This window comes from Sus scrofa, chromosome 2 (genome assembly GCF_054392235.1).
Source record: "Sus scrofa isolate SSC_HxYL_T2T_F1_AM1 chromosome 2, Sscrofa_HxYL_maternal_Yorkshire_Landrace_v2.0, whole genome shotgun sequence".
Lineage (NCBI taxonomy): Eukaryota > Metazoa > Chordata > Mammalia > Artiodactyla > Suidae > Sus > Sus scrofa.
Window position 1 is genome coordinate 153,292,706 of NC_139384.1, and position 503,578 is coordinate 153,796,283.

Consider the following 503,578-nt stretch of genomic DNA (forward strand, 5'->3'; position numbering starts at 1 on the left):
CTACAATTCGAAAAGATATATGCACCCATATGTTCATAGCAGCACTATTCACAATAGCCAAGACATGGAAACAACCTAAATGTCCAACGACAGACGAATGGATTAAGAAGATGTGCATACCCACAATGGACTACTCCTCAGCCATAAAAAAGAATGAAACAATACCATTTGCAGCAAATGGATACAACTAAAGATTCTTATACTAAGTGAAGTCAGAAGGAGACAGATACCATATGCTATCACTTATATGTGAATCTAAAATATGGCACAAATGAACCCATCTACAAAACAGAAGCAGATTCATAGACATAGGAACAGCCTTGTGGTTGCCAAGGGGGAGGGGGAAGGGAGTGGTATGGACTGGGAGTTTGGGGTTAATAGATGCAAACTATTACATTGAGAATGGATAAGCAATGAGATCTTACTGTTTAGCACAGGGAACTCTGTTCCTATCTCTTGGGATAGAACATGATGGAAGGTGAAATAAGAAAAAGAATTAAATATATGTATGACTAGGTCACTGCTGTACAGCAGAAATTCACAAAACATTGTAAATCAACTATACTTTAATTTTAAAAATCTATAAAAAATAAAATTCGGCATTCCCATCTGGCTCAGTGGAAATGAATCTGACTAGTATCCGTGAGGATGCAGGTTCAATCCCTGGCCTTGCTCAGTGGGTTAAGGATCCAGTGCTGCGGGGAGCTGTGGTGTAAGTCGCAGACGCAGCTCAGATTCCATGTTGCTGTGGCTGGTGGCGTAAGCTAGCAGCTACAGCTGCAATTTGACCCCTAGCCTGAGAACCTCCATATGCCTCTGGTGTGGCCCTAAAAAAAAAGACAAAAAATAAAAAACTTTTTTAAATAAAAAAATAAATTCACTTGGAAATGCAAGGGACCTATAATAGCCAAACAGTCTTGAAAAAGAACAATTAAGTATTTATCTTATTTCCAAATATTTGAATATTTTGATACATTAAACATACAAATATTAGTTCTTAATTCAATATGTAATACGATGAGTTATTATAAATTATATTGGATTCATCACAAATTTCCCAAGACCAAATATTCTAATTAGTAAAATATCTCCTAAGTTTGCTTTTCAATTACTGTGATTTTCTTTTGAAAACATTTGGAAGGTTGGTGGACATTAAACTTTAGTTTGCTTTCACCAGTGAGCAGCATCGTTTGTTTTATAGTTATATCATTTGAATGACCCGCTGATTTACATAATTTATCTATCTATTTAGTAGAAAATTCCAAAAGCGAATTCCTTTTATAAGAATTTCCAAAAAATCCACAAAACACTTATAACTAATTATCAATGCTAGTTAAAAATTTTGAAAAAAAAACTATTTGATTTTTAATTTCTGCTGTCATATTGTTTTTATTAGAGTTGACTTAAAATGTTTTGCCAATTTCTTCTGTACAGTAAAGTGACCCAGTCATACATATACACACGCCATTCTTCTCACATAATCTTCCATCATGCTCTATCCCAAGAGACTGGACATAGTTCCCCACGTTAAGATATCATTGGTTAGCCATTCTAAATGTAATAGTTTGCACCTACTAACCCCAAACTCTATTTGATATATGATTTAAGTAGCTAAAATACTAGTTAAAATCTACTACCTATTTCACCTATTTATCTCTCCTTTTCTCAACAATTAATGTTAAATGTCCGTATACTTTCCCCTTCAAACTGAAGAACAAAATAGCCTTCAAGTCACAATTATTCCATTTATGCAATGTAATAGAATAATCTTATGCATTAAGCCATTTCAAGGAATAACAAAACTTGTAAAATTTCTATCCACTTTATAAAATGGCTTATTCAGACACTTCCAAAATAGGCTGACTTGAGAATATTAGTTTCTCAATCAAGACGCAGGGTGGCGCTGCAGGCTAAGATTGTGGCGAAAGAGCTCTTTAAAAGCTCGCGTATTCCTTTGTTGCAAGACCGAATCAAAAACACCCGGAAGCAGATCGGCCAGCCAAACTGCGTTCCCGACGAGTTTAGGCAGCGACATATAAACGAATTCAAGATCAAAAGCAACGCTGCGAGGATTCCTCCAAGCGAGAAATCAGAAGAGAGTATCTCAGGTCCTTCTGCGGTCGCTGAAGGGATTGGATGTCAGCATCCGGACCCACCATGGAGACTCGAGAGGGAATTCAGCCGAACAGGCAAGTAGTCTTTATCGTGATGGCATTCCTGTCTCAGGCTCACCCCGCGCCTATTCGTTATTCTGTGCTGGAAGAATCAGAGAGCGGCTCCTTTATAGCTCATCTGACTAAGGACCTGGGCTTGGGAATCGGGGAACTGGCGGACCGCTCCGCCAGGATAGTGTCTGACGATGACAAGCAGCGCTTGCAGCTGGATCCTCAGACCGGAGACTTGCTTTGGAGGGAGAAACCAGATCGGGAAGAGCTGTGTGGCCCCACTGAACCCTGTATACTGCCTTTCCAAGTATTCCTAGAAGCTCCGGTGCAGTTTGTTGAAGGGGAATTACTAATTCAGGACATCAACGACCACTCCCCAGTATTCCCGGACAGGGAAATGCTCTTGAAAATACCAGAAAACAGCCAGCCAGGGGCTGTATTTCCCCTGCAATTCGCTCAGGATTTGGATGTGGGCAGCAATGGAATTCAAAATTACACCATCAGCCCCAATTCTCATTTTCACGTTGTCACTCGAACTCGTAGTGAGGGCAAGAAATACCCAGATTTGGTGCAGGACAAAGCACTGGATCGAGAGGAGCAGCCTGAGCTCAGCTTAACCCTCACGGCTCTGGATGGTGGGTCTCCACCTCGGTCTGGCACCAGCATGGTGCGAATCCTGGTCATGGACGTCAATGACAATGCGCCTGAGTTTGTGACCTCTCCATATGAGGTGCAGGTTCTGGAAAACAGCCCCCTTGACTCCCCCATACTTACTGTTTTAGCTAGGGATAGAGATGCTGGAAACTTCGGGAAGGTCTCCTATGGCTTCTTCCAAGCATCAGATGAAATTAAGCAAACTTTCTCAATAAACGAAGTCACAGGAGAAATCCGGCTGACAAAGAAACTGGATTTTGAACAAACGAAATCGTATCACCTGGAAATTGAGGCTACGGATGGAGGAGGCCTTTCTGGAAAAGGCGCTGTGGTCATAGAGGTGGTAGATGTGAACGACAACGCCCCCGAACTGACCATATCTTCGCTCACCAGCTCCGTCCCAGAAAACAGTCCTGAGACTGTGGTCGCTGTCTTCCGAATCAGAGACAGAGATTCTGGAGACAACGGAAAGATGATCTGCTCTATTCCGGATAATCTGCCCTTCGTTCTAAAACCGACTTTCAAGAACTACTACACCCTGGTAACGGAGAGCCCGCTGGACCGAGAGGAAAGAGCCGAGTACAACATCACCATCAGCGTCAGCGACCTGGGGACCCCCCGGCGGCACACCCAGCACAACCTGACCGTGCGCGTGGCCGACGTCAACGACAACGCGCCCGCCTTCAGCCAGCCCGCCTACACCCTGCGGGTCCGCGAGAACAACAGCCCCGCCCTGCACATCGGCACCGTCCGCGCCACCGACGCCGACGCGGGCGCCAACGCCCAGCTCACCTACTCGCTGCTGCCGCCCTCCGACCCGCACCTGCCCCTCGCCTCGCTCGTGGCCATCAACCCCGACACCGGCCAGCTCTTCGCCCTGCGCGCCCTCGACTACGAGGCCCTGCGCGCCTTCGACTTCCAGGTGCGCGCCGCCGACCGCGGCGCGCCCGCGCTCAGCAGCCAGGCGCGGGTGCGCGTGCTCGTGGCCGACGCCAACGACCACGCGCCCGTCGTGCTCTACCCGCCGCCCAACGCCTCGGCGCCCTGCACCGAGCTGCTGCCCCGGGCGGCCGAGCCGGGCTACCTGCTCGCCAAGGTGGTGGCGGTGGACGGCGACGCGGGCCAGAACGCCTGGCTGTCCTACCGGCTGCTGCAGGCCACCGAGCCCGGGCTCTTCGGCGTGGGCGCGCACAGCGGCGAGGTGCGCACGGCCCGGCCGCTGAGCGAGCGCGACGCGCCCCGGCAGCGGCTGCTGCTGCTGGTGCGGGACCACGGCGAGCCGCCGCTCTCGGCCAGCGTCCCGCTGCACGTGCTGCTGGTGGACGGCTTCTCGCAGCCCTACCTGCCGCCGCCCGAGGCCCCCGGCCGGGCGCCGGGCGCCGGCGCCGGCGCGGACGAGCCGCTCACCGTCGCCCTGGTGGGGGCGCTGGCGTGCGTGTCGGCGCTGCTGGTGGGGGCGCTGCTGGCCTTGGCGGCGGGGCGGCTGTGCCGGCGGGGCGGGGCGGCCTCGGCGGGGGGCTGCGCGGGGCCCGCGGAGGGCGGCGTCCCGGGCCAGCTGCTGGACGTGGGCGGCACGGGCACCCTGGCCCACGGCTACCGCTACGAGGTGTGTCTGGCGGGAGACCGCAGAACTGGTGAGTTCCAATTCCTGAAACCGGTTTTCCCGAACCTCTTGCTTCAGGACCCTGAGGGAGAAATTAAGAACAGCCCCAACTTCAGGAATAGCTTAGTACTCAATTAATTAAGTGTTGTGTTTGGTGGAGTGAGCCTCTCCTTAACTGCAGCAAACCTAACTCCAATTGCAATACCTTTGTCCGAAGAAATTGTGTTGTAGAAATGTGTATATCTCTATTCCAAACCTATGCATGTCTCTGCTAATATTTCCTTTTTAACATTCATTAGATTTGGCATTTTTAGTTACACTGGACATGGAGGGCTTTCTTCATATTTGACCTCTTTTGGCGACTAATCTCTCCACAACTATAAAATACTCAAGTAGTGTAAGAAGAGGTGTTAGTTAATAAACTTCTTAGCATCTTTTTAATGAAACGTTTTAAAGCTTTTGTGTAATCTTGCATTTCTATGTATTTTTGGTTTTTGTCTTTACCATATAGCTTACATTTACAAGCCGGCAGAGTGTTTGAAATTCTTTGCTACCTAGACCTTTCTTGTTGACTATTCTACAAGACTATGTGAATTTAACTTAGCATACTTAGTTCTCCCAAATCGTACATAAACACGTGCAATACTTATGTACAACATAACATTGTATATACAATGTATCTTATCCCATTTTGAGCAATTTCTTACTTGATAGCTATTTACCTAGCGCACTGTAATTGCTCCATAAATACGAATATTCAAAAAAAGTATTCCCATTTATACATAAGAGAAAATCTTATAAAATTTGGCATCACTTCACTACATTAAACTGTCACAGTTTGACAAAGTACTTTTAAAAATATCAGAAACTTAACTACACTCAAATCCTTTCAAAGGATTCCATGTCCTTCCTTTTATCCTATAAATAGAAATTCAAATGTAGTTTAATGGCTGCTTTTTTCCTGGTTTCCCTCCAGCTTCTCCACACCTTTCAAAAGAGTCACAATTTCTTCTGAATTTTGGTTATTCTGTTCTAGTCTGATTATTGGGGGTTACTAGATTTTCACTTTAAGTTACTTCGCAGACATGGCCAGCCTTTATCAACAAAATTTTTTTGATGTCCAAGTTATTTTGTTTTTTAATTCAGTGTACCTTTCAGGTATTTTGCAGAAATTTACCTTCTCAATTATGCCATACTTTTATTAGTATTAAATAAGCATTATTTTTTCTTTAAGACAGTAGAAATAGAAATTAAGAAATAAACTTATTGAATTATAATTGTTTTATGTTGTGTTCATTAAGCCAAGCAAGCTGATTTTGTGGTTTCCAAGTAAATTTATGTGGATATAAGTATAAGGCCACGTTTTTTTTCTTTTGTCTTTTGGCCTTATGTAAGGCTGCACCCGTTCCCAGGCTAGGGGTCTAATTGGAGCTGTTGCTGCTGGCCTATGCCAGAGCCACAGCAACTTGGGATCCAAGCCTCATCTGCGACCTACAGCCCACAGCAATGCCAGACCCTTAACCCACTGAGGAAGGCCAGGGATCGAACCCACAGCCTCATGGTTCCTAGTCGGATTCGTTTGTGCTGCACCACGATGGGAACTCCTATAAGGCCACTTATTGAACTTTTCTCACAATGTGAGCAATTAATGAGCTTGCTTTATAATCTAAGTATTTTTAAATCTCAAGCATCAATGTACTGGAATTTACGTACTTGCATCTTTCTTTCAATTACATTTTTTACTAAGGATATAATGAAATTAAAAAAGAAAAATTACTGTTAAAGTTACTATGGAAACATGGCTTTTAGCCTTCATTCACTCTAATATTTGAAATTAGTGATAAAATGAGAATGAAATTAAATACAAATACATTAGACAAATGTGGTAGTACGTTTTAATGACTTCTCCTTTTAGTGTTGGTCAAATGAAATATTTTTGATGTATGATGACAAGAGATCCAATTGGAGTTTTTACCAATATATTTCAACATTATGAAAATCTGAGTTTATAGTTTTGTTGATGCCAGGAAGGTCTAATTTGTATAATCACCCAAATGAGACTGGCCAAATAAACCCTCAGAACCCACCTTTATGAATTTATGGGTAAATTTATGAATTGCCTTGGGTATTACTTTATAAATTACTCTGTGTATTCATAAAGCATGGATCCTTCCTTACCAGCTGGGATCACCACCAGACTTTGATGGAGAATATATCAACATTTTATTATTCAGTGATTAGGAGTTCCCATCGTGGCTTAGCAATTAATGAACCTAGCTAGTATCTGCAAGGACACAGGTTTGATCCCTGACCTCGCTCACTGGGTTAAGGATCTGGCATTGCCCTGAAGTGTAGGTCTCAGATGTGGTTTGGATCCCATGTTGCTGTGGCTGTGGTGTAGGCCGGCAGCTACGGCAGCTCTGATTCAACCCCTAGCCTGGTAACTTCCATATGCCATGGGTGCAGCCCTAAAAAGACTAAAAATTAAAATTAAAAAAAAAATCAGTGATTAGAATTTAGTAGTAAATATAATCCAAATAACTTCCACAAAATGAACACCTTATGAAAAATTGGTCACTTCTATTTTAAAAAGAAAAATAGAGAATGGAGGCTAATTTTATGAATAATAATACCTATTTCATCATAGTTTCTCAAGTGCATTATATATGTGCATTTTTTCAATTCCTTTGTCTTTTTTTTTAGGCACAGTGAGTTTTCAATTCCTTTGTCTCTTTTTTTAGGCATAGTGAGTTTAACACATGCTGTTTTAGGGGCATAAATTGTATCGAAGGCAACATAGCCCACATCATTTTAAGATTCTTCCTCACGGCCCAAAGTTACAAAATATGGATTTAAAACAGTCTTAAAGTTATAGTATGGACATATATGGTGGAATTCTGTTTCCAAATTGGATTATCTAACAGTAAAAAAAACAAACTATAAAACCTGGTTAAAATTCAGAAATGAGCTATGTGAAGCTAGAAATAGCAGATGATATAAAAAACAACCGAAGGGGCTAAGATTGGAAAAGGAAAGTCCTTGGAGCTGTGAACTACAGTCAATGTGCCCTGAGGAAATTTACAAAGTCTAAGAACAGACAAGTCTCCTGCCAGAGATGAGGTACTTCAGCAGCCTTTGGCAAACTGGAAGGTTTGAGCTCCCAGCTATTTTTCTCGCTCAGAATACTTGTCACATTCAGGGACATTCCAGGGAAGATTAAAAACTCAAGTGGAAAATTTCTGAAAAGGAGAATGAAGTTTTAAGAGTCTTGCTGCATGGAGATTAGAGTTTGGACCTGCCATGGGAAGGGACTGTGCAGAAACTTGAGTTCTGAACTGAAAATTCTAGAAGGCCTGGTGCTTACCAGGACTGCAAAGATCCTTGGACAAGCACAGTGCCTGATCAAGGCAACTTGATTATACATGACTCTATCAAGCTAACCGAGGAAAAGGTGAACTCTCTCTAAAAGAAGATAATATCATGTGGCTCCTGGACAGCTTTTTATGTTAATATCCAGCATTTAATAAAAAATTACTAGGCATGCACATCCAAAAAAAAGAAAAAAACTGGTTGGGGAGTTCCCATTGTAGCTCCCAATTAGTATCCATGAGGATTCAGGTTCAATCCCTGGCCTTGCTCAGTGTGTTAAGGATCTGACGTTGCAGTGAACTCTGGTGTAGGTCACCGATGCTGCTCGGATCCCAGGTTGCTGTGGCATAGGCTGGCAGCTGAAGCTCCAATGAGACCCCTGACCCCTAGTCTGGGAACTCCCACAGGCTGAGGGTGCAGCCCTAAAAAGATATACACACACCAAAACAACAACAACAAAAAAAATGGTTGACATGAATAAAATCTAGAGAAAAAACAAATAATACAAATGACCTACAGATAAACAGATACTAGAATTTACTGACAATAATGTTAAAATAAGTATGACAATAATTTTAAAATAAGAAATAAAGAGGGAGTTCCCACTGTGGTGTAGTGGGTTAAGAATCCAACTGCAGCAGCTTGGGTTGCTACCAGGTGCCTTTAACCCCAGCAATGGCACAGTGCGTTAAAGAATCCAGTGATACCAATACCGCAGCTGCTCTGATTCAGTCCCTGGCCCGAGAACTTCCATATGCAGCGAGTGTGGCCATTAAAAAAAAAAAAAAAAAAAGACAAAAGAAAGAAGGAAAATAGGTAGGAGAAAATTTCACCAGAGAATTGAAATGAAAATTAACTTTGGAAATGAAAAATAGAGTATTTGAAAATAGAAGCTATTAGATGGTGTAATGGCATAGCAGTCATAAAGGATTGCAGGATTAGTGAATGCAAAACAGGCCAATATTAAATCTCCAAATAGAAGCACAGAGGAATAAAAGAATTAAAAATACAGGAAGAGAACCTTTAGTGACATGCGGAACGTAATGAAAAATTCTAACATACATATGAAGGACTAGGAATGGGGAATAACTAGTATTTAAAGAAGCAATGACCAGGAATTTTCCAAAAATGCTGAAAAATTTTCACCCCTCAAGATGCTTAGGGAAACCCAATTAGAATAAAAAAACAAAGCACACCTAGGAATATCACAGGACGACTGCTAAAGACCAAAGTCAAAGAAAAATCTTAAAAGCAACCACATGAAAATGACATATTCCTTTTAAAGGAGCAACAATAAAGCAGAGAGCTGACTTCAACATATATCAAGAAATCAAGAGAGAGAAATGATGCCTTTAGAGTCCTGAAAACAAAACAAAACAAAACAAAAAAACCTACCAGACTAGAATTCTATTACCAGAAAAATCTATCCTTCGAAAATGAAGTTTTCCAGAAAACAAAAACTGTGAGAATTCATCAGTCCCACCTGCATTAAAAAAACACTTTTAGTGAAATTCTTTGGGCAGAAGGCAGTCCTGGAAGAAATCAAATTTGCAGGAAGAAATGAAGAGCAAGAATAAAGGTAAATATAAACTGATATTGATTGAATATTGATTGTTAAAGGCAAAATAGTAGTTTTGTTTCTTTCTTTTTTTTTTTTTTTTGGTCTTTTTTAGGGCCACACCTGTGGCATATGGGGGTTCCTACGCCACAGCCACAGCAATGACAGATCTGAGCTGCATCTGTGACCTACACTTACAGGTCACAGCAACGCCACCGGATCCTTAACCCACTGAGTGAGGCCGGGGATCTTACCTGCGTCCTCATGGATACTAGTCAGATTCATTTCCACTGAGCCATGGTGGGAACTCCAAAACAGTAGTTTCTTAAAGGATTTAAAACATGCATAAAATTTTAATTCATGAAAATAATCATGTAAAAGGCAGGTAGTGTAAATAGATTAGGGAATTCTAAGATTTTAAGCATTATCACAGAAGTAGTGAAATTAATTTATATTGGACTTGTAGATCAAAGATGCAATCTCTGGGATAATCAGAACAAGGATAAATAAAAACCTAATTAAAGGAAAAATGAAAAATAAGAAATATCTAAATAATCCAAAAGAAGAAATAAACTTTAGAGACAAACGGAAAAATGTAGATATTAAGTGGAAAGATATAAAATATTACATTAATTGCAATTGGGTTAAAGAATCCAGTTAAATCTGTCAGACTAGATTTAAGAAAAATTCAGCTGTATGTAAATATGTGTGTGTTACTTATCACAGAGGGGTTGAAAATTTAAAAACAGAAAAAGATATATAATCCCAACACCAAAATAAACATAAAATAAACATAAAAGAGACTTTAAGATGCATTACTAGAAGTGAAGAGAGATATTTCATAAAGATAAAGAAGTAATCTAGGGAGTCCTCTGATGGCCTAGCAGGTTGAGGTTGAGGCTTCTGTGTTCTCACCGCTGTGGCTCTGGTTGCTGCTGTGAGATGCAGGTTCAATCCCTGGCCTAAGCACTTCCACATACTGCCTGTGTAGCAAAAAAGAAACCCCCCCCACTCCCCCCCCAAAAAACAAGAGAAAACCTGGAGTTCCCGTCGAGGCTCAACAGAAACAAATCTGACTAGCATCCATGAGGCCCCAGGTTCAATCCATGGCCTTGATCAGTTGTTTGAGGATCTGACATTGTCCTGAGCTGTGGTGTAGGTCCCAGTCAGACATGGCTCAGATCTGGCGTGGCTGTGGCTATGGCATAGGCCATCAGCTGTAGCTCCAATTCGACCCCCTAGCCTGGGAACCTCCATATGCCTCAGGTGAGGCCTTAAAAGAGAGAGAGAGAGAGAGAAAGAGAATCTGAAATAAACATTGCACGTCTCATTTTTAAAAAAGGTAATCTACCAGAAATGTCAGTTCTAACACTAAATATATCCCCATGAGAAAATTATGAAATATATAAAGTTAAATTGAGAGAACATAAATGAGAAATAGACAAATCCACAGTCATAGGAGATATAATACAACTCTCTCGATTGCAGACAGAATTAGAAGACACACACAGAGAATGTTAAAAATCTAAACAACACAATAATTATATTTTAATAAATTGACATACATAGCACACTGGAGAATATACTGAAGAAAGCCTCAAAATTTTGTTAAATTAAAATGATTCAGTGAAATTAAAACAGAATTAAAATTTTAACAAGAAATCTCCAAATGCTTCAAAATTAAATAACATGATCCATGAGCCAAAGAAGAAATCACAGCAAAAATTTCCATATATTTTGAACTGGGAAAGAAAAGAAGAGACCAGTTTCCTTTAAAATAGAAAAACTCTAAACAAAATATCAGTAAATAAAATTCAGAAATATATAAAAGGGAAATAATAAACTTTGAGAAAAGTGTGTTGTTTTAGGAATGCAAGGGAATATAATATTTGAAAATTGATCAATATACTCCATGTTAATGGATAAAAGGAAAATTATATGATTATCTCAAAAAAAAATCACTTGATAAAATCCAGCACACAGCAGTTCCCATTGTGGCGCAGCAGTAATGAACTTGCCTAGTACCCATGAGGACGAGGGTTTGATCCCTGGCCTCGATCAGTGGGTTAAGGATCTGGCGTTGCCATGGGCTGTGGTGTAGGTCGCAAACGCAGCTCTGTGGCTCTGGTGTAGACCGGCAGCTGTAGCTCCAGTTCACCCTGTAGCCTGGGAACCTCCGTATGCCACAGGTGGGGCCCTAAAACGTGAAAAACCAAAATAAATAAAATTAAAGAAAATAAAATCTTAGAGTAAATAAATGGCAAATGATTGAAAACTCCCTCAGTGATAAAGAGTGAGATAAGAATGTCTGCCTTTACTATTTTACTACAATGTCTTACTGTTGGTTCTAACCAGTGGGATAAGGTAAAGAAAAAATAACAATGGGAAGGGAAGAAATGAGAATGTCTTTTTAAAAAACTGACGTGTTTTAAAAAAATGATTCTTAATGACTGTAAACATTAAAAGCCATAAAGAATCTGCAGACTATCAGGATTAATAAATGAAGGTAACAGTGTCACTGGATATAAGATCAGCATGTAAATAATAACTGTTTCTATATAGCAACAAAACCCAGAAAAGTAAATATTTCATATATGAATTATAATAGTTTCAAAATATCAGATATCTAGAAACAAATCTAACAATATGTATAAAGCTTCTGCAGTGAAAAATATAAAATATTAGTATAATGTTAAAATAGTTGGAAGTTTCATTATTGGGACCATGCCAATTATTCCCAACCAATCTATAAATACAATAAAGTCCTAAAGAAAATTTTAGCAAATTTCTTTGCGTAAGTTGAAAAGCTGAATCTAAAGTTTATATGGAAATACAAAGGGACAATAATTACCAAAGCAAGTTTTTTTGGCTGTGCTTGTGGCATGTGGTAGTTCCCAGGCCAGGGATTGAATCTGTGCCTCGGCAGCCACTTGAGTCGCTGCAGTGACAATGCTGGATCCTTAACTCACTGCACCACCAGAGGACTCCAACCAAAGCAATCTTGAAGAAAAAGAACAAAACTTGAGGACTTAACCCATCAGATAATGAAACCTATTATGGAGCACAGTAATTAAGATCATATGGTACTGCAGAATAAACAAAGAGAAGAATGGGGAAAAGTCTTGAATACACCTACAGTCATCTGATTTATGAAAAAAGATGACACTTCAGAAACATAGGGAGTGGAACTTCTTTTCAGTAATGGTGCAAAGTCATTCGGATATTTATGTGAAAAAAATAACTTGACCCTAACCTCATTCATATGAAGAAATTAATTTCAGGAGGATTATAGCTTTAACTGTGAAAAGTAAAGTAAGTGATTTTTAAAAAACATTATACAACAATATATTCAGGACTTTGGTGTATGCAAGGATTTGAAGAGAACACAAAAAAATTCTAACAATAAGTGAAAAATATTGAAAAATTACACTAAATTAAAGATAAAGAGTTTTATTCTTCAAAGATATCATGGGAAAGTTAAAATGCAGGCCATGGAAAGGGAAAAGATGTTTGGAAGGCATACTTCTGAAGAAGTGCTTATACCCAGAATATATAAAGAGCTTGTAAAGATCAATAAGAAAAAAAGGCAACTGACATAACAGGAAAAATAGTCATAAAAGACTTATGCACCTTTATGCATAAGGATCCTAAAAAATGTGAAAAATGTGCTCAATTTAATTAATCATCAGGGAAATTCTAATTAAAGTTACAACATGATATCACCACACACTCACCAGAGTGTTTAAAATTAAAAGACAGTATCAAATGTTGACAAGGATATGGAGCAACTGGAACTCTCACTCTTTGCTGGTTTCAGTAAAACCACCTTTGAAACCTTTTGCAATATCTTTTAAAGCTATATAAATGTACACATCTTGACATGCAGCATTCTAACTCCTAGGAATATACTAAGCATAAATGCACACATAGACAGGAAAAGACAAACAAAAATGTCCACAGCAGCACTACTCAAAATATTCCCCAAAATTCCAGTGTCCGTCAACTGGAGAATAGAAAAACAAATGGTGGTGTCCTCATACAATAGAATAATGCAAAGCAATGAGAATAAAATAAATCAGAACAGTATGTAACAGATTTTACAAAGGTATTAATGTTAAGTCAAAGAAGCCAAACAGGAGCCATACTCTATATAACTCCATTTGTATCAAAGTTAAAAAAAAAAAAAAACACCTAGGATAACAGAAGTCAGGACAGTGCTTACCTTTTGGGTGGTGGGTAGACCAGAAAATGACAATAGGGGGCTTCTAGGGTTTGGGTAAAATTTCAGTGTTAACTTAGGTTCTTCTTATAAGTGTGTTCACTTCCTGAAAACTTATTGAGTTGTACACTTATGACTTGTTCCATTTTCTAATGTAGGTTATATTTAAAGTAAAAATAATTTTGTAAAATTTAAAATTTTTGTATGCATTATTACTTATTTCTTTTATGTAATTAAATAAGAATCCCACAAGAGAAAGTATCTCTGTGTAACCAAAAGGTATTTTATGAGGAATACTAATATATCATTTCACTGTGTTCCTAAAAGTATTCTTTCACTGGAAGGTAACTTAGCAGATTCTTTATTTAGAACTTCCAGTAACTAAGAACTGGAGATACAATCGGCAGTAATTCTGTGACTTAAAAAGATAAATGATACACAGCAGTTGTAGCTTGGAATGAAATGGCAAATAAAATAGTGTGCGATTGTAAATAAGGACGCCTGGTGGCGCTGCAGGCCAGGAGTATGAAGGAAAGGCTCCGTGAATGCCCAGGACGCCATTAAGCTGGGAATCAGAACTCTGAATGCTTCCTAAAAGAAGGAAGCATTTTAGGGAAGACCTAGGAGCAGAGATCTTAAGAGAGGGCATCCTTCGTGTGCAAGTCGGTGAGAAAGATTTAATTGGAGTTAATTTTACGAAATCATCTGCCAAGTTGAAGAACTGCATCTTCTTGAACCCGATCTGAACAATGGAGACTGTGCTGGCACAGACGCTACAGAAAAGGCAAGTAGTCTTTCTTGTTATATTGTTGCTTTTGTGGGAGGCTGGCTCTGAAGCAATCAGGTATTCTATGCCAGAAGAAAGAGAAAGTGGTTCCTTTGTGGCCAACCTGGCAAAAGACCTGGGGCTCGGGGTGGGGCAACTAGCCACGCGGGGTGCGCGAATCCATTACAAAGGAAACAAACAGCTCCTGCAGCTCGATGTAAAGACCGGGGATTTGCTTCTATCTGAAAAATTAGACCGAGAGGGGCTGTGTGGGGCGACAGATCCCTGTATACTGCATTTCCAGCTGTTACTGGAAAACCCGGTGCAGTTTTTTCAGGCTGAGCTGGAGCTCACAGATATAAATGACCATTCCCCAGAATTCCCAGACAGGGAAATGCTCCTAAAAATCCCAGAGAGCGTCCAGCCAGGGGCTGTGTTCCCTCTGAAAACAGCTCAGGACCTTGACATAGGGAACAACACCGTTCAGCGCTACGCAATCAGCCCCAACTCCCACTTCCATGTCGTCACTCATAATCGCGGAGATGGCAGAAAGTTCCCAGAGCTGGTGCTGGACAAAGCAGTTGATCGGGAGGAGCAGCCCGAGCTCAGCTTAATACTCACGGCGCTGGACGGCGGGGCTCCGCCCAGGTCCGGGACCACTGCAGTCCGCATTGAAGTCGTGGACATCAATGACAACGCCCCTGAGTTTCTACAGTCGCTCTACGAGGTGCAGATCCCAGAGAACAGCCCCCTAAACACCTTAGTTGCTGCGGTCTCTGCCCGAGATTTAGATGCAGGAACATATGGGAATGTAGCCTACGCTCTCTTCCAAGGGGATGAAGTGACTCAACCATTTGTAATTGACGAACTAACTGGAGAGATTCGTCTGCAGAGAGCACTGGATTTTGAGGAAACTCAAAGGTTAACCGTAGAGATTACAGCCACAGACGGCGGGGGCCTTTCAGGAAAATGCACTGTAGCTATAGAGGTGGAGGATGTGAACGACAACGCCCCCGAACTGACCATGTCCACGCTGGCCAGCTCTACCCCCGAAAACTCCCCAGAGACTGTGGTGGCCGTTTTCAGTGTTTCTGACCCAGACTCCGGAGACAACGGTAGAATGGTTTGCTCCATCCAGGATGATCTCCCCTTTCTCCTGAAACCCACGTTCAAAAACTTCTACACCCTAGTAACAGAGAGGCCGCTGGACCGAGAGGAAAGAGCCGAGTACAACATCACCATCAGCGTCAGCGACCTGGGGACCCCCCGGCGGCACACCCAGCACAACCTGACCGTGCGCGTGGCCGACGTCAACGACAACGCGCCCGCCTTCAGCCAGCCCGCCTACACCCTGCGGGTCCGCGAGAACAACAGCCCCGCCCTGCACATCGGCACCGTCCGCGCCACCGACGCCGACGCGGGCGCCAACGCCCAGCTCACCTACTCGCTGCTGCCGCCCTCCGACCCGCACCTGCCCCTCGCCTCGCTCGTGGCCATCAACCCCGACACCGGCCAGCTCTTCGCCCTGCGCGCCCTCGACTACGAGGCCCTGCGCGCCTTCGACTTCCAGGTGCGCGCCGCCGACCGCGGCGCGCCCGCGCTCAGCAGCCAGGCGCGGGTGCGCGTGCTCGTGGCCGACGCCAACGACCACGCGCCCGTCGTGCTCTACCCGCCGCCCAACGCCTCGGCGCCCTGCACCGAGCTGCTGCCGCGGGCGGCCGAGCCGGGCTACCTGCTCGCCAAGGTGGTGGCGGTGGACGGCGACGCGGGCCAGAACGCCTGGCTGTCCTACCGGCTGCTGCAGGCCACCGAGCCCGGGCTCTTCGGCGTGGGCGCGCACAGCGGCGAGGTGCGCACGGCCCGGCCGCTGAGCGAGCGCGACGCGCCCCGGCAGCGGCTGCTGCTGCTGGTGCGGGACCACGGCGAGCCGCCGCTCTCGGCCAGCGTCCCGCTGCACGTGCTGCTGGTGGACGGCTTCTCGCAGCCCTACCTGCCGCCGCCCGAGGCCCCCGGCCGGGCGCCGGGCGCCGGCGCCGGCGCGGACGAGCCGCTCACCGTCGCCCTGGTGGGGGCGCTGGCGTGCGTGTCGGCGCTGCTGGTGGGGGCGCTGCTGGCCTTGGCGGCGGGGCGGCTGTGCCGGCGGGGCGGGGCGGCCTCGGCGGGGGGCTGCGCGGGGCCCGCGGAGGGCGGCGTCCCGGGCCAGCTGCTGGACGTGGGCGGCACGGGCACCCTGGCCCACGGCTACCGCTACGAGGTGTGTCTAACAGAAGGGTCTGGATTAAAAGAGTTTAAATTTCTTAAACCGATTCTCCCCAACCTTCCGCCCCAAAGCGCATTTGAAGATATGGAGGGAAATGCCACCTTCCGGAATAGCTTTGGATTTAATTAGGGGTCTGATCACAATGCAATCTCTTTTGTCATTTATCCCTAATTTCCCCCCCGATACAGCATTTGAGATCGTCATGGAGAAAAATCCCACCTTCAGGTATGACCTTGATTTCCCGTTTGTAATGAATTTGTCCATTGAACTTTTACCTCGTTTAGTTTTGGAAAACTTAATTCTACTGCCATTGCATTTACTTACAGACTGCCATTCAAAACTCTCGCTTGCTTTGATTTTCCGGAAATTTTTGCTCCTCCTGTTGGTATTGTTTCATTGAACTCTCTTAATAAATTAAAACAGTAATTTGAGTTCCTGCTGCGGGTCAGTGAGTTGAAAGAATCGACTGCAGTGGCTTCTGTCACAGGGGAAGTGCGGGTTCAACTGCTGGCCAGGCACAGTGGGTTAAAGGATCCTGCATTGCTGCAGCTGCAGTCTCCAGTGGCATCCGAGGCTGGGATTCAATCCCTGGCCATGGAACTTCATATGCTACTGGTGCAGCCATAAAAATAAAAATAAACTATAGTAGTAATTGTTTTTTCTATATTCTATCCATTCTGTTTCATCACACGCTGTTTATTTGATCCTAAATAGCAAAAATTAAAAATGTTTACTTAACATTAGTTTGTTTTCAAAGGAATACATGCATATGACAACAAACAGACATGAGAAAGCGTGATGAAAACCAACCACCTTGTGTTTACATTTCTTTCCTAGCTCCCTACTGGCAAATACTTTTTTTTTTTTTTCCCTTAGGGCCACACGCATGGCATATGGATGTTCCCAGGCTTGGTGTTGAATCAGAGCTGCAGCTGCTGGCCTATGCCACAGCCACAGCAACTTGAGATCCAAGCTACGCCTACATGGCAGGTTACAGCAACACTGGATCCTTAACCCACTGAGCAGGGCCATGGATCAAACTTGAATCTTCATGGATACCAGTCAGGTTTGTTACCACTGAGCTGCAATGGGAACTCCATAATTTTTTAAACAAACGTTTTCATTGAATTAGGACATAGATACAGAACAGTGGATGAATTCTTAATGCTCAACTCAATGTATTTTCAGAAAGTGAACATACTTGGTGTCAGCATCTTGAAGAAATTAAACATTATTTGCATCTCAGGTGCCACAATTATTAAAATCACTACCACCTCAAGTATAACAAATATCCTACCTTCCAATACTATAGTTTAGTTTTCCCTATTTTGAATTCACATAAATGGAATAGTAGAGTATGAACTGTTTTGCATTTGGCATCTTTAATATCTTTGCGACATGTATCCATGATACTGCTTTTTAGGTCTTCATTCTCGTTGCTGTACAGTATTCCACTGTGTGAATATTTTGCCATTTATTACCCATCCTACTATACAGGGATATTTGGGTTGGTGCAACTTTTGGCTGTTTGCTGCCATAAACATTCTCCTGCATATCTTTCAACAAACATGTATATGCATTTCTACTGGGTATATACCTAGGTGTGGAATTTCTGCTCTTTTAGTAAATGCATGCCTACTTTTAGTAGATATTCCTAAGTAGTTTTCCAAAGCAGTTGTACCAGTTTATACTGATAGCAGCACTGTCTGGAGGGACCCCTACCTCCATATTCTTGCCAATACATGCTATTATCTGTTTTTCACTTTAATTCTTTGGAAAGCACTTGTAAACCTTTATTTTCTGGCTTTTTAAATATTTATTTCCTTATCACTAAAGAATATGCTTGTAACTTTTTCATAAATTTTAAACAGTTAATTTCATGCTATTGTTTAGTATCCACTATACTTAAAATTTCTCTCGTCCATCCTTTGCATGTTAACTGTCTCACTATTTTCTGGCACTTCGCTGCTCGAACGTAAACTTCCGGCTGTTGTTCCACTCACAATAGTTTCTTTTGATTTTCTTGTATGAAAGAAACCAACAGAATTCTTATTTTTGTGTTGCTTGTTTCTCCCTTACACTTTCAAACCTCTCAAAAATGAGCTTGTGTGTGGTCAGTGTTAGTGACACTTTGTACTCTGCAACTATAGCTAAGAGTTCCTTGTTTTGTCTATAGATGTTTTAGAACTTGAAAAGCAATTATTAAAAATTTACTTTGAAGGACCATATAAACTGTGAATGTCCTGCAGCTAAAGATCACCAGGAACACATTTTATATCAGAGCAAATCTGAGGCTACCAACTTGTAATGACAGAGATTGCACATCATGGGAAACATGGATCAACTCAGTAACGGCCCATAACAAAGAGTTAGAGGATTTTGTCTCATGTTAGGTGATTTGGGATAGAGTTCAATAAAGTCTTTTCTTTTTTCTTTCTTTTTTTTTTTTTTTTTTTGTCTTTTTAGGGCCACACACGCAGCATATGGAGGTTCCCAGGCTAGGGGTTGAATCTGAGCTGTAGCTGCCAGCCTACACCACAGCCACAGCAACGCCAGATCCGAGCTGCGTCTGCAACCTACACCACAGCTCATGACGACACTGGATCCTTAACCCACTGAGCAAGGCCAGGGATCGAACTCGCAACCTCATGGTTCCTAGTCGGATTCATTAGCCACTGAGCCACAACGGGAACTCCCTTACATTTTAAATTTAATGGCATATTTTAATTCCTAAGAATTTTCTTAATATTTGATTGTGTCTTTTCCATAGTAGCACTTGGAATTCGCAAGGTTCACTTATTTCCTGAATAATCTGTTTCCTACAAGTTCCATTGCCTCTTTTTGTGTTTGTCATTTGTGGTTTTCACATGTCTTGTGAGAAACTGTCTCTTCATATGTAAGAAAGAGAAACAGAGTGTGTGGCATGTAGCTGTTACTCTTTGGCAAGTTTTCTCTGCTTTTGTATGATAAGGTGATCTGCATGTGAGTTCCTGTCCTGAGTGGAAATTCTGAGAGGGTGCTCCAGGTGAGGCAGTGCAGAACCAGCTTTATAAAATATCAGACTTGATGAATGTGATGAATGAGCAAAGAACTCTTTTCAGGATGTGTACCTGCAAGTGTCAGGAGACACAGGTTTTAGGCTGGGATTCCAAAATCGCCGCTAAATATCCTAGTGTTCTCCAAAAAAAAAAAAAGATCCTTTTACTTCTTTAGAAAGGGATTCATGTTTTTGAAGGAAAGTCTAGAGAGGAAGTAATAATTATTAAACTTATATGTTACATATAATGTATTATCACTGCACACTTTCTATGCACGTTACTGTTTTCTAAATTTTTTACACATACCTCATTTAATCCTCAAAATAGTGGCCCAACTGGTGTGCCAGTTTTATTTTATTCTATTTTTTGTTTTTGTTCTTTGTTTTAGATTTCGTTTTGGTTTGCTGGTTCTAGAGATGAATAAGCTAGGAGTTCTCTAGTGGCTCAGCAGGTTAAGGATCCTGTGTCGTTGTCCCTGTGGCGTGGGTTGCTGCTGTGGAAAGGGTCTGATCCCTGGAGCGGGAATTTCTGCATGCTGTGGGCACAGCCAAAAAAAACAGAGATGAACAAATTGGACGTACGGAGTTAAAGTAACTTGCCCAAGGCCACCTAGCTAGAAAGGGGTGAAATCAGAATTTGAGTCCAGGCAGCCTGACCCCAAAGAGAGCTTTTTTGTTTTCACTTTTTTCTATTTTGAAATCTATTAAACATTCCAAAAAGTGTATACAATGTATATGTGCAATTTAATATACAAATAATAAAATGTGTGTCACCAGCTTAAGAACGAGGACAACGCCAAGACCTTGGAAGTCCCTGTGCGCCTACACCGCTAACATCTTCCATCGTCATTAAAATCAACCACTACCCTGAATTTGTTCTTATTTGTTATTCTTTGCAGTTCTATCAGATGTGCACATATGCCTAAATAACATATTGTTTGATTTTGTCTGTCTTTGAAATTTATATAAACATCTTCATGTGATCACTGTGGACTTGCTTTTTGCAGTCATTATGGTATTGAAGTCATCTGTGTCAATGCAGTCCATTTATTTACACCACTCTGCGGTATTCTATCACATAAGACATCTTTGCCTTTAAATTATTATTATTGTTATTGTTATTTTGCTTTTTGAGGCTGCACCCGCAGCATGTGGAGGTTCTCAGGCTCTGGGTCAAATCAGAGCTGCATCTTCGACCTACACCACAGCTCACAGCAACGCCGGATCCTTAACCTACTGATTGAGGCCAAGGATCAAACATCCATCCTCACGAACACTAGTCAGGTTCATCAACCACTGAGCCATGAAGGGAACTCTTGCCTTTAAATTAACTTTGCTGCTGATTTATTTTTGGGTTGCTCCAAGAGTTTTGTTACCACAACAATACTGCCACAAGCATGCTTGAATATATCTTCTCATGCACTTGGGCAAGAGATCCTTTTGGGAACTGGCACATCTAGGATGGCATTACCTGGGTCATACCAAGAAGTTGAAAGGTCGCAGAGTGAATAAAACAGACAATGAAAAGATGCTAACACTAAGATGAAAGCAATGTTGGAAATATCTGACAAAGATTTTTAAGTGGACTTCAAAAAATGCTTCAATGAGAAATTATAAACATGCTTGAAGCAAAAGAAGAAATATTCTCAGAATATATATATATATAAAGTTGAAGCGAAGAAATAACAGATACAAAGAAAGAGCAATGGAAATTTTAGAAATTGAAAATACAGTTACTGAAATGAAAAACTCAGTGAATGAGCTTAACAACAAGAAGACCAGAGAGTCAATGAACTAGAAGATAGAACAACAGCAATCACCTAATCTCAACAAAGGAGAGGAAACACTGTAAAAAGTTACCAGAGCTTCAGGGATGTGTCTGACAATAACCACAGATCTGACATTTGTGTCAGTGGAATCCCAGAAGGAAAGAAGACTTTCCAAATTTGGCAAAAGATGCAGACTCAGAGACTCAAGAAGCCAAACAAATTCAAAAAAAGATAAATGAAAAAAAAATTCACACCAAAAGACATAGTCAAATTTCTGAAAACTGAAGAGAAGGAAAAAATTTTAAAAGCAGTGAGACAGAAATGACACATTACCTATAGGACAATAACAATCTGGGGGGGTTTGCGCTTTTTTTTGTTTTTGTTTTTGCATTTTAGGGCTGCACCCGCAGCATATGGAAGTTCCCAGGCTAGGGGTCCAATCAGAGCTATAGGGGCTGGCCTTCACCACAGCCACAGCAATGCTAGACCTGAGCCGTGTCTGTGACCTACACCACAGCTCACCAAAACACCGGATTCTCAACCCAGTGACTGAGGCCAGGGATCAAACATGCGTCCTCATGGATACTAGTCAGGTTCATTAACTGCTGAACCACGACCGGAATTCCCAATGACAATCTGAATAAGAGTAGATTTCTTGTCAGAAACCATGGAAGTCAGGAGAAAATGGCACAATATTTTTCAAGGGGTGAAAGAAAGAAACCATTAACCCAGAATTCTATATCCAGTGAAAATATCCTTCTGGAATTGATATGTTGAGACTTAAGTCTGCCGTTAGGCCTACCATTTAAAAAAAGAGAGAGAGAGAAAGAAAGAAAAATGGCTAAAAGGAATTCTCAGAACAGAAAGGAATCAAGTAAAAAAAGAGAGAGGAGTTCCTATCATGGCTCAGTGGTTAACGAACCCGACTAGTATCCATGAGGACTCGGGTTCAATCCCTGGCCTCACTTAGTGGGTGAAGGATCTGGTGTTGCTGTGATGAGCTGTGGTGTAGATCGCAGACACAACTCAGATCCAGCATTGCTGTGGCTGTGGTGTAGGCTGGGAGCTGTAACTCCGATTCGACCCCTAGCCTGGGGACCTCCACATGCCGTGTGTGTGGCTCTAAAAAGAAAAAAAAATTTAAAAAAGAGAGAAATCTTAGAATATTAGAAGAAAGAACATAGTAAACAAAAATATGGGTAAACACAATAGACTTCCCTTTTCCTCTTCAGAATTTAGTTTTCTAAATGATGTTTGACGGTTGATACAGTTTGAAATGATGCAGAGGAAATACTGGAGATAATTGTAAATGGGGGAGAGTAAAGGTCCGTGAAGGGAGGTTCAGTTTACCACCCTCTCTTGAGCTGGTAAAATGACAACGAGTAAACCAGGATAAGTGTGAACCAATGCCACTAAAAAAGCTATGCAAAGTGACACACTAAAGACCACTATAGATAAAGTATACTTCTAAGACATGTTCTAATGAGCTGCAAGAAGGCAGGAAAAAAAAAAAAAACAGAGAAAGAAAAGAGAGAACAAAGAGAAAAATAAAACGGCAGACTTAAGTTTCAACATATCACAATTACATTAAATGTAAATGGTCTGAACACACCAATTAAAACGGATGGGCAGAACGTTTTGTTTTTTTTTTTAAATGACTCACCATATGCCATCTATAGGATATTTTACTTCAAATATGATGATATAGTCAGATTGAAAGTAAAAAGATAAAATTGGCACAACATTGTAGATCAACTATCATTTTAAAAGTTTTTTAAAAGAAGTACAAAAAAAGGAAAAAAAATATAGAAGAATATATTAGGCCAAGTAAATGACCAGAGGACATTATATAATATATATAACAGGACATTATATACTGATAAAAGAAAACACAGCAACTCTAAATATTTACACACCAAACAATGGAGTTGAAAAATATCTTAAGCAAAAACTGACAGAAGCGAAAGGAGAAACAGATCCACAATTAAAGTTGGATACTTCCAACACCCTCTGTCAACCCTACCTCAACTGATAGAACAACTAGACAAAATCAGCAAGAATACAGAAGAACTCAACACCATTAACCAACAGGATCCAAGCCAAATTTAGAGAACACCCACCCAACAACTCCAAAATACACATCATTTTAAAATGCTCAGGGAACTTACATACGCAAGATAGACCAAATAAACAAAGCCATAATACAAACTTCAACCAATTTTTAAAAATTGAAACCATACAGCATGGGTCCTCCAACCAAAATGGAATCGAACTAAAAATCAGTAACAGAAAAATAACAGGAAGATGTTCAAGTACTTGGAAACTAAACAACACACTTCTAACCAATCCATGAGCCAAAGACAGTCTCAAAGGAAATTTTAAAAATACGTTGGAGTGAATTGGAAACATCAGGACAACATATCAAAATTTATCAGTCACAGCTCAAGTGGTGCAGAGAGGAAGATGTATAGCACTAAACACACTCAAAAAGAAGAAAAGCCTCAAATCAATCTTGAGCTCCCAACTCAAGAATTCAGGAATAGAAGGGGGAAATAAACCCACAGCCAGCAGAAACAGGAAGAAGGAAAAACTGTACGATAGAAGTCAAAGAAATTCAAAACAAAAATAATAAGAGAAAAATCAGTGAAATAAAGAGCCAGGTTTTTTTTTGAAGAAAATCAATATATGTGGCAAATAGAGTATAGCACTGCTGACCAAAAAACCTTCCCCAACCACTTGAGAGTTCAGGTGTGTTTAGCATCGACTTGTTTATATTTCTTCTTACTTTCTTCTGGGTTTGTTTTTTGTTTGTTTGTTTGTTTGTTTTTTTGGTTTTTTTTGGCCATGCCCTCGGCATTCATAAGTTCCTAGGCAAAGGATCAAACCAGCACCGCATCAGTGACAATGCCAGATCTTAACCCCTAGGCCACTGGGAACTCCAATAATTGTTTATTTTCAAACTTATCTGTAGAAGTTTAAGTTATTGGCTTATATATCATCTCCATCTTTTCCCTGAATTACTGTGTTTTTCCTGGCATATAACTAAATTCCGAAAGGTTTCTAAGAGGTTCCATTCATCCTTGAGGTTTAGCCTTTATCTTTCATTTTTAATAAACTTGAAGATCTTATAAGTGTCATAATGGAATGAAAGGAAAACAAACCTGTGAGGCATATAACTGGAAATCAGCTTGATCAGCTGTGCAGCAACTCTAAGCCCGCTAAGTAAAATTAAGTTTAACATACTTTACCGTATTTGCTGAAGTATTATTTCAACTCACTGGTAATAATCCAGCTAAATTAACCTCATGCTAATAACATAAATAACATGGGACATGGTGGCTTTTTACGTTGTTTGCCTTTCCACGTTGTGTTCAGAGGAGACCAAAGTTTTGCCACCTAGTTGTCAAAATTCACCTGGAAAATATGATAAAGACAATTCCCAATGAATCATTGAAATGTTTTTTATCTTGAGAGAGATGTGGGTTATATGGATGGATCCACTGGTTAGCAAATGGTACCGTTAAGACTGGTGCATTTCAATTCGTGTAAACATTACCTTAAGAAAAGAATTACACAAAAATAGGAGGTCCCGTCGTGGCGCAGTGGTTAACGAATCCGAATAGGAACCAGGAGGTTGCGGGTTCGATCCCTGCCCTTGCTCGGTTCAGTCCCGGTTAACGATCCAGTGTTGCCCTGAGCTGTGGTGTAGGTTGCAGACGCGGCTTGGATCCAGCGTTGCTGTGGCTCTGGCGTAGGCCGGTGGCTACAGCTCCGATTCGACCCCTAGCCTGGGAACCTCCATATGCCCCGGAGCAGCCCAAGAAATAGCAAAAATAATAATAATAATAATAATAATTACACAAAAATAAACATTGAGAGGGAGGCAGAGAGTAAAGGAAAAGCATAGATGGAACAAGACAATGCTGTGAGGCTGGGTGGGGCGTACGTGGACATTTATGCTGTTTGCTCTGTATATGTTGAACTTTTTCCATAATAAAAAACTTCTAATGAATTATTCCCTGTGCGACATGTTTATAAAAGCAAAGTCAATTTAACTCTACTTTGGCAAATCGAATCAGAGCAACTGAGGAGCATTTTCCTAAAGGAGACTAAAGGAATTCACTTTCCAAAAAGGCAGTTTTGTCACTGACACACCCAACAGATATCTTTTGGGGTTGCATTAAGATATTACCTTCTTTCTACCCTGGAGTTCCCGTTGTGGCACATTGGGTTAAGAACCTGACTAGTATCCATGAGGATGTGGGTTCCATCCCTGGCCTCACTCAGTGGGTTAAAGGATCTGGCGATGCCGTGAACTGTGATGTAGGGCATAGACACGGATCTGGAGTTGCTGTGGCTGTGGAGCAGGCCAACAGCTGCAGCTCCACGTTGATCCCTAGCCTGGGAACTTGCATTTGCCACAAAGGCAGCTCTGAAAAAAAAAATAGAAACAAAAAAAGATACTACCTTATTTCTATCCTAACAACGAATGTTCTCACAGACGCTTCAGTGATCTAATTGGAGTGTTACACGTGCTATACTGCTAATAAGATTTGCTTTCAAATGAAAAAGGAATAAATAAGCTGTATTTGAGAATGTCTGAAGGCAAACAGAGTGAATAAAGGACTCTGTGGATGCCGAGGATGCCATTAAGTTGGAATTGACTCAATGCCCACTGAAAGGAGGAAACATTTAGGACTGAGCTCAAATGATTTTGTTTCAGGAGTTCCCACTGTGGCACAGCGGAAACGAATCTGACTAGTATCCATGAGGATGTGGGTTCGATCCTTGGCCTCACTCAGTGGGTTGGGGATCTGGTGTTGCCATGAGCTGTGGTGTAGGTCACAGCTGCAGCTCGGATCCCGCATTGCTGTGGCTGTGGGGTAGGCTGGTGGCTACAGTTCCGCTTCGACCCCTAGCCTGGGAACTTCCATGTGCCTTGGGTGCGGCCCTAAAAACAAAAAAAATGATGATAATAATTTTGTTTCAGGGAAGAAACTAAGCCCATCCAAGATGTTTATGACTGTTGATTTTACTTCATCAATCTGTTATTCTTATCCTCAAGGAAGTCTATTCTCAGTAACGCCTATCAAGTCAATCATGGAGACTGGCCATAATGACCTTATTTTTTTATAATGACCTTATTTTTATCCTCCTGGATAGATTGAGGTGCTTTTCAACTGCAAAATGATTTCATCTGTCCAGAGTTAGATTTTATTTAGCTTTATTTTAGCAGAGGTTGAAGTATTGTGAAAAAATCCTCATTTTTAATCCTCCATCATTGTAGCCCTTACTTGAAGTGAATTTTGCTCAAATTTAATTGATTTCACTCTCAATAAATATATGAAATCATTCTGAAGTGAATTTATGTTTGGTGTATTTTGAATACGTACATGTGCACTGACCCATTTAATGTATTCTCAGGAAATTTAGAAATATGTTTTCCCATTTGTCTGAAATTGATGAGACAGGAATGAGTACAGCCATGATGAATCATCACTGAATCCCATGGTACCCATGCAAATATAATTTCATCTTTCACACTACCTTATTTGGTCTATATTTATAGAACCTAGTGTCATCCTTGTTGTTCAAGAACGGTAGAGGTGATTCTTGAACATTCCTGAGCACTGCATTATACTCTTAGAATGGGAAATATACTTGGACCTTGATTAATTAATTAATGTAGCAGGGAAATTTGACCAAAAAGTTACAATAAAATGAACAAGCCTAATAAAAACGTGATCAATTTATCCATACAAAAATGAAGTGAAGGAATTCCTTTTTTGCTCAGCAGGTTAAGTATTGGGTATTGTCACTGCTGTGGCTCTGGTTACAGCTGTGGCATGGATTTTGATCCCTGGCCCAGGAACTTCCCCATGCCACATGCACCATCAAAAAAAGAAGTGGAATCATGAAATGCTTACTTATGACCGATACCTGATTGCTCCCAGTCTCTCTTTTAAAGAATTAATTTCATTAGATATTTCTATCATGCTTGGCTTCAAGTTTCCTAATAGCCTAATGGTTCCCTTTACTGTGCGGGTGTGATTATAAAACAAAGGAAGTGTGTTCTTCATACAATTTTATTCATCACATAATTTAGAGAAACGATTGTTTACCATTGGTCTTCTAACCAACCTTTACATTTTCTATGGTTTGTTGATTGGACAATTAAAGTGTATTTCTTGGATTCAGAAATGACACTGCTCCTCAGTGACAAGCTGCTCTGCCAGTGAATCAAAGTCGATTATAGGAAGTTTATATTACCTGAAGGAATGATTCTTAAAGGTGTCAGTATGCATCAGAATCGCTTCAGGAGAAAGACTGCAGTGTGGGTTTCTGTGAGCCCTGCCAGAGAATGTGATTCAAGATCTAGGGCCCAGGAATTGACTTTGAATTTTAAAAAACCCAAGACTCCCAGGCAAGTCTTTATGCATGGGGTTCACAACACTGCAATTTGAGAAATGCTGGCTTATTCTCAAAAATCTTTATAATGCTCAGATTTGGGGATATGGCTTTCACCGGCAACGCCTCATGAAGTTACTAACTTGAACGCATGGTGGCAGTGCAGGCTAAGAGTGAACACACGCTCTCGGCGGACTCCATTGCACCGAGAAACCCAAGGGAAAAATACAGAACACATTTACAGCTAAAGCCAAGACAGACGTGTTCAGGAAGGCAGTCACTGCCAGACAAGTTATGAGAACGAATCTGAAATTCTATAGCTGACATTTTGGACGGTCAACGGTGGACGTGGTGATTGGGACTGGAAAAGGATTTTCCCTCTGGAACCAGGCATAGCAATGGAAATGACACAAACAAAAGCACATCGTAAAAGGCAAGTGGTGATCTTCATTATATTGATGCTTTGGTGGGCGGCAGGTTCGGAACTGTTTCAGTATTCTGTGTTGGAGGAGACAGAAAGTGGCACATTCGTGGCCAACCTGACAAAGGACTTGGGACTCCGGATGGGAGAGCTGGCCGCCCGGAGCGCCCGAGTTGTTTTTAAAGGGAATCGGCAGCCTTTGCAGTTTGACTCACAGACCTATGATTTGCTGCTAAGTGATAAACTGGACCGGGAGGAGTTGTGTGGTTCCACTGAGCCCTGTGTGCTACCTTTCCAAGTGCTGCTGGAAAATCCCTTGCAGTTTTTCCAGGCTGCCTTGCTAATTGGAGATATAAATGACCACGCCCCAGAGTTCCCCGCTGGAGAAATGCTACTAAAAATATCAGAAATTACTACGCCAGGAAAGACATTTCCTTTGAAAATGGCACAGGATTTAGACGCTGGGAGCAACAGCCTTCAGAGCTACATAATCAGCTCCAATCCCCACTTCCACGTTCTTACTCGCAACCGCAAGGATGGCAGAAAATCCCCGGAGCTGGTGCTGGACAAAGCGTTGGACCGCGAGGAGCAGCCCGAGCTCAGACTAACCCTCACAGCGCTGGATGGAGGGTCTCCGCCCCGGTCTGGGACCGCAGAGATTCAGATCCTGGTCCTGGACATCAATGACAACGCCCCTGAGTTTGCTCAGGAGTTCTACGAGGCTCAAGTCCCTGAAAATAGCTCCCTCGGCTCTCTGGTTATCACTGTCTCAGCAAGAGATTTAGACGCAGGATCCTTTGGGGAGGTTTCTTATGCCCTATTTCAAGTCGATGACGTTAACCAACCTTTTGAAATAAATGCAAATACAGGAGAAATTCGACTGAGAAAGACTCTGGATTTTGAGAAATTTCAGTCATATCAGGTGGATATTGAGGCCACAGATGGTGGGGGACTATCAGGAAAATGCTCTCTACTCATCAAGGTCCTGGACGTGAATGACAACGATCCCGAACTGACCATAACCTCACTTACCAGGCCCATCCCTGAAAACCTGCCAGAGATCATAGTGGCAGTTTTCAGTGTATCAGATGCAGATTCTGGACATAACCAACAGGTTATTGTTTCTATAGATGAGAGTCTTCCCTTTCTTCTAAGACCATCCCTGGAGAATTTCTACACCTTGGTAACACAAGGAGCGCTGGACCGAGAGGAAAGAGCCGAGTACAACATCACGATCAGCGTCAGCGACCTGGGGACCCCCCGGCGGCACACCCAGCACAACCTGACGGTGCGCGTGGCCGACGTCAACGACAACGCGCCCGCCTTCAGCCAGCCCGCCTACACCCTGCGGGTCCGCGAGAACAACAGCCCCGCCCTGCACATCGGCACCGTCCGCGCCACCGACGCCGACGCGGGCGCCAACGCCCAGCTCACCTACTCGCTGCTGCCGCCCTCCGACCCGCACCTGCCCCTCGCCTCGCTCGTGGCCATCAACCCCGACACCGGCCAGCTCTTCGCCCTGCGCGCCCTCGACTACGAGGCCCTGCGCGCCTTCGACTTCCAGGTGCGCGCCGCCGACCGCGGCGCGCCCGCGCTCAGCAGCCAGGCGCGGGTGCGCGTGCTCGTGGCCGACGCCAACGACCACGCGCCCGTCGTGCTCTACCCGCCGCCCAACGCCTCGGCGCCCTGCACCGAGCTGCTGCCCCGGGCGGCCGAGCCGGGCTACCTGCTCGCCAAGGTGGTGGCGGTGGACGGCGACGCGGGCCAGAACGCCTGGCTGTCCTACCGGCTGCTGCAGGCCACCGAGCCCGGGCTCTTCGGCGTGGGCGCGCACAGCGGCGAGGTGCGCACGGCCCGGCCGCTGAGCGAGCGCGACGCGCCCCGGCAGCGGCTGCTGCTGCTGGTGCGGGACCACGGCGAGCCGCCGCTCTCGGCCAGCGTCCCGCTGCACGTGCTGCTGGTGGACGGCTTCTCGCAGCCCTACCTGCCGCCGCCCGAGGCCCCCGGCCGGGCGCCGGGCGCCGGCGCCGGCGCGGACGAGCCGCTCACCGTCGCCCTGGTGGGGGCGCTGGCGTGCGTGTCGGCGCTGCTGGTGGGGGCGCTGCTGGCCTTGGCGGCGGGGCGGCTGTGCCGGCGGGGCGGGGCGGCCTCGGCGGGGGGCTGCGCGGGGCCCGCGGAGGGCGGCGTCCCGGGCCAGCTGCTGGACGTGGGCGGCACGGGCACCCTGGCCCACGGCTACCGCTACGAGGTGTGTCTGGCGGGGGGCACTGGGACCAGCGAGTTCAAGTTTCTGAAGCCGATCCTCCCCAGCTTTCCTTCCCAGGGTCCAGGGAGGGAAATGGAGGAAAACCCCACCGTTCGCAATAGTTTCCTATTCAGTTAAGTACCAAATTATTCTATTACGCCCTACTTAATAAGTTTGGAAACGTCTTTTACGTTTCAACTATATAACATTAATGCATGTTATTGACAGTCCATTTCTTGATTATTACTGCTCCTTAGTGTGAAAATTTAAAAAAATCAGATGCTAGGTATGCACAGTATTTTCCCTATATTACCTTTAGTGGTTTTTTAATGTTACTCCTACTCAAGTATATTTGAAAATCTGAATAAGAAAATTTTATTTGCATATTTTAAAAATTTGAAATTTAATCATCTATCCTTTTTACAAAAAATTTATATTCCAGAATCCTCAAGTAAGATTGTATTTCTAAGTAGTGGCGACAACTGCCATCAATATTGCCATAGAGAGAAATAATTAAATGTATTTGATAATTTGCCAATATATGTTTCCTTTTCGGGTAACTCAACAGTGAAAAACTGAAGATAGACACTAAAGATGAGGAAGTGCTAAAATGGCCATTCAGGAGTTCCCGTCGTGGCGCAGTGGTTAACGAATCCGACTAGGAACCATGAGGTTGCGGGTTCGGTCCCTGCCCCTGCTCAGTGGGTTGACGATCCGGCGTTGCCGTGAGCTGTTGGTGTAGGTTGCAGACGCGGCTCGGATCCCGCGTTGCTGTGGCTCTGGCGTAGGCCAGTGGCTACAGCTCCGATTTGACCCCTAGCCTGGGAACCTCCATATGCTGCAGGAGCGGCCCAAAGAAATAGCAAAAAGACAAAAAATAAAAAAATAAAATGGCCATTCATATTTGTGTGCACTTCAGTATACCCCAACAGTGACTACATATTTCCTATGAATACTGACTTTAGGAAAGTGTCATCACAGTGAAACAGTTTGTGAGCTTCATGTACAAATATGATGGCTTTTAAAAATAACAGCAAGCCAATTATATATGCTTAATAAATATTTGCTACATGTTCACATTCCAGTAGTGAATTTTAAAACAGCTTTCAATGAGTCATTAATGCTAACCTTCTCTCGCCAATATAGTATCCTTGCCAATAAGTGAAACTATTAAATATCACTCCACTTTTCTTCTAAACGGAAAACATGCATGTTCACCCTTAACTCTGTTACAGAATATAAACTGCTTGAGAGTACGTGTTTTCTCCTTGTCTTTGTCTAATAATTTAAAAGTTCAAAGGTAAAATCCAAATTATAGTCTTCAAATTCCTCCTCCTTCTATACGTGTGATACCTGCCAAGAGCTAAGTTATTAGTAGCAGGTACTAGGTAATGTAAGATTTTCCCTTCCAGTGCTGTGTGTGCACCTTTTAACTTTATTAATCATTTACTGTCACAATTTAACACACATTTTGGCTTTTTGTTGGTTATATTTATAGCATTTTATGACAAAAATCCCTCTTTTCAAGTTCCTATCAAAGTCAGACAAATACTGGAGTGAAAACTGAAATGGAACTGGACTGAACTAAATTATACTTTGCTGTGTTTTTAATCCAAATAACTGAACTATCATGGTTCTTTTGGATGACTACAATCAGGGCAGGAAGTGCAGGGTCCACTAACTGTTTTGCATTCCCAGGTATTTACCCTCTCTTCCTCCATTCTTTGTCGGGAGAACTGCTCCTTCTGCCATTCTCATGCCCGCCACATAGTTTTAGTTGGTGCAGTGGATTTTTTCAATAATCCCATCTGCACAGTCCCAGAGACGGTACACTGGGATGGGCCCTGTCCATGCTGACAAGTCATAACTTTTCCCTGGAAAGTATATATTTGACTCCTTTGGCTTTATTGCCTCCTTCGTTCATGTCTGCAGAAAGACACCGCCTGATTTCAGAGCCTACATTGCTTTCTAATAAAACAAATGGCCATTTCCTCTCAATTTTACTGGGCTATCCACATGAATTTATGAAGGGAAAAAAATTCCCGACGGTTATGTATCCAGAGACTGAGAATAAATCACGTTTTCCTGGAAGTTACAGGCACTTGGCAATTTGTTTGGGAGTAGAAACTGGATTTAAAAATTTATAACTTATGATAGAACAAATTGGCATTTTTGTAATAGAATGTAAGCTCCCCGGAGCAAGGATTTTTGTGTTTAATTCATCATTTTACTCTGAGAAGCTAGAAAAATTCCTGCACAGAGAAATACTTACTAAAATGAATAAGTGAATTTGTCTTGAGCCCAGTTTTGTCTACTGAACTCGTACCTTTATAGGGAAGATGAATATAAATAAATAGGTATTACTTTGCTCTCACGACAATTGTTACCCAACTGAACAAGACTGTATCATATGTGAGGGGGAAAGGAGTTTATAATACTCTATGATCCAAAAGGTGTTCGGTGCAGTTTAGCTATTACTTCATTCTTTGAAATGAACACTACCTGAAGTTGTAAAGCAGAACGCTTGGTGGCGCTGCAGGCTAAGAGAGTGAAAAACTGTCTCTGCAGATTTCTAGGCTCCGCAAAAGCGGATCCGTTTCTGGCAGCTCACAAAGGAAACGTTTGCATTGCTGGGTATGGAAGGTTTCGGAGAGGTAGCTCTCTCCCTATTAGTCACTGTTAAGAAGAGCTAACTCAAGACTGCTGAACTAAGACAGCAGAGTTGGCTGCAGCGCAATTATTTTGTGATTAAGTACTGCATCTTTGGGACCCAGAGGAACGATGGAGACGCTGCTACCCAAAGCGACGCAGAAAAGGCAAGTGACCGCCATTCTTCTTCTATTTCTGTTGTGGGAGGCGGGCGGTGCGACCATTAAGTATTCCGTTCTAGAAGAAAGGGACAGCGGCTCAGTTGTGGCCAACCTAGCAGAAGATCTGGGGTTGGGCTTAGAGGAGCTGGCCGCGCGGGGCGCCCGGATTCTTTCCAAAGGGAATAAACAGCATTTGCAGCTCGAGCAGAAGAGCGGGAATTTGCTCCTAAAAGAAAAACTGGACCGGGAAGAGCTGTGCGGTGACACAGACCCATGTATACTGCCTTTCCAGCTGTTACTGAAAAACCCGGTGCAGTTTATTCAGGGCGAATTACAGCTCCAAGACGTAAATGATCACGCCCCAGACTTTTTGGAAAACGAAATCCTCCTGAAAATCTCGGAAAGCAGCCAACCAGGGACAGCATTTCCTTTGAAAATAGCTCAAGATTTAGATGTGGGCAGTAACACAGTTCAGAACTACACAATTAGCACCAACTTCCATTTTCACCTTTTCACTCGAAATCACAGCAATGGCAGGAAATACCCAGAGCTGGTGCTGGACAAAGAGCTGGACCATGAGGAGCAGCCAGAGCTCAGGTTAACTCTCACGGCGCTGGATGGTGGATCGCCACCCAAGTCTGGGACGTCCCAGGTTCTCATCATGGTCCTGGACATAAATGACAACACCCCTGAATTTGTTCAGCAGTTTTACAAGGTACAGGTCCCAGAGAACAGACCCATAGGCTCCCTTGTCATCACAGTCTCTGCTAGGGATTTGGATGCTGGGACTTACGGAGAGCTCTCCTACTCATTTTTCCAATCCTCAAATCAGGTCATTCAGGCCTTCGAAGTCAACACAGTCACAGGGGATATTCGATTAAAAAAAATGTTGGATTTTGAGGAAATTCAATCTTACGATATGGAAATTGAGGCCTCAGATGGCGGGGGTCTTACAGGAAAATGCACCGTAGTCATAGAAGTGACGGATGTAAATGACAATGCTCCTGAATTGACTATGTCGTTACTCATCAATGATATCCCAGAAAACACCCCCGACACTGTCGTCGCTGTATTCGGAATTTCAGACCCAGACGCTGGAGACAATGGCAAAATGCTGTGCTCCATTCAAGATCATGTTCCCTTCCTTCTGAAACGTACTGTAGAAAACTTCTACACCCTGGTAACACAAGGAGCGCTGGACCGAGAGGAAAGAGCCGAGTACAACATCACCATCAGCGTCAGCGACCTGGGGACCCCCCGGCGGCACACCCAGCACAACCTGACCGTGCGCGTGGCCGACGTCAACGACAACGCGCCCGCCTTCAGCCAGCCCGCCTACACCCTGCGGGTCCGCGAGAACAACAGCCCCGCCCTGCACATCGGCACCGTCCGCGCCACCGACGCCGACGCGGGCGCCAACGCCCAGCTCACCTACTCGCTGCTGCCGCCCTCCGACCCGCACCTGCCCCTCGCCTCGCTCGTGGCCATCAACCCCGACACCGGCCAGCTCTTCGCCCTGCGCGCCCTCGACTACGAGGCCCTGCGCGCCTTCGACTTCCAGGTGCGCGCCGCCGACCGCGGCGCGCCCGCGCTCAGCAGCCAGGCGCGGGTGCGCGTGCTCGTGGCCGACGCCAACGACCACGCGCCCGTCGTGCTCTACCCGCCGCCCAACGCCTCGGCGCCCTGCACCGAGCTGCTGCCCCGGGCGGCCGAGCCGGGCTACCTGCTCGCCAAGGTGGTGGCGGTGGACGGCGACGCGGGCCAGAACGCCTGGCTGTCCTACCGGCTGCTGCAGGCCACCGAGCCCGGGCTCTTCGGCGTGGGCGCGCACAGCGGCGAGGTGCGCACGGCCCGGCCGCTGAGCGAGCGCGACGCGCCCCGGCAGCGGCTGCTGCTGCTGGTGCGGGACCACGGCGAGCCGCCGCTCTCGGCCAGCGTCCCGCTGCACGTGCTGCTGGTGGACGGCTTCTCGCAGCCCTACCTGCCGCCGCCCGAGGCCCCCGGCCGGGCGCCGGGCGCCGGCGCCGGCGCGGACGAGCCGCTCACCGTCGCCCTGGTGGGGGCGCTGGCGTGCGTGTCGGCGCTGCTGGTGGGGGCGCTGCTGGCCTTGGCGGCGGGGCGGCTGTGCCGGCGGGGCGGGGCGGCCTCGGCGGGGGGCTGCGCGGGGCCCGCGGAGGGCGGCGTCCCGGGCCAGCTGCTGGACGTGGGCGGCACGGGCACCCTGGCCCACGGCTACCGCTACGAGGTGTGTCTGGCGGGGGGCACTGGGACCAGCGAGTTCAAGTTTCTCAAACCTGTTGTTCCCAATTTCATGAGTGAAGGGCCTGGTAGGGACATCGAGGAAAACTCTGACTTAAATCATTTTGGATTCAGTTAGGAATCTCATTTGACAAGACATGATTAATGATCATATTCACTAAGGTATTAATTTCCAACCCTTACATTCCCATATAGAGCTTATATATTCACACACTCGTAAGTATTGTCATAATAATAGTTTGAAATATTTTACATTCCAAAACTCTAGGTGTTTTGTATTGTTGCTGTTTTGTCATCTTTTAAAAGCCCTTCACATGTTGCATGTGAGCTGAAACATTCAGCAAAGAAAGGGTGTTTCTCAGGAGTTTGGCGGGTCCGGTTTTGGAAGTCACAAATGTTTTCGGGTTCCTGATATTTGGCCTTGTTCACTGACATCTTATGATTATGCTTTATGATTATCATAGCATGTTTAACTATTGTAAATGATGGTTCTTTGTTTTAAAAAATTTTCACTTATGGATAAAATTTTTGACCTCATAAATTGTTGGATTTCCATAGTGCTGTTTCAAATAGACTATTGTCTTTCCTTAAATGAACTAAGATTTTATCTGGGTGTTTCCTGAGTATTTTCTTTCAAAACTGGTATCATTTTTTGGACCATCTGCTATAATTTTAAAGGATTTAATCCTAGTTAAATAGAAATAATGTTGGTACAATTATTTCTTTTTCATAATAAATGGCTCTTGGTATGCAAATAATGATACTCACTTTAAAAATACTATGTAGTCACATGATTGAAACATTCAGTAAAAACAAAGAAGAAAGCAAATTAACATCATGATTTTCCTACTCAGAAATAATTGTCAATAAATCAGCATCAGGACTTCACATGGTGGCTCAGTGGAAACCAACCCAGCTAGTATCCATGAGGATGCTGGTTCAACCCTGGCCTCACTCTGTGGGTGAAGGATGTGATGTTGCCGTGAGCTGTAGTCTAAGTCACATATGAGGCTTGGATCTGGTGTTGCTGTGGCTGTGGTGCAGGCTGGCAGCTGCAGCTCTGATTTGACCCCTTGCCTGAGAATTTCCATAAACCTCAGGTTCGGCCCTAAAAAGAAAAAAGAAAAAGTCAACATCATTCTAAAATATTTCTGTGATGCTATAAGTTAATAATAAGATGGAAATAACTTTATAACATTTATCTGTAACAAATTGCTATCTTTAAAACTATCAGATTTTACTTGAATATAATAAAAACAAAATAATTTGCAACTATAGAGCTTGCTTAAGCTTGATAATAATACCTATAAGGTTACCAAAGAAGAATATGATGCATGTTAAGATATTGGCATCAGGAATTCTCTGGTGGTCCAGTTGTTAGGACTGCACTTTCACTTCTTGAGATTCCATATCAAGCCACTTTATACCCTTGGCAAAAAAAAGAAAAAAAGAAATTGACATCACTTAACTGCCTGCTTAAAAATGAGCTAATTGGAATTCCCTCGTGGTGCATCAGGTTAGGGATCTTGCATTGTCACTGCTGTGGTGCCAGTTCAATCCCTGGCCCAGGAACTTCCACATGCTGTAGGCGTGTGCAAAAAATAATTAAAAAATAGGATTTGGGTCATTTTATTGCTGAGTTGCGTCAGTTCTTTATTTGTGAAGGATACTAGACCCTTATCAGACATAGGATTCACAAATATTTTCTCCCATTCTGTGGTTTGTTCTTAAATTTATTGATAGTGTTCTTTGAAGCACAAAATCTTCAAAATTTTTCAGTAATTTTTTGCTTATGCTTTTGGTGTCATATCTAAGAAATCGCTGCCTAATCCAAGGTCATGATGATTTACACCTATTTTTTCTTCTAAGAGTTGTACAGTTTTAGCCCCTACATTCAGGTCTTTATCCGTTGATGGCAGCCATTTATTGTATCAGACACCGGGTCTTTTCTTAGAATGCTGAAGATACTCATTTTCCTTTTTAAAAATTTTCTTCTGATCTCAGCTTTCCATTTTTCTTTGGAATCACTTTTATCCTCTTTGTCTTTGGTCTCCTCCCTCATGTTAGAGTCCTTCCTTTATATGTACTATGCTGCTTGGGTGTTGGGGTTTTGGGGGGTTTTTTGGTTGTTTTCATGAGGCTATGAAAAGCTGGTTAGGCATTGCACGTTTGGATGGGACTAGATGAGTGCTGGGTCTCACCTGAAGATAATGAAACAGAAAATATTTTTCTTGGGGACTAAAACTCAGTCTGTAAGTCTCTTCTCTTGGGCTATGGGAGAAGAATTCAGTAGGAGTGGGGGTAGTGGTGGAAGGTGTTATAAAGACGGCACCCAGCACTCTTGAGAGCTCCTTGGTGGGAAAGAGAGTCCTCATCGGAGTGTAGAATTCCTTTAATCCTCTTGCTCAAGGTCTCAGCCCTGCTCTCCGTTGTGCTAGTGCCCCTCCGGCCAGAGCAGTCTATATGACACCGACAAAGAGTGGACCTCCCCCTTTCTGCCACTAAGAGAAAAGGGAAGGCATCTTGCTGCACTGGCTGGGCAAGGAATTCTCAGATACAAGTAGCCCTCATACAGATTTTCAGGAGTTCCTTTCAGTGGCTCAGCGGGTTTAAGACCTGGCAGTTGTCACTGCTGTGGCTGGGGCTCGATCCCTGGCCTGGGAACTTCTGCATGCTGCCAGTGCAGCAGAAACAAAGAAAGAAAAACCCAGATCTTCAGCCACTGCTTTTTTTCAGCCTCTCCTTGGACCCAAATGAGATTCTTAATTGACCCCCAAAATAATATGAATTATTACTTTGGCTAGATTTGATTTTCTTCTTATTAACTCTTCTCACCCCCTCCACAATTCTCACGTGACAACAGAAAAAAAAGCAAAATCTGTCCATAACCCATTATCTATATATTTCATATCTTCCAAAAATTTTAGTGACTTTTCTCTCCTGCTGTTTACTCTTCTATTCTTTTTGTCTTCATAGGTCCATTTACCAGCTTTTGCTCTCTATTGTTTAAATGAAATTTCAGGAGGGAATTGAGATAAACCGCTATGCTCAATTAGAATGAAATGCAATCCTTACTGTTACTTATTTTATCTCGGCTTCCCCATACCTGCATTATTTATAAAGTATAACCTCTTGGTCTGCTGGATTTCATCAGGTGTAATTCTTTAAAACAAGTTTATAGGACTTCCCACTGTGGTGCGGCAGAAACAAATCCGACTAGGAATCATGAGATTGCGGGTTCGATCCCTGGCCTTGCTCAGTGGGTTAAGAATCTGGCGTTGCCGTGAGCTGTGGTGTAGGTTGCAGATGTGACTCAGATCTGGCATTGCTGTGGCTGTGGTGGAGGCTGGCAGCTGTAGCTCTGATTTGACCCCAAGCCTGGGAACCTCCATATGCCATGGGTACAGCCCTAAAAAGCAAAAAAAAAAAAAAAGTTTATAGGTGCTGTATTTCTTGAATTACTGCATGCTTGAGAAGTATTATTCAGGTGGGTATAAAATTCTTCAGTCAACTTTATTCTCTTCAGAGACTTGTTGATACCAAATATTACGTTAACTCCATCATAATTCTCAGATCACCTTTTAAGTTGACTGAATTTCATCCTTAAGTAGTTTTTCTCAATAAGCACTCATGAATACTAATTCATTGTTTTATCAGTTCTTATCTTTGTACTTGAACAACAACTTGGCTTAGTATAAAATTATTGAGCCATAATTTCTATCCCTCAAACCCTAAAGACATTTCCATTGTGTTCTGGTATTTTAAATTTTCTTTCCAACCCATTAAAAGGCAAGCTGTGGGAGTTCCCATTGCGGCTCAGTGGGTTCGAAACTGACTAGTATCCATAAGGATATGGGTTCAATCCCTGGCCTCACCCAGTGGGTTAAGGTTCAGGCATTGCTGGGAGCCATGGTGTAGGTCACAGACAAAGCTTGGAGCGCTGCTATCTATGGCTGCGACGAAGGCCAGCAGCCGCAGCTCCAATTAGACCCCTATCCTGGGAACTTCCATATGCTGCAGGTGCAGCTCTTCAGAAAAAAAAAAAAAAAGGCAAGTTGTAATAAAGCATGTAGGAACAGATGACAGTATAATTATAAAAATTATTCTGTTGCATAAAAATAGATGGGAAGCTTCCAAATCCACACTATGAAACCAGGATAGTTCAATACAAAACCACAGAAGTTAAACACATACATGCATGCATACACGCAAGGCCCAGAAAAGTCCTAAAACTATCTTGGCTCATCAGATCCATCTGTGCATTGAAATAATAATATGTGATGGTTAAATGTCATTCATATCAAGAACTCAAGAATTAAAAATCTAAATAATAAATGTAAAATTTCAACAGATATCAAAAATTACTTTAAAAATATGAAAGAATAAAGAAAAATAAAACTTTTTTGATTCAAGAAAGGCACATTTACCCCAAACTGAGATCAACCATCACAGTTAACGATGAAATACTAGGAGCCCCTCCACAAAGGCAAGGATAACAGCTGCTTGCTACTACTAATTTTAAGAGTATTCGTTGCATACTCTTGGAAATGCCAGTCACTGAAATTAAATGCAAACACTAATTTATACGTAATACCTTAATCAGGTGAAGGGAGGAGCATGGGGGGAGAAAGTGTTTCCAAAAATATTAAGGGTGAAACCTTGAACCTGGGAACGAGTAAACTCCCAACAAACTGACAAAAGGCCATTTACTTTGCAGTGTGGAAAGGAGTTTACAAATAAAAGGCCCTCAGCCAATATTTGTTGATTTTTTTGATGGAAACTTCATTTTCCTATATATTCTTTACTACCAACCTTAGAAACAGGAGAAGGTTTTCTTAGGATTTACTCCTGGAGACCCAGAGTTTAATTTTGTGCATCGAAATTAAGGAACACGACTTATTTTTCTACAAATTCGGACTAACAGCCAGGAAAATGATGTAACCACTTAGGAGGATTACTGTGGCCATTTAAGGGAAAAGAAGAACGAGCAAAGAAACGAAAAAAATCACTTCTCCTGCAATTACTTCAATCTGCCATCTTTTCTGCTCTATTCTTGAAAACGGGAATAGCATCCACAAAACGCAAGGTGGCGCTGCGGGCTAAAAAGAGAAAAAAGCTATTCGCCTAAAGGAAGTTGCAGATTCCAGCAATACGAGGAAAGCTGGCCAGACGGGGAAAACGGAGGAAAGAAAACCGTGGTAACAGGAGTTGCGGGAAAGTGGGAGTCTCTCCCCACAATCATTGCTATTATCCAGGTCCTTTCTAAGGACTTGGCTGCTGCCATTTCTGAGAGTTGCTTAAGGCCAAGAGAGTGTTGTTGAAAGAGTGGTTAAAGGAAGAATGGAGGCCAGGGCGCGGCGTGCTGTGCAGAAAAGGCAAGTCCTCTTTCTTTGTGTATTTCTGGGAGTGTCTTGGGCTGGCGCGGAACCGCTTCGGTATTTTGTGGAGGAGGAAACCGAGAGAGGCACCTTTCTGGCCAACCTAGCGAATGACCTGGGGTTGGGGGTGGGGGAACTGTCAGCCCGGGCACCCAGAATCGGTTCGGATCAGAACATACGATTTTTACTACTCAATCCGCTTACTGGGGATTTACTTCTAAATGAGAAATTAGACCGAGAGGAACTGTGCGGCCCCGCAGAGCCTTGTGTGCTGCCTTTCCAGTTGTTGCTGGAAGAGCCTCTTGAGATTTTCCGTGCTGAGTTATGGGTTAGAGACATCAATGATAATTCTCCAGTATTTCTCCATAGAGAGATTCTCTTGAAAATATTAGAAAGTACCACTGCAGGGGCGGCATTTCTCCTAGAAAGTGCACAGGATTCGGATGCTGGAACCAACAGCCTGAGAAACTACACCATCGGCCCCAATGACTACTTCCATATTACTGTGCATGACGGTGAGGAGGGAATTCTCTATCCTGAATTGGTAATGGATAGAGCGCTGGATCGAGAACAGGTGCCTGAGCTTAGTTTAACCCTCACAGCTTTAGATGGTGGCTCTCCTCCCAGATCTGGGACTGCCCTGGTACACATCCAGGTTTTGGACGTAAATGACAATGCCCCTGAATTTGTACAGTCTCTCTACAAGGTGCAGGTGCCGGAGAATAGCCCTGTTGGCTCCGTGGTTGTCACCGTGTCGGCCAGAGATTTAGATGCTGGAAGTAATGGGGAAATAGTTTATGCATTTCTTTATGCTACTGAAAGAATTCTCGAAACGTTTCAAATCAACCCAGCATCTGGCAGTCTTTATCTTAAAGCTGAACTGAACTATGAGGCAGTGCAAACTTACACGTTAATTATTCAGGCCAAAGACGGTGGAGGGCTTTCTGGAAAATGTACTGTGGTGGTGGAGGTAACAGACATAAATGATAACCCACCAGAACTGGTCATGTCATCACTTACTAGCTCAATTAAAGAAAATTCACCAGAGACAGTCGTGGCTGTGTTTAGAATTCGAGACAGAGATTCAGGGAACAATGCAAAGATGGTGTGCTCCATCCAAGCCCATCTCCCCTTCGTCCTGAAACCATCGGTAGAGAATTACTACACCCTAGTGACAGAGAGGCCGCTGGACCGAGAAAGCCAAGCCGAGTACAACATCACCATCAGCGTCAGCGACCTGGGGACCCCCCGGCGGCACACCCAGCACAACCTGACCGTGCGCGTGGCCGACGTCAACGACAACGCGCCCGCCTTCAGCCAGCCCGCCTACACCCTGCGGGTCCGCGAGAACAACAGCCCCGCCCTGCACATCGGCACCGTCCGCGCCACCGACGCCGACGCGGGCGCCAACGCCCAGCTCACCTACTCGCTGCTGCCGCCCTCCGACCCGCACCTGCCCCTCGCCTCGCTCGTGGCCATCAACCCCGACACCGGCCAGCTCTTCGCCCTGCGCGCCCTCGACTACGAGGCCCTGCGCGCCTTCGACTTCCAGGTGCGCGCCGCCGACCGCGGCGCGCCCGCGCTCAGCAGCCAGGCGCGGGTGCGCGTGCTCGTGGCCGACGCCAACGACCACGCGCCCGTCGTGCTCTACCCGCCGCCCAACGCCTCGGCGCCCTGCACCGAGCTGCTGCCCCGGGCGGCCGAGCCGGGCTACCTGCTCGCCAAGGTGGTGGCGGTGGACGGCGACGCGGGCCAGAACGCCTGGCTGTCCTACCGGCTGCTGCAGGCCACCGAGCCCGGGCTCTTCGGCGTGGGCGCGCACAGCGGCGAGGTGCGCACGGCCCGGCCGCTGAGCGAGCGCGACGCGCCCCGGCAGCGGCTGCTGCTGCTGGTGCGGGACCACGGCGAGCCGCCGCTCTCGGCCAGCGTCCCGCTGCACGTGCTGCTGGTGGACGGCTTCTCGCAGCCCTACCTGCCGCCGCCCGAGGCCCCCGGCCGGGCGCCGGGCGCCGGCGCCGGCGCGGACGAGCCGCTCACCGTCGCCCTGGTGGGGGCGCTGGCGTGCGTGTCGGCGCTGCTGGTGGGGGCGCTGCTGGCCTTGGCGGCGGGGCGGCTGTGCCGGCGGGGCGGGGCGGCCTCGGCGGGGGGCTGCGCGGGGCCCGCGGAGGGCGGCGTCCCGGGCCAGCTGCTGGACGTGGGCGGCACCGGCACCCTGGCCCACGGCTACCGCTACGAGGTGTGTCTGGTGGGGGGCACTGGGACCAGCGAGTTCAAGTTTCTGAAGCCAGTTGTGCCCAGTTTTCAGAGCCATTCTTCCGGGCCAGAAATAGAAGAAACCCCCAACGTTAGGAAAGACTTTGGTTTCAGTATTCAGTGACAATAATTGTTTTTCTTATCCCAAATATTTTAAATTGATGGCAGCTCAAAGGGATGGCTTTTCTGGCATACTATCATGAATCTTTCCGTTACACTCAACTTGCTTGCAAGATTTGTTTAAAGAATGGTATCTTACCTACTTTTTATTACTATAACAAGATTAATGATCCTAAGTCTTGCCTCCCAAAACAGTGATGAAGTCAGTAGCTGTACAAGCCCTTCTTCTGTCATAGCTTAGAAATGTATTTGGGGGGAAAAGTGGGAAATTAATTCTCTACCATCACTTGTCTTTCCTTGAAATTTTCTAATTCGTTTTTAAAACATTAACTGTATAATAGTACTGCACTACCACAATGAGGCATGCCTAATTACAAAGGAGAGAGAACCTTACAGTGAGAATCTGGCTCTGGCTTTATTCTGCTCTCATAGCACTTTGATCCTGTTTTCTGTTAAAGTGTTGTACTAATGTTGCTTTCATTAATATATCAGTGTTGGTTTTAATATAATTATTTTTATTCTTTCCATTTAGTCTCATTGGTGTTAACAGAAGGACAAAATAGCTACACTGAGTTTATCCAGTGAGATGAAAGTGCAGGGCGGGAAACTGGCTTTCCCACTTGAGAAATATTGGTCAGCTGTGACAGGAAATGGCAGCAGCCACCCAATTTCCATTCATTTTTTTCTTCTTTAGTAACAGCCGCTAAATCATTTAGAGCATTAGCGTGCCGGTCAGAAGAATGTATTTTCCCAGCCTCTCCGCACTTGGAATGGGCATTGGAGTCCATCATTGTCAGTGAGATGTATATGCAAATGTTGTGAGAGATTTCCAAGGAAACCCTTAAAAGCCGGATGACTCACTCAGGAGGGAGTCCCTTTTTTCGTTCTCTAACTGTCCTTAGCTGCTTGGAATGTGTGAGTCTCTCAGTAGGAACACAGTCATATTCAGCCATAAAGCAAAGCTGGAGTTCCCGCTGTGGCTCAGTGGTTAAGGAATCTGACTAGGAACCATGAGGTTGTGGGTTCCATCCCTGGCATTGCTCAGCGGGTTAAGGATCCGGCGTTGCCTTGAGCTGTGGTGTAGGTCGCAGAGGAAGCTTGGATCCCACGTTGCTGTGGCTCTGGCATAGGCTGGTGGCTACAGTTCGGATTAGACCTCTAGGGTGTAAACCTCCATATGCCATTGGTACGGCCCTGAAAAGACAAAAAGACCAAAAAAAAAAAAAAAAAACCCAAAAAACAAAAACACTAACGATGGAAACGATGGGCCAAGACAGTCACTAAAGAATAAATTTTAAAGAGATGAGGATCCCAGAAATTCACGGACTCATCATGTCATCCCTGGATTGCTTACTTCTGAGCTTTTCTAACATGAGAAATAAAGGAACTTCTATCTCATTCAAGCCATCATTATTCTAGTTTTGTGCTCCCTCCAGTGGAATCCAATCCTAATGCTCTCGCAGCAAGAGTTTTGTTGTTGTTGTTGTTCAAATGTTTTAGAATACAGTCAAACACCCAGATCAACATGTATGGTTTCATCAAACGGACCTCTGTCAAGTTCACCTTGGTCTCTAATTTAGTTAAAAGTGCAGAGTGCTTTACATTCATTATCTTTTAAATCCTCTGCCAAACCCTAAGGAAGCTGGTATATTATCTCCTCGCTTGCTCACAATTCTGAACTAATTAAAGGAAAAAATTGAAATATATTCTAAGTCTACCTGAATTGAATGTCTCAGGGTTTTTTTGTTTTGCTTTTTGTTTTGTGTTTGTGTGTGTGGTTTTTTTTTTTTTTTTTTTAAGAACACATCCATGGCATACGGAAGTTCCTGGGCCAGGGCTCAAATCAGAGCTGCATTTAAGACCCACATCGCAGCTTGTGGCAATGCCAGATACTTGATCCACTGAGTGGGGCCAGAGATCAAACCTACATCCTCATGGATAATAGGTCAGGTTCTTGACCCGCTGAGCCGCAACAGAAACTCTGAATGTCCCAGTTCTTAAGGTGTGTGCGATGGCGGGCATTAATTGGTAGCATTGTCTTCCTTGCTAAGGAGGTGAAATCCTTCTATCTCATGAATTGAACTCCTATGTAGAAGTGTAACTTTTAGCCTATAGCTTGTATTTGTTTCTATGCTAAAGATCACACTGCTCTGAACCAATAAAACCACCGTTCTTGTTTAAAATCATGCTGAAAAAATTTAGAGGGTCATAAATCACTTTATTCTGAAGGGATGAGAGGTGAATCAGACATTCTTCAGCATTTGGTGTGCTAACGCTATTCTTGCAGTGTGATGAATTTTTGTTGACTCTGATGCTGGGTGCATGAAAATTCATGCTTATGTATGTCTCTTGCTGCTATTAAAAATTACCACAAACAGGAGTTCCTGTTGTTATGCAGCAGAAATGAATCCAACTAGTATCTATGAGGATGCAGGTTCCATCCCTGGCCTCGCTCAGTGGGTCAGGCATCTGGCGTTGCCGTGAGCTGTGGTGTAGGTCCCAGACCTGGCTCAGAATCCGAGTTGCTGTGGCTGTGGCATAGGCTGGCAGGTGTAGCTCTGATGTGCCCCCTACCCTGGGAATTTCTGTGTACTGAGGGTGTGGCCCTAAAAAGCAAAACAAACAAACAAACAAACAAAAAACTGCAAACAGTATTTCTTCCCACTGTGGCGCAATGGGATGCGCAGTGTCTCTGGAGCACTGGGTGCAGGTTTGATCCCGGCAAGGCACAGTTGGTTAAGATGCTCACCTTGCCACAGCTTCAGCACAGGTTGCAACTGTGGCACAGATCTGATCCTTGGCCTGGGACCTCCATATGCCATGGGATGGCCAAAAGAGAAAAAAAAAAGTGAAAAAGTATTTCCACAGACTATTACCACAACGTTGCTTAAAACAATAAAATGTACTGCTATACAGTCCTGTAGGTCTGATGTCTGACATGTCTGACATGGGTCTGATGGGCTAAATTCGAGGTGTCAGCAGGGTTGCATTCTCTTCTGATGGCTCTAGAGGAGAACCCACTTCTTTGTCTTTCCCAGCTTCCAGATGCTGCCTATATTTCTTGACTCATGGCCCCTCTCACCCATTGTCAAAGCCGGCAACACTGTGCCGCTTAGTCCAATTCTTCCATAATCACATCTCCCATCTTCCTGGCCAAAGCCAGGAACGGTTCTCTCCCTCCCAAATAACCCAGGAGAAGCTACCCTCCACAAGCGCCTCAGTTTAATTACATCTATGAATTCTCTTCTGCCATGTGAGATAGCATATTTACAGATCGGGGGACTGGGGCATGGACATCTTTCCGTGGGTCGCCACTATCCTGCCTACCACACGGTGGCTGCGTGGAAGAAAATTGTCCAGCTTAGCGGTGCCACTGGTGCCAAAGGAAGGCAGGTAGACCTCACTGATGAGATGCTTTAACCCCAGGCAAGATAGGTAACACGCTTCTCAAGATCATTAACTAAAACACGGAATTTACAAAGATATTTTGAATCTTTACTGCAACTCAACTTACATATAACAAATGGAAAATCTGGACTAAGGGGTATTATGGGCTTTTTGAGATAATGAAAATGTTCTAGAATTGACTGCATTACTCACTGAATATACGAAAAACCATTGACTTGTACATTTTATTTTTATTTTTTTCCACCACACCTGAGGCATTTGGAAGTTTCCAGCTGGGGATTAAATCCACGCCACCTCAGAGGCAACTAACCCACCGTGCCACATCGGGAACTCTGACTCGTACATTTAAAATGAGTGAATGGTATGGCATGTGAACTACATCTCATTAAAGCTGTTTTTAAAAAGGAATAAAACAAATTATTCTCATCATGATAAAAAAAAAAATCCAAGAGCATGGCAGGCCTAACCTTTAGACTGCTTTTTTTTTGTTTCTATTTTTGATTTTTGGCTTTTTAGGGCTGCATCCACAGCATATGGAGGTTCCCAGGCTAGGGGTCAAATTGGATCTGTAGCCACTGGCCTACACCACAGCCACAGCAATGAGGGATCTGAGCTATGTCTGTGATCTACACCACAGCTCACCGCAATGCCAGATCATTAACCCACTGAGCGAGGCCAGGGATGGAACCTACATCCTCATGGATACTAGTCAGATTGTTCCCACTGAGCCATGACAGGAACTCCCCTAGACTGCCTTTTTGATAATAACTTTACAATAATTTGCAAGTTTTGAAAACTCACAGTCCTCAGGCTTAGGAGGTAATCCACACATTAATAAGATATTGATAAAATACTCTTTGGAAGCATCACTGATGCAATTTTGCAGTGTCCACTCATTCGTCATTCTATAACATGTACCATGAAAATGATGTGCTTGCGAATCTGTTCCCATATTACTTTGGAAGTATTTTGCTCTTAAATGTATCTTCTTCTCAGCTTACATGTTAGTTAATTATTGTATTTAATCATTAAACCTGAACAGCTTTAGTCAACAGAAATGAAAATTTGCTCCTAGTACTCCAACTGTGCGACAATGCAGCTTTCCCTGGACTCATAAAAACCACACGAAAATAGAACTTAGTGTTTTATACTAGAGAACACAGCTTAGACAACTCATCTGGAACATATAGGAGAATTTTGCATCCAATGTTAAACCAGAAAAGATAAGATGCAGTGAGAACGCACGGTGGCGCTGCAGGTTAAGGTGATGAAAACCAGAACTGCCTACGTAGCTCCAGCATCCAGCCAGTTTCACACTGCTTGGAAGCTGAAGACTAGCTTTCTCAGTCAGAGCAAAAGTGAGTGTGAAACCTCTTTAAAACAATATTTAGAGACATAGTTCTGACCTTCTAGACTGCAGGACCGGACTACCAGGATCTTGGGCATATATGAGCTCCTATGAACTCAGTTTTCAGGAGAGCGCAATGGAGATTGGATGCATGTGCAATCGGAGACAAAGGCAAGTCCTAGTTTTCTTTGTTTTGCTGGGCATGTCTGGGGTGATCGCTGAGCTGGGGCCCTATTTGGTAGTGGAAGAAACAGAGAGAGGCTCCTTTGTGGCAAATTTAGGAGAAGATTTGGGGTTGGGGTTGACAGAGATATCCACCCGCGCAGCCAGGATCATTTTCCAGGGGAACAAAGAGCATCTGCAGCTCAAGGTTCAGACTGGAGATTTGCTCATAAATGACAGACTAGATCGAGAGGAGCTATGCGGTCCAACTGAACCTTGCATATTGCATTTTCAAGTGTTAATGGAAAAACCCTTAGAGATATTTCAGGCAGAACTGAGGGTGCAAGACATAAACGACAATTCCCCCACGTTCGCTGAAAGAGAAATGATTCTAAAAATACCGGAAAACAGTCCTTTAGGAATTGCATTCCCTCTGAGTAATGCTTTGGACTTGGATGTAGGCAGCAACAATGTTCAGAACTATAACATCAGCACCAACTCCCATTTCCGGGTTCTAACCCGCAATCGCAGCGATGGGAGAAAATACCCTGAGCTTGTGTTGGACAAAGAGCTGGATCGGGAGGAGGAGCCTGAAATCTCTTTAATCCTGACGGCGCTAGACGGCGGCTCTCCGCCTCGGTATGGGACCGCCCAGTTGCGCATTGAAGTGGTGGACAGCAACGATAACGCGCCTGAGTTTGAACAGTCGCTCTACAAGGTGCATGTTCCTGAAAACAGCCCCGTAGGCTCCCTGGTTGTCACTGTCTCTGCCACTGATGCAGACAGCGGAGTCTATGGGAAAATATCATACACATTCTTTCAGCCTTCAGAAGATATTAGTAAAACTTTGGAGGTAAATCCTATGACAGGCGAAATTCGACTGAGAAAACAATTAGATTTTGAAACGGAACTGTCTTACGAAGTGGACCTCAAGGCCACTGATGGGGGAGGTCTTTCAGGAAAATGCACTCTTCTCCTGCAGGTAATGGATGTGAATGACAATCCCCCAAAAGTGACAGTGACTGCACTCAACAGTCCCATCCCAGAGAACTCCCCTGAGAGTGTAGTTGCTGTTTTCAGTGTTTCAGATCTTGATTCAGGGGACAATGGGAAAACAATTTCCTCCATCCAGGATGACCTTCCTTTTACTCTAAAGCCTTCAGTCAAGAACTTTTACACCTTAGTAACAGAGAGGCCGCTGGACCGAGAGGAAAGAGCCGAGTACAACATCACCATCAGCGTCAGCGACCTGGGGACCCCCCGGCGGCACACCCAGCACAACCTGACGGTGCGCGTGGCCGACGTCAACGACAACGCGCCCGCCTTCAGCCAGCCCGCCTACACCCTGCGGGTCCGCGAGAACAACAGCCCCGCCCTGCACGTCGGCACCGTCCGCGCCACCGACGCCGACGCGGGCGCCAACGCCCAGCTCACCTACTCGCTGCTGCCGCCCTCCGACCCGCACCTGCCCCTCGCCTCGCTCGTGGCCATCAACCCCGACACCGGCCAGCTCTTCGCCCTGCGCGCCCTCGACTACGAGGCCCTGCGCGCCTTCGACTTCCAGGTGCGCGCCGCCGACCGCGGCGCGCCCGCGCTCAGCAGCCAGGCGCGGGTGCGCGTGCTCGTGGCCGACGCCAACGACCACGCGCCCGTCGTGCTCTACCCGCCGCCCAACGCCTCGGCGCCCTGCACCGAGCTGCTGCCCCGGGCGGCCGAGCCGGGCTACCTGCTCGCCAAGGTGGTGGCGGTGGACGGCGACGCGGGCCAGAACGCCTGGCTGTCCTACCGGCTGCTGCAGGCCACCGAGCCCGGGCTCTTCGGCGTGGGCGCGCACAGCGGCGAGGTGCGCACGGCCCGGCCGCTGAGCGAGCGCGACGCGCCCCGGCAGCGGCTGCTGCTGCTGGTGCGGGACCACGGCGAGCCGCCGCTCTCGGCCAGCGTCCCGCTGCACGTGCTGCTGGTGGACGGCTTCTCGCAGCCCTACCTGCCGCCGCCCGAGGCCCCCGGCCGGGCGCCGGGCGCCGGCGCGGACGAGCCGCTCACCGTCGCCCTGGTGGGGGCGCTGGCGTGCGTGTCGGCGCTGCTGGTGGGGGCGCTGCTGGCCTTGGCGGCGGGGCGGCTGTGCCGGCGGGGCGGGGCGGCCTCGGCGGGGGGCTGCGCGGGGCCCGCGGAGGGCGGCGTCCCGGGCCAGCTGCTGGACGTGGGCGGCACGGGCACCCTGGCCCACAGCTACCGCTACGAGGTGTGTCTGGCGGGGGGCACTGGGACTAGCGAGTTCAAGTTTCTGAAGTCTCTTGCCTCCAATCACCAGGATGTGAATGATGTAGAGGAAAATTCAAACTTTGTTAATGGTTTTGGATTCAATTAGGAATTTTGCTTTATAGCATTCGGGATGAAAGTTTTCTTTAAATATACTATGTGTCCATTAGCTTTTCCGTCCATATTCAATTTCTTGGATTTTTTTTTTTCTGAGTTCGTCTTCCTAGTTAAGGAGATTACATTTTTTCTTTGAGCATATACTCATATTTACTCTTTATTATTTCTATTTTGAGGGAGACAACTTCCTATTTCATTACCGAAATTTTTTCAACTTTTCATCATCAAACAGTATTAATTTGAAGATGACTCCAGACCCGTTCTCTATTGTCCAGAAATTTTTTCTAACTTTGTCATTAATTGGGAGACGAGTATGTAACAAATATAATGGATTATTAGTATACCTTCTGTTTAATCTGATATTATGCCTGCCTTTCCTAAACTTTTCAATGGAGAAATGTCTGCAAAAATTGCATGTTTTTGTTTCACAGTAGTATTAAATGGAAAACACTACCATTTATTCTATACTTAAAGGCATTTCCTCTCTTTATACCATCCTTCGGTATAATACATATGGATATTATTGAAAAATTACTAATTATTTCAAGATATTTAAGTAGTAGATCCCTTTTTTGGCATCAGTCTAATCTGCCACGACTTTTTTGGAAACTTCTCTCGTCAGTAAAAATGTACTCCGCAGCCATGTTTGTTTGTTTGTTTTTTAAGGGCTGCACCCGTGGCATATGAAAGTTCCCAGACTAGGGGTCAAATCAGAGCTGCAGCGGCTGGCCTACGCCACAGCCACAGCAAGGCCATATCTGAGCTGTATCTTCAAACTACACCATAGCTCAGGGCAATGCCAGATCCTTAAACCACTGAGCAAGGCCAGGGATCAAACAGCGTCCTCACAGATACTAGTCGGGTTCATGACCGCTGAGCCATAATGGGCACTCCCAGCCATGTTTATTTCATATGACCTATCTCCCTCTGTGATTTCAGACCATCAGATGAAGTGGTAGACATCGCTGACCCAAACTGGCCAATCTCATTCTCTCTGCTTGAAAAATGCCTTTAGAAACTAGTTATAGTCTCTCTTTTAGGAGCATAACAAGAAAGTGGTATCATACTGACTAAATATGTCAAAGAGGCACAGAAAGTCAATCTACTTAGAGACGAGAAGGAAGGGGATGCCTCATTGTGCATTTTCCAGTCCCTCTCGTGTCTTCTTTTTCTCAAAAAAAATTTTTGGGGGGAGGGAATGTGAAAATTTTAAAATAAATTTCCCTCTAAATAAGATAACTAAGTGGACTTGTTCTCTTGTCAAAAGCACTTTTTTTTTTTTTTTGCCATTTCTTTGGGCCGCTCCCACGGCATATGGAGGTTCCCAGGCTAGGGGTCCAATCGGAGCTGTAGCCACCGGCCTACGCCAGAGCCACAGCAACGCGGGATCCGAGCCGCGTGTGCAACCTACACCACAGCTCACGGCAACGCCGGATCGTTAACCCACTGAGCAAGGGCAGGGACCGAACCCACAACCTCATGGTTCCTAGTCGGATTCGTTAACCACTGCGCCACAACGGGAACTCCCAAAAGCACTTTTTGATACTCTCGTATGGATACTCTCGTACCTTACTATTAATTTGAGAGCTTAATAATTGTGGTTTTCATATTAATGTAATGTTTAGGATCAAAAGATTGTGGAATATTAATAGTCTATAAGGGACACATATAAGCTTTTGTTAGGATATATAATGTTGAGAAGAATTGATATTTCCAAGTTATACAGTCTTTGGAGTGTTTAATAGAAATTAGAAATTCTTACAAAATTCTACTATGTAAGAAAGAGCTTTTCAATATCCTTAGTGTCATAACAGCTTTACTGTAAAATAACAATGATAATGCAACATGTGTTCTAAAGAGATGAATACCTTATTTGTAGGATCATTATAGCCTTGTTACCATGTTCTTCCTTTTTTAGAACGTACTGCTTTGTTTTGAGTAGCCAGGGTATTTTGCCATTTAGCGAAAAAACAGTTTAAGTCATTCTGAATTATTTCAAATTACTATTCAAAAGAGCAGAGAGAAAAAGGCACTTGAGAACATGCCGTCTTGCTTATTCTGCTCAAATAATGAACTAGGATGTCAGCAAAACAGGGGGCTTCTATGTTAGGAGAATAATCTAAGTATCAGAGTTTTGTAATTAATTGTGATTTATTCATTGATCTATTCAACAAATACTGTTGTGCACTTACTATGTGCCAGGAACTATTTAGAGGTTGATGGATGTAGAAATACAACAAAGTTCTCAAACTCAAGGGTGACACAGAAAGGAAACATCTAAATATGTACATATGTGCTATATGAGATGATGCTCTGGGAAAAAAGCAGGGTAAGAGATATAGGAAGTGCCCTTATATTTTCCCATATTTTGAAAGTTTCATAAAATCCTAACTCTGTGATCTTATGTAATAAGAAAGGGTATAATAAACTGGAGTGAACTGGTAGCTTTTTCCTTGATGTGACTCAACCAATAGAAACCATAATTCTGGCACACAGGGTGCCTAGAATTTGAATGGAAATCTAGAGGAACTCATCCTTTTTTGCTGGGAGAATTTTAAGAAATCACATAGGTATATATTGTTATTTTTACAAGAGGAATGATCACCATTAATTCTTTCATTTCTTAGTTCCCCTCAGAACATCTCACCCAGACTACAGGTTATAGAAGGTAGGGACAATGGATTGTTCACTAATGTATTTGAGAACCTAGTACACAGATATTATTCATGCTTCTTTGGGTGAATGAATGAATAATTATAATTGTATGTTTTTCTGATGACATCTTCTTCCCCAAACCATTTCCAAACTCCTAATAGCCATCTAGATTATTTACAGAGAGAGAACACAATTGCAGCAATTCGTTTCGAAGAAAACGCATGGTGGCGCTGCAGGCTAAGGCGTTAAAAAAAAAAAAAAAAAAAAATCAAGAAATGCTGAGATCTCCAGCGGAAGACGAAAGCCAGGAAGGAAAAGCGCAGGACCAGTAAGTCTCCAGAGAATGCTACTCACGGGCCTTTTCGGACAAGTAGGCGATCCATCACTGTCTCAGTCCCATCGCTCCCTACCGTAGGACTGGGGCCCCGTTCCTGGAAAGGCGTTTGGGAGTAAAGATGGAAGTCGGAGGCGAACGCTGTGCTAAACAAAGGCAAGTCCTGATTCTCTTTCTCTTGCTGGGAGTGGCGCTGGCAGGCTGGGAATCCCGTCGCTATTCCGTGATGGAGGAAGCTGAGAGCGGCTCGTTTGTGGCTAATCTGGCCAAGGACCTGGGGCTGGGAGTTGGGGAGCTAGCTGCGCGGGAAGCCCAGGTGGTCTCTGAGGACAACGAACCCCGGTTGCAGCTGGATCTGCAGACCGGGGAGTTGATATTAAATGAGAAACTGGACCGGGAGGAGATGTGCGGTTCCACAGAGACATGTGTGATGCATTTTCAAGTGTTACTGAAAAAACCAATGGGAGTATTTCGAGCTGAGCTATTGGTGAGAGACATAAACGACCATTCTCCTGAATTTCCTGAAAGAGAGATGACACTGAAAATCCTAGAGACTAGCCCTCCTGGGACGGTGTTTCCTCTGAAAAAAGCCCAGGACTTGGACGTGGGCAACAACAACATCCAAAACTACTCTATCAGTCCCAACTCTTATTTCCATGTCTCCACCCGAAACCGAGGTGACGGCAGGAAATACCCAGAGCTGGTGCTGGACAAAGAGCTGGATCGAGAGGAGCAAGCTGAGCTCAGATTAACCGTCACAGCACTGGATGGTGGCTCTCCACCCCGGTCTGGCACTGCCCAGGTCCGCATCTCGATCTTGGACGTCAATGACAATGCTCCTGAGTTTGCACAGACCCACTACCAAGTGCAGGTCCCAGAGGACAGTCCTGTTGGCACTCTAGTTGTCAAGGTCTCTGCCAGAGATTTAGACGCTGGGACAAATGGAGAGATATCATACTCACTTTTTTATAGTTCTCAAGAGATAAGCTCAACTTTTGAGCTAAACAGCATTTCAGGAGAAGTTAGACTAATTAAAAAACTAGACTTTGAGACAGTATCCTCATATGAGTTGGATATAGATGCATCTGATGGCGGAGGACTTTCTGGAAAATGCTCTGTCTCCATTGAAGTGGTGGATGTTAACGACAACTCCCCAGAACTAACGATTTCATCACTTACCAGCCCCATTCCTGAAAATGCCCCTGAGACAGAAGTGGCCCTGTTTAGGATTCGTGACCGAGACTCGGGGGACAATGGAAGGATGGTTTGCTCCATCCAGGATGATCTCCCCTTCCTCCTGAAACCATCTGAAGAGAATTTCTACACCTTGGTAACAGACGGACCGCTGGACAGAGAAAGCCAAGCCGAGTACAACATCACCATCACCGTCGGCGACCTGGGGACCCCCCGGCGGCACACCCAGCACAACCTGACGGTGCGCGTGGCCGACGTCAACGACAACGCGCCCGCCTTCAGCCAGCCCGCCTACACCCTGCGGGTCCGCGAGAACAACAGCCCCGCCCTGCACATCGGCACCGTCCGCGCCACCGACGCCGACGCGGGCGCCAACGCCCAGCTCACCTACTCGCTGCTGCCGCCCTCCGACCCGCACCTGCCCCTCGCCTCGCTCGTGGCCATCAACCCCGACACCGGCCAGCTCTTCGCCCTGCGCGCCCTCGACTACGAGGCCCTGCGCGCCTTCGACTTCCAGGTGCGCGCCGCCGACCGCGGCGCGCCCGCGCTCAGCAGCCAGGCGCGGGTGCGCGTGCTCGTGGCCGACGCCAACGACCACGCGCCCGTCGTGCTCTACCCGCCGCCCAACGCCTCGGCGCCCTGCACCGAGCTGCTGCCCCGGGCGGCCGAGCCGGGCTACCTGCTCGCCAAGGTGGTGGCGGTGGACGGCGACGCGGGCCAGAACGCCTGGCTGTCCTACCGGCTGCTGCAGGCCACCGAGCCCGGGCTCTTCGGCGTGGGCGCGCACAGCGGCGAGGTGCGCACGGCCCGGCCGCTGAGCGAGCGCGACGCGCCCCGGCAGCGGCTGCTGCTGCTGGTGCGGGACCACGGCGAGCCGCCGCTCTCGGCCAGCGTCCCGCTGCACGTGCTGCTGGTGGACGGCTTCTCGCAGCCCTACCTGCCGCCGCCCGAGGCCCCCGGCCGGGCGCCGGGCGCCGGCGCCGGCGCGGACGAGCCGCTCACCGTCGCCCTGGTGGGGGCGCTGGCGTGCGTGTCGGCGCTGCTGGTGGGGGCGCTGCTGGCCTTGGCGGCGGGGCGGCTGTGCCGGCGGGGCGGGGCGGCCTCGGCGGGGGGCTGCGCGGGGCCCGCGGAGGGCGGCGTCCCGGGCCAGCTGCTGGACGTGGGCGGCACGGGCACCCTGGCCCACGGCTACCGCTACGAGGTGTGTCTGGCGGGGGGAAGTGGGAGTGATGAGTTCAAATTCTTGAAGCCTGTCTTCCCCAACATTCTAGGACAGCACGTTGAGAGGAAGTCAGAAGGAAGTCCAACCTTTGAGAATAGTTTAGGTATCTGAAACTTCCTCACTGCATACGTGAGTTTTGCCTCCTTCACCTTTCCCTTTCTTTTTTAATCCTGTAGCAATTTTAATTCTACTAGTCTTTTTTCTTTTCTAATACTTTTCTTAGTAATGCTCCTCTTTGTGTTGGTGGCCTGTTTGTCCTATAATTATTTTTTCCAATTATTGTATTGTTAGTAAAAAAAAAAATTGTATGTCAGGAAATTTCACATTTCTGACTAAATTTTAGTATGTATTTCTACATAATATTAAAGTTAACCTCTCAGAATAAAAGTAATTCTAATTTTAAAAGTGCTTTTCTCACTATAGGACACTACATAAGAATGTCTGGGAATTCCACTGTGGTACAGCAGGTTAAGGATCCAGCCTTGTCACTCCAGGGACTCCTGTTCCATTCTTGGCCCTGTAACTTCCACATGCCATGGGTGCAGCCAAAAGAAAAAAAAAAAAAAAAGGTCTGATTTCTTTTTATCATATTTCATTTTTATCATACTGGAAGTCTTTTAAGATTTTATTATTTATTTACAGTTATGACTTTTCTATAACCCTTCTTCTGTTTGAGGTGGAATCAATTTATATTTACTTATGTCCAGTTTCTTCCAAGCTCTGTTTTGGTTTTTGTCTTACCTATAGGTAGCAACATGTATAATTTTATACTATTTATTTCAGAATCACATTTGTAATCATTACATTTTTGCTCTACTGCTCCTATTAATATTTATAGGAAGATCTACTGATACCCAGATGGACTATGTTTAAGGAGTTCTTATATACTCTGAATGTCAGTAGACATGTCTATGCATGGCCTGTAATTGTCCCTTGCTATTGCAGACAAATTCTCAGGTGAGCTCCAAATTCTGGGCCTAGAGGAGTTATTGATGGCACAACATTCCAAAATCTGCTTGCCTTTGGATGATGACATTGTTTTGGTTAATAGGGAATTTGAAAGAAAATACCCTGTAGAATTAATATTAGTTAACCAAAGAAAACTTAGTTAAGGACGTGTTGGTGAGGGGTTGAATGATTTGAAGAAACAGTCCGCCCTGTTTCAAGACTCCTGTCTCCAGGAGCCTCATAACTTTGTGGATAGTTGTTCTGTGGTCTGCAGAGTAATGCGCCCTAAAGGCATCCACATCCTAATGCCTGGAGATTTAACTTGCTGTGTTATATTGCAAAAGGGAATTAAGGGTCAGAGCGATTAAGATTGCTAATAGGTTAGTCTTAAAATAGGGAGAATTGGAGTTCCTGCTGTAGCACAGTTGATTAAGAATCCAACTGCCCAGGCTCCAGTCAAAGCAGAGGGGGTGTGTTCAATCCCTGGCCGGGGGAACTTCCATATGCTGAAGGTATGGCCACTAAAGAAATAGGGAGAGTATCCTAGATTACCTGGATGGGCCTGATTCAGCCAGTTGAAAGGCCTTGAAAGCAGAGCTGAGTCTTCCCTAAGAAGAAATTCTTACTGTGGGCAGCAGCTTCAGCTCATGCCCCAGATTTCCAGCCTGCCCTTTCTCATTGCCTGCTCTACAGATTTTGGACTTGCCTAGCCAGCTCCCATCACCAAATAAATCACTTCCTTGCAATAAATCGCTCAATATTATATATATATATCTCCTTCTGGTTCTGTTTCTCTTGTTGAACCCTGACTGATACAGATTTTGGTATGTAGCAGTGGAGTGTTTCTGTAACAACTGAAAATATGGAAACTGCTTTGGAATTGGGTAGTAGGCATTGGCTGGAGGAATTTTGGAAAGCATGATGGGAAAAGCCTAGATTGCTTTGGATAGACTGTTAATTGAAATACGGCTGCTAGCAAAGACTCAGAAGGAAGTAAGGAGTATGGTGGAGAAAACATATTGCCTAATAATCGAAACTTTAGGAGATTTGATAGTAATATCGATGTTACTGTCACTGCTGACGAGGGCTCAGAAAGAAAGGAGGAAGATGTTATTAGAAACTGCAGGAAAGCGACTCCCTGCTACATAGTGACAGAAAACAGAGCTGAATTGTGTCCTGCAGTAGAAATGGGGGGGGGGGGGTTGTAAGCAATGAACTTGGATATTTAGCTGAGAAGATTTCCAGGCACGGGTTGAAAGCATAGCCTCATTTCTTCTTGCTACGTATAGTAAAATGTTGAGAAGAATGAAATAGAGGGAGGGACTGTTAAACAAAAAGGAACCAGAGTTTGATGATTGGAGAAATTCTCAGCCCATTCAGATTGTAAAAGACGCTCAGATTAGGAGGTTCCCTATTAGGAAAGGATGCTCTGGAGAGAAAGCCAAGTGTGTCACAGGTGTACACTATTTGTATTATGTGAACACACTGAGATGATATTATAATGAGATGAGATCTGGGAGGACCTGGAATATATTTCTTATGTGGCATAGGTGTGTATCTTGGGGGACCAGAGGGTAGACTCTGGTAGAGAGGATAACAGCCCCGCAAAGTATCTATCTCCTGATCCCTAGAACCTGTGAGTATTTTATGTTGTGTGGCAAAGGGGAATTAAAGTTGCAGATGGAATTAAGGTTGATAATCAGTTGACCTTAAAATAAAGAGATTACTCTAGATTATCCAGGTGGGTCCAGTGTTATCCAAGAGTCTTTAATAACAAGTGGAAGTAGGAAGCAGAAGAGTCAGGGCCAGAGTGATGTTATGTGGGAGACTGAACCAGGCAGCACTGTTTGAAGATGAAGGGGAGCCACAAGTGAGGGAATGCACAGCCCATAGAAGCTAGAGAAGCTAAAATGTATTTTCCCTTAAAGCCCCCGGGAAAGGAGTGTAGTTCTACCTTAACTTTAGCCCAATTTAACTTTTGAACTCCTGAACAGTAAGACAATAAATTTGCGTTTGTGTTTTTAAGCCACTGAGTTTGTGGTAATTTGTTACAGCAGCAACAGGACGTAAATACAAATGGCTATCAACACAGCCATGTCCCAGCCCATTTTTCCTTGCCTTCCCTACTCTGGGCCACATATTCATTTTCCCTTCATCTCTTGCAGGGAGGAGTGGCATATGAATCCATTATGGCTAATGATGTAGAAGTGCACTTGGGAATTGGGCTTAAAGGAAATATTTTTGAAAGGGCTAATCTGAGATGGCATGTTCCCCTTTAGGACTTTTGCCCATTTTCCTTTTTCTTAACTGGCATGGGTCCTGGGGAGTAAGCCTTGAGTGGAAGCAGCCAACTGGCAACCACAAGATGCATACCATAAAACAAAGGTCTGTATGCTAAGTATGAAAATGTGGAAAGAATTTCTTATAGCATTGTTAAGCTGCCGCAACCCTCTACGCTCCCTTCTCCCAGGCTTTGCGTTGCACTTTATAAATAAACCCCTATGTGATAAAACAACTGAAGTCAGGTTTTCTGTTGACTAGAGACAAGTGCATTCCAAACTGACACATCTCCTCCTCATGAGTAAGGCTGATGTACACAACTATCTGATGAGGTCCTAGACTGTCTATTTAAGGTGCACAACCCGCTTGATAGAAAATCAAGGGACAGTATTCAGAGTTACTGAAGCTGACTTCCTGTCTTCGTTCGGTTCTCTCTCAATTTGACTGATACAAACATACACAGTTGAACTTTCTAAGGAAACTTACTGGCCAATAGCAACCCAAAAAGTTGAGTTAGGGAGAAAAGAATGAGACAGTGAGCTGATAAATGCCAGCTATACTTTTATACCTGCTTTAGCAGTGTCCTGACAAGACGACTAGAAGGTTTATGTAGCAATCCAGAACACAGGGCTGGTTTCCCTCTCGAGCACGGAAGTAGCAGGTCCAACAAGTTTACTTAGTAAAATTAATTGACTACATATGAGTCCTAAAAATCTTTGAAAGCAGATCTTTTCAGCGTATAGAGATGTGTGTTTTGAGACCTCACTGTGTCAGGAACTATTACTTCTTTCCAATCTTACTTTACAAATAGGTCAAGTGTAGAACTGAAAGGTATCTCCAAAGGCTTTTTGTTTCTATCTTTTCTTAGATTCATCTGGAATACCTTGAAAAGAGCATTACTTCCGGTTTAGTAGCACAGCCACAAAAACGCAGTAAAAGTCACATGATATATGAATGGTAATGTCTAAAGAAAGTTTAGAACTTCTCAGCTGTACTCAGAGTGGTTGTGTGTTTGCGTATGTTTATGTGTGTGTGCATTTGGGCGTGGGGGGCGGGAGGGCAGGCGGAATAGCTTTAGTGGGTGGTGGAGAAGCACACGTGCAGATACCTCGCAGAAGGTATCTTTTCCACACTGTAAAGATACTGCTCCCTTACTGCATAAATATAGGTAATAAAATTGCCAGTAGGAACATATTCTAAAATAGATGACATCTGCAAAATAAAAGACATTCCTCTCTGTAAATTTAATACTAGCATTATTGAATCTAGAAGTTTGGTAGCCCTCTTGGCCTTGAAGGAAAAGCCCAGGAGAAGAAACAGTAAAGCAGATACCATCATTTTTTTTCCCTAGTGAACCCAGGAAACAACAGTTAGGATGTGGCAGGGCTGGAATAGGGTGAGACCACGTTGTACACGCGTAGAGTTGGATCCTGTCTTCATCTAAAATGTTGATATTTTGTTCATCATAGATCATATCATTGTTTGACTTTTTAGAATAGTGCATAAAATAGTATCGGTCTTGACTACTAAGTTTTTGGGTAACCCATCAATTTTGCCTCTAAGACACTTGACTTACCCGAGTCCTGGTCCTATTGGTGTCCAAGTGGACATGACAGCGGTGGGGAGGGTGGGCACCGCTGAGATATTGAGTGTTGCGATCGGAATCAAGTCCCTCTCCATTCTGAACATGAGGTAGTGACAGCGACCGAAGAATACAAAGATCCAAGCAGCTCCAACAAACTGAAGTCCTGCAAACTGGGAATGGAAGGGCACCTATAAGCTGTGGTTCATCAGGCAAACTGTACATGTTTTTATTCCTTGTGGCAGGCAGCAGTGTGACAAAAAAAGTCCTCTGTCATGGAGAGTCAATATGTTAGTACATTGTTGAGAATTTTTACATCTATATGCATGAGGGATATTGGTCTCTGTATTTTTACACAGTATGTCCTTGTCAAGTTTGGTTTCAGGGTTATACTAGTCTCATAAAATGACTGACACAATTATTTAGTCCACCTCTCTTTTATGCAAGTGGTTGTGTAAGATATTTATTATTTCTTCTTTATGTATTTGATAGAATTTACCACAGAAGCCACTGGTGACTAACATTTTCTTTGGGGAGAAATTTTGAATTGCAAATTAAATTTCTCAAGTGGATATGCTGTAATTCCAGTTTTCTTTTTTCTTGTGTGTCAGTTGATAACTTGTGTTTTTTAAACAATTTGTCCATTTAATCTAAGATGTTAGTACACTGACATGAAGTTACTGCTATCCCTTTATTATATTTTCAATATATCTAGGATCTGTCGTGGTGCCCCTCTTTCCTTCTAGATATTTGCGAATATGTTTACTCTCCTTTTGTCTTTATCAGTATCACTATATCAATTTTATTAAATTTTTAAACAACCCTTGTCTTTTTTTCCTATTTCTCTTTTCTATTTCATTGATTTCCATTCATATGTTTTTATTTCTTTTTTTAAATACCTACTTTGGGTTTAGTTTTCTATTCTTCTTGTTTTTCTCAAGTTAAGTCATTGATTCTATCCTTTCTTTTTTTTTTTTTTTTTTTTTTTTTGTCTTTTTGCTATTTCTTTGGGCCGCACCTGCGGCATATGGAGGTTTCCAGGCTAGGGGTCCAGTCGGAGCTGTAGCCACTGGCCTACGCCAGAGCCACAGCAACTCGGGATCCAAGCCGCGTCTGCAACCTACACCACAGCTCACGGCAACGCCGGATCCTTAACCCACTGAGCAAGGGCAGGGATCGAACCCGCAACCTCATGGTTCCTAGTCGGATTCGTTAACCACTGCGCCATGACGGGAACTCCTATCCTTTCTTTTCTAATACAAATTAAATATATAAAGTATAAGTTAAAGCTATAAATTTCTTTCTAAATATTACTTAAGCTGCACTTCATTTTTGTACATTGTGATTTCATTACCATTAAGTTTGAATTTATTTATACCGTCCCTGTTGATTTCTTCTTTGATCCATTCCTTAACTGGAAGTATTACTTAATTTCCAAATATCCAGGGATATCATTTTTGATATCCAAAATAATTCTGTTTTGGTCTGAGAATGTACTCTATACAACTTCAGTCCTTTGAAATTCATTGAATTTTGTTGTTTTGTTGTTATCCAACATACAGGTTATCTTGATGAGCTTCTCGTGTGTACTTTGAATGAATGCATTCTACAGTTGTCATATGTAGTGTTCTATAAATAGCAATTAAACCAAATTGTTTTGATAATTTTGTTAAAATATTCTGTATTCTTGCTACATTTTTCTACATGTTTTATCAATTACTGAGAGAAAAGGGTTAAATTCTTCAACTATGATTGTGAACTTGTCTATTTCTCCATTCAATTCTAGCATTTTTTTAAACCTCATGTATTTTGAAGCTCCATTATTAGATGATAGGATTATTTTATCTTCTCCATGAATTGAGGAGAATCATATGAAACAGCCCTTTCAGTTTCTAATAATACTTTAAATCTGCTATTAATAGAGTTACCCTATATTCTTATGCTTAGGGTTTGTATATCTTTTTTCATAATTTTGTTAAGTGTGTCTTTGGTAAACTACGTAGAGTTGGATCTTGCTTTTTTACCCAGTCTTATAATTTCTGATTTTAATGGAGTGCATTCTATTTATATTTAATGTAATTACATAATTGTATCTATTGCATTTTTTATTCATACTCTTGTTTTCATTCATTTGTTTCCCATTTTCTATTTTCTTTGGCTTAATTCTGTATTTTTTGATATTTCATTTTATGTCCTAAATTGACTTTTTACCTATAACATTTTTGGGTATTTCCACTAAGGATAAGAATACACAGCCATTACTTACCACAGTCTACCTTAAATTAGTATTATATTACTTCATCTATAATGTGGAAAACTTCCTATTATGTAATCATCATCCTTTTTGCCATGGCATGGATCAGTACAAGACACTGATAAGATAGTTAAGAATTCATATGATGGAGAACCTTCACGAATATAATCACTTGATCTTAGTCAAAACGCTAAGAAGCAAGCTATGAATATAATCAAATTGGAAAATATGTCAAAAAGATGTTAATATCTACTGTGTAGATGCTGTTTCATACTGGAGAGAAACATAATGAAGGTAATCAATATGGAAAAAGCCTTCATCCTGATTCCAAATTTAAATGTGCACAAGAGAACTCATACTGAAGAGAAGTCTTATGAATTCAGTGGATGTTAGAAAGCCTTCACTGATCACTCACTTACTAAGACTCACATGGGATCGAAACTGACAGTACCAACAGCCTGAACCAAGCCAGAACACAGATTGGGACTTGAACCCGTGGTTTCAAATTAGAATCACTCACCCAGGACTCACTGAGGTTTAGGTTCTCCATACCTCTGTGCAGCAGGAAGTCAGTGAGAGACAAAGTGATAGGCAAAAAATAAATTTATTTGGATAGGACGCTTGTGAAAGATGCAAGCAGGCAGGCATGTAAACTCTGCCCTGAGGATCTGATGGGCTATAGTTTTATCATCCAAGGGGAGTGGGGGTCGGAAAAGACCACCTCTTCCTTTCTGGGAGTAGTAACTCCTCCTTGGTTTCCAGTAAGGTGTGTATTCAGGCCTGCAGAAGGGTGGTCCTCAAACTCTTGCCCTTAGTCTGAACCTGAATGCAGGCCTAATCCCATCCCCCACCCAATGACCTGAGGCAATTCTCCCCTCCACTAGTCGAGCAAGCCTGCCTTGTGCTGATGGCTTTCTTGAGCAATTGAAAAACTTACAGTGACCTCCCAGTGTCCCCTAAGTTTCCCTCTTTAACTCTGGTCCTTTATTGGGACTTCTACAACTACCTGTGCCTACTCCATCCCTATCAGGATCACACACTGGACACAAACACTATCAATGTAAGGAACATAAGGAATTCTTCAGCTATCCTTTGTATCTTAATATGTGAACATTCACAGTGGAGAATACTATGAATATACAAAATGTCAGAAAGCTTATTCATTCTTCATGGACCACTGTTCATGGAAGAACTCACAGTGGAGCTAAGCCTTATATTCATATCATGTGAAAAATGTTACAAAGCCTTCTATTTTCTTTCATCTCTTAGGAAATGTGAGAACTCTCACTGGAGAAAAACTCCATGAGTATGAAAAGTGTGGAAAAATCATCAATTGTCCCTCATCCTTTAGGGCATATATGAGAACTCATATTGAAAATATATCCAGTGAATGTAGAAGAATGTGAGAAAGTCCCTCTCTCTGTCCCTTCCCCCACCCCTTGCCGTAGCATGCAGCTGCAGACCAGGGATTGAACACAGGTTGCAGCAATGAAAGCACTGAGTCTTAACCTCTAGACCATCAGGGGACACCTAAGAAAATCTTCATTTCTTTTATATCCCTTACAGTACATTGGAGAGAAGCATTATGAGTATAAGAACTATGGGAAAACCTTCACTTACTCTTCTAAGTTTCCAAGTGAGAAAACATACCAGAAAGGATCTGTATACATGAAGGAATATATAGTTTCCCATCCTCTTTTAATAACCACGAGTACAAACACAGAGAAAGGCCCTATATTTGTAAACAATGTGACAAGTCCTTCTTTTATCCTTTTCATTTTATAGTACATATGATAATGGACACTGGAGAAAAACACTGTGAATATATGAAATGCAGGAATGCCTTCAGCTGTTGTTCATCACTTAGGAAACATAAAGAGAACTCACACTGAAGAGAAATCCTGTTAATCAGAGTGTGGGGAAGTCTTGATTTGTATCTAATTCTTTCAAAGCCAAGTGAAAATTCACATTATAGAGAAACCATGTTAGTGTAATAAATGTGAGAAAGTATGGAGTTCCCATCGTGGCTCAGCGGTTAATGGTTAATGAACGAGGCTAGCATCCATGAGGAGGCAGGTTTGATCCCTGGCCTCACTCAGTGGGTTAAGGATCTGGTGTTTCCATGAGCTGTGGTGTAGGTCGAAGCCACTGCTCAGATCCCATGTTGCTATGGCTGTGGCATAGGCCAGTGGCTACAGCTCCGGTTCAACCTCTAGCCTAGGAACCTCCATAAGCTTCGGGTGAGGCTCTAAAAAGAAAAAAAAGAAAGAAAAGAAAAGAAATGTGAGAAATTATGATTCCTAGCACTTTAGTGCATATATGAGAAAACACTGAAGAGAAACCACTCCTATGTAAAGAATGTGGGAAAACCTTCAGGTCTTTTTCATACTTTAGTCAGCAAGTGAGAACTCATACTGGGAGATAGGATGTGATTGAAGCAGAAAAATTTTAATTTTTATTTTTATTTTTATTTTTATTTTTTTAATTTAATTTTATTAATTTTATTTATTTATTTATTTTTATTTAATTTTATTTAATTATTTAATTTTAATTTTTCCTGACTTTCAAAAGCATATAAAAACTTATATTAGAGAATAACCCAATTAATGTAACCAATGTGGGAAAACCTTCATGTACATCTATTCTTTTATTATGTACTAGGAAATTCATACCAGAGGACAAATCTTTAAAATACTGTAAATATGGAATTGCTTTATCAATGCCTCATCTTTGAAGTGATCCTTAGCTAAGAATTTATAGTTTCCATGTTTTAATAATCTCTATAGTAATAACTATTGCTCTCAGTATCCTTTCATCTTTCATTTGACTTTCAATATGTATTATTGTCATTGCTGTTCCCTTATATATGTTGTCTCATTTCCATTGTGAAATCTCTTTAGACCGAAGTAAAGTGTATTTTAATATGCAAATAAGTGTATCTGAAATTAGCTTATTTATAATTTCCACTATATGCAATGTTTGAGGTCATTGTGATTTTGACTTTGGTACTTGTTGGGATTTTCTTTCCAGTCTACTGAGGCAGACCCTGGGGTTTGCCCACCTGATACCTATTCCACCCTCCTCTTTACTATGAGAATGTAGAAATTTTTAGGTTTTTGACCTTTACTTTTGAGAGATGTACCTTTAGCATTTTTGTGGCTAATGGAGTATATAACAAATGTCTTGGTCAATAAGTAGTTGAAATAAGTAAAAAATATTCAAAGTTATCAAAAAAGGATGGTTTCATCTGAATTCTTAATTTCACCTTTTGCACTTTGCTTTTTGTTTAAGTTGGACACAACATGTCAAGTGGAAAAGAGAACTTACGACCACAAGGAGGAACGCTAAGGGTAATGATGGTTGTATTGGCCTGTGGATTGTGTTATATGAAGCACAGAACTCCATTTTCTAGAATTCTCTTTGCTGTATGGTTAGAATTGTACAAAAGGGGGAACCTACATGAGACCTAAAATGCAAAAATGAAGAAGCCATTAATCTCAAAATGATGCAGAAGTGTCAGATTGACACAAAAATAAAGAACTGTTCACAAGTTCCATACTTTGTGTTTCTGACAGCTGTGTTTGTTGAACAACATCAACCCTGAGCCAAACACTAAGAATTTCAGTTCCACCAGAGGTAGCAGCTTCTACAAACATCTCCATGGCTCACCTTTCAAGGTCCTACTTTGGTGGACAGACATGCACAACTGTTTAAATTTCCTTGCAAAGACAAACCTGCCCATTCATACTACTGTTTCAGGATACTGTGTTTAGAGATTTTCTCCAATGCTCTGTCTAGTCTCCACATTTGTTAAAGGTATAATTTCTTTCTTTCTTTTTTTTTCTTTTTCTAGGGCCGCTCTCTCAGCATATGGAGGTTCCCAGGCTAAGGGTCTAGTCAGAGCTGTAGCCACCGGCCTACGCCAGAGCCACAGCAATGCGGGATCCAAGCCACGTCTGTGACCTACACCACAGCTCACGGCAACGCTGGGTCCATAATCCACTGAGCAAGGCCAGGGATTGAACCCACAATCTCATGGTTCGTAGTCAGATTTGCCAACCACTGAGCCACGACAGGAACTCCTAAAGGTATAATTTCTATATTGAGCACATAGTTCTCCTAAAACTTCCAGTGGCTCTTTTCCTGAGTCATAAAATGGTGCCGCAAAAGCAAACAAATAAACAAACAAGTAACTTTATTCCCCAATCACAATGTTAAGTGGCTACACTATCCTTGTACTGCCTATTTCTGGACTCTCCCAGGAGAGAAGTAAGCACCTTGCTGCTTTGTGGAGAATGTTGTGGGAATTTTGTGGTAGTCAAAACTGAATGAAATCCCCAAATGATAAACAGAATTATTAATGGAAAACTATCAATGAAATTCACCATATTAACAAAATAAAGAACATTTATGTTATCTCAATAAATGCATAGAAAGGCTTTGAAAAATTCAAAATACATTTTGTGAAACCTTTCAACACACTAGAGGAAGGGAATATCCTCACTGTGGTAAAAAAAAAGTTACCAAAACCCCATAACATCATACTTACTGGTAAAATATTGAATGCTTCCCCATATTAGAGACAAGACCAGAAAGTTCTTGGTCCTTCTGTTCAACATTGTAGTGGAAAATCTCATCAATGTAAAAAGCTAGGAATACTGGAGTTCCCATTGTGGCTTAATAGGTTAAGAATCTGACTAGTATCCATGAGGATGCAGGTTTGATCCCTGGCCTCCCTCAGTGGGTTAAAGGATCCAAAATTGCCATGAGTGTGGTATAGGTCACAGATGCAGCTTGAATCTGGCGTTGCTGTGGCTGTGGCAGCTGCAGCTCCGATTGGACCTGTAGCCTGGGGAATTTACATATGTGGAAGGCGCAGCCAAACAACAACAACAACAAAAACAAATAAAACCTAGGAAAAACAAATAAAAGGTACAGATGTTTTTCTTTATTTACAGATGACATGATTTTTTTTTCTTTTTAGGGCCACACCCATGGCACATGGAGGTTCCCAGGTTAGGGGTCCAATTGGAGCTGTAGCCACCACCCTACCCCACAACATGGGATCCAAGCTGCATCTGCAACCCACACCACAGCTCAGGGCAATGCCAGATTCTCGACCCACTGAACAAGGCCAGGGATCGAACCCACGTCCCCATGGATACTAGTCAGGTTTGTTAGCTGCTGAGCCACAACGGGAACTCCAGATGACATAATTGTGTATGTTGAAAATCCTAAAGAATCTCAACGAAAACTACTGGTGCTAATGAGTACATTTAGCAATATTACACAGCATAAGATTAATATATGAAAACCAATTATGTTTCTATATAATTGCAAGTAACAAATGGAAAATAAAAGTTTGAAATTATTATTTAAATAGCGTAAAAATAATTAGGCATAGATTTAACTAAAGATGTGCAATAAGAGTTCCCTGGTGGCACAGAGTGTTAAGGATAGGGCAATTGTCACTGCTGTGGCTCAGGTTGCTACTGTGGCTTAGGTTTAATCCCCCTGGGAACTAGTGCATGCTGTGAGCAGAGCCAAAACAAACAAACAAACAAACAAAGATGTGTAGGACTTGGGAGGTTCCTGGTGTTCTAATGGTTGGGACTTGGTGCTTTCACTGCTGTGGCCTGGGTTCAATCCCTGGCCTGGGAACTAAGATCCCACATCAAGCTGCTGCATGCCATGACCAAAAAAAGAAAAAGAAAAAAAAAATGCAAGACTTTTGCACTAAAAATTATAAAATGCTGTAAAGAGATACTGAGAAGATTTAAGTAAATGGAGAAATAGACCCTGTCCATGGATTGAAGACTGAAAACTGCTAAGATGCTCATTATTAGCAAAATGATCTCTGGAGAGATGGAACTCAAAAACCTAAGTAGGCTGTTTTGTAGAAACTGGCAAGTAACAAGCAAATACATATATTTTCAAGAAATCTTGTAAAATTGCAATAATCAAGACAATGAAGTATTGGCCAATAAGTAAACTAAACTAAATAAGTTATAAAGAGAAATAATCATCTTTTTTTAATATCATTATATACTCATGGCATTTATGGACTTGTTTCACTTTTTTTTTTTTTCTTTTTTTAGGGCTTCACCCGGGGCACATGAAAGTTCCCTCGCTAGGGGTCGAATCGGAGCTGCAGCCGCCAGCCTACACCACAGCCACAGCAACATGGGATCTGAGCTGCATCTATGACCTACACCACAGCTCACTGCAACATGGGATCCTTAATTCACTGAGCAAGGCCAGGGACTGAACCCACATCCTCATGGACACTATAGTCAGGTTAGTAACCTGCTAAGCCACAATGGGAACTCCTAGATAGAACAGCTTTTACTGGCATTTTGTGCCTCAGATGATGGAAGAAGAATATATGCAGCTCATGTCTGCATTACTGCAGACCCGCAACCACACAGACCCAATGGCCACCTCCAGCTGGCCCACAAAGACATCTGCTTGTTGATTCCAATCACCTTCCCAACTTGGAAGTTCTTCTTATGGGCCTTGACGTGTCCTACTTTAATGCACCCCTCAAACTTCCATAGGGCTGCACCCCTTAGAGGCATCTGTCTAATAGGCCAGGTGTCCACTGCTCTCCTACCTGGCCATGTGGCCAGGACATTGGCCCCTGCGCATGAGTCAGTAAAAAGCCAAACACAGTGGCTTTTTCCACTGTTGAATCCTTCCATCACTGCTGGGTAAGCAGCGTGCAGTTCAGCCCTGCAAACTGATTTGTTTTCATCTCCTTCCGTCAAGAGTGACGGCTTCCAAATAGGATGCTGCCCATTCACTTTGGAACTGCCACCTAAAACCAAGCAGCTCTTTGCCGGTCAAGGACTCTTTATAGGGTACTGCCCATATGACAACTGATTCCAGCAACTGCTCATGTAATTCCAGGGTCAATCCTAGGGGAAAAGAGACTCCCTGTTTGTCACTCTCTCCTCCTTGTATCCCCCAGGCAGCATGAGCCTGCATAAACCATTCCCATTTTATTATGGAATGCTTCTGGGCACTGCTATGCCCATTAGAACATTTCTCCAGCATAACCCTAGACATCAGCTATTTCAGGTTTCAAGATCATTTTATGTCCCTCAGTCACCAGGGTAGCTTTGATTCCTATCTGGATGTTAATTGAGTAAATACTCTTCAAATGGAAATTCTCTAGTCCAAAGCCTCAGCACTCAGCACTGGGAAGCACTCACAGGCTCTCGCCATAAGCCTCAGTGTAGGCCCCACACAAGACTGTCTCATGGAGGAGTTCCCACTATGGCACGGCAAAAATGAATCCAACTAGTAACCATGAGGTTGCGGATTCAATCCCTGGCTTTGTTCATTGCGTCGGGGATCTGACATTGCCATGAGTGGTGGTAGACGTCGCAGACACGGCTCGGATCCCCAGTTGCTGTGGCAGTGGTGTAGGCCAACAGCTGTAGCTCCGATGTAACCCCTAACCTGGGAACCTCCCTGTGCCACGGGTGTAGCTGGAAAAAGCACAGGGGCAGGGGGTGGGGGGAAGACCAGCACATGGAGAATTTGTCCCCCCCCAGCACTCCAATTTCCATTCCACACTGTACGGCTCGGGCACTCTTACTGGTTCCCATTTAGTACATCCAGTCAATACGGCTTGAAGGGCTGATTTACATGCTCCCTGTTTCACCACACTAGGTAGAAGAAATGCTCCCCAATCAGAAACAGTGTCCACCCCCAAAATACAATGTGCTGAAAAAAAAAAAGACATAACCATTTCACATAAAGCCTGTTCAAATGTATCGTCCTACAAACTTGTGCTGTAATTCCATCAGCTCATAATTCCTAACTGTAGCCTCTATTGGGACTGCACAGACTTTGATTGTCAGTACTAGGTAAGAGGGGGCGTATTCCCCAGCCACATGTAATATGCATTCCCATAAAACATGCAGGTAAAGCTGACCTACCTTTTCATGTAATACATAATTCCTAACTTTCATAATCCTATCAACCATTACATTTTTAGGTACTCCTAATCTGATCGTAGCCTGAGGTGGGGCTTCACCAGTGGGCTTAGGTACTATATCCAAGCAGGGCCCTGTGGGGCTCCTGGGCACAAAAGCCTTTCTGGGTCCCCCATTTCCAGGCCTCCTTCGGCCTCCACGGCCTTCCCTGAGTTCCAAGGGTCAGGTTCAGACGCTGCTGATCAGCAAAGGGAGGGGATGCAGAGACAAGGGAGGAATAGTTAAGCAACAATAGCACAGCCTTGGGGCAGGATCCTGGTTCCTCCTCAAAGATTACACATAATAATATGGACACTTACACACCCGAGAGAAAAGTTATATTCCTTATGCTTCTTTTAGAAATGAATACTTTAAAACTGTACAGCTTAGGGAGTTCCCGTCATGGCGCAGCGGAAACGAATCCGACTAGGAACCATGAGGTGGCAGGTTTGATCCCTGGCCTCTCAACCTGGCCTCCCTCAGTGGGTTAAGGATCCGGCGTTGCCCTGAGCTGTGGTGTAGGTCGCAGACGCGGCTCGGATCTGGTGTTGCTGTGGCTGTGGCATAGGCTGGAGGCTGCAGCTGCAGCTCTGATTCGACCCCTAGCCTGGGAACCTCCCGTGTGCTGTGGGTGTGGCTCTAAAGAGACCAAAGACAACAAAAAATTTTTTTAAATTAAAAAACAAAACTGAACAGCTTGGAGCCCTTCTTTGTGCTTCTCCCTAGTTTGATTGCACCCTAAACACAATCAATCACCTGTAAGCTAAGGATTAGGCACCCTGAGCACAATTGCCTGTGGGTTAATGATTATCAGCACCTGAGGTTTTTCAGGAACTTTCCTAGTTTGTTCTAATCTCTAATCAATACGCCCTTTCGCAGGTACTCTTATTCTAGGCAATAACCCAGAAGACCACCACCAGGATCAAGCAGAGGTCTCCTGAAGTCAGCTTTGATAACTAAGATTCCCCCAAAGAAAGAAAAATGCAGGTTTGCCCCAATCCTGATTCTTGTCTGAAACCCTGTTTCTCTTCTTTTAGACCATAAATCTCCCTGCAGTTCTTTCCCAAGGGAGGGCACAGTCTTTAAGGCATTAGCCTGCTGTGGCCTCCTTTGCCTGGCAAAGCAATATGTATCTAGATACAGACATAGATTTTTTTTTTTTTACTTCACTCAAAACTATCTCTCATTTCTATTTGGCACCTGTGTACAGAGGCTGAGTTTTGGCAACAGTACCACCGGTGAATCCTGGAAACTTCTCTTCTCTGGCCCCTGGCCATTTTAACCACTCCAGCGCAAAAAGCTTTGAGCTTCCAGTGAAGGGTCGAGCCACGGGACCCTGCCCCTTTGCCTCCTTGTAAATCTGCCTGCTCACCGCCCCATGTGATTGCTGGTCAGGTTTCTCAGTGTAGTTTCTACCTTCTGACTTTTAAAATTTCTCCAAACAGGGGCAAATAGAGTGGACTTGTTTGGGACCCTTTAATGTTAAGAGACTAAATTGGAAGGGTCTCCCTTTGTCTACCCAACTGCAGGCAGTGCTGTATCAAAAATTTTGTTTTAACCCTATCAATGTCCATTTATCCCCCCCCCCTTTTTTTTTCAGCTTTTTAGAGCTGCACCCTCGGCTTATGGAAGTTCCCAGGCCAGGAGTCAAATAGGAGCTGTAGCTGCCGGCCTACACCACAGCCACAGCAATGCCAGATCCGAATGGTGCCTGCAACCCACACCACAGCTCATGGCAATGCCAGATCACTGACCCACTGAGCTAGGCCAGGGATCGAACCTGCACCCCCATGGTCACTAGTTGGATTCATTTCCACTGTGCCACAATGGGAACTCCCTATTCACTGAATTTTTAAATAACCATCTAAGGATGTCTACTCTGCTGGGTTTCCATTCTGCTATGACTTTCCTCTTTGTCTCCTCTCTGTATTCCTCCTATCAATACTCACCTCATTCATCTTATTCCTTAATAAGTCTAAACTTTTCCACCTCATGGGGAAGAGTCCTGGACACCCCACTTGACCTCACCCCCTTCTTTGGTTAATTAACTTAGTGTTTTTATTAGCATCTGTAAGACCCAGTGAGGGGAAGCTCACGCAGCAAATTGGTAAGTTTCCCAAACGGTTTTTTGATTTTGCAACAGTAGGAATAGATGGATGCCCAGGTGAAAGGGGCCCCCTTAACCACAGAATTGACCATGCTGGGTAGTGGGCATATTCAGCAGGTGAATATCCTGGTCATCACAAAGCCAGTCCCACATGGCTGGTATACGAAGCATATCAGTGGCCTCATGTGAAGTTGTCCACTTGGCATTGCCAGCTGGAGACTGGCACCTGCCATCTGCCCCTACAAGGATTAAATCCTGAGCTGCTGCAGCTGCTGACTTTAACAGCCCCTGCAAGAAGCGCGGAGTGGAGATGAGGAGTGAGGCGCTCCGTGCTCCGGGAAAAGTGGCAGAACAGGTGTTCAGAGAGCAGATGCGGTCAGATTTTATGAGTGCAATCCTTCCGACTCCTTGTAATTGGCAAAGCACTAAAATCCTTCACAGTGACGTCTGCTTCTTGTGACTCGCAGTAAGTGTCACAAGACCAGCAGCAACCTTCTGCATCGTGTGTGCTTGACGGCACGTATCCCCCTTCACCAAAATCACATGCGCCCTGACCTTCCCTCCTCCCTCTCTGGAGAGATGTCTCGGAGCCATCTGAAATGCTGCCCCCCGGGCTATAATCCTAATTCTTCCCCCAATAAAACTTAACTCACAACCCTCATGTTGTGCCCCCCCCCAGTGGACAGCATTCATAGGGGCCGACAAACAGTCCCCTTCTCAGGCTAAACAGCCCTTAGAGTGGATTTTATCTAGTCCATCAGGCTGGCTGTTCCCTGTATCTGGATCACACAGAGTTACCTGTGATTATTCCATAGTGAGCTGTGGGCCCTGGATCAACCCAAACACGCCACGCAACAGCATTCAAGACCAAAGACGCAGCTGCAGCTTCCAGCCTATGCCACAGCCACAGCCACATGGGATCTGAGCCATATCTGTGACCTACACACCACAGCTGACGGCAACTCTGGATCCTTAACTCACTGAGCGAGGCCAGGGATCGAACCCATGTCCTCATGAATACGCGTCAGGTTCGTTACCACTGAGCCACGATGGGAACTTCCACACTGACTTTTTAAATGAAGAGAACACATCTGGTACATTCATGATCTTTGTTTTCCAGAACTGTTCCTGGAAGTTTCCCTCACTTCGTGAAGGAAAATTCCCCGTGCTGCCTTTCCAAGCTGCTGTGAGCCTTGTGAATTCAAATGACTGCTAAGCCCACCATCGCACCTGACAGCGCTGCCTCTGAGGCAGCAGGGACCAGCTCCAGCTCCCACACTTCCCATGAAGAACACTTCCAGATGTTTTTCACACATGTGAGGCGGATAAACTGATCATCGCAGACAAGCAAAGCTGTTTGGAAGTGACTGCCTTGGGAAGTCCCTCTGAAACCAAAAACTGAATTATTTGGACTAAACTGAGAATCTCAAAGAAGGAGGCCCCATGACTGGAGGCCATCTTGGAGTCTTCAGTAACCAGTACTGCCTAACCAATGTAGGCCCGGCCTGTGGTACCCTACAATCATAAACTCTGTTTCCAGGGGGCACTCCATGTGCCCTCTGGGACTGTATTTCTTCCATGTGTACCCTGACAATCATGACAGTGCCTCAGCCCTACAGGGCATTTGTGTCAGCTTCAGATTACTAGCCAGGAGTTCTCGTCGTGGCGCAGTGGTTAATGAATCCGACTAGGAACCATGAGGTTGCGGGTTCGATCCCTGGCCTTGCTCAGTGGGTTAAGGATCCGGCGTTGTCGTGAGCTGTGGTATAGGTCACAGACGTGGCTCGGATCCCACGCTGCTGTGGCTCTGGCGTAGGCCGGCAGCTACAGCTCTGATTCAACCCCTATCCTGGGAAGCTCCATGTGCCAAGGGAGTGGCCCTAGAAAAGGCAAAAAGACAAAAAAAAAAAATTACTAGCCAGAGTTGTGTCCTGCCTGAGTTGATGCCTTGGGGAAAAGGTTACAACAAAAACTTAAGCAGGGGAGTTCCTACTGTGGTGCAATGGGTTACGAATCCCACTGCAGTGGCTTAGGTGGCTGTGGAGGCAAGGGTTCCATCCTCAGCCCAGCACCAGTGGGTTAAAGGCTTGGCGTTGCCACAGCTGTGGCTCAGACTCAATCCCTGGCCCAGGAATTTCCATATGCTTCGGGTGCGGGCACTAAACAAACACTTAAGCAGGAAGATACCTGGCTTTCCAAGACAGGCTTTTATGTTTAGTGGGATTTGTTTAAGTGGCCAAATCCAGGACCAATGGAAGGCATAAGTGAGACCAATACTGCATGGGGGTCTCACCCCGCTACATGGGGTCCTACTGATAATAACCTTGTTCTAAAGGGGTGGTCTGTGCGGGAAAGAGTGACCACAGCAGGCCTGAGACTGCTCTCATTACAAAGAGCTGCTTGCAAGGTTGGCCCTTTGTTGGCATCTAGGACTTGGATTCTGGGAATGTCCCCCACATTTCATAATTGATAAAGTTGGTTTACTGTGCCCAAACTGTAGAGACAAACATTGTAGGTGATACAAGGCAGGGGAGGCCCATGTGTCCAGTACCCAATAAAACCCCTGGATTTCTAGGCTCAGGTAAGCTTCGCTGGTAGTCAAAACTTCATATGTGTTGTTACAATTTGATGCTGGAAGAACTTAGCACATTCTATGTGACTCCAAGGGGAAAGGATGCTTAGAAATTTCTATCTACTTTCCTCCAGCTTTTGTCCATGCACCTCTTTCCTTTGATGATTTTTCTTCGTATCCTTTTGCGGCATCCCTTTACGTACTCATAGCCACGAGTATGCCTATGTGCTGAGTCTCATGAAGCTTTCAGATCACCAAATCTGGGGATGGTCTTAGAAACCTCCAATGCCAAACCCTTCCGTTTGTTCTTTAGTAAAGTAAGAAACATTTTAGTGGAAACCCTGAAAGTTCCCTTTCCCTAGCCAAGATAGGAAATCGTTTAAGTAACACTGCATCCTAATTTCAGAGATTATCGCTACAACCTAAAACTTAAAGAATGCAGAGGTGGTAGACTCCGTCATAACCTCACTTCATTCACCTGTTCACTCCCTGCAAAAACTGGATGGATCATAGTGAGGACAGTGGACTGCAATTCACTTCACCAATGGTCGCTCCAATTGCAGCTGCCATGCCAATGCTTTTATTTATTTCTGTATTCATTTGTGTATTTATTTATTTATCTTTTTAGGGCCACACCTGAAGCATATGGAAGTTCCCAGGCTAGAGGTCAAATGGGAGCTATAGCCGCCGGCCTACGCCACAGCAACTCAGGATCTGAACCGGGTCTGCGACCTACACCACAGCTCACGGCAATGCAGGATTCTTAACCCACTGATGGAAGCCAGGGATGGAACCCACGTCCTCTTGGATACTAGTCAGGTTTGTTACTGCTGAGCCACAACAGGAACTCCCAATGATTATCTTTCATGGAGTAAATCAATGGAAACTTTAGCACTTGGTAGGGGGCCATTTTCCCTGTGAATGCATTCATGTTAAATTCCATCGGGGAATAAAATCAAAAGCATTCATCCTCCCACAAGAGGGCAGCAGAACACACTCACTGTCTTGCCCTAGAACTACGCTAGCTCTTTCTCTTTCTTTTGTAACACACCCCACAAAGCTCTCAACATTGAACATGCTATAGAACATAAGGTTAGACTGCCATATCCATGTGCCAACACTGTGCTAACTGGGCCTAAGGATTTGTAAATGAAAAGGACTAGATGCCCAGCAGGACACATGCATGGCAAATACGACAAGATGACTGCATGAAGATTCAGGGGCCTGCCCCATCAATGATGACTCCAGGGGTCTGGGGAATGCCAGAAAAATCGCCCCTGAGGTAAAGTGTAAGTTACCTCTTGCATCTCTTGCAACTGAAAAAAAGAGGCACTGTCTTGGGGGGACCCTTTTGGATTTTAGAGGCAGCTTATACCATCTGTGGAACTCAAAAGGCTGCAAGATTTGAGCAGGGCCTGGAGCAAGAAACAGATTTGTAGCAGTTTGAGACTATAATACTAGCCAATCTAATGTGGCTAGTAATGCCCCTGGCAGATAAGGATGCTGGGTGGAGTTTCCAGCAGCCACAATAGGAGAATTATAGTGCAAATTCTTTTAGGCAGATACATGCCTTCTATAGCAGATAACGTCTCTGTGTTTATATATAGATGCTGTCATGCTCCTGAGCCTTAGTAGAAACTGAGTGCCTGTCTGTGGGACACCAATGATCATCATGGCATGACAGCTGCTCATCGTGGGCTTGGTATCATCAGAACGACTAAATCATTAGGTTAGGCAGGTATAGGAGCTAGGTAGTGGTAAATGAATTGGCTGGTTGGTTTAGCACCTGCAAGGAACACAATTATATTAGAGACAAGAAAAGTGACTTGCCAGACATGTATGAAGCATCAAGTTCAGCATGTAGAGAATGCAAATTCTCTTCATGATTTAAAAAAACTGACTATATTGTGTGTAAAAAAATTTTAACAAACAGCTAAAGATGAAAATTATATGAGCATATCATCTGATCAGAATGAAATTACTCTATAAATCAATAATACGTTAAGATGTTTAGAATACCCCATTTGTTTGGAAATTTTAAAATTTAGTTCAAAAATAATCTGTGGGTCCTTTTTTTTTTTTTTTTTTTGGCCATGCTCACAGCATGTGGAAGTTCTCAGGCCAGGGATCAGAACCTGCACCACAGTAGCAACCCAAACCACTGCAGTGACAACACTGAATCCCCAAACCACTGCACCCCAAGAGGACTTGTTTGCTTTGCTTACTCAATATTCTGTAATAACCTATATGGGAAAAGAATCTGAAAAAGAATGGCTATGTGTAAATGTCTAACTGAATCTCTTCACTATACACCTGAAACTAAGAACATCGTAAATCAACTAAACTGCATTATAAAATAAAAATTAAATTTAAAAATTTTTAAATAACCTGTTGGTTAAAGAAAGCATCACAGTGAAATTAGAAGCTATTTTGAAGTGAATTATTTTGATACATCATAAGAAAACATGTAGATTGCAACTAAGCATTTAGAGACAACACAATTGCCTTGAATAAATATATTAGGAAAAGGAAATGGCTAAAGATTAATGAGTTAACTACCCTTCTCAAGAATGAGAAAAACAAAAAACAATAAATCCAAAAGAGCACAAGAAAGAAAATAATTAATGACATAGTAAACATACATCCAAGAGAGAGACTCAAAATACCTAAAGGCTGAGTCTCTGAAACATTAATAGAATTGACAAATCTCTGGCATTATACAAAAAAACTAGAAGAAAGACAATTACCAGTACCAGGAACTGAAAGAGGAATAGCAATTCAATTTTCCTGTCTGTAGACACAGAGAGTAAAAAAAGTAATAATAAAATATTACATACAAGATTATGCCAATCAGCTAAAAAAATTAGTTGGAATAAACAAATTTTTAGAAATAATAAATTAACCAAACTGATTTAACAAGACTAGGAAAAAATAAATAAAAGTATGGTAACATTTAAGTAAGTTTAAATTCAAGACCAGCTGGTTATACCACCAACTATTCAAGGAAGAAATAACTTCCAACTTATACAAGCAGTACCACAAAATTAAAAAACAAAACAAAACACTCACCAAAAATGTTTAGCATGACCCTGATACCAAGAAAGGAAAATTAAAAGCCAATATTACTCGTTAACATAAAGTAAAAGAGAAAAAGTCACACAATAATTTTTAGAGACGCAAAAAATGGATTGGATAAAATTATGTTTATGGGGATTTCCCATTGTGGCACATCAAAGACGAATCTGACTAGTATCTATGAAGATGCAGGTTCAATCCCTGGCTTTGCTCAGTGGATTAAGGATCTGGTGTTGCCATGAGCTATGGTGTAGGTCACAGACATGGCTCAGATCTGGCATTGCTGTGGCATAGGCTGGCAGCTACAGCTCGGATTCGACCCCTAGCCTGGGAACCGCCATCTACCATGGGTGCGGCTCTAAAAAAGACAAAAAAAAATTTTTTTTAATAAAAATTTTGTTTATGATGGGGGAAAAAAACCCTCAAACTAGAAACAGAAGAAAATTTCTTTAATCTTTCAATGATATGAAGACATTTACAGCAAAACACATTAATTGTGAAATGTTTTTTTTGGGGGGGGATTGTTTGTTTGATTTGCTTTTTAGGGCTGGAGGTGCATATGGCATATAGAAGTTCCCAGACTAGGGGTCCAATCAGAGCTGAAACTGCTGGCCTGTGCCGCAGGCATAGCAATGCAGGACCCGAGCCTCGTCTGTGACCTACAGCACAGCTCATGGCAATGCTGGATCAAGATCCTTAACCCACTGAGCGAGGCCAGGGATAGAACCTGCATCCTCAGGTTCACTACCACTGAGCCACAACGGGAACTCCTAATCGTGAAAAGGTAAAAGCTTTCCTCTGAGATCAGAAGTAAGACACAAATGCCTTATTATATCTCTTTGATGTTGTACTGGAGGTTGTGGTCCACATGATAAGGCAAAGAAATACAAGGTATGTGGATTGCAAATGAAGAAACAGACTTGTTATTATTTGTAGATGGTATTAAGGAATACAAAGAAAATCCAAAAGTACCTATAGATAAAATACTGTAATTAAAAAGAGTAAGATTGTCAAAAACGAAAAATATAACATTTATTTTACAAAGCAGCAACAAACAGAAATTAATGTTTTAAATAAAGAGAGAAAAAATAGAGAATTCATAATCAAGTAGCTAGGAAAAAAGGCTAATAAAGTGTAATCAAGTAACTAGGAATAAGGCTAATAAAGTGTAAGGCCTTGGGAGTTCCCATGTGCCTCAGTGGTTAACAAACCCGACTAGTAACCATGAGGTTGAGGGTCCGATCCCTTCCCTTGCTCAGTGGGTTAAGGATCCAGCGTTGCTGTGAGCTGTGGTGTACACTGCAGACTCAGCTTGGATCCTGAGTGGTTGTGACTGTGGCGTTGGCCGACGGCTACAGCTCCAATTGGACCCCTAGCCTGGGAACCTCCATGTGCCGAGGGTGTGGCACTGAAAAGCCAAAAAAAAAAAAAAAAAAACAAAAGTAGGAATTAAAATTTTGCCTCACTAACTATTGGCCTGTTATAAAACTGCATTAATCAAGAAGCCTGCTACTGATGCAGGCAGAAAATTTGACAAATGCAATAGATTAGAGAGCTGAAAAACAGACTTACATATATATTGAACATATGAGTATGACAGAGAAGGCAATTCTTCTTAGAATGTCTTAGTCGGCTTAGGCTACTCTAAAAAAATACCATAGATTGATGACTTAAACAACAGACATTTATTTCTCGTGATTCTGGAGGCTGAGAAGTCACATGTCAAGGTGCCAGCACGTGGGTTCTTGGTGACGGCCTTCTTCCTGGCCTTCAGACTGCAGCCTTCTCACTGCAGCTCAAGTGGTGGAAAAAAGCAGCTCTGGTGTTTCTTCTTCCTACAAAGGCACTAATCCCATCACGGGCGCGCCACCCTCAAGACTTTATCTAAACTTCACTACTGGACAAAGACTAGCACCTCTTAACACCCTCACAGTAGGTGTTAGAGCTTCAGTATAGGCGTTGGGGGGCAGGGCAAACACAGTTCAACAGGGAAATGAAATGTTCAGTTTAAAAAGTTTATCCACAGAGAAAAAGATTAAAATGGGTCCTAATTTAAAAATCAACTCAGGAGTTCCCGTCGTGGCGCAGTGGTTAACGAATCCGACTAGGAACCATGAGGTTGCGGGTTCGGTCCCTGCCCTTGCTCAGTGGGTTAAGGATCCGGCGTTGCCGTGAGCTGTGCTGTAGGTTGCAGATGCGGCTCGGATCCCACGTTGCTGTGGCTCTGGCGTAGGCTGGTGGCTACAGCTCCGATTCTACCCCTAGCCTGGGAACCTCCATATGCCACAGGAGCGGCCCAAAGAAATAGCAAAAAGACAAAAAAAAAAAAAAAAAAATCAACCCAGGTGTGGCGCAATGGAAATGAATCCAACTAGGAACCATGAGGTTTCCGATTCATCCCTGGCCTGGTTCAGGGGGTTAAGGATCCAGTGCTGCCGTGAGCTGTGGTGTAGGTAACAGACATGGCTCAGATCCTATGTTGCTGTGGCTGTGGTGTAGGCCCTCAGCTGTAGCTTCCATTCAGCCCCTCACCTGGGAACCTCCATATGCCTCAAATGTGGCCCTAAAAAGGCAAAAAAAAAAAAAAAAAGCAATTCCAATTGGATCTGAGATTCAAATGTCAAAAACAAACAAACAAACAAAAAAACCCCAAACAACTTGCAAGCTCTTAGTGGAAAATACAGGTAAGTGTATTTTAGACCTTGGGGTAGAAATAACTTCTTTAAAAAGACGCTGACCACAGAATAAAAATATTAATATATTTGTAAGAAAATCAAGAACTTTCATTCATCAACAGACATCTTAAAGATGTGAAAAGGTACAAACCAGGAGAGGATACTTACCATATACACACTGACAAGGAATTAATTATAAAGAACTCCTACAAACCAACATAGAAACAAAGATAACAACAGAAAAATGGTAAAAGGCATTAACAGACATCTCATAGATGAAACATTATAACCAAGAGACAGGTGAAGAGATGTTCTCTCAGTGTAGTCAGAGAAACACAGATCAAAACAAAAAGGTAGATTTTTTTTTTTTTTTTTTTTTTGGCTGCTTTGGAATGTCCTCTTTCCCTTAAATTCCTCTCCTAGGTCCTAGGATCACCATCTTGCTGAACTTGACTGCAGGCCTAACTGGGACTTTGATCTTTCACTTAATGACCTGAGGCATAGCCGGTGCTTTTATAGTTAAGCAAGACTGCTGCATTCCAAGGTGGCTTGCTTCCTTTCCTTTTTCTTTTTTTTCTTTTTGATTTTTTTAGGGCCTCACCTGCAGCCTTTGGAAGTTCCCAGGCTAGAGACTGAATCGGAGCTGCAGCTGCTGACCACAGCCACAGCCACGCAGGACCGGAGCTGAGCCTGGGACCTACACCATAGCTCACGGCAATGCCAGATCCTCATCCCCCTGAGCAAGACCAGGGATCGAACCCGAATCCTCATGGATGCGGGGACGGTAACCCACTGAGCCAGAAGGGGAACTCCCCAAGACGGCTTTCTTGAGCAATTATTAACTTAAAGTGGTCTCCCAAAGTTCCCTGGGTTTGCCTCTCTATCTAGGGTCCCCTGACTGGGACTTCTACAAATATCTGTGTAACTCTCCTACTCCATCCCTATCAGAATCACCAGGGAAGTATTCTTGCCAAACATGTTTAACCTCAACCAAGCCTCTAGCCCATCGCTCAAGGAGTGAAAGTCCCCAAACCCAGGAGCCTTCCTAACATGTTTCTCGAAGTAGCAGAATAGAATCAGTCTGGAGGAAAAATGCTTGGATACAGAGCAAGGCTCTTATCAACGTGGATCAGCTTGGATTCCAAACGGCAAAGAAAAGTGGAGAAGCAGACATAAAAACAGAAGCAGAGAACAGAAAATTAAAGAGCAGCGTATTAATCCATTACAGCAGGCAAAATGGCACCTCGCAGCCTCCGGACTCAGAACTGAAGACTAACCCTGCTGTCCAGCAGCTCCATGACCAAATGGGCACCTGAGTCCAAGAAGATTCCCATGTCTGGTGCCAGGGAGAGATGGAGAGAGGGCTTTTTGTGGGCAACACCTCCAAGAACCTAGATCAGGAACCCAGAGGGCAGGCTGAAGAGTCTGCCACCCTCCAAAGGCAGAAAGGGGCCTTTGCTCCCAACGCACTAAAGAGCCATGTGTAAACCAATGAACTAAGAAGTTCAGCAGAAGGCTGCCCTGATAAAGGGCAGCTGAGTCCAGGCTGCCCAGGAGGACCCAGTAAAACTACTTTAGGTTGGAGTAGAAATTCGCACTGAGCAGTTACCTGGCTTTCCTGTAGCAGAAATAATACTCTTTCTGGGGACAATTTTTCCCTCCGCACAATGTGCAGGACTGTTAACAAGCATCCATTTTCACCAAAACAACTTACCCGCCTGTAAAATGTTTTGTCTCACGGTGCAGATTAACGCCGGTAATATCAACACCGTGAACCAGTTTTGAAAAAGCCCGCATATGAGCTGCCATGAATAGAGCATCAGAACAGCTGACCTGCCCCAGTCTTGAAGAGAAAAGGGCACAGGAAGATCCTCGTCCACTTTTTAAACATCATCCACGTGGAGCCTGTATTTAAGGGCTGCTCTTAGGAGGGAGCTGAAAACGCCATGGATGTGGAGCTGAGATGGCAGGTCACAGACTTGGATGATAGTTCTAACAATGAAATGATTTACTTTCTTAAAAGGCGCTCAGAGAAGATCTCTGGGCGATTCGACATGAATCTGGAGAAATCAGAGAAACCAGAGAGCCACAGAATTTGAAAACAGGGATTTCAAAGCTCAGATGGTGCTTGCTTGAGTTGAAAATGCAGGCTCTGAACAGAGGGTACTTTCTGGCTCTGAGCAAAAAATCTCCTGTGACTGTTTGCTGTACACAGCAACTTCCTGGTAATAATGAGCACACCTTTTTAGAGATCTGGGCCAGAAGAAAAAGACAGAATATTTTTCTTCCAAGTTCAACAACTCGGGGACATTTTCTTGTTTAATTCAAGAAAATGATCAGGTTTGATATTCCACTGCTAGATATGATCCCTCTGAGATAATCACATATACTAATTGCCTCAGCTTGGTATTTGGTATCTCATGAAAGCCAGAACAGAGAATGAATTTCTAGCTACGATATCACCCTAGCATTGCAAGATGCAGACCATCTGGCTCTGACAATAGACTAAAGGGTACAATAAATATCAGAAAAGATTTTGGAGTTTCTGTTGCGGCAGCTTGGGTCGCCGAGAAGGTGTGGGTTTGATCCCCAGCCCAGCACAGTGGGTTGAAAGAGTCCATCAATTCAATCCCTGGCCCAAGAACTTTTATATCCATTTGCCATGGGTGTGGCCATAAAAAAGAAAGATTTTTCAAAGTTGTGAGATATTGGAGAAAACTCTAATTCAAAAAGATACATGCACCCCAAAAAGAAAGATTTTTCAAAGTTGTGAGATATTGGAGAAAACTCTAATTCAAAAAGATACATGCACCCCAATTAGAGAAAACTCTAATTCGAAAAGATACATGCACCCCAATGTTCAGCAGCACTATTTACAATAGCCAAGACATGGAAGCAACCTCAATGTTCACTGACAGATGAATGGATAAAGAGGATGTGGTATATATACACAATGGAATATTACTCAGCCATAAAAATGGAATAATGCAATTTGCAGCAACATGGGTAAACCTAGAGATTATCATATTAAGTAAAGTCAAACAGAGAAAGACAAATATATAATATCACTTATTTGTGGAATCTAAAAATGGTACAAATGGTTACCAAGGGGGATAGCGGTGGGGGTGGAGCAGGAAAAATTAGCATTAACATATACACATTACAGTATTAAAACAGGTAAACAACAAGGACCAATTGTATAGCACAGGGGACTATACTCCAATATCTTATAATAACCTATAATGGGAAAGAATCTGAAAAAATATGTATATACATGTATAACTGAATCACTTTGCTGTACACTTGAAACTGAGAGCATTATAAATTAACTATATTCTCTTAGGTCAGGCTCCCAAGGCAACAGAAATTAAAGCAAAAATAAACCAAAAGGCCCCAATCAAACTGACAAGCTTTTGCACAGCAAAGGAACCATAAAACAGAGCAAAAAGACAACAACAGAATGGGAGAAAATAGTTTCAAACGATTCAACTGGAAAGGGCTTAATCTCTAAAATATACAAACAACTTATACAACTCAACAGCAAAAAACCAACAACCCAGTTGAAAAAGAGGCAAAAGACCTGAATAGACATTTCTCCAAAGAAGATATACAAATGGCCAACAAGCACATGAAAAAAATGCTCAGCATCACTGATTGTTAGAGAAATGCAAATCAAAACTACTATGAGATACCAACTCACACCAGTCACAATGGCCATCATTAACATGTCCACAAATAACAAATGCTGGAGGGGGTGTGGAGAAAAGGGAACCCTCCTGCACTGCTGGTGGGAATGTAAATTGGTACAACCACGATGGAGAACAGTATGGAGGTACCTTTGAAGTCTATACATAGAACTGCCATATGACCCAGCAATCCCACTCCTGGGCATATATCTGGACAAAACTTTCCTTGAAAAAGACACATACACCCATATGTTCACTGCAGCACTATTCACAATAGCCACGGCATGGAAACGACCTAAATGTTCCTTGACAGAGGAATGAATTAAGAAGATGTGGTATATAAACACAATGGAATACTAGTCAGACATAAAAAAGAACAAAATAATGCCATTTACAGCAATATGAATGGAACTAGAGACTCTAATACTAAGTGAAGTAAGTCATAAAGAGAAAGATAAATACCAATGATATCACATATCTGGAATCTAATATACACCATAAATAAACCTTTCCACATAAAAAAAAAAAAAACTCATGGATTGGAGAACAGACTTATGGTTGCCAAGGAGGGGTAGTGTGTTGGGTGTCTGGGAATCTGGGGTTAATAAATGCAAACTATTGCCTTTGGAATGTATAAGCAATGAGATCCTGCTGTAGAGCACTGGGAACTATATCTAGTCACTTGCAATGGAGCATGAGGGAGGATAATGTGAGAAAAACAATGTATGTGTGTATGTGTGACTCAGTCACTTTGCTGTACAGTAGAAAATTGACAGAACACTGTAAACCAACTATAATGGAAAAAATAAACATCATTTTAAAAATTTTTAAAAGAATAAAACAAAGTTCTAGTCTTTGAAAAAATAAACTAACTATGCTTCAATTTAAAAAAATTTTGAAATAAGTTTGAAATAAGGCTAGGCAACAGAAATAGAGTTGACCAATTTAAATCTCAGAAATAAATACCATCTCACTTCAAAAACAAATAAATAAATAGTAACCTGTGAGGTGATAGACGTTAATCGACCTTACTGTCATAATCATTTCACAATATACATGTGTATTAAATGTATATCGTCACATTGTATACCTTAAACACACACAATGTTATCTGTCAATTATATCTCAATAAATCTGGGGAGAAAAAGAAAGCCATCGTACCAATGTAAAGAACACAAAGAAACCACACTGTAAAAACAAAGCACTATTAAGGAAAAGAGTTCCTTAAATTCAGAGATCCCATCATACACACATACTCTTACTTTGAATTCAATTTTTTGTTCTAAATTTTATTCTAGAATATCACTCTTCTAACTGAAACGCCAACATGTAAACCATCAGATTCTTGAAAAGCGAAATCCCATCATTAATGTCTGAATACCTGGAGCTCAGTACGGTATAGTCTGCAAGCCCCCTGCCCAGGGTGTATTCAACAAAATATTTTTGTGAATGGGGTGGATTTTGTGAATGGGGTGGATTCAACAAAAATATTTTTACTTAGGTAAATAATTTAAAGATAGACTACTTAAATTTCTTTAAACACAAATATCAAGTTACTATATTTTTGTCTGAAATGGTACAGACTGTACCTAAATAAGGAAGCATGAATTAGGCAAAAGGAGTGGAAAAATTTCTCCTTAGGTTTCAATTTCCTATTCCCACTCTTACTTGCCTCAAATGATTTCTATTTTAGATATTTAATTAAACCTTTAATGGCGAACATGTGAAAGGGTCTGTTGCCCACAGGACAGAGACAACCTAGTGAGTCCTGGGCAGGGGGCTTGCAGACTAAAAGGTGCACTTCCTGTGGAAGTTCACTTCCTATGGAAGTTGCTGTTCTGCTTTAATCAAGGCCTGCCTGAATGAAGCCTCACTAAGTAGTTCCTGAACATTTACGTATGGAATATATAACTCAGATATATAAATAACTTAGAAATAAAGTTTTAAAGAAAAAACAAATGGAAGACCAGCCATGGCTCTGGAATACACCAGACAAGACACTGGGCACCCTTGCCACAAAGGTCTGCTGCTGCAGCTCTCATCTGCCAGCCTCTCTTTAATCTGACCCCCTTGCCTCTGGCAACATAGTTAGTTACACAAAGGCTTCACAGATTCCCAAAAGCTGATGGAAACTGGGCATTCCACACCAGATTTACCTTCCCCAGCAATCAGAGACACACATGCTACTATGGACTATTATTAATTCTGGGAGCCTGCGTGTTTTCCACTTCTCACTGGGAGAGACTCTGCCGGTCTTGGATCACCAAGGAATGATGAGGCTGACTTCACCCTCTTGCATCCAGGGCCAAAGAACAGGTGCTCATCACAAGTGTGCAGGGAGAAGATGAAGTACAGTTTTTTTGGTTTGGGTTTTTATCAGCGCCTATATACATACATATGGTATATAATTTCATAAATTTGTGTTCCTGATGTTTCATTGCTTTGTCAAGTCACAGTCTATTATATGTATATAGTCATCAATAAGATTCACTGATGGCCAGTACCAAAGTCACAAGTTTCCAACACTGTAAAAAAAATGGCAAGGAGTTACAGATCCTAAGAAAAGCTTCAGGATGGGTCTGCCTTGACACTAATTACTGCGGACTGCAAGTACTAAGTTCTGTCTAGTTCTGAGAAGAGAGGATTTCATCCACTGGTAACGTTACCTCGTTGCCATCAAGGAAAAAAAGTTTCTCATGGCTCTGGCACTTCTTTCCCTGGAAGCGTTTCTCTGGTGGAGGCAGGGAAGCCAGTGAACAACCCAAATAGGTCAACAATCCCTAAAGGGCCAACAGCACATCCTAGAATCTTACCTAGGCCAGGATCCAGAGACTAGGAGCCAAGAAGTGCTGTCAACCACATGGTCTTTATCAAAGCACAGAAGGCCATCCCTCGCCACTTCCTCCATTTACAGTAGAGCAGAGTTCTAGAAGCTCTTTGGGTGAGGAAAGAAACTTGGTACAGACAAAGGCCAGGCTATTTCCCAAAGGCCGAAGAGTGTGGAATACGACCCCACTTTAAAAATGAATAACACTATGTTGGAGTTCCCGTCGCGGCACAGAGGTTAAGGAATCCGACTAGGAACCATGAGGTTGAGGGTTCGATCCCTGGCCTTGCTCAGTGGGTTAAGGATCCGGTGTTGCCATGAGCTGTGGTGTAGGTCGCAGACGGGGCTCGGATCCCAAGTTGGCTCTGGTGTAGGCTGGTGGCTAAAGCTCCGATTGGACCCCTAGCCTGGGAACCTCCATATGCTGCAACAGCGGCCCAAGAAATGGCAAAAAGACAAAAATAAAAATAAAAATAAAAATGAATAACACTATGTTAAGAATAGAGCATCCATGTGGCTGTGGTGTAGGCTGGCAGCTGTAGCTCCTACTCAACCACTAGCCTGGGCACATCTATATGCCGCGTTTACGGCCCTAAAAAGGAAAAAAAAAAAAAAAAAAAAAGCCGACGAATAGAGCATCCATGGAGTTCCCTGGTGGCCCAGTGGTTAAAGATCCAGCATCATCACTGCTGCAGCATGGGAATATCCACATCCCAAGGGCCAGAACTCTCCCTCCAAATTAGAACATCTTTGAAAAATCCAGGATGCCTACTCTGAAACACTGACTCAGGAATGTGGAAGCCACATCCGTATGCAGCTTTAGTCTCCTGTTAAGAATCCAGATGAGGAAAAAAGATGAAATCTTGCCATTTGTGACAACACGGACCTTGAGAGTATCATGCTAAGTGAAATAAGTCTGACGGAGAAAGACAAATACCATCTGATCTCACGCATATGTGGAATACGAAAAACAAACAAAAACCAAAACTAAACAAAACATGTAATCACAGAAAACAGAGTGGTAATTATCAGAGGGGGAGGGGAAGGATGTGGATAAAGGGAATCAACTGTATGGTGAGGGATGAAACACTTTTGGTGGCAGCATGTCGCAGGGTATGCAGAAACAGAAATATAATGTTATAAATCAATGTGCTCTCAATAAAGAAATCAGGAAAACATTGTGGATGCCCAAAGACATCTAGATGGGTATTTGGGTCTTCAAGGACCACACAAAAACTTTTTAAAAACTTTAATTTGCTAGTACGGTGCACACATTAAGCAGAGTCTTAAAGAGACCCAAATCATGAATGGATTAAGCAATTATTTATAACCACCTTCAGGGAACATGGTTAATTAAGTTTTTCTGGTGACATGAAATGAAATATGGGAACCAAACTGTGCTTCACTCACAACACATAACCAACCAGACTGCACGCAGCGTGCTGATTTATGCAAAAGCCTCTTGATACAAGTATATTTAACCTCTCAGATTAGGTACCTAGGGCCACCCACTCTTCTCACCAAAACACAAGAGCAGCGACTTTTCTATTTCAATAGTTATGGGCAGAAATCATATGATATAAAAGAGATTCTCCCATAAAATTTAAGATTTAGAGTATAAGAAGGTAAGACAAAAAATTCCTATGAAGTACAAAATAATTCATTGGTCCAGTCCTCCATGAAACCCTAAATTCAATGATAGCCCTCAAAGGCCTGTACTTGGATCCAGATTCACCAAGACACTTCGATTATGCTTCAAACTGGCTCATCATCAACTTCCTGCTGTATTCATAAGCCAAAAGCAGTGACCCATTGGCAGGGAACGTTCGAATCAAAGTAGCTTTCATTCCAGAATATAAGGCTGCTATTCCTTCATTTTTCACAACACTTAAAAGAGTTCCCATAAATCCTGCCTGCTTTCCAAACATGGAAAGAACCTGAATTCTGGATTTGACACAATCCACAGGGTATATGACAAGCCAAAGGCAAATTCCAGCAATTCCACCACTTAACATCAAGGGGACAGGGCCTAGTTCATCTTTTGATCCCCCGGACGCAAAAAACGATCGGCTCAGTTCATAGCCACCGAAGAAGAAGAAATAGCCCGCACTTCTTGAAGCAGTGTGCTCCAGAGTCCGTGGGAGAAGCCCAAGGGCCCATCCTTTCGAAGGATGCTCTTCACGACGCCCCAAACCGTCTTAGGGCTTTCTGCCAGCCTCCCTGACATCTCCAGTTCGTGCATGGTCTGCAGCCGGCACTTGACAAGCTCCGTGGGGCACAGGGCCAGCGCGGCAAAGGCGGAGGCGGAGGAACCGGCGGCCGCCGTCTGCAGATCCCTCAGCTTCTCCTGCTGGTCCAGTCCAACCACTTTCCTGACGAACTGTTGGCAGAAGCCGTAGCACATAAAGAGGACCGAGTTCTCGGCGACGCAGGCCATCAGCGCGGGGCCGGTCCCTTGTAGAAGCCCCGCAGGCCCACCTGGGCGTAGGTCTTGAGGCCGCAGTCGGCGAGGCCCTTGTAGAGACCGGGGAACGTCTGCATCTTCACTTTCATCGTGTCGAAGGGCTGCCCGGTCAGGACGCACGCTGTGCCCCCGAGGGCCCCCGCGGTCAGGTCGACGGCGGCTTGGAGGGCAGGACTGCAATTCATGGTCGCCCACTCCCCTGCCGGTGCCCGGGGGACGGCGGCTCCCCGGAGCGCCCCACCGCCTCCTCCTCTCGGGTCTCTCTGCCCGGCGGCGGGAGAGGCCGCTTAACCCCAGGCTAGGCCGCGGGCCGCGCTCCCCGTGCCCTGAAATAACCCCCGGCCCGCGGCCCCCTGCGCGCCTCCCCTCGCTCCCTGCGGCCCCGCCGTCCCAGCGCCCGCGGGCCGCGGCGCCAACTCGGTGAACGCGTTTACCGAATTGCAATACAGCAGCGCAAAGCTATGCGATCAATTCTTGCGATGACGGCCGGAGACTCTTAGACGCCGCTAACCCCCGCCCCCCCCAACCGCCCCCGGCGGGGACAGAAATGCTTTCTTATTCGGCCAGAACCCCCAGCCCCAGCCCCGCACACCTGCCCACGTCCTCCGCCGCCCAGCAAACGGCGGCGGGTGCTTCCAGTTGATCCCGCTTAGAGTCAAAGGGTCAAGCTATAGAAACAGATTTAAAACAGAGAAAACAAACACACTACTTGGTGGGGGGGGGGGGGGCGGATTTACCTGATAATCGGTGGCTCTTTTGGATTGGAAAACCCTTCATTGTCCCGGGAGAGGAAGGGCGGCTCCGCAAAGGCGCCGCACGCAGCGCCCCTCTCGGTCTCGCTCTTTGCTCGCGGGGGTGGGGGTGGGGGATGGGGGGTCCTAGGGGCGGGGGATGGGGATTATGGGGTGGCCTGCGGGAGGCAAGGATCTGGGCCTGGAGGCCTGCAAGCTTGCAGGCTGGTGGGAGCAGAGTCCTCAGCACGTCTAGAGGCAGGACACGGCTCTTGCTCTAGTACCAGCGGGTTGGAAGACGTATTTTACAGCCCAGAAACTTGATGGAAAAAAGCTGTGTGCCTGCAGCGCTCTAGGCGTGCCCGTTCTTGTTGAGGGGGCCCGCAGCTTTATGCAGGAGACGATCTGGATGTAAACGACCACAGGCCTAGTAGGCCAGATGTGGTTTAGGGTGTCAGTGAGGGTACCGCTGTTAGGGCATTCTTTTTCCTCTCGGGTGCTTATAATTCCAGCGTTGGAACGAATTCTCTTACGATTTACATTCTAAGCCCTGGGCCCTATCTTCCTTTGGCGGGTGGGGGGGGGGGGGACAAAGTAGAAGGGGAGGCAAAAAGTAGGCTGAGATGATTCTTTGATTTAGGGAACTTTCCTTGTCTGATTCCTTGGCTGTCAGTTAATATCTAAGAGTGAGACACCGAAAAGCAGATGGTGCAGAGGTAGCATTTGTCAACAGGTAGACTTCAGTGTAGTAATAGAGAGCCGTGGCCTTTTCTTTGGAGAGTGCCCACATGTATTCGGATTTCTTTTCTCTAGAACCACTTAAGTTCTTCAGAGAATAATCTTCCAGTCTTGACTGTGTGTGGGTCTCTGTGTGTTTGGGGGTGGAGGTGGAGGGGTGTATGCCTTGGGTACTGATTTAATGAAACCAAGATGAGAGAAGAGGGGTGATAGCCTGCAGTAAGGAAGCCGACTTTGACACGATTCCCTTGTTGAATGCTGTGCACCCCAGCCTTCATCTATGCCTGCTTTCTCTGAGTTTGAGGCTTCTTTGGTTCAGTTTCTCCGGAAAATGAACTGTGGGATGGGGAGTGAAGAGCCGTCTGGCTTCCTTGAGTAAGGCAGGCATCCTCGGCATCAGCAGCTGTGCTCACAGACTTTAATGAATCCTGTTTCTTGCCTCATACCTTCCCTCTTCCTTGGAAACTGCCTGCAAAAAATGAGCCTCACGGTTTCTTTTTTCTTTTCCTTTTTAGGGCCATACATGCAGCATATGAAAGTTCCCGGGCTAGAGGTCTAATCAGAGCGGCAGCTGCAGGCCTACACCACAGCCACAGCACTGCAGGATCTGAGCCACGTCTGCATCCTGCATCCGCCTGGATGCCAGTCAGGTTTATCACAGCCGAGCCATGACGGGAACTCCCTCACAGTTTATCAAGTGGGTTTGTCTCTCTTTGGTATCCCCACTTGCAGACAGACATTTAGCTTGTCATTTTCCGTGATCTCTGAATTAACTCATCATTTCTCCATCTGCTTTGGTCTCCTGAAAACAGGTTTACAGTTGATCCATCCACTGCCGTCTCATCTCCTCTATTCTCCTTACCTTTGGGAGTTACTATTTTATATTAGCAGGATTTTACAGAGAGAAGATATATGTGAAAACAATGTACCATTTCAAACTAGAAAAAGAATTTTTTTAATCCTTTGTATCATGTTTCAAAAAGTGTTTTGATTTTTTAAAACTGTCAATAATCTATGGTTCCTTATTTATTTATTTACTTTTTTTTTTTTTTTTTGTCTCTTTTTCTCTTTTTAAGGCTGCATTCGCAGCACACAGAAGTTCCCAGGCTAGGCGTCTAATCGGAGCTACAGCTGCTGGCCTACGCCGCAGCTCACCGCAATGCCAGATCCTTAACCCACTGAGCATGGCCAAGAATTGAACCCCAAACCTCATGGTTCCTAGTGGGATTCCTTTCCACTTCACCATGACGGGAACTCCCCCGTTTATTTTAAAAAACATATACTGAGTTTTTACAAACACAGGAAATACTACAATAAATCATCAACTGCTTTTGCATTAAGTTCATTTATGTTTTTGGAGAAGCCAAATTAGTAATCAAGACCAGGGGTCATGAGGGCATTAATTGGGAAATTGCCTGTAACCCACTGAACTATCAGAAATAGTTGCACAAATAGGGCAGACAGAGTTCCAGTTCCATGAAGTTTCCTTAAGTAAACAGCTGGACTTGGAGAGAACATGCCCCAGCATAGAGTACAACAGGCCCAAGACAATAGGCGGTCCTGACCATCTGAAAACATTTTTTCCGGATTCCAACTAACCAAAAATGAATGATGCTTCTGTTTTAAATTTAAGCACATGGACTCCCAAGCATACATGGAAAATAATGATAAAAGGGATTTCCAAATTTTCAGGGAAGACCACGACCCTTGACAAGGCTCTAACACTCACATGTTCCCTGGCAATTAGATTGAGAGGCCAGACAGGATTACCAGAGAAAGCTCAGGCCTGAGAAACCACAGGCTAGCCATGACTGTGAATACGGCGAGATGACTGCAGGAAAAGGAACTGCAAGCGCTAAATAAAGCTCTGTAGTGAGGAGCTGGGCATTTCAAATCCAGAAAGGAGGCCAGGATAGCCGCTGTGTGCGGAGCTGTCTTCCTAGTCTGTGTTGTCCCACAGAATTCTTACTGGATAATAAAAGAGAAAAAGCAGTTTAAGACTTTGGAGACCCGAATTGTCACCAGTGGTCCACATTTTTCATCTCAGATCAACATTTGACCTCCAAGTTCAAAATGTCTGGCTTTATGACATTTAGAACCAAACGTAAAGATTCCATTTACTTCATCTACAGATAGAATGCAAAATGGAGGCCATATTGACATGCTTATTCCAGCATTCCGTGTAAGAGCAAATTTAAAAAGGAACAACCTAAGTGACCAGCAATAAGGAAGTGGGTAAAATTAAGAAAAAATGCCTATCATGAAAAAGAGCAGGTCTGTGTGTACTGATATGGAAGGATACTTTTTTTTGTTGTTGACGGCACCCACAGCGTGTGGAAGTTTCCAAGCTGCTGCAGTGATGCCAGATCCTTAACCTGCTGCACCACAAAAGAACTCCAGGATACTCATAGGTCTGATTGAATTTTAGAATAATGTCTACAATAAAATCTTTTTTTTTGTTGTTGTTTTACAAAATTACATATATGTATAGAATTAGATGTACACCAAATAAAGTCCTGGAATAATCCATACCAAAATGTTTACAACTTGCCCTGAAAAGTTTGTGCGAAGTGGTCTTTACTTTTTATTTTTTGTAAAATTTCTGCACTGCTTAAAATTTTTCTGAGTCTTTTATTTCTATATTTTAAAACACAAATTTTAAAAAGTTCTTCAACTTCTAATCATGAACTCAGAAATATTGAAAACTGTGGCTCAACTATAAATCACACCTATCAGGCAAGGGAGCTGTGAGAAAAGTGAGTCTTTTTTGGTAACTCTGGATTTGCCTGAAGGGAAATGGATCCCAATTTTAAGTTTTTCTCTTTTGAAGTTTATGTAAGAGGTTATTACTCTTCACTACGTAGGTTTTAATATTACTGCAAACCCAAGCCATAAATAAAAAAATACAGCTATAGGAGTAAACTGACTCAGTTTATGCTGCCATTTACACTTTTAGAATGATTCTTTAGTCTGAAACCAGTCAACCACACTTAAGACAACTGTTTTTTTTGTCTTTTTTTTTTTTTTTGGCTGACCTTTGGCATATGCAGTTCCCAGGCCGAGGCAAGGATCAGATCAACACCGAAGATCCTCTAAGCCCCTGTGCCACACCAGGAATCAAACCTGCATCCCAGTGCTCCCAAGACTCTGCCAATCCCGTTTGGCCACAGCGGGAACTCCAAACGAGCTGTTTCTTTCCACACTTTCTACCATTTTGGTCACTCTTTAATTCAAATAATTCTCTGATCTGTTATGTCCCAACCCCAGTAAATAGGCAATAATAATTTGCTTTTTTTCCAGGAACTGTTCTAAATCCTTTCTAAGTATCAACTCAATTGCCAACAACTCAAGGGTCCTGAGGGAGATTATCGTCTCCATTTTAGAGATGAGGAAATTGAGGCAAACAGGTTAATTTACTTGCCCAAGATCACCTAACTAGGTCACTGAACTAGGATACAAATCCAGGCACTGTATCCCTTGAACTTACTATTCTTTAGTAAGTTTACAGTGACTAACAAGGCAAGTGCCTAATCTCAGGGAATTTACAGCCTGGTGAACACAGAGCAACAGTAACTTACACTCTCCTACGAAAGATGAGTAACAGTATTTATCCCAGTAGACTATTGTAGAGGAAGAGGAGTAATTAAACTCCTTGAAAAAATGTAAACAAGCTCAGTATGGATTGAAAACACTGAGATCAGGCTGAAAAAAAATTTAGGAAGTTTCTCTATTTCCTCAAAATGGAGCAGGGGGGGTTGGAAACATACTGCATATGAATTTCCCAATTTCTTTCCCCTGCTGTGTTCCTCTTTTTCTTAAAATATAACTGTTTCTTTTCCTACAAAAAAGAATCCGATTGGTCAGTCCATTAAATCCCACTAAAATACCACCTCAGAAGAGGACCTGATACCCCCTTCCCCTAAAAAAGACACATTATGAGGTGAAAATCACTTGTTTTTATTTCTTGTGGTCAAACAACTATGAAAATGATTTGCAATGCTACATATGATTAACTGCTTTGAAGAGCAGAAAGATAGCTACAGCATGGGAAAACATATGCAAACAAGCTTCACTGCCTTTAGACTAGACTCTAATTATCTCAGATGGCATCACAGAATAGCAATGGCAACTTCTGGTAAACTGAGAAACAGTAGCAAAGTCCTGTAGTGAAGCTGTGATTAATCAGTAAGTTGAACTGTTCCCTCCACTAATCCTACAACTTCCTTACATTTCTCTGTCTATACATCCTACTTCCTACAGGACAAACACCTAAAAAAGTGGTTCTTAAAGACAAATGAGAAAGAAATTCACATTTATATCTGTCGATATGACAAATCCAATAGAAGGCAGTGAAGAAAATGGCAACTACTGCAAAGTTATATAGTACCTAGTCCAGGTGATGAAACCAAAATTTTTCTTTCAATGCCGACTACTCTGAGGAATGAAATTAAGTATCAAAGCTCTCCTCACTTCTCCAGGAGTGATTCTAGCTCCTCCTGCAAAGAGCTGAGCTGCTCCTTTTCTCGGTCTTCCTTTTGTTTCAGTTCATCCAGCACGGCCTGAAATCTGTTCTTGAGAGCCAGATTTTCCACCTTCATGATCAGATCCTCCTGTCGCTTTGCCCTGTCCTGGGTCTCTTGGAGCTTGCCTTTCATGTTATCAATCTGTTTCTGAATTCCCATCACCAGCTGATTGGTTCCCTCATTTTCTTGGTGCTGTTCATCTGATTCATTGAGCTTGTCCTGTAGCTGCCTTTCCAGATCTTCCTCGGTGTCGATGATGTTTATATCTTCTTCATCTTGATGCTGTGTCTCATCTTCATCCTCACTGCTGCTGCTGAGGTCATTGAATATCTCCCGAAGCTCATCGTGTTCCAGTGAGTCATGGCCCTGCCTGTGGCCAGACATTCCTGGGGAAGAGATATCAAGGCCTTGATTTTCTGTTTCTTTTGTTTCATCTTCAGCAATTATTTCCCAGCGGGTACTGACAGCTTCGGCATCTGTGCTCAGCAAGCGCTTCACTTCTTTTTCCACATCCGGAGACTCAATGTACTTCTTCTTTGCTGTCTTTCGGAACCTTCTCTTTCGGACATTTTTTAGAGGCAGAGTAATTCCATGGTTCCATATAAATTTCTTCTCTTTGTCCTTATCCTTTTTCTTGCTTGCTTTGGGATCAGCAGTAGCAGCTGGTTCCTCCACAGGGGGATAGAGATCACCATCAACTGTAGAGACGAGCATCTGACAGATATCAGCTGTCTTGTAAAAGGTTTTTTTATCAATGGTTTTCAAACTCTCCATAACACAGGGCAGATCTACCAATTTTGAGGCCAGTGGGACCCGGTCCACTCTGACGATTCCATGACGCCCATCGGGGTGTAACTCAATTGTCAGTCTGTCCTTCAGGTTGACATGGCCAGACTGTACTGCCCGCCTCACCGTAGAGGCATATTCCGGAGGTAGGCGTAAGATAAACTGGCTCTCCAGTTCATGAGGAGCATCGTCTTTGCTCTTACTCATCTTTATTTCTCTGTGACTCACTTTTTCTCTATCAACCACTTGTTGGACTAAAAAGTTCCGGCTATGTCAACAGAAAGACTAGTTCGTCATAAATTGAAGTCTTTAAGTACAAAAAGCTCTAAGTAGAAAAGCACCTAAGCGTCTATTGTGAATTAAGGCCCAAGTCTTTCTAAAGACGCTGTGACTGAATATCAGTGGTTACAAACACTTATTAAGTCCTTTTAAATCTATTAGCTGCAATGCCAAGTTCCAACCTCTAGATGCCGCTGCAGGCCACCGGGGAGAGCTAGCTAGCAGGAAAGCAAATGGCCGCTCCTACGGAAGGATTTTTGGCACAGAAAGGAAGGCGCAGCAGAAACTCTCAATGCACAAACTCTCCCGGAACAAAGATATTCAAGAAGCGGGGCGTAGTGAGCTCTCTTCGCCTCGGGTACTTACAATCCAGTGACGATTATAAATCCAGTCTCTCCGGACCGAAGCGAAAGGAAAAGGAAGCCACTCGCAGCAAAGTGGCCGGGGCCCAGCGTCTCCTTCCCGATTCCTTTGTTCTTCCCAGCTCTTGGCAAAGCGATCCGCTAATGATTATCAGATCAGTAAAATGGATCAGGATGGGCAACGCGAAATCTCGCCGAGATTCGCAGCTCCAAGCGCCAGATTCTGCAGCTCAGCAGCTCGGCAGCGGAGCAGTTCGGCAGCGCGGCAAAGAAGCAGCTCGGCAGCGCAGCAGCTCCCAAGCTCTGTGGAACTCCGTCTGGAGCGCAGATCTAGCGGAAAAGGATGCTACGTCATCGCTTGGGCGGGAGGCGGCTGTGAGTGACGGCAGGCTTCTGGCGGAAGTTGGGGCGGACCCCGGCGCGCGCAGGCGCAACGTGCAATTACGTTGGCCAGCGTGAACTCTCATCTCGCGAGAATTTGGCTTTACGCGATAAGAATGAGACTTTCATAAGGAGCTATCGGTTTGGAAATACTTAGAGGGTACGATCCTGACCCCGCTAAGCCAGAACTTTTACAGAATCGCCCTGCGGCTGGATAGCTCCTAGGCGTCCAGATAGTTGCCGGAGATAGGGCGTCCGTGCGGAATGCGTCTTTGTTTCTGGAAACAACTCAGGTGCTCCCTAGGCTATATCCACTCTGGAGTCGCTACAAGAATTCATAACCAAACATGCAGTGGATTTTAAATACACAAATCAGTGGAGTAAGGACTTGCCGCCCACTGCGTAATTCTAAGTATGTGTATTGACTGTGAAAAATGTCCATAAGGAGCCCATGACTCAGGGTCCGTTTCTGTTTGAAGATACCCTGAGGAAACAGGGGTGATTCCTCTTCTTAATGTTTTGGACGTCGTTATACACGTAGACAGAGAAGGTGATGTTCTTCTGGAGGCCCATATTCATTTAGGACAGTTTTCTGAAAGATGAATGGTCTGATTAAAGTAGAATAGAATTGAAGTTATTACTCCCTGCCGCACATTTGCCAGTAATTTTTAAATTAGTTTGGAATTTTTAAAATTCTGCCTCCGCTGTTTGGATAACTGTTTTCTACTTGCCTGTTCTTCAGGTGGTCAGGTATTCTTCAACATGTATTTATATACTTTGGCCTAACATGTTCTTCAGGTGGTCAGGTATTCTTCAACATGTATTTATATACTTTGTAACCGTTTACACTCAGTCCTATTCATTTCCATTTATTTTTTTAATAGGATCATTTTGGTAGAGTATCAGAGTCATTAAAATTTTAATTCCTGTCCTCTAGAATATTAACACCTAAGTTTGAGAACTCACTTAAAATGTGATTAACATTTACAAAATTCACTTTATTTCTTTATTTATTGTCTCCCTCATTCAAGATTGGAAGCTCCATGTTAATCAGGGATGTGATACCATGTACATTTGGTTCCAGTGCCGAGTATCCAAACGTGGAAGATGGAAAACATTTGCTATTTGAATGAAACAGTGGCTCCATCCAGAAAAAAACAAATATAATCTAAATCCTCTAACAATTTGAGAGAGAAAATACATTCTATATCACCTTAAAATGAGATAGAGCCATTTAATATACATTTATTCTCCAGTCAAGGATGGTGCCAATTGTTATGAGGGGAGAGGTTTGCCTCTAGCTTGTGTGAACGTATCCCCTTTGGTTGTGGTAGACTGTGATACTGTGTATCACCTGGTGGAATTTAAACGGCTTTGCCATACTTGGGTCGTGTGGAAGTTCCCTGGCCAAGACTATCCAACACATTGCAGTTGCACCTGTGCCACAGCTGGGACAATGCTCTATCCTTAATCTGCAGCACTGCAAGGGAATTTCCCAGTTTGTTTTTTTCATGTTAAGATTGAAGGAAAATGATGCTCTTCCACATAATTGTACTTTAAAATTTTTTTTGAATTATTTTTTCTTTCCTATATAGTTTATTACAGAATATTGAGTAGATTTCTGTCATGCAGATGTACTTTAGTTCTTTGTTCTGTAATGCATAGAAGAATGTTAGCTGATGTATGTATAATTTCTTGGCTGATCTGTTCCCTCTTTTTGAAGGTGAAAGTTTCCAGTGTTCTTGTCCTTGAATTATATTTAACTTATTTCATAGATATAAGTTTAACATGCTAGTCTCTGCATAATGTTTTTTAACCCTATAAAACATGAGGCCATGCTTATACATGAAAATAATCCAGATATTGCTGTCCATTTTAATTGCCTAAGTTTTATGATGCTCAGATATCTTTGTCACAGAAAATAACTTGAGGTAAATCCTCTGCAGTTCTGAGTTATGAAAAGTATGATGTATTTCAGTTAGTAAACCTTTAAAAGGAAGATTGTCAGAGATAATTAAAAGGATCAACTGAAGTTTCCCCTAAAGTATCTGCATCCTTCAGTCCTGAAACCTATTTTCTGCTTTTCAGTTCACATTTTCTGAATGCTGGTTGTTTTTGTTGTTGTTGTTGTTGTTGTTTTGTTTTTTGTCTCTTTTTTAGGGCCACACTGGAAGCACATGGAAGTTCCTAGACCAGAGGTCAAATCAGAGCTGTAGCCACTGGCTTACACCTACATCTGCCAATAGCAATGCCAAATCCAAGCCACATCTGCCACAGCTCATGGCAATGCTGGATCCTTAACCCACTGAGCAAGGCCAGGGATTGAACCTGCATCCAAATGGATACTAGTCAGATTCGTTTCTGCTGAGCCACGACAGGAACTCCTGAATGCTATTTTTTGAGGGATAATTACATTGATCCTAAAGCTAAGGGCTCTGCCCTATCACCATTACCTTAATGTCTATTGATAAATCCACTTTTGTTTTTTTTTAATCAAATCTACTTGATGTATAGAAACACTGAGTTGATGAAGGAATTACACTCCTGTATTTGTTCCATGGAATATCTGGGATACAAGTGAGCCAAAGCTTTAGGGGGAGCAGTATCTTCCCCAGTGTGTTAACAAGTCTCAAAAGGCTTCCTACCTATGGTTAAGGAGTAGACAGTCAGGCTAATGCTCTATGATTGAAAATTCCCTTTAATAATCTTTGAGGTTTCTTACACTGTGGAGGTTAAAATTGTGAGTTATGGAAGAAGTTTTGCTTATATTTTGGAGATATAAAATTATAGGAGTGAGGAAATAGCAAATACCCCCCAAAAGTACTCCTATATGCTGTTGTGCATACGCAGTAAAAGCAGGTTAACTAACATATAGCAGTGTCCTGTATCACTAGGATGCTTTCTATAGAAAAAAAGACCAACCTGATTTACCCTGGTTTAAACAATAAAAGGATGTATTGTCTCAAAAACCAGGTAGACTAAAGCAGTTTTGTCCAATAGAAATATAATGTGAGCCACAGATGAAAGCTGCATTATTAAATTATCTAGTAAGCCCCTTAAAATGGCAAAAGGAAACATGTGAAATTAATTTCAATAATTTTTTTTGTCTTTTTAAGGCTGCACCCACGACACGTGGAAGTTCCCAGGCTAGGGGTTGAATTGGAGCTATAGCTGCCAGCCTACACCACAGCCACAGCAATGCAGGATCCAGGCCTCATCTGCAACCTACACCACAGCTCATAGAAACACCGGGTCCTTAACCCACCGAGCAAGGCCAGGAATCAAACCCACACCCTCATGGATACTAGCCATGTTCTTTACTGCTGAGCCACAACAAGAACTCCTCAATAACGTTTTATTTAACTTAATTATCAAAAATTTTATTTCAACATATAATCACATAGAAATTACTAATGATATATTTTACATAGTTATTTTGTACTCAATCTCCAAATCTGGTGTATATTTTACGCTTATCGCACATCTCAGTTTGGCCTAGCCAGGTTCCAAGCCCTCAGTCACCTTGAGATGAGCCACAATTCAAGTGCGGGTGACTACTGTATCAGACAGTTCCAGAAGTATGCCTGTCTTTAAGGATGATAGAATCATGGCCTCGCCCAAATTGTGTAGCTCTTCCTAATTTTGGAGCATGTACATTTATTTATACTTTATTATTCTTTCAGCTTTGCCCTCTTCTCCTTGTACACTTCCCAAGTCTGTGGTCATAAGAAACCTGCCAGCAGTAACGGAGGACCTTCCTTTCTTGTCCATGGTAAGTTCAGAGGGTGACTCTCCCCGGCCAAAATCTGTCTTTCAATTTGATTGGACCAGCTTAGGCCATGTACCTATCTCTGGCTCCATGCTAGTCACCAGGGGAACACCCTAAGTGTGTGATTTTCAAAATGGTGGGGACAGAGGGGGCATTTGATGATGTTTTGGAGATGTGTTGATTGTTGCATCTGTGGCAGTGGGATCTACTGGTATCTAGCAGGTAGAGGCCCAGGCATGCTGGTAAATATCCTACACTGCACTCACCATCCATCCCCCCACAGCATAGTTACCTGGCTTAAAATAGTACCAGGGTTGAGAAACCTTGCCTTAAGCTTTATTTTTAAATTATCAGTTGTTGTAATTGTTTTGTTAATTGTTTAACAATTATAATTGTTTGAAATACTGACAAGAGGAATAAGCACATTTTTAGTTTTGACCTATCAAAACCTACTAGGGCTGTGAATAGGTTCAGCTTGCCCTTAGGTTCATGGAGGGTGAACCCCATGAACACGGTGTTAGGAGAGAGGAAAGGGCATGAGCAAGTGTCTTAATCTATTTGAGCTGCTGTTAGAAAATACCATAAACTGAATGGCTTATAAAGAACAGAAATTTGGATTTCCCATTGTGGCACAGCAGAAATGAATCCAACTAGTATCTGTGAGGATGCGGATTCAATCCCTGGCCTTGCTCAGTTGATCAGGGATCTGGCGTTGGAGTTGGTTGTAGATGGGTTCACATCCTGCTTGGCTGTGGCTGTGGTGCAGACTGGCCGCTGTAGCTCCGATTCAACCCCTAGCCTGGGAATCTCTGTATGCCTCAGGTGCGGCCCTAAAAAGAAAAAAGAAAAAAAAAAAAAAAAAAGAGCAGAAAGATATTTCTCCGTTCTGGAGGCTGAGAACTTCCAGATAAAGGCACTGGCAGCCTCGGTGTCTGGTGAGGGCAGGCCCCCTTGTGGACAGATAGCAGTCTTTGTTTGCTGTAACCTGACAGGGTGGAAGGGGGGAGGGCGCTCTCCACAGGCTCTTTTACAAGGGCACTGATGCCATAAGGACTCCACCCTCGTGACCTGATCACCCCAAAGCCCTGCTTCTCAATACCATCACATTGATTAGGTTTCAACATGTGAGTTTTGAGGGGACATAAATATTCAGTCCATAGAAGCAGAGCAATGGTGCCCATGAAAGAGCTGGTTACTGCGAGGATTACAGTAGTATGCACGTGATTCCAAAAAGATACAAATGATCAAGAAGCACATGAAAAGATGCTCAGCATTATTAATCGTTAGGCAAGGACGTAGAATAATGAAATTCTTGTGTACTGTTGGTGACTGTACCCCGGAAGGGTACAGCCACCATGGAAAACAGATGATAGTTCCTCAGAAAATTAAAAACAGAATTACCACATGATCCAGCAATTCCACTTCTGTGGATATACCCCAAAGAATTGGAAGCAAGGTTCAAAGACATATTTGTACACTCCTGTTCATAGCTGCCTTATTCACAATGGCTAAAATTTAGATGCACCCTAAGTGTCCATCAATCAATGAATGCTTAAGTAAAACATGGTATATGTACATATAATAGAATATTATCTAGCCTTAAAAAGAAAGGAAGTTATTTCTTTTTTATTTTTTAGGGCCACACGCGCGGCATATGGAGGTTCCCAGGCTAGGGGTCAAATTGGAGCTACAGCTGCCAGCCTACACCACAGCCACAGCAATGCCAGATCCTACACCACAGCTCACAGCAGCGCTGGACACTTAACTCACTGAGTGAGGCCAGGAATCAAACCCGCATCCTCATGGATCCTAGTCAGGTTCGTTAACCGCTGAGCTGGAATTGCTGGAATTCCAGCAATTCTTTTTTTTAGTTCAAGTATCACTGGCCGACAACACTGTGTTATTTCCAGATACACAACATAGTCATTTGATATTTCTGTACATTGTAAAATGGTTACCACAATAAGTCTGTTACCATACAAATTATTACAGTATCATTGACTGTATTTCCCATGCTGTCCATTTCATCCTTGTGACTCATCCTTGTGATTTTGTAATTGGAAATTTGTACCTTTTAATATCCTTCACGTCTTTCACTTATCTTCCCACCCCTCTCCCTTCTGGCAACCACCTGTTTGTTCTCTATATCTGTGAATCTGTTTCTCTTTTGTTATGTTTGTTCCATTTATTTTGCTTTTTAAAATTGCACATGTAAGTGAAATCATACTATATTTGTCTTTTTCTGTTTGACTTATTTCAGTTGTCATGATACCATCTAGGTCCAGCGACATTTTCACAAATGACAAGATTTCATTCTTTTTATGACTGCATATGTATACACTGCATCTTATTTATGCTTTCATTTATTGATGGACGCTTAGGTTGTTTCCATATCTTGGCTATTATAAATAATGCTGCAGTGAGCATAGCGGTGCATATGTCTTTTCAAAGTGGGGTTTTCATTTTCCTCAGAAATATACCCAGAAGTGGAATTGCTGGATCTTGTGGTAGTTCTATTTTTAATATTTAAGGAACCTCTATATCGTTTCAAACACAAAGGGAATTCTGACATGTGCTGCAACGTAGATGGACTTTGAGGATATTAGGCTGTGTAAAATAAGTCAATCACAAAAAAGACAAAGACTGTATGATTCCACTTACATGAGGCATTTAAAGTAGTTAAAATCATAGAGACAGTGAGTAGAATGGTGTGTGCCAGGGCCTGGAGAGAGGGGAGAATGAGGAGTTACTATTTAATGGGTATAGGTTTCAGTTTTACAAGATAAAGAGTTCTGATGGATGGTGGTGGTGGTTGCACAGCAGTGTGAATGTATTTAATAGCACTGAACTGTACATTTAAAAATGGTTAGGTTAGGAGTTCCCCTTGCGGTGCAGTTGGTTAATGATCCAGTTGTTTCTGTGAAGGTGCCAGTTTGACCCGTGGCCTGGTGCAGTGGGTTAAGAATCCTCTGCTGGGAGTTCCCATCCTAGCTCATCGGTAACAAACCCGACCAGTATCCATTAGGATTCAGGTTCCATCCCTGGCCTCTCTCAGTGGGTTAAGGATCCGGTGCTGCTGTGAGCTGTGGTGTAGGTATCTCCCGAGGCTCAGATCCCGAGTTCCTGTGACTATGGTGCAGTGAAGTCTGGCAGCTGCAGTTCCGATTTTTTTTTTTTTTTTGTCATTTTTCCATTTCTTGGGCCACTCCCTCGGCATATGGAGGTTCCCAGGCTAGGGGTCAAATCGGAGCTGTAGCTGCCAGCCTACGCCAGAGACACAGCAACGCAGGATCCAAGCCTCGTCTGCAACTTACACCACAGCTCACGGCAATGCTGGATCGTTAACCCACTGAGCAAGGGCAGGGATCGAACCTGCAACCTCATGGTTCCTATTCGGATTCGTTAACCACTGCGCCACGATGGGAACTTCTGCAGTTCTGATTTTACCCATAGCCTGGGAACTTCCATATTCCTTGGGTGCAGCCCTAAAAAGCAAAAACAAAGAGGAAAAAAGGAAGGAAGGAAGGAAGGGGAGAAAGAAAGAAAGGAAGAAAGAAAGAAAGAGGAGTTCCCGTCGTGGCTCAGTGGTTAACAAACCCGACTAGCATCCATGAGGACTCAGGTTTGATCCCTAGCCTCGCTCAGTGGATTAAGGATCTGGTGTTGCTGTGAGCTGTGGTGTAGGTTGCAGACGTGACTCGGATCCCATGTTGCCGTGGCTGTGGCATAGGCGGCTACAGCTCTAATTCAACCCCTAACCTGGGAGCCTCCATATGCCTCCAATGTGGCCCTAAAAACCAAAAAGACAAAAAAAGAAAAAAAAAGGGAGTTCCCGTCGTGGCGCACTGGTTAATGAATCCGACTAGGAACCATGAGGTTGCGGGTTCAGTCCCTGGCCTTGCTCAGTGGGTTAAGGATCCAGCATTGCCGTGAGCTGTGGTGTAGGTCACAGACTCGGCTCGGATCCCACGTTGCTGTGGCTCTGGTGAAGGCTGGTGGCTACAGCTCTGATTAGACCCCTAGCCTGGGAACCTCCATATGCCTTGGGAAGAAGCCCTAGAAAAGGCAAAAAAAAAAAAAAAAAAAAAAGAAAGGTAGGAAGAAAAAGGAAAAAGAATCCCGAGTTGCTGCAGTTGCATTACATCTTTGGCTGGGACTCAATCCCCGGCCCAGGAACTTCCATACACAGCCAGTGTGGCTGAAAAAGGGTGGCCAGGGGGCGGCTAAGTTGGCAAATTCTATGTGTATTTTACCACAATTAAAAACTATATTTGGGGGAGTTCCCGTCGTGGCGCAGTGGTTAACGAATCCCACTAGGAACCATGAGGTTGTGGGTTTGGTCCCTGCCCTTGCTCAGTGGGTTGAGGATCCGGCGTTGCCGTGAGCTGTGGTGTAGGTTGCAGACGTGGCTCGGATCCGGAGTTGCTGTGGCTCTGGCCTAGGCCAGAGGCTACAGCTCCGATTCGACCCCTAGCCTGGGAACCTCCATATGCCTCGGGAGCGGCCCAAGAATAGCAAAAAGACAAGACAAAACAAAAAACACTATATTTGGGAGGTCCCACTGTGGCACGACAGGATCAGTGGCATTTTGGAGGTTCTGCCGCAGGTTTGATTCCCTGGCCCAGCACAGTGGGTTAAGGATCCCATGTTGCCACAGCTGTGGCTTAAATCACAACTGCTGCTGGGATCTGAATCCTGGCCTGGAAACTCCGTATGCCAAGGGGTAGCTAAAAAAAAAAAAAAAAAAGTATATTTATTTTAAAAGTTTGCATAAGTATTCTTTACATCAGTAATTATATAGTGCAATTACATACCAATACTTTAAAATTTCTATTGTTATTTTCTACCTATTTATAGTGTAAATTTCTTTTATACAATAGCATTTACAGTGAGAATTTACTTTTTTGTTTGGTTCTTTCCTATGAAGTTCCTGGGCTAGGGGTCCCAAGGGAGCTGCAGCTGCCGGTCTATACCACAGCCACACCAGGTCCAACCTGCATCTGTGACCTACAGCATAGCTTGTGGCAACGCCAGATCCTCAACCCACTCATCAAGGTCAGAGATCAAACCTGCATCCTCACGGACACTGTGTCAGGTTCTTAACCCTCTGAGCCACAACAGGAACTCTGTGAATTTCCTTGTCTCATGTAAATTTCTTTTTACAATGGGTAATTCCTTGAGTAAAAAAAAAAAGAAAAAAGAAAAAGAAGCATCAATAGTTTTTTCAGAAGGAAGTGTCAAAAGGGAAATTCTGTAAGAATTTTTACGTCAACATGAATTTTAATAAAACATTTGATTTAAATTTGTGCAAATACCATTCTACTAATGTTTTGTCAAAGAGGAGTGACTTGTAGCCTTTGGACTAGATCACGGTATTGTAAAATAAGCCCCCAAAGAAAGCAGAGTCGCCTGTGAGGACTTTGAGAAATAAATGACCAGCGGTCGATCTCGGGCTGGACCTCTGGGTGCCGCTGTTGGCCGACCCGAGGCTGGAGCGAAACAAAGGAGTCCCTGCGGCGATTCGGCCGCAGAGATCCCTGCCGACTTTTGAAAAACACATCAGCAGCGGGCTCTGCATGCCATCTCTCCCACAGTCTGTTCCAGATATCTGGGCAGGGGGAGCCGCTGCCTCTTCTTTCCAGCGCACCTTGGTAATCCCGGGAGTGACAGCAACGAGGTGCATTCGGATCCACAAAGCAGCATCGAGAAGAGAGGAAGCCTCCTCACCCGTAGGCGGTACGGTAGGTGCCGGAGCGCAGGAAGCCTTGCTTCCCCTCCCGTTGGCTTTGCTCAGCCTAGTGAACGATTCTAGAAGAGATAGCTAAGGATTTAAAAGTGGAGAATCTCACCCGAGATGTGCATCTCGTGACCAGAACCTTGGGCGGGTGCTGAGAAGCCTCTACTGCCAGCCAAGAGAGCAGGGAGAAACAAGAGAATGACAGAGGAGATTAGCCGATAGGCCAGAGGAAGCCCCGAGGCTCCTGGAATCTGAAACCGCAGTGGAAATCCTAGAAATGCTTTTCATATAAATGTATTTATCCTGGATATAAATAACGTACGGATATTAGTGCAGCCCTTTTGTTTTGAAAATTCAGGAAGACATCTGAATAGGGGCAAAGTTTATTCCTAAACTGCAGTAGATATGGATGCTGCAAGTAATTCTCTACAGATTTATCGGTTTAGTTTCCATTAACGATCTCCCCCCACTGCCAGAAGTAAAAGAGAGCGCCAGGGCAGTAAATACTCTGGTCGTTTATTGGAGAAGTCTGACTGCTGGAGCAGCACTGCCACCGCTTAGTGGTGAGGAGGAGGCAGGGCGCTCAGGGCAAGGTGCAAGTCTTGGATGCTAATGCCAGTCCTCTGAACCTGAACCACAGAGAGTTCAGCAGAGACCGTCTGCAGGAAGACTTGCCCTCCAGCTCCTTGTCTGCATTCTTCAGCTCATCCCTGCTGATGCAGATGACACCCTTAGGGGGGAGGTCTCCATGCTTTACAGTTTCACAGGGCATTCAGAACAGATCCAGCAACAGCAGCACTGTCTCTGAGTTTGAAGAGTGACAGTTACGTCCCGGCATAGAAGAGAAGCCTGGAGAGCGTTAAGAGCCTATTTCACAATCCTGCTTGAACTGGAGGTTGAGAACTAAAATGCAGTACCTGGACTAGACTTTCATAGGGTGTCTAGTCCTGTTAAAGAGCTAAGAACTGTGGTTGCACTAATCCAAATAGCCGGACTCAGCAAGTTGCTTAAAGGGAGAGGTGAAAGATGTCGTGAAGAGTAATAAACACACAGCCAAACATCACCGCTGGCAGATGGAATTGTAAACTGGGAGCAGACGTGCACCAGCAAGGGCAGGCTGTCCTCTAGTGCCAGCATCGGCCTGCAGGTGACCCACATCCACAAAAACCCTCGAGTTTTCCAGCTGTCCTACCGCATGGTCCAGGTGACAGGGACCACTTACCCGGAGCCCCCGTTGCACACTTCAGCGCTTCTGACTCGAACTTGGAGCCTAAGCACCTCCTCTTCCTTTCTGACCGTCGACCTAGGTGGTGTTGTCTTACGTGTGGGTGAGCATAGAGCATGGAGGTGTTCACTGTCGCCTGCGTTTGTGCTGACTCTGCGGCCCATGACCAAGGTTCACCTGGGCTTGCTATCATCCTGAGCCTGCCCGTGATGGTGGACCACCGCTGCAAACACATGCAGAAGATGCGCTGTACGAGGAGCTGCAACTGGAAGTCATGTCCCTCAACGATGGGGGACCATGTAGTATGCAGCCCAACTGCCTGGTGCCCAAGGTGGACACTGACTGGGGTGCAATGCCTGACTGTTCTATCAGGTACTTCAGACCACTAATCTGACTCTTGAACCTGACGATGCACCAGAGCAAGATGTGCACTGCAGCACTGGGGTGACAGAGACACTGCTGTCTGGGGCTTGCTGGTCACCATGCTCAGTGATGGCAGTTGTCATGCTCCAGCCAGTCTTTCCCTCCCGTTTGCAGGGGTTGTGGCTGCACCTTAGAGACCACCTGGCATCTACTGCCAGAGCTATAGTTTTACCTGCTTGTGGCCTTGGCCTTGATCTTCCTGCTTTTCCTCTTAGCAGTGACTCTGGCCATTGCCCAGTGCCTGCGATGCTCCTCCAGCCCTGCTTTCAGCCTGGTCTCTGGTCCAAGCCTGAATTTAGAGTTGCTGTCACTTCAGCAAGAGAGATTTGCCCTATTTCTATAACCGATATTACATTGGATTCAAAGGTATACCTGTGAGGCTTAACACTTCTGTTTCATAAATATCAACCTGCTGTAAGCAATCCTGCTATAATTTTTTGTTGTGTTGAGGGGCATGAGGAGAGTTCTCCAAGTCTCTTTGCTAGTTTCTATGTGTATTTTGATTTGTTTCATTAGCCCAGAAAATTCCTTTGGGCAAAACTTAATGTATATTCTGAAAAGTTATGATTCCTACTAAAGAGATTTTCCTTGTAATTTTGATGGAGGTTCAGTACATCTTTAGGTTTCTATTCTTGGGCTCCATTATGCTTGTTGTCGAGGAGCTGAGAAACTATAGATTTGGTTACATAGGAACAGAGATTCTCTCCCCAAGAACTTTTCTTGTTTCCTTTCTTTCATCATTTTCCAAACATGGTGCCCATGGGTTGGCTGCCAGTATCTGGCCCAATATCTGTTCTTAAAAAATGTCAACGTCTGAAATGCAGAGATCATTCTTTCCTTACTTTTGTGTAAAGATAAATAAATCACACTAATCCCCAAGACATTTTAGTTAGTAATCGTTTACTCATTTTGCAATAAGTAAGAGAAGGAAGGAAATCTAATTTTAAAATCTTGCTGTTTTAGAAAAACAACCTCTCTTGGAGAAAATATTGTGTGGATGTAAGACAGTACATATTACCTTAATGTAGCCTCTCTAAAAATAAAGATGTGGCCTTTTTCTTTTCAGTTTTGAAAAGTAATATCACTACCTCTTGTGTCTCTTAAAGTCTAAATCAGCTATTGATAGGATATTTTTTCCAGTGAAATTCCGAGACCCTAGTGTTATTTTATTCAAAACATATTACTTTCAGGTGAGTTAAAGGTTTTTTTAAAAGCCCATATTAAAGGTCTTTTTAAAAGCACATAGTACATAGACACTTAAGTAAAAGAGGAAAAGTAAAGATGGAGTAAAACATGTCTTTCAAATTCCAAGGTCTCTGCTAAATATTCAGAGCACAATGGATAGGAAATGGGACAGTCCCAGTTTTAAAGCCTTGCTTACACTCTAAAAGTTTATTTTTCCCTTCACTTTCTTTCACTCTATAGTCAAAAGGCAGTTTTCCATATGATCTGGGAAATTATCACATGGTCAAGATATACGACAGGGGTGTTCCCATCGTGGCTTAGCAGTTAACAAACCCGACTAGAATCCATGAGTTGCAGGTTCGATCCCTGGCCTCGATGAGTGGGTTAAGGATCTGGCGTTGCCGTGAGCTGTGGTGTAGGTCGCAAATGCTGCTCGGATCCCACGTTGCTGTGGCTCTGACGTAGGCTGGCAGCTACAGCTCTGATTGGACTCCTTGCCTGGGAACCTCCATGTGCCACGGATGCAGCCCTAAAAAGGCCACACAAAAAAAAAGAAAAAGAAAAAGAAAAAAAAAAGATGTATTATAGAAGAAACGGAGGTAGGAATTTTCCTCCTTTTGTTGTATTTCCTGAATAGCAAATAGGGAAAGCAGATAGCTTGGGAAGACTGGAATTCTTCCCAAGAATTGTAATGTTGTAACGGAGCAATATGTAGATATAATTAATTAAATGAACATAGTCATTTTTCCTTTTCATAGTTATATTGTATACTTCTTAGCTATTTTCTTGAAAATAAACTAAGGAAAGATCAGGTTAACGAGAGGACAAGTTTGTGTTATCTAGGAGTGCAGTAACAGGTTAGGGCTCTGGGTGTCGCTGTTCACTAGTCTGGGAGACAGAGGCGGCGCACACGGGGAGGGGGCTTCCGAGAACCTTCATCACCGCCAGGCTGGAAACAGTCTCCCTGGGGCTGCCGAGATCCTACTTCTGGACCACTTTGTGCTGTGAATTCTCCTGAAAAGTCAGCTAATTTAGACTCAGAAAAGCAGAGAAACAATCCCCTTGGTGCCGGACTGGGAGAAAATCACAAAGCAAGAGAGCAATGGCGATTCGAGTGAAGGCGCTCGGCGGCAGCAGACTGGTCCTGCTGTTCCTTTCTCTGGGGCTCTTGTTGGCAGCCCAGGCTGGGAAGATCCTCTACTCGGTACCCGAAGAGACAGACAAAGGTTTCTTCGTGGGCAACATTGCCAAAGACCTGGGGCTACAACCTCAGGAGCTGGCCGAGCGCGGAGTCCGCATCGTCTCCAGAGGTAGGACGCAGCTCTTTGCTCTGAACGCGCGAAGCGGCAGCCTGGTCACCGCGGGCCGCATAGACCGGGAGGAGCTCTGCGCCCAGAGCGCACGGTGTTCGGTGAATTTTAATGTCTTGGTGGAGGATAAAATGAAGCTTTTCCCTGTGGAAGTGGAAATAATTGATATTAATGACAATACTCCCCAATTCCAATTAGAGGAAGTAGAATTTAAAATGAATGAAATAACCACTCCAGGTACCAGGATCCCTCTGCCTTTTGGGCAAGACCTTGATGTGGGTATAAATTCGCTCCAGAGCTACCAGCTCAGCTCCAACCCTCATTTCTCCCTGGATGTGCAACAGGGATCCGATGGGTCCCAACAGCCAGAGATGGTGCTGCAGAGTCCCCTAGATAGGGAAGAAGAAGCTGTCCACCACCTCCTCCTCAGTGCTTTTGACGGAGGCAGCCCAGTCCGTTCAGGAACCCTCCGAATTCGCGTTCAGGTGGTGGATGCAAATGACAACCCTCCAACATTTACTCAAGCACAGTATCTCACCAGTGTCCCTGAGAACCTGCCTCTGGGTACTCAGCTGCTCACGGTAAAAGCCACCGACCCAGACGAAGGAGCCAATGGCGAAGTAACATACTCATTTCACAATGTAGACCACAAAGTGGCACAAGTATTTCACTTGGATTCTTATACAGGAGAAATATCAAATAAAGAACCTCTGAATTTCGAAGAATACACAGTTTATCCAATGGAAGTTCAAGCTCAGGATGGTGCAGGCCTCATGGCCAGAGCTAAGGTGCTGGTCAAAGTTCTGGACATAAATGATAATGCCCCAGAGGTGACCATCACCTCTGTCACCACTGCAGTCCCAGAAAACTTTCCTCCTGGGGCCATAATTGCTCTTATCAGTGTGCATGACCAGGACTCCGGAGACAATGGTCACACTACATGTTCCATTCCTGGAAATCTACCCTTTAAATTAGAAAAGTTAGATGATAATTATTACCATTTGGTGACAGAAAGGACAATGGACAGAGAACTTACCTCCAGGTACAACATCACAGTAACAGCGACGGATCAGGGAACTCCAGCTCTATCTACCGAAGCACACATTTCACTGCAAGTGACAGATATCAATGACAACCCTCCTGTCTTCCCCCAAGACTCCTACTCGACCTACATTCCAGAAAATAACCCCAGAGGTGCCTCCATTTTCTCTGTGACAGCTTCCGATGCTGACAGCGATGAGAACGGGCAAATCACTTATTCCCTGGCGGAGGATACCATCCAGGGGGCGCCTCTATCCTCCTATGTCTCCATCAACTCAGACACCGGAGTCCTGTATGCACTGCGCTCCTTTGACTATGAGCAGTTCCGGGATCTTCATCTGAGAGTGATGGCTCATGACAGCGGAGACCCGCCGCTCAGCAGCAACATGTCACTGGGCATATTCGTGCTGGACCAGAATGACAACATACCTGAGATTCTGTACCCCGCCCTCCCCACCGATGGCTCCACGGGTGTAGAGCTGGCACCCCGCTCTGCAGAGCCCGGCTACCTGGTGACCAAGGTGGTGGCAGTGGACAGAGACTCGGGCCAGAACGCCTGGCTGTCCTACCGCCTGCTCAAGGCCAGCGAGCCCGGGCTCTTCGCGGTGGGGCTGCACACGGGCGAGGTGCGCACAGCGCGGGCCCTGCTGGACAGAGACGCCCTCAAGCAGAGCCTGGTGGTGGCGGTCCAGGACCACGGCCAGCCCCCCCTCTCGGCCACTGTCACACTCACTGTGGCCGTGGCGGACAGCTTCCCAGATGTGCTGGCCGACTTGGACAGCATCGAATCTTCCACTGACCGGGACAACTCCAGCCTCACGCTGTACCTGGTGGTAGCGGTGGCGGCGGTCTCCTGTGTCTTCCTGGCCTTTGTCATCGTGCTGCTGGCGCTCAGGCTGAGGCGCTGGCACCTGTCGCGTGTGCTGCAGGCGTCAGGAGGCGGACTGGGTGGCGTGCCCGCGTCCCACTTCGTGGGCGTGGACGGGGTGCGGGCTTTCCTGCAGACCTATTCGCACGAGGTGTCGCTCACCGCGGACTCGCGGGGGAGCCACGTGATCTTCCCGCAGCCCAACTATGCGGACACGCTCATCAGCCAGGAGAGCTGCGGGAAAAAGGATTTTCTCTCAGCACCTCAATCTTTACTTGAAGACAAAAAGGAAACATTTTCTCAGGTAAACTTTTCAGAGTAAATTTATCTAGAAAAAAAATAATTCCTGAGTTTACTTACTTGCTTTGACCCTGTACTACTAACACGTCTCTATTTTTCATATATCTTCATAGATTTGTCTTTACAGATCCTGGGAAATCATTATGGTTTATGTCCAAGTATATGTATAATTGTTCCTTCAAAAAGGAGATTGTAATTAATCATGAGTAGGTGGTTGGACTAAAGAGCCCTGCATCAGAAACAGAGGTTTGGTCTCTAACATTTTTTGCTTGCTTCTGGCCAAAAAAAAATGTATTTTTCTCTGCTTACTGTCCTCTTATCTGTCAAGGACTGGGTTTGACTAGGAAAGGGCCACCAGTGTGTATGTGACTCACACTGTTTTCAAATGTCCTTAAGTTATAAACATCTAATTTATCCCTAAATTTAATGCCCATGTCATCTGTCAGGGTGATGCTTTATTTGAGGGTATTTGATGAAGTAATGATTGTCTAAAGTAGTATTTTTTTTTCTTTTTAGGGCATATGTAGGTTCCCAGGCTAGGGGTCGAATCAGAGCTGTAGCCACTGGCCTTTGCCACAGCCACAGCAACCCAGGATCCGAGCCATGTCCGTGACCTACACTACAGCTCACACCAACGCCAGATCCTTAACTCACTGATCGAGGCCAGGGATAGAACCTGCGTCCTCATGGATGCTGGTCAGATTCGTTTCCACTGAGCCACCATGGGAACTCCTCTTTTTCTTTTTTTAAATGATTTTTATTTTTTCCATCGCAGTTGGTTTACAGTGTTGTGTCAATTTTTACTGTACAGCAAAGTGACCCAGTCACACACACACACACACACACACACACACACACACACACACACATACATTCTTTTTCTCACATTATCATAAAGTAGTCTTTTAAGTTGTATTTTAAAATTATATCAATAAGCGGCAACTTTAAACTATTGTTGAATATCTTAGCCCTTTGTTTAGTCATTTCTTTTGATATGTTTTATGCATGCTCAAGAGTACATCAAATGTTTAAGTAACTTATGAAATGAAGTAATAAAATGAATGACAGAAAGTTTACTCTGTAACTTGAGAAGTAGTTTGAAGCCTCCTGACTTGTATATTGTGCCTATAATGTAAACAACTAACACAGGTCAAGAATATATTCCATTTTAATACGTGTTAGCTCTTCACAAGAAATGCATCACAGAGGGATAAGTTCATGCTTTGACATGCTTACTCTCTTCCAATAAATTAAGGAGATATATGAAATATAAAAAGAAGAAAGCAGAGGCATTATAAGGCACAAATCAAAGGTGAATATACAAATGGACTGAAGATGGGACAGAACGTGGTGAGTTGGGCTAAAACTGGAGTGAGAATTCTAATCTTGGACTTAGATGAAGGCAGTGAAGTTTGAGGGATTGTTCCAGCAGCCTAATAGGGACAGAAAGACTTTGAGCTCCACAAGGAACCTGAACTAGGCTTACGCTTTGAATCTAAAATAAGCAATTAAGCCCCTCAGCTATTTACAAAGGGGGAATCACGTAAAAATGTTGCCTGCAGTTCCTATAGTCAGAATTTGTTGCAAGACGCAGACCCAGGGTATTAAGCAGACACCGATGCTGGCTTCGGAAAATGAACACTACGTCTCTCAGGCCTGAGCTGTGATACTCAGAATACCACTGTTGAATACCAATAACTTGCCATTTAAAGACCTAGTTATGGCCTGGGACCTGGTGTCTTCTGGAACTTATTGCTAATGAGAATTTTCTGTCAACAAATTGTCATTATTTTTTAGGTAATCTTTGTTTTCTCTGGTGGTTTTTAAAAAGTTTCTATCATTCTTGCTGTGCGTCTAAGTGTGGATTTTTATTTTCTGTTTGGTACCAAGAGTGTACTCTCAATAACATAAGTTGTTGTAACTGACATTTTTCTCCTCTCTTATAATTTAAAACTTTGATTCTGTGTATTTGTAAATGAGCTTTTTACCTATAAAACATTGAGATTGTCACGTTGGATGATTTTTTAAATCCACCTATTATGCTGAGAAAATAACATGCTTAAAACAAAATTATACTGAAATTCGAAAATAAAGTTATAGATAGATACACACATACACACACTCCACGAACAAGAAAGCAGTCATGTCAATAGTAATATAACACCAAAGTAGTGTTTAAGGCAACATTAGTGATGACGATTTTTTTTTTACTGACCTGATCATAATTATCAAAAGAACAACCAAAAGATATAAAAATTATGAGCTCCTATCACCAAATAATATAGCTTTGAGGATAATACCAGAATATTTCTAACATGGTTCCGTAAGAAATGATACATCCCACAAGCAGAAAACTACTGGGCACACAGAAGATTTGAGCACCAGAATCTATAGGTTTTATGACAGATCTGTGTAGAATTCTATACGCAACAAATATAGAACCGCCATTTTCATGTGAAAATATGGAGAATCTACGACAGTTTACTACATAGTCATCACAAAGAAGCAAATTTCAAAGTACCAGTAATATACATGCCTTGTAACATGTACTTAGATAACAAAATGGTTAGTGTGAAAAAGGGAAGGGTTAGTAGAGGGACAAACCTCCAGGTGTAAGAGGAATGAGGCCTTGGCACCTAATGGAGAGCGTGGAGGCGATAGTCGGATTGTATAATGGAGATTTGCTCTGAGTGGAAACTAATGCTCTCTCACCCACACAGAAAGGTGTACATGTGAGGTGATGGATGTTAACGGTGGTGGGAATTCACTCGGTAGAAGGAATCCTTTCACAATATACACACATATCAAAGCATCATGTGGCACACTTTAAACACCTTACAATCTTATTTGTCAATTATACCTCAGAAAAGCTGGAAAAATCACAAAGCAAACATTTTAAAGCAGTAAAAAAGGAAAAAAAAATTGGGCCCTTAAATCTACACGCCTAAATTACTGTTGGATATAAAAAAACACAATGGAAATAGAAACTACAAAAATTACGATATTTATTTGAAATTGTGGAATGCAGCTAGAAGAGTATGGAGAGGTAAATTTATGGATGACAATAATAATTAAAAACAAATGAATTAAAATAAGTGAATTTAGCTTGCCACTCGAGAAACAAGGCAAGAAATATGTATCAACATACATTTCAAGAAAATAATAGGGATTTTGTGGGAGCAGAGTGGTAGTAGGTGCTCTTGAATCCTCACTGTTGCAGTTTCCCTGTCCAGCTTCCTCACAGTGGCCCAGTAGCAAAACAAAAGATGTCTGAATATACTGGGGTAAGAGAAGATAAGAATGGTGAGCTCCCTGAAGTACTATCAGAAGAGGATCGACCGTGCTGTGGTCCACAGTTACAGCCCAGGTTTTCAGGGGTGTGTGGGCTGCCCTGCAGAAATCCAGTGTCTCAGTATACGAGAGGCGTCTACCTGGTCGAAGGAATTCCGCATGCCCCTCATGCTGGCTACGGGAATCTGGTGTATGTTGTCAACTATCCTAAAGACAGCAAAAGAAGAATGGATGGGACAGATCCTTCATCAGCTGTGACAGTGAAAAGAGAAGTCCAGACAACATCTGATGTAATAGTGTTGGGTCGCCCATGGAAAACAACCAAACAGGATCTAAAAGAATATTTTAGTACCTTTGGAAAGGTGCTTAGGGTTCAAGTCAAGAAAAATGTTAAAACTCATCACTCAAAGGGGTTTGGCTTTGTTCATTTTGTGGAATATGAAACCCAGGTGAAAGTCATATCACAGCGACATATGGTGGAGAGACAATGGTGTGACTGTAACCTTTGAAATTCTAAGCAAAGCCCAGATGAGCCTTTGCGAAGCAGAAGGGTGTTGGTTGGACATTGTGCAGAGGACATGACTGCTGATGCGTTACAGCAGTGGTGGCTGTCTTCATTCCAAGCCATTCAGGGCTTTTGCTTTTGTTACATTTGCAGATGATCAGGTCACCCGGTTTCTTTCAAGGTAGTAACCTGGGCAGAGAGATGACCTTGGTGCTTTTAGCGTTAATCCAGTGATGATGACTGCAGCCCCGGCAGCGCTACAGAGCAGCTGGGGTATGATGGGCATGTAGGTGGTCAGCAGAACCAGGCCCATCAGGTAAAAACCAAAGCCAAGAAAACATGCAGAGGGAGTCAAACGAGGCCTCTGGAAATAACTCTTATAGTGGTTCTAATTCAGCTGCAGCAGTTGGCTGGGGATCAGCATCAAATGCAGGGTCAGGCAGTGGTTTGTTTTATTTTGTTTTAATTTATGGCAGCTCCCATGGCATATGGAAGGTCCCCGGCCAGGGACTGAATCTGAGCCACCGCTGCCACCTACCCCACACTTGTGGCAATGCTGGATCCTTTAACCCACTGTGCTGGGCCAGGGGTCAAACCTATGCCTCCTCAGCAAACAGGGTGACTGCAGCAGTTGCATTCTTTTTTTGTTTTGTTTTGTTTTCTTGTCTTTTTGCCATTTCTTGGGCCGCTCCTGGGGCATATGGAGGTTCTCAGGCTAGGGGTCCAATTGGAGCTGTAGCCGCCGACCTATGCCAGAGCCACAGCAACACGGGATCCGAGCCACGTCTGCAACCTACACCACAGCTCACGGCAACGCCGGATCATTAACCCACTGAGCAAGGGCTGGGATCGAACCCGAAACCTCATGGTTTCTAGTCGGATTCGTTAACGACTGAGCCACAACAGGAACTCCTGCAGTTGCATTCTTAACGCGATGCACCACAGCAGGAACTCCCAGGCAGTGGTTTTCTCTTCTTTTCTTTTTCGCTTTTTGGGCCACATGTGCAACATATGGAAGTTCCTGGGCTAGGGGTCAAATTGGAGCTGCAGCTCCAGGTCTAAGCCACAGGCACAGCAACATGGGATCCGAACCACTGCGACTCACACCAGTTTGCAGCAGTGCCAAATCCTTAACCCACTGATCGAGGCCAGGGATTGAACCTGCATCCTCATGGATACAAGTCAGATTCTTAACCTGCTGAGCCACAGTGGGAACTTCAAGCAGTGGTTTAAGTGGAGGCTTTCGCTCAAGCATGGGTTCCAGATCCTTTGACTGGGGAGTGTAGGCATTGGGTTGTGGTGGTTTGGTATAGACTGATGGAAATACAGTTTTTCTAAATTCATGGTGAGTATATTGTAAAATAGATACGTACTAAGAATTTTCAAAGTTGGTTTGTTCGGTAGAGTATATTCAGCAGTATATTTAACATTTTCCTTTAGAAAAAGAGGAAGAGCTAAAGGAATTTTATGAGCTTTGTTACAGTAACACAAAAGGTTGAAATATTTGCTCAAAAGTGAGCTGCTGGAGTTCCCACTGTGGTGCAATTTGCCTGATTGGTAAACCAACACACTACAATTGATATTGAAAGGTTTCTCCCGTAATATTTTATCCTCGAACTTGTCAAGTGAATTCTTTGCATGTTCAAAATGGAGACCATTTATTAGAACTACGTTCTTTTCTCCTTGTTTTAATTTGAACCTCACAATATGGATTTTTTTCCTTAGGAAAATCTCCCTTTTGGAGATCATGGTGTCACAGTATTTGGTTCTTTTTGCTTTTTTTTTTTTTTTTTTTTTTTTTGTCTTTTTGTCTTTTGTTGTTGTTGTTGTTGCTATTTCTTGGGCCGCTCCCGCGGCATATGGAGGTTCCCAGGCCAGGGGTTGAATCGGAGCTGTAGCCACCGGCCTACGTCAGAGCCACAGCAACGCGGGATCCAGCCGCGTCTGCAACCTACACCACAGCTCACGGCAACGCCGGATCCTTAACCCACTGAGCAAGGGCAGGGACCGAACCCGCAACCTCATGGTTCCTAGCGGATTCGTTAACCACTGCGCCACGACAGGAACTCCCCTGCTTTTGTTTTTTAACACGTGTGTCTCCCTTCATATATAAAAGTACAATATGAAGCCTTCATGTAACCTCTGCAGTTCGTATCATTTCAAATGTTTATGGAAGAGACTTTGCGGAAAGTAGTGCTGTAAATATTCTGCCATGGGAATACTTCTGTCTGCATGTTTTCTCATTCGAGACCTCATCATCAGGCTACACAGGCTGCATCTTTGATGGTGGATGTCCCATTTTTATCCATTACTCTTTATTGCATGGAGTCTATCAATGCTATGAACATGAGACTGATATGGAAGCAGAAGGCTGTTTGAATTTTTGAAACCTTGTGTGGGACTGATCGTGGTACCAAGGCATGAAAGCCTAATAGAAATGATAAAAGGAGGGAGCACGTGAAGAGGCTTGGTGGTGTGTATGGATATTTTTTAACTTGGCGAGATGTGTCTCTCAATCCTGTGGCTTTGGTGAGAAAGTGTGCAGAGAGCAGTGATAGCAAATAATGCACAGATGTCTTTTGCATTCAGAGAACATTCACATCTGTTGGAAGACTTTGGGTTTTGTTCTTAAATAACCCACATTAGCTGAATGTGTTAAGTGAAATGATACCTGTAGCATTCCCCTATCCCATTGTCAATTGCTGTGCAAGCTTTATGGTGTGTTCTCTTCTGCTACTGATCTGTAGGCGTGGTAATTTGAACTGAAGTTAATGGGTTGAGAACACAGACTGAGCTTCTGGTGTACTTTGTGGGAGTACTTGGAAGCAGAGTTGACCAGTGACCTTGGGGTATGTCAAAGAAGGGTGGAAATTCTAATGTCTGTTAGATACTCATAAGAATGCTATTTGCTGCAGTTTTGTGTCCCTTGCTGGATGCTTTTTATGAGTAGTTAATGTCAGAAAGTCTTTTTTTTTTTTTTCCTTTTTAGGGCTGCACCTGTGGCATATGGAAGTTTTCAGGCTAGGGATCAAATTGGAGCTGCAGCTGCTGGACTACACCACAGCCACAGAAACACAGGATCCGAGCCACGTTTTCAACCTATACCACAATTCATGGCAATACCGGCTCTTTAAGCCACTGAGGCCAGGGGTGGAACTCACATCCTTGTGGATACTGGTCAGGTTCATAACCTGTTGAGCCACAACAGTAACTCCCATTGTGGGTTCTTAAATAAAATTGATTTCGTGGCACAGTGGTTAACGAATCTGACTAGGAACCATGAGGTTGCAGGTTCGATCCCTGGCCTCGCTCAGCGGGTTAAGGATCCAGCGTTTCTGTGAGCTCTGGTGTAGGTCGCAGACATGGCTCGGATCCCACGTTGTTGCGGCTCTGGTGTAGGCCAGCAACTACAGCTCTGATTCGACCCCTAGCCTGGGAACCTCCATATGCCATGGGGGCGGCCCTAAAAAGACAAAATAATAAAAAAAATTTTTAAATAAAATTGATTTAAATTTTAAAATAAAGAAAAAAGATAGAAAAAGTGGTCTTCCCTTGTGGCACCTTGGGTTAAGGATCCGGCCTTGTCACTGCTGTGGCTTGGGCTGCAGCTATGATATGGGTTCAGTCCCTGGCCCAGGAACTTCCCTATGCTGTGGACTTGGCCAATAAATAAATTAATTAATAATAAAGAAAATAATGGGAAAAGTAACAAAGAGTATAAATTGTTGAAATGCAAACAAGGAAGAATTCTGATGATGAAGCAATAGAAGCTGACACTAATGCAGAAAAGATAAAATTTCTGTCAAGTCCAGGGCTGGGACTAATGTCAGCTAGGCAGGTGACATGATTATAATTCATTTTAGAGTTCTTAAAAGAAAATCTAAAATTCTGATTGTAGACATAGATCTGGAAAAAGAGAAAGAAAACGAAAAGCAAGTGAGACTGGTAAAAAAAATAAAGCAATTTAATACAAAGCAAGAAGCATGAATGGGAAATAATATATAGATTAAAACCAGATGCTTTCAAAGACTAACAGAGAAATCTTTAGAGAACTGGAATAGGGGATGTTGAGCAGTTGTTTTATGAGATGTAAAAGCATCAAAACAATGTTGATGAAGCAAGTTTTAAAGAAACAAACTATAGGGTCTACTAGAAAACTTGGTGAATTTATATCAATTGTTTCCAGTAAATATTTCATTAATGTTCTCAGAGGAATGGATTAAAGATGAAAAAAGTTCAGTAGGGAAGAAGCCAAAAGGCGGAAAGACTGAAATGAGACCAGTCTCATGATGCAAATATATATATTAATATTGATTCAAAATCTGAATATATTATCAAAATCTGTCCACTACATATTTAGTGTTTATAACTTATGACCAAATGAGGTTTATTACAGGGATGCAAGGATATCTCAATATAACAAAATCTAATAATGTAAAACTTCATATTAAGAGATTAAAGATAAAAAGCCATATATTTATTTCAACAGAGCCATAATAAAGGTCTTGAGAACATTCAACACATTCAAATCTTTTGGCAAACTGAGAATTGAAGGAAACATTCTCAACCTAATAAAGATTGTCTGTGAAACACTTATAGAACTACCCAAAGCAATCTTCAGATTCAGTGCAATTCCTATTAAAATCCCAATGACTTTTTGGTATCAATTTTAAAAATCCATCCCAGAATTCACATAGAGTATCAAGGGACCTCAAATAGAACATTCTCGAAAAGGAAGAACAAAGTTTCCTTCATGTTCCATGCCGCCTCCTTGCCTCCAAGCACTTGTGCTAAGGTTCTGCAACACTACTCCCACCTCTTTCTTGATCCAGTCATACCCTTTAGGATCCAGTTTCAATCTTGTCCTGGGAAAGTCCTTCCTGACCCCAAGTCAAGACTGGACCCTCTTCCTGTGTATTCTTCCACTTCTCAGTGTTTCCGACCATCACAGCAGCCATCATACTCTGTTAAAACACTCTGTTTACTATGCCCTCTCGCATCCTGTAGGCTTCCTGAGAAGAGAGACTGTGTTCCTCTCTTAGATGAACACTCTCTAAAGTCAACATCAGGCAGGCAAAGTATCAGACACCTAATAGAAACCCAATTAAGTGTCTGATTATTCCATAATTTAAACACAGGTTTTGAAGTTCAATACTAAGCCATTAGGCACAGAAATTCAAAATACATAGCATTATAATATAATGTATGTAAAGTTTTTAGACTGATATTATTGTCTCTGAATATAAAATAAGAGGTTGAAGATGTTTGGACGAAGGGCAGAAGCTATCTTGATTAATGGCTCCAGCGTTCAACAATGCTGTACTAGCGGCTACTGGGAAGGTCACATTCATTTGCACCCTTCTCATTCATTCTGCGAAAAAGACTCCTGACTTGAAAGAACTATGTCTAAGGTATCTTAGAACTCTAAGATTCTTCAGCGTCCCTTGAAAGTCATGGAGCAACAAGCCGGAAAATAACCTGGGTTTGTCTGAGATGCAGAATTTACTTAGGTCTCTAGGCGTCGCTGTTGACCACCTAAGAAGTAAGCCCGCGAGGCGTCCAATCCAACTTCACGGCTCCCCTAACACAAAGGGCTGGGCATTTGGCCCGCAAGCTCCGGGGAGGTACAGAAATTCAGTCCAGCAGCCTGCTAGTCCTCTCCACAGTGACCTGCCTCCCGTGCGTGCTGGATACCTCAGACCCTGAGGATTACAGATTGGAACCCCGCCCTGGATGCTGCAAACTGCCCGGGAGAAGAGACTGCAGCTGAAGAAATGGCGGCTTTGCTGAAATTGCCACCCCGCAGCCTTGTCCTGCTGTGCCTTCTCGTGGCGGCCCCGTGGGAGGCTGGAGCTGGGCAGATGCGCTATTCTGTGCCAGAGGAGGTCGAAAAAGGCTCCTTCGTGGGCAACATTGCTGAGGACCTGGGGCTGGAGCCCCGCGAGCTGGCCGAGCGCGGAGTCCGCATCGTCTCCAGAGGTAGGACGCAGCTCTTTGCGCTGAACGCGCGAAGCGGCAGCCTGGTCACCGCGGGCCGCATAGACCGGGAGGAGCTCTGCGCTCAGAGCGCGCCGTGCCTGGTGAACTTTAACATCCTCCTAGAAGATAAATTGAGTATTTATTCCGTAGAGGTGGAAATAACAGATATTAACGATAATGCCCCTCGCTTTGGCGTAGAGGAGCTGGAGCTAAAAATCAGTGAAACGACTACGCCAGGCTTCCGGATCCCTCTTAAGAGCGCACACGATGCAGACGTAGGCGAGAACACCCTCCAAAAGTACGAACTGAATTCAAATGACCACTTCTCCCTGGACGTGCGAAGTGGAGTGGATGGGAACAAGTACCCAGAGCTGGTGCTGGAAGGCGCCCTGGACCGCGAGGAAGAGGCTGTTCACCACCTCGTTCTCGTGGCTTTGGACGGGGGCGATCCTGTCAAATCCGGCACCTCCCGCATCCGTGTGGTGGTCCAGGATGTAAACGACAATGCACCTGTTTTTACACAGCCCGAGTACCGTGTAAGTGTTCCAGAGAACACACCCGTAGGCACCCGGATACTCACAGTGACGGCCACTGATGCAGATGAGGGATACAACGCTCAAGTGGCCTATTTTCTAGAGAAAACTCCTGAAGAAGCCTCAGAGGTATTTGAGCTTAAGTCTTCCTCTGGAGAAATAACAATCACAAAAAGCTTGGATTATGAGGATGCAAAACTCCATGAAATTGATATTGAAGCTCAGGATGGTCCAGGCCTTCTTACCAGAACGAAAGTCATTGTCATGGTTCTGGACGTGAATGACAATGCTCCAGAATTTTACATGACATCTGCTACCAGCTCAGTTCCGGAAGACTCTCCTCCAGGAACAGTAATTGCGCTTTTCAATGTCCACGACAGAGACTCTGGGCAGAATGCATTTATCACATGCTCACTCCCAGAGAACCTTCCTTTCAAATTAGAAAAGTCAGTGGACAATTACCACCGGCTGGTTACAGCCAGAGTCCTTGACAGGGAGCAGGTTTCCTCTTACAACATCACTGTGACTGCTAAAGATGGAGGGAACCCCTCTCTGTCCACAGATGCTCACGTTTTGCTGCAGGTGGCAGACATCAATGACAACCCGCCCACCTTTCTCCATACATCCTACTCTGCCTACATTCCCGAAAACAACCCCAGAGGTGCCTCCATCTTTTCCATGACGGCCCATGACCCCGACAGCGATGACAATGCCCATGTAACGTATAACGTGGCTGAGGACACCCTTCAGGGGGCACCCCTGTCCTCCTACATCTCCATCAACTCCGACACGGGCGTCCTCTATGCGCTGCGTTCCTTTGACTACGAGCAGTTCCGTGAACTGCAGCTGTGGGTGACAGCACAGGATGGGGGGAGCCCACCCCTCAGCAGCAATGTGTCTCTGAGCATATTCGTGCTGGACCAGAATGACAACGCACCTGAGATTCTGTACCCCGCCCTCCCCACCGATGGCTCCACGGGTGTAGAGCTGGCACCCCGCTCTGCAGAGCCCGGCTACCTGGTGACCAAGGTGGTGGCGGTGGACAGAGACTCGGGCCAGAACGCCTGGCTGTCCTACCGCCTGCTCAAGGCCAGCGAGCCCGGGCTCTTCGCGGTGGGGCTGCACACGGGCGAGGTGCGCACAGCGCGGGCCCTGCTGGACAGAGACGCCCTCAAGCAGAGCCTGGTGGTGGCGGTCCAGGACCACGGCCAGCCCCCCCTCTCGGCCACCGTCACGCTCACCGTGGCTGTGGCAGACAGCATCCCCGACGTCCTGGCTGACCTGGGCAGCCTCAAGCCCTCAGCGGACCCCAACGACTCGGGCCTCACGCTGTACCTGGTGGTGGCGGTGGCGGCGGTCTCCTGTGTCTTCCTGGCCTTTGTCATCGTGCTGCTGGCGCTCAGGCTGAGGCGCTGGCACCTGTCGCGTGTGCTGCAGGCGTCAGGAGGCGGACTGGGTGGCGTGCCCGCGTCCCACTTCGTGGGCGTGGACGGGGTGCGGGCTTTCCTGCAGACCTATTCGCACGAGGTGTCGCTCACCTCGGACTCGCGGGGGAGCCACGTGATCTTCCCGCAGCCCAACTATGCGGACACGCTCATCAGCCAGGAGAGCTGCGGGAAAAAGGATTTTCTTTCAGAACCTCAATTTCTACCTGAAGATAAAGAAGAAACATTTTCTCAGGTAAACTTTCTTCGCAATGTACCTGTGAGCAATGTTGCTAAAATAAAGAAATTTACCTAATCCCTTAACTCTCCACAGTTTACCATATCTCTTCTGTTTCCCGTATTTCCTTGTGGATACATTGCATTTTTAGAAACATAGTCCCAGTGAATTATTTCTCACTATTCTAAGTGTTCGCACCATGTAACAGGGAAGAGGGGCTAGAATCATGGTGTAATGTGTATAAATCGGTATTCATAGGCGAAGATGATATTTAGATTATCACAAGAATATTGCCTTAGGAACTGGTTTATCTGGTTTCTCATACTTTCTCATCCTGAGCAAATCATCTCATCCACATGGATCAACAATTGCTTCTTAGAAATGTCAGGGTTGGTTTTTCTATGTTTGCTCAAATATTTCCCTCTAACATTTAAGGCCTTTGTATTTTATATGTGTATATTTTTGTGAATAATGAAATCCCTTAGTTGGTTATTTTCTTCTCACTCAATATTTTTCTTTCAGCTTGGCGACGAGATTATTCATCTGTCTTGACTTGCATGATTTTCCTATTAAAACATGCAAATTTAGAAATATATATGCTTTGCCATGTTTCAGGAAGGTATATCATGGAATCTCCATTTAGTTAAAAAAAAATCTCAGTAGCTTCTCAAGTGGCTGTATTCTTTTAAGAAGTGATTGAATTGTGATTTGCTCTCCAATAAATGATTAGTGTAATAGTAAAGGTGTTTCTCTTCGCTGTTTTTATTTTTCTCATATTTGGAAACTACATTGCCCTTTTACCTTTAAAAATACTATATATCCTCAAGGGATTCAGAAAACACATCAAATAATTGCACCTAAATATGCTCCTGATACATTTCTCTTGTCAATGTTTCCTGCCCACAGAAGCTGTTAAAAAGGCTTCCAGTTCCTCGTCCAGCATCACTTCCCCTCACAACCACCTTTTCCTTCCCCATCCTTCTCCCCACTTTGGCTTTTTAGTCTGTTAGTTATGTATTTAACAATAGAGAACAAATAACACACTAGCATTCTATGTAAACTGGGATCTTTTGTTGTTTTTTTATTGGGAAATATTTGTGTGCTAAGTCATGTATATAATGGTATCATCATCCTTTAAGGTGCCATAATTCTTTATTGCTTAAGAGTGTCTGAGGGAAAATTGATCTGAGATAATATATGTTATCCATATGGTATTACTATTACATAAGTTGCTTTGAGACAAAGTTGGAACTTACTGTGCCATAATACCTCAAAACATCTTTACGAGTAAGTAATCAAGTATGAACTGAAGAAAATTGAAGGCATAGTTCCTTCTATTGTGTATAGTAATTCTTCGCAAGAATAAATGCCTTATGCATAGGTAGGTAATGCATCATTATTGAAATTACAAATATATTTCTATGTTTGTGCTTGGAGAGGAAAATAAGCACAGAAAAAGGGTTTCTGGAATATAAAACAAATGTTTATCTCTACTAGTTTAAGTGTTGGCCCCTAAAAATATCTTTATACTCTAGATTTAAGCAGAGTAGACTACTTTCAGTACTGAAGTTCTGTGATTTCTCTTGCCCATCCAGGCCTTATCCCTGCTCCACTCTCCTCCTGTTTTTTTTTTTTTTTTTTTTTTAAGAAAGCCTTTGCTAACCTCCAAGGCCAAGTTAGAGGCTCTCCCATTGCCCTTGGCTTTTCCCATTATGGTAGTTATCTCAGTGCACCATAATTCTTTGCTGGCTTTTCTGTATGTGTGTGTGTGTGTGTGTCTTTTTAGGGCCGCACCCATGGCATGTGGAACTTCTCAGGCTAGGGGTCGAGTCGGAGCTGCAGCTGCCGGCCTACACCACAGCCACAGCAGCACCAGATCCAAGCCATGTCTGCGACCTGCACAACAGTTTGTGGCAATACTGGGTCCTTTAGCCCACTAAGCGAGGCCAGGGATCGAACCTGCATCTTCATGGATACTAGTCAGAGTCTTAACCTGCTGAGCCACAACAGGTACACTGGCTTTTATATTTTAACTGTGCTGGAAGTGGCTGTGTTCATGTCATTCGCTTTAAATCCCCCAGTATTATTGTTTGTTTAATGAATGGGTTAAATGGAAAATATTGAAAGTAAGATGTCAGGCTATCAAGGACAGACTTCAAGAAGTAAACCTTGTCATCATGGCTGATATATCTGTGCGGTTCTTAACTTTTTCACATTTCAAAACAATAACTTCAGCATGTTTGAAGCAATATTGGTGGCATTAAGGTTACTGCGTGGCTTCCCAATGAAGATAAGTTGAAATCACATCCTTTAACATACAGTGATTCAATTAGTCGGTTAAGTAAACACCGATCCCCGTTATATATGACAAAAAGGATTTCAGGTTCTGGGAAACTTGGAAAGTACTGAACTTGGGTTTGTCTCCGAGGGTGCAGTAAACGGTGAGGCCTCTGGGCGTCGCTGTTCACCACTCAAGGAGGAAACGGCCGCTAGTCCACGTCCTCGCTTCCAAAGAGCCAGGAACCAGCAAATCACACCCAGAAGATCGGGGGCTGTTTCCAAGCTCAGCCTCGCAGGCAGCCAGCTCCGCGACGTATAAATTAGGCCCATGAAAGGCTTAGTTCCTTGAGAAAATAAGATCGGAGTCCGTGGTGGGAAATTGGAACCCAATTCAGAGAAAAGAATTCACCAAAAAGGAAATGCCCCATTACCTGAGACTCGGAAACCGCGGGGGACTGGCTCTGCTGTGCGCGCTTCTGGGGACGCTGTGCAAGACCGGATGCGGGCAGATCCGCTACTCGGTGCCAGAGGAACTGGAGAAGGGCTCCTTCGTGGGTGACATCGCCAAGGACCTGGGGCTGGAACCTCGAGAGCTGGCCGAGCGCGGAGTCCGCATTATTTCGAGAGGTAGGACGCAGCTCTTTGCTCTGAACGCGCGAAGCGGCAGCCTGGTCACCGCGGGCCGCATAGACCGGGAGGAGCTCTGCGCCCAGAGCGCGCGGTGCCTAGTAAAATTTAACATTTTGGTTGAAGACAAATTGAAGATTTTTGAAGTAGAAATAGAAATTAGAGATGTTAATGACAATGCTCCTGATTTTCTAACAAAGGATTTGGAAATAAAAATTATTGAGCTAACGGCTCCTGGAAGTCGATTTCCACTTAAGACTGCGTTTGACCCGGATGTGGGCATGAACTCTCTGCAGAACTATCAGCTCAGCCCCAATGATTACTTCTCCCTGGCGGTGAAGAGTGTCTCTGATGGGACCAAGTACCCAGAGCTGGTGCTGGAGCGGGCCCTGGACCGTGAGGAAAAGACAGTTCACCAGCTTGTCCTCACTGCTTCTGATGGCGGTGACCCCGTCCGTTCTAGCACCTTGTGCATCCAAGTGATAGTTCTGGATGCAAATGACAATCCACCAGTATTTACTCAGCCTGAGTATCAAGTAAGCGTTCAGGAGAACTTGCCAGTCGGCACCCGGCTGCTCACAGTGAATGCCACCGACCCTGATGATGGATTCAATGCTCAAGTGTCCTATGTACTAGACAAAATGCCTGGAAAAATCGCTGAGATTTTTAATCTCGACTCAGTGACTGGAGATTTATCAATATTAAAAAGTCTAGATTATGAGGATGCTACGTTCTATGAAATTAAAATTGAAGCACAAGACGGACCGGGTCTCCTTTCCAAAGCTAAGATTCTGGTCTCAGTTCTGGATGTGAATGACAATGCCCCGGAAGTTACAATTACTTCTCTCACAGGCTCAGTCCCAGAAGAGGCTAATGGGGGAAGGGAAATTGCCCTCATCCACGTGCACGACCGAGATTCTGGGCAAAACGGACAAGTCACAGTTTTTGTCCTGGGAAATATGCCATTTAATTTAGAAAAATCAATAGGCCAATATTACCGCTTAGTGACAGCCAGATCCCTGGACCGTGAACAGGTGTCTGAATATAACGTCACTCTCAGAGCTACTGATGGGGGACGTCCTCCTCTGTCCACGGACACTCATATCACCCTGCATGTGGCCGACATCAATGACAACCCACCTGCCTTCCCTCACGCCTCCTACTCTGCCTACATTCCCGAAAACAACCCCAGGGGAGCCTCCATCTTCTCTGTGACCGCCCAGGACCCTGACAGCATTGAAAACGCCCACATCACCTATGCACTGATGGACGATACCATCCAGGGGGCGCCTCTCTCCACCTATGTCTCCATCAACTCCGATACAGGTGTATTGTATGCCCTGCGCTCCTTCGACTATGAGCAGGTTAGAGACCTGCAGCTCCTGGTGATAGCCAGTGACAGTGGGGACCCTCCACTCAGCAGCAACGTGTCCGTGAGCCTCTTCGTGCTGGACCAGAATGACAACATACCTGAGATTCTGTACCCCGCCCTCCCCATGGATGGATCTACCGGTGTAGAGCTGGCACCCCGCTCTGCAGAGCCCGGCTACCTGGTGACCAAGGTGGTGGCGGTGGACAGAGACTCAGGCCAGAACGCCTGGCTGTCCTACCGCCTGCTCAAGGCCAGCGAGCCCGGGCTCTTCGCGGTGGGGCTGCACACGGGCGAGGTGCGCACAGCGCGGGCCCTGCTGGACAGAGACGCCCTCAAGCAGAGCCTGGTGGTGGCGGTCCAGGACCACGGCCAGCCCCCCCTCTCGGCCACTGTCACGCTCACCGTGGCTGTGGCTGATAGCATCCCAGATGTGCTGGCTGACCTGGGCAGCCTCAAGCCCTCAGCGGACCCCAACGACTCGGGCCTCACGCTGTACCTGGTGGTGGCGGTGGCGGCGGTCTCCTGTGTCTTCCTGGCCTTTGTCATCGTGTTGCTGGCGCTCAGGCTGAGGCGCTGGCACCTGTCGCGTGTGCTGCAGGCGTCAGGAGGCGGACTGGGTGGCGTGCCCGCGTCCCACTTCGTGGGCGTGGACGGGGTGCGGGCTTTCCTGCAGACCTATTCGCACGAGGTGTCGCTCACCTCGGACTCTCGGGGGAGCCACGTGATCTTCCCGCAGCCCAACTATGCGGACACGCTCATCAGCCAGGAGAGCTGTGGGAAAAGCGAGCCTCTCCTGATATCTCAAGACTTACTTGAAATGAAAGGAGACTCCAAGCAACTTCAGGTGAGTTTATTTCTTTCTTTGAATATTACAAAGAACAATTACACCGGTGTGGTTATTTTCTCTCTCTCTCTATTTTCTCTTTTGAGGGCCGCACCTGCGGCATATGGAAGTTCCCAGGCTAGGGGTTGAATGGGAGCTGCAGCTGCCAGCCTATGCCACAGCCACAGCAACACCAGATCCTATTGTCATCTGTGCCCTAAGCAGAAACTTGCAGCAATGCCGGATCCTTAACCTACTGAGCGATGCCAGGGATCAAACTGGCATCCTCAGGGATGCTAATCAGATTCTTAACTGGCCGAGCTACAGTGGGAACTCCCACCAGTGTGGGTATTATAAAGCTTAACACACACTTATTTGAAAATAAAGCAATGCAGTTGCCATTCATTTTGTTTAGATATGTATTCCTCTCTTCTTGGATTCCCATGAGGTTGTACTTCCTGACCGGTAGGGCTGAGTGGGGGTCTAGTAAGTAGTTCTGGCCAATACATTGTAAACCGAAGCATGTGAATCTCTTCCCAGAGAAGGTTTTAGTTGCCATTGTGAGGCTTACCAGACCTCTAAGTCACTCTTGAAAGAGTGACTGTGTCTTCCTCGGTCCTTGAATAACTATGATGAGAGGAGAGCCCTGTGGTTGACTCAGCATTGACCTCTATGTCTCTGATATGCCGACTTGTCTCTTTGTCAGTCCCTGCGGTGATGTTTGTCATGTCAGCTACTTAGCTTATTCTGATACAAACACATATATACATATATATATAATATGGTAATATATACGGTAATAATAATATCGGTATTAGCTATTTTAGGCTCTCATAATATGACACTTAATTCCTTCCAAGCCAAAACAAACACTTTTCGTCCTGTTTACATAAAAATGGTAAGGTATGCATTCCCTGATGGCTCAACAGGTTAAGGATTCAGTGTTGTCACTGCTGTGACATGGGTTCGGTCTGAGGGAGTGGCCAAAAAAATGGTAGAGTAAAAAATGTAGAGCTTGGTCAAATTCTTTCACCTGGAATATAGCCCCTGTTTTATGTACTTAAAATGTGTATTCGTATGGGAGTTCCCGTCGTGGCTCAGTGGTTAAAGAATCCGACTAGGAACCATGAGGTTGTGGGTTCGACCCCTGGCCTTCCTCAGTGGGTTAAGGATCTGGCATTGCCACGAGCTGTGGTGTGGGTCACAGATGTGGCTTGGATTTCGCATTGCTGTGACTCTGGCGTAGGCCGGTGGCTACAGCTCTGATTGGACCCCTAGCCATGGGAGCGGCCCCAGAAGAGGCAAAAAGACAAAAAAAAAAAAAAAAAAAAAGTGTATTCGTATGGATTTCTGCCTTTTGTCTGAAGGTAGGAAGCTCAATTGCCTAACCTATTATGAGCCTTGGAATGGCATTTCTTGTCCTTTGAGAAGGATTTTAAAATGTAAGGAGACCTGTTTCCACCTCTCTGAGAGAGATTTCCAGACCATCCACTTCGATAATGGAATAGGAGTCCTTCAGCTTTCTTAGGCTAGGAATCATTGGCCCATTTTGAAATGTGTGAAATTATTTTCACCCATAAAGTCACAGCAGAGAGTCATCCAAAATTAGGCCAAGATATATTTCATCAGATTTCAAACAAAGGAACATATCTCTCCCTAAATATATTAGGAAGAGGAAAATTCAAAAGTGTGAGACAACAGGGTCTGAACAGAGAAGGGTGTATTTTCACTCAAACCTTCAAATGCGTTATAAAAAAGACACATTACCTTTGGAATATTTTTAGGGAAGTCTTTATAATATTAATGTAAGTTTCCTTGTAATGAGAAAAAATATTAAATGGCTAGGGCAAGGGACACTTTAGATGATCAAAGAGAATTTCCTAAGAATTCCAGGGAATTCCGTAGTGGCTCCTCGGTTAACGAACCCAACTAGGATCCATGAGGATGGGGTTCGATCCCTGGCCTCCCTCGGTGGCTTAAGGATCCGGCATTGCGTGAGCTGTGGTGTAGGTCACAGACGCAGCTCGGATCCTTTGTTGCTGTGGCTATGGTGTAGGCCAGCAGCCGTAGCTCGGATTTGACCCTTAGGCTGGGAACCTCCATATGCTGCGGCGGTGGGGGGGCCCTAAAAAGCAAAAACACCTAATTTACACTAGTTTAAACAACAAAAGAATATATTATCTCAAAAACCAGGTAGACTAAATCAGCTCTATCCAATAGAAAGATAACGTGAGCCACAGATGAAAGCTGTATTATTATATTATCTAGTAGCCCCACTAAAATGGCAGAAGGAAATATGTGAAATTAATTTCCATAACTTTTGTCTTGTATATTCTACATGTACATGGGGGAAATGCACAGAGTACAAAGGCATCTTCTTGTATGGATAATAAGTCTCAGACATCCTGTTTTCATTAAAAAGGAGTTTTAAAGGATAAGCAAGAATTCATTACAATAAAAAGGGAGGAGACTGCATAGTAAAAGGAGCAGAAAGTATAAAGGCCTGAGATAGAAAACAAGGCAAAGGATATCTTAGGAAGACAGATAATAAGTAATCTGTCTTGACTGGAGTGCAAGATGAGCGTGGATGAACATTGCAAAATAACGGAATAGATTGTTGAGTTGGTATCTCACGTGGTAGCGCTTTTGAAATAAAGGTGTTTGTTTTAGTTACCTAAGGCCAGTTCAAGGACTACAGGGAAGATTCAAAATGGAATGCCTAAGAACTCTCCACGTTTTACCAGTGATCAAATCAAACTCATTTCAATTGTTAATGGTATAAATTGTCTGGAGCTGAGAATTGGCATTAGGGAGTGTTGCGTATACATTCATATAGTAAAGAAGCACTCATTTCGTTAAAAAAATATATATATGGCTTATGCAAGATTCAGGGTTTTTAAATTTATTTATTTATTTTTCCGCTGTAAAGATTCAGTTTTATAAAAGCATGTGTGTCCCCAAATGTGACTGGTCTCCTTAACAAAATACCAGGCTCCTCTGTACTTAATGGGAAGACTATCTATGTTTTAAGATGATGAGCAATATGTTTTAAAAAAGAGTCTAGGGCTTTGTCTCACTCTTTTTTAAAACAAATATTAGATCTTTATATCCATGAGAAATAACCTAATTGGTTGCATCCATACTAGTCATGCCAGTGTTTATAACTACAGTGGAATCATTGACGATCCCCCCACCCCCCGCAAACAGAAAAAAAAAACTACATACCTTGCGAGAAAATCTTCAATGAGGAAAGAAAAATGTAAAATGATGGTAACACTTAAAAGATGATGGAAACCTATAAAACCTCAGGTTTAAAGGGAAAATCTGAATAGTTCTCTTCAAGAAATGAAAGACAAGATATGTAGATTCAAGAGCTTACACTGAGGAAGAAATAGTTGGGCAATGTGCAGTTTTCCCAGACGACCTCCGGGTGCCGCTGTTGACCAAAGGGAAGGGTTCTCAGTTCTGCAGGAGTGACGGGCAGTGTTTCTCTGCTTTGTCCTGCGCACATCAGAACGCAGATGCGGCTCTTGTGCACCCTCAAAACACCTAACGAACAAGTACTACCCTCACCTCTCCAAAGTCCAAGGTGCTGTCATTGATTTTTAAGCATCCCAGAGACATCTTGAAGAGCAGCTTGCCAAGAGAGTTCAAGAAATGCTAAGGAGCTCCAGAAAAGCTGAAACAATGAAAAGTCAGGTACAGTTTCTCTTCCTGCTGTCTTTGTTGTGCAGGGCAATTTCCCAGCAGATCTACTACTCGATTCCAGAGGAGCTGGCCAAGGGCTCGAGGGTGGGGAACTTGGCCAAGGATCTGAGACTCAGTGTCCAGGAGTTGCCAGCTCGAAAACTGAGAATTAGTGCAGAAGATTTTTTCAACGTGAGTGCAGAGAATGGGGATTTGCTAGTGAGTGGTAGGATAGATCGAGAGCAGATTTGCGGAAGGAAATTAGAGTGTGTGCTAGAATTTGAAATGGTTGCTGAAAACCCCATGGCTATTTTCCATGTGAGCGTTGCAATTCGAGATATTAATGACAATGCACCGCATTTCGTTGCAAAAGGCATTGACTTGGAAATCTGTGAGTCAGCTTTACCAGGGGTAAAATTCCCTCTGGAGTCTGCACTAGATGCAGATGTAGAAAGTAACTCACTGAAGACATATTCCATCAACCACAATGAGCACTTCTCTCTGTCAACAAAGGAAAGCCCTGATGGAAGTAAATACCCAGAATTACTGCTGGAAAAACCTCTGGACAGAGAACAGCAGAGCTCCCACAATTTAATCCTGACTGCCATGGATGGTGGGGACCCTCCCCTAAGCGGCACTACCCAGATCCGGATACAGGTTACCGATGCCAATGACAATGCTCCAGTGTTTAGCCAGGACACATACAGGGTTAGCCTCCAAGAGAACGTGCCCCGGGGAACCTCTGTGCTGCGAGTCCTGGCCACTGACCAGGACCAGGGTGTTAATGCAGAAATCACCTATGCCTTCCTTAATGCCCCAACAAGTACCAGGCTCCTCTTCGTTCTTGATCCAAATACTGGCGACATTACAACCAACGGTACATTGGACTTTGAAGAGGCCAGTAGGTATACGTTGGGTATAGAAGCCAAGGATGGAAGGGTACACACAGCTCACTGCAATGTTCAGGTTGAAATTGTTGATGAGAATGACAATGCCCCAGAAGTGACATTCATGTCCATCTCTAACGAGATTCCTGAGGGCTCAGATGTTGGAACCATAGTTGCCCTCATTAAAGTGAGAGACCAGGATTCTGGGCAAAATGGTCTGGTGACATGCTCTATTCAGGAAGGAGTTCCCTTCAAATTAGAATCCACCTCTAAGAATTATTACAAGCTAGTGATTGATGGTGCCCTGGACCGGGAGCAGAGGGCAGAGTACAATATTACCGTCACAGCCACCGACAAGGGCGAGCCACCCCTCTCCTCCAGCACTACCATCACCCTGCACATCGGTGATGTCAACGACAACGCTCCGGTTTTCCAGCAGGCCTCCTACGAGGTCCACGTGGCGGAGAACAACCCGCCCGGCGCCTCCATCGCGCAAGTGAGCGCTCGCGATCCCGACCTGGGGCCCAACGGCCACGTCTCCTACTCCCTCGTGGCCGGCGACCTGGAGCCGCGCGCGCTGGCGTCCTACGTGTCCGTGAGCGCGCAGAGCGGCGTGGTGTTCGCGCAGCGCGCCTTCGACCACGAGCAGCTGCGCGCCTTGGAGCTGACGCTGCAGGCCCGCGACCACGGCTCGCCCGCGCTCCGCGCCAACGTGAGCCTGCGCGTGCTGGTGGGCGACCGCAACGACAACGCGCCCAGGGTGCTGTACCCGGCGCTGGGGCCCGACGGCTCGGCGCTCTTCGACACGGTGCCGCGCGCCGCGCAGCCCGGCTACCTGGTGACCAAGGTGGTGGCGGTGGACGCGGACGCGGGGCACAACGCGTGGCTGTCGTACCACGTGCTGCAGGCCAGCGAGCCGGGCCTCTTCAGCCTGGGGCTGCGCACGGGCGAGGTGCGCACGGCGCGGGCCTTGGGCGAGCGGGACGCGGCCCGCCAGCGCCTGCTGGTCGCGGTGCGCGACGGGGGCCAGCCGCCCCTGTCGGCCACCGCCACGCTGCTCCTGGTGTTCGCGGACAGCCTGCAGGAGGCGCTGCCGGACCTGGGGGACGCTCCTGCCCCTTCGGACGCCCAGGCTGAGCTGCAGTTGTACCTGGTGGTGGCCTTGGCGCTGATCTCGGTGCTCTTCCTGGTGGCGGTGATCCTGGCGGTGGCCCTACACGTGCGACGCTCCTCCAGGCCCGCGGCCTGGGGCTGCTTTCAGCCTGGTCTTAATTCCAAGTCTGGACCAAGGATTCCCCCCAACTACAGTGAGGGGACATTGCCCTATTCCTACAATCTGTGTGTTGCCTCGCATTCAGCAAAGACCAGCTTTGATTTTCACAACATGACCACGGAAACAGCTCCTCCTCTGGATCTCCTCGGTGAAGATGCTTCTATGGATCTATGTGCTAATAATGAAGACCCTGACATCGCTCATGATTCCTCTTTTTCCTATCACGTGAGTTTCTGCACACTTACTAAATTTTATTACTTTATTTTATTCTCGGGAGTGCATCATTAGTTTGGATCCTTGTTCATTGTTCTAGTGAGGGTGGTGGGAGAGGAAATGCATTGGATGGGTGGAGATTGCTCCTAGTCTGGTCAGTTACCTAATTACTACTTCTCAATGTGTACTCTTGGCATTTCTCTATGGTCAGCAAATCATGCTAAAGACAGCCTTTTCTTGGATGTCACCAGCCTTAGTAATTGCATTGCCCTTATTTAGTTGATGTGTGATATTCTTTTTTTTCCCCCAAGTTTTCCTCTCTATAAATGTATTGACAGCTCTTCCGGACCAAGTTAAAGTTTATGTTCATCAAATACATTCTAGTTGTTTATCTTTGAGATATGTATTTCTAATATAATCTTCCAGTAATTAAGCCTCTTAGCACTTTTTTTTTTTTTTTTGCCTTATCGCATATAGCAAAGACTGCCAGGTTTTACATTTGGTTCATTAACTTTGGGTCTTTATTCCCACTTCATAATCTGTCAAGAATAATTTCCTTGACCATTCTTAAATAATTTCACACCCTTTCTACTTTGTTGCTATCATAATAAGGAATGTAATGAACGTTGTTGTATATAGATCCTTTTCTGTTTTTCTCCTTTTTAGTATAAGTTTATGAGAAGTGGGTTAAATTTTTTCAAAATATTTTCTCTTACATTCCAACCCCCAGCAACTTGTGAGTCCTTTGAGGATTGTGAAAAATGCCTTTAATCTACTCTCCAAAGTCTGGAAATGTAAAAACTCTGAATAGCTAATGGATTTTTGTGTGTTGCTAAAATTTATGAGTAATTTCTAGAAACTAATTATATGAGTAATAATCTAAAGAACTGGCTACTTGCTGCTTTATCTCAAGTTTTCTCAGATCAGTAAATTACTCTAAGTATTCATGAATAAGAAAACTACAAAGATGCAATGATACTATATATACAGTTACTAAGATATTTCCTTTTCCTGGCTATTTCTAAATCAAAACCAAACTTATAAATAGTAGTAAAACAGTACCTTCTGGATGTGTCCTAATGTGGAAAAGTCACTGAAACATTGTTTCTCTTTACAGAGCTTTAAAGTTTAACTTTTCTTTCTTCCTGCTTTATTATTTATTTTTAAGGTCAGTTATTTACCCATTGTTTTAGGCTTTGCAGCTGCATTAGTAACTTATTCATTAAACATTGAAAAGCTATTTCAGTGGATACTCTATGAAAAGAGCTGCTTTGTGCCGCACAGGGAAATGTGTGTGATTGAATGATTTTCTTGTGCAACAGAACTTGATGAAACACTGTGAATCAACTATACTTTAATAATAATAAAAATGGTGTATCTCCAAGAAAAGAAAGGTGCTATTCAAGAGTTTGAGGACTCAGTGTGAACATAATAATCAAACCATAATAACTGTAGCCTAGAATCTTCTTATATAAAATGAATGAACAAATGCCCTTCCCAAAGCTGCGATATATGCCAAGCCCGTTTGCACACTAAGACTAGCTCTTGAGCAGTAGATGTTTTCTTACAAGAGAGTTGAAAAGTTGTCCCAGATTCCAAAGTGTCAACCCATGTGAGGAAACTTCTCTCTGCTTAGGTTAGGGACTGGGGCCCAGACTCCAACTCCTGGACATCATCTTTTCATCTATTTATTCTTTTATTCTTCAAGTATAACCTTGTTCCTTGGAGGGATAACTATGTCCCTTATGCTGTACACTGTGTTGAAACTGGGGTATGAGAATTAATAAAGCAAAAACTTAAAACAAGTAGAAAAAAATTCTTAGCAAAAAAGAAAAAAAAACTTGTCTCTGAAAAAAATTATAATTGCACAGAAGGCTTGGATCATTTCTTGATTTTCATTGCAAGTTAAACATCAGGTATTTCATTTTTATTATTTGGGGGGAAAATAGAATACGGAAAAGAAACGCTGTACCTAAGTGATGACTATTTACCAAGAATAGATTGCAGTAACACGTTAGGACTCTGAGTGTCGCTGTTCACCAATCGGGGGAAAAGAGAAAAGAACCAGGAATTTAATCCGAACCACAGGGACTTCTGCATCACAAAGCACTGGCTCTGGGGCTTTAGAAAGCGTCCAGCTGGACCGGGAGCGCTCCAGCATCCAACGGTGAAAGCACATTATCTCGGACCCTGAAGATCCTGGGGCTGCTCAGGCCTCCACCAAGAGCACAGCCAAGCGCACGCTGTTCAGCCACGGGGCTGGAATGGCGGCTCCTTCTTGCTGCCCAGACTGCAGCCGGCTGATCCGAATCTGCGTTCTCCTGGGGGTCCTGTGGGAAATCCGGGCCGAACAGATCCGCTACTCGGTGCCTGAGGAGCTGGACAAAGGCTCCTTCGTGGGCAACATCGCCAAGGACCTGGGGCTGGAGCCCCGCGAGCTGGGGGAGCGCGGAGTCCGCATCGTCTCCAGAGGTAGGACGCAGCTCTTTGCTCTGAATGCGCGAAGCGGCAGCCTGGTCACCGCGGGCCGCATAGACCGGGAGGAGCTCTGCGACCGATCTCCAAAGTGTGTAGTAAACCTGGAGATTCTCCTAGAGGACAAAGTGAAGATTTTCGGAATAGAAGTGGAAATAATCGATGTTAATGATCACGCGCCCAACTTTGGGACAGAGCAAAGGGAAATAAAAGTTGCTGAAAATGAAGATCCTGGGACAAGATTTCCTCTTCCTGAAGCTTTTGATCCGGATATAGGGCTAAACTCCCTGCAGGGGTACCAGCTCAGCTCAAATGTTCACTTCTCCCTGGATGTGCAAAGCGGAGCAGATGGGACTAAGTACCCTGAGCTGGTGCTGGAGCGAGCTCTGGACCGCGAGAAAGAGGCAGTTCACCATCTGGTTCTTACTGCCTTTGATGGAGGTGACCAGATTCGCTCCGGCAGTGCCACAATTCATGTCACAGTTGCAGATATCAACGACAATGCCCCCGTGTTCACTCAGCCCGAGTACCATGTGAGTGTGCCGGAGAACATGCCTGTGGGCTCCAGGCTACTCACTGTAAAAGCCACTGATCCAGACGAAGGATCCAATGGAGAAGTCACGTATTCGTTCCGGAAAGGAAGAGATAAAATATCCCAGCTGTTCCAGTTGAATTCTCTGACTGGGGACATAACTATCTTGGGGGATTTGGATTATGAGGAGTCTGGATTCTATGATATAGATGTCGAAGCCCACGATGGGCCTGGTCTCCGAGCCAGAAGTAAGGTACTGGTGACAGTTCTGGATGTAAACGACAATGCTCCAGAAGTCACAGTTACCTCTCTCACCAGCTCTGTCCAAGAAACTTCTTCCCCAGGCACAGTCATCGCACTTTTCAACGTGCATGACAGTGATTCAGGAGAGAATGGCCTTGTCACATGTTCTATTCCAGATAATCTGCCATTCACACTTGAAAAGACCTTTGGAAATTATCACCGGTTGTTGACACACAGGACTCTGGATAGGGAAGAAGTCTCAGAATATAACATCACCATCACTGCCACCGACCACGGAACTCCACCATTGGCTACAGACACACACATCTCACTGAACGTGGCCGACATCAATGACAACCCGCCTACCTTCCCTCATGCTTCCTACTCGGCCTACCTTCCAGAGAACAACCCCAGAGGAGCCTCCATCTTCTCTGTGACCGCCCAGGACCCTGACAGTAGTGAGAACTCAAGGGTGACTTATTCTCTGGCTGAAGATACACTGCAGGGGGCGCCTCTCTCCTCCTATGTCTCCATCAACTCCGATACAGGTGTATTGTATGCCCTGCGCTCCTTCGACTATGAGCAGGTTAGAGACCTGCAGCTCCTGGTGATAGCCAGTGACAGTGGGGACCCTCCACTCAGCAGCAACGTGTCTGTGAGCCTCTTCGTGCTGGACCAGAATGACAACATACCTGAGATTCTGTACCCCGCCCTCCCCACCGATGGCTCCACGGGTGTAGAGCTGGCACCCCGCTCTGCAGAGCCCGGCTACCTGGTGACCAAGGTGGTGGCGGTGGACAGAGACTCGGGCCAGAACGCCTGGCTGTCCTACCGCCTGCTCAAGGCCAGCGAGCCCGGGCTCTTCGCGGTGGGGCTGCACACGGGCGAGGTGCGCACAGCGCGGGCCCTGCTGGACAGAGACGCCCTCAAGCAGAGCCTGGTGGTGGCGGTCCAGGACCACGGCCAGCCCCCCCTCTCGGCCACCGTCACGCTCACCGTGGCCGTGGCCGACAGCATCCCCGACGTCCTGGCTGACCTGGGAAGCCTCAAGCCCTCAGCGGACCCCAACGACTCGGGCCTGACGCTGTACCTGGTGGTGGCGGTGGCGGCGGTCTCCTGTGTCTTCCTGGCCTTTGTCATCGTGTTGCTGGCGCTCAGGCTGAGGCGCTGGCACCTGTCGCGTGTGCTGCAGGCGTCAGGAGGCGGACTGGGTGGCGTGCCCGCGTCCCACTTCGTGGGCGTGGACGGGGTGCGGGCTTTCCTGCAGACCTATTCGCACGAGGTGTCGCTCACCGCGGACTCGCGGGGGAGCCACGTGATCTTCCCGCAGCCCAACTATGCGGACACGCTCATCAGCCAGGAGAGCTGCGGGAAAAGCGAGCCTCTCCTGATATCTCAAGACTTACTTGAAACGAAAGGAGACTCTAGTCTTCATCAGGTGAGTCAAATCTTTCCACACTGAAACTAGGCAGGGAGCTGCATAAATGTCTCCAGTTACATAAGATACATAATAAGTCAAATAAAGGCGTTATTAGTATTTTGTTGTTCTCAAGTGGAAGCGCTGCTGATCCTTCAGTCATGATCAATAACAGTTACTACACCTTAAAGTTATTCATTATTTATTCTTTGTAATATTTGCTATAGTTTCAGCAGCAACTTCTTAATTTTATATTTCTAGCTATCTCACTTTAAAGCCATTTTCCTTAAGGCATTACTGAAAGAGTAGATTAGAACTGTGAAATAGGAGGCAATTGTGTAAATTCAGAGTAACTCATTCTCTCTTATGAAGTTATTGTTGCATCTGGATTATTTTTGCATTTCCTCTTTGTATATCCTAGGAACTTTGTTTTACTTTTCTTTCCTTTGTAACAAGTATTTTCCATTATGATTAAGCAATGACAATTTATAAATATTGGGGAGTATATTTAACTTTTAGATATAACTTTAAGAGGGCTAGTTTCTCAATGGATTGGTACATTTCAAATATTGTGTTTGGTTTGTGAGATGCACCAGCAGTGACTATGTGTGATTCCTTTTCTGTAATTGCCAAAAAATTGCCCATTTTATTTCACTCATTTAATAGGTTTCAGGAGTAATTTTAGTAATTTATACATTACCTATTATGGCATCACTCTGAGACCCTTTTCAATTTCTAAGGAAAACATAACTTTTAAAAATCTTTTCTTTTTCATCATGGGAGTGACTTAGATTCTGAACTGATGTGATTTATGCTCCTTAGTAAGCAGGCCTCACCCCTGTACCCCCAAACTACTCTCAGTGTCTGTCACTAGTTGACTCTGGGATGATCTGATTTGGGGGAAATATTTATGAATGTCTAAGACTACACAAATGAGTGACCTTTGGGTGCCTGGAAATTGTAGAAATAGATTATGGACTATGCCTCAATTCAACTTAAGAAGGAGAGTTTCTGAATGCTTTCTTCTTTGTAGGAAATTGTGGCGCAATATGTAGAGTCAACTAAGGATGTGGTATGATACACCTAGCTGGAAAGAGGAAATAATAAATGAATATTGTGAGACAAATCATATCTGAGGGGAGATTATTTAAAATATAATTTGGAAATATCAGTGGTCCTGAAACTGTGACGGAAATGCTTGGATGATGGCATAGGAACACATTCCAGAGTCAAATCCCTAGGAGAGCAGCAAATAATTTATAAACTAAAATCACATGGAAAATATATTTTTGTTTGAGTGGGCACTGTGTTTCTTTTAGAAAATAATATTTGCTTTAATAAACTGTCATGCAACCATATGATGATGGGCTACTACAAAGCTCGAAGAAATAAATGGGAAACCTCTTTATGTACTGATAGAAAATTATCTTCATGATATATGAGTAGGGCTTCCCTGGTGGCACAGTACGTGAAAGATCCAGCATTGTCACTCCTGTGGCTCTAGTGAGAACTTTGCTGCATGTTTGATCCCTGGCCTGGGATCTTCCACGTGGCGCTGGCACAGCCCTAGATAGATAGATAGAGAGATAGATAGGTAAGTAGTGAATATGCAAGTTGCAAAACATGGTATACCGTATACTTTAACTTGGCATTTTTTTGGGGGGGTTGTTTGGCTGTTTGGTTGTTGGTTTGGCTGTACTCATGGCCTGTAGAAGTTTCTGGGCCAGGGATCACACCTGAGACACAGTAGCCATCCGAGCCATTGTGGTAACAACATTGAATATTTAACCTGCTGCACCACAAGGGAACTGATGTATGCTTCCATTTGTGTCTAAAACCGGGAAAGAGTATTTATAACAATCTGCTAAACAACCCAAAACCTACCTATGGAATGATACAAAAAAAAGCAACACTCATTTCTCCTGAGATAAATGTGTTGAAGGAAGAGACGGACAGTCTATAAAATTTGCCACATGTATCTTCTGAATTTGGAATTTATGAATGTATACCTATTTTTAAAAATACAAAGAGAAACAAAAAATAATTCTTTGCAAAACGTTTGCAAGACATTAGTGCAGTTTCTCGGGAAAACCTCTGGGCGTCGCTGTAGGTCAAAAGAAGGGGAGAAGATACTCAAAGACGCATTTGGGAACCTCTTAGAGGGCAATTTCCTGCTGAAACAAACCACAAAGAGGAGGCCAGTACAGGTTTAGATACAGAAAACAAAAGCAGCAAGAGTGACCCTTCCCCGGATTTTGCCATCCACGGAGGGCTTATTCCTCCCCCTGGCCGAGCAGCGGAGCAGCCGTGGCGGGATGAGGCCGAGCGCAGAGACGAGCGGCGGGGCGCGGTGGCGGCAGGTATTGTTGCCCTTCCTGCTGTCTTTGTTCCGCGGGGCTCTCCCGGACCAAATTCGCTACTCAATTCCTGAGGAGCTGGCCAAGAACTCGGTGGTGGGAAACCTCGTCAAGGATCTGGGGCTCAGGGTCCTGGACTTGCCGGCGCAGAAGCTGCGGGTTAGCGCGGAGAAGGACTATTTCACTGTAAACCCCGAGAGCGGGGACTTACTTGTGGGTGACAGAATAGACCGAGAGCAGATTTGTGGAAAGCAGCTTCTGTGCATTCTGGATTTTGATATTGTCGCTGAAAACCCACTAAATATTTTCCATGTTGCAGTAACAGTACAGGATATAAATGACAACACTCCGCTATTCAAACAGAGTAAGACTGATTTAAAAATAGGAGAATCTACTAAGCCAGGTAAAACATTTCCATTAGACCCGGCCCTGGATTCGGATGCTGGTTCTAATTCACTGCAAAGATACCACCTGAATGACAATGAGCACTTCGATCTCACAGAGAAACAGACTCCAGATGGACGGAAATATCCTGAGTTGATTCTGAAACATTCTCTGGACAGAGAAGAGCAGAATTTTCATCATCTGGTCCTGACAGCTGTTGACGGTGGGGACCCACCTCGAAGTGGCACCACCCAGATCCAAATCCAGGTCACAGATGCCAATGATAATCCCCCCGTGTTCAGTCAGGACGTGTACAGGGTCAGCCTGCGAGAAGGTGTGCCTCCCGGCTTCTCAGTGCTTCGCGTGACAGCCACGGACCAGGATGAGGGCACCAACGCAGAGATCACCTACTCCTTTCATAATGTGGATGAACAAGTGGGACAATTTTTTAACTTAGATAAAAGAACAGGAGAAATCACGACAAAGGGTGGTTTTGATTTTGAAATTGCTAATAGTTACACTCTCGGTATAGAAGCGAAAGATCCTGGAGATCTAGCAGCCCATTGCAGTGTCCAAGTTGAAATTCTCGATGAGAACGATTGTGCACCAGAACTGATTGTGACTTCAGTATTCACTCCCCTACCAGAGAATTCCCCACCAGGAACAGTGGTCGCCTTGATAAAAACAAGAGATAGAGACTCTGGAGAGAATGGAGACGTATACTGTCAAATCTTGGGAAAGGCCGAATTTGTATTGAAATCTTACTCGAAGAACTATTACAAGATAGTGACGGAGAGGGCCCTGGACCGGGAGGAGATCCCAGAATACAACATCACTGTAATGGCCACTGACAGAGGCAAGCCGCCCCTCTCCACCAGCACTACCATCACTCTGCACATCGCAGACGTCAACGACAACGCTCCGGTTTTCCAGCAGGCCTCCTACGAGGTCCACGTGGCGGAGAACAACCCGCCCGGCGCCTCCATCGCGCAAGTGAGCGCTCGCGATCCCGACCTGGGGCCCAACGGCCACGTCTCCTACTCCCTCGTGGCCGGCGACCTGGAGCCGCGCGCGCTGGCGTCCTACGTGTCCGTGAGCGCGCAGAGCGGCGTGGTGTTCGCGCAGCGCGCCTTCGACCACGAGCAGCTGCGCGCCTTGGAGCTGACGCTGCAGGCCCGCGACCACGGCTCGCCCGCGCTCCGCGCCAACGTGAGCCTGCGCGTGCTGGTGGGCGACCGCAACGACAACGCGCCCAGGGTGCTGTACCCGGCGCTGGGGCCCGACGGCTCGGCGCTCTTCGACACGGTGCCGCGCGCCGCGCAGCCCGGCTACCTGGTGACCAAGGTGGTGGCGGTGGACGCGGACGCGGGGCACAACGCGTGGCTGTCGTACCACGTGCTGCAGGCCAGCGAGCCGGGCCTCTTCAGCCTGGGGCTGCGCACGGGCGAGGTGCGCACGGCGCGGGCCTTGGGCGAGCGGGACGCGGCCCGCCAGCGCCTGCTGGTCGCGGTGCGCGACGGGGGCCAGCCGCCCCTGTCGGCCACCGCCACGCTGCTCCTGGTGTTCGCGGACAGCCTGCAGGAGGCGCTGCCGGACCTGGGGGACGCTCCTGCCCCTTCGGACGCCCAGGCTGAGCTGCAGTTGTACCTGGTGGTGGCCTTGGCGCTGATCTCGGTGCTCTTCCTGGTGGCGGTGATCCTGGCGGTGGCCCTACACGTGCGACGCTCCTCCAGGCCCGCGGCCTGGGGCTGCTTTCAGCCTGGCCTCTGTGTCAAGGCGGGACCCGTGGGTCCCCCCAACTACAGTGAAGGAACATTGCCTTATTCCTACAATCTATGTGTTGCCTCACAATCAGCTAAAACAGAGTTTAATTTTCTTAACGTCACCTCAGAAGTGGGTCCCCCTGGAGAGCTCCTCTGCGAAGATGCCTCTTGGGTGCCAAGTACTAATCATGGGGACGTTGGGGTCCCATTTGCCTCGGATACTGTTTTAAAGGTGAGCTTTCATTTACTTCATTTATTTTACTTTGGCGTGTCAATGTTTCTTAACACATCACCTAATTGGCCTAAAGGTCTCCAATTCATATTTTGTTGTCCCGTGCGTAGAATTTTGGTGGTTTTCTGCCTTAAATATCTTAATCTTATTTAACCAACTCTTTGACATAGGTTTTCTGGCAGCAGATTTATTTATGCATAATTACAAGCTTTTACTACATATGATATCTCTTTTTCTTCCTCATCTTTTCCTTCCTTCCCTCTGAAAGTTTATTACTGTCGAGACCTTAAGCTATTCCTTTTTTCTTTGGAGCCTTTATATGAGTTTTGTTCATTTCAGTTGTACTTCCTTATAGAAGTGTAGCACTAGAGTAAAGACAGCTCCCCTTCTTGCTAGTTTGTGGAAACTGGGAACCAAAGAAAGAAAGAATTTCACCTACTGTCTTGGCCTGTCAACAGCGGAGTGTGGGCAGGACTGAGATGACCCTCCGCACTCTGAATGTCTTTACAAACTCAGTGTCTTAAGTGTCTTGGGAGCCCATATCTACTTTAAATAGTTATGCAAAGTTTGAGGTCTGCAGTATCTGTTCTCAAGAGCATGTTTAGGAGTTCCCGCTGTTGCATAGTGGTTAAGGATCCAGCATTGTCTCTGAGGTGGTATGGGTTCAGTTCCCCACCAGTGCAGTGGGTTAAGTATCTGGTGTTGCTGCAGCTGCGGTGTAGGTCTCAGCTCTGACTTGCATTCCATCCCCGGCCCAGAAACTTCCATGTGCATGGCTAAAACAGGAGGGGAAGTGTTTAATAAGTGGGAGAAACCTTTCTCTCTGGTGCACAGTATCAAATTGCTCCTGTGAAAAACTATATTTAGAAAACTTTTGCAAGCTATTCTCACATTGTTTACTTAAAACTTGATTTTTTGAATTTTCTAAATATAGATCTGAAAAATTTTCATTTTCTTTATATTCCTGTGGAGGTGTCATCGAGTAAAAATTGTTTCTATCACTTAATGGACTCTCTGAAATCTGTTTTTTTAAAGTCATGAGGTATTTCTTTTTTCTGCTCTTATATAAAAGTGATAACCTAAAATATCTGTCTTAGCAAAGTAAGGACACTCACTGCCTGCTTGCTGATAAATGTCAGGACCTATTTTTTTGTTTGGGTGATGAGCTAAAGCCCTTTGCGCTACTGTCATGACATTGATTTTCCTTAGATGTCTGTAACTAGAAAATATCGAACTCAAATTTAGACATGGTAATGGGAAAATATGAATAATGTATAGGTAATCCAGCTCAGACTCTCAGTCTGATATAATGTAGCTGCCGTGTTCTGAGTGGGAAAATCTTCAAACTTTCTCAAAGACCTCACAAACAACAAAAAGATAAAAAGCCTCCTTTATTTTCTCTGCATATGACAGCTAATATAGTTTCTGTAATTCAGTAGGTCTTTTTTCAAAGGCCTATTGTGAGGTAGGTTTGTTTTCTTTTTCTTCTTAGGTACAAATGGGCATGTTTTCATTAATATATCCTAATTAAAAAATGAAGTCGTAAAAACTGCAAAAGAATTCTAATGTCCTAGTTAAATGGATTCAGTATAAGTGAGAAGTAAATAAAGGACACAGGCTCAATGGCACCTTATATAAAACTTTTTTAAAGTAAGAAGAATCTAATAATTTTATTAATCTCAAAGGTTTGTGGAAGTCTTTTTAATTCAGAATAAAATCTTAATTAAATATAAACAATGGTATGTGGTAATATACTAAGGATACAGAAAATTATTCCATGTAAAATATAATGAAACATTTATGAGATGAAAACAGAATTGGTGTAGTAACCGGTTAGGACTCTGAGCGTCGCTGTTAACCAAAGTGGGAGAGACGCTGCCGCGTTGAGACCAGAGTCTCTGCTCCTTCCGCACTAAATACCCACAGACCAGACAAGCTCCGGGGAAAAGGCGCCCACCCGCTTCCTTCCCATTTCCACAAGCGATTGTGTTCCCCTTGGCTTTAGGGAAATAAGGAAACCGCAGGCAGGAACCAGGACTAAGAGGAAATTGGGCAGAGAGAGGCAATGGCGCATCCACCGAGGGGCTGGGGCTGCAGAGAGCTGTTCCTGCTCTTCAAGCTCCTGGGAACGCTGTGGGGACCCGGGGCCGGGCAGATCCGCTACTCGGTGCCAGAGGAGCTGGACAAAGGCTCCCTCGTGGGCAACATCGCCAAGGACCTGGGGCTGGAGCTTCGAGACCTGGCGGGGCGCGGAGTCCGCATCGTCTCCAGAGGTAGGACGCAGCTCTTTGCTCTGAACGCGCGAAGCGGCAGCCTGGTCACCGCGGGCCGCATAGACCGGGAGGAGCTCTGCGCCCAGAGCGCGCCGTGCCTGGTGAACTTTAACATCTTGGTGGAGAATAAAATGAAAATTTATGGCGTGGAAGTAGAAATAATCGATATTAATGATAATTTCCCGCGTTTCCGGGATGAGGAAGTAGAAGTAAAAGTTAATGAAAATGCCGCTCTGGGAACGCGGTTGGTACTGCCCTTCGCTCGAGATGCGGATGTGGGAGTGAACTCTCTGCAGAGTTACCAGCTCAGCTCCAATATGCACTTCTCTCTGGACGAGAGAAGCGGAACAGATGGACAGAAACACCCAGAGCTGGTCCTGGAACAGCCCTTGGACCGAGAGAAAGTAGCTGTGCATGACCTCCTGCTCACAGCTCTAGATGGCGGAGACCCCATGCTCTCTGGTACCACGCACATCCGCGTGCTGGTCCTCGATGCAAACGATAACGCGCCCTCATTCACTCAGTCCGAGTACAGGGCGAGTGTCCCGGAGAACATAGCTGTCGGCACCCGGCTGCTGACACTAACCGCCACGGATCCAGATGAGGGAATAAATGGGAAACTGACCTACTCCTTTCGCAATGAAGAGGACAAAATTTCACAGACTTTCCAACTTGATCCCCACCTGGGTGAAATCTCAACTGTGCAGCCACTGGATTACGAAGAGTCCAAATTTTATCTCATGGAAGTGGTAGCTCAGGATGGAGGTGCTCTTCTTGCCAGTGCTAAGGTACTGATCACAGTACAGGACGTGAATGACAATGCACCTGAGGTGACCCTCACCTCTCTGGCTAGTTCTGTTTCTGAAGACTGTCTTCCTGGAACCATCATTGCTCTGTTTAGCGTACACGATGCTGATTCTGGAGAGAATGGTGAAATTGCATGTTCCATTCCCGGGAACTTGCCTTTTAAATTGGAAAAGTCAGTTGATAATTACTATCACTTACTGACAACAAGAGCACTGGACAGAGAAGAGATCTCCGATTATAACATCACACTAACTGTCACTGACTGTGGAAACCCACCCCTGTCCACAGAAAACCACATCTCCCTGAAAGTGGCAGATATCAATGACAACCCTCCTGTGTTCTCTCACACTTCATACCACAACTACCTCCCAGAAAACAACCCCAGAGGCATCTCCATCTTCTCCGTGAGTGCCCACGATCCGGACAGTGGCAGCAATGCCCAGGTCACTTACTCCCTGGCTGATGACAAATATCAAGGAGTGCCTCTATCAACCTATGTCTCCATCAACTCTGATACTGGAGTCATGTACGCACTGTGCTCTTTCGACTATGAGCAGGTTAGAGACCTGCAGCTGTGGGTGACAGCCAGCGACAGTGGAGACCCTCCACTCAGCAGCAACGTGTCTCTGAGCCTCTTCATCCTGGACCAGAATGACAATACTCCTGAAATCCTGTACCCCGCCCTCCCCACGGATGGCTCCACGGGTGTAGAGCTGGCACCCCGCTCCGCAGAGCCAGACTACCTGGTGACCAAGGTGGTGGCGGTGGACAGAGACTCGGGCCAGAACGCCTGGCTGTCCTACCGCCTGCTCAAGGCCAGCGAGCCCGGGCTCTTCGCGGTGGGGCTGCACACGGGCGAGGTGCGCACAGCGCGGGCCCTGCTGGACAGAGACGCCCTCAAGCAGAGCCTGGTGGTGGCGGTCCAGGACCACGGCCAGCCCCCCCTCTCGGCCACCGTCACGCTCACTGTGGCAGTGGCAGACAGCATCCCCAACGTCCTGGCTGACCTGGATAGCCTCGAATCTCCTGCCAGCCCCGATGACTCAGGCCTGACACTGTACTTGGTGGTGGCGGTGGCGGCGGTCTCCTGTGTCTTCCTGGCCTTTGTCATCGTGCTGCTGGCGCTCAGGCTGAGGCGCTGGCACCTGTCGCGTGTGCTGCAGGCGTCAGGAGGCGGACTGGGTGGCGTGCCCGCGTCCCACTTCGTGGGCGTGGACGGGGTGCGGGCTTTCCTGCAGACCTATTCGCACGAGGTGTCGCTCACCGCGGACTCGCGGGGGAGCCACGTGATCTTCCCGCAGCCCAACTATGCGGACACGCTCATCAGCCAGGAGAGCTGTGGGAAAAGCGAGCCTCTTCTGATACCTGAGAAGATAAATGCAAAGGAAGAACTAGGAGTTGTTCAGGTGAGTTTTCTTTTTTCAACAAGGATACTTGGAGCTTTTCTTCATTCGTTTCCATCGTTTTTCTGCCACATTCAAAACTGGTTAATTAAGTTAAGAGTGAATCATTATTTTCTTTATTTACAGATCAACTTGTTTTAACTTGATAATTGATGCTTTCTCCATTTGCTTTCAAATTATATTTTGGTTTAATATGTTTTTGTATAATACATAGATATTTTAGAAACTCTAGCCGATATCAATAAATTTAAGTGAAACAAGTATTTTAAGAAAGTGGTTATGGGAGTTCCTGCTGAGGTGCAATGGTTTAGAATACTGCCTTGTCTCTCCGGGTTCTGCCTCCAAACTCAGGTTTGGTCTCCAGCCTGTCGCAGTGAGTTAAGGAGCCAGCATGGCCACAGCTTCAGTGTAGGTTGCAGCTGCAGCTCAGATTCTATCCCTGGCCCAGGAACTTAAACATGCCATGGGTGCAGCTGAAAAGAAAAAAAAGCTGTTGTAATCACTTTGCCAAAGGACTTTCTTACACTAGAACTGTTATGTTAACCAAAGAGCTGAATAGAAGAGTTGTTTGATTAGTCAAATTATTAGATGTAATGTTCTCTTTTGAATATTTGCCTAAACGCCAACAGCAAATATATTTTGAAAAAATAATATTGCACAGCATTGGCACTTTGGTACTTGCTGTTTTCATAAGATTACTAAATAATTTATAGGCACTTACATAAATCGTTGGAAGAATATAGATTAATATATCTGATCAATGTCAGAAAAACAGATTAAATTTATAGTGGTAATGTCTGTGGCATTCTAAAATCTGGGAAATTTGGGTTAAGCCATGGTAATTATTGGACATATGTATTTGTTGAGGGAAGAAACTAGTGAGAAGGACCCTTAGAATAAAATTTGTGATGCAGTTTAAAATCTCCAAATAATTAGAAACTGCTTCATTAATTAAATACAGATATGTCATGTACCTGGCATCTTCTGGTTACACATACCTCTTCCACTTTTCAGAATCAGTATCTATCAGAATGTTTGCAAACATTTCTGCAAGTGTAGGTACAATTCTACTTTATTACAAGAGTATAAGATTTGTATTTTGAAAATCAATTCGACTGATGAAATAAAATGTATATGTTAAGGCAGGAAAAGAAGAGTTAAAGGTAAAATCCCCTCTGTGTGTTTGTTTGGAGTGTCTTCTTTCCTAATGTGCAGTGTGTGTTGCACATTAACCAGAGCTCCTCAAAGATGGAAATGCCTGCTCGTATTTTTTTCCTTCTTTTGATGCTAGCGTATTTTCTCCTTCTTTTGATGCTAGCAGTATTTTCTCCTTCTTTTGATGCTAGCAATGTAACCTGTTAAAAGAATAACGTTCTTTCCCAGCTCTGTAGGGGGTCATGGTGACTCATTTCTTGCTTTGTACATGCTTACCTCGACTGTGTATCCTTGGTGAACTTTGTGCAAAGTATCAGTCTGTCATTTAGCTGTAGGACATATGACTCTGGAATTCCTGTCACGGCACAGCTGAAAGGAATCTGACTAGGAATTATGAGGTTGCAGGTTCAATCTCTGGTCTCGATCAGTGGGTTAAGAATCTGGCGTTGCTGTGAACTGTGGTGTAGGTTGCAGACATGGCTCGGATCTGGTGTTGCTGTGGCTGAGGCGTAGGCCAGCAGCTGTAGCTTCAATTCATTCCCTAGCCTGGGAACCTGTATATGCCACAGGTGCAGCGCTAAAAAGCAAAAAAATAAAATAAAATAAAATAAAATAAGTATATGACTCTGCCTTCAACTTCTAACAGAGCAGTTCTCAGAGTTTTCTGAGCAGCTGCTTTCCAGGTTATAATCCTCAGTTCAACTTAAGCAAAATTCCCTTTTCTTCTTCTCAACTTGATAGTTAATTGAATTTTCATTGGCAGGAAAAAATGGTTTGGAAATTAATAAAAATATATTTCTCAGGGATATGCTCGTCTTAAATTACTAGATTGTTCCTATGAATTGCTGGTCTTTTGGGTCTCAAATTTCATGGATGTGTGTTGTGTAATGGAAGAACTGTGTACTCTATTCATCCTTGCATATGATTTACTGAACTATATACTCTATTCATCCTTGCATATGATTTTCAGATCCTTCTTTTAAAAAGAAGTTTTCAGTCTTGCAAAGTTTGGGCTTTCAGCAACTTGAATATCAGCTGCAAAGTATGAATAAATGGGTAAAATGGCAATAAAATATCATTCATGGGATAGTAGGCTATATTACTCTACCACATGAAAGGGTTATTGATACATGTGGTAATCTAAGACCACTTGATTTTTATTTTTTAAACATTTATTTGAGGGGAACTAATTATATTTACATAGGGCAATTTTGACCTCAAAGTACAATGTGCAGACTCACTGAATAGTGAATTCATCCAAAGAGTCGCAAAAGAATCTCTATGGTAGATTCTGGTATCATTCACTCCTACGAGAAAACTCACTTATCCATTAAAAAAAAAAAAAAAGATTACTGTAAGAGTTCCCACTGTGGTTTAGTAGTAACAAACCTGACTAGTATCCATGAACATATGGGTTTGATCCCTGGCCCTATTCAGTGTGTTAAGAATCTGGCATTGCCATGAACTGTGGTGTAGGTTGCAGAGACGGCTTGGATCCTGCATTGCTGTAGCTGTAGCATAGGCCAGCAGGTACAGCTCTGATTTGACCCTTCACCTGGAAACTTACATATGCCACAGGTGCAGTCTGTAAAAAAAAAATAGATTACTGTGTAGATGTGAGTGTGTGTCCTGGGTTAACTTCTTCGTGCAATGGGAGAAAATGTCTTATTTACCTCTATAAACTTCAACCAGCCTTACATAATCAAATGCTTGATCTGTGCCCTGTGAATGTATATACTGCATATACTGTATACTCTTAAATAGTTGAATCTTTAGTTTCGCATGTGTTCTGAAAAGATAACTTTCCTGTACTAATTGAAATGTTCACAGTGGTTTTTAAAAAGGCACTTGTCTTTTGGCCTTGAGTCAGTGGTGATTTTTATGTTTGTATAAAGTAGAAATGCCATTGAGTATCTAGAATCCTGGATAAATGAGCTTTTCAACTCTAAGTTGAACATTGTTACACATCTTCCAAGTTTTAGAATGACACTATATTATGAAGGTTAAATGTAATTCCTCAGTGAAGATTTCTAATTTGGAAATGGAATTAAAACTCCAAGACACCTATCATGAAAATTGGCATGCTTATTGATATGGGAAGGGTGTCAATGACAAAGAGTTGAAATGATTAAATAGTACCCAGGGGACCAAGGAAAAGTAGACAACATAGATTACTCTCTTTGGAATATATCAAAATCCTAATAGCTCACCACTGCTAAACTACTTGAAAAGAAACATGACAGTTAAAGACAATGGTAATGTAGTGTGGAAAAATTGAATTAGGTGAATCATTTTTAAAACCATAGTCATTTAGGGAGTTCCCATCATGGCTCAGTGGAAACGAATCCAACTAGGAACCATGAGGTTGTGGGTTTGATCTCTGGCCTCGTTCAGTGGGTTAAGGATCCAGCGTTGCTGTGAGCTGTGGTGTAGGTCACAGATGTGGCTCAGATCTGGCACTGCTGTGGTTGTGGTGTAGGCTGGCCGCTGTAGCTCTGATTAGACCCCTAACCTTGGAACCTCCATATGTGTGGGTGCAGCCCTAAAAAGAAAAAAAGAAAAAAAAAAGAAACCCATATTCATTTAATTAAAAATAGACACTTGGAAACTAAGGAAAAGAGAGTGTGGGAGTTCCCTGGTGGCTCAGTTGATTAAGAATCCAGTGTTGTCACTACCATGGCTTGGGTTTGCTCTCTAGCCCCCGAACCTCCGCAAGCCATGGGTGAAGCCAAAAAGACCAAAAAAAGAGACAGTGTTTGCTTCTTACCATTCTTCTATTTTATAGAGACAACCAGTCTTCTTGCCATCTATCAATTATTTGGCGGAGAAGATTATAAAGATAGAATAAATTGACAGATAGGATAAAACTAAAAGCTATGAGATTTATAAGTTGGAAGAGGAAGTAGAGTGAAATAACAACAATACATATCATACTGATATTTCAAGAATTTGCCTATTACCCTTTCTGCCATCACCAGCACTATCCTTCCTTTGTATCATATTCTGTATATTATTTTACTTGGTCCTCAGTTCTACTAAGGTATATAGGGACGATATTTTGGCCACCGTATGAAAATGGAAACTAAAAGCACAGCGATGCCAATAAACATCTTCATGGAGATGCCTCTGGCTTTGACGAGTTAAAAATCACTTGATTTGGACGCATAAAGGTCAAGTGCAAAGAAATGACAGCGAGAATGAAAATATGGCAAGTATTTTTTTTAAATCCTTGTAAAATGGGAAGAATGCGTTGTCTGTATCCGGAAACTCTAGGATTGAGTCCTAGCCGGCTCTGCGTTTGGAGCTGCTTTAGGACTCACCAATGCAGTTCTGCAGCCCGGCGCGGGGTGCCGCTGTTGGCTCGTACTGAGCAAAGTTCTCAGCTCCTCCCGACGCAGAAGGATCGCCCGCGGACCGCAGAATCACAACTGTGCGCTTTCCCTGGCTTTCTGCGGCCGAAATATCCATCGGAGAATCTGCCTGCCAAGACATACCAAGGAACCACGCCTGCTCAGAAATTCTTGGGATCGTTCAGAGATCGCAGCTCTTCGGAATCAGAAAGGCAAAAGGCTCCAAGAGGGAAATGGGAAACGGCCCCGGGCTGAAGCTCCCGGCAGAGCGGAGGCCAATGTTGTTTCTCTTCCTGCTGCCTTTGTTCGGCCCCGCGCTTTCGGAGCAGATTCGCTACACTATTCCGGAGGAGCTGGCCAGGGGCGCTCTGGTGGGGAACCTTGCCAAGGATCTGGGGCTTGACGTGAGAGATGTGCCTGCTCGGAACCTGCGGGTTAGTGCAGAGAAGAAATTCTTTACAGTGAGCCCCGAGAACGGGGACTTACTTGTGAACGACCGTATAGACCGAGAGCAGATTTGTGGCCAGAAGTCGATATGCGTTCTGGAATTCGAAATGGTCGCTGAAAAGCCTTTGAACTTTTTTCATGTAACAGTAGAGATTCAGGATGTCAATGACAACTCACCGACCTTTAGCCGAAATGTCACTGAGCTGGAAATCAGTGAACTGGCCTTAACAGGAGCCACTTTTGCCCTGGAATCTGCGCAAGATTCAGATGTAGGTGTCAATTCCCTGCAGCAGTACCACCTCAGCCCTGATCCACACTTCTCCTTGATCCAGAAGGAGAACCCAGATGGCAGCAGGTATCCAGAGCTGGTAGTGAAGGCTCCCCTGGACAGGGAAGAGAAGTCCTGCCACCACCTGGTCCTCACTGCTGTGGATGGGGGTGAGCCAGCCAGAAGCTGCTCTACCCAGATCAGGGTAGTGGTGGCAGATGCAAATGATAACCCCCCAGTGTTCACCCAGGACCTGTACAGGGTCAGGGTTCAAGAGAACCTACCCCTGGGTTCCTCTCTGCTGAGAGTGATGGCCACAGACTTGGACGAGGGCATCAATGCCGAGATCACCTACACTTTTATCAACGTTGGAAAGGCAGTGAGACAGCTGTTCAAGCTGGACAGTAAAACAGGGGAACTCACCACTGGTGGAAGGCTGGACTTTGAAGAGAGAGAGAGCTACACAATTGGGGTGGAAGCAAAAGATGGTGGACATCACACTGCACATTGCAAAATACAAATAGACATTTTGGATGAAAATGACAATGCTCCTGAGATAACTCTGGATTCTGAATCCAAATATATACAAGAAGATGCTGAGCTGGGGACTGTCGTTGCCTTGATTAAAACACATGATCTAGATTCTGGATTTAATGGGGAAATCTTATGCCAACTAAAAGGAAATTTCCCATTTACAATAGTTCAAGATACAAGAAACACATACAAACTGGTGACAGATGGAGTCTTGGATCGAGAGAAAACTCCGGAATACAATGTCACCATCACAGCCACCGACAGGGGCAAGCCGCCCCTCTCCACCAGCACTACCATCACTCTGCACATCGCAGACGTCAACGACAACGCTCCGGTTTTCCAGCAGGCCTCCTACGAGGTCCACGTGGCGGAGAACAACCCGCCCGGCGCCTCCATCGCGCAAGTGAGCGCTCGCGATCCCGACCTGGGGCCCAACGGCCACGTCTCCTACTCCCTCGTGGCCGGCGACCTGGAGCCGCGCGCGCTGGCGTCCTACGTGTCCGTGAGCGCGCAGAGCGGCGTGGTGTTCGCGCAGCGCGCCTTCGACCACGAGCAGCTGCGCGCCTTGGAGCTGACGCTGCAGGCCCGCGACCACGGCTCGCCCGCGCTCCGCGCCAACGTGAGCCTGCGCGTGCTGGTGGGCGACCGCAACGACAACGCGCCCAGGGTGCTGTACCCGGCGCTGGGGCCCGACGGCTCGGCGCTCTTCGACACGGTGCCGCGCGCCGCGCAGCCCGGCTACCTGGTGACCAAGGTGGTGGCGGTGGACGCGGACGCGGGGCACAACGCGTGGCTGTCGTACCACGTGCTGCAGGCCAGCGAGCCGGGCCTCTTCAGCCTGGGGCTGCGCACGGGCGAGGTGCGCACGGCGCGGGCCTTGGGCGAGCGGGACGCGGCCCGCCAGCGCCTGCTGGTCGCGGTGCGCGACGGGGGCCAGCCGCCCCTGTCGGCCACCGCCACGCTGCTCCTGGTGTTCGCGGACAGCCTGCAGGAGGCGCTGCCGGACCTGGGGGACGCTCCTGCCCCTTCGGACGCCCAGGCTGAGCTGCAGTTGTACCTGGTGGTGGCCTTGGCGCTGATCTCGGTGCTCTTCCTGGTGGCGGTGATCCTGGCGGTCGCCCTACACGTGCGACGCTCCTCCAGCCCTGTTGTCTGGAGCTGCTTTCATACTAGTTTTTCTTCCAACACTGGACCCGGCGTTCTCCCCAACTATGGGGAAGGGACTTTACCTTATTCCTACAACCTGTGTGCTGCCACACATTCCTCAAAGACTGAGTTTAAATTTCTCAATATAAAGCCTGAAAACGCTCCACCCCAAGATCTTCTACGTAATGAAGCCTCTTGGCTTGAAAGTACCAGCAATGGCAATCCCCAAATGACTTCCAATTCAGTCGATTTGCCTCCGGTGAGTTATTTCAACACTCTTTCCTTCCATAAGTATGGTTAGGTTTCAGTTCATTATTTTGAGATTAAAAAGTACACGGGCTAACTATGCCCTGATTTTTGGTGTTTTATTTATTTTTCTGGGCATAGAGTGGGGATGGGAAGTGTTAGAAATTCTTTGTCCACTTATCTGTGTTACAGTTGTTCTTTCATAGAATGTCGCTTAGTGATGACCTTGACATTTCTGTTAATTCTAAAACAATATGCCAAGACATTTTAGTATGCTCTTATCTCACAGTATCATTCTAAGACATATTATATCTGTATAATCTGGACAATTAAGTGGTTTACGTAGTTTCAATATGGTCAACTCTAAACTATTCTATATACACATATATGTGTGTGTGTGAGTTTTCACTGTAGCCTATATGTTTTCACTTCCTTTGCATGTGCTTTAAAGTATACACAAATATTTGCTAATTGAGGCAGTTCTTCATCTATGTGTTAATAAAAATAGGTAATTACATCTAAAAATGCCAATTATCGTAAGCTAGTAGTGGATTAGTTCCAAACATGTTTGTGGTTTTTGGATCTGTTGTTGAAAATGAAACAAATATAGCGATGACAAAGGGTGGATTTCAAGATTTACAGAAAAGTGTAAAAGTATTTGTGTTCTCCCTGCCCTAAGTGATGTCATAAAAATAAGTGTTATTCCATGGAACATATAAGATTTTCAAAATACACTATTTTATTCTTCCAAATGCTTCTCATTCTTGGGGAGAGAAATTTTGAGCGTCATCTCTGCAGACTAGCAGAAATAAGATCTTAGGTGTATGATGGTTTCCACAGAAGGGTGCAGTTTTAAGTTAGGACTCTAAGCGTCGCTGTTCACCAACCCGGGTAAGGAAAGCAATGAGAACTGGCGTTATATCCTCCAACCACAAAGCAGATCTTACAAGAAAGCTCTGCAGCTGCGCGGAAGTCCTGCCCTAAAATGATCGCCGCTTGTTTATGAACCTTGACCTCCAATTCTGAGAAGCCGCAAATTGATGCAAACCAGTACCTCCTACTCATAATCCCAGGGAAGTCCAGAACGAGCCAGTAATGGCAATTCTGCAACGGCACCCGCGCCGGCACCACCGCTGGCTAGTCCTGTTTTTCATGCTCTTGGGGATGCTGTGGGGAGCCAGAGCCGGGCAGATACGTTACTCCATTTCTGAGGAGCTGGAAAAAGGCTCCTTCGTGGGCAACATCGCCAAGGACCTGGGGCTGGAGCCCCGCGAGCTGGGAGAGCGCGGAGTCCGCATCGTCTCCAGAGGTAGGACGCAGCTCTTTGCGCTGAACGCGCGAAGCGGCAGCCTGGTCACCGCGGGCCGCATAGACCGGGAGGAGCTCTGCGCTCAGAGCGCGCGGTGCCTGGTGAGTGTTAATATCCTTGTTGAGGATAAATTGAATCTTTATTCCGTAGAAGTGGAAATACTGGACATTAATGACAATGCACCCCGATTCTTGAGGGAGGAATTGGAAGTGAAAATTATCGAAAACGCAGCCCTATCCTCTCGGTTTCCACTAATGGAGGTCTATGACCCGGATGTGGGAGTGAACTCTCTGCAGGGCTTCAAGCTCAGCGAGAATAGTCACTTCTCAGTGGACATGCCAAACCAAGCTGATGGGCCCAAATACCCGGAACTGGTGCTGGAGCGGGCCCTGGATCGGGAGGGAGAGGCCATTCACCAGCTGGTCCTTACTGCCATGGATGGTGGTGACCCTGTCCGCACAGGCATGGCTCGAATTCTGGTAACTGTCCTAGATGCAAATGACAATGCTCCGGTGTTCACTCAGCCCGTGTACCGTGTGAGTGTTCCTGAAGATCTGCCAGTAGGTACCCCAGTGTTGTCGGTCAATGCCACGGACCAGGATGAAGGACTCCATTCGGAAGTCACATACACTTTCGTGAGGATAACAGACAAGATCTCAAAGACTTTCTGCTTGAATGTTTTGACCGGAGAAATAACAACTTCTGCAAATCTAGACTATGAGGACTCCAGCTTTTATGAGCTGGATGTCGAAGCCCGGGATCGGCCAGGTCTACAAGATAGAGCCAAAGTCTTCATAACTATCTTGGATGTGAATGACAATGTCCCCGAAGTGGTGGTGACATCTGGAAGCAGATCAGTTGCTGAAAGTACACCTCCAGGCACAGTGATCGCTCTTTTTCAAGTATATGATCGAGACTCTGGACCAAATGGCCTGGTAACATGTTCTATCTCAAGAAGCCTACCATTTGAACTGGAAAAATCGGTGGACAATTATTATCGATTAGTGACCAATACAGTTCTAGATCGAGAGCACGTGTCCATGTATAACATCACTGTGACAGCGACAGACGAAGGAAGGCCGCCTCTGTCTACAGAAATCCTCATCTCCCTAAACGTGGCAGACATCAATGACAACTCACCTGCCTTTCCCCACGCCTCCTACTCCGTCTACATCCCTGAGAACAACCCCAGAGGTGCCTCCATCTTTGCAGTGACTGCATACGACCCTGACAGCCGTGAGAATGCCCAGGTCACCTACTCCCTGGCTGAAGACACCATCCAGGGGGTACCTCTGTCTTCCTACATCTCCATCAACTCTGACACTGGGGTCCTGTATGCCTTGCTCTCCTTTGACTATGAACAGTTTCGTGACCTGCAGTTGAGAGTGATTGCGAGTGACAGTGGGGACCCACCCCTCAGCAGCAATGTGTCTCTGAGCATATTTGTGCTGGATCAGAATGACAACACGCCTGAAATCCTGTACCCCGCCCTCCCCACGGATGGCTCCACGGGTGTAGAGCTGGCACCCCGCTCCGCAGAGCCGGGCTACCTGGTGACCAAGGTGGTGGCGGTGGACAGAGACTCGGGCCAGAACGCCTGGCTGTCCTACCGCCTGCTCAAGGCCAGCGAGCCCGGGCTCTTCGCGGTGGGGCTGCACACGGGCGAGGTGCGCACAGCGCGGGCCCTGCTGGACAGAGACGCCCTCAAGCAGAGCCTGGTGGTGGCGGTCCAGGACCACGGCCAGCCCCCTCTCTCGGCCACCGTCACGCTCACCGTGGCAGTGGCAGACAGCATCCCAGATGTCCTGGCCGACTTGGGCAGCTTAGAGATCCCACACCACTCTGACACTTCAGGCTTGACATTGTACCTGGTGGTGGCGGTGGCTGTGGTCTCCTGTGTCTTCCTGGCCTTTGTCATCGTGTTGCTGGCGCTCAGGCTGAGGCGCTGGCACAAGTCACATATGCTCCAGGCCTCAGGAGGCGGACTGGGTGGCATGCCTGCCTCCCACTTCGTGGGCGTGGACGGGGTGCAGGCTTTCCTGCAGACCTATTCGCACGAGGTGTCGCTCACCGCGGACTCGCGGGGGAGCCACGTGATCTTCCCGCAGCCCAACTATGCGGACACGCTCATCAGCCAGGAGAGCTGTGGGAAAAGCGAGCCTCTTTTGATTCAGGAAGATATTTGCAAAGAGCAAGACTCCTTTGTTCAGGTGAGGTGATTACTTTTACTGGTTTTATTTGAAGAGGAAAAATTAAAATTGTCTTTGATCAGTGCTTAGTTTTCTTAGTCTTTGCAGTGAATCATATAGTTTTGAGATTTTTCTTTTATATCTGTAGAGCTGTATCAAATCTTAGTTTACTCGAATTTCACCCAAAAAAAACCTTATTGAAGTATAGTTGATTTACAATGTTGTGCTAGTTTCTGATGTACAGCAAAGTGACCCAGGCATGCACATATATACATTCTTTTTCTTATATTATCATTCATCAGGTTCTTTCCCAAGAGACTGGATGTAGAACCCTGTGCTAGTCAGTAAGACCTCAGGGCTTATCCATTCTGAATGCAATAGTTCGCATCTACGCACCCCAAACTCCCAGGCCATCCCTCTCCCCATCTCCCTTGGCAACCACAAGGCTGTTCTCTATGTCTGTGAATCTGTTCTGTTTTGTGGACAGGTGATTTAAGAATTTTCTTCACTTCTCTTCTCTTGGAAAACTTTTTGTGCCTTAGGTTGCATAATCTCACTTGTTAGGGTTTTTTTTTTTTCCCTATTATGTGATGTCTTTGAGATTCTTCATTTTTCTAATGTGAAAAAACTGAATTACTGCCTCTATTAAAGATCAAGATCTTGGTTTTTTCTCAATAGTAATTAATACCAAGTGTCTTCTAAAATGATGGGATATGTAAGAGGAATCAAAAATTACTTTTATGCGAGATAAGAGTAACTGATGTGTGTACCAGGAAACACCTGAGCTTTGATGTTAGAAGACCTCAGTAATACTCCTGAAACTATCTGTTATTTGAGCCAAAGTATCTATAGTCTTCAAATTAAAATTCAAGTTAAAAAGCCTTGTCTTATCCATCTCAAACTCTGGGAAAATAAAATAATTTTATTTTAAAAATTTCAAACTATAAAGCAATAGGAGCAAGTATTTGTTGACATCACCATTATTATAATTTTGGGTTCTTAACAAATATCTGTAAGCATCTGATGCTGCGTGCCTACTACAATGTTTTCTGCAATCTTTGTGTTTGATAGTATTTGAAAATGAAAATTAATTTTTAAATGTGCTAATTTGTGTCCACTTACAAGGTATAGCTCTAAAAGTAAAGGACTAGTAAATGGGAGAATGAATAATTAATAATATTCAAATAAGAATTTTAATAATTGAGAATACTTAATCCCAATAAAGTAAGGCTTGTCATGAGGAACTCCATTCAAATATTTAAGCCAATAAAGAAGTGTTGACATTTTAAAAAATGGTTAGTCTAATACATCATGGCCCAAAGGTGTAAATGAAATATGGCTTGGTTAGTAGAAAAAAGCAAAGCTTTGAGTTCTTAAAGTTGTTCTAACAGAAAATAGAATGCCTAGGAGTTAGGAGATTCTATTGTTGGGAGTTCTCAAAAGTAAGCTGATGGCCCTGGGATTAATAAAATACAATGAAGGAGATAAAATAACTTGATGGAGTTCCTGCTATGGTGCAGAAGGTTAAGAATCTGACTTCAGTTAGTCCTGTTGCTGCTGAGACTCAGGTTCAATCCCTGCCTAGTGCAGTGGGTTAAAGGATCCAGTGTTGCTGCAGGTGCACAAGTGTAGGTCACAATTGCAGCTCAAATTCAGTTCCTGGACCCAGAACTTCCATATGTCCTAGGTGTGGCCATAATAATAATAATAATAATAATAATTTGATAAGTTGTTGAACTTCATGACAGCCAAGGTATTTTCCAATCCTGAGCTTAGGATTCTACTATTTGGTAATATAATGGATTTGCCACTTGTGCATCTAAATTTGATATGCACATGCGTAGTAAACAATTGAGATGATATCTTGAAAATGAATGAGAATCTCCTTCATAACCTGAAATTGTCCGTATTTATAAAGAAAGGTAATATTGAGTTGACATCTTTAAACAAGCTGCTAAGTGGAACACACATTTTTCTAAATGAATATTGTGGTATTTACATTTCAGCAGTTCTTACAGAATTATTTATTTCAAGATTCCAAATGTGTATGACTAACCAAGAGATTCCAATCATACGTATTTCAAATCTAATTTGTTTGGACATTTCTGATATAATTCTTTGATGGTTTAATCAGAATGTAATAGTGAATAATTTTAAAGAACTTGAATCTTGGACATTGGTCATGGGAGTCAGATGGTCTCGTATAAATATTAAGGTTTCATGTACTCTGAGAGTAAATGTTTCTAGTATATCACCAATTCCAGATTGCTGCAGCAATGTTGGATCCTTAACCTGCTGTGCCACAAGGGAACTTCCAATAGAAACTTTTTTAAATCAGTAGTAGACTAGGGAGTTCCCATTGTGGCTCAGCGGTAACTAGTATCCATGAGGATTTGGGTTCATTCCCCAGCCCCACTCAGTAGGTTAAGGATCTGGCATTGCCACAAGCTGTGGTGTAGGTCGAAGATGTGTCTTGGATCTGGCATTACTGTGGCCAGACCAACAGCTGCAGCTTGGATTCACCCCTAGCCTGAGCCTGGGAACTTCCATATTCTGCTAGTGCTGCCCTTAAAAAAAAAAAAAAAAAGTAGAATAAGGAGTTCCTGCTGTGGCACAATGGGATTGGTGGCATCTCTGCATTGCCAGGATGCAGGTTCAATTCCTGAACCCAGCAGTGACTCCTGGCCTGGAAACTCCATGTGCTGCAGGGCAGCCAAAAAGAGAAAAAGAAAAAATAGAATAAGGGACAAATATGAGGTGATATTATGAATTTTGAGGTATAAGGTAGAGAAAAAAATCACAGTATTAGGAGCTATGATATCTGGATGTGAATGTTTTGTTTGAAAATATCTGGAAGTACTAGCCATCTTTAATGGCCGTATATACTTTGTCTGATCAAGAAGAAATTCAAAATTGCTACTAAACAAATAGTTTTAAATGCTTGTTTATGTAAATAATCTGAGTTCCTCATATCGGTTCCTTTGAACAACAAAAAAAAGTTATTTCATCTACTTGGTGAAAGCAAAACTAATATGAATTATTTTGGTAGCATTTCATTAAAAGTATTCCCTATATTTTGGTAATGCCATCAGAGGGCAAAAAATAGATTACTTAGGAACTTCTCACCAACCAAGCTAAGCATTTTCAGTGTTAAATCTGGTTCTTCCTGGTGCTGCTGATTACTCCTCAGGGCTTGATATCATTTACAAAGAAAGACTATTTCTTGCCAGGTCTTCATTTCAGAACAGGTTACTCTTTTCTCCAACTATGTGGAAGGAACTTTGTTTTATTTCTACCAACTGTGTATAACCTCGGATCCGTCAACAGTTGAGTTTTACTTCATTAACATCAGTGGAGCAGTGAGTACCTCTTAGGATCCTCTGAGGACACTCCTGCATGATGCTCAAAGGCTATTTAGAGACCCATCTTCCCAGTTATTCTGAAATAGGGTAGGAGGATTATTCAAATTGCATTATGAAAAGAAGCAGTGAAACTAACGCCCATTTTCTTATGAGTCCACAGCCAGTAGAATCTGCATATTTCTGTCTTATGTACAAAAAATGAGTTGCTTCTCTAGCCAATTGTTGCTACTTGGTTTTCCACCTCATCTCTAATGGCACTTTTTGATCATAAAGCATCAACCAGAGCCAGCAATTATTCCCCTTTTTCTTCTTAGAGGAGTGGGAGTGAGGATATTTGTATTCCAATGTTGGTTGTACAATTATATAGTCAAAGATAAAACAATTTCCTCTCATTATTAAAATTATTAAAATGAAGGTATTGGACTAAACCATCTCCAAGTTTCCATTTCATAAAAACTTTATTAAATTACCTCTCTGTATTTTAAAGAAAAGGTTGACTCTCTTTCTTGCATGGTGGTGTCTAGAACATAGTAAATGCTCAACATTATTTAATTAATTTAAATTTACTATATGCTGTATAAACAGTTTCTATATAACACATTTATTATGTATATATACACCTTTTAAAAATAAATCAGGAGTTCCCATCGTGGCGCAGTGGAAGCGAATCCGACTAGGAACCATGAGGTTGGGGGTTCGATCCTTGGCCTCGTTCAGTGGGTTAAGGATCTGGCATTGCCATTAGCTGTGGTGTAGGTTGCAGACACGGCTTGGATCTGGCGTTGCCGTGGCTATGGTGTAGGTTGCCAGCTGTCGCTCAGATTAGACCCCTAACCTGGGAACCTCCATACGCCGCGGGTGCAGCCCTAAAAAGACAAAAATAAATAAATAAATAAAAATAAATCACACTTTTTAACCTTCAATGACTTATTTTTATCTAGTCAAAAAAGTGTGAGGCAGTGTCCAAGAATGATTTCAAAGTTGTGACGCAGAGGAGAGACTTTAAAAAAAATTATTCTGAATTAATAAATACCCATCCATGAACATTGTTGCATTAATTCACAGTTTCTTAAAATTTATTTTTAAGTGATAATCAGATATGTATTAGTTGAAGAAATAAAAATGGGAGGACTTTGAAAGATAAAATAACTTTCTGCACAGTTACTGCGCTTCAGTGTGGTGCAGTAACTTAGTAAGGACTCTGAGCGCCGCTGTTCACCAACCAGGGGAAAATGGTTCAAAAGATCCGTCAGAACCACTGAGCTTTTACAGCACAAAGAAACGCCAGATTGAAACAAACTCTTCCAAGCTGCAATAAACTCGGGCTCTATACTCCTGGATTCTGGGCTCCTTTTCCGAATACCGAGCGCTCCACGCAGACATACTGGCGTCCAGAAGCGCGACAGGAAGCGGCCAGTGTCTAGAGACCAGCAGGACAAGAATGGCGGCTCCGCAGAGGGCTGGGGACTGCAGGGGACTCCTCCTGCTCTCCATCCTCCTGGGCGCCCAGAGCAGAGTTTGGGCAGGACGCATTCTCTACTCCGTGCCGGAGGAGACAGACCCTGGGTCTTTTGTGGGTAATGTCGCCAAGGATCTGGGGCTGGAGCCCCGCGAGCTGGGGGAGCGCGGAGTCCGCATCGTCTCCAAAGGTAGGACGCAGCTTTTTGCTCTGAATCCGCGAAGCGGCAGCCTGGTCACCGCGGGCCGCATAGACCGGGAGGAGCTCTGCGCTCAGAGCGCGCGGTGCCTGGTGAACTTTAACATCCTGATGGAAGATAAAATGAATCTTTATCCTATAGAAGTGGAAATAATGGATGTTAATGACAACGCTCCTAAATTCTTGACAGAAGAAATGGATGTGAAAATAATGGAGAATACAGCTCCTGGGGTGCGATTTCCATTAAATGAGGCTAGGGATCTAGATGTGGGCACGAACTCTCTCCAGAGCTACCGTCTCAACCCCAATCACCACTTCTCCCTGGTCGTGCAAACTGGAGACGATGGAACTAAATATCCGGAATTAGTACTGGAGCGGGCGCTGGACCGGGAGGAAGTGGCAGCTCACCACCTCCTCCTCACAGCCTCTGACGGCGGCGACCCGCCCCGATCTGGGACAGCCCGTGTCCAAGTAACAGTGGTGGACGTGAATGATCACGCACCAATCTTCTCTTCACCCCAGTACCAAGTAACTGTCCCTGAGAACGTGCCAGTGGGCACAAGACTGCTCACGGTAAACGCTGTCGACCTGGATGAGGGAGTCAATGGGGAAGTGACATATTCTTTTCGGAAAATAACTCCAAAAATTCTACAGATATTCCAGCTGAACTCCCACACTGGAGAACTGTCAACTTTAGATGGCCTAGATTATGAAGACTCTAGCTACTATGAAATGGAAGTTCAAGCTCAGGATGGTCCTGGTAGTATGACCAGGGCTAAAGTCCTGGTCACAATTTTAGATGTGAATGACCATGCCCCAGAAGTGACGCTAACATCTGTGAGCAGCTCGATTCCTGAAGACACTCCTCCCGGAACAGTGATTGCTCTTTTCTATCTTCAAGACCGAGATTCAGGGAAGAATGGCCAGGTGACCTGCACTATTTCAGAAGATCTGCCTTTTAAATTAGAAAGATCAATAGACAATTACTACAGATTGATGACAGCAAAAAACTTAGACCGGGAAAATTTCTCTGTGTATAACATCACACTGAAAGCCACAGATGGTGGAAGCCCACCTTTATCCACGGAAACTCACGTTTCCATTACTGTGGCAGACACCAACGACAACCCACCTACCTTCCTCCACTCCTCCTACTCTGTCTATGTCCCTGAGAACAACCCCAGAGGTACCTCCATATTCTCCGTGACTGCATATGACCCTGACAGCAATGAGAACGCCCGAGTCGTGTACTCCTTGTCTGAAGACACTCTCCAGGGACCGTCTGTATCCTCCTATGTCTCCATCAACTCTGACACTGGGGTCCTATATGCATTACACTCCTTCGACTATGAGCAGTTTCGTGACCTGCAGTTGAGAGTGATTGCGAGTGACAGTGGGGACCCACCCCTCAGCAGCAATGTGTCTCTGAGCATATTTGTGCTGGATCAGAATGACAACACGCCTGAAATCCTGTACCCCGCCCTCCCCACGGATGGCTCCACGGGTGTAGAGCTGGCACCCCGCTCCGCAGAGCCCGGCTACCTGGTGACCAAGGTGGTGGCGGTGGACAGAGACTCGGGCCAGAACGCCTGGCTGTCCTACCGCCTGCTCAAGGCCAGCGAGCCCGGGCTCTTCGCGGTGGGGCTGCACACGGGCGAGGTGCGCACGGCGCGGGCCCTGCTGGACAGAGACGCCCTCAAGCAGAGCCTGGTGGTGGCGGTCCAGGACCACGGCCAGCCCCCCCTCTCGGCCACCGTCACGCTCACCGTGGCCGTGGCTGATAGCATCCCAGATGTGCTGGCTGACCTGGATAGCCTCGAATCTCCTGCCAGCCCCGATGACTCAGGCCTCACGCTGTACCTGGTGGTGGCGGTGGCCTCGGTCTCCTGTGTCTTCCTGGCCTTTGTCATCGTGCTGCTGGCGCTCAGGCTGAGGCGCTGGCACCTGTCGCGTGTGCTGCAGGCGTCAGGAGGCGGACTGGGTGGCGTGCCCGCGTCCCACTTCGTGGGCGTGGACGGGGTGCGGGCTTTCCTGCAGACCTATTCGCACGAGGTGTCGCTCACCTCGGACTCGCGGGAGAGCCACGTGATCTTCCCGCAGCCCAACTATGCGGACACGCTCATCAGCCAGGAGAGCTGCGGGAAAAAGGATCCCTTGTTAACATCCATAGATTTTCATGAATGTAAGGATGAAGCCCAAAGTATTCAGGTGAGTTCAGTCATTCATTTATCTTTATATCCTCGAAGAATTATATTTTCTGTAAATTTCTTTATTGTTTTTAAAAATAAGTGATTTGAAGATGGGGTAAAAAAACTTTCAAGAGATAAAGCAAGATTAATAGTTCATTTCAGTGGTGATTCTTTAACATGGAACCCTTCTTGACATGGGTTTGATGTCATATTCATAGTGAAAGCAGCTTGACAACATTGTAAGTGGATTATCACATTTTAATACCTTCTGCCTGTGTTCCCCATGATGTTCTTAATTCATATACGTTCTAAATGAGAAGGAATCAAGTCTTTCTCATTGCACTAGGTTAGCAAGAAAGTACACCTCAGCCTTCTCAGAATTCTCTTTGGATTAGATCCATAAATTCTCAAAGATATTTTCTGTCTGAAGTTTTTTTTCTGTATCCTGCTTCTGTTTCCACGTACCTCCATTTGGTGGCCTTTAAAACCTCAGTAGCTCTTGATCCATTTAAACCATAAAAATTGGAGTTCCCGTCGTGGCGCAGTGGTTAACGAATTCGACTAGGAACCATGAGGTTGCGGGTTCGGTCCCTGCCCTTGCTCAGTGGGTTAACGTTCTGGCGTTGCCGTGTGCTGTGGTGTAGGTTGCAGATGCAGCTCGGATCCTGCGTTGCTGTGGCTCTGGTGTAGGCCTGTGGCTACAGCTCCAATTGGACCCCTAGCCTTGGAATCTCCATATGCCGCGGGAGCGGCCCAAGAAATAGCAAAAAAACAAAACAAAACAAAAAAAACACAAAAATCTATTAAAGTCTGGCCTCGGTAGACAGTTAGCTGGATTTCTAAAGAACGAAGTGCGTGCATATGTGTGTGTGTGTGTGTGTGTGTGTGTGTGTGTGTCAGGTTTTACTAAGATCTTTGTCAATGACAGACATGGAGTCTAAAACCACACTAAAGGTCATTGTTCAAAACCAGTAAAATATAACATCCAATAAAATGTCATTTCAAGTGTTATAAGTAACATTTATGAAATAGGCGTTGCGTGTTTTTGCCCCCAAATTCTAATGCGTTGTTTTAGTTGATGCAGTCATGCGAAGTGTGTATGTGGGGTCTTACAAATGGGAGATTTGGGATGCTGGCTTTTTGAAACAGCTGTCTCATACACTCAAATCCTTGACCAGTAGTGAATTTTACTTTTTGGGTCTGCTAAAAAAATTCAGCTAGAAATAATCTAATCTGGAATTAACTGCTTTTATACTTGTAACCTATCATTTCAGTGAAATTCAACACATCTGTTGATTAGTGTCAGAAGTAGTTGACTAGGTAATCTTTACTGGGACCTTTTGAGTATTAATTAAGAGCACTTTTTAGCATAATGTGTGTTAGGTGGTAGTTTCCATATAATGATCCGTGCAGTCACGTGGGAGTATATTGCATACATTCTGCAGTGTTCAGATGTACAGTCACATGGGGAGAGGACAGTATTACTGACACTCTTTAAAGCAGGTATGTGGTTATCAAGTATTTTAAAAAAGAACCCCCAGCCAAATGTTTTCCATGATTAAAAATATTTTTAAACAAAGGGGAGAAATCACTAAATTCAGTGAGCTATTGTAAATAAATGTTCTAGGGACTGTTTCCTTCAACTGAGGTCATTATGGGATATGATAAATAAAGAAGTGGAAACAAGTGCCTCAGTGCAATAGACCGTGCTCAGTGAGTTTCTGTTGCACAGCAAAATGTATGATTCCTCTGCTGGTTTTAGAGATTCATGGTGCCTTTTGTACCCAGGAAAATAATCATGCAATGGGAAGGAGAGGGATAGGCTCTTTTCTAAAAGGCCGCATCATTTCTTGAAGTGAGATATGAGAAGTGAAAATCAGTAATGTTCTATAAAGAAATCATTGAGACTGTTTTGTAGGAAGAGCGGTAAGTATAAATTGTGCCCTTTCAAGAGAATTTCAGCGTTACTGTTGCTCTCTGAAAAAAATGAAATGAATTAGAATGGTGATACGGAAAAAAAAAAGGAAAAATAAGGGGGAAATGGACAAGGAAAGCGTAAAACTTTATCCAATATATTGATAATAAGTATTCAAAATTACTGTGCTCTGAGATCGTTTAAGCCAAGTCTGTGTTATAGTTATCATTCTACACCTGGTGCGAGATTTGAAAAGTGGGAAATAATTATGTCAACATATAGATGTTTACATATTAACTCTACCTGATTTACCTAAAAACCTTACAAGGTGGGATAATGACATTCCTAATAGTACAAATTAAACGTTATTAAATATACAGACGTCTTAAAGGGTCGGTTCCGCTGGGCACTCGTTTCTAGTTATGACAGCTGGTTAAAGGGATGCAGCAGGGGCTGCAGTTTCCCAGTGCGGACTCTGGGCGCCGCTGTTGGCCAAAGTGGAGAGCGAGGCGCTGGCCACCTCCTCGCGCAGCCGCAGCGCACCCTCCCCAGCTCAGACTCGCTCGCTGGAGCCTTCCTACCGCCAACTCCTCTGGCAAAGCAGCAGCCCGGGCGGACCCGCACGCCGGAAATACAGCTCTTCCGAGGCCCGGACAGCTACCACCCAGAGACGGTGTTTGTAATCCGGCGTCTCCAAGCCGGTGAGCAAAGCCGAGGGAGCAAGAGGGATGGGGAGCGGCGCGGGGAAGCGGGGCTGGGCTCCGAGGCGGCCAGGGCTCTTTGCCTGCCTGCTGTCTTTGTTCTGCCTGGCGCTGTCTGAGCAGATCCGCTACAGGATTCCCGAGGAGATGGCCCAGGGCTCGGTGGTGGGGAACCTCGCCAAGGACCTGAGACTCAGTGTCCACGAGTTAGCGACTCGAAACCTGCGCGTCAGTTCGGAGAAGCCTTACTTCGCAGTGAGCGCAGAGAGCGGGGAGTTACTTGTGAGCAGCCGGCTGGACCGGGAGCAGATATGCGGGAAGAAGCCAGCCTGTGCTCTGGAGTTTGAGGCAGTTGCTGAAAATCCACTGAACTTTTATCACGTGAATGTGGAGATCGAGGACGTTAATGACCACACGCCAAAATTTACGCAAAGTTCCTTTGAGCTGCAAATAAGTGAGTCCACAAAACCCGGTGCTCGATTTATCTTAGGATCTGCCCATGATGCAGATATTGGTACCAACTCACTGCAGAATTACCAGCTCAGTCCTGATGATCATTTCTCACTCGTGGTTAAAGAGAAATTCGATGGCAATAAATACCCTGAGCTGGTACTGAAGACACCTTTAGACAGGGAAGAACAGACGTCCCATCACTTGACTTTGACTGCCTTGGACTTTGGGGATCCACCCTTAAGCAGTACTGCACAGATACGGGTCCAAGTGACTGATGCCAACGATAACCCTCCAGTGTTCAGCCAAGAACTATACAGGGTGGAGCTTCCAGAAAACGTGTTGCCAGGCTTTACTGTGCTCCGAGTGATGGCCACCGACCAAGATGAGGGTGTAAATGCTGAGATCACCTTCTTTTTCACTGAAGCAGACCAGATTACCCAGTTTGACCTGAATTCTAATACTGGGGAAATTACTATTCTAAATACACTAGATTATGAAGAGGTCAAAGAGTATTCCATAGTTTTGGAAGCAAGGGATGGTGGAGGAATGATTGCCCAGTGCACAGTGGAGATAGAAGTCCTAGATATAAATGACAACGTCCCAGAAGTGATATTCCAGTCTCTACCAGGTCTTATTATGGAGGACACCAAGCTGGGAACACACATTGCTTTGCTCAAAGTTCGTGACAAGGATTCTGGACACAATGGGGAAGTTATTTGTAAATTAGAAGGCCACGTTCCATTTAAAATACTCACTTCTTCAAGAAACGCATATAGATTAGTGACAGATGGAGATCTAGATCGTGAGCAGACCGCTGAGTATAACATCACCATCGCAGCCACCGACAAGGGCGAGCCGCCCCTCTCCTCCAGCTCAAGCATCACCCTGCACATCGGTGATGTCAACGACAACGCTCCGGTTTTCCAGCAGGCCTCCTACGAGGTCCACGTGGCGGAGAACAACCCGCCCGGCGCCTCCATCGCGCAAGTGAGCGCTCGCGATCCCGACCTGGGGCCCAACGGCCACGTCTCCTACTCCCTCGTGGCCGGCGACCTGGAGCCGCGCGCGCTGGCGTCCTACGTGTCCGTGAGCGCGCAGAGCGGCGTGGTGTTCGCGCAGCGCGCCTTCGACCACGAGCAGCTGCGCGCCTTGGAGCTGACGCTGCAGGCCCGCGACCACGGCTCGCCCGCGCTCCGCGCCAACGTGAGCCTGCGCGTGCTGGTGGGCGACCGCAACGACAACGCGCCCAGGGTGCTGTACCCGGCGCTGGGGCCCGACGGCTCGGCGCTCTTCGACACGGTGCCGCGCGCCGCGCAGCCCGGCTACCTGGTGACCAAGGTGGTGGCGGTGGACGCGGACGCGGGGCACAACGCGTGGCTGTCGTACCACGTGCTGCAGGCCAGCGAGCCGGGCCTCTTCAGCCTGGGGCTGCGCACGGGCGAGGTGCGCACGGCGCGGGCCTTGGGCGAGCGGGACGCGGCCCGCCAGCGCCTGCTGGTCGCGGTGCGCGACGGGGGCCAGCCGCCCCTGTCGGCCACCGCCACGCTGCTCCTGGTGTTCGCGGACAGCCTGCAGGAGGCGCTGCCGGACCTGGGGGACGCTCCTGCCCCTTCGGACGCCCAGGCTGAGCTGCAGTTGTACCTGGTGGTGGCCTTGGCGCTGATCTCGGTGCTCTTCCTGGTGGCGGTGATCCTGGCGGTGGCCCTACACGTGCGACGCTCCTCCAGGCCCGCGGCCTGGGGCTGCTTTCAGCCTGGCCTCTGTGTCAAGGCGGGACCCGTGGGTCCCCCCAACTACAGTGAAGGAACGTTGCCCTATTCCTACAACCTGTGCGTTGCCCACACTGGAAAGACAGAGTTTAATTTTCTGACATGTAGTGAGCCGTTGAGTTCAGGACAAGACATACTTTGTGCTGAGTCACCTGGGGCCTTATTTCCACTTTGTAATTCCAGTGAGTCAACCTCCAACCAGGTGAGTTTCCTGTAAGTATAATCTCTTTTATGCTCTAGACAGTCCTCCATATTCACAGGAAAATACAGGGCACATGTCTGTTTTATTTTGCCTTCCTTTATTGTGCTTCTGCTTTTTTTTTTTTTTTCCATTTGTATTGAAAAGTTGGCAAGCCTGAGTTAAGCACGTCTGTAGGCACCATTCATCCAACGGTATTTGCTTACTTCTCGTCTGTGTCACATTGTGGTAAACCCAAGACGTTTCAAACTCTCATTATATTCGTCACGGTAATCTATGATCAGTGATCTGTGATGTTACTAATGCAAAAACATGTTCAACTCACCGAAGGCTTCAAAGATGGTTAGTGGTTTTTAGCAGTAAAGTATTTTTAACCAAGGTACAAACATTTTAACAATATAATGCTATTGCACACTTAAAGCATAACTTTTATATGCACTAGGAAACAAAAAAAATTGTGTAATTTGCTTTATTTCACTATCCCCTTTATTTATTTATTTATTTGTCTTTTTGCCTTTTCTGTGGCTGCTCCTGCAGCATATGGAGGTTCCCAGGCTAGGGGTCGAATTGGAGCTATAGCCCCTGGCCTACGCCACAGCCGCAGCAACGCAGGATCCGAGCTGCATTTGCAACCTACACCACAGCTCTCGGGGCAATGCCGGATCCTTAACCCATGGAGTGAGGCCAGGGAGGATCGAACCCGCAACCTCATGGTTCCTAGTCAGATTCGTTAACCACTGCACCACGATGGGAACTCCTCCCCTTTATTATAGAGGTGTTTACACATGCTCTAGCCTGCCAAAAAGCTCTTATGCCATTCTTCCAGGGAGGCTGAAATCAGAGCAATTATGTGTGTTTTAGTAGTGTCTTACCAGGCTCAGATTTACCAAGTGTGGAAGTTGTGGTTTTATCTACAATGGAAACATTAGGCAATGTTATAGGGTCTCCCATAAAACCTAATGAGATTTTCCCCTAATTTTTCTTCCTACCACTTAATATATGATGATTTTTTCAGTTCAAACATACTGTAAATGGAGAAGTAGGCAGTCATAAACCTTTAAAGAAAAAAATTAAGGTAAAATTAGATATTTTTCTTAATTGGTTTAACTGTCACAGCTTACATACTAATGTGCTATTTTGTTCCCTATATTTACTTCTCTTTCATTTCAAAAGCTCCTAGAATTAGGCCTCTTAACCTGGATTTTTATGATCCCCTGCAATTCTATTCTTTGTACGATGTGTGTGTGTAGAAATCATTTTACTTATCAGTAGGTTCACTATGCTCATCAGAAGATAAAAGCATGTTCTCCTTACTTTCAGCATAGGTTTTCAGGATTAATCTCTGTTGATGCTCATTCTATAGGCTCCTCCATGAAAGAAAAGACAACGTTTTAGCCTCTGTTGCTCCTCTCACACACGCCTTCTTCTTTTTTTTTCTTTTTTCTTTCTTTTTTTTTTTTTTTTTTTTTTTTTTTTTTTTTTTTGGTCTTTTCTAGGGCCGCACCCATGGCATTTGGAGATTCCCAGGCTAGGGGTCTAATTGGAGCTGTAGCTGCCACCCTGCACCACAGCTCATGGCAATGCTGAATTCTTAACCCACTGAGGGAGGCCAGGGATTGAACCCGAAACCTTATGGTTCCTAGTCGGATTCGTTAACCACTAAGCCACGATGGGAACTCCTGCCTTCTTCTTATTATTCTTTTTTTTTTTTTTTGTCTTTTTGCCTCTGCCTTCTTGTATATAATTTTTGAACTGTCTTTTTTGCAGTTCTGAACTAATCTAGCTAGAGGTTTTCTTGTAATTCCACTATCTCTAGGAGAAAATGGAGTATTGAATTCTATAAATTTTAGGCAAAATTGCCAGTCTTATGTGCACACAGTAGATACACAAGATGGTAATACATTGTGTATTTATGTGCACACAAGTCAATACACAAGATGGTAACCAGGCTTTTGCTAGGTTTCCCTTAGCAACTGCTTCAATTAATGGCTACTTCACGAACTGCTGAAGAAAAGAGATATTTATTCTTGCATTAGCACTTTTTGACTCAGTGATAATTATGTGTTTCTTACTCTTGTGGTTCTTTCGATCAAAGTACTAGTTAAGGTAACATTAACTTTTGATGATATGTCTACCTTTAACAGTTAAATAAGTCTGCTTACAAATGTAATCATCTCTCATTAGTAGAACAGGATGGAAATTGATTCTTCATCGTATTCATTTGTACCTGTCAAATATTTTCTACTCAAATAGAAAATATATAAAAATTTGAATAAAATATCAAAACAATATAATCTCTGATACGACCTGAAAGTAAGAGCACTTATATTAAAGTTTCACAATATTAATTTGAAAACATTATTAATATGCGATTAATATGGCATTTTTAAAAGAAAATTAAAAGACAACAACACTATGGGAAGCTTACTGTAAAGATTAATTGGTTTAAACCAAATAAAACAACTTCTGAGTCATCTCCTAAAGTATATTTTAACCTGAAAATGAATTAATTTCCAGTGCTGACTGGGGTTCTTACTTATTTAATAATAGGTTTTGAAGATATTAACACTAAAGCTTCAAGCATAATTAGGAATAAAAATTTATGAGTAAGTATCTTCCAGAAATTTGAGTAATTTAATATGATGCTAACTCCAAAATCTGATCATTTAATAATACTTTACAAAACTTTAACCCTACTTCATTCCACACTTGTTGGTAATTACTTGTAAAATGTGAGTTCAGGGATAAATTAATCCAAACAAACTATAAAAAGCAGGTAGTAATTTTTTCCCCTAGTAACCTAGCAAACAATATTACAAATCTAAGTGAGTGCAGTAACTGCCTAGGACTCTAAGCGCCGCTGTTCACCTACTTGGTGAACCAAAAGCCATCCGGATACTTAGGGCTCCAGCCTCACGGAGACCTGAAGATATCACAAACCAACTGCAAGGCTGCAGCAAAATTCCGTCCCTAAATCTGGGACACTCCAGCTTTTCATAAGATAATCTCCATAGCTGCAGCAACAAGGTAAACAAGACACATATGCCCAGGGAAGATTCTGAGTGGATTCCTTAGCGAAAGAACAATGGCTGCTCCAAAGAATTACCTAGGAAGCGGCGAGCTGGTACTGCTGTGCGCGCTCCTGGGCGCGCTGGGGGAGATCGGGAGAGGACAGATCCACTACTCCGTGCCAGAAGAGAGCGACAAGGGATCCGTCGTGGGTAACATCTCTAAGGACCTGGGACTGGAGTCACAAGAGCTGACCAAGCACGGAGTCCGCATCGTCTCCAGAGGTAGGACGCAGCTCTTTGCGCTGAACGCGCGAAGCGGCAGCCTGGTCACCGCGGGCCGCATAGACCGGGAGGAGCTCTGCGCGCAGAGCGCGCGGTGTCTTGTAAACATTAACATCCTGGTTGAAGACAGAGTGCAACTTTACGGTGTCGAAATAGAAGTGACTGATATCAATGATAATAACCCGAAATTCCAGGTGGAAAGTCTAGAGGTAAAAATCAACGAAATCGCTGCGCCTGGAACTCGCTATCCGCTCCCAGAGGCTGTCGACCCGGATGTGGGCGCGAATGCCCTGCAGAGCTACCAGCTCAGCCCCAGTCCCCACTTCTCGCTGGACGTGCAGACCGGAGACGACGGAACTGTAAGGCCAGAGCTGGTGCTGCAGCGCGCCCTGGACCGCGAGGAGGAGGCTGCTCACCACCTGGTCCTCATGGCCTCGGACGGCGGCGACCCGCGTCGCTCCAGCACAGTGCACGTCCGAGTGACGGTGCTGGATACCAACGACAATGCCCCGGTGTTTGCTCAGCCAGTCTACCGGGTGAAAGTCCCCGAGAACGTGCCCCCAGGCACCCTGCTGCTTACTGTGAGCGCTAGCGACCCAGATGAGGGCACCAATGGAGACGTGGCCTATAGATTCTGGAAAATCAGTGAAAAACAGTCTCCATTATTCCATCTTAATGAACAGACTGGAGAAATATCAGCAGCAAAGAGTCTGGATTATGAGGAATGTGCATTTTATGACATGGAGATACAGGCTGAAGATGGTGGGGCACTGAAGGATCGGGCCAAAGTCCTCATTTCAGTGGAAGATGTCAATGACAATAGGCCTGAAGTGACTGTTACCTCTCTGTTTAGCCCAGTCTTGGAAAATACTCCTCCTTGGACGGTAATTGCCTTCTTGAATGTGCATGACCAAGACTCTGGGAAGAACGGTCAAGTTGTCTGTCAAACACGTGATGATTTACCTTTTCAATTAGAAAAATCAATAAATAATTATTATAGATTGGTGACATGGAAACATTTGGACCGAGAAGAAACCTCTTTGTACAATATCACAGTCATGGCCTCAGATCTAGGAACCCCATCTCTGTCTACTGAAATCCATATTGCCCTGCACGTGGCAGACACGAATGACAACCCACCTTCCTTCCCTCAAACCGCCTACTCAACCTACATCCCTGAGAACAACCCCAGAGGTGCCTCCATTTTCTCCGTGACTGCTCACGACCCTGACAGTGGCAACAATGCCCAGGTCACTTACTCTCTTACCCAAGACAGCATCATGGGAGCGCCTCTCTCCTCTTATGTCTCCATCAACTCTGACACTGGTGTCCTGTACGCACTGCGCTCCTTTGACTATGAGCAGATTCAAGACTTGCAGCTGCTGGTAACAGCCAGCGACAGTGGGGACCCTCCACTGAGCAGCAATGTATCACTGAGCCTGTTCATATTGGACCAGAATGACAATGCGCCAGAGATTTTGTACCCCATGCTTCCCACTGACGGTTCCACAGGCGTGGAGCTGGCACCCCGCTCCGCAGAGCCCGGCTACCTGGTGACCAAGGTGGTGGCGGTGGACAGAGACTCGGGCCAGAACGCCTGGCTGTCCTACCGCTTGCTCAAGGCCAGCGAGCCCGGGCTCTTCGCGGTGGGGCTGCACACGGGCGAGGTGCGCACAGCGCGGGCCCTGCTGGACAGAGACGCCCTCAAGCAGAGCCTGGTGGTGGCGGTCCAGGACCACGGCCAGCCCCCCCTCTCGGCCACCGTCACGCTCACCGTGGCTGTGGCTGACAGCATCCCTCATGTCCTGACTGACCTGGGTAGCATCAAGACCCCTGCCGACTCTGATGATTCAGACCTCACCCTCTACCTGGTGGTGGCAGTGGCCGTTGTTTCCTGCATCTTCCTCGCCTTCGTCATCGTTCTGCTGGCTCTCAGACTGTGGCGATGGCACAAGTCGAGTCTGCTCCAGGCTTCAGGCAGCAGGTTGGCAGGACTGCCAGCCTCAAACTTCGTAGGCATAGAGGGAGTACAGGCTTTCCTGCAGACCTATTCCCACGAGGTCTCCCTTACCTCGGACTCTCGGAAGAGTCATGTGATCTTTCCTCAGCCCAACTACGCAGACACACTCATCAGCCAGGAGAGCTGTGAGAAAAACGATTCCATATTAACATCCATAAAGGATGAAGGTGCTTCTGTTCAGGTGAGTTCGGTGCTTTGTTTACATTTATTTCTTAGAGGAATTACATTTTTCATAAATTTGTGTTTTGAAGCACGTATTGTGAGGAAAGTTTAAAATAATTTTTAAGGTGTATCACAAAGTTTTGGGGGTTTTTTTAGTGATACTATAAAATTGAGTTCATCGTTTGTTTCATCTGCTTTCCAAATTAGACAAGATTATTTAAATATGAACTCTTGGAGTTCCCGTCGTGGCACAGTGGTTAACGAATCTGACTAGGAACCATGAGGTTTCGGGTTCGATCCCTGCCCTTGCTCAGTGGGTTAACGATCTGGCATTGCCGTGAGCTGTGGTGTAGGTTGCAGACGCGGTTCGGATCCTGCGTTGCTGTGGCTCTGGCGTAGGCTGGCGGCTACAGCTCCGATTCGACCCCTAGCCTGGGAACCTCCATATGCTGAGGGAGCAGCCCAAGAAATAGCAAAAAGACAAAAAATAAAATAAATTAAAATAAAATAACAGACTGTCGTTAAAAAAAGAAGTAGCAATGAAAATAATTTAAAAATAAATAAATATGAACTCTTAACCTCTTAAAGCCTTCCATATTTTACTATATTACTTATCACTTATTCGCTTAAGAAATAGTTACCCAACCACATACACTAAGTTTGTTTTGTATGTGTAGATGTGTATATACACATATACACTACATATATATGTGTATATACACTACATATATATATGTTAGAACTTGCAAAAATGCTTGAGACTTCCAAACCCTTGTATTAGCTTACTAAAAGTAAAATACATCTCAGAATTTTGAGGATTCTTAGGAATGCACTTGAAACTAGGCTTTTGAAAATTTCTTCACTTGAAACCTCTTTTCTGAGTCCTGTGTCTGGATCAGAACCCTTCAGAGTTTTAGTACTTCTTACATTTCAAAACGTCATAAGCATATTTTAAAGGGTGGCGGTAGATGAGACAGGTCCCTACATGTTGATTGTGTGGCGGGAGTTGCCCAGACTCATACCAATGGAGACATGGAATCTAAAGCCCTAAAATGGTCATTGCTCCCCCCAGGCAAATTTGAAATAAAATTTCATTTAAAATTTTTGAAAGTGACTTTTGTAAAATATAGAACACATTTTATTACAGTTCCAATGAGCTGTTATGATTGTACAGCCATGTGAAGTGTGCTGTGTTTCTCATGGTGAGAGTTTGCGAGTGTTGGTTTCAAGAACAGAAGTTACAGGTACACAAATTCTAAACAGGCTAATCAATTCAATTAAAAATAATTCCATCTGGAGTATATGATTCCCATATCCCTTGTTATAGCATTTAATAAAACTTAACCACTGATTTGTTATCAGATGAGAGTGGAAAACACAATGAACTATTTGTTAGTAACTAAATGGACATTTCCCAGGGATTGCGCTGTGTTCCCTTCTATTTTGCATATATAATGGTTAGGAGTTACTTCCTATTTTCTGTAGTATTTGGATATACAGTCATTTGAGAAACAACTATTTTGTTGACACTTTGTAAATTTAAAAAGTATGCGGAAAGTTTCCCTAATAGAAAAGAAAACCCTTACTCTTGCTCAAAGCATTCACTAATTATTAAAAAAAAAAGAAATTAACAGATGGAGTAAGTTAATTAGAACAGATGTCACTATATTCAGTAAATTTATATAAATAAACTGACTGTGAACTTAATTAATTTCTCCAATTCCGAAGTTGTTATCCAGTATGACATATGTACGTAGGCAATTCTCTTGGAATACCCTTTGTGACTTTATACTGAAGAATAAATATTTCCCTAATACATTTTAAGAATGAATTTATGTACGGTATTGGGTATGACATAAACCAGTTAATTCTGAGTTATAAAGTAGGGGGTATAGTAAATAGTCTCCTATGGCTACGTCATTGGGACAGGTTTTTTTGAATGACTACTTCTTGAGTCGGAAGATTAAAAAGAAATTATTTTGGTAAAGTCATTGTCGATATTATCCAAAGGAGAAGATGTCTGGGGATTGGGTAAAAAATTACACAACTTTAAAAAATAATTTTCAAAAGTATCGATGTACTCTAATATATGTGATATGGAACAGCATTGATCGTGTAGAAATATTGGGGGCGAACATAGGAATCAATGAAAAAAAGTTTTAAAATTGTTTCAGATATCCTAGGTAATGAACGAAATGATTCGTGTAATTAGTAGATGACAAACTCTTTGAGAGCGAGACCTAAGTCTCATTCATTGTTATACGGCCACTAACAAGGACAGTACTTAGCACAACGCAAACGTTCAGGTATGTTTGTAGAATGGTAGAATAAATGGATCAATAAATGCAAATCTGTAAACAAGCCCAACATATTTCTTATAATTTGGAGACAACAGAAAAATACCTTAAATGAGTTTTGATAATTTAAGGTATTAATTTGTTAACATAAAAACATGGCTTGTTCAGTTAGGCTCACAGTTTCTAGTTATGATAGCTGGTTAAAGGGATGCAGCAGGGGCTGCAGTTTCCCAGTGCGGACTCTGGGCGCCGCTGTTGGCCAAAGTGGAGAGCGAGGCGCTGGCCACCTCCTCGCGCAGCCGCAGCGCACCCTCCCCAGCTCAGACTCGCTCGCTGGAGCCTTCCTACCGCCAACTCCTCTGGCAAAGCAGCAGCCCGGGCGGACCCGCACGCCGGAAATACAGCTCTTCCGAGGCCCGGACAGCTACCACCCAGAGACGGTGTTTGTAATCCGGCGTCTCCAAGCCGGTGAGCAAAGCCGAGGGAGCAAGAGGGATGGGGAGCGGCGCGGGGAAGCGGGGCTGGGCTCCGAGGCGGCCAGGGCTCTTTGCCTGCCTGCTGTCTTTGTTCTGCCTGGCGCTGTCTGAGCAGATCCGCTACAGGATTCCCGAGGAGATGGCCCAGGGCTCGGTGGTGGGGAACCTCGCCAAGGACCTGAGACTCAGTGTCCACGAGTTAGCGACTCGAAACCTGCGCGTCAGTTCGGAGAAGCCTTACTTCGCAGTGAGCGCAGAGAGCGGGGAGTTACTTGTGAGCAGCCGGCTGGACCGGGAGCAGATATGCGGGAAGAAGCCAGCCTGTGCTCTGGAGTTTGAGGCAGTTGCTGAAAATCCACTGAACTTTTATCACGTGAATGTGGAGATCGAGGACGTTAATGACCACACGCCAAAATTTACGCAAAGTTCCTTTGAGCTGCAAATAAGTGAATCTACACCGCCAGGTGCGCGCTTTATATTAGAAGTCGCGGAAGATGCAGATATTGGCTTAAACTCTTTGCAGGCTTATAAACTTTCTCTTAGCCCTAGTTTCTCATTGATAAATAAAGAGAAACAAGATGGTAGTAAATACCCGGAACTGGTGTTGGAGCAACCCTTAGACCGGGAAAAACAGAGTTATCATCGTTTAGTTCTGACTGCCTCAGACGGTGGCGATCCACCCCTAAGCGGCACAACTGAACTCCGCATCCAGGTCACTGATGCCAACGATAACCCCCCAGTATTCAGCCAGGACGTATACCGAGTCAGCCTTGGAGAAAACGTGCCCCCAGGCACCACTGTGCTGCAGGTGTCAGCCACCGACCAGGATGAGGGCGCTAATTCGGAAATCACTTATTCCTTCTACAAGACCGGGAAAGTCTTCAGTCTGAATTCAAAAAGCGGGGAAATTACAACGCTAAACACACTGGATTTCGAGGCAGTCAAGGAATATTCTATGGTGGTAGAAGGGAGGGATGGCGGAGGACTGGTTGCCCAATGTACAGTTGAAATTAGCGTTCAGGACGAAAATGACAACAGGCCAGATATTACATTCCATTCTCTAGTCAAAATGATTCTGGAAAATGCAGAGCCTGGAATGCTAATTGCTTTGATCAAAATACACGACCGAGATTCCGGAGAGAATGGGGAGGTTAATTGTCGATTAGAAGGTGAAGTCCCTTTTCAGATAATCTCTTCGTCCAAAAATTCATATAAGTTGGTAACATATGGGGCCCTAGACCGAGAGCAGACTCCGGAATACAATGTCACCATCACAGCCACCGACAGGGGCAAGCCGCCCCTCTCCACCAGCACTACCATCACTCTGCACATCGCAGACGTCAACGACAACGCTCCGGTTTTCCAGCAGGCCTCCTACGAGGTCCACGTGGCGGAGAACAACCCGCCCGGCGCCTCCATCGCGCAAGTGAGCGCTCGCGATCCCGACCTGGGGCCCAACGGCCACGTCTCCTACTCCCTCGTGGCCGGCGACCTGGAGCCGCGCGCGCTGGCGTCCTACGTGTCCGTGAGCGCGCAGAGCGGCGTGGTGTTCGCGCAGCGCGCCTTCGACCACGAGCAGCTGCGCGCCTTGGAGCTGACGCTGCAGGCCCGCGACCACGGCTCGCCCGCGCTCCGCGCCAACGTGAGCCTGCGCGTGCTGGTGGGCGACCGCAACGACAACGCGCCCAGGGTGCTGTACCCGGCGCTGGGGCCCGACGGCTCGGCGCTCTTCGACACGGTGCCGCGCGCCGCGCAGCCCGGCTACCTGGTGACCAAGGTGGTGGCGGTGGACGCGGACGCGGGGCACAACGCGTGGCTGTCGTACCACGTGCTGCAGGCCAGCGAGCCGGGCCTCTTCAGCCTGGGGCTGCGCACGGGCGAGGTGCGCACGGCGCGGGCCTTGGGCGAGCGGGACGCGGCCCGCCAGCGCCTGCTGGTCGCGGTGCGCGACGGGGGCCAGCCGCCCCTGTCGGCCACCGCCACGCTGCTCCTGGTGTTCGCGGACAGCCTGCAGGAGGCGCTGCCGGACCTGGGGGACGCTCCTGCCCCTTCGGACGCCCAGGCTGAGCTGCAGTTGTACCTGGTGGTGGCCTTGGCGCTGATCTCGGTGCTCTTCCTGGTGGCGGTGATCCTGGCGGTGGCCCTACACGTGCGACGCTCCTCCAGGCCCGCGGCCTGGGGCTGCTTTCAGCCTGGCCTCTGTGTCAAGGCGGGGCCCGTGGGTCCCCCCAACTACAGTGAAGGAACGTTGCCTTATTCCTACAACCTGTGCGTTGCCCACACTGGAAAGACAGAGTTTAATTTTCTGACATGTAGTGTGCCGTTGAGTTCAGGACAAGACATACTTTGTGCTGAGTCACCTGGGGCCTTATTTCCACTTTGTAATTCCAGTGAGTCGACGTCCCATCCAGAAACTCTAACTACGGTGAGTTACATTTAAGTGTCTACTCCTTTTCGCCATCTATGCAGTTTTCCTTATTTGTGTGAAAGTATATTACACTTTTAAGTATATGAGTTGTCTTAGGGGTATTATATCTCATCCAAGAGCTGTATTTTCAGTCTTCAGGGGGAATGGTGAATGGGAGTAGGTTGCGACATAAAATAGAGTTATCTTACCCAGCTTGCATTTACTAAGTAGTGAGAGTGTGCTCTTTGGTTAACAGCGTATTTGCCAATTTCTTACCTCTTTTTCTGAGCTAATGAAATTGATTGTTGCATCCTTTAACATCTTTGTTTATTATATAAGTAAATAATAATGCTGGGATGGAATTGGAGCTACAGCTGGCGGCCTACCCACAGCCACAGCAATGCCAGATCTTCCACTTACACCACAGCTCAGGGCAATGCCGTGATCCTTAGCCCACTGAGCAAAGCCAGGCTTTGAATCTGAAACCTCATAGTTCCTAATCAGATTCCTCTCTGCTGCGCCATGATGGGGACTTCGGTAGTTTTCCTTTCTGATGTTTATTCTTCATGTCTAGTTCCTTAAATCTACTATTCATAAGTCTTCAAAGGGTTAGGGTTAGTCTTAAAATTTTCTTAAATTTTAAGAAAAAAGACTGTGTCTGTGGGGGGGGTGTATGAGGAGCGTCTCAGTGAACCCATCAGAAAGTCCAGGTCATCATCTTAGTTCCTTCAAGTTTTCTTGAATGCACAATTCTCTTTTCGTCTTTAATCATTGTGAGAAGGTGACACCTGACAAAGGAAAAGGAAATGCTATTGCCTCCATGACTTGTCATTACTGATCTCTTTTTGTAAGAAGAAAAGGGGGAAGTCATTGGGTTTGTCTTCTTAGAGCCTTAAACATTAGCAACTAGAGGTTTTCTCATCCTCCTCCTACTTATAGGAGGGAAGGAGAATTCTGAATTTTCCATTTTTAAGGCAAAAACCTACTAGTTTCAAGCACATACAAGGATAACATTAAATATGTATCAGGCTGTTGCTTGGTTTTTCTTAGAACATTGCTTCAGTAAATAGTTTCTTTATAAACTGCGGAGAGAAATTTCTCCTTGTGGTATGTACTTTTTACTTTTTAGTAAATATATCTTGTACTTTTCCCCAAAATTATTGCATACATTTAGATGACCCATATAATGGAAGTTTAAGCTTACTTTAAAATGTCATAATTTCTTAAAGGAAGATGTGAAATGGAAAACTTTCTTTGCCCTGTATATTCATTTGAATTTTCCAAATGCCATACCTATCCATGCACTTATGCCTTCACATAGAAAACTAAACATTAAAAAGTTGAAAGAGCATAAAAGCTTAAAATCACAAATATGTAAAATTTAAAAATCCACTCACTTTAAAAGTTAGCAATATTAGGTGAGAAAATCGCTTACTATTGCCTAATTAAATTTTTGTAAACAAAATCTTAAGGAAACCATACTCCAGAAATCTTACCATGAAAGCAAATTAACCTTATAACACTAGTTTCAAAGTGAATAACTATCCATATATTCATTCAGTATAATTATGTAATACACATATGCAAGCATATATATAATTAAGAAAAATATGACTGTATTTCAAAGATAATTGCATGTTGTAATTAATTCAGAAAATAGATAATGACCTATAGAAAATATCTGAAACATTAGCAAGAGGAAATTAGAACAATTTACATACTTAGCAAATGCAACATTCTACTAAGAGTGAGAGTAAGGTTGGTAGTGGGAAAATGACGATTTCATAACACATCGAATAGAAATTTCATTACACTTGACTTCCAACTAAAATACCCACCAATGGCCATTTCTTTTGAAATAGGAATGTGTGACACAATTAGAAAAATCCAAAATCATAGTTGCAAGAGAGCAGTGTTTTCTCTGTCATCTGTAGCAAAGCATTGCTCGTCTTAGTGGGTGTAGTAACGGCTTCGGACTCTGGGCGCCGCTGTTGACCTGCTCTAAGCAAAGCGCAGGCAGCCCTCGGTCCGGATACCAGGCTCAGCAACACAAAGCCGCTCGGATCCCACAAACCCACTCCGGGGCTGCAGCGTAACTCGGCCTCCGAACTTGGAGCACTACGGGTTTCTCCTAAGGAAAAAGACCACCAGAATTTGCAGAGGAGAAAAGAGCGTATGGAGTCAGCGTTCACAGCAATTCTTCTGAATCCAATCTTTGGTGAAGCAGCAATGGCCGCTCCAGTGAATCGCCTGCCCCACCGAGGACTGGTCCTGCTGTGCCTCTTCCTGGGGAGGCTGTGGGAGAGCGGGGCTCGCCAGATCCGCTACTCGGTACCTGAAGAGACAGAAAAAGGCTATATCGTGGGGAATATCTCCAAGGATCTGGGGCTGGAGCCCCGCGAGCTGGCGGGGCGCGGAGTCCGCATCGTCTCCAGAGGTAGGACGCAGCTCTTTGCGCTGAACGCGCGAAGCGGCAGCCTGGTCACCGCGGGCCGCATAGACCGGGAGGAGCTCTGCGCCCAGAGCGCGCCGTGCCTGGTGAACTTTAAAGTCCTGGTTGAAGACAGAGTGCAGCTTTACGGAGTCGAAATAGAAGTGACTGATATCAATGATAATAACCCGAAATTCCAGGTGGAAAGTCTAGAGGTAAAAATCAACGAAATCGCTGCGCCTGGAACTCGCTATCCGCTCCCAGAGGCTGTCGACCCGGATGTGGGCGCGAACGCCCTGCAGAGCTACCAGCTCAGCCCCAGTCCCCACTTCTCGCTGGACGTGCAGACCGGAGACGACGGAACTGTAAGGCCAGAGCTGGTGCTGCAGCGCGCCCTGGACCGCGAGGAGGAGGCTGCTCACCACCTGGTCCTCATGGCCTCGGACGGCGGCGACCCGCGTCGCTCCAGCACAGTGCACGTCCGAGTGACGGTGCTGGATACCAACGACAATGCCCCGGTGTTTGCTCAGCCAGTCTACCGGGTGAAAGTCCCCGAGAACGTGCCCCCAGGCACCCTGCTGCTTACTGTGAGCGCTAGCGACCCAGATGAGGGCACCAATGGAGACGTGGCCTATAGATTCTGGAAAATCAGTGAAAAACAGTCTCCGTTATTCCATCTTAATGAACAGACTGGAGAAATATCAGCAGCAAAGAGTCTGGATTATGAGGAATGTGCATTTTATGACATGGAGATACAGGCTGAAGATGGTGGGGGATTGAAGGATCGGGCCAAAGTCCTCATTTCAGTGGAAGATGTCAATGACAATAGGCCTGAAGTGACTGTTACCTCTCTGTTTAGCCCAGTGAGGGAAGATGCTCCTCAAGGAACAGTGATTGTTCTTTTCAATGCTCATGACCAAGACTCTGGGAAGAACGGTCAAGTTGTCTGTTCCATCCAGGACGCTCTACCGTTTAGGTTAGAAAAGTCAACTGAAGATTATTATAGATTATTGACAACCGGAAATCTTGACCGGGAAAAAAACTTTGAATATAACATCACCGTGACGGCGACAGACAGAGGAACACCGCCCCTGTCCACGGAAATTCACATCACCCTAAACGTGGTCGACATCAATGACAACCCACCTTCCTTTCCTCAAACCTCTTACTCAGTCTACCTCCCTGAGAATAACCTTAGGGGCATGTCCATCTTTTCTGTGTCAGCCCACGACCCCGATAGCGATGAGAACGCCCGGGTTGTTTATTCCGTTGCTGAGGACACCATCCAAGGCGCGCCCCTCTCCTCCTATGTCTCCATCAACTCTGACACTGGGGTCCTATATGCTTTGCGCTCCTTCGACTATGAACAGTTTCGAGACCTGCATTTGAGAGTGATTGCAAGTGACAGTGGGGACCCACCCCTCAGCAGCAATGTGTCTCTGAGCCTCTTCGTGCTGGACCAGAATGACAACGCACCTGAAATCTTATACCCTGCCCTCCCCACCGACGGTTCTACCGGTGTAGAGCTGGCACCCCGCTCTGCAGAGCCCGGCTACCTGGTGACCAAGGTGGTGGCGGTGGACAGAGACTCGGGCCAGAACGCCTGGCTGTCCTACCGCCTGCTCAAGGCCAGCGAGCCCGGGCTCTTCGCGGTGGGGCTGCACACAGGCGAGGTGCGCACAGCGCGGGCCCTGCTGGACAGAGACGCCCTCAAGCAGAGCCTGGTGGTGGCGGTCCAGGACCACGGCCAGCCCCCCCTCTCGGCCACCGTCACGCTCACCGTGGCAGTGGCAGACAGCATCCCCGAAGTCCTGGCTGACCTGGATAGCCTCGAATCTCCTGCCAGCCCAGACGACTCAGGCCTCACACTGTACTTGGTGGTGGCGGTGGCGGCGGTCTCCTGTGTCTTCCTGGCCTTTGTCATCGTGCTGCTGGCGCTCAGGCTGAGGCGCTGGCACCTGTCGCGTGTGCTGCAGGCGTCAGGAGGCGGACTGGGTGGCGTGCCCGCGTCCCACTTCGTGGGCGTGGACGGGGTGCGGGCTTTCCTGCAGACCTATTCGCACGAGGTGTCGCTCACCGCGGACTCACGGGGGAGCCACGTGATTTTCCCGCAGCCCAACTATGCGGACACGCTCATCAGCCAGGAGAGCTGTGGGAAAAGCGAGCCTTTGTGCATTGCAGATGATTCGAAGTTTCCTATAGAAGATACCCCTTTGGTTCCAGTGAGTTCAATTTTTCCTTTACCTTCTATTAAAATTTGTTTCCTCTTCCTCTTTAAATGTTGGCACTTACAGTAGGATAAGTTTATATTAATATATTCTCAGCCTGCATTTACATTTTCGCTGGGCCTGATTTTTGCTCTAACATCAATAGGAAACATTTAATTGTTACATCGTTGATATAATTTTTGCTTTCTCATAATGAAGCTAGCATCAACAGAAGCCTTCCTTTTGGGAATGCTCTCATTATCTGTCGTTGTGCATGGCCCTTTGGATGAGGTGGTTTGACTGGTTATCATGGTTCTTGCTTCACCGCATTCAAGTCCCCAGGCTAGGGATTGAACCCAGCGACGGCTGTGATGTAGACCTGAGGCAATGCCAGATCCTTTAACCCACTGCTGGGGTTGGGATTGAACTGCCTCCTCAGAGCTGCTGCAGTCAGATTCTTAACCCACTGTGCCACCACAGGAACTCTTTAATGGTGAACCTTTTAAAAATCATTTTTTCTAATCTCAATGGTTTTGATTTTGTATTACAGTGATGTCATAGTGTTAGTAGTTTGAAACGCTCCTTTGCTATAGTTTATGTTTGCTGAAGAGGGGTTCTTAGACTAGACCCTGCGAGAAGACAAAACGCGGGAGATAAAAATTATTCTTCACCTGTCTGTTACTTATGCCTAGTCCTTCATCTTCCCAGGCTAGAACTAAATCTGGATCTGGGAGATGATTTAGGAAAGTATTCTCAAGAACTATGCTAGGAGGTTCTAAGAATATTCTACTGGCTTTCAGACATAGGAAAATAATAATGTATAAGGTGATTTTAAACATAATGTCATTTCAAGTAATAAATGGCATTGTAGGAGACTTTGAACATAAGCTTTGAAACTGAATCAAAATTCTATTCAAGGTGTTTTCTTGTTGCACAATGGGTTAAGGATCCAGGGTTGTCACTGCAGCAGCTCAGGTTACTGCCGTGGTGCAGGTTTCATTCCTAGCTCAGAAACTCCACCTTCCATAGGTATGGGGGGAAAAAAGAACCAAAGGAAAATCAAAAAACAGAATTCTATTCTAAACATACTGAACACAAGGGCTAACATGTCTGGAAATCCATTAGGATATACCAAGTATCATTATTTCAAATACTCTTTATTCCCAAGCTAGTAGGAAAAAAGTAAAGCCATATTTACTTTTCAGGGCCATATTTTTAACCATGCAGTAGCCAAACTGTCATTTAAAGTTTCTGTCCTGGGGAGTAGTCTTTAGTACCTAAGAGTCATAAACACAAAAATATATGTTCATTTGGGAAAATGTAATAACAGAGATATGGATGAAGGCTTCTATATCATGGTAGGTAACTACTATTCTCAGCTATGAAAACATCACTTGCCTTTAGAAACAGAATACAAGGCTTATGGGATGGATGACTGGGCAGAGTGTGGGAAATGCTGAATTCTGGTTTTCTTAAATGAGGCGGCACTTTTGCATTGGGAACAGATAAAATAGACTTAAGAATAAAATTCTTCCTCATCTTAGTGTCTTTAAAGAGAGTTCATTAAAATAGCTGGATTTTCTTCAAAATAACGACGGAATGAACATATAGTAAACAAATGTGATCTTGTGTTGATCACTGTTGCAGTTGCGTGACGGGTATATGAAGGTTCAATAATAGTGCTCCCTACTTTTGTACAAGCCTGAAATTTCCCATAACAAATTTCTTGAAAAACTAAGTACATAGACAGACATCCTCCGTATACTTGGTAAACCTAAAATTTAGGGATATTGCAGAACTGTGTATATGCACATTCTGGTGATAGAAATGGGATTCAAGGCAAAACTGTCAGGCTGCGGTTCCACACACGGCCTCTGGGCGCCGCTGTCGGCCAGTGCAGGACAAGCGCTGAAGCCCAGGATTCCTGAGCCTCTGGCTCGAGATTTCCTGCGCAGCCACCCACACAGAGAGAAGGAAGCCCGCTCACACACCCAGGCTCCTGGCCGCGCAGGCTCTGCTCAGCACAGACGCCTTCCCAGATCCGCCTGTCCTGGGCCAAATGCCCCTTCCGTGACGCCGTGGATTGCAGTTTCTTTGCCTCTCCAGAAAGACCGGGCTCCAGCGAGACCTAGACGCGCAATGGGAGGGAGCTGCACGCAGAGACGCCCGGCCAGCCGGCGCCAGGTACTGTTGCCCTTCCTGCTGCCTTTGTTATACCCCGCGCTCTGCGAGCAGATCCGCTACTCCATTCCCGAGGAGCTGGCCAAGGGCTCGGTGGTAGGGACCCTCGCCAAGGACCTAGGGCTCGGTGTTCGGGACGTGTCAGCTCGCAAGCTGCGAGTTAGTGCAGAGAAGCTGCTCTTCAGCGTAGACGCGGAGAGCGGGGACTTGCTTGTGAAGGACCGAATAGACCGTGAGCAGATATGCAAAGAGAGAAGAAGATGTGAATTGCAGCTGGAGGCCGTGGTGGAAAATCCTTTAAATATTTTTCATATCATGGTGGATGTTGAGGATATTAACGACCATGCCCCTCAGTTCGATCAAAAGGAAATACGTCTAGAAATTTTTGAATCTGTATCCACAGGTGCACGAATGTCGCTTGACCCTGCCACTGACCCCGATATAAACACGAACTCAGTTAAAGATTATCAGATAAATCCTAACCCGTATTTCTCATTAATGGTTAGAGTTAATTCCGATGGTGGCAAATACCCAGAGTTGTCTTTGGAGAAACCCCTAGATCGGGAAGAGCAGCCGTCCCATCGCTTGATATTGACTGCCTTCGACGGAGGGGACCCACCACGAAGTGCCACCACTCAAATAGAAGTCTTTGTGAAGGACACGAATGATAACCCCCCCGTGTTCAGCAAAGACGAATATAGAATCAGCGTTAGTGAAAATCTACCACCTGGGTCCTCGGTGTTGCTGGTGACAGCCACTGACCGGGACGAGGGAGTCAATGCTGAAATACAGTACTACTTCAGGAGCACTGCTCAGAGTACAAGGAACATGTTCTCACTGGATGAGAAAACAGGCCTGATTAAGAATAACCAGTCACTGGATTTTGAGGATATAGAAAGATACACCATGGAAGTGGAAGCAAAAGACGGCGGTGGCCTCTCTACCCAATGTAAAGTAATCATAGATATCCTAGATGAAAACGACAACATTCCAGAAATAATCATCACTTCTCTCTCAGATCAGATTTTGGAGGATTCCCACCCAGGAATGGTTGTTGCCCTCTTCAAAACACGCGACCAGGACTCTGGAGGAATTGGAGAAGTCACCTGTCATATAGGAAGAGATGTTCCTTTCAAGATTTATTCTTCTTCTAATAATTACTACAGGCTGGTGACAGATGGGGCCCTAGACCGAGAGCAGACTCCGGAATACAATGTCACCATCACAGCCACCGACAGGGGCAAGCCGCCCCTCTCCTCCAGCACTACCATCACTCTGCACATCGCAGACGTCAACGACAACGCTCCGGTTTTCCAGCAGGCCTCCTACGAGGTCCACGTGGCGGAGAACAACCCGCCCGGCGCCTCCATCGCGCAAGTGAGCGCTCGCGATCCCGACCTGGGGCCCAACGGCCACGTCTCCTACTCCCTCGTGGCCGGCGACCTGGAGCCGCGCGCGCTGGCGTCCTACGTGTCCGTGAGCGCGCAGAGCGGCGTGGTGTTCGCGCAGCGCGCCTTCGACCACGAGCAGCTGCGCGCCTTGGAGCTGACGCTGCAGGCCCGCGACCACGGCTCGCCCGCGCTCCGCGCCAACGTGAGCCTGCGCGTGCTGGTGGGCGACCGCAACGACAACGCGCCCAGGGTGCTGTACCCGGCGCTGGGGCCCGACGGCTCGGCGCTCTTCGACACGGTGCCGCGCGCCGCGCAGCCCGGCTACCTGGTGACCAAGGTGGTGGCGGTGGACGCGGACGCGGGGCACAACGCGTGGCTGTCGTACCACGTGCTGCAGGCCAGCGAGCCGGGCCTCTTCAGCCTGGGGCTGCGCACGGGCGAGGTGCGCACGGCGCGGGCCTTGGGCGAGCGGGACGCGGCCCGCCAGCGCCTGCTGGTCGCGGTGCGCGACGGGGGCCAGCCGCCCCTGTCGGCCACCGCCACGCTGCTCCTGGTGTTCGCGGACAGCCTGCAGGAGGCGCTGCCGGACCTGGGGGACGCTCCTGCCCCTTCGGACGCCCAGGCTGAGCTGCAGTTGTACCTGGTGGTGGCCTTGGCGCTGATCTCGGTGCTCTTCCTGGTGGCGGTGATCCTGGCGGTGGCCCTACACGTGCGACGCTCCTCCAGGCCCGAGGCCTGGGGCTGCTTTCAGCCTGGCCTCTGTGTCAAGGCCGGGCCCGTGGGTCCCCCCAACTACAGTGAAGGAACGTTGCCTTATTCCTACAACCTGTGCGTTGCCCACACTGGAAAGACAGAGTTTAATTTTCTGACATGTAGTGAGCCGTTGAGTTCAGGACAAGACATACTTTGTGCTGAGTCACCTGGGGCCTTATTTCCACTTCAGAGTGGGAATGATTTGACTTCACATCCTGAGACCCTGATACCGGTGAGTTTCGTTTTTGTGTTTTCTGTAATATTCTATTAGTGTTTCATATTTCATGCGTATTACTTGACTGTACATGCATACTCCTTGACTTTATATTTAGAAAATCCACAGCTAATCACAATCTTGTCTTCTCAGTGTCAATTTTTGCTGAATACATCTTCAAGATTACTTGGTTCATAAGTTGCTCAGATGGAATATCACTAAATTGGAGTTATCATGTCAAACTTAGGGTAACAAAATAGAGGTCATAGTCCTGGCTTCTTACCAAATAATAAATAACAACCTATTCAAATATGCTAAGACTTAGGTTGAATTTTCCATACCCTATTTGTATTTTCAGGTACTCATCAGATATGAAAGCAGGTGCTCATTTCAAAAAACATGTTTTGCAAATAATCTTGTATGTCCTTTTGGGTATCTTAGCAATTTTTAAAACAGTATGCATTTGAGAGGGGATGGGAAGCAGATCCATGAATTCCTGAAATTGCATGCAAATTTACAGATGTATGCATTTCTCTTGGGAGAGAGGTCAAAAATTTGATTCCATTGCCAAGTTTCCTATGGTCCTCAAAACTTGCTACTAACTACCCTAGAGGACTTTTTCTCTTCAATTTTTGGTCCTTCTGGTTTTCCTCTTATTTCTACTTTTCTTGGTGCTCAAAAGTGTACTCGTTCCCAATCTTTTTTCTTCTTCTCTACATCACAAGATAAGGAAGTTCCAAGACAGCAAGTGAAATGCTAGTGTATTTTATGTCCAATGTCTGTCCCCGACTGTCTGATATAAAATCTTTAAAGACTAAAGATAAAATCTTTGAAGAGGTCTATACTTGGGGATATAGTGGCATAAATATTTCTGAACAACCTGTTCTCTCTATATGAAAGAAGTGAACCTCTAAACTTCTCACCTTTGAGGGAGAAAACTACTGGTGAGTTGATGGGAATATACAACCGAAGGCGTGTGGGCCACTTTGAGCTTCCTTACGAAATGCAAAGGAGGGATCAGGTACACTGATATCACACCCTGGTGAAAACAGGATATTTGACATAAACACTTATTTGTTTAAAACCTACATCACTATTTTTACTTTGTTTAAAATTGTAGCCCTTGTATGTACTTCTCTTCCCACTGTAGTACGAACACGGTCCTTTTAGTTGGTGATTACCAGCTCCACTCATTTAAATAGATCACATTAGCTTCTAATAAAATAGGCCTATATTAAAATGTTTTTAAAAAGAGTCATTGAGACTTAGTAAAGCCATTTTAGAAAAAAATTGAAACCCTTTCACACAATCACAATGTCAAACAAGTTTAATTATTCAATAGAGCAAATGTAAAATTTTGAAGATTCTAAGTGAATTATAAAGGATATATCTCATATAGTCTCTGTATGACTGTCTACTAAACACGGATCATTTAAATCATAATTTAAAATAATATTGTAAGACTTTTCTTAATATAGCTAGAATCTCATAGGAAAGAAAAAAATAAGCTTTACTTACCTTTTAAAGCGGATATATTTCTGTTGGGAAAATGAGTATTACAAATATATATAATCAACTATGATCATATAATACCTTGTAGAACTTTCATTCCACTTTATTCCACCGAGTAAGAAACCTACAAATAGTCGTTGATTTACGGATATGAGTTGAGAAACCAAAGATGTAAAACAAAATAAAATACACAACAAAAATAGAGTAGTGTTTTCCTCTTGCATACATAGTGGATGCAGTAACGTCTAAGGACTCTGAGCGCCGCTGTTCACCTGCTAGGAGAGATCTGCAGCTAGCGCTCAATCCGGATTCTCAGGGTTCCAACTACACAAAGCTCCACAGTCCCTGCAAACCCGCTCCAGGGCTGCAGCGAAACTCACCCCGGAATTAAGGGTGCGCAGGCAGCTAGCGAAAGAAAAAGGATCGGGCCGAAACAATACAGCGCGCCCAGGAAGGATCTGGCGAGAATTCCGTCACCAGACAATGGCCGCTCAAAGGACTCGCTCCGACCGCAGCGCGCAGATCCTGCTCTGCCTTTTCCTCCTTTTTCGATGGGAGGCCGAAGCTCGGCAGATCCGCTACTCCATTCCCGAGGAGTTAGACAAAGGTTCTTTTGTGGGTAACATCTCCAAAGACCTGGGGCTGGAGCCCCGCGAGCTGGGGGAGCGCGGAGTCCGCATCGTCTCCAGAGGTAGGACGCAGCCCTTTGCGCTGAACCCGCGAAGCGGCAGCCTGGTCACCGCGGGCCGCATAGACCGGGAGGAGCTCTGCGCCCAGAGCAGGCGGTGTCTGGTGAGTTTTAATATTCTTGTGGAAGATAGGGTGAAACTCTTCGGAGTAGAAATAGAAGTAATTGATATCAACGATAATGCACCAAAATTCCAAGCAGAAAATCTAGATGTAAAAATTAATGAAAACGTCGCTCCAGGAATGCGTTTCCCTCTCCCGGAAGCTGCTGATCCGGATGTGGGCGTGAACTCCCTACAGAGCTACCAGCTCAGCTCCAATAAACACTTCTCCCTGGCAGTTCAGAGCCGTGCCAGTGGCGTTAAGTACCCGGAGCTGGTGCTGGAGCGCGCCTTGGATCGCGAGGAAGAGGCAGTGCACCATCTGGTCCTCACCGCCCTGGACGGGGGTGACCCTCTCCGATCTGGCACAGTCCTCATCAGTGTGACTGTCTTCGATGCAAACGACAATGCGCCGGTCTTCAGTTTGTCCGAATACCGGGTGAATGTTCTGGAGAACTTGCCTGTGGGTGCGCAGCTGTTGACAGTCACTGCCACTGACAGGGATGAAGGTGCCAATGGAGAAGTGACGTATTCATTCCGAAAACTACCTGACACACAATTGTTGAAATTCCAGCTAAACAAAAATACTGGGGAGATAAAACTATCAGAAAATCTGGATTATGAAGAAACAAGTTTCTATGAAATCGAAATACAAGCAGAAGATGGAGGAGCCTATCTTGCAACAGCGAAAGTGTTGATTACAGTAGAAGATGTAAATGACAACAGTCCGGAGGTGACCATCACATCTCTGTTTAGTCCCTTGGTGGAAGACTCACCTCTGGGGAGTGTTATAGCCCTTTTAAACGTGCACGATCTGGACTCCGGGCAAAATGGACAGGTCACCTGTTCCATATCAGGCGATCTACCATTTAAGTTAGAAAAATCCATCGACAGTTATTACCGATTGGTGACACACAAAGCCCTTGACAGGGAACAGGTATCTTCTTACAACATCACAGTAACAGTCACAGACGGAGGAAGTCCACCCCTATCAACAGAAACTCACTTCACCCTGCAAGTGGCCGATATCAATGACAATCCACCCACCTTCTCTCACATCTCCTACTTTACCTACATCCCAGAGAACAACCCCAGAGGCGCCTCCATCTTCTCGGTGACTGCACTGGACCCAGACAGTGAAGAAAATGCTCGGGTTATTTATTCCCTGGTTGAAGACACCATCCAGGGGGCACCTCTGTCCTCCTACATCTCCATCAACTCTGACACAGGCGTCCTGTATGCACTGCGATCTTTCGACTATGAGCAGTTTCGTGACTTGCAGTTGCAGGTGACAGCCACTGATAGTGGGAACCCACCGCTCAGCAGCAATGTGTCTCTGAGCATATTCGTGCTGGACCAGAATGACAATGCACCTGAAATCCTGTACCCCGCCCTCCCCATGGATGGTTCCACAGGCGTGGAGCTGGCACCCCGCTCCGCAGAGCCCGGCTACTTAGTCACGAAGGTGGTGGCGGTGGACAGAGACTCGGGCCAGAACGCCTGGCTGTCCTACCGCCTGCTCAAGGCCAGCGAGCCAGGGCTCTTCGCGGTGGGGCTGCACACGGGCGAGGTGCGCACAGCGCGGGCCCTGCTGGACAGAGACGCCCTCAAGCAGAGCCTGGTGGTGGCGGTCCAGGACCACGGCCAGCCCCCTCTCTCGGCCACTGTCACGCTCACCGTGGCTGTGGCAGACAGCATCCCCGACGTCCTGGCTGACCTGGATAGCCTCGAATCTCCTGCCAGCCCCGATGACTCAGGCCTGACACTGTACTTGGTGGTGGCGGTGGCGGCGGTCTCCTGTGTCTTCCTGGCCTTTGTCATCGTGCTGCTGGCGCTCAGGCTGAGGCGCTGGCACCTGTCGCGTGTGCTCCAGGCGTCAGGAGGTGGACTGGGTGGCGTGCCCGCGTCCCACTTCGTGGGCGTGGACGGGGTGCGGGCTTTCCTGCAGACCTATTCGCACGAGGTGTCGCTCACCGCGGACTCGCGGGGGAGCCACGTGATCTTCCCGCAGCCCAACTATGCGGACACGCTCATCAGCCAGGAGAGCTGCGGGAAAAAGGATCCTCTGTCTTTGTCAGATGATTCGAAGTTTCCTATAGAAGATACCCCTTTGGTGCCAGTGAGTTCTGTTTTTACTCCTTTTTGCTCCTTTAAAAATTATGATTGGTTTTACTTTTAGGTTTGCAGCATGATGGTGGAAACTTAATTTTTTCACGTTTCTCTCCATTTCAATGACATTTGCTTCTTGCTAAAACATTGAATAGTAGAACTTGATGATTATTAAGGCTGATGTGGTTTTACTTTCTGGTTAATAGTCACCTAATCCCGGTGAAGGTCTATTGTCATAGGCTGTTTTGAGTAACTCACAGAGTCTTGTATTTTGTAGTTTTGTTGAGTAGAATACTGACAATTCCTAAGAGAAGATTTCTATACAGAAGTGTCTTGTCAATTGTGTGCTCTCCTGTTGGCTACATGCTGAAATCCTAGCCCCTTAGACAACCCTGTCTCTTGCTTTGAAGACAGGTCTGGTAAAAATATGTAAATGTCAGAAACAAGTGCATTAGCCTCACTGGAAATACTATCCATTTTCGTTAATATTCTATTAGCAATTGATAACAACGTGTGCTTAAAATTTTCCAAAATCATACGTGCTAACACTACAGCACCCATTTTGCCTGTGATTCTATTTTCAGACCGTTTTGTGGAAGAGCTACCATTTTAATTTTACTTTACTTGCTCAATAGGGATTCTAGAGAGCTTGTAGAAGGTTACATTAAGCAAATTTGGGTTTCTTCTATCCCTGTACTTTTTGTTAAATTCTCCAACCTCTAAGGCTGAAAAAATGTATGCAGTTGTGAAGTGATAGACTTGTACATGTTTAAGGATATGTGTCAAAGGCATTTCAGTGACTCCTTATAGAGAGAAAAGAAGATCCACTTGAAACTCTGAAATTTAGCGTCAAAGTAAAGTTAAAGCCAAGAAAGAAATGTCATGTCTGCATGGGATCTGACTGCCCATGGAGATATACACAGAATTCTAGAGATATCAGTTGAGGTACTCGTGAACCATTTAGTTAGTGAAATGGCGATGTGTTTGGTTTGAGCTCTTTTAACTTATTACTGCTGTTCTTCTAAGCTAATATGGTAGCATAAAGTCAAACAGTGTCCTCATATATTTCAAAATATTTATAAGACCATGACTCTTTTTTCATGTCCTTCAACATTTGTTCAAGCAAACATCTATAGAAAGAGAACATAGTTATCATCTCTAGGTCATAGTTTACAACTGTCATTTTAAATATCTGCCCATGAGAGTCAAAATTATGCATCTGTTTCACGTAGTTCCATTATTTTGAAAAATATAGATTAAAAACCTCTTTTGGCATGGTAGCTATTGTAAGCAAATATTTTAAAATATAGTTATGTAAAAGTAATACAGGACACTTTGGATGATTGTAATGAATAGGACAATGGTTGTATTCTAGTTCCTAAGTATGGGGGGATGGATGAATACTTTCTCGTCAAATATAAGTCTGGGTTGAAGACCAAAAAAAGTGTTTTGCTTATCTTTAGTACTTTCCTTTGTGGATAATTACTCATAAAAGGAATAACAGTGGTTGCCTCTGGATGGCAGAGCTGGATAGTAGCAGGCGATGGAATAGGTGACCCACTTTGCCCTCTACATTCTTTTTGTCTTTTTGATTTTGAAATATTTCTACCTATTCAAAATCTATCTAAAATCTTAACATATAAAAATATGTGATAGTTTTGATCATGTGAAAAATATTCATGATGAACACGGAATCACAGAGGAATAAGTTTCAGATATTTTAGCTGCTATCACCTTGCGTTTAAAGGAAAAGGTTTCCTGACCTAGAGGAAAACCTAAGCTGTGGTTCCACACGGAGCCTCTGGGCGCCGCTGTCGGCCAGTGCAGGACAAGCGCTGAAGCCCAGGATTCCTGAGCCTCTGGCTCGAGATTTCCTGCGCAGCCACCCACACAGAGAGAAGGAAGCCCGCTCACACACCCAGGCTCCTGGCCGCGCAGGCTCTGCTCAGCACAGACGCCTTCCCAGATCCAGAACTGGCGGAGCGCTCCGCCTGTCCTTGGCGGTGAGCTCTATCGGTGCGCTAGTGTGCACTTTCTCCAACCAGAAAGACCGGGCTCCAGCGAGACCTAGACGCGCAATGGGAGGGAGCTGCACGCAGAGACGCCCGGCCAGCCGGCGCCAGGTACTGTTGCCCTTCCTGCTGCCTTTGTTATACCCCGCGCTCTGCGAGCAGATCCGCTACTCCATTCCCGAGGAGCTGGCCAAGGGCTCGGTGGTAGGGACCCTCGCCAAGGACCTAGGGCTCGGTGTTCGGGACGTGTCAGCTCGCAAGCTGCGAGTTAGTGCAGAGAAGCTGCTCTTCAGCGTAGACGCGGAGAGCGGGGACTTGCTTGTGAAGGACCGAATAGACCGTGAGCAGATATGCAAAGAGAGAAGAAGATGTGAATTGCAGCTGGAGGCCGTGGTGGAAAATCCTTTAAATATTTTTGATATCGTTGTGGTTATTGAAGATATTAACGACCATGCTCCTCAGTTCCATAAAAATGAAACACATTTAGAAATTATTGAATCTGTTAGCCCGGGAACGCGAACCATTCTTGAGTCTGCAAAAGATCCCGATATTAGTCTGAATTCACTGAGCAAATACCAACTAAGTCCTAACGAGTATTTCTCGTTAGTAGTGAAAGACAATCCTGATGGTAGCAAATATCCAGAATTGGTACTGAAGACGACCCTGGACAGAGAAACACAGAGCGCTCACCACTTGGTGCTAACAGCTGTGGACGGTGGGGATCCGCCGCGAAGCGGCACCACTCAAATCCGCATCCTGGTGGTGGATGCCAACGACAACCCGCCCGTGTTCACCCAAGATGTGTACAAGGTCCGTCTTCCGGAAGACGTGCCCCCAGGCACCTTCGTGCTGAAGGTCAGCGCTACTGACCTAGACGAAGGCGTCAACGCAGAGATAACATACTCGTTCCTTGGTGTGGGTGATACTTCCAAGTACAAGTTCTCTCTGGATTCTGCTACAGGAAACATTATAACTCATCAAGCCTTGGATTATGAAGATGTAGAAAGATATACCATAGATGTGGAAGCAAAGGACCGAGGATCCCTCTCTACACAGTGTAAAGTCATTATAGAAGTTTTAGACGAGAATGACAACAGCCCAGAAATAATCATCACTTCTCTCTCTGATCAGATTTTGGAGGATTCCCACCCAGGAATGGTTGTGGCTCTCTTCAAAACACGGGACCGGGATTCCGGAGGAAATGGAGAAGTCACTTGTAATTTAAGTGGAGATGTTCCGTTTAAGATCCATTCTTCTAAAAAATACTACAAGTTAGTAACAGATGGGACCCTGGACCGAGAGCAGACTCCGGAATACAATGTCACCATCACAGCCACCGACAGGGGCAAGCCGCCCCTCTCCACCAGCACTACCATCACTCTGCACATCGCAGACGTCAACGACAACGCTCCGGTTTTCCAGCAGGCCTCCTACGAGGTCCACGTGGCGGAGAACAACCCGCCCGGCGCCTCCATCGCGCAAGTGAGCGCTCGCGATCCCGACCTGGGGCCCAACGGCCACGTCTCCTACTCCCTCGTGGCCGGCGACCTGGAGCCGCGCGCGCTGGCGTCCTACGTGTCCGTGAGCGCGCAGAGCGGCGTGGTGTTCGCGCAGCGCGCCTTCGACCACGAGCAGCTGCGCGCCTTGGAGCTGACGCTGCAGGCCCGCGACCACGGCTCGCCCGCGCTCCGCGCCAACGTGAGCCTGCGCGTGCTGGTGGGCGACCGCAACGACAACGCGCCCAGGGTGCTGTACCCGGCGCTGGGGCCCGACGGCTCGGCGCTCTTCGACACGGTGCCGCGCGCCGCGCAGCCCGGCTACCTGGTGACCAAGGTGGTGGCGGTGGACGCGGACGCGGGGCACAACGCGTGGCTGTCGTACCACGTGCTGCAGGCCAGCGAGCCGGGCCTCTTCAGCCTGGGGCTGCGCACGGGCGAGGTGCGCACGGCGCGGGCCTTGGGCGAGCGGGACGCGGCCCGCCAGCGCCTGCTGGTCGCGGTGCGCGACGGGGGCCAGCCGCCCCTGTCGGCCACCGCCACGCTGCTCCTGGTGTTCGCGGACAGCCTGCAGGAGGCGCTGCCGGACCTGGGGGACGCTCCTGCCCCTTCGGACGCCCAGGCTGAGCTGCAGTTGTACCTGGTGGTGGCCTTGGCGCTGATCTCGGTGCTCTTCCTGGTGGCGGTGATCCTGGCGGTCGCCCTGCGCCTGAGAAGCTCTTCCAGCCCGAGTGCTGGAGGCTGCTTTGGATCTGCTCTTTGCTCTAAGTCTGGTCCTGAGATTCCTCCCATCTACACTGAGGGAACATTGCCCTATGCCTATAATTTATGTGTGCCTGGGAATCAAACTAATCCAGAATTTAATTTTTTCACATCTGCTGAACATTGTCCAGCCACACAAGATATTCTCTACAAAGACAGCTCTGCAGGGCTATTGGCGAGCATTTTAACTCCTAGTGTGGAGGCAGATAAGAACACTTTTAAACAGGTAAGTATTTAAAATAATGGTTTTTATATGCCAGTTTGCCAATAATTTATAATATAGCACTACTATTTCCAGACTGTAGATCCCATCTCTTGATAAAGTTCCTAAAATTAATTTAGTTCAAACCTATGTGTGTTAACTGTTAATACTAAAGTTTACAATGCTGCAATCCCTCTACTATTCAAGTGCATTGCAAGGTAAAATATACAGAGAATTCTCAGGTCCGTTGTTCACAAAATAGAATATCTTTTCATCAGGGATATGGAATATAGTTATATTTTTATACTGTGGTACCTTAAGTGACAACCGTAAAATAATCCCATATTTTTTCAAATGTTTTTTTCTTTATTTTACTTAAGAAATAAACATTGGCAAGAATTATAGTCATAATCCCACTGATGATTTTGTTGGAACTGTGCTAGTTCCACAGCCACAAATGCTGTGGCCTCCAGTCAGTAAAAATCAATAGGAACAAAATCTAACCTGCAGGTTTTCAGTTCCAGCAGTACTTGAAAACCTAAGAAAAAATTAGCAAGCCCGTTTAATGATTACTCTTTTAATAAGTGCTCTTGGCAAGCCTTTAATGTCACATAACATAACTCTTTATTGTCTGCAATTTTAAGCTTTACAAATACTTGTGATTCTCTAAGAGGTGAGTTTAAGAACTCGGTAACAGGCACATTAATTGAGTTTTTCTTTCGCGTTGCAATAATACGATTGGGCTCTAGGCGCCGCTGTTCACCAATTAGGGAACGGGAAGCAGAGCGCTACAGAGTCCCTCCCTCCCCTACCTCTAAAACACAAAGCACAGCGAGATGGTTACTCACAGATTCCGGTGCTGGAAACTCAAAGTACTCGCTTTCGCTCCGTAATATTTTTTGGATGCAGTCGGCCAGGGACCTCGTGGATACATAAGCTATTTCAGAACCAAAGGCTCAAGAAATCGCGGAATACAGGTTCAGCCACCGCCATGGCGAATTGGCAAGTGCGCCTTGACCGCAGCGGGCTGGTCCTACTGCTGGTCCTGGGGACGCTGCGGGAGTCTGGGGCCGGGCAGATCCGATACTCGGTGCCAGAAGAGACAGACAAAGGCTTCTTCGTGGGCAATATTTCCAAGGACCTCGGCCTGGAGCCCTGGGAGCTGGCGCAGCGTGGTGTCCGCATCGTCTCCAGAGGAAAGACGCAGCTTTTCGCTCTGAATCCGCGCAGTGGCGGCTTGATCACCGCGGGTAGGATAGACCGGGAGGAGCTCTGTGAGGCGGTTTCCTCCTCCTGTTTTTTAAACATGGACATACTTGTGGAAAATACCCTGAAGATTTATGGAGTAGAGGTGGAAATAATGGATATTAATGATAATGCCCCCAGTTTCCGGGAGGAGGAAGTGGAGATAAAAATCAGTGAGCATGCAACTCCAGGATCGCGATTTCCTCTTCCTGACGCCAGGGATCCAGATGTGGGCGAGAACTCCCTCCAGCGCTACCAGCTCAACCCTAATAGTTACTTTTCCTTGCAAGTTCGAAGCGGAACGGATGGGGCCAAGAATCCGGAGTTAGTGCTGGAGGGGAGCCTGGACCGGGAAAAAGAGGCTGCTCACCACCTCCTCCTCACAGCCTTAGATGGAGGAGATCCCATCCGCCAGGGCACTGTTCCCATTCGCGTGGTGGTCCTCGATGTAAATGATCATATCCCCAAGTTTACAAAGCCTCTGTACAGAGTGAGTGTTCCTGAGAACCTCAGCCCTGGAACTCGGGTCCTAACAGTGAATGCAACTGATCCCGATGAGGGGATGAACGGGGAGGTGGTGTATTCATTCCGGAATATGGAAAGCAAAGCTTCTGAAATATTCCAGTTGGATTCTCGATCTGGAGACGTCTTAATACAGGGTCCTCTGGATTTTGAGAAATACAGATTCTATGAGCTGGAAATTCAAGGCCAAGATGGCGGAGGTCTCTCTACCACTGCGAAGATGTTGGTCACAGTCGTGGATGTGAATGATAACGCTCCAGAAATAACGATCACATCCGCTACTAATTCAGTGCTGGAAAACTCTCCTCCAGGTACAGTGATTGCCCTTCTAAATGTGCAAGATCAAGATTCCGGAGAAAATGGTCAAGTCTCTTGCTCCATTCCTAACAATCTGCCTTTTAAATTAGAAAAGACTTATGGAAATTATTATAAGTTGATCACAAACCAAGCATTGGACAGGGAGCAGTTTCAGAGCTACAATATAACATTGACAGCCACAGATCAGGGAAGTCCGCCCTTGTCTACAGAAACTCACATTTCACTGAATGTAGCAGATGACAACGATAACCCGCCCACCTTCACTCACTCCTCTTATCACGCCTACATTCCTGAAAACAACCCCAGAGGAGCCTCCTTCTTCTCGGTGTCTGCATTAGACCGGGACAGCAAAGAGAATGCCCAGGTCACTTATTCTCTGGCAGAGGATACGCTCCAGGGGGCACCTCTATCCTCCTATGTCTCCATAAACACAGACACCGGTGTTCTGTATGCGCTGCGCTCCTTTGACTATGAACAATTCCATGAACTGCAGTTGTGGGTGACAGCGCGTGACAGTGGGAACCCACCGCTCAGCAGCAACGTGTCATTGAGCATATTCATACTGGACCAGAACGACAATGCCCCAGAGATCCTGTACCCTGCCCTACCCATGGATGGCTCCACTGGCGTGGAGCTGGCACCCCGCTCCGCAGAGCCCGGCTACTTAGTCACGAAGGTGGTGGCGGTGGACAGAGACTCGGGCCAGAACGCCTGGCTGTCCTACCGCCTGCTCAAGGCCAGCGAGCCAGGGCTCTTCGTGGTGGGGCTGCACACGGGCGAGGTGCGCACAGCGCGGGCCCTGCTGGACAGAGACGCCCTCAAGCAGAGCCTGGTGGTGGCGGTCCAGGACCACGGCCAGCCCCCCCTCTCGGCCACCGTCACGCTCACCGTGGCAGTGGCAGACAGCATCCCCGACGTCCTGGCTGACCTGGATAGCCTTGAATCTCCTGCCAGCCCCGATGACTCAGGCCTGACACTGTACTTGGTGGTGGCAGTGGCGGCGGTCTCCTGTGTCTTCCTGGCCTTTGTCATCGTGCTGCTGGCGCTCAGGCTGAGGCGCTGGCACCTGTCGCGTGTGCTGCAGGCGTCAGGAGGCGGACTGGGTGGCGTGCCCGCGTCCCACTTCGTGGGCGTGGACGGGGTGCGGGCTTTCCTGCAGACCTATTCGCACGAGGTGTCGCTCACCTCGGACTCGCGGGGGAGCCACGTGATCTTCCCGCAGCCCAACTATGCGGACACGCTCATCAGCCAGGAGAGCTGTGGGAAAAGCGAGCCTCTTCTGATAGGTGAAGATTCAGCTACCGGTTTAGGCAAATGTGATTCTACCAGTAATCAGGTGAGATTTATCTCCTGCCTCCCAATTGTTGGTGTTTCTGCACAGGTCTTTTAAGTGACTTTTTCCCTAAGCCTGTTATAAAAACTGTTGGGGGAGGCATATGTTCTTATATATTTAAAGCAAAACATGTGAGTTTCTGTACTTTATCTAACGTAGGTTTCATGAAAGAATCATTTATCAGAAATTCCCTGGCCAGGGATGGGCCCGAACCATAGCAGGGACAACTGTGAATCCTAGGCCACCAGGGAACTCTTGTTTTAATTTCGAAGCCCAGTCTAGTTATCATGGCTTGCTTTATTGTAAGTTGAATTTCAGTAATATTTTTCTATCATCAGTGTCTTTGATTGACTATCACTGTAAACTGGTAATGATTCGAATCAGTGACTCACAAACATTTTTTTATTTCATTTCAACTTCGTATCGCCTCCGCTGATTTATAATTATGTTCTCCTGTTATTTACTTCTAATGTTCATATTTAATCCTGTTGATTCAACAGTATACTTGCTCTAGCTCTTTTTCTTATCCATAATACATACATACACACACTTACACACGTGAACAGAATTCCGTTTTGATATTTGGTAGCTGGGAATATGTTTAGATCCTGTTATTTCAACTTCGTCTCATTTTTTTATCCCACCCCAACAAGACATATTGACTGCCTTTTAAGTAGGAGGCTCTCTTGGGGAGGAAATGTAGAACACATTTTTTTTTCTTAAGTTCTAGACATCTTTTCTATTTCTACAGTAAAGTCATTAGATTCTTTTGAAGAAATAGCTAAAATGGAGAACTGGTGTTACTTCCTTTTATTCTTTCACTTGTACTTTTGTGTCTCTATGTGTGTGTGCATTGTTGGTTGTTTCATGTACCAAATTCACTTGCAGAAATCACTTAATTTTGATCCAGTGCTTCCCAAAAGGTTGTTTTCAAATCTGCTAGACATGCTTGCATTCATCGGATTTATTCATTTAGAATAGTTTGTGCCTATATTTGTAATACTCGAATATATGTGAAGAGGTGGAGTGTGTATTTAGATTTTATGAGACTGATTTAGTAAGTATTCTTCTGGCTACTTTTGTTGTTTTCACTATTTTATTAAGCGTCATGGATCATTCTTTATTTCCTTTGTAAACTTATTTTTTTGTATCAAACACAAGTATATTCGATTCTTATATCCAGATGCAACTTGCTATTGAAGCCCTGATAGTTATCTAATAGTGCCAATGGTATCTGAAGCAAAGTCCAGGAAAGTCAGGGGAGAAGGAAACTTGCCTAGGGAAACTTATTTTACAGCAGGAATCGTTTCCAGGGTCAGGTCAGCTCAGCACTCTTGACACCACTTCTGGATACTCTGTCCAAAGTACTTGCATATTCATGTTCTCTTTCAAGTTTTCCGTTCTCATTTTGGAATTGACCTTATTATAATTAACTATATGTTGAGGATCTCATGTTTGGGCCAAAAGAATGTCAGCTGTAGGGAAGATCTGCAACAGATGCCTAAATCTGATGTCACGCAAAATGTTAGCGTTTTGTGCATCTAGGGATAGAATTTATGCTTGTGGGACTCCAAACTGAGAAAAAAAGATTTAATGCATTTTACTTCAACCGGAATTAGATGAATAAAAAGAATACGAGGAGTTTGCTGGAAGAGGGAGATTGATTGTTCCATATATATTTTTGACACCGTCTGAATTAGGAGTCGGCAACCGAGATCTTAGAGAATAAAAAGGAAAGTTGTTTTTGACACCTGAGGTTAAGGTTAATTTCAGTAGAGGTAGTGATAAAGCTCTGGTGAGAGTCAACATATGATCTAGTGAAATTAAAGGATGAAAATAAAACACCTTCACATTCCATGTCATTAAATTCCTATGGTAATCTGGTAGGGTATGCTTTTTTATTCCCTTCATGATAAAAGTGTAAAACACTTCACAATCATTTTCATAAACCTCTTTTATAAGTAGCAAGGAAAACTTATAGTATCGGGCATCTTTATCCTGAGTAAAACCTTATATAGCTTTGATTTCTCCTCCACTTTATTCTGATGAGAGAAGAAAATCATATGCATATTGGATGGACTAACAGGGTCATTTTATGGCTGTCAGATTTTCCCCATACCATTTTTTGGGCTATTCTTCCATGTGATCTTTGTTCTAAGTCTGGAGATAAGTCTTTGACTTGTACTTCCAATGTGTGCATTGCCTCTAATAGTTAGAAAATGACAAACTTTTCTCATTACTGAGTTAATTGCTCTTCTATGGGATTCCGTCTCTAAGGAACCTTCTTTGGTAGCAAATACTGGAAAATAGACCTATCCAAAACTCTACACTGCCGCATTCCCTATACATCAGTTCAACGCATCTGTTGGAATACCGCATCCCTTTATTTACAAGGCTTCTGACTGCAGTTCTCTGAATAGACTCCGAGTGCCGCTGTTGGCCAATGAGCTGCAAGAGCGGGCGCTCAGGATCTACCCGAGTGATTTTCTGCACAGTCACAAAAGCAAGTTGGAAAGGAGAATCACCGGCTTCAGGCTTTCTTCTCGGCAAATCTGATTCCGGAAGAAGGATTGGGATGTCCTCAACCTGGGAGTGTTGTGTTTTCTACGCGGTCGGTGTGGATAGTTTAAACGCAATTTGTAAATCATCTTAACATCGGAGGCTGCAGCAACGCAGAGAAGGATGGGAAATAGGGTGAAGCAGAGGAGCAGCGCCTGGCGGCTGCGGCAAGTACTTTTTCCTTTCTTGCTCCCTTTGTTCTGCGGGGCTCTCTCGGAACACATCCGCTATTCTATCCCAGAAGAAATGGCCAGAGGCTCCGTGGTAGGGAATCTTGCTGAGGACCTTGGGCTGCATGTACGGGATTTATTGACCCGCAACCTCAGAGTTAGTTCGGAGAAACAATACTTTACTGTAAACACGGAGAATGGGAACTTACTTGTGAATGACAGAATAGATCGGGAGTCACTCTGCTCCCCAAACCCTCTGTGTGTCGTGCCCTTGGAGGTTGTAGTAGAGAATCCTCTAAATGTATTTCACATAGACGTGACGATAGAAGATATAAATGACAATCCACCTCATTTCCCCCAAGATAGTATTGTTTTACAAATCAATGAATTGGCAATTCCAGGAACTCGGTTTGGCTTGGAATCAGCTATAGATGCAGATGTAGGGCTTAACTCTCTCCAGAGTTACCAACTCAGCTATAGTAAGCATTTCTCTTTGACGATTGAGGGTAAGACTGAAAGCAAGAATGCCCCAGAATTAGTGCTGGAGAAGCCCCTGGACCGGGAACAACAGAGCTCCCACCTTTTGGTCCTGACAGCAGTGGATGGGGGTGATCCGGTCAGAACGGGCACCGCTCAAATCAGGGTCAAGGTCACGGATGCCAATGATAACCCCCCAGTGTTCAGTCAGGATGTGTACAAAGTTAGTCTGCGTGAGAACTCGCCTCCAGGCACCCCTGTGCTAAAGGTGAAGGCCACTGACCAGGATGAAGGCATCAATGCAGAGATCACATACTCCTTCAGAACCCTACGAGATATCGGAAATGTGCTTACACTGGACCATCAAAGTGGAGAAATTAAATCCAAGGACCCGGTAGACTTTGAAATCAGTAGCAGTTATACTATAAGCCTCGAGGCCAGGGACGGCGGAGGCATGAACACCGAGTGTAAAATTATACTGGAAATTTTAGATGAGAATGACAATGCCCCGGAGGTGGTTTTCACTTCGGTGTCTAGTTCCATAACGGAGGATGCAGAACCCGGAACTGTAATTGCTCTGTTCAAAACACATGATAAAGATTCAGGAGAAAACGGGAAGGTCACGTGTCTCATAAAAGAAAAAGTTCCTTTTAGAATTGAATCTTCTGCCAATAATTACTACAAGCTTGTAACAGATGGGGCCCTAGACCGAGAGCAGACTCCGGAATACAATGTCACCATCACAGCCACCGACAGGGGCAAGCCGCCCCTCTCCACCAGCACTACCATCACCCTGCACATCGCAGACGTCAACGACAACGCTCCGGTTTTCCAGCAGGCCTCCTACGAGGTCCACGTGGCGGAGAACAACCCGCCCGGCGCCTCCATCGCGCAAGTGAGCGCTCGCGATCCCGACCTGGGGCCCAACGGCCACGTCTCCTACTCCCTCGTGGCCGGCGACCTGGAGCCGCGCGCGCTGGCGTCCTACGTGTCCGTGAGCGCGCAGAGCGGCGTGGTGTTCGCGCAGCGCGCCTTCGACCACGAGCAGCTGCGCGCCTTGGAGCTGACGCTGCAGGCCCGCGACCACGGCTCGCCCGCGCTCCGCGCCAACGTGAGCCTGCGCGTGCTGGTGGGCGACCGCAACGACAACGCGCCCAGGGTGCTGTACCCGGCGCTGGGGCCCGACGGCTCGGCGCTCTTCGACACGGTGCCGCGCGCCGCGCAGCCCGGCTACCTGGTGACCAAGGTGGTGGCGGTGGACGCGGACGCGGGGCACAACGCGTGGCTGTCGTACCACGTGCTGCAGGCCAGCGAGCCGGGCCTCTTCAGCCTGGGGCTGCGCACGGGCGAGGTGCGCACGGCGCGGGCCTTGGGCGAGCGGGACGCGGCCCGCCAGCGCCTGCTGGTCGCGGTGCGCGACGGGGGCCAGCCGCCCCTGTCGGCCACCGCCACGCTGCTCCTGGTGTTCGCGGACAGCCTGCAGGAGGCGCTGCCGGACCTGGGGGACGCTCCTGCCCCTTCGGACGCCCAGGCTGAGCTGCAGTTGTACCTGGTGGTGGCCTTGGCGCTGATCTCGGTGCTCTTCCTGGTGGCGGTGATCCTGGCGGTCGCCCTACACGTGCGACGCTCCTCCAGGCCCGCGGCCTGGGGCTGCTTTCAGCCTGGCCTCTGTGTCAAGGCCGGGCCCGTGGGTCCCCCCAACTACAGTGAAGGAACGTTGCCTTATTCCTACAATCTGTACGGTGCTGATTCCCAGCAAACAAGATTTAATTTTCTCACCATGACCCCGGAAATGGTACCCAGAGAAGATCTCTCTAATGAAGCTTCTTTGGTAGTAAGTGTCACTGAGGAGAGTAAGTTAAACTCTAACTGTTGCTGCTACTCACATGAGTTTCAGTGAATACCTTTCGTCTGCAAATAGGCTTGGTTTAATATTTAAACAAATATTTAGGAAAGAAAATCTTAAACAGATTATATGCTATCACTTCACTTTTGTTTGCCCACTCTCAATATTTTCCCTGTTCCCTTCTATGTGGGTAACTAGCTTTATTATTAGGTCTGGAGTATTTTCAATATTTGGACAATTTCACCTGAGTTATTCTTTATACTTTCTCTCTCTCCCTTACTTCAACAAGTGGGTATTATGATGATGCTGTCATTCAAATATTTTAAACAGAAGCATACTTTTTTTTTCCTTTGGGTGTTTCTCTTTTTCAGAACATCAACATCTTGGCATATAAAGCTTTTTCTTTATTAACTACAAAATGAGATGAAAATGCATGGAAAAAGGCTTTACAATTAAAGACATAGTAATAATTTGATAACATTCAGATACCTTTTTAGGGATTCTTTGAATTCCACTGAATAGGTCAGTTTTATTCCCTACCCTTTCTCAGAGCTCCCTGTAGATTTCATCTTTGTGTTAAAGATATTATTTTATAGTATGCCTGCCAAACATGCTTATCCTCAGAATCTCAATATTTACATTCACGAAAGCACAGTAACGAGAATTTCTTCCTTTATTTTGATGCCTTCTAAATGTCTTACCAGTAAATCTCAGTAACTGGAATTAAGTTTGTTACCCAGGAAAAGGTAAGTTTATAATATTCTTTGGGTTACTAGTTTTCCTAAACATTATTTTTTTTATTGGATATAATTGATTTACAATGTCGTAGTTTCTGGTATACAGCAAAGTAATATATGTCTAAATATATATTTAGTCTTTTTCATATTTATTCCCATTATGACTTAATATGGGATTTTGATCCTAAGCATTCTATGAAATATATTAGTAGTATATTACCCTTACTTCCAGCAAATGCTAGTTGGAATGCTTCTATTTTGTTCTAAAATTGTTCATGTGCCTTCTTCACTTGACTTCCTGCTGGGTGTGATTCTGATAATGTTGCAATCGAGTCTTTTATTTTTAGGTTTCCATATTATTGTGAAATTCTGACTTCTAAATGTCAAATGTCAACAGCCTGTTAAAATAGTTCTTCCATTTAGGCAAATTTAAGAATCTACCACAAGATTTTGCCCCAGATTTTAACTGTGTGAGAAATTTTAAATTATCTATAATACAGTTTCTCAAAACATGAAACCCCTAAGGAGATGCCCATAATAGGTGCATGTGTGTGATGAGGGGGAGATCAAAGTAGGTGCACTAAAATCATAAGGTTAAAATTCACTACATGTGGAAACTTTAAATTCAGAGTTCCTTGGCAGCTCAGTAGGTTAAGGATCCAGTGTTGTCACTTGGGTTGCTGCTGTCACGACGGTTGGATCCCTAGCCTAAGAACTTCTGCATGCCACGGGCATGGCCAAAAAAGGGAAAAAAAGAAACTCCAGATTCACGTAAAAGCTCACTGGAAAACTCAGAATACTCCTACAGCTACGGAAGATAATCTCATGAAAATGGCTCCCTATGAAAGATTGCGGGAAATAAAAAGAGGCTCACTGAAAGTCCAAGCGAAATGAATACTGTAGTTTTAGTTGGTTCCATCTCCATCCCCATATTGAGAACAGTAGGTGGAGCTATTTGAGGTCTGAACGCCTTCAAGATATTTGAGGTCTAAAATCCTTCAAGATTGTGCAGTAATTGGTTAGGACTCTGAGCGCCGCTGTTCGTTCACCAATCAGGGAGAGAACAGCAGAGGACGATCCTGCTGGCCGCGCACACGCCTGAAGCACAAAGCACAGATGGCAGCTAACCATCTCCCAGACTGTGAGGAAACGGATCGGAAGACCTCGGATCCGGCAGATTTTTAAGGGCCAGTAAGGTGATCCTGACTTCGGTGGTCAAGGACAGAAGTGGAAGAAAGTGACAATGTGTCCTTCGCAACTGCACCGGGACTGCAAAAAGCTGGTCCTGCTGGGAGTTCTCCTGGGGGTTCTGTGGGAAACTGGGTGCACCCAAATCCACTATTCAGTTCCCGAGGAGCTGGAGAAGGGCTCCAGGGTGGGGAACATCGCCGAAGATCTCGGGCTGGAGCCCCGGGAACTGGAGGAGCGCGGAGTCCGCATCGTCTCCAGAGGTAGGACGCAACTTTTTGCTCTGAATCCGCGAAGCGGCAGCCTCGTCACCGCCGGCAGGTTAGACCGGGAGGAGCTCTGTTTGGGGGCCATCAAGTGTCAACTAAATTTGGAGATTCTGATGGAGGATAAAGTGAAAATATACGGGGTAGCGGTAGAAGTGAGGGACATTAATGACAATGCCCCCAGTTTCCAGGAAGACGAATTAGAAATAAAAATGAGTGAAAATGCAGCCACTGGGATGCGGTTCCCCCTTCCCCATGCTTGGGATCCGGATATAGGGAAGAATTCACTCCAGAGCTACGAGCTCAGTAGTAATACTCACTTCTCCCTGGATGTGCAGAGCGGAGCGGATGGCAATAAGTACCCGGAATTGGTGTTGGAGCGCGCCCTGGACCGCGAAGAAAAGGCCATTCACCACCTGGTTCTCACGGCCTCGGACTCTGGCGACCCAGTCCGCACTGGCACCGCGCGCATCCGCGTGCTGGTTCTCGATGCGAACGACAACGCGCCGGCGTTTGCTCAGTCCGAGTACCGCGTGAGCGTTCCGGAGAATGTGGCCGTGGGCACTCAGCTGCTTCTGGTAAACGCCTCTGACCCTGACGAAGGAGCCAACGCGGAAGTGATGTATTCCTTCCGGTACGTGGACAACAAAGCGGCCCAAATTTTCAAGCTAGATGGTAATTTAGGGACGATTTCAACAATAGGGGAGTTGAACCACGAGGAATCGGGATTCTACGAGATGGAAGTGCAAGCGATGGATAACGCAGGATATTCTGCACGAGCCAAAGTGCTGATCACAGTTTTGGACGTGAATGACAACGCCCCTGAAGTAGTAATCACCTCTCTCTCCAGCTCCATTCCTGAAAACTCTCCCAGAGGGACGTTAATTGCCCTTTTAAATGTAAATGATCAAGACTCTGGGGAAAATGGACAAGTGAACTGTTTCATCCAAGGGAATCTGCCCTTTAAATTAGAAAAGTCTTACGGAAATTATTACAGTTTAGTGACAGACACAGTCCTAGATCGAGAACTGGTTTCTAGCTACAACATCACCGTGACTGCCGCTGACAGAGGAAGTCCGCCCCTGTCCACGGAAACTCACGTCACCCTGAATGTGGCAGACACTAACGACAACCCGCCCGCCTTCTCTCAAGCCTCCTACTCTGCCTATATCCTAGAGAACAACCCCAGAGGAGCTTCCATCATCTCTGTGACCGCCCAGGACCCCGACTATGGAGAAAATGCCCAGGTCACTTACTCCCTGGCAGAGGACACCGTCCAGGGAGCTCCCCTGTCCTCGTACGTATCCATCAACTCCGACACTGGTGTCGTGTATGCTCTGCGCTCCTTCGATTACGAGCAATTCCGAGACTTGGCGCTACAAGTAATAGCACATGACAGTGGGGACCCGTCACTCAGTAGCAACGCGTCGCTGAGCCTATTCGTGCTGGACCAGAACGACAATGCGCCAGAGATCCTCTTCCCCGCCCTCCCCACGGATGGCTCCACGGGTGTAGAGCTGGCACCCCGCTCCGCAGAGCCCGGCTACCTGGTGACCAAGGTGGTGGCGGTGGACAGAGACTCGGGCCAGAACGCCTGGCTGTCCTACCGCCTGCTCAAGGCCAGCGAGCCCGGGCTCTTCGCGGTGGGGCTGCACACGGGCGAGGTGCGCACAGCGCGGGCCCTGCTGGACAGAGACGCCCTCAAGCAGAGCCTGGTGGTGGCGGTCCAGGACCACGGCCAGCCCCCGCTCTCGGCCACCGTCACGCTCACCGTGGCCGTGGCGGACAGCTTCCCAGATGTGCTGGCCGACTTGGACAGCATCGAATCTTCCACTGACCGGGACAACTCCAGCCTCACGCTGTACCTGGTGGTGGCGGTGGCCTCGGTCTCCTGTGTCTTCCTGGCCTTTGTCATCGTGCTGCTGGCGCTCAGGCTGAGGCGCTGGCACCTGTCGCGTGTGCTGCAGGCGTCAGGAGGCGGACTGGGTGGCGTGCCCGCGTCCCACTTCGTGGGCGTGGACGGGGTGCGGGCTTTCCTGCAGACCTATTCGCACGAGGTGTCGCTCACCGCGGACTCGCGGGGGAGCCACGTGATCTTCCCGCAGCCCAACTATGCGGACACGCTCATCAGCCAGGAGAGCTGTGGGAAAAGCGAGCCTCTTTTGCTTTCAGGCGATTTGGTGTGTTCTAAAGATAACCATGCATCAGTTCAGGTGAGTGCATGTCAAATATTCTCCCCTGATCTTTGAGCATGATGTCTCTCATTATCGGTAATTAGTTTATATTTGGAATTTGTAAACAGACACCAATACATTTATATAAACGTGGCAAACAATGACAGCCCCGCCGCCTTCCCTCAGGCCTTTCTTTGGGCCTTCCCTCTCGTCTTACTTATAACAATTTAAAAAATATTTGTATAAGTGATATGTAAAATTTTACATCCATTTTATAAAGCACTTGTTAATACTCCATAATTTAACATACCAACTGTACAGCTCTTCCTGCTTTGATTGCTCTTTTTATTTCCCAGTGGCCATGTAAATGTTGTTGCATATCTATGCTAATTTATCTGTTAAGAACACAAATTCTTCTAGAGAGGATACATCTACTTCAGTGAAAAGTATAAATGTTATTTTAAATAGACTTTTATTAATAGAAAGACTTCCAACCACACATGAAGTTGCTAACAAATTCATAGATTGCATTCAGTTTCTTTTTCTATTTTTTTCCATCCCTGTGCTATACAGCAGGATCTCATTGCTTAGCCCCTCCAAATGCAATAGTTTGCCTCTACTAACCCCAAACTCCCAGTCCATCCGGCTCCCTTCCCCCACCCCCTTGGCAACCACAAGTCTATTCCCCAAGTCCATGTGTATCTTTTCTGCAAATAGGTTCATTTGAGCCATATATTAAATTCCAGATATAAATGATATATGATATTTGTCTTCCTCTTTCTGCTTTAACTTAACTTAGTATGAAAATCTCTAGTTCCATCCATGTTGCTGCAAATTATTTCATTCTTTTTTTCTGGTTGAGTAGTATTCCATTGTGTATATGTACCACATCTTCTTAATCCATTCATCCGTAGATGGACATTTAGGTTGTTTCCATGTGTTGGCTATTGTGAATAGTACTGCATTGAACATAGGGGTGCATGTATCTTCTTCAGTGAAAGTTTTGTCCGAATACTGGGAGTCTGAGGTTTTCAGGAATGGAGCTGGAGAGAGAGGTGATTACTACTTCAGGGGCGTTGTCATTCACGTCCAATGCTCTGCGTTATCCAGGATAATAGAGGTTAATAGATGCAAACTATTGCATTTGGAGTAGAGAAGCAATGAGATCCTGCTGTATAGCACAGGGAACTATATATAGCCACTTGTGATGGAGCATTATGGAAGATAATGTGAGGAAAAGAATATATAAATGTGTGTGTGTGTATGTGTGTGTGTGTGACTGGGTCACTTTGCTGTACAGTAGAAAATTGATGGAACACTGTAAACCAACTATAATGGAAAAGATAAAAGTCATTTTAAAAAAAGTTTTGTCTGAATATGTGCCCAGGAGTGGGATCGCTGGATCATACAGGAATTCTATGTTTAGTTTTCTGAGGAACCTCCATACTGTTTTCCATAGTGGTTGTACCAATTTACATTCCCACCAGCAGTGCAGGAGGGTTCCCTTTTCTCCACACCCTCTCCAGCATTTGTTATTTGTTGACTTGTTAATGATGGCCATTCTGACCGGTATGAGGTAGTTTTGGTTTGTATTTCTCTAATAATTAGCAATGTTGAACATTTTTTCATGTGCCTGTTGGCCATCTGTATATCTTCTTTGGAGGAATGTCTATTCAGGTCTCCTGCCCATTTTTCAATTGGATTATTGGGTTTTTTGCCATTGAGTTGTATGCACTTTGTTTCTTTTAAAGTGCAGGAATTCTTTCTGGTCACTAGGGATGCATACGTTTATACTTTCTTGGTGTTTGAAGTCATTTCACAGTTTCAAATTATTCATGAACTTCCAAATATCATGGGTTTATATCTTACGCATTTAAAACATTCTCACTGAAATATGCACAGTGTTATCATGAAGAAAAACTGAAGAGATTGTTTATTTTTTCATCCCCATTATAGATTCCAGTAATTCAGTGTCTCTCTGCCTTTCCAGGTTAAATATTCCTTTTGTCCATTTTACACTGATGATCTGGATGACTCGGTGGAATATTGAGAGTAAACAAATTGTGTTTTGGGCGCATTTTTGATTCTGTCGTAAATTTGTGGTAATTCTCCTTATGTAAAATTCCCCGTAATTCTCACATATATGGAAAATTTCCTCAAAAGTGCACAGATTCTGTTTACTGAGAGCCTTATGTTTATTGTAGAATGTTGAACAGAAATCAAATGATAAAATACATTATGCTTGGGAAAGCATTGCTGGAAACCGTGAGAAGGCTGGTTTCTTTTGGCGAATTCTATAAAGGGGGTAGGAAATCGTAACATCCTAATTATTTTTCTCCCAACTTGTTGCCTATCTATTTTTGAAGATACAGTAGCTGATTAAAACCTAGATTTACAGGAGTTCCCATCGTGGCTCAGAGGTAACAAACCCAACTAGGATCCATGAGGACTCGGGTTCGATCCCTGTCCTTGTTCAGTGGGTGAAGGATCTAGCGTTGCCCTGAGCTGTGGTGTAGGCACAGATGTGGCTCAGATCCCAAGTTGCTGTGGCTGTGGCTTAGGCTGTCAGCTGCAGCTCTGATTTGACCCCTGTCCTGGGAACTTCCATATGCTGCAGGTGTGTTCCTAAAAACAAACAAACAAACAAACAGAAAAACCCAACCAACCAACCAAACAAAAAGCAACGCCCCCCCCCCCAAACCCACCTAGATATATAAAAGAGATTGAAAACCATTTGAGGAATGAAAAATAATCAAATTGAGACAGCTACTGCTACTGAAATTCATGTGTCACTTTTTGGTTCTTGACAATGCAAAGACAAAAAAAGGGAAATATAGAGCGGGTCTGTTTGTCTTATCTTTTAAGGAAGTTTCTGAGCTACTGCTACTGAAATTCCTGTGTCACTTTTTGCTTCTTGACAATGAAGACAAAAAAAGGGAAATATAGAGCGGGTCTATAGAAGTTTCTGAGCTTATGCAAAATAGCAAACTTTGTATTGACAAGAAGTTCCAAATGCAATTTAGTAAGTAGAGCTTTCTAAATAATGCCAGGGTAAACAGAAGGCAATGTAGCTTCTCTTGCTTTGTAAAAGCGATCAAAACGTTTATCCTGTGGCCAGTTTTCATGTGGTGGTTAATTCGAAATGAAGGCCATAACACACAATAGAAATTATTTGGGAGGCTAAACTAACGTGGTTCAGTTGTGCTGATTTCTGTTCACCTAACTCAATTTAGAGATGAATCATTAAGACCTAGGGTGAGGAATAGTAATGCCCCTCAGGCTGTACCTCAGGTGTCAGTGATCTCAGTTATGCTTCCAATATGAGCTAACCAGGCTTCACTGAATGGTTGTTGAGTGACTGAACAAGTGTATGTGTTCTGGGGGTGATCGAATATCAGTATTTAAGATGAATTATGATAGCAGAACTGCAGCTTTGAAAGGAGGTAACTCCTAACTGTGTGTAACTTTTGACATTACTTAATCTCTTTCAGCTTAAGCAAAATAGGGATTATAATATGTAATTTGAAAGATTGTGGTGAAGACTGGTCATAATATATAAGCCATATGGTTCATAATATGTACTTAATTAACAGTGGCCTCTTTTTTTAACACTGTTAATAGAAAAAGGAGCCATGCTTTCAGTATCACTGTACTAGGTCGTTCCTGTTGTGGCTCAGCAGTGACGAGCCGGACTACAATCCATGAGGATGTGGGTTCAATCCTGGCCTCACTCAGTGGGTTAAGGATCTGGCGTTGCCATGAGCTGTGGTGTAGGTCGCAGATGTGGCTCGGGTCTGGCCTTGCTGTGGCTGTGGTGTAGGCCGGCAGCTGTAGCTCTGATTAGATCCCTAGCCTGGAAACTTCCATATGCCATGGGTGTAGACCTAAAAAGAAAAAAAAAAAATCACTATACTTGACATTCTGTTGGTAAAAGCAATAATGATTTGTGTGCTTCTCCAGATGATACAATGGGGTGACCTGTGGGTGGAAGTAAAAACTGTTTTAAAATTTTTATGACAGCTGCTGTAAAATTCTTAAGTGCTCAGGCACATTCTTGATTGAGAAGGCCCTGTGTGGAGTCATAAAATATTGGGGGAAAATTGTTTTTGATGAGACAGTTTTATGAGTATTAATTTCTTTTGTCTGGACCATAGTGTAACTTAAGGGTCCTGTGAAATTTCTTATTTAGGGACAAATTTACTCCAGTAGAATTGCTGGGATGATTTACATGGCAAATGGTGAAAACCTGAGAATTTTCTCATTACATGTAACAGAGCATAGCTGTGGTCATGAATTAATTAGTTCTGGTGAAAAATACGCTTTTTTCTCACGCGAGATAGAGTTCAAAAAAGTAAATGCCTTCACATTAAATATGTGCCACTCTTTTATGTATCAGTTATACCCCAATAAAGCTATTTTTAAAAGTTTTAAGCAAACACATAGTTGTGAAGGGATGCTGATCAAACCAATGACTTATACATCAGGAAAGAGGTAGTTTTACTCTCTAAGGTTACGCTTGGAGTTCGTTTTTAGGAAAACATACCTAATGCAAAGGTACCAATAGCAGAGCACTGTCCTTAGGACACATGCTTAAAACACTGATAGGAAGAGACAGCTTCTGGCTAAGATAATTGAAGAAGTCTTTGATAGAAGATAATTTATCTTATTTTAAATAGATTTTTGCATGTGATATGAGGTAGTAGTTCAGTGAGGAAGAGGCCAAGGTGTTTTTTTTCCCATATGGATGCCCAGTTCTTCCAGTATCAGGTGTCAAAAAGATTTTCCTTTTCCTATTGCTTTGGCACCCTTACTGAAAATCATCTGATCAATATACGTGGGTCTGTTTTGAGGCTCTCCATCATATATTATTGATATGTCTGTCCCTTTGCTAATATCACTCTGTCTTGATTATTGCAGCTTTATAAGTCTTAATGTCAGATAAGTAAGTCTTCCAAACGTTTTCTTCTTTTTCAACACTATTTTGACTATTCTGAGTCCCTTGCCTATCCAAATAAATTAATATTATCTTGTCACTTGCCAAAGGGGAAAAACCTGCAGGGATTTTGAATGGGATTGACTGCCTTGAATCTATAAATCTGCTGAAAGAGGGGTCATCTTAATACTGAGATTTCCAGGCTTGGAAATGGTATATATTTCCTTTTGCTTAGGTCGTCTTCAACTTCCCTCAACAGTGTTTTGTACTTTTCAGCCTAGAGGTCTTGCCTATCTTTTATTAAGTTATTCCTACCTATTCGATGGTTTTGGATATTGTAAAATGTGTTTTTAACTTCATTTTCTGACTGTTCATTGCTAGTTTATGGGAAAACTATTGACCTTTACATATTCCATGTACTTTTGGAAGGCAGCTGTGCTCACCACTATAGCACCCACACTGCTACATATTCCATATACTCTTGAGAAGCAAGAGGCACAAGGTGCTCTAGTCTCATATCGTGTGGGAATATAATGTGAGAGAATACAGAATAAGCTTAAACCACCTCTGTGGAAGTTCGGGCTTCTGTTCTCTGAAGGAATAGGTTGGAAGAGTCCACCCCAACACAGAGTAAACGTTATTGCCTGCCCCAGGTCTAGCAGTGGCTGGGTCATTCATTCATTTCTATAACAAATACTTTAAATTTTTTTTGTCTTTTTTTCTTTTTTTGCTATTTCTTGGGCCGCTCCCGCGGCATATGGAGGTTCCCAGGCTAGGGGTTGAATCGGAGCTGCAGCCACTGGCCTACGCCAGAGCCACAGCAACGCTGGATCCAAGCCACGTCTGCAACCTACACCACAGCTCACGGCAACGCCGGATCGTTAACCCACTGAGCAAGGGCAGGGACCGAACCCGCAACCTCATGGTTCCTAGTCGGATTTATTAACCACTGCGCCACGACGGGAACTCCTATAACAAATACTTTAATAATTGCCTGCTGTATGCAAGGCACTGTCCTAGGTACCAAGGATGCAGCAGTGAAACAAGACAGGTGTGATTTCTGCGTTAATGGGCTCCCATTCTAAGATACAGTCTTTTACAAGTCTAATAAGTGCCATTAAGGAGAAAAACAAGGATGCTAAAAGAGCTTGTAATAGGGAGGCCTGCTCTAGTCTGAAGGGTCAGGCAAGTCTTCTTTCAGAAAGTGATGCTCGGCATGCTGTCTGAAGGATTAACGTAAGTTAGCTAGGTAACAAGGAGATTAAAGAAGACATTGTCAGGCAGAGGGAATATAGCACGTGTAAAGGACCTAAAAAAAAGAAAAGGCGAGTAATGAGAAATGGCTGGGGAGGAGTTCCCTGGTGGCTCAGCGAGTTAAGGATCTGGCATTATCACTGCTGTGACGCTGGTTACCGCCCTCTCACAGGTTTGATACCTAGCGTGGGAAAATCCACATGCCATAGGCACAGCCTAAATAAATAAATTAATTAAAAGGGATGGGGAGGCTAGAAATGGAAAATAAGTAAATGAGGTGCCTTTTTACAAGGCAGAGCCTTGTAAACCATCTTAAAGATTTTGGATTTTCTTTTCAGTAACGTCATACTTAGGAGCTTTGTGAAAGGTTTTAAACAAGGCAATGACAAGATATGATTTTTTACAGCATCACTCTATAGCTACTGTGTGGTGAATTGCTTTGTGAGGGTTAGAAAGGAAAGCGGGGAGAACAGATGGGAGGCTACGGCCATGTTCCTGGTAAGAAATGGTGCTGGAGTAGATTCGAGGGAAGGCAGTGGATAGAGAAATAAATGGATAGATTGGCGATATAGTTAAATAGACCCGTTAACGAGACAGTTAACGAGTGAGTGGAATGAAAATTCTATGAGGGCAGGGCCTGACTTGTTTATCATTGTGTTCTTCAGATGGTTGCCTGGCAAGTGATAGGTTCTCAATAAAATATTGATTGGATAAATATAAACGATGAAAGCGGGGTGGGGGTGAGGGTGGGGTGGTGGATAAGAGCCATTTCCAAGTTTCTTAATTAAGGATCTGGATGGACAAAGGTACAATTTAGTGAGGTGTTGGAAGAAAGGTATATTTCAGAGAAATCAAGAATTGAGTTGTAAGCATGATACGTTAGTCCGAGAAACATCCAAGTGCAGATATCAAGAGGGGGTTTGGCAGGAGTTCCCGATGTAGTGCAGTAGTTTAATGATCTGGCTTGTGTCTGTGGATTGCCTGTCTGATCCCTGGCCCAGGACAGCAGGTTAAGGATCCAGCGTTGCTCCAGCTCAGATTCAGTCCCTGGCTGGGGAGCTTCCATATGCGTGGGAGCAGCCAAAGAGGGGGCTGGACATAGGGTCACTATTCTTTTACCCTGATTTCTTACAGATACTCTCTTCTATGAGTAGATCTTTACCAGCCTGAGCATGATAAACTTTCTGAAGACTCTACACTTGTATGTTCTGGGGCTCGTGGGCTCGTGGCAGAGCTACTCCCGTGTTTTGTTTTTCTTCTGGATCTTTTTTTCCCTGTCAGAAACACCCAGCACTTGGAGAACCTTCTTGTCTCTGATTATACTCATCCCACTCTTGAGACTAGTCTTGGGGCCCAGTTCTTCTCTGCCTCTGGAACTCTGTTGAATAATAACATATCAGGCTTTTCAAATTTGTTATTGGAGTTCCCTGGTGGCTCAGCAGGTTAAGGATCCAGCATTGTCACTGCTGTGGCTTTAGTTACTTCTATGGCATGGGTTTGATCCCTGGCCCGGGAACTTCCACATGCCACAGGAGTGGCCACAATTTTTCTTGTTATTGTTGTTAATTTTTTTTCACTCGATTGTATGTTTTCCATGGACATTTTCCAGCTCACTGTCTGTTTTTGGCCTATAAACAGTAAAATTTCAGATAAGGAATGTTTAGGATGAAAGATGCAGAGCAATAATAATAAAATTGTTGGATTTTAACATCATCAATATACTTAGAAGATTGTATACGCACACTTACCTTACACATCCTACAGAGTCCTCGGTAACTTTGTTAAGCAGATACTACCTTTTGTTCTACGACTTTCATCTGGTACATACTTAGTTCATCATCTATGTGTTAGCTCTCTCACCAACAAGAATATAAAGTCCTTGATGACAAGGATTGATTCATTTTTTCATGCTGGTTTTAAGACCTGCAACAGTGCTTGACATTGTTAAGCTCTAAATAAATATTCCTTCAATGAACTACCAGTGATTTGATGTTAACAGTTAAGATGTCTAACAAATCACATCTGAAGTTGAAATCAGCGGTATTAATGGTCACAGAACTTCCTTTCCCCTTGAGAGGATTGAAATTTTCCATATTTTGATAGGGCAGTAAATTATAAGGGTGAATACTTTTGCCAAACCTCATCCAACTTAAGATTCTTGCATTTCACAGTATATAAACAACACCTCAGTTTCAAGGGAGATTTAAGAAAATAAAACATCAGATTCCCCCCCCCCAACCCTCACCTTGCCTCCAGACGCACCCCTAGAGGTCACTCCTGTTAATACTTGATTATGTATATGCCCAAGAGTTTTTTATATATGTAAATGTGTGTGCTGTTTGTTTGCACAACAGGGATCATTTATAGTACATACCCTGTTCTGCAACTTGCTTTTCCCAGTTAACAATATCTCCGGGACACCTTTTGAGTCCTCATGGGCCTACTGCCTTCCTCAATCTTAGTAATTTTATTTATTTTATTTTGGGATAGGAGACACATTTACGTGGTTCAAAAATCAAAACAATATAATAGGTGTATATTGTCTCATTCTCATTCCTGTCCGACTTCTCTTCCACGTGTTTTTTCCTGCCCCCTTGCATGCTCAAGATGGCTGTTCTTGTGCTCTCTGTACATCCCCTGCTCAACCCGTCCTTGGTTCACCTCCACCCCACTCACCTGACTAGCCAGTCCTCTTAATCATGGAGCTTAATCAGTAACTACCTATGTGCTTGCCCCCGGCCCTAGCTGCTGCGTTTCCCTGGTAACTAATGAGCCCACCGGACATCAATTCCCCCTAAAGATGGTAGCTTCTTTCTCCTTCTTCTCCTATAACTGAACCTCCCAGGAACAATTTTCTCAGTGGTGATAGATTGTTAACCCAAAGGCAGCTAGTCAAACCATCCACATTCAGCTGTTGACCGCCGAAGGGCCATTGCCAACTATCGGTCAGGACAGTAGCTCACTTTTGCCCTTGCCACAAGTCCTAGCCCAAGGGGAACACATTACAACAGGGCCCTGAGACTGGTAGTTAAGTCCCCAGTGGTTGGGGTTTGTGACTCCATGGGGTTTGTGGGGAATAAAATTAGAAAGGGCCTTAGAGATTTCACCTATCTATCCAGCCCCATCTAAGACCACTAAGGTAATTAATCAGAGACCCCCGACTGGAGAAAGGCACCGTTATGTTAACCTTGAGGCCTTTTGTTACACCACTGCCGCAGTACTCAGCATCACCCTGGGGACTGAGGGTGCGCAGGTGGTGTGGTGTTGAGGGCTGGGACAAAAAAACACAGGCAGGGGCGCTGTCATCGCAGAATGTTCTTAGTGCGTGTATCAAAAGGTCTTAATCTTCCCTGTATCGTGCCTGTCAAACAGCTTAAATTTTGTGCCTAGCCTGAGCAGAGGGATTCTGCTCATGGATTGGGCAACAGCTGACCTCACTATAAAATGAGTCTGCAGGGTTTGCCGTGAGATGCCTCTATTGATGGAGAAGGGCAAAGAGAATCTCTGGCTAAACACATGGTGCCTTAAATAATGCTACACATGCAGTTACCCTCCTGGGAAGACCACCATGAGAGAAGTGGTCCTTCAAAACGGGATGCCTCTGGACATGCTAATGGCAGCATAAGGCACGACTCGTGCCCTCATTCAAAGTCAAGCTTATGTATATAACCCAATAACTCCCACAGTATTTCTTCTGCTGTGAAACCTTTAGACCAGGGCAACGCTGCCTTAGATTCCCTCTCCATCACTCTGGAGCTTGCCTCCAGAATGAGCCCCCAGCCTGGTGAATGCTTGTTTTTAGCATGGTAGGTATCTTACTCTTAAACTCTTAGCTGCTGTTGTCTGTATCACATGGGTGGTATTTGGTTGCAGGGCACTCTACATACCTGACCCCAGGGATATCGTGGAAGAGGGCAGACCAAGCTTAGAAGGGCTGTGTGGGGCTAGAGGGTATGGTCAGGCCACTCAGGATGGCTGTTCTCCTAATCTCGGTACATCCCGTGCTTGACCTGTCCCTGCATCAATTACACCCTCCTCACAGGACTATCCAATCCTCTTAATCATAGCGCTTAATCAGTAACTACCTATGTGCTTGTCCCCGACCCCAGCTGCTGGTTTCCCTGGTAACTAAGGAGCCAACCTGATGCCATTTCCCCCATAAATGGTAACTTCCTGCTCTGCGTTGTGAAGGTTGTTGCCTAGTCCTGCCCACTGCCTGCAGCTTGCGGTGGGTGATGCTCCAGGACTTTTTGCTTCTGACTTGCAAGATCCCCTATCCAACAAATCCTGGATTTCCCTGTCACGGTCTCCGGGCTCTTTCTTCAGTACTGCAGCTGGGCAAGGACAAAGCTTGCAGGCCTGTGGGGTGTAGCCTAACCCTCCTCCTAAAGGTAATCGTTTTATTACTTTCTTCGGTATCCTTTCAGCATTTCTTTATGCAAATATGGGCAAATGATGGATATATGCTTTTATTTCCCCACTTTTCTTAGCGATAACGTCCTATAGACTGTTCTATATCTTGCTTTCTTCACTCCACGGTGTATCCTTTAAAATATTTTCATATCAACAGGAAGGCTGCTTTGTTTTGCTGTTTTTATGGCCACACTGAGGCATATGGAAGCTCCCAGGCCAGGAATTGAATCTGAGCTGCAGCTGTGGACTACCAGCTGTGGCAATGCTGGATCCTTTAACCTACGCTTCTATGGTGACCTGAACTGCTGCAGTCAGATTCCTAACCCACCGCACCAAAGCAAAAACTTTAAGAAAGTTGTTTTTTTTTTTTTTAACACCTGCCTAGTATTGTATTGTGCTACTAATCAGTCTCCTGCTGAATAAATTGGTACTTGGTTTGTTCCAGTCTTTGAGTATTACAAACAACTGTGTTGAATAGTCTTGTACCTGCGTCATTTTGTGCATATGCAGTATATCCGTGAGATAAATGTTCAGAAGGAGATTACTAGGTCAAAGAAAAAAATAGGTTTGTAATTTTTAGAGATGTCTTCACAGCAAGTTTTTGTTCCAACTTTCTATTTTGAAATGATTTCAGATTTACAAAAGGGTTGCAAGAATTGTACAAAGAACTCTATATACTTTACCCACCCTTTTTGTTTTGTTTTTGTCGGACCTGAGGCATGTAGAAGTTCCCAGGCCAGGGACTGAACCTGCACCACATCTGTGATCTGTGCCAAAGCTGCGGCAACATCGGATCCTTAACCCAATGAGCCACAAAGGGACTTGGTTTACCCACCTGTTGTTAATACTTTGCCTTGATCATTTCTCTCCCTTTTCGTCTTTATCATCCATGTGCATATATTTACGTGTGTAAGTCCTTGTTAGTATTTTTATGAACCATTTGAGACGGAGTTGTCGACATCATGTCTCTTTATTCCTGAGCACTTCGTTGTATATTTTTCTAAGAACAAGGATCTTCTCTGTATAACCGAACTTCCGTAATGCATATCAAAAACTCGGCCTTCATACAATGTGATTCTCTCTAGTCTGTACTCAAACTTTTCCCATTCTTGACAGTAATTTCTTCAAGTCTAGGCTCACACATTGCATTGATTTGTCATGTTGCTTTAGTTTACTTTAATCTGAAACTTTTCCTCAGCCTTGCTTGGTCTTTCATAACACTGATACTTTAAAAAGACTATAAACCATTTATTTTTTAAAATGTCTGTAATTTTGGTTTGTTTTCTGCTTCCACATGATTGCATTTATACTGGGCCTTTGGAAGGAATATATTACCCATTGCTGTGTAACAAATTATACCAAAAGTTAGTGGCTTAAAGTGACGTTGATTATCGTAAATGTTTTGTTAAGGATGTGACATTGACTCAGCTGTGGCGTAGGTCACAGCTGTGGCTTGGCTTCAGTACTTGGGCTGGGAACGTCCCTATGGCGCGGGTGAGGCATTTCTGCCAAGGTTGTAATCAGGGTGTCAGCTTGTCTTATCTGAAAGCCTCACTGTGGCAGGAAGCATTTCTTCGCTCCCCTGGTTACCGGTGAGATTCAGTTCCTTAGGTGTGGATGGAATGAGGGCCCCATTTGGGGGCTGGCTCTTGGCTAGAGGGCTACCTCAGCTCCTTGCCATGTGGACCTCTCCACAGGGTAGCTCAAAATAGAACATCTGGCTTTGGTCCCTCAAAATACAGTGTTCAAAGTCACTTGTAGTATAATTATGTTACTCATTTGAAATAAAGTTTCTTTTTCTGTTGTATGCATTTTTAGAATTTTTTCCACACCCTTAAATTGATGAGTGTTGATTAAAACTCTTTTGAATGTACAAAACATTCGTGTAATTGAATTCAAAACTCTTCATGTGCTCTCAGAAAGTTGTCGCTCCTGCCCTTTGTCTTCAGTCTCCTTCATGCTGCTCACTGCACATGCTCAATTCCATCATTTGCTGATTATCTTTTTTTGCAAAAAACCGCATAGTTATATTTCCTTATTTTTCCTTTCTTGTACGAAAAGAAACATAGTACACAGTGATTCTTGGCTTTGTAAAATACACATAAATGTCACTCACCACAGTTGAAATAATACTGCGTTACCAGGTGCATTAACTGAGTAATGGCATTAAGTACAAACTCGGCTATTGGCCCTTCGGTTCACAAATGACTGCAAATAACGGAACTGCACCATGATCAGCGATCAATCCTGTGGCTTCTTCCCGTCTCTTAGTGACTGTTGACTGTGCATCTGCTCGGTAGTTTGTGCACAAACAGCAGAGGATGTAATTGTGATGGGTTTTTGTCTCCCAGTGATTAACCCCCATCCCATTTTACATAAAGGTATGGAAGGAAGTGACCAACAAAAATAAATGCGGCCAAAAAGCAAAAGTGATAAGGCTGCCAGTGAAATTCCAGTTGAACATAAATGAAGTTACAGGAGAAATTGCTGGCCATAGAAATGTTGACAGTGCTGCCTTCAAGAGTCTCTAGAAAGGGATCCACAAGAACTTAGTGAAGGTGAATCTAATGACAGGAGTGAGGAAAGGGGTTGTGACGAAAAGCATAAGTATGTCCCAGAAGAACACTGACACCAGCAAAACGTTCACATTACAGAAACTTTCAGAAATACTTCAGGACACTGAACGCTCAGAGGGTACATAAAGTGTTGAAAGCTGATCCAGACATAAAAAGATGTATGACAATTTGCCAAGGGATAGAAAAGATGTTTGCTCTGTATTGTAAGTTATAGGATGAGAAGAAGCCAAACTCTCCTCAAACCCTTCTTAACAAGTTTTTAAGAAATAAAAGCCTTTAATTCTCAGTGGTTTTAATGTTTTAGATGACAATGTACTAAATAAATATTAAAGAATCTCTTGTAGGGAAATAGGATAGTTAATGTTTTCAACTAAAAATGTTAAAAGTTGTGGAACAATCATAATTGTCCCCCAATGTTTATTGAGGTCACTTTACACAGTTTTAGCTTTTTGCATGGTCACTGTTATAGTCCTACACTACCACGCAAAGTGAGAACTGACTGTATATACTCTTGCACTTTGCTTTAAATTTTATTTATTTATTTATTTTTGTCTTTTTGCTATTTCTTGGGCCGCTCCCACGGCATATGGAGGTTCCCAGGCTAGGGGTCGAATCGGAGCTGTAGCCACCAGCCTACACCAGAGCCACAGCAACGCTGGATCCGAGCCGCGTCTGCAACCTACACCACAGCTCACGGCAACGCTGGATGGATCGTTAACCCACTGAGCAAGGCCAGGGACCGAACCTGCAACCTCATGGTTCCTAGTCGGATTTGTTAACCACTGCACCACAACGGGAACTCCTGCTTTAAATTAAAAAAAAAAAAAAAAAAGATTTTATTGCAGTGTAGTTTGTATGTAATAAAATGTACTTTAACAAGTTACACAGCTATTGAGCTCCTGCTGTGGTGCAACGGGATTACAGCATCTTGGGAGCGCTGGGACGCCAGTCAATCCCCAGCTCCGTCAGTGGGGTAAGGATCCAGAGTTACTGCAGCTGCACCTTAGTTCTCCACTGTGGCTCGGATCTGATCCCTGGCCCAGGAGTTCTGTAAGCCTCGGGGTGGCAAAAAAAATTTAAAAATCTGGAGTTCCCGTCGTGGCGCAGTCATTAACGAACCCGACTAGGAACCATGAGGTTGCAGGTTCGGTCCCTGCCCTTGCTCAGTGGGGTAACGAACGATCCGGCGTTGCCGTGAGCTGTGGTGTAGGTTGCAGACATGGCTCGGATCCCGAGTTGCTGTGGCTCTGGTGTAGGCTGGTGGCTACAGCTCCAATTCAACCCCTAGCCTGGGAACCTCCATATGCTGCGAGAGCAGCCCAAGAAAATGGCAAAAAGACAAAAAAAATAAAATAAAATAAAAATCATACAGCTAAATGAATTTTGACAAATATTTACACCTATGTAATCACCACTATAATAAAAATATAGAGCATTTCTATAACCTTCAGAAATTCTTTCATGCCTCTTCAAAATCAATACCTCATATCTGGCTCCAGGCAACCACTGATCTGCTCTCTGTCACTATAGATTAGTTCTGCTTCGTCACCTAAAAAGAATCCTACAACATGTACACTCTTGTATCTGCCTTCTTTTGCTGAACATATGTTTTGGAATTTGTTCACATTGTTGCACACATCAGTAGCTTGTTCCCTGTTTATTGCCCAGCAGTATTGTGTTACATAGATACATGACAATTTGTGTATCCATCTACCTGTTGATGGATATTTGTGTTGTTCCCAGTTTGGTTTTACTCTAGATTAAGTTGATGGGAACATTTATGTGCAAATTGTTTGTAGGCATATGTATGTTTTTTATTTATTGGATAAATACCTAAAAGCACAATTGATAGGTTATATAGTGCAGAAGGTCTATATTTAGCACTATATGAAACTGCAAAACTATTTTTCCAAAGTGGTGATACCACTTTACATTCACATCGGGAGTGTATGAGAGTTCCACATGCACCACATCCTCACCAATGCTTCCTAGTGCCAGACCTTTAAATTTTAGCCATTCTAGAAGGTTTGTAGTACTGTATCATTGGGACTTTGTTTTCCTGTTGACCAAAGATACTTAACATCTTTTCATGTGCTTATTGACTATTTTTATATCTTCTTGAAGTCTGTTCACATCTTTTGTTCATCTTTAACCGAGTTATTTGCTTAAAAATAGGTTTTAAGGGTTTTATAAAATATATTCTGAATGTGAGTTCTTTGTCCCATCCATGTTTTGTGGGTTTTAATGACTAATCTTAAAGACAGACTTGACTTTTCATTTTATTGGGAGTCTTGAATAATCAAAGTTGTAACTTTGAGCCCAGTTTATCAATTTCTTTTATCATTTGCATTTGTTATGTCCTGTTGCAAAGTTCTGATGATTTCTTTATATTCTAGAATTTTTATACTTTTAACACAGTTTGGTATGTAACTCATTTTTGAGTTTATTCTTGTGTTTGGTGAGGTAAAGGTAAAGATTCAAACTTTCCCAAAGGGACATCCAGGTGTCCATTAGAAAAAATCTGTAGAGGAACACTGTCTTTCCTTTTTCCATTAAGTAACCTTGGCACCTTCCTTAAAAAAAAAAATCTTTTGACCGTCTATATGTGGGTCTTTTTCTGGAATCTCGGTTCTAATACATATATATTTGTAGCAATGTAATTAAGTTTTGAAGTAGGGTAGTATTCTCCAGATTTGTTTTCCTTTTCCAAAATTGTTTTTCCTATTCTAGGTTCTTTAATTTTTATGTAAATTTTGATATCATCCTGCCACTTTATTTAAAAACAAAAAAGACTTTTGGGTTTTGATCAGAGTTTCATTGAACCCATAGCTACAATTTGGGAAAAAATAACTGTTGAATTTTTCAATCCATGAACATGGTATATCTCTTAAGTATTCCTTAATTTCTCTAAGCACTGTTTTGTGTCTTTCAGTGTGTAATCATCTTATGTTTTGATACATTCATTTCTTAGTATTTAATGTTTTCTGCTATTCTAAATGGCACTTGAAATTTTTCATTTTCTAATTGATCATTGCTATATATAGTTAGAATTAATTTTTGTATATTGACCTTCTATCCTAAGCATTTCATTGCCTAATTAGTTCTAAAAGGCTTTTTTGTAGATTGTTTAGAATTCTCTACATATACAAATGTGTTTTCTGCAAATGAAGATAGTTTTATTTCTTCCTTTCATTCTGCATGACTTTTTATTCTTTTATTGCCTTACTGCATTGATTGGAACAAAATTGGGCAAAATTCAGAGCAAAAATGAATAGAAATTGTGGGACTGGACATCCTTGCTTTGTTTCTGATCTTTTCTGAAGGAAAACCTTTAGTCTTTCACCATTAAGATTCCATAAACTTAGATTAAAGAAGTTCCCTCTATTTCTAGTTTTCTGAGAGTTCACCTTTTTGAGTGTTAAATTTTGTCAAATGTTTTGTGTTTATTAAAATAATATAAATTTTAAGTTTTACTCTGTTAATAGGGTAAATTACATACTGACTTTTTAATGTTTACTCAACATTGCATTTTTAGAATATACCCAAATTGGTCATCATATTCTACTATTTTTCTTTACTGCTGGAGTCAATATGCTAATATTACATAAAAAGTTTTCTATGGATGTTTATGAAGAATATTGATTTGTTTGCTTTTTACAGTGTTCTTATTAAAATATAATTGAGTTACAGTGTTACGCCAATTTCTGCTGTACAGCATGGTGACTCAGTTTTTTATATATATATATTCTTTTTTATATTCGTTCCCATAATGGCCTGTCCCAGGAGATTGGATATCGTTCCCTGTGCTGTACAGTAGGACCTTGTTCTTTATCCTTTCTAAATGCAATAGTTTGCATCTACTAACCCTGAACTCCCAGGACATCCCTCTCCTTCCCCACTCCCATTTGGCAACCACAAGTCTGTTTTCTATGTCTGTGAGTCTGTTTCTGTTTCATTTGTGCCATATTGTAGATTCCACATATACGTGGTATCATATGGTATTTGGTTTTCTCTCTTATTTAACGTAATATGAGAATCTCTAGTTGCATCTGTGTTGTTGCATATGGCATTGTTTCATTCTTTTTTATGGGCTGAGTAGTATTCCACTGCATACCAGATCTGTGTATATGTACCAGATCCTCTTAATCCATTCATCTGTTGATGGACATTTAGGTTGTTTCTGAGTCTTGGCTATTGTGAATAGTGCTGCAGTGAGTATAGGATGCATATTTTTATTTTTTATTGTAGTTGATTTACAATGTTCTGTCAACTTCTGCTGTACAGCAAAGTGACCCAGTTATATATACATTCTTCTTTTTCTCACATTATCTTCCGTCATGTTCCATCACAAGTGATTAGATACACTTCCCTGTGTTATACAGCAGGATCTCATTGCTTATCCACTCCAAATGCAATAATTTGCATCTACTAATCCCCAACTCCCGGTCCATCCCACTCCCTTCCCCTCCCCCTTGGCAACCATAACTTTGTTCTCCATGACCTCGAGTTTGTTTCTTTTCCATAGATAGGATAATTTATTAGATTCCAGATACAAGTGATATCATACGGTATTTGACTCTTTCTTTCTGACTTACTTCACTAAGTACAAAAATCTCTAGTTTCATGCCTGTTGCTCCAAATGGCATTATTTTGTAATTTTTTATGGCTGAGTAGTATTCCACTGTGTATATATACCACATCTTCTTAAGCTATTCATCAGTTGATGGACGTTAAGGTTGTTGCCATGTGTCTGTTATTGTGAATAGTGCTGCAGTGAACATAGGGGTGCATGTATCTTTTTCAGTGAAAGTTTTGCCTAAATGTATGCCCAGGAGTGGGATTGCTGGATCATATGGTAGTGCTATATTTAGTTTTCTGAGTTACCTCGATGCTATTTTTCCATAGTGGTTGTGCCAATTTACATTCCCACCAACAGTGTATGAGGGTTCCTTTTTCTCCACACCCTCTCTAGTATTTGTTATTTGTAGACTTATTAATGATAGCCATTCTGACCAGAGTGAAGTGGTACCTCGTGGTACTTTTGATTTGCATTTCTCTAATAATCAGTGATGTTGAGCATTTTTCATGTGCCTGTTGGTCATTAGAATGTCTTCTTTGGAGAATTGTCTGTTCAGGTCTTCTGTCCATTTTTCAATTGGGTTGTTTGTTTTTTTGCTGTTGAGTTGTATGAGTTGTTTGTATATTTTGGAGGTTAAGCCATTGTCATTTGCATCGTCTGCAACTATTTTCTCCCATTCCATAGGTTGTCTTTTTTTGTATGGTTCCTTTGCTGTGCAAAAGCTTATAAGCTTGATTAGTTCTCATTGGTTAATTTCTGTTTTTATTTCTATTGCCTTGGGAGACTAACCTAAGAAAACATTTTACAGTTGATGTCAGAGAATGTTTTGCCTATGTACTCTTCTAAGAGTTTTATGATGTCTTGTCTTATGTTTAAGTCTTTAAGCCATTTTGAGTTTATTTTTGTGCATGGTGCGAAGATGTGTTTTAGTTTCATTGATTTATACACAGCTGTCCAGTTTTCCAGAACCACTTGCTGAAGAGACTGTCTTTCCCCCATTTTATATTCTTGCCTCCTTTGTCAAAGACTAATTGACCATAGATGTCTGGGTTTATTTCTGGGTTCTCTCTTCTGTTCCATTGGTCTCTATGTTTGTTTTTGTACCAGTACCACAGTGGTTTGATTACTGTAGCTGTGTTATATTGTCTGAAGTCTGGGTGAGTCATGCCTCCTGCTCCCTGCCCCATCAGGATTGCTTTGGCAATTCTGTATCTTTTATGGTTCCATATAAATTTTTGAATTGTCTGTTCTAGTTCTGTGAAAAATGTCACAGGTAATTTGATAGGGATTGCATTGAATCTGTAGATTGCTTTGGGTAGTATGGCCATTTTTACAATATTAACTCTTCCAGTCCAGGAGCATGGAACATCTTTTGAGTCCTCTTTAATTTCCTTGATTAATGTTTTATAGTTCTCAGCATATAAATCTTGTAACTCCTTGGTCAGGTTTATTCCATATTCACTTTCATTTCGAATGATGAGTCTGTTAAATTGATCTGTTTCTTCTTGACTCAGTTTTGGTGGGCTGTATGTCTTTAGAAAGTTGTCCATTTCTTCTAGATTGTCAGATTTTTTGGCATATAACTGGACAGTTTTTTTGGTTGTGTTTTCATTATCATTTGTCTCAAGGTATTTTTTAATTTCCTTATTGATTTCCTCATTGACCCATTGTTTTTTTAGTAGTATGTTGTTTAGTCTCCATGTAGTCATTTTTTTCTCATTTCTTATCCTGTGGTTGATTTCTCATTTCGGGCCATTGTGGTCAGAGAAGGTATTTGAAATAATTTCTATACTCTTAAATTTGTTGAGGTTAGTTTTGTGCCCCAGTATGTGGTCCGTCCTTGAGAATGTTCCATGTGCACTTGAAAAGAATGTACATTCTGATTTTTTTTTGGATGTAATGTCCTGAAAATATCAATTAACTATAACTTTTCTATTGTGTCATTTAGGATCTTTGTTGCCTTACTGATTTTCTTTCTAGAGGATCTGTCCATCGATGTGCGTGGGGTGTTAAAGTCTCCTACTATTACTGTATTCTCATCAATTTCTCCTTTTAAGTCTGTTAGTATGTTAGGGCCTCACCAGTAGCATATGGAGTTTCCCCAGCTAGGGGTCTAATCAGAGCTGTAGCTGCTGGCCTATGCCAGACCACAGCAACTTGAGGTCCGAGCTGTGTCTGCAACGTACACCACATCTCACAGCAACGCCGGATCGTTAACCCACTGAGCAAGGCCAGGGATCGAACCCACAACCTCATGGTTCCTAGTCGGATTCGTTAACCACTGCGTCACGATGAGAACTCCTTCTTCCCATTTTATATTCTTGCCTCCTTTGTTGAAGATTAATTGACTGTAGTAATGTGAGTTATTTTATGGGCTCTCTATTCTGATCCATTGATCCATATATATTTTGTTGTACCAATACCACACTGTTTTGATTAAGGTAGCTTTGTAGTATTGTGTGAAGTCTGGGGAGTTATGTCTTCTGCTTTGTTTTTCTCCCTCCTCAGGATTGCTCTGGCAATTCTGTATATTTTATGGCTCCTTGTAAGTTTTTAGATTATTCATTCTAGTTTTGTGAAAAATGTCATGGGTAATTTGATAGAGATTCCATTAAATCTGTAGATTTATTTGGGTAGTATGGCCATTTTAGCAATATTAATTCTTCCAGGCCAGGAGCATACAGTATCTTCCCATTTCTTTGAATCCTTTTTAATTTCCTTTATTAATGTTTATAGTTCTCAGCATATAAGTCTCTCGCTTCCTTGGTCAGGTTTATTATTAGGGTTTTTTTTTTTTTTTTTGGATGCAATTTTAAAAGGTATTTTTAAAATACTCCTTTTTTTTTTTGCTTTTTTTTGGGGGGGCGATCCCACACCTGCAGTGCATGGAGGTTCCCAGGCCAGGGGTCAAATCGGAGCTGTAGACACCGGCCTACACCACAGCCATAGCCACGCAGGATCTGAGACGCATCTGTGACCTACACCACAGCCTATGGCAACCCTGGATCCCCAACTGAGGGCAGGGATTGAACCCACAACCTCATGGTCACTAGTCAGATTTGTTTCCATTGTGCCACAATGGGAACTCCAAAATACTACTTCTCTAATATTGCATTGTTAGTATACAGAAATGCAAGCAATTTCTGAATGTTAATCTTGTATCTCATTACTTTGCTGAATTCATTGTTCAGCTCTGGTAGTTTTTGTGGGGAGTCCTTAGGGTTTTCTATATATAGGATCATGTCATCTGCATATAGTGATAGTTTTAACCTTCCAATTGGGATACTTTTTATTTCTTATCTGATTGCTGTGGCTAGGACTTCCAATACCATGTTGAATAAAAATGCTAAGAGTGGGCCTCCTTGTCTCATACCAGATTTTAGCAGGAGACTTTGGCCTTTTCTCTGTTGAGTATTATATTGGCTGTGGGTTTGTCATAAGTGACTTTTATTATTATGTTGAGATATGCTCCCTCTCTACCCTGTTTCGTAAGAGATTGTATCATGAAAGAATGTTGAATTTTGTCAAGTGCTTTTTCTGCACCTATTGAGATGATGATCCAGTTTTTGACTTGTCTTTTGTTAATGTGGAGTATTACATTGATTTGTGTATATTGAACCATGCTTATGAACTTGGGATGACTCCTACTTGGTTGTGGTGTATGATCCTTTTTATGTGTTGTTGGATTTAGTTTCCTAAAATTTTGTTGAGAAAATTTGCATCTATATTCATCAAAGACACTGGCCTATAATTTCATTTTTTCCAGTATCTTTGGTTTTTGTATTAGGGTGATGTTGGCTTCATAGAATGTCTTTGGGAGTGTTCCCTCTGCTTCAATCTTTTGGAAGAGTTTGAGAGGGATTCTTTCTATGTTTGTAGTATTTGCCTCTAAAGACATTTGGTCCTAGACTTTTGTTTGTAGGGACTTTTTTTTTTTTTTAATTATGTACTCAACTTGAACAGACTGATCACTAGAAATGAAATTATCTATTTCTTCTTGATGCCGTTTTGGTGGGCTGTATGTTTCTATAAAGTTGTCCATTTCTTCTAGGTTGTCAAATTTGTTGGCATATAATTGTTCATAGGATTCTCATGGGTTTTTTTGTTTGTTTGTATTTCTGCACTACTGGTTGCGATTTCTCCTTTTTAGTTTCTTATTTTGTTTATTTGGGTTCTCTCTTCTCCTTGCTGAGTCTGGCCAGAGGTTTGTCAATTTTGTTTACCCTTTCAGAGAACCAGCCTTTGGTTTTATTGGGTTTTTGTTCTGTTGTTTTTTATTCTGTTTTATTTACTTCTTCTCTGAATTTCATGATTTCCTTCCTTCTGCTGACTTTAGGTTTTGTTCGTTGTTGACTTGAGATTTTTCTTGTTTTTTGAGGAAGGCCTGTATTGCTATAAATTTCCCTCTAAGAACTGCTTTTGCAGCATCCCATAGATGATTTTGTATGTTTGTGTTTTCCTTATCATTTGTCTCAATGTACTTTTTACTTTCCTTTTTTATTTCCTTCCATTGTATTTTAGTAGTATGTTTAGTCTCCTTGTAGTTGGTTTTATTCTCATTTCTTTTTCTATGGTTGCTTTCTAATTTTATACCATTGGGTCAGAGAAGATGCTTGAAATAATTTCTAAACTCTTAAATTTGTTGAGATTAGTTTTGTGCCCTGCTATGTAATCAATCTTAGGGAATGTTCTATGTGCACTTAAAAAGAATGTGTATTCTGGGTTTTTTGAATGTAATGTCCTGAAAATATCAATTACGTTTACCTGATCCATTGTATCATTTAGAATCTGTGTTGCCTTACTGCTTTTCTGTCTAGAAGCCCTTTCTATCGATGTGAATGGGGTATTAAAATCTCCTACTCTTAATGCATCCCCATCAATTTTGCCCTTTATGATTGTTAGTATTTGTTTTATGTATTTGGTTTTCCTATAATAGATGCATGTATGTCTTTATGGCCTTTGTTTTAAGTTAATTTTATCTGTTAAGAGTTTTGGAACTCTCATTTTCTTGTCATTTCTGTTTGCATGAAGTATCTTTTTCCATCCCCTCACTTTAAATTTATGTGTCCTTTACTCTAAGGTGAGTCTCTTGTATGCAGCATATTGTAGGCTCTTGGGCTTTTTGCCACTCTGTCTTGATTGGAGCATTCAGTCCATTGACCTAAGGTAATTATTGATACAGATGTATTTATTGTCATTTTAAGCCTTGCTTTCTTTTCTTTCTTTTTTTTTTTTTTTTGTCTTTTTGCCTTTTCTAGGGCCACTCCCATGGCATATGGAGGTTCCTAGGCTAGGGGTCAAATTGGAGCTGTAGCTACCGGCCTATGCCAGAGCCACAGCAATGTGGGATCCAAGCCGCATCTGTGACCTACACACAGCTCACAGCAACGCCAGATCCTTAACCCGCTGAGCAAGGCCAGGGATCAAACCTGCAACCTCATGGTTCCTAGTCGGATTCGTTAACCACTGAGCCACAATGGGAACTCCAAGCCTTGCTTTCTAGTTGATTTTATGTTTCTCCACTATTCTTTCTTTTTCTTTTTGTGGTTGAGTGATTTCCTCTTATTTTATGTTTGTGTCATCTTTTTGGTTGTTGTGAATATATTGTTTGTTTTTGATTTGTGGTTGCCTTGTATTTCAAGTATGTAAACCCCTTCCTATACTTGCTTGCTTTAGACTGATGGTTGGTCACAAAACTTCAAACACTACTTTAAAAAAGAATCCAGGAGTTCCCGTAGTGGCTCAGTGGTTAATGAACCTTACTAGTATCCATGAGGATGTAAGTTCGATCCCTGGCCTTGATCAGTGGGTTAAGGATCTGGCATTGCCATGAGCTGTGGTGTAGGTAGCAGATGTGGCTCAGATCTGGGGCTGCAGTATAGGCCAGAAGCTGCAGCTCTGATTCAATCCCTAGTCTGGGAACTTCCATATGCCTCAAGGTGAGGCCCCCCAAAAAGCAAATAATAATAATAAAAGTGATTAATTTCCATTTTGATATCTTCCATCTTAAATCTTCCTACCCTTTCCTATTATTTAGAAGAGACCTTTACTTGCTTATTTTTTTATTTTTTTTTTGTCTTTTTGAGGGCTGCACCCATGGCATATGGAGTTTCCCAGGCTAGGGGTCCAATCAGAGCTGTAGCCACCAGTCTACACCACAGCCACAGCAACCCAGGATCCCAGCTGCATCTGCGACCTACACCACAGCTTATGGCAATGCCAGATCCTTAACCCACTGAGCAAGGCCAGGGATTGAACCCAAAACTTCGTGGTTGCTAGTCAGGTTGGTTTCTGTTGGTACCATAATGGGAACTCCCCACAGAGACCTTTCAGCATTCCTTTTAGGGTAGGCTTAGTATTCTTTTAGTTTTTGGTTGTTAGAGAATTCCTTATTTCTCTTCCTATTCTAAATGATGATCTTGTTGGGTAGAGTATTCTAGGTTGCAGATTTTTTTCCTCTTTTAGAATTTTGAATATATCTTCCCACTCCCTTCTGGCCTGCAGTACCTCTGTAGAGACATCAGCTCCTTATTTTTCTCTTTATGTCCTTAGACTCCTCTCCTTATGTTTAACTTTTGCCATTTTTATTATAATTTGTCTTGGCATAGGTCTGTTTGGGTTCGTCTTGTTTGGGACCCTCTGTGCTTCCTTTATCTGGATATCTGTTTCCTTCTTGAGATTTTGGAAGTTACCAGCCATAATTTCCTCAAATACAATTTCAGTCCCCCTTTTCTTCTCCATCTGGAATCCCTATAGTGCATATACTTGCATGCTTTGTATTATCGAATAGATCACTTATATGGCTTTCATTTTCTTTTCAAATGGTTTATGTCTGCTGTCCTGATTGGGTGATGTCCATTATTCTATCGTCCATGTCACTTATTCATTGCTCTGCATTATTCATTCTGCTGTTCATTGCTTTTTAGCTCAAGTTTCATCTTGGGAATGAACTTAATAATTTTCCTTGGCCCTTCCCTATAATTTCTAGTTTGTTTTTATGGTAATCTGAATTTCTATTGATAGCCTTTCTTAATTCCCTCAATATTTTCATTACCTCCTTTTTGAACTAGGTGTCTGTGAGACTGCATAGGTGTACTTGATTGTTTGCTCAATCAAGGGGAGTCGTGTATTTTAGGGGAGTCTTGTATTATTTTAACTGGGAATGGTTCCTCTGCTTCTTCATTTTGTTTATGTTTCTCTTACTCTGTGAGTTTAGGGGAAAATTGTCTTTTGTACTCTTGAAGGGCTGTTTTATATGTAGGACATCTGAGTAGCTTGTGTGGGTTTCCAGTTTTTTTTGACATGAGGGCTGCCTTTGGTTTGGATGCTTGCTGTCTCTTTGGTCAGTCTGTGTAGGCCACTATCTCCTTGATAGGAGGTGTGCAGGTACATGCCCCATGTTCTCTGCCAGGGAGGTGGGGGTGACGGGCAGTGCCTGGTCAGGGCACTCAGCAGATGTGATGATGGTGGTCAGACATGCGCACTCTTGGGGAAGTAGAGGTGCTGGGCAGCACCCAGTCGCAGGACCCTTGGAAGTGGTAGTGACCCCCAGGGAGGTGGGGGCAGTGGGTGGCACCTGGTTGTGTGACCCTCAACAATAGTTGGGGGCGGTGGCAGTGGGCTGTGTATGTTCCCTGAGAGGTGGCAGATGGTGCCCAGTCATAGACCTCTGTAGTCTGAGATGGGTGCTGTGGCTTGTGCCCTCCCCCATAGCCCATGCAAGTGGTGCCCTGCTGCCTGAGAGCCCACCTGCACAGAAAAAGCTCTTATTGCAGTACTGCACCCCCCATAATTTCTTCATCTGATTTTTGTTAACTAGGGTAACAGCTTTGGGTTTCATTGATTTTTCTCTATATGTCCATTTCATTAACTTCCACTCTCATCTTCATTATATCCTATTTTGAGTTTAATTTCCTTTTTTTTTCTACTTGCTTAAGGTTGTAGCTATGATTATTGACTTTAAATTTTTCATTTTTCTTTCTTTATTTTTGGCCATTCCCTTAGCACACAGAAGTTATCAGGCCAGGGGTTGAACCCATGTCACAGCAGTGACCTGAACAACTGTGACAACACCAGGTCTTTAACTCACTGAAACCACTAAGGAACTCCACATTTTTCTCTTTTAAATATAAGTATTTCAATAAATTTGTTCTGGGAGTTCCCACTCTGGCCCAACAGATTGAGAACCCAACTAGTATCCATGAAGATATGGGTTTGATCCGTGGCCTCACTCAGTGGGTTAAGGTTCCAGCATTGCTGCAAGCTGCAGCATAGGTCTCAGATGCAACTTGGATCTGGTGTTGCTGTGGCTGTGCCATAGGGTGGCAGCTATGGCTTCAATTCAACCCCTAAGTCTGAGAACTTCCATATGCCATGGGTGCAGCCTTAAAAAGACAAAAATGAACAATGTGTTATCTTCTCTCACCATTAGCTGCATCCAGGTAATTTTGGATGTTGTGTTTCCATTACAACTTAATTTAAAATATTTTCTAGTACACCTTGCAATTTCTTCTTTGACCCATGGTTTATTTATGTGTGTTGTTTATTTTCCAGCTATTTGAGTTTACCCAAATAACTTTTTGTAATCAGTTTCTAATATTATTATGATCCAAGGACATACTTTTTGTGATTTCTACTCTTAAAAACAATTCTTAAAATTTATTTTATGGCACAGGCTGTAGTCTATCTTGGTTAATGTTCTTTACATGCCTGAAAAGAATGTGTATTCTACTGTAGTGATTTTTGTGTTTTAAAATTTCATCTAGGTCAGGTAGGTTGATAGTTTTGTTCTGGTCTTTGGTATCCTTACTGATTCTTTGTCTACTCATCCTATCAATCGCTGACAGAGGAAAGTTGAAATCTTTCCAAGTATGGATATTTCTTTCTTCGTTTAGGTGTATCAGTTTTCGCATCATGTATCATTTCGTATATTGACCTGTTCCATTAAATACACGTACTTTTAAAAACTTCTATTTAAAAATCATTATAGACTCACAGGAAGTTGGAAAAAGTACAGAAATGTCCCAGGTATTCATCACCCAGTTTCCTCCAATAGTACTATCTTACTTTACTGTAGTTGATCAAAACCAGGAAATTAACATTGCTATAATCTAGTGACCTTATTCAAAACTCGGCAGTTTTTACATGCACTCATGTCTATGTGTGTATGAATATGGTATGCAAATTTATTATCTGCATAGGTCTGTGTAACCACCACCACAAGCAGATACAGAAGGATTCCATCTCCACGAAGACCTCTCTCATTCTGTCCTAACTCCTGGTGACCACTAATCTGTTCACCATTCCTATAATTTTGTCACTTTGAAAAATGTTATTTAAATGTTAGCTTACAGTATGCAACATTTTGGGATTGGCTTTTTTCACTCAGCATAATGCCTTTGAGATCCATCAAAGTTAGGTGTCAGGAGTTTCTTTTCATCACTGAGTAGTGTCCCATTATATGTATATACCACAGTTAGCTTAGCCGTTCATCTCTTGGAAGACATTTGGGTTTTTTCCAGTTGGGGGCTATTACAAATAAAGCTGCTATTGTGTATAAGTTTTTGTGACATAAGTTTACCTATCTTTAGCATATATGCACAAGAGTGCAATTGCAAATTGGATGGGAAGTGTATGTTTAGCTTTATGGCAAACTACCAAACTGTTTTCCAGAGGATTGTATCATGTTGTAGTCCCAACAGCAATTTATGAGAGATCCAGTTTTCCCGTGTTTTTACCAGTGTTTGGTATTGTCACTATTTTCTATTTTAGCTGTTCCAGCAGGTGTAGTTTTAATTGGCATTTCTTTACTGGTTAATGATATTGAATCTTTCCATGTGCTTATTTGCCATCACTTCTTGAATGAGAAGGTCAATTTTTATGTTTGCCCATTTTCTAGTTGGATTTATTTTAATTACTGTTTAATTTTGAGAGTCATATATATGTTCTAAGTATGTCTTTTGTCAGATACGTGGCTTGGAAATACTGTCTTCCAATCTATAGCTTCCTTTTTCATCCTCTTGATAGGATTTTCCTTAAAGCAAAAGTTTTAAAATTTCTATGAAGCGTTATTTATTTATTTAATGGATGATGCTATTGATGTCATATCTAAGAACTGTTCATCTGCCCTAAGTCCTGAAGATTTTTTTTTTTTTTTTTTTTTTTTTTTTTTTGCTTTTTAGGGCTGCACCCGAGGCATATGGAAGTTCCCAGACCAGGGTTGAATCAAAGCCACGGCTGCCAGTCTGCACCACAGCCACAGCAATGTGGGATCCGAGCCGAGTCTGTGACCTACACCAGAGCTCATGGCAGTGCTGGATCCTTAACCCACTGAGTGAGGCCAGGAATCGAACCTGCATCCTCATCGATCCTAGTCGGATTCGTTAACCCCTGAGCCATGAAGGGAACTCCCTGAAGATTTTTTTTAGGGCCGCACCTATGGCATATGGAAATTCCAAGTCTAGAGTTTGGAGTTGGAGCTACAGCTGCTGTCTTATGCCACAGCTACAGCAGTCCCAAATCTGAGCAGTGTCTTCGACCTATGCTGCAGCTCACAGCAACGCTGGATCCTTTGATCCACTGAGCAAGGCCAAGGATTGAACACGTGTCCTCAGGGATCCTAGTTGGGTTCCTTACTCCTGAGCCACAATGGGAACTCTCGAGCTAATTTTTGTGTAAGTTTTCTGGGTTAGGTTGAGTTAATTTTTTGTCTATGGATGACCAGTGGTTGCAGTACCATTCACTGCAAAGACTAGTCTTCCTGTATTGGATCACTTTTGCACCTTTGTCAAAAATCACTTGGCCACAGTTGAAGGAAAGGGTATGCTGCGGATTTAAGAAAGATGTTTTTTATTCCTCAAGAAATGGCAATATGCCGAAGTTAGTAGCAGACAGCAAGAGGAGGCAGGCAGCCTTCGTGTTGAGCTCACCTGTGCAGAGTACCCGTGTATGTTAAACAGAGAGAAGGAAAGAAATAAGATCCTTGGTGACATATTTATGCTGTTGGATGAAACTAATCGTGACATCTAATTACCTCAGGACTAGAGTTAAGTGAGTCAGTAGATCTTTATGGCTTAAAAAAAAATCTAGTTGTCCTTGTGGTGTGGGTTTATTTCTCTGTTCTCTATTCTGTTTCCCCAAACTATGTGTGTGTGTCTGTCTTCCAATACCACACTGTCTTTATTGATAGAACTATTTTGTAAGTCTTAAAATTGGTTAGAGTAATGCCTCCCACTTTTTCTTGTTTTTCAAGGTTGTCTTAAGCTATTCTAGGGCCCCTACCTTTACATAAAAATTTTGGAATAAGCTTGCCTATGTTACAAAAAAATTTGCTCCTATTTTGATAGGCATCACATTAAATCTAGAGGTCAGAGGAGGGGGAATTCACATCTTTACACTGTTGACTCTTCCAATCCATGAATATTGGATCTCTCTCTCTCTCTCTCTCTCCATTTATTTAGATACACTTTGATTTCTTTCATCAGCATTTTAAAAGTTGTAATCTATAGGAGTTCCCTGGTGACCTGGTGGTTAAGGACTTGCCATTGTCACTGCTGTGGCTTGGTTTTTTCGGGAGGTGTGTGGGGGCACTGCATGTGTGGTGTATGTAAGTAAGTTCCTAGGGGTCTAATTGGAGCTGCAGTTGCCAGCCAGTAGGACAGCCACAGCAACGGTGGATTCTTAATCCACTGAGTGAGGCCAGGGACCGAACCCACATCCTCCTGGATATTAGTCAGGTTTGTTACCACTGAGCCACAACAGGAACTCCGCGTGGCCCGTGTTTGATCCCTGGCTGGGGAACTTCTGCATGCCACAGGTGTGGCCAAAAAAAAAAGTTTAACCTACAAGTTCTGTGCATGTTTTTTTAGTTATACCTAAGAATTTCACTTTTTGTGCAATTATAAATGGTGTTGGGTTTTTAATTTAGATTCCATGTGTTTGTTGATAGTATATAGAAATACAATTGATTTTTATATGATAATCATGTATCCTTTGACTTTACTGGTTCTAGGAGTTTACTTGTTGTTTCTAAAGTATTTTCTGTATAAACAATTGTTATCTGCAGAAAGGACAGTATTATTTGTTTCAATCTGTATGTCTTTTCTTTTTCTAGTCTATTGCACTGACTAGAACCTGTGGTGTTACATCAAAAAGGAATAGTGACATTGGACACCTTCAGTTTATTCCTAATGTTGGGGGAAGACTTTAATCTTTAAGTATAATATTTGCTCTAGGTTTGTGTGAATGCTCTTTATTAAGCTGAGAATGTCCCCTATTCCTTGTTTTCAGAGACTTTTTTTAAGTGAGTGTTAAATTTTGTCCTATGCTTTTTATGCATCAATGTGCATGATCATGTGGCTTTTCTTTTTAGCTTATTGATAGTGAATTATTTCAACTAATAACCAAATATTGAATCAGCCTTACATCCCTAGAATAAACTCAACTTGGTCATAATGTGTAATTCTTTTTGCATATTGCTGAATTCTATTTTCTAATAATTTGTTAATTATTTTTCTATCAATATTCATGAGGGGTATTGGTTTTCAGTGTTCTTTTTTGTGCATGTCCTTTGTTTGACTTTGATATCAGGGTAATGAAATGGAAAATGTTTTCTCATTTTCTCTTTTCTGGAAGAGATTATACAGAATTGGTGTTAATTCTTCTTTAAAAATTTAGTAGTGTTCTCCAGTACAACTAACTGGGCCTAGAGATTTCTTTTGGGGGAATTTTTAAACCATGAATTCAGTTTCTCCACTAGCGATAGGACTATCTAAATTATTTTACACTGAGTTGCAGTTGCTTTTATTTTTGAACAGTTGGTCCATTTCATCTAAATTGTCAAGTTTATATGCAAACAGTTGTTCATAGTATTTTAGTTGTTGCGGTCTGTAATGATAGCCCCTGTTTGACTGTGCATATTGATGTGTCACTCTTGCTAGAGTTTGTCAGTTTGTTTACCAGTTTTACTGTTTTTCAAATAACTAGCGTTTTGTGCTATTGATTTTGTCTGTTGTTTTCCTTGTTGTGGTTTTATTGATTACTATTTTTCTTTTAAAATAGTTTTATGGGGAGTTGCCACTGTGGCTCAGGGGTATCAAAATTAACTAGTTTGCATGAGGATGTGGGTTCATCCCTGGCCCTGCTCAATGGGTTAAGGATCTGGCATTGCCGTGCGCTCTGCTGTAGATCACAGATACGGCTCCGATCCCTAATTGTTGTGGTTGTGGCGTAGGCTGGCAGCTACAGCTCCAGTTTGACCCGTAGCCCCGAAACTTACATGTGCCGCAGGCACAGCCCTAAAAAAAGCAAAGTGAAAATTTTGTTGGGGCATAATTTACACATCATGAACCTCACCCATTCTGAGGGTGACAGGTCAGACCAGTGTTAGGACTTTGCGCTGCTCTGCAGCCTTCCCCACTCCCCAGTTTTACACCATTTCCTTTACCCCCCAAATTTCCTTTGCGCCTGTGAGCAGTTAACTCCCACTGCACCTGAGCCCCAAGCAACCACGGATTTTATTTCAGTCTCCATAGTTTTTCCTTTTGCAGAAATTTCATATAAAATACGGAATTTTTTTTTTTTTTTTGGCTGTGCCCATGGCATGTGGAAGTTCCTCAGCCAGGGATCAGACCTGCGCCACAGCAGCAGCCCGAGCCATAGGAGTGACAGTTCCATATCCTTAACCTTCTGAGCCACCAGAGAACTCTAAATACGTAGTTATTTTACATTGGCTTCTTTGATTTGACAAAATGTTTTTGAGGTTTATCCATCTTGAAGCATGTTTCAGCACCTGCTGCTTTGTTGTTGTTGTTGTTGTCGTTTTTACTTTTTAGGTCTGCACTTGTAGCATATGGAAGTTCCCAGGTTAGGGGTCGAATGGGAGCGCAGCTGCCGGCCCATGCCACAGCCAGCAATGCCAGATCCAAGCAGCATCTGCAACCTGTACCACAGCTCCCTGCAACACCAGATCCTTAACTCATTGAGCAAGGCCAGGGGTTGAACCCCCATCCTCACGGATACTAGTTGGGTTTGTTACCCCTGAGCCACGACGCGAACTCCAGCACTTGATTATTTCATTCTTGAGCAGTATTTCATGCTGAGGATATACCACATTTTGTTTATCCGTTCTTCCGTTGATGAACATTTGGGTTGATTACAGTTTGGGGCTATTGTGAAAAATGTTGCTATGAACATTTGCTACACGTCTTTGTATGGACAAATGTTTAAATTTATCTTGGTATGTAGCCAGGAGTTCAGTTTGATTGATTTCTGCTCTTAAATTTATTATTTCTTTGCTTCTGTTGGCCTTGTGTTTACATAGCGCTTCTTTTTCTAGTTTCTGGAGATGAGATGAAAGTTTCTTGATTTGAGAACGTTTATCTTATAGTGCTATACATTTTCCTCTCTGGAGTGCTTTATTTGCATCCCATAAATTTTGATATGTTGAATTTTTATTTTCTTTTAGTTCAGTATTTTAAATTTTCCTTTGAGACTTACTCATGGATTTTTTAGAACTGTGTTTTATTACCAAGTGTTTGGAGATTTTTCTGTTAGCTGTCTGCTTCTAAAATTTGGTTTAATACCAGGATGTTCTGTGTAATTTCCGTTCTTTTAAAATTGCTGAACTTTGGAGTTCACTGGTGGCCTAGTGATTAAGGATCTGGTGTTGTTACTGCTTTGGCATATGTTCGATCCTTGGCCTAGGAACTTCTGCATGCCACAGCTTTGTTTTCTCACCTGGATATGATCAGAATGTTCCATGGGGACGTGAGTAGAGTTTGTATTCTGCTTTGGGATGGTATGTTCTGTAAGTGTCAGACCCTGTTAAGTAATGGTGTTGTCCACTTCTTCTATATCCTAGTTTGTAATTCTATTATTGAAAAGTTTTTATCAATTGCTCATTTCTTACATATTCTTGTTAGTAGTTCTGTCAATTGCTGTCAAATTGTTGAAGTTGCCAACTATGTTTTGGTGGGTTTGTCTATTTTATCTTTCAGTTTCATGTTTTTGCTTCATGTGTTTTGAAGTTATTGTTTGGTACATAAGTATTTTAAATGGCTATATCTTGGAATTCCCCAGTGGCTCACTGGGTTAAGGATCCAGTGTTGTCACAGCTGTGGCATGGATTTGATTCCTGGCCCAGGAACTTGTGCAAGCCACAGGTACAGCCCAAAAAAAGGGAGGGGTGATAAAATGGCTGTGTCTTCCTGGTGGACTGACCTTCTTATCATTATACAATATACCTCTTTGTCCCTTTTAATTTTCTTTGGGTAAATAGATGTATCAGATTGTTAAATCTTATTGGTACTTGATACACTGACCTTTTTTGTCATTTTGAAATATCTTTATTTCTGCTAATATATCTTGTTTTAAAGCCTACTTTTTCTGATAATAGTATAGCCACTCCAGCTTTCTTACAGTGTTTGCATAGTATATATTTTTCTATTCTTTATATATATAAAGTTTTTTTTCCCTGTGGACAGGACATAGTAGCCTTTTAAAAAATCCATCTCTGATTTTTTAATTGACATGTTCAGATTATTTACATTTAGTGTAATTTTGATAGGCTTATGCCTGCCATTGTGCTCTTTGTTTTCTTCTTAGCCATCCGTTGTTTATTTCTTCTTTCATCATTTCCTGCTTTCTTCTAGATTATCATTTAGTATTCTGTTTTGTCTCTGATACTAGTTTATTAGATACCATCTTTAGTTTTTAGGCGGTGGTTGTAGGGTTTACACTATGTATCTTTAACTTATGACCATAAATATAATAGAATTCAAAAATACTACACCATTTCCCACATAATGTAAGTACCCTTTAACAGTATACTTCCACTTCCCGCCTTTTTTTGTGTGTGTGTGCCATTGTTGCAACACATTTTACTTCTGCCGTATTTTAAGCCTCACAGTATGTTGTTGCTATTTTTGCTTTAAATAATCAATTATCTTTTAAGGAAATTTAGAATGAGGAGAAAAGTCCTTAATATGCAGCCTGCATTTTTATCATTTCTGTCACTAATTTTTTATATAGACCTTAAGTTTCCATCTGGTTTTACTTTTTCTTTGAAGAGCTTTCTTTTCCTTTAATTAAAGTATAGTCGATTTACAATGTCGTGCCAATTTCTGCTGTACAGCAAAGTGACGCAGTCATATTCATATATATCTATATCTGTATGTATATATATCTTCCTTATGATATCTTCCATCATGGTCTGTCCCAAGAGATTGGCTATAATTCCCTGTGCTATGCAGTAGGACCTCCTTGCTTATCGATTCTAAATGTAATAGTTTGCATCTGTTAACCTCAAACTCCCAGTCCATCCACTCCCTCCCGCCTCTTCACTGGCAACCACAAGTCTGTTCTTTGTGATACTGTTCATTTGTGCCATACTTTAGACTCCACATATAAATAATATCATACGGTATTTGTCCTCTTTCTGACTTACAACTAGAGATCTTCACACCAAGTGAAGTATCTATGTTGCTGGGAATGGCATTATTTCATTATTTTTTATGGCTGAGTAGTATTCCATTGTATTTATGTGCCACATCTTCTTGATCCATTCATCTGTAGATGGACATTTAGGTTGTTTCCATGTCTCAGCTATTGTGAATAGTGCTGCAATGAGAATAGGGGTACATGTATCTTTTGGAGTTAAAGTTTTGTCCAGGTATATGCCCAGGCATAGGATTGCTAGATTATAGAGTATTTCTCTATTTAGTTTTCTGAGGAACTTCTATACTGTTTTCCATGGTGGTCGTACCAATTTACATTGCCACCAGTAGTGTAGGAGGGTTCCCTTTTCTCCACACCCTCTCCAGCATGTGCTTTTTGTAGACGTATTAATGATGGCCATTCTGACTGGTGTGAGGTGATACCACATTGTAGTTTTGATTTGCATTTCTCTAATAATTAGTGAAGTTAAGCATCTTTTCATGTGCCTACTGGCCATCTGTACATCTTCATGGGAGAAATAAAGGTCTTCTGCCCAGTTTTCAATTGGGTTGTTTGTTTTTTGTTGTTGTTGAGTTATATGAGTTGTTTGTGTACTTTGGAGATTAAGCCCTTGTTGGTTGAATAGTTTGCAACTTTTTTCTCCCATTCCGTAGGTTTCCTTTTTCTTTTTCTTTTTTATGGTTTCCTTTGCTGTGCAACAGCTTATTAGTTTGATTATCTCCCATTTGTTTATGTATTTTTTATTTCTATTGCCTTCAGAGACTGACCTAAGAAAACATTGGTACAATTTATGTGAGAGAATGTTTTGTGATATGGTGTCATGGCTTTTTTTTTTTTTTTTGGTGTCATGTCTTACGTTTAAGTCTTTAAGCCATTTTGGGTTTATTTTTGTGCGTGGTGTGAGGGTGTGTTCTAGTTTCATTGATTTACATGCAGCTGTGCAGTTTTCACAACACCACCTGCTGAAGAGACTGTCTTCTTACCACTTTATGTTCTTGCCTCCTTTGTTGAAGATTAATTGATCATGGGTGTCTGGGTTTATTTCTGGGCTCTCCGTTCTGTTCCATTGGTCTGTATGTTTGTTTTTATACCAGTAGCACACTGTGTTGATTCCTGTAGCTTTGTAATATTGTCTGGAGTCTGGGAGAGTTAAACCTTCTACTTTCCCCCCCTCCCCTCAGGATTGCTGTGGCAATTCTGAGTCTATGGTTCCATAAAAATTTGGGGATTATTTGTTCTAGTTCTGTTAAAAATGTCATGGGCAGTCTGATAAGCATTGCATTAAATCTCTGGATTTCTTTGGGTAGTATGGCTATTTTAGCAATATTAATTCTTCCAGTCCAGGAGCATGGGATATCTTTCCATTTCTTTGAATCCTCTTTAATTTCCTTTATAAATATTTCAGGGTTCTCAGCATATAAGTTTTTAACTTCCTTGGTCAGGTTTATTTCTAGGGTTTTGTTGGTGGAGTTTTAAAAGGTATTTTTAGAATATTTTTTCTAATATATCTTTGTTAGTATGCAGAAATGCAAGCAATTTCTGAATATTAATCATGTATGCCATTACTTGGCTAAATTTGATCAGCTCTGGTAGTTTTTATGGGGAGTCCTTAGGGTTTTCTATATATAGGATCATTTCATCTGCATATGGTGACAGTTTTAACCTTCCAATTGAAATACCTTTTATTTCTTAGCTGACTGCTGTGGCCAAGACTTCCAGTATTATGTTGAATAAAAATGCCAAGAGTGGGCCTTCTTGTCTTGTACCACATTTTAGCAGGAGACTTTGACCTTTTCTCTGTTAAGTATTATATTGGCTGTGGGTTTGTCATAAATGACTTTTATTACTATGTTGAGACATGTTCCCTCTCTACCCTGTTTGGTAACAGTTCTTGTCATGAAAAGAATGTTGAAGTTTGTCAGATGCTTTTTCTGCACCTATTGAGATGATGATGCAGTTTTTGACTTGTCTTTTATTAATGTGGAGTATTACATTGATTTGTGTATGTTGAACCATGCTTGTGAATTTGGGATGACTCCCACTTGGTCGTGGTGTATGATCCTTTTTGTGTTGTTGAATTTAGTTTCCTAAAGTTTTGTTGAGAAAATTTGCATCTATATTCATCAAAGATATTGGCTTATAATTTTCTTTTTTGCTAGTATCTTTGACTGGTTTTGATATCTAGGACTGGTATAAGTTCTTGTTTGTATGCTGGGTAGTATCTGCCTGTGAAGCCATATGGTCCTGGACTTTTGTTTGTAGGGAGTTTTTATGTTTTTTTTTTTGTTGTTGTTGTTAGTTATGTTCTTAACTTGAACAGACTGATCACTAGAAATGAAATTATCTATTTCTTCCTAGGAGTTCCCTGCATGGCTCAGCAGAAACAAACCCAACTATTACCCACGAAGATGCAGGTTCAATCCCTGACCCTGCTTAGTGGGATACTGCATGGCTATGGCTGTGGCTGTGGTGTAAGCCAGCAGCTGCAGCTCTGATTCAGTCCCTATCCTGGGAACTTCCACATGCCATGGGTGTGGCCCTAAAAAGAAAAAGACAAAAAAAAAAAGTTATCTATTTCTTCCTGACTCAGTTTTGGTGGGCTGTATGTTTCTAGACAGTTGTCCATTTCTTCTAGGTTGTCAAATTTGTTGGCATATAATTGTCCATAGGATTCTCTTATGGTTTTTTTATGTTTCTGCAGTAACAGTTGAGATTTCTACTTCATTTCTTTGTTTATTTGGGTTCTCTCTCTATCTCTCTCTCTCTATATTTTTTTTTTTTTGGTCTTTTTGCCATTTCCAGGGCCGCTCCCATGGCATATGGAGGTTCCCAGGCTAGGGGTCAAATTGGAGCTGTAGCTGCTGGCCTACGCCAGAGCCACAGCAACGCGGGATCCGAGTCTCATCTGCGACCTACACCACAGCTCACAGCAATGCCAAATCCTTAATCCACTGAGCAAGGCCAGGGATCAAACACATAACCTCATGATTCCTACTCAGATTCGTTAACCACTGAGCCATGATGGGAACTCCGGGTTCTCTCTCTTCTTGGTGAGTCTGGCTAGAGATTTGTCAATTTTGTTTACCCTTTCAAAGATCCAACTCTTGGTTTTATTGGTTTTTTCCTATTTAAAAAAATTTTTCTGTTTCTTTCCTCTCTGATCTTTGATTTCTTCCCTTCTGCTGACTTAGGTGTTGTTTGTTCTTCTTTTTCTAATTCTTTTACATGGTAGGTTAGATTGTTGATTTGAGATTTTTCTTGTTTTTTGAGGAAGGCCTGTATTGCTATAATTTCCCTCTAAGAACTGCTTTTGCAACATCTCATAGTCTATTCATGGTTGTGTTTTCATTATCATTTGTCTCAAGGTATTTTTTTACTTTCCTTTTTGACTTTCTCATTGACCCATTGGCCCATTGGGTTTTTTAAGTAGCATGTTTAGTCTCCATGTCATTTTTTCCTCATTTTTTTCCTATGTTTGATATCTAGTTTCATGCCATTGTGGTGCACTTGAAAAGAATGTATATTCTGGCTTTTTTTTTTTTTTTTTTGATGTAATGTCCTGGAAATATCAGTTGAATCCAGCTGTTCTATTGTATCATTCAGGATCTCTGTTGCTGTGCTGATTTTCTGTCTATAAGATCTCCATTGATGTGAGTGGGGTGTTACAGTCTCCTACTATTATTGCATTCCCATCAATTTCTCCCTTTATGTCTGTTGTTACGTTTTTGGGTGTCCCTATCTTGGGGGCATATATGTTGACGATTATAATATCTTCTTGAATTGATCCTTTTTTCATTAAATAGTGTCCTTCTTTATGTCCTTTGTCTTAAAGTTTATTTTGTCCTTTCCATTCACATGAAATATTTTTTCTACCCCCTCACTTTCAATTTATGTGTGTCTAAAGCTGAGTCTCTTGTAGGCAGCGTATTGTAGGCTGGTGTTTTTTTTTTTTTTTTTTTTATTCAGTCTGCCACTTTGTGTCTTTTTTTTTTTTTTTTTTTTTTTTTTTTTTTGTCTTTTTGCCATTTCTTGGGCCGCTCCCTCGGCATATGGAGGTTCCCAGGCTAGGGGTCTAATCGGAGCTGTAGCTGCCAGCCTACACCAGAGCCACAGAAACGCAGGATCCGAGCCACGTCTGTGACCTACACCACAGCTCATGGCAACGCCAGATCGTTAACCCACTGAGCAAGGGCAGGGATCGAACCCACAACCTCATGGTTCCTAGTCGGATTCGTTAACCACTGCGCCACGATGGGAACTCCCCACTTTGTGTCTTTTGATTGGAGCATTCAGCTCATTGACTTAAAGTAATTATTGATAAATATATATTGCTGTTTTAGACCTTGTCTTGTAGTTGATTCTATGTTTCTCCTTTGGTATTTTTCTTTTTGTTTTTGGATGATTTCCTTTTATGCTTGTGTCCTCTTTTTGGTCTTTATGAATCTATTGTTTTTTTTTTGTTTTTTTTTTAATTTGTTGTTGCCCTGTTTTTCAAATATGTTAACCCCTTTCTGTATCTGCTTGCTTTAGAGTGATTGTCACATAGGCTGAATCACATTCTTTTTTTTAATTTATTTTTTCCCACTGTACAGCAAGGGGATCAAGTTATCCTTATATGCATAGATTTTTTTCCTCCTGAATCACATTTTTTTTTTTTTTTTGTCTTTTTGCTATTTCTTTGGGCCGCTCTGGTGGCATATGGAGGTTCCCAGGCTAGGGGTCAAATTGGAGCCGTAGCCACCGGCCTACGCCAGAGCCACAGCAACGCAGGATCTGAGCCGCGTCTGCAACCTACACCACAGCTCACAGCAACACCGGATCCTTAACCCAATGAGCAAGGGCAGAGACCGAACCCGCAACCTCATGGTTCCCAGTCGGGTTCGTTAACCACTGCGCCACGATGGGAACTCCTGAATCACATTCTTAAAAAGAGTCTAGATTTTCTTACTCTCCTTGCCTGTATTTTATGATTTTGATGTCCCTTTTTACATCTTCATGTTTATCCATTTGCTGTTCCTTGTTTTTACCATTGCTTTCACAAAAAGGGTTTTTCTTTTTTGAATTGAACCCTTGCTTTCTAAAGTGATTACTTGCCAATTGTGATATCCTCCATCTTGTATCTTAATTCTTACGTATTCAGAGGAGACCATTTAACATTCCTTTTAGAGTAGGTTTAGTATTGTGTATTCTTTTAGTTTTTGTTTGAGAAATTCTTTATCTTATTTTAAATGATCATCTTATTGGGTAAAGTATTCTAGGTTGCAAATTTTTTCCTTTTAGAACTTTGAATATATCTTGCCACTCTCTTCTGGCATTTCTGTAGAGAAATTAGTGTAATAGCCTTATGGGGGGTTCCCTTATAACTAACTTTTTTTTCCTGCTGCCTTTAGAATCCTCTCCTTATCTTTAACTTCTGCATTTTTATTACATATTGGTGTAGGTCTCTTTGGGTTCAGCTTGTTTGGAGCCCTCTGTGCTTCTTGTATCTGTATTTCTGTTTCCTTCTTTATTTTTTGTAAGTGTATATTTCTTTAAATTTGAAAATTTTTCAGTCATAATTTCTTCAAATCCTTTTTCAATTCACTTTTTCTTCTTCTGGAGTCCTATTATACATAGATTGATACACTTTATATTATGCCATAGATCTCTTACATTGCTTTTATTTTTTTTTTTTCATTTTGCTTTCTGTCTGCTGTTCTGATTGAATGATTTCCTTTATTCTATCTTCCATGTCACTTATTCATGCCTCAGCAAAATTCATTCTGCTTTTCATTGCCTTCAGCTTATCTCATTTCTGCAATTAATTTTCTAATTTTCATTGGTTCCTCCTCATAGTTTCTTTTTTAAAGTAATTTGAGTTGCTGCTGATAGCTGTTCTTAATTCCTTCAGTATTTTCATTACCTCCTTCTGAACTCAGTGTCTATTAGACTGCAGAGGTCTGTTTGATTGTTGGTTCCTTCAAGAGAATTCTCCTGTTTTGTTTTTTTTTTTAACTGAAAAATGGTTCCTGTGCTTCTTCATTTTGCTTACTTTGTGACTTTAAGGAAATAATTATCTATTGTGGTCTTGGAGGGCTATTGATATGCAGAGTGTCCCTGGGTAACTTGAGAGTGCTTACTGTGTTTTTTGGCATGAGGGCTGCTTTTTGGTTTGCATGCTTGGTGTCTCTTCCTCAGTGTATTCAGGCCATTATCCCCTTGCCAGGGGGTGTGCAAGTGTTCAGTGCTTCCAGGGAGGTGGAGCCAATGGGTGGTGCCTGGAAGCGTCACCTGGTTTCAGAGCCCTTGGCAGTGGTAGTGAACCATGGGGAGGTGGGGGCAAAAGGCTGCTCCTGGTTGCAGGACCTTCACCATTGACCGTCACCCTGAGGGAGGTAGGGATGATACTCAGAGCCCTTGGTGGCAGCAGCGGCAGGTCATGTGCATTCCTGGGGAGGTGGGGGCAACAGGTGGTTTTTGGCTGCAGGGCCCTCTGAGACAGTGACCCCTGAGGTGAATGGGGCCACAGGAAGTGCCTGGTCACAGGACCCTGAGTGGTGGTTGTATGTGTCCACCTCTGGAGTCTGAGATGGCTGCAGCAGCTTGCAACTGCGCCTATAGCCCACACAAGAGGTGCCCTGCTGCCTGAGAGTTTACATATGCACAGAGAAAGAAGTTCCTATTGTGGTCCCATCACCAACACTGCTCCCCACCCCCCCACACGCTCCCCAACAATGATGCCTTGCTTCTCTGGAGGCCCAGGCCTCCTCCTGCACTCGCTTGGCTGTGGTACACCACTCCCTAACCCCCTCAGGCTGCTTCAACACAGCCAACCCTAGTACTCTCCCCAGAGGACCCAGTGCCCAGTCCCGGCCCAAGTGTCTCGGGCTATGCTGTGATGGGCTAGGTGGTACTGATCATCTGTGTGGTGCACTCTCTGCTTTTCCCTCCTCAGACTGGCTGCTGTGTTTTTCTCTGATGCTTTGAGGTTCTCCCTCCATCAGGGCTGGTCTCACCATCAGTTAGGTGGCCTCCCAGGGTGTGGATTCCTTTCTTCTTTCACAGCTCCCTCTCAGGAGTGCTGTTCCTGTCCTGACTGCTTTTTCCTTTTCTCCCTCTTTCTCTCTTTTCTCCCCCCCATTTGTTCTACCCAGTTAGGTGGAGGATTTCTTGCCCTTTTTGGAAGTCTGAAGTCTTCTGCCAGCATTCAGTAGGTGTTCTGTGTGAATTATTCTAGATGTAGATTTTTTTTGGATGTGTTTGTGGGAGAAGGTGAGCTTCATGTCTTATTCCTTCACCATCTTGATCCTATGCTATACTCTAACAAGTTGTCTTTAATGTTTCTTGCAATATAGATCTTCTGGCTGCAGAGCCCTCTGAGACCGTGATCCCTGAGGTGAATGGGGCCGCAGGAAGTGCCTGGTCACAGGACCCTTAGTGGTGGTGGGATGCGTTGTCTGGGGAAAAAAAATTCATTTAACCTTTGTTTTTGAAAGATTGTTTTGCTGGATATAGAATTCTAGGTTGCCATTTTTTTCTTTGCCATTAAAAATAGTGGTCTTCTCTCATCTGCCTTGCATGGTTTCTGATGAGAAGTCTGTAGTCTTTCTTATCTTTATTCTCCTGTATTTAATGTTTCTTTTCCTCTGACTACTTCTAAATTTTTCTTTATTTCCATTTTTTAAAAGTTTTACTATAGCATAGTTGATTTACAATGTTGTGATAATTTCTGCTGTACTAGAAAGTGATCCATTTATACATATAAACATATCTATTCTTTTTCAGATTATTTTCCCATATAGGTTATCACAGAATATTGAATAGAGTTCCCTATACTATACAGCAGTTTGCCATTGACCATACACAATAGTGTGCATATGCCAATCCCAAATCCCAAACCCCTAGTCCATCCCTCTCCTAACCTTTCCCCTTTGGTAACTGTAATTTTATTTTCAAAGTTTTTATTTCAAAGTTTCTATTTCATAAGTTTTGTATTACTTTTTTATCAGTGATTTTCAGAAATATGATTATGCTGGACCTTGATGTGTTTTTCTTGATTGTATATTTTCTTTTTTAAAAAAATAAATTTTAGCAGTTGCCATTATGGCCTAGCAGTAACAAATCCAACTAAAATCCATGAAGAAGCAGCTTGAATCTCTGGCCTCACTCAGTGGGTTAAGGATCCAGAGTTGCCACAAGCTGTGCTGTGGGTTGCAGATGTGGCTTGGATCTGGCATTGCTGTGGTGTAGGCCAGCAGCTGCAGCTCCAATTTGACCCCTAGCCTGGGAACTGTCATATGCCACAGGTGTGGCACTAAAAAGAAAATAAATAAATAAATTTTATTGGTGCATAGGTGATTTACAATGTTGTGGTAGTTTCAGGGGTGCAGCAAAGTGAATCAGCCATACATACACATGTGTTGTCATTCTCTTATAGATTATTTCCCCATATAGGCTATCACAGAGTACTGAGTAGATTTCCCTGAGCTATATCGTAGGTCCTTGTTACTGATCAATTTTGTATTTGGAAGTGTGTATATGCCAATCCCAACCTCCAAATCCATCCCTCCCCCCAGTGTTTTCCCTTTGGCAACCATCAGTTTGGTTTCAGAATCTTTTGAGTCTGTTTCTGGTTTGTGAATAAGTTATTTTCTATCATTTTTTATTACATTGCACATACTAGTGATCTCATATAATATTTGTCTTTCTCTGACTTCACTTAGTATGATAATCTCTAGGTTCATCCATGTTGCTGCATATGGCATTGTTTTGTTCTTTTTTATGACTAAGTAATATTCCATTGTATATACATACCACATCATCTTTATCCATTCCTCTGCTGATGGACATTTAGGTTGCATCCATGTGTTGGCTATTGTAAATCATGCTGCAGTGAACACTTGGGGTGCATGTATCCTTTAAAATTATGGTTTTTTCTGGGTATATGCCCAGGAGTAGGATTGCTGAATCATATGACAGTTCTATATTTAGGGTTTTTTTTTTTTCTATTTATGGCTGCATCTGTGGCAAATGGTGGTTTCCAGACCAGGGGTCAAATCAGAGCTGCAGCTGAGTGAGATCCTATTGTGGCTCAGCAGGTTATGAACCTAGCTAGTATCCAGGAGGATGTGGGTTTGATCCCTGACCTTACTCAGTGGATTAAGGATATCACGTTACTGTGGCTTTTGCGTAGGCCAGTAGCTACAGCTCTGATTCGACCCCTAGCCTGGGAACTTGCATATGCCACAGGCATGGACCTAAAAAGCAAAAAAAAAAAAAAGTATCCAGAGTTGCAGCTGAGGCCTACATCACAGCCATAGCAACACTGGATCTTAGTTGCATCTGCAACTTAAGGCAATTCCAGATCCTTAACCCACTGAATGAGGCCAGGGATAGAACCTGCATCCTCACAGAGACAACATCAGATCCCTAACTCACAGAGTCACAATGAGAATTTCTCTAGACTTAGCAGTTTTTACAGTCTCTCCACATTGCTCTCCTTAAAGGTTTCACCAACCTACATTCCCATTAGCAATGTAAGAGGGTTCCCATGTCTCTACACCCTCCCCAGCATTTATTTCGTGTAGACTTCTTTTTGGTGATGACCATTCTGACTGGTATAAGGTGATTTCTTGTAGTTTTGATTGGCATTTCTCTAATAGTGATGTTGAGCATCTTTTCAAGTGTTTTTTGGCCATCTGTTTGTCTTCTTTGGAAAAATGTCTATTTATTTATTTATTTATTGTCTTTTTGCCATTTCTTGGGCCGCTCCCGAGGCATATGGAGATTCCCAGGATAGGGGTCGAATTGGAGCTGTAGCTGCCAGCCTACGCCAGAGCCACAGCAATGCGGGATCCGAGCCACGACTGCAACCTACATCACAGCTCATGGCAATGCCAGATCCTTAACTCACTGAGCAAGGGCAGGGATTGAACCCGAAACCTCATGGTTCCTAGTCGGATTCGTTAACCACTGTGCCACAACGGGAACTCCTGAGAAATGTCTTTTTAGATCGTCTGACCATTTTTTGATTGGGTTGTTTGTTTATTTTGATACAAAGCTATATGAGATGTTTGTAGTCCCTTTTTAGTTGTTTCATTTGCGGAGATTTCCTCCTTATTGTATGTTTTCTTCATGGTGCATTTTCTTTGTGGTATGTTTAATCCTACATGGGGTAGGATAGTTGAGCTTCTTGATTCTGTAGATCTATAATCTTCTTGAAATTTAGGAAGTTTGGGGCTATATTTATTCAAACATTATTTATCACACACACACACAAAATTAGACAACTCCAATATCACATATGTTACAGCACTTAATATTTTCCTACAGATTCGTCATTTCAGTTCATTTTGTTCAATCTTTATTTCTTGGAAAACCACCTACAGGTAAAAAACCAGAGATGCTAGGGCTCAGCTCATTACTCCCCCTCTCTCAGTCTTGCTAAAAGCATTTTCCCACATATTTTCATCAATTTTCCAGTTTATTTTTTATCATGGTGCAGCTCATTCCGAAGTATCGGAAGAACATTTCCATTTTGCTTTTTGCACCATTAATACTCCTGGAAATCATTTTACATCATTTTACCAGATCTTTTTTTATAGATTCATAAAATTCCATGGTTATGTGTACGTATCAGTCTCTTCAACCAAGTACAGTTTTCCATTTAGTTTCCAATCTTTTTGCAGTTATAAATAATGCCGTATGTATAACCTGGTGTGTATGTGTTGTCGTAATTCTTGAGGTGTGTATTTACAGTAAATTTCTTAAAGTGTGATTGCTAAGTTATGGGGTAAATGCATATGTGGTTCTGTTAGATATAACTCTTTCCCTAAATATAGGTTGTACCATTTTCTATTACAATAGATGAGATGCTTATTTTCCTGTAGCCTCATCTATAAAGTATGTTGTCAAGCTTTTTAATTTTTGTCTGATGAGTTTTTAAAAACTCAGAATAGTTTTGATGAGAATTTCTCTAATTACCGTTGAAGTTAAATACCTTTTCATATAAATAGTCAGTTTATCTCTTTTTAAAAATTGTTCATGTTTTATATTTTTCTGTTAGATTTTTGGAAAGTTTGGTTCTAAAATTTTAAAGTTATTTATACATTTAGAGATATTAGCTGTTTGTCCAAGACATAAGTTGCAAATATTTTCTCCTAGTATGTAGTCTGCTTTCAACTTTGTTTATTGTATTTTTACATTGCAACATTTTTCCTTTTTATTTATTTTTATTTTTTTGTCAAAAAGGGCCGCACCCGTGGCGTATGGAAGTTCCCAGATAGTGGTTGGATCAGAGCTATAGCTGCTGGCCTACCCCACAGCCACAGCAACGCAGGATCTGAGCTGTGTCTGTGACCTACACCACAGCTCACGGCAACGATGGATCCATAACCCACTGAGGAAGGCCAGGGATCGAACCTGGTCCTCAAGGATGCTAGTCAGATTGCTTTCCTCTGAGCCACGATGGGAGCTCCTCCTCTTTATTTTCATGTAATCAAATGAATCAGTCTTTTCTTGCATTGGATTTAGGTTTTGAGTCATAGTTAGAAAGCCTTGCTCCACACTCATGTTATAGAAAAATCTATCAGTTTTCTCCTAGTGCTTGTATGGTGTTTTGGTTTTTACATTTACATCCCTGATCCATTCGGACTTAATTCTTGCATGTGCTGAGGTATGGAGCTAATTTTATCTTTTTTTTTTCTTCTTCTAAATTGACTATCCAGTTGTCCCAGTACCCTTTATTAAAAACTTCATCTTGGGTGGTCCTGTTGTGGCTCAGTGGTAACAAACCTGACTAGTATCCATGAGGGTACTAACTCTCACTCAGTGGGTTAAGAATCTGGCATCACCACAAGCTGCGGCATAGGTCACAGATGTGGCTTGATCTGGTGTTGCTGTGGTTGTGGTATAAGGTGGAAGCTGAAGCTCTGATTTGACCTCAGGTCTGGGAACTTCCATATGTTGCAGGTACACCCCTAAAAAGCAACCAAAATGAAACCTTCATCTTTGTCTCAGTGAATTGAGATAATAGCTTTATCAAGTACTAAACTTCTCTATTGCCAGAAGGCTTTACTTTTGTTTTTTATGGCCACAGCTATGGCAGTGCTGGATCCTCAACCAACTGCGCTGGCCTGGGGATGAAACCTGTACCTCTTCAGTGACCAGAGCTGCTGCAGTCAGATTCTTAACCCACTGCACCACAGGGGGAACTCCACCAGAAGGTTTTAAAAATCAGAAAGTCATACTTCTTTCTCACTCAAAGGAAACATTATATCTTGAAGTGGATTACTTAGTGTAGAAAAAATAACTCGGCCATACAAAGCCATTTGGAAAAAACTGATAATAATTTAGATAACATATAAGCATAGCATATTATGGAGAAATTAAACAAATTCCATCTTTCTAAGCAGATTTATTTCTTGGGATCTCTTCATGTAGACAGATTTAGCAATTTTTTGCAAGTAGTTTCCTGGCATATTTAAGCTTTGTGGTATAATAAACAATAAAGGTACTAAATGTGATCAAAACTAGAAAAGAATATCACTCAAATGTTTTGTTTTTTTTTATTTTTAGAATATCACTCAAATGGAAGGGAGCGATAAACATTTTTTTTTCTCCTTAAACCTCTAAATCACTGATTGCAGTTCCAGAATTTTAAAAGAGATAATTTCTTATTCCTCAGGTGCATGGATCATCTTTTCAGAGTATGCAAAATATTTTTTCACATAAATAAACTTTAGATGAACTTCGCAGAACTATTAAGGCTAAACCATTTGGCTACCACCAAATCTTTGAATGTGTCTCTCCTGTCTGTACTGTGATACATGTTGATCGACTGAATATCTATTTTTAGATTATTTCTCCTAAAGTGGTCCCTCAGTTTGGCCTTAGGATGGTCTTCAAATGGGCAAATTAGATTGAATTCAAAGATTACTAGATGATATTTTGATTTGGGGGAATAATACATAGATGTTTTTCCTTGGATCCATTAATTTAGTGGTATCAAGAGGAAGATTTTCTGATGTTATTGACCTTCTTGGAATAAATAACAGGTAATTACCTAATATTTGAATAAATAATATTGGGCAATCCTTAAGAAGAGCTTCTCTGTGCCAGGCAAGGTCAGTTTCATGGGCAAGTGAACTGTGCCGTCACACTGGTGTCCATCCTGAGAAGGACCCTGCATCTGGGTTAATGCTCTGCTGTCAGCATCTTAAAACCCGTCATTTTTATTTTTATTTTTTAAATTTTTTGCTTTTTAGGGCTGCCCCTGTGGCATTATGGAGGTTTCCAGGCTAGGGGTCGAATCGGAGCTGTAGCTGCCGGCCTACGCCACAGCCACAGCCATGCAGGATCAGAGCTGTGTCTGCGACCTGCACCACAGCTCATGGCAACACTGGATCCTTAACCCACTGAGCGAGGCCAGGGATCAAAACTGCACCCTCATGGTTCCTAGTCAGATTCGTTTCCACTGCACCACAATGGGAACTCCAAAAATCAGTAATTTTTAAACAAGGAGCTCTGCCTGTTTTCATTTTGCTGTGGTCCTGCAAATTATGTAGCTGGTCCTGGTACCAAGTGTTGTGTTTAGGAAGGAAAGTACATAATTTAATGTCCATCTTTGAAAGATTGTTTAGGTTTCTACCTGTGAGGTGGAGCTTAGGGAAAGCAAACGAGGAAGTAAGAAAACCAGAAAGGAAGCTGATGGTACTTAAGGTGACTTTGTCTCAGGTGGTGGCCGCGGAGGGGAGAGTAATGGATTGAGAATATACTTTGGCGGTAGTAAGCATGGACCTGAACTGCTAAGGAATTACATGTGCAGATGCAGAAAAAGTTAAGACTCAGATGACAATTTTTGACCAGGCTGGAAGTGCCTGTTATTAGGTGGGGAACGCGGGAGAGAGAACTGATTTGAGGGTGTGGTTGAGAGTTGGCTTGGACATGATACTGCGCGAAAGAAGCCAGATACAAACAGCTGTGTATTTTGTTTCCTTTTTTATGCGTTTGCTTCTAGAAAAAGCAGAACTATAGAGAAAGTAGATCAGTGGCTACCTGAAGCTGGGGGTGGGAGCAAAGATTGACTGCAGACAGGCATCAGTGAATTTTGGGGGGTGACGGGAATATTGTCAAACTGGGTTGTGTGTCGGTTGTGTACGCTCTAAAATTTCTGCAGGTCACTGACAAGGTGAACTGGACGGCAAGTACAAAGATTAAAAGAAAAGATGGTGATTACGTCAAGAAATACTAATATTAGGAGTTCCCGTCATGGCGCAGTGGTTAACGAATCCAACTAGGAACCATGAGGTTGTGGGTTCGATCCCTGCCCTTGTTCAGTGGGTTAACGATCCGGCGTTGCCGTGAGCTGTGGTGTAGGTCACAGACGCGGCTTGGATCCCTAGTTGCTGTGGCTCTGGTGTAGGCTGGTGGCTACAGCTCCGATTAGACCCCTAGCCTGGGAACTTCCATATGCCATGGGAGCGGCCCAAGAAATGGCAAAAAGACAAAAAGACAAAAAAAAAAAACAAAAAAAAGAAGAAGAAGAAAAACTATTATTATTCTCATTTTAAGAAGAAAATAAAGAGAAGTTAAAAATAAAAGCTTCAGGGTTACACAGCTGCTAAGTGTAGTATCCTGTTTTGTAATTCAAGTTTTTTGACACTAAGGCCTCACTCTTGACCATTGTAATATAGTCACTTGCTGTTCTGAAAATTACGTTCGCTGCATCTTGTTGATCAGAGGCTCTTTGGGAGCATAAGACAGAGAGGAAAGGAGATAGAGCCTGGGAAACTCTCATGACCCTGTACACTCGTACTTCTGTTTCCCCCGGATGTGGGTGACAGCAAAGTTTTGTCCGTCTGAGTTACAGCACCACAGCTCCCTTGGCTCTTGGGAAACCTGTTTTCTCTTCCAAATCATTAAGTTAAGAAGTAGTTTCATTAGGCCTACTGGTAGCTTAAAAGAGTCCCTGTATCTGTATCTTCCACAAATGCTAATTACTCCTAGAGAAAATGGATGCCCACAAATGAATATATACAGTCCTTAGTGTATTTTATGATTACTCTGCCATTAGCATAAAAGTTGCTGTATTAATAAGCATTAAGGATGGGGAGATAATTGTCAAAGGCACAAACTTAAAGTTAGGAAATGGGTAAGTTCTGGAATCTGATGTAGGTGATGTACGTGAGGTGACCGTAGTTAAAAACATTGTAGGAGTTCCCATTTGTGGCACAGTGGAAACAAGCCCAACTGGTCTCCATGAAGACACAGGTTCAATCCCTGGTCTTGCTCAGTGGGTTAAAGATCCTACATTGCTGCAAGCTGTGGTGTAGGTCACAGATGCAGCTTGGATCTGGTGTTGCTGTGGCTGTGGTGTAGGCCAGCAGCTATAGCCCCAATTCAAACCCTAGCCTGGGAACTTCCATATGCCTCACCTGCCGTAACAACAAAAAAGTATTGTAGTGTAACAACATTGTAGTGTAAATTTATTAAGAGAGTAGAAGCTACATTTTCTTAGCATATGTGTTTAAAAAATGGTAACTAGGAATTCCCTGGTGGCTCAGTGGGTAAAGGATCCAGTGTTGTCATTGCTGTGGTGTGGGTTTGATCCCTGACCCAGGAATTTCTGTGTGCCAAAAAAAAAAAAGAAAAGAAAAGAGAGAAAGAGAACTAGCTGAGATGATGAATGTGTTGGCTACAGTGTGTTAATCAACTCAGTATATGCATGTATTAAGTCACGTTATACACCTTAAATTTATGTGATTTTATTTATCAGTTATACCTCTCTAAAGCTGGGAAAAATTAAGCATTAAGTGCCAACTGTGCTATCACTGAGGATATAATAATAATCAAAACAGGCATGGTCTCTGCTTTCCTGCAGCTTTTTTTTTTTTTTTTTTTTTTTTTTTAATGAGAGAGGCAGGCATTATGCTTAAACAAAATAGAATTATAAAATTTTAAATTGTGCTAGGTTCAACAAAGGAAAATGGAAGTTTCTCTGAGGGAGCATAACAAAGGATCCTGGTTTTAACTAGTGCCTAAGAGAAGACCCCTATTAGGAAATAACACTTCAACTGAGCCTTGAAAGATTTGTAGAAATTATCAAAGCAAAGGGAAGGAAGTGAAAGAAGCTTTCCTAGGAGAGGAACAGCCTGCTGAAGAGCTTGGTTGATGACCCTGAAAGCAGTTTAATAGAGTAGAGGGGGAAGGCATGAGAACTTAGATACTATGCAAAGGATTTGGTATTTTATTTCAGGAATGGTGGGATGCTGGAGTTGCATCGTGGCTCAGCAGAAACACATCTAACTAGCATCCATGAGGATGTAGGTTCCATCCCTGTCCTCTCTCAGTGGGTTAATGATCCAGCGTTGCTATGAGCTGTGGTGTGGTTGCAGACACAGCTTGAATCTGGCACAGATGTGGCTGTGGTGTAGGCCAGTGGCTACAGCTCTGATTTGACCCCTAGCCTGGGAACCTCTATATGCAGCAGATGGGGCTCTACAAGGACAAAAAAAAAAAAACTTAAAAAAATACTGAGATGCTTCTGGGCAGTTTTGGGGCCGGACAGTCATAGGGAGAAAGATCAACTTAAAATTTTAAGAAGACCACTTTGGCTACTATGAAAAATAGCTCCAAGGAGGGTTCTGCTGGCTTAAGAAGAGATCTTAGGAAAACTAGGGGTCTTATTATTAGAGGGAAAACTACTTCAGCTTTTAAAGCTGGTTGAATGTCAATTAAGTGATGGTGAATGAGGGAAAAAATGATTAATAAATGGGTGTATCTGAAAAACCCCCTAGATCAGTGCTTCTCAAACATTAATGTACATTCAAATCACCCTGGCATTTTGTTAATGCAAGTTCTGATTCAGTAGGTCTGGAGTGGGGGCATTTCTGCAATGCCCATGCCATTGGTCCTTGGCTCTTTGAGTAGCAAGTGGTTCAGCCATATATGTTCTAAATTCTATATTCTAATCTTCTAATACCTATCAGCCTTCTTGGTGGTCTGGACAATTGTTGTATTTGAGTATTTAAAAGTGGAGGTTTTAAGAGATGAGTAGAAAGGGATGCTAGAAAGATATAAGTCAAATACGGCTTTTCATCTCTTCAATAAGTATCTTATATTTAGCTTCCTATATGTCTGTCTAACCCATCTGCCTACCTCCATACATCAGGGTTCAGTTAAACTTCAGAAAGGACTATATGCAATCGAAACGATGTCCAAGATAAGTGTACGGAAATAGTAGGGGATTCTTCTAGTATCTAATGGGGTGATATGCGCCATTATTAAAGCTTACCCTGTGCCAGGATTTTATCAGCCTTACTCATTTAAAAAGATAGGACTCCAGGAACTCTTAGAGGGTAGTTTCTTGTTGGAGGATGTACAGCTCAGTTCTACCTTTTTTCACATCTGACTCTTCCTCATTATCCTAGTCATTACTACAATCCTAAATGAGAAAACTTGAGGCTCTTTATCATGGCTTCATATTTCTGATATCTTAATCATTTCAGAAAGGTCCCAGGTAGTAAATAAAGCTGGTCTTTTTTTTTTTGGAGGGGAGGGGCTCGTTGATGAGGCGGTATTATCCTTATTAGAAATGAGATTTCTGGGAGTTTCCGTTGTGGCTCCGTGGTAATGAATCAAACTGATATCCATGAGGATACGGGTTTGATCCCTGGCCTTGCTCAGTGGGTTAAGGATCCAGGGTTGCTGTGAACTGTGATGTAGCTCAGATTCAACCCCTAGCCTGGGAACTTCCATATGCCACGGGTGCGGCCCTAAAAAATAAAGTAAAAAAAAATAAAAAGAAATGCAACTTCTCTTTGTGGCGTATGGCACAACATCTTGAGAAACAGATCAAATAAAGGGAGATGTTAGAGACTGCACTCTGATTGAAGTTAGGCTTCTTGGGGAAGACAGGACAGGAAAATCTCGCATTGCTCCCTGGTTCTTCAGAAATAAGAGCTAAGCGACAACGTCCAACTGAAAAAGAAACCTGAACTGTATTTTTAAATTTCATAGAGTTAAACCAAACAGATGGCAGTTGTTGTAGACTGTCTCTGCTGAGGAAGTGACCTGGAATTCTACAGTCTCATTTGGTAAGAGATAAAACTGCAAATATTAACACCTCCGACAGAAAGGCTGAATGCCTCCCTACACGTGCCTCCTTAAGGAGGTAAGTTGTGCTCAGTCCTCCAACAATGCAGATAGTACTGTGTTGTTTTCAGTTTGGTTTGAACCCTCTTTCATGGGATTCAGGCTAGGGGCGGAAGTGTTTAATAGGCCTGCGTTCAGCCTCAAGACTCGCACCAGGGCCAGCTTCATGACCTTGCAGTTAGCTTTCCAGCCAAGGTGGGCTTCCGATGTGCAGATGCGGCCAAGGAGCTCTGGCTGTAACGTCTGGAAGGGAGCCCAAGGCAAGAAGTTCCCGGCGCTAGCGCCTGTCCCGCTCAGGAGAGCCGGGCGCTAGCGCATTCCTCGTGCAGTTATTGGCTGGGACTCTGCGTGCCGCTGTCGGCCAATGAAGACGCCGGAGCCCTGGCCCCGGCCCGTCCCCTCTCGGCGCCGCGGGATGAGGCAGAGACTGAACAGCCGGCGAGCAAATCAGCGGCAGCGGGAGAGCCATGTCCGACTCGGAGCCCAGCGCCGGAGCGCTAACCCATTGAAAGTTTCTCGGCGGAAAAGCGGGGACGACCTGGACCCCGCTGAGAGGAACTGCCCTCGAGTGAGATGGTCCCGGAGGCCTGCAGGGGCGGACTGGTGAGCACCGGGAGAGTGGTGGGAGTTTTGCTTCTCCTTGGCGCTTTGCACAAGGCTTCCGCCGCCCTCATTCGCTATGAGATCCTGGAGGAAAGAGAGAAGGGTTTCGCGGTGGGCAACGTGGTGGCGGACCTTGGCTTGGATCTGGGCAGCCTGTCAGCCCGCAGGCTCCGGGTGGTGTCCGGAGCTAGTCGGAGATTCTTTGAGGTGAACCGGGAGACCGGACAGATGTTCGTGAACGACCGCCTGGATCGAGAGGAGCTCTGCGGGACGCTGCCTTCCTGCACCGTAACTCTGGAGTTGGTAGTGGAGAGCCCGCTAGAGCTGTTCAGCGCGGAAGTGGTGATCCAGGATATCAACGACAACAACCCCTCTTTTCCTACCCGGGAAATGAAATTGGAGATTAGCGAGGCTGTGGCGCCGGGCACGCGCTTTCCGCTCGAGAGCGCGCACGATCCGGACGTGGGAAGCAACTCTTTACAAACCTACGAGCTGAGCCGCAATGAGTACTTTGCGCTTCGCGTGCAGACGCGGGAAGACAGCACCAAGTACGCGGAGCTGGTGCTGGAGCGCGCCCTGGACCGGGAGCGAGAACCAGATGTCCAGCTGGTGCTGACAGCGTTGGACGGAGGAACTCCGGCTCGCTCCGCCAGCCTTCCTATTCGAATCATCGTGCTGGACGCGAATGACAATGCCCCCACCTTCAATCAGTCCTTGTACAGGGCGCGCGTCCCCGAGGATGCACCTCCTGGCACTCGCGTGGTGCAGGTCCGTGCCACGGATCTGGATGAAGGCCCCAACGGCGAAATCATTTACTCCTTCGGCAGCCACAACCGCGCTGGCGTGCGGGAACTATTCTCCTTAGACCTTGTAACCGGGATGCTGACAATCAAGGGTCGACTGGACTTCGAAGACGTGAAACTCCATGAGATTTACATACAGGCCAAAGACAAGGGCGCCAATCCCGAGGGAGCACACTGTAAAGTTTTGGTAGAGGTGGTGGATGTAAATGACAATGCCCCGGAGATCACAGTCACCTCTGTGTACAGCCCGGTCCCTGAGGATGCCCCTCTAGGAACTGTCATTGCTTTGCTCAGCGTGACCGATCTGGATGCTGGCGAGAACGGGCTGGTGACTTGTGAGGTTCCACCAGGTCTCCCTTTTAGCCTCACATCTTCCCTCAAGAATTACTTTACTTTGAAAACCAGCGCAGCCCTGGATCGGGAGACTGTGCCAGAATACAATCTCAGCATTACGGCTCGAGACGCGGGAGCCCCTTCCCTCTCAGCCCTCACGACCGTGCGCGTGCAAGTGTCGGACATCAACGACAACCCTCCCCAGTGCCCACAATCTTCCTATGATGTTTACGTGGAGGAGAATAACCTCCCTGGTGCTCCGATTCTGAACCTAAGCGTCTGGGACCCCGACGCCCCGCAGAATGCTCGCCTTTCCTTCTCTCTCTTGGAGCAAGGAGCTGAAAGTGGGCTAGTGGGTCGCTATTTCACGATAAATCGTGACAGTGGCGTAGTGTCATCCTTAGTGCCCCTGGACTATGAGGATCGGCGGGAGTTCGAATTAACAGCTCATATCAGCGATGGGGGCACTCCAGTCCTGGCCACCAACATCAGCGTGAACATATTTGTCACTGATCGCAACGACAACGCCCCCCAGGTCCTATACCCCCGGCCTGGCCAGAGCTCAGTGGAGATGCTGCCTCGAGGTACGGCTGCCGGTCATGTGGTCACGCGGGTGGTAGGCTGGGACCCGGATGCAGGACACAACGCCTGGCTCTCCTACAGCCTCTTGGGTGCCCCCAACCAGAGCCTTTTTGCTGTAGGACTTCACACAGGTCAAGTGAGCACCGCCCGCCCAGTCCAGGATACAGATTCGCCCAGGCAGACCCTCACAGTCTTGATCAAGGACAACGGGGAGCCATCGCTGTCCACCACCGCGACCCTGACTGTGTCGGTAACCGAGGAATCTCCCGAAGCCCGGGCTGAGTTCCCCTCCGGCTCAGCCCCCAGGGAGCAGAATAAAAATCTCACCTTTTACCTACTTGTTGCTCTAATTTTGGTCTCTGTGGGGTTCGCAGTCACCGTATTGGGAATAATCATATTCAAAGTTTACAAGTGGAAGCAGTCCAGGGACCTGTACCGAGCCCCGGTGAGCTCCCTGTACCGAACACCAGGGCCCTCTCTGCACGCGGACGCGGTGCGGGGAGGCCTGGTGCCCCCGCACCTCTACCATCAGGTGTATCTCACCACCGACTCCCGCCGCAGCGACCCGCTGCTGAAGAAACCTGGCGCCGCCAGCCCACTGGCCAGCCGCCAGAACACGCTGCGGAGCTGCGATCCGGTATTCTATAGGCAAGTGTTGGGGGCAGAGAGCTCCCCTCCTGGACAGGTAAGGGTTAGCAGGTCATCCTGGAATGATATTAATGCTTTTTGAGTCTTGCATCACTTTCAGGAAGGTGTGGGGCCGTTTTTGCATTTTCAGTGATGAAGATTTTTTTTTATGATGTATCCACATTTTCATCCCGCCCTTCCCAGATCAAGCTTCATGCCTTAGGCGGTGGGGGGAGGAGCAGTCGCCCAGCTAGGGTGTGGTTTGTGGTCTCACACAGTGTGGAGTTAATTGACTCATCTGTGGGCCCAGTTCACACCCTCAGCTCTGACTTGCCATCACAACTAACCAATCTTGCTAAAGGGCCATTAAGCTATAACTCAAGATCTCAGCACTCAGAGCTTAGCTTGGTGTCATTTGCACTGAGTACAAGCCGATGGATACTTGTAACCAGTGGCAGCTGCTAGGAATATAAAAACTACCTCATCCTGCCATCTTTCAAATGGTTGCCACACCTGCATGACAATTCATAGTTTGCCGATAATTTTCCTTTGCCTCCACAAATCCTGTACCTCATTCTCTGGTGACTTTTTATGAAAGAAATAAAATTCCAGGGTCCTTTGAATTTTACTTCAAGCCCACTACTGAAATGATGTGGACATTACTTATAAAATACATTAATGTTACAGTAGTAATGCTTTTGTACTATAGAAAGTTTGGAAAATGTGTAACAGTATAAAGAAAAAAGAAATTCTATTCCTCAAATCCAAAGGTAACCACCATTAATTATGAAAGTAGTCATTTATTTTGAAAATAAGTTCAGACAATCAGAAGAAGGTGAAGTACAAAATGGAAGCCCTTTGTACCCAAGTGTTAACTCCCTGTCCTTTCAGCGTGACTTCTTTTGGGCAGACACATAATGCAAAAGGTGGGTCAGCTCATCCTGAGAAAAAGATACTGCATCCATTTAGTCACGTGGTATGCAAGTCTTTGTCTTGGAGCAAAACTCACCTGTAAGTGTCTCACTTCTAATTGTGGGAGAACCACTTTTATTTTGTTATTAATAAACCTATTATTGCCATCAACCCTTGAATTCTGGCGTTAGACATAGGAAGCTCCACCACTTACAAACTAGGAGTCCGTGGGCAAATCGATGGCTTTTCTAAGGCTGTTTTCCATGTGCGGAAAGGGAGAAACAAGGGTCTTACGGGATTAGTGCATTATATGATGTATGCACAGGGTCTGGTGTATCATATGTGTTTAAAAATTCTTTATTATTTTTTATTAGTTCTTTCCTCACCCCAAATCTTAAACACACTTTGGAAATGAGCGTATACGAAGACAGCCAAAAATGACAAAGTAGAGGCACAGACAGATAGGCTAAGGAAGGACAGAGGCCAGAGAGAAGCAGCTGCTGCTCTTCTGGTCAAATTGGAAAACAACTGGCATTTTCCCCAGAACAATGTTCTCAAGCTTGGTTGCACGCTAGAATTACCTGGGGACCTTTTAAAAATTCTGAAGCCCAGGCCACATCCCAGACTGCTTAAAGCACGGTCTCTGGGGGTGGGACACAGGCATTAGAATTTTTTTTTTTTTTTGAAGGTCCCCAAGTGATTGCAATGGGCAGACAAATTTGAACACCATTGCTCTAGCATGTTTTCGAAGTGAAGTGTTATTCCAGTGTTCCCAGAACTAGGAGCCAGCCTTATTGGGCCAGGCTGAACTTGAAAGAAAATTCTGTGATACTACTTCCCAGCCCTAAAACGTTACCTAGAAGAGCTTGAGGGGAGCATTGTAGGCAGGACCTAAGATATTTCAGTCGTCCAGAGAGAAAGTCGTCCTCAACCACTAACACCGGAGCAACTGTTTCTTTAAAAATCCAGAGCTGGGCAGTGGGTATGGGGTTTCTTGTGGGGGGTGAAAATTTTTTTCTATAATCCTACTCTGGTGATGGTTGCCTCGTTTTAGTATTTGTGAATAAACTAAAAAGCATTGAATTGTACACTTTAAGTGAATTACATGGTGTAATGGATGAATTATAGCTCGGTAAAACTGTTGTAAAAATCTAGAGGTGGGAGAATCACTTATCTGGCATAAAAGGTCAAGTCTAGGATAGGTAGGGTTCAGGCTATTATGAAATAGTCCACCTCAAGTAATAAAGATTGTATGCCTGTTTGTTGTGTGAACTTGCAAATAAAAGGGACCTCTAAGAGGTCGAGTTCTTAGATACTTAAAGGCATCAATAAAGGGCCGGTTGACCATTACAGGGATGAGAGACGGGTAGAAAAATCATGTAAGATGCTGTAGAAAGAGGCATTATTTCTTTCCAGACTGATCAGGGGCGGACATGGGGAGATGCTAGCAGTGCACATGCTAGCTGAGCTTTACAGGGGTCTCCTAGCCTTTCTGAGCCCCATGTTCTCCTTTATACAATCCTTCAGCATGTGTGAGAATGAAAAGGAATGCACATAAAAACTCTGTACTTAATCTAAAGTACTCATATAAAGTACAAGTATTCATTAACTGTGTTGAACTAATAAATGCAAATATCCCTCATTCACCCTTTACTGGGCATCCTTATGTGCCAGGCACTTTAAAAGATGAAAAGAGACCATCCCTGCCATAATGGCACACGGAGTACGATAGGAGAAAGACATGCACACACACCAAAACCTGGTGATCGAGGTCTGTATCATACAAGGAACAGTGGGAGGAAAGACAAGGAACACCTAAGTCAGTCTGGGGAAATCAGGGAGACGCCACAGAGGTGATGATGCTGCATCTGAGGGGGGAAAGGGGAGGGGTGCAGGGAGGGACCCTTGCCGGAAATTCGATGCAGAGCGATAATGATAATTTGTGATTGCTGAATCTGAAAGTGTGTGTGTAAAACAGTCTTTGCAGGAGATAAAGTGAAGCAAGTCAGCAGGCCTTGCATCTTGACTTAACCCTTAGGCTGTGTCCAGGAGTTTTTATTTTATTCTCTATCCATGATAGTCCTTGCGGAATTTTGAGCGGACATACTTAAGAGGTCGTCAGGGTTTTCTTCTTTGTTTGGGAAAGGTTATGGTGGCAGTCATAAGGGAAATGGATTGGGGATCCTGGGTCTGCAGACAGAAGGAACAGTTAGAAGGCTGTTAAAATACCGGAGGTGAAGATTGATAAATGCTCGAACTGGCACAGTGACTATAGATGCAGGAAGGTGACTGGAGTGAAATCAGGAGGAGTCATTCATTGACTTGATGTATAGGGTGTGTGGGAGAGGAATGCGTCCAGGACGACCCTCACTGCCCCTCCGCATTGTGACTGAGGCAGCTGCGTGATAGTGAACCCTGCATAACACCTGGTAGGTCAGACTGATGTATACCTGCATCATTCCCATGAGAGAGGCTTAGGTGTTGTGGGCTAAAAAAAACACAGAAAGCAGATAGCTCCCATGGAGACCAGAATGTTGGTTGCTAGCCTCACCGTTAGAAGGATATTCTTGAGGATCAAGGGTTTGAGAAAAGAGCTGGGAAGGATAATCTCAGCTTTTGCCACTGGTTTTGACAGCCAGTGAGGATTCAGATGAATTTTTAAAAATCGCACGTTGATGTTCCCGCTATGGCCTATGGGATTGATGGCATCTCTTTAGTGCCGGGACACAGGTTCAATGCCCGGCCAGGCACGGTGGATTAAGGATCCAGGAGGCTGCAGCATAGGTTCACCAACTGCAGCTCGGATCTGATCCCTGGCCTGGGAACTCCCTATCCTGTGGGGTGTCCAAAAAAGAAAAAAAAAAAATCTCAAAAAATCTCAGGTCCGGATCAGGCTGGATTTTTTTCTTTATGCTCTGGTGTGTTGGCCACTTGAATTACACTGTACAGGTAACGACACTGCGAGTTGACCTGTGTTTCTGCATTTGTGCAAGTTGGTAGCTAGCTTCAAGGGAAGGTCTGGATCAGGGTGGGAGTGGGGTGCGATCGAGTTTCCCCTTCCAAATGGCCCCCTAGGGCTAAGTGAGAAGCTTGTTCTTTTGAAACCGTCTCTGTTGGTAATTAACATCATATCAAGCACGCTGTGGTGTCAAATAAAGGAGATTTGTGGGCACCAGGGCTCCTGGTAACTGATGTCAGTCATTCAAAGAAGCTATTACATTTTTGAACTTGAGCGGCGTGCCAGGTAATGAGATCTAGTCCTTTGCGTCTCCCAGACAAACTGATTCTTTACTGATTTGGAACATCGCCCTCTCCCCCCCTCCCCCCACTCCCGTGCTTCATCTCCTTCCATCCTGCCCTTGAAATCAATGAATGGTAATTTAGTATACCGCTAGGGAGGATCTGAATAAGAGAGGTTTGGTTTCTGCTGCACCTTCTGTTACAACACAAGTGTGTACTGCATAAATTTAATTGGCTACATGAATGTGTAAGTCTTTTCTCCAAAGAGAGGAATACGTTTCTGAATCATCTGCAGAGGGGCAGAGTTTTTAGCATATGGCAGCACTTCTAATTAGCTGTTGCTCTAATACAATCGGTGGGAGGCAGAGGCTACTCCTTTAGAATATTAGTGGGTGACAGCACTGGCTTGAACAAAGTGACCAGTCTCAAATGGCTACTCACTCTCTGGGCTGCAGGTTGCTAGGGCTCAGGCTGTCGCTGTTTTCCCCGCCGAAAAGGGGCGGGGTTGGGGGGGATTGGTGTGGTAAGGAAAAAAATAAAAGCCAAACATACATGTTGTCTGCCTCTCCATAGAGGTAATAACCCGTGGGGGGGAAATGCTGTTGAGCGGGAGGAAGGCGAAAAGATAGATGGGTTTTTGTTTTTTGGTTTTTTCCCCCCTGTCTTCCCTTCCAATGCTGCGACGCATTAACCCTGCTGCTGTTGGGATGTGCTCTGCTTAGCCTATTGGCTGAGCCCAGGAGCCGCCGTCTGCCAATCGGGTGGTGGAAGGCAGACAAATCTACCCCGCCACCAGCAAAAAAACGGCGCGTAACCCTTGCCGCGCCGGCCCAGCCGCGCCAGAGCTGGCGCGGGGAAAGGGAGATAGGTGTCTCCAGCTGCTGTGGCCGTTTGGGGCGGGTCGGCGTCTTCGGCTTCTCGGGACCAGAGAGAGAAGGAGCGGGCGGCAGCAATGCTCCGCAGGGTGAGACGCTGGGTGGCAATCGGCCGGGGGGCTCCCCTTTTGTTCCTTCTTTGCCACCTGGGTTATGTTTGTGGGCAGATCCGCTACCCGGTCCCAGAGGAGTCACAGGAAGGGACTTTTGTAGGGAATGTCGCCCAAGATTTCCTCTTGGATACAGAGAGCCTGTCAGCTCGCAGACTGCAGGTGGCTGGAGAGGTGAACCAAAGACACTTCCGTGTGGATTTGGACAGCGGTGCCCTGCTCATCAAGAATCCAATCGATCGCGAGGCACTGTGTGGGCTCAGCGCCAGCTGCATCGTGCCCCTGGAGTTTGTGACGGAAGGGCCTCTGGAAATGTACCGGGCAGAGGTAGAAATCGTGGATGTGAATGATCACGCCCCCCGGTTTCCTCGGCAGCAGCTGGACTTGGAAATTGGGGAGGCAGCTCCTCCAGGACAGCGTTTCCCTTTGGAAAAGGCTCAGGATGCCGACGTGGGGAGCAACTCCATCAGCAGCTATAGACTAAGCTCCAATGAACACTTTGCATTGGATGTCAAGAAGCGTAGCGACGGCAGCCTGGTCCCCGAGCTGCTCCTGGAGAAGCCTTTGGATCGGGAGAAGCAGTCAGACTACCGCCTGGTGCTGACCGCCGTGGATGGAGGGAACCCCCCGAGGTCTGGCACCGCGGAGCTCCGGGTGTCCGTGCTGGACGTGAACGACAACGCCCCAGCCTTCCAGCAATCCAGCTACAGGATTAGTGTGTTGGAGAGCGCGCCGGCCGGCATGCTGCTCATCCAGCTCAATGCCTCCGACCCGGACCTGGGTCCCAGCGGTAACGTCACCTTTTCTTTCAGTGGTCACACCCCGGATCGTGTGAGGAAGCTTTTTAGCCTGCACCCCACGACTGGAAAGCTTACGCTTCAGGGACCCCTAGACTTTGAGAGCGAGAATTACTACGAATTTGACGTCCGGGCTCGAGACGGGGGCTCTCCAGCCATGGAGCAACACTGCAGCCTTCGGGTGGATCTCCTGGATGTGAACGACAACGCCCCCCACATCACCGTGACCTCAGAGCTCGGGACTCTCCCCGAGAGCGCAGAGCCTGGCACCGTGGTGGCGCTCATCAGTGTGCAGGACCCCGACTCGGGGTCAAACGGAGATGTGAGCCTTCGCATTCCCGAGCACTTGCCCTTTGCCCTCAAGTCGGCCTTCAGGAACCAGTTCTCCCTGGTGACTGCTGGGCCCCTGGACCGGGAGGCCAAATCCAGCTATGACATCATGGTCACTGCCTCCGATGCTGGGAGCCCTCCTCTGAGCGCCCACAGGACTATTTTCCTCAATGTTTCGGATGTGAACGATAACCCACCCTCTTTCTTCCAGAGGTCACACGAGGTATTCGTTCCGGAGAACAATCGCCCCGGGGACCTGCTTTGCTCCCTTGCAGCCTCCGACCCAGACTCTGGCTTGAATGCGCTCATTTCCTACTCGCTCCTGGAGCCTAGAAATCGAGATGTGTCGGCCTCCTCCTTCATCTCTCTGAACCCCCAGACGGGAGCCGTCCATGCTACTCGGTCTTTCGACTATGAGCAAACACAGACGCTGCAGTTCGAGGTGCAGGCCCGGGATCGGGGCAACCCACCGCTTAGTAGCACCGTGACGGTCCGTCTGTTCGTGCTGGACCTCAATGACAATGCCCCAGCCGTGCTCCGCCCTAGGGCCCGGCCTGGTTCCTTATGTCCCCAGGCACTGCCTCCGTTGGTTGGTGCTGGCCACCTCGTCACAAAGGTGACCGCTGTGGACTTGGATTCAGGTTACAATGCTTGGGTCTCGTACCAGCTCCTGGAGGCCCCAGACCCCAGCCTGTTCGCAGTCTCCCGCTACGCAGGGGAGGTGCGCACGGCCGTGCCCATCCCGGCCGATCTCCCGCCACAGAAGCTGGTCATTGTGGTAAAAGATAGTGGTAGCCCACCCCTCTCTACCTCCGTCACCCTCCTGGTGTCCTTGGAAGAAGACACTCATCCCGTTGTCCCTGATCTTCGGGAATCTTCAGCTCCCAGGGAAGGAGAATCCCGCCTGACCCTCTACTTGGCTGTATCACTCGTGGCAATTTGCTTTGTCTCCTTTGGTTCATTCGTGGCGCTCATCTCCAAGTGCCTGCGTGGGGCTGCCTGTGGAGTGACCTGCTTTCCTGCCGGCACCTGTGCCTGTCTCACCCGATCTCGAAGGAGGGAGGGGCTTCCTCCCTCCAATGGGATCCTCCGAATCCAGCTCGGGTCGGACGATCCTATCAAGTTTGTTGATGTGGGCGGCCACTCTCATGGCTGCACACCCTTGGCTTCTGCACCCACGCGGAGCGATAGCTTCATGATGGTGAAGTCACCCAGTGCGCCTATGGCAGGGGAACCTGTTCGCCCCAGCTGCCCACCCTCTGATCTTCTCTATGGGCTAGAGGTGAGACTTTTGCAGGCTCAGCCAGCGCTGGAGGGTTATTCGCACCCAGGCCTGTGGCTGGGCCGTGTCCCAGAGGGTCTTGGTCTCTTTGTAAGAGCCCGTAGCGACGTCGGGCCTTTCGTGAGTGGTAACTGTGTGATCGGTGCCGTGCTTTGGAAGTGTTTGGTGACGAGTACTTGGGGGGGGGGGGGTTATGCCTGTACCTGAGAGTAAGAAATGAGAGTAAGTGATCCAGGACCCCAGGGTATCGTGGAAACATGCTGCCGGGATGTGGGGCGCAGAAGGCTCTCACGCACAAGGGTTGGGGACACAGCAGTCACCTAGACCCAGGTGGCCGCTTTCTCTACTCTCCGGTGGGGGGGTGGCAGGGTCGGGACTGCCTCAGGTCTAGGTGACCCTTGCCCAGTGTATTGAGGCGCACTCCTATCTTGGCCCCACAGGATTGGCTACTCCCTAACCCGCCGTGGGAGGGACCCTCTGCTTGAAACAGAGCAGAGAGCGAGAAGAGGAAGGAGCCACAGGAGCAGCGAGGCATCGAGGTGGAAGCGGGGGTCTCTTTGTCCAGGTCTTCAGGACCCGCAGTCAAGTCCACTAGGATTTGAGTTAGGTGTGCTAGGTTGAGGCAGAGGAAATTACCTCTTTAGGAGGGGGCAATAAGTGAAATCTATAATATCAAAAAACCTGTTTTATTGCCGAGGCGTTCACAGAGATAGCCACTCTGCGGACCTGTAGGTCAAGTTCTTCTGAATTGATGAAACCATCAAGCCCGAGGCCATGTCTTGCCTCCAGTCACCTTCCTTGGGTGACCTCGATCAGTGCTAGACATGTCCCCCCATCACAGCTGTGATGCCCCTTCCACAGCGCAAGTTGAGTTGCTCAGAAACGTTGAATCCTCATGGCCATCAGCTGACGTTGAGGTTCCTCAGAGCTTTGCTGGTGAGTCTGGGCAAGACCCTAAAGGATCCTAATGAATCTTTTCTCTCACCCGGGCAGCATTTGGCAGGATGGGGGAGGGAGGGAGAGACACCTGGGCTTTGCGTCTCGGAGAAGGACAAAATTTTGTGGTTCCAGCAAAGTCGTGGAAGCTTCGGAAGTCGTGGAGGAAGTTGCTGGGACAGAACGCAGAGAAGTTTTGTACCACTTTGTCTTCCCTGGTGAGCGCCATCTGAGCCGTCAAACTTGGCTGCCAAGGGGGCTGAATCAACCCGCAGCCTGAAATGAGTGGGCAGGTAGGAGGCTTCTGTGACACACACATTTGCAGCGCCTGTTCCTAAGGTTTCCAGGACTGTGGAGACTTTATAATTGGTTGAGAGCAGACAGACTTTTGGTCCAATCAGACGCCCAGCCGAGGTGGGGGATCTGCTCTTGCTGCCCGCCTCTCCTCCCCCAGCTCCCCAGCTCCACTCGGATTCGGTTCCCCTCCCCCCCCACCCACCCCCGCCATTTGGTGACTAAGAAGCACTGCTGCAGGCAGACAAACCTCGGAGCAGTTTGCAAGAGGCTGGAAGGAGCCACCAGAGATTTGCAGCTGCCACATTCCAAGCCCTGGGTCTACCTTGGAGACAGGACAGCACCGAGTCAGTGTCCGGGAAGGGACTTCCGGGTCATGGGGCCCAAGACACCCCCGCAGCGCGCTGGGAAATGGCAAGTGCTCTGCGTGTTGTCCTTGTGCTGCTGGGGCTGGGGGTCTGGGCAGCTTCGGTACTCAGTGGTGGAGGAGTCGGAGCCGGGGACGCTGGTGGGGAATGTGGCTCAGGATCTAGGCTTAAAGGTGTCAGATCTGCTGAGCCGCCGACTGCGGCTGGGCTCAGAGGAGAACGGGCGCTATTTTTCCCTGAGCTTGGTGAGCGGTGCTCTGGCAGTGAATGAGCAGATCGACCGAGAGAGCCTGTGTGGAGCCAGCACCAGCTGCCTGCTGCCAGTACAGGTGGTGACCGAACACCCCCTGGAACTAATCCGTGTCGAGGTAGAAATCCTGGATCTCAATGACAACTCTCCTAGCTTTGCCACCCCCGAGCGAGAGATCCGCATCTCAGAATCAGCTGCCCTCGGGGCACGATTCCCGCTGGACAGCGCCCAGGATCCAGACGTGGGCACCAATACCGTGAGCTTCTATACTCTGAGCCCCAATAGCCACTTCTCGCTGAATGTGAAGACGCTGAAAGATGGGAAGCTGTTTCCAGAGCTGGTGCTGGAGCAGCAGCTGGACCGCGAAGCCCAGGCGGGGCATCAGCTGGTGCTCACCGCTGTGGATGGGGGCCTCCCAGCCCGCTCCGGGACCACCCATATCTCCGTTACTGTGCTGGACGTCAATGATAACGCTCCAGCCTTCCAGTCCTCAGTTCTCCGTGTGGGACTCCCAGAGAATGCCCCTGTGGGCACACTGCTGCTCCGCCTCAATGCCACCGATCCAGACGAGGGCACCAATGGCCAACTAGACTATTCTTTCGGAGACCACACATCTGAGGCCGTGCGCCGTCTCTTTGGCCTGGACCCCAGCAGTGGAGCAATCCGTGTGTTGGGGCCCATAGACTTCGAGGAGTCCAGTTTCTATGAAATTCATGCAAGAGCCCGTGACCAGGGACAGCCGGCCATGGAAGGCCACTGTGTGGTTCAAGTGGACGTGGGGGATGCCAATGACAATGCCCCGGAGGTGCTGTTGGCCTCTTTGGTCAACCCTGTCCTGGAGAGCACACCAGTGGGCACCGTGGTGGGACTGTTTAACGTGCGGGACCGAGACTCGGGGAGAAACGGCGAAGTGAGCCTAGAGATCTCCCCGGACCTGCCGTTTCAGATCAGGCCTTCCGAGAACCACTACTCGCTGCTGACCAGCCAGCCCTTGGACCGCGAGACCGTGTCCCACTATATCATCGAGCTGCAGGCCCACGATGCGGGCTCGCCGCCTCTGCACGCACGGCTCACCATCCAGCTCAACATTTCGGATGTGAACGACAACGCGCCCTCCTTCACCCAGCGCCTCTACACGGCCTACATCGCAGAAAACCGGCCTCCAGGTGCCCTTCTCTGCACCGTGGCTGCCTCTGACCCGGACACTGGGGACAATGCCCGCCTCACCTACGCCATCATGGGGAGTCAGATTCAGGGAGCCCCGGCCGCCTCCTTTGTGCATGTCAGCCCCGAGGACGGGCGGGTCTTCGCTCAGCGCACCTTTGACTACGAGCTGCTGCAGATGTTGCAGGTCGTGGTGGGCGTTCGGGACTCTGGCTCCCCCCCATTGCATGCCAACGCCTCGCTGCACGTGTTCGTCCTGGACCAGAACGATAATGCCCCGGCCGTGCTGCACCCCCGACAGGGCCGGGCCCCCTCGGTCCCCCAGCGCCTCCCTCGCTCTGCTCCCCCTGGCTCCTTGGTCACCAAGGTGACAGCCGTAGATGCTGATGCGGGCCACAACGCATGGCTCTCCTACTCCCTGTTGCCGCAGTCCACAGCCCCGGGACTCTTCCTGGTGTCCGCCCACACCGGGGAAGTGCGGACAGCCCGGGCCTTCCTGGAGGATGACGCCGACACCCAGCAGGTGGTGGTCCTGGTGAGGGACAACGGGGACCCTGCGCTGTCCTCTACGGCCACCGTGCTGCTGGTGCTGGAGGACGGGGACCCCGAGGAGCTGCCCAGATCCAGCGACTTCCTCACACACCCTCCCGAGCGCTCAGGCCTCACCCTTCACCTCATTGTGGCTCTCGCTGCCATCAGCCTCTTCTCCTTGGTCACCTTCACCTTTCTGTCGGCCAAGTGCCTTCGGGGGCACGCGGACGGGGGTGGGGGTGGGGGCCGGTGCTGTGGGCGCCCGGACTCGCCCTCCCGGGAGTTCTATAAGCAGTCCAGCCCCAACCTGCAGGTGAGCTCAGACGGCACGCTCAAGTACATGGAGGTGACGCTGCGGCCCACGGACTCGCACGGCCACTGCTATCGGACGTGCTTTTCCCCAGCCTCCGACGGCAGTGACTTCACTTTTCTAAGGCCGCTCAGCGTCCAGCAGCCCTCAGCTCTGGCGCCGGAGCCTGACGCCTTCCGGTCCCGCTCTAGCACGCTGCTGGAGCGGAGCCAGGTGAGGGGCCCGACGCAACCCCCGGGGGCGCCGCCGGTGGAGGAGTCGCTCAGCCACATCAGGGACTTGGAACTTGCATCCACTCTGCTGGTGCGGGCTGGGCCCGAATGTCAGGACTTTGTTTGGACGGATGGCGCCGAACTAGAGGTGTGGCCCAGGCAGGGGTGGGGTTCTGAGCCTGGGGAGGGGCTGGCAGTTGTGGGTGAGGGGTGAAGGGATAAGATGGATGCCGCTCCCACACTCAGAAAAGGTGGGATCCAGGGGTCACTCTGCGGATTTCCACTGGGTCCAGGCGACTGGGCGAAGGCGGTCACAGACCCACACCTGTGGCCAGCGTCCGAGGCTCTGGGGCCGACCCGCTCCCCTGGTCTTGAGGTTTCTTGTTAGGTTTCTCCTCCTCCCTGGACCTGTCACTTGACTGTTACTCTCAACCTTCCTTTTTCCCACATCAAACCAATGCGTCTCTGGATAAGACAGAAGTGCACCTGCAGGGCCCGCCCTGGACACGCGAGCGCAGGGCTCACCACGCCTCACCTGTGCGCGCACACACCCCTTGCACTTGGCCTTCCGCGCCCACCGCCTTTTACTGCCAGCCGCCTGCTGCCAGGTGCACAGGCATTAGCTGTCCCTCCCACCTTGCTGCTTCAGAGGTACTCGCCGCCGTGACCAAGGGTGCCCTGGGCGAGATCCCAGGTCCTGGAGGTGCTGCAAGGACTTGGGAGTGTCCTCTCACCCTGCCGTTGCTTGGAGCAGTAGCCTCCCAGAGGGCCTGAGTCATCCGCCCCGTAGCCTCTCGGTGCTCTAGGCACAGGCAGGCCCATATCACCCCTGGGCCGGCTGGTCCTGCTGGTCCCGGGGCTGTGAGTGGAGGGTGGTGGCACCTCCAGCCCAGAAGCTTCAGCTCTGGCCAGCTGAGCTGCTTTGTGGTCTGAGGGATAATGGGCTCAGCTTGGGACAAGCAGATAGGTGCCTCTGTAGGACAGGCAGCCTGGGACTCAGTAGCACCACCGCCGGGTCCTCTCGTGGGAAGTGGGAGCCCAGGGCACCTGGGCTCTGGACTCAGAGAGACAGGCTTTCAGCGCTGTCGTGACCGAAGCGCCCAGTCATCTAGGATCAGGGCTTTGGCGGGCGGGTGGGGGCGGGGGGTGACCCACCAAAGAATCTGAGACTCTGGCGAGTTCTTGCTTCGCTGGCGGATGGAAAGCCCTGGCTTCTGCCTGCTGCCTGGGTGCCCTCGCATATGGGGGAAACGGTAATCATATAAAGCACAAGTTTCCACCACTCCAGGAGCTTTGTTTATTTCAAAATATATCCCTACCCCACCCCACCCTACTGAATCAGAATTATATTTTGAAACATCACCCCCGAGTGATTCTGAGAGCTGATGGGGAGAGCTTTCTGCCCACTTGCTCTGAGAACCGCGGCTTCTCCTTCACTCTTTCCCAGCGCTTTCATTGGATAGGTCCTAGCACCGCTCCCATTGCCCCTTTATAACTGAGTTTCACAGAGCTCCAGTAAGCTGCTCAAGTTCACAGAATGAGTGACAGCAAAAGGTCTAACCCAGGTCTCTCAAACGCCAGAATCTGTGCTTTCAATTGCTTGGTATTTATAAACATGGAGGGGAGTTCCCGTTTGTGGCTCAGCGGGTTAAGAACCCGATTAGTATCCATGAGGATGTGGGTTTGATCCCTAGCCTCGCTTGGTGGGTTAAGGATCTGGTGTTGCCCCATGAGCTGTAGGGTAGACCGGTAGCTCCAATTCGACCCCAGCCTGGAAACTTCCATATGCTGCTGGTGCAGCCCTTAAACAGCAACAACAACAAAAGGCTGGAGGGCCGGAGGCATGGCTAATAATCTGCTTGGATGGGGCAGAGATGGGACGTCATTCCTTTGTAGAGATTTACATGTGGAGAAAAGCTGTCTGGGGCATCTTAGCCCTGAGCAGCCCTAACTGAAGAATCGTGGACCCGCCGTCCTTATGGTTGTGAATTTGGCCCGGTTCCTCTCCAGTCTGTCATGGTTCCTGCATCTCCATGTAGATTCTGCTGCGTCTAAGAATACAGTGACTGGGAGTTCTCGTTGTGGTGCAGCGGAAACAAAACAAACAAAATAAAACTAGTATCCACGAGGATGCAGGTTCGATCCCTGCCCTCACTCAGTGGTTGGAGGATCCAGTGTTGCCATGAGCTGTGGTGTAGGTCACAGATGCAGCTCGGATCCCGGGTTGCTGTGGCTGTGGTGTAGGTTGGCAGCTGTAGCTCTGATTCGACTCCTAGCCTGGGAACTTCCATATGCCACGAGTGCAACCCTAAAAAGCAAAAAGCCGAAAAGAATCCAGTGACCAAGGGCTAGACATCCCTGTGCCCTTGCTCAGGGCAGTCGGGGATGTGCTATGATTGTCGCACGTGGGATGCTAAGCTTGTGTTCTGCTCGCATCGCTGCCACCTGTGAGCTTCAGAGTGAGTCACTTGGCAGCCCTAGGTTTTCCTTCTCCCCAGTGTAATCGGAGATGCTCTCTGCTCCCGGGAGTGAGTGTGAGAATTAGGTAGCAGTGCACCCCAGGTTGGTGAGGAGATGGTTCTGGGAGTGCTCCGTGAGAGTGTGTCACGGAGTCACACACCTTCTGGGAGGGCTGGGGGGACTTGGGAGTGACGTGGCTGGCCAGAGTCCCACACCTCCATCCAAGTGGGAGATGGCTGCAGACCCGCCCCTTGGGAGCCCTGGAGATGGGGCTGGCGTTGCTTGGAGGCTGTGGGAGCTTCATCTCTGCCGGGCTCCGGCCCAGCAGTTCTCGCGGCCCAGACAGAGCAGCCTTGTTCTTGCTTCTGTAGCCCCAGCTTATCTGGCACAGAGCTCCGGGGGTGAGAAGTGTCCCAGGCCTTGGATGCCCTGCAGAGGCCCAGTCTGGCATGGCTCCTAAATTAATATGTATTTAGCTGTAGGAAGGGATCCTTGAGAGCCAAGGGGCTCAAGGACGCGTCCCTCTGCCTGTGTCGAGGCACAGCCTGGCATGAAAAGGGTTACCGGGAGCAAGCAGCCATCTTGCCGCAAAGGATGCTTTGTTCGCAGCCCAGGAGCTGAATGAACTTCTTTTTGGTGCTGGTGGAATTTCTCAGCCAAAAGCTGCCACGGGGTGGGGGTGGGGGTGGGGGATGGGATGGGGGTGCGTCTCGGCCCCCCTCCTCCGAGTGCCAGGGTTCAGCCCTTGAATCTGGGCTCAGGAGCTCTGAGGCTGGGGTCGCGGGGGCAGAGAAAGGGTGTTTGCTCTCTGAGCCCGGGGGTCCCTCTGGTCCCTGTCCACGGGCCAGCCCCTCACCTTGGCGCCTGGGTACTCAGCCCTGTCCCTCTGTTTTCTCCACAGCAAGCCCCGCCCAACACGGACTGGCGTTTCTCTCAGGCCCAGAGACCCGGCACCAGCGGGTAGGTGACTCCCCGTCCCGCCCACCCTCTGCTCTGCGGCATTTTCCTCGGCGGCGGGGACGGTGACGCGACGGAGATGGGGGAGGGCTCCGCCTTGGCTGCACGTGGCTTCCTCCCGCAGCCCCGGTGCCAGGGAGGCGGCGGTGTCCCGGGGACCGGGACCCAAACCCCGGAAGGGAGAGGTGCCTTCCACTTGGGAAACACAATTCACACACTCATCGCCTCCCCTCTCTCCGCCACGCAAACCTTTCCGTGCATCTGGGGGCCTCTGCGGGAGCAAAGAATGGTCTTAAGCGGGTCTCCCTCCCCGTGGAGAGGAAGCTTTTTACCCCCAGCTGCTGGCTCCGGGGCCCGGCTCCGGGTTCGGCTGGCCGCCAGGCTGGCGGGTCAAACAGAGGAATCGGACTAGGGGAGGGGAGGGGAGGAGGGCCAGCGGCCAGCGCCTCTCCCAGAGCCCGAGGGGCAGAGCCCAGAGCAGAGGTGACAGCTAGAGGCGAGGCTGAGGAGGGGGAGCCGCCCTGGGGGCAGGGGGCCCGGCGGATGCCTCCCTGGCTGCCCTCTGGCCCTGGCCCTCCCTTCTCTGCCTGCAGGCCTTGTGCTTCTGAGGCTTCGTGGCCTCCGTCTGCATCTCAGCTCGCCATCTCTGCCTTGGCCTTTCTCATCTGTTGCAGTCTCTGTCTTTGTTGCTGCATCTCGGGTCCTCCCATTCGTGTCTCTGCGCCCTGGGCTGTGCCTCTGGCTGGGGCTGGGGCTCAGTGAGTAAATGTGACTCCACCTCAGCCTCCGTTTGTCCTTCTCTCTGTCGCTGCCTCCCCGTCCCTGTCCCTGTTCTCTGCTACATGCTCTCTTCTCGTGCTTTCTGAGGGCCCTGCTGTTCTTGCTTTCTTTGCTGTGCTCTGGGCCTCCTCTCTTGTCTCTGTATCTCTGAGTCTCTTGTCTGTCTCTGCCTCACTGGGTCTCTTTCTCTGCTGCCCCTTCTTTCTCTCTCTGTGTGTCTTTTATCCCGTTTTTGACTCTGTAGCCCTGTCTCTGATTTCTTTAAATGTAGGGGAAGCCAGCACACACATGCCTGCCCCCCCAGACACCCCCCCCCTGCCGCGCCCACCCCCCACCCCGCCCCAGCCGCACACAGAGCCTTTGATCTCGGCCCCACACCCTCCCATCTCCCATCTCTGGCTGTCCCAGCTGCTCGGATCAATCTGGTATGCATTCCTGCTAAGACAGGAACTCCCTGGGGGTGAAGGAGGAGGGGTCTCCCGCAAAAGACCTGCAGTTAGTCTGAGGGGAGTGGGGTGGGCTTTGGGCCAGGCCTCCCTTTTGGAAGTTGGAAGCCTGGTGGAGTCCAAGGAGCTAGGAGTTGGGGGTTGGGGGAGGTGGAGGGGGGCACAGAGATCAGGCTGCCTTCCCTACCCCCTCACTGATGGACCCTTGCTGCCCACACTTCCGCAGATGCTACGGATGCTGAGCCCACACACCGGGTAGCTTGGTGTAGCTTGGAGACTTCAGCTCCTGGGCGTGCGCAGTCCTGCCACCAGGACCCGGAGCTCAAGGCAGTGCCCGGGAGGCCCCTGGAAGACAGCAAGCCAGGTGGCTTGGGGCCGCCCTGGCCCCTCCCTTGACCCCAGCTGGTCTTGCCAGCCTCCCCACAGGCTATCCGTGAGGTCATTCACATAGCCACTCGTGTATCTATTCATGCAAGTGTTTATTGAGCACATGCACCATGAGCCAGGCCCTGTGCTAGTCACTGGCCTGTGAGATGGAACAGGCAGACCCGATCCTTGAACTCAAAGGCTTCCGTGCCAGCAGGGGAGACAGGAAACCACACTCCAAAAACTTCTAGCCCCCAATCATAGTGAGCTCTGAAAACGGGGGGGGGGGGGGGGGTGTCTCCTGTGAATGTTGCGGGAGGGGGGATGGAGGAGGCTTCCAGGAGGAGGTGGCGCTGGAGCTGAGGTGACCCGTGCAGGGCAGCCGTGCTCCTCCCTTGACCCGCCCCCACCCCAAGCCCTGTCCTGGCTCTGAAGGCGAAGTCACTGCTGATCGTGGGAGCCCCCTGGCCTGGGCGCCTTGCCCCTGCCTCAACTTCCTTTTCATCGAAGGAGAGATGTGATGGCCTGAAGTCATGTGGGACCTGAGCGCTTGGGGAGGCGGAGGGGCGGGTGAGGGAGCTCTCTCGCCCTGAGTTAACTGGAGGGGGTGGCGCGCACATTTCTGCTCCACAGTGGCCCAGATGAAGTCAGTGTTAGGGACCCAGTCCGGCCATCAAATAGTTAGTAAGCACCTCCTGTAGGACAGGGAGTGTTCTGGTAGGAGATCGAAGGTAGGTAAAATCCACGGTCCTACAAAGAGGGCGAAAGAGGTGAGCTGAAGAAAAGAGGGAAGAGCAGTGAGGCCTCCACCATCAGCAGAATGATGGGGCTTCTCTTGGCTGCTCTTCCGCTGAGTCAGTGGAGCTCAAGGATGAAGGGGGGGTCTTGCTCATTCAGAAGAACCCTGGTTCTGGTCTCCCCCACTGCTTCTCTGGCCCTTCTTGGCTGCTGGCAGGACAGGGTCAGAGCGCCGCTAGTGTTGTTTCTCACAAAACCGGGTTCAAGCTGAAGCCAGGGCTGGGTCGCGTTGCCTAGACCAAAGGAAGTCTTCTGAGGTCCCTGCCTGCCGCATGCACCTGCTCCCCGCACTGCCCAGCTCAGGCTGTCCTTGGGGCTTCTGATCCCAACAGCTGTGGTCTCGAGCCCTGAGCCCAGCAGGCCGGTTCTCCTTTCTCAGGCTCTGCCCTCTGCCCCGCCCTGCAGCTGTTCCCAGCCCCTGTGCCCAGAGCAGGGTCTCCATTTGACTTTGCCTGGTCCCCACTCTGTCCTCCCCTTCCACCCCCCTTCCTCTCTGAGATAGCGCCAGGATGGGGAGTCATTCAACAAACAAACTGCAACCTTTTTTTTTTCTGCTTTGCACATGATCCACACTCATGATAGAAACATGGGAAACAGAGAAAACAATTTCAAAGAAAAAGCACCCATAACTTTACAGCCCAGGAAACCATCCCTAATTTTTTTTAACTTTTTATTTTTTTCCTTTTTTTTTTTTTTTTTTTTTTTTGCTTTTTTAGGGCCACACTTGTGGCATATGGAGGTTCCCAGGCTAGGGGTCTGATCAGAGCTACATCTGCAAGCCCACACCACAGCCACAGCAACGTAGGATCTGAGCCGCATCTGCGACCTACACTACAGCTCACTGCAACGCTGGATCCTTAACTCACTGAGTGAGGCCAGGGATGGAACCCTCCACATCATGGTTCCTAGTCAGATTCGTCTCCACTGCACCACAACGGGAACTCCAAGAATGTATATTTTAAAATGTTGATAGATTTTTAGTACATGAAAATAATATACATTTAGATGTAGCACAGTTAAGTCTATGCTGTTTCCACAGTGACTTTCCCAAATTTCTCTCTCTCTCTCTTTTTTTTTTTTTGGTTTTTAGGGCCGCACCTGCAGTATAGGGAGGTTCCCAGGGGTCCAATCAGAGCTGCAGCTGCTGGCCTACACCACAGCCACAGCAATTCGGGATCTGAGCCATGTCTTCGACTTACACCACAGCTCACAGCAACGCTGGATCCTTAACCCACTGAGAGAGACCAGAGATCAAACCCGTGTCCTCATGGATACTAGTCAGGTTCATCACCACTGAGCCACATGGGGAACTCCCCTCCTTTGAGGGTGCTGCAGGGAGCATCTTACCACAGCCCAGGCTCTGAGACTGTCCCTCACCCACTCCCCCAGCAGCAGGATACAAACCTCTTGGGGCAGGAACCGTGTCATCTCTTAAATCCGGGGGCCTGTCACAGGGTTCTCGGGAAAGGGTCAGTCAGACGTCGTCCATCTCCTTCCTTATTGTTTGTCACTGTTCGCCCGATCCTGGACAAGTCCCCTTTCCCATGAGCTTGACGTACTGGGCTCATGGGCTTTGGGGTATGTCAAGCTCATGGGCTTTGGGGTCACAGTAGACCTGTTGCAGGTTGTTGCCAGCTGTACGATTTGGGAAAAGTGTCTCAACCTCTCTGAGCCCCAGTCTCACCTGCTGGGAAGTGGGGCTCCTGAGGCCGACACAGATAGGATTGAGTCAGCCCGGTACCTAGGGAATAGGAGGCTCTCAGTAAAGGGTTCGCCAAGAAGTCTGTCCACGCAGCTCCCGCAGCTCCAGAGCTGACGGCCCGCCCCGGCGACCGTTTCCCCAGACGCCTCCTTGCAGCCCAGCCTGTCCCCTCACCTTCTTCCCTCAACCGCCGCCCTGACCTTGGCCGCCCCGCCCCCACCTGCCCTCCCCACTTGCTCCCCATTTGCCCCTTCTCCTTGGCCGGAGCCCACCCGCCTCAGGCCTGCGTCCTCAGGTAGCTGCAGAGGGAGCTCCATCCCGATGCAGGTGGAGACTCCTGGATGTTCATGGACACGGGGGTGGCCGAGGCTCCACCACGGGGCTCCCGTCCTCGCAGATGCCCCAACCCTCGGTCTTCTCATAGGGCTGCCAGCAGTCTTTACATAATGAAATCTGATCGTGACAACCCCCTCTTTAAAGACGCTGGTGGCTTCCCCGAGCTCTAGGCTGTCTCCAGTCCCAGGCCCTGATGCCACCTCCGAGTGGCAGCCACACTGGCTTTTCTCTCAGTGCTTTGAACTCTGCAAGCTCCCTGCAGCATTGGCTGGGACTTCGCTCTGCCTCTGCTCAGGGGGCGCTCACAACACTGCCTTCCTCCCAGATAATTTGCCTCCTCAGCTTTTTGCCTTGACCTACGACGTAGCCCCCCAAAAGGGGAGTGTGATGAATACCCACGTACGCTTCTCGGTTCATCCGTCTTGAATATTTTGTACAGTTACTTTCTCTCTCTTCCAACACACACACACACACACACACACACACACACACACACACACACACACACCCTACCCAGCCCACGCCTGTGTTTTCTGGACCATTTGAGGGTGCAGACAGCGTGACTTTTTTTTTTTTTCGGTCTTTTTCTAGGGCCACACTCGTGGCATATGGAGGTTCCCAGGCTAGGAGTCTAATTGGAGCTGTAGCCACTAGCCTGTGACAGAACCGCAGCAACGCGGGATCCGAGCCGCATCTGCAACCTACACCACAGCTCACGGCAACGCTGGATCCTTAACCCACTGAGCAAGGCCAGGGATTGAACCTGCAACAACATGGTTCCTAGTTGGATTTGTTAACCACTGCGCCACGACGGGAACGCCAGCATAACTTGGGAAATCCTTGGTAATGGCCACGTTTGAAGAATTTAACATCAACGCAGTAACACATAATCCACTAGCACATTTTCAGAGATGTTCCTCAAATGTCCTTTTCACGCTTTGTTTGTGCGTTTGTTTGTCTCTAACGCCAGGATTCAGTCAGGGAGCATGAGTTGCGTTGCAGGCTGCATCACTTTCATCTCCTTCAGTCTAGCGCAGCCTCCTTAGCTTCGGGGGCTTGTTTTCTTTTGGTTTTTTAGGATGCAGACATGTTGTACAGACTCTAGGCCAGTTGTCTTTTGAAATGCCACACAGTCTGGATTTGCTGATTGTTTCCGTGGGTCAGGTCGGGTCGCGCAGTCTGGGGGGACACTGCACGGGTGACGCTGTGCACTTGCCTCTGGGAATCACTTCCTGTCCGTCTGTCCCAATGTCAGTGATGCTGTTGGCTCACTGGGTTCAAGCCGTATCCCCAGATCTCTGTGTTACCAGGATGTTTTTGACTATTGGTGTTTAATAAGTGACCTGGGGGGGGAAATTCGTGGCTGTGCAGTGACCTTCCCCTGCAGTTAGTGTTACGGAATTCCCTGGTGACCCTGGCTGGCCGGAATCTGTTTGCCCATCAGCTGTTACAAAGCGAGGGTTTCCCTCTCATTCCTCCTCCGTGTGCTTGGCTGGCATTCCCGGCCTGTCTCCTGGCTGGTCTCCTCAGATTTCAATTCCGTCTTTTCCTCGGGGGAGCCTGGACTGATGATCGGCTGCCTAAACCTGAGGGCTCGGGTCTCCCCTCCGCCCCCCGCTCTCTGCCTCCATGGTCTCATCCCACTTCCGGTTAAATGGATGTGTAATCACTTACTACCAGCCTCTCAAGGGAGACCCGGGGCACCACAGAGCTGCACCATTTCAATCAAGTTCACTGCTCCAGTCCCAGCCCCCAGCCCCGTGTCTGGCGCACAGGAATTGCTCAGTCACTATGGGTTGAATAAATGAGCTCCGAACTCCAGCTCTCCCCCCTCCCCCACCTGTAGAGGGAGAAGTGGCTTTCTTGCTTTCTCCCTCAACCCGAAGTTGGCTGTGACCCTGCAGAGGGCACCGCACAGCAGCTGGGTGCTCTGATCGGAGCCTCAGGGTGAGTCCCCCTACCTGGGGATGGGGATTCCAGATCAGAGACCACAGCAGGGACAGACGTCGGAATCACTGTAAAGCAATTCTTGACTGTGCTCAGCTATCGTGACAAAATTCTCTCTCTCTCTCTCTCTCTCTCTCTCTCACCCTCTCACCTTCAAGGCCTGCCCTGCAGCCCCTCCCCTGGTGCCAAGTCCTTCTTGGCTCCTAGTGACATAACTTTTGTGGTACGTTTTCTCCGCATTCATTTAGTAACAGACTTTCATTGAGGAGCCTCAGTGTTGCAGACAGTGCACGCGTCCCCCAATAGCCTGTGTGTGTCAGGCTGCTGCCCGCTCCCCTCAAACATGGAAATCACTTGATCCCTGAAAATCCCCCAAAGGACGTAGTCACTGCGGGAAAGGTGGCCTGGCATGGCTTCGGGTGCTTGCACGGGTGAGCATTTTTAACAAGTCAGAACCACTTCATGTGTTTCTCGATGTTCAGGGCGTCCGAAGGTCTCAGGCAGGTGCCTCAGTAGGAAGCGGACAAGGTCCTGGTCCTCACGGAGCTCGCTGCGTGGGCTTCGCCGTCTTCTCTGGCAGATGTTTTTCACGTGACCCAGGCAGCGGCAGGGATGCTAGGGCACAAGGGGCAGCTTGAGGGGTTCGGGGAAGGGCCTCGGAAAAGGTCTGAGGGTAGCGAGTTTGGGCGGGGGTGGGGGGTTGTTGTCGAATGGGAGGGGCTGGTGCGTGGGTGCCCCGAATTTATCTCGAGGCCTCGGCAAGCCACCGAGGTGGTGATCTTTGAGATTTAGGAACCTCTCTCCCTGCCCCAAGCCCTCATGGGCCCCCCGCGCCTCCTCCCAGGTTCTGCAGGGTCTCATTGCTTCCTCTAGTTCTGGCACATCTTCCCGCTTCCCACGTCCCCTGCCAGCTGTGGGTCTGCTCGCCCTCCCTGCGACCCACTGCCCTCGTGGGGGGCAAGCAGCCTTGCATCCTGCTCTCTCCCTCCAAGGGCCCTGGTGTCTGGAGCAGCAGGAAGCTGCTTTGGGGGACTGGCCAGTGGAGGGCTGGCATCTGAAGGGCTCTAGGAGCTGCCCCTACCTTGCTGACACGGAGCAGGTCTCGGGCGCGGACTGGGCCAGGGACCAGGTCTGGGGGCCCTGGGAGAGGGGGCCGGGGCGGGGGCTGCCCGGAGACCTGGCTCACCATCCCGCTCTCTCCCCAGCTCCCAGAATGGCGATGAAACCGGCACCTGGCCCAACAACCAGTTTGACACGGAGATGCTGCAAGCCATGATCTTGGCCTCTGCCAGCGGTAAGTGGTGCCCACAGGTGTGCCCTGAGAGACCTGGGCTTCTGGGGTACATCCCACAGCTCTGTGCCCCGAGACTGGCTTTCACCCTCTGCACTTCCCCTGGACCTTTGCTCGGGTCTGAGAGGGCCCATAATTGCAGGCTATAAAGCCAGGTTAGGGAGCAGTGAGGGATGGGGGGTCCCGGAGGGGCGTGAGTGAGGAAAGACCCTGCAGGAGGCCCAGAGACGCCCTCAGTCTGTGGAGTGGGTGCGGGTGCTCCAGCAGCCAGCGGGCACTTGAACGCTAGGCTCCGTGTTTCTTTTTTGATGCCCCCACTTCCCAGAGCAGGATTCTGGCTTCTCTACAAGGTGAACAAAGAACGTGAACAACAGAGACTCGGGTGGTGGGTGCCACCCCTGAAGAGTCCTGAGAGAGGGGCAGAGCAAGATCGTTAGTCCCCCAGAGCACAGGCTTTGAGGCAGAAGGGCCTGGATTCAAATTCTGGTGCCACCGCTTAGCTGTGAGTCCTCAGGCCAGGAATAAGCCCCTCTGAGCCTCAGTTTCTCTGACTATAAATGGGCACAGTAACAACAGGTCTCACTGTGGGGTCGTGAGGGCAGAAGGCAAGGCCTCGGCACAGGATCGTCAGAGAGCTGCCCCACGCGCAGTGGCTCATGCTGGTTAAAGATACTCGCACCCACGGGGGGAGAAGGGAGAACTTGAATGATGCCTCTTAATAAGGCCGAGCTCCCGGGCGTATACGGAGGCTGGCAGTGTGTGTGCAGGGCTGGCGGGCAGAGACAGTCGCTGTAGTCGTGCCCATGCGGTGCCCCTGCTCACACCAGGCCCACGTGGGGGCCTCGTGTCAGGAGGTCCGCTCAGCCCTGCGAGGCGGCTCTATTTACACTTGACAGATGAGGGACCTGAGAAGTCCCTTGCTCCCAGGCCCCACTTGGAGCCGCAGACAGGTGCGTCTAGCCTAGCCTGACTCCCAAGTTCAAGCACGTCCGCCTTTCCATCATCTTCAGTTGCCCTTTGAGCTGAGCAGGTTTAGAGGCTGCGCTTCTCTGAATGCTGCATTATTCTCCCAGCTGAGGGCTCCAGATGAGATACGGGAGGCCCAGTCCATTTAAACCGCAGATAAATACCGCATAGGATTTTAGCAAAGGTACATGGCAAACCTTAGAACTGGGGCATCCGATATTAAAAAAATGTATGTGAAATTCAGATGTAAGTGGGCCCCTTTGACTGAGATTTGTTAGATCTGGCAAGGCCTTCCCCAGATGGCCGCGAGGCTGAGCGAGGCCAGGCTGGTTGGCGAAGAGGGAGGGAGGAAGTGGCAGGGGTGGCCGGCCTTCTGGGGCAGAGCTGGCCCAAGCCTGGGGGCTATAATTCTAGAGGGGCCGGATACGGAGTATGAAAAGAGGCAGGTGGCTGGGTCTGAGGAGATGCCAAGTCGGGTTCTTGAGGAAAATAAACAGACTGGTAAATTATCTTTAGCCCTCGTGGCTTTGAGTCCTAAGGCCAGGAAGCAGGCTTTTAAGGCTAAATCCAGATTTTAAAAACAGAAGTGGAGTCAGTATTTATGGCCCCCAACGCTCCCAAAGGTCCCATGGTTCACCGCCAGGCTGGCTCCCCTGTCAGGGCTCCTCCCCGCTGGCCCACGCGGGACCCGACCCGAGCACAAGCCTGGGGCCTCAGGGATGGACCTCAGGGGTGGAGGTGGCTGGGTCAGGCCCCCGCTCTTGGTTTCACACCCGCCTCCTGGCCCTGCAGCCAGGGAGCCTCCTGGAGTCCAGCCCAGCCAGGCCTGTGGGGCTGCGGAGGGGCAGAAAGTAATCCAGCAAGGAAGTGTACTTGGGAGGCTTTTTAAATAAACATTTCCCGGAAGGTGTGCTCTGAAGGAGGCTGTGGTTTGTGGCTCCACTGGCTCTGGTGCAGCTGGACCAGGGCTCAGCCCTGGGCTGGGGTGGGGGCAGGGCAGGAGGCGGCTGGGGGGTGGGGGGAAGCTGGGCGGGGAGCCGGCTTCCCTGAGGCCCGTGGGGCACAGGAGAGGAGGCAGCCCGCGCCCTCCCAGCTCCGCCAGGCCGAGGATGCTCGCGTCTTTCCTGCTCCTCTGCAAAGTCTATTTCTCCTTGGGCTCAGGGCAGGTCCCGGTTTCCGCCCAGTGTGGGTCTCGAGGGGTAGAAGCAGGGGCCGCTGGAAACGTGATTCTACACAAGGTCGGAGCCGGCAATCCCACTGCTCCCCTCAGATTTATAGAGAAACCGAGGCGGGGCCTGGCAGGGCTTTGGCCAAGGTCACACAGCTCCTTAGTGGCAGAGCAAGTGTCACCCTCTTTCCGCTTGGCCCTGGGTTTCCCGTCCTCGTGCCTCTGGTCCAGCCCCGCCTCACCGCATCCCATAGGGCCCAGGCCAAGGTCAGGTCTGTGTTTTGGGGAAGGGGTCGCGGGGGCCGGCTTTGTCATTTTCATCCACTCCTTGTGACCTTTGTGGTCTCCAGAGTGACCCTTGGAGACACTTTGGGTGCAGGCAGGCGTGGGTGAGCCTGGCTTCCAGTCGCCCAGCCAGGCCCTCCCCGTCTCTCCGCCTCCCTTCGCCCCGCTTCTGCCCGTCTCCTCCTCTTTCTCTTTGTGCGTGTGACTCTTTCCCTCCGGCGCCTCTGACGGCCCCCCCTCCTCCAGCCCCTAAATCACTCTGGAATCCCGGCGCTGCAGGCCGATCGGGCCCCCTCCCCCCAGTACTTCCGTTCCCAGGCTGAAGGAGGGGGCGCTGGACCGGGGGGGGGGGGGCACCCCGAGGACGGGCTCCCTCCTGGCGTTAATTAGGGAAAACCCGGGAAAAGTCCGCGGCGAGAAAGGGCCGGGGCCGGGCCGGGGCGAGGGAAGGGGCGGCTCCCTCCGCTGCGCCCCCCTCCCGCCCCCGGGGGCCCCGGGATCCGGGGCTGCGGGTGGAAACCCGAGCCGTCCCGGCGCGCCCCGCCCCGCGGGGGCTGTTCTCTGGAGGCAGTCCTCTCTGTCCCAATCCCGGGGTGGCGTCCCGAGATTCCTCAACCTGCCCGCTGGGGTCACCCGCTAGCCCCACTCTCAGGGTCTGGGGCGGGGTAGACGGAGGCCGGAGGAAGGGGGAGCGCTCGTGTGGGCGGGGCGGGGCGTTCCTGGGGCTTTAACCCTCCCGCTGCTGGAGGACTCCGGAGGGAACCCAGCGCCCCGCCAGAGTCGTCCGAACTCCTGCTTTTTACTCCCCTGGGCGCAGTCAGGGAGCATGTCGGGTAGAAGCGGTGACACGCGGAATGGTGAGATGGTGGTGACGGCAGCTAGCATTTAGTGAGTCCTGACCCAGTCCCTGGGCACCGGGTGGACACTTGTCTCCTTGAGTCCTCACAGGCACCCAGGGAGGTAGGCACCTGGGGACAGATCACCTGGTGATCTCGTTAAAATGCAGATTCTGGGAGTTCCCATTGTGGCTCAGCAGAAACGAATCTGACTAGCATCCACGAGGACGCCGGTTCCATCCGTGGCTTGCTCAGTGGGTTAAGGATCTGGCGTTGCCGGGAGCGAGCAGTGGTGTAGGTCACAGATGCGGCTCGGATCTGGCGTGGCTGTGGCTCTGGCGTGGGCCAGTGGCTACAGCTCTGATTCAACCCCTAAGCCGGGGGTGCAGCCCTAAAAAGACACACACACACAAAAAAATGCAGATTCTGAGAGTCTGCGATTCTTGCGAACTCCCAGGTGACACTGAGCCAGAGGCAGAACTTGTGTTTCTCTGCACCCCAGTTTCTCCTCACACACGGCGGGAAGTTGGGCTGCGGTCTCTCTCTGATGTCGCCTTCTCTGACGCCGTACCCCAGGCGTGTGGTCACCATCTCCAGCAAAGGCTCGGGGCTGTCTCCTCTCCCCTCCTTTGCCTTCAGAGTAGCGCTGAGGCCCAGGCGTCTGGCGGTGGTGACCACACCCCACAGCATACCGGTAAGATGCACTTAGGCCTCCCTCTCCTGGCTGTGATGGCCTTGGTCTAATGTTTGTTTGTTTGTCTTTTTGCCATTTTCTGGGGCCGCTACCGTGGCATATGGAGGTTCCCAGGATAGGGGTCTAATCAGAGCAGTAGCCGCCGGCCTACACCACAGCCACAGCAACACGGGATCCAAACCGCATCTGCAACCTACACCACAGCTCATGGCAACGCTGGATCCTTAACCCACTGAGCAAGGCCAGGGATCGAACCCGCAACCTCATGGTTCCTAGTCGGATCCGTTAACCACTGCACCATGACGGGAACTCCTGTTTTTCTTTTCTTTTTTTTTTTTTTTTTTTGGTCTTTTTTGTCTTTTTAGTACTGCACCCACCACACATAGAGGTTCCCCGGCTAGGGGTAGAATCAGAGCTGTAGCCGCCGGCCTACACCACAGCCACAGCAACGCCAGTTCTGAGCTGCATCTGTGACCTGCACCACAGCTCACAGCAAGGCTGGATTCTTAACCCACTGAGCAAGGTCAGGGATTGAACCTATGTCCTCATGGATACTAGTCGGGTTCTTAACCCTCTGAGCTCCAGCAGGAGCTCCAGCCTTGGTCTGATCCCTTACCTTCTCTGAGCCTTGCTTCCCTGACCTCTAAAGTGAGGCTAATAGTACATTGGAGCTTTGCATTGCGGTTGCACGCACGTGCAACATCTAGCAGGGTGCTTGGCACAGAGCGGGCATCCATTGCTGTTTGCGAAACGAATGCCTGGAAGAGCACCCCCTCCTAACTCATAACACACCGACTCTGTGCCCACTCTTTGGGTGGAGCCGGAAGGAAGCGGGCACGGGCTGTGTCGCGGCCCTCCAGAGGGTCTAGTGTGCGGAGCAGAGAGGCTGCGGGGAGGCCTTGGCCAAGGCCTTGGGAGCAGTATCTCAGGCCTGAGACAGCTAAAGCTGGCATGTTTGAGGCCCTTACCAGGAGGTGGGCACTATTCCAGGTGCTTCACATGTGCAGTCTCAGTCAGCCTTCACCCAAACCAGAAGCGCTGGGTACTCTTCTTAGCCCCATTTTGCAGACGAGAAAACTGAGGAGACATAGGGTGGTTACGTAGACTCGACCAGGACACAGTGAGTAGACAAGAGAGCTAGCACTCAAACCGAGGCGACCGTCCCTGGGGAGCCTCTTAGCTCTGGCCCTTGTGGTCAGGGCCGATCCAGCACGCGGCGTGGTCAGTACCGGCCCGTGTGTAGGAGAGTGACCGTGGGGGACTCTCCAGATGAGCCCCTGTCCTTCTCTTGTCCCTGCAGAAGCCGCTGACGGGAGCTCCACCCTGGGAGGGGGCGCCGGCACCATGGGCTTGAGTGCCCGCTACGGGCCCCAGTTCACCCTGCAGCACGTGCCCGACTACCGCCAGAACGTCTACGTCCCGGGCAGCAACGCCACTCTGACCAACGCGGCTGCCAAGCGAGACGCCAGGGCCCCGGCGGGTGGCAACGGCAACAAGAAGAAGTCGGGCAAGAAGGAGAAGAAGTAAGGCGGAGGCCAGGCCGGAGCCACAGGGCAGCCCCCTGCCAGCCAGCCCGGCCTCTCCCCGCCTGCGCCCAGGCCTGGGATTTTCAGGGCTCACCCCCAGGATGCTGGTAGGGGCCCAGGCCATGCTCCCCTTGGGAAAGAAACAAGTGCCCAGTCAACACCCCCTTCTCTGCCCCCAGGGGATCGAATATGCAAAGGGAGTTCTGCTGAGAACCCCCAACCAGTCGATTGCTGTGCCCATGGGGGTAGCGGGCTAGTGTAGACACCATTTATCACATGCCCTGTAGTGACGGCTGAACCCCATCTTCCAAATTGAATCAGGCCCATCCATTCTCTGCCTCCCACTCCCCCTGCCCCGGCCCCACCCCACCCCCCTTCTCCACCTGCTCCATTTTCCTGAGGAAGGGGCTGGGGTACTGAGGTACCTGGCGGCCTAAAAGGCTCCTGGTTCTGAAGAGCCAGAAGGGCGTCGTGACCCCTCGGCCTCTCCACCTTCCCCCAAAGCATGGGCGATGCCACAGCCCCTTCGCCTCCTTCCAGAACCTGAAACCAAGCTCATGTTTTGGGAGACATGGTCGCCACTCCTGTGGTACTGATGCTTGCTGGATTTAGGGAGGGCCTCTGCTCCCATGCCTCTTCCCACAGCCTGGGGACCAGTTTTCGTCTTTCGCTGTTGGATGTTTCCACTGCATGCTGTGACCTCCCCTCCCCAACAAGAGACTCCATTGCATGTTCTAAGTGCGGGGTGGGAAGATAGAGGCGGCGGGGCGTGCAGCGGATGAGGGGATGGGCAAAGCCCAACCCAGCAGTTAGCAGCGTCTTGCAGGAGGCTCTGTATACCCACCCCCAGGGTACTAACCAGACCCCCCATTCCAGCCTGACGCCAGGCACCAGGCTGGACCCTCATCTGCGGTAAACCAGGCAGCCAGCTTTGGGCTGAGCCACCAGCACCCGTGGTTGAAAGTGGCATTACGGAAGGTCCAGGGAAGCTCTGAGCAGGTTTGGGACCAGGGCCCCTGGAGAGGTCAGAGGGGCCTCTGTGGGTGCTGGGTGCTCCAGAGGTGCTGCTGGTGGAAGGATCGGTGCGGTCCCAGCAGGAAGGGAGGGCCGGCGAGGCCCTTTTTGGCCCCTGGCTGGGGGAGGCAAGGAGCTAGAGCAGGGACCAGGTGGACAAAAAGCGCCCGCCGGGGGTCAGGGCTTCGCCACAGGGCCCCCCCGCGTCCGCAGCCCCAGTCCTTCCCCGCCCAGGTGCCATTTCTTCTCTGCGAAGGCCTCTGCCCAGGCCCCCAGTCCGCCCCTCGTGGCCAGAGCCCAGTTCAAGCCCCCCAGTGCCTCCTTGTGCATAGACCCTCCGCCCGCCCCCGGCCCGCCCAGTAGGTAGAGCCCCTTCCCTCGTCCGGCTGGTGTACAGTAGCCACTAGTGTAGTGCGGCGTGCTTCCCCGGGACGGCGAGCGGGCCGCGGGCGGCCGGCCCCGCGCCGCCGCCGGTCCCCGAATCTGCCCGCAGCGGCCCGTGCTGTGTTTCGTGCTGTGTCCTCGCGCTGCGGCCACCCCCTCCCGCGTACTGACTCCTATAAGCGCTTCTCTTGCATAGTCACGTAGCCCCCACTCCCTTCCCAGGTCTCACGCAAGTTTTATACTCTAATATTTATATGGCTTTTTTTTCTTTGAAAAAAAAATTAAACGGTTTCTTCTGAAAGGTTGACCGTTTCTGTGTAAGCGATGGGGCCTCGTGGCGGGTGTGGATGAAGCGAGCCGCCGAGAGGGGCACGCCGAGCAGGAGCGGGCGCGGGAGGCGGTGACGGCGGTGCTTGCTCGCATCGTGGTTTCGGCTCCCTGCGCGAGTCTGCATATGATTGCTCGGTGCCGCTGTGCACGCGAGCTGTGCACGTGTGAGAGTGTGCGATTGACGGTAGCGGTGCCAGTGGATCTGGACACCGTGTGTGATCGGCTCGCGGGTCCTGGGGGGGAGGGGGCCTGGGCGCGCGGGCGCGGCCGGCGGCGGCGGCGGCGGCTGTCTCCGGGCAGAAGAGGAGACCCGAGCGCGGGCCGTGGGCGCGGGTTGGCAAATAGAGCTGGAGAGGAGGCGGTGGACGTTTCCTGAGTTCCGCCCCTTCCCAGCTAAAATTACCACCGCGAGCGCCGGGGCTGGCGGGCGGCTGGGAGGGAGGAGGGTGGCCTCGCCTTTGCCCGCCCTTCCCCCCCGTCCCCCCTCCCCGCGAGGGTGGCGGGACCCCGCAGGCCGTTCTCTGAGGCTGAGCCTGTAGCTTGCGCCTGCTCTCCCATCTGGGAATCACATTGTAAGGCTGCCTCTTTGCAGCAAAGCCATGGAAGCCGAGGGTTCACCACTCGGTTGCGTGTGTGCGGGGAGTGGGGGAGGGTGTCAAGGGGACAGAAAGGGCACGGGAGGGAGATGGCCTGCAGACCCATTCGCCCTCCTGCTTCCTCTCCCTGTCGGACGCGCTTGCCATTAGCGCCTCACCTCGCCCACCTTCTCTCCCCTCCGCCAGCCTCCTGGAAGCACGGAGGGATTCGAGGATGCCGCCGCCAAAGCAGCTGCAGGCAACAGCGTGGAAGGGAAGGCAGGACAGAAAGAAGGACCCACTGGGGTTATCGGGAGGGTGGGTGACGGGGAGGGCGGGCCCGGCCGCAGCGGGGGGATGGGGTGGGGGGAGGCTGGCTCTGGGCGTTCTCTGTGCTGCTGAGTCTCCCAGAGCCGGTCAAGCTCAAGCGGGCTGCCAGCTCGCCACGTCTGTTGTCATGGAAACCAAGCCTTCCAACGAAGCATCTGGGGATGACTTGCTTGCGTGGGAGGAAGGGTGGTGTGCGCGGGTGCTGCGATGGAAGCAGAGCAGGGCTTTTGTCTCCGAGAGCCAGGCTGCAGAGGGCGGGGTGCCGGGCGCCTGGGTTCTATTCCAGGCATGGCAGGAGGCTGGCAGAGCGCGTGAGCAGCTGTGGTTGGTCTCCTAATTGGTATGCGTGCCTGCACAGCTCTAAGCCAGAAACGCGTGGCCTCTGCGGGGGTAGGGAGGAGGCCCGAAGCCAACCTCCACATCCCCAGCCACACTGCGGAGGTAGCTGCCGCCCAGGCTCCAGGGCTATTTAAGAGGCCTTTATGTCCAGTTCCAAGCCTGCCATGTGGGTTTGTGGTCCTCTCCAGGCCCTTCCCTGTCTCTTCTGGGCCTGCTCAGGGTTTGTAGGGTGTCTCTGTGCAGATCACAACGTGCTTAAACAAGTTTGGGCTCTGAGCAGCAGGTCATCCAGAGTGTAACCTGGGTGTAAGCTCGAGCCTGGAATGTGGTCCGCAGACACAGGCGACCCGGAAAGGGGCAGTCACAGCCTCCCTCAGCCAAAGGAGCACAGGTACCGCCAGGAACCTGCAGTGTGAAGTCTGGGGTCCTGGGGAGGTGGAGACTGGAACTGAACTCAAGAAAAGGGTTCCAGGCCGAGAGGCGGGGGACGTGGCAGGCGGGGGTTGGGGGGGGAAGGGGCTGCCCTGGGGCCCCCCGCCTCCTCCACAGGGGGCACGTGGCTGGGCATGTGCTACTAGGTATCTATAGGTCACCTCTGGCCCTTGCCCAACTGTAGCGTCTGGTGCAGCGCGTGAAGGGGCCAGTGGCAACTTGATGCTGAGGGGTCAGGTCAGTCAGGGCCGTGAGGCAGGACAAGAGTGCAGGAGTCCGGATGAGCGTAAAATGAAGAGAGTTGAGAAATTCGCCAAGGAGACTGGAAGGTAGGGTTGTTTCAATGCTTTATTAACAGTTGGAAACAAACCCAACAAATTGGAGGTGATGACATCCCAGAAGCCCAAGAGGCAAGGGAAACAGGTTTGCATTTTGTCCCTTTTTTTTTAATTAAATGCATCTTAGCAAAAGTAGATTAAAAAAAGAAAGGGTCAAAGCCCCAGATGTCAGCAGGGAGGTGCCCCTTGACACACAGGCTCTCGCCACCAGAACCCTGCTGCCCGGCCTCCAGGCCCCCCTGCGGGCGCCCTCAGGTCCCGAAGCTGCCCCTGCTCTCAAGGCTGGATGGGAGGGCCAAGCCCTCTCCTCCGGGAGCCGGAAGCTGAAAGGCGCACAGGAGGGCAAAATGTCACCTTGAGCCAGAGAATCTGAGTTTGCTGCAGCCGTGGCCGCCAAGAATTTGGCCTGCCCACTGCTGAGAAGAGGGCGGGGGTGGGGGACGCCCTGTGCCCACTCCTCCAGGGTGTCCAGTTAGCATTTGCACATTTGGCTTGATAAATATATTAAATTTATAAAAACTCTGTGGTCTCAGAGCTCCCACTACTCTTAGGCCTGGTCCAACTCAACCCGAGGAGAACTTCCTGCTGCCTCAGTCAGATGCCGGGAGAGAGTCTACACTGGCCTCAAGGGCCCACAGGCTTGAGGGCCGAGGTGGATGGTGGTCCAGGGGCTTGTTCAGGCCTGACGCTGTGAGGAGAATCCCAGGGACCCTGGAACCCGCCAACAAAGCCTCTCACATCATGGAGCGGGAAGGGAGACGGAGGAGTTATTTCTCTTAAAAAAATTCATACAAAAATAGATCCATTTGCAAAACAACTTCTCAGCCAGGAGGCTCCAACCCCGTTTCCCTGGAGACAGAGGCCAAGGTGCTGGAAGGGCCAGAGACAGCCCATCTTCCAGGTGAGCCGCACCAGAGCTCGAGGGAGGCCGGGGCCGGGCAGAGGGTCCCAGGGCACGAGGCATGGCAGTGGCCAGGGCTGGCACCGCCTGCCCGCCCTCAGTGGGGCTCTGGCCCAGGCCCCAGATCAAGTGGCCTAGGCCTTTTCTGTGGGGGACGTCTTTCCCAAAAGGTGGGGGAAGGGATCACTCCCCACTTCCGTGGAAGTAGCTCCCGATGCCAGGCCGCCAGCAATGAAGGACAGGAGCCCGGGGCGGGAGGAGCAGAGCCGGGGTGACAGCAGTGGGGGGAACCGAGCCCAAAGGCGTCTCAGCCCCGTGCTGCTCTCAGAGCACGGGCTGGCGAGACGGGCGCAGGCCGGAGCCCCCTGGAAAGCGGGCGCCGAGAAAGCAGGTGCCCCGGCGGAGAGACGGCGCGGAGACCAGGGGCGACACTGGGGCTTAAGGCGGCGGACGCGGAGCCGGCTTTGGTTGGACGAGAGCCGGGGCGCGCGCCCCGGGCCTCCCCTCGGCGCGCTCGGAGGCCGGGCGCGAGGGACAGAGGGCGGCAGGCCGCAGAGCGGTGGAGGCGGGGTGACGCGGGCGGCCGCCGCCGCGAGGAGCAGCTCCGGGACCCTCAGGCCCGCGCTGCCGGGCGGGACAGTCCGGGGCTCCGCGCAGGAGCGGCCGTGGCCCCGAGACCTGGCTTAGCTCGCACGGCCGAGCAGCTCCTTGGGCTCCTCCAGGATGGTGGGCACCTGCTCGCTCTTCCGGGATATCTTGGCAGGAACGGAGGCCAGGGCGTCGTCCTTGAGCCCCTCCAAGGTGACTGCACAGGCGACCTTCTTGTTGGCTGCAAGAGAAGACAGGAGACAGCGGGTCCTCAGCGGCCGCCGCGCCATTCCTCCCAGACACGCGGCCGGCAGCCGCGCACGGGTCCAGCTCAGAGGCCTTTGTTTTGCAGGAGGGGAGGAGAGCCAGGAACCCGGGGCAGAGTCCTGGGGGCGGGGGGGCAGGGGACAGCAGGGGAGGGCGCAGGGGCACAGCGGCCTTGCTCCTTCCTGGTGTGAAGGGGGCCCAGCCAGAACGGGGTCCGAGCATCAGCAAGTGTAAAGCACAGAGCCAGCAAGTCCTCGAGTCTGTTCTCAGCAGAGGCGTCTGGACCTAAACACACGCCAGCGTGGTCAACAGTATTTTCCTATGTTTTCTTGGCAGTTGCCAGGAAGCTCCCAGGAGCTTTCCTTCAGCCTGGGGCAGGGGGGTCCCAAGCGGAGGGCCTGTAGCGGGCGGCCAGAGAGACTCCCGCAAAGAGGAGCAGCAGCCCTGTGCTGACCTGGGAAGATGCTGCCCCGGCCGCTGCCCAGCCCGTGGGCAGCCAGGCGCTTTCCCACCTCTGCCAGGGACCAAATGCCAAGGGCCCTACAAGGTGTGCGTGAGTGTGAGGGAGGGGGAGGGAAAGGGGGACAGGCTTAGGCAGAGCCGGGGTCAAGGACGGCCCATTGGACACCTGCAGCGGACGAAGAGATTGCGAAGCTTCGGCCGCCTTTCTCACTTCCACCCACATGGGAAGCGAAAAGCCACCAACCCATGAGCTTCTGTCCCAGCTGCGGGGAGCTGTCCCCAGGACCCGCAAATACACGCGCGGAATCCAGGTTTGTGGCCCAGCATCCTCCACAAGAAGCCTGGTCGTTGGGACCTGGCCCTCTTGGGCCGCCGGCCTCTGCCTCCACCCCACAAGCAGCCTCGAGGCTGCAGGGCCCAAGGGCTGCCCGCCTGGGTGCAAGAAGCCAGACCCCGAGGCTACGGACGTCCCACTTCCAGTCGTGCGAGGTGTCTGGGATGAGCGAAGCGTGGCGACCCAGCAGGGCTGTGGGTGCCGGGGGTGGGGGAGGCCAGAATGCGGAGTGACCGCTACGGCTGCTCCTGGGTATGGGGGTTTCTTTTGGGGTGAGGGAACGTTCTGGAATCAGGGGTGGCGGCCGCAGAATCTTGTGAATATGCTAAAAACAACCGTACACTTTAAAAGGGGGAATGTTACACGCTGATTTGTGTCTCAATTTAAAGCGGGTGGGGAAGCAGGGCCCACCCAAACCTTCGAGCAGCAGAGACCCGAGACAGAGGGCCTGCCTGCCGCCTGCGCAGAACGGAGGCCCGGGGAAGGCGTGACTGTGGGTGACTGTGACTGTGACGGTGACCCAGAGCAGGGCAGGGGTTTCACACGAAGGTGGAAGACGGCCTCAGGGGCTGAAAGGCCTGGGAGGCCAAGGGGCCCCTGGGGACCAGGACGGTTTCCTACACGCAGCGAGCCCTTCCTCAGACCTGCCGAGTGTCTACTCCGGTTAGAAATCCTCCCTCCGTCTCCACCGCCCCACCTCCCAAGTCCGCAAAGGCAGGGGCTTGATGAACGCGCGGCTGCTCCTGGGATTTCAGTCACCAGCAGCAGAGAGAAGGCTCTAACTGTGTGCGTGTGAGGTAGCATCCGACTCTGACCCGGGAAGGAGCTACGGTCTCCAGGACACGGGCAGAGTCAGAGCTCGAGTGTGGACGGCCTCCGGCTGCTTCTCTCTTGGGTCTCCTCCTCGAAGAAGGCACCAGCCGAACCTAAGCAAGCCCGTCTCAACCTTCTTCTAGATCGAAAACGCTTCTGATGCATTACAGACTTCCTAAGAACGGAGAGTGGATGAGGGGAAGTTGGGAAAGACCAAAACCTCTCTTTTGTCTTTTTAGGGCCCACACTTGTGGCACATGGAGGTTCTCAGGCTAGGCGTCAAATTGGAGCTGTAGCCACCACCACAGCCACAGCCTCGCCAGATCCAAGCCGCGTCTGCGACCTACAGCACAGCTCGTGGCGATGCCGGATCCTTAACCCACTGAGTGAGGCCAGGGATCGAACCCGCATCCTCATGGACACTAGTCAGGTTCATTAACGGCTGAGCCACGAAGGGAACTCCCCAGGTTTCCTCGTTAAGCCTAGAAAGCAGGCGCACTGCGGATGGACCCGACGCGGCCTAAGGTCGGCATCGGGGAGAGAGGCTTTTGTTGGAACTGCGAACAGAACTGAACAACTGTGGCTGCCACTCTGGCTTCAGGGTCACAGTTGCCCTCAACAGCTCGACTAGCCAGAAAATGACCTCTCAGAGCTCCTTCCTCACTTGGGTACTTTCTAAGACGACTGGAAAGTAGCCACAGCAGCAGATACACCTTGGGACCGTATGGGCCCTGGGCGGGTTATTCACTCCTAGGAGGCCCGCAGCCGGTGGGGAAGAGCTTGATCCTGAGCCACTGCTCCAAGCTCTCCGAGGCCAGGTTCCTAGACGGGAGGGGTGAGGTAAGACAAAAAGCAGGCATTCACGCTAGCTGCATCAGAAAAAGGCTAAACGATTCGGGATTCGGACGAAGCTATTCATAAAACACAGGCTCGGAACTACTGCTACTAAACCGGAAGCGCTCTTGTTAATAAGCTTCCTTAGGGAAGAGGGAACTAGGGCAGACCGGGCGCCGTTACAATCCTGAAAAACTCGTGATTGCCTGCAGCTCTCCTCAGTCTAACTCCTATCCGACTTGGACAGAGGTCGAGGGGAAATGGCACTGGCCCAGGAACCCTCCTCTCCAGACCGGTGGTCACTGGGAAACTCTGTGGACCAATCTCACCGTGTCTGGGGCTCTCGTTGCCAGAAGCTATCAAAGAGTATTTTTCGGGCCTAGACCGAGGGGCCGATGTCATCTCCTGTTCCTCATGCAGGCGGAGAGGAAGTGGCCCAGGACCTGGACTCAGAAAGGTGGCTACAGTTCTGGCGGCATCGTTAGCCAGCTCTGCAGATCTGGGGCCTGAGTCCTGGTCGCTACCACAGGGTCAGCTGCTAATCACTGGAGGTCTCCAGAGCTGGACCAAACCCTAAGCTTCTCCTCGTGTCGGGGGAGCTGAGCAGGAAGCTGGGAAGTAGCAGCAGAGGCAAAGAAAGGAAGAGAGAGAAGTTTCTTTCTTTCCTTGACTTTTATCCCCGGGAGCAGATGGCCTGTATCTAAGAAGCCATGATTCAGACATGGAGATGAAATGGAGTCATTAAACCCACGGGCTGACTCGATCATCAGCCCGAAATAGCAGCTGTCAGACAATCGCAGGGCTTCTTCCCCTGGACACTCAGGGCCTTGTTCTCCCCGCCCCGCGGGCCACAGCCGTTCACACGTCACTTTTAATGAACCCGCCCTGAGAGTCACTCTGCTCTCAGCTCCTACAACGGGGCTTTGTGCCCTGGGCACTTCCTCGGGGCTCCAGGGACCAGCAGATTTGCTTTTACCGTTCCTTGCCCTCTGAGGGGAGAGGCCAGGCTCTCTGCACGTGGGGACAGGTGCCCTCGGGGACGGTTTTTTGGCTCAGAAGAGCCCGCCCGCCCGCAGCAAGTCAAGAGAACCAGGCCGAGGGTGGAGCAGCTGAGTGCGGCGGCCGCCGAAGGAAACCCACCGCCGCCAGGGACGGAGAGTCCCACAGGGAGGCCTTCTGCGGTCAGCCTCCCTCTTCGCTTCTCCTCTTGATCCTACTAACCGTGAACCCCCACCCCCAAAGCTAAAGCCGTGAAGGGCCCTGCAGGCCCTGCCAGCCCAACGCTCTCTGTCGATGTGAAGGGGCTGCCCCAGAGACCCGGGCTGGCTAGCCTGGGCAGTGCCCGTGGGGTCTGGCCTCGGGCCTTGGGCCTTCCGCCCCCCGCCAGCCCTGGGCTCTCTGCTCTCGGCCCGGACGCCCAGGGGGTCTGGGAGGCATTGCCAGGGCAACTAGAAACACCTTCCCTCGGTTTCTCCCAGATGCTGAGTGACCCCAGCGCCCAGCACGAGCAGGTACACGATGCAGGCGGCAGCTTCCTTCTCGGCTTCCCTTTGCTTCGGCAGCGCCTCGTCTAGGCTCCGGGGCTCCCTGCGCTGGGAGCCAGGACGCTGACAGGCGCGGCCTCTCGGCTGAAAGGCTGAATTCGACCCACATCCCTGCTCCCTCGGCCTGTAACTCCTGGTCTCCCCTGGGGAGCAAGAGGCGAGTGGGGCCACCCAGCAGGGAGAAGCCACAGAGGGCTGGCGGCCGGCGGCCAGGAAGCAGCTGGGATCCCGGCTCGGCTCCGCCGGAAGAAGCTGGCGGGATTCCCCACCGGAGGCCCACGCGGGGCCGCTCAGCCGCGAGGCCAGAGGACGACGGGGGCGGGGTGTGCTTTTGTTTGTCTGGAAATGCTTCCTATCAGGCCGCATGACCTTAGATGGTGCGGAGGAAACGCACACGACAGCTTCCCACTCTACGTCCCAGGTCCCGGGCCTCAATGCGCCGCCTGGGGATCTGAAGTCCCTCCTGCCCCTGTCTCTTCCTGTGCAGAGAGTCTGGATTCAAGGATGCCAGCAAATAGCCAAGAAGCCTCATCAGAGATTCTTCTGTTTAGGGAAGGTTCAGAAGTCATACAGAAGATACTTCCAGAGTTCCCTGGTGGCGCGGCAGGTTAGGGAGCTGGCGTGGCTGCCGCTGCCGTGGCTAGGGCTGGAGCTCTGGCCCAGGGAGCGTTCATGGGCTGCGGGTCCTCAGAAGGGAGCTTCCCTCGGAGGGAAGCTGGGAGCAACAGTCAGGCCGCTGTTGACTGTGGCGCTCCGAGTGCTCTTCCACCTGTGGCCCGGGACGCTGAGCGTGTGTGCTCTACACCCTGGACCTTGCGCCGAAGGTACCTTTCTAGGCCGTGACAGGTACCAGCGGCCCCACAGCTATGGCTCTGTGAACAGCTAAGCACAGGCCAAGGCTCACTGCATGACTCCCCGGTACCACAGGCTTGAAGGGAAGCTCCTATCACCCAGGGCGGTGGGGAACATGGCAGCAGGCCCAGCCCCAAAGGGCCTTCTCCAGACACAGTGCTGGGGTGGCTTCGGCCATACCTTCTCTCTTGTTTCCTTTTAGGGCTGCACCGCTGGCATATGGAGGTTCGCAGGCTAGGGGTCGAATCGGAGCTGTAGCCACCGGCCTACATCATAGCCACAGCCATGCCAGATCCAAGCTGCGTGTGTGCCCTACACCACAGCTCATAGCTACGCCAGATCCTTAACCCACTGAGCCAGGCCAGGGATTGAACCCACGTCCTCATGGATTCTAGTCGGGTTCGTTTCCACTGAGCCACAACAGGAACTCCAGCCTTGCGGCCACAGTGTACTTTGCTCAAAGGCAGCTTATCCCCTGACCCTTCCCCATAAGAAGGCCTGGATCATCTGCCCTCCTAGCCCCATCCTTCCTTGTAGAGGCTCTAGCTCAACACAATCCACTTCCATCCTCTCCGGCGCAGGAGAGTAAGCGGGGGCGAGAGCAGTAGCAGCAGAGCGCCCCGGAGCAGGCGGCTCTCAGACGTGGCCTGGTCCGCCGTGGAGCTGCTCCCCTGCCTCCTCGGCCAGGCCTTTGCTTGGCCGCTTTCTACGCTGCCGTGTTCTCTCTCCATCACTTTCGCTTGGGAAGGTGAGAGTCAGTAAGGACTCTTGACTCATTTTCTCCGCAGTTCCTACATCTCCCAAGGTACCGACTGGAATCTGCGTCAGCTTTTGCTCCTATCTGCCAGGGCCGACGCAAACCTCTGCGGCCCGCGTCACGGTTGGCTTATTAACTGTGTTTCTGTTTCTAGAATGGCAGGAAGAAGAACAAGAATAATCCAATGTACTATCTATAGTCAGTCCTCAGGCCCTAGTTCTCCCGGTCAGTACTTCCTAACCTCGCTGGAACGGGACGAGAAAATCCACTCTAGAAACAGAGACCCCTGTAGAGAAGCTTCTAGGCCCTCGGAACATCATCACCTGCTCTTCGGCCCCGACACGCAGACCGGGAGCACAGAGGCCAGGCTGGGCTCCCCGCGCTCACTCACCCTGGCGAGGTCCTCTCTTCCGCCGGAACGCCGCGCCTGACTGCAGGGCTTCCAGAAGACTGTCCATCACACCCGTCTCATCACCCTCTGTCACGAACAAGGACAGGGAGGTAAGCTCTTTGCCCAGGAGCCTTCGTGTGTTGAGCCCCCCCAAACTGCAGGGAGGCCACTGCGTGGCTCCCCCGCCCTCAGTGTCTGGGGGCTCAGGGCAGTAGAGGGCTTGACTTCAAGCCCCACAGCCCAGGTTTACTTGTGTCTGTTTGAAAATGCTTAAGACAGTTTTACCGGCTCCCAACCACTGCCAACCTTGGCTTGTCTTGCTGCAGTACCCCCGCCCCCCATCCGCATCAGGACCAGCCAGGAGAATGGCAGAACTGCCCAACTCTCAGATGGACAGCAACAGAGACCGGCTTAAGGAAACTGATAAGGAACCAGGTCAGTCTTTCTCCTGAAATGTTTCACTCTAATTTACATAAACCTCTCCTGGAAAGCCTGGTTCCAGTCTTAAGCACTGCCCCCAGCAGCTGCATTTTCCCCAAGTCAGCGCTCATCTAAGAAGAGTGTCTGGCTGGAATACAAAGAGTTAATGCTGAATCCTTATTCCAGCCTGGCTCCGTTTCCATGGCAACAGCTCAGGGTGGTGAAATCCGAAACTGTGAAATCCCCAGGAGCAGGCTAGGCTGCCAGCCTGGAGCGGGGCTCACTGCTCCCAGCGCCCCCTGCTGGCTGAACGTCACCAGTGCAGCTGACCTACATTCCAATCTCATGGGTTTGGCCTGGGGACAAGGACCAGGGCCGGGTCCCCGGTACTGCCCGCCCCGTGACTATGTGCAGGCTTTGTCCCACATGTCAGCTGGACTCCACCTTTCCCTGTTACATCTGAGACAATAACAGAACAAACCCTACAAGTCTGGAGAGACGGAGGAAAGGAAGGCTAACCGGCGGGGGCTCTTCTGGCTCATTTACAACCGGAGTAAGGGCGGGGGAACTGCTTCCCAGAAAAGGATAAAGAAAAGACAGAAAGGCAGGCTGTTGTGCTGCTCAGGTCCCTGACCACACACCACAAGCCGCCCCAGACCCTGGGGTGAGAGGGTGAGAGCCGCCCTTGCCTCTGTGCTCAGCAGAACGCTCTGCTTCCCGCCCGACCCCGCAGCCCTGAGAAGCTCTTGACTTAAGTGGGTTGTAGCCCCTCAGGCTCGAGGAGGGTGGCATCAGCTCAGGGCTGCGTGCAGTGGATGCTGGATTTCCGCTGCCCACAGGGAGCAGCCCGAGGGGGGCAGGGAGTCTGCAGCAGGAAAGAAGCAGCAACAGGAAACAGAGGGCCAGTAATTGAGGCCATATGTTTCAACAAAGACATGCCTCTGAGAGTGCAAGGGAGATTCTGCTCAAGAAAAGAGAGGGGCCAGCTTCCCTGCCCCCAAGCCAGAAGTTCAGTCGGTTTAGCATCTGACAGAGGTGTGTACAACTGTGCTGATCAGGTCCTGGAGACACAAGACTTAGTGAAATAAGCAGGAAGGGAAGGCAGGCCACTATTAAAGACAGAAGCAGGCCCAGGAAAACAGTCTGGGGACAAGGACCAAAGCTGGAATAGAAGGCATGAAAACCAGACCGGGGGACTGCTGGCCAGGCAGGAGCACAGACTACCAGTCAGAGCAATACTGGATCACTGGGGAGAGGAGACATCATGCAGGAACCAGCCCAGGAGGTGCATGTCCTGAAGCTGGGGTTCAAGTCCAGCGTCAGGACTGGGGAGGGAGAAGGCTGCCGACGATCACGTGGCAGGAGCTGAGCTCAGACATGAGCTGTCCTCTGGCCTCTCGATTCAGACAGAGAAGCCTTCCAGATGTGCCCGCCTCAAGCCAGCGGCCCTCCGCCTTCGCGTCTCACCAGCATTCATGTCTATGAGCTGCTCTCTCTTCTGCTGCTTCTCCAGCCGCTCCTTCTCCGCCTTCTCCTTGGCTAGTTTGGCTCGTCGCATCTTTTCCTCCGTCTCCCGCCGCTTCTGGTTCTCCTTGACTGCTTGCTGTGGCGAGAAAATGAACACGTGGGCACGTAGGCACTCGACTCACACGCGTGCACACCCACCCCCTCCGACCCGGGCCCAGGGCAAAGGCAGAAGCGTCCTGCTTACCACGAACATATTCTTAAAGTTGTGCAGATCCATGAAGAATTCCTCCACAGCCACCTTCTTGGGGTCAAAGAGGAAGTACTCGCCCAGCTCCTTGTAGAGGGTCTCCATGTTGGAATGCATCAGCCGCAGCTTGTTATACTGCTCCTGGGCATCCTTCACGAAGCTGTGCGGCCGAGGAGTAAAGGCCCAAGACCGGGAAGCAGACCCTTGGCCCGTGCAGACAGGCCCTGGCATATATGCACCAGGATGCCCGACACCGCGCTGTCTCTGCCAGCAAAAGCCAGCGGCCATCTCAACCGCCCTAACGGAGGGACGGTCGACTCTAAACGTGCTTTTCCTCCAGAATAGGAGGGGGCAGGTTAAAAAGAGACTGTTTTGCATATATGGCTATGGAAAAAGGGCTAAGACATAGTCTGTGCTAAAGCCATACAATGCAATTTTTATTTAAAATAAATCAATTAGGGTGAAAATCAGAGACAAGTCCACTGGCAGTGGTTCCTTTTGCGGAGGGACAGAGAAAGGAACACGTGTGTGTGGAAGGGCGGAGGGCGAGGTCTCAAGGAAGACTAAGTTATCCGCATGGTTGGCCAGGCAGACCACAGAAATGAGAACGCCCGCAAGAACCATGGTTGTCTTGCTTTTTTAGGGCCCCACCCTCGGCATTCGGAGGTTCCCAGGCTAGGGGTCGAATCAGAGCTACAGCCAGCTGCCGGCCTACATCACAGCCACGCAGGATCCGAGCCATGTCTGCGACCCACACCACAGCTCATGGCAACTCTGCATCCTTAACCCACTGAGTGAGGCCAGGGATCAAACCCACGTCCTCAGGGATGTTAGTCAGATTCGTTTCCCCTGAGCCATGCCGGGAACTCCAAGAACTATGTATTTAATGGAAAAAAAATGTTTAAAGAGGGAAAAACTGTCTATCACCTCCACCCTGATGTCCCCCTGGGAAATTCCTTCCGAGGGGCAACTCCTTTCAAGAAAGGATATGGTCATTTTCTCCACAAACTTGTCTTTCTCGTCTGTGGCAGCTGGGAAATTCTGAATGTCACGTTCCACATCGGCAATCTGTTTCTTCATCTGGTCCAGGTTCTTCTGCAAGTTTTCAGCAGAAACTAGAGGCGACAGGGAGACAGACAGGAAAAGCTCACTCCCTCCAGTTTCAGGCCCCATTCTGTCCTGCAGGGCACAGCTCCGGTCTACACAGCAGCTGGTGCTCAATTATTTTAATTCTCTCATGTACTCGCTAATTGTTCCGCACATCTTTCCAGTGAAACTATTAATTACTTGATGATTAAACCTCCAGCCTCCACAAGCTGTACAGGACTAGCTGGAGAAGAGAGCTTTCATTTAATTTAACAAGAATCGAAGAAATCGCCTGGGATCTTGGTCTCATTTATTTTAGAGAACGAGGTTTGGGAGGAAGGGGACACACGTAAAAATTTAGAGCGAGGGCAGACACCCGGTCCCGTTTCTGCTGAAGGCCGCGTTCTCGTTGCCTACTTCCAGGACCGAGAGGCCTGGCTTTGGTTCATCTAGTTGGCACCCGCTGAATAAACTGCTACCCGCTGCCTCTCTCCCAGGCGTTTGCTGGTGTGCGGGGTCCCCCTTGGAAGGGAAAGAACGCCTCTGGACCCGGGGGCCTCTCTTCCGCCTGAGCCTTAGCCCTCCCGCTCACGACTGCCTGGACTGGAGACGGTCGGAAAGCTAGCCTCTGTCTTCTTCCTCTACCTCGTGCGGAGCTTGCCGGGGCCTGGCACCCGCTTCTAGCCTCGCCCCGGCTGCCCACCTCGGCTGGCTTTCTCCACGTGGGCCAGCTCCTCCGGAAACCTGAGGACGTCGGGGTGGTCATTCTCACACAGCTCGGCCAAGAAGTGCAACAGCGTCATCTTCTGATCCGTGGACTTGGTGTCCCGGAGCTTGGGGGCAGGAGGAGAAGCGTGAGTCCCGACAGCGGGGCCACCGCCTTCCCGGGGCTGGTCGGCGCGAACCCCGGCTCACCTTGCAGAGGAAGCTGATGCTGAAGCCGAAGGCCCCGGCGTTCCTGGAGCCGGCGTTCATGTAGTTGCCCACCAGCAGGGTGAGCTCCAGGAGGCTGGCGAAGCTCTCGCTCTTGCGCGTCTCCTCGCACGCGGCCGTCACGGACACGATCTCCGGCTTGATGTTCTCCACCTGCTCACCGAACTGCAGCCTGAAGAGGATGGCGTTGAGGCGCGGCCGCAGGCGGGGCACAGCACCCATCTGGGGGGACAAGCAGCTCCGTTACTAACAGCCAAGAGAGACAGCGGGAAGGAAGAGGAGGAGGCGGGCTTCGGTCTGCTGGGCTCCAGCCGGGGGAGTCCAGGAGCCGAGTTCCAGAGCGGGGAGAGACAGACAGACAGACAGATGGGTTCAAAACAGACACGGGGCCAGGAACAGGCACCCAGGCTGCCGTCGGGGAGGGAGGAGGGGTCAGAGAAGAGCCTGGGCGACAGGCCTCACTCACCACCACGCCGAACTGCTCGGACTCGGCCAGATCGTCGTATTCATCCTTGAGTTCGGAAAGCATTTTTAACTGCTCTGGCTCTGGCATCTGCTTGATGAGGTTCTGCAGGAGAGAAGGAACTGGCTCAGCGAGAGGCGCATGAGCTGCCGACCTGAGCTCTGTGAGCCCCTCACCTGCCCAAGGACCCTGAGAGGAAAACGCGGGCTAGGGGAGGGAAGGGGGGAGGCCCCTAGGGAGAGGGCAGGACCTTTAAAAAGTAACCTGATCATCAGAGAGATGGAAGCTCACCCAAAGCGAGCCTTCTTTTTTTTAAGGCTGCAGTGCAGCCTACGGAAGTCCACAGGCTAGGGGCTGAATGGGAGCCGTGGCTGCCAGCAATGCCGGGTTCTTAACCCACAGAGAGAGGCCACGGATTGAACCCAAGTCCCCACGGGTACTAGTCAGGTTCTTAACCCGCTGAGTCACAACGGGCATTTCCAGAGCTAGCATTCCTTAAGTCAAGGATGCTTAAAGAATCCTCATGGTGTGAGCAGAGAGGAGGCGAAGGGAGTGTCCAGCGATGCCAAGAGCCGGCTCCAGGATAACCCTGCTCCGTACCTGGATCATAGACTCAGTGAGAACAGCCTCGTTCACCTCCAGGATGACGTTCTTAATCTCTTGATAAGGCATGCGGAAGGAACCCAGAAAGATTGCTGCCAGGGAAAGGAAGACAGACAGGTTCCTCGCAGCCTCCTCCCCCTTCCAGCCCCTCCTGCAAAGCCAGGCTGGCCAGTGTTCCCAGCAGTGCTCTTTCCACGGCCCGGAACCCCGACCAGCGCCTCCCTGCCTGTACAGTTAAGAGCCCAAGGTTCAGGGTTCCCACCTCCCCATCTCCCCCCTGAACCCCCACATTCATGTCAGCCATCAGCCACACGGCTGAAGCCCCCCCGAGTACAGACTCGGGGACGCCTTGCCTGTGCTCACGGGGAGGCTCGGATCTCCCGGTCTGCGCACATCAGAGACGGTCCCCGGCCCCACTCTAGTTCCTGACCCCGCCACGCCATCCTCAAAGCTGCCACGGCCGGGAAATGCGCTGATTCTCAAACTGCCCCATCCCGTTCCCTGACAGACACGTCCTATCCTTCCATCCCTCTCGTCGGTCAATCCCTAAACGGCCTCTTCAAGCTCATCAGAGCGCATGCGCGCTCGCCCTCTCACACCCATTTTCTCCGAGTGCCTGCCTCAGTTCGCCTGTCCCTTCTCTGCCCTGTAGTCTGTCATGTCACTCCTGCTCTGTTGTTACTGTGACTCCTCGTCTCCCGTTTGCCTCTCCGTCCAGTCCCTGGCAACCCAGCCACCTCCCTTCTCTCCGCTTAAACTGGAAGGATGGGCGGTGCTAGCGAAACTCGGCGGGTCAGAGTCTACGCATCTGGTGGCACCACTGATGACCAGGGCCTTGCTGCTGCCCCTGTGTCCCTGCTGCACGCTCTCCTGCTCTCCGGGCAGCTCCTTCGTACAGAATATCCCCGTTCTCCCAACTGTCCCAACACCTCCCCATTTGTGCCAAAAACATCTTCCTTCTTTTTACCGAGAAAAACTGAAGCCACTGGTCAAATTACTTGCTAAACTTTCTCTTATTCCACTTACAAACTAAGCGCTGGGGCCTCTCAGTTGGGAGCAGACTAGAAAAGCTTGACTACTGTGGGAACATTTAGAAGAACACCGGTGCCACCACTTCTGTGAGCAACTCCATCCGTGTACTCATCCCCTTCTCAGATTTCAATGGAACAGGCGGCCCTATGGACCCTTTGCTTCAGTGCATATGGTCAGCCCTCCTCACACAAAGGACTTGAGCATCCGAGGATTCTGGTACCGCAGGAGGTCCCAGAGCCAGTTCTCCACAGATACTGAGGGTCTCTGCACACAAGTCTCTCTTATCGTCAAAAATCCTCCCTGACTCACCTCCGAATTACCAACCTCCTTCCTTGCTTCACTCTGTAACATCCTGTAAGCAGTCTGTTCTCACTCCCATAATTCTCACTAATCCTCTGTCCCCACAAGTGAGTGAAAAGACGACAATCACTTGCTGAGCGTATATCCCAGGTATGACCTAGTATCTTGCACACATCTACACACACGGTCTCATTTAACCCTATTGACAGTATCTGTTTAAGTTTGTATTATTAGCTGCATTTGATAGAAAAGGAAACTCATACTTAAAGATGTTAAGCTACCCTTCCAAGGTCACACTGCTAGCAAGGGTTGCAGCCAGGATTTGCTTTTTAGGGCCGCACCTGTGGCATAGGGAGGTTTCCAGGCTAGGGGTCTAATTGGAGTTACAGCTGCCAGCCGACGTCAGATCCAAGCCTCGTCTGCAACCTGCACCACGGTCACGACAACGCCGGATCCGTAACCCACGGAGCAAGGCCAGAGATCGAACCAGCAACCTCTTGGTTTCTGGTCAGATTCATTTCTGCTGCGCCATGACGCGAACTCCTGGAGCCAGGCCTTAAATACAAATGGGTTCCAGAGCTTCTGTCTTAATCCCTATGCTATAGTGAAATTACTCTTGCCTAGGCCACTGACCTTCCTAATGCCAGATCCAAAAAAATATCTGTCCTCTCCTGCTGAGACTGCACTCCCACTTCTCAGCACCATACAGACTATTGTTCTCGCTGTTCCTTTCCAGCCTCCTTTGAGGTCTCCCCTTCTTAATCACCTGTCCCCCTGAATATTAATGGCCCCCAAAGCCAATTCATGCCTTCGACGCTGACGGACATGCTCCCATCCCCTGGATGCCTATCTCCAGCCAGGCTTCCTCCTGAGTTCTACACCCAAATGCCTAGAGCAGCCACCCTGCTGGAGGAGGCCCACAGAAACCTAAAATTCTTAAAATTAAATCAATTATTTCTACCAACCTGCCCCCTCGCTCATGTCCACCACTTCTCCCACAAAACAGAGAATCTGCTCCTGCTGGATTTTCCTATTCCAATAAACAACACCTCTCTCTACGGAGTGATGGTAACCCAAGAGACATCGCCTTCATTTCCGCTCTCGCTCGCTAAGTGCCAGTCACTCTATCGCGTCACCGCAGTTTCCATAACAGGACTCACAGACAGACACCTGCTTCGTACTATTTGCTGTGGGTGATCTAAGACCGTATAGTCCAGAATAACACGAAGACTTACTGTTCTCATTATATCACTGACTTAACCCGCGGGTATGTCTACTTATGACTTGTGTGACCCTGGCCAAGTTCACAACATCTGTTTTTATTTTTATTTTTGATCCCCTGGGCCAGGGATCAAACCTGAGCTACAGCTGCAACCTATGCCACAGCTGTGGCAACACCGGATCCTTAAACCACTGCACCGAGCTGGGGATCAAACCCACACCACAGCAAAGACTCCAGATCCTGAACCTGCTGTGGCACAGCAGGAATTCCAAGTGACCACATCTGAACTTTAGTTTTCTCCTTTGGCAAAATGGGGACAATGGCCATGCTGCTGGATAGTGAGTGGGTTTTATGGAATATCTACCCTTTCATCTCTGGAACACATACCTATATGTGCCTAATCGAGTCTGAAATCTGGCAGACCCCCAAACATTTCCTGACCAAGTATTTAAATCTTTATGATTCAGCTCAAAGTAGGGAGAGCAACAGCTGGAATAAAGAGAAAAAGGAAGCGTCATCCTGATCATTACACACTACATAGATCAACACTGCAAAGGAGTTTCTGAGCTGAGAGATGCCACCAATCCAAGTGCAGGTATGAATACAGGCAGCAAGTTCCGAACAGACTCTGTGACGTTACTGATTTGACTCTGAGAAGCACAGGATTTACATTCTTTATTCTAAACCACAAAGTTACTTTACATTTAACCCAAGTCACGCCAGCGCCTGCATTTAAAGGAAATACTGAAAAGAAAGTAAGAAAGGATAAAATGTGCAGCGGCTGGAACCCTTGTGTCAGACTTCCCATGGAGGCAAAGGAACAGTAAGGGCTCTGAAATACGAAAAGCCGCAGTTCAACTCCCAGGCCTGTCTCTTACCCACTGTATGACTAGGCAAATTCTAAAGGTCTTATTAGCCTTCATTTCCTTGCTCTAAGATTAGATAATATATTTTTTTTTTCTGCATCCATGGCATATAGAAGTGCCCAGCAGTGACAATGCCAGATGCTTAACCCACCGAGCCACCACAGAACTCCCAATGCTCACTATCTTGTGGTGCTACTGAAGTGGTCAGACAAGGTATCAGAAATTCATTTTCCTTTCTCTCTTTCTACGGCTGCACCTGCGGCATAGGAAGTTCCTGGGGTAGGGACTGAAGTGGAGCTGCAGCTGCAGCAGCAACGCTGGGTCTTTGGCCCACTAAGCAAGGCCGGGGATCAAATCTGCATTCCTTCCTCATGGACAGTATGTGGGGTTCTTAACCCAATGAGCCACAATAGGGACTCCCAGAAATTCATGATGCAATAGCTACTGGCACTCTGGCAAACAGCAAAAACCCAACAAATGAAAATTTTTTATCAAGGGACCCTGGATCCATCAGAGTTAAGCTCTTAGAAGACACCTTGGCATTTCAAATTGCTGGGATCACAGAGTTACTCACAGAGATTCTGGGCCGTCTTTGAATCCAGCACCTTTAACTCTTTCACTTTTTTCTTTTGCACAGATTTCTTTTCTTCTCCACCTTCCTGATCCTTCTTGGCTACCGAGGGAAAGATGAGAAAAGTAACATTAAGGACAAGCCACATGTGCGCCTAAATGAACTACGCCCCAGCCTAGAGAGGCCCTCTTCCTCCCTATCACTCACGGCCTCCCTGTTAAACTCCTCCAGGGCGCACCTCCTCTGTTACCCCCAACCTTCTCTTAACCACGTCCCCTTCCAGCTCTAATAATACATCGTTTTCACTTCTTCAACAGTTATCAGTAATACCGTCCCATCCACAGCCTATCTCGGGAGCAGCAAACTTTGTATAAAGGCCCACAGAGTCAGTATCTTAGGCTTTGAAGACCAGGTGTTCTGTCTCAACTGCTCACCTCTGCCACTGCAGCATGAAAGCAGTCATAGGTAATACAGAAAGGAACTGGTTATGTTCCAATAAAACTTTATTTTCAAAAGCAGGCGGCCAGCCTGAGGGCTATAGTTTGGCAGTCACTGTACTAGAGTCTTCCTCTGTGCTATCATTTTGTGCTTAACATGACTTTTCTTTCAAGCTCCATCTTTTTTGGGGGGTCCCACCCACAGCCTGTGGAAGTTCCTGGGCCAGGGATGGAACCTGAGCCACATCAGTGACAAGGCAGGATCCTTAACTGCCAGGCCACCAGGGAACTCCTCCGGCTCCATCTTGATCATGAGCTCCCTCCCAACATTTTCTCCATCTCCCCAAATGCCTACCATCTCCAAATCCCCCCTGAATTGGACACTCTGCATAGCAAGCCCTCTCACCAACTTTGTCAAAAGTATACACAGCCTCTCCTCTACGAGCTAGGGACTCGTAGAGGAGAGACTCGTAAGGCTTCCTCCATCTCACCGGTGCCCACACTGAGGCCTACCTACTCCTTTCCTTCTTCACTCATCTCGGATTCTCCAAAGCCAGTGGATTCTCCCCTCGTAACTGGAGCCACTCTCTGCTTTGACGAACTAATTTTCATGGTATTTGTTACTTAGACTTCACTCAACAACCAATAACTCCTGTTCAGGACATACATAGCATCTTGACATTTTTCAACAGCATGCGACTTTTCAAGTGTGGATGCATTCCCACCCCACTGAGATCCTGAACTTCAAGAGCAGGGGCCCAATGCCGCTTCACGTATCACTCCCTCGGCAGCTGGCCCGACAGTACCTTCATTCAGAGCTGGCTGCCACTGCCTACTGAGACGGACTGGGCAGGAGATAGAAGGGGACACGGGAACTGTGCTGGACCAACAACAGAACATATTTTGTCAACTTTTTAGAAAGCCTTCTGGGAATATCTCCATACGGAACATCAAGAAAGTGACAAAGTTGTTGCTTCTGAGGAGAGGAAAGGGGGACCCAACTATGGAAGTGAGGGGAATACCATTCCACCCAAACCTTTTTATACTGTTTGAATTGTAAACCATATTAAAAGTATATTACCTAATATAAATAAGAAAAAAAAGCAAACAAACAACGTCATACGGCAAAAGGTACAAGAATTATTTTTAAAAAAATCCGTTGGTCTGATCCAACCTGAAGAAGAAAAATGCTAAACGGATGAAGAACAGTTATTTAAATAAGAACTCACTGAGGATCTCTAGGTACCAGGCTCTGTTCTGGGCACCAGGAATAAAACGGCAAGCAAAACAGAGATGAACGCCTGCCTTCACGGAACTCATATTCTAATAAAGAGAAACAGAGCAGCACAAGGATGAGAGAGGAGTGAGATGGTGGCAAATGCAAAGAAAACCCAGGAAGGAAGAGAACGGCGCATCTGCTGAGGGGGCAGGTGGCACCTTCAGCAGGGTGGTCAGGGGAGGCGTAGAGACCCTCGGGGTGAGAAAGCAAGGTGATTCGGGCAGAGGGAACAACCCACACAAAGGCCCGAGAGAGAAGCAGGCCTGGTGTGCAAAGGAAAAGCCAAGAGCTCAGCATGGCTGGAGCGATGGGGTGAGGCGACGAGCTCAAGTCAGAGGGGCTGAGAGACCACGTTCAACAAAATGAACACATGGGTTCTCAGGCTTAAAACAGCCAGCTGGTATCACAACATCCGGAAGCCAAGAAGCAAAATGCAAGCAAATCTCTTGTTTTATACAGGCCGAGTGAAAAGATAAAAAAAAAAAAAAAAAAAAGTGCTGATGCTGAAAAACAAAAATCAGACTCAACTTTTTGTTTGGTAATAAGAAAAATAAATAAAAGGTATAGATCCAAGAAAGAAAGGGGTGGAAATGTCACTTCAGGACAACTGCTAAAAGTAAGGATGAATTCCCAATGAAGAGCTCAGGAAAGCTAACAGATAAAAACACGCAGAGGAACTTGGTCTCACCAGACGGAGCAGCCCCACGTGGAGCAAATACAATTATATTTAAAAATTGGGGAAGATAAAGGGACCTAAATGGAATAAAGTGTCTACACTTCACGCGAACTGATAAAACACTGGCGTTGTTGGACTGGAGATGGTTAAGTATAATGTAACACCCAGAGCAACACTTACACAAACTGTATAAAGTGATATACTCAGGTATCATACATGAATCGAAATGTAATAAAAAATATCCAAAAATCCCACAGGAAAGTAAAAAAAAGAGAGAGAGAAAAGGAGAAACATACAGAAAACACAATGGTAGACTTAAAGCCCTAACATATCGATAATTACTTTTAATATATATAGTCTAAATACACCAATTAACAGAGATTGGCTGTAGTGTAAATACCCGACAATTCTTTTTTATTTATTTATATATTTATTTATTTTTTTGCTTTTTAGGGCCACACCCACAGCGTATGGAAATTCCCAGGCTAGGGATCAAATCAGAGCTACAGCTGCTGGCCTACACCACAGCCACAGCCACAGCCACATGGGATCCAAGCTGCACCTGGGACCTACACTACAGCTCACAGCAATGCCCGATCCCTGACCCACTGAGAGAGGCCAGGGACGGAACCTGCAACCTCATGGCTACTAGTCGGATTCGTTTCCGCTGCGCCATAACGAGAACGCCCTTTATTTTTGAGTGTAAGTGCCCGTATTAAGCTCTTAATTGCTGAGGCATCCATTTCAAAGACATCCATCTTGAGTAAACATATTACCAGCTATGTAACTAGATAAAGAACCAGGCCACCATCCCTGAAGGTGCCCTTTCAGAAAACCCTGGGTGACCGACATGACAGCGCTTGAGTGCCCCTGTCCCCGTTTTCTTTGGTGTGCTTGGTGATTCCCGCGCTTTATGTTTTCAATTCACCAATGCAGAGTGAGCCTATGAAGCCCTAGGCACCTCATCTCAACCCCAATAAAGGCAGAAGCCCAGAGCTGATCTGCGCTCTCCCCCCCTCCCCCATCTCTCCTCCCGGGACCTCAGCGTGTGGCCTGAGGCATCATTCTGTGTCAGGACCTGTGACAATAAAGCCTCATCTCTTCAGAGTTCTCTGATGCTTGCTACTGAGGTGCATCTTGCATTCACAGTAAGAACCGTAAGGGCTGGTCCAGCCACACTGCTGGCCCATGGGAGTGCCCCCTGGCATTCCCAGGTGCCAGCATCACTAGGCTGAGATGGATGCAAAACACTGGCAGAGTAGATTAACAAAAGGCCCAACAATACACTGTCTGTAAGAAACTTTCTTCAAATACAAAGACATGGGTAGGCTGAATTTGTAAAAGGCTGAAAAAAGATACATTGTGCAAACATTACTTAAAAAAAAAAAAAAAAAAGTAAAGAAAAAAGAAAAAGGGAGCGCCAGGTAAGTAGACTTTAAAGAAAACAGCTAGAGAGCAAGAGGGTCACTACATGATGATTAAAGGACTGAACCACCGGAAACACGTAACAATTCAAAATGTGTGTGCACCAAACAACAGAGGCTTGACCATAAGAAACAAAAACTGAGAAAATCAACGTAGCCAAGCCACAGTAATACTTCCCAACCTTATCTCCGTAGCTGGTGGAATTCTATACAAAATCAGCAAGGATATAGACGAAGTGAAGAGTCAAGTAAATGAGCAGGGTCTCACTGATACATACATAGATACAGCACTTCACCCAACAACAGGAGAGTACGTCTGTTTCAAGTTCTCACTGAAAAGCCGCCAAAAAGGACCATATGTTCTGGGCCATAAAATAAACCTCAACAAATTTAAAGGATGAAAATCACAGAGCATATTCTCTGACCATAATGGAATTAAACTGTAAATCGATAACAGAAAGATATCAGGACAATACCCAAACGTGTGGAAGCTCAAGAACCATTTCCAAATAATTTGTAGGTCAAAGAAGAAGTCTGATGGAGAAATCTTAAAAAGACATAGTAATGAATAAAAACGAAAGTACAACATGTCAAAATATATGAGGCACAGCTGAAGCAATGCTGAGAGGGACATTTACAGCGCTAAGTTTACATCAGAAAAAAGAGAGTTCAATCAGTAATCTCATTTCCTACTTCAAGGGAAAAAAAAAGAATATAAACCCAAAGCAAGCAGAAGGAAGGAAATATAAATGAAGAGAAATCAATAACAATGGAAACAACAGAAAAAGTCAATGACATAAAAAGCTGGTTTAGAGGCGGATCAAGATGGCAGAGGAGGAAGATGTGGGTTCACCTTCTCCCACAAACACATCCCCAAAACCCCTCTACACGTAGAATGACTCACACAGACCATCGACCGAAGGCTGGCAGGAGGCTTTAAACCTCCAAAAGGGCAAAAAGCCCTCCCTTAACTGGGCAGAACAAAAGAAAAGAGAGAGAGAGAAAAGGAATCAGGATGGGACCAGCACTGAGAGGGAGCAGAGAAAGGTGAAAGGAGCCCACAGCCTGGGAAGCTGCCTGAGGGGAGATCAGCCAAGACCAGGGACCTCAAAGCCTCAGAGGAAAGCACAGCAGCTGGACCGAGGAGGGCAAAGCAGAGAGCGCCACACTGACCATCGGTACCACCGTGCCAGACACCACAGCCTAAGATGCTCAGGCAGGCGCTGGGTGCTGAGACGCAGGCTCCGGAGGTCAGTTCCCAGGAGAGGACCAGGGTTGGCGGTGTGGAGACAGCCTGAGGGGCTAGGGAGCCGTGTGCCAAGGGCTGGGGAGCAGAAGTGCCACAGCTGAGGGAAGCGGGGAGGAGGTCTGGGCCCCCAGGAGAAGCAAGGTGCCATTGTTGGGGACGGCAAGAGGAGGAGGAGGAGGGGACCACCAGAGGAATCTCTTGGCGCATGCCCAGACTCTTGGAGGACGGGGCTATGGGGAGCGAGGCACCCCTTGCATGGGCCACAGGTGGCAGCACCTCCTATGCGAGCTAAGCACAGAGGGCGCCTCCTGGGTGGTCTACAAGTAGCAGCGGCAAACAGCCATCTCAGGCTCCAGAGGCGGGCGTGGCCGCCACCACTAGGGGTCTGTGAACAGGCACGACCTATGGTCCCAGCCACCTCAGAGATGTGCACAGAGGAGGCAGTGCAACCAAGCGCCCGTTGTTGCTCTCACTCCCCTAGGAACGCATACACCCTGCTGCCACCACTGCCAGCACTCCAGCTACTGCCTACATCTGCCTGAGGGTCATGGCCACTTGCCAGTGCCCTGCAACTAGGAGCAGCCTGTGCCACCTTGTCACTGTCAAGGGCTCAGCAACCAGGCACTGGCTACTAGCCCTGCCCATTGCCTCCATCTCCCTGGAAGCACAATGCAGCACCCTAAAAATAAACAGTAAGCCCTGGCAAAATACACAGGGGTGCTCTTGCAAGACTGCAGGATTTGTTTTCCGTAAACTCACAGACTAAGAAAAATGAAGACGTTCAAGAACCACTCCCAGTTAAAAGAACAGGAAAATTCACCTGAAGGAGCAAATAGTGAAACAGGCCTCTGCAGACACCACGTTCAAAAGGAGACAGTGAAAATGCTGAAGGAATTACGAGCAAATACGAAGGAATTAGGAGTGGATACAAAGAGTAATGCAAGTTAATTTTAAAAGGAACTAGAAATAGAAAATATAAGGAGGAGCCAAGAAAAATTAGAAAACTCATTTGCAGAGGAACGAATTAGTGACTTGGAAGATAGAAAAATGGAAATCACCCATTCGGGACAGCAGACAGAAAACCTAATGAAAAAACATGAAAGCAATGTAAGAGACCTACGGGATAATATAAAGTGGGCCAATCTAGACATAATAGGGATTCCAAAAGGAGAAGAAAAAGAAAGGGGAACTGAAAATATATTTGAAGAAATTACAGCTGAAAACTTTCCAAATGTAAAGGAAACAGCTATCAAGATACAGGAAGCACACAGGGCCCCAAACAAGTTGAACCCAAACAGGCCCATACCAAGACATATTATAATAAAAATGGCAAAAGGAAAAGATAAGACAGGATTCTAAAGGCAGCAAGAGAAAAACAAAGAATTATAAGGGAACCTCCATAAGGCTATCAGCTGCTTTCTCCACAGAAACAGTATAGGCCAGAAGAGAGTGGCAAGATATAGTCAAAGTTCTGCAAGGGAAAAATGTGCTGCCTAGAATACTCTACCCAGCAAGAATATCATTTAAAATAGAAGGAGAAATAAATAATTTCTCGAATAAACAAGAACTAAAAGAGAACAGCAGAACTAAACCCATTCTAAAAGAAATACTGAAAGGGTTCCTCTAAATAAAAAAGAAGAAATAGGATGGAGGAAATCACAATTGGAAAGTAATCACTTCAATAAGCCAGTACCCAGATCTAAAAGGAAAAAAAAAAAACTATTGTAAAAAGCAACAAGAAACACAGAGAACAGCGAAAGGATAAAGATGAAGATGCTAAAAAAGACCATCAAAATCCTGAAGTGTTGACAAGAAAAGGAAGAAAGTCTAGGCTTTCTTAGAATGGGTTTGAGCCTATATATGACTATCAGGCTGAGGGATGCAGATATAAGAAGGGATTAACATATTTGAAAAACAGGGCAACCACAAATCCAAACAATACATTCATGAAAACTAAAAAGAAGAGGACACAAGCATAACGTAAAAGGAAATCATTCAACCAAAAAAAGAAAAGAACAAAGGAGAAACATAGAACCAACTGGAAAACAGGATTTAAAATGCCAATAAATATATATTCATCAATAATTACCTTAAATGTCAATGGACTGCACGCTCCAATAAAAAGACACAGAGTGGCAGACTGGATAAAAAAACAAGAACCTATAACACACTGCCTACAAGAGACTCACCTTAGGGCAAAGGACATATAAAAACTGAAAGTGAAGGGATGAAAAAACATATTTCATGCGAATGGAAAAGACAGGAAAGCAGGAGTTGCAATATTCATAGCAAGCCAAAAAGACTTTAAAACGAAGGCCATAAAGAAAAAGAAGGACACTATTTAATGATAAAAAGATCCATTCAAGAAGAGGATATTACAATCATCAATATATATGCCCCAATATAGAAGCACCCAAATACATTCAGCAAATACAGACTTAAAAGGAGAAACTGATGGGAATACAATCATAGTAGGAGACTTTGTAACACCCCACTCACATCAATGGACAGACTTAGAAAATCAATAAGGCAACAGAGACCCTAAATGACACAATAGAAAAGTTAAAACTTATTTGACATTTTCAGGACATTACATCTCAAAAAAATCAGAATATACATTCTTTTCAAGTGCACATGGAACATTCTCAAGGATGGACCACATCCTGGGGCACAAAACTAACCTCGCCAACTTTAAGAGTATAGAGATTATTTCTAGTATCTTCTCTGACCACAGTGGCATGAAACTAGAAATCAACCACAGGAAAAGAAATGAGAAAAAACTGACTACATGGAGACTGAACATGCTACTAAAAAAACCAATGGGTCAATGAGGAAACCAAAAGGGAAATTAAAAAGTACCTCAAGACACAGGATAATGAAAACACTACCAAAGAACTGTGCAAAAGCAGTTCTCAGTGGGAAGTTCACAGAGATACAGGCCTTCCTAAGAAGAAAAATCTCAGATCAACAACTTAATCTACCACCTAAAAAAATTAGAAAAAGAAGAACAAAGAAAACCTAAAGTCGGCACCAAGAAGGAAATCATAGGGGTCAGAGAAGGAATCAATAAAAGAGATACAAAAACAATAGAAAAAAATCACTAAAACCAAGAGCTGGTTCTTTGAAAGGCTAAACAAATTGACAAACCTCTGGCCAGACTCACAAAGCAGAAGAGAAAAAGAACTCAAACAAAGCAAATAGGAAATGAAAAAGGAGAAATCTCAATGGATACTGCAGAAATTAAAAAAAAAAAACCCTAAGAGAACACTATGAACAATAATATGCCAACAAATTTACGAATCCAAAAGACATGGACAATTTTCAAGAGTCATACAGCCCACCAAAACTGAATCAAAAAGAAACAGATCAATTGAACAGACTAATCACTACAAATGAAACTGAATATGTAATAAAAACACTCCTTACAAACAGAAGTCCAGGAGCAGATGGCTTCACAGGTGAATTCTACCAAACATACAAAGAATTTATACCCATCCTTCTTACACTTTTCCAAAAGGTTGAAGCAGGAACACTCCCAAAGACATTTTATGAACCCACCAGCACCCTAATACCCAAACCAAAGATACCACCAAAAAGAAAATTATAGGCCAACATCTTTGATGAATATAGATACACAAATCCTCAACAAAATTTTAGCCAACCAAATCCAACAACATGTAAAAAAGATGATACACCACGACCAAGTGGGATTCATCCCAGGTTCACAAGGACAGTTCAACATACGCAAATCAGTCAACATCATACACCGCATTAACAGAAGTCAAAAACCACATGATCATCTCAACAGATGCAGAACAAGCATTTGACAAAATCCAACATCAATTCATGATAAAAACTCTTACCAAAGTGGGTATAAGGAGAACATAATTTAACATAATAAAAGCCATTTATCACAAACCCACAGCCAGTGTAGTACGCAAAAGAGAAAAGCTGAAAGCTTCCCCACTAAAATCTGGAACAGGACAAGGATGCCCACTCTCATCGCTTCTATTCAACGTAGTACTGGAAGTCCTGGCCACAGCAATCAGACAAACAAAAGAAATAAAAGGCATCCAAATACGAAGAAAAGAGATAAAACTGTCACTGTATTCAAATGACGTGATACTATATATAAAAAACTCTAAGGACTCCACACAAAAACTACTTGAACTGATCAATGAATTCAGCAAAGCAGAGGATACAAGATAAACATTCAGAAATCGGCTGCATTTCTGCATACTAACAATGAAATATTAGAAAAGGAATATAAAAATACAATACCTTTAAAAATCGCACTCCCCAAAATTAAATACCTGGAATAAATCTGACCAAGGAGGTGAAAGACTTATTACGTTGAGAACTATAAAACATTAATCAAGGAAATTAGAGAGGACTCAAAGAAGTGGAAAGATATTCCATGCTCCTGGGTTGGAAAAATTTATTTCATTAAAATGGCCATACTACCCAAAGCAATCTACAGATTCATTGCAATCTTCTATCAAATTACCCATGAGTTTTCAAAGAACTAGAACAAACAATCCAAAAATTTATAGGGAATCACAAAAGCCCCAGAATTCCCAAAGCAATCCTGAGGAACAAAAACTGAGCAGGAGGCCTAACTCTCTCATCGACTTCAGGCACTATTACAAAGCCACAGTCATCAAGACAGTGTGGTACTGGTACCAAAACAGACAGAGAGATCAACAGAACAGAATAGAGAGCCCAGAAATAAACCCAAGCACCTACGGTCAATTAATCTTCGACAAAGGAGGCAAAAATATAACATGGGAAAAGACAGTCTCTTCAGCAAGTGGTGCTAGGAAAACTGGACAGCAGCACGCAAATCAATGAAACTAGAACACACCCTGACACCATGCACAAAAATAAACTCAAACGGCTTAAAGACTTGAACAAAAGACAAGACACCATCAAACTCCTGGAAGGAGAACATAGGCAAAACATTCTCTGACATCAACCTTACAAATGTTTTCATAGGTCAGTCTCCCAAAGTAATAGAAATAAAAACGATGGGACCTATTCAATCTTTGTCTTCTGTCTTTTTTGTTGTTGTTTTGTTGTTGTTGTTGCTATTTTTTGGGCCGCTCCCTCGGCATAGGAGGTTCCCAGGCTAGGGGTCGAATCGGAGCTGTAGCCACCGGCCTACGCCAGAGCCACAGCAACGCGGGATCCGAGCCGCGTCTGCAACCTACACCACAGCTCACGGCAACGCCGGATCGTTAACCCACTGAGCAAGGGCAGGGACCGAACCCGCAACCTCATGGTTCCTAGTCGGATTCGTTAACCACTGCGCCACGACGGGAACTCCGGACCTATTCAATCTTAAAAGCTTTTGCACAGCAAAGGAAACAGTAAGAAAAACGAAAAGACATCTTATGGGAGTTCCTGTTGTGGCTCGGAGGTTAACGAACCAGACTAGCATCCATGAGGATGTGGGTTCGATCCGTGGCCTTGCTCAGCAGGCTGAGGATCTGGTGTTGCCGTGGGCTGTGGTGTAGGTCGCTGATGTGGCTCAGATACTGCGTTGCTGTGGCTGTGGCATAGGCTGCAGGCTTCAGGTCCAATTCAACCCCTAGCCTGGGAACCTCCATATGCCATGGGTGCAGCCCTAAAGAAGACAACCTATGGAATGGGAGAAAGAGTTGCAACCAAGCAACTGACAAGGATTTAATTTCCAAAATACACAAACAACTCATACAACTTAACAGCAAAAAAACATACAACCCAATTGAAAAATGCGCAGAAGACCTGAACAGACAAATACATATGGATGGCCAACAGGCACATGAAAAAATGCTCAACATCACTACTTATCAGAGAAATGCAAATGAGAACTATAATGTGGCACCATCACATCAGTCAGAATGGCCATCATTAACAAGTTCACAAGTAACAAATGCTGGAGAGGGTGTGGAGAAAAGGGAACCCTCTTGCACTGCTGGTGGGAATGTAAATTGGTACAACCACTATGGAGAACAGTATGGAGGTACGTCAGAAAACTAAATGTGACCCAGAAAACTACCAGATGACCCAGCAATCCCACTCCTGGGCATATATATATATAGGCAAAACCTGCATTAAAAAAGATACATGCACCCCCATGTTCATTGCAGCACTATTCACCATAGCCCAGACATGGAAACAACTTAAAAGTCCAACAACAGACGGATGGATTAAGATTTGGTTCATATACAAAATGGAATACTACTCAGCCATAAAAAGAACAAAATAATGCCATTTGTGGCAACATGGATGGATTAGAGACTCTCATACTAAATGAAGTCAGAAGGAGAGAGATAAACACCGTATGTATCACTTATATCTGGAATCTAATACATGGCACAAAGGACCCTATCTACAGAAAAGAAATGAACTCACGGACATGGAGAACAGACCTGTGGTTGCCAAGAGGGAGGGGGAGGGAGGGGGATGAACTGGGAGTTTGGGGCTAGCAGATGCAAACTGTTGCCTTTGGTGTGGATAAGTAATGAGATCCTGCCTCATAGCACAGGAAACTGTATCTAATCACTTGTGATGGAGGATAATGTGAAAAAAATGTATATATATGTATAACTGGGTCACTTTACTGAACAGAAGAAGTTGATAGGACATTGTAAATCAATTACAATAAATTTTTTTTTTAAGTTTAAAAAAAAACTGGCTTAAAAAATAAATCAGGAGTTCTCCTTGTGGCACAGTGGGTTAAGGATATGGTGTTTTCCCAGCAGGGCTCAGGTTTCATCCCTGGTCTGGGAACTTCTACAGACTGAGAGTGTGGCCAAAAAAAAAAAAAAAAAAAAATCAATAAAACAGATGAACCTCTAGAAAGACTGACAAAAATGAAGAGAGAGAAGACATGCCTCATTAATATCAGGAATGAAACAAAATATCACATTAGGTCCCGCAGTAATTAAAAGGATAACAAGGAGATACTGCAAACAATTTAGTACTCATAAACTGAATAACATATATATACAGAGGACTAAAAAGCACCAATCCCTCAAGAACCACAAACTACCAAAACACAACCAAGATAAAATAGATAACTTGAGTAATACTGAAATCCTTTTTTTTTTGGTCTTTTGTCCTTTTTTAGGGCCGCACCTGAGGCATATGGAGGTTCCCAGGCTAGGGGTCAAATCAGAGCTGTAGCTGCTGGCCTACCCCAGAACCACAGCAACACCAGATCCGAACCTCGTCTGCGACCTACATGACAGCTCATGGAAATGCTGGATCCTGAACCCACTGAGTGAGGCCAGGGATCAAACCTGCAACCTCATGGTTCCTAGTAGCATTCATTTCCGCTGCACTCCTGAAATCATTTAAAATACTAAATTCATAATTAAAAGGCTGCTGAACAAGAAAATCTACCCAAAAGGTTTGATTAGACAATTTTACCATTTAAAGAAAAATTAATGCCAATCTCTTTTAGAAAACAGAAGAGAAGGAAACACTTCCCACTCAATTTATGAATGCCACTGAATTACCCACTTTAAATGGTTAATTTTATGTTCTATGAATTTCACCTCAATTTAAAAAATCTATAATTGTTCGAGATTTTAAAATCACTAATTAGGGAGTTCCTGTAGTGGCTCAGTGGAAACAAATCTGACTAATAGCCATGAGGTGTCCAGTTTGATCCCTGGCCTTGAGTAGTGAGTTAAGGATCTGGTGTTGCCCCGAGCTGCGGTGTGGGTCGCTTATGCAGCTCGGATCCTGCTTTGCTGTGGCTGTGGAGGAGGCTGGCAGCTCAGCTCCGATTCAACCCCTAGTCTGGGAACTTCTATATGCTGTGGGTGTGGTCCTAAAAAGCAAAGAAAAAACAAACAAAAAATCACTAATTAAATCAGTGAAAGTCTGAATATAGAGTATATATCAGATAGCAATATTGTATCAATGATGTATTTCCTAAATGTGTTAATTAATTACACTGTGGTTATGGAAAAGACTGTCCTTATGCTCGGGAGAGGCATGCTGAACAATTTAGGGGCAAAGGGTCATGATGTTGGTACTTTATCTCAAACAGTTCAGTGAAGAAAAAAAAAAGAAAGAAAGAAAATATTCAGAGCAGTATTATTCATAATAGCCAAAATGCAAAAACAGCCCAATGTCCACCAACCGACAGAATGGAAAAACAAAACGTGGTATGTCTATACAATGGAGTATTAGTCAGCCATAAACAGACACAAAGTGCCAATACATGCTACAATGTGGTAAACCTTGCAAACCTTGTGATTTGTGAAAAAGCTAGGCACAAAAGTGTACATATTGTATGATTAAGCTGATATGAAACATCCAGGACCAGCAAATCGAGAGACCAAAAGTAGATCAGTAGTTGCCAAGACAGGGGGGAAAGGCATGGAGAGTGGTGTCTAAAAATGGATTCAGGATTTCTTCTTTGCCTAACGAGAATGTTCTAAAATTAACACAGTGGTTGTACTGCTTTGTGATATACCAAAAAAAACCCAAAAAACAAAAAAAACCCACTCATGCAATTGTACACATTATAGAAGAATACAATCTTAATACAATACTTAAATAAATGCATACATTCAATGGACCACAGGTCTAAATAAAAAATCTGGGAGTTCCTGTCATGGCGCAGTGGAAATGAATCTGACTAGGAACCATGAGGTTGCAGCTGGATCCCTGTCCTTGCTCAGTGGGTTAAGGATCTGGCGTCACCATGAGCTGTGGTGTAGGTCACAGACGAGGCTTGGATCCTGAGTTGCTGTGGCTATGGCGTAGACCAGCAGCTGCAGCTTGGATTCGACCCCTAGCCTGGAAACTTCCATATGCCATGGGTGTGGCCCTAAAAAGCAAAAAAAAAAAAAAAAAAAAAAAAAGAAAGAAAGAAAATATGAAACTGTTAAGCTAAAAGAAATCAGAAAAACCTTCCTAACTTTGGAAGGGCCAAAAATCTCTCAGAAACAAAAAGTATAAACCATGTGATAAGAAGAATCCTAAAGTGGCCTCATAGGATCTCCCTGGAGTTCTAGAAACTAGGAGTCTCCCTCCCTAAAGAGCACACCCTGCATGACCCTTCTCTTGAGCAGGAATGGGCTTGCCTTCTTCTGGTAAGTCCTTTTTTTTTTTTGTCTTTTTAGGGCCACACCTATGGCATATGGAGGTTCCCAGGCTAGGGGTCTAATTGGAGCTACAGCTGCCGGCCTACACCATAGCCACAGCAATGCCAGATCCCAGCTGTGTCTGCAATCTACACCACAGCTCCCAGCAACACTGAATCCTGAACCCACTGAGCGAGGCCAGGGATCGAACCCACGTTCTCATGGATACTAGTTGGGTTCACTACAGCTGAGCCACAATGGCAACTCCTGGTAAGTCCTTTTAAACAAGGGTTTAGAGCTTAGAGAAAAGAAAAGTCAGAGGGATTTGAAACTGCAGCAGATGCTCTCTTGGGTGTTCTTGCAGACGCCAACAGCCGTGCTGTGGGGAAGGCCGTGTGGCAGGAAATGGGGGGAAGCCTCTAGGAGCTGAGACCAGGGGCTGATGACCAGCCAGAAAAGAGGAACCTATTTCCCACAATTATAAGGAACTGGATTCAACCAAACATGAGCCCGGAAGCGGACACTGTGCTCCAGCAAACAATGCAACCCAGCCTGAACCTTGATTTTGGTCTGGTGTGAACCTGAGTGGAGGATATGGCTAACCTGGATTCCAGATTCCTGGGCAAGTGTGAGATAACACATTTACGGTATTTTCAGTCACTAAGTCTGTGGCAATTCTTACATAGCAATAGAAAATAATGCAAAACATAAAAAAAAAACTTGATAAAGAACTTTATCAAAATTTAGAACATTTTTTTTGCTTTCTAGGGGCACTTGCGGCATATGGAGGTTCTCAGGCTAGAGGTCCAATCAGAGCTAAAGCTGCCAGCACACGCTACAGCTCACAGCAATGCCAGACCCTTAACCCAGTGAGTGAGGCCAGGGATTGAACCCGAAACCTCATGGTTCCTAGCTGGATTCATTTCCACTGCGCCACAACAAGAACTCCATAATTTAGAACTTTTGTTTTTTGGAAGTGACTGTTAAGAAAAAGTTATGGGAGTTTCCGCTGTGGCTCAGCAGGTTATGAACCCAACTAGTATCCATGAAGACGTGGGTTCAGTCCAGGTGGGGTAAGGATCTGGTGTTGCCTAGGTCGCAAACATGGCTCAGATCCTGTGCTGAAGTGGCTGGTGGCGTAGGCTGGCAGCTGAAGCTCCAATGCAACTCTTAGCCCAAGAACTTTCATATGCCAAGGATGCAATCCTAAAAAGCAAAAAAATAAAATAAAATAAACAAAAAAAAATAAAAAATAAAAAATAAAGATGAGTCACACACTGGGAGAAAATGCCTGTGAAACATATTTTTGATAAAAGACTTGTGTCCAGAACATACTAAAAAGTCTCACAAGTCAACCAACCATAGGAAAACAAACCCAGTTACGTCTAAAACAGGCAAAAGACATTTGGATACTTCACCAGAGAAGATACACAGATGGTAAGTAAGCAGAGAGAAGGAGGCTCAACATCATTAAATCCTGAAGAACACGCATTAAGAATTTAACTAGGAATTAAAACTATAAGGCCCAACCTGTTAGAATCACTAAAATGGAAAAACACAAGTGATGACACTAAGTGCTGGTGGGGCAGTGCACTGCACCTGCAAAGCTCCCCAGCTGATGGTGGAGACAGAAGCATGGTCCGGCTGCTTTAGAAAGAAAAGTGGACGCAGTCTGGTGGCTTCTTACACAGTTAAACACGCATATATTGTAACATATAACCAAACAATCCCGTAACTAGGCATCTGCCCAAGCAAAATGAATGTCTAGACAATATCTGGTATGTAAATATTTCTATTGGCTTTACCCTAATTGCCAAAACCTGGATTCAACCCAAATGTCCATCAACCAGTGAATGGGCACAGGGAAATACTACTCAGCAATAAATAGGAATGACTACGCATGCAGACAACACAGATAAATCTCAAACACATAATGCGAGGTGAAGGAATCCAGACTGCGATGACTACTCAATGCACGATTACATTTGCACGACCATCTGAAAGAGGTGTATCTTACTACATGCAAATTACACCTCAACAGCACAGGGAACTCTACTAAATATTCTGTACTAACCACATAGGAAAAGAATCTGAAAAAGAATGGATATATATATAACTGAATCACTTTGCTGTATACTTGCAAATAACCCAACATTGTAAATCAACTATACTCCAATATAAAATAAAAATAAAAATAAAAAAAATAAATAAGGATAGGGTTCCTAAGATTCTTCACAAAATGAATTGGCTTTGGTTTAAAAAAATTATACCTCAATAAACCTAAACACATACATTAGTATAAAGCTACGATAAGTATAAAAGTGATAACAAAAGGCCATATGAAGTTCTTAATAATAATGTTAAAAAAGAGATTCTAGAAACATAAAACACTAAGCATATACTAGAGTAAAAACTCAGATCAATTTCAAGTCTTAGTATACGCTAAAGTGAAAACTCCAATTGGCCTAATACAGGGGCTGGTAAACATTTTCTTAATGACCAGGCAGTAAATATGACACTGCTGGTATGATATTATAGAGGTCATAGGCAATAGGTAATCAAATGGGCATGGCTATGTTCCAATAAAACTTGTATTAACAAAAATGGGCTGGCCATAGTTTGCTGACTTCAGTTCTAACCAACAGTGTTGGAACAACTGACTCTCCATTTTAAAGGGAAAATAAGTTAGATCCTAACTTTATGCTCGTCACAAAAAAAAAAAAAAAAAAAAAAAAAATTCCAAACATATTAAACAGCTAAATGCTAAAAAGAGAACTACAATATAATTGTGAATAAGTGAAAACTTGCCCAAGAATAACACAAAAACAAGTGGCTATAAAGTGAAAGACTGATGTATGTAAAATTTTAGTTTTTCAATGTGGTGAAAATCATCATAAAAATATGAAAAGAGGAGTTCCCGTCGTGGCTCAGCGGAACCATGAGGTTGCTGGTTTGATTCCTGGCCTCGCTCAGTGGGTTAAGGATCCGGCATTGCCGTGAGCTGCGGTGTAGCTTGCAGACGCGGCTCGGATCCCGCATTGCTGTGGCTCTGGCGCAGGCCGGTGGCTACAGCTCCGATTAGACCCCTAACCTGGGAACCTCCATATGCCTCAGGTGCGGCTCTAAAAGGACAAAACACACAAACACACACACACACAAAATGAAAAGAAATGAAAATTTCCATTTCCAGTACTGGGGTCAAGTCTCTCTTGGAAAAATATCTATAAGTGCTGGTATAATATTTTAAAAATCACCTTGAAGCAAAGAAGAGCTGAGAAGATGTGCACTGGCACAAAAACAAACATACGGATCAAAGGAACAGAACAGAGAGCCTAGAAATAAACCCAGACACCTACGGCCAACTGATCTTCGACAAAGGAGGCAAAAATATGTGATGGGAAAAAGACAGTCTCTTCAGCAAGTGGTGCTGGGAAAGTTGGACAGCTGCACGCAAGTCACTGAAGTTAGAACACACCCTCACACCAAACACAAAAATAAACTCAATGTGGCTTAAAGACTTAAACATAAGACACGGTATCATAAAACTCCTAGATGAGAACGTAGGCGAAACATTCTCCGAACTATGTTTTCTTAGTTCAGTCTCCAGTGCAACCGTAACCACGTAGTCAGGTTAAATGCAGACTCTATGTTCCACCCATGACTAATGTTGTCAAGTTGATTAAAAAAAAAAAAAAAAAAAAAAAAAAGGTATCCACATATATGCTGTCATTTTAAGAGAAATATTTAGAATGAGCTTGGAGCATGGATGAAAAGTCACACCAAGCAAATTCTAACTAAAAGAAAGATAAGGAAGGAAGGTACTTTTTTTATTTTTTATTTTTTGGCTTTTGCCTTTTCTAGGGCCGCTTCCCGCGGCATATGGAGGTTCCCAGGCTAGGGGTCCAATCGGAGTTGTAGCTACCGGGCTACGCCAGAGCCACAGCAATGCAGGATCCGAGCCGCGTCTGTGACTTACACCACAGCTCACAGCAACGCTGGATCATTAACCCACTGAGCGAGGCCAGGAATCGAACCCGCAACCTCATGGTTCCTAGTCAGATTCGTTAACCACTGTGCCCCGACGGGAACTCTGGAAAGTACTTCAATATTAGACAAAATACTCTTCCAAACAACAAAAAGCATTACGGCAAAAACGGACACACTGTGACACTGTGACAAAAGCCTCAGTTTATCAAGAATATCTCCGAACTGTGAATTTGTAGGCACCTAATAACAATTTAATATTTTAATATATTAATATACATAAAGCACCAAAAGAGATCATCTGAGGATCCATTAGACAAATCCAAATGGAAGAACATTCTACAAACGAACGGGTCTATACGCTTTAAAAATGTCAAGGTCATTAAAGATAAAGACCAAGGAACTACAATGAGGAGTCTGACTCCATGTCTGGTTTAACGCTTGCCAGCTGTTAAGCCCCCCCTCCCCTTCGCCTGCGTGCCAGTTCCCTCAGAGGAGGTTCAAACTGTGCAAGGTCCTCGGGCAGGAACTCTCAGCCCGGCCCTGCCTTAAACCCAGTAAAAATCCAGGCCAGTCCTCCTTCCTGTCCTTTCAAGCCATTTCAAGCTCTTCCCCGAGACCTCAATCACATAAGTTAATAAATCTTTTTATATCCCCTATGGTGTGTGGGGGACATCATCATTGTCCCAAACCAAATTCTGAGGAGGGGTCCAGCTGCTTCTGCAGGTGGCCATAGCAGAAATTCATCTCAATTAAAGACGAATAAAGGAGAACTGAGGGCAACGCATGACTCAGCATTTTTTTCCTGTAAAGGATGACGTTGTGACAATTGGCAAAAATATTAAAGGTCAGATTAAATACCAGTACTACATTACTGGTAATTTCCTAATTCTGATATGATATGTGCTCATGGGCCTGCTACTAGGAAATGCATACCAAGGGATAAAGAGGCATGCTTCAGGAAACATGACAGATACACACGCACACACAGAGGATAATGTGGTAAAACATTAACACCTCAGGAACACGGTGAAGTATGTGCAGGAAACTTTTTGTACTAGTCCAGCAACATTTAAGTCTGAAATATGTTGATATAAAAAACTAAAAGAGGAGTTCCCGTCGTGGCGCAGTGGTTAACGAATCCGACTAGGAACCAGGAGGTTGCGGGTTCGGTTCCTGCCCTTTGCTCAGTGGGTTAACGATCCGGCGTTGCCGTGAGCTGTGGTGTAGGTTGCAGACGAGGCTCGGATCCCGCGTTGCTGTGGCTCTGGCGTAGGCCAGCGGCTACAGCTCCAATTGGACCCCTAGCCTGAGAACCTCCATATGCCGAGGGAGCGGCCCAAAGAAATAGCAAAAAGACAAAAAAAAAAAAAAAAAAAAAAACCTGAAAGAAAAAATATAATGCAAAAACTGACAGAATTAGAATGCCAAATCTACAAAGTGGGATGTTTCAGCCATTTCTCTCAGTCACATAGAACAAGCAAACAAAAAGTAAAGATACAGAAAATTTAAGTGACGCAATTAACAAACAGGGACCAATGGAGAGATATAGGGACACTTCATGCAACAGAAACACACATATATGTGTTTCAAGTGCACACAGAACATTTATAATATTTAACAATATTCAGAGTCATAAAGGAAGGATTTACAAATTTCTGAAGCTTCCAATCAAAAGAGCACTGACCAAAATGCAATTGGCTAGAAATTAATAAGACATTTAGAAAATCCTGAGAACTTACTGCAGTAGGTAGAAGAATGGTTCCCTCAAGACACCCACACCTAATGCCACCTTACACCCAACAAGGACACTGCGAGTGTGATCAAGTGGAAGATCCTGCGATGGCTGAGAGGGTTATTCTGGATTACCCAGTTGGTCCCACGTAATTACAAGGATTTTCATAAGAGGGAGGGAGGTAGGAGGGCACCAGAGAAGAGACGTGATGACAGAGCAGAGGAGAGAGGGACAAAGAGATAGGAAGATGCCACGTCGCCAACTGTGAAGACGGAGAAGGGTCCTACACCAAGGCATGCAGGCAGCCCTGGAAAGCTGGCAAAGGCAAGGAAATAAATTCTCCCCTAGAGCCTCCGAAGGAAACACAGCTGTCAAAACCTCCATGTTAGGACTGGGGCCTCTAATTAAATGGTACTGCTTTAAGTCACCAACTGGTGGCAATTTGTTACAGCAGCTATAGGAAGTTAATACATTCCATATATTTGGAAATAAAGCACTTTCTGAATAACCCATGAAGAGAAATCACAAGAAAAATCAAAATTTATTGGACTGAATAATAAAAGCGCTTCCTGTTATAGACTGAACTGTGTTCCGCTGAAGCCCTAACCACCCCTCCTCTCCCCCTGTGCTTCAGAATATGACCAGAGTGGGAGACAGGGTCTTTAAAGAGGTGATTAGACTAAAAGGGGGCTCTTAGGATGGGCCCTGTCCAATCTGACTGGCATCCTTATGAGAAGAAAAATCTGGACACACAAGGAGACCCCAGCAATGCCTGCATATGGAAGGAGATGCCGCGAGGACACAGCGAGAAGACGGCACAAACAACCCGAGGAAAAGCACCTCGAAGAAGCCCAACAGGCAGACCCCTGAGGCCAGGACTCCTAACCTCCACGTCCGTGAGAAATAAACCTGTGTTGTCTAAGCCACCCAGTCTGTGGTACAGTATTGGCAGGCCTAACAAGCTACTGCGCTTCACACCAAAACTGCTGCACCTAAAGCAGTAATTTAAACAGAAACTTACAAACACATATATGAAAAAAAAAGTCAGAAAACTAATGAGTTAACTACCCATTTCAACAAATGAGAATTAGAACAGTAAAAAAGAAAACTTTTTAAATAGAAAATACAGATAAAAGCAGAGATTAACAAAGCCAAGAGTTCTTTGTGTGTGTGTGTGTGTGTGTGTGTGTGTGTGTTTTCTAAGACTAGTAAATTCAAAAAAACCTCTGGTCAGGGCAACCACAAGCCAAAACCAAATATTGCATTTGCAAAAAATGAAAAAAAAAAATACACTCAAGCAGATAACAACAGGAGACCATCCAACAAAAAAAAAAAAAAAAAAAAAGGAAGACTGGAGAACCATAGAATCAACTGGAACACGAGGTTCAAATGGCAATAAATAATCATCTATCAATTATCACCTTAAATGTCAATGGACTGAATGCACCGATCAAAAGACACAGAGTGGCTGAGTGGATAAAAAGGCAAAAACCTTCAATATGCTGCCTACAAGAAACTCACCTTAGGACAAAAGATACATATAGATTGAAAGTGAAAGGGTGGGGAAAAATATTTCACACCAATAGACATGACAGAAAAGCAGGAGTCGCAACACTCATATCAGACAAAATAGACTTTAAAACAAAAGACATAAAGAAAGACAAAGAAGGACACTACTTAATGATTAAGGGATCCATCCAAGGAGAGGATGTTACTATCGTCAACATATATGCCCCAAACACAGGAGCACCCAGATACATACAACAAATATTAACAGACATAAAGGGAGATATTGATGAGAATACAATCATAGTAGGAGACCTAAATACCCCCCTCACATCAATGGACAGATCCTCTAGACAGAAAACCAATAAAGCAACAGAGATCCTAAAGGAAACAATAGAAAAGTTAGATTTAATTGATATCTTCAGGACACTACATCCAAAAAAAGCAGAATACACATTCTTCTCAAATGCTCATGGAACATTCTCAAGAATCGACCACATATTGGGACACAAAGCTAATCTCAATAAATTTAGGAGCGTAGAAATTATCTCAAGTATCTTCTCTGACCACAATGCCATGAAATTAGAAACCAACCATGGGAAAAGCAAAGAGAAAAAACCTACTCCATGGAGACTAAACAACATGCTACTAAAAAACCAATGGGTCAATGAGGAAATCAAGAAGGAAATTAAAAACTACCTTGAAACAAATGATAATGAAGACACAACCTCTCAAAATCTATGGGATGCTGCAAAAGCAGTGCTCAGAGGGAAATTTATAGCAATACAGGCCTTTCTCAAAAAAGAAGAAAGATTCAAATTGACAACTTAACCCTCCACCTAAATGAATTAGAAAAAGAAGAACAAAAAAGTCCTAAAGTCAGCAGAAGGAAGGAAATTATAAAGATCAAAGAAGAAATCAATAAAATACTCAAAAAACAATAGAGAAAATTAATAAAACCAAGAGCTGGTTCTTTGAAAAGGTAAACAAAATTGACAAACCCCTGGCCAGACTCACTAAAAAGAGGAGAGAAAGAACCCAAATAACCAAAATTATAAATGAAAAAGGAGAAATCACAACGGATACAGCAGAAATACAAAAAACCATAAAAGAATACTATGAACAACTGTATGGCAACAAGTTTGACAATCTGGAAGAAATGGACAATTTTCTAGAATCTTACAGCCTGCCAAAACTGAATCAAGTAGAAACAGACCAACTGAACAGACCGATCACTAGAAATGAAATTGAAGAGGTCATAAAATCACTCCCTACAAATAAAAGTCCAGGACCAGATGGCTTCACAGGTGAATTTTATCAAACATATAAAGAGGAATTGGTGCCCATCCTCCTTAAACTCTTTCAAAAGGTTGAAGAAGGAATACTCCCAAAGACATTCTATGATGCCAACATCACCCTCATTCCAAAACCACACAGAGATACCACCAAAAAAGAAAACTATCGGCCAATATCATTGATGAATATAGATGCAAAAATTCTCAACAAAATCTTAGCCAACCGAATCCAACAACATATCAAAAAAATTATACACCATGACCAGGTTGGGTTCATCCCAGGTTCACAAGGATGGTTCAACATACGCAAATCAATCAGCATCATACACCACATTAACAAAAAAAAGGTCAAAAATCATATGATCATCTCAATAGATGCAGAAAAAGCATTTGACAAAGTCCAACATCCATTCATGATCAAGACCCTCGCCAAAGTGGGTATAGAGGGAACATTCCTGAATATAATCAAAGCCATTTATGAGAAACCCACAGCAAATATAATCCTCAATGGGGAAAAACTGAAAGCCTTCTCACTCAAATCTGGAACAAGACAGGGATGCCCACTCTCACCACTGCTCTTCAACATAGTTTTGGAAGTCCTGGCCACAGCAATTAGACAAACAAAAGAAATAAAAGGCATCCATATAGGAAGAGAAGAGATAAAACTGTCACTGTATGCAGATGACATGATACTATACATAGAAAACCCTAAGGACTCAACCCCAAAACTCCTTGAACTGATTAATAAATTCAGCAAAGTGGCAGGATATAAGATTAACTTTCAGAAGTCAGTTGCATTTCTGTATACCAGCAATGAAATATCAGAAAAGGAATACAAAAATACGATACCTTTTAAAATTGCACCTCACAAAATTAAATACCTCGAAATACACCTGACCAAGGAGGTAAAGGACCTATATGCCGAGAACTATAATACTTTAATCAAAGAAATCAAAGAAGATGTAAAGAAATGGAAAGATATTCCATGTTCCTGGATTGGGAAAATCAATATTGTAAAAATGGTCATACTACCCAAAGCAATCTACAGATTCAATGCAATCCCTATCAAATTACCCATGACAGTTTTCACAGAACTACAACAAACAATCCAAACATTTATATGGAACAACAAAAGACCCAGAATCGCCAAAGCAATCCTGAGAAACAAAAACCAAGCAGGAGGCATAACTCTCCCAGACTTCAAGAAATACTACAAAGCCACAGTCATCAAAACAGTGTGGTATTGGTACCAAAACAGACAGAGAGACCAATGGAACAGAATAGAGAATCCGGAAATAAACCCTGACACCTATGGTCAATTAATCTTTGACAAGGGAGGCAATAACATAAAATGGGAAAAAGAAAGTCTATTCAGCAAGCATTGCTGGGAAACCTGGACAGCTGCATGCAACGCAATGAAACTAGAACACACCCTCACACCATGCACAAAAATAAACTCAAAATGGCTGAGAGACTTAAATATACGACAGGACACCATCAAACTCCTAGAAGAAAACATAGGCAAAACACTCTCTGACATCAACATCATGAATATTTTCTCAGGTCAGTCTCCCAAAGCAATAGAAATTAGAGCAAAAAGAAACCCATGGGACCTCATCAAACTGAAAAGCTTTTGCACAGCAAAGGAAACCAAAAAGAAAACAAAAAGACAACTTACAGAATGGGAGAAAACAGTTTCAAATGATGCAACTGACAAGGGCTTAATCTCTAGAATATATAAGCAACTTATACAACCCAACAGCAAAAAAACCAATCAATCAATGGAAAAATGGGCAAAAGACCTGAATAGACATTTCTCCAAAGAAGATATACAGATGGCCAACAAACACATGAAAAAATGCTCAACATCGCTGATTATAAGAGAAATGCAAATCAAAACTACCATGAGATATCACCTCACACCAGTCAGAATGGCCATCATAAATAAATCCACAAATAACAAGTGCTGGAGGGGCTGTGGAGAAAAGGGAACCCTCCTGCACTGGTGGTGGGAATGTAAAATGGTACAGCCACTATGGAGAACAGTTTGGAGGTACCTTAGAAATCTATACATAGAACTTCCATATGACCCCGCAATCCCACTCTTGGGCATCTATCCAGACAAAACTCTACTTAAAAGAGACACATGCACCCGCATGTTCATTGCAGCACTACTCACAATAGCCAGGATGTGGAAACAACCCAAATGTCCATCGACAGATGATTGGATTCGGAAGAGGTGGTATATATACACAATGGAATACTACTCAGCCATAAAAAAGGATGACATCATGCCATTTGCAGCAACATGGATGGAACTAGAGAATCTCATACTGAGTGAAATGAGCCAGAAAGACAAAGACAAATACCATATGATATCACTTATAACTGGAATCTAATATCCAGCACAAATGAACATCTCCTCAGAAAAGAAAATCATGGACATGGAGAAGAGATTTGTGGCTGCCTGATGGGAGGGGGAGGGAATGGGAGGGATCGGGAGCTTGGGCTTATCAGACACAACTTAGAATAGATTTACAAGGAGATCCTGCTGAATAGCATTGAGAACTATGTCTAGATACTCATGTCGCAACAGAAGAAAGGGTGGGGGAAAAAATGTAATTGTAATGTATACATGTAAGGATAACCTGACCCCCTTGCTGTACAGTGGGAAAATAAAAAAAAAAAAAAAAAAAAAAAACTGGTGAGACTGATCAGTATTTAAAAATGAGAGCAATTAGGCATAAGCAACCAATGCTGGGAACAAAAAAAAAAAACCAAGACTGAATTAAATATGCTTCAGGCGTCTGAATAAATCATTTCATACAAAATATATATGACAATTTAGATGAAATGGACAAATTTCTAGAAAAAAGTAACTTACCAAGACAACCTGAACAGTCCCCGTCACCATGAAAGATATTAAACTGGTACCAACATTCCCTAGGAAATCCAGATGACTTTGCCAGTCAATTATTTCAGTCAAGGGATAAATAATTCCCTTGATGTTATGTAAAAGATTTTTCAGAGTACAAAAAAGGGAACTACGCCTCAGCTCACACTATGAGGCTGGCATAATCTTTATTGCAAAATGTGAAAGAACAAAAAATCATAAGTTACTTTTACTCATAAACATGGGTACAAAATTCTTAAAATACTATCAAACTGAATTAAGCATTAAATAAAAAGGATAATAAATAATGCTCACACTGGATTTATTTTAGGAAGATTAGTGTAACAGAGGCCAATTACTACCCTCTACCACAACTATAAACTGAAACAGAAAAATTATATGGTAATCTTAACAGTATAAAACAGCATCTGATCACCAATCCAATCCCTAATCACGATGAACACTCTTAGCAAACTAGGAACACAAGAGAACTCTCTTAATACGATAAAGCATATCTACTAAAAGCTGAGGGCAAAACCATGCGTGAAGGTAAAATGTTGAAAACTTTGCCTTTGAAATTAGGAGCAAGAGAAGAGTATTTATCTTTACCACTTTATTCAACAGCGCTGGCTGTAGGTCTGAGCCTTTTCAGTAAGGCAAGAAAAAAAAAATCCTAAGGTTTTTTTCCATTTTAGGGCTGTACCTGCAACATATGGAAGTTTCCAGGCGAGGGGTCAAGTCAGAGCTGCAGCTGTAGGTCTACCCCACAGCCACAGCAACGCTGGGTCCAAGCCACATCTGTGACTTAGAGGCCACAGCTTGAGACAACATTGGATCCTTATTAACCCACTGAGTGAGGCCAGGGATCAAACCCATATCCTCGTGGAGACCAGTCGGGTTCCTAACCCGTTAAACCACAACGGGAACTCCAAAAATTCTAAGTATTAGAAATGAAGAAGTAAGGCGATCCTGTTGTGGCTCAATGGCAGCAAACCCGACCTGCATCCAGGAGGACGCAGGTCCTTGATCCTGCACTGCTGTGGCTGTGGTACAGGTCGGCAGCTGCAGCTCTGATTCGAGCCCGCCTGGGGTCTTCCACATGCCACAAGTGCAGCCCTAAAAAAAAAAAAGAAAAGAAGTAACACTTTCATTTGAAGACCATAATCATCAATATAAAAAACTCAAAAGAATCTATAGATAGGAAATTTAAAATACCATACAAAAATATAAAGTACTGGGAATAAATTTAATAAAAGTGTGTAAGAACTGTATGGAGAAACAATATAGCTTTATTGAAAAACATTAAAAATGACAAATAAGTGCATGTAGATTTAAAGATTCAGAGATTAAATACTTGATAACAAGATGCTAGTTCCTCCTAGACTGATTTATAGAGTCAATAGAACAAAAATCCCAACAGGTTTCCTAAGCTGACAAGCTGATTCTAAAATTTATATGGAGGAGGTTCCTGTCGTGGCTCAGTGGTTAACAAATCCAACTAGGAACCATGAGGTTGCGGGTTCGATCCCTGGCCTCGATCAGTGGGTTAAGGATCCAGCATTGCTGTGAGCTGTGGTGTAGCTCGCAGACATGGCTCGGATCCCGTGTTGCTGTGGATGTGGTGTAGGCTGGTGGCTACAGCTCCGATTCGACCCCTAGCCTGGGAACCTCTATATGCCATGGGAGAGGCCCTAGAAAAGACAGAAAAATACAAGAAATTAAAATAAAATTTGTATGGAAATACAAAGAAGAGCTAGAACATTCTTGGGAAAGAACAAAGGATACATTTTATAAAACTGTAATAATCAAGATTGTGTGGTACTGGCACTGGGATATACAAAATGGTCAACAAGAAGGGGAGCAGGGTCCAGAAAACAGACCAGGCATAAAAGAGAGCAGAAAACAGACCAGGCATAAAAGAGAGCAGAAAACAGACCAGGCATAAAAGAGACCAGAAAACAGACCAGGCATAAAAGAGCACTCATAATAGACTGGGCATGTCAGACTTCCGAATAAGCAGGAGCAGAACTAAGTGTCCACATGAAAAAAGAAACTGCATCCATATGCAAATAAATCAACTACAGGTCAACTAAAAACCTACTGGAGCTGGAGCCGCCGGCCTACGCCAGAGCCACAGCAGCGCCAGATCCGAGCCGTGTGTTCGACCTACACCACAGCTCACGGCAACGCCGGATCCTTAACCCACTGAGCAAGGCCAGGGATCGAACCCACGTCCTCAAGGTACTAGTCAGGCTCGTTAACCGCTGAGCCACGATGGGAACTCCCAATGAAAAACTTCCATGTCAGAGCTCCCATTCTGGCTCCGTGGGTTAAGGACCCGATGCTGTCTGTGACGATGCAGGTTAATGTGAAAGGAAAAACGCTACAATTAATTATTTTGATGACTAAAGGGTTCCTTAAACAAGATACAACATGCGCTAATCATAAAAGAGAAGACTGGGAGTTCCCAGTGTGGTGCAGGCAGGTTAAGAACACGCTTTGTCTCCGTGGTGGTGTGGATTTGATCCCTGGCCCGGTGCGGTGGGTTAAGGATCCAGAGTGACAGCAGCTGAGACAGAGCTCCTCACATGTCAGCTACGTCACCTGAACCGTAGCTACAGTTCAGATTCGATCCCTGGCCGGTCAAAAAAAAAAAAAAAAAAAAAAAAGGACTGGTCAATGTAAGCACGTTACACAGGCATGTTTGAAGATGTTTGTGACAAGGATCAGTATCTAGTATAAGGAATTTCTTTGGTTTGAATGAGCTCATTTTGCAACACTAATGAACTGACAGATCTATGCACTGAGAATCAGCAGCTGCTGACATCACAGCAGGGACAGCCACACAGCGTGTGCCTTCTGAAGAAGAACCTAGCATCTATTACGGAAGTCCTGGTGAAAGACGGACAAACGGAGCCTGGTTCTGAATAAGCATCTCGATCCAATTACCCATTTAGAGAAAATATAGGGGACAGAAAGAGAACACTACAGTATAGAAATGCAATCGCAAAACTGGTATTATTAGAGAGACTACAGGGCCAATGACATCATTTTTACAGCAAACAAATTCCAGGGAAAAAAAAGGAAGTTAAAACCAATAAATTTTAGAGACAAAAGATTTAAAAACATGGTAAAGCTAGAGAGCTTGGAATATAAACTTAGGTGATCAAGTTAGCATTAGGTTTCTTTTAGGCAGGAAGAGGCACGTGGATGTCCCAGGGGCCTCCTGGAAGATTCTACCTCCTGACATGTGGCCTTTCGAGGGCACTCATCTTACAATAAATCACAAAGCGGCACATCTGTTTTATGTAGTTTCCTATGTTTTAGATATATTTAACAGTAAAAAGTTTAAACATGAAAAGATGACCTAAAAATGAGATAATGATAATCTGGAGGAGACGGAAGGGTCAAAATTCTCATTTTCTTAGGAGGGAGACAACAGGTAACATCTTCAATTTATTCTTAAAAAGAGAGGCAATTACAAGGAGATCCTGCTGAATAGCATTGAGAACTTTGTCTAGATACTCATGTTGCAACAGAACAAAGGGTGGGGGAAAAACTGTAATTGTAATACATACATGTAAGGATAACCTGACCCCCTTGCTGTACAGTGGGAAAATAAAAAAAATTATAAAAAAAAAAATAAAACTGCCTTTGCTTGAAAAAAAAAAAAGAGAGGCAAAAGTATAGCATTTAAATATGTATTGCTATACAACAGGAGCTCCCATTGTGGTGCAGCAGAAACAAATCCCACTAGGAACCATGAGGTTGTGGGTTTGATACCTGGCCTTGATCAGTGGGTTAAATATCTAGCGTCGTCATGAGCTGTGGTGCAGGTCGCAGACAGAGCTCCGATCCCAAATTGCTGTGGCTGTGGTGCAGGCTGATGGCTACAGCTCCGATTCGACCCCTAGCTGGGAACCTCCATATGCCACGGGTGCAACCCTAAAAAGAGAAGAAAAAAAAGGCAGGCAAGCAAGCATAGCAGCCTAAGTTACAGTAGGATGGAGACAGAAATAGATGAATTTGAGAATTATCTAATAAAGACAATCAAAGAGGCTTGGTGTAAGCATACAATGAACTCTGGTTAGATGTGTGTTTCAAAGTGCTATGAGTGAGCAATTCTGAAGGCACTTAATGTGTACCCTAGGAGTGAGCAAACACGCGACAGGCTGTGACTAACAGGAACCTATGTGAGAAGGTAGGGCGGTTCCTGAGTCACGGTGGGAGCGGGAAGGGATCGCTTGTAGCTGGAAGAGAACTCCCAGGTCTTACTAGTGTTCTGTTTCTTGCGCTGGGTGTCGAGTATACGGCTGTAAATTTCATTTTTAATTTTGTGAAAAGTCACTGACCCATACACATGTGATTTGTACACTTCAACCTGAAATACAGAAGAAAGAGAGACACACGCTCTTCTAATGACAATAAAATTCTTACTTACACAGTGTGTGCAAAGACCACAAGGGAACATGGGCAAACAAAAGAGTCTGATTTCTTGATGTGATGAGACAATGTAACTGTGTAATTTTTACAACTGTCATCCACCAGCGACGGTGAGAAAGACAAGGGAGGCGTGGGTGTGCGCACCACCGCCAACGTTCTCACGTCCCGGGACCGCGGGCCCTGCCTGGTCAGCTTTGACGCTGCGGCGGGAAGGGGAGGGAGCCCACTGACAGCCAGCAGGGAAGATTAAGAGTCAAAATGCAGAACACACAGGATACTCCAGTCAGTGGCCTTCCCGGCCCTGGCATAGAAATGATCCACTAATTCGGCAACAAGTATTACAGTACTTCACATACAACCTGGGCAATGACTCCGGCCCACGTTCTGCCAAAGCAAGGATGGGAAGCCCAGAACTAAGGCTTCATGACTATCTCAAACTAAAAATGACATCAAGGGCCGAGTAATTTCAGTTTATACACATTCATAAGGGACAAAACCAGAAGTGGGTTCAGAAAGCACTTCGGCAAAGAGCAAGCGGGAGAAACTGCGTGCAAACGGCTGTGATTTCCGCTGACAACAGCAGAACAGAGACTCTTGTCACTCGGCTGACCCTGGGGAAAAAAGCATGTCAGGGCCAGAGTCTGTGTTTCTAGCTGCTGCAACCTTGACCTCTTTAGAAGATTCTAAGCACTTCGGCTAATGGGAACTACAGCTTCCCAACGAGGCACACGGCCAACCTGATCTCCAAGGACCAGGCTTTAGGAGGGCCCTGCCAGCCTCGCCAAGAAGTCAGTCCCCGCAGCCCCCCTCCTGTAACCTGCAAGGGAACAGACTGCCTGCTGTGGCTGCTGAGAGGCAGAGCCGCTGACCCATTTCCAAAAGGGGAGAGAAAGCATCAAGAGCTTTCATCGCATCGCCAGCATCTAGGTCAGGCTCTGGGGTCGTCACCAACAAGGTCACTGGGAAGAGTGGGGAGCCCATAATCCTGAGGATTTTCGCCCGTGCCCATCTCCCAACACATTCTAGGTTTTCTTTCTGTAAAAGAGTCCACGAAGTGTTACTGAAATAGAGTTTTAACTAAAGAACAACCCCCCTTGGCTAAGAAGGCAGCTGCAAGCATTTCCAGCTATGCTGGTCACTATGCCACCCTTCTTGTAATAATGTAACAACTGTGTCCCTCTGTCCAAGCCAGCAGCCCTGCTAATTGTGTACCCAGCATTGCTTATCAGCTCTGCTTCTGCAACCTTGCTCGCTCAGATTCTCAGGGAGGAACACTGTCTGCTTGGGGATGGGGGAGGCCCGGGATGCTTACTTGGGAAAATCAAGGCCTTGTAGTGCATAAAAGTTACTGAGAACAACGGCCTGGTGCTCAGACTCTGGGGGTGACGCCTCTGAGCCGCACCGCTGCTGAATAAACCTTGCTTTTCCATATCTCCGAGTGCTGTTTGTCTCCTTCCACTGCTATGGTTTTTGCGGTTTCCGCAACATTACTGATTCATGAAGAAAGGCTGTCAATGATGTAAAAAGAAAGTGATTGGGATCCTTTAGAGTTGAGGATCCAGAACCACCGAGGGATGAGGCTCTTAGGGACAGGTAAATGCGGTGTCCCAAAGCCTCGGAGCTCTCCTCGCATTCCCAGGGAAGGGTACGGTCACCACGGGCTCTGCTGACAGCAGTCTGCTCACTTCTCTAAGTCGCTGGCTAGGTCGCGGGCTCTCCCATCAGGAGAAACGAGCCTCTAAGTAGCTGAGAGCCTCCAGCCCTTCTCCCTCTGAAGGCGGCGGAGCGTTCTGCCCTTCCCTTCCGCGCCTGCCACCCCTGGGGACACCCCAGACCCGGGAGGCTCACTGTGAGAAGAAGAGAAGCCTTCAGTCCCAACCCGAGAGAGTCTCCCTCTTTCCTTAAGAAATTAAGTCCATACACAAACTGCCAGGTTAAAAACAAAACATGAGCGAGGCAAGGGAAGCCTGAGAGGGAACCTAGAGACATCAACCGGTTGTGATGCGCAGACTCTGTTGAGCACTGATTCAGATGAACAAGCTTAAGGAAAAAATACAACTTTAAGACCATTTGAGAAACTTAAACACTGACTGGATACGTGATGCTGATAAGGGAGGGTTTTTTAGACATGACAATACAACTCTCATTTTAAAAACAGTTCTTACTTTCCGATACACATTCCCAACTAATGGAGGGCAGCAAATGTCAACCACGAATGAGAATGAGCTTAAAAGTAACGGGTGACGAGGAGGAGGCTGATGCAGGCAGATGAGACAAGACCGGCAAGAGTTAAGTTTTTCAAATGGGTGATGGAGCCAGAAGGTATTCCCACTCGTCTCCTCACATATATATGTGTGTGTGGGGGTGTGTGTATTATACATGCATGCGGGAGCGTTGGATTTCCAAAAATAAAAGCTGTTTTCCTTAAGGAAGAGTCCCTTGAGTCATTCGGGCGTCGCATTCTTCCCTGGCAACTGAGTGAACAGGGTCTCTTTTCTTCTTAGCTAACTCTTTAATGGAGGCTACCACCCTAAACACTTCTGTGGTCAAAGCCACTGCAACCCAGGCTTCGATGCCCGGGGAGGCGCGGAAGCCCTGCCTGCTGCCGGGGAAGCAGGGTCCAGCCGCCCAGCAGCCCGCTGTGCTGCGCTCGGCTGGCAGGGACTTGCTCATCGATTGCTCGGGATGCAGGCGGCCTGCAGCGGAGCCGGTCCCCATGAGCAAGCGCTGCGCAAAGGCCTGCGGCCGCCCTCCCCGCCAGGCCGGCTCCGCCCCGGCTGAGTTCTCTTTTTTCCTGCGTCACCGACACAAAATGGAGCGAGCCAGCCGGAGCAGAGGCGACCCTCTAAGATGGCTGCACGCGGGAGGCGCGCCGGGCGGCGAAGCGAAGGGAAAGGGCGCCCCCTGCTGCCCACTGCAGGGACCCGGCTTGTCCGTCTGCACTACGGGGTCTGGGCCACAAGGCTCCGTCCCACAGGGTCAAGCTACTTTCCTCAACAATCTGGATACTTCTGTAAAATGCAGAGAACAGAAACCGAGGCTAAGAAGGGAAAACGATTCTCAGTTTCTAAAGACAGGAGAGTCAAGGCACGAGGTAGCAGCCTTGCCTGTCATTAGTAAGAGTCTCTAAGGGCCCCCGGAATGGAAGGGAGGTGCACCTCGGCAGAATCCCCCCACTTCAGAATGAGCTGGGCCCCGATCTCCCCCCGGGGACTCCCACAGTTACAGCAGTCACTTCCCCAGGAATTCCTGTTGCAGGCTTCTCTCAGTGAAGACCACAAACAGGAAACGGAGGAGTGGGGAGCTGCCTGACATCCTGGCAACTAAGCGCCTAAGGGTGGCAGGTGGGAGTGACTAAGTGGGAAAAAGGACTTTGGGGAAACACTGCTGAGAACAGCGTCTCTAAAGCCAGCTACACCTGAAGGGCTGAAAGAGTCACACTGATCTATAAAGCACCGTCACTAATCCTTGAGGCTCACTCACTGACTCAGGACCACACACGCCTAGCTCTGCCTGGGGCAACTGCCTCTATTCTACAGGGAACTCCCTCCAGTCTCATGCTACAGCTCCTCGAGTAAACCGAATACTTTACGACTAAAAGAGAGCACAGGAGAAAGAAAAAACAGAAATATGTTGAGAAATCTGTGGATCCAAGGCACCAGTGGTTTCCACTACTTAACTGAGGCAGCACAAGCATGTGAGTCCATCCAATGTCCACAAAGCCGAAGAAGGCAAGACAGACAACACCCACGAGCCCAGAATCATAACAGGAAATTAAAAAAACAGTGGACTCGGGTACCACCACAGTTCTCTAAAGAAGCAAGGTCTTGGAGCGCTCTTGCGGCCCAGTGGGTTAAGGAGTTAGTGGAGCCACTGCAGTGGCTTGGGCCACTGATGGGGTTCGGGTTCAGTCCTTGGCCGGGAACTTCCACATGCTGCCAGCACAGCCCCCCCACCCCGAAAAAGAAACAGGGTCTTTGTGGAAGAGTCCTAGAGCTCCTCAGCATACCTGAAAGATTAGAATACTGAGTAAGATCTCTAGGAAACAACAAACATTCTCTGAGGACGCACAGCTACAGAATGCCCAGCCCTGTGGGGCGGACAGTAAGCCATGTCTGTGAAGGCCCACATGAAGTCTGTGAGTCTGGCAAGAGGGCGCTATCCGGTACTAACGTAAGAAGCTGCCTGGAGTTCCCGTTGTGGCGCAGCAGAAATGAATCAGACTAGGAGCTGTGGGGTTGCGCGTTCGATCCCTGGCCTCACTCGGTGGGTTGAGGATCCCGTGTTGCCATGAGCTGTGGTGTAGGTCGAAGACGCGGCTCGGATCTGGTGTTGCTGTGGCTGCGGTGTAGGCCGGCAGCTGTAGCTCTGACTGGACCGCTAGCCTGGGAACCTCCGTATGCTGCGGGTGCGGCCCTAAAAATAAAGAAGAAGCTGCCGCCCACGTGGAGGATTTCTACTTTGTATTTCTCACAGCTGTAATGTTCATGGAGGAAAAATGCAGCATCTCAAAGGCATTTGGAGGTACACACCACAGCAGGTGCGTGTGTGTGTGTGCGCGCGCGCGCGGCTAGAGAAACAGCATGCCAGTTACCCAAAGGGAATCAGATCCCCATCACTGACCTTTTGGCCAAAACAAAGAGCTGTGTGCTGAACCCCACAGACGTGGGCCGGCAGGGGTGCAGCTGTAAGGAAGGACAGAGCAAACTGGCCGAAAGGGAGAAGGAAACCTGCAAGTCAGGAATCCCAAAGAACGAGGTGCTGCGAGTCCACACAAGGGGCCAAACTGGAGTGGGAAGGGTGGCAGACACGCACCCATATTCTGAATCGGGCACTTCACAGGCATCCTACCATTCAGACAATACGGCCATTGAAGCTCCGCCGGGACGCTTCCCAGCACACCCAGGAGAGTGACTCAGCAAGGGCGTGTGGACGGAGGGCTAGAAAGACGGGCTCTGCCCTGAGCGAGTCAGCAAAAGGCTGAGACAGGTTTAGGGAGCAGGAGGGTGAAAGGGGCAGAGAAAAGGCATCGAAATGAGGCGCTGAAAGCCTTTCCTCTCCTTCGAAAAATGAAGCAGGATCTAAGTAAGGGGTTGACATACTTTTAGCTTCTTTTCATCCATGTGTCCCCTTCCATCTCCTTTTATACCTCGAGATTTCTTTGTGGAAGAAATAAATCAGGACACTGGTCCTTGGCGAAAAGCAAAGGGCACTGGCCCCACGCCAGGACAGCCCCCGGCAGTGGGCCTATCGGGTTTTCCTGAACCTTCCTGCCATGACCTTCGGTAATGCTGGGCTCTGAGCTCAACAGATCTGGGGTCAGGTCTTGGCTTGGTATTTACTTGCTATGAGATCTCAACAGGCAAAGTTCAGGTTTACACTATACTTCATATTCGTCACAAGATGAAGATGGTACCTTTTAGGCATCATTTTCCTCCTTAGAAAGAACAGGTGATGAGCCTCTGTCACAGACATGAAACGGGTACTCTTGGATAAAATGGAATGAGACAACAAAATACCTTCATCTTTTTTTTAGGTGCTGGGAGCAGTTTTAATCCCTGCTCAGCCTCACCCCCGCCTGCCTACCTAAATATGGAGTAAACTGCGGATTTCCAAGCCATTCTCTGCAGCAAAGGATGCCAGAAATCCCCCCCCCCCCCGTTTCATCCTGGGTACTGGGAGGGGCGGAGCGGGGTAAGAGCACCACAAACAGCACAGACGGAACACACCCAGCCCCCCCCGCCCGCCCCCGCTCCGCGTCTGCAGATGCAGCTGCTGGTTTTCGTCACACTGCTGTTTTTTTCCCTTCTTTGTTCCCGAGGAGGAAGCCAGGAAAGGGTGGGGAAGGAGGGGGGAGAAGGGGTGGGGTGAGGGCGGGACGTCATCGCTGTTACAGCAAGTCACCTGATAGTCCGCTCCAATCCCTGGGCTCTGACCTCACAAACTGGAACCTGAGCCAAAATAGCTCAACTGCGCTCGCCCCGTGGCTGCAAAGTGAAATGCAGGCAACGGGAATGCGAGCAGAGCAGCGAAGGGGGGACATAGTTCTCGGGGGACATAGTTCTCGGAAGGATTCCAGTTGTTTTCCTTGCAAAAAGGAAATTTAAACACAGACAGAATGACAGGCAAGGGCGTGTCCTATCCTCTCATCTAACAGATCCCAAAGAAAAAGCACTGACTTTTGCAACAGAGATGGGACTGGTGCGGGATCAGGACTACCTCTGTATCGTCCTGGGGGCACAGGTTACCCAGGCCCTTTTGCTGTGTAACTGAGGTTCTCTTACCCCAGGAGCTGAGGGAAGAACAAAAGCTTTTTAAGTTGTGATCGATTTTTCAGAGGGAAGTGGCTTGGACCAATAGGGAGGGCGAGGGAAAGGATGCCGTTTCCTGCTCTGCAGAACTGGGGGTTAGCACTCTGCCTTGCGCACAAATTAATTAGGTCCGAATACTTCGAGAAAGCCCCTTTTCAAGCATCCTCGACACCAGCAAATTTCCTTCTTACCCCTTCTGTCTTTGCCATTATAAAGAGAAGATGGTCACAGCACAGAAGGGCTGAAGGAAAAGCAATCTAGCACCCTAACGAAAATCTGCTACAGTATTCCAGAATAGTCCCCTCCAGGCTTTTACGTCGGCAGTTTTTTCCGCAAAGCACAACGGCAATGAGGGTTGCATACAACCATTTCCAGCTCTCCTCCCCTAAGACTGAATCATGAGCTTTCTTCCACGTTGCTCTGAAGGTGATGGAGAGTCTTAAGACGGGACAGGGTACGAAGTTCTCCAGCAACCATCTCCAGGACACAGACTGAGTGGGAAAAGCAAGGAAAACACGGGGTGAGGGACCCCTTCCCTTTGAAGACCACAGCCTTTTATGGGTGGTGTCCCAGCGCCAGCGGCTGACATCTGCAAGGCCCCTCAGCGGCAACGGTCAGGTCTCTCCTGCCCACACCATGTGGGCTGTAAGCTCTGCGCCAAGTGCGGGACATTCGGGGTGGGTGAGCAACCAGCTGGTCAGTCACTACACGAGGGAGTCTGCAGCGCGCGCAGGGAGAGCCAGAGGCCACGCGTGCTCTAAGACGCGGTCTGATCAAAAGGCTCCCTGCAGGGGCTGTGCCCCCAAACGAAGGCTACTTCACTACCATACAGATTGCTGTTTGATCCTAGGGTTCACTGCAAAAGTGACAACTAAACATTTTAATTTGGATTTTTTTTTTTTTAATGAGAAAGACCTCCATGCACTGTAGGAAAACCCCCCAGGATGTAACAGCGAGGTAAACCACAGCACAGACAGCACGTGGCCTTTCGTGGCCTTTCGGCAAGGTGGGGGGGGGGGGGAGAATCTGCATTAGCATTGGCTAGGATAGTGTTTTCCAAAAACAGTGAGATAAATAACAATAGTGACTTCTAGAAGAGAGGGAGGGGTGGTTGGGTGGATGAATGGATGGCTGGGAATGAGACCTTGTTTTCTTATCATCTTGACTTCTAAATCACCTGTTACCTACAGAGAGAAACAGATAATAGAGACGCAGAAAGAAAAGCCCCCGAGGAAACAGCAACATTCTGTAGTGGAGACACCCCCTCTCTGCTCCCTGAAAACTAGCCCGTCTACCCCCTCGTGTTTGGAATTGGAGCTGACCCACGCCAGCAGAGAAGCAAGTTCCAACTCAGCGACTCCCAATGAGTACGAGGGTCTAAGGCCAGTGCTTTCTCCTTGAGGCCGCAGTGCTGGGCTCCAGTGTGAAGCCAAGGAGCACTGGATCATTCTTCGCAAAGCCCAGCCTTCCCTGACATTTCCCTCACACCCCAGTCCTCTTCCAACACATCTCTGAGCCCTGCGAACTCCAGGTCTCATGGGGAGAGAACAACCAGCCGGGTCTCCAGCCTGGTCAGGATCTACACGCTTCCCAGCTTCCTAACTGATGCCAGAAAACGTCTTCAGAACATCCTTCTAAGACGCCTAGTGAGACCAACCTGGCTGGGAAAATGTATGAAAAAAATTTTGCAACAACAAGGGCCCCTTAAGGAGAGCCTCCAAAATGGCAGCAGTCAATAGAGAATGTCAGGGTGCTTTCTGATGGCTGGTGCATGACCTCCACAAAAACGAGGTGTGCCACACTCACTCTGCCAGACGAGGCGAAGCAGAAGCAGCTTCCAGACTATGGCAGAGAGCGGGAAGACAGCAAGCAGAAGACGGAAAAAGAAAGAAACACTGAAGCAAGTGCATCTGTATCCAAAGCACACGAGGAGCTCGTTAAAACCATATCCACCCGTAAGCCTCGTGAGCTGGACCCTCTGGAGGTAGAGCCCAGAATTTACACCTTTAACAAACTCCGGGAGTTCCCTCGCGGCTCAGCACATTAAGGATCCGGCACTGTCACACCAGTGGCTCTGGTGATAACTGTGGCGGGGGTTTGACACCTGGACGGGGAATTTTCACGTGTTGCAGGCACAGCCAAAAAATATCCCAAAAAACCTCCAAAAAAACAAAACCGTAATCCTCATGCACACCTAAATTTGGCAATTATTACTCAAATAAATATTTAAGTACCAACTGTACCACGATGACAGAAATTTAGGCAATACTTATCCCCTACTAAATGGCCTAAGTCCTGGACAATGCCATATAAAAGGGCGTTATGTCAGAAATCAAATCTGGACTCTGTAGGTAAGGGGGACAGGACCTTGGGTTGAAAAGACAGCCTCTGTCTGTGCACGTCTAGAACAGTAACAAAGGCCCACACTAACGCCTGAATAGCTCGAAAGAGGCTCTAGAACTGGGATTATTTTAGGACAAGCAGAAGTTAAATGAGGAGTTAACTGTAAAAAACCTTTCTGCACCAGCAAATTCTACCCAAGGCGGACTGAGGGAACTCCCTGGAGGAAATCCCAGCTCCGGGGACATTATCAGTATAGAGTCGGGGGGTGGTTCTGTTATGTGCTTGAAGTAGCATTCAGTAGAAACCGAGACAGAGATGGATTTATGGGTATATAACAGGATTACAAATTACACACATACATATAAAATGAACTCCCAAGCAGATAACATTTAATGCTCTCTTTAAGCCCTCTGAATGCTTTCAGGAAGCGGAAAGACTAAAACAAAAACATTCTCCAGCCTCTGGGCCCCTAATTGAGCACTAAAATTTCTCCTCTAAAAATCCAAGCGGCAATGGAGGCATCCTTTCCTTAAAGGGCAAGCTACAGCTTCCTGTCTTCATTTTACTGATCAGTCCTCCAAGTGAATTCGCTGACAGGTAGAGGGCGGCATACCACGCAGAGTGTATTCGAAACAACAGACGTGGCCTCTCTCTAACGTGACTACGTCACTCGCAGACGTGAGAATGACACATCTAAAATGGAAGAGATCCATGTGCCATCTGGTGGCGAAAAAGGAGAAGTGCATGCTGCAGATAAAGTGTATCAAATGCCTCTAGTTCAAAAGGAATTAAAGTTTAATTATCTTTATCTGATAACATCCTCCCTTAAATCTCTACCAGTGAATCTTCTGTGGAATTTCCATCAGCAGACTTCACGCAAAAGTTTTAAGGTTTTATACCAGTTTAGCTCTTTATCCCCCAATGCTGGTTGTTTATAAGCAGGGAGCAACTCCCAGCGCCTGGCCCTGGCTCGAGTGCAGGGAGTAAGCATGAAACTCAGACCAAAATAAGCCAACTAACACAAGAACTTAGCTGTCAAAACAAGAGTTTAAGATGTAAACAGACAACACCAAAGACAGCCTATGGAAGGAAAAAAGAAAAATATACTAACAGAACCAGAAGCTTAGACCTGAGAGCTATCTTTAGCTTTATCTATCTCATTTTACAGATGATGAAAGAGTCAGGGTATGAAGGATAACCTTTGGTTCAATCACATTAGTGGTCAGATTAAAACAAGGTAACACTTTTGCCCTATTAGAAACTATGATAGTTTTGGAGTTCTCTTCGTGGCTCAGTGGTTAACAAACCTGACTAGGGTCCATGAGGTTGCAGGTTCAATCCCTGGCCTCGTTCAGTGTGTTAAGGATCCGGTGTTGCCATGAGCTGTGGTGTAGCTTGCAGATGTGGCTGGGATCCTGCATTGCTGTGGCTGTGGTGTAGGCCAGCAGCTGTAGCTCCGATTCAACCCGTAACCTGGGAACTTACATATGCGGCAGGTGAGGCCCTAAAAAGCAAAAAAAAAAAAAAAAAGAAAGAAAGAAAGAAAAAAAAGAAACTATGCTCGTTTCTTATTTTTGATGGAAGTGTAAGGTAGTAAAATCCTACATCTAGTAATCTAGGCCCAGAAATTTTAGTTTTAAGAATTTACTGGAGTTCCCATCGTGGTGCAGCAGTTAACGAATCCAACTAGGAACCATGAGGTTGCGGGTTCGATCCCTGGCCTTACTAGGTTAAGGATCCGCGTTGCTGTGGCTCTGGTGTAGGCCAGTGGCAACAGCTCCGATTTGACCCCTAGCCTGGGAACCTCCATATGCTGCGGAAGCGGCCCAAGAAAACAAAAAACAAAAAACAAAAAAAAAGAAAAGAATTTACTGTGCAGAAATAAACATAAAATGTTTCTGGCAGCACTGCTTGTAATATAAAAAGTTGGCAACAAATTCTCAGTAAGGAACCATTTATATACCTTCGTGTTATTCATGTGACAGAATTCAACTATCCCTTAGAAATAATGAGGCAATCTATAACTAATGATATCAAGAAATGCTGAACCATGTCAAGCAAAATGCAGCACAGTGCAGACCCAATGGGAGTGCACACAGGACGTTTAAAAACGTCCATCACCTCACATGTCTGTAATTTTGTCTTTTAACTCCCCTGCCCCTTAGTTTTCCAGTAAGGCTCTATTTGAAAATTTCCCACCATTTTCTCCCCTGGACGAAAGGGGGAAGGATTCTGCCTATGCCAGTACTAGGGTGGCATGTGCACATGCAAAGGACAGTGAACCGCGCCCGGTCGCTCTGAGGGGAGCGGGTTCTGTGTTTTCAGGGTACATGCTGTATGTCTGCTGACACGAGGAGGTTATGTTCGCCCGACCCTGGCTTTAGACAGGAACGCAGAGAGGAAGATTAAGACGGGGTAAGTAGTGGTGGGCGCGCCTCTCCTGACCCTTTCAATTTTCTCAGTGAGGTAGAAAGAAAACCTGCTCTAGTGAGAATGAAGATGAGGGTGGAGTTGGGCCTTTGAGGAGAGAGAGGGTGTGAGACAGTCATTTAAAAGAGCAGGAAACGGGGTGGAGAGCAATGCTGCCCATCTGCCTGGCCAGGCCCAGCAACACTGCCAAGTGAGCAGAGGGAGCGAGAGGCAGGAGCAGCCAGGGAGGCAGGAGCGACAGTAAGAGACTCTGTCCAGAAAGCCAAGGCAAGGCAGCGTATCAAGGAGAGCAAGCTGTGGGAGTTCCCTGGTGGTCTCGTGGTTAGGATTCAGCACTTGCACTGCTGTGGCCCGGGTTCCATCCCTGGTCTGGGAAGTGAGAACCCACGTCAGGCCACTGTACACTGCAGCCAAAACAAAAAGAAAAAATCCAAAAACCGAAAGGGAGAACAAGTTGCATCTCCTTCTCCAGCCTGTCCACTTGCGAGGCCGCAGACGCCGGGCCGACGGAGGGGGATTCGCCAGGACTGCGGTCTTGCCACGCGAGCAGGACGCAAGGGGAGAGGAGCGGCGGGAAAACCTAGGGAAGGATGACGATGACTGACGATCCCTCTACCTGAGCAGAGGGAGGCCATCAAAACGGGGCGAAGGACCAAGGAGAAAATGAAAGTCGTGGAGCAGAGTCGGAGCAGGGCTGGGGGCCGCGGGGTCAGGGCGCCAAAAACAGCGAGCTCCGAAGACAGAGGTGGGCAGTGGGAGACGGAGATGATGGGAGAGCCTCGATCCGGCGAGGACCCTAAGACCGGCGGCTGGGACGGGCTGGAGGGCGGACCACCAGCAACCAACAGTGCGGGGAGTGGTGAGGCCAGGCCACTGGCGGGATCACGGCCTCTGTGTGTAGAAACGGCTGAGACGGAGGACCCAGGGGCACGGGCGCACTGCGCGGAGGAATAACTTGGGGTGTCAGGAGACCACAGCACAAAGGGGGAACTGGGTGATATGACCTGAGGTCGCGAGGTGCAAAAGTAGGGGTTTTTAGGAAAGAAAAAGGCAGACGGACCTGAAAGTGGCAAAGGAAGAGCAACCTGAAGGCCCAACCCATCCGCAGGTCCGCGGGGGTGGCGGCTTTCGCAAGGAAAGGCCCCGTCGCAGGAGAGGCCAAGAGGGAAAGCGGCGGCGAGGCGGCCCGGCTTCCGTTAGAGCAACGCGGCCGACCAGCCGGCAGCTTTGTCGGAAATGGACCACGAGGTCCAGAGGCGCCACGGGTGGGTGTCAAGAGCTCAGGTGGGGCGGGGGAGGAGGCACAGCAGGAGACACACGGAGCCTCGTGGGGGTTCGAATACGGGGATGAGGATGAGCTGGGAGTCTAGGGCTTCCCGCGGCGAGTAACAGACCAAGAGAACCGGCACGGTTCCAGATCCAGCGCCATTTCTCAAGACGACTAGTGATGGCTAGGTTTGCGGTCTAGAGGGCCGTGTGAGGGGTGGTTGTGCTTCTCCCCTTACGCCCCTGCTGCGGAGCAAGCACCCCCAGAGGAGGTGTGGAACGTAGGCCACACGCAGGCCTCCTCATGCGCCCGGGTGAGACCGGCAGATTGCTGTTCTTAAGTCACAAGGGAGTCCTAGCTGGTCTTACAGAACGTCCCAGCTGCTTGGTGCTAACAGTCTGACCCCACTCAAGGTCCAAGAGAGGTCAGTGACCAACAGGCAGAGGGGCACTTGGACAGCACTTCCGGTCCTGATCCCACACACTCGAAAGGGGGGCGAACAGATGAGACACGTCTCACGGAGTAAGGCGGAGTATGCTGAGCTCTTGCACGCAAGATCTTGTTTCGAGAGGCCCAAGCTGCAGGAGCTGTAACAATTCACTAGATGTTTCCTGATGAAGATCCAACTAGGGGGGCCCACCTAGCGGGCAGAACAGCATCACAAGGAAAAGGAAAAAGACTGGAGCTCCCTTCGGGAGGGAGGGGCTTGTTTCCCCAACACAGGCTCCTGTGCACCTGAAGCCTTAAACAAGCAGGTTCTGGGAATGGCTGCTCGCGGCGCAAAGGGGTCGGCCGTGTCTCTGGAGCTCTGGGTCACAGGGTCAAGCCCCCGGCCAGTGCTGTGGCAGCGGCGGCCTTGTCGCAACTGCAGAACTCCATATGCTGCGGGGCGGCCAAAAAGGGAAGGAAAAAACCCCAAAGAACAAGCAGGTTCTGGGAGAAGAGTAGACAGATAAACCCACGCCTCGTCGCCAACAGCTGTGACTTGCAGGACAACGGCACACGCCTTGGGATCTGGGCCCGCACAGTCAAATCTTAACGAGATCACTGTCGTTGTTTATGACATTCCCAGCTTTTGCTCAAGATCTTACTTTTCAGCCAGAGTTCTTTCAAAATTAACCCCCGTCAAACCGCTCTGATGCTCACAGCTGCTGCAGCGCACCTACTACTTTAGCAGAGCGAGGAGCTAACATGCGACGTGCTGTCCACTGCACGGCTGCTAATAAGCAAGACCAGCTTGTGGATCTTAGGAGTCCAGTCATTTTTTGGAAGAAAAGAATAAACCTCAAAAGAAACACATCACTATCTAGGACATCAGTTATCACTTACCACGCTGTTTTCAGAGGTGATACTTTTCTAAAATTTTTTTTGAGCCACGCCCATGGCATTTGGAAGTTCCTGGGCCAGAGATGGAATCTGCACCACAGCAATGACCCAAGCTGCTGCAGTGACAACGCTGGATCCCTAACCCACTGTGCCGTGAGAGAACTCCTAAGGGGTGATCCTTTGAATGGGATCATGACATCATCAAAAGAGAGTAAGAGTTGGGAGGAAAGCAGAATGAAAAACCAGTTATCTTGCACGTGCCAATAACGACCTGAGGCCACCACAGTGATGAAAATACCCCCAGGAGAAGATTTAAAAAAAAAAAAAAAGAATTAACTACTAAACAGTTTCCTGACGGAACTCAAGAAACAGACTCAACTAAGAGACCGTGACAAGAAGGCTTCCTGCTGATCACCCTGAGGAATGAGAGAGAGAAAAAGGACTGAAGTTTGACAGGACAGCCCATCAAATCTGAACTCAAAACACCCTCTGACAAGGAATAACTCGGCTGAGAAGAGCCAAGGCTTCAGAAAGGAGAGAATAATCCTTACGAGAGGAAGATGTGTAAAGAGCTGGTAGTGTGAACTGGAGGACCACAGCTCCTCTCCCAGCTCTCTCCTTAGTAAAAAGCACACTGCCTCCCGAGCCCTAACGAGGCGGGAGGTGCGGGAGGGCTCTGAGTACCAGAGGCCGCTGTCCGGGTAGGGAAGACGTTTTCTTGATCGCCCACTTCTGGAGGAGCCAGTCAGCATGTGGGAGGCGTCAGGCCTCACTGAAATACAAGAGATACGGCTCCGCCTGACAAAGGGCAGAGAGCTGGGTTTGGCAAGAGAGGAAGTAACGCAATATTACGAAAACCTCGTGTCTAAATCACTTCCTCATCAAGGCTGCACTGGAATCGTCTGAGCAAGACTCTGCTACTCTACTTGACACGGACGCTGTATGTCTCCAGCTGTACTAGCTTCACTAGGGGTGATTATGCTGTAATTGGAACATGGCTCCTCCTTTTCAGCCCTAAATATCTGATACCTTACTTTCCCTAATCTAGTGCTCTTCCCGTTATGTACCCCTAAGAGTCACCGGAAACTCAAGAACGCCTGTGCCTGAATAAATGAAGTGGCTGGCAGAAGCCAGCATATTGCCTTCTTCCAGCTTTTGTCTGGCTCTAAGCGCTCAGAAGCTCTTGGGGGAAGGACACGCACTTCTGGGAAGCGGGAGGCTAGAGCAGGACACAGTCACACAGTCTGGAGCCTGAATCTCACCTCTGGCACTTACTGCAGAGCCTGGAAAAAGTTATTCAACCCACGTCTCCACTTCTTCATCTGCAAGATGCAATACTCACAGAGTGGCAACGAGTATTTATCTATCATTTAATTATACCATCAATATTGAGGTTATGAATGAGACATTCCTGTCGCAGCTCAGTATGCACGAGGACGCGGGTTCAATCCCTGGCCTTGCTCGATGGGTTAAGGATCAGCTGTGAGCTGTAGTGTAGGTCGAAGACGTGGCTTGTACCCCACATTGCTGTGGCTGTGGTGTAGGCCGGCGGCCACAGCTCCGATTCAGCCCCTAGCCTGGGAACCTCCATATGCCGTGGGTGCCACCCTAAATAGACAGCGACTACGAGAGACTTGAAGGAGAGGTTTGGTAAGTGAGAATGGCTGCCTAGCTGAGAAAGGATGAAGGATGAAGACGTTCGGCGATGCTGTACCACACGGATCAAGGCACCAGAAGCCAAGCACACCCCGCCTCTGCACCGACGAGCTCCGGCTCCTCTGGGCCCTCGCCTCTCACGTTTCTGAGCTTGAAATTCCTCGCCTGATAAAAACCTAAACTCTTAAGAAGCCTAAAGTCTTTTTTCCTAAAGTGCTTTTGGGGGGCCATGGTGAAAAAAGGGGCCACTTGGGCAGAGTGTGTATTGTTTCCCGCCAGAGCCCCAAGGGAGGGAGGCTCCAAGAGCGTCAGGACCAGCAGGGCAGCCGGTGCCCTGATCACGGTGGGGGTTGCGGCGCTGGGTCCACATGCAGCACTTCCATCTGCTACTAGATGCCCAGGTACATGACATCAAAGCAACTCTTCTGTCCCCAAGCGGCACACCTGAGAACAAGCCCCGACATTCAAATACTGCTTGCATCACCAGAGATCTATGGAGTAACTCAAAGGAAAAGAAAGCAAGAAAATGTAGAAGAAAAAAATACACCCAACAACACTGAAGTCACTAAAACATTAAAAATCCAGAGAGGAGGCATTCCCACTGGGGCGCAGTGGGTTAAGAATCTGACTGCGGCAGCTCCGGTCACTGAAGAGAATCGCTGTGGAGACGGAGGTTTGCTCACTGGCCCAGAAGCGTGATCGGGTATTGGAGTTCCCACCACGGCTCAGTGGGTTAAGAACCCAACTAGTATCCACGAGGATGAAGGTTCGATCCCTGGCCTGGGAACTTCCGTATGCCTTAGTTGTGGCCATTAAAGCAAAACAAAAAATCCGAAGAAGAAATAATGAGGGAAAATGCCTGAAAACATACAAAAGTAGCATGATAAGCAGGAAAATTTTGTTACACCTGAGAACAGCAGATAGATGTTAGAGGTGGATATACTACGGGTACTGATTTGACAAGAAAAAAATCTCTCCCAGACACTTATTTCTATTTTTTTTTCCCAGTCTTTTTCAAAGCCGCTCCTGGGGCATATGGAAGTTCCTGGGCTAGGGGTCGAATGGGAGCTATAGCCGTCAGCCTGCACCACAGCCACAGCAACTTGGGATCCGAGCTGGGTCTGTGACCTACACCACAACTCACCGCAATGCCAGATCCTTAACGCACTGAGCAAGGCCAGGGATCGAACCTGCGTCCTCGTGGATACTAATAGGTTTGTTACTGCTAAGCCACAATGGGAACGCCTCTCCCAGGAATTTCTTAAAATGATTAAGATTTAAGATGTTTGGGAAATTGCTCATGATTTAATAATTTTCAAGAACACCTTCTCTAGTTCATCCTAATAAAAAGATGGGAAGTTAAGACAGAGCATGCAAATTAACACCTGAAAGTCCTAACTGAAGATATTTCAAGACGAGCCAGACATGTCCTTGAGCAAAGGAGCAGTCAACTACCGCTGGTCGTTACTACGTGAAAATCAATTCAGACACGAAGCTAAACCAAACCGACAAATTCGGACTTACTCTCTTCAGATTAAGATGCAGAGATTTCTATGAATAATTTAAGGGGGAAAAAGAAAAAGCTGAAGCTATTAGGAAGTGAGAATTTTAATGAATAGGAAGTAGTCCAGGGCAGAGGTTGAAGGCTGAAGGCATATTAAAAAGTTTGCTTACACTGCTGGAAATAACAAAAGAGAAAGGCTTGTCTAGGTGTTTTAAAAATACTACAAACACAATATTCCAAGTAGGAATATGATGTCGAGGAAAACCACTGAACTGCAGAAAACCCCACTGTCGCCAACAGAAGTAAAAGAAGGATGGTACCGGTGACGGGGGTGGGGAAGGGACCTGTCAGTGTCCACATGCGGTGACACTCGGAGGGCAGCCACAAGAAGGAGACCTACACCCAAGGCCAACATGGGAACAGACTCCTAAAAATTGGCAAATTCGATTCCGATTTTCATCGTCACCTCGTCTTCGTTGACATTCTAGAGTAGAATCAGTGGTTGCTACCAGCGTGTTTTTAACCAGGAGGGCGGACGTCATTCCCTGGGCTGGACCTGAGTTCAGAAGGCGACCTCCTCTCGGAGGACAAGGGGACTCTGCCCTGGAAGCTGGGCCTGAGCACTGGGATCTCCCACTCCGGGGACAGGCGCGCAGGGAAGGGCTGCCAGAGACACTTAGCAAGCGGCTAGGCCTCTCACTGGGACAAAGCACAGCCTGGTGCCACCAGATCACTTAAGGAAAAAGGCGGTGACTGTTTCTAAAAGTGCCTGCTCCCTGGCGGGGGAAGGCGGAGTGCTCTGAAGTTGCACTTAACTGCCACCACTAGAGTCATGACAAACCCGTAAAGTAAAAAAAAAAAAAAAAGCTGGAAGAAGATGGAAAGACAAATTAGGCTAGAATCGTCATTAGGTATTTTCCAAATACTGTGTCCTCCGGGGAAATAACTAGACATGCCCTATCACCAGACAGCACAAAACCACAGGAACCAGGAAGTGAAGAAAGAAGGGGACAGAATAGATCAGCTCTTCTAAAATAAAGGGGAAGATATGAAGGTGAAGAAGAAAAGCAAGAATTTATATGCAAAGACAGGCCGGAAGTCAGGACCCCTGGACCTGGTCCTATCACCTTGGGCAAGATACCTAAGCGGTGCGTCTGTGTGCTACGGATACGCGTCCTGCCTATCTCATCAGGCTTCTTGCGCAGGTCTCACAGGGTGAGACACGGTAAATCACTGTGAAATCTGTGAGACACAGCACGAATATAAGGTAACAGCATCACCTACGTTGTCCTTCGCCTTCCAAAGAAAGAACAAGTACGTGGGAGCGTCACCTTCAGACAATTTTCTTCCCTGTCAGTTAACATCAAAGCCACTGGTCCTCTGGACTCTTAACAACAGCAACAAACAAAAAACAAAACGCAACAACAACCAAAAAACTAGCAGAAGAGAAATCAATCCCCAATTCCGAGTCTTAGTTTTCTAAAGAGAAATCCCTTTACGTACGTTTCAATTTTTTCTCCAATATTCAAGAGACCCAACGAAAAAGTTCTTCTGTATTCTTACCTTTTGAAGCTGCAGGAGCAAAGAGCCAGGAGGGAGGAAGCATCAGATATTGGAAAGAAATGGAAAAAAGAAATCACATACGGTTCTTTGTTGTTGTACACAGCCAGCTGCTCCGCCAGCTGACGTACTGAAGACTCTGCCCAAACCCTCATCAATTACCCACACAGGTCTGAAGATGCCACCTTAAGAGGGCATCAGCAAAACGGGCCCGGCCTGTGCTGCGGCACATGAATCTCCTATCCCCACAAGTTACAATGACATGAAATACCTACATGCAGAAAAACTGGGGTGAAAATATGCAACATTTCCCTTTGTCAGCCCCGCACCCCCAGAATATAAGAACAGCTTCTGTGCTCCTGAAGAGCACACCGCAGCCCGCTTCAACCCTCAGCCAAGGCAGGGAAAGACATGGGAAAGCTACTCGGCGGGCCTCCTAGGTCCCCGCTGGCCCTCTGCGTCAAAGAGGAAGGGACTCACTCTTGGTCTGGGCGGAGAAGGTGAGGGTAAGCTTGGCGAAGAGGTCATTGTTCTCAAAGCGGTCTTCCTTCACCTTGGTCCAGAAGCAGTCCTGGGAAAGGTCCTCGGCGACAAACTGACAGAGGAAGATGTGAAGTTACTGCCTGAGAAACTCTCTCCGGCCTAGAAAACTGACCGAGATGCAAAAGAGGCCGCCGGCTGGTTACTGCCCACGTCACACTAGAAAGACTCCCACGAGATCAGGGAACAGCCAAGCTCTTCATGGTGGGACCGGGAGCTGGAAATTGCGGTCTGTGTGTTTATCGGAGATTATTCGAGAAATGGAGTCAGCTGTGCCCCTTATCTTCCTTCGGACCCAAACCCTCTCCTTTTAGAAGCACTAGGCTTGCTTTCGCACCTTCCCTTGCCCTCCGTTACATGTCTCCATCAACTGGACTGACCAAGCCAAAGGTATTTTATGAACAAGTCCCTAAGCTCTTCCATTTTAACTTGGTTTCCAAAAGTCATAGGCTGATGCAGACTCAGAGGGCTCTCAAACACGTACCATGCCAGGCAAACATACCCCGTGTAACTTGTTTACTGGGGTGGGGGGGAGGGGGCGGCTGAATCCACAAATCCATGACCTTTGGATCAGCAAAATTATCTGCACCTTGAAGTCTGGTGAAATGACAAACTGTGTGCCACCACGGCACGTATATCCTCAGAGAAAAGGGCAGAATCATTAAAGACAAGCTGAGGTTTTATAGCAGAGTGCAGGGCTCAAAGAACTCTCCTACATGCCAGCTGGCATCCAGACTATGCCTACTATCTGCGGAATAAACGGAGCCATGAGCGGACCTTGAAGACAGGCAGACCTAAGCCAGAAGACAGGGTGGCCCGATCACGCACAAAACACAAAGCAGGAAACTGAAGCGGCTTCTTAAAACCTACTGATGAAGAGATGGACAGAAATTTACCTTGGACCAGTTTGGCCTCCGGAGCTGCACCTCTGGCTTGTAAACTTTCTTTGGGATTAATCCAAATGGCAGAACTGGGGCTGCAGGAACTCCAAATCCAACCGGTAGCGGTGGAGGGATGCCAGGGCCTCCAGGAAATGGAGGTGGGGGTGGGAGTCCACCAGGAAGAGGGGGAGGGGGAGGGAGCATCCCAGGTCCTCCAGGCAAGGGAGGAGGGGGTGGGGGGACACCAGGAGCTCCAGGCAGAGGAGGGGGTGGGGGGACGCCAGGAACCCCAGGCAGAGGAGGGGGTGGGGGGACGCCAGGAACCCCAGGCAGAGGAGGGGGTGGGGGGATGCCAGGAACCCCAGGCAGAGGAGGGGGTGGGGGGATGCCAGGAACCCCAGGCAGAGGAGGGGGTGGGGGGATGCCAGGAACCCCAGGCAGAGGAGGGGGTGGGGGGACGTCAGGAACCCCAGGCAGAGGAGGGGGTGGGGGGATGCAGGGAGCCCCAGGCAGAGGAGGGGGTGGGGGGATGCCAGGAACCCCAGGCAGAGGAGGAGGCGGTGGTGGTGGAGGAGGAATGGCCTCGCCCCCGGGAAGAGGGGGTGCAGGGACTGGGCTACCCCCTTCCAGTAAAGGGGGCGAGGTGGGAACGACAGGACCAGGACCACCGGAGGACTCGCCAGGTAAAGGAGGGGCAGGGGGGAGGGCAGCCCTGACGGGAGGGGCCGCAGCGGCCGCTGCTGCGGAGAGCGAAGCCACTTCTTTCTTGGCGTCTTCCAGTTCCTTGGACAGCTTGGCAACCTACAGAAGTAATACCAGCGAAGCACTTCTCAGTCCACTTCAGGGACCACTGAGGCTGGAAAGAACCTGAGAAACGACCTAATCCAAACTTCTCACTTTACACAGGAAGAGGGTGAAAGGAGTCAGACAAACTGAAAGGCTCCTCTTCAAATCACAGAGCTATTTAGACAGAGAAACAACTAGAATTCAGGTCTGCATGTTCTTAGGTTAGCATGCTTTGCATTAAAAAGGCAACTTCAACCTTTATTTTAAACTCTCCTTTTGATTAGAAAATGCAAAGATCTGGGAGTTCCCGTCGTGGCTCAGTAGTTAAGGAACCCAGATAAGCATCCATAAGGATGGGGGTTCAATCCCTGGCCTTGCTCAGTGGGTTAAGGATCTGGCGTTGCCGTGAGCTGTGGTGTAGGTCGCAGATGTGGCTCGGATCTGGCGTTGCTGTGCCTGTTGGTATAGGCTGGCGGCTACAGCTCCAGTTCAACCCCTAGCCTGGGAACCTCCATATCATATGTTGCAGTTGTGGCCCTAAAAAGACAAAAGACCCAAAAAAAGGAAAAGAAAATGCAAAGATCAAGTAAATCAAATATTCTGGTTACACAATTAACATTTGTGCCACACAGGTAATTATCTAACAACACAAATGATCAGTTATGACCAGGATTTAAATATTTCTAACTGCAGAGCAAGTACAGAGACAACTAAAATAAGAGAAAATGAACAAATATGAAAACAGTTTATTTAGTACTTAGTCCTAAGTTTATCAGAAGGCTAGTATCTTTATTTCTGGGTAGTACTGTGACTCATTGTATTTTGCTATGGGGTAAGCAATACATAATATAGAAAATTTGGAAAATGTAGAACAAGATAAAGAATAAAATGGGGAGTTCCCGTCATGGTGCAGTGGTTAACGAATCCGACTAGGAACCATGAGGTTGCGGGTTCAGTCCCTGGCCTTGCTCAGTGGGTTAACGATCTGGCGTTGCCGTGAGCTGTGGTGTAGGTTGCAGACGCAGCTCGGATCCCGAGTTGCCGAGGCTCTGGCGTAGGCTGGTGGCTACAGCTCCGATTCCCGACCCCTAGCCTGGGAACCTCCATATGCCGTGAGAGCGGCCCAAGAAATGGCAAAAAGACAAAAAAAAAAAAAAAAAAAAAAAGAATAAAATGAAAGTTTATGCTTTTAAAAATACTTCCCACCTACTAGATTAGCTCTGAGAGTCTGAACCCTCTGGGAGTAAGAGGACAGAGTCCTGCCCTGAGGCTGCTGATGGCAGGGACGGGGCTCTACTCTGTTCACACCTTACCTCGCTTGTGAGCTGAGACACTTCTGCTTCCAAGTCCTGTTTCTCTGTGGTGATTTGCTGCTTTTCAGAATCCAGGGTGTTCTTTTCTCCCTGAAGATCGTGGAGCTTCTGCTCAAAGTCACTTTCCATCTTTTTCATTTCCACCTGTAGCTCATGTCGGGCTGTTAACTCTGAGTCCAGCTAGAGAAGAAAGAAATCAGGCTCCCAATAAGCTCTCCATCTCAGCAAAAGCACAGGGTTAGTCCCCATAAATACCGTTCTGTGCTCATCCTTCATCTTTTGAGCTCAACTGACCCAAGAAATCCCTAGGGAAAAAAGCCACCATGATTTTGACTTTAAAGTCAAGGTGAAAGGAGAGGGAAACTAGGAATTATCTCCATAGTCTATCTATACCTAGTTATTTTAAAAAAACAACCCCCCCCCGCCACGATTTTAAAGACTTGGAACCAGGACAGCTAAGGTGCACAATCTCAGTAGTCTCAAGGATCAAAAACCTATCAACAGGAGTCCTTCACCAAAGAGAGAGAGACCTCAGACGTATTCCAGTTCCTCTTGTTCTATGGCTAAGAGACCTGAAATGCCAAGCAGACCTGAGTGCTGTCAGTATGTATGAGACTGTCATCTGTCTCTCCTCCCGCTCAGGGCCCCAAGAACTGTGCAAACTCACAACTAACTAGATCCTCAAGATCACACCCATGCCACTCTCTCCTCTATCAGAAAGGTTTCCTCGGAGTTCCCGCAGTGGCACAACAGGATTGGCATCTCTGCAGCGCCAGGATTCAGGATCGATCCCCAACCTGGCACAGTGGGTTAAAGGATCCGGCGTTGCCAAAGCTGCCACAGAGGTTGCACACCTGTGGGTTGGATCTGATCCCTGGGCCTGGGAGCTCCAAAAGCCGCAGGATGGGGGAAAAAAAAAAGGTTTCCCCTGTGAACAGCTATTGTATACTGAATGCTTTCAAAATAACACATGTAACTGCTTCACATGTCAGGAAAATCAAAATCCTGAGACAAAGAAATTGTTGTCCAATTATTTCTATCTTTCCTACATACCTTTTTCTCCAACTCTGCAGCTTTGGCTTCAGATTTCTCGACCTTTGTTTTATCAATCATTTGATCTGAAAAGAAGGAAAAGAGTCAGGAAGTAAAACTCCCAATTCCCGTCTGTCCTTCCCACTGCCTACGCCCAAGCCTGTCCACATAACCAAATGGCAGTCTTTGTCCCAGGCGTTAATTTCTCTTATACTTCTTAATGTTCTGCACTAAACAAAGAAATGGAACTTTCAGGTAAGTTCAACATATAATTTATGGGGTTATTATGCAGTAAGGCCACCACACAGGTGGCAGAGAGAATGCCTACAAGGAACACTTAGGACTCTCTGGGCGCAGCGGAAATCACAGACAGGAGCTCAAGTCCCTTCGAGAGGTGGCGTGGGAGTTCCTGCTGTGGTGCAGTGGGTTAAGAGTCTGACTGCACCAGCTCGGGGCGCTGGAGAGGCTCGGGTTCGACCCCTGGCCCGGAGGAGTGGGTTAAAGGATCTGGCTCTGGAACTCCACATGCCTCAAAGAGGACCATTAAAAACAAACAAACAAGCAAGGTGGGGTGCTGTATGAAGAGGGGTACATTTTCAGAATCACGTGCAAATAAACTAAAGGTCTGTATACTCCTAGCAGAGACGTTAGTTATCACCTAAGGGGGGCAAACACGGAAGTACCCAGGGGCTAGAAAAGTATCTTCTCTGAAACTTTCACTGAAAGAAAGATGCAGAACGAAAGGGAGAGGGCCTGTTTTAAGGACGCAGAGAGGGGAATATGCTCACCAATCAGTCCCTCGATATCGATCTGGAGGTGCCGGCACTTGAAGTCAGGATCAGCCCCGTTCTTGTGCAGAACTATCTGAGAGATGCACTCTTCAATCAGCTTATAGTACTGCGGTCTACAAAAGAAACACAACGAGGTTAGCAGAGGAAAACCGCCACATAATGCAGGATCGAGAAGAGTTACCTGCTTTGACAATCGAAGTACCTGAGGATAAATGTTCCGGAAAAGACTTTTTCATAAAATCATGCACAGTGTTGCTGCCATGCTAAGAAATCCCCCTCTTCCGCATCCGCTACCCTATCGACTCCGGATTCAAAACTTCTAGCCATCTGCCTCCTCGTCGAATCCTCTCCCACCTAAATCTGGGCTTGATCCTGCCTGCCGTGGACAGGACCGCCGGCAAGCCTCTTCTCTACTGCTTGAATCTCATGTTCCAACATGAAAGAACTTCATCTATTTTTTTATTTTTTTGCTTTTTTTAGGGCTGCACCTATGGCATATGGAGGTTCCCAGGCTAGGGGTCGAATCGGAGCTGTAGCCACTTCCTACACCACAGCCACAGCAACGCAGAATCCGAGCTGCGTCTGCGACCTACACCACGGCTCACGACAATGCCGGATCCTTTAACCTACTGAGCGAGGCCAGGGATTGAACCCGCCACCTCATGGTTCCTAGTTGGATTCATTTCCAGAGCGCCACAAAAGGAACTCCCCCACATGAAAGAACCTGAAATTGCTGCCTTCCTTGGTATCCTCTTCACGCCTGCACCCGCCTACTCAGAGAGAAGGGCCATTCACCTTAGCACTCTCATCTCCTCCACGGACTAAAGAGACAACCCTTTTGATATCTGAGCCTAAAAACAAACTCTATCCATGTCTGTGTCATTTCTTCTTCTCTGCAGATAATCTCCGAACTGAAGGATTTTGTTCTCACCACTTGGGCTCAAATTCCAAACCTCCCACAAGCATAACCGTCTTACCTGGCCTCATAGTCATTTCGGACTAAGAGCAGGTGCTGCAGGATGGACAGGAAGTGTGGCTCCGCCTTCGAATCCTTTACTGTGTTTAAGAGAATCTGGAAGACTTCACTGAAGTCAGTGGAGAAGATAAGGCTAAGGAAAGCTTTTATTTAGAAACTATGTCTGCCCAGCTCTAGGGAAAAGCAGCAAGACGCCGCTTCTTTCATAACAGCTGTTCCTCCTGTAAAACCCTGCTCCAAACTTTAAGCTCTGTTAACTTCCTCTGCCCATGGGACCAGTGAGTTGGGTGGTACTATGCATAGGAAAAAGAAAATTCCGGAGTTCCCGTCTTGGTGCAGTGGTTAACAAATCCAACTAGGAACCATGAGGTTTCGGGTTCAGTCCCTGGCCTTGCTCAGTGAGTTAACGATCTGGTGTTGCCGTGAACTGTGGTGCAGGTCGAAGACGTGGCTCAGATCCAGTGTTGCTATGGCTCTGGCGTAGGCCGGTGGCTACAGCTCCGATTAGACCCCTCGCCTGGGAACCTCCATATGCCGCGGGATTGGCCCAAGAAATGGCAAAAAGACCAAAAACCAAAAAAAAAAAAAGAAAAGAAAAGAAAAGAAAATTCCTAATACTTGGCTTGAAAATCGAGCAGTGGACAAAAACAGAGATAACTTCCTCAAGGTCACGTGTGGCAAAGTATCAACAGGTAACCACACTATTCCCTCGATTAGCCTCAGGGATACATACGAGAGGGCAAACCGAACCCCCACTCCCTGACTTGTTTATGTTCTCCAAAAACCAGCTCTACATCTTTCTTTTTTTTTTGCACCCGTGGCAAATGGAAGTCCCCAGGCTAGAGGTCAAACCAGAGTTGCAGGCAGAGCAGCGCCAGAACCAAGCTGTGTCTGCAGCCATACCGCAGCTCATGGCAACACCAAATCCTTAACCCCCTGAGCGAGGCCAGGGATTAAACCCACATCCTCATGGACACTAGTTGGATTCATTACTGCTGAGCCACAATGAGAACTCTCCAGCTCTACATTTGAATAAGCTAAAGCTATCACCTTCAAGGAGGTTTGTGTTAACTGTGATGGCTGTTTCCATGCTGAGCAGCCCTCCAATCACCTTTCCCCACGTCCCTGGTCCACGGTGAGGTAAATAAATCCAACAGCAATCAAAAGGTACATGCTTTATCTACGGAGAAGACAGGGCTAATGCCCGATCCTGAATCATCAACCCACACCATCCCGTGCGGGGACCTGCAGCTGAAGGTCTTCTCCGTCTTGGAGCCAGTCAATAAAAGGATATTCCATCTCCATTCGAATGTCGTCCAGCCGTCCCTTCAGATCATAGGAATCTTCTTCTCCTTGTTCATCAAATACATTTAACTGTACTCTCATATCGTCATTTTCAATCTCTCGAAGCTCCTGTCAATGGAAAAATCTGGGTCAGGGAACCCAGAAGTGGCCTATGCTGGCTAGAGACCCACATCTTTCAACTTGGTTTTTAAACTAAAAAGCAGTTATCCCAGGGCAGGAAGCAGCCAGCCCAGCTGCACTGACGAAGAGCTGCATCTCACCTGCAACACTTGATGCAGCCCCAAGCGCATCAGTTCGCTCCGGATATGAACTCGGAAGTCAAGTTCTTCAGCTGGCGTGATGAGAGCATTGATCAGCTGCAGACACCCCACCTGCGGTGAGAACATTCAGCAGGTCGGTCAACGTCAGCTCCTAGAGATCAGGGCGCCGATCTCCTGACACGCATTCGGAGGCCCCAAAAGAAAACCTAGAGGATGCAGTACAGAAACTACAAGAAGGACTCTCTGTTACAGAAATATAACCCGGGTGAAACACAGGTCCGGAGGGCTCAGAGGTCTAAAGGAGTCCAGGGATTTGATGGTATAATTTGTTCTAGGCCTTGATTTTCCTAGCTTGTAAATAAATACCAGGCCTTTTTTCCATCTCAGAATGAGGAAAACAGTTCTTTCTCTGCCCTCCTTGGAGAGACGAACAATCGTTTTTCCTTTCAGAAGGAACTCGAAATGTAAAATACACAGGTGGGAACCACTCCACGTGTTCTCTTAAAAGGTCAAAGGAACCTTGACTTCCACTCTTGGGCCCAGCTGCATGGGGTTTACATGCCTTGAGAGCAATCGAAGTCCCACTCTTTAATCCGTCCAGCAGTGGCTGAAAACGCTCCACCTCATCCATTTCAGCTCTTTCTGTCATGGCTTCCAAAACCCTTTCATTCCTGCACGAGAGAGAGGAACGGGAGAGAACCGTGGGGGGGTTCTGACACCGACACGCCCAACACGGAGGTTACATGGGGGCACAGATCGGTGAGGAAACAGTGTCAACGTCTGGATTTCTCACACTGTTCTTCTCACCACCTACAGTAAGTAGTGGCCAGATCTACGGAAAACTAAAGACCGTCTCTTCAGAAAAAGGCACTCCCTAAAATCCACCCCTCAGCTCCTATCCATGTTAACCAAATTGAGATTCTTTTTCTTCTTTTTTCAATGTTAAATGATTAATCTTTTAAAACCTGAAGTGTAGCTGATTTACAATGTTATGTTAGGTTCAGGTGTACAGCAAAGTGATTCAGTTTTATACACACATACACCACATACACGCACATGTGTGTGTGGTGGTGGGTGTGTCTATGGACCCCTGTTCTATGGTGTATAAATTAGTACAAATTTTGGAGGGGCATTTAACAGTATCAATTTTTTATCGCACATAACAATGGCCTACTTCCAGAAATATATCTAATATAAATGCATAAATGTAAAATAATATCTATCCAAAGAACATATGTACAAGAAGTGATCATTTTGATCATATAGTAGAAGCCCAAATATGCTAAACAAAAAAATCCTATCTAAAAATCGAGCAATGAAGGAGTCATTAAATTATGGGACACACATAGTATGAAACGCTAAAGAGCCACTGAAGATAGTAACGCAAATGAGCAAGTACTGTCGCAGAACAATGTCCAAGACCTTCCGGTGTTAAATAAAAACAAGCTGAAAAAAATGATGGAATTATTTAGCATTTCTTAAACCAATCCCCTTCACAAAAATTAAAATCTATCTGATACATGGGATGGGTTTGATAAGCAAAAGCCGTCTTTCCTTAAGTCTAAGACATCATCTTTTGGAGCAGCAGGTGTGTTAGAATCCAGGAAGTGCCAGAAACTGTGCCAGAAAATAGTCTATGAGACTATACCACGCCATTCACAGTGGCGACCTCTGCAGACCAGGATGTGCCAAAGGGATGAAGCTGTTAAATTTCACTTCACAGATTTCTATGTTGTCTGAATTTGAAAAATAATGACGTGTTACTTCTGAATTTTAAAATCAAATGTAAAAAGAAACCCGTCCTAGACAATACAGACATTAGCAGAGATCTAGGAGCCAGCCTGCTATGCCTAGATGGGCGGTGGTGCACTCAGACCAGCCTCCCTCTCTTAACCATCTTTCTTAACTATTACGATTCAGTGTCCACATAAGAAATACAGCCTTACCTACTACTTAAGACTAAGTGGACATCCAGGCAACTCAGTATTTCTCTAGACTAAGGAAGACGGCAAGAAAGAAAAATGGAAAAGAGACGCGAGTCCAGCACGTACATGTCCTCCGGCTGCGGGAGGATGCAGAGGGCAGAGAGCAGTTTGGCCGCATCGATCATCATGTTGGGCACAGCAGGATCCATGGCTCTGACCAGCAGCAGAATCCCTTCTTCGGTCTCCAGCATGGTCTTGATTCCAAACTGGAGGGACAAAAACAGTAAGGGAGGCTTGAAGGTGAGAGCATCTAACCAGGGCCAAGTTCACGGCTGGTACCTCCCCAAATCCGTGTGCTGAAGTCCTAACCCCCAGACCTGAGGTGTAACTTTATAAGGAAATAGGCTTCCTGGCAGATGAAATCAGTTAAGTTACAATGAGGTCGGACTAGAGTAAGGTGGGCCCTAACCCAGTGTAGCTGATGTCCTTTTAAAAAGGGGAAAATTTGGACACAGACATGCACACAGAGAGGACACCACGCGAACACAAAGGCAGAGGGTGGGGTGATTTGTCTACCAGCCAAGGGATGTCAAAGATTGCCAGCGAGACCCCAGAAGCCAGGAGAGAGGCCTGGACAAACTCCTTGACCTTGGACCTATAGCCTCTAGAACTGTGAGACAAATGAACTTGGCTGTTTAAGACACCCAGTTTGCAGTATTTTGTTACAGCAACCCTAGCAAGCGAATATGGGGGTAGAACACTTTCCCCAATACAGCTGAACAGAAATCAACTTAGCAAAATAATTTTCCAGGAGACACAAGAGAATGCTGTAACTTCTAAGAATAGCAATCTTTGATTCTTGATCTTTTCAACTGCGCCCTCCAATCCAAAGGAATAATTATAATAAAATTAAACAGTGAAGAAGACAGATTAGCACTCAGGAACAAATAACTGTGGGCTCCCTAGGTTTAAGTACTAAATAGACATAAAAAGATGCTACAGCAGGAGCAGACTGGGTAAAACAACCAAAAAAAAAGTGAATAAAGTAAACTTTTCAAAAATAGTACTACAGGTCCAGAAAATTCAAGAACTAGGAGTTCCCTCTTTGGCAAAACAGGATCAGTCTCTGCAGCACCAGGACACAAGTTCAAACCCCAGCTTGGTGGAGTGGGTTAGAGGAACTGGTATTGGTGTTGCTACAGCTGTAGTGCAGGTCACAGCTGCGGCTGGGATATGATCCCTGCCTGGCCTGGGAACTCCACGCGCTGTGGGTTAGCCAAAAAAAGGAAAACACGAGAGCTCCTGTTGTGCCACAGCAGAAACGAATCTGACTAGCATTCGTGAGGATGTGGGTTCAATCCCCGGCCTCACTCAGTGGGTCAGGGATCTGGCATTGCCACGAGCCGCAGTGTAGGTTGCAGACATTGCTTGGATCCCATGTTGCTGTGGCTGTGGTGGAGGCCAGCAGGCACAGGTCCGATTTGACCCCTAGCCTGGGAACTTCCATATGCCGCAGGTGGGGCCCCAAAAACCAAAAAAAGAAAAAAAACAGGAGAGAATTAGCAAAACAAAGTATAAACAGAGGAAGATCAGCGAAGCTATCCTCTGAAACTGACATGAGAACTGGGGGACGAGACCCATAAAAGCATGTGTATTTGGCAATCAAAAAGTCACAATACTAAAAAGGAAAGCTAGAGGCTTCGAACCTCATATTCGTAGGTCCTTTTTTGAGTCTGCCAGTAGGAGAGAGAGATCGGGGGCCGCGATGGGGGTCGGGTAGGAACGGGAAACTCTCACCTTGTTGTTCATAAACGCTTTCAAGCAGCGGATGATCTCATGCTTGTTACGGCTGTCGTAGCTTCTGCATGCGGAGAACACCATCAGTGAAGCCCCTTGATTCTACACCCTTTCTCGCATCTGACTTCTCAGTCCCGTCAACAAGGGTCTTAGGAATACCCTCAACTAGTAGCTGAGTAAATTTTAGCACACAGCACTTTGCCCTGAAATACTAGCAAAAAGAGAAACTGAAGCAGGAATCTTCCCATTAACCCCTTCTAGGCACCTAAGCACTAAATTCTATCAGGATTTCATCCCATCTATTACTGCTTGCCTCGCTATATCAAAGGTTCATGTCTGTACTTCCAGGAGGTACAGGCCCTGTGTTTCGTTTTGGAAAGACCCTGGGAAGAAGAGAAATCATTTTGGGTCAGGCTGGCTTCAAGGTAACCTAGCCTAAGACAATGCAAGGTATCCCCAGAGAGATTCCAACCCCGAGGACTATCATAAAGCTAGTCCCCAAGGGACCAAGAGCACTGGGAGACCACCAACGAGAGAGGACCCAGGCTGGATCCCAGGGGAACTTCGGACCCTGTTTCCAGACTGGCTAAGAGCCTGTGCGGGGAGACTCAGGCTTAAGTGGTACGTGTTCTGTGTTATTCGACGTGAAACCTCAGTTCCCCCTCCTTTTCTTGTACCTATAATCATCACTCATTCTCTGGTCACTCCAATAATGAACCCCACTCTCAGCTAGGAGCTGAGGGTCCCAGGCCATAACTTTATATGTAACTGCCATTTCCTCCTTTAGAGCAAACAGCCAAGTCCCCTCCTACCCTCTGGCTAGAAGATGCCAAGGCTTGGAAGTCCTCACCCAGCAGTCTCCTCTTTCTCATCATGAAGTCGTTTAAGGATGTCCAGTAAGGAGGCCAGGCCCTCAGCACCGAACGTTTGCACCCAACTGTAAGGAACAGACGAAGACAATGCAACATCAAACCAAACCAAGAAATACTTATTAGCAAAGGAGAGCGTATCCTAGCACCTCCTCACTCCCAAGCCAGAACATTCTCGTTCTTCCTGACCCCCCCACACCCCGAACTCTAACATGGGGCTCTCACGCCCGCTACCGCCCTGGACCCTCACCTGACAGGGTTGTTGTTGAGGGAGACACGAAGGGACTCCAGGCAGCTGAGCAGAGGCATATCCCGCAGGCCTGACCTCAGCTCCTGAATGTACATCATAGCCGACCTGGAGCTCTCCTTCTGGCTCATGCCCTAGAAAGGAGCATACATACCAAGATTAACAAACCCTGGACTCAGTCGCAAACTGGAGTGGAGTTAGTTAGTAATAATATGAGGGCAGACACCCGTGCTACATTCCACAAAACTATGTGAGACTCAGAATATATCCGTCCCATGACCCATACATACTTCATGAAGATGGAATCAGGCAAAAAGTATGTAAGAAAAGTGACCCAAATGAGAGTAATAATAAGTAGGCTTATTGGAGTTCCCACTGTGGCTCAGCGGTTAGTGAACCCGACTAGCATCCATGAGGACACGGGTTCGATCCCCGGCCTCGATCAGTGGGTTAAGGATCCAGCATTGCCGTTGAGCTGTGCTGTAGGTCGCAGACGGTGGCTTGGATCCTGCACTGCTATGGCTGTGGCACAGGCCGGCAGCTGTAGTTCCAATTGGACCCCAGGCCTGGGAACCTCCATATGTCACAGGTTCGGCCCTAAAAAAACAGAAAGATCAAAAAAAAAAAAAAAAAAAAAAAAAAAGGTAGGCTTATATAAAAGAAGGAAACAGAACTGATGTGGACAGGAATGTTCTATAAAAGCGGCAAAACAAACAGGTCCAAGATAAGGGCAGAGCCTCCCGAGTCCCGGGCGCCGGCCAGGACTCACGGCCTTGGAGGTGTGCAGGTACTGGGACACCATCTCTCTCTTGATGATGATATCCTTCTCCCTCAGAGGCTGCTGCTTCTCCTCGTTCAGGTTCATGTCCAGCTAGGAGGGGGAGAGACGAGGGGGGGGGGGAATTGCTTGAATTCCTTACCAGTTTTCCTGTTTAGTATTCAGTACACCTAGCGAAGAGATGGCTACGTTAAGTTCTTCCTGAATAAATAAATCTTCCTGATCCCTAGAGAGTTAAGCTATTACGGATGATGAGAATTCCTCGGGGATGAATGTGGTTATCAACATCTTAAACACCAACAGACATTTTTATACATACACACCTAAATTTTTTCCTAACAAAAATGGACTCTGGAGTTCCCGTCGTGGCGCAGTGGTTAACGAACCCGACTAGGAACCATGAGGTTGCGGGTTCGGTCCCTGCCCTTGCTCAGTGGGTTAACAATCCGGCGTTGCTGTGAGCTGTGGTGTAGGTTGCAGACGCAGCTCGGATCCCGTGTTGCTGTGGCTCTGGCGTAGGCCGGTGGCTACGGCTCTGATTCGACCCCTAGCCTGGGAACCTCCATATGCCGCGAGAGCGGCCCAAGAAAATGGCAAAAAGACCAAAAAAAAAAAAAAAAAAAAATGGACTCTATGTTAAGATTCATTTCCCCTGCGCTGCAAAGGGAACTCCCTAGTTCAACATTTTAAATTTGAGAAAGTTCATATAAAAATACGAATTCCTATAACCAAGTGATGTAGTAAGTCAGCAAATTTAAGATTATGGGGGAGTTCCTGTCATGGTGCAGTGGTTAACGAATTCGACTAGGAACCATGGGGTTGCGGGTTCAGTCCCTGGCCTTCCTCAGTGGGTCGAGGATCTGGCGTTGCCATGAGCTGTGGTGTAGGTTGCAGACATGGCTCGGATCCTGAGTTGCTGTGGCTCTGGTGTAGACCGGCAGCTACAGCTCCGATTCGACCCCTAGCCTGGGAACCTCCATATGCCGTGGGAGCGGCCCAAGAAAAGGCAAAAAGACAAAAAAAAAAAGATTATGGGAAACTCGGCAGGTCAGACAGTTTCTTCCACAAACTTTTTTATGGCAATAGCAAGGATAAAAGAGAGACAGGGAAACCTGCAGTTCAGATGAAACTTAGGAGAATATTGCAATGGACCTTATCTGGAATCTTTATTTCTACAAACAGACTATTTTTTAAAAAATGACCTATCTAGGGAAAGCTGAATGCTGGCTATGATATTTGATGCTACAAAACAGTTATTGGTTTTTTTTAATGTATATATTAGAGATTTCTGGATTCTTTTGAAAAACAGAAATATCTGGAGTTCCCATCATGGATCAGAAGTTAACGAAACCAACTAGCACCCATGAGGACGTGGGTTCGATCCCTGGCCTCGCTCAGTGGGTTAAGGATCCAGTGTTGCCATAAGCTGTGATACAGAACACAGACGCAGCTCGGGTCCTGTGTTGTTGTGGCTGTTATGGCTACAGCTCTGATTCAACCCCTAGCCTGGGAACCTCCATATGTTGTAGGTGTGCCCTAAAGGGACAAAAAGACACACACACAAAAAGAAATAGCTGGCACTTCTGGGCTACTACTCCCAATTGGAATGCTATGAAACTACTGGAACTGAATTGTGATTGGCCTTTCTAACAAAAATGCCGAAAAGCCTTCATTTTACCACAGCCACTTCTCCTTTGCAGCATCTGTCTGGCCTGTTTCACTCATTCCTGCCAGCCCCCCGGCCCTAGAGACATCTAAATTTGCAACCCAAGGCCAAGAGGGTGTCTTGATAGATCCTATTCTTAGACTCAACACACCTGGGTTGTCACGAGACAAACTGAAAGCTTCAGTGGAAAGCAGTAACAGCGCTACTGGTTGACTGTCGACTAAATACCAGGCCTCGTGTTAAGGGTTTTAAGGCCAGGCTTGTAATTAAGTTCGGCCTGACACTAGTCTCAATTTGAATCTGAGCTCCAAAATCCAAGTGAATATACAGCTGTTATAAAACCTTACATGCATGTGTTTAGAACTTTAAAGACTTCTCACTAGTGGACACTCACTGAGGGTCCTTCCCACTCTGTTCCTCACTGAGAACAGCAAAATCAGGCACCTCCAGGCACAGTTCATTCCTGAACTGACCTTGGTCACAATCTTTAAAGATTTTCGAGGGATGACAGCATCAGGATTCTCTTTCCAGGTTCATCACTAAACAGAAGGCCTTGGGCAAACGATGCTTTCCATGCCCCAGTTGCTTCTTTGTACAGATTTTGCTGTGAATGTCCTAAAACTTTCCCTACTCCGGCTAACCACAAGGTCGTCGCCACACAACATGAGTTGGCTCATTCGCCCGATGTCCTGGTGGCTCAAGCGGTGCTGGGCTGAAGGACACTAACAAAGCGGTCAGTGAGCAGGTATTTCCAAGCCTCATGTACAGATTCCAATCTTACGGACTGGTGCTTGGATGTTCAGTCCTTTCATTAATGGGACTGCTATTAAGTTCTCTGTTAAGCCTGGAGTTTTCTGTAATTAAGGGCTAGTTACGGGGGACTGTACACAAAAAGGGCCTACTGTGCCCATAAACGCATCATCCAGAAGCAGCCATGTTTTTGGGTAGGAAACTTACCAGCATCTGTTCAAAGAGGACTAGGACTTGCTCATCGGAAACATCCTGCAATGACTGTGCTGTGGGATCGTCCCCATATGATGCAGAAGAATTTCTATTTGCAGAATTAGGCTTTTCTTTCTCCTTCTTAATTCTCATGCTGGTAAACCTCTCCAGCTGAGAAAGAAAAAAAAGTATTAGCAGTGATCCAATTCATTTACACAACACACTACACGTCAAAGAGCCCACCCTCTAACTTCTGACAGGGGCGTGGTTCCTCTGGCTGTGGGCAGCTGAAGAGCCTTTGGACATGAGAAAAAGAAACTGGTCTTCCCTGCAGCTAAGTTACTACACTGACTTCGTACTCTCGCCTTCATCCAAAGATACGAGGACTGAAGGATTCAGATGTGGAACCTCCCTAAAAAGAGAAAACTCTGCTCTTCAGCTCCCCTGCCATTTCTAGGCCCTCCGGCAGCACCGAACTGAAAGCACCTTAGGTACGGAGTGCTCGGTAAAAGGCCCTGTGTTTCCCACTCGCTGCCCAATAACGAACGTGGCCGAGCACTCCATCTCTCCCCTCCAGAGGTGAGCGTGACCATGGATCTTAATAGCTACAAGTCCTATCAATCAACAAGGAACTGCCTTAAAACCAGGAACCGTTCCTTTGTCTTTCTCCTCCACAGCACTTGTGTGAGGTATGCAGCAAAAGTTCAACACATATTCTCCAAAACCCCTCTGCGAAGAGACATTCGACTTCAGGGGCACATGGGCCATGCCTCTGCCAACCCAATGCTTAAGAACCACTCCTGAAACCTCAAGTGCAGACATGCAGTTCAAAAAGAGCTACCAGTAAGATACAGCTGACTGGAACAACCTGTTTGAAAATAATCATCAATTTGTGCAAGCATCCTGGGACTTCACATGATGTGAGCAGCATCCAGACAGCAAGTTAGCTCAGAGTTTAAAGACACACCTCATCTTGGAAGCCAGTGAATATGCCAGGGAAAAGCATGCAATGGGCCAAACAGAGCAAAGCGTTAGGAAAAAGCTTTGGGATGGCATGAGAATAGAACCCAAATCACATTTATAATTTGTAGAAACTCAAAATTATGGTACTAGGTAGATAGAGTGTAGGAAATGAGCCATGCACATGCTGAACAAAATTTCCTTACCTCATCTGCCATGAGCCGCTTCAGAGTCTAGGAAACAGGGAAAAGGAGGGAGAAGAAAGAGAAGAGAGATCAGTGGAGTGCTAGGAAACCTCCCAAACACCAGATGGGCTGGGGAAAAAGGAAGAGGAAACAAGCGGAAAGGATCTAGCTCCTTCCCACAAGCCAGAAGATTCTGCCCGACTCCTTACTCCTTGGCACATCCCCTCAGTAAGGGCAGGAGGGGTTTTTTAGGCCACAGATACAGAATAACTCTTTGGGGAAAAAAGGTGGAGACCTGAAAAGACTGGAACTCCAATGACGGATAAACCTATGAGATGTGCTCAACTTCCTTAGTAAACAAGGAAACGCGGGCTAAAACCGCACCGAGACATCACTTCACAGTCTCAGGATGTGCACAGATTTTCGTGGGAGTCTAGTCCTAGAGCAGTGGGAGCTCTCACACGCTGTCGGCGGTAAGAAATGTAAGCTGCTAGGCCACTCTGGAAAGTGGCATGGCATCGCCTGGTAAAGTTAAACATACTACAGCTCAATATATCAACTGCTACACATCTACCCTTCAGAAACAAATATAGCAGGCTGAGTATAACAAGAATGTTCAGAGTTCCTATCGTGTTGCAGTGGAAACGAATCCAACTAGGAACTATGAGGTTGCGGGTTCGAACCCTGGCCTCGCTCAGTGTGTTAAGGATCCGGCGTTGCCATGAGCTGTGGTGTAGGTCGCAGAGGCAGCTTGGATCCGGTGTGGCTGTGGCTCTGGCATGGCTGTGGCTGTGGCTCTGGCGTAGGCCAGCAGCTGTAGCTCCGATTCAGCCCCTAGCCTGGGAACCTCCATAGGCCGTGGGTGCCGCCCTAAAAAGAAAAGAAAAACAAAAAAACAAAAAAACAAGAACGTTCATAGCTACACCATAAGATCTAAAACAGAGAACAATCCAAATAGCCATTAGGAATAGAATGGATAAGCTGATATTAACAGTACAGTGAAAAACAATTTCACAAAGAGAATAAATGAACATCCAAACATAAAGTGAATTATTATTTCATTTACACTGAGATGAAAAGGATGCAAAACTACATTATTTAGGATGTATAATTATAAAGGGAATGGTCACCTCCAACGTCAAAACAGTGGTTACCTGGGGGTGGGGGTGGGGGGCAGTGACTGCAGAAGGGAACAGGGGCCTTCGGGGGCCCTGACAATAATATCCTACTTCTTGATATAGCTGACAGCTGCATGGTTCTTCCATTTACAGGTATTCTCTATGTTTGATATTCTCTTCTGCATATGCGCTATACTTAACCAAAGGAAAAAAGTCTGAACAAGCAGGTACGGGAAAGTAGGAATTCTTCCTTCTAATACTTAGTTTTAAAGTGTATTCACTTTTGCTAACATCCTTGAAAGCGTAAATAGCAAATACCCCTTGACTAACCTTCCTCAACTAATAAAAAACTAGTTCTGACACTGCCACAAAGCTACTTTACCAATCTTTTAAGGGACAAGAAAAAGATTAGCAATGTAATTATTATTTAACGACAGTCATCTCTGTCGTTACGTTCATGTTCCCCACGTCGTCGTTGGGTTAAGTCCCGTGTGAACTGCACATCTGAACTCTGCCCTCTCTAGTCCAGAGGTCAACCTTCTGCTGTGGAAACGTACTCACTCACCCAGAACCCTGAGAACCTTGCTTAGTGTCCACGGAATCTAAAGTTACTTCACGTGTGCTGCCTACTGGGCAGCAAAGGCAGAAGGATGATGAGGCAGAGACAGCAACACCCAAGGAGATTCACAGTTCCTTCTGTCACCATCCTAAGCCACCGGGCACACAGAGGACAAACAAGCCACAAAAAGGATAAGTGTGTGCCGTTAGATGCCCAGTGCCAAGGTTAACTTGTTTACTCCTAGAGCAACTGCTTCCAGAACCTTGTCCTCCAAACTCACAATGTTCCCTCAGACCCAAGCAACAACCCACGAAACTCTGGGACAGATATAACGTAGCTAATAGAACCTGGGTCTTTTTTTTTCTTTTATATGGCTGCACTTGTAGCATATGGACGTTCCCAGGCTACAGGTCGAATCACAGCCACAGCAACCCTGGATCCCAGCCGCATCTGTGATCCACACCGCATCTTATAGCAACACTGGATCCTTAACCCTTTGAGCAAGGCCAGGGATAGAAGCAGCATCCTCATGGACACTATGTCAGGTTCCTAACCGCTGAGCAACAACAGGAACTCCCAGAACCTGGGTCCAATGAAACAGTGCCCGCTGAACTGTTCACGGCTGCAGGTTAAATTAAAGATCAGGAAACCAGCGACCTGTTCTTTCCACCTACAGATGGTTGGGTCTTTTTTTTTTTTTTTTTTGTTTTTTTTGTCTTTTTGCCTTTTCTAAGGCAGCTCCTGCGGCATATGGAGGTTCCCAGGCTAGCAGTCTAATCAGAACTGTAGCCGCCGGCCTACACCACAGCCACAGCCACGGGGGATCTGAGCCAAGTCTGCAACCTACACCACAGCTCAAGGCAACGTTGGACCCTTAACCCACTGAGTGAGGCCAGGGATCAAACCCACAACCTCATGGTTCCTAGTCGGATTCATTAACCACTGAGCCACGGCGGGAACTCCCCCACCTACAGATCTTATTTCTTCCCTCCATCCCCACTGCTGAAGTTCATGCCTCTATGATCTCCTGTTTGATTTACTTTAATAGCCTCTTGATCGCTCTGCCTTCAGTCCCATCTGCCCAAGATAAATCCAAGAGTAATCATTCTAAAATGCCAACGTGTCCATATCATTTCCCGCATGAAACCTGCAATAGTTCCCTACTGCCCTTGGGTTAAGACCCAAATCCTTGGCATGGCGTATGACCCTTGTGGCTTCTTTCCCTCCACTCATCTCTCAACAAACTGTCCACCTCAAACTCTGTCTTCTGGGCGTCCCAAACTAGCTGCAGGTCCACACCCAGATCAGGCTGTTACCATCCGAGTCCTCCTCTAGGCTGCTGCTTCCCTCAGCCCAGACTGTGCTTCCAAGGCTGGCTCCAACAGGCCCTACAGGTAACACCTCCTCAACTGGACAGGTCCTTCTTTTGTTTCCTAGTGCAGAAATAGGTGCTTGCTTGTTGCACAGCACTAGTGGGGGATTATAACTGTCTTTTTGATTGTCTGCTTCCTCCACCCATTTCCGGGGTAAGTTCCTTCAGGGCAGGGCCTAGGAGTCAGTCATTACATTGCCTATGAAAAATGCCATAATCGGGGGCTGCTCTTCTAAAATATCAATCCCTGAAGAAGCCCTCAAATCCTTTTTTTTTTTTTTTTTTTTGTCTTTTTAGGGCCGCACCCGCAGCACATGGAGGTTGCATCGGAGCTATAGCTGCTGGCCTATGCCACAGCAACACAGGATCCGAGGCACATCTGTGACCTACACCACAGCTCACAGCAACGCTGGATCCTTAACCCACTGGGCGAGGCCAGGGATAGAACCCGAGTCCTCATGCACACTAGTCGGGTTCGTTAACCATTGAGCCACGGACGGGAACTCCATAAGCCCTCACATCTGCTCCACCTCTTCACCACATCCATGAAGAAACTGAAGCCCAGACAGATGGAGTGAATCTCTGAGGTCACGTGATTAGGAGCAAGCTGGGTACGAACTCTGGTCTCCAGATTCCAAAGTCCTAAACCTTTGCATTCCCCAAATTCTTGTCGTGTTCCCATTTAATGCCCACTAACTGCTGCCTTTAGATACAAAGCAGGCATCACTTTTCTTAAAAAGGAAGAAACCATTTTTCCTTGCTTCCCTTGCATCTTTAGAAACAGATTGGTTCTTTAAAAAAATTATCCATGTTTTAGTGTTCAATTTGAGTAAGACAGCAAAATGATTCGGGCAACGTAAAAGCTGCATTTCCTCAACTACTCCAACAGAGGGCAGCATCTGCCAGCAAGGTGAATCACAATACAGGCAAAATTCTGTTTCAGAACCCAATAGAACACCTGGAAAGCAAGTTCAGTTCCATAAAACTGAAATGGAACTTGCTTCTACAGTATTATTCTACTTATTAATACTATGTGTATCTTCCTTACAGATCTTATGCATACAATTTACAAACAGGAAGCTTTGTTCAGTTTTAAGTTACTTGCATCATTGCTGTGGATTCTCTGATTTATGTAACAAGCAGTTCCTAGCTTATGAAAAATAAAAAGGACTGAAAATAGTGGAGTTCTAGAAGACAAATGCTACTCGAGCTGTACTTAAGCCTTATGCCCCAAGCTTTTTTATTTGGTCTTTAATGATCCCACCTATTTCTAAATGCTTTCACTCCTACCTTTCCTCCTCGCCTGCTATCAATTTTTTTCTGCCTCCTAACTATAAACCTTTACTAATCTGCACTAAATACTTCATCTTCCTGTCCCTCTTACTGAGTCTTCCATAAATATGGAATGAAAATTTTAAAAATATCAAAATCTGGAGTTCCTGTTGTGGCTCAGTGAGTTAAGAACTTGACTAGTATCCTAGAGGACGCAGGTTCAATCCCTGGCCTTGCTCAGTGGGTTAAGGATCCAGTGCTGCCATGCTGCGCAGACGTGGCTCGGATCCAGTGTTGCTGTGGCTGTGGTGTAGGCCAGCAGCTGCAGCTCTGGTTCCAGCCCTAGCCTCCGAACTTCCACACACCACAGGTGCAGCCCTAAAAAGAGAAGGGAATTAGCAGTACCAGGTACCTATAGAAATGGGGAGGTGGAGGGAGGGGGAAGCAAAGAAATAATAAGAATGGATGAAAGCTCTTTAAGAAGCAGTTAGATCTGTGGCTCCTCCATTATCCCCCACCCCCTGCCCCTATTCCATCAAGAAACTACCCTCCCCTACTCCAGCAGAAGAGTGGAAATATATTCCTACAAGAGGGAAAATCACAGATCTCTGGGTCGGGGGATGCCAGACATAGTTGTGGGCAGAGATCCTAGACCAAAAAGAAGAGTAAGTTAATGCAGGTATACTGTATGCTGAGACTCCTAGCACCTCCCCCAGGACCCTAGTACCCCAAAACCCTTACCCTGGAGGTGGAATGTCGGAAGAACCTTCTCTGGGGAGTTGAAAAATGACCTTAAGCTACTGACATAGTCCAAGCAGGTCACCCCAGAGCTGTGCAATCCAACATGGTAGCTCCCAGCCCACATGGAACTATCTATCAAGCACCTCTAACGGCCCTAGTGCAACTGAAAAGAGGGCTTTTTTATTTTATTTAATCTTAACAAAATTTAAATTTAAAACTAATATCTATGTTATTGTCAAACTTAAGTACGATTTTTTTTTTCCTGTAACTGCAACGTATGAAGTTCCTGGGCCCGGGATCAAAACCTGCACCACGGCAGCGACCCACTTCAGTGGCACTGCCAGATCCTTGACCTGCTGCACCACAAAGGGACTATAAGTAGGTTTTGAACATGCTGGGTATGTGAATCTACCTTTAACTTGTACATTTTATGAAGTCTAATATACACCAAGTATTTTTATGAAAATTTAGCATCCAAATTGAGACATGCTACACATGTAAAATAAAAACTGGAGTTCAGTAACTTATATAAAGAGTAGAAAGTTGAGAGTAGAGATTGGCACAATGTAAATCCATTACACTTTAAAAAAAGCAGAAGGTAAAACATTAATAAGTGTTATATTACATGTTAAAATAGTATCTGAGATATACCAAATTAAAAATACATTACTGAAATTAATTTCACTTTTCACTTTTTCTTTCTGTCTTTTTTGTGGCTACTAGAAAATCTAAAATTATATAATTGACTCATATTGTATTTCTACTGGACAGAGCTATGCTGCAATAAACTGCACAGCCAATAAACCTTACCCATGTACCCAGAGTTTCCATAATAACTTCAGACCCTTAACCCACTAGGCCAACAAGGCACTCCTCCAATGAGTTTTTTTAATTTTAATTTTAATTAATTTATTTTACTGCCATACCCACAGCATATGAAGTTCTCAGGCCAGGGACTGAATCCATGCCACTTGCAGTAACCCGAGCTGCTGCAGGCGAACTCTTAACCCACTGCACCACAGCAGGCACCCTAAGGTTTTGTTGTTATTGTGTGTAATATAGTCAAAATGATTTAAGTCAATAAATTTTTAAAGAATTTCCCATGCTGTGATTTTTTTCCATTGCCAATCTCCTTAGTTTCTCCAATGTTTGAGTCATAATCTTGAAACAGCCCTTTCAAAAAATTTTTTTGTTCAATCCCCATTTGTAATGTCAGACAGTCCACAAGTCTTCTAGTGGAACTTCTCTGATCTCCAGTGGAGCATGGACACACTTCCAAATTCCCCATCTGCAATCTTTGGGATCCAGTTTCCTCAAGCGACTGACTTGAGGACCATGTTTAGGGTCAGAGGAAATGGATCTGACTGGTTCTGAATTTTAGACAACCCCTAAATCTGCCCTGAGTTCACACCATACTCACTTCTAAGCTATCACTCCTAGAACAGGACAGACCGCTGGGACAGGCCAATACCTTTTTAAAGTCCAAACACTCCTCAACATATAAGCCTAGGAAGTTCCTGTCGTGGTGCAGTGGTTAACGAATCCGACTAGGAGCCATAAGGTTGCAGGTTCGATCCCTGGCCTCACTCAGTGGGTTAAGGATCCAGCGATGCCGTGAGCTGTGGTGTAAGTTGCACACGCAGCTTGGATCTGGCATTGCTGTGGCTCTGGCGTAGGCCGGCAGCTACAGCTCCGATTAGACCCCTAGCCTGGGAATCTCCATATGCCGCAGAAGCGGCCCTAGAAAAGGCAAAAAAAGGAGAAAAAAAATTTTTTTTAATTAAAAAAAATTAAGATATAAGCCTAAAAAAAGAAAGAAGCCATCTTTGTTTCCTGTCAACATTAGAATACTAAATCAATACAACTGATGTTTTCCCTCCTATCTTAAGCTTTTAAATAATCCCAGAAGCAATCTTTACGTTTATCAACACCCCCAATCACTTGAACCTGTTTTAAGTATTATGTTCCTTCTTATCTATATCAAAACTCATACCGTGCTCTGGGTTGCGAAAGAGGATTTATTTTTGTATCTGACTATAAGTCTTTGTCCACAAATTTAGTTCTTTATTCTTTTTTGGGGGGAGGGGGCACACCCATGGCATGCAGAATTTCCCAGGCCAGGGATCAAACCCATGCCGCAGCAGTGACAATGCCAGATCCTCAACCCACCAAGCCAACAAGGAACTCCAGTTCCTCATTCTTAAACATTAGTAGACAACCTAGAATTATCAAACACCTGAGGAAAAATACTAATTTGAAAAGAGAAAAAAAGGCAACTCATTATATAGAGACTATGCAAAAAAAAGATTTAAAAATAATAATATCCACAGAGTTCCCTTGTGGTGCAGTGGGTTAAGGATCCAGAGTTATCACTGCAGCAGCTCAGGTCACTGCAGTGGCGTGGGTTTGATCCCTGGCCCAGGAACTTCCACATGCCATGGGTGTGGCCAAAAACACACACACACAAAAATCAATATCCACAAGTTCAAACATAATGCCACTTTAAAAAGAAACATTCAGGAGTTCCCACTGTGGCACCTGCTAGGTTAGGGATCTGGCGTTGTCGTTGGAGTGGGGCAGGTTCAACCCTTGGCCCAGTGCAGTGCTCCATCTGTGGCATAGGCCACAGGTCATCCCTGGCCTGGGAACTTCCATATGCCTCAGGCACAGCCAAATGGAAAAGAAACATTCAAAGGAAAAAGAACCCTTAGAAGCTGAAAACATGAGAAGAGAAACTCAAGACAAAACTTAATGGAAGAACAGAATATAAGAATTTGAGGGAGTTCCCGTCGTGGCTCAGTGGTTAACGAATCCGACTAGGAACCATGAGGTTTGTGGGTTCAATCCCTGGTCTTGCTTAGTGGGTTAAGGATCTGGCATTGCTGTGAGCTGTGCTGTAGGTTGCCGATGTGGCTCAGATCTCGCATGGTTGTGGCTGTGGTGTAGGCTGGCAGCTATGGCTCCAATTACACCCCTAGCCTGGGAACCTACATATGCCACAGGAGCGGCCCAAGAAATAGCAAAAAAACAAAAAAACAAAAAAACAAAACAAAACAAAAAAAAAAAGTGAGGGCAAGAAGGCTCAGGGAGTTAAGGAACATTACCCAGAGGCGCGCAGCCGACACACGAGAGAGCAGCCCAAGAGATGGCAAAAAGACCAAAAAAAAAAACTGAAAAAAAATCTCCCAAAAAGTAGAGCAAAAAGACAGAGATGGAAAATAAGAGAAAAGATAAGAAAATGAGATCAGTTTAAGAGGTCCAACATACAAATAACAAGAGAATGCAGAGGAGCAAGCTATCAAGGACATAATTCAAGAATATTTCCCAGTACCAATGGGTAGATCTTCATTACAAAAAACAAAAACAGATCACCAAAGACGTATCATGGTAAAATTCCAAAGCACTGGGAAAACAAAGAAAATTCTACATTTGAAAGGAGGGAGGAAAATTGGCCACATACTAAGGAATCAGAGAAGTTTGAATTTTAAAATAATATACAGAAAGCTAAACAATGAAAAAAGCCCTTTTAAAATCCAAAGAAAAATAATTTCTAACTTAGAATTCTATATCCAACCAAATTATTAATTAGATGTGAGTTCAGAATAAACATTTTCAGACATTTGAGTCAAAAAATTTATCTTGGGAGTCCCCGTTGTGGCTCAGTGGGTTGGGAACCCAACATAGTGTCTGTGAGGATGCAGGTTCAAACCCCGGCCTTGCTCAGTGAGTTAAGGACCCGGCGTTGCCACAAGCTGCTGTGTAGGTCACAGAGGCAGCTCTGATACGACCCCTAGCCTGGGAACCTCCATATGCCACAGGTGTAGCCATAAAAGGAAAAAATAAGGAGAAAGAAAGAAAAAATGTATCTCCAGGTATCTCAGGAAGCCACTGCAGGATAGGCTCCACCAAAATTAGGGAGCAAACCGAAAAAGTCCAAGACGTGGAATACGGGAAACAGGAGATCTAACACATCCAAGAGGTAAAAGAAATCCCTGGGACAAGGACTGCAGGACGACTGCTCTGAGCCAAAAGGCACAATTGAAACGCACGGAGGAGATGGGGGCCAGACCCTTGAAGACAGCATGACCGCCATCCACCTGTGTTCTGGCTTTTTGCACTGACAGGACCTGGGGAGCCTGACCCAGCAGGTTCTCGGCTTGTCTGAACTACAGGAAGTTTCCTCCTTCCTTCCTTGCTCTACTGCCTGGACTATCAGGGATGCTCATTTTATCCTAAAGATTGTGCCTACTTTGATTTATTCAGGAGAGCTCAAGACTGGCCATAGTGAGCTCAGAAGCAGAAAGCACAGACCAGTTACTGCCTCGAGCATGTTCCTGCTGAATGTCTAGTACTTCACCGGGCCCCTGCCAGATACTCAACTGTGGGATCTCAGACAGTGCCCATGACTTGACCCACCGATACCCTCAGAAGGAACCCTAGTAACACTCAGAGAATCTAAAGTCGGACAGTCTCTTGGGAGCATCCGCCTCATAGCGGCAATACCATCATCTAAACATAGAGTCTAGATTTTTCCATGCTACTCAATTTCTATCATAATCTTTCATTTATGTGCAAACAATCATTGACAGACACATACAATATTTCTTAAAGAGGTAGAAAAACATTAATTCTATGGGAATTTTTTATTCAGTAGAATTAGATGAGTAAAGTTCTGAAAGTCATTGGCTGGTACAGGAAAAGCACTTCACAAAGCTGCATTTATTAAAATGAGATTCATTTTCTCTAAAAGATTCTCAGTATTATCAAATCTTACTTAAAAACAAATTGCTCAAAAGTGCACTGCATCAAGAGTAACAGCATCAAAAATAAATACACTTGGCCGGGCACTGTTGTGCATTACGACCATCAATCAACATGAAAATGAAAAGCTGTCCCCTCTTTCTCCTCCCAGAGAGGAATTCAGGCTCTGATTCAGTCACCACATCCTAATGTAATAAATAAGTGGTAAGATAAATCTTCTGGTTACCATCTTGAGGAAATACGAAACTTCCTAGACACGTTACAGTTTGGTTTCTCTAAGAAACCAAAAATTAAAGTCAAAAGATTCCAAGGTATGCCCTCTGAGGCCAAGGTAATTACATAAAGTGCATTTATGACCTAAGGAGTTTGAAACATACCCCAATCAATTAGTATCATAATAAAAACAAGCGAAATGTCAAACTCCTGTTCCCTAACTGGATTGGTGGCGGTGGTGGTGGTTGTACCCATCAACACTTCGGCTTTTCACAAGTGGGCCGATGGGACTGAACTTGGCAGTCTTTTGGATAGAGGTTCCCTGCTTGCCTAGTCATAGAATTGAACTCATTATAAATGTAAAGATATAAGAAAATTCATCCAAGGAACGGATTCACTTCTGCCCAATTCCCTGAATCTTTAACTTTTCCCTCTAGTGAGAAAAGGGGCACAGAATTCTTAGGCAATTAAAAGACAGTCTCTTAGAACAGGATACTCATATAGCCAAACAAAAGGTAATGAGGCGGCGTCCTCAGCAGCAGAGAGGGTAGTAGAAATCTACTAGGAGAATCTGATTAAACATTACCCTGATCGCAGAGTACATTACACAGCAAAAAGTGCTTCTAATTTTCACCCATGTGCTTCACAAGAACAGTTAATCACAGACAATTACCTCATGAACCATGTGGCTACACACGGGTAATATAAACCTTCACGAGCAAGCCTGTATTTCAGTCATTTCTAAAGATTTTGCTCAGGCTACCTTAGAGCAGACAGTTATGCCTGAGCTCTAGGGCTAAGAGAGAACACCACAGCAGACTGCCACTTGGCCCCGACTCTGTGATGATTCTAGGAGGCCCCAGATTCCTGGGAACTACAGGTTTTTTTCATAATACCTATAATCACAACGTAATTCACTAACTGCCTCAACACACTCAATTCCTACCTCTGCCTCCTCTGAAATCCATCCTTGCTCACGGGCTAATTCAGGGGGAGGGAAACACTTAGTGTGGCAGGTGGAATTCTAAGACATCCCCCGAGAGTCCCAGCCTGATTTGTACATACTCTGTATCATTACCAGGACTGTAAATATGAGAGGGTACCACTCTTGTGAGTAGGTTATGTTATTTGGCACAACTGACTTTTTTTTTTTTTTTTCTTTTTAAAGCCACACCTGCGGCATAAGAAAGTTCCCAGGGCTAGGGGTCAAGTCCGAACTGCAGCTGCTGGCCTACACCGCAGCCATGGCAACAATGGTTGCAAGCCACATCTGTGACCTATACTGCAGCTTGCTGCAAGGCCGGATCCTTAACCACTGAGCAAGGCGGGGGAATGAATCCGCATCCTCACAGACACTATGTCAGGTTCTTGAGCCACTGAGCCACAAGAGGAACTCCACGACTGACTTTGAAGAAGGAGAACTTATCTGTGTGGGCCTACTCAATCACACAAACCCTGCAGATCTAGCGTGAGAGGTCAGCATGCCGTTTCTGGCTTGAGCATAAAAGAGGCCAAATGGCAGGGATTACAGGCAGCTTCTAGGAGCTGAGAGCCAGCAAAAAAAAAAAAAAAAAAAAACGAGGGGCCTCAGTCCTACAACTGCAGGAGACCAAAGTCTAGCAACAACCTGAATTCCCCTGGAAGATTCTCCTCCAGCACCTACAGATGAGACCTTGATTTGAGCCCTCTAATACTGAGAACCCAGCCACACCACCCATGTTAGACCTCTAACAGAACTGTCAGCTAACAAGTGGGTTTTATTTTAAGCTGTTGAGTTTGTCATGTAAAAGTAGCCAACTGATACATTAAGCAAACTGACAAAATTTACCTAGAACTTTAGCTAAAGGAAAAAGATCCTGAGTCCTGATTTTTACTTCAGGTGTCTTTAACAAGCGTGATTCTGAGCAAATCACATGAACTCTTCATGCTTCGGTTCCCCTATTAAAAAACAAAATGGTTCTTGGGACCACTAAAATCATAAAAATGGAGTAGTGAGAGATTATTCTGTAAAGGCAACTGTGCTGTTTTTACTACAGAAAGACTTCTTATAGACACTTGAAGACTGCACTAGTTAACACTGCGCCCCAACGAGAGCATAAGGAAAACGTCATCCCTCATCTCCATTAGTTATATATTTAGCCACAATCATTTCACAAAAAGATCCAGAGGATTCAGCCAAGCCAGACTAAATCTTTTATATCAGATTCTTCCTCCTTTTTTTTTTTTCCCCTTTAGGGCCACACCCTTGGCATTTGGAAGTAAGTTTCTAGGCTTGGGGCTGAATCGGAGCTGTAGCTGCCGGCATACACCACAACCACAGCAACTCCAGGTCCGAGCCATGTCTGCAACCTACACAGCAGCTCATGGCAATGCTAGACCCTTAAACCAGTAAGCAAGGCCAGGGATCAAATCTCAGCCCTCATGGATACTAGCTGGATTCATTACAACTGAGCCACGACGTGAATGCCCAGATTCTTCTTAAGACAGTTTATTGCAGGGAGTTCCCTTCGTGGCTCAGTGGTTAACGAATTTGACTAGGATCCATGAGGATGCAGGTTCAATCCCTGGCCTTGCTCAGTGGGTTAAGGGTCTAGCATTGCCGTGAACTGTGGTGTAGGTCGCAGACATGGCTTGGATCTGGTGTTGCTGTGGCTGTGGTGTAGGCAGGCAGCTGCAGCTCGGATTCGACCCCTAGCCTGAGAACTTCCATATGCCGAGGGTATGGGCCTAAAAAGCAAAAAAAAAAAAAAAAAAAAAAAAAAAAAAAAGACTGTTCATTGTAGCTGTTTCTGTGGGCTAGATTATAAGTTGCTTGGGGGTCATGTCTTATTTATTTGATATGGCCAATATTTAATACATATTTTTTAAATTATCATCACTCTAGGTTTAGGAGTATCACCCTAAGCACAGTATAGTCATTCATTCATTACTTCATTCAAACTGAATAAACTAAGGAAAAGTTTCAAGTCAAGGTTTATGACAATACAGTACAGCTGTCATAGACAGCTCAGACCAAACCTTTAAGAAACAAGGTCTTTCCCTAAGAATGAGACCAGGCCACCCAGACTGGTGCTTCAGCCCACATGACATATCTGTTAGTTGTTCTTAGGAAAATATCCAATTATGGGACACATGTCACTTAGGGAGTTTTCTACCGCCTTTGAAAAGCAATAAGTCTTCAGGAGAGACACAGACTACCTGTAGATAAAATGGAAAATTAGTGTCACTGCAGCCAACAACAGAGTTCTTTCAAATCCTAATCTACGTACCCAGGAAGGAACAGGTGAGGTATCTGTCATTCAGAATCAAAGAGAACAGACAGCAGGGTCTGGCGCGGATTCAATTTTTTATTTGAGAATAGGACTAACATTCAGTTTCTTAGGACAGTGAGGCAACAAAGGGCCATAATATAGATGTGAGTTCAATTATCAATAAATCTTGGAGTTCCTGTCGTGGCTCCGGGGTTAACGAACCCAACAAGCATCCATGAGGATGCAGGTTCGATCCCTGGCCTCCCTCAGGGGGCTGAGGATCCGGTGCTGCCGTGAGCTGCGGTGTAGGCTGCAGATGTGGCCCAGATCTGGTGTGGCTGTGGCTGTGGCTAGGCTGACGGCTACAGCTCCAATTCAGCCCCTAGCCTGGGAAGCTCCCTGTGCCACGGGTTCGGCCCTAAAAGGACAAAAAATAAAAATAAAAAAATAATAAATCCTATTTCAACTTTGCCACAAAATTTGCCACATTTCCACTAAAGGACAGTAACGGCGCGGTAAGCTTTTCTGTGTATGCACCATAGTTTCAGTCTTCTTATCTTTAGGATTATCTCACAGGACTTGTATGAAGAATAAATAATAAAATAGCAAAGTGCTTTGTAAAAGGTTAAGTAATATATGATGATGGAACCAGTGATGCTCCTTTCAATTCCTATTCCTTACAGAGAAGTCAATTAGAACTAGAGAGAAGCAAATAATGCATACCTTTAAATGCAGCAAATTTTTTCCTTCCTTTTTCAAATAATGGTCCAAGGATGGCATCTAATGAGTCAATACCTCATCTGCCATTTACAGGGAAACAATCTAGATTGGTGCCAATAGCCTCAGCAGGAGTTGTGTAGAAATGGAGTATCCACTTTAAAAAACAAAATAAAATAAAGGGTCTATCAGAGGAAAAGCAGTCTAAAGGAGAAGCACAAAATGACCAGGGGTTGAAAAACATGGACTAAGTTAACAAAAAGCTCAATGTGCTTAAAGAAAACTGATGGTTATTGAGCAGTCTCCAGGAGCAGGGATGGCACACTGGCGACCTCCGTGACCGCTACGGAAAAAGCGCTAAAGGAGTAAGACTCCAGCAGCTCAGTCCCACCCTGCCTCCGCAATCTCACAACCACACTCAGCTTTCAGGTTCAAGTCGTCAAATTCATACAGGAGACAGTGAAGGAAACAGCAGATAGAGTCCAAGATCTTTTACTCTTAATTAAAAGACTTCTTTTTTACACGGTGAATCAACTATACTTAATTTAAAAATACAAAAGAAAAGAAAACTACAAAAAAATAAATAAAAGACTCCTTTCAATCTGTCCCTGCCTTTCAGAATCTGTGTATTTTTCTTGATACAACCCAGGGAGCTGAGAAAGACTCCAGGCAGTGGCCCATGGGAAGCACAAGACAGATCTGCTATATAAAAAGCACCAGGTAATTACTTCTTTTTCAATAATTTACTTACAAACTTGAAGCAATTTACTTATAAATTCAAAGCAACAATTTCCCTCACAACTGTCTAAAACTGTCAAGAGTCTGCTTTCCAGTAAACCACATTTTTGACTCGAATTAAAATGAGGGGGAAACTGTACTAAAATTAGAACTCAGTCTTCTGACGGTCAAGTCCCATATGTTCTAACAGTCCTCTAATAGCCCAAGGAGGCCAGTCTCTTGGAGCAAAGAAGAATCTAAGGTTTTGCCTCCAGCTTAGCTCATCCTGAAGCCTGGGACCGGCAGAGCCCGCATCCAAGAGAGCTGATAGCCTAGAGGACCCGAAGGCAAGGCCACTCGGGTTTCATTATTCCAGCTCAGCAGAACAGGGGGAACCCAGGCTGGCCACATGGCAGTCCTGTGTGTCCGTCCAGACAAACGGCCAGCCCCTCGCACCACGAAGCTTGTGGGCTGGGAAAACGAGCGGCCGAGAGAGAAAGTGCTCAGATTCTGCAAGTCCTCGTTTCCTGTGACCTATCACATGGTGTGGCTGACACGTCCATCTCCCCTGCTGTCAGGAAGCAGGTGCACACACGCTGTCATCTGGGGGAGGAAGAGAGTAAGTCCTCCCGTTCAAACATCCAAAGGTTCTGATAACATTTTTGAATATATACATATATAGAAAACACTATATAAGGGTGAGCTATTTTCCCAAAGTTTTGACATATTTCTCAAGCTCCAAATACTGATAGTTGTTCTTTACTTTCTTATCGGGTCTCTCTCTCGACTGCCTCGGCTTACAGAAGACTGCGATTGCTCCTTTAAAAGAGGGGTGTAGTCCATTCATTTAGAAACAGTCAGTGACTCAGGAATGCTGTTTCCCCATCTCTGTAGCAACCGTCTTCTCCCATGTTGTGATGTGAGCAGCAGGACAACTACACTTCCTCAAGGGTGAGCGTGTGAATGACACACCCAAAGGCCTGGCAGACAGGAAGTCCTGAAGCTGATACGGCTGCTACACACAGGCACCAAGCAGGAGGCCGCCTTGCTGCACACACCATTCTCAAACCTTCCATTTCTAAACGACGGTCACGCCCCTTTTCTTCTATCCTCACCTCATTACTGAAGACCCAGAAATAATCACAGCCTACAGTAAGAGCTTAACTGACCCCGAAATTACACTACTCCAAAAGCTAGACTCCATCTTAAGAAACCACCGTAAACATTTTTGTCTTTTACAAACCTAGAATAAGACTGCATTTGAGAAAATGTGGGGAGGGGGCATGTAGTGGAGATGGCATGAGGTGAAATCTCACTACTCCTCTATCACCAGAAACATGAGGAGGAGTTAAAACAAGGTCCTTCTGATGCTTCTAGCATCCACACCTGTGCGGAGCTAGGCTCCCGTGTAAACACACACAGAATTTCTCGTCAAGGTACTTGGGCTCCATAGAGACCACCATGCATCATACAGTTTTCGCTCTGGTTCTAATTATCTAAAAATAACTATAATTTCTGGAAAACAAGATAGAGGATTGTTTTACTTTTATACACACCTATATTTTCTTAGAACAATGCATATCACTTTTCTAATAAAAAATATTTCCATTTCAAATAAAAGTAGCCATTTTCAAAGATTAGAAAGCCAAAAAATGTTAATGATACATTGTTTTTATTAAAAGCAGATAACATGTAGAAACTGTAGTTGCAATGCTGTAAAAATATCCCTGCATAGAGATAACGACAAGGATATTCAAACACTAAGCAAAATAAAAATAAAAAATAGGAGGTCCCACGGTGTGGGTTCCATCCTCAGCCCAGCACAGTGGGTTAAGGATCTGGTATTGCCACGGCTGTGGCGCAGGTCACAGCTGCAGCTCAGATTTGATCCCTGGCCCAGAAACTTCCATATGCTAAGATGTGGCCCCCCAAAATCAACATAATATAATCAAATAAAATAAACTGGAGGTTCTTAGATACTGCTAGTTTTAAAACGTATGTTTATGTCTTTTGAAAAAAAGAGTCTAAAAAAGCAAAGCAACATCACCCAATTTTCATATTTGAAATGCCCACAAGCATTTACTCTCCTCCAGCAGTACTCTACTTAAGGAAACACTCTGACGGGGCACAGTTATAAAATGTAGGGATGACAGTGCAATGGGATAAAAAATAATGACCAGTCAGTGGAGTCTAAAAGCTAGCTCACCTAATTACATGGCTTGAGCAACCAACAGCCCTCGGGGGCCTTCTCGGGCTAAGCTTAGGAGGCTCTAGGTCAGAGCCTTTCTAGGGTCTCTTCAGGGACCATGAAGAGGGTAACTGTGCTTAGCTGCTGCTGCCTTCATAGGACATATCCCACAGAGTCTTCTCACCACTTCTTCTTGTGGTTTCAATGACAGGAAACAGACGTCACCCACGGGCCTAGAAGTAAGTAACGAACAAGCCCTGGCGGATGCTGAGAGCTGCCAATGAAGGCCAACTCCCATCTTTTTAAAATACCAGAATCAAGAAATCACTAGAAACCTCTATGTCAGGGGAGCATGACACACATCTTTCATAAAAACTAACGAAACTAAAAATATCTCTTTAGGCCCCATGAAAGTATGGTGAAATAATTTTAGAACAGTTCAAAACTACTTTGCTTCTACAGCCAAATGAAAGAATCGAAGGACCACCACAGCTCTGGGTAGAAATATGTGAGTTTGAGGAAAAAAAACTAAGGTGCGCCTCCCGCTGCCAGCAATTTCTGTGGCGATCTGGACATATCCTGAGGACGCCAAAGCTTCATCCTGGTCTCCTTTATTCTACATAAACCTTTTGGCAGCCATGGAAGACTATGGTACTAATAGATTCACATAACATGGGGACTTAGCAATTATTTACTTTAAATGTACGTTATCAATCCCTAGAGCACTGGGTCAAATACTGTTCTCATTTATAATGCTAAGAGTTGGCACCCCTGTACTATGTAAAATAATGCAGAGATTTGTAATCCTACAGACGTGCTCCTTCATTAAACACAAGAAAAACTGTAAGATGCTATCTCTAGAGGAAAGAGGAACTCTCAGCAGAGTTCTTCTGATTGGGTGTAGTCATATCAGTGGTTCTCTCTCTGCCTCACAGTTACCTTGGTGAGAAGACTGTTTTCTAAACTGTCAGTCTCCTACATGAGACCAGAGAGACGGAGAGCCTGGAAGGCAATCCCAAGATTCCCCAGACTAAAACCAACATGCAAGCAGGATACTGCTAACATGAACTCAACGCTGCTCTTAGGCACCTGACCATGGGAGGTAAGAACCACCCCCGGCCAAGAGGTCTCCGTATCACTCCCTCTAAATAAAATTTTTTTTTTAATTTTGCATTCATGAAAGACTAAAGACACTTCAAACTAAGCATGTAATTGAGTTCCTACTGCAGCATGACAGGACCGACAGTGTCTCTGCAGTGGCATGGATGCGGGTTCGATCCCCAGACTGGCACAGTGGGCTAAAGACGTGGCACTGCTGCAGCGGTCGGCAGCTACGGTGTAGGTCCAACTCCAGCTCGGATCTGACGCCTTGTCGGGGACCTCCATATGCTGCAGGGTTGGCAACAAAGGACGGAAAACAAAGACGAGCCTGCAACCAAAACGTACACTGCACACGAGTATGTTCAGAAGAAAACGGCAGGGCCAAAGACCTGCCTTGCCCGCCTGAGCCCGCAGTCTGGCGAGAGTGCTGAGATCCAGCTGAAGAGAGCCACGTCCTTTAAAATCGAGACTGATCACTGAGGAGTCCGAAAAGGTGGATTATTACAACTGATAAGGAATGGAAATCAAACAAACTTAACTACCTCGCGTCCAGCCAGGCAGCATGACTTGCTGGAACCTGAACTGCTTCCTCATGTTCTCAGATATTCTGATTTACTGACACCATCACACATTCTCAAGGCCAAACACAGCATCAACATGCATCATGATATGTTACTAAATGCTAATTTTCAGCCCTGCTTTCTGCAGGTTTCCAAAGGAAGACAACCCAAAAGCCCTTCCCAGGGATAAAATAATCTCTACCAGGTGGCTTTCTTAAATGAGTCACCTCCCGAGGACCCTCCTGACTGCCACGACCAGGCCACTTCTTACTACAGCCACGCGTCCAAACCTCTGAGCCTTTGTTCACACTGCTCCCCGGCCCATGAACCCCCTGCTTCCTCTTCCCTACCAATCCTGGGATTTACTTCCCGGACCTATCATACCTCCCATCTTCAAAGAAGCTAACTAGCACTGCCCACAATTATACGCAAAATCATTTGTGTAGAATTTGGGACATTAGCATAGACCTTGGCAATCCCTCATGGTAATTCTCTAACTTTACAAGCAAAGACCAAGAAAAGTAGTGACTTGCCCAGAGTTCACATGTTAACTGGCAGCAAAATCAGCCTAAGCAGCACTACATGGAAAGAATATTTCAGTGGGAGTGAGAGATGAAGGTTCTAGCCCTAGGTCTAGTTGTAAATTCGGACAGATCAATTTTCTAGGTCCACATGTCTTCATCTACAAAGTAAAGGATTTGAATTAAATAACTTTCAGCATCCTTTTCCCCTCCAGCATCCTCAGTTTCTGAAACACAGGTCTTCTGACTCTCAGTTCAGTAATCTTTCCACTTAATTCCTTAAATTCTCGGAATTTCTACAGCTTTTGAAGTCTACGCTCATTGCCTTTGAGCTTTTCCTACCCATTCTTTCGCAGACATGGCTGAGATTACAAACTCTTAAAAAGCATGGACTGAACCTGATAGGTCAACCACATGACTTGTTGATCTTTTAGTCTTTTGGATCCAGGGTAGATTCATGCAGATTCAAACAAACGAGATAAACTATTCCCTACACTTTGCCACCAACCATACAGAAAATCCTAGTTCTAGGTACCTGGATCTCTGTAGCAGTGTCTTAGTTATTAGCCACAGCCAAAACAACTAGCAGGTCTAAAGAATCAAGAACTTCAGCAGTTCTCAGACTCCGAAGAGACCCTGGCGTTATTAGCCATTTGCCTTCCTTATGGTCAGGTTTCAGAGCCAATTCTAAAATACAGAAAAGATAACTACAGAGATGGTCCAGCAACAGCTTCTTCCTCCTTATCTGTCACTCTTCACTGCTCTCAACAATTTAAACACTGAAAATTCCTAACAGGTGATGCTGTCAGAGCTGTTCTATTTACAAAGGAGATAAGGTCACATTTTTTAAAATAATAATCTAGACAACTTCTTAATAACTCACGAGCCAGGGGAAAGATAGGTTTTGCATGCACTGTAACAGCTGCTTTTACATGCCTAAGATAAGAAAGGTTTAATTAAGATTCCTGCAAAGGTTTCAAAGTCTAAATTATTAAATGCAAAAGGCAGTTAGGCACTTAGCCACTGCACTTTGTTCGTCTAGACTCAACACTTCTTTCCCACTAAGTGAACTGAAGGAGAGTCCACTATTATTTATTTTTTATTTTATTTTTTGTCTTTTTAGGGCCACACCCGTGACATACGGAGGTTCCCAGGCTAGGGGTCTAATTGGAGCCATAGCCGTCGGCCTACGCCACAGCCATGCGAGATCTGAGCCGCGCCTGCAACCTACACCACAGCTCATGCAACGCCGGATCCTTATCCCACTGAGCGAGGCCAGGGATTGAACCCCCAACCTCATGGTTCCTAGTCAGACTTGCTAACCACTGTGCCACAACGAGAACTCCGAGAGTCCAGTTTTAATAGACTGACTTAAAACGCTCTAAGGATACACCATCAAAATTTTCTATGAAATTCCTAACAGTGAATAAATACCCTTTGGTATTGCAAATGCAAAAACTGGACACTTCTGGAGTTCCCACTGAGGCACAGAGGGTTAAGGATTCAGCATCTCTGTGGCAGCGCAGGTTTGATACCTGGCTCAGCACAGGGGGTTAAGGATCCAGAGCTGCTACAGCTGCAGATAGCAGCAGCATCTCAGATTCAATCCCTGGCCCAGGAACTTTCACATGCAATGGGTGTAGCGAAAACAAAACAAAAAACAACTGGATTGGTAAACTATCAGTACAATGTGGTGAATAAGAGTATCATTTTGGTACAACCACTATGGAAAACAGTATGGAGGTTCCTTGGAAAACTAAATATAGAACTACCATATGACCCAGCGATCCCACTTCTGAACATACATCTGGACAAAACTATAATTCGAAAAGATACATGCACCCATATGTACCTAGCAGCACTACTCACAACCCCAAGACATGGAAACAACCTGTCCATCAGTAAATGAATGGATTAGGAAGCTGTGGTTCATATATACGATGGACTGCTACTCAGCCAAAAAAAGAACAAAATTATGCATCTGCAGCAACATGGATGCAGCTAGATTTTTATCATACAAAGTGAAGTAAGTCAGAAAGTCCTATCAAAATATCATATGATAACACTTTTATGTGGAATCTAAGATATGGCACAAAGGAACCTAACTACACAACAAAAACGGACTCACAGACAGAGAAGTGACTTGTGGTTTGCCAAGGGGGAGGGGGCGGGTGGGTGGGTGGGGGACGGACTGGGAGTTGGGGGTTAGTAGATGCAAACTCTTACATTTAGAATGGATAAGCAATGAGGTCCTGCTGTACAGCACAGGGAACTATATCCAATCCTGGACCATGATGGAAGATAAGAACAAAAAAAAAAACAAGTTTTTTTTTCTTAAATCAGCTAGACCTAGGTTTGAATCCCAGTTCTATGACCTAAAGCAAGTTGCTTGACCTCACTGAATTTCAGCTTAATTATCTATAAGATGGGAATAACAATAGTACCTATTTTATAAGGTTGATGCAGAGATTAATGAAATAATCAATCAAGAGCTCTTCAGTGTAGACTGCTGTGAGTACGCAACAAACAAGTGCGATTATGACTGTTACTGTTGGTGTTACTCCCTGTCCTTCCAGCCTGCGATGAATTAATCTTCCTATCTAGAAAGGGGATGAACATTCACTAACATTTATGGATCGGAAGACTGGCATTACACCACCTACAGCACCCTGCGTACAGGAAAACACAAGGTCTAATGCCACATAAGACGATGAGAATGAGAATGCTTCCAGGATAAACAGAATCTCAAAGGCATCCGAAATGTAGTCTTGCCTATAGGTGAAAATTTAGACCCAAAGAGAACATGTGGAATACAGCGCACATGTCCACAGTGATAAGAGAAGAATTTAAGAGCTAACTCTACGAAATGTTTAGAAGAAAACAGAGGAGAAAAAGCTTAGTGACTGTGACTTTGGCAAAAATTTTTGAAATATGATGTGAAAAGCAAAAACAATTAATTGGACTTCATCAAAATGAAACATTTTTGTTCTTCAAACGCACTGTTAAGAAAATAAAAAGGCAAGTCACAGGAAGAAGAAAACATTTGTAAAATATAGATCCAGCAAAGGACTTGTATTGAGACTGCAATAAAAAAATTTTAAGCAGGCAAAATTTGAACAGACACACAAGGAAGATATACAAAAACAAGCACACAGAAAGATGCTGGACACCATTAAAGAAATGCAAATTAAAACCACACCAAGATACCACTTGTCAACCGAAAAAAATGCACAATCTGAAAGGTGAATGTTGGAGTTCCTGTTGTGGCTCAATGGTTAACAAATCTGACTAGGATCCACGAAGGTGCAGGTTCGATCCCTGGCCTGGCTCAGTGGGTTAAGGATCTGGCGTTACCATGAGTTGTGGTGTAAGTCGAAGACATGGCTCTGGCATAGACCAGCGGCTACAGCTCCAATTGGGCCCCTACCCTGAGAACCTCCATATGCTGTGGGTGCGACCCTAGAAAAGACAAAAAAAAAAAAAGGTGAATGAAATGTTTTATTCAGAAGCCTTACTGAGGACTACAGCCCAGGATGGCAGCCTCTCAGTTCCAAAGACATGAGAGGAGCTAGGATACATACAAGTTTTTGTTGAGAAAATTAACAAACAAACAAAAAACACCCACATAGTCAATCATCAAAAGATTACTGCTAATCACACACACACACACACACAAATCCAGAAATCCAATTAAATTATTTTTTTTCCCTCTTTGTCTTTTTAGGGCCACACTCAAAGCATACGGGAGTGCCTGGGCAAGGGGTTTAATCGGAGCTGCAGCGCCGGCCTACAACACAGCTACAGCAAATATGAGCCCTGTCTCCGAACTAGACCACAGCTTGCTCTCAAAACCCGGATTCCCTTAACCCACTGATCAAACCTGCATCCTCATGGATACTAGTTGGGTTCTTCTTAACCTGCTGAGCCACAATGGGAACTCCCCAAATTAATGCTTTTAGTGCTTCTCTGTATTTGGGAAGACCAAAGAGTCTGGGTTTATTTAAACATTCCTTCGATATGCACCTTAACTACCTAGGGCCAGTATCCTGCTTTTTCCCACCCTGAATTCCCCTCAGGGGGCAGCAGGGGGACCACTACAGCGGCTAATCGCTTTGGGGCAGCAACATCCTTTGTTTACTGAAATGGCAGCAACATTCTGTGTCCACAGATTACACATTCGCTAGAATGGCTAAAATTTAAGACTGATCATACCAAGAGCTGACAAGGAACTGGAACTCATACATTGCCTGTGAGAATGTAAAATGTTACAACCACTTTGGAAAACAGTTTGTCAGTTTCTCTAAAAGTTAAAACACAGCCCTAGCACACGACCCAGTCCCCTCACTCCTAGGTCTTTACAGAAGAGAAATGACGGCATGTGTCCAGACAAAAACCTGCACATGAATGTCCACAACAAAACAAAACAAAAAATTGGAAACAACCCAAATGCCCATCAACAGAAAAATAAATTACAGGAAATCCATACAATACTGCTGATGTCACTCAGCAATTTTTAAAAATGAGCTTTTAGTATAGCTACCATACATTATGCTGAAAGAAGCTAAAAAAAGGGTTCACATCGTGTATAATTTCATTTATATAAACTTCTAGAAAATATAAGCTAATCTATAGTTATAGAAAGCAAATCAGTAGTCAGTCACCTGGGGGCTGGGGCACAAGGCGGGGTGGGAAGGTGTGATCTCTATTGCAATGGGGCAGGAGGAAATTTCTGAGGGTGACAGATATATTCATTATCTTGACTGTGGTAGTGGCTTCACAAACTGTGCACTAAATACATGCAGTTTACTGTGTGTTAATTATACACCAATAAAGCTGTTTTGTTTTGGGGTTTTTTTGCTTTTTAGGGCCACACCCACAGCATATGGAAATTCCCAGGCTAGGGGTCTAATCAGAGTTGTAGCTTCTGGCCTACACCACAGCCATAGCATCGCCAGATCCGAGCAGAGTCTGCAACCTACACCACAGCTCACGGCAGCGCTGGATCCCTAACCCGCTGAGCAGGGCCAGGGATCAAATCCGCAACCTCATGGTTCCTAGTCGGATTCACTTCCGATGTGCCACGACGGGAACTCCCAACAAAGCTGTTTTTTAAAAAGAAGATGGTGATGGCCAAAGGCCTCAACAAACAGGTGAAGACCCCTGAACAGAGTATGAGCCACTCTAGGAGAAAAAAAAGCAGGTGAGGGTTACCTTTTTACTTGATTCTGAAGTTCTAACATTAAAAGGAAGGGGGGCTGCAGCGTATCTGAGATCTAAGTCCTCCACCTTGGTTTGCCGTGACCTTAAGGATCAAACAGTTTACACATCAACCTCTGCCAGATCCTTAAAGTATGTCAAGTCTTGAAATCCTGTGGTTTTCAAACAATCCTATTCCTAAAACAGGAAATAAGCCCCAAAATCAGAAATCCAGAAAAATAACCCAGGACACCATAAACTCTGTACCTGCTACCTTAACAAAATGACAGAGTCGCCACTGCTTAAGGACCACTTAAAACCACAACCAAGGATGGACTTTTCCCCCTTCCATGTAACAATGCTTCCACACAGGAATGGGACACGTTTGTTTCTCTTAACTCAGTTTGTTATGCTTATTCTCCTTTGTGGCCCATTATCTGTTGCGTCCTCATGCTTGGAGGGAAGAAATTTAAGCAAATATTTGAAGGACAAAATGACACTCCCTAATTGTCACAGAGCCAAGCAACAGAGTCAGTTTCTTCAACCTTCTCCCTTTCAGTCTCACAGCTCCTAGCGTCGGGTCCTCTTATATACAATCCCCTCTGCTACTCCAGTTCCTCCAAGATCCTGAAACCTACTCAAGGACATGTAGAACCCAAAATTTATGCTTTTTCCTCCTCCAATTATTTATCCAATTTGCAACCTACAATTAAGAAGGGATCGCTGCAAGGAGTGGGTGTCTGGGCTTGACGACATTTAAAGTCCCTTCAACTCCAACATTTTAAGGCATTCACCGCAAGCTTTAATAATGAATGAATGGAAGTACGAATCTCAGAGGTGAAAGAACAGTGATTCACCCAGCGCTATCCTGGTGGTAAAATGCCTTAAGATACAGGTCTCAAGTTCTCTTTCTTTCTTATAAAGGGTTCTTTGATTAGAAAAACTGTGTTTGTTTACCAAAAAAAAAAAAAAAAAAAAAAAAAAAAAAAAAAAAGAGAGAGAGAGAGAGACAGGTAGAAAATAAGGCGAGCTATGTTCACAGTGATTAACGTATTCTCCACTGTTCAATTTCAGCTTCGAGATTTTAAGAAATTTCAGTATCAAGAGCTTTTACTGCTTCTGATTCCCCACAGGCCTGGCTGTCCATGGGACTAGAAGCAGTCCTTACAGCATTGGGGGGGGGGGAGTAGTAAAAACAAAGAGGGAGGGGACACAGACACAGGGCCAGCGGGGAGGGCTGACATTCCGTTGCCCAACTCTAATTAGGGGCAAACACCCGAAGCTGCTTTGCTGATTAGCAAGAGGGGAATGTTTCCTTACTGTTTTCAAACAAAAGTGATCAAGAATAGGAGACATGATATTAAAAAAAAAAAATCAAAAAACCAAACCAAAAAAACCACTTAAAGTCTGCTTCAGTACGGGGATGCTTTTTATAGTCATGAAAGACTTCAGCTGAGACTTAAAATCGTAGAAAATACCACCTGTAGATACAAACTCTCTGTTTATCTGTAATACCTAAACTTTCTTGTTAATGAACATGTTAAGAAACTTTTAATCTGCTCTTCTCAATCCTGTGTGGTATAACCTCATCTTCTAAGCCTCTATGATATGTCACCCTCCCAGAATAACATGGCAATCCATTTATAAAATACACTGAGCACCCAGGGAGAGCAAAAGGTGATTTGATCCTGCAGGAAACAGAATTAGTCTATTCTGACCCAAATGCCAAAAACAAAGTTTAAGCACTTCTCACTTATTACTATTTACTTAGTTTTTTAAGTAAACAACTTACAGGTCATGGAAATTTCAACTCTTTTTATAAAAATATTCCAATGGTTACCAGCTCTCTCAAGGCAGAGATTTTTAACTCCGAGGCAACTCCTCAGTCTCACCTCCTCTGAGGGAGGCTCTCCTCTCTGACAAGTTAATGTAACATTACCCAGTGGATCCTTGGGCTGACTCTTTAAAAATCAGGCAGGGAGAAGGGCTAAGTTTTAGGGCTATCACTTTGTCTTCTCAGACATCTCAGGAACATTCCTGTAGGCTGCCCTCCCTCTTTTCAAACTAAGTCATCCCTGTGTTTATCATCTTGCAAAACACAAATTCTGCCTGGCATCCTTCATCTGTGAGTGCTCTCATTTTGCATGGACCGGGGTCTACAACTAGACATTTATACTTTCACGATCACGCTGCTTTCGGAAGGGCATGAAACAGCAACATGGTAATACTTCAACATAGGCATCAAAAACTAAACAAGAATTTTTTTTTTTTTTTGACCGCACCTGCGGCTTATGGAAGTTCCAAGGCCAGGGACTGAATCTGAGCCGCACCTGCAACTGATGCCACAGCTGCGGCAACCCTTTAACCCACCGCGCCAGGCTGGGGCTCAAACCTGGAGCCGCCGCAGGGACAATGCCGGATCCTTAACCCGCTGTGCCAGAGGGGCCCCTAAACAAGAATTTAAGTTACGTTAACCGGCATTTTTAGCACCATGGATGGACCTAGAAATTATCATGCTACATGAGGTCAGCCATACAATGAGACACCAACATCAATGCTTTCACTGACATGTGGAATCTGAAAAAAGGACAGAATGAACTTCTTTGCAGAACAGATGCTGACTCACAGACAATGAAAAACTTACGGTCTCCAAAGGAGACAGTTCGGGGGGGTGGGAGGATGCGCTGGGGTTGTGGGATGGAAATCCTATAAAACTGGATTGTGATGATCACTGTACAACTATAAAGGTAATAAATTCATTGAGTAAAAAACAAAATTTTTTTTAAAGTTACGTTATCTTCTGCTGTCTCAAATGCCACACTAATATTCATGGTCTACAAAGTTACATCCCTAGTTGAATCGGGAGGCAAGAGACTTTGTGAAAATATATCAATCCTGGATTGTATGAGAAGGCATGGATGGAGTCCATAAAATGCAGGAAGACTGTGCAGCCTCCGAACTTCCTGGAAATCAGTCTGACACCCACGTTCACCACTGCTGAAAAGTCAGAAAACACTCTGTTCACTTGGAATGTTTCTGTTCCTTCGTCTTGAGGCCTCTGAAAGGAACTGGACAGGGATATGCTGGTGGCCCAGGAGGGGACAGACTCACGAAGAACCGAAGGGGGGAATGGACCACCAGGCAGCCTGGCTTCGCCACACACGTTCGCATCTTGAACAACCACTTGTTTTCAAAAGATGAACCCAATCATTTTTTAAACTCAGACGCCTTGTGTCCTTTCCACACAAGATGCCGCAGAGGTAAGAGCAGATCTCAGGTCATTTGTGAGCTCTGTGTTCTCATCAGCTCATCTGTACTTAGAATCTGCCTAAGCTTGGGAAGGTAAGTAGAAGCTAAAGGGATTAGTAGACCCTCAGATGCAAATAACCTTCAGGCACCCTAAGTCCAAAGCAGGGCAGTTTGATAAAGCACATCTTCATGGGGTTCCCGAGGACGCGCGTCCTAGAAAAGGTAGAGGAGGTGAAACAGCTCTGCGTTCACGTTCAGTTCAGCCTGGTAGTTCAAGAAAACTAAGCCAGGGGTATAACAAAAGCAAACCAGCAATCTCGCCCACTCCACCCACCCGCATGTACATACCCAGACACAAAGAGAAGTGGATTGCAGTGCTCCTCCTAGGCTCTCGTTTCCGCAGAGTTCTTACATAAAGAGCAATGAGAAAGAGCATCCTGAAGCCTTGGGGAGGAATATAAAGGGGTTAAGCAGCACCCCTCTGCCGGCAACTTTCCAAGCCCCTGGCCAGGAGTGCCGTTCTCCTCACAAGCTGTACGTGTTACTTGCTTGCTTATTTTTTAAAATTCAGCAGGTTAAGAGTTAAGATCAACACCTCAGAGAGGAAAAAAAAAAAAAAAAAAGAGAACTTGGTTCAGCTCCACCCTCTCCAAAGCAAATACCAACAACTCTGAGCCAAATCCACTCAGCATACACAAGAGTCCGTGGACATTCCAAAAAGCAGGTGAAAAGAAGCTGAGTATCTTCAGGTCTCTCACCGCTCAGCCCCCTGCACTCAGCACAATTCTCAAATTTGTGAAACAAGGTAAGGGGTAGATAAAACAAAAGCGCATATGACATTCTATTAAGAACTTGAAAAACATCTACACGTCACGGCGGTCACTATAAATCAGCAAGAATAGCTGGAATCGGGTGAGGAAGGTCACACTGTACCCATGGAAACAAAAGCAAAACAAAATGATACAGAAAGAGAAGGAATATGGGCTCTGAACCTAAGGCTTAGAAGGAAAGCTCCCTAACTAACTAAAGGGTCATTCTTGCCCTAAAGAAACCAAGGGGAATGTTGTTTTGGTCACCGTGGGGGAAAGGCTGTCCCTACTATTAAACCTGCATGTCTAGGGAGGGATCGGGGAGGATAAGGGGAGGGCATTTGCCAGATAAAAACAGGCAGTGACTGACAGCCTACAGGCCCTGGAAAGGACAGTCCAGAAGCACCTGTCTTGCTAGAAATAGGTAGGAAGAGATGAGTCACTATTTTAATTCTGTTTAATACTCCCCACATCTCAACCCTCTAGGTCCCAAAACAATATTTTTTTCCTGTTTCCATCACTTTTTATCAGTTTTTTTCCCCAAAACTTGTGGAGTTGGGTCAGAATGCTAAGGCGCGCGGGGGGGGGGGGGGAATAGGAGAAAAGAGGAAAAAGTGAGAAACCACTGGGTTAGCAGAGCTACTGGGGTGGGGGCGTAATTACTGGAGAGAGCGGACTACATAACTCCAGTTTCAACTAGCAAATGGTTATGAAGATCCCAAACTTCCCCCTCTCATGGACAGCGCCCCATAACTTTCAAAGCTTCTACAGTAAAAAGCCAACAAAACCTCCCTGGAGAGACGAGGGAAAAAGAAGCTTCAGGGTGTGCAAAGCTAATGAAACATGGCAGTGTTACCTGAATATCAACACTCTTTCAGACTGGAAGTAAGTGGCACCTAAGGAAAACTACACTCTTCTACGAGTAGGAAAAGGGACGTGAAGGGGCCTTGGGGCACAGGAGGTGGCGGAAGAGCCCAGGCGGGTTATCAGGGGTAACGCAGACTCGGCAATTCAATTAGATCCTCACAAGCTTCTCGGCCTTTTAAGTCTGACTTCCTCCCCTTGGGGGAGATGTGTCACCATCCCAAGTCAAGAAGGGCTTATTCAGAAGTTCTAACCCCCTGAAAAGTGGTCAGCAAGAGGGCAAAGGGACAGATTCTCAGGGCAGGGCGATACGGGAAGCCAACGAAGGTTATGCCCAGTGACCAGAGGAACTGGGCAGGTACCCACTCCTGCGAGCACAAGGCCGGACGTCCAGGGAGGAGGGAAGGGAGGGCCCAAGTCAGGTAACATTCCAGAGAGGAAGGATTATCAGGTGACACTGGGCTAAGGGCCCAGAGAGGGGACTGGGCGGGAGGAAAGTTAGCAGGTGAAAGAGATCAATCTTGGGGAAGGAAGTGACCTTTGGAGACGCAAATAAAGAGAATACCAAAAGGGAGGGGGGGAGGGTAATAAGAGAAAATGGACCCAGACAAGCACAGCGCATCGAGGTAGAGAAGGCGTGTTCGGGTAACAAGAGGAAGAAGAAAGGAAGTGGGCTCCGAGGGGAGAGATGGGGCCGAGGGCGGCCGGGGCCGTGGGGGCGGAGGGCAGAGCGTGCGGGCTTGGCGGGGGGTCGGGGGTGAAGGGAGCCCCGAGGTGGCCGGGACAGCAGCCGAGGGGGGGACTCCGGGGCTCCCCGACGTCCCGGCGCGGTGGGAGGTCGGGCTGCGGAGCCCAGGACCCAGCAAAACCAGGAAGGGAGACGCGGGGGCGGCTCCCTAGGGACCGGCGTGCGCCCCTGGGGCCGGCAGCGAGGGTCTCCGGGCTCCGGAGGGCGGTTACGGGGCCAGGCTGAGGGAACCAGGTGGGAGGGACACTCACAAATTTCTTGGATTTGCCGCCGTCGCCGCCTGCCGAAGGCAGCTCGTCCGGGCTGCGGCCCTTCTTCTTGTCCCGGGTCCCGCGGCCGGGCCCCAGACCCCCACCGGGCGGCTCCATGTCCAGGTTCGCGCTGGCTCCTGACCCCGCGCCTACGCCGCTCCCGCCCCGCAGCTCCAAGCCCGCCGCCGCCGCCGCCGCCGCCCAGCAGCTCCTCAGCCCGCCGCCGCGCCCCGCCTCATTAGCATGCCGGGCTGCGCGCGCCTCATGAATATACAACGGCGACGCCTCGCTCCCGCCCGCCTGCCCCACTTCCGCCCGGACCCGCAGCCCCTACCAACGGAGGAAGTGGGGGGGGAGGCCGCGGAAGCGCACTACCTGCCCGGCGGGCCTAACCATTCGGACCCACGTGGGGGGGTGGTGAGGAGGCGGTGTCGCTCTCCGTGTCGGCGCCCCCTGGCGGTTGGAGAGGCGCAGGCCTCCCTGCTCCCACACACAGTGCCCACGTGGCTGTAAAGCCTGGACCCTCTCACACACCAGACCAAAATGTGATTCTCTGAACCAAAAATCGCAAAAGAGAGACTGTTATCTCGGCAGAAAATGTATTGCCAGGCTTTCTAAGATAATCCAGTTTTAACCTGTGCAATAGCCATGGAGCACGTGAAAAAAAGCCACAGCCACCATCTACTGAAAGCTATGTCCGGGGCCAGTGCTAGACTGAACTCAGCTAGCTGTGGAGGTAGATCACCTAGTTCTAAATCTCAGGCCTGCTACTTTCTGTGTGTCTAATCTGGAGACACTGGTTATTGCCTCGTGTGCCTGAGCCTTAACAATAGCCAGCCATTTACCACGTACTTGTGCCAGGCCAGATGCTATGCAAAAACGCTGCCCTTATTTTCTTGCTGAATCCTCACTATGCCACGTGATAGATTCCACTAGGCATACCATTGTAAAGGTAGGAAATTTGGACGCTCACAGTTTAAGTGACTTGCCCTAGGACACATAATTAAGTGATTAAAAAAAAAATTAAAACCAGTTTAGTTTGACTGCCAATCTATGTCCAGCCAGGATTCCCTACGGACATAAACCAAACCTGAGGAAAAAGAACAGGTGTTCCCCAAGCTTGTTCTTTGCCCTACTAGCTTCGTTCCTCCCTCATTAATTTCATCTATTGTCCCAGCTACATCTGTCCCCTAAGTGAAAAGCAGGTGGCACCCAGTGGGCCCTCAAAGTCTGGACTGACTTATCTTGCCCACAATTGGCGAGATTTCAACTGTATGTTCCAGGAGGGCAGAGTCAGTGACTCACTCGCTAGGAAGCCCCCGGTGCTCAGTCTAGGGTCTGGCGTGTTACAGGGACGCTGTCAAGCTGGCTGGCTCCTAAATCTGACCTTCATCTCTCCTTCACTTTCTAATTGCTTGATGGAGAGTTGCATAGAGCTGTCCGGCCCACACCTTGAACTCAATTTGTCCAAAAGAGTTCAAAAGCTACTTTCTAAGCGAAAATGTTGAGAAACAGACAGAATCAAAGCATGGCCGAAGTGATCCAACTATGACTCTTCTTTCTTGTCCCCCCGTCTACACCTACCACAGCATTTATCTCACTCCCTGCTGGACTGGAAACGCCTCCAGGGAAGAGTCCGTGTTTGTGGCTACCACAGTATTTGGCATCATTTTTCACAAAGACAATGAAGATAATGAGCAACTGCTTACAGCAGGCTCAGGACCTGGCATGTTTCCTCTCAGTGCTCGTTCAGCAATCAGCATCACCATTCCCAACACCTAGCGTCCAACACCTGAATCGACTCCTCCTCAAGTGACTGCTCTGCCCAGGTTTGTCTAACTCTTGACTAGAATGCTCTGTTAACCCTCCACATACAAGGAAGATCATCCACATGGAATAATATACACATGTCCTAAGGTAACGTACGTGCAGAATGAATGTTTACCATGATTTTTATTATATACATATTAACCCATCTCCTCGCTCTTCGTGCACAGACAGCTAGCAAGAATTAAGAACATTCCCACGGAGTTCCCGTCGTGGTGCAGTGGTTTACGAATCCGACTAGGAACCATGAGGTTGCAGGTTCGATCCCTGGCCTTGCTCATTGGGTTAAGGATCTGGCGCTGCCGTGAGCTGTGGTGTAGGTTGCAGACGCGGCTCAGATCCCGCACTGCTGTGGCTCTGGCGTAGGCCGGTGGCTACAGCTCCGATTAGACCCCTAGCCTGGGAACCTCCCTATGCCTCAGGAGCGGCTCTAGAAAATGCAAAAAAGCCAAAAAATAAAAAAACATTCCCAGAAGGCAAAAGGTACAAAAAATACCAACTCGGTTTATTGGATAAAAACAGTGGTAAAATGGACATAAAGCCAAAAGTTAGAGCAGGACATTTTCATATCCTCCCCCCTTTCCAAGTCACACTTCCCATTATCTGGGTTAAAGTATTAGGGGGCCAGGGCTCCCTAAAATCCCTTACTCTTCACCTGGAAGCAAGGCTTGCAGTAGGAGAAGCCTGGGGAGGTGGACGTCAGAAGCAACCGTACTGCTGCCTATTCCTTCATCCCCAAAGTCTCTGGGTTGGAGGGAAGCAGAGAAGGAATGAGGAAGCCAGAAGGGCTGGGACTGGCCTCTAGGGCCCACGGCCCGAGAGGTCCTAGAGACGTCTATCCTTATCCCCATCCGATCCCTAACAGGTACCGTGGTCTAGCCTTGAGAGGGAGAAGAAAGGGAACAGCTGGTTCAAGAACCAGAGGTGGTCTCCAAAGCCTCCCCCGGTGTTGGTAACTGCCCTGAAAGTAACCAGACCAGGGGTAGGGGAGTCACACCTTTTCCCTCCCACCCAACTAAGAGGAAAAAAGAAATTCCTGGGGACACGGCAAGCCCAGTCAGTCTTAAATTTCCACATCGCTTTCCTTGTCATTGTCATGGTCTCCGTCATAGAACTCATTGGGCGCCTCCGGCCTACAAAGCAAGGAAAGACAGGAAGAGAGGTCAGGCTCCCACTCTCCAATTCCCATCTTCTCCCCCACAGGCACCCTCTCTGGAGCCACTTCCCAGGCCCCCTGCTGTCGGGGAACCGCGCCTCTCCTCCTGCTGGTAGCGACCAGTCAGGATTCACACGCCCATTCATGCATCCATAAACACCTGCTGAGAGAGCACTCTGTGCCAGGCACTGCCATAGCCAGAGAGCAGAGAGCAAGCCAGACAGAATGGCTGCCTAGCCTCAAAAACCCCTCCAATAAACGAGGCTGACGATAAGTAACAAAGTAAAAACATAACCACGGTCATTTCAGGTGGGGGAAAGCACGTGGCTGGGAGTGTCGGGAGGACGAGGGGAAAACCTCAGGCAGGATTGTCAGGAAAGGCTGGAGGAAGAAGGGAGGACCTTCCCCTGCGAAGGAGCCGCCCAGGAAGGGCGGTCCAACCCGTGAGGACACCAGTACAGAAGTTCGAAGGCCGACGGAGCCGGACGGGTTCCAGCAAGAGAAGGGGGTCGGGACGGTCAGACGTGTGGAGGGCGGAGGGGCCTCAGAGAGGAGACCCGGCACGTGGGAAGGGCCAGCACGCAAGTCCTTAGAAAGCCACCATCAGAAACGTGGCTTTAGGAGTTCCCGTCGTGGCTCAGCGGTTCATGAATCCGACTAGGAACCATGAGGCTGTGGGTTCGATCCCTTGCCTTGCTCAGTGGGTTAAGGACCCGGCGTTGCTGTGAGCTGTGGTGTAGGTTGCAGACGCGGCTCGGATTCTGCATTGCTGTGGCTGTGGTGTGTAGCCTGATGGCTACAGCTCCGATTCCACCCCTTAGCCTGGGAACCTCCATATGCCATGGGTGTGGCCCTAGAAAATGGCAAAAAGACCAAAAAAAAAAACAAAGGAAACTTGGCTTTTCTTCTAAGTGCAATGGAAAGAAGCGCTTTAAACAGAGGCATGGCATCCAATAAACCTCTAGAGAGCAAAGGAGCGTGAAAGCAATGCAAGGCCCAATGAGTACTCAACGCCGTTCTCGTGCGTGTGGAAAACTGCCCTCTGGGAGAACGGGAATGACTAATAATGGAATTATCTTGCCCACAGCTGGTAAGCGAGAAAGAAGGGAGAAAGGCATCAAAGAGAAGCTGGGGACCCAAGTCAGGAAAGGCCCCCTCTGCCTGGAAAGCAAAGTCTGAGGGACCTCTAAGGGCACCAGGGTTATAAGGTGAGGCTCAGAGACTCAGCTTTGCATCTCAGCCCTGATATTTACCTGACTAGCTGTGGGACCTCTGTTAAGTCAGTTATGTAACCTCCTCTTCTGGTAATTTAAGGAGGATACAACCTCTTAGGGTTGTCTGATGGCAAGAGAATGAGGACACAACGACATGTACTTTAATATAAAGCACTCACTCCTCTGCTTAGCAAACCCACAAAAAGTGGTAACTCTCAGTACGATTCCGCAAATGGAGCTCCAGGTAGCAAAGAAAAGGAGCTCAGTGGGTAATCTGACAGTGACCAGGGCTTAGGACAGGAAGAGGCTCGAGGCTTCTGCTGGCTGTTAAGAGAGGACTGTGCACAGTGCAGAGACGAGACCCAGATACCAGCCTGGAACTACAGATGAAAAAACAAACAAACAAACTCAGGGAGTTCCCATTGTGGTGCAGCAAAAATGAATCCCACTAGTATTCATGAGGACTGGGGTTCGATCCCTGGCCTCGCTCACTGGGTCGGGGATCTGGCGTTGCTGGGGCTGTGGCATAGGCAGGCAGCTACAACTCCAATTAGACCCCTAGCCTGGGAACCTCCATATGCCGTGGGTATGGCCCTAAAAAGACCAAAAATAAATAAATAAATAAGTAAATTTCCAGATGTCAAGCCCCTGAGAAGGAATGAGAGTCAAAAAGGATCCCTGAGGCCAATGCTTAGATACGTCCCCAACTGGGAGAGGAGCTGAGGGGTGCGCCTGGAGGGGAGGGCTGCAGGGCCCCGAGGGTCTAAGCAGAAAAGCCCAGGTCTAGCAGAAAGATGCTTTCTCCAGCAGAGAGCAGATTCTGGAAGGGACTGAGAAGCCCAGTAGACTGCAGCAGAGCCAGCTTAAGCCTCTAACTGGGCATGGGAGCAGGACCAGGTGGGCTTACCCCCCCAGCACGTAAGGAAATTTGTTCTCTACTCAGGGCATCTGTTTCTGCACTTCTGGTTTCTATTGGCTCTTACCATCACTTTTCAGAAATGCTCATTTGGGTGTTGTTTTAATTCTATTCTAGTCTTTTCTCCCCCCCCCCCATAATTTATTACATCTCTAAGTATTTTAGTATTTATCTCAGAAAGACAGACACTGAAAAAAATAATAATCGCAACACAATCATCACCCTTGAAAAAATTAACAGAGAGAAAAAAAATCAAAGGGCTTTTGAAGAGCTGTATACAGGCAGTAACCTGTCCAGCCTAGAACGTGGAGGAACGAGGAAAGTGCAGGCAAGAAAATAAAGGGTTAGAGACGTTTTGGAAGGCAATTTGTCAACAAATATAAAAAATTTTTAGTGCATGCAGCCTTTGACCTTGAGGCAACAATTCCAGGAATCCCTCCCACACAGACAAGTACGCAAAGATGTACACGTAAGGGGTTCACGGCCATGCTCACTGCAATAGTGAAAAAATGGGAAATAATGTAAATGCCAATCACTGGTACTTGGTTAAACTACACTACAGCCACACAAAGGAATATTAGACAGCTGATAAAACAATGAAGGAGTTCCTGTCGTGGCGCAGTGGAAACGAATCCGACTAGGAACCATGAGGTTGGGGGTTCAATCCCTGGCCTCGCTCAGTGGGTTAAGGATCCAGCGTTGCTGTGAGCTGTGGTGTAGTTTGCAGACACGGCTTGGAGCTGGTGTTGCTGTGGCTCTGGCATAGACCGGCAGCTACAGCTCCGATTAGACCCCTAGCCTGGGAGCCTTCATATGCCACAGGTGCGGCCCTAAAAAGACAAGACAGAAACAAAAACAAAAACAATGAAGTAGATTCATATATATATTGATAAAGAAAGATACCTTGTTTCATAAAAAAAAAAGTCACAAGTTGTAGAACAACATATATAGAATGATCCTACTTGTATTTTAAAAAATACACAAGTTGTATTTTAAAAAAAATACCTCATAGGGAGTTCCTGTTGTGGTGCAGCGGAAACGAATCCGACTAGCATCCGTGAGGATGTGGGTTCGATCCCTGGCCTCGCTTAGTGGGTTATGGGCTATGATGTAGTTTGCAGACGTGGCTCAGATCCCGCATTGCTGGGAACTTCCATATGCCACAGGTGAGGCCCTCGGAAAGAAAGGGAAGGAAAAGGAAAGAAAAGAAACACCGCATAACTCTAAAAACAAGTGTATATGCATGTTTGTGCTTCTATGTGCATGTTGAATAGTATAAATGTATTCTGTAGAAAAAAATCCAGGAGTTCCCATGGTGGCACAATGGTTAATGAATCCGACGAGGAACCATGAAGTTTCGGGTTCGATCCCTGGCCTTGCTCACTGGATCAAGGATCCGGCGGTGCCGTGAGCTGTGGTGAAGGTCGCAGACACGGCTCAGACCCTGCGTTGCTATGGCTGTGGCATAGGCTGCCAACTACAGCTCCGATTCAACCCCTAGCCTGGGAACCTCCTTGTGCCACAAGTGCGGCCCTAAAATGCAAAAAAAAAGAAAAAAGAGAAAAGGAATATTGTGGTGCAGTGGGTTAAGGATCCAGTGTTGTCACTGCGCAGGCCTGGGTCACTGCCATGGTGCAGGTTCGATCCCTGTCCTGGGAACTTCCACATGATGCAAATGTGGCAAAAAAAAAAAAAAAGATGCAAACTGAACTATTAACATTGGTTTCTTTGTGAAGTGAGTCTGGGATTGTGTGAAAGCAAACTGAACATGTTTTGGTGCTGTTTAAAATTTTTCCAATAAACATGTGTTACGTTGTTAAAAACAGCAAAAAAAAAAAAGTGTGGGATTGCCACACACCACAGGAGGTAATAAGCCAGGGACAATTGACCCTCTGACTGACTTTTTCCCTCTTAACCTTCCCGGAAAGCTTGCTGTCGGGTCCCTGCCCTCAGACCTGCTGTAATTCTCCTCGGGGCCCCTCTCCTCGGCGTCGGCCTCGTCAGTCCTGTCGTAGGTCAGGAGGTCTGCGGGCACATCGTGAATCTGGACGCTGGGTGCGTGGTTCAGCATCTTCAGGTTTTCAAAGATTGTCTGGCGGATCTGGTCCAGATACTGGTTGGGGATGAGGAAGAGTCAGTGAGCAGCTCCCGGGGACTCGCAGGACATCCACGCTTCTAGCTGCCTTTCGCCCGTCATGTCCAGAGTTTCAATCCCATGTCGCGTCTGAGTTCGCGTCCCCGGCTGGTAACTGCCCCTCCTCCCAACTCTGCCTTCACTTTAACCCAAGCTGCTGCCCAGCTGCTAACAGCGGAAGGATGGCCGAGAACCTTCCTCTCCGCTCTGGATTTTCTGACTTCCCACCCCCGGGATGACTCCTGGCGCCCCCCACCACCCGGGCTGCTCGGCTTCTCCAAGCTGCTGACCTGGCGTGAGTTCTGATTCTCAATGCGGGTGCTGACGTCTGGATGGAGCGTGAAGTCCGGGGCAAAGTACTCAAAGTATTCTTGGGGGGAAAGGGGATCAGGAGGAGACATTAGGGCTCAGACAGAGACAGGTTCCCGAGACTTCCCAGTCTCTTTCCTTCGTATCCAAAACCCTTACGAAATAGCTACCCGAGCTCTGCTCTGGGCTCAGGTGTTTAGTCTGCAGAGCTCTGAGAAAGTCCAATTTCCCACCTGCTTTCAGACCAGGCCATTCTGGGGTCTTGCAAGAATGGCCTTCCTGGTGCGGGGGCATCATGGGGTGTCCTTACCACTATAGGGGAGCTCCTCGCTTATGGCCTCTTCCACCAGCAGTGATGTCTCATACGTCCTGAAACACCACCAGGGCAGGGCCGGCTGAGCCAGGGGGCTGAGGGCCCCACCTGCCCATCCCTCGGGAAGCCCCCTGCTCACACCGGACAAGGGGGAGGAGGAAAATCGGGGCCGTGCTCACCAGCAGCGGGCGACGTTCCGGACCGTGTAGCCGCCGCCCCCGAGCACCAGCAGAGGGATGTTGAAGCTCTTGACGTATTCGACGCACTCGCTGTTCAAAGGAACCAGAGGGATGGGTGGGGGGAGTTCCCAAAAGCCCACGGGTTTGCTTCTAGACACTGACTGCAAAGGGCACAGGACACTAGAAACGCTGTATCCTGAGCTAGGGACTGAAAACCACGGAACTCTACCCCCGAGACATGTGCGCTTGATTATACACTTTACACAGAGGTTGTGTCTCAATACAAATGTTCAAAGAGCGCACCCTCCCACCTCTGCCTGGCTCAACACCCACCCAGGCACCCCATGTGGTAGTCGACTGTTCTCACCAACGCGCCAGCCCGTGCTGGCAGTTCCGCCACCGAAATACATCTCAAATCACCTACTTCTCTCCACTGCCACGTCCTCCAGCTCAGCCTCCTGCCTAGACCACACCGCCAGCTTCCTAAGTGGCCTTCCCACGCCCACTCCTGTGCGCCCACCCCAAACCTTTCTCCATGCAGCAGTCAGAGCAGTCGCTTTAAAACACGAGCTGACTGACCAAAAAGGTTGGAGGCGGGTTGGTTCTCTTGTTTTGAAATAATAACTAAGATTGAGTCAAATGATCTTTGACAATACTTAAAATCTGGAGGAAAAGTTCTGAAAAGTACTGAATCCTTTATGTCTTCAAATCTTGTTACAAATGTATACAGAATATATAAAAGAAGAAATCCCTATTGCAATGTTAAAAAAAATAAAAAATAATAAATAAAAAAAAGCACACGCTGGACCGTACCACTTCTCTGCTTAAAACCTTTCGACAGTTTCTCATCATGTCTGAAATATAATCCAGACCCCTCCCAGGGTCTAAACGCTCTGCACAACCCCACCGAGGCCGGCCTGTCGGACCTCAGGTCAGACCGCCTCCAGCGTGCGCGCCCTGTGCCTGCCCACTGGTCTTCCCTCACCTCCTCCGCTGCACCGGCCCTTCCCTGGCTCAGACCTCTGCGTGGGCTCGTCTCACTGCTCAGGACAGAGCCCTCTCTGCTCACCCCTTTGGGCGTCCAGGTCTCAGCTCAGATGTCCACTCCTCAGAAAACTCTTTCCAAACCGCACTATCTAAACAAAGTAGGTTCTCCACGGTTATCCCGGGTCTTCGCTTCCTTCTTCCTTCGAGACTGTATAACGATCTAGCTGTTCTGTCTGCTTGCGTGTTTGTTGCCAGCTTCCTACGCTCAACCGTGAACTCCACGGGAGTTTCCCCCCTGCATCCCCATCTCCTGGTGCAAGGCCTGGAGCGCAACAGGTACTTAAGAAAGAGCTACCGTGGCTGAATGGCCAGCGGGGGAACACTGCTCAAGGTCACCTTTCTAGTTCAAAGCACAATGTGTAGATATATTTTGAGTCCCAAGAGGCAGTGAAGCCTATGCCCCAACTACCCCCATTCCATGTGTTGAGGCCCAGAGCCATTTGAAGACCTGGGGGGAGGGGCAGGAGGGCAGGTCTCACCCGTGACCTCGAATGCTGAGGTTGAAGCAGCCCAATCGATCACAGCCCAGGGAGTCGGCTCCGCACTGCGAAAAGCAAAAGCAAACCGCAGGGGGCTGCAGTGAGATGCGGGCTCAGAATGTCACAGAGGCCCTCCGCCCATCCCCCAGCAGCCTGGGGACTCCCGCCTGCCTGCTCTCTGTCCTCAAGGCCAGGGGGCAGCACGGATAGACTCACCTGGAGCACAATGCACGTGGGTTGGTAGAAGTCCACCACCTGGTTGATGACTGGCTGGAAAAGGTGCTTGTAACCTGGGAGAGGGCCAAAGATGGGCGCCTGGCACCCCAAGGGGATGGGGAGACAGGGAACAAGAGGAAAAGGGGCTTCAGAGAGCGTGTAGCCCAGGAACCTCGGCTTCTCCACTTCTGGGAGGCTCCGATGAACTTCTGGAGCAACTGAGGGCAGCTAATGACCCTTTTCCCAGAAAAATGCACATACACACATTACGCTGCACCCAATTTCCGGGAGTTCATGGTCCCTCTGAAGGCCCCTCATCCTAAGGACACCTGGCCCAACAGCAGACAATACCAGGCAGAAGAGGTTAACTCAAGGAGAGAAAGACGGCCTAGAGGGCCGGGAGAGGACTTTCCTACGTACTCTGGTCATCGATGCCATCCCGCAGGGGCACATTGAGGCAGTAGTAGCGGCCGCTCTCGGCTCCGACTTCATACATGTCACCTGCAGGGAAGCGGGGGTCGGGGTGGCAGCGGTGCCCAGGAGGCCTGCAGGGCCAGCTGCCTCCAGCCCGACCTGCCCTCTGAGGGCCCCTCACCCCACCTAGGAACTTCCACCAGGCACTCCCTCGACTCCCTGAGCCTCCTGCAGCTGGCGTGCGTTCAACAAACACTTTGGGAGGCCCTGCTCTGAGCAAGCTGTGACCCAGGCACTGAGGATGCAGACCGAAAGAGGAGTGAGGAAGGAGGTGCCCACGGCTCGGAGGGGGGCACGATGAGGAGGGAGAGGCTCAACAAACCAAAACCTCGCGATCAACTGCCTGAGCGGAGAGCGCTCTGAAAGAAACAGGCAGAGGGACCAGCGACAGAGTAACGGGGAAGCTGACTGCTTTCACTGGGGTGAGCAGGCTGCTTCCTCCGCGGAGGGGCTGTCTGAGCGGAGACGTGGGGGCCGACGGGAAGCGGGTCCTGGCGAGAGCTGAGGAGCAGGAAGGCGCCGGGCCCTCCCGCCCCCGTACCTGTGCCGGGGAAGAAGTAGTTCCCGTATTTGTGGAAGGACACTGTCATGACCCGGTCGGTGAGGTAGAAGGCCTCCTGAACCCCGTCCCCGTGGTGGATGTCAATGTCAATGTAGAGCACGCGGGGGTGGTACCTGCGGGCAAGGCCGGTGGGAGGCAGAGGCGGAGGCAGAGGCGGACCCCAGCCCCCCCCCCCCCCCGCCCGCCCCAGCGTCTGGAATGACCAAGAGCCCGCTTGGGCCCAAGTCCCCTGGAACCTAACACCACCGTTCCCCACGGGCCACCCTGGGCTCCAGCCTGCGGGCAAGGGCGGGAGAGGGAGGTGCCCGGAAGGCTGCAAAGTGAGCAGGCCGCGGGGACACTGCAGCGGAGCCCAGAGGAGGCAGCCTGAGAAAAGCACCCAAACGGCGGGAGGGCAGGGCCAGGGTCCCCCAGGTCCCGCATGTCCTCCCAGGCCACGTACTTGAGCAGCTCCAGGATGCCAATCACAATGTCGTTGACGTAGCAGAAGCCGGAAGCCTACGGTGAGACGGTGGTCTTACAAAGAGAGGGCCGATTTCTGCAGCCAGCTGCCCCCGCTGTCCTCCTGCCCGAGGGCGGCCACCGTCCACCCCACCGCCTCCTCACTCACCTCAAACTTCTTGGCATGGTGCAGGCCACCAGCCCAGTTAATGGCAATGTCACAGATCTGCAAGACAAACGCCCAGCTCACGGTCCTTCGCCTGCCCACCCCCAAAGTGGGGAGCTCAGGGTCAGGGTGGAGGCCTCGGACTCGGGGACCCAGAGGAAGCAGGGAACAGGACTCAGGTCTACGGTCACCTTGTTGTTCAGCTGCGTTGCTCCTTGCAGAGATGCGCCTGTGTAACGGGAGCAGAACTCAAAGAGCCCCGGAAACACTGGGCTACGGGAAGAAAAGAGCGCCGGAGCCGGTCAACCCCTGTCCCCTCCGTTTCCACACCCCTCTCCGCACCCTCAGACCCTCTGAGCCCCCTCCTTCCATGACCCTCTCCCCCCGCCCCAGAAACCTGCATCATCTGCCACTTTATTCAACAAATATTTGGAGCCAAAGCATGTACCAAGCCTCGGGTGAGGCACTGGTTGGGACACAGAGAATCCCAGGGGCAATGCGCCCCTAACTGCGCCGAGGGCCCTTCAGGGCCCCAGCAGACGCCTGAGGGCCGACGCTGCCTTCCCAGACCTATAGTGAACTCAGAAAGGGCAGCGGCGAACGCAAAAAAACTGCGATACCTCCCAAGGCAGCATGTGACCGAACAACCCAGGGAGCAGCTCAGTGTGGGGAGGACAGGCCTCTGCTGCTGGTACCGTTACGGAAGGTTTGGTGGCGTGAAGCCTCCTGGTGGTGTGAAGGCCGGGAAGGCCTCGGAGAGGCTCAAAGGGGGAGCAAGGGTATTCCAGGAGGAAACCCTGCACAACAGGGGTGCGGGGACAAGGCTGAGAGGGCGCTCGGTGCCAGCCTAAGCAGCTGGCTTCTACCCTGCAGCCCAGGCTGCTTCTTTGGTAGGATTCCTCAGGGAACCGGACTGGTGTAATGGTTAAAAACCGAGGCTCTGTGGGTTCCTGCTGTGGCTCAGTGGGCGAAGAACCCAACACAGTCTCCTTGAGGATGCAGGTTTGAGCCCTGGCCTCACTCAGTGGGTTAAGGATCCAGCACTGCTGCAACCTGCCGCATATGTTGCACATGTGGCTTAGATCTGGCGTTGCTGTGGCTTAGATCGGCGGCTGCAGCTCTGATTCGACCCCTTCCTAGCCTGGCAGCTTCCATATGCCTTAGGTGCTGCCAAAAAAGGAAATAACAAAGCAAAAAAACCCTCAGGTTTGGAGTTTCCACCGTGAGGCAGCAGAAACGAATCCGACTAGTATCTGTGAGGACTCAGGTTTGATTCCTGGCCTCGCTCAGTGGGTCAGGGATCCGACATTGCCATGAACTGTGGTGTAGGTTGCAGGTGCAGCTTGGATCCCACGTGGCTGTGGCTGCGGCTGTGGCCCAGGCCGGCAGCTGTAGCTCTGAATCTACCCCTAGCCTGGGAACTTCCACATGCCTCAGGTGCAGCCCTAAAGTGCAAAAAACCCCCACAAAAACGTAAAAATAAAAATAAGAAACAAGGCTCTGAATGCACTGATCAGTTATGTGACTCAGGCCAAGTTACTTAAATGTCCTCAAGTTTCGGTTTCTGTACTTATGCCTCCCATCGGGATAAGGGCTATGACACCTAAGAGTTGGCGTGAGTATTTGGTGGAGGGGCCAGTAAGCCTCGGCGGAGCAGAGCAGGTGCTCCATCAACCGCAGCTGGTGTAGGAAACCACACGATCAACAGGCTGGTTTCTTCCAGAAATAAATTCAAAGGAGAGAAGGAAACATTACAGGTTAAAAGCCTTAAGAGACAGCAATCAAACACACATGTGGACCTTCTTTAAATCCTAATTTAAATAAATCAACTGCAAAAAAGAAAAAAAAAAGTTACCAGACAATTGGAGAGATTTAAATACTGATTGCATATATGATGATACTAAGGACTTACTGTTAACTTTTCAGGAGTGTGTGCATTTTTAAAAAGAGTATCATTTGAAAATATAGAGTTGGAGTTCCCGTTGTGGCTCAGTGGTAACAACCCGACTAGTAACCATGAGGTTGCAGGTTCGATCCCTGGCCTCGATCAGTGGGTTAAGGATCCCGTGTTGCCGTGAGCGGTGGTGTAGGTCGCAAATGCGTCTTGGATCCTGCGTTGCTGTGGTTGTGGTATAGGTCGGCAGCTGTAGCTCCGATTTGACCCCCCAGCCTGGGAACCTCCATATGCCGAGGGAGCAGCCCTCAAAACAAAAGGAAAGAAAAAGAGTGTACTTATAGATAAAAGGCTGTGACATCTGGGATCTGCTTCAAAAGAATCTAAGGTGAGAGGATACAGATGACGTAAGATTAGCACTTGGTGTGAGTGTCACGGCTGGGTGACGGGTATGTGGGGGGTCACTGTACCTTCTACTTTCAGCAATGTTTTCCCTAATAAGTTTAAAAATGGACTGAGTCAGTGGTAGCTATTGTGGTCAGTGTATTTTCGTGGATGAAGACGAGAACATAAGCAAGGAGGAAGACTTCTCTTCGTTATCCGCTCTCTTCCCACAGGGCCAACCTCTGAGTCTACTTCGTATGATCTAAGCCCAACGTAAACCATATGACAAAAGGTCCTGTCCAATCATGCTCCTGCTTCTTAAAGCACTTTGATGACCTCCCTCTACTCTAGACATAAAAACCCCAAGTCACAGTTGGGCCATTTATTTATTTATTTACTTTGGCTGCACCTGCAGCATGTGGAAGTTCCTGGGCCAGGGATCAAATCCAAGCCACAGCTGCAACCTGTGCCACTGCTGCAGCAACGCTGGATCTTTACCCCACTGGACCACAGCAGGAACTCCGAGGCCGTTTATTTGTTACAGGCCCTGCCTCTCTCTTCAGCCTCAATTCAGATCGCTCTTCGGATTCTGCGGGTGGCTTTTTTTCTGTTCCTCAAATGAGTCACACTCTGTCATACCCCAGGCCCTTCGCACATTGTCCCGACTGCCCTCGACCTTCCTCCCCTTACCCTCCATCCTCCCAGCTACCATTCGCTTAATTACCTCCTGCTTCCTTCCGATCTCAGCTCAACCTTTATGACTTTTTCTAGGAAGCCTCCAGTGAGCAGCCCACGCCCAGGCTAGATGGTTATCCTGTGTTTAAACCCTCATAGCCTGTTGGGTCGGCACAAGTGCAATATTGAAACTGTGTTGCCGTTGCTGTTTACCACTGCATCCCCAGCACTTAGCACCGGGCCTGGCCCAGGGCGAATGACCAATAAATATTTGTTGAATAAACAAATGAGTAAACGACAATTCACTGACAAGTATCCTCTCCCCTGGCGCGTTCACATCTTCCCACTGCAGCCACAAGGCCCCACTCGAGTATTCTCGCTGAAATGCCTGGCACCAAAGGTCCCAGTCCCCCCTCACCAGTCATCGCCCACGTTGAAGGCATTCAGGCTTTTGGTGAAGCCTTGCATGTTGGTGGGACTGACTCTCTGCAGGAAGTCAATGTAGTCCTCAGAGTGGAAGCGGCACATGTCATGCTGGGAGGCCTGGTACGGCTTGAAGACCTCGGGATGGAAACACAAGGAGAACCCGGGCAGGGTCAGTCCCACTGGTTGGGCTGAGACCCCCACCCCGAACCCAGCCCTGGGGACCATCCAAAACCACACACAGCAGTCCCCTCGCCCCTGAATCCTTGTTATTCTATGAGACAAAGTTCGATGAGGAAGAAAGACTGATTAGCCCGGTCGTTTATAATGATCAAGCCCCCTAAAGACCACGGGGCTCGCCTTTTTCCTCCAACCTCCAGCCCAGCCTTTCCTACCTTCTCGAACCGTAACCCCGTTCAACCTGCCCTGATCCCTGGATCTCTTACTCCTGATTCTCTTCATAGTCATCCCCCCAGAGCTCTGATTCTGTCCTCTCTCTCCTCTGAGTTCTTAATTTTGGAGTCAAATAATATGGAACACATAACAACCCTCTAACTAAAAACAGATGCCCAGGTGCTAAGCCAGAGATTTACTATCTTTTGAGGGACTCACACGCTTCTTTAGAAACCAAACAAAATGTTTTTCTCTCCCAGAAAAGGGCACAAACTGGCAAACAGTTTCAAGTGAGTCTGAGATTCACGCACCAACATCACCTCGGCCTCCTCTATGGCCAAATCACTTGTCAGTGCCTCAGCCCGGTGGGCACTCATTCACACTGTTGACTAATTCCCCTTGCAGTGGCATAAGAGCCAAGGCGACATGTTATAATCACATATCACATCTATAACTTCCAAGCTGGGGACAGAGAGCATGTGCATATCCTGGCGATGGAGGGATGGGTAGTGATTAGTAGAACTGGGGGGGGGATTCCAGGTTGAAAAGAGAATACCCAGGACATCTCCTACGGTCCCCCCCACACACATACACACTTACACACAGGCTGCAGAGTCCTCTAGCCCCTTGGAGGTGGAGAGAGGTGTGGCAGAGGAAAAGGGGTGCCAGTGGGGGTAAATCTCACATTCAGATACAGTGATCCAGCCCCTTTCCCTTTGCTGAGGCCACAAAACTGCTCTAAGATGCTGGCGAGGGAAACACTTTCTGTATTCAAACCAGCCCCACTCCACCCCAACTCTAGGCCATGACCTGTCTACTTGAGGTCAAAGGCTGGCCGACCTAAAGTGAAAAAGGAACTCCCATTAAGCTCATGGATGCACCCACCAATACTCTGCATACGGGGGTCCTCCTGGTTTCTTCTATCCCGCCCTCCCCACGCTGGAGGTGGGTCGCTCTTGGGGCGTTCAGGGCAGCCAGCCTACCTATCCCTAGGGCCGCAGCTCGCCCCCACCCTCCATCCCCAGCAGAAGCCGCGAGACTCACGATCATCTTCTTATAAAGACCGTAGTGCAGGACCAGACTATGGGTCAAGGCCAAGCGATGGGGCTTCATAGGGTGCCCAGCCCCTGGGGGGTGGGAAAAGAGAGTGGGTCAGTTCCCATCCCTGGAGCTGTAGCCCCGCCCTGGAAACCTCCGCGTTCCGAAACCCCTCGCATACAACCTTGTTCCCTCACCGTAGTGGAAGTTGCCCACGTCGGGGTCGTAGAAATAGGCCACAGTCTTGGCCATGGTGCCAGCGGGACCAGGCCCCGCGCCTCCGCCGCCAGCCTGGCCGCCAGCCCCACCCCCGGTCGTGCGTGCTGCGTAAGCACGCAGCCAGTCTCTGCGGAACCCGGAGGCCCAAGCCCGCCTCCCGTAGGCCACGCCCAGGCCACGCCCCCTGCGGAGTTCCGCCCTCTCTGCTTGGCGGTTCTAGGTTATGGGGTGTTGAGTGTCTGGACTTGGCCGGAGGACCGCGCATTGGTCCTAGGATGCGAAGGCCATTTTCTTCCGGGCGGGGGTCAAATCCTCGGGAAGCCGAACCATTCTGTCCAGCCACCTGTCCCAAACCGGGTGCAAGCCGTGTCACCTCTCTAGGAGGCTCCTGATAACCGGCCGTGCTGTCCCTCTCCCATGCAGAAAGCCAGCTTCCCGCGGCCCGCTGGGAAGATTCTTGGCTACCCAAGCCGGCCGGGGCATCCGAGGGCAGGAGCCAAGCCAGGCGTGCCCGGTTGACCAGTGGAGAGCACCCTCGCTTGACTGACTGTCCTCTTCACCCGGACCCAGACTCGGCGCCGCACACCCCCCCGGAGGAGGAGGGGGGCAGCGCAGTCACGCGCGCACCACACTTGCGCTCACAAGCGCGCAAGGCTCTCGCTCTCCGCCCCGCACACCTGTGCTCCGCCCCCTGGTCCCGGGCCGGCGACGGTCGAAGGCTTGGGAACCCAAGGCTGCTGCGGCGGCGCCCCCCATCTCATTCCCTTCCCAGCGCTGGTATAGTCCGGAGCCTGTCGCCGGTCCCGACCAGCCCGCATCCCTCTCCATCCTTCCCTCCCCCCGCCTGCCGCGGCACCGGTATCTGCAGCCGCAGCCCGGAGCCCTTGAAGCGGCGAAGGGGGGAGGGGAAGGAAGCAAGGGATGAGCGCCGGGAGGGCGTCGGGGGCCCCGAGCCGGACTAGGACGCCCCTGGAGCCGGAACCCGAGCCGGAGCCGGAGCCAGAACCAAATCACCGGTACCGGGTGGGCCAGGTGGTCAGGATGGGGAGAACCGAAAGGCGGGAGGGGGTGTGTGTGCGATAGTACAGTCAGGGGAGTGAGCTGCGGAGGCCTGGCTCAGGCCGGCGCAGAGGTGTGGACGCTGACTCAGGCAGGGATCCCTGCGCCGGCCGCCTGAGAATTCCGTCCCATCTCGCTCTGCAGTGTCCTTGGGAGGGACGGAAGCGCAGGACAAGATGGAAAGGGGAACGCTCTGGGCGTCGGGAAAGCGGGACCAGGATAGTGGAAGAGGGTTTGCGCAGCCTCCATCTGGCACCCCTCCCTGGCCTGGACCAGCACCCCTGGCCCGGACAGCTCCCTGGTTGGGCAGAGGGTGGGGCCAGACCGCAGAAGCTTGGCTGTCACGGATCCTGAAGATGGCATTCCTATCCCTCCCCCCAACCCCTAGCTGCAGCCCCCTAGCCCCAGGAGGCGCCCTGGCCCGCGCTCGCCCCCCAGGGCCTCATGTCGGAACCACAGCCTGACCTGGAGCCGCCCCAACATGGGCTGTACATGCTCTTCCTGCTTGTGCTGGTCTTCTTTCTCATGGGCCTCGTAGGCTTCATGATCTGCCACGTGCTCAAGAAGAAGGGCTACCGCTGCCGCACCTCGAGGGGCTCGGAGCCTGACGACACCCAGTTGCAGCCCCGTGAGTGAACAGCCTAGACCCTGGCTCAGTCCCTTTTCTCTCTCACCCTTCTCCCCACACCTCTTAACCCAGGCCACATCCCACCCAAACTTTCAAGAGGCCTAGTAACGTTTTCTTGAGTCCACGGCCCTAAAAGCAAGGCTAGAGAAGCAGAGCGCGGGGTGGGACCAGCCCACGATGGTAGTCTTGGACTTGCATTGATTTCTCCATCTTTTCTGCCCTGGCCCTTGAAATGCTAACCTACAGCCTGATGGCACATTGGCAAAGGGGTAGGTCTTGAGTAACAAGCCACAGAAGCCACCAGGTAATATACCCCCAAAGCTGACTCATTTGTCACTTCCCTGCCAACCTCCTTCATCCTTCAGCTGAGGACGATGACATGAATGAGGACACAGTGGAGAGGATTGTTCGCTGCATCATCCAAAATGAAGGTGGGTGTGGGCTGGCCCCGTGCCCCACCCTGACTGTCTCTTGCCCTGGCCTTTGCCTCCACTCACCCCCTCTTTTCCTTCTCCCCTCAGCCAATGCTGAGGCCTTAAAGGAGATGCTGGGGGACAGTGAAGGAGAAGGGACAGTGCAGCTGTCCAGGTGAGCTGGAAATGAGGGCCAGCACGATGTAGCTGGAGAGCACCCTCTCCGCCAGCACATTCCTCTCCCAGTCTCTTTGCATGTTTGGGGTGTGGGGGGAGCAAGGCTGGCTCACATACAGGAAGAAGGAAGTTTTGTAGAAAGGCTGAGTCCTTCAAACCACGTGGCTCTCTCTCCTGGCTCTCATCAAGCCTAACGTTCCCCCCCTTATGCCACTCCTCTGGGTCAAGCAGCGCCTGCTATTGAGCCAACGGCCCTGGGAGGCAGAACACATGGTCTCTAACATCTTCATATTGAGTTTATTAGATAAAGACAAGAAAAGAATGTTGGGGCTTGAGGGACGTTGGCCACGTGGGGGCTTAAGGAGCACCTGCTGAAAGAACAGGAGCAAATGGAACAGGAAGAAAGGTGGGAATGTCACCCCTGCTCCCTTCCTCCCTACTGTCCAGCGTGGATGCCACCTCCAGCCTGCAGGACGGAGCCCCCTCCCATCATCACACAGTGCACCTGGGCTCCTCGGCCCCCTGCATCCACTGCAGCCGCAACAAGAGACCCCCGCTTGTCCGTCAGGGACGCTCCAAGGAAGGGAAGAGTCGCCCCCGGCCTGGGGAGACCACGGTGTTCTCTGTGGGCAGGTGGGGATAGAACGCCCTCGGGAAAGGGAGGTCGAGGTGGGGACCCCATGGTCAGGCACCTGACTCCAGAGCTGGGCTCTGGCTCTTCCCGGCCTGTGAGCTACAGCAGGAGTCAGGCTATGCATGCTCCTCACAACCCGAGGAGTCTCCCTGCCCTAGGCTAGAGGGAAGGGGCATCCGGCCCACAGGGTCCCGGATCAGAAGGAGGGCCAAGCAGCCTCTGGGTGCTGGTCCTAAGCCCCAGTGTTCCCTCCCCTCCCAGGTTCCGGGTGACACACATTGAGAAGCGCTATGGGCTGCACGAGCATCGTGATGGCTCCCCCACGGACAGGAGCTGGGGCTCTAGCGGGGGGCAGGACCCAGGGGGCGGTCAGGGCCTTGGGGGAGGGCAGCCCAGGGCAGGGATGCCTGCTGTTGAGAGCCTGCCCCCGCCCCCTGAGAGGCCACAGCGCCAGGTCCTGGCCAGCCCCCCGGTGCAGAATGGAGGACTCAGGGACAGCAATCTAGTCCCTCGGGCGCTTGAGGGGAATCCTGGAGCCTCTGCAGAGCCAGTACCAGGGGCTGCAGGGAGGGGCCCAAGCCCAGGGCCAGCCAAGCAAGAGGCACATGGACGGCCAAGCAAACCGGACACCTCCAGTCACCAGGTATGAAGATGTGGCCAGGACCGTGGTGGGTTGTGGTGGGCTCAGCTCTTCTCACCCCTCTTCAGGGAGCGGGGGGGGGGGGGCGCACGGATATGACCCACCTCCTGTTCTCCTGCTGTTGACCCCTCCTCTCTCTCAGGTGTCCCCACCACGGGGAGCAGGGGGTGTGTGAGGTGAGTCTGCCTGGGCCCTATTTCAGATAATTTCATCCTGTACCTCCCACTTTAAACTGCCTAATAAGCTCATCGGCTCCCTGTACCCCCAGGGGAAACTCCAGGCTGAGCCTTTGGTACATACTCCTTGGCTTGGTGGTCGGGAGTGGGCATGGGCTCCGGGGGTAGGGAAGGCCCTGGAGCCCCTGGGGAAAAGGGGGGACCCAGCTTGAATAGGAGGCAACTCTGTTACCCCTCCTCTCCTCCAAGCCGCCTCCTTCTCTGCGCTGATGGACTGACTACCAGCTGGCAGGGCCCAGGGGAGGGGGGCCTGAAGCCCTTCATCTCCACTGGACAGCACTGCCCTCCAGCTGAGGGACCAGCCCTCCTTCCACCTGGAGTTGCACGGTCTCAGGTTGGGGGGCTTGGGAGAAGTACCCCGCCCTGGCCCTCAGTCCCCCGCCCCTTCCCCGCCTGCCAACAGGTCGCCTGACCCGCCTTCCCCACCGCCTCAGTCCATCTGCTAGAGCGTGGCGGCTGGGAGCAGGCCCCTGCCTTTGGTGGGCCCTTAAAGCAATAGCACCTTAGGTCCCCAGCTGTCTTGGCACAAGAGGCCCAGGCCTGGCTTGGGCTTCCTGCCCTTTATTCACTGTCAATAAATCCGCTCAGACTATTACAGCTGCTGTGCATACTGGCTCCAGCTCCTTGTGACAGGCCTGCCCCCATCCCAGCCCCCAACCCAGCGGCTCAGGCATCTGGAGTGGGGTGACTCCCAGAACCAGGGCGGAGACATGAATGAGCCAGAGCTACTCCAGACTTTGGGGGATGAGCTCCAGCCCCAGAGATTCCAGGGTATTTCACCCTAGGCATGGGGCGGTGGCAGAAGAGAAAGGGTAGGTCCAGCCCTAGAGATGGCAGGAAGGTGATGGGGGGAAGGAGTGGGTCCCAGCCTCAGAAACGGAGGAGGGGGACGCGTCGACCCCTGAAGGTGAGAATGGAAATTGGGAAGAGTCTGGCTTTCCACTGTGGCGCTCTGGATCATTGGTGGCGGCGGGGAGGGTGTCTCTGATGGCACGGAGATAGGGCCACCAGCGTCACTGTAGGGACAGTGATTCCCCCTGGCTTCAGGTGAGGGAACCCGGGTGGCCAGGATCCGGGGCTTTAGCTGGTGGGGGAGGCGGTGGACGCATCTGTAGGGAACCACACAGTCAGTGCTCCGGGGCCTCCCTCACCCCTCTCCATTCCCGCGCCCTGCAGATCCAGCAGGGCGAGCTGGAGGGACCCCTCTCCAAACACTCTCCTCCAAGGGGGGGCCCTTACCGGCCTGAGTCGAGGTGCCACCATGTCCTGGGGTGCAGGGCAGTCCAGGTCTTGGTCTGGAAATAAGAACAAGTCAGTCTCCTGAATTTGTTTTGTTCACTCTGTGTCTCCAGCACTTACGACAGTGGCACTCTGTACATATTTGTTGAATTAACCAAAGGTCACTAACCTGGGCTATAAAGTCCATCCATGCATCCAACCTCAATACTTATGAGGCACCTGCTGTATAATCGGCCTTGCTCAGGATACCAGAGGAGGGGAGGTGGGATCCACAGCACCCCCATACCCCTACTGGCTGTCAGGACCCAAATCAGGAAACCCCAGCAAACACAATGAATGACAGCGTGCTAAATCATTCAAAGTGAACAACGAATGCTGCAGAAGGAGATGCAGAAAATGCTCACAGGGGCTCCCAGGCTCAGGAAGGGAGGTGCCATGAAGAAAGTGAGCGTACCAGAAGGTTTTACAACAGAGGGACAAGGAAAATGATGATGCAAACCAGGCATCAGCCCGCTTTACGAGCACTCAAGGGAGTTCCTGTCGTGGCGCAGTGGTTAATGAATCCGACTAGGAACCATGAGGTTGCGGGTTCGATCCCTGGCCTTGCTCAGTGGGTTAAGGATCCGGCATTGCCGTGAGCTGTGGTGTGGGTCGCCGACGCAGCTCGGATCCCACATTGCTGTGGCTCTGGTGTAGGCTGGTGGACCCCTAGCCTGGGAACCTCCATATGCTGTGGGAGCAACCCTGGAAAAGGCAAAAAGACAAAAAAAGAAAAAAGAAAAAAAGAACGCTCAGGCAGAGGATGGGTATTTGGGAAAACACTGTGGGAGAAACTGGCCACTATCCTTTTAACCCTCACAACTCAGTGAGGGAGGGACCCTTTCTCCTCGCGCTGTAAAGGCCCAGACAGTTTAAATCACACACTAGGAAGTCACAGAACAAAGTCTCCATGGTGGGCCCAGCTCCAAAGCCAGAGCTCTCCCACCATCGTGTTGCATCCTGCTTCAGGGAGCCCGGTGGAGGAGGCCGCTCAGGGCAGGCAGAGGGGCCGGGTACGAGCTGGGGATCCCAGACGTCCTCCTTCCTGAACCTTACCCTCCAGGCACCCCCGATTCTTTCTACTCACCCCCCGGCAAGACAGGTGCAGGGGACCCATCCACGGCAGAGGTGGGTGCAGGAGGGGAGAAGCTGGGCGGGGAAGGGGACGGCGGCACCTGGGGATGAGAGGGCGCAGAGTGACTCCCGGCGTGTGGCGAGGTTTCGCCGGCCTTCCGCCCAGCCCACCTTCGGTTCCTGTCCCACCGCTCCCCAGTCCAGACAGCAGCCAGATGCTTGCATCTGGGTGCGGGTTGTAGGTGATACCAGTATGTATTGATCTTTAGTATGTCCTGGGCACTTTGCTAGTGCTCCACTTGCACGAATTCATTCATTCCTCACAGCTACCCCATGAGGTAGAGAGCTGACAACTCTGATGTCAGAGGTGAGACTCGGGTTAAGCCATTGATCCAAAAATCACAGAGCCAGTTAGTGACCGCATCCTGGCTAGAACTCCTACCTCCTATCTGGTGCTTTTCTCCTTATAAAAATGGGTAGTTCCCGTTGTGGCACAGCGGAAACAAATCCGACTAAGAACCATGAGGTTGCGGGTTCAATCCCTGGCCTCGCTCAGTGGGTTAAGGGTTTGGCATTGCTGTGAGCTGTGGCGTAGGTCACAGATGCTGCTTGGATCTGGCATTGCGGTGGCTGTGGCCGGCAGCTGTAGCTCCAATGAGACCCCTAGCATGGGAACCTCCATATGTCACAGGAGCAGCCCAAAAAGCAAAAAAAAAAAAAAAAAAAAAAATAGAAACTATGTATCAAAGCCTCTCCAGCGGGCCATTGTGCTAAGCCCTTAAGCTTCATGACCTCTGATCACGATGGAGAGTCTCCTGAAAAGAACTATTATTATCCCCTTTTTCTATGCCTGTGAAGGAACAAGCTCCGAGAGGTCTAACTGCTGCCCGGATAAAGGAACAGGCATCTGATCTCGGATCCAGCTCTAAAGCGGGACAGCCAAACTCTTAGGAAGACCGCCATGGTTTCCCATTTCTCTGTGCCTCGGAGGACAGCACGAACCACACGGGAGGGGAGGGGAGGTGTCATTCGGATGAATTCGGGGCCTCACCGGGCGGGGGGGAGGGACAAGCCCGCGGTGCCTGGGGACCCAGGGAGAAGGAAGCCTCACCTGTTCAGGGTCCGAGAGTTCGGATGGCCCTGGGGGGCCAAGCAGCTCCTCCACCAGCAGAGAGGGGAAGACCCCCACATGGCCCCCAAATTCTCCCCTCCAGAAGCCGTCATCCACTCCATCCTGGGCGCGGGGCAGCAGGCGGATGAGAGCCCCCTCGGGGAAGCCCAGCTCCTCTGCGCTCTGTCCCGTGTAGCTGTACAAGGCACGAGCCAGGAACGCTGCAGAAGCCCAGGGGAGACGGTGAGGGGCCACAACCATTCGGTAACCTTTCTCCAGACCCAGAATTGCCCTTTCTTACCTGTGGGCTCTGCCCCCAGGGGATCGTCGCTGTCGCGGCCGCTCTCAGGGAAGGAGAGGTCCGGGAAGTTGAGGTACCGCTCCGGGACAAAGCCCACCTCACCGTGCTGGTTCCGAGCCTGCTCGGCCAGCAACATGAACAGAAAGCAGGCTCGCCTCTGCAGTCCACGGGGTGGCCCTGCTGCCCTCAGGCCTCTAGCTTTGCCTGGCTGGGTCTTTCGGGGCCACAGAGAAGTCCCTCCCCCCGCCCCCTGCCCGGGTCAGAGCCCAGGGGCCCTACGCACCTTGACCCACTCGTCGGCATCTCCCTCCTCTACGACCTCCAGCCACTCGCCCTCCGTGATGGTCAGCTCATCCTCACGTCCTGCCTGGGCGCCACGAGCAAGGAGTCAGGGCTGGCTGTCCCCCCTCGCTGCCTGTCTGGGCTCCCCACCCCCTTCACACCTGATAGCCGAACACCACATGTGCAGGGCAGGGGAGGGGCCTGGTGGCCAGGGCTGGGGGGGCAGGCTCCGCGAAGAGCTCCCCAGTCTCCTCGCACTCCTCAAAGTCAGAGAGCTCCGCATCCTCTGTCTGGAGGGGTGGAGAACACACATCACCGCGAGGCCCGGACGCGAGCACCCGCGGTGTCCCCCACTCCTCCATCCCACCCTAACACTGCGGCTCCTCCTCCAAGGCAGGACCCCTCATCCGTTCACCACGGATCACAGGCAGCAGCGCCGCAGAGCGGGAAAACTCTACTAGGAATCGCAGAATTACGGTACTGAGCGCTTCCTGCCTGCCAGGCACAAAGCTACGTATCTTATGTCCAGTGTCTCGTTTAAGCTTCTGTGTAACCCCATGATGGAGTTCCCGTCGTGGCTCAGCGGTTGTCGAACCTGACAAGCATCCATGAGGACGTGGGTTTGATCCCTGGCCTCGCTCAGTGGGTTAAGGACCCGGCATTGCCATGAGCTGTGGCATAGGTCACAGATATGATTTGGATCCCACGTTGCTGTGGCTGTGGTGTAGACTGGAAGCTACAGCTCTGATTGGACCCCTAGCCTGGGAACCTCCATATGCTGCGGGTGTGGCCCTAAAAAGACCAAAAAAAAAAAAAAATTAATAACCCCGTGTTAATTTGTGTAACTGTTAACCTCATTTTACTTATGAGGAAACTGAAGCTCGGAAGGTTAAGTCACCTCTCGGATGGCACAGCTGCTAAGTGGATCAGCTGGCACTTGCGCTGCCCACAGTCTGTTGTCAGCACCTTAGTGTATAAGCACCATCCCCTACTCACAGCGACACTCATGGAGAGCGCGCTCTGTGACAAACCACGCCAAGAGTTACTCTTACTGATCTCATTGACGCCTCGCCACGACCCAGGAGTCAGGAACCACTGTGATGCCCATTCTCTAAGGTCCGCTTTCCACTGGGGGGTGACCCTCCTGGGTCATACAGAGCTCACCGTGGGAGAGAGGTCCCTCTGGGACAGCCGGGCCTCGCTGAGTCGTCGCTCCTGCTCCACCTCATCCTGGGCCCGGGTCATGGCTGGCTTCAGCCAGTGCTGCACATCCAGGCCAGCGCCCTGCAGCAGGGCCAGGCGGGCAGCGCCCTTCACCTGGCTCACCTGACCGAGGGCAGAGCATCCGTCGGGGCTCTGGCTGGGCTTGCCTTTGGGAAGGTAAATGGAACCTCCCCAGAGACGTGCAGCTCCCTCCTGCCTCTCCTCTCCCCCGAGGGTGCTACCTGGGGACGGGGGGTCTCCGTGGCCCTCACCCCCAGGCTGTGTCTCACCTGTGCCCGGCGGATGCTCTCCCGTACTTCCTGCAGCCGCTGTTCGATGCCTGGGGCCTCCCGCTCAGGAGCCTGCTGCCGCCTCTGCTCCAGCCGCTGCAGCACCTGGGTGGGGAGGCAGAGGACGGGGTGGGCGTAAGTGCTGTGGGGCACAACTTACTAAGGACCTGGTTGTTGGCGAGTTGCTTCACACGTATTATGTCATTAAATCTGTCCCCAGACGTGGGTGCTATTATTAGCCCCACTTTGATGATGAGAAAACTGAGGTCCAGAGAGCTTAAGTCACTCCCTTACTCAGGGTTACATAATTAGAAAGCTAAGCACCAGAGCACGATCTGAGCCCAGGCGGGTCTAGCTCCAAAGGCTGTGCTCTTAATTACTGTGCCACACGGTCGGCTTCAATTGCCTTTTCCTTCCCGCCTGCCTGCAGCCCCATGACACCCCCAGTGACTCCGGGATCCCCACCTCTCAGCTCTTCTTGGCCACCCGCGACACCCTCCTCACCCGACGCCCGTGGTTCTGGATCTTGTAGTCTCGGGCAGCTCGGCTGGTCCAGCGCTGAACCTCTTTCTCCAGGCCGCTCTCCCCAGCCTCGCCTCCTGCGCCCCCTTCCAGCTCCAGGACACACACCTGAACAAATGGGGGAGCCGTGAGGACCACCTGAGGCTGCTCCTACTCTACTCCCCTCCTCCCGTTCCCTCCTTTTCTTTTCAGGGCCGAAGAGGTGGGGCCACACCCTATGTCTGTGTGCTGGTGTGGACACACAGTCCCAGAAATGGGATCCAGGTGGAGGGACAGAGAGAGAAGGAAGACGGTGCAGCGAAGGGACCAGAGGGTGGCAGGAAGTCTGTTCATTTGTGTCCTGGTGGGAGGGAGGCGAGCCGCGGTTCTGAAACCCTCTGTCCCTGGTTTAATAGTCTCTGAGTTGATTCCATGGCTAGGATCGGGGCGGGGGTGGGCGGTGGGGGCCCACGCAGTCTCCTTCATGGGTGGCCTGCTTCCACCGAGCAGGGAGTCTCACCTGATCACTGCCTGCTGGCTGGAACTGCTGAGGTGGGCTGGGGGAAAATACTCCAGGCTCCTGAAGAAAGAGCTCCAGGTCCTGCTCCCAGCTCACCTGGGGATTGGAAAAAATCAAAGTCAGCCACGCACTGGCTCCTTCGCCAAGCCTTCTTGGAAGAAAGAGGACACGGTGAGAAGAAAAGGGGTGGGGGGGCGGGCTGGACTGGGAGGGAGGGCATCTCTGAGGGCTCCGGCAGGGCACAGCCCTCACCTGGGAGGTCGCCTGGCCCCCACGGCGGGCATGCTCCAGGGCCATCTCAGCAGCTTCCAGCTCAGTGCGGCTCAGGGAGGTCAGGGGGTCCCTCAAGTGTTCCAACAGCTCGCTGACCAGGGCCTGGAGAGAAGCCCAAGATGCTGACACGCCCCCCCTCGCCCAAGCAGGCTCTCCGTCCAGCTTTAGGTGCGTGATGGGCATGAGGTTTGGGAAGCAGGGAAGGAGCAGGACACATTATCATTGCTTCTAACAATAGGCGCTGACAACAGTTTAAAGGCATCTTCACATTCATTCTCTCCCTGGAGCCCCATTAGTCTGGGCATCCGGGTGAAGAGCCTGGGGTTCAGACGGGTTAAGTGTTCTGCGCAAGGCCGTGTGGCCGGTAGAAGCAGCAGACCCAGGCATGTCTCTCCCGCCCCCTCTAAGCAGCCTGATGACGGGGGGAGGCCGGGGACTCGGGGCTGAGACTGGCCTTGAGCAGGGCCGGCAGTTCCTCCTGGTAGTAGTGGTCAAGATGGGCATTGGTGGCCACCAAGTTGAGCAGGTACTCATTGCGGGCCGCTCTCAGCTGCTGGGAGTACTGGGCCGACTGGGCTGACAGCTAGGAGGGGAGCAGAGGAGTCAGCTGGGAGCCCTGGACACCCGGGCTCTTTCCAAGGCCAACCCAGATGCAGAATGGAGTCGCACACATACTGAGATGCCTGGCACTATCCTAAACATTTTTTTTTGTCTTTTGTGTTTTTAGGGCCGCACATAGAGGCATATGGAGGTTCCCAGGCTAGGGGTCTAATCGGAGCCATAGCCACGCCAGATCCGAGCTGCATCTGCGACCTACACCACAGCTCATGACAAGGCCGGATCCTCAACCCACTGAGCAAGGCCAGGGATGGAACCCGCAACCTCATGGTTCCTAGTCAGATTTGTTTCCGTTGCGCCACCACAGGAACTCCTATCCTAAAAATTTTACATACTCACAACTCCTGCTCAAAATCCTCCAGCAGCAACTGCATACATTTAGAATAAAATCCCAGCTGCTCCAACGTGAGCTGGCCCCAGCACCTCCTCTGACTCTTGCTCGTCCCTGTGCTCACAGCGCTGCAGCCACGCTGGCCTCCTCTCAGTTCCTCGAGCCTACAAAGCTACTCCCACCTCAGTGCCTTTGCACACACCACTGGCTGCCCTGAAATGCTCCTCCTCTACATTTGCGCACGGCTCGCTCCTTCTTGACACTCAGGCCACCTGTTCAGAGAGGCTGTCCCTCTAACCTGCGCACTCCTCTGTTACCTCTTAACATGGCACCTTCTTTTCTCTTCATTTCACCGGATTCTTTGTTTACCTACTATCTGTCTGTCACCCCTAACCAGGCTGTGAGGGCAGGGACTGTGTCGGTAGTGTCCCCCACTGTATCCTCAGTGTTTCAAACAAAGCCTAGTACCTAGATGTTCTCAATACATGCATACTGAAGGAATGAAAAAGAAAGGGACTATTTCCATTTTGTAGATGAAAACAATGAACCTCAGAGAGGTCAAGTTTACCAAGGTCATGCAGTAAAGAAGCAGGGAAGCTGGGATTCATCCCAGTCTCTTAGAATTACGCCCCTGGGTTCCAAACCACTAGACTAAGTGCCCACCTCCTCCCTGCCCCTACTCATGCCCACATCCTCTGAACCTTGGTGCTGAGTTTCAGGAGACTGGTCCGAGTGTGAAAGAGGCCGTGGTCACTTCGGTTCAGCCTGCGCAGGCAAGGAAGAGGGTGGAGGTCAGGCCCAGCGGTGGTTCCCCCCCCCACACACACCCCCGAGGCTTCCTAACTCCCTGTGACTCACCTGGCCTGGACATCAGCCGCCTTCTCCTGTGCCAAGGCCCACACACGTTCCCGCTGCCCGTACAGCTTCCGACTTCGGCTCAGCTCCCGCACAGACTCTAGCACCTCGGCCTGTGCCCTCTGGAGGTTCTCGGCTCCCTAGGGGCGTGGACACACGAAGTCCTGATCCAGATCACCCCCAGGCCTGACGGAACTCTTCCTTCACCCCATCCACTGAGCCATACCTTCCTAAGCACCTGCTCCTTGGCACTCCGCCCTGTGCCCCCGGCCAGGTCCCGGTATCGGTCAGACGCCTGGAGCCGGGCTTGGCCCCCAGCCATGGTGGCATCCAGCAGGCAGCGCCAGGCACCAAACACCATCCTGCCTCTCCCCAGAGAAGGTCTGTGTTGAGGAGGGGAGCACTCCAAAGCTTCACGAGACACCCCCCCCCCATCATGGGAGAGAGACTGCTTGCCCCTCCCCCTCGTCTGCGAGCCCATCAATCGATCCGCCCATTAGCTCAGCCACAGGATCCCTCCTGCCCTCCACCCCCACCTACACTGTCCTTGCTCGGTCAGCTGCTCTCCCGCTGCTGTGTCAGCTCTACCTGCAGCTTCTGTGCCCTCCCCATAGGTTCCTGGGGTTGAGCTCCTCACCCGGTCTTGGCCCCCTGGCCTCCCCGCCCACGACCACACCATGGGACCCACCTGCTGTCCATCTCCCCACTCCGGTGTCCTTCCCTCTTGAGGTATGGCCCAGCCAGTTTCTGGAGTGCCTGGTGGGCAAGTCAGGACAGACCCAGTTCCCTTTCAAAGACTCTCCCCAACAGGGAGAATACAGGATCAGAACACAATGCCACTCACTGTGCTAAGGGCTTTTCACGCATTAACTTACTCCATCCTTACAGCAACCCTGCATGAAGGTACGATTAGGATTATTCCCATTTTACAGAGAAAGAAATTGAGGCCAAGAAAGGTTAAGTCACTTGTCCAAGGTCACACAGCTGAGAAGTAGCACAATAGGAATTTGACACCCATCTTCCTGACCCTAGGCGTTAGCTTTTGACCAGAAGAGGGGTATGTGTGGAGATGCAGGTGGTGCGGGGGAGGCTAGAACCCAGGGGAGGAAGGTCCAGAGAAAGGAGTCCCATACCTGCCCATACTCCCGTTCAATGGCTGCCCTCTGCTTGCTGTAGGATCTGTGGAGATTAGCAGAGGGAGGGGGGTGGTGTTACTGTTTCAGTCCTTATCTCCCACCCTGGAGCCTCTCCTCGGCCTGGGCAGTCGGGAGAGGGGAGCCAGGCCTGGAGTGTGACCACACCAGGAGGGCCTGAGACGGAAGAGAGAAAGTCCTTGAGTTCACCTCGGGCAGCCGCAGCCAGGACAACCTCACCTCACTGCTCAGAGCCTCGCTGGATCCTCCCCACCCGCGGGGAACCATCCGTGGGCTTGGAGGTAAGGCCTGGCAGGGGCCTGGGAACAGTGTCCGCCAGCCTTCCAACAGGTCTGGAAGAGGGAGGAGGGATTCTGCCCTAAGCTTGATTTGGGGGGCTGGGAAGAGGAGTGTGGCGTCAAGGGGCTTGAGGGTGGGTCCCCCGTGCGTTTATGTGTGTTGGGGTGGACCTGGAAGGATGATTCCTATCCAGAATCTGGAGAGGCGGGCCTAGGGTGAAGGCCGTAAATGGGCAGGTTGGAGAGCTTTTCACCCCAGCCCGCCCGGATAGCTGTGGTGCGTTGAAGAGGCGGAGCTTAAGACAGATAAAGTCGGGGTGTGGAGAGGGGGTTGGGGCTACCTGATGTCCTCCAGCAGATCCGCCTCCCTCTGCTGCCGGGTCTGCAGGATGCTCAGCTGCTCCAGGAAGCGAAGCTTCACCTCCTGGGCGGGCTTCACCTGTGGGAGTAAAAAGAGGATGAAGACCCCAGGCGCGGAGACCTGAAAAACACCGCGCGCGGGGAGCGGTGAGGGGGCGGGGCCAGGGAGGAGCTGGGCTCTTTCCTCGGTTACTTCGGGACTGGCCCCTGACCCCTTCCCACGCCTCGTCCCCCACCGCGGGCCTAGTGCCCCCTTGGTCCCCACCATTCCCCCAGCCTGCCAGGAGTCCCCGTTGCCAGGCCAAGCTTACTTTTCGGGGCGGCGGCTGCATCTCCGCTCCGGCCCAGGCAGCGACTCGACTCCGGAACTCGAGGAAGCCCCGCCTACATATAAGCCCCGCCCCGGGCCCGGCGCGGCCCCGCCCTCGTCCCGCCCCCGTCTGATCCGGCTTCTCGCAGGTCTGCGAAGCGCTAGGGGGCCGCAGAGGAACTGAATCTCTGCTAGGCTGCGACTACCCCGGAAAGGGTCCGCGCTGCCGGGTGGACGCCGCGTCAGCTCGGCAGTGGGGTGAACCCCAGGTTTCTGTGTCAAGACGCCTGGGTTCTATTTCTAGTGGAGCTGTTGACTCAGCCCGTAATTATTTCTAATCACTTATTTACATATGCAGATCACCAATCCCCGGCGCGAAGGAGGAAGGATGGCGTGGAACTCAACCTGTGACCAGGGAAACTGAATCACTGGATGCCTGAGCGAAGATGCGTCCGATGTGGGAAACTGGGCTGGTCCCAGACGTTTTCCCAATTCCCACCAAACTGGAAAAGCCAGCGCGAGCAAGGGTGAGAAACATGCCTGGAACCAGAAGGAATCAGTACCAGAGGAAAAGACAGGTACATCCCAGGCCAACAGAAATGAAACAATGAGTGGGCGTGAACTCGGAGTTGAGACGGGGGACTTGCGGCCCCTAAAGCCCCTGTCACCTTTAGGGTCTGCTCTGGAGTTTCTGCACCCAGGACCTGCACACCCAGCCCTGTTTTCTGAGGATCGGTGCCCCGTTTGCTCACTCCTCACCTGTCCATGGCCTGCGCCTCCTCCCCACACCCTGGAGTTGTAAAAGGCTGCTCTCTATGGCCCCAAACTCCAGAAGCGCATTTCCAGCAGCTCGCTGACACTTCCACTTGTATATCTAAACAGGTACCTCAAACTTTTATTTATCTGTTTATTTATTTTTGGTCTTTTTGTCTTTTCTAGGGCCGCACCTGTGGCATCTGGAGGTTCTCAGGCTAGGGGTCTAATCGGAGCTGTAGCCACCCGCCTATGCCAGAGCGACAGCAATGTGGGGTCTGAGATGCGTCTACAACCCACACCACAGCTCATGGCAACGCTGGATCCTTAACCCACTGAGCAAAGCCAGGGATCGAACCTGCAACCTCATGGTTCCTAGTCGGATTCATTAACCACTGAGCCACGACGGGAACTCCCAGGTACCTCAAACTTTTAAAAATGACTCCCTCAACCCGATCCTTCCTATCACCTCCCCCCGTCACACACTAAATGACACCCACTCTCCATCCAGCTAGGAAGGTGGGAAATCCAGATTCAGGGTGCCCTTCCTCCTACCCCCACATCCCACCCATCAGCAAGCCCTATAGATTCTATTTCTAAAAAATGTCTTTTTTTTTTTTTTTTTTTGTCTTTTTGCCATTTCTTGGGCTGCTCCCAGGCTAGGGATCTAATCGGAACTGCAGCTGCCAGCCTACGCCAGAGCCACAGCAACGCAGGATCCAAGCCGCGTCTGCAACCTACACCACAGCTCACGGCAACGCCGGATTGTTAACCCACTGAGCAAGGGCAGGGACCGAACCCGTAACCTCATGGTTCCTAGTCGGATTTGTTAACCACTGCGCCACGATGGGAACTCCAAAAATGTCTGCTATTGATCAACTTCTCTCAATTTCCAGACTTACCAACCTGGTCCAGCCCCCCCATCATCAGTTTCCTGGTCTGAAATCTGGTCTTCTTGCTTCCATTCTCCCCCCTACAACTCACGGTTCAGGGAAGAGCCAGTGATCACTCTTTTTAAGAAAGGAAATAAGATGTCATCAGTCTCCTCCTTAAAACTCAATTGCTTGTAACATGGCCTCCAAGCCAGGTATCATTGGGCCCCCGAGATCGTTCCCCTTCAGCTCCCCCACCCCCGACCCTGCTCCAGCCTCTCCAGCCTCCTGCTCTTCCCCCAGTAGGCCAGGGCCCTTCCCACGCCTCCCGCCTTCCCTTCCTTCTGCCAGCACGCCACAGGCCTGTGCCTGGCTTCTCATCCTTAGGTTTCAGCTCTTCGTAGAGGCCTTACCCTCCACCCGGCCTACACGCCACCTCCACAAGCATGTCACTTTGGTTTAGTCTCTTCGCAGCCCTGACTTAATGTGTGTTCTCCGTTGACAGTGGAAGCTCCATGAAAGCAAGGACCCCAGCTCTTCCGTTCACACTGTACCCCCGATGCCTGGCACCAGTTAGGTGTCAGTATGTGCTTGTTGGATGGATGAAAGAATGAATGAATGGCAGCCTTTGGTTCCAAGGTTTATTAACAGTGACCCATCTTCTCTGGCTCCTCTTCGCCCCAGTTCTCCACCCTAGCCACCCTCCCACTCTAGGGCTTCCCTGCAGTCCTGAGTGTTGAAGCGGGGGTAGGAGAAACCTGGAGATCATTCAGATCTCTGGCTTTCAAATCTTTCTTTTTTCTTTTCATTAATGCAGTAAAACCATTCTTTTCAAACACCAAATCCCTCCTAGAACCCCGACATATCAAATATATAAAGCAGGAGTTGCTCTTCTCGAAGGGAGCCGTGTAGGCCTTACGGCTCTGAGAAATAGCCGGTCCGACACTACGGCTCCCCTTCTTTCAGTTACTGGGTACAGATATGTCAGTAGAGGCCTGGAGAGGCGCCAGCACCTGCCCCTCTCTGAGCAGGTCACAGCCTCGAAGGCCCTTGGCCCTGTGCTCCCTGCGCAGCAACTTGCTGGGTTCTAGAGTCTTCCCAGCCAGGGCAGAGGACACTCCCAGCAGCGTCTGCCACGGGGAGAGCCCGGGTCCTTGGTTACCTAACCCCTCCGACTGCTGGTCGGAGTCATGTGAGGGGCTGGCCGGGGGGTGGACTGGAAGTGCAGGGAGCTGGGGTGGAGAAGCCAGGCGTCTGTGTGGCGAGGCCACTGGGGCTCGGGGGCTGGGGGCTGGAGGGCTGGGAGGGGTTACCCAGGCCCACGGTGGCCTCTCCCTTCCTCAGGATGAGGCTGCTGAGCTCCTGGAGCAGCTGCTCCTCCAGGGACCCCTGTGCCTGGGGGCTGCTCTTTGAAGGGGGGCCTGGGGGGGGCTCAGGCCGCCTCTCCTCCCAGCCCAGGGGGCCTGCCTTGGGCAGAAAGGGTTGATCAAAGGACCGCTGGCTGGCCAGGGGGGTCTCTGGCTTGGCTGTCTGTTCCCGCCTGGTGGAGAAGGAGGCGAAGGGGTCCTCGGTCAGCTCGGGGAAGGCCCCCACTTCCTCGTACACTGGCTCCTCGTACACAGGCTCCTCCAGCTCCTCTTGCTCCTCCACAGAGCCCTGGGATGACTTCATCGGCTGGATGGGAACGGGGCCGCCGGAGGCAGGCACAGAGTTAGAGTTCCCGGGTTATCAATCGCTAACATTTATTGAGCGCTTCCTTTTGACCAGATGCTGCAAAATGCTTTGCGTGTATGGTATCAGAACAACCCTGTATGATGGTTACACTGCAGGTGAGTGAGCTCAGGTACAGAGGGGTTAAGTAATTTACCCAAGATCACACAGTAAGTTAATGGTGGAGCTGGGGCTTGAACCCAGGTCTGTGGGACTGTAAAACGCATTCACTTAACCACGTCCCCCCTGTTTCTCAGGTCCTGTGACCACTTCCCCCTTTCCTCACCGCATCCCATCATCCCTCGGTTTCCTCATTCCTTCTGGTCCCAACACATACACTCTCTTACACACACACACACACACACTCACTGATGGCCTGCCTTAGGACAAGGACAGAGAGCACATGCTCAGGCAGCACGGAGGGACACAGGGTGGCGGGCGCGCGGCTGGAGCGGGCGGCGTACTCACAAAGAACATGGACAGGGTCCTCCGGTTGTGAAGTCGCCGCTGGCACAGGTGGGGGAAGCAGGGAGGGAGAGACACGGAGACACAGTGAGGCCTGGCAGCAGCAGGGGGGGTGCAGAATGGGGCACAGAGAAGGCAGACGGGGGCACCAGGCTGGCAGACACGCCACTCCCGCTGCAGTGTGGCGAGGACATGGGCAGGGATCCGGACGGGGTTGGGGCAGGAGAGGGGCACCTCACCAGGGTCTGATTGGCAGAGAGGAGGGTGGCCCCACTGTCGTCCCCGCGGATGGGCAGCAAAGGCATGGTGCCAAACTTCTGACGGGCAAGGTCAGAGGAGGAACGGCGTCGTAAGACCACTGGCTGCTGGTCATCGTACTGGAGAGAGGGTAGGGGGTTGGCACCGGGGGGGCAGGGGAGGTACTGAGGGGTGGCGCTGGAGCCGCAGACCCAGCCCTCGGCTCTCTCCTGCCCCTCACCTGGGCTTTAAGGATGCTCGTGGTCCAGTCCCACATCTCATCCTCGTCCGTGCAGGACAGCTGGCTGAGGGTGATCAGAGGGGAGTCAGCAGGAGGGGAGGGGGTCACAACTAGAGGGACGGAGGACAGAAAAAGCGAGGAGGTGAAGGCCAGGGCACCTGGCTGGGCCACAGAAGAAGCCAGGCTGGGAGCTACTCACAGGTGCATCTTCTCCAGAATCAGCGTGAAGCCCCACCTGGGAGGCAAAGGAGACGAGCGATGGGTGCTCGGAAAGGCCAGAGGGCTGCCGGCAGGAAGGCTCTAGAAGCGAGGACTGGGGAAGAAACTCACGGGGTGGGAGGCTTGAACTTCTTTCGAATTCCCAGGTAGACCTTGGCACCTTCCAGAGGCCACTCCCGCTCTGGCTTAGAGCTCTGAGAACACGAAGGCGGTCGGCGCGGTTGGGAGGTGGGAGGAGGATCACGGGGGCTTGTGAGGTCAAAGGGTCACCGAGGGCCAAGGGCCACGAAGCCACGCGAGGGAGGAGAACACCACGGGCTGCAGAGCCGGAGCGCCGGGGCCCGCACGGCTCCACCCGCACGGCCACCCAGCACCCTGGGCGCTCCCTGGGGGGGCGGGGGGGCCGCACCTTCTTCTCCTTGAGCAGCAGCAGGCAGCGGCCTCGCAGCAGAAAGAACCTCTCCTGGAAGCGGTTTCCCAGCAAGCGGGGCGGCTCCTCTCGACACCGCAGCAGCCCCACCCGAGGGCTCTCCCGCCGGATGCCTGGGCACAGATGGGCAGGGCTAGGTGCTGGGTGCGGGGTCCCTGGGCGAGGCCTGGGCAGGGGGCTGAGGGCTGAGGAAGGGGGCTCACCTGTGAAGAGGCAGCCGGCCTGAGCCAGGGAGACTTTTCTCAGCAGCAAGGAGGCCGAGCAGGGCTCTGGGAGCTGGCACCACTGTAGGGCCTGCTCTAGGACTCTCTCCTTGGGGTGCAGGGGCCGCTCTAAGAGGCGAGGTAGCTATCAGCCAAATCATCCATCCACAGCCTGGAGCCCCCAACTTTTTAGCCCCCAGACACTCATTCATCCGTCCGTCCCACCATCCAGCCAGAGACACTGGCTGCGCACTGACTGTGTGCCAGGCATGCGTTGCCCTGGGCAGACAGTGGGGAGCTTGAAACACAGTCTGCCTCCGTGAAGTCCAGGGCCTTTCGAGGGAGCAGAGAGTCAACCGATGAGTAGGCAAAGCAATTCACTTTGAGAGGACACTAACTTTGAGGGGACAGGAAGTGGAGAGGGAGCAGCAGGGCGCCTGAGCCCGGGGACCAGGCCCGTCCCTTCCAAGGCGGCGTGTGAAAGCGAGACTCGGAGGCCGAAGGACTAGAGGAGCAAGCCCTCCTGAGACGGGAGGAAGAAGACGCCAGGCGTGATGAAAGACGTGCCCGAGGAACCAAACAGCGGGACCTCCGGGCCTGAGATGTTTTAAATCTGAGATGCTCTGAGATGTGCGAGTGGAGACGTCAAGTAAGCAGCGGGGAGTGAGAGTCCGGCACTCAGAGGAGAGGGCGGAGCCAGACAGAAACATCTGAGGAGCAGCTTATTCCCGGCACTTAGAGCCGTGGGAATGGATGCGCTCATCCAAGCAGGGGTGTAGACAGGGAAAGGAGGAGGTGAGGATCGAGCCCTGGGTCCCCCCAACCTTCGGAGCCTGGGCACAGGAGCCGCCTTCGAGGCGGAAAGGAAGCCGGGGAGAGCACAGAGCACCGCCGAGAGGGCGGGACCCACGGCCCGGCCCGTCCCTCACACGTGTCCGGGGTGACCCGGCCGTCTCGGGTGCGCGGTCACACTCACCCAGCTCCCCGTGCTCCCGAATCTCAAACGTCACCCACAAGTCTGTCCCGGCTGCCGTGCCCCGAATCTCCAGTACCTGGTTGGTCAGCTCCTCGGCGGTCAGTGTCGGGGACACCTGGGGTCGGGGCAAGAGCAGAGGCCCCAGGCCTGTCTGGCCATTGTCCTGCCCTCCATCCTCTCCCCTCCCCTCCTGTCCCCGCGGGACTGACCTTGAGGGTGACACAGTTGTCCGGGAGCTGCTGCTCTATAAACACCTCCATGATGAGGTCCCCGGCCTGGGACAGCTGAGGCCGGGGGGACAGAAACCAGGACACAGACGGTGCAAAGGGTCAAGGTCAGAGCAGCCCGCGGGCCACCTCTTGAGTGCTCCCCACAGCAGGCTCCTTCCGGGCCTCACCCTGGTCACCACCCAGGCCCTTTAAGGAGCACAAACTCCCAGCCCGGCGGGTCCGTGTGTGGTGCTTCCCTAGGCGGTGAAGGCGGTGGGCTCCGACTGGCCCAGTCCCTGCACTGCCACTCGCTTCGGTACGACCTGGAATAAGCCACCCTCCAAACCTCATTTTCCTTATTTGAAAAAACGGGACTATCTACCTGCTGGTGATGCTCGAGAGAGATAACAGGTGCGGGGACTGTAAGTCAGCTGTTTGCTACTCTATGTGTTTGTTTGTTTACTATTTATTGCTTTTTTTTAGGGCCGCACTCGTGGCACATGGACGTTCCCGGGCTAGAGGTCGAATCGGACCTGCAGCCACCAGTCTACGCCACAGCCACAGCAACGCCAGATCTGAGCTGGGTCTGCAACCTACACCACAGCTCAGGGCAATGCCAGATCCTTATCCCATGAAGCAGGGGCGGGGATCCAACTCGAACCCGCTCCCTCGTGGATACTAGTCGGGTTCATTACCGCTGATCCACAACGGGAACTCCCTGTATTTGCTATTATTCTCACTCTTTGTCTAACTCAGCTAACGCTTCCTTGGCTCTCTTACACGTGGAACTGCAGTGCTTCTGCGACCCTTTTGTAGGAAGAATTCTCATGGTGCAATAAATGGAGCAGGTCCTAAACCGAACCCCCCCCCAAAGCGCTCCCCTCCCTGCGTCTCTCATCAGAGAGCCGAGGGCCCGTGTCTAGAAGCAGAAGGTCACCTTCCCATCTTGATGTCCCCTCCTTGCCCACTCAGGAGTCTCGAGTCAGGACACGTTACCTGCACATCCTTCCACGTGGTGATGAGGCTGACCTCCAAGTCAATCTGAGCTACCTGGTCAGGGTCGATCTGCAGCAGAGCCACAAAGAGGTGTGTGTGCGTGGGGGGGGGGGTGTGCATGGGGGTGTGTGTGCGTGGGGGTGTGTGGGGGTGCGGGGGGCCGGGAAAGGAGGGAAGCAGGGAGAGAGGTGTAAGACCACAGCTTCTGTGGGCGAGGGTCAGAAGCCAGAAGAGTGAAGAACCAGGGGGGCAGGGACGTTAGAAGGGAGGTGACAGGGCTCTGGGAGGTAGGTCCTGATGCAGCACGGCTCTCAAAGGGCTAAGGCTGGGCCCCTGCTGGGGGTGAGCAGGATCCAGAGCCCACGAAGAGGGACTATAGGTCAGGGCTCAGGCACGCTTACATCAAAGACAGAGATGTAGCCGTCGATGAGTTCCTGCAGGACCCGCACCTCGTGCTCCCCCCGCCCGTCCGTCTGGAAGATGCTGGGTGCAAACAGCAGGGCCAGGTTCCGCGTGCACATCTGGTTGAGAGCCGCACACTTCTGCACCCTGCGGGGGGTGTGGGGTCATGAGGGAGGCAGCTTCGCTCACGCGTTCGTCCACCCCTCCCTCGTCCTGCAGTCCGTGGAGTCCCTGCTGTAGGCGAGGCCCTGGGTCAAGCACCCGCCACATGGCAGTGAATCCGACACCGTCCTGGCCTCGAGGAGCTCACGGTCTAGGGGAGAGACAGACCTATGCACAGGGTCAGCACATGTTTCATGGCAAATGATGGATCGTAAATATTTCAGGCGTTCAGGCCATACGCTGTCACAGCTCCGCACCCCTGCTCTTGTAGGGTGGGAGGAATCATGGGAAATACATGACATGGCTTTGCATCTGATGTATAAAACTTTATTTCCAGTAACAAAGAGTGGGCTGCGTGCGGCCTGCAGGCCACAGTTGTCCAGTCCCTGGGAAAGCGTGTAATCGGTCCCCTACAGCTGAGCTCCCTCTGGAATCCGTTAAAAATCTGTCTCCCCACGAGACTGTCCAGGGAGATTGGCCTCTTATTCTTCTGTGCATCTCTGACATCTAATCCTTGGCCTGGCATGGAACACCGAATAAAACAGTACTGATGGCTCACCGCTTCTGCAGGCTTGCTGCATACCTGCCAGGTGCTGGGGTAAGACGTTTACAAGGAAAATCTCACGGAACTCTCATAAAACCTAGGAGGTGGATGCTATTCCTTGTACCACGTTCCTTTTACAAAGGAGGCAACGGAGGTTCAGAGAGAGCAATTAACTTATCCAGAGCCACGCGCTGGGCCGGTGGAGTCAGGCAAGTCTAGGTCTGGCTGACCCCAAAGTCCGCCCTGCGAGCCTTCGAGCTGTGACACCTTCACTTAGCAGCTGTCTGTGGGGCGGCTGTGAGGACGTCGGCAGGGGCCTGGGCAGAGGTGACGGGGTCAGGGAGGGAGCCTGCGGGGGTCTGGCTATACTGACCGATAGAGGTGCCCAATGAGGGTGGCCAGTGTGCGGCGGTTGACCCGGGGCAGAGAGCCAATCACTTCTTTGTATTTCTCCAGGCGCTGATGCTTCTGGGGCAGCTCTGGAGATGGAATGGGGGAGGGGTGGAGAGGATGGGGGAAGGGAGAGTGGGGGGCTTTTTAGGGAATCAGACTCAGGATGGAGAGTCTCTGCCTCCTTCCCGCCCTGCCCTGAGCCGCGTCCCTGGTGCTCTTCCGCGGGGTGGGATGGGGGGAGTGTGGGGGAGGGGAGTCTCAGGGATCCTGGCGGGGTGGGTGGAGTTCCCCGCTGGGCCTTAGGTGCCCAGGGAGGAGTTCTTAGGGATCCCGGGAGTACCAGCAGCCTCCCTCCAGCGGGGCAACAACCGTGCGGAGGTCACAGGGTCATCGAGCTCTCGAAAGAAGCGTTTGAGCGTGTCGGTGACATCCTCCACGAAGTGCTCCCCTGGTCGGAGCTTCACGGACCGGGCATCCCGCCGGAACTCAGCCAGGAGCCGCAGGCTGCGGGCGCGGGCACCCCCTTTCCGGTATACGCCCTCCAGCCGGAGCCCTGAGAACAGTCAGCATCTCAGCTCACCCCTGCCCCAAGCCCCGCCACCCCCAGCACCCCATCTGTGACCCCCCTACATGGCATGTGGCCGTCGCGGGTAGGAGAGTTCGGGAGGCAGACCTCAGCCTCAGCTTCTCAGGCCCCTGCGCCAGCCCCCATCTTCGGAAGGCCCTTCCCGGCCAGGCGGCCACACACAGCAGCCCCCGCCCCTCCATCTCCCCGCCACCGACTTGCACCTTAATCAGCAGCCTCCGAAATCACACTGTACTCAGTCCCCGGTATTCACGGGCTGTCTTTAGGAATTCACCCACTTGCTAAAATTCACCTGCAACCCTCCAATCAAAACTTGCTGTCACGGTGAACGCGGGCAGAGTGGGGAGAACTCGCAGCTACCGAAGGACATGTTCCCGGCTAAGGCCTCACGTGGTAAACATGTCATTTTCAGGGTATACTTAGAGTCACATTTTTTGCATTTTTGTGTTTCTTTTTTTTTGGAGGGGGGTGGATCTCACTGTTTAAAATTGCCTCCATGCGCTGTCCTGTGTTCTTAAGTACAAGAGGCTGTGATGTGTCTTGTGGGGAAAAATACGTGTGTCACATTAGCTTTGCTCAGGCATGAGTCATGGTATTGCTGGCTGTGGATTCAAAGTCAACAAATCAGAGTTCCCGTAGTGGCTCAGCAGAAACGAATCTGACCAGCATCCATGAGGACGCAGGTTCAATTCCTGGCCTTGTTCAGTAGGTTAAGGAGCCGGCATTGCCATGAGCTGCGGTGTAGGATTTGGCTCAGATCCTGCATTGCTGTGGCTGTGGTGTAGGCTGGTGGCTGTAGTTCCAATTCGACCCCTAGCCTGGGAACTTCCATATGCCGCAGGTGCGGCCTAAAAAAAAAAGAAAAAAACAAAACCCAAAGTTAACGAATCAACAATATATACTAAATAATTGTCTTTAAAACAGACTCAGAGATACCAAGAACAAACTGCAGCTGCAGATACAGTGGGGAGAGGGCTGGGAGAGGGACAGGAGAGCAGCAGAATGGGGAGGAGAATAAGAGGTATAAACTCTTAGGAATAAAATAAACTGCAAGAATATTCTGTACAACCCGAGGACTACAGTAAGGGTTTTATAATCACTCTAAAGGAAGTATGCCCTTTAAAGACTGTGGAACACAGGAGTGCACACCTATAATTTATATAACGCTACACAGCAACTACACGTCAATAAAAAATCATAAAATAAAAAACTTTTAAAGAGGGAAGCTTAAAAAATAAAGGGTCTCGGGAGTTCCTACTGCAGCTCAGTGGATGAAGAACCCGACGATACCCATGAGGACGAGGGTTCGATCCCCGGCCTCACTCAGTGGGTTAAGGATCAGGTGTTACCGTGAGCTGTGGTGTAGGTCACAGATGTGGCTCGGATCTGGCATGGCTGTGGCTGTGGTGCAGGCCGGCGGCTACAGCTCTGATTCCACCCCTCGCCTGGGAACCTCCATATGCCACAGGTGTGGCCCTAAAAATAAAGCGTCATTAAACAGAAACACACTCAAAACAAGGTTATGTATTGACCAGCTGATAAAAATATGTCCAGCGTTTCCCAGGAACCTCGCCCTGTATTTCCACTGGGGCAATGGTTCAGCATTCGCGCATCCAGCGTTTTCAGGGACTTTATAGAATGTAACCACTGTGAATAACGAGAACGGCCTGCATTCATTCCCTTTATTACCCGTCTCCGCCAGCTCTGAGCTTCACAGAACCTTCCTCGTTCAGGGGAACAGCTCTGTAAACAGGTGCTGGATGCAGAGTGGCAGCGCAGGCACCGTGGCGGCGCGGGACCAACACCCACCCTTTCTCTGGGCTTTCTCCCTGAGCTCTGACTTGGCTGCTCCCATGGATGCGGGGAGAATGGGCAGGGGGCAGGGGCTGGCAGGGCACCAGGCTACTGCCAAGGCCTGGAGAAGGTCACGAGCCACAGACGATCCACTGTCCACGGGGCAAGCACAACTCCTTGCAGGTGCGTGGATGTGCCTTTTTTTCCCCTTTACCTTCCTCCCCAGTTTTCTGTGAATTTTCTTCCCCAGGATTCCAGCCTTTTAAAGAGGGTTTGTGGGAAACAAGATTCCATTTGGTCCTTACTTGGGAAAGAGGCTAAAGCAGAGGCCAAAAACTTACAAAGAATTCTGGAAACCCCTTGCAGAGCTGACCCTGTAGGCCTGGAAAAGCTCCCACCCAGAATACGGCTGCTCAGACAGACCCTCGAGGACTGTGCTGCCCAGCTTGGCCCTGGCCTGGCGCCTGCCCCCTCTGTTCTCCATGGCTCTGCATCTCCAGTCACCTGCCAGGGCCACCCTCCTGCCATGCCCACACTCCAGTAACAGCTGCCTTAGAACACCTAGTACCTGCAGGTCCCAAGCGAAACGGTTTTGTATCCTATCCCACTCTCGCAACTGTCCTGGGAAATGAGACTGTGAGGAGCCCCATTTTAAAGATGAGGAAAGTGAGGCTCAGAAAGGCAGAGCAGCTTGCCAGGGTCATAGGCCCACGCTCCCCAGCCTCCACCGGCTCGGAGTCAGCCAGTACCCACGCACCGTGCTGAGTGACAAAGCTGATGCAGGCGTCCACGATGATGGGGATGTCGCCCCGGCTCATCTGCTGCTCCTGCAGCCCCGTGCCTCCGCCACCGGCTGCCCCGCCAATGGCTGCGCTCCATGCGGAGAAGTCTAGTCGGCCCTCTGCCTGCAGATACAGGGTCCTGAGACCCGAAAGACCTGCGTCAGAGCCGCGCCAGGGGCGTCCTCCAAGAGGCCCTGAAGCGCAAGAACCACACTTCCCAGAGTCGCCAGCAGGGGGCAGCAACACCCAACCCGCACAGGGCCCCGGGGACGAGGGAAGTGACTTTGAGGAAGTGAGCAGTGGTCCAGCAGGCCAGGGTGGAGGGTGCGGGCTGTGCTCTAGATAGAGGGGCCCGGGGTCAAATGTAGGGGCAAGACTTACCTTCCAGTCTCCACCAGAACCAGATGCTCTTTCTTCTCTGGGGTGTCAGCTGCTGAGACCACACCTGGGAGGAGAATGGCGGGACGTTAATCATTATCGCCAGCAGCACAGTGACAGGTGGTTAGCAGGTGTCTAGGTGTGCAGGGTCCACGCTAGGAGCCTTGCAAACAACACTACATTAGATCCTGTGCCTTACGTACTGCTGTCTCCGTTTAAGAGGTGACACGTAAGCTCAGAGAGGTTAAGTGCCTTGCCTCAGATTGCCTACTATAAAATGGCAAAGCTGAGCCTGAAGTCAAGTTTCCCGTCACCAAAACCTTAAAACGTTATCCTACAGTGTTCCTCTTTTAGGGGGAAATGAGAGTTCCAAGGCCCCTCTCCCTGTCCCCAACCAGCAAGTGGTTCCAAATGATGATGACAATGACATTCATGACACATAATATTTATTACTTATGAGATGCCTCCTGCCAGGCTCTGTGATAAGTGTCCGACACGCACCGCCTTTTCTGAAACGCGATACAATACAATCATTGTGCCTCTTGGGAAGATGAGGCAACAAAGGCACAGAGGGGTTAAGTAATTTGTCCAAGGTCACACAGGCAGGAGGTGATGGAGGTGGGTTCTAAATCTGGGCCATGGGACTCCAGAAACTGTGCCTGAATCCCCTGTTCTTGCTGTCTTCCACAGGGAGCCTCAAGAGGAAGGTCCACGACCCCGCCATGGCCACCCTTCACCCCGTCCCCGGCCCTGCTCACTGATCTCCTGGAGCCGCCGCAGATGCACCATGTCTTCGGGGGCTGGGGGGCCGGGGCCTGGTGCTGGACACAGGAAGAGGTGGTCTCCACGCAGAAGTCCGAAGCCAGCCAGCCAGAGGCCAGGGGCCAGGGCGGTATGGGAAGGGGACCGCAGCCACAGACGGCCCAGCCGCAGCAGCCCAGGGCCCAACAGCTGGTGACAGCTCAGCGGCGAGAACCACTGCGAAGCAGGAGAGGGACGTGGGGAGAGAGGGGGGCGGGGAGAGAAGTAAGGGGGGGACCGGGAAAGGCACAGAAAGCCATGCCGAGCCAGCAGAGGGAACGGGGAGTGAAAAGGGATAGGGGGAGAGTGAAGGAAAGACCAGAGAAGGAGACGGATGGATGGAGAGAGGACAGTAAGGCCATTCGGTCACTGTGCTCCGGCCAGCAGAGCAGCGCCCGTGCGGCAGGCAGCCCAGGCCCCTAAGCGGGGTGCAGCGGTAAGACAAAACGAGCAGCCACCGGCTAGAGGCACGCTGCCCGGGAAGTCCTCCGCTCCGGGGGCGCGCAGGCTATTTGAAGGGCTTCTTAGCAAGGACCATTCGAGATGACCCTCAGAGCAGTGCTTCTCAAGCTACCTCGAGCAGGACTCGGCAGAAGGAGCAGGGAGTTGTTTTTTTCCTAGTTTCTCATCACTAATGAATACTTTCATTAAAAAACAACAGAAAACGGGAATGCCCTGGTGGCTTAGCAGTTAAGGATACAGCATTGTCACTGCTGTGGCGTGAGTTTGACCCCAGGCCTGGGAACTTCCACGTGCTGAGGGTACAGCCAAAATGACAACAACGAAAACCCCACCACAGCAAAATGAATTCCTAGGAAAATGAAACGAAAAAGGAAAGACACAAAAGAGAAGCCCCCGATTTAAAAAATTAGATGCCACACATAAAATCCCTCTGTCAAGCTGCTATGAAAGGTTCTAAATGCTGGCTCTCAGCCCGGTCTCGGGCCCTAACGGAGTCCCAGTCTGCAGCCCACACTGCCTTAAAGGGGATTTTTAGCAAGTGGATAATAAGAGGCGACCTGGACCTGGCCGGGAGGACCAGGGGACAGCCCTTACAGGACATGGGACAATGTCTTGGTGTGAAGAGTTACGGGCAAACCAGGAGAGGGGGTCAGAAGCCAGATCCATGGAGCGTTTCCTCCCAAGTGTCAGAGGCAGAGGCCACCTGGCGAGGCCAAAGGGAAGCCCTTGGACTTGAGCAAAGAGAAGTCACCAGCCACCTGCAGGGCAGCAGCTCAGAAGAGGTCAGCCGCAAGGGGTTAAGGAGGAACTGCAGGCTCCTGAGCATACAACCCTCTACGAAGCTGTCGGGAGGGCGCCAGGGTGGCGAGGTGAAGGTGGAGCAGGGCTGGCGGAAAAGCTGTTTAGGGACGGCAGACACCGTCGTCGTCGTTGTCGCCATCTGCACCACAGATGGAGGGCTCGCCGCGTGCCAGGCAGTGTGGGCCTTGCGTGTCCCTTGATCCTCAGCCTTCGGAAGTGGGGCTTTTACACCCACTCTGCTCACATGGAGGGGCTCAGAGGCTGGGAGCCGGAGGACTCAAATCCCAGGATACCTGACTCTGGCACCTCAACTTTTTTTCCTTTTGGCCTTGCATGTGGCCTGTAGAAATTCCCGGGCCAGGGACTGAACCCCAACCACAGCAGCAACCCAGGCCACTGCAGTGACAACAGCAGATCCCTACACCTCTGCACCACCAGGGAACTCTATCTAGTGCCTGAACGTTTAATGCCAGGCAGGGTGTGCACGGTGCAAGGAGACCGGCTTGTCTGGGAATGCAGAGGCTGGGGCAGGTGCAGGCGGCTTTGCCCTTGGACTTGGAGAACGAGGGGCTGAGGGAAGGGAGTCGGAGTCAGAGGCAGCCTCTCTGCGGGAGGAGGCCCAGCACAGTGAGGTTTGGCCTGTGAGCTTAGAGACAGAGGCCTGATTTTTGTCCTGGGTTCGCCTGCCTCCTAGCTCTGTGGCCTTGACCAAGTGACTTCACACCCTTTGAGACTGAGTTTCTTTTGGTGTGAAATATTAATAATTCTGACCTCTGAGGGCTGTTGTAAAAATTAAATGAGATAGCGCGTGGACAGCGTTTAACCCAGGGCCTGGCACAGAACGAGCGCTCAGTGAACCTTAGCTCTGAGTGGAGGGGGTGGCAGTGGCTGCAGGAATAGGAGGGGACAGGACGGGGCAGATGGGGACAGGGGACCGTGCTCACCTTGCCCACGGCACTGGTCCAGGCCTCCAGACTGTCGGCTCCATCGGTACCAAAATGCTGGATCCTCCCGCCCGTGAGAATGAGCTCAAAGGCAAAGGGGAACCTGGAGACACGAGGCCCGGGACGGGAGAGCAGGTGAGCATCGGGCTGGTGGCTCCGGCTCAGGAAGGGGGCTTCGGGGACCACGAGGGCCTTACCTGTCGAGGTCACCTGGGTCCGTGGGTGGAGGGCTCACACCCAGACATACGACATCCTGGGGCTGGATGAGGCTGAGGGGTTCAGGGCTGCTTTCGGAGACAAACATCTCCAGCGCTGCACCCAGCACGCACCACAGTCGGGGGGGAGCTGCGAGGGGAAGCGGCGGTCAGCAGGTGGCAGAGCTCGGGTTCCACTGTCAGAACTCCGTGTACCAGACAGTGACTCGAGGCTAAGCCCTCCGCCACCGTATGACTCACGCTCTTCAGACAGCCCTAAGAGGGGGGTTCTCTATGCGCTTCTGCTTTGCAGATGGGGAAAGTGAGGCTCAGAGGTTGAGCAGCCGGGAGAAAGCAGCAGGGCTGGGATTTGACACCCACAGTCCGACCGCAAAGCACAGCCTCTCGGCCTGTGTCCCCAGCACCCGGCCCCGCCCAGGGCAAGGCCCCCCCTTCCCCTCCAGTCCTGTCCTCCCCGTCCCTCCCACTCATCCCGCTCTCTGCCCGGCTCCTCCCACCCCTGGGCTCCCCTCTCACCGTCCCGTCCCCTGCGAGGGGGTGGGGGGCCAGCTTTATTGCTGATGGGACTGCAGTACAGGAAGCTGCTGTAGGTGGCAGGCACGACCACCTCATTGTACACACCAGGGGAGGGGTCTGCAAAGGACAGAAGCGGTCAGGCCAGGGCAGTGGGGTGGCCTGACCCCCTCCGGGAAGGGTTGACTCAGAGAAGACAGTGGAACCCAACTCCAAAGGCAGCAAGGCCATGCAGAGCCCAGGGTGGCTGGACACCTTGCTGCCCCGATTAGAAAAGAGGCACCAGGAAGTGATGAGGCTTCTAGGCCAACCAGTCAGCTCTGGGTGGAGGCTCAGAACACCGGTCATCCTCTAAGTGTCTCGGGCCCTTCTTTGGCTTGACCAGTGGAGACCAGCCTCTTTTTTTTTTTTTTTTTTTTTTTTTTTTCTTTTTATGGTCCCACATTCAGCATATAGCAGTTTCCAGGCTAAGGGTTGAATCCGAGCTGGAGCTGCTGGCCTACACCACAGTCACAGCAATGCGGGATCTGAGCCACATCTGCGATCTACTCCGCAGCTCATGGCAATACCAGATCTTTAACCTGCTGAGCGAGGCCAAGGATCGAACCCACATCCTCATGGACACTGTGTCAGGTTCTTAAAGTGCTGAGCCACAACGGGAACTCTGACACCAGCCTCTTTAAGGTGACCATTTCTGTGGTCAGACTCCCCCAGGGAGGTGACACCTGGCCTGTGGGTTGACCCTGTCAGGGGTAGACCAGCACCAACATCTCGAGCATCCAGATCCACTCCAGGCAGTGGTCATCCCTGGTCATTTCATAACAGCCAAAAATAGGATCCAGAGGACGTGGGAAGCTGGGAAACTTCCCAGTTTGGGCCACTGTGATGGGCTGGCTGAGGGGTAATTGGGGCCCCCGGCAGAACCAAGGCACAGACGGGGGCGGGGAACTCTCGTGGGCACGGGAGACCTGAGGACAGGACACCAGGGAAGCTGCCGTCGAGGGCTGAGGGGGACCAGGACTCCTCTCCCTCAAAAGCCTCGACGCAGAGAAGCTGGGTCATGTTCTTTAGCAGGTTGGGTCCTGCCACGGCTGCACACAGCGCCTACGGGGGGAGAAGGGCCTCTGTCAACCACGAGACCCAACCAGAGAGCCCTGTGGACAGTCTTCCCGTCACTGCACCCGCCCGCCCTCCAAGTCTGGGCCTTTCACGCAGAGGGCTCGCCCCAATCCCTGCTCGCCGCCCGCCTTCCCTCCTACCTGCAGAAGCTGGCTGTGATCGGGGTGCTGGGGGTGGGGCTTCCGGAAGAGCCCAAGCCGGTACTTCCGGGAGATGAACTCTCCCCGGGAGCCGGGGGTGCTATCTGGATGCAGCCCCTCACCTGCGGGCAGTGCCCCTGCCCAGAAGCGGTTGGCACGATCATTGCCCAGGACAATGAACAACTGTAGGGTGACAAGGGGCAGAGGCAAGGGACAGGAACTCAAGAGTCCCCTGACATTCCAATCCCGTCCCCAGGCTGGAGCCAAGGGCTTCTTCTGGCTCTGCTCCCGATCCCCTTCCCCCACCTTCTCCCCCTTCTGCCCCCTCACCTGCACTATCTCATTGCTCCAGACGCTCGTGTCCAGCTTCAGGCTCTGCACCTTGGAGATCCCGGAACCCAGGGCCCGGTGCTGACCTGTTAGGGTGCGAAGGCCAAGGGCGCCCTGAGCCCTCCTGCCTCCGACACCCTCCCTCTGCCCGTGGCGCCGACGGCCCCAGGCTCACCCGCGCACTGCTTGCAGATGACCACGCCCAGGTTGACAGCGGCCCAGTCGGGGCGCGAGGCCCCGCAGTCGGCACAGTGCCGGTTGGCGCGATTGGACCAGATCTTCTCAGCCACCTCGTAGTCAGACAGGGTCTCGGTTACTGCTTCCTGCAGAGCGGCCGCCCAGCTCTGCCGAGCACCCCCAGACTCGGCTGTGAAGCTGGGGGGGGGGGAACAGCCAGTCCGTGGGCAAGGATGTCCCCCTTACCTGGCCCATCCCCCGGCCATTCCTCCGGGAACCGCCACCAGCCACACGGGGACCAGCCCAGACCCTCCTGACATCCCTGACCCTGTTCACTGGGCTCTCAGCAGTTCACACCCACTGACATTGGACCCCTGGGCGCCCCTCAAAAGTCTCGCCCCTAGCCTGCGCCTGTCCGTCCGGGCCCCACCTGAAGCAGCGATGCGGCGTGAGCAGGTCGAAGCTGCGGCTCTTGGTCTCCCGGACGCTGCAGCCTTGCAGTTCAATGAAGCAGATCCCGATGCCCAGAGAGAAGGCCTGGTGGGGCCGAGGGCAGGCACAGTGAGGCCCGAAGGGGCAGCATCAGGCCTCAGGGCCCTGGCCCGGCCCTCCTCACCTGCTCGCTCTTGTACAGCGCCAGTTCTCCGGGGCTCAGCGCAGCAAACACCTTGGCCTTGTGTCCCCGCAGCTCCAGCATGCCCGTGCGGAGCGGTCGGGGCGGCTGTGGGGACCGGGGGTGGCCCAGGAGGCGCTGCTCCTTCAGGCAGGACTGCAGCGTGGAGCACCATGTGTCCCGCTGAGCTGGCCGGGGACGGGAAGCCGGTTGGTCAGTGGGCTGTGGGCTCACTCGGCCTCCCCAGCCTGCCCTGACCAGGGTGGGGGGCGCGCTGGGGGGCTCTGGCCCTTACCCTCACTCTCTGTGCGGAACACAAACACCCTCTGGCCGGTGATGACCTGGAACTTGTTGTCCTTGCTGCTGCGGGTCATCTCGATGGCAGTCAGAGGGATCACTCCCTTGGGGAAGGGGTCCTGGAGAGACAGCCCATCGACCCATGGGGACAGGGACTCAGTGCCAACTTTTAATGAGCTCAGCACTCATTCCACAGGCAGTGGGCTATGGCTGCTAACCTAGCGCCTTTAGGTACTGGCATCAGTCAGGCCGTGCCTACCTCCCACCGTGGCGGGAGCGGCCTTCCAATCCTGAGCCTCTCTCAGCCCTCCTCCCCCTCCCTCGCCCCAGGCCCCAAGGAGCATCTCCGGGACCCACCTTATCGCTGCCAAAGTACATCAGACTCCTCCCATTGAACTGCACGAAGCGCCTCTGGAAGACGTAGTTTCTGGGGAAGGGAGGGGCGCCATCAGTTAAGTGCTGGAAGCTGCACCCTGGGGAGCCCCTGGGATCCGGGAACACTGGAGACCTGGCCTCCACCCCCCAGCCTCCCGCCCCCCTCCCCTTTCCTTCCCAGCAGCCCCACCCTTGAGGGGAGAGCTTGTCTAGCCAGCCGCTGAGCAGGGGCATGGGGCGGTCTGCCGTGGAGGAGAAGCTGGCATAGGGTGAAATGAGGTCATCACTGGGGTCCGTGTCCAGGGCGGGCAGCGAGAGGGGAGCAGCCCCGGGCAGCTCAAGGCTGGCATAGCCCGCGTCCTCCCGTGCCTCCAGATCCTGCCTGCTGAGCCTGGTGGGGGGCGAGAGAGAGACACACGCCCATGGTAGACTTTTCATTTGAGACATTTCCGTCCCTCTCCCTGCCATTAGGGCCACGTGGTGGACAAGCTGGGGAAAGGCTGTGTGGATGGCTTCCTGCCTCAGTTCCCTGTATCTTGTCAATAACTCTAATTGGTTCTTTCTCTGAAAAGGTCTTGCCTTTCCTCTCCCTGGAGCAAGCGCCCATCAGTTCTCACCGAGTTGATGGCACCTGCCTAACTGGTCACCTGTTTCTCTTCTACTGTCACCCTCCCACCAAATCTCAATTTTCCCACTAAACCTCCACACAGCTTTTTTTTTTTTTTTTTTTTTTTTTTTTTTTTTTTTTTTTTTTTAATGGCAGCACCTGCATCATATGGAAGTTTCTGGGCTTGAATTTGAGCTGCAGCTGCCACCAACACTACAGTTGTGGCAATTTCAGATCCTTTCATCCACTGCACCAGGCCGGGGATGGAACCCATGTCTCTGCAGCAACCTGAGCCACTGCAGTCAGATTCTTAACCCACTGCACCACAGCAGGAACTCCACCACAGAGTTCTTTTAAGACTGCAAATGAGATCATTTCACTTCCTGCGCGAAACTCTGCACTGACTTCCCATCTGCTCTTAGGACAACTCCAAACTCTTGACCAGGAGCCGCAAGGCCTCGTACAGTAAAACTGTGGCAACTCTCCTGACCTCATCCTGTTACCGCCCCCATCGCTTACTGTGGCCCAGTCACCTTTTCTCTCCTAGTTCAGAGCCTTTGCACATGCTGTTCCCTCTGCCTGGAACACACTTCCCTGGGCTGCTGCTTCCCATCCTTCAGCTCTATCTGCTCAGAAAGTCCTCTATTATTCCCCAACACTTCCCAGTGGTTCTTTACCTGAGCTGCACAAAGTCACTTGGGAAACTTAAAAATATCCATATACGACCCTCACACCAGACACTTCTGTTCGAATCTCTGGGAACACGGTCCAGGCATGTGTCATTTTAAAAGTCCCCCAGGCTGGGGTGCAGCCCAGGTTGAGAACTTCTCCTCTCCCCCATTAGTTTCCCACTTCACTGAGAAACTGAAGCAATCAGACGAGAATCCCCACAGACTCTGATCATCTGCCTGATTCTACACACGCACGCGCACACTGCCTTCCTCCTGGTGCTATGAGAAACAGCCCTGTCTAAAGCCAGTCTGTCCTCCGGGCACTCCGCCGGTCCTGGTCCTCTCACCTGCCCCAGGCTATCACCGCTGACTTTCTCCCTTGCTCTCCCCCGCGGCTGCTTCTTCCCCCCCACCCCCTCCGTTACCTGTGAACACGCGGAGCCCTCCGTGCTCTGAAAACTCCTTTCTCGACTCCACCTCCACTACCAATAACCACGCCAACCCTCTGCTCTTCTTTGCAGAAAAACTCCGCAAAAATGCAGTCTTCACATTTCCACCTCCTCCCCTTCCGTCCGCTCCTGAGCCCACTCCGATCAAGCTCGCGGTGCCCGCGCTTGTCAAGTCCCGAGTGGCGGCCAGGTTGCCAGCGGCGGGGTCAGTTCTCAGCGCTCGTCCTGCCCGGCTCGCAGCGGCGCCGACACAGCTGACCTCTCCCTCCTCCTCCTCCTCGACCCTTTTTTCTCATGCGGCTTCTGTGGCATCGACTTCTCCTGATTTTCCTTCTATTTCACTAACTGTTTCTTTTCCACCCGCTTTGCTGATTCTGCCTCTTCCCCCAAAGCTCTTGATCCTGGAGTGCGCCCGGTCCCGGGCGTGGGTGCCCCGCACAATCTCACAGCTGCAGGTGCCCCCCAACGCAGACAGGCCATACCTCGGGATTGCAGGCCAGGCCTCTCCCGTAGAGCCCAGACTCGGATAGCCAGCGGCCTATTTGCCCCCTCTTCGTGGGTGTTCTATACACACCTCTGATTCAACACATACAAAACGTGACTCCTAAGCCGCCCCCAGCTCCCCCGCTTTACCCAGAGTCTCGCCCGTCTCAGCGGGTGGCAGCCCTAGGAACGTTCAGCGGCTCCGAGCAGTGCTGCTGACCTGCCTTTGAGACTGGTTCTTTCAGTTACGGCGCATCTCACACCAGACTAGCCACGTTTCATGCATTCGGCAGTCACACGTGGTTACCGGCCACCACAGCAGACAGCGCAGCTCAGACTGAACGCCCCGAAGCCACCCTCGCCTGCTCGTCTCTCTCACACCTCAGTTCGCCAGGAGAGGCTGCCTTCAAAATACAAGCCAAATCCAACCGCTCCTTGTCCTCTCCACCGCCTCGCCCCTAGCCTGAACCGTCCCAGCTCCACCACCTGCTGGTCTCTCTGCTTCTGCTCCTGCCCACTGCAGACCAGTCCTGACTCAGCAACTAGACAGATCCTTAAAATGCCAAGTCAACACCCATCTGATGGCTGGCTTCCCATTTCACTTAGACTAAAAGCGAAAGTCCCTGTAAGGTCCTCCCCAAACTGGCCCCTTCTGCCCTTTCTACCTCTCTGACGACATCCCCCCTACCCCTCCCTCCCTGGCCCACTCCGCCCCAGCCCTGCCAGCCTAGTCGTCGCTTCTGGACCCCCTGGACACACGGCCTCCTTACACCTCTACTCAACCACTCTTCCCGCCTGCAACACTCCTCTCCTAGAAGAGGGCTAACTCCCTGATTTCCTGCGAGTTTGGGCTTGAATGTCATCTTCTTAACACCCTGGCCACTCTCAGTGAAAACCCGCAGCCCGCTCCTCCGTCCCTCCGCCCCAGCCCTCTTTACCCTGCTCGGTGTTTTCCATGGAACTTACCACCTTTTAGCACATGGCGTGATTCATTTACCTTATGCATCGTTTTGTTGTTTTTTTTTTTAATTGCCCAGGCCAAGGATTGAAGCTGTGCCACAGCAATGACAATGCTGGATCCTTAGCCCCCTGAGCCGGGGGGAACTCCAGTTGTATCTATTGTTAATTGAGTATCTCCCCACAAGGGTAGGGATTTCTTTTCTTTTCTTTTCTTTTCTCTTCTCTCTCTCGCTCTTTCTTTCCTCCCTCCCTCCCTTCCTCCTTTCTTTTTAGGACCACACCTGCGGCATATGGCGGTTCCCAGGCTAGGGGTCAAATCAGAGCTGCAGCTGCCGGCCTACAACACAGCCACAGCAACGCCAGATCCAAGCCGCATCTGTGATCTACGCCACAGCTTGCGGCAACGCCAGATCATTAACCTACTGAGTGTGGCCGGGGCTCGAACCCACATCCTCACGGACACTATGTTGGGTTCTTAACCCACTGAGCCACAATGGGAACCCCAGGAGCAGGGATTTCTGATCTATCCCAAGTATCTACACCAATACCTGGCAATCGGTAAGTGCTCAATAAAGACTGTTAAGTGAAAGAACGCAAAGCACTTCTCCCTGTCTTAAATTATATGTCCATTTATTTGGCCACTTGCTTTACGTCCTGCTGACCCACTGAGTCACAAGCTGCCTGAGGTGGGGACAAGGTCTGCACGATCATCCTATGTCTTGAAAACCCAGCTGGCACAGTGGGCACTCAATGCATGTTTGGCAAATAACAGGATACATGGCTACCACAGGCTCAGCGACTCCTCCCGCTTCCCCCCTTCCTGCCATTGTCCCCTCCAGACCACTCACCTGTGTTCAGCCCTTTCCTGACAGACACCTCTGCCTTCTCTTCTGTCGGGGGCCCCTGGGACCCCCACAGGCTGGACACCATAGTACAGGCAGCCAGGGTCCATGATGTGCACTGGCCAGAGACAGGGGGAGACGGGGCAGAGGCCGGTGGGGTCAGAGACCCTGAAGGACCCCGCCCCCTTTCCCCAACCCCTGATCGCCCACCTACCTGTGCCTGTTGCGGGCCTGAGGGCAGGGGTGGGGGCAGCTGCCTGGGCGCTGTCTGGAGCCCTAAGGGGAACAGTCCGGGGGTCACTAAGGGAGAGAGAAGGAAGGACAAGCCCCCAGGCCCTGCTCCTTCTTGCCCCTGCCCAGCGCCAGATCCCCAGGAAACCAGTCTCACTCACGTGTCCTGAGCCGCCTGTGCCCCGCCTCTCAGGTCCAGGCCAAAGTAGATGGCATTGGGCATCATCTCCACGGTGTTCAAGGCTGAAGACTGCTCAGCGGAGAACGCGGGGACAGAGGGGGACTTCGGGCTGGACTCTGCGCTCCCGGCTGCTTCTGGCCTCCAGAGGGCCGAAGTCAAGCCAGGCCTCTGGGTGGGGGTGGAGCCACTGAGCCCACCGAATACCGTCCTGGGCTTAGGCACAGGCTTGGCGGGCTGGGCTTGGGCGGCTGGGCTGGGTGATGGCTCCATGGCACTGTCCGGCCGGGGATCTGGGGAGCCCTCTGCAGCGCCTGCCTGCAGCAGGCGCAGAATGCGCTTCCGGTGCCCTGTGGCGCTGATGCCCAACTGCCTCAGCTCCTCGTGGCCCAGGCCCCGGGCTGCACCCGCTGTAGCCAGGCCTTGCCGCCGGAACGCGTCTGCATACTGCTCCAGGTGCACCGCGGCCAGCCACACAGCGATGTCCAGGTCCTGAGGGGCAGCCATGGGGGCTCAGGCCATTGCTGGGGGGAGGGGCAGGTGAAGGGAGGGCTCAGGCTGCGATTCCCCCTCCCTGCCCCAGAGTCTGAGGCCTGGACAGGGGGCACCAGACCCAGCCTGCCTTCAAAGAAAAAGCACCAGAGGGCTGTGATCTGGAGACAGAGCCAGCCCAGAACGTCAGAAAGGGCCTTCTCATCGGAGGCGAACCCCTTCAGTGGCAGATGAAGAAACTAAGGCACAGGGAGGGGAGAGGCCAGTGGGCGGTGGTGCTGAGCCCCCAGCCCCGCCACTCCGGGTCTGGGGCAGAGCCCTGCCTCCGCATTGCTCCCCTCAGCTAGGTACGCCTGGGACAAGACGCCGGGCTCTGCAGGGGCCAGGGTGAGAGAGGCCGTGGGCAGGAGGCGCCCATGAAGTGGCCGGATCCCGCTGTGGCATGAAGTGGGGACAGGGGCAGCTGTGGCACGAGAGGAGAGGGGGATGCAGGTCCCACTCCCGCTGGTTTCCAGAGCCCAGGCCCAGGCTCCGGCCATCGTCCTCAGGCCATCGTCCGAATCCCTGGGGCTCCCAGCTCCTCCTCCCCTTCCACCTATTGTCTCCGCTCAGACTTCCTTCCTGTCCCTCCAGCCAGGGCCGCCCCCACATCCTGCCTGCCTTGGTCAGGCTGCCCAGAGGGCCCTGAGCAGTACCAACATCTGGGCAGAGGCCACTTGGGGAGTGAGGATGGGGCGGAGAGCTGGGCCAGAGCGGGACCAGAGGGACGGGACGCCTGGGTCCCCCGGGGCCCCCACTGCGCACCCACCTGCCGCACGTTGTTCCCACACGTGTATGCGCACAGGCGCGCCCACCCTGTGGGGACCCAGCGGTGTGAAATGACATCCCTACCTCTGCTTCCTCCACGCCTCCTTTGTGGAGCTTTCCTTTGCCCCGCGTGTGCCTTGGGACCCGGGTCTCTGAGGCTCTGTCCCATTCGGCCAGCCTGACCCAGACCCTGGTCTATAGGGAGACCTACCTGGACTGGGTCTCCCTGGGTCTCCCCTCTACGCCCTGCCTGTCTCTGCCCAACTCCCTCTCTACCTCTGACCCATCTTTGTCCCTCTCCTCGTTCTCTGTCAATACGCCTCTTGCCTCAGTCTCCAATTGGAATCGATCTGCTCTCGGACCTGCGTCGCTGCCTCTGCCCCTACGGCTCTCTCCCTGTTTGTCTCCTGCGGGGTCCCGACTAGGGCTCCCTCTGGCCTCAGAGGCAGCTCTGGCCTCTCTGTAGCCGGAGCCCCCTCCCCAAGCTAGCGCTGTACCTCCGGCCCTGACTCAGAGCCCCGTTTCCCGGTGACTCAGGCGCGACCCGAGGGCACGGGACTGGGAACCAGGAGGTGCGCGGGGCAGGAATGCGGGGGGGCCAGGGGCCGGGGCTGCGGGGGCTGCGACGAGGGAGGGGGCAAGGAGGGAGGGGGCAGGGGCCGCAAGCGGAGGAGGGGCGGCGGGCGGCGGGCGGCGCGGGGGGGAAGGCCGGGGGGGGGGCGGGGAGGGCAGGGCCGCCGGCGCGCGGGGGCCCGGGGAGCCCACGAGGGCCCTCGAGGAGGTGATGGGGAGGAGTCTGCGAGGCAGGGGCCCGCGGGGGTCCTCACCTCACTAGGCGCCCGCCGTCCGCTCCTCGGTGCCGCCGCGCCGTCCGAGGCTCCGGTCCCGCCGCGCCGGCCCCGCCTCCCCCCCCCGCCCTCCCCCGCCGGGCCCCGCCCCGTCCCGCTCGTCGGTTCCCTCCGCGGGGCCCCGGCCGCTCCTTGTGCAAGCGGCGGCCTCGAGCAGGTTTGGGCTCCTTACCCAACCGCGGCGCTTATCTCCCGGCTCGGCCAGCTCGGCCCCTTTAGGGGCCAAGAAAGGGGGGGACCGGAACAGGGCTGGAGGCCGTGACAGCTTTAGCCAGAGGGGCGAAGAGGCGGGGGTGGAACCAGAGCGGGAAGGAGAGCGCTTGCGGAGGACAGCTTTGCGTCCCCTCGGCTCTTCCCGCGGAGGGAGAAGGACAGAGCCCTAAGCCTCCAGGGCACCTGTCCTCCGCCCAGCAGGGTGGCAGGACGCTGGTTCTCAGTTATCGAGGGAAGGGGACCAGAAGCGGGAGTCCATCCGCACGTCGATGACAGCCCAGCACTGCCAGCTGGGCACCCTCAGGGCCCACCTCCCGGCCTGGAGGAGAGAGGCCGAGGCCCTGCAGAGGCTTCCTCACCTGCTTCTCCCTCCCCGAGAGCCTGGCCTGGCCTCCCCCACTCCCCCGCCCCAATGAGGGCCAGCAAAGCACCAGCCCTCCTCCCAGAGCAGGACTTGGGGCTGCACACGACCCAGCAGGCAGCCTTTCCATCCTGGGGCGAAGCCTCTTCTACCCCCCCCCCCCCCCCCCCCCCCGCTGCAGTGTTTTCTTCAGGAGGGGACTGGGAGGGGACTGGGGTGCCTGCGGAGAACCGGCACTTCTCCCCCCTGCGAGCTTGCCTGGAGCCCCGCCTGGGAGCGCGTCCCCCAGGGCCTGAGGCACTTCCCCCTCCGAGCTGGGCTGGCCCTTAGCTGTGCGGTGTTGGGGGGGGTGGGGGGGCGCCTGCTGGCCGACCGTGCTTTCCTGTTTGTACCAGAGGAAGTTGGCTGTGAGTCAGCAGACACAGGAACTGTCAGTAGCTCGGGGGAGACCCCTGCTTCAGGGGAAGGCGAGGGGGATGTGGGGAAGTGGTCCCCACCTCCCCCAGCTGCTCCAGCTTGGAAAGGGACTGCCGTTTTCAGCCTCTTGGAGCCCTTGGGTCTGAGAAAGAGAATGATAATAATACTTAAAATGGCCATAGTAATGGCTACCGATTATTGAGAGCTATGTCCCAGGCCCTGTGCAAACATTGCTCTGCAAATTTTTTTCTTTTTTTTTTTCTTTTTGCTTTTTAGGGCCACACCCGCATGTGGAAGTTCTCACGCTAGGGGTAGAATCCGAGCCACAACTGCCAGCCTATGCCACAGCTCATAGCAACACCAGTTCCTCAACCCACTGAGCAAGGCCAGGGATCGAACCTGCGTCTTCATGGACGCTAGTCAGATTCATTTCCTCTTCGCCACAGTGGGAACTGCTGCTCTGCACATTTTAATTCTCACAATGACCCTTAAGATAGGGGATTTTATCACCTCCATTTTGCAGATAAGGAGACCCTGTTCTGGAGGTCTGTGTTCTGGATGGGTTAATGGAGGGCAAGGAGAATGCTCCCCATAGACCTCTAACTATAAGGAGTAGCAACTGACCGAGGGCCTCAGCTGCTTCCCTCCGAAGCCCGTCAGCTTCCCAGTGGGCTGCTTCCAGCCAGCGACCAAGCTCAGCAAGACCCTAAGCCCGGCCTTGTCCTGGGAGACAGGGGCTCTCCCGGCAGCTGACATTGACTGCAGAATTAGCCCACGGCCTTGCTGAATTTGCCTCGAACGCAAAAGTGGTCCAGGATGTTTCTTCCCTGACCGCCTTTCATCACCCCCCCGCCCCCCAAGTGGTCCAGGATGTTTCTTCCCTGACCGCCTTTCATCACCCCCCCGCCCCCCGGCCCCCAGCTCTCCCAGCTCCCGGCTAGCTCCCTTCCTCTCGCACAGACATTTATTTCTCTCATCAGATCCTCAGACAGCTCATCAGTTCCTCCTGCCCTGGCAGCTTCTTCTTGGAGGACTCAGGGCAACCCGGCAAGAAAGAGGCGTCGGGTAAACGAGCACAAGGCACAGGGCGCTTGCCGGGATGGGCTCGGGGGTCCTGGGCAGGGGCCAGATGTAGGAGTTCTTTTTTTTTTTTTTTTGTCTTTTTGCCATTTCTTGGGCCGCTCCCGCGGCATATGGAGGTTCCCAGGCTAGGGGTCTAATTGGAGCTGTAGCTGCCAGCCTGCGCCAGAGCCACAGCAAAGCAGAATCCGAGCCGCGTCTGCAACCTACACCACAGCTCACAGCAATGCCGGATCGTCAACCCACTGAGCAAGGGCAGGGATCGAACCCGCAACCTCATGGTTCCTAGTCGGATTCGTTAACCACTGCCCCACGACGGGAACTCCGCGGAGTTCTGAACTTTTTAATGTCAGCTTCCCCTCTGGCAATCTGGTAAAGCCTATAGACCTGGTCTCAGAATAATGTTTCCGAACTGCGTAAGATGAAATACATAGGATTACAAAGGAAACCAATTGTATTGCAATACGGTTATAACACTATTGTAAGTGATATAGTAGCATAGGTGCTTGAATATTAATGCTCTTTATATATTTATTTTTTTGTCTTTTTAGGGCCGCACCTGTGGCACCTGGAGGTTCCCAGGCTAGGGGTCCACTCGGAGCTACAGCTGCCGGCCTACACCACAGCCACAGAAACGCCGGATCCTTAACCCGCTGAGCGAGGCTAAGGATTGAACCTGCATCCTCATGGATGCTAGTCAGGTTTGTTAACCACTGAGCCACGACGGGAACTCTGCTTTTTCGTTTAAAAAATTATTTCATGGCTGCAGCTGCGGCATATGAAAGTTTCCGGGTCAGGGACTGAATCCGAGCCACAGCTGTGTGACCTATACCTGTTAATGCTTTAAATGAGCTCTAGTCGTAGGTTGATACCTCGTATAACTGCGAAGCAGTGATGGGCAGAGATGATGTTTTGAAATATCTGCAATACTCTAATACGATACAACATCTGATTTCTATTGGCGGCAAAGCCATAGTTCTGGCTAATATGACTGGTTGGTGGCTACTATCATGATTGAGGGAAATGGCTGCATTTCAACTAGAGATGAGTGACAATTTTTTTCCCACCCAAGTGCAGTGACTTCAAGTTAAGGACACTGAGTGAGAAGGTCAGAGCAGCAGTGCAGGAGCCCCAGTTCCCTCCCCCCGAGACCCCCGCCCCCACCTCTCTCCCGCTCACCCCTTTGAGGCTGCCAAACACCTGGCCCCTGGGGGAATCTTCCTCTTCTCTTTCTCCCTGGTTTTCTCTCTCAGTTTCTCTAATCTCCATCTCCATGTGCCTCTGTTTCTCTCTCTGTCCCTATAATATGTCACTGGGGGACCGGGAGGACCCAGGGGATTCCTGTAGCTTGGGCACAGTGGGGCAAAGAGAGCCCCAGGGTCCCTGGGGGTCACTGGGGGCTTGCGGCTCTGGCTGGGAGGTGCGGCTCTTTCCTGCCCCGGCTCCTTTTCCATTCTCAGCCTTCTTCTTCGGGGCAGAAACAGGCCAGGACAGAGACGATAAGGACGAAGGCGAGGAATGGAGCATCCCAGGGCTCAAGTCCCTGTGATCCTGGACTTGGGTTCGACGGCTCCCTCCCCGAAGTCCACTCTAGGGAGCTGCCGTCCAGGAATCCAGAGGTTTCGCCTCTGTCCTCCTCCAGGCCTCCAGGAGAGCACATTTCCCATTCTTTGTTAGGGTTTTTTTCTTGCCTTCTGGTTCAGTTTTGGCTGCCAGGGATTAGATCCCAACCACGGTTGCCACCTCTGTCGCAGCTGTGGCAATGCCAGATCCTGTAACCCACTGTGCTGGGCTGGGGGATCAAACCCGCCTCCCAGTGCTCCGGAGACACCGCAGATGCCGTTGCACCACAGGGGGAACTGCCTTTGTTATTATTTTTCACCAGTCACTTCCACGTTGTCTCTAGACCAGAACTGGCTTGCCTGTTACCCCATCACCTTGGCACATCCCACGATCTCATTTTAATCCATCATCCCATGGCCCCTGTTGTCAAATAAGACAGTGACGCACTCCTGCTATGTCTACTGAGGTCCCCGGTGGTCATCTGGTCAGTCCACCACTGTTGTCATTCCTCATCCGATTTCCTGTCACTCCTGTGAATTCTGATCACCGCCGTTGTCTCCACTCACCGCCTGGTGGCAATCCCCTTCTGTGTGACAGAGCTGGGCCAGCCTGGGAGGGGTGGGCTCTGAGGGGCACGTCTCTTGCAGGAAAGAACACTCACGTTCGATCATTTGGTTTATTTCTCAGCGTTTGCCTCATGTTTCGATATGTCTCGTATTTTTATTGAGCATCTCTTATGGACCAACCGCTGCTCAAGGGTTTAGAGGTGGTTGGGGTCCCTGAGATCAGAGATTGGGGAGGCTACGCCAAAGGTGCCTCAGTGCCGTGTTGATGATTTTGAATTCAAGTTGCTCAAGAAACAGCGCAAACAAGAGGGACACCCCCTGACGCTTCCTTCTGTCGCCCTGAAAGTGGGAGATCAAGCTCTCGCACGAAAGGCGCCCTCCCTGCCTCTGGAAGAAGGACACCCTTATCGCCAGGGGGGGAATTCGGGCGAGACGCCTGTTTAAACAAACCTTGTTACGTCTTTAATTTACTACCCCAAGCCCAAACTCGGTTTAGACTCGTCACTCATTGGGCTCCCCCACCCCCGCACTTAAGTTTCTTTGTCCTGTCAATTTCTCACGAATGTATTGTTTCCTGGTCTAAAAAATTTAAAAGCTGCCTGCTTTGGCCACTTCTTAGGTCCCGTTTCTATGAGACTTCCTTGTGCATGCATTAAAATGTGTTTTTCTTCTGTTAATCTTGTCTCATGTTAATTTTATTATCGGTCCAGCCACAAAAATCCAGAGGGGTCGAAGGGGAAGCCTTCGCTGTTACCGGCTCCCCTCGATACGATGGTGAGCAGGAGCAGACTGTGGAGAGCGGGTCTACCAGGGGGGTGAGCCGCTGCTCAAAGAACCCCCAGTGCATGTGTAATCACAAGCACTACGAGGACAGGGAACAGAGGGGGCAGCCCTGGCCTGGGGTCTGGGAAGGCTCTTCCAGGAAGCTGTGCTTAAGCTGAGCTCAGAGAGATGCTTAGGAGTTCATTAGGGGCGGAGGGAGAGTCTTCTAGGCAGAGGAACCACAGCAGCAAGCCTGCGGGGAGCAAGCCTGGTGCAGAAAAAGGCGGGGAGTTTGGGGGAGTCTGGGGCCACCCAAGATTAAGTGACCTCAGGGGCCAGGCCATGCAGAACTTTGTTGTTCTTGTTTGGGATTTGGTGCTCATTTCAAGAAGAGTTTAAACAGGAGGTGACAGGCGCATCCTTGTGTTCTTAGGAGATGGCTAGGAGCAGCCCAGCCCTCCCTGCCCCCAGGCCCTCTGGCCAGAGGCCTGTGCCATCTCTCCCACCCCCACTCCCCTCCACGCAGCACCCCCCCCCCCCGCCCTTCTCACATTTTTGTGAGGATGAGGTCACCACGGGGGAGGGGAGGGAGTTCCAGGGCTCTGAGCCTCCTTTATCCTGGAGGCTGGGCAGCTCTGGGAGGGGGGGAAGGGAGGAATGAACCCGGGACACCTCCCTTCCCCCATCCCCACCCCAAACCAGAGCCCCGTCTCTCCTACCTCAGGCTGTGGATGTGAGCTGTGTAATGTGGAGATATTTTAATGTGATTTCACTGCAAGACATTTTATAAAGGGCACCTAGCTCTGTAGCCACTGCCGACCCCCCTTCAGGCCTCAGGCCCTTGACCTCCTCTGCAGGTCCCCTTAGCGTAAAGTTAGTGAGCAGGGATCTCATGGCCAGCATTAACACTCCAGTACTGCAGGAGTTCCCTGGTGGCTCAGTGGGTTAAGGATCTGGCAGTGTCACCACTGTGGCTCAGGTTGCTACTGTGGAGCAAGTTCGACCTCTGGCCTGGGAACTTCCACATGCTGTGGGCTCAGGCAAAAAACAAATCAAACAAACAAACAAACAAAATCAACCAAGAAACTGACAATACTACACCAGAGTTCCCATTGTGGCTCGGTGGTGACAAACCCGACTAGTATCTACGAGGATGAGGGTTTGATCCCTGGCCCTGCTCAGTGGGTTAAGGATCTGGTGTTACTGTGAGCTGTGGTGTAGGTCACAGACATGGCTCGGATCTGGCGTGGCTGTGGCTGTGGCATAGACTGGCTGGGAACTTCTGTATGCTGCGGGTGTGGCCCGAAAACCAAACAAACTATATTGCATCCTTGAAATTCACGAAGGGAGCACATCTTAAGTGTTGTTACCGCAAAAAAAAAATGGTAACTCCGTGAGGAGAAGGGTGTGCACCGTTTCGCAATGTATATGCATGCATATCAAATCACGGCATTGGATACTTGAAATTCGTAACGTTTTGTCAATTCCACCTCAGTAAAGCTGGGAACATTTTTAAAAGTTAGTGGCTGTCCAACAGAACTTTCTGTAACGGTGGACTTGTTCTAGATCTGCGCTAATGTGGCGGCCACTAGCCACAGGCAGCGGTGGGACACTGAACAGTGGCCGAGGAGGAGGAGCCAAATGCCTTTATTTTATTTTATTGTAATTAATTTAAATGTCAGTGGCTACGTGTAGCTAGGGGCTACCACACAGGGCAGCACAGGCAGATCTTAAACTTCCATGAAAATTCTGATGACAGTTGGGGATCCCTCCTTAGAAAAATACCCACGCACTCTATCTAGTTGGCTCCCTCTGGTCCCATTTCTGTGGCCCAGGCGGGCAGGGCTGACTGCCTGGGGCTCAGTTCCCTGGTCTACCCTGGAAAATGCAGACAAGAGGCTTCTTGCCTAGAGGTGGAAGAAGGACTGGGAAGACCCCAGGCAGTAGCGTTGATGTGCGATCTTACATAAGTTGCAGGTGTACAACCAGTGATTCACAATTTCTTTTTTTGGCACGAGGAAGTTCCTGGGCCATGGGTGAAACCCACACCACAGCAGTGACCAGAGCCACAGCAGTGACATCACTGAGTCCTTAACCGCTAGACCACCAGGGAACTTCAGTGACCATAATTTTTAAAGGTTTTGTCTATCAGTTGGGCACAGGGACTCTGAGAAGCCATGCCAGGTTTGTGACCCAATACCCCCCTCCTCTCCTATTGATGTGCCTGTAACTTCCTCTCTATTCTTGACTCATTAGGAAGTGACCTCTCAATGGCCTCCCTTGGCCTCCTCTCCCTGGCCCCCATTTTCTTTGCACAGCCTCGCCCGTTCTGGCCAGATGGGCCCCAACATGCTAGTTCCTCTGGGCCTTGAAGGAAGTGCTGTCCTCCTGAGGCCTTAGTGTCCTCAGAGCCGTAATGCTATGATTGCAGCACCAACAGCAGCTCCTCCAGTGCCGGGCAATGTGCTGACAAGCAGGACTAGAGGGGAAAGGACGAGGAGCCCAGGACACCAGTTTTAAGGCGATTTCCCGGTGGCCTGCGAGTCCCAGATCCTTACATTTTGTGCACCAGTCACCTCATTGGCTTTTCCCTAATCCTGCTCTTGCTAACAAGCTCGGAACATATACTTGCTCCTCGCAGTCCTACGAGAAACCATTACTACCCCCCCACATTTGGCGGGCGAGGAAACTGAGTCAGAGGTTATTTTGCCAAAGTCACAAGGTTCGTAACCGGCGCAGCCTTGTGTTTCTGACTTTGAGGCCTAAGCGCCTCATCGCTTAGCTATATGAGCCCATCTCAGCCCGGCCTGGGCCCCGTAGGAAGCTCCCTGTTCCAAGGCCCCGTCGGAGGGAAGCTTGCAGGACCCTGTTCCACAATGTCCTTGCTCTGCGGTGGCAGAGCCGACAGCCCTTCCGGGCAGACAGGCAGAGGAGGGGGCGAGAGCCGGCAGCAAGGAGACGCTTTCCCGCGTATGTCCACTAGATGGCACCCCAACACCGGACCACAGCGCTCCAGCGGCTGAGTGGGAGGCCGCCCTGCGAGGAAACGCAGTGTAAGACCCTCCCCCGTCCTCCTCCCGCCTGTCTTCCCAGGACCCAGGGCTGGGGGTTCCCGACCCAGGCCTCAGCGGACCTTCCTCTCCCGCGCTGCCCACTAAATCAGGTCCCACGGCCTCCTCTGCTGTCCCCGATTTCTGAATCTCCCACCCCTTTTCCTGCTGCCCTCAGGGGATGGACTTGGGGCGAGGATGCTTCCCAGGGCACAGGGGGGCGGTAGACTCTTCATGCTTTCCCTGGAAACTGTCTCTTAGCAGTGCCCGCACCTCCCAGTGCCTCCACAGCCCTGCGTCTTCCCTTCCCAAATTCCCCAGGCCCTCCCTGTCACTCCCATCCTCTTAGCTTCTGCCAGCCTTCAGAGGCAGGGACCATTAAAGGCAGATTCCACAGATTTGGTGATGCAAATGCATGCAAATATATGCAAATCTGCATGTAAAGGAGGCTTGCCACTGTGGTTCTAAGTAGCTGTCACAGCTTCTCTGACACCTGTTCTGAGAGACAGCTGCCCTGCCCCCTCCTGCTCAGGCGTATACTCAGTATTTGCCCCTTTCTCCGCCAAGACTCTGGCTTCTGGCCCCTTTTCCTCCAGAGACCTCCACCGCTTTCTGGTTACAAAGGACACCCCCGCCCCCACCCCGCCCCAGAGGAGTCAAGGAAGAAAGCACATCTTATTGGGCACAGGCTTTGGCATCTGAGAATTACACCATTTCCTGGCTGTGTGGCCTTGGAAAAGGCGTTTAACTTCTCGGAACCTCGGTGCCATCATCAGTAGCATGGGAACAAGGATAGGCCTCGCTTCCTGAGGCTGTTGTAAGGATGCCACACGTCGCTGCATGTGGTGTGCTTAGCACTGCGTCTTTGAGCCTAGAAAGTGGGTCTGCTGTTGGCATTATAATGATCACGGACCCTGCGGGCTCGGGTTCAGAAATAGGTCTGCAGATGGATGCGGGCACACATGTGGATTCACCCCTGCGCGTGCCTGTGCACACACGCGCCTGCACAGCTGACAGCCTCATGCACGGGTGGGGCGCATGCTCGGGTACACACACATTCAGAAACACACACAGGAGGAGGCTGTGGGAGGTGGAATCTGAGTCATCGAGACCAGAACTGTGGGTGGTGCTTTTGTCCTGGTTTCCGGGGCTCCGTGCTCCATTTGGAACAAGGGAATGTATGGGGGATGCACAGCCACGCCTCCAGCTGAAGGGTCAGCCCCCTCCCCAGGCCTGCTGTCATCGGGGCTCTGACCCAGTGCTGTGTCATCCGGCCTTGTTCCTGTGACCCTTCGCTCTGCACCACTAAGTCCCCACAGGTGGGGATGGGCGGGCCCATGGGGTGGTGACGTCATAGCACAGGCCCTGGATGACATCATCGAGCAGGTGCTGCCTGCTCCCTGGAGCTGCCTGTGAGTGTGGCAGGGAAGGCGTCCGAGGGAGGCGGCGGCAGCTGGTGCTAGTGAAGAGCCCTTAAGCGGAAAGGAGGGAGACCCAAGGTCAAGTGAGCCCTGGCTCTGTGTGACCGCCAGCCTTTCCTTCACCTCTTCGGGTCTCTGTCTTTGCCGGTAGAACAGGGTCGGGCACACCTAACTCGCAGGGGTTCGGGACTTTGGATAAGATCAGGCACATAACCGCGTCTTTGGTTCAGGGCTGCCTGGACTGAACGCTCACGGGCGGCCGTCCCTCTGGATGATGCCCACTGAACGTGAGAGCAGATGCTCTGGGCGGCTCCACCCCCAGCAGCTCCATCTCCTCCCTGGAGCTGCCCTTCTTTGCACAGGACTCAGGCCAGGAGGGGAGGAGATGGGCGCGGCTGCCCGGTGCCTGGGTGCTCAGAGGGCCCCCTCCTAGGTGTGGGCCGGGTGTGAGCAGGCACCTGCACGTGTCTCAGGCGATGGGTTTGACCAGCCTTTTTTTCTCTGACTGGGAGATGTCTGGTCAAGATGGGACAGAGTCGTGAAGGTCCTTTCCTTGAAAGCTATTGCTGTTTTCAGTATACCTACTATGTGCTGGGCGCCATGCGCTCTGTTCACCCCCTGCGAAAGAGCTACCAGCACCCCCAGCATCCAAGACAAGAAGAAAACGGGTGCCTTGCCCCAGGCCACACGTGGGTAGACAGAGGGAGGTGACTCAAGCGGACTCCTGTTCCAGGCTCTCTACCTTACCGCGTACATCAGGGGTTTTGACTGATTTGTGTGAACTCCAGAGACACGACTTTGGGCACTCAGGTCCCTAGATGTGCAGGGAGAGGAGCCTCCATCTCAGGTCCGTCTCTCGAGAGCCTCGTGGGCAATGGTGGAGCTGGTGTGAGCTAGTTCATCTACCGGAAGTGTCCCCAGGTGTCGTGCACTTGGCTCCCAGCCAGTGGCTACATGACATCAGAGGAGGGACGCAGGTGCATGGGACACAGGTGCATGGAGGTGGGGGGTGGGGCGGGAGCAGCCTAGACACCTGCCGAAGGCTCAGTCCTGCGCCAGTGGGTGGGTGAGTCGGTGGGGCGGGGGGCGGGGGGAGCAGCAGATGGACAGGGTCAGGTGGGGGCAGGGATGCTGAGTCGGCTCTGAAACACAAGGTGACTCGAGAATCTGCCAGAAAGAGGAAAGTATGCAGGAGACGAAAGGACAGGAGGGGAGGAGAGTCATGGTGCAGGACAAACCATGGCAGCTGGGGACGGGACGGCGGGGTTGGGGGGGTGGACAGAAGAGAGTTCGGTGTGCAGGCTCGCGGACTGATGATACAGGCTCCTGGTCTAACCACACAATCCATTTTTTTCTCTAAGCCCCACTCACCTTTTCCTCTGGCCCCAGGTCAATAGGCCAGCACAGCAGGGGCTCCAGGAACAGTCCCGGAAAAGATGAAATGAACGACGCGTGTCAAGTGAGTGGCTGGTACATTGCTCAGTAATTACACTGTAGCTGATTTAATGTCAGCAAATATTTCTGGAACATCCACCTGGTGCTCAGCAAATAACACCCAACTCCTACCCTCCTGATCTCATAGATCAGTGGGTGAAGGGTTCAAGGTCGCAGTGTGTGGTACCTGGGTGACCTCGAGGCTGTTCCCAAACCCAGGCCCCGAGGAAAAGGTGGCCCATGCTCGGAGGAAAAAAACCACGTGTGGTTCGGCTGGGCTGGGGAGCCAGCCCCCGGAGCCTTCGGAAGCAGGCCCTTGCCGGCCCGGCCCCGGCAGTGATTAAGGTCCTTGCGGCTGGTTACTCGGCAGCCAGGCCGGAAGGGAGAGCCCGTAATTAACAAGCTGGCACTCACACAACCACATGTCCGCACACCCAAGTGCTCCGATAGCTGGCTGTCAGTCGTAGCGGCTGGTGGAATTTTTTTTAGACAGCTGGCCTCAAGCCGGGAAATGAATATAAGTTACATTTCTATGCATCGTTGTTCGTGGTGGTAAAAAAAATTAATCAGTGACATAGCTGTGACACATCCTCATTTAAGAGTCTACAGAGAAATGTTCATTTGTCACAGGCAGCAAAGAAGAGATTATGTGTCAACCAGGGCGGGGTGAAATATTTGCACAATGGCTAGTAAACACCGGTGTGTACGGGGGTCAATTGATTGTGTCAGTGGCCACATGACAAATGCACCATTGAGCGGCCATGGGCACTACCCCTGTGCCCCGGGGGGCTCCATCTGATGACAAATACACAACACGTTACTGTTACTGTTGCCCGCCGACCACCCACTCGGCCCTCTTTGCCGGCTGGGCGAACACAGACTGCTCGGAAGCCAAAATCCCATGGAAGCCGCCTACCCCCCCGTTTCGTTAAGTTGAACTCCGAGTTGGCACATTGCTCCCCGAATGCCAAAACAGCTGCAAAAAATCATTTCTTTGTGTGTGCGCTGTTTTTCACAACTTCATGTTTCTGAGTTTCAGAAGGCCTGGAAAATGGCTGGCCTTCCTCCCTGCCTCCGCCAAGACGGGAGCCCAGCACTCGTGACGCAGGGCTCGCCCTGCTCTGCGCTCCACACCCCATGTGCTGCTCAGGGGTCCCGGACCGCCAGCCCTGTGGCGGATGTGACCCCCTTCCCGGTTCCACGGCTGAGGCCAAAGCCCAATTTTTTCCCTCGTTGCAGTAAGGGGTTCCTGTCCCCTCCTGGTCACGGTGGTCTTTCTGGGCCTGGACCGCCCTCTTCCGCTTGCCATGGCTAAGGGGGCAGTAGGGGACACTGCCTACGAGGACAGTAGTCGGTGGAGACATCTGCCATCCCCAGACAGAGGGCCCCAGTGTCTGGCCTCGCTCCCCGGCAGCCCACCGGGAGCCGCGAGACGGGTCGTCGAGCTCCCCAGAGGAGAGGCGCAGCGCGTCGGCAAGGACCGCTGCAAGCACCCTCCTAGTTTCCGTGTCGGGCATTCTACAGGCTTGCTTGCTTTGAATCTCAGCACAACCCTTGAGCTAGGTCTAATTATCAGTTCAGTTTTATAGGCAAGAAACCCAAACCCCAGAGAAGTAGCTTGTCCAAGGCCCACAGTCACGCCATGGAGGCAGGCGTCCAACCTGGCAGGGCTCCGAGGCACAGAGGTCTTGGTCCGCGGTGGCCTGTCGGACCACGTTGGAGTATGGGGCTCATGGTTAACGCCTGGAAATCTTAATTCCCTGCGCTGAACCTGCTCCGATTCTCTGAGACTAATTCGTAACTCTAGATGACAGACCTCTAGAAACAGGGGCTGTGTCCCACGCTCTGCTCACAGCAGTCACTCCAGAAACACGTGGCTGACTAACCCTGCTCCTAACTGGGCCAGGGAGTGTCACTCCCAGTCCCCCAAGGGTCCCCCACCATCCCAGCTCCGAAACCTGCGGCTTGTCATCCCTCCGGGGACGGAGAGGGACCCTCCCCTCCCCTGCACCTGCTCCCAGCCTCCGGCCTGTTACCAGTTGCGGTGATGCCCCTTCCATACCTGCGAGGACATCCAGCAGCATCCTCTGCGTGGGGATGGGATGACACGCCGCGAAAACAGTTGCCGATGAAATTTCACACGTCTGTGAACGTGAGGATTTCAGATAAGCACACGTTGCGACGTGTTTTTACTTTTTAAAATGAGATTCCTCCCCCACAAAGTGGAACTCCACTCTGCGCCCCTCACTGCTAAACTCTTCCTAACGCTCGGATTAATGACAGCAATCACAACGTAGGTTGCGTTCGCCGAGGGGTTATTACATGCTGAGTGCTTTGTGTATCGTTTTAATTAATCATCGCGACCGACCCATTTTACAGAGGAGAAAACTGAGAAGCAGGAAAATGATGTGATTTGCCCAAGGACAGGTGGACAGTCAGAGCTGGGGTCTGAGCCATCGGCACAGCCCCCGGCCTCGCACCTGTGGAAGCCGAGCTCACTCCTCCCGCCCAGCAGCGGCTCCACCAGCCCGTAGTGAGTAGCTCCAGCTCCACAGCCAGTCTTTGCTCTCTGGGCCTTTCCGCACGGTGTCCCCACTGAGGGGACGCTTTGGCTCTCACTTCTTACCCCAGCCCGGCCGCCCTGGGAGGCCCCTCCCACACCCCCGCAGCCTGCAAGGCTGGTCCCAAGGGCCCTGGACAGGAAGTGGCTGGGGACGCAGTGTCCCCAGAGCTGGCTCCCGCCTCCACACAGCCTTCCGCAGCATCCTTAACACAGACCGACGGGCCCACTCCCCAGCGCGAGGGTCCTCTCCAGCACCCCGTGGCCTCACCTCTCTTCTCTCCTCCAACCAAACCGCCTTTACTACGTACGGCACCCCCTGAACGGGTGCGGCTCTCCTGCCTCTGGCTCCTCCTCCTGGGACCATTCTTGCTTCTTTCTCGGAGGCCTGCCCCCTACTCATCTTTCAAGATTCACTGTGGGTGCCCCTTCCTCCAGGAAGCCTTCCCGGGTTTCCCCAGCCTGGACTAGCTCTTCCAGAGCGGAGATTGGCCCACTGTCCACTGTGGTATTCACAGCGCCTCCGGGAATGTCTGTCAAGCGACTGTGTGAGTGAAGGGGTGAGCTGGGCGTGCAGAGAAGCAGAGAACAGCGAGCGCTCTGAGTCCCAGACTTCAAAGAAGAGGTCTGAGGCCTGAGAAGGAGTCTTGGTTAAGTCAGAGAGTCCCTACAGGTGGGGGCTAAAGTCAGGGTGTTCAAACAGACCAGCGTTTTGTCCTGGATCTGAAGAGCCTGTGTGACTCCAGGCCATTCCTCAACTTCTCTGAGCTGCGGCCACTTCATCTACCTCCTGGGGATGAACACAACTGCCAGTACCATGCGGCTGGGGGGGGGTTGTATTATGTGCTGCCACTGAGGGACTGGGCAGCGGGGACAGACCTGCTGGGCGGGGTTGTGCTTTAGCGGCTCCTCGGCTCCTTGGGATGCGGAGCAAAGGGGAGTTAAGGGCCACGCACCATTGGGAACTTGTGTCCTGGGCGCAGCTCTGGTCCCCCCCAGGCTGTGTGACCTCTGACAAGACTCTTCCATCTCTGAGTCTCGGTTTTCTCCTCTGCAAAATAAGGACATTAATTTTCTTCCCAGTCACTCCCCAATAGGATTACGGTGGGAGATCATATGAGATAATATATGTGAAAAGGCTTTGAAATCCGTGCAGGGCTGTATAAATGCAGGGGATTACGCTTATCTACAGGCAGTTTGTAGGGGCTTAATTATTAGTCAGCATCCACAGGCACTGGAGCTTTGGCACAGCCCTGCAGCTGTTCCCTTGGAGGCCTCGTAAAGGGAAGGGCCCCGAGGACAAACTGAGGCTGGGCTGTCGCGTGTCCAGAGGCCCTTGGCAGTGCTGAGGCCCCCTGGGCCTTGGGCCTATGGGCCCGGCGGAGGTGGGAGTCTGCAGCAGGGGAGCGGACCGTCCGTGACTTCAGGTGTGAAGTGCTTCAGACGCTGCCAGGGGCGGGTGGCTCTTCTGGGTTTGCTGCTGGCGGCTCCTCCGGCTGCAGGAGCCACAATGACTCGGCAGGCATTTGCTGGCGAGGGGAGGCAGGCCCAGCCTTACCGCGCCTGCAGGCTCAGAGCTGTGCTCTTTGCAGGGGGAGAAGCTGCGCCTGGGCCCCCAGGGCCAGGCCTGCCCTCAGGAGCTCAGGGCAGACCCTACCCTTCCTCAGGGCCCAGCCAGAGGGGTGTCCCCAGGAGCCAGGGCGTGGCCTGGAAGTGGATGGTCCAGGGCGCTGAGCCGAGGGAAGAGGGGCTGGAGAGATGCCAGACGTCACTCCGCTGAAGGTGGGGAAGGAGGGCGAGTGGGAGGATGAAACCGGGAGGCAGCGAGCCGTGCAGGTACCATCCAACCTTTCAGTGACTCCGCCCAAAGCTCCCGCAGCGCCTCCTACTACGTGCTGGGCAGCGGAAGACCGAGCCGCGCACAAGGAGAGCAGCCCTCACCCTGGCGGGGCTCAGGCAGCAAAACAGCCGGCCCCCCACGTCCATTTGCTACCGAAGGATAGGGCTTTCGGAGGGGACCGAGGGCCTCTATCCAGGCTCCACGGGAGGAAGGCTTTTCCTGAGAGGGGAGGTTGAGCCGAGGCCAGAAGGAGTCAGGGGGGATGGAGGTGGAGGCGCTTCAATTCAACAAATACCCCCCGCTTTTGTTTTTGGCTTTTTAGGGCCGCTCTTGCGGCATAGAGATGTCCCCAGGCTAGGGGCTGAATCGGACCCGAAGTCACCAGTCCACACCACAGCCACGCCGGGTCCTCAACCCACTGGTTGAGGCCAGGGATCAAACACACATCCTCGCGGATACTCCTGGGGTTCATGACCCACTGAGCCACAACCGGAACTCCCCCGATCACCCACTTTGGATGAACCAATGGACCAAGTCTCTATCACCAGGGACTTAGAGTTTGAAGGGAAAAGTGTCCCAGAAGAAGGAACTGCGTGTGTGCGGTGCAGAGACAAGAGGGGCCAGGCGATCAGAGGAGGCAGTGGGGGCGGCCAGCCCCAGATGTCACCAGGGCTCATCCCAGGGCCGTGAATGAGATGCCCAGGCTGCCGTGCTTGAAAGGCCACCCTCGAGGATCCCCTGGCACCAGGGCAGAAGCAGAGTCCCCTGTGCAAGCGTCTGTCCCTCGCTGCTTGCTCTCGGGCTGGGCGTGAAGGAGCGGGCAGGGGTATCCAGGCCGAATGTCTACACAGCCGTCAGGCTGCGTGTGTACATCACTGACCCAACGCCGGGGTGACTGCATATGTGCGTCTCCCGCCCCCACACCTTTATTAGCAGCAGGGAGTTGGCCGAGGATCAGCGGTGTCCTCATGTGGGCCTGGTGCCTCTGTCCATTCGAGTTTCACCGGAGATCTGTCCAGGCAGCCGAGCCAGCACTCCTACTCCCATTTCACAGATGACGACATTAACGACCACGGCGGACACGACTGCGTGTTGACTCTGCGGATGCTACGCGCACACGCCGCCTCATTAGACGTCCTGTTACCACCGCCATTTCCCAGAAGAATAACGGCGCCAGGGCACACAGCTTATAAACAGCAGAGGTGCGAGCAGAACCCTGTTCCCCTGACCTCCCGCCCCTGTCCAGGCCACCCCAGCCTCTCCTGCCTCCTTTCATCTCGCCCCTTGGAGCTACAAAGCCGCCAAGTGACCAGGAGCCTGGTACTGCTGGAACGGCCGCATGGCCTGCACTCCAGTGGTGGCCTTTGCCCTGCACACCCCACACCCATATACTCGGGCTGCGGCCCGCCCTGCAGGGCAGTGCCTCTCAACTCCTGAGCATCGGCTGTCTGAATGCTGCAAGCCCTTGCCCACAGCAAGCCCTGGCGCTCCCCTAAATCTTTCCGGAGCAGAGACTGCTCCCGCCTCCATCTGCGAGCCTCGCTTGGTCAGAACAGCCAGGGGAGGCAGGATCGATGCACAGAGGACTCCGTAATAATCCCCGCACAGGCAGCCCGGCTTCTGTATAAAGACAGATTAAAAACGCATGGTTTGAGACGAGGAAATAATTCAGCCCGTGGGCCACAGTGGGGGAGCCTGGGGCTGCAGGGGCTGGTGGTGGCACATGGGAGGGGGTGCCAGGGGTGGGTGCAGCCCTGGGCCTTGGAAATCTCCATCCCCCACACCTCAGTTTCACTCCCAGAGCCGCCTTCCAGTGGCTGCCTGCCTTGAAGTCAAGGCTGACAGATCCCAGTCCCCCAGGGAGCAGTGAGGGGGAGGCAGGCTGGGAAAGCTGAGAGCCCTCGCTACCTAGCTCCGCACCCTGGTTTATTTTCTCCATGGCACTGAAATTATTTTGCTCATTTATTTGTTTCCTTGCGTGCTGTCTGTCTCCTCACTTAGCCCACAAGCCCCACAAGGCCAGGGGCCTGTTGGTCTGGGGCACTGCAGTAGCCCCGGGCCGCAGCACACAGTAGGGCTCCTTAATCACTGTGGAGGGAATGAAGGCATGGATTGGAACCCTGTCTTTTGCCACGCAGGTCTAGCGGAACGGCCTCGCCGGGCCTCCATTCCCTTCGCTGAAAAATGGGCACGGTACCTCCTTCCAAAGATCTCAGCCCGCGCCTGGCTCCTAGGAAACCCGAGGGAGGACTGCGTTACGGATGAAAGAAAATGGAAACCGTGTCTGATGCGCGAGGCGCCAGCAGGGGGCGCCCTTGTGCAAGGCGCTCGACGTGCGGCGCCCTCCGCTAGCTCGGGGTGAGCGCGTCCTGGGCCGCCCCCAGTCCCCCGCCCCCGCCCCCGCCTTTGGGGGTTACCTCCTCCCCTCTCCGCCCGGTTCACACGCTCACCCCCACGCCGGCGCACCTCCCGGCTCCGGGGCCCGTCTCCGCAGCCCTGTGCCCCCTCCCCCACGCCCGGCCCAGACTCCTTCCGCCCACGCGGCCCCATCTGCTGAGAAGAGCCTCCCACTCCCCATCTGTCGAGCCGCTTCCTTGTTCCCGGCGCCGCAGCCGTCCCCTCCTCCGGGAAGCCGGTCGTGATTGAGGGGAGGAGAGCGGATGTCGCAGGACAACCGCCTTCCGTCCCCAACTCCCCCAGCCGCCGGGCTTTGGGGAGATGCCCGCTGCCCTGTGCCGACCACCCCCAGGGCCAAGCTCTGAGCGTCAGGTCAGGATGTGAGAACGGATGCAGGCGAGAAGTCTCTGTGCGTCTGAGACCATGGGGCTCGGCTGCCGAGGAAGAGGCGGGGAGTGGGAGCGCCAGGAAGGACCCCCTGCGGCAGGCAGGCTGGCGGGGGACCCGAAGGAACTTTGCAGGGGCCGTATCTGGGGTCCCAGCTTGGGGCGGACAGCTAAAGGACTGGGACGGACACGCAGCCGGGGAGGGAGCCACGGTTACCAGGGGGCGGACCCAGGAGCACCCTTACGGAGGCGCGCAGCCTGCTTTTCTCGCCTGAAGGACTAGTTTCATCTCGCAGATTGATTATTGGTGTGTGTGTGCGCGTGTGCGTGCGCGCGCGCGTGTTGTTACTTTTAAAAAATGGTACCTTGCCTGTCTAATGAATGTTGGATTGCACCTACATCCAGAGGCTGTTTTAATGAAAGGTGAGGGCTCCGAGACGGAAATAAGTAAATAAGGATCGTTCCCGTTCCTTGGCGCCCCCTCCTTCCAACTGCAGCTCTCCATCCACAGCTGTCTTCTGAAGCCCATGCCCCCCGCCCCCCGAAGATTTCTGTTCCTGCTTGAATGTTCCCGTGTAAACGCTGCTGCTCCCCGGAGGAAATCACACCCCCATCGGCCACTCCCAGGGCTTTTATTAAGGGTGTGAGGGCCGAGGAATGAGGGGAGAGGAGGCAGCCTTTCCTCTCTGGCCAGAAAGCTGGGCTGCAGATCTGCTCCCTGGTGGAGCCCCTTGCCCACTCTGTGCCAGGCCGTGTGCTGACGGCCGTGGACCCGCAGAAAGCAGGCACAGGTTACTGCCAATGTCATCAGTTCGCTTCATCAGCTATTAGCTGAGCAGCCAAGTACTTTTTGCCCCTGGGGAGTTGACTTAACCTCTGAGAGTCACAGTTACCTCTCGTAAAATGGAGCTAATAAGCATGTTTATCTTACAGATGTGTTGGGCGGATGAAAGGAGATGGTGCCTGGAAAGGGCTCTGCACTGTACGTGGCTCAGAGGAAACCTCAATAATCGCCAGCTATCACCAGTGGCCACTATGTGGCCAGCAGTGCAGGGGCTGGGAGAGGGCAAAGCCGAGCCACACGGTCCTGGGTGTTGAGCGGATGCAAAGTGCGTCCTGCTTAGAGGTAGAAGGTCTGAGTTTGAGCTCTGTCGCCCGCCGTCATCTGTCACAGATAATAAAAGCAGATGCCAGGCCCTGTTCTCTGCTGTGTGGATACGGGCCTCTGTGCACAGAGAGCTCATCTACTTGGCCCATAAACAGGCTCATAGGTGGGCAGGGTCACAGAGCTAAGACACAGCAAGCACAGGCAGCTGTGGTTGTGCCGAGCGGGGCTGTCTCACCCTAACTGGCTTCCCAGAGGAAGGTAGTTTAGGCAGACAGAGGTGTGGAGGGTGGGGGTGAGAGGTGTGTGAGTGGTAGGCGGGAGAATGTTCTAGGCACGTGGGACTGTTGGAAGACACAGAGGTTAGGAGGATGAGCTCATGGCTGGTGGTGGAACAGAAGCTGCCGTCTCTCATTAAAGAAACAGCATTGGAATCAGATGCCTGGATTTGAATCCTGGGTCTGCCGTTTACTAGCTGTGTGACCTTGGTCAAGCTATTTCACCTCTCTGGGCCTTGGGTTCCTCTTCTGTAAAATGGGCACACTCATACTAAGGGGTTAATAATAACATCCCCCTCTTTGGATTGTTGTGGAGAATGAATGCGATTACACCTGCAAAGGGCTTAGCCCAGGCCTGGCATGAGATAAATATTCAATAACGGTTAAACAGAAGTAGTATTGCTTCTCGCCCAAGATTAGACCAGAGCCCGGGGACGTGAAGGGGGCGGTTCATGAAGGACCTTACAATGCATGTTAAAGGGTTTGAACAAACCAAAGAGCAATGGAGAATTAGTGGAGTGACGGGGTCAAAACTGTAGTCCTGCTTGGCGTCATTCCGGACGCCTCTCTTTCACAGTCCACGTCCAGTTCAGTAGCAGATATTGTTGGCTCTCCCTTCATAAACCGTCTATCATCTGACCGCTTCGTAGCACTTCCACAGCCCCTCCCTGGTCCGAGCCTCACCATCTCTCCCCGAGTTGCCCAGTGGCCTCCTCACGGGTCCACCGACAGTCCCATCTCCTCCAAGTAGCCAGGGGCATCCTGTTAAAATGTGAAACAGGCCGTTCCTTTGCTCGAAGCCCCCAGTGGCTCCACATCTCACTCAGGGTCAAAGCCAAAGCCTTCCAGATGGCCTTCCAACCCTGCGGCCGCCGGCCAGACCCCGCGCTCTGCTCTGACTCCCCTGCCCTTGCTGGTCTCCGTGCACACCTCAAACACGCGCTCGCCGAGCACAGCTCCGCCTGAGGGTTTTGCACTTGCTGTTCCATCTGCCTGGAACAGCCCCAGGTGTCAACGAGTCTCACTCCCTCACTTCTTCCCGAAGTGGGCTTCCCCCACTGTCATGTGTGATCACAAACCTCTCTCCTGCCCGAGCTTCCCTCTGCTTCATTCTTCCCTGTCTCTTTGTTTTAGAGTCAGCACGCTCTGGATGCTTTATATTGACTTGTTTGGTATTGGGTCCCCCCCCCCCGCCCCGGAATATAAGGCCCATGAGCAAAAGGGCTTTATTTAGTTCACTGGTGTGCCTCCAGCATCTAGAGCGGTGACATGGCACAGAGCGGGCTCCCAGCGCTATTTGTTGAATGAATGAGTAGATGAAGGAGTACCTAGGTGAGCACGCATCAGAGAAAGGCCACTCTGATGGCGTGTACAGGGTGGGGTGGGACACCAGTGGAGGTGGGGGGGGGGGAACCTCTGCAGTCCTCTAGGGGAGGGGATGCCAGCACACATGGACCAGGGCAGCAGAGCTGGAGAGCAGTGAGTGGTGGGGAGAGAGACTTCGGTAGGGCTTGGGGACTGTGTGGCTGGGAGAGAAAGGAGATGCTGCCCTGTTTCTGGCTTGGGCATCTCGGTGCCGATGACTGAGCTGGTGAGAGGGGAGTGGGTCAGGGCGAGGCGTGTCTGATGGGAGCCCATCTGCGCCTGGGTTGCCTTATTTGTAGTTTTTGGAGAGAATTCTACATGCTCTCTTCCTCCTATCAGGGGTGGTTGTGGAGACCAAGAGAGATAAAAGCAATGGAAGCCCTTTGTATGCATGCCCAGTGGGCTCCCAGACGTGAGAAAGCATCATTATTATTATTATTAGAGTGGATTTGGGGAGATCTGACAGGCAAGTGAGATGGGAACCTGGGGCGGAACCTAATCAAACGCCAGCCCAGGTGGAAGCAAATACCAGCAAGTGCGATTCGGTCGATACGAGCAGGAGGTGGTCAGGCAGGAAGGGGAGAGAACGCTGGCCTGAGCTGACGGAGGCGGTTCGGTGGGAGGACTCGCCTGAGTCCTGGAGTGAGCAGAGCAGGTGCAAGAGCAGAGATTGGGGTTCGGTCAGAGGCCCATGAGCAGAGAGGCTGCAGGCTAACTTGGTGATCTGGGGGTACGCAGCGACCCCTGGGCTTCTTCCTCCCCACCCCCACCTCCAAATGAAAGATGCGAGGGAAGCAAGGCAGACCCTGGGTGATGGGGCGAGTCCCGGGGAGCGTGTCCAGGGCGGTCGGCCCCGTGTGCCGTCTGACCAGGACACATCAGGGGGCAACACATAATGTCACTCTCCAAGGTATTGAGCACCTGTGAAGTCCTGAGGACTCGGCTGTGACCTTGTATATTTGGTCCCTGCCCTCTGAGCATCCTCTGGGAGACAAGTGTTCCGTAGGTACATCCCAGAACTCATTTTGCAGATGAGGGGCTCACAGATGTCAAGGTCACCCAATGGACAAGTGGTCAGACCAGGTCTTGAATCCACACCGTCTGGTTCCAGAGCCCTGATTTGTAACCACTGACCACACTGCCTGCAGTCAGAGAGTCTGTGATTGGGGGCTTAGAGGCGGTGGGGGACAGGCCTGTGTGATTGCACAAGGTCCCTGTCATCTTGGGCTTCTGCTGAGGTTACCAGAGGGGGATGTGGAACCTGGGGGAACACTAGGAGCCCCTTAAAGCAAAAAGGGGCTTTTGGAGAGAGGGCCCCTGGTAGGCACAGCTACATTCATTCTTTCTTTTATTCATTGGTTCCACACATGCTTACGTCATGCCCACTATGTTCCGGGCGTTGTGTGAGATAGTGGGAGGGAGGAGATTCATTTGTTATTTCATTGAGCAACCTACTGTGTGCCAGACATTCTCCTCAGCTGGGGAGGCACAGGAGGAACAAAACAGTCAAAAATCTCTGCTCTCTTTGAGTTTAAATTCTATTGGGGAGACAGAAAATAAACAAGATAGGTACGTTTAAAAAAGCAGGTGTAGTACGACAGAGAGTGATAAATAAACAGAGCCAGTGACACGACTGGCTCTGCGAGGCTGAAGTTTTAGACAAGGAACCAGGGGAGACCTGAGTGGCGTGGGGTGAGAAAGACTGGCTCGGGTCAGGTCACGGCGTGCATGCAAGGCCTGCTGGCCCTCATAAAAAAAGGAAAAGAAAAAGAATAAAGAAAAGAGAAAGGAAAAAGTCATTGAGAATCCCATGTGAGGGCAGTGGAATTTGTCTGTCTGTGTTTTGGACTGTGCGTCAGGGCGCAGGATTTTCCTAAGGCGTCCCCTTGGGGTCAGCACCTGTGCAGGGAGGCTGGCCTGGGCAGGGAGAGGGCCGGCCGCCATCCAGGCCAAGGACAGCCGGCCAACCCCACGGGGGGCCCTACGGCTAGCACACCCCACCCCCGCCCCGGGTGGGCTGATGGCCTTGGATTTGGAGACCCCAGAAGGGGTCTGGCCTCGAACTGTGTTCTCCGCAGCTGAGGCTGTCCCTGGAGGGCCGAGAGCTGGCGGCTGTCACCCACAGGGCTCCGGCCCCGGGGCCACTCGCCCTTCCCCGGAGGGCACTCTGGCTGCCGGTTCAGGTTGCTCATCCCAGGCATCCAGGCCTTTCCCTTTGCCCCTCATATTCATTCTGTGGAGGTTTTGATCCATCAACGATATCATCTGATTCATGCATACATTTTTTTAAGGAATCGCTCGTTTTTGTGTACAGAGACTGGACGGAGGGGAGGACACAGGGTGAGGGGGGGACCTGTTGGGAGGTGCGCAGCGGCAAGTGTCAACAGGACCCCCTGTGAAGAGGGGAACGAGAGGCTCCACGCGGCTCACCTGCGCTCTGGTCCCCCGCCCCCGCCCCCACCGCCCTCGGAACCGCTAACGTGTCATCTTGCACTTTGGGTGCTGCTGCCAGGCCCTCCTGCATCCTGAGCCCCAGGACGGTGGTGGGCTACGACCTCAGAAGACCAAGTGAGCTTGGAGGCCTTGAGTCCAGAGCCCAGCTCTTCCGACACCTGCCTCCCAGCCTCTGCGTTTCCCCCGTTCTTTCTCGTTCAGTCTTCCCTCTGTTCGCTAGCTGAGTTCCCTGCAAAGAAGAGTCCTGCTTTCTCTTGGCTGAGGGACAGGAGAGGAGATGCGTCTGCGCTGGCCTGGCCGCCCCGTGCTCTCACGCCCCTCCCACCCCCAGCCCCTGGGCCCCCTGTGAGCGCCGTCAGGGACCTGGCCCATCTAAGAGGAGGAGCAGGGAGCGGCTAGGGGAGGGAAGGGTGGGCGCAGCCAGGCGGCCTGCCTGGAGGCGTGGGAGCTAGAGTTCCTTGGGCAGCCGTCATCAATGGGGTTGATCTGGCTTTTGGCTTCCAGGCTGTGGGGCGCCAGGTGCCCGGCTTTGCAGAGGGGCGGGTAGACCCAGGCAGCTATTTCTGTCCCTGCTTCCAGAATGCTTCCCTGAGCTCACACCTCGCTGGCTTACTCCTCTGCATCCATTTATCAGCTCACCTCTCTGGCCCTCCCTGGCCACCTGGTCTCAGCTAGTCCTCCTGCTCCCTCCCTGGCCCCTCACGTGTTGGTTTCCCTAAATTGCACCTCTCACCATCTGAAAGTATATCTTGTGCGTTTTTTTTAATTTTTAAAATTTTTAATTTTTGGCTTTTTAGGACCACATCTACGGCATATGGAACTTCCCAGGCTAGGGGTCGAATTGGAGCTGCAGCTGCCTGTCGACGCCACAGCCACAGCAACATGGGATTTGAGCTCTGTCTGCGACCTATGCCACAGCTCATGGCAACGCCAGATCCTTAACCCACTGAGCAAGGCCGGGGATTGAACCTGCAACCTCATGGATACAAGTCGGGTTCGTAAACTACTGAGCCATAACGGCAATGCCCTTGTACTGGTTCTTAAGTAATTCCTTGCATGCTTCTTTGGACTGAATTATAAAGTCCATTAAGCTGGGACCCTTGCCTGTCTTGTTCATCTCTGCCTCCTCAACGCCTAGAACAGTGTCTGGCACATTAGTGGACACTTAACCAATTATTTGTAAAATGAAAGAATTAAGTGCATGAAAGAATTCCTTCTCGGATCCGTCACCCCCAAAAGGGACAAGAAGAAGATCATATGTATGTAAACACAGATGTGGCCTCGGAGGAATAGTCCCTCTAAAGAGGTGAGGCACAGCCCCAGGATGCCAGGCCCATGGGCCCCGAGAATGAGCATGTGTGTGTGTGTGTGTGTGTGTGTGCGCGCGCGCATGTTTGATAAAAGAGAACCACAAGCTGCAAACAGAGATGCCGGTGCAGGGATTCCAGAGGCCTGGTCAGAGGCCAGCTTCTCTGGGGAGCAGGAAGGAGAAGGAGGGGAGGGATTCTGAACGTGCCCCAAGGTGTGTGGCCCTTGCCAGGCCTCAGGCGCCGGCCGAGGATGCGCAACCAAGTCTGGCGGCAGCGTGCCCGCACTTTCCAGACTGGCTGAAGCCTGCCTGCCCCTCCTGCCGAAGGAGTCAGTGCGAAGAGGGAGAATTGGCTCTGCCGAGTGTGACCTGGGCTTGGTGATGAACGCCAGCGGTGGGAGGAGCAGCTGGAATAACATGTCACTCGGTGGGCCGCGTTCAGGAATGCTGGATTGGGTGACTGGCAAATTGAAAGGTTGTTTCATACTATAATGGTTAAAGAAAAAGGGAATTATCTCATGCCTTTCCTTTCGTCTATCAGGGTGTCAGCGTATGCTAATTACCTGGCAGAGACTTCAAGTGGAAGAGGAAGCACAACTATTACATTTCTGAGGGAAGATTGATCTTGCGTTATTGGCGGCAGGTGCAGGAGGAGGTGGGGGAGGAAGGGGGTCAGAGAGGCAGCGTGTTGCTCGACTCGGATGGAGTGGAGATGCCTTTGAACTGAGGCTTCTCTCTTAAGATTAGAATGAATGAGCCTTGTTGGGAGAGGCTTTGCTCTGAGCCCATGGCCAGCCAGGGAGCGGCAGGATGGGCAGAGGAGCCCAGGGGTGACAGTGGGAGGGGAGTGGGGGGGGCACGCAGGCCTGATTTTGAATCCTGGCTCTGCCACCTACTACCTGTGCCCGATGACACTTGGCTCCATCTTCCAGAGCCTCTGTTTCCTCATCTGCGGGAAAACCACACCCACTTCACATGGCTACTCTCACAACCGCATCCGCTCAGGTAAGGCGAGGGCTCAATGCAGCGCAGTGACAGCGACGGTGGACATGACGGTGCAACAGATATCTTCCAAGTACCTACTGTGGTTCAAGGCGCCGGGAAAATAAAGGCGAATCAGACAGCCCGGGCTCTGCCCTCAAGGAGCTGATCACAAAGCGACGCACCTGTACCTCCTTTGGTCCCAGAAAGTGGGAAATGTAGAGAACAGAGAGGGGCCCTGGGGCCTCACATCAGACTGATTGCACCTGTTAGAATACCAGCGACAGGTAGCTTGAATGGAGTGCTTGATACGTGTGGATTCAAAGGGAGATTTGCGGGGGAGGGGGGAGGGGGACGGGTGGATCCAGGTCTGAAGGGGGCTGCCTGCAGGAGCTGTCAGGGCCTGAGCTCTGGCGACAAGCACTGGGGAGCTGGTACCTCTGAGGGGGCCTGTCTCAGGGGCTGGGGGGCTCTGGCGTCAGAGGAGCTGACGGCTCCTCTGTGGATTTCCTGCCTGGATTGAATCCTGGCCACCCCCAAACCCCTCTGTTCAGAATCAGCGGGCTTTGGAGCAGGCCAGCTGGAGAGAGGGGGCTTGCCGTCACAGCAGGTGTGCAGGCGGTGGCAGCCAAGAGATCTGGGTTCGAATTCTCCCTTTGACTCTTACCAGCTGGGTGGACCTGGGCCAGCTCTTTACCTTGCTGTGCCTCTGTTAAATACAGATAATAAGCCTGAGCTGTGGAGCTGCTGGGCAGATTAAGAAGGCATTAAAACACCCGGCACACAGTAGGTCTGCCCAGGTAGCAGTGGTGATCACTGAAATTGGTCGTTCTTGCCAGCTGTGTCTGATTCAGTGCCAGCCTCAACCTCTGTGGCCTGGAGGGGCATTTAGTGCTCTGGGGATGGAGAGATAGCAACAGGGGTGCCACCAGGTGGGTCGTGTGGCAGGCAGAGACTTTGAGCAGTAATGGCTGTCAGGCACCAGCAAATCACAGGTGTCTCAGGAACAACAGGAGTTACACCCAGACACCAAAGAACAAACAGGCGGCACAAGATATCTTGCCAAAGCAAAGCTGTTTTGATCGTTCCCGGCTGTGACATGCAACGCATGAGGAAAGAGCCTCTTGCACCGAGGCTGCCTAATTGACAGCCGGCAGCCCCACGCAGCGTGGCACCGGGCAGGCTGGGGGTGGGGCTGAGCAGCCCACCCTGGCGCTGCCCTGCCCCCACCTTCATCATCAGCCTAGACCCCCTTGGCCGAGCCCAGGGAGCCGGGAGCTTCGTTAGCCTCCAGGCCTCTAGTTCCAGCCCCCGCCTCCACCTTGCGGGCCCATCCCATGTCACTCCCAGAACCAGGCACGGGGTCGCCTAATTGAACTTCGAAACTTTGCCAAACTCACCAGGCTGTCCCTCCTCCAGGCCTCGGCATAGGCTGTTGTCGCTGCCTCGGAGTCTGCTCCTCGCAGCTCCCAGGCACCCAGCTCACGCGGCACGTGTCTGCTTCATAACAAAAGTAATGGCAGCTCACGCTGCTGGGGCACCTCTCCGTGCCAAGCACTCCCCAAATGCTCTCTTCCTCAATGCTCACGACCACCTGCGGGGGAGAGACCAGCAGAGCTGCCCGGTGGCAGATGCCTCCTATTTGCTGGGGACTGTTCCAAGAGCTTCATGGGAATCCGCTCACCTGAGCCTGCAAGCCTGTGGCCTGAGTTACCACGACGATGCCTGTCTTACTCAGGAGGAAACCGCGGCACAGAGGGGTCAGGTGATGCGCCCGAGGTCACCAGCCAGAAGTGGCAGAGCCCAGGTTCCGGCTCAGGGGTTTGTCACCTCAAGACATCCTTTAGGGCTCAGTCCAGGTGCCATGCCTTCCCAGAGGCCTTCTTGTTCCCAGCCTGGGTCAGGAGCTTCCTGAGGGCTCTTACGCTCTCTGTGCCTAGCACCCTCCCCCACCCCCAGTTCCTGTCCCCTGCTGGACTGGAACTCCTGACAACAGGGAGCACCTGCCTGCTTCACCGCTGTGTCCCCCTAGCGCAGCGCCCAGCACACAGCAGGAACAGCTCCCTAAATCCTGCTCAGGCACATGCCTGCTTGGGGTCCCCTCTCAATGACAGGGACTGTAAAACTCCATCACATGCCTTAACCGGGGTCCAAGAAATTCAATCACATAAAACCCGGGTTTTTGTAGGGTTAATGAGAAAGAATATGTTTTTTTCTATGCGTCTGTTGACACAAAAAAGGATGCCGAGACTAATGATGCCCAGAACTGACCCTGTACGGAACTGAAGACAAGCACGGGCACTCACTTCCTGGCCCCCCAACCCCCACTCTGGAGCACAGTGGCGGCGCAGGACGGGAGCCGCACACCGGCCCTGTATCACGGTACATCTACATTCGTGTCTCTCAAGGGGACCCTCAGGAAAGGCGTCCCCACACCAGGTTCACGCCCAGCCTCGGCCACATGCTCTGATGCTCAAGGCACAGGGGCTGGGGAGCCGGAGGGGCCTGGAGAGGGTGAGGGGCTCTGGCTTCATTCCACACATAGTTGCGGCCCTGAAACCATCGCAAACCCGCACAGGTGTTTACTTTCCCCACTGCCGAAGGAAGGTCAGACGGTAAAACCCGTTTTTGGCAGATACCTCTGCTGACGGTGCAGAGATAACAAGCTCTGCCCTGCACTGGGCGGGGCCGCCGAAGGACGAAGGACGGGAGCAGCTCTGGGAGAGTGAGATTCCCGAGGGCCTGCAGGTGCGGGCAGGTCCGGGCAGGCTCCTTGGAGGAGGTGGCATTTGGTCTGTCTCCGCCCGCCTCTAGCCTTTCCCCTGTGATTACAGGGAGCTCGGAAATGCCTCTGGCCCCGGCCTGGATTTACCCTCTGAGTCGGTGACAGCCTCTAGGAGATGGGACGCACGCAAGTCCCATCCCTGTCACTGCACCACCCGCTCCCCCCACCCCCCACTCCCAAGGTAGGCAGCCGGCCCAGCCTGGGCGGGAGTGTGGGAGCCTTCCTTTCCTGCCCAATAAAATGTGGATAATGATAATACCTCCTCCCAGGCCTGTGGTGAAGATCAAACGAGAGAACGCAGGGGAAAGCGGCTTCCACGCTATAAAAGGCTCTGACAAATGCTCATTATTTCTCCCTATTCTTCTCCTGGAATTTATCAAACACTTTATGGGCCCTGGAGGTATTTTTTGCCTCCGTTCTGCATGGCTCTCCCTGGCCCAGCCTTCTCCTCTCCTGTCCTCTCCTCCTGGGAGAGGCAGGAAGCGCCGTGGCTGGGGAGGAAGAGGGGCAGGCGGTCCGGTTTGAATGCGGGTCCCACCCCTTCCCCAAGGCCCGACTCTGAGCCCTTCAGCTTCCTCCTGTGCAAAATGTAAACAGTGAGCTTAACTTGCTAGGTTGCTGTGAGGACTGAATGAGATCGTGTGTGTCAGGTCTAGGAACGCCCGTCTGCTCTGCGGCCCCGTTTTTTGCTCTCTGGTAGGCGGGGCTCCACCTTGGCCACACCATGGAAAGAGCCCCCGGGCGCCACTTTCACAGGCTTCCTGGTCTCCGGAAGAGAGAGGAAGAGGGCACATGAAGCAGCAGATCGGCTCTTCCTTCAGCCAGCCAGCCGTGTTTGCCGCGTGCCAGGCAGTCCTGCAGGGACGCGGGGCGTGTCGCAGTCCCTGTGAGCAGGGAGCTCCCGCTGCAGTGAGGAAGACCTTTGCTCATTCACTCGTTCACTCCTTTGCTCTGTTGGTCAGTCGTCACCCACGTGTCAGGGTCTCCGGGTGCCGGGTCTGTGCTGGGCCCCGGGGCGTGGGGTTGGGGGTCTCTGCCTCTCTCAGGTATGTCTTCCTGCCTCCTCTCACTCGGCCTCAGTGTCCCCATCTGGTCATCAAGGGGTCGCTTGGGCTGGTCCCCTAGTACCTGGCACAGACCAACATTCCAGCCTCGTGAGCCAGGACGGACAAATGCTGAGTGACACCCCTGTCCCTGCTCCCAGCCCACGCGCTCACTTGGGGCTCCGGCGTGGACCAGCTCAGAGCTCATTAGCGACCACGCAGCCGTTGCCGCATGTCACAGGCTCTTAAAGTCTCCATTACCGAGGGCCCTGGCTCGTCTGTATTTTTAGCCGCATCTGGAGGAGACGGCCGCGTCTCCTGCGGTTACACATGTCAGGTTCAGTGGTTTCGACAACTCCTCGGGCCTCTGGGCACCTGGAGGTGGAGGCCCCCAGATCCGCTCCCAGAAAAGAAGCTGGTGGGAGATGTGAGGGCCAGGTGAGGCCAGGGGTGCCCTCCCTCCATCCCCCAGCTCCTGGGTATGACAGAGTGGAGGCGCCCCCAGACTCCTCGGTTGCTCTGGCGCCTAAGGGAACAAATAGCTCTTCGGATAACAGAGGCGTGAGGCCGGTGAGGCTGGATTAGGAACAAACCCCAGGCCAGTTGCAGGTCCCCAAGGCCCAGCCACCGGCTCTGGCTGCAGACAGGTGGAGCAAAGCCCACAGAAGCCTCCCAGCAGCCTGTGGGAATCCCACCTGGTCAGAGGCGGTTTCTGTCTGCCTGTGGGAGCCAGCAACCCCCGCCCAGCCCAGCCTGGGGGAGCCAGGCCGCTTGGGCACTGGGTAAGAACTGCATTCCACAGAAAGAGGCCTCTGAGACGGGCGTCCCCCCTACTGAGGTCACCGGGAAGGAGAAGCAGGCCACAGCTTCCCCGGGTCGAGTCGGAGGTGCAGTGGGGGAAGGGGGGGGAATCACACGATGGGGGACAGTCCCCAGGTCAGGAGCACGACGGCCTGGACTCCAGGAAGAATAAAACCTCCTCCAAGGACACCGTTGAAAGCCTCCCTCCCCCAACAGCCATCTGCCCTGACTTACTAATAAAAGAAGATAATGATAAGGAGCCGTTATGACTCTGTTACTCTGAGCCAGACGGCGGACGGCGGACGCAGGGCTCTCCGTGCATTTCCTGATTAACTTCTGATCATCCGCTGCCGCTTGGCATCACGGCAGGAGCTGCTGTGATTACCCCTCTCTTCTAGATGAGGAAACGGAAGGCCAGAGGGGCTGAGCAACTCACCCAGCTCACGTCACCGGCAGGTGCTGATCAGACACAGCTTTTCAAGCCAGGGTCCCGCTCACCCTCCACCGTCCGCAGAGCCTCCAGGTGCTGAGGGAAGGCGTGAAGTGCGTCCCCCTGGCGATGCCGCGGGGAGCCCTCGGATGGGACGTGTTGGAAGGTTCTGGTTCTGCTGCCAGATCTGGGTCCGACAAATTTTCATCTTCTCCCGGGCCTCGGGGAGGGGCTGGACGGGGAGGACGGCTCTGCCCCACACGGCGCGGCCCTTCGAAGCGTCCACCGGACCCTGAAGGGAAGAATAACAACGACGTCAGCAAATGTTCACCCAGACGGGGGCGCACTAGGTGTGCGACTTCATCTAACCCTCACACCCCTCCTGTGACGTGTGATTCTTAAACAGGCGAGAGAGGGAACTCAGAAAGGGTGAGCAACCTGCCAAAAGCCACACAGCCAGCAGGAGGTGGGCTGGATTTGCAGCAGGTCTGTTCTGAACCACTTCCCTGTCCTGCCCCATCAAGCGGGGTCTAAGTGTTCTTCTTCTTTTTTTTAATCTTTTGTCGTTTTAGGGCCGAATCCGCGGCATATGGAGGTTCCCAGGCTAGGGGTCGAATCGGAGCTGGAGCCGCCAGCCTACGCCAGAGTCACAGCAACGCCGGGTCAGAGCCGCATCTGCGACCTACACCACAGCTCACGGCAAGGCCG

The 503,578-nt window shown here is 48.1% G+C and overlaps 18 protein-coding genes, 3 long non-coding RNA genes, 1 other non-coding gene and 1 pseudogene across 77 annotated transcripts; 16 read left to right on the forward strand and 7 right to left on the reverse strand.

The window, feature by feature from the left end:
* Nucleotides 1–2,001: 2,001 nt before the first annotated feature.
* LOC100521779 (protocadherin beta-4) lies at nt 2,002–7,982 on the forward strand. The gene has a single exon (XM_085014864.1). The coding sequence runs from the start codon at nt 2,137–2,139 to the stop codon at nt 4,558–4,560; it is 2,424 nt and encodes an 807-aa protein (XP_084870990.1). The 5' UTR covers nt 2,002–2,136; the 3' UTR covers nt 4,561–7,982.
* Nucleotides 7,983–14,087: 6,105 nt separating this feature from the next.
* Nucleotides 14,088–20,617, forward strand: LOC100514515 (protocadherin beta-5-like). Its single transcript, XM_085014867.1, has one exon. It carries the CDS (start codon nt 14,318–14,320, stop codon nt 16,721–16,723), a length of 2,406 nt encoding a protein of 801 aa, XP_084870993.1. The 5' UTR covers nt 14,088–14,317; the 3' UTR covers nt 16,724–20,617.
* A 7,390-nt stretch (nt 20,618–28,007) lies between these two features.
* Nucleotides 28,008–31,730, forward strand: LOC102166091 (protocadherin beta-6). Its single transcript, XM_021084909.2, has one exon. It carries the CDS (start codon nt 28,207–28,209, stop codon nt 30,610–30,612), a length of 2,406 nt encoding a protein of 801 aa, XP_020940568.2. The 5' UTR covers nt 28,008–28,206; the 3' UTR covers nt 30,613–31,730.
* A 1,368-nt stretch (nt 31,731–33,098) lies between these two features.
* On the forward strand, nt 33,099–36,155 carry LOC100739498 (protocadherin beta-17-like). Its single transcript, XM_013995253.3, has one exon. The coding sequence runs from the start codon at nt 33,256–33,258 to the stop codon at nt 35,659–35,661; it is 2,406 nt and encodes an 801-aa protein (XP_013850707.3). The 5' UTR covers nt 33,099–33,255; the 3' UTR covers nt 35,662–36,155.
* A 4,539-nt stretch (nt 36,156–40,694) lies between these two features.
* On the forward strand, nt 40,695–43,448 carry LOC110259513 (protocadherin beta-7-like). Its single transcript, XM_021084908.2, has one exon. It carries the CDS (start codon nt 40,884–40,886, stop codon nt 43,296–43,298), a length of 2,415 nt encoding a protein of 804 aa, XP_020940567.2. The 5' UTR covers nt 40,695–40,883; the 3' UTR covers nt 43,299–43,448.
* Nucleotides 43,449–48,031: 4,583 nt separating this feature from the next.
* LOC100624174 (protocadherin beta-16-like) lies at nt 48,032–53,032 on the forward strand. Its single transcript, XM_021084916.2, has one exon. It carries the CDS (start codon nt 48,151–48,153, stop codon nt 50,578–50,580), a length of 2,430 nt encoding a protein of 809 aa, XP_020940575.2. The 5' UTR covers nt 48,032–48,150; the 3' UTR covers nt 50,581–53,032.
* A 504-nt stretch (nt 53,033–53,536) lies between these two features.
* Nucleotides 53,537–61,626, forward strand: LOC106504267 (protocadherin beta-15-like). The gene has a single exon (XM_021084915.2). The coding sequence runs from the start codon at nt 53,699–53,701 to the stop codon at nt 56,102–56,104; it is 2,406 nt and encodes an 801-aa protein (XP_020940574.2). The 5' UTR covers nt 53,537–53,698; the 3' UTR covers nt 56,105–61,626.
* Nucleotides 61,627–89,591: 27,965 nt separating this feature from the next.
* Nucleotides 89,592–90,770, reverse strand: SLC25A2 (solute carrier family 25 member 2). The gene is given in 3 exon segments (XM_085014880.1): nt 89,592–90,088; nt 90,091–90,438; nt 90,441–90,770. Coding segments are annotated over 3 exon segments (897 nt in total). The 5' UTR covers nt 90,631–90,770; the 3' UTR covers nt 89,592–89,729.
* A 5,080-nt stretch (nt 90,771–95,850) lies between these two features.
* TAF7 (TATA-box binding protein associated factor 7) lies at nt 95,851–98,212 on the reverse strand. The gene has a single exon (XM_005661764.3). It carries the CDS (start codon nt 97,428–97,430, stop codon nt 96,381–96,383), a length of 1,050 nt encoding a protein of 349 aa, XP_005661821.1. The 5' UTR covers nt 97,431–98,212; the 3' UTR covers nt 95,851–96,380.
* Nucleotides 98,213–98,336: 124 nt separating this feature from the next.
* On the forward strand, nt 98,337–110,478 carry LOC100515772 (uncharacterized). 2 transcript variants are annotated; one of them, XR_014838931.1, is made up of 4 exons: nt 98,337–98,995; nt 101,929–102,017; nt 106,942–107,001; nt 107,049–110,478. It is a non-coding gene; the product is annotated as an uncharacterized LOC100515772 (transcript). The 2 variants fall into 2 exon arrangements; XR_014838932.1 differs by lacking the exon at nt 106,942–107,001 and having other exon boundaries at nt 98,337–99,051; nt 107,609–110,478.
* Nucleotides 110,479–111,536: 1,058 nt separating this feature from the next.
* LOC100736974 (protocadherin gamma-C4) lies at nt 111,537–300,716 on the forward strand. Of its 18 annotated transcripts, XM_085014857.1 has the most exons (9): nt 225,933–226,136; nt 278,835–279,001; nt 279,256–279,330; nt 279,466–279,623; nt 279,865–280,038; nt 281,189–282,460; nt 285,821–285,879; nt 293,457–293,545; nt 298,792–300,716. In XM_085014857.1, exons 4-9 carry the CDS (start codon nt 279,612–279,614, stop codon nt 299,016–299,018), a joined length of 1,833 nt encoding a protein of 610 aa, XP_084870983.1. In that variant the 5' UTR covers nt 225,933–226,136; nt 278,835–279,001; nt 279,256–279,330; nt 279,466–279,611; the 3' UTR covers nt 299,019–300,716. The 18 variants fall into 18 exon arrangements, with proteins under 18 accessions (XP_084870980.1, XP_084870979.1, XP_084870978.1 ...); XM_085014843.1 differs by having other exon boundaries at nt 279,865–282,607; XM_085014858.1 differs by lacking the exon at nt 278,835–279,001.
* On the forward strand, nt 114,798–118,209 carry LOC102162730 (TAR DNA-binding protein 43 pseudogene; annotated as a pseudogene). The gene has a single exon (XR_014838929.1). The product of XR_014838929.1 is annotated as a TAR DNA-binding protein 43 pseudogene (transcript).
* LOC106509588 (protocadherin gamma-A2-like) lies at nt 123,486–126,815 on the forward strand. The gene is made up of 2 exons (XM_085014863.1): nt 123,486–126,091; nt 126,596–126,815. Exons 1-2 carry the CDS (start codon nt 123,674–123,676, stop codon nt 126,623–126,625), a joined length of 2,448 nt encoding a protein of 815 aa, XP_084870989.1. The 5' UTR covers nt 123,486–123,673; the 3' UTR covers nt 126,626–126,815.
* On the forward strand, nt 155,671–161,850 carry LOC110259668 (protocadherin gamma-B3-like). Its single transcript, XM_085014860.1, has 2 exons — nt 155,671–158,280; nt 159,208–161,850. The coding sequence occupies exons 1-2, from the start codon at nt 155,860–155,862 to the stop codon at nt 159,271–159,273; spliced, it is 2,487 nt and encodes an 828-aa protein (XP_084870986.1). The 5' UTR covers nt 155,671–155,859; the 3' UTR covers nt 159,274–161,850.
* On the forward strand, nt 213,034–221,974 carry LOC146405795 (protocadherin gamma-A12-like). Of its 2 annotated transcripts, XM_085014861.1 has the most exons (3): nt 213,034–216,585; nt 216,677–218,426; nt 218,529–221,974. In XM_085014861.1, the coding sequence occupies exon 1, from the start codon at nt 213,174–213,176 to the stop codon at nt 215,631–215,633; it is 2,460 nt and encodes an 819-aa protein (XP_084870987.1). In that variant the 5' UTR covers nt 213,034–213,173; the 3' UTR covers nt 215,634–216,585; nt 216,677–218,426; nt 218,529–221,974. The 2 variants fall into 2 exon arrangements, with proteins under 2 accessions (XP_084870987.1, XP_084870988.1); XM_085014862.1 differs by lacking the exon at nt 218,529–221,974 and having other exon boundaries at nt 216,679–218,223.
* On the reverse strand, nt 254,474–259,027 carry LOC146405796 (uncharacterized). The gene is made up of 2 exons (XR_014838937.1): nt 257,067–259,027; nt 254,474–256,966 (listed from the first exon to the last, which is right to left on the reverse strand). It is a non-coding gene; the product is annotated as an uncharacterized LOC146405796 (long non-coding RNA).
* A 3,407-nt stretch (nt 300,717–304,123) lies between the features above and the next one.
* Nucleotides 304,124–415,843, reverse strand: DIAPH1 (diaphanous related formin 1). 2 transcript variants are annotated; one of them, XM_085009006.1, is made up of 28 exons: nt 415,578–415,843; nt 385,391–385,417; nt 384,240–384,395; nt 381,608–381,709; nt 380,842–380,972; nt 380,573–380,659; nt 379,723–379,786; nt 378,052–378,191; nt 376,563–376,671; nt 376,001–376,111; nt 375,730–375,848; nt 374,437–374,553; nt 373,457–373,572; nt 372,690–372,754; nt 371,637–371,816; nt 369,553–370,338; nt 368,597–368,711; nt 319,716–319,814; nt 315,719–315,813; nt 315,122–315,223; nt 314,638–314,877; nt 314,426–314,555; nt 313,626–313,751; nt 312,634–312,797; nt 312,390–312,525; nt 310,503–310,589; nt 304,323–304,489; nt 304,124–304,261 (listed from the first exon to the last, which is right to left on the reverse strand). In XM_085009006.1, the coding sequence occupies exons 1-27, from the start codon at nt 415,692–415,694 to the stop codon at nt 304,344–304,346; spliced, it is 3,867 nt and encodes a 1,288-aa protein (XP_084865132.1). In that variant the 5' UTR covers nt 415,695–415,843; the 3' UTR covers nt 304,124–304,261; nt 304,323–304,343.
* On the forward strand, nt 353,787–359,195 carry LOC146405797 (uncharacterized). The gene is made up of 3 exons (XR_014838938.1): nt 353,787–353,892; nt 355,256–356,987; nt 357,221–359,195. It is a non-coding gene; the product is annotated as an uncharacterized LOC146405797 (long non-coding RNA).
* Nucleotides 415,844–417,888: 2,045 nt separating the features above from the next.
* HDAC3 (histone deacetylase 3) lies at nt 417,889–432,128 on the reverse strand. Of its 3 annotated transcripts, none has more exons than XR_014836174.1 (15): nt 432,015–432,128; nt 431,824–431,906; nt 430,382–430,524; nt 427,202–427,283; nt 427,014–427,070; nt 426,846–426,901; nt 426,383–426,516; nt 425,788–425,868; nt 425,368–425,466; nt 425,152–425,216; nt 423,626–423,715; nt 423,444–423,502; nt 423,115–423,194; nt 422,646–422,803; nt 417,889–418,537 (listed from the first exon to the last, which is right to left on the reverse strand). XR_014836174.1 is itself a non-coding variant. In XM_085009047.1 (15 exons), the coding sequence occupies exons 2-15, from the start codon at nt 431,890–431,892 to the stop codon at nt 418,468–418,470; spliced, it is 1,218 nt and encodes a 405-aa protein (XP_084865173.1). In that variant the 5' UTR covers nt 431,893–431,906; nt 432,002–432,128; the 3' UTR covers nt 417,889–418,467.
* Nucleotides 432,129–432,740: 612 nt separating this feature from the next.
* On the forward strand, nt 432,741–436,420 carry RELL2 (RELT like 2). Of its 3 annotated transcripts, none has more exons than XM_003124038.5 (8): nt 432,741–433,068; nt 433,484–433,723; nt 434,089–434,154; nt 434,245–434,311; nt 434,761–434,946; nt 435,209–435,590; nt 435,730–435,763; nt 436,013–436,420. In XM_003124038.5, exons 2-7 carry the CDS (start codon nt 433,540–433,542, stop codon nt 435,760–435,762), a joined length of 918 nt encoding a protein of 305 aa, XP_003124086.1. In that variant the 5' UTR covers nt 432,741–433,068; nt 433,484–433,539; the 3' UTR covers nt 435,763; nt 436,013–436,420. The 3 variants fall into 3 exon arrangements, with proteins under 3 accessions (XP_003124086.1, XP_005661828.1, XP_005661827.1); XM_005661771.4 differs by having other exon boundaries at nt 432,741–433,059; XM_005661770.4 differs by having other exon boundaries at nt 432,741–433,052.
* On the reverse strand, nt 434,592–446,632 carry FCHSD1 (FCH and double SH3 domains 1). Of its 9 annotated transcripts, none has more exons than XR_014838924.1 (20): nt 446,564–446,632; nt 446,234–446,331; nt 445,594–445,639; nt 445,149–445,216; nt 444,687–444,822; nt 444,464–444,600; nt 444,307–444,370; nt 443,111–443,239; nt 442,636–442,758; nt 442,384–442,479; nt 441,867–441,992; nt 441,363–441,467; nt 441,034–441,195; nt 440,031–440,159; nt 439,871–439,950; nt 439,588–439,705; nt 439,287–439,507; nt 438,189–438,276; nt 437,063–437,118; nt 434,592–436,932 (listed from the first exon to the last, which is right to left on the reverse strand). XR_014838924.1 is itself a non-coding variant. In XM_005661768.4 (20 exons), the coding sequence occupies exons 1-20, from the start codon at nt 446,582–446,584 to the stop codon at nt 436,867–436,869; spliced, it is 2,073 nt and encodes a 690-aa protein (XP_005661825.2). In that variant the 5' UTR covers nt 446,585–446,632; the 3' UTR covers nt 434,592–436,866. The 9 variants fall into 9 exon arrangements, 3 of the variants coding, with proteins under 3 accessions (XP_005661825.2, XP_005661824.2, XP_020940596.2); XR_014838928.1 differs by having other exon boundaries at nt 439,871–439,954; nt 441,034–441,239; XR_014838923.1 differs by having other exon boundaries at nt 444,687–444,843.
* A 150-nt stretch (nt 446,633–446,782) lies between these two features.
* On the forward strand, nt 446,783–448,835 carry LOC106509593 (uncharacterized). Its single transcript, XR_001307246.3, has 3 exons — nt 446,783–447,140; nt 447,237–447,444; nt 447,974–448,835. It is a non-coding gene; the product is annotated as an uncharacterized LOC106509593 (long non-coding RNA).
* On the reverse strand, nt 448,815–472,294 carry ARAP3 (ArfGAP with RhoGAP domain, ankyrin repeat and PH domain 3). 23 transcript variants are annotated; one of them, XR_014838918.1, is made up of 33 exons: nt 472,249–472,294; nt 470,106–470,614; nt 469,928–469,989; nt 469,720–469,831; nt 465,892–466,092; nt 465,684–465,753; nt 465,325–465,445; nt 465,033–465,212; nt 464,847–464,953; nt 464,415–464,614; nt 464,240–464,325; nt 463,910–464,092; nt 463,619–463,754; nt 462,654–462,770; nt 462,120–462,267; nt 461,923–462,025; nt 459,673–459,892; nt 458,918–458,981; nt 458,512–458,675; nt 455,715–455,927; nt 455,355–455,460; nt 454,275–454,422; nt 453,874–453,942; nt 452,878–452,952; nt 452,669–452,783; nt 451,693–451,821; nt 451,469–451,602; nt 451,171–451,253; nt 451,040–451,075; nt 450,841–450,950; nt 450,602–450,739; nt 450,366–450,404; nt 448,815–449,861 (listed from the first exon to the last, which is right to left on the reverse strand). XR_014838918.1 is itself a non-coding variant. In XM_085014834.1 (33 exons), exons 8-33 carry the CDS (start codon nt 465,111–465,113, stop codon nt 449,376–449,378), a joined length of 3,444 nt encoding a protein of 1,147 aa, XP_084870960.1. In that variant the 5' UTR covers nt 465,114–465,212; nt 465,325–465,445; nt 465,684–465,753; nt 465,892–466,092; nt 469,720–469,831; nt 469,928–469,989; nt 470,106–470,614; nt 472,249–472,294; the 3' UTR covers nt 448,815–449,375. The 23 variants fall into 23 exon arrangements, 9 of the variants coding, with proteins under 9 accessions (XP_084870960.1, XP_084870957.1, XP_084870959.1 ...); XR_014838920.1 differs by having other exon boundaries at nt 450,841–450,904; nt 450,999–451,075; XR_014838913.1 differs by having other exon boundaries at nt 465,033–465,217.
* Between the last annotated feature and the right edge of the window lie 31,284 nt (nt 472,295–503,578).

Bases quoted from the DNA above. Each gene is read 5' to 3' on its own strand.
- LOC100521779 (XM_085014864.1), top strand. From the start codon at position 2,137: ATGTCAGCATCCGGACCCACCATGGAGACTCGAGAGGGAATTCAGCCG.
- LOC100514515 (XM_085014867.1), top strand. From the start codon at position 14,318: ATGGAGACTGTGCTGGCACAGACGCTACAGAAAAGGCAAGTAGTCTTT.
- LOC102166091 (XM_021084909.2), top strand. From the start codon at position 28,207: ATGGAAATGACACAAACAAAAGCACATCGTAAAAGGCAAGTGGTGATC.
- LOC100739498 (XM_013995253.3), top strand. From the start codon at position 33,256: ATGGAGACGCTGCTACCCAAAGCGACGCAGAAAAGGCAAGTGACCGCC.
- LOC110259513 (XM_021084908.2), top strand. From the start codon at position 40,884: ATGGAGGCCAGGGCGCGGCGTGCTGTGCAGAAAAGGCAAGTCCTCTTT.
- LOC100624174 (XM_021084916.2), top strand. From the start codon at position 48,151: ATGAGCTCCTATGAACTCAGTTTTCAGGAGAGCGCAATGGAGATTGGA.
- LOC106504267 (XM_021084915.2), top strand. From the start codon at position 53,699: ATGGAAGTCGGAGGCGAACGCTGTGCTAAACAAAGGCAAGTCCTGATT.
- TAF7 (XM_005661764.3), bottom strand. From the start codon at position 97,430: ATGAGTAAGAGCAAAGACGATGCTCCTCATGAACTGGAGAGCCAGTTT.
- LOC106509588 (XM_085014863.1), top strand. From the start codon at position 123,674: ATGGCGGCTTTGCTGAAATTGCCACCCCGCAGCCTTGTCCTGCTGTGC. The intron at 126,092-126,595 runs GTAAACTTTCTT...TTTTTCTTTCAG, and splicing joins AAGAAGAAACATTTTCTCAG to CTTGGCGACGAGATTATTCA.
- LOC110259668 (XM_085014860.1), top strand. From the start codon at position 155,860: ATGGGAAACGGCCCCGGGCTGAAGCTCCCGGCAGAGCGGAGGCCAATG. The intron at 158,281-159,207 runs GTGAGTTATTTC...ACCACAAAGCAG, and splicing joins ATTCAGTCGATTTGCCTCCG to ATCTTACAAGAAAGCTCTGC.
- LOC146405795 (XM_085014861.1), top strand. From the start codon at position 213,174: ATGTGTCCTTCGCAACTGCACCGGGACTGCAAAAAGCTGGTCCTGCTG.
- LOC100736974 (XM_085014842.1), top strand. From the start codon at position 280,001: ATGGGGCCCAAGACACCCCCGCAGCGCGCTGGGAAATGGCAAGTGCTC. The intron at 282,608-285,820 runs GTGTGGCCCAGG...TTTTCTCCACAG, and splicing joins CGGATGGCGCCGAACTAGAG to CAAGCCCCGCCCAACACGGA. The intron at 285,880-293,456 runs GTAGGTGACTCC...CTCTCTCCCCAG, and splicing joins CAGAGACCCGGCACCAGCGG to CTCCCAGAATGGCGATGAAA.
- DIAPH1 (XM_085009006.1), bottom strand. From the start codon at position 415,694: ATGGAGCCGCCCGGTGGGGGTCTGGGGCCCGGCCGCGGGACCCGGGAC. The intron at 372,755-373,456 runs GTGAGCATATTC...CCTTCTTTTCAG, and splicing joins CGATATCGAGGGACTGATTG to ATCAAATGATTGATAAAACA. The intron at 310,590-312,389 runs GTGAGACGCGAA...TGTTCGTGACAG, and splicing joins GCTCATAGACATGAATGCTG to AGGGTGATGAGACGGGTGTG.
- HDAC3 (XM_085009047.1), bottom strand. From the start codon at position 431,892: ATGAAGCCCCATCGCTTGGCCTTGACCCATAGTCTGGTCCTGCACTAC. The intron at 423,503-423,625 runs GTGAGCACGGCC...GTGGTGTTTCAG, and splicing joins CGGAACGTCGCCCGCTGCTG to GACGTATGAGACATCACTGC. The intron at 418,538-422,645 runs GTCTGAGGGCAG...CTTGCTTTGTAG, and splicing joins CCCGAGGAGAATTACAGCAG to GCCGGAGGCGCCCAATGAGT.
- RELL2 (XM_003124038.5), top strand. From the start codon at position 433,540: ATGTCGGAACCACAGCCTGACCTGGAGCCGCCCCAACATGGGCTGTAC. The intron at 433,724-434,088 runs GTGAGTGAACAG...TTCATCCTTCAG, and splicing joins CGACACCCAGTTGCAGCCCC to CTGAGGACGATGACATGAAT. The intron at 434,312-434,760 runs GTGAGCTGGAAA...CCTACTGTCCAG, and splicing joins GGGACAGTGCAGCTGTCCAG to CGTGGATGCCACCTCCAGCC.
- FCHSD1 (XM_005661767.4), bottom strand. From the start codon at position 446,584: ATGCAGCCGCCGCCCCGAAAA. The intron at 445,217-445,593 runs GTATGGGACTCC...CTTGCCCACCAG, and splicing joins TTGAACGGGAGTATGGGCAG to GCACTCCAGAAACTGGCTGG. The intron at 444,601-444,686 runs GTATGGCTCAGT...CCACGCCCCTAG, and splicing joins AGGAGCAGGTGCTTAGGAAG to GGAGCCGAGAACCTCCAGAG.
- ARAP3 (XM_003124002.5), bottom strand. From the start codon at position 470,629: ATGGCTGCCCCTCAGGACCTGGACATCGCTGTGTGGCTGGCCGCGGTG. The intron at 462,268-462,653 runs GTGAGAGGGGAG...TTCCCCTCGCAG, and splicing joins CCCTCGCAGGGGACGGGACG to CTCCCCCCCGACTGTGGTGC. The intron at 449,862-450,365 runs GTGAGTACGCCG...GTTCCCATCCAG, and splicing joins GGACCCTGTCCATGTTCTTT to CCGATGAAGTCATCCCAGGG.